General features: G+C 38.6%; 24 protein-coding genes and 1 non-coding gene across 69 annotated transcripts in view; 11 read left to right on the top strand and 14 right to left on the bottom strand.

Annotated features, from left to right (window-relative positions):
• Positions 1-5,665, bottom strand: part of LOC139934549 (uncharacterized) — an 8,029-nt gene extending 2,364 nt beyond the window's left edge. Inside the window, exons 1-3 of the mRNA XM_071928811.1 lie at positions 4,657-5,665; positions 3,959-4,311; positions 1-1,446 (exon numbers count right to left, since the gene is read on the bottom strand). The exon at positions 1-1,446 is cut by the window's left edge and continues 2,364 nt beyond it. Coding sequence (XP_071784912.1) covers positions 1-1,446; positions 3,959-4,187 — 1,675 coding nt within the window. The 5' untranslated portion in view covers positions 4,188-4,311; positions 4,657-5,665. The remainder of the gene's footprint in view (positions 1,447-3,958; positions 4,312-4,656) is intronic.
• A 95-nt stretch (positions 5,666-5,760) lies between these two features.
• On the bottom strand, positions 5,761-28,884 carry LOC139934548 (ranBP-type and C3HC4-type zinc finger-containing protein 1-like). Of its 5 annotated transcripts, none has more exons than XM_071928806.1 (14): positions 28,834-28,884; positions 26,532-26,854; positions 24,959-25,130; positions 20,143-20,214; positions 19,169-19,319; positions 18,552-18,648; positions 17,646-17,850; positions 16,636-16,799; positions 15,765-15,944; positions 9,894-10,075; positions 9,011-9,122; positions 8,384-8,662; positions 8,018-8,161; positions 5,761-7,037 (listed from the first exon to the last, which is right to left on the bottom strand). In XM_071928806.1, exons 2-14 carry the CDS (start codon positions 26,706-26,708, stop codon positions 6,957-6,959), a joined length of 2,016 nt encoding a protein of 671 aa, XP_071784907.1. In that variant the 5' UTR covers positions 26,709-26,854; positions 28,834-28,884; the 3' UTR covers positions 5,761-6,956. The 5 variants fall into 5 exon arrangements, with proteins under 5 accessions (XP_071784907.1, XP_071784909.1, XP_071784910.1 ...); XM_071928808.1 differs by lacking the exon at positions 28,834-28,884 and adding an exon at positions 28,508-28,663; XM_071928809.1 differs by lacking the exon at positions 28,834-28,884 and adding an exon at positions 27,581-27,596.
• On the top strand, positions 7,817-7,889 carry Trnas-uga (transfer RNA serine (anticodon UGA)). Its single transcript has one exon. It is a non-coding gene; the product is annotated as a tRNA-Ser (tRNA).
• Positions 28,885-29,361: 477 nt separating the features above from the next.
• LOC139935018 (repressor of RNA polymerase III transcription MAF1 homolog) lies at positions 29,362-36,816 on the top strand. Its single transcript, XM_071929464.1, has 6 exons — positions 29,362-30,163; positions 30,645-30,926; positions 31,174-31,344; positions 31,639-31,758; positions 32,056-32,199; positions 33,072-36,816. The coding sequence occupies exons 1-6, from the start codon at positions 30,081-30,083 to the stop codon at positions 33,091-33,093; spliced, it is 822 nt and encodes a 273-aa protein (XP_071785565.1). The 5' UTR covers positions 29,362-30,080; the 3' UTR covers positions 33,094-36,816.
• A 982-nt stretch (positions 36,817-37,798) lies between these two features.
• On the bottom strand, positions 37,799-75,271 carry LOC139934758 (uncharacterized). 3 transcript variants are annotated; one of them, XM_071929160.1, is made up of 20 exons: positions 75,225-75,271; positions 64,255-64,878; positions 63,331-63,648; positions 62,302-62,422; positions 61,202-61,387; positions 60,403-60,594; positions 59,679-59,933; positions 58,607-58,864; positions 57,772-58,020; positions 57,178-57,507; positions 56,054-56,323; positions 46,811-47,040; positions 46,360-46,528; positions 45,602-45,860; positions 45,152-45,310; positions 44,138-44,273; positions 43,758-43,866; positions 43,129-43,250; positions 42,574-42,838; positions 37,799-42,155 (listed from the first exon to the last, which is right to left on the bottom strand). In XM_071929160.1, the coding sequence occupies exons 2-20, from the start codon at positions 64,816-64,818 to the stop codon at positions 41,971-41,973; spliced, it is 4,377 nt and encodes a 1,458-aa protein (XP_071785261.1). In that variant the 5' UTR covers positions 64,819-64,878; positions 75,225-75,271; the 3' UTR covers positions 37,799-41,970. The 3 variants fall into 3 exon arrangements, with proteins under 3 accessions (XP_071785261.1, XP_071785260.1, XP_071785262.1); XM_071929159.1 differs by lacking the exon at positions 75,225-75,271 and adding an exon at positions 65,642-65,727; XM_071929161.1 differs by lacking the exon at positions 75,225-75,271 and adding an exon at positions 65,642-65,727 and having other exon boundaries at positions 46,811-47,037.
• LOC139935331 (suppressor of tumorigenicity 14 protein homolog) lies at positions 68,173-72,979 on the top strand. 2 transcript variants are annotated; one of them, XM_071929864.1, is made up of 5 exons: positions 68,173-68,289; positions 69,205-69,315; positions 69,685-70,050; positions 70,349-70,462; positions 70,961-72,979. In XM_071929864.1, the coding sequence occupies exons 2-5, from the start codon at positions 69,237-69,239 to the stop codon at positions 71,185-71,187; spliced, it is 786 nt and encodes a 261-aa protein (XP_071785965.1). In that variant the 5' UTR covers positions 68,173-68,289; positions 69,205-69,236; the 3' UTR covers positions 71,188-72,979. The 2 variants fall into 2 exon arrangements, with proteins under 2 accessions (XP_071785965.1, XP_071785964.1); XM_071929863.1 differs by having other exon boundaries at positions 69,170-69,315; positions 70,961-72,977.
• LOC139934759 (kinesin-like protein KIF28) lies at positions 75,266-135,890 on the bottom strand. Of its 5 annotated transcripts, XM_071929162.1 has the most exons (27): positions 135,824-135,839; positions 111,941-112,036; positions 106,340-106,612; positions 105,737-105,775; positions 104,939-105,012; positions 103,434-103,450; positions 102,926-102,948; positions 97,005-97,129; positions 96,405-96,483; positions 96,006-96,069; positions 95,428-95,614; positions 94,835-94,987; positions 93,832-93,929; positions 93,285-93,382; positions 92,270-92,508; positions 91,633-91,727; positions 90,951-91,156; positions 90,402-90,685; positions 89,787-89,934; positions 89,247-89,334; positions 88,664-88,837; positions 87,905-88,027; positions 87,176-87,445; positions 86,735-86,899; positions 86,270-86,398; positions 83,897-84,130; positions 75,266-77,930 (listed from the first exon to the last, which is right to left on the bottom strand). In XM_071929162.1, exons 3-27 carry the CDS (start codon positions 106,357-106,359, stop codon positions 77,826-77,828), a joined length of 3,237 nt encoding a protein of 1,078 aa, XP_071785263.1. In that variant the 5' UTR covers positions 106,360-106,612; positions 111,941-112,036; positions 135,824-135,839; the 3' UTR covers positions 75,266-77,825. The 5 variants fall into 5 exon arrangements, with proteins under 5 accessions (XP_071785263.1, XP_071785264.1, XP_071785265.1 ...); XM_071929163.1 differs by lacking the exon at positions 111,941-112,036 and having other exon boundaries at positions 135,824-135,890; XM_071929164.1 differs by lacking the exons at positions 83,897-84,130; positions 111,941-112,036; positions 135,824-135,839 and adding an exon at positions 84,609-84,659 and having other exon boundaries at positions 106,340-106,724.
• LOC139934761 (cytochrome P450 10-like) lies at positions 134,314-156,187 on the top strand. The gene is made up of 10 exons (XM_071929168.1): positions 134,314-134,546; positions 148,078-148,407; positions 148,843-149,068; positions 149,447-149,637; positions 150,028-150,235; positions 150,842-151,034; positions 151,531-151,697; positions 152,176-152,254; positions 153,020-153,223; positions 153,422-156,187. The coding sequence occupies exons 2-10, from the start codon at positions 148,089-148,091 to the stop codon at positions 153,530-153,532; spliced, it is 1,698 nt and encodes a 565-aa protein (XP_071785269.1). The 5' UTR covers positions 134,314-134,546; positions 148,078-148,088; the 3' UTR covers positions 153,533-156,187.
• A 748-nt stretch (positions 156,188-156,935) lies between these two features.
• LOC139935436 (dipeptidase 1-like) lies at positions 156,936-174,171 on the top strand. Of its 2 annotated transcripts, none has more exons than XM_071930043.1 (10): positions 156,936-157,201; positions 163,183-163,321; positions 163,864-163,996; positions 164,490-164,640; positions 165,037-165,106; positions 165,500-165,676; positions 165,837-165,945; positions 166,063-166,147; positions 167,038-167,176; positions 170,123-174,171. In XM_071930043.1, exons 1-10 carry the CDS (start codon positions 157,026-157,028, stop codon positions 170,234-170,236), a joined length of 1,293 nt encoding a protein of 430 aa, XP_071786144.1. In that variant the 5' UTR covers positions 156,936-157,025; the 3' UTR covers positions 170,237-174,171. The 2 variants fall into 2 exon arrangements, with proteins under 2 accessions (XP_071786144.1, XP_071786145.1); XM_071930044.1 differs by lacking the exon at positions 170,123-174,171 and adding an exon at positions 167,670-169,792 and having other exon boundaries at positions 156,937-157,201.
• LOC139935437 (cilia- and flagella-associated protein 20) lies at positions 173,002-177,619 on the bottom strand. Its single transcript, XM_071930045.1, has 4 exons — positions 177,428-177,619; positions 176,260-176,574; positions 175,175-175,240; positions 173,002-174,662 (listed from the first exon to the last, which is right to left on the bottom strand). Exons 1-4 carry the CDS (start codon positions 177,509-177,511, stop codon positions 174,549-174,551), a joined length of 579 nt encoding a protein of 192 aa, XP_071786146.1. The 5' UTR covers positions 177,512-177,619; the 3' UTR covers positions 173,002-174,548.
• A 2,466-nt stretch (positions 177,620-180,085) lies between these two features.
• On the bottom strand, positions 180,086-195,423 carry LOC139935435 (casein kinase II subunit alpha). The gene is made up of 11 exons (XM_071930042.1): positions 194,804-195,423; positions 192,460-192,571; positions 191,192-191,293; positions 188,659-188,709; positions 188,224-188,283; positions 187,640-187,723; positions 186,242-186,352; positions 185,867-186,069; positions 185,536-185,684; positions 185,010-185,108; positions 180,086-184,510 (listed from the first exon to the last, which is right to left on the bottom strand). Exons 1-11 carry the CDS (start codon positions 194,887-194,889, stop codon positions 184,386-184,388), a joined length of 1,182 nt encoding a protein of 393 aa, XP_071786143.1. The 5' UTR covers positions 194,890-195,423; the 3' UTR covers positions 180,086-184,385.
• Positions 195,424-197,177: 1,754 nt separating this feature from the next.
• Positions 197,178-201,954, top strand: LOC139935432 (cilia- and flagella-associated protein 263-like). Its single transcript, XM_071930038.1, has 7 exons — positions 197,178-197,399; positions 198,126-198,423; positions 198,621-198,857; positions 199,425-199,580; positions 199,830-199,937; positions 200,154-200,309; positions 200,618-201,954. Exons 1-7 carry the CDS (start codon positions 197,296-197,298, stop codon positions 200,693-200,695), a joined length of 1,137 nt encoding a protein of 378 aa, XP_071786139.1. The 5' UTR covers positions 197,178-197,295; the 3' UTR covers positions 200,696-201,954.
• Positions 201,955-202,477: 523 nt separating this feature from the next.
• LOC139935420 (uncharacterized) lies at positions 202,478-214,602 on the top strand. The gene is made up of 2 exons (XM_071930011.1): positions 202,478-203,824; positions 206,679-214,602. Exons 1-2 carry the CDS (start codon positions 202,594-202,596, stop codon positions 212,891-212,893), a joined length of 7,446 nt encoding a protein of 2,481 aa, XP_071786112.1. The 5' UTR covers positions 202,478-202,593; the 3' UTR covers positions 212,894-214,602.
• Positions 214,603-215,418: 816 nt separating this feature from the next.
• LOC139935417 (uncharacterized) lies at positions 215,419-268,174 on the bottom strand. The gene is made up of 68 exons (XM_071929993.1): positions 267,900-268,174; positions 264,962-265,026; positions 264,043-264,301; positions 263,465-263,636; positions 262,921-263,060; positions 262,341-262,667; positions 261,773-261,846; positions 261,190-261,436; positions 260,768-260,959; positions 260,473-260,637; positions 259,674-259,991; positions 258,910-259,242; positions 258,166-258,501; positions 256,832-257,161; positions 256,288-256,623; positions 255,746-256,066; positions 254,914-255,273; positions 254,175-254,507; positions 253,781-253,981; positions 253,276-253,416; positions 252,140-252,457; positions 250,666-250,860; positions 250,088-250,225; positions 249,511-249,828; positions 248,410-248,763; positions 247,367-247,690; positions 246,917-246,955; positions 245,585-245,812; positions 245,136-245,273; positions 244,333-244,650; positions 243,853-244,233; positions 242,986-243,309; positions 242,527-242,565; positions 241,197-241,424; positions 240,568-240,705; positions 239,841-240,158; positions 239,362-239,739; positions 237,952-238,275; positions 237,493-237,531; positions 236,163-236,390; positions 235,713-235,850; positions 234,907-235,227; positions 234,265-234,495; positions 233,819-233,956; positions 232,932-233,249; positions 232,416-232,832; positions 231,549-231,872; positions 230,940-231,320; positions 229,876-230,079; positions 229,271-229,408; positions 228,532-228,849; positions 228,181-228,381; positions 227,776-227,922; positions 226,867-227,184; positions 226,375-226,743; positions 225,560-225,760; positions 224,570-224,707; positions 224,063-224,251; positions 223,790-223,927; positions 222,935-223,135; positions 222,654-222,791; positions 222,257-222,283; positions 221,528-221,842; positions 220,617-220,949; positions 219,471-219,833; positions 218,266-218,586; positions 217,152-217,475; positions 215,419-216,299 (listed from the first exon to the last, which is right to left on the bottom strand). The coding sequence occupies exons 1-68, from the start codon at positions 267,976-267,978 to the stop codon at positions 215,965-215,967; spliced, it is 16,482 nt and encodes a 5,493-aa protein (XP_071786094.1). The 5' UTR covers positions 267,979-268,174; the 3' UTR covers positions 215,419-215,964.
• A 3,982-nt stretch (positions 268,175-272,156) lies between these two features.
• On the bottom strand, positions 272,157-306,487 carry LOC139935425 (vesicular inhibitory amino acid transporter-like). 2 transcript variants are annotated; one of them, XM_071930021.1, is made up of 4 exons: positions 306,115-306,487; positions 275,047-275,363; positions 274,672-274,823; positions 272,157-274,459 (listed from the first exon to the last, which is right to left on the bottom strand). In XM_071930021.1, the coding sequence occupies exons 2-4, from the start codon at positions 275,258-275,260 to the stop codon at positions 273,383-273,385; spliced, it is 1,443 nt and encodes a 480-aa protein (XP_071786122.1). In that variant the 5' UTR covers positions 275,261-275,363; positions 306,115-306,487; the 3' UTR covers positions 272,157-273,382. The 2 variants fall into 2 exon arrangements, with proteins under 2 accessions (XP_071786122.1, XP_071786121.1); XM_071930020.1 differs by lacking the exon at positions 306,115-306,487 and adding an exon at positions 296,373-296,452.
• A 1,863-nt stretch (positions 306,488-308,350) lies between these two features.
• Positions 308,351-401,007, bottom strand: LOC139935418 (FH1/FH2 domain-containing protein 3-like). 16 transcript variants are annotated; one of them, XM_071929994.1, is made up of 45 exons: positions 400,835-401,007; positions 399,215-399,315; positions 397,510-397,568; positions 375,721-375,788; positions 372,292-372,397; positions 371,275-371,369; positions 370,220-370,331; positions 369,356-369,447; positions 368,851-368,994; positions 365,581-365,819; positions 365,158-365,330; positions 364,631-364,735; positions 360,008-360,205; positions 359,303-359,440; positions 356,738-358,735; positions 355,569-355,607; positions 354,990-355,034; positions 354,157-354,204; positions 353,448-353,513; positions 352,297-352,374; positions 349,251-349,391; positions 348,447-348,584; positions 346,744-347,145; positions 345,475-345,534; positions 341,881-342,192; positions 340,910-340,996; positions 338,828-338,896; positions 338,046-338,096; positions 336,125-336,181; positions 335,579-335,644; positions 334,149-334,199; positions 333,050-333,097; positions 331,305-331,586; positions 329,787-330,910; positions 327,655-327,813; positions 327,213-327,395; positions 326,714-326,833; positions 325,601-325,762; positions 324,945-325,060; positions 323,491-323,565; positions 322,874-323,066; positions 322,245-322,368; positions 317,927-318,022; positions 314,749-314,895; positions 308,351-314,087 (listed from the first exon to the last, which is right to left on the bottom strand). In XM_071929994.1, the coding sequence occupies exons 1-45, from the start codon at positions 400,994-400,996 to the stop codon at positions 313,993-313,995; spliced, it is 8,424 nt and encodes a 2,807-aa protein (XP_071786095.1). In that variant the 5' UTR covers positions 400,997-401,007; the 3' UTR covers positions 308,351-313,992. The 16 variants fall into 16 exon arrangements, with proteins under 16 accessions (XP_071786095.1, XP_071786096.1, XP_071786101.1 ...); XM_071929995.1 differs by lacking the exon at positions 352,297-352,374 and adding an exon at positions 351,098-351,160; XM_071930000.1 differs by lacking the exon at positions 317,927-318,022.
• Positions 401,008-404,695: 3,688 nt separating this feature from the next.
• LOC139935427 (diacylglycerol O-acyltransferase 1-like) lies at positions 404,696-418,648 on the bottom strand. The gene is made up of 18 exons (XM_071930022.1): positions 418,431-418,648; positions 417,424-417,585; positions 416,870-416,957; positions 415,954-415,994; positions 415,633-415,718; positions 415,282-415,334; positions 414,801-414,903; positions 414,056-414,238; positions 413,353-413,436; positions 413,019-413,122; positions 412,501-412,539; positions 412,024-412,065; positions 411,314-411,358; positions 410,416-410,528; positions 410,175-410,240; positions 409,567-409,654; positions 409,127-409,189; positions 404,696-407,926 (listed from the first exon to the last, which is right to left on the bottom strand). Exons 1-18 carry the CDS (start codon positions 418,436-418,438, stop codon positions 407,768-407,770), a joined length of 1,527 nt encoding a protein of 508 aa, XP_071786123.1. The 5' UTR covers positions 418,439-418,648; the 3' UTR covers positions 404,696-407,767.
• Positions 418,649-418,682: 34 nt separating this feature from the next.
• Positions 418,683-425,519, top strand: LOC139935431 (transmembrane protein with metallophosphoesterase domain-like). 2 transcript variants are annotated; one of them, XM_071930036.1, is made up of 6 exons: positions 418,683-418,821; positions 419,706-420,451; positions 420,795-420,905; positions 421,267-421,441; positions 422,043-422,176; positions 422,813-425,519. In XM_071930036.1, the coding sequence occupies exons 2-6, from the start codon at positions 419,728-419,730 to the stop codon at positions 423,001-423,003; spliced, it is 1,335 nt and encodes a 444-aa protein (XP_071786137.1). In that variant the 5' UTR covers positions 418,683-418,821; positions 419,706-419,727; the 3' UTR covers positions 423,004-425,519. The 2 variants fall into 2 exon arrangements, with proteins under 2 accessions (XP_071786137.1, XP_071786138.1); XM_071930037.1 differs by having other exon boundaries at positions 418,689-418,821; positions 419,717-420,451.
• LOC139935429 (CMP-N-acetylneuraminate-beta-1,4-galactoside alpha-2,3-sialyltransferase-like) lies at positions 423,037-474,640 on the bottom strand. 10 transcript variants are annotated; one of them, XM_071930027.1, is made up of 16 exons: positions 474,463-474,640; positions 472,861-473,018; positions 464,637-465,169; positions 461,588-461,727; positions 457,747-457,975; positions 453,970-454,068; positions 451,230-451,283; positions 444,696-444,762; positions 436,506-436,625; positions 434,929-435,006; positions 433,475-433,569; positions 432,854-432,917; positions 432,411-432,506; positions 430,185-430,371; positions 429,702-429,845; positions 425,669-428,832 (listed from the first exon to the last, which is right to left on the bottom strand). In XM_071930027.1, the coding sequence occupies exons 5-16, from the start codon at positions 457,880-457,882 to the stop codon at positions 428,587-428,589; spliced, it is 1,386 nt and encodes a 461-aa protein (XP_071786128.1). In that variant the 5' UTR covers positions 457,883-457,975; positions 461,588-461,727; positions 464,637-465,169; positions 472,861-473,018; positions 474,463-474,640; the 3' UTR covers positions 425,669-428,586. The 10 variants fall into 10 exon arrangements, with proteins under 10 accessions (XP_071786133.1, XP_071786131.1, XP_071786132.1 ...); XM_071930026.1 differs by lacking the exon at positions 472,861-473,018; XM_071930029.1 differs by lacking the exon at positions 472,861-473,018 and having other exon boundaries at positions 436,506-436,622.
• A 1,850-nt stretch (positions 474,641-476,490) lies between these two features.
• On the top strand, positions 476,491-491,413 carry LOC139935423 (scavenger receptor cysteine-rich domain-containing protein DMBT1-like). Its single transcript, XM_071930018.1, has 12 exons — positions 476,491-476,606; positions 483,159-483,309; positions 483,799-484,134; positions 484,654-484,989; positions 485,671-485,994; positions 486,248-486,586; positions 487,308-487,652; positions 487,998-488,324; positions 488,784-489,119; positions 489,323-489,691; positions 489,986-490,161; positions 490,820-491,413. The coding sequence occupies exons 2-12, from the start codon at positions 483,246-483,248 to the stop codon at positions 490,868-490,870; spliced, it is 3,003 nt and encodes a 1,000-aa protein (XP_071786119.1). The 5' UTR covers positions 476,491-476,606; positions 483,159-483,245; the 3' UTR covers positions 490,871-491,413.
• A 3,627-nt stretch (positions 491,414-495,040) lies between these two features.
• LOC139935422 (scavenger receptor cysteine-rich domain-containing protein DMBT1-like) lies at positions 495,041-517,893 on the top strand. Of its 6 annotated transcripts, none has more exons than XR_011785804.1 (13): positions 495,043-495,278; positions 496,334-496,471; positions 497,397-497,735; positions 499,154-499,501; positions 499,825-500,151; positions 500,493-500,843; positions 501,215-501,538; positions 502,164-502,493; positions 503,495-503,833; positions 504,648-505,022; positions 505,343-505,530; positions 506,532-506,689; positions 517,762-517,893. XR_011785804.1 is itself a non-coding variant. In XM_071930015.1 (12 exons), the coding sequence occupies exons 2-12, from the start codon at positions 496,393-496,395 to the stop codon at positions 506,592-506,594; spliced, it is 3,063 nt and encodes a 1,020-aa protein (XP_071786116.1). In that variant the 5' UTR covers positions 495,043-495,278; positions 496,338-496,392; the 3' UTR covers positions 506,595-509,607. The 6 variants fall into 6 exon arrangements, 4 of the variants coding, with proteins under 4 accessions (XP_071786118.1, XP_071786116.1, XP_071786117.1 ...); XR_011785805.1 differs by lacking the exon at positions 517,762-517,893 and adding an exon at positions 513,722-513,737; XM_071930015.1 differs by lacking the exon at positions 517,762-517,893 and having other exon boundaries at positions 496,338-496,471; positions 506,532-509,607.
• LOC139935428 (CD5 antigen-like) lies at positions 509,693-513,580 on the bottom strand. Of its 2 annotated transcripts, none has more exons than XM_071930025.1 (6): positions 513,475-513,580; positions 512,993-513,127; positions 512,083-512,403; positions 511,152-511,523; positions 510,402-510,752; positions 509,693-510,207 (listed from the first exon to the last, which is right to left on the bottom strand). In XM_071930025.1, exons 2-6 carry the CDS (start codon positions 513,096-513,098, stop codon positions 509,870-509,872), a joined length of 1,488 nt encoding a protein of 495 aa, XP_071786126.1. In that variant the 5' UTR covers positions 513,099-513,127; positions 513,475-513,580; the 3' UTR covers positions 509,693-509,869. The 2 variants fall into 2 exon arrangements, with proteins under 2 accessions (XP_071786126.1, XP_071786124.1); XM_071930023.1 differs by having other exon boundaries at positions 512,993-513,147; positions 513,475-513,531.
• LOC139935434 (mitochondrial calcium uniporter regulator 1-like) lies at positions 513,835-520,960 on the bottom strand. Its single transcript, XM_071930041.1, has 8 exons — positions 520,743-520,960; positions 520,108-520,224; positions 519,583-519,686; positions 518,733-518,834; positions 518,390-518,431; positions 517,735-517,806; positions 516,765-516,879; positions 513,835-516,213 (listed from the first exon to the last, which is right to left on the bottom strand). The coding sequence occupies exons 1-8, from the start codon at positions 520,846-520,848 to the stop codon at positions 516,155-516,157; spliced, it is 717 nt and encodes a 238-aa protein (XP_071786142.1). The 5' UTR covers positions 520,849-520,960; the 3' UTR covers positions 513,835-516,154.
• Positions 520,961-530,115: 9,155 nt separating this feature from the next.
• LOC139935424 (rhophilin-1-like) lies at positions 530,116-552,568 on the top strand. The gene is made up of 12 exons (XM_071930019.1): positions 530,116-530,620; positions 533,633-533,748; positions 542,049-542,253; positions 543,572-543,649; positions 545,753-545,877; positions 546,680-546,938; positions 547,357-547,452; positions 547,693-547,846; positions 548,015-548,314; positions 548,545-548,621; positions 549,107-549,253; positions 549,419-552,568. Exons 1-12 carry the CDS (start codon positions 530,573-530,575, stop codon positions 549,905-549,907), a joined length of 2,094 nt encoding a protein of 697 aa, XP_071786120.1. The 5' UTR covers positions 530,116-530,572; the 3' UTR covers positions 549,908-552,568.
• A 510-nt stretch (positions 552,569-553,078) lies between these two features.
• LOC139935433 (2,4-dienoyl-CoA reductase [(3E)-enoyl-CoA-producing], mitochondrial-like) lies at positions 553,079-558,023 on the bottom strand. The gene is made up of 7 exons (XM_071930040.1): positions 557,886-558,023; positions 556,382-556,605; positions 555,833-556,128; positions 555,261-555,360; positions 554,747-554,819; positions 554,057-554,266; positions 553,079-553,474 (listed from the first exon to the last, which is right to left on the bottom strand). The coding sequence occupies exons 1-7, from the start codon at positions 557,955-557,957 to the stop codon at positions 553,415-553,417; spliced, it is 1,035 nt and encodes a 344-aa protein (XP_071786141.1). The 5' UTR covers positions 557,958-558,023; the 3' UTR covers positions 553,079-553,414.
• Positions 558,024-576,716: the final 18,693 nt, after the last annotated feature.

The following is a 576,716-nucleotide window of genomic DNA, read 5'->3' as shown; positions in this document are numbered from 1 at the left end:
TCGTTGTTTGCACGTGGTCCGTTTTTGAAATATCAGCAACAACTGTCTGCTTCGTTGGACTCGCAGGCGTTGACTCGCGCTCTTGATAGGTCTCTTTGTAACCAGTTTTCTTGGTAGCTTTGGATTTTGTGGTAGCTTGAGTTTCTGCGGTAGCTTTGTTTTCTGGTAACATTTCATGTGCGCGATTCTTTGAAGAACCTTGATGGTTTTTGTTAAGTGGTTCGTTGCTCTTTGCCGGAGATGATTTGTTAATGTGCTTGGTGTTCTCATCTTTCTGTTTTGGTATTGTTTCATCTGTGACTGGCAATGATGCAGTTTGTTTAGCTTTGTCTTTTAAGACAACTTCTTTTGGTTCACTTTTCTCCATCGGTGGTTTGTTTGTTGGTGTGCTATCATTGCGTTCACTATGGATTTGTATTAATGTCACGGTCGATGAAGAAACTGTTGAGGAATTTCTTGTTGGTTTTTTAACTTCTGCTATTTCCACTGGGCAACCCGAAGAATTTGTGGTGTTTCTTGAGGCCGACGTTTCAACAGGTTCCTCAGTCGAGTTTGACACAGAACTAGGTTCTGTTGATACTTTTGAAATAGAGTCTGGGGGGTTAGCTACTGCGCAACTTGGGCCACCATTTTCAAATGGTTCAGTCTTTGAGGCTGGACCACTGCCATCAACTGTCTGTTTTGGGGTGGGAACATTTTCAATCGGTGTATTACATGCGGGTTTATTTTCCTTGACGCTCACACCGCCATTTGGGTTATTCGCAATTGGGTCCGTGTGCATTTGTGTAGTTTCTTCGCGTTCTTCTTGGTTAGGGGTAGTGTGAGTGGATTCGTTATTTTCAACCGGGTTGGAGTCAGTGTGCATGCAATCTTCCTCAGTAACATTTATGCTCTCTGATGAACCATCTTGGGCTGTAGGCTGTTCTTTTCCGGAAGGGGTGAACGCCGCGATTACTTGATCTTCAACACCAGCACCGATACGGAAGCGCTGTTGTCTCATCATATTCCGCATCTTTCTTAATCTCCTCTCCTTCAATCTCTTCATCGCCTGCTCAATCTCTTTAAGTTCCTCTTCCTCTTCCTTCTCTTCATTCACATCGATCGTAAAGAGAAGCAAGAGGGCGTTCTTCACTAGCTTCTCATCTCTACCAGCTTTCTCTACATCAGCATTCTGGGTAGCCTCTTCTCCTGAGTCACCAATCTGATACTTGGGGCAGCAGAAGCTACCAGGGGTCTTCTCGACAGGGCAGATGATTTTGATCAGAGTGGCTGTTAGGTACGCGGTTATTGGGACGAGAACGAATAACAGCATGCTATAGAAGACTTTGTTCAGGCTACTCTCCATGGGTCTGTTTGCAGGTTGGTCCTGGCCGGATTCTGGGCCGACTGTTGGGGAGGCAGAAGTTGAGTTTGCCATTGATGCCCAACTCGCATTAGTTACAGATTCTGCCAATTAAAAGAAACATTCAATTCAATGCAATTTATTATAGACATCACGTTAAACAAAATATAAACATTGTTTTCCAATGTTCGTCTTACAAAAAAAACCAAGATAAACTTGTAAAATAGAAAGGGAGAACTTTAATAAGATAGACGGGAACAATATACAGTGCAGAGACAGGTAATAATTTAATTAATAAAAGAAAAACTGACAAACATATACAAACTAGAAACAAAAAAGCACAAAAAAAAAAAAAAAAAAACATAATAATGATGGGTCAGTCTTTGCAAAGCCGTCTTTTTTACCGCCCCCCCCCCCGAACACCCAAAAGGGGGTAGGAAAATCGTCGTTTTGGTAAGACTGTAGGCAAAAGTCGGGAACAACATTTGTTTGTTGCAATGACCCGGCAATGGTGCTCCTGAAGGCGACCTTCTGGTTGCTCATTTAGAACAAATGCCCAGTCCTCAGCCTTAGCCTATATACAGCCGGCAATACCCCCAGTACCTCGTTTGGCCAAAGAGATGTTTTTTCAACATTTTCAAACAAAAGATCTTTACTCTGTTAAGTGCTGATCTAAAACTAGTGACCGTTTGGGCGCCCTGCTGGTTTTGGGACATCCTTTTTTGGACCAGTGGATTTATAAGGCTTCGAGACCGTGTAGGCTTTGGATTAAATCAGAGGTAAACCCATCGTAAACCACTGGGAAGGACATTAGTTAGCGAGAAGACTTTATCATTTAAATCTCAACATTTTTGTTTTCTTTTCTAAAAGAGTAGGGCATGAAGTCGAGCATTTCACAGAAGTCTCCCAAATTGATGTCTACAGAATGTTTAATCATAACTATGCTACTTTAGTTTCAATAACACCGGTAAGGGGAAAGTTGTCGGTTTTGTGAGCAGTGGAAACGTTTGTGTGGAAGGGATTATCCGTTGCTAAGCTTAAGATCTAGATACACCCAGGAACAAGCCATGGCAGCATGCTGCGAAAAACAAACTTAGAGATCTGGAGTTCTAGACAAGATTATGGAAATCTTTTCAAAATATTCAAAAGTGTAAGAACCAGCTGTATACAGGGCATAATAAGTGAAAGAGATTAATTTCGAAAGTATGTTGCAGGCAGCAGGTCTACATTCAAACAAACTGTCTAACTGTGAAAGTAAAAACTGTTATGGAACAAAACCGTAAAAAACGCATTTTTATTCAATCGGGAAACAATTCCTACTGACAACTTAGTTTTGTTTCTCGATATTTGTTATTCTTCTAGGTAGAATGCTTGTTATGTTATGGGGAAAAAAGAAACGGATGAAGATTGCTGAATTCCTTTCTTTTAATACAAAAAAACGCCCTCCCACAAATAGTTAACTTTTTAAATAATTCGTAATTAATTATTTTATACAAACTTTGAATTATTGTCTTATTCCCTGTGGGACTTTACTGGATTCCCTTGACGGGAAGATCGTCTAAACAAACAACAATCAAACACCACAACAAACAAGCAAATTGTTTGAACAAGATTGAAGGTTAGCCCTATAAGCAATGATGCAATTATGTTAGAGGTATGTGGCATGGAGGTATCGAAAACAATCTTATCATGAAAAGGAGACGGATGAAGAAAGTTGAATATTTTATATACCAAAAAGCGCCCTCCAACAAATTGTAAAATTTCAAACAATTCGTTATTAATTCTCTTATGCCGTGTTGAATTATTGTCATTTGAGTCTTAATTTTTTTTACTTTCCTTAATGCTCTTATATGCTTTATTTTGTTGTTTTTAGGGATTAACTAATTCTTGGGCACATGGTCAATTCAGTTTTTAACTTCCAGTCATGTTTTCGGTAAACCATTAATCAATCAAATGAATTTGATATCTGAGTACGCTTTGAGTGTGCCTAACTGCAAAGTATACATTTGGTTTTTTTTGGAGCCGTTGGTTGATTTAATCCAATAAATATAGAAATCCATACAATAAAACTGAGCCAATGTGGACATTTCATTTCATAAGGTGGTAACATCTTTTAGATATTGCCGGAAATCTGGAAGAATAATCCGCTAATTGGAATACACAATCTGAGAAACGTTAATAAAGAAACGTTTCTCAGGTTGGAATATTTTTGAATTCCTCTCTCTCTATAAAACCACATTCATTTGAAGGGAAGAGTTTTCTCAAAACATGATGAATAATAATGCTTCTTATCAGCAACGATACATTGTTGAGTAATTACCAAAAGAATAGTACCCTTTCTTGTAACAAGTTAAACAAAGTCACAAGTTAAAATGGGTCCATAATAATTGTTAACAGAATTGGTAGGCCTAGAAATTTTACTGTCATAAATGGTATTCTCAGACGAAATGGGTTATAACTTTTGGAAAAGGTTCCATATCCTGCAGCCACCACTTCATTTCACTGTGAAATTGTAATGAAATAATGTTTTATCAAATGAAAAATTCACTAATGTAAAAATGAGTGAAAAATTGGTGGCAGACTACAGAAAGATTTCCTAAAATTGATCCAACTTACCAGCTTGAGTGAGACCAGCAACAAAAGTCCAGAGACATAAAACTGCAACTACGAAGTCCGAAAGTCGGAGTGCATGAAGTCGTACCCTTCCATGGGTCTCGACCACGATTTCACCCGTGCTAAGAGTGCCGTCCAAACCCCGTCTTCGCCAAGAGGACCTCCGCCGAAGGAGCCTTGGTCGGCTCGGTGGTAAATCCAATGGTTTGCTGACTTCAGTGCCCCATGGCATCGTGCTTGCCGACGGTGAGGGAAGCGTGCATTTTGACTAGAAAGTGTGCGCCAAAAACTCTTCAAATGTTGTGTACCATTCCTTCAGAATACAAGTCCAGATACCTTGGCTATAGTTCCTGAACCTAAAGTGAAATAATATTAAACATCTATTTATAACGAGCAAATAGAAACAGCTGTTGCAAACAACTTACCAACCAAAAGGACCCATGGTAAAAATGCAGAAAATAGTTGGGATGGCCTGATTTATTAACAACACCACGGAATGAAAATGGAGATTCGTGAAAAGTTGCTACAACTCCAAACAGAGGAATGTAATCGATGACACTTTGCAAAAGAAACATGAATTACTAATAATGCTCATAAAACGAACTCTCAATGAAATAATTGATACTATTGACAGGTAACCAGGATTATCTTTGATTGCAAACCATTACTTGTTAAAATGAACTATTTCATTTAAGGCTTACCAATTTGCTTCTTTAGGTCTCAACTGAATATCGTCGAAAAAGCTCTTCCTACTCAAACAACACGATGAGGATAAGATCTACTTCCATGGTAACCAAAAAAAGGTCAAGATAAAATTCCTAAATTTCAATCATCCATGGCTTCACAGCATAAGAACATTATCGTATTATGTGATATACAGAAGTCGAACTGTTTCTGCATATTCCAATAATATTATAGCCAAGTTTCTTCCAAGTGGAAACGTCTACAAGATTCTCAAGTCCTTCAAGTAACAAGATTTGTACACAAGATCCGTCTGAAGTATTCTTAGCATGTTGTCTACTGCTGGTGTGGACACCTAACACCATAGAGTACACTTATCGCTACAACCGGTTTAACAATAGCAACCGCCTGTCTACACGCATCTTTACGACAGTTTTACGGATTGTCCAAGGAGATCGAAGCGCATCGGCAAACAATTGAATAGTTCTGGCCGTGCTTCAAAAGATATTCGGCACACAAAGGGAACGTCTTGCAAGGAGAGTGGGCACAATCGGTCGATAGTCGAGTACAATGATCTGATCAATAATATATACAGGTCATCGCTAGGATACAAATTGACTTACCACTGTAACAAGTAGTAGAAAAAGACGACCCTAACAGTTACAAAAATCAAATGCGATATTAACTACGTCTGGTGGTTGTTCTTTAACCCCCATTTTTGTTATGAAATGCAGAAAATGTTGTCTCACAGTAAAAAAAAAACCATTGTTTTTCCGTATATATTATCACTGAGAAGCTTCACTGAGAAGTCTCCCGATTTCCCAAAATCTACTCGGCGGTATAAAGTAGGACAGTTCTCTAAGAAACACGGTGTTACCGCAAAACCAAATACATATTGGTACCCTCACCATGCAATGTCTCAAATCCCATTTAATTATTATGTTCGAGTGTTCTTGCTGTATACTCTACTACCGCAGAGTAATTCTTTTTTGGAAATCGGCAGACTTCTCTAATACCGCCGCAGAGTAGATTTTCGGAAACATTGGTTTTACATCTAAACATAAAATAAACTATACAAATATAAACGTTGCCATTTTTTTTTTATTACTTCGCTGTTTTGTTCATCTTCTTCTTCTTCTTAAAGATCATCTTAAACACACCCAACATGGAGATGCCTTGAGGAACAAGGTATGACATGAAATACAATGTGATTTTCACACAATACTCAAAGACTAGATATATAAATTTGCATATTGACAGAAATAAACGACAGGTAAATATTGTCACCAAACACTATTGATTGAAGGAATAAAGGCGAGGCAACCAAACAGATATACTTTGGGTATAACTCATATAATTATTGGCAATAAAAATTTTCGATTACAAGCATACAGCAGCTTTCGATAGTATAAAGCAATTTGAGAATTTTTTTTATTCCAATTAAATGTGGTTATATGTATACAAAATAAAAAAAAAGTTTAGTTGTTCTGCCCCAAAATTTTAATTTGATTCCACAAGCGTTACTGTTAGTATAATGTTTCTCAGATTGTGAATTCCCATTTCTCCTGTGAGGTTCGCTTCTTTTGAAATGAAACTCGTATTTGTTAGTTTTATTGTATTCATCTACGCTGGTATATAAAGGATCAAAGGATTTGGGTACTTTTTGTAACACAAAACACAATGTCCACAGATTTACATTAAACTTACACCGTTTTGAAGATAACGATGGTAGAAAGCGTACCTTAAAATATTAGTTGCTTAGGTGCTGTAGTTTTTTAGAAATGAGTAAAAAAATGAAATGAAAATATGTTTTTACATGCTAAAATAATTTTTGTCTCATAATCGCTGAGACGAAAATTATTTTCATGACATTGTTTTACTCATTTCTCAAAAACTACAGCACCTCAGCCAGTAATATTTTCAGGGAAGCTTTCTACTAACTATCATTATCATCTGTGGACATTGTGGGTTTTTTTTGTCCTACAAAAAGCACCAAGACCCCTTAAAATAATCAAACGGTTCCAAAAACTAAAGGTATACTATGCCTTTAGGGACTTTCGGAAAGAAAAGCCTTTCACAAAGACATCCTCCAAGACCCAAAGATACCTTCATCTTCTTTCGCCAACTTTGAATCAAACAAAACTAAGGTAAAATGTAAAAGGTAATCAATGGGTCGATGTGGCTGGCGTTCTTGCATGCCAGCTGCTTGAACACAGTGTAGCCGTGTCCATCGCAATTCAGCTTCTAAGCTTTGAGTAAGGATGAATAGCCTCCCAAAATTCTTATTATTATCACAATAAATGGTTCCTAGTTCATTCATTCAGTGACAATTCTGACAATTTACATGACACTTCCTCCCCTGAACTCGGCATTTACATCCACCTGTTATATCACCACTTCCCTACAGAGGAAGAAATCAAAATAAATTATGATTAGAATTATATTTCTGGCAATGAAACAAAGATGCCTCATAAGTAAACTTAATCACTGTAGCTTGCAAGCCTAAGAAAGCCTGTCAGGTAGCCACTAAGTTGTTATCAAACTGGGCTAGCCACCCAACTTTACAGCAAGGTGTGTTAACCAGCCAGCCAGACAGCTAGGCACCAAGCTTTTTAACAAACTGGTCTAACCAGCCAGCTAGCTAGCCACCCAGCTTTACAGCGAGCTGTGTTAACCAGCCAGCCAGCCAGCCAGCCAGCCAGCCAAGCAGCAAGCCAGCCAGTCAGCTAGCCACCCAGCTTTTTAAAAAACTGGTCTAACCAGCCAGCTAGCCAGCCAGCTTTACAGCGAGCTGTGTTAACCAGTCAGCCAGCAAGCCAGCCAGCTAAGCACCAAGCCAGCCAGTCAGCTAGCCACCCATCTTTTCATCAAACTGTGCTAACCACCCAGCTTTACAGAATCCCTTATTAACCAGCCAGCCAGCCAGCCAGCCAGGCAGCAAGCCAACCAGTCAGCTAGCCACCAAGCTTTACAAAAAGCTCTGCCAACAAGCCAGCCAGCCAGCTGCATATAAAAGCTGGGCACCAGCTAGCTTTTCACAACATGGAGAAACCAGCCATTTAGCTAGCCATCTAGCTATTCAACAATCCAGTTAGGCCAGCCACTCTCGTAATCAGGCCTCTATGTTAGCTTGGCTATCCAGCCACTAAATAATCCATAGGATTCAAACTGCTGCTAGCCACCTCTGTGGTCTAGTTGGTAAGACACTGCTCTTGAATTGCAAAGGTCGTGGGTTCGAGTCCCACCAGAGTTATGTGCCTGTGATATTTTGTTCACAGAGCTTGGGAAAGTACTGCTAACACTTATCGGTGTATACGGGTAAAACCAAAATGAATATTCTTCATCCACGATGCAAATTTAACATCTATTAAATATACTCACCGCTGGTCCCCACCGGAGTCCCTTGGTAACCCAACACACTTCCGTTTTACACATTGAGCATCTAACCCAATCACAGCCTTCTTTCTTCAGCATGATGATTCCACACTGAGGGCAGTTGATCGCTTCACCAGTTTTGATCATTTTCTAGCAAACAAAATTAATTTCAAAAGTAAATTATTGGTGGTTACAAAGATGTATTTGTCTGTTGGTGTATTTACACCAAGTGAGAAGACTGGTATTTGACAGTTACCAATAGTGTCCAGTGTCTTAAAAGTAAACAGTAACATTCTTTGGGGGTTAATAAAATGAGGTTGAAAGGAAGCAGGAATGATATATCTAATGATTCAAAATAAAATAAAACTTTACCTCCAGCATCAATTTAGTCTTCTTTGCTGCCTGATCATTAGCGGACCTCCTCAGTAAATCTTCCTGATACTCTTTACAGTTCATTCCTTCATGGATGGCTTTACACGTCAAACAGTTTTGCTTATTACAGACCGGACAGGGGAAGAAGTTAATGTTGTCATCGTAGAAACAGAAGCTTGTACAATCTGGTGTTTTGCAATGGAAGGCATTCGATGCCTGATTCTCCGCTACTGCTAGCCCTCGGTTCAAATACTGCTGAAACTCTTGGGGTCCGACCAGCTGTTGGCCAAATATAAAAAGCATTTCCTTTTTAAATTAGTAGGAAGTTTCAGCTTAATTTGTCATCAAGTTTTTGGAAAAAAAAATTTGAAAATAACATAGAGCAATGTTTTCAGAAGAGTCGCATTAGGATATTGTACCTTGTCCTAGAATAGTTTTCGGCTTCGGAGACAACACTTTTTTTTGTGACATTGTTTTACTCAATTCTGAAAAACTACAGCACCCCAGCAATTAATATTGTAAGGGAAGCCTTCTACCATTATCTTCAAACCATCTTTGAACATCGTCTTTTGTGTTTTACAAAAAGTATCCAAACCCATTAATCAGAAGAAAACAAAAATTACCTACCGCTTTGATTTCTCTTTCTATAATAACTTCCGGGCAGCTGTAGTCTCCGTCTTGGTATGGACACATTATGACAGGCTCTGTGTTGTGTCTTATGTTTTCCTGTAGACATTCTCTGTTGAGATTTATTAAAGACATTGAATTATAGACCTTGATGCTTAGTATTTGAAAGGGCAAAGGGCACCAAGACATTTTCTCCTTGGTAAAGGGCGCTCTAGTGGAACATTTCAAGAGCACCAAGGCAATGACCATGGGCAATAGCGTGTACTTAAAATCTGGTGAAGCATCTCAAACCCTAAACTACAAGGTGTGGTTGTCAGGCCTGTACGTTTTGTTTTTTAAAGAGCAAGGGCACCAAGACATTTTCTCCTTGGTTAATATCGGGCACCCTTTGAGGAATTTGTAAATTTCTACAAGAGCATTTCAAGGGCACCAAGGTAATGACTAGGGGGCACGGAGGAATTATACTCAAATATTACATGCCAAGTAAATAAACCACAAGGGAAACTGACTGATGGGTAAGTTAGGGAAAGTTCTGGGTTTGAACAAAATTTACTGCAGCGCGACTCGAACGAACGAACCCTGGATTATCGTGCCGGTGTAGCAGGGGATTATGTCCCCCAAATACAGCGAGCTGTGTACAAAATTCTTTCTGATAGCGCCCTTTTTTAAATCCTTCTCCCTGGGCCCGTGAAAACTTCCAAAAGGGGGACAGACTCTCCAGCGACAAATATCCCTGGGACACCAAAATGAGCTAGGAGCCCTCTGCGACACCCTCCCTCCCAACAAACAAACAAACACCCCAACAAACAAATTGTTACCACCGTTTAATATCAGGTCTAATATAAAGAGAACCCTTGCCTAAAACTGTCAACACCTTTCTCACCTGCAAAATGTATGTAGACATTCCCTCAGCATGACTCCCTCCCCCTGTGGAATATCCCCGAAGCAGATTAAACATTGAAACATCTCTGTGTTGGGTACTAAAGACATTACATCTGTTTCTACCAGCATCTGGTAATTTGCACCTCGGTCTTTCTGCTCATTTATCTTCTCTTGCCGTTCCATCTGAATTAAAACCAAAAAACAAAAGATGTATTTACTAAATACAATTTGTGAAACCTTTTAATTTGTTTAATCCATTTATAAATGTGGATGTACAGAATAAAAGAATTTTTGGGTTGAACAAAGAATTGATCAGAATGGGATTTGAACCAACGACCTCCGGATTAACGTGCCGGCGCTGTACCAAATGAGCCATCTATTTCTTTATTGGCAGTGTCCCTATTTTTTTTTTTGAACATTTTATATTGGTATACAATAAACGCAACGTCTAAAAATTTCATTTCAAAAAGGTGGTTGCATTTTTCAGAAAATGCAACGAAAATCGAAAATCTGGAACAAAAAGTTGACACAGGAAGAATAATCCTTAATAGTATACACAATCTGAGAAGCTTTAATCTCAGATTCAAATTTTGGGGCGTATAACTGTTATCCTTTTACATATATGTAACTTCAAAGTAAAAAGTTTCTCAAAAATGCTTTGTACTATCAAACGCTGCAGTAGGCTAAAGCCCGGTTCGTACTTCATGCGAATGCGAAGCGAATCTTGACGTCACAAATTCGCAACGAACAATTCGCAGCAGTTGAACTCTGCTCTACTCCCTTGCGAATAATCGTTGCGAAAGGAGGATGTGACGTCAAATTCACATCAAATTTGCTGCGCATTCGCGTTTGCATGAAGTATGAACCGGGCTTAACTAACTAAATGTTGTTATTGCCATTAATTTGAAGAGTGCTTCAAACAAATAATTTTAATTTCTTTATAACTCTTTCATTGCCAAAGTCGTATATGTGTGATATATTTTATGTATTCCAAAAGCTTCACTAATGTACATGTACAATCTTTAATTTTATGTACTAAAAAGTGTCCTCAATTGCACATGTACGACCAATAAAAGATGGGCCATGCCAAGCCACATGGGGTAATAAATACTAACAACAAATAAAAATTCATTCACATAGACTCAAATAAATGAAACAATGATTGATGTTCATATTTAATATAGTATTTCAGTTCTGAGTAACATAATTTGAAGACCGTTTAGCAATATTAAGTAAACATAAGCAATAGTTATTTACAATAATACATTCATGTTCTTCTAATTGAACAAAGAACATTGACTAGAGCAGGACTTGAACCAGCAATGTCCTGCGTCGATTTCACAAAACTCTTCCTAACTTAGGATTAATCTTAGGACTTGGGACGAGTCCCAGCCCTGCACTGTAGCATGCAGACCTTAAGATTAATCCTAAGTTAGGAAGAGTTACTCGTCTTAACTCGAGATAAGACGAGTCCCAACTCTTTGTGAAATCGACGGCTGGTGCTCTACCAACTTAGCTATCTACGATCCCGACAAAAATGTTTGGGCCACCCTTTCTCTCCCCCGCTCAATGTTGATGGGAGCGCAGACCGCGAAAGAGGGCTTAGTGTCAGGGGTTCCAACGAGATATGGTTAGGATTGTAGCCCTATGTTATTTTGTGAATAACTTTGTTTTGGGATAGTCAGGGATTACACCAGAGTTTTACAGACGATACAACTTTGGAAGGGCAGCAGAGGGATCACCTTATCGGGTGACAACTTTATTATTTCAAATATCAAGGAATAAACCACAAAGGATCTTTTCTACTTTTCTAAGGTATTTTCTATTAAAAATACTTGTAATTGAGGTTGAATATTTCACATTTTCTGTGACACATCAAAAGATTTTTCTAGATGGATAATACACAATGCCCTTTTTGACTTTTGGTCAAAACATAAACTTCCTGCCAAGCAGAGTGCGTTAGTTCTGATGCATATAGGCCGTAAAGTAGTGATGACCCAGTTCCCCATTTCATAAAGCCTGTAAGCAGATATTTTCTGCTTACAGAGCGGGCATTATCAGAGTTTCTATTTCATAAACACAGCTAAGCAGAGTTAGTGGCGCAAAATATGTAGAAAATGCTTAATTAGATCCAGTACACAGCTGTGCAAGGCACCCCCCCCCCCTTGGAATGTGGTTAAAACTCTGAAAACTTCTGATACTGCAGTTGTTGCTTAAAATAAGCCACACTAGTAGTATGCAAAAATTCACGATTGGTAACAATTTGGCTGAACGTATACAAAATGATTTTGAAATCCTTATAGTGATGGTAGTCAGGGCTGCAATCCCACCATCCGAGGTTAGAACAAAACAATATTTAAATTGCCAAGACTGACTCCCACTCCAATCCCCCTCCTCCTTCATCCATAACAGTAATTAGAAAATAAATCTAGAAATGTCCATACATACATACTATATACACTGGTTTTTAACAAACCAAAAAATAAAATTAAGTAAAATTTGCCAATGGGCCCAATTTCATGGCTCTTCTTAAACCAACAGAACTCCCAGCTCATGGCCCGCTGTAAAACGTGTGGTGCTATTGGGCATCTAGGAGTCGTAAACGCAGAGTTCTGGTTTAAGCAGTCCCATGAAAGTGGGACCTGATTCGTGTTTTTAAAACACAATTGCACCATTTCTTTCACTTGATCTAATGCAGTTTAAACCCCTTGCATTGGCCATCAACCACTGATGAAGCGTGCATCGGCTGATTATTTTGTGTGGTTTTTTTTCCCTAACAATTTTGAAAGGAATGAGAAAATAGAATTAGCTGATTGCAAACTGCTTACCAACCAAAAGAGCCTATGGTATAAATGCAAAATTCACAGTAGTTGGTAGCCTTGTGTTTGGACCCTAGCAAAGTCGTTCTCAAAGGCTTTTCTCATTAAGCCTTTGGGAAAGACTCTGCTAGTTGAGGTCGAAATGTCAGGACACTTAGTAAACTTTGGAATGATGAAAGAAACACACTTTTTCTAGTGATTAAAAGAACCACATTTTTTTTCCCCAAGACACAAGGCACCCCCAATTTCATTATGAAAATAAAAAAAGGAAATTCCATTAGAGACTTTCAAGTCCATAAGAACCTCTTGAAAGGGCATCAAGGCCAAGAACGGGGCAACAGCAGCCTTAGCCTACACGTAATCCCAGGACTACCAACAGAACTTGTAAAAGTTTAAAAGTTTCAACTTTTTTAAATTGTCTGCATGTATTGCCAAGTGCTGCATGTTGACAGGCTTCCAGATTGGCTTACAAATGACTGAGTTCATGTACGTAATGGCAAGAAATTTACAGAACATAAAGTTGGTCCTCAATTCACACACAATTAACTTGATGAAATAGACAATGAGCACAATTTGGGTCAGCAAACTGTTTCACTACTTAAACAGTCAGGTTTATCTGCCTGACTGAAACAAAGACATTTTTTAACTAAAGAGAACAATAATGTCCTCCTGGCACTTGTTAGTTTTGCAGCTGTGTACTAATAGTTAACCCTTTTGCTCAATAAAGTTAAACAAAAGTCCATCAAATAGAGAACTTGGTTCATGTGGACGGCAACTGTAATAATCAGCTAAGGCTTTGGACGCCAGCTGCAATGACGCTGACGAGGAATGTACCTCTGAAGAGATCCGGCCATAGTCGCTGTTCAAACCATCAATTCAAACACAGCCTCAGACTTTCATAAAACACGAGATGTACACGGGGCCGATTTCACAAAGAACTGAGATTGATTTTACCTGCAAATCAACTGTAGTTGCTAAGCAAAGTGTGATGTCACAATACAAATCACTATGGTGATACTGGCAATTTGTCTCACAATGAATTTTCTTGCTTTGTGAAATCAAGCCCTGGAAGGTTACGACAGAGCTGCAATCATTTGAACTTGCAATCAGGGAGATTTCAGGCAACAATCTGGGATAAATTTAGAAAAATATTCTACACAAGGAGGGCAAAATTCCAAAATCTTGTTTATATCTGCTCATCAGAACATGGAAAGGTTGATTTATTTTGAGGGAACTTTCTGTAGAATCAGGGCGAGATGGCAGCACTGGTATCGGTCCATGCACCTCAAGTCATACTATCCTCAAACTCATTAATGATCTCATCGATGTCATCATCAAACATTTCACGGTTCTGGTCTGGTCCCTGAAGACCCTATAATATAGGGACAAAGCAAGAAATGAACAATGGATCAGTCCAGATATATACTGTTCAGAATGGCTTTCTGAAGTTGCTTTGGACTTCAGCATAGCGAGAAACCAGCCTGATGAATTAACCACAGTGATTGGTTTCACAATGGCTGGTGACTCAACTGAAGTATTGCATCAAGGCTTATTTATGGACCATGTGAACAATAGTATCCCTTCCTTTCGATTATGGTTCTGATGTAAGCCAACAAAAGGCAGACTTGATTTCAGATTTGACTTGATTTCAGATATAAAAACCATTAGTTGATGGGGCAGGGAACCAGACCAGATCGTGTGTTGTTTGGTAGATCAGCATTAGTGAGAGTACTTACAGTGTTCCAAACAGTGTCAGTAGGCCTACTGTCATTGTCATTATCAGCACTGTCATCGTCACTGTCATTATCAGCACTTCAGAGTCACTGTCTTCAACAGCACAGTCATTGCCATTATCAGTGCTGTCATTGTTATTATCATCATAAGCCTCTCATCGTCACGGTCATTATCAGCATTGTCATCAACACTGCCATAAATAGCACTGTCATTGTCACTGTCATCAACACTGCCACAAATAGCACTGTCATCGTCACGGTCATTATCAGCACTGTCATCAACACTACCATAAACAGCACTGTCATTGTCACTGTCATCATCAGCACTTTCATCGTCACTTTAACGAAGACCATCAAATTAAATTATTATCATATTTTAAGCAGACATCACTTGGTGCCAGTTTTAATCTAATCTACACTTCTTAAGTTCAGTTCCGTAACAAGTTGTATTCCCTTTTGTTCAAATAAACTGTGGTCAGCATTGGTGTGTGGCTGATATTTAATACCTATTCCCCGAGGATTCTGTTTGTTTGTTTACCAAAGTTTCGTCTTTAAAGCCGTCAGCAACTTTTTTAAGAAAAGTCTTTTCTGCTACCTAGTTTCACTATTTTTGACTGTTGTTATAATTCATATAGTCCTCTTGAATTTTTTTATTTTTGTTAAATATAAACATGTCAATAATATTAATTTTGGCTTTACCCACCACATACAACAACGTGTTTTACATGTGAGTTTGTAGTACTGCCTCAGTACTTGCCCGAGCTCTTTGAAAAAAAAATCACAGGCATGTTACCCAGGTTGGATTCGAACCCAAGACCTGGGGTCTATCTATCAGCAATACACTCCATGTTCCTCGAACTCGCCTGGCCAGTTACGGGGACAGGGCTTACTCCAACACAGCATCAAGACTCTGGAATTCACTTCCTGAAGACCTCAGCCAAATGCACATCACTCTCTGCCAGTAGAAACTTAAAACACTCTTGTTTCTGCTTGCTTTCCCCACAGTTTGACAATACTTTTACTTAATCTTAAACTTCTTCCTGACGATGACCGTGGCTTTGATTGTTTTAGTAAAGTGTGTTTTTTAAATGCTGTGTTATTTTATTAGAGCACCGAGATCGCCCAGTAGTTAGAGGCAGTTTGAATTTTTTCTCCCCGTTATTGTTATGTATTTATTAATTTATTTATTAATTATTTATTATCTTTTATTCTTTTTTTTTTTTTTTTTGGGGGGGGGGGGGGGTTAAAAACTACCCTGGATTTCCGGTTCAATACAGAGAAATAAAATCTTAGGGTGCGTATTCAGAACAGACAACTCACCTCCATCATCAAGGCATCATTGCGATCTTGGTCATCCTGTATTCTCTTCTCAGCATCATCCATAATGTAGGAGCCCACAGCTGGTGGGTCGTAGTCATCTGGTCTTTCAGTCATACAGGCGTTACACCCCGGCACCCTAGGGGGGTTAATTAAGGTACACACAGGGCAGTGCCAGCCTACCTAGAATAATAAACACAATTACAAAAGGTATAATACATGATAAGCAATGATCAAACATATCAAGTTATGATTTCTATTTGGAGTAGAGAGCTCACTTTTTCATATTTTGTCAAAGTAAAAGAAAGAAACACAAAACAAATGTAAAATCAAAAGTATACCAAACAGAAATGTTCTTCATAAGGTGTATTGCGAATAGCAAAATATCAAGAGAGAGCTGTTGAACCCACACGAAGATATAGGCGATGCGTGCGCGAGTCGTACATGACAACATACACCGCATAGCAAACTGCCCCACATGCCTACCCACAACGCATTGCAGTTCTGAATCGTGATAAACCTTATTGTAGCGTGTTACGGCAACACGGTTAAGAACATCAAACTCTATCTCTGGTGTTTCTGCTCAGCACAGCAGAGTGTGGATTCGAGTCCCGTCCTTAAGCAAGACACTTGATCATTATTGCTTCATCCTCTGGATCGGACATGAAACCATAGGCCCCGTGTGTTGTGTAACGCTCGGTTCGTACTTCCTGCGAATGAACTAGACAAGCCCACTCATGACACTTGGTGTTGGCAAAAATTCTAACTGTTTGTTGCACAGCATCTTCTTTTTAATTGTACAGAACTTTAAGTCTGCTGGAACGTAAGGAGGGCAAGAAGAAAGTAAGTCCCTTGGAGAGAATGACACACTTACTTCCGCTGCAGTGCGTTTCCTTGGAGGTGGAGCAGCTGTAGGAGCCGGAGATGGGACAACATTCGGCAGGTCATTCTTGGGTACTCTGCCGAGAAGATTTGTCCTGATGACGGATGGTGGTGGCGCAAACATACTGGCATTGCCAACTTGATGAAAGAGCGCTTCTGTTGAGGTGGAAAGACAATCAAATTATAAGGGTTGATGGATTGGATGTAACAGTGGTGGGTTTGTTTTAATCAAGGTTGAAATGAAGAAGCAATGGATGTTTAACTAATTAATTTTAAGTATCTGTTCTCCTCCCTATTAGAGTGAACAGTACTTCTCCCTCTCCGTTTTTCTGTGTAAGATTTAGGCCATTTTAAATAGTAATGTCATGTTTTACTCCAAACTTTTAACTATGTAACTGTTCATGTAATTCTGCTGCTGGCAGCGAATTGAATAGATTTTTAAAATAAACCATTGAATGAAATGAATGAATGAATTACTTCAGCGAGTCACAAAATCCTCAAAAATCTTATTCACAAATTAGTCATGTTGGGGAAATATGATTCGACAGAGTTAACCACCAAGATTGAATTTGATGCTTTAAAGGCACCGGACACTATTGATAACTACTCAAAATAATAATTAACATACAAACTTACTTGGTAACAAGCCATGGAGAGCTGTTGATAGTAAAAAACATTGTGAGGAACAGCTCCCTCGGAAGTAATGTGATTTCTCACTCAAATATTAAAGACTTCAGGCCTGAAAGAAGCCTTGTAGGCATCCGAAAGCAAACAAATTTGTGCAACTAGGGTGTTTTTTCTTGCATTATTCTCTTGCAACTTCGATGACCAATTGAAACAAAATTTTCAGAGATTTGTTATTTTATGCTTATGTTGGGATAAATTTAGTGAGAATACTGGTCTTTGACAATTACCAAAGATTGTCCAGTTCCTTTAAACTGTTCCCCATGACATCAGTATCATTCACAATTATACCCCATCAAACTTGAAATAGAAGCTTACGTTGTTGCCGTTCTTCCAATAAAGCCTGTCTGCCGACCTCAACCCCTTGTCTGGTTATACCAGCCTTCTCAGCCGAGATGAGGTAGATGAAGACTGGGGTGCTGGAATTGACTCGTAGATCTATCAGCGACTCGGTGTCTTTGATGATCTTCTGTCCGATTATCCAGCGTTGCACTTCAACTGGGAAATCATACATCTGGAAAACCTTAGCCGGAAGACAAAACAGTTATCACTGTAAACACGATCAGTGAAAGTAGAAATTCCCCTCATTATTTTCCTCAATCTACTCCGCGCCATTGTTCTCCCTTAACTGTTGTCCGACGTCCAAATGCCAATTAAAAACATCTGAGGACCAGAGAAAATTCACTCTAAGTGGTCCAGCTGGCTGTTTTAGTGTTGAACCAGTGTCCACTATTGTTCTGTGGAACTCTAAGCATGGGAGGAGGAAACCTAGTAGACCGTCAATAACCTACACCGACATTCTCAAAAAGGACACGGGACTTGAATCAACAGATTTCATGGGGGACAGGAAGGCTTGGGGAACCACTGTGATTCGAGGACACCACTCGACTTAAGCAAGCAAGCACCTCTGGCTCATTACTGTAAAAGTTAAGGGCAGACCCTTGCTATTCCTTAATCTGTCATGCCTGTAAAGCCCAGTTCATATGTAAAGTGAATTTTGACGCCACAGCGCTGCGAATGTTTTGCAGGAGGTGTGCACATCTCAACTCTTTCCAATTGTTCGTTGAAAATTTGTGATGTCGAAATTTGTACTTCATTTGCATCGCATTCGCATTCGCACGACCACTTAACTATTCTGAAATTGGCACAGGGACGTCTCTACTGTCATGCACACCGATTATTTTTTGCTATAGAGTAATGCAAAGTTCATGGAAAAGTTTTTACCAATTTCTTTAAGTATGCGATGGTCATGTTGGGAATGACATCTGGTAGTCTGATCTTAGTTCCTGATGAAAGCCGATCTTCTAGAACTACATCGAGGCTGTAAGAACAATACAAGAGGAAAAGTAATAGATCAATTCGAAATACATAATTGAACCATTTCGACCTGTATGAAAGCCCTTTTTGTTTTGAAAGATTCATCATCCCTGAGTCATCAGAAAGTAGGTTTACATCTTGGTCATGACAACTGTGCCTTTACAAACACTGGACAACATTAGTAATTACTCAAAATAATTATTAGCATAAAAACTTACTTGGTAACAAGCAATGGAGAGCTGTTGATTGTGGGAAAAGGCTTTCTCTGAAGTAACATAGTTTTTGACAAAGAGAGAATTTCTCACTCAAATATTAAAAGGCTTTGGGCCTGAAGTCTTGCTATATTTTTTTAGGCATCTGAAAGCACAAAAATTTGTAGTTTTCAATAAGCCTTTTTGAGGTATGGCGGACGCTATACGAGTGCACTGTTTGGTTTTGGTGTATACACACAAATTAACCCAAACCTTCTAGTGTTGTAGCATTGTGTCTGTTATATCATGAAGGCTTATGGGGGTAAGACTTACTTAAATTTGCTGCGATTACCAGGCACGTCTCCAATCTCATCAGCTTGGGTGCTCAACTTGACTTTATGCTGAGCTAGTGATACTGCTGCATGACTCGCTGATTCACAATCTCCACTTGCAATAGCCCTCGTCATGCTCTCAATTAACGCTTCTGCAGAATGACAAAACAGTATTTCAAATATCTAATAAAAAATAACAATTGGTTAACCATTATTATATAGCACATAACTCATAGTGATTAAACATGTCCCTTATGCGCTGTAAATAAATATTATAAAAAAAACTGCTACTTCCTAGAATTCAGAGAGTTAGAAAACGTAAAGTGCATATAATTCTGAGTGCTAGATGTTTCAAATAGAGTTTGCTGGCTTCCGGCTTTGATTTTGAGTTACATGTACATGTACATTAATCGTTGAATTTTGTCTATTCAGCCGAGTGTTTCATTGACCAATCATGCATGGAATTTCATAAAACTCCTGCGTGCTGTACTAGTGAAAATTTCACCTTTGAGAGTGAAAGGCCACTTCATTTTGCAAAGAGGACTTCCGATGGAGGTTTCCAATGGAAGGGACAACATGGCCAAGACCAGGGACAAGACCAGGGCACAATTTCATAAAGCTGCTAAGCACACAAATTTGCTAAGCATAAATATTTGCCTTGATAAAAACAGGAGTACCAACCAAATTTTCACATGATTTACAGGATAAGCAAACAACAGCTGAATACTAGTAACAAGCAATATGCAACAAATGGAAATTTGGTTAATCCTGTTTTTATCAAGGAAGAAATTTCATGCTAAGCAAATTTGTGAGCTTAGCAGCTCTATGAAATTGGGCCCAGGGCAAACAGAGGCTGTTGCCTTCAAGTAAATCATTCCACAGGCTGGCTTATGTAAAGGGTGTGGCTCCATAAAATACCAAGCGTTCCATAAACTAGTTTATTTAGTGAAACCTTTGTTGCAATTATTTCCTTACCTATGTCTGCTCCTTTGGTAGATTTGGTATTTGGCATCGCCATTGCAGGAGAATATTGCCTCAATAGTCCAGCTGTAACAATGAACAAAGAAAATACAAACAAATTGTAACTAGTTGTATGAATACATTGACTCACATCGGCATCGTACATCGTGGAATTTCAACGTGTATGACAGACGTTCCCAAGTACTTATTTCATTTGTAATGTTGTTATTTAGCCTTCAAGAAAGACTCTGCTTAGGTCAAAATGTCATGCCTTTAACTACTCGTGGAAGGCTCCATACCACTTTGGAATACCAACCCATGTTCTTGAGTAGGGAAAACTGTAAAAACCCTCTTTGAAATGTGCAACTGGATCCCTGTGGAATAGAGGTCTACATGAAGGCGGGGACAGTGTGACAGTGCGGCACGGTAACCAATGGGTAAAAATAACTCCTGGGGCTTTTCCGTGTTCATGAGGATAAGAGATACGGTGTGAAAAGGGCAAGGGCGTTTTGTTCAGGGGCTTTCCCAAATACCATTATGTTTGTTTGTTTACTTTTGCCAGACGAACTACTCAACTTAAATTTAGACTAGTCTGAAATTTGTATCGCTAGTCCGTGTGTACATTGCAAGAATTTTGCAAGCTTCCCTAACCAAAATACACTACTTGTACAATAGAGCTACTATGCATGCATGTATTCATGATTGTAGCGCCGTGTATTTAAAACTTCAAAATCCAAATGTGAAAGTGAAACAAGATAAAGACATCACAGTATGGCCAACAATCCACATGATTATATGCAAAGAACATTTTTAGTAAATTTGTGTATCCTTTTAATAATATGTTAATAACAGTCACTAGTAAAGTAAACATGCCCTAATTAATGTCTGATTAATTTGTTTTGCCAACATAAAGCACCTGTACCTGTACATATTTATAGTTATTTTGTTAAAGGAAGTATGACGTACAATACCAAACTACCTACTATACTAGCATTATGGACCTAAAGATAACTCTTTATAATAGAGGAAGCAGTCGTTTCTTTGGAATAGTCTTCCTGTGCATATTCGCCAAGCTAGTTCTTTGAAAACTCATTTGTTTAAAGCTGCTTTTTTGTAATTTGCTTATTTGTATCTTGTATCTATCTCGTATTGTTTATTTTGTTGTTCTCTTTGAGCGCTTAGAGGCTTTTTGCATTAGACGATTTACAAATGTCTTAGTGTTATTATTTTCTTGACATTCCATGATTGTCCATAGTCAAAAAAACAATAGGAAAAACTGTGACTTTTTGAAATGGAAAAGTTATTTGGAGAATTGATACACATTTTAGATAGACATGGCTCATTAGAAAGTGAAGAAAACATTTAAAAAATATAAAATATTGTGTGCATTCATTTTCTAACCACATAACAGATTGCAAGCAGCAAAACTAAGATACATTGCCTACAACTTTACCGGCTCTGAGAATTGCAGTCTGCAGTTTCTAAAACCAATTGACTTTATTAAATTTGAAAGCAAACTATGTAGGCCTACTGTACTTCTGTTCTGCTGCAGATAAACATAATATTGCAGCTTTTTTAAATCAACAGTCAATGGTTGCTATTGCTTAGAACTGGATGGGAGAGATGTAGACATGGGGTGCGATCTGGCAGTCATTACCAAAAACCGTTTCGGTCAATGGCAACTGATTTACCAATGGTAAACTCAACCAAAACAGTTATTGGTTACGACCGCCAAAATGCACTCATGATATGAGAATAAGCTTGGGCGATATCACGATATTATCGAATATCGCGATACTAATTTTAGCCTTGCTCAAGGCAGTCGCATTATTCGCTCCGAAAAGACGCAGCTGTAAACCCACCCGCCGTATACCCTGTGCATGGTGTGTGCGATCACACCGAATGACCCACCCGTATACACACTGTCACATTGCACGAATACTGTTCACACAAGTCATCGCACTCGTACACCACTAACCGCATGCGGAGGCCGTCAGGCCGACAGCCTTGTCGGGTCTGTATCTTCCCGTTTTAATGTGTTGTTTTGAAAAAATTCCAATAGTGGACGAAATTGGGGGGGCTCTAGGATATGCTAGTATGCAGCTCATGAATATGTATATCAGTCGTCAGACCTATCAGACAACACAGGATGTGAGTCAAATGAATTATTCATTTTAACGTCCAATCACACACGCCTATCATGCTCGCTGAGCGTCCGTGGTGGTGGTGTGTGATGATGTAGACATGTCTCATCTTTCGCGGGCATTATGGTAATGAGCTGACCGTGGGAACTCTTCGCTTATTATAGTAATGAGGTCAGTGGCTTCAACACAGACCCTACAAGGCTGTCGGCCTTACGGCCTCCGCATGCGGATAGTGTACAGGGGCATCGTGTCGTGCGATGTTATGCACAGTGAATACGGGTGGGTTTTACGCACAGTGAATACGGGTGGGTTTTTATACAGCGGCGGTCTTTTTTCGGAGTGAATAATTCGACTGCCTTAAGCAAGGCTATACTAATTTGGAAACGATTTCGATATCGGATTGTTTTGGTTTTAATTGTAATATCGATATATCGCGATATCGATTAAATATCGCGATGTATTTGCTAGCTGAGACATCTTGCACCCCATAGGTTTGAAGAAAAACCAGAAGAGTAGGTCATAAGAACACCTCTCTTATGCTATGACTGTGTCTTCTACAACTTTCAATGGGAGTTAGAAGACTGATGATGTCAAATTCAATATATATCGCGATTATATCGAATATCGCGATATATTGTCGGCGATATATCGTGAATAAAATAAATCGATATCGCCCAAGCTTATATGAGAACACAGAGAAAACCCTAATGCCATGGATGGGACTCTGGGAGAGAACCAACAGACCCCTAAGGCGCTAGTCTCACGCCAATGTGTAAGACTTTGTAGGTCTGCAATCACCTACATTAAAAGTACATGGACACTGATTTTCTTTGTCAAGTTTATGTTTTTAGTTATAAAAACAATATACATTTGTAGCTCAAAGACCATCTAAAATCTAACCTACGAAAAATGCACATTTTACATCTTGCATACCCTTACTAATTTTAACACAAACGGGCTACAATAAACAATGTTGACACCAACAACATGAAATGATGTTTGCACTTAAAAGTAGTTCTGATTGACAATGATATGAATGAATTTGTAGATTGTTAATTTCCCTGACTACTTGATACATAAATTTGACAAGTCAAAATGGCAAATATTTAATATCCTTACCTTCTGGCTTAAAACTGTATCAGATAATACTCTAATCTCAAAGTATGTGAACTACATTACATGTTCCAGCATGTACTCAGTTGAGTTGTGTCACTCTTCGTGTTTCCGATGATAGTAAAAGGTTCATGTGATAAACCCACATTTTGTACAGTGGCGAGCACGCACACTCATGACACTTTTCTGGTGCCATAGTGTTTGGGCAATTCCATTATATCAGTGCAGGTAAATCAATGTCAAGTTGTCATGTAAATATCATCACAGCAGATACATTGTATGTAAATGAATTCCATGAATGTACTTGGTACACAGAACTGTTTCAGGTATGTATGGTAAACGTACACTAGTGATGTATGCACAGGGTGGGTATGTGTAGGTATCCTGGGCAGATGATGTGTACATCATAGCGGCTAAAACGGAAAACGGTAAACCCTTCTTTAAAATGAAACCATCCACAGTAACTAAAAAGGCCCTACCATCATTGGTTGGCTGATGATTGCTAATTTTAGATTATCACCAACCAACTGTGCAAACGAGTTGTTTGAGGGGTTTTACAGGAAAGGGAAATTCCCAGATTGCTGACGGTAATGCACGATAACATGGGGTACTTTTAGATGGTTGCTTTGTGAGAAACTGTTTTGACTTGGTAGTTGGTATTTTGTGGTAGGTTAAATCCTCCTGATTTTTCTGCGGGGGAAGTTGAAAAGGAGGTCAGTTCACTTTGATGTCATGATAAAAACCAATTGTTTGACAATGAAGTTAGAGGCTCCATTCCAGATGAAAACACTGTATTCAATCTAAAACTTTCACAAGTTAATATTAATGTATCTTTATTGATAATTTGACCCAGATATCACTTTATGTACTTATGTACATGTACGTTACATTAACAAAAACCAATCTTTGATCCTACCTTTAAAGGAACACGTTGCCTTGGATCGGTCGAGTTGGTCTTTGAAAAGCGTTTGTAACCGTTTTTTATAAAATGCATATGGATATAAAGATGTTGTAAAAGTAGAATACAATGATCCACACAAACATGCCTCGAAATTGCGTGGTTTTCCTTTTACCTCGTCGACTAACACATCGGCCATTTATGGGGGTCAAAATTTTGACTCCCATAAATGGCCGACCATGTTAGTTCGCACAGTAGAAGGAAAACCACGCAATTTTGAGGCAAACTTGTGTGGATCATTTGATTCTACTTTTAAAACATCTTTCCAACCATATGCATTTTATAAAAAACGGTTACAAACGCTTTTGTTTTGACCAACTCGTCTGATTCAAGGCAACGTGTTCCTTTAAATTTATGCTGTATGAATGTAAACAAACCAAACAAACAAAGACAGACAAACAAACAAACAAACAAACAAACAAACAAACAAACAAACAAACAAACAAACAAACAAACAAACAAACAAACAAACAAACAAAACAAACAAACAAACAAACAAACAAACAAACAAACAAACAAACAAACAAACAAACAAACAAACAAACAAACAAACAAACAAACAAACAAACAAACAAACAAAAAAACAAATAAAACAGAAACAAACAATCCGACTCACCTCTGGACTGTACCTCATCGAGTACATTCTTAATAATCAAAGAGAATTGTGTCCTGTCTTGATTGGTTTTAAATTGGAGACAAAACCTCACAGTTCCCAAATCCACTTGCAGGCTTTTTTCTAGAATGGGTTTGACTCCCACAATGTCTGATGTGCAGGCCTCCACAACAAGCTGTGTAGGATTGAAACAATTCAAGAAACATTTTTAAAACGACCTCATTATCTAAAGCATCGTAGTGCTACACATCACAGCAGGGCCCAATGAGCTGCTTCAAAGCACACAAAGTAGCTAAGCGCAACAAAAATATGCTAACCAGAATAAAGTTGCTTGTCAAGAAAATCGCATGTCATATCACAATTGACTGGTATCCTGGTTAGTTTTGCTAAGCAGCAATTCTTGATTCGCTTTTAAGAAGCTCATGAAATTGGGACCTGGAATTCACAAGACTGCAGGGTTGGTCAGTAAATCTTCTCTAAAATCGTGGCATGTTGGGCTGAGTGTATGAGAACATTGAACTTACGTTAATGTAGCTCTGATGTCTCTGATCAGCAGGTATGTCTCATACTTAATAATGTAACTACGGTTGCCTTGCAGGACAATACTGAGTGCTTTATGCCCATCGGGTGTGAAAATAACCATAGTATTGTTACATAAAACATCCTTTACTTTATAACTGAATCAATGTCTTCACTAGATTCATTCACCGACAGTTGGACTTTTTCTTCCTATAATTGTACATTTTTTTCAGGTTTTTCAATTGCTGAATACAATACATTAGCGTCCTTACAAGGAAGTTTACAGTTTAAAAATCGTTATTGTATCATCCATACACTATAAAATTGTAAACAAAATCAGACACCCCCTCTTTTTGTGATCAAGAAAGATCCTTGAAAAACTCCATTGGGTCATTTTGCTGTTTGCTGCATTTTTTAAAGCACAAGGGCACGAAGGCATTTTCTCCGTGGTAAAGGACACCCTATAAGCAAATTATAAATTTCTACTGGAGCATTTCAAGGGAACCATGGCAGTGACCATTGAGCGTGGAAGCAATCACCCTCGTTACCTTTGTGGAGTGTCAGCCCTGATAAGTATTCTGGGTTCTTTTACTGCACCAATCCTAGACACAGGACTAACAACTTAATGTCCCAACCGAAGGACAAAGCAACATGAATCTTTATGATACTTGGTATCTTGCTCAAGTACACAATTGCAGCGATTGGAACTTGAACCCATACTCTGCTAATAAGAAACACCAGAGTTCAGTGCACTTAAACGGTCGGCCATGACACGCCATCTACAACTATGATAATACTTGTCAACAAAGCCTTTTCAGCATCTTTACAAGGTGAGAAGACAATGAAGAAATTTCAGTTTAAGAAGTGGGAGGAAAACCTCAGTGAATTGTTCCAGGGAAAACCCAAAAACTCAAGTAAGGACTGAAAAACCCAATCCACATAGTGCCCCCCCCCCCCCCCCCCCCGGTAAGATTTGAATCCCTCCTCAGAAGCAGAAGGCGAGGCAAGACACCACTGCGCCAACCTGACTTCCCTTGAAGAAGAAAATTATACTTACTACAGATTCAGGACAATCGGTTGAAATTCGAAGAATGAAATCATCCCCTAGTCGCAGGAGATGAAACTTGACTGCGGAGTGTAGTTCTTCCCATTTGTGTTGGCTTTCAACAAACTGTAAGAGTTTTCCCTTTGACACCAGAATTATTTCTTCTCTTAAGATACTAGATTTCATCATCGTACTTCAGTCTTCTCGGAGCTTGGTTCTTATTTTTCTTCAACATCTGTTAACTTCACAGATGTAATAAAAACATAGACCTGAATGTATCCATCGAAAAAGTTCTAAAATGTTTCCGAGAGATGTGCAAACCACCAACACTGGATCTGAAAGTGACAAACAAGGAAAGAAAATTAATACTAAATTAAAAAATCTTCCTCAATCAACTTTTTTTACATTTTTTACACACTTTGTAGTTGTACAGTATTTCCTGTTCAGCCATTTTACTGTAGAATCTCTTGGGTTTTCATGTTTATTTTGTAGGCTCTGACTTAAACAAAATCCATACATTATTTAAATCCATAAACAATCCAATGAAATATTTTACATTTCCAAAAAGCACTGAACATTCTAGAAATCAAAAGACTCTTTCAACTTACAGTTCAAATTCCTTTGTGTCTTGGTCGACCATTGTGCAATGATTTAAATCAGTCGATTTGAGCAACAACTACATGTATGGCCAACACAGTAACAAAACAGTTTGCTCAAAGTCCCACAGTAACAAACAGTTTGCTCAAAGTCCCACACACTGTAATGCCAGTTTGATTGTAATAAAAACTTTTGGAATTCAACCCTCTGGAGCTAGTGGAACATTCGTTTGGTTTTCTTTTGTATAATTTCCTTCCTCCATGGTAGGACAAACCGTAGTTTTCAAACCACACAAAGATAGTTCGTTGTTATCAGTGCTCTCTCTGACCTTGTCATAAATGCACACCGTAGGAGACTTTAGTTTGATTGTCAACAGGAACTCTACCGCTCACCCATGTCACCTATGCTAAACAGTCTGGCAGACTACTGAAATGAAAACTTCATAATAGATTTGCTATTTCTACCTCATGTTCACACCAACATGAAATTCAAGCTCCACCTATAAAACTTTTTTCAGAATAAGGAAGCACAACTCTGGAAGCCAGAATAAGCGTAGTCCGGGTATCGTGTCGAATGTCAAGCTCGATGTACCTGCATAAAACTGCATGATAGACCTGCCAAGCCCCTAGCCCAAGTTGGACTCCTCTGAGCTTTGGCACCGACAGACATCTAACCAGGGCTACCAAGCCCCACCTCACTAGTGTGGCTAGTGGATTTTTATATCCCGAGGTTCAGCCCTTATTCCTCCATTGTCAGCCACACAAGTGGGGACGTGCCTAAGCTAAAGTAATTAGTAAGGATCCAAGTCAAGTGGTATTCTGCAAATTAAGTGCAATTTAGTCAAAAGTATTTATTTTTTACTTTTTTTTAAGAAATGGACATTTTACATACAACAAGCAAACGCATCGATAAACTAGTTAAATGTTACAGGAAAACAAAATACAGAAAAAAAAATAGAAAGAAAATAAGAATAAAACAAAAACAAAACCCATGAAAATAGTCAACTTAATATTAACATTGACTTAGCTAGGGCTGAAAAACTAGTTTAGACAAATAAACTTGTCCGGTTGACTTGCTGAGGATTACAAAATCATTTATTCTTTGAAAACATTTCCAGAAGGTTTATCGCAACTACCGCCTGACTGATTTTGCTGAATTGCCAAACGAAAGGCATCATGGGATGGAAAAAGGGGCTTTGAAAACCCCTTTTCTTTTACCATGGTTTACAAAAATTAACCCATAATCTCTTTTCGGCAAAATCATTTAGCTGGTCAGGCGGTAATTTGCGACAAACCTTATGCAAAAAAAAAAAAAATTAACCAGCAGACATGAGTACATGGGGTAAACAATATGGTAAACAATAGGGTAGTTTCTTTACTAGTAAAACTTGCCAAAGGAAAATGCTGTTGATAACCCGAGGTCACATCAATCATTCAAGGTCACGACTTCAGCAAAGTTTCGGGAGCGGGCGGGTGCGCACGGCCGGTTTTCGTAACAAACTTCATTAAAAAAAAACACACACACACCGACGCCCTGCACAACAATACCCCATGAAAACACACTCTACACCTTGCAAATGACGACTTAACTTACACAATGCAGATTTTTAAAATATGGACTGGTAAAACCCAACCCCCGCACCCGTTATAATAATTTCACAATTTTGTTGCTCGTCAGGGGAGATTCCCGTCGAGAACATCAAAAATTGGGAAATTACCTCATACACTCCAACCAATTCCACTCCAACGACCAGCCAGCATCATTGCGCACATAAAAATCGTGAACTTTAAAAAAGCTCGGTTTACATCACTAAAAAAAATCGTTACCGTTCCTGCCATTGACCAAAAACGTGCAAACAAAACAAAGGTTTATTTTTCTAAGCACTTTTCTAGAGGATGTAAACTACTGACGCGTTTTTTCTTCAAATAACTGTGTTAATGCTTTATTAAAATGGAAGATTTAACTTAGTTCAACGTGAAATGTATAACAATGTTTGATTGTCCTTTTCTTCAGAGAAATACGCAAATTGGAAAGATCGAGCCCTGCTAACTATTTTTTTTTTTACCGATGCAGCTTATTTTGTATCCTCGTAGCAAACGGGATTTGGATTTAAGAAATAGTATTCCCTTTGTCTAAATTGTTTGTTGTGGAAACATCGTGAAAATAATTTATACATAACAAAGTTACGTAATAACGAGACGAATACAGAGCAAAATGTAAGGAATAAGTGTAAATATTCGAGCTAAACAGGTAAAAACTCTCGTCTGGCTGTCATTGATTCGCTGGTGTCCCGTAAATGAATGACTTTTTTCTCTGTTGTATTCATGCACTGTGGTGTAGTTTCCGTGCGGTAAACACAGTGGTTACCAGTGCCACTGTAGGAAACAACAATCAGACAATAGTTGGATTTTTACAGCTGAGGAGATATTTGACAACGGTTTCGTCGGTAAACAATTCGTCAAAATTGTTGATTTCCAGTCATCTTTAATTGTTGAAACATGATACAGTCAACTTATTAAGTATATAGCAAGTTTTAGGCAGATATAAGAGGGTGAAAGAGTATCTCAAGTGTGGAATTAGTGAGCGGTTTCTTGGGTTGATTTTCAAATTTTGTTTGGTATTTTGAAATCAATTATCCATCAATTCTCCTGTGCTATTTCAATGGAGCAGTTTTCGCTTGTTGACATCAGAAACTCGACAGTGGGTGTTGATTTGTGCACCATTTTTCACCCGTTAGCCACGAACTGCACAAGTCCTAGTTTTAGTAGCAGGCCTATAAACATGCACTGTTGTTTTATCAGTGGAAAATCAACATTTGCGTGAAGAGGAAATTTTGACTTTTTGAGGGACTTTTTCCAAAGTAAAGTTAAGGAAGTTCCGTTGTCGCAGACTCATCAGAGCAGCAGGCTAGAAGTCACACCAGTCTACACTCAGTCAGAAACAAATATTTCGCAAACACCCAACATGAAGCTTTTGGAGAATCCAAATTTGGATGCAATTGGAAATGCACTGACCATTGAAACAGGAGATTGCAAATTATCAGGAAGGTAAACATGGAATTAATTTAATTGTTGTAATCATTCCATGTCATTTGGCATACATTTTCTATCAGTATCATTTGTCTGTGTCACTGATTTTTCTGTCAAAGGAAAGTGTGATCAGTTAATAGACATTTTGTTAAATTTTTGTTATCAATATAACATTTCCCTTTGTTTCTTCCTGTAAAATAAATTGAAATGATTGTTTACTTTATTATTTTATTTACTACTTGTACAAATGGTAAAGGTATAATTAATAAAGTAAACAATCATTTCAAAAAGATGTTCATGGAATGTTGTTATTGCTAATGGTACGTTATAACATAAACAATCAATAGCAACTTTCAATTAAATGTGATTGTTGTTTGCGTCTCCCCCCCCCCATACATACATTCCTGCATATAAGAAAGGCTCAACACTTTAAATAGGGAACATGACCATGAATTTAATTTAACATTTTTATTTGGCGTTTTCTCCCAACAATAAATAGGCTGGAGAGTTACTCTTGCAAGATGGCAGGTAACGACAAGCGCCTCTTTAAGATGTTGAGCCAGGAAAACGGCCACACCCCAGATGACCTCCAGGCGTTGTCCCCTCCGCAGAGCCAGCTATCGCTCAGTCCTCGTGCTGGAATAAGCCCCCAGACGGGGATGTACAGTACCAGCGCTGGGGATGAGTCCAGTGGACCGCTGTGCCACACATGCAGTCGCAAAATGATCTTCTACCTGATTTCAACACTCAACGCTTCTTTTCAGCCAGATTATGATTTCAGGTACAAAAAGGAATCATGACAAGTTTCTTATCTAAGAAATTAAGTACTACTCGATTTCTCAGGCATGCAACTTTTCAGTAGCCAATCAGTCAAAGTTTTTAAAGAGGGGCTCCTTAGTTGTTGTCCTCAGCTTATAAAATTGCAAAAAGAAACCAAAAAATCATAATTCTCCAGAAAAATCTTCTTAGTCTCAGTAGTGGCACTGATACACTGTCCTGACATGATTCTTGTTATTATTTGTTACTAGTGATGCCAAAAGCCATGAGTTTAGCCGTGAGCCCAGTTTGGATTGGACTGTCAACGCTGTGGACAGTAACATGTTCTCCACTTCAGGTGACATCTATGCAGCACAGATCCGTCCCAAATTATGGGCTGCTATCAATGATGAGATTAACCCAAATGAGTGTGAAATCTACAGGTGAGACAGATTCCGCAAATTATTTTATTTTTATTTGATTCAGCAGCCAAACACCGCCTTTAAACAAAGGTTGTTGGTGCTGGTTGATATACTGTTTGAAATTGTGAAAATTTCAAAGATATGTCAAAACTCTGTTGCTTTATATCCCCTTTTTGTTGTGAGAGTAACAACAAATTTTGGTGAGAATAAGGGCTCCATACTTGGCCCTCCTGTTCCCATTAATGACTAATGACTAAGTGACTAAGTAATAGAAAACTGAGCATCAATGTTGTAATTTTGTTTTTCCCCCAACAGCTACAACCCAGACCTGGAGTCAGATCCTTTTGGTGAAGAGGGGGTCTTGTGGTCCTTCAACTACTTCTTCTTCAATAAGAAACTGAAGCGCATCTTGTTCTTTGCCTGCAGGGCCAGCAGGTAAGAGACCTGAAAACCCTGATTCAAAAAATACTTTAGGAGGGGCTAATCCTGTTAATAATAATAATAATTCTTATTTGGCATATAGAGCATTTTACAATAACATATTAATGCACTTTACATTGAGGTCCTGGTCATTGGGCCAAAATCATTCCTGTAATCTTTCTCAGCTCCCTGGGGAGTCCCGACCAGTCAACTGCAGAAACTAAAACTTGTGTTAATAAAAATCCATTGAATGATTGTCACTGGAAACATTGTAATGAATCCGGGTTTGTTTTATCCTGTTTGTTTGGACAGTAAAACCTCCACAGTAGGTGCTGATTCTGGTATCGGACATGACTTTGATATGTTACTTGATGAGGAGATATCTGAAGACGATGATGGTTATGAAGAGGATGAAGCAAGTGGTGTGTACATGGACGACAGCTTCAGACAGGAGAGGTGCGTCTCTCTACAAACTTTTAGTATCATTTAGTTATCAGGCCTGTATGCGTTGTTTTTGAAAGGGCAAGGGCACCAAGGCATTTTCTTCTTAGTAAAAAGGCACCCTATGAGGAAATTGTAAATTTCTACTGGGGAGCATTTCAAGGGCACCAAGGACCAGGGATGTGGAGACAATCGCCTTTGTTGCCTCTGTTTAGTATCAGGCCTGAGTAATAATAATATGTAGTCTTGAATAGAGTACATGTACTCAAGGCGCTTGAGCAGACATAAACGTTCTAAGACAAGTTTTCAAATTTTTTGAAATATAACACCTGCTAATATCGCAGCTTATACTGGTTTACAAGGTGCTGTTGCACACTCAGCAGCCACTGCTAAACACAACGGGGTGAACCCCTTCTCTAAGCGTAACTAGGTTCTTTTAAGTGCATTGCAAAAGCATCTTGCTCTTTGGCACAAGTTAAGTGCCATGACCAAAGTTTGAACCCTCACTCTGATGACTTAGCCACTAGGGCCCAATTTCATAGAGCTGCTTAAGCACAAAATTTTGCTTTTAAAGCAATCGCACAACATCGGTAAACAGTATTGTCCAAAGGCCCACACTTCGTGTATCACAACTTATATAACAAACCTGTGAAAATTTAGGCTCAATCGGTCATCGGACTCGGGAGAAAATAACGGGAAAACCCACCCTTGTTTCCGCACGTTTCGTCGTGTCACGACATGTGTTTAAAACAAATCTGTTATTCTCAATATCGAGAATTGATAATTGTTTTAAAGTTTTCTCAAAAAGTAAAGCATTTCATGGATTAATATTTCAAGGGAAGTCTTTCACCATAGAGTTGATTTCACAGTGTTGTTTCTACTCACAGGGTTACACCGTTGATGTATTGAGTGAACAGTGAGGCTGGTAGCTCTGTCGGATGACAACAATGCGTCTAGGTACAGGTTTGTGGTTCAACGAGGACCCTCCGAAATCTGCGGACAGTTTGTGTGAAGAGAGGCGAAGACAAGGATCAGATGCAAGTTCTTATCAAAATCAATTTTAATTCCTGGTGTTTAGTTCTAACCAATCCTGTTAGGACTGTAAGATGACTTGGGATTACTTCATCCATGAATTTTGTAATGTTTGTTGCTGTATTTCTTTGTAATATTATCCGTCTTTCATTTAGTTTATGTGTGGCATGTCGTTAGTCCATTTTGTTTTCTGTATTAGACAGGGTTTTTGTTTTTGTTTCCTCTGACAATTTCCAAAAGGGGCCTCCAAGCTTTCTTATGGTTTGTAGCTGTCTGCAAAGAGGATAGTGATTTTCCTACTTGTAGATCTAGCATTAATGTACATATCTGAGAAAGATTCTGGCATTATATGTAGAGTGAAAGTGTTCCTTCTGAAGAAATGGCCAGTGTTAATCTTTAATTTGAACCCGAAACACACACAAGTAGAAGTTCTGAAAATCAACCTGATACCAGAATTTGAAAGCCAACTTATCTGTCAGGCCTTTGAATATTATCCCCTATGGTTTTGAAAGATAAATTAAAAAATGTGTATGCCAGCAAATGTTGTCAGGTCTTGCATGAACACATGATTCTTCTAAAAAGAATTCCTGTTGGAAGAAAGTTCAAGACATCAGAAGAAAAAAATGGTCTGAAAAGTTTCCTCGGTTCTTGGTTTCCCTTTTGATGTGTCAAAAGTTTCTACCATTGTTTTTATGATTTTGTTGGTAGACAGTAGTTGGTTGTCTTGAGGTTGCAATAACTAGAACAAACCAAAATTAAATCAAAATTCCAATGTGTATAGTGTAAATATATAGAGATATATAATTTAATAAAAACTCATCTAGTTTCCTAGTTTGTAAAAAGTCTGTGTTTCGATATGGTTTGTGTTTGGAGGATGTAGATGTGTCATCCATGGTAACTTACATTGTGTGTTTAATGTAAATAACAACAATTTACTTGATGAGTTTAAGGCTTATTACATTTTTATGATACCGACAGGGTTCAATTTCACCAAGTAGTCAAATACTTAGATTCTTCTTAAGATGCGTTGGCAGTATTGCTATATTGATTTGTATTGTCACATTACACTATCACATGCTAAGCAACTTAAGATTAGTACAAAGTTAAGATCAATCTTCAACTCTTTGTGGAATGGATCCCTGTGCACACATGCTTTTAGCTTTATGCTTTACATGCTTTAGCTCATTGATGCAAAATATTTCTGGTTTGCATTTGTTATATTCTATTTGTAGAATGTGAAATTTATAAAGGACTACAAGTGAGAAGCTTGTTAAAATTAAATGATCATAATGGAGAATACAAACACCATAAAGCTATCCGATCGGTTACTGGGGCACTGCTTGATTCTACTTGTACTTGCACAATTTTGTTAAGCCTTCCTGATGCTGACGTGTTTTGAAGCTTGTGTGTGACCGAGGAACGGATTTTTCAGAGAACTTACGTTGTGTTGAAACTCACACTTGTATGAAAGGATTGGGGGTAATGCCCAGTGTTAAAGCTTCATGATATGCACAGATGTGTAAGTAAGTTTGCTGGATAGAATGCCTGCTGTATTGTATTTTGAACTGAGATTTTAGTCACTTTAGTGGGAATTGTAAGTTGAGGATGCGGTTAAATCATGCACTATCTTACACAGTGACTTGTAAAAAAATTAACTTAATGTATTTATTTTACTCGGATTCACCTTTTGAAGTAGATTGCTTCAAAAACAAAAATTGTTTGTTTGAAGAACATTATTCAGTTGAGAGACCACCAAAAACACTTGATCGTGTATTTTACCATATATTCTATATTCTATAATGCACTGTATTGTTTGGATTGATTGAAGTTGCGTTGGCTTAATTTACACATTGTTACTTAGTATGGAAATATTTTGCCGTTATTTTGAGGAGTGTTCTGAAGGGTTTCTGCTCTAATTTAAACTTTGCATAATTATTCATCTGAAATACTTCCTTGTGACACATTTGCCGTTTTTATTCTTGTTTTTTAAATGGAAAGTTAATGAAGATTAAAAATTAAAGCCATACACTGTTATCCTGTTGATATAACCCCTGCACCCCTGTAAGGTACAGCACAGCAATCAAATGAAAGTTACGTATAATAGTTCTTACGTGTTTAAATATTCCTTAGGTTTGAAAAATAACAATGTACAGTTTAGTAGTTCTTGGGAAGAAGACGAGCTTTAAAATGATGAAATAGTGTGTACTTGAAAGAACATCTGTAACAGCGATATTTTGACCAGCTCTTAAACATGTGGAACAAAAGTTTGGCTTCATGTGCGCAAACATCTATTTGAAGGTGATAATATAATCATGGTGCAAGCTGTGGCTTCACTACTTTGAGCAAAGGTTGAAATCTTTAGGCAGCAATTGAGGGAAAGTGCAGAATTTAGGGAAAGCACAGTGAATATCTTGTGGGGGTGCAATGGGTTTTTTTGCTCAAAATGTCAAAGCACCTATTATACACACACCTGTAAGCATTTGTCTGTTTTTTGCATAGTTCCCAAAGAGCAATTGCAATGAAACTTTCAGGGATTGAAGGTTATGGTGCAATAATGATTCTTAAGCAAGGATGTCATGATGACGTCATCACTGGTCACGTGATGTCATCTTAAAGGTGTTTTATGTTAAATGTTTGAAAATCTATATCAAATCAGCCAAACGAGATCGTAGGTTTCTGTTTGCGGGATGTGGTAGGGATAAATTAGGTCTTCATTTTGTTTCGTGTGCGTGACCTCACATGACCTCTACTTTCGGTTGAAACGGGCAAAAAACGGAAGTGCCCTGTAACTCAAAAGTGGTAAAAGTTATGAAGTTGCTTTCCAGGACGTACATGTAAGTGTCTAGCAAGGGTGGGCAGTTCCAAAAAATATTGATGACGTCACAAAATGCAACAGCGCCCTCTAGCGGCAGGTTGAAAACTTGTCAAAATGGACTTTATGAAGATGTGTGTGGAGAAGTTTTTTGTAATCACTTCAAATTTTACACACACGTTAACTGTCAGGCAGCCATCGTATGTGTGAAGTTTTAGATCAATGATGTCATCGGGGGTCACGTGACGCGGCCTTAAAGGTGCACTTTTTGAACTAATATAATTCCCTAAGTAATTACGCGATCATGTTGAAACTTGGTAGGTTGTTGGATATTGACAAGTTCTTGTGAAATGTGAAATGACGTCATGATGACGTCATCACAATATTTTTTATGATTTTTTTTGTTTTTGCAACTTTAAGTCAAAAAGCTATCTGAACATGGTATAATCCAAAATATTTTTTTAAATAGGCTGGATTGGTCATAACTACTGTGATGCAAAGATAACTTCAAATTAAGTGGAAAAAAAATTTTTCTTAACGAAACAGCTCTGCATTTGTGCACAAATGCAGTTATGTCTAGTTATTTTTTATATTTGTATAAAATAGTTCAATTCATGTAAATATTAACAGTTTGTTCCACTGTTGAGGAAAGTAGATTCAATTAAAATGTTGAATTTTTTCAAGGTTCAAAGATTACAAAGTCTGGTTAAGATGCTTTACTTGAAGTCACTTTGTCAAATTTTGATAAAAGGCGGTATGTATGATAAGAGCGGACATGTAAAGGAAAAGTTTGTGTATGGCGCCACCCCTTTTTCATTCCATATGAAATAATATAGTATCTAATTTACCTCAATGAGATATCCCTTTTTGTAAAAACTAGTGAAGTGGTGGCGCCATACGGAAAGTTATCCCATGTAAAACCAAGAAACTGAACAAGAAATAGATGGAGACTAAACAAGATGGAGATAAAACCCAAAACAAAATAAGGGTACATGTGTATTAGATTCTACCTCCATGACTAGACAACTCAAAATAGAGTGAAATAAAGCTGCTTGGTTCCTTCTTTACGGTGGAGTGTAGACTAGAATGAAAAGACATGATATCTTGCATTCAAGCAATACATGTCTATACCATAGTTCATTATTTGAAGGAATAATCTGGACTAATATAAGAGGAAGGGAGTATTTATTACTGACATCCTACCTTCACTTTTCCCAAGGAAGGGAAACTGTTACATAAGACATGAACACCATGAGGTCACATCCTTTTCTCAAGTTGTCTGCAGTGTCAAATGGTTGTTCCAAACACCAACTAAAGAGGGTGCTATCATCTGCAGCAAATTTTAAGTGATGGCTGCTAAGCGAGTTGATAGAACAGTTCAACCTCCAGACCATGTACATGTAGGTGGATCTGGTGTGTACAACTGACTGAAGATGGTGTCCCTGTCACAAGTCTATTTCACAGGCATACTTGTACATGTAGCATGACTGTAACACTTGATAGATAGATGCATAATATACATAGCTTGCACAATCTTGTCCCCTCATTGCACACACATGAAATATAATACATCAGAAATGTCAAAGGAATGTACTACATTTCATTCTCCACCATAACAAAGAAAGTCTCAGAATGTTCTGGACTGCAGAAGATTGCTTGCAGTTCCTCAGCCTCCTTTGCATGCAGACCTTGGTTCTGTCTTTAAGAACACCATACTGATGTATCAAACTCAAAGTTGAAGTCTTCAAACCTCTATCAGGGCACCAGGCTATTGGAAGCAATCTGGGCCCAATTTTGCTTACAAGTTTTGTGCTTGGTAAAAATTAGCAGGATACCAGTCACAAAATTGATCATGTGGCATATTGTATCTTGGCTGGTAACCTTATTCTGGTAAACATAACTTTGTTGTGCTTGTACAATGGTGCACAAGCTTGATATAAGCTTGTGCCTTAAAAGAGTAGATGATAATGTGGCACAAACGATAGAAAAACGGCAAGTGTTCTAATTAGTAATTATTTGACATCCCATTGTTTTATTTTAAAGCTTATTTCAACAGTCCATGGACAATACAATTCAACAATTGAAAATGCATATACATAAATCGGGGTATGTTTATTGGCAATTATATAATAATTGTACAATTTCCCATCTCTGCTGTTAGTTACCTAGACTAATGGTCAAACCTTAAAATTCAAAAATTATCAAAATAAAATCTCTTGTTTGACTTTGTAAAATATTTATAATTATAACTGTTTTGAAGACTTATATTAATTCAAATCTTCTGGTACTGAGAAAACATGTTTCCGTAAACTCAAATCACTGAAAATTTTGAAAGAATGGTGACTAGAATTTTAAAAAAGGGGATAAGTCTTTTACATAACAATGTTGTAATGTTTTAATCTGCTTTTTAAAAAAACACCATGCGAGGCAATATTTTTACTTGGGTATTGTGTTCATTCACAGTTTTCGCCAAAACTTAGCGCAGAAATAAGTAGCTTCTATGATTGATGCAAAGTCTAAACTGACAAATTATGCCTGCAGTTTGTACATGTTTCAAAAATGTGATTCGGAAAATGTTTCAAATCTTAACCCAAAACAATTTAATGCTGGTAATAAAAAAGAGGAAACTTCTTTAAAAAATACAGTGGTTTTAAAGTCTAGTGACATCTCTGACCATTTGACATTACAGCTCTGTGTAAATTCTGAATAAAAACTAAAGTATGTGTATTTAAATCAACCAATAACGTTCACAGTCATCAACCATATTGACTTACTCCATTATTTGTTATTAAAAAGTACATGTACTTTGTGCCTGAATGACTTTTGAATTCAACATCAAGCACAAGTAAGGGAAGGGCGGAACTTAATCAAACTCCACCAATAACATTCCAAAGAATTTTAGCTATCATTCACGTATTTTTTATTATTGTACAATGTAGAGTGTATTTACTATTTCACGTCGTGTAGGCCTACACTTTGTTTGCAGCGTGCATTGATATTTAGTTCCGTCATGCGCTAATATACATGTATAACACTATTAACAATAAATTAACATTCCATTCCTTTGCTTTCATATAAAAAGTGAAGTTATTTCATAAATACTTTGCGCTAATCATGAAAAGAATCTACATTATATGTATGCTCGATTAGAAATCAATTTGTGTACAGTTCACTGGTAGTGAGGTTACATTGACATGGTGAGGTCATTACTTAAGATAATACCAGAAGAACACGAAGAATGTCAAGCTCTAACGAACCTTCATGGGAAAGGCTACTTGTCGTCAGTGTCTGGTGTGCACGCCCTCTATGTCAGCCGTAGACATAGAGTAGCCATGTGACAGGGCAAAATTATCCAAATCAACCATTGGACAAATGTTTGAGAAACTGAAATTTGCCATACAGCTTTAACGCCTCGGTACAAATAGGCACAGATACCAGAAGCTCTATTTCAATGCATCATATCCAACACCATGCCTAGGCTATGCATCCATGTTTTAAGGTCAACCCACAAGAAGGCCATATTATCTCAGGTCATAATACATCAAGTAATGCACAAAACATCCATATACATCATAGGTAATATCCAGTACAATTTCGATACAATTGAATACAGTTCCTTCTCTTGTGATAATCAATTTGTTTTCTTTTGTTAATGTTTATGCAAAGAGATAATCCTGTCATATCATAGCATAGAATATATACATGTCATCAATTTGTTGTTGAACAGAGCAAGAATACGTCATCCCAAACCTAAGCAATTTTGTCCTCCAAGTTTGTAGGTTTAGTTTTTCTATTGTAGTATAAACACCTTGAAGTCCAAGAGGGCAAGGGCATCAGGACATTTTCTCCTTTGTAAAGGGCACACTATGAGTGAACTTCTACTTGAGCACTTCAAGGGCACCAAGGCAATGACCAGGGGGCATGGAGGCAATTGCCATCCTTGCCTCTGTGAAGTATCAGGCCTGCCACCTCTTCTAAAACCAAGACCCAGGCCACAAAAAAAGATCTTGAGAAAGTGGACCAGGTCACAAGACCTACATCATTGGTTCTATAACACTATGTACAGCAATGCTGTCTGGAAGTTAATGTACATATAATGTATGTATTGTAAAGTTTTTAGCATGATTCCAAAATCGTTTCCATGCACCGCTGCTTACTCGCTGACAGTTAGTTTTGCGCATGTGCGAAGTTGTTGACGAGCGCTCTCTTGAGTCAAAATCGTAAACAAAACATAGCCTTTCAACCGTTGAAAACGATCTGGGGGCATCGCGATTTTTGACCAATTAAAAGCCAAGATGGAAAACTAAACATGAATATGCAATGAAGTAAGTTGCGATGGTCGGATTTTGAGTCGAATTGATCCTTCAAAATCTACGTAATGTGAATTTTCTTGTTGAGAAATAGACCTCACACGTAAGAAATATATAACAACTAATGTTTTCCACTCAAAATTGAGAGAGCAAACCCTTTGAAAACAATTCCCTGTTTATTTTTGTAACACATGACGACGTTCTGGTGAAGCATTTTTATCAAGAGTAATGTACACAAGCATTGGGCAATTGTCGCTTTTTGTGACGTGTGCAAACTGTAATAAACATTGTGCATTGTATGCGTTTGTTTAGTTTGTATGTGAAACATGTGGGCCGCGTCAGAAAAACGTTGGTGGAATCCCACTGATTTTAATTAATCCAGAGGGTTTGCTGCTATATAAATGGAATAATTTGATAGAATAATAATTTTCCTCTACAACAAACATTGTTTTAATATCAGGGAAATTCAATTTTACTCACAAACGCCAACAAAACTCATCGTTAAAGTCATAGAAACATGCACAAAACAGCGATGGGGTCACTGCTGTGAATAATTTATCTAATGTTGGACTTTCTGATAATCTCGCGCATGCGCAAAACTATTTGGCACTCGATGTAGAGCTCTGAACAGCGGTGCATGATATCTAAATTCTTAAAGGTCCTATGAAGTGGTGTTTTCTCACATTACATTTTTTATGGGCTTTATGTATTAATTGAGATTAATAAATGATAACACTTTCTATCAATTTTTATGACTTGTTTTAAGAGTTGTAATTTTGAATTTATTCCTCAAAATTTGTTGAATCCATTTTGATATCGCCTGGTGGCGTGCTTTCATGATGTAGAATGAGGCACATAATGACAATGTACATGCAGTGACTGACAATTTAGCCCGTAGTATCTTTCACTGGAGCCGCCCAAATTCATTGGTATTTTGGATCCGATAGGAATCTGTGTAGACTGCCTCCGTCTTTAGATGGAATTTTCCAGAACAAAAGCCAAAATGATCGTTGTAGGTTTCTTGCAATACTTGGCCCTGTTTTACATATAGATTATTGTAATATTCCCTTCAAGACAGACTCTGCCCTTCGCTGTTACCTTACGCATGGTGACCAAGATTGTTTCCAAGACTCCATCCAACCCACATTGATCATTATAGGTTTCCTGCAAAACTCCGCTCTACACATAGACCATGGTAGGTTTTCATCCTTGCCCTTCAATTGTTGACCATGGTCGGTTTCCTGCAAAAAATCTCCGCCCTTCACTTGTTTACCAAGGCAGTTTTCCTTCAAAACTCTGCCCTGAACATAGACCATGGTCAATTCCATCCACCTGACTCCACCCTTCACATGTGGACCATGGTTGGGTTTCCTTGAAAACTCCGCCCTTCACGTAGACCAAGGCAGGTTTCCTTTAAAATCCACATAAGATGGTAATGGGAGGTTTCCGTCACCCAGGCCATGTCCAGTTCAGCCCGGCCTCAAGCAACCAAGTGGGAGTTTGTTAAACCTCCGACTCTCAACAGCATAACTGTGAATTTTCTTCGAGATTTTAGCCTTCCGCTCCTGGACTCGAATCTGCAAAGCTAGACGACACATAGCAATCCACACTTAACTCATTACAGTCCAAATACTATACATACGTGAGTTTTCTTTCCTCTGTGTTGGAGTACATACAAATATATGCATCTCCAAGAAGTCGGGTCATAAGTTCAGGCAGTTGTTTCTTCTCAGAAGATTCAACGTTCTTTGGGTCAACCCAGCTCCGTAAATCTTTCAGGTGTGTTATTTGTGGGATGTTGTAGCCCTGTTGATCACCTATGTACGAAGAATGGAACCATAAAAGATTGTCAATTGAAAACTTCATACATGAAATTAAAAAAAAATAGTAAGTCATTAAAGAATTCAAACAATAAATGTATTGCAGTTGTACAACTTTTAAAATTATGTTTCACAATTATTGTTGTTTTCCATTGAGTACATGTAGAACATTATTGAATTGGTATATTCAAAGTTAGTCATTACTTTAAAAAGTCAGTACATACTTTTCACTTTTTTTAAGAAATGTTGACCTCTTAAAAGCAATGCCGATTCCGAAGGAAAATAGCTTATGAGTTACAAATGTCCAAAGCCCAGTAATTGATTATGGCCAGGGTTTCAATTCTATTCAGGCCAGAATAATATTTCATAAAGTAATAAAGATGTTTATGAAGTAGACCATGAGAAATAACTTCACCTTGTCTATCTGCCATACTGTCGAAGAACACCCATTCAGATTCACTCTCCCTCCCTGCTTTGACAAATGAGACGTAGTGACTTGTCCTGATACAAATGACGGCAAATAAATCCATGAGTTTAGGTTGGAGCATCAGCTGGCGATGCTCGTCCACTGATGCCTCATCGTAACCTTTTCCCATTGTGACAGCGTAAAAATCTTTCAAGAAAGCATCTGGTGTGAAGAGATCTGTGGGCTTGTGGTCGGATCGTTTTGTGCTGTGCGTCTACATTGGAAAAGAATAGGTTGAATTTCATGTAAGTTACAAACCGATAAGTGTGGGACGAGACTAACTAAAATTAATTTAAAATTTACCAAGTCAGTTTCCGCTGAAGTTTTTACTTGATATTAAATAAACAAATTTTTACAATAAAAAGCAAGACCTGATGCCAAAGAAAAAATCTACACAGTTACTGCAAACTGAATATACATTAATACCTCACCATGCAAAGCCTAAAAAAGTATATTGACAGTTGTTGCTTTTTATATGACTTAACATTTCACAATATGACTCACCGTGGCGAAGCACTCCGCACAGTAATTATTGATGTGTACACTTTCAGATAAACGATCGCTGGATTTACATGGTTTACATTCGTACACAGCAAGATTTCCACACACCATACACTGCCTAGGTTCTGCACAAACAAGAAATAAAAACAATAAGAACAATGACACTTTCAATAGACGGAGCAAATTATGCGCGCATTCGAACGAGGCGCCTACATAAAAAGAAAACAATATACAATGTGAAATTGAAGAATTAAAAATACGTGTAGTTAAATAAAACCAAATGTAAGTCTATGGAAACAAGTGTAACTTTAGTTCAGGAATTTGTCGAGTGATGGTATTTTATGAAGTGTGACAGGGAGCTTATTCCACAGGGCAGGAGCAGCTTTGGCAAAAGCACGGTCTCCGTATTAAATTGATCAATTAGGAAATTAGCAAGATGACCTAGGCCTAAATTCCTGGCAGTTCTTACTTGCTCTGCCATCGTACAGTCAACACAAACACAGTCGCAGTAACAGACTGTATGATTGCATAAATGGAAGTCAAGGTACAAGTAGCGAAAGGTTTACACTTATTAAACAAACATAAATTTAAATGTTGCCAATTCAAACAAAGGAAAGGAACACTTTACTTACGTTCTTCAAGAATGTTTGTGATGTCCAGTTGAAGAGAGGGCACAATGCGTTTGTACATTTTGTATTCTTTGCCGAATCGAGGCATCTGTACGATGAGACAAGATGGAACCTATGCAAAGAAGATTTTTTTTAAATTGTGTAAAAAGAAATAGCCAAGAATTTATTTGTGGGGGACCTAAATTGCTTTAATGCTCATCAAATGTATGCATTATACACATTGAACATTACAATGTATATATACAGGAATCATGAAGATGAAAGTAAAATAATACATTTATTCGCTGCTTAATACTACATTTCTAGTCGCTATATTTATAACCAGATCATCAGTACATGTGAAAATAGCAGTAACCAATGGTGACACTTATTATTTCACTTACTTCGGTGAGCTTGAGGTCGTTGTCCTGAAATGACTGCAGAAGAAGTTGCTCCACTGTAGGCACTCCAAAAGATTCATCTTTATCCATGAAGATTTGGTAAATGTTGGAGTGATCCACTTCTTTGCTCACCCCATGTCTAACAAATTGTTTAACCAAAATGAAAGCAGAGTTATAATGAGGGTATTTGAGTAAGAAACCAACAGCCGATTTCACAAAATGCTTGGATTAATCCTATCTTCCGTAAGGACAAGTAACTAGTCCTAACTTAAGATTAATCTTAAGGTCTGCATGCTACAGTGTAGGGTTGGGACTCATCCAAGTCCTAAGATTAATCCTAAGTTAGGAAAAGTTTGGTGAAATCAATGGCTGGCTTTCTGCCAGGGCCCAATTTCATAGAGCTGTTTAAGCAGAAAATGGTGCTTAACAATTTTCTGCTAAGCAGAAATGAGCAAAATACCAGCCACAAATTGAACATGTGCATTGGTAGTTTGGCTGGTAACCTTATTCTGGTAAGCATAATTTTGTTGTGCTTAGCTACATTTTATGCCTAAGCAGCTCTATGAAATTGGGCCATAGTGAGTTAGCTTTATCCCCAATACTGCATCTTTCCCTTGCCTGGTGTAAGTTTCCAATTCCTGCCTGGAGTTTTTTAGTCTTAATTTTCTTGTTTATAGTCACTCGCTAAGATTTTGTTATCGAGCATTTACACAAAACACAGAACCATCCAAAGGATAAAAGCAATATTAAGTTGTCTTGGTTACAGACACAAGTGTCAAGACTAGGACCTACCCCGACACTCTGCTGATCAGAACCATCAGAGCTTGAGTCCGGTGCGCTTGACTGCTCGACCACAACACACCAAGGGTGCGTTTTCACGATCGTAAGCAAAAAAAGTTTCAATTCAACTGGCCATTGGTTGATCACCGGCCATTGACCGAAACAGTAGTTGGTTACGACTGCAAAAACGCAGCCCAAAAGTAGTATAACAATGTATGCTTTAATCTCAAGTGTTACCTGATGTTTAGCAGCGGTTTGGACTTGAATACTTCGGAGAGCAGTGTATGCAGGAATTCTTCAGGGTCTTTCTCTTGATCCATCAAACCTTTAGTGGTGCCAAGATTGTCTAAATGTTCTCTTAGCTGAAGCACTCGATCCGCTCTCACAAAACCATTCCTATGTAAAAAAAAAAAAAAAAAAAATTAAAACAAATCTGAAACTGAAACATTGAAACGATGGCACGTTCATCTTTTAATAACCCTCGAAGTTATTAATTCCACGGAGCTCGTAAGTTTCCCAACTCAATTAAATAAAAGTATTAATTTTGTCCACGTGATTTGTATATACTACTTGTTGACATACATAAATTACTTGTTATTATTTGATCTCATTGGAAGAGAAGGGGCCCAGGGTTCTGCCCCCCCCCCCCCCCCAAAGCCCCAAGTTGATTCACTGACTTGAACTTACTGTCTTAACGGGTTAACAATGCTCTCTCTAAGTATCTTCTGTACATCAGCATACAATGGAAGATCACTCTGTCCTGCCGTACGCTTCAAGAGTGGATCAAACACAGTGTTGTAGGCAAACATACTGAAGAGCGTGGTGTCCAGGTAGCAGGAGTTCTGATCTCCCTGTATTCCCTTCTGCATTCCCACAAACTCCCTCCTTAAACTAGGAGGCGGGTCAATGTAACCCGGCACTTCCGGTGAGGAGAACCCGCCAAAATCTGTCCAAGGAAGTTAACAAAACAAAACAAAATATCACAATTAACTACCACAACTCTCTCTGCTGTAGAAGTAGTTGGCAGACGTCTGTCGCAGAGGACAATGTCATGTTTAGAAAAATCTGTCAAGGACATCTTCCTTTCCAACAGTTAGTACTGATATTTAGTACCAACAGTTAGTACAAACACTTGGTATCCATATTTAGTACCAACATTTAGTACCAACAGGTAGTAACAACAGTTAGTTCCAACAGTTGGTTCTGATATTTAGTACCAACAGTTAAAACCAAAAGTTGGTACCAACAGTTGGTTCCAACAGTTAGTAGAAATAATTAGTACCAACAGTTAGTTCCAACAGTTAGTACCACAATTAGTACCAATAGTTAGTGCGAACAGTTAGTAGCAATGGTTAGTGCCAACAGCTAGTACCAACCGCTAGTACCAACAGTTGGTACCAACGTTTAAAACAAACAGTAAGTACCAACAGTCGTGGGCCTTTTACCTTGGCTTGTTTGACGCTTGGCCACTTTGAAGGTCTGGGACTGAGATGGGAATCGTGAATCCGGCCTACATTGTGAGAGATGAACAAAGAGGGCTTTGTGAGGCTCACACTGAAAGTAACGCTGCTTGTTAAAGGTTCCATCCGTACCGCCATTCGTCAACGGAGTCTCCTACATTTAAAAATAAAATAACAATTGATTATATGCATATTAATTAAGCACTGTATACTCTGTACTTTCCTGAGTCCTGAGAAGTGTCTTACTAACTAAACCACCGAGATTGCCCGGTGGCTAGGGGCAGTTCGAATCCTATGATTACATGCATGTATTATTCCCCTTTAGGTTTGCTGTTATTTCAAACATTTGATTTCAGAAAACAAATATATTCTTCGTTTGACGTGCTTTCTCGTTCCAGTGCATGCGAGACTCGCACAGTCTATACACAATACTTACAAGTTCAATTCCAGCAACTGGCTTGATACTCTTAGATCCATCAGGGATCCCAATCCATCGGATAACTCCATAGGAATTGGTACTATGCGTGACCTCTACCATGGAATTGACCTCTAGGTCGGGGTATGGTTTGACCTCGGTTGCAGAGACATCGTCAATCGAGTGGTAGCCTGCTTCAAGGGAGAGTTCTTTGGTGACAGGTTTGATGTCTTCTGCATTGTTGGAAACTGCTATATTAAAGAGAAATCAGTGATTGACTGTTAATTTCAGATTCTTAGATATTTATATCGTGGCCCAGGGGTCTCACACATTGAACTCTCGAAATGTGGGTTCCAATCCCGTTCCTTGAGCCAGACACTTTCTATAATTGCTTCTCATCACCAAGGAGAACAGATTGTTGGTAAGAATGATTAGTAACAGTTGTAGCAATTTGACTGATGCTGGTGCTGCATACTCCACAGGAGTTGAGATGGTGTAATAATTGCGTAACTCCCAAATGAGAAATTAAAAAAAAAACAGGTTCCTTTACATACAAAGTTCATGTAAATTCCTCTAGCTTCAATCATGTTTCAATATACGACATATTCATTTACATTGTAGTGTACATCATAGACAATATGAAACACAAACACCCTAAGCTTATTCCTTCTGAACCTGAAAGTAAATACACTGCACATTTTCGCAAGGCCATCAACCGTTATATTTTATGAGCTGTCTTCTTATTATGAAACCAGGAAAGTTGCTTGAAGTTGTTTCTGCAATTTGCTTAAAGATACAATCAAAGTAACCTGAGAAAGTTTCAGCTGAAAACATTGTCTACTTGTTTAGAAAACAGCAAAAAACTGCCAGAGTATTATCATCTAGAATGTCACAGCCATCCAGTTTGAGGGGTGACAGCGGGTACCAACCACATCTACAAGCCACAGCATTCTCAAACAGACACCAGTGAAATATGAATCTCCAAAAGTCATCTCAAGCCGCTCTTCAGCGATTCAAATTTGTTGGGTAAATTAATTCTTTCCATTAAACCAAACACGGGCACTTCAGACCTAAACATTTTGCAAGATGCTTCAATGTACTACCATCACCATCTTTATAACAAAATGTGCTTGGAGATGAATATTACACAATTTTTACACATTTATTACATAGTATTATCTTTCTTTTTTACCTTGTATTTTTCAAGACAGCGTGGCTTTAATAATGTGGATACATTACATATTCACAGAGTGATGTGGATACATTACATATTCACAGAGTGATGGGGAGTACTTTACGAAATACCCAAACTACTATGTCATCACGCATCAAGATGTTTCCCTATTTTGTAATTGACAGAAACTAACAGCACACAGTCACAGTCTGGTTTTTTTCCTAGAGCTTTTCCACATGCCAATTCGACTGACATTCAAAGAAAATGTCATCATTACTATAAACATGTTTTATTGTCTGTTGTTGTTTTTGTGTTTGTATCTATGTGTGAAAGCTTGTGTAAAGTTCATACTAAATTAACTAGTATCAAACTGCAAAAGAGTTGTTCCAAATCTGGAATATATATATCCCCGACAAAATAGTTGCATGGTGTGTTTATTGGAATCGAGAGGAAGTTGTAGAGTTTGTCTAACATTTCATAATGAAATTTTAATGCTTTGTGTTCTATTAGGCCCTATTAATGTCAAAAATTCCATCCTCTGGTTAAGCAAGCTTTGGTAAAACCATAGAGCTGAGGACCCTAGCTCTATGGTACAACCCTTCACCTGCACTGCCTGCACGCCAGGCATTTGCTGGAATAAATAATCCTGCATAAATAAATAATCTTGAAAATAACTGTCTCCACAAATTGGTTTGAACCCCCCTTTTCAATCCAAATATCTACCCCACCTCCTAATAAGGACAACTCTATGGCTAATTTACTTAAATTCAAAGGCTTTATGTACACGTTTCACAACTTATTGGTATTATGTGGATGTATATTGTTGGTAGAAGGACACCTTTTTTGTCCTGGATGTTTTCAATCAGAAAAAGGATGAATTTCCTATTTTTGTATTTATTACTTTAGAAGGAGAAAGCAAAACTAATAAATTACCAGGTTTGTAGAATTGAGAAGCCTAAAATATGGGGATATTAAATCAATCGTCAAAATGGTGCCAAGACAAAGCCAACAGCACTTGAAACTTCTAGAATTTGGGGGAACAAAAATAAAATTTAAATTTTAAAGAGGATGTGGTTAAAAAAAAGGATATAGCCAGAGATGATCAACTTGCTTAACTGCATTTTTTCTCTCACTTAATCTAAAGACTGTCAAGTCTTGACATGTCACGTCATAATAGAGAACAAACTTCTGCTTCATGTGGCTAACGACAACATGTCACGTCATAATAGAGAACAAACTTCTGCTTCATGTGGCTAATGAACACAAGTAACCATGGTACCAGTCCTTGACATGCCACGTCATAATAGAGAACAAACTTCTGCTTCATGTGGCTAACGATGACATGTCACGTCATAATAGAGAACAAACTTCTGCTTCATGTGGCTAACGATGACATGTCACGTCATAATAGAGAACAAACTTCTGCTTCATGTGGCTAATGAACACAAGTAATCATGGAAACACCCAATCAAACTTTTATCACTTACCTTTTAACCTTTCTTCGCAGTTGGGTATAACACACCACTGTAAGTGTAAGAAATTGCTCAACATTCTAACAGTCTACACCTATCTGTGTCTATTTACACCTTGTAGGATGCAATGTCATTTGCTTAATGTACGTATCTTCCAAAACCAGTTACAATTAAAGCTTTCGAACTCTGCAAAGTAACCAAACAAAGCGCTGATTCACAAATAACGTCTGAAACCAAAAGCAAGTTCCAGAGGCTTTTGTTTTATGTTGAAACTAAGCTTCCATTAAGTTATGTTTCCATGTATGTACAAGGGACATGGTTGACTACTGCACGTATGTTTCCCTTTCCTGAGTTGATTGAAATCCAAACAAAACGCCCATAGAGACTGGTAGATACAACAGGATACTGACTAATTTCCTTTTTATCGGTTGTATCATCAGAAACAATGAGGATGCTATGACAACTCTAGCAGAATGGCAAATAATCATAAGACAGCTTACTACATGTACATACTACGTATTACATGTACATACTACGTATTACATGCAGTATCTTATGGGAATGCCTCATATCATTGAAATGGTACACACACTCATTAAGTCAGCAAGAGTTGCAGTTAATGGGGGATTACCCTCTTACAGAAACGGGTGATTTATCAATATCACACACATTACACCATGTAAGGTATCAACTGTTACAGGGAGGCCTGGATAACAAACACAACGCTAGAGAACCCTTCTGAAATCCATAGTTCATTTCTTTAGAGCCATTTCACACAATGCAATTTACAGGCTTGCAATCAACTTTTTTTAGTTACACATATTACACAAATTATTAGTCAAGCTTTAGAGAAACAAAAATTTGATATTGATGGAAATTTAACAAAACAAAAAATATCCTTGCCAATAGCAAACAAAAATTGAGTTTTGTTTGAAGCAATTTCAAGGAAGCAAGACCATTTTTCTCTCCAGAAGCTAGCAATTGCACACTGGTCGAATTGTGGAGTAGCAGAAAGTGCATCAGCCAATAATACAAACAACTTTTGAAATTACCTGCTTATCTCATTAAATTTTGTTGTGGGTAAAAATGTGTTATTTTGCCCCAAAACCAACTTCCATCCAACTATAAGAGTGATTAATTGTCACAACTAAATGAGTAAGCACAGAACAATTCTGATTTCAGAAATAGTCTGCCAAAAGGGCAAAATCATACATGTGACTGCTGTACTAAAATGGCCTCCCACAGGAAATTACTCAACATTATTTTCTGCTTCAAACAGAGGAGCCCAATTTCCCTGGAAGCACAAAAAACCTTTTAAGCACAGAATATCATTGCTCAACAGAATCAGGTTACCAGTCCAAAATACTTTGAATTGTTGTGGTCGGTGCCCAACTAAAAATTTTGTTTAGCAAAGACAGTGTTGAGCAGTATTTTCTGCTTACAGCTTTATTTTGGACTTGGTTTCTATCACTAATTTAGTCCAGAGCCCAGTTTCCGAGAGATTCTTTTGCCAACGTTCCCACAAAAAGTAACAACTTTACTCATGATGTAAAGTGATGTAAATGCAAGACAGACTAAGTATCATGGCGCATCATCTGTGACTGTCTTCTGTTAAATTTTGGTTCTCAGGAAACTTTGAAGCAAATCTTTTTTCTTCCAGAAGCAGCTTTAAAAGCTGTTAAGTTTTTGTGCTTACAGGCTTTTATGTTATTGGGCCCCATTTGTTACCAGTGATAAGTGTCATCTATTTTAAAAACCAAACAAAGTTAAAATTTACCGCCTATATCAGGTCTCCTCATGATTACCGATCCGATTTCTTGAAGTAGCTGCCCATTGAGCAGACGACTGACTAACTGAGGACTGCTGCAACCCATTAGAAAGGCGTCAGGTACTTGTATTCCAGAAGTTTGAATAATGTGTTCTCTCATCGCTTCTACTTTTATTCTAAACCTCAAACCCTGAGATCTCTAACTGTAACCACTAGATATTGGGGCTTCCCCATTTTCATCATTCCTCTTTTGCAAGATACGGGGGCTACAAGTTTTATACCACAGTTTTTTTTAAAAGAATGAATGTCCACTGAGTGAGTGTGAAGAATGGCATCTCTCTGGTGAGTTTTTAGACTATCCACTCACTAGAATTCCTTGAATACCAACTCGCTATTCAGCCAGTCATTATCAGTCACTCATAAAGCCATCAGCTGACAAGTACAGACTTGACATGTAACCCACACACAAGCAAAATGTACATACACCATCTGATCTATTATGATAGCTCTATGACTCTATGACATACACCCACATGATGTATTGTTATAATGAACAGATGACTGTGACCAACCATGGAGTACCAATCTAAAATACACAGGCTATATTTACATGTATGAATATGCATTTGCTGTGATCATCCAATAAAACCCCACAGAGTTTGCATAATGTACATTGTAATTGATTCACGGAACTTGTGGTTGGTCGGAATATGATGATGAAAACATTATGTGTGACAGGAGGGGAAGGGTTTTGTTATCCCAAACTTAGTACATTACAACATACATAGAATGTAACATGCGCATTACTGAAATTGCTGTGTACATGTAATAGTGCCCCCAAGTTGATAAAATCATGAATCTATGGCCAATGTGTTCCTGCTCTCCCTTGCTCATTCTCCAAATTGGGACAAGCAGTTTGTGGTTTTGCCCTTTATGGAGTGAGGTGACTCCATTGTGTTCTCAACCCTGTGATGAACCCATAGAGGAAGGAAATAGTTCAACCATGGATAGATATGCCATGTAGGCAGCAGAGTTGTTTACAGCACGTACACATGTGTATGGCCTACACTGCTGAGTGCGCTTTATGGCAGAGTCGTTGCACCACATAAAGTGTGTCAGCATGAAGGGTGAAATATAACTATGGACGTACAATGTAGTTCAAATACACATAAACAGCTAGATCACTGTGTGGGCAATTGCTCCATGGCAATATGCACAGGGGATTTTTCAGTTTGACTTGGCCTGTGAAACTCATGTGGGTGTGCAGTTTTGTTTTCAATATGTCGACTGTGAAAGAGCACACGCCCACAAAATGCTTTACGCCTAGAGTTGGGTAACTACATGTAAGAGGGGGATTTCCTATTTTGTCGCCAATATTTTGACGAAAATAAATTGCTTCAATACAGATATTAAGGCCAAATAAAAAAAAATACCAGTTGATTGTCCAGATTTTTCAAAAAAGAGGAGGATGAGGGCCTTTTTATTTATTATTTATTATTTTTTTCCAAGATGGCCGCTTAGTATTTCAAATTGAACAGGCCACAAATTCTTCAGTTTGAAACACCGCAAACTTATTTTATATCTAATTGCATGAGGACCCGTGTTAACAGGGTCGGATCATTACACTAACAAGATGTGCTAGTATCTGGTAGGCAGTCACTAATATTGTTTTATGAAACAGACGGTTACGCGTGTTCGAAAGCATAACGTGAAATGAAAGTATGGATTTTATTTTTACAAAGATCGAAAAATAAAAATTAGTAAAACAAAAGGATGCGGCCCCAAAAAAGGATGCGGGAGGGAACGATCAACTGGCATTTTTTTTTATTTGGCCTAAGGTCCAGGTGAATGATTTCGGCCAGTACTTTTGCATACTGAACTGTTTCTGTGTGCACTGAATGCTATTATTAATTAGCAAATGATGATTTTCTTTAGTAAGAGTGTATTATATTAAGCCTACTGTTAAATTTACATTTAGTGTAGCCATTTGTTCTGCTATCTTAGACAATATATTCTAAATGTTTGTATGAAATCCGTATGTCATTTTAAGATTTGGTGGTACAATAGTTGGGTAGATTTGGCTGTAGGTATTGAAACAACACAGTGCAATATAAGAGTTTCACCACTCACAAATGGCTAATTTACTTGAGGGTCATGATAATAAAGCCTGTACCTTGGATGGGAGGATAAAGGGCTAATATTAAAGGGAGGATCAAGGGTTCTGATTATCGCAAATTGTACCCTCAATCGACAGGATTGAGGGTTGTGATAATCTTAACCTGTACCCTCCAATCGGAGGATCAAGGGCCAAGATCAAAGGGAGGATCAAGGGTTCTGATTATCGCAAACTGTACCCTCAATCGACAGGATTGAGGGTTGTGATAATCTTAACCTGTACCCTCCAATCGGAGGATCAAGGGCCAAGATCAAAGGGAGGATCAAGGGTTCTGATTGTTGCAAACTGTACCCTCGATCAACAGGATTGAGGGTTGTGATAATCTTAACCTGTACCCTCCAATCGGAGGATCAAGGGCCAAGATCAAAGGGAGGATCAAGGGTTCTGATTATCGCAAACTGTACCCTCAATCGACAGGATTGAGGGTTGTGATAATCTTAACCTGTACCCTCCAATCGGAGGATCAAGGGCCAAGATTATGTGCTGCGACATTCTACCAACTGAGCTATCTAGCCTTAATGTAAGCAGCCTCCCGATTCTGTCAAGATACCTTTGTCTGTGGATGCCATTCAAAAGCCATTTTTAAAGACAATGGACACTATTGGTAATTGTCAAAGACTAGTCTTCTCAGTTGGTGTATCTCAACATATATGCATAAAATAACAAACCTGTGAAAATTTGAGCTCAATCGGTCATCGAAGTTGCGAGATATTAATGAAAAAACACCCTTGACACACGAAGTTGTGTGCTTTCAGATGCTTGATTTCGAGACCTCAAATTCTAAATCTGAGGTCTCAAAATCAACTTTGTGGAAAATGACTTCTTTCTTGAAAACTATGGCACTTCAGAGGGAGTCGTTTCTCACAATGTTTTATACCATCAACCTCTCCCCATTACTCGTAATCAAGTAGGTTTTATGATAACAATTATTTTGAGTAATTCCAATAGTGTCCACTGCCTTTTAATCCAACTGAGTTTTTTGTTTCGGACATGACCCAAGACGGTTTAACAAGACAATACCTATGATACTACAGAAGAGATTTTGTCAAATCAGTGCAAAAAATTCCAGACTCTGATTCCAGTTGTTTTGCGTAAATCACTTTATAAAGTTTGGAACTATGAAGATATCTACAATAAAAAATATTAAATTGATATCTACACTTAAAGCCATTGGACCCTTTCGGTACAGGAAAAAAAACAAAAGTTCACAGATTTACAAATAACTTACAGGGTTTACAGAAGGTAGTGGTGAAATACTTCTCTTGAAATATTATTCCATGAAATGCTTTACTTTTTGAGAAAACGGTAAGACAATATCAATTCTCGTTAACGAGAACTACGGACTTATTTTAAACACATGTAATGACACGGCGAAACGCGCGGATACAAGGGTGGGTTTTCCCGTTATTTTCTCCTGACTCCGATGACCGATTAAGCCCAAATTTTCACAGGTTTGTTATTTGATATAGAAGTTATGATACACGAAGTGTGGGCCTTGGACAATAAAGTTTACCAAAAGGGTCCAATGGCTTTAAAGGCACTGGACACCTTATGGAACTGTCAAAGACCAGTCTTCTCACTTATAGTGTATCCCAACATACTCATAAAATAACAAACCTGTAACAATTTTGGCTCAATTGGTCATTAAATTTGCAAGAGAATAATGAAATAAAGTCACCCTTGATGCATTACTTTGTGTCCTTCAGATGCATGCATAATAAAAGGCTTCAGCTGAATTTTTAAACAATTTGAGTGAGAAATTACTTGTTTCTCAAAACTCAGAGAGAGCCGTTTCTCACAATGTTTCATACTATAAACAACTCTCTATTGCTCATTACCAAGTAAATTGTTATGTTTACAATTATTTTAAGTAATTACCAATAGTGTCCAGTGCATTTAATTACCTCTATAATAAGTTTTATGCAATGGTTACCATCAACATTTTTTACACGACTATATTAGGTTTCTCCCCAGGACTTTTCAGGGGCATTCTGGATCCAACTTTGTATAAGTTTGGCTGAAGCATGCTGAATTGAAACAAGGTCTTCAGAATGTTCTCTACTTGATATTGATAGATATTAAATTTGCATCGGGGATAAAGAATATTAATTTTTTGGTTTTTACCCATATACACCGATGTGTGTAGCACTGTATACTCAGTACTTTCCCAAGTCCTGTGAAATACTTGATATTGGTTTTAAAAACCCTACTGAACATTCCATTTCGTTTTCTCCTGATAATTTTTGTAACATTAAAAAAAGTGGGTTTTTTTTGTCTGCCAAAGCATGATTTCAAAAGCCAAACTGCATTCTATGGTTTCTCTAAACAAAAATTGCGAAATTTTAAAAAGTTAAAATTTCTTTGTTTTTTCTGTCTTGTATCGGCCAACGTTTTGGCATTATATTGGCACGTAAATCGTGCATGAGGAGCATCCTGTATATAGTTCAGGAGGTAGTCCTTTCTGCTCTACCAGCCAGGCATCTGATAGATGATACCCAAGCATGTATATGGACTGTAAAGTGGGTAACCCTGTTTCAGCCCCAGGAGTAGGTGGCAACATGCCCCTGGAAAAATAGTTGGTTGAAGCCCATCCCTTGAAGTGGCCTTCAGGCCTTGTGTGTCTGGCGACTTGCATAAAAACAAATTACAAAAAATAGTTTGAGATGTGACTTACCCTCTTCCATCTTCATGATATCATCCATTAGATGCGTCTTGCCTCCTATGAGAGCTATTACTTGATATAATTCACTCAAACCTCGCTGGCCTTTGGATCCACGACGCCTCCAGCGATCAAGCACCTCAAAAACCCTCTGCTGATTTGTTGATTTCAGATTTTCTATCTCGATAGTGTCAATAGTAGATACATCTAAAGCCCTCACAATGTCTTCAAAGTCTACCGTTCTCGATACTTTCAGGAGAATTTCGTTGGACACCAGGGTATAGGCTGTTATTGGAATAAGGACACAATAATAATTATGATAACACAGCATTTATAAAGCGCTGCATGAAGAACAGAGCACTTTTAAGGAGCCGAGAATAAAAACAAAACAAAAGAACTAGGATTGGATGCGGAGCAGGAATGTCTTCAGGAGAGGTTTAAATACAATCAGCGAAATTGCCTCTCTCAAACAGGCAGGAAGCTCATTCCACAGACACGAAAGAGCTATCCTGAGCCTCTCTTCCTGGGAACAATTTGCTATAGTGGGACTTGAACCAAAGACTTCCAAATTAGCGTGCTAGAGCTCCACCAACTGAGCTGTCTAGCCCTTTGTCCAAAGAGGAAATTTTGCATCTGTCGAAATGTCAAATCAATGCCTTCTGGATTGAATCATTAAAATTCAGGAATAAACAAAACAAAACTTCCTCTATAAAAATCCATTATTGTAAATGTGTCGTCACTGGATGTTTTTGGATGTTGTGTGCCTTTTACACCACTTTTTATGAGTACGTTCCTTAAAATTGAACTCAATCTTGGAGCCCCTTTTAATTATAAAGAGCTCTTAAAGTTTTTTTTAGAAAATAGAATTAGCTGTTGCAAACTGCTTTCCAACCAAAAATACCTATGGTATAATTGCAAAACATAGTTATAGATGGCCTGACATTTCGACCCTGGCAGAGTCTTTCTCGAATTGCGACTGCTCCAGCATGATAGCGCCCTCTTGTGTTGAAGATGAGACAGCAGGGAAACATTTGCGAAAGACTCTGCTAGGGTCGAAACGACAGGCCATCAACTATTTTTTGTAAGTGTTTATAGAATCAGCAACAGCAATAAAACAACTGAACTTGATCAGCACTTACCTTTAGGTCTGAGCTCTTTGTATATATGTTGGTCATCACTCACGTCAATCAAGCTCCGCTTTTGCTCCAGAGAGTGAGACTCCTCCGGTTTCCGATACCTATTTGCAATCTTGCCTAAGCCACATTCATCGAGTGCTTTTTGCAGCTTTGTCATCCTATCAGAACTATAATCATGAAGCTCCCTCCATAGTTTCAGCATTCTGAGACCATTGTTACTTCCTAAGGAAATTTCTTTGAGCTCCGCACCGCTGAAACCCAAACATTCTCCTAGGAATTTCCATCTCTCCCCGACTGAGATTGCAATTCTGTCCAGCATTTCATCAGTCACTCCTAAACATCAAAATGACAAATAAGTTTGTGATTGAAACTCTAAATAGTAGGTTCTGAAAGAGCCAGTTCTAAATAAAATGTTTTGAAATAACAAATTTTGAAAAAGCCAGTTCCGTGTCTACCATTTCTGCCTTTTTGGGGGAGTCTATTCCTTTTGTGCTTGGTTTTATACAAAAAAAAAAAAAGCGGACAGGAGACACGCGTGTAGGTGCGCTGCGCATTGTGCTTAGGGTCTTAAGGTGAGTGATATACTGATGTGCGTACCTTGGACCAGATCACTGGCAAGATCTGGCAGTCCAGTCTTCTTCAATCCTTCACACAAAGCTCCAAGAACATCAACGTTCCTGTGCTGTCTCTTCCTCCATAACAGAAGCATCTGGTACGGTTGTTTCTCCCTCGGGAACTTCTCTAATTGATGAATATCACCTAGAGACAGTCCAAGATTCTGGCCAAGTACCTTCCAAGCGGTGTCAATTCTTACAGCAAAGGAGGACACGATTTCATCATCAAGTCCTGTAGACAAAGAACCAGATGATAAACACTTAATGAATAAAAGTAATAATAAAAAATACTAGGTTCTTATATAGCGCTTTATCACTTAGGGGCATATTAAAGTGTCAGTATTATGTCTTGCAAGGTACATGTTTGTGGAGCTACGTATTGAAGTATGAGACCTATTCCTTTAAATAGCACCATGTAAAGGTTTACTAAAGTGCTGTGGCGCAATATGCCGCCGACCAGACCATGAACACTGGGTCAATCCCATTTTCTTTTAGATAAGTTCTTTTAATGCGTGCGTTACACAACAAATGGGAGCTACAGCGATGAAGCAAACATGGTTAAGCGTCTCTGTTAAGTGTCTCTCTTTTCTGGGACTCGAAGCAACACTCTGCTGATCACACAAACCAGACTTGGAGTCCAGTGCTATTATCCGCTTGGCCACAACACGCCACAAAAAACACTGGTTAGTTAGGATGCCTTTTGCTTTACCTGCGGTGAGCCGCATTTATGAAACAGAAACTGTGCTACGGCTCACTCTGTGAGAAAGCGTATACTCATAGAACAACATTTTATTATAATTCTGGATCCAATTTCTCACCTCTGGTTACTTTGAGTTCCAGTCGTCTTAATCCACAATTATGAAGTGCTCGGCTCAGCAATGTGATTTTGTCAGAGTTGTATGACTGTGCCATTCTCCAGGTTCCCAACATCATGCGTACCCGAGGTAAGAGGTTGGGTTCATTAGTCTCCATCCAATCCAATTCCGGATCAGAGAAGTTTAAATTGAAGCCTAAAGGCCTGCATTTCCCCTCAGTGATCTCCCCGGATATCGTCATCAAAAGCTCCTCGTTCAATCCTGCAATAAGATGTTAATATCGTCACTGTAAATTCTGAGTCAATATTGTTCCACTCGACCACTCAATTAAAAGCACTGGACACTATTGGTAATTACTCAAAATAATTATAAGCATAAAACCTTACTTGGTAACAAGTAATGGAAATATGATGATAGTATAAAACATTGTGAAGTAACTTAGTTTTTCGAGATTGATTTAGAGACCTCAGAATTAGAAACGGCCCACTCTGAAGTAACGTAGTTTTCGAGAAAGAAGTAATTTTCCACGAATTTGATTACGAGACATCAGAATTAGATTTTGAGGTCTCAAAATCAAGCATCTGAAAGCACACAACTTCGTGTGACAAGGGTTTTTTTCTTCGATTATTATCTCGCAACTTCGATGACCAATGAGTTCAAATTTTCACAGGTTTGTTACTTTATGCATATTCTGAGATACACCAAGTGAGAAGACTGGTCTTTGACAACTACCAATAGTGTCCAGTGTCTTTAAACACTAGCGTCCGAGTCAAGGAAATATCAATCAGGACTAGTGATTTTCATTAAGCACCGGACTATTTTCCTTCCAGCTTCCATTTGGTAACATTGGTTTATTGTGGGAAAAATAAAGACGGCTGCACTGTATGATTTGACGGCTCCAAACTCAGCATTTGCATTTCCTACATGCAGTTGTCCTGTCACGATTTCACAAAGAGTCCTAGGAGATATTAAAAACTTAGGCCAAGTAACTCGTCCTAACTCGATATAAGATTAGTCTGAACTCTTTGTGAATTCTACTGCATGGACAGACATTATTACATGCAAACTGACATACCTTGCTCAAGTTCATTTGCCAAGTCGTGTAAACTGCATGTCCTGCAGGCATTAGCAAGCTTTGAAATCTTGTCAAATCCGGTCTTTTGTTTCAGCCACATTCTCAGCATTTGCTCCGTCCTGTCTTTCTCAGAGTGAAACTTCCTCTCAATGTGTTCCAGATCTTCTTTGCTCAGGTACAGGTTGAATGCAATTGTTCTCCAATCTCGGTAGATTGCATTGGTCACTTCTTTCATCATGTCATCATCCATATTTCCTAATAATAAGAAAGATATTATAACAATAATAATAGTAATAAAGACTTGTAATGCGCACATATCAACCCTGCTGGGTGTTTAAGGCGTAGTAAAACCAGAAAAGAAAAATGAAAGAAAATAGACAACCACAAAAATAGTCCTTGAAAATCTGAGACATAAAACAAGTTTTGAGAAGAGAGTTGAATTTTGTGGTACAAAGTTTAGATCTAAGGTTAAGTGATAGAGAGTTCATTGAATATATATGAAATTGCCCTTAATGACTTTATAGGTCTGAGCAGCCGTCGATTTCACCAAAATCTTCCTAACTTAGGATTAATCTTAGGACTTAGGACGAGTCCCAGCCTTGCACTGTAACATGTAAACCTTAAGACTTATCCTAAGTTAGGACTAGATACTTGTCATAACTTGAGATATGATTAATCCTAGTGAAATCGGCCACTGATGATAAGATAGTGATTTTCAACATACCTTTGTCCGACAGACTTTCTTTGGCTTGTTCGGGATCACCATACCACTGTGCTGACTTGCTGGCTGAGGGTTCTGAATCTGATTTGCTGCTGAATTTCCCCTTGATCTTGCCGACCAGGCTGGATTTACTTTTGCTTTGCTCACTATAGTTGGAGTATATCGGTGGATCGTCCAGTACTTCATATCGATTTGCTAAGAGTTTCATTCATTAAAAAAAAAATAGAAACCTCAATAATGTTTTACTTTTGAATACAGGTTCAGGATTCTGTCCACAGCGGTCTGTGCCAGAACCCCCCCCCCCCCCCAAGGCACTCAGGATTCCCCAACCACCACTGGAGGAATTTGCTCTGTTTCCGACCACCACACATTTTCAAACTTTTTAAATTACACTTGCAATTTCCTGTCAAAGGTTTTCATTGAAGTGTAAAATTGGGTATTTACCAGTAAAAATGGTATCACAAGCCATTAATTTTGAGCACTTACTTTGATTTTAGTCTATTTATATGATCTACAATGTAAGTGATCCATCTTGGAATGGTTTCCAGGGAAAAATTTTTCCATCACTTAAGAAATCCTAAGCAGAACCCTGCAAGTTATTGGATACAAGTTAGCACTGGGACTACAGTACAATTCTGCTATAAACTAACATTTTGGCTGTACTGAACACTATTTTTGGCTCCTGTTTTTGTGCATAAAACACACTGAGCACTTGGCCACAACGACGTGCACTTACCTGTGTAAAGAATGTCCCCTAAAGGCAAAGTATACTTCTTTTATTTTTTTATTAATGAAAACTTACTTGGATTTAAATCATCGCTCATATCTCTCTTTCCTCCAGGCGGCTTGTTGGTCTTGTTCAACCTCTCAGCACTTGATTGAGGAGACACCTTCTTCTGCCTGTTGTTGACAATAAAGAATGGCTCTGAAGGTTTCTTTCCCTTGTGCTTACTTTTCACTAGATGATGCTCCGCTGATGCCTCCTCTTCTATTAAGACCCAACAACAAAAAACAAGCAAAGTTTTATTAAATATTACGTGATTTTCATGCAGATATTCCAGAAACGCCATAGATCTTTTTGCAAATACGCATTGCTCAAGCGCAAACTGTTAGATAAGGTGCATGCTGGTCTAGCTAGCGATCAAACATGATTGCTAGCTAGACCAGCAATGCACCTAATTCCTTGCCTAATGCATGTGATCCAAGTGTTTGCGATATGACAAATCTCTTTCCATTCATGGTATAGGCGTCGAGGGTATTTTACCAAACTTTCCCTCCTTCTTCCCCAGACCAGAAACTTTGGAACTCACTACCAGTTGAGGTGTTGGCCGCCCCAGCCCTAGAGGCCTTCAGTTCAGGAGTTGCATCAAGCCTTTAGATCGTATTGAATAACCCCTTTTAGCTATGAAAGTCGTCATCTTGTAGGGCAAACCGTATGCGCGTTAATCGGGTACATCAATGAAGCACGCAGCACGCCACATTCCTACGGTACATGCATGCACACACGCCATGTTGTAGGGCAGACATTTGAATGGTGGCGTCATATAAGCAGTCAGCCTAGGAGATGAAAGTACTCAATACAATGCAGTATACTCTCTTTATACAAAATATTGGCTGATGGTAATGTGTATGGAACAGATCTTTGACAAAGCCATTGGACACAAAGCAAAGTGAAAGTATTTTGCAGTTCATTGTTTGCAGTGCCTTTTGACCAGGGACCCACAAAAACAGGATCTTCGTGAAACAGTTGTCTGTGTACGCACATAGTGTCTGCTCAAATGACTATCACTACAATACAACCCCCCCCCCCCACGAGTTGCGAAAGAGTTTTAGGAGTTACTACGTCTTCCGAAGCCAACTGGATCAAGCACAACAAAAGAACTAAATTTTATTTCTGCTTACCCCACTGGTTCTCCACAAGCCCTTGTGGGATGATGTCCTGAGCTCGGACAAATTTGATGTTGGGTTTGGGTTTGATGCCATACTGTTGGGGGTAGCCTGGTTCATTCCCATCAGTGCCAGACTACAATTAAACATGCATGAAATAACAGATTACATACATACATATATACACTGGGTTTTTTTATAGCGCCATTTCATTTAGACCACATTTCATTTTAACAACTAGACAATAGCACTGGAAATAATGCAACAAATGAAAAAAAAGCAATTAACAGAAACTAGACAAAAGATGTTTAAAGTGCTTTCTTGAAATAAATAGGCAGATTCATTCTCTGCAACTAGTTGTAACTGGTTTTCTTTCAGACAAATTATCACCCCCAGAACAAATACATTGACAAAATAAAGAAACAGCCATGGCTAAATAGCTCAGTTGTTAGAGCGCTGGCCTGTTAATCCAGAGGTCGTTGGTTCAAATCCTGCTCTAGCAAATTGTCCTTCGTACAATAATTTGTTCTCATGATGAATAGAGTATTGACGCAAATGTCGGGACCACACAGGCTCTTCTCAGAACCAACCCTCCTCCAAAAAGAGTTTTATACATCGCTTTACCAACAAATCTACCAACTACATATACTTTTTCTTACAATGCAAACCATGCAAAACTTTAAACGTCACTTATTAATATTTAGGCATTTCTAAATGTAATTGCTATTAAAACTTTTTAGACATTCTTCATGAATGCAGAGGAGTTCTATTCTCACAACTTCATCTACTTCATTCTGGTAACCAACAATTTTTACTAAGCCTCAGTCCAGTAATATTCATTCTGAACTTTCTGAATAAATTGCATTATTGTTATTTATGAATTTGTTTTTAAGAATGCTGTTTGGCGCAATGAAATCATGACTTAACCCAGTAAAGACAAACAAAATTCTCATTTTCCCATGACCTGACAATGTGTGCGATGAGCTACGACACTCATTTAAAGAAGATAAAAAAATGGGAATTTTTATTTTATTTTGTACCTACCATTTCGACAGCAAAGACAGGTTCTTTCTCGTGGGGTTGCATCGTTATAGAGACAATTGTACCCTCTATGTAACGACTACCCACGCAACAAAAAACAGTCATTCCTTGACGGAACTCGCCAAATTGTCTCAGTTCATCGGGCTGATATGTAGATTTCAGTTTATAAGTTTGTTCTTCTCCACATGGCACAGAGTCAAGTCTTTCAGGGGGGATCAGCTTTTGCACACTTACAAAGAGTGCCGAGTCTTGGGAGGTATTGAATAAACGCTTTTTATGAAATTCCCCATCCGAGGTTCCTTTACCTCTGTGTTCATGATCCTGTAAGAAGGAAACAGACACAATTGATAGGCACATTGCAATGTTTCAACTAAATATTGTTTGTCAAACTGCACTTCAAGCGCACTAAGGAAAAAAATACCTTGTGGTTTGCAGGCCTGTCGTTTTTGAAAGGGGCAAGGGCACCAAGGCATTTTCTCAGTTGGTAAAGGGCACTCTATGAGCTAATTGTTAATTCAAGGGCACCATGGTAATGACCAGGGGACATGGTTGTGAAGTATCAGGCTTGGGTTTATTACTTTATATTCTAAATAAAAATGCACATCTCCTTAAGGTGATCCCTCCACTACACTTGGGTGTGAATCTTGGCTTTACAGCAGTTACAGGTTGAATGATTTATAACTTTGGTGGACACTAACATCTCAAGCCAAGATTATTGACAAACTTTTGACAAACAGTATTGGAGCTAGATTGTTCTTGTAATTTGTTCAACGGAAAATTTAAATAATTTGTTTAGTAAACCCATGCTGTGTCTTGATTATGTCCTAGCTAATATTTGAAAACAATTGGTTTTGTTTTGTTTTGTTTTTTTGGTGGGGAGCATTCTTGCCCCTTGATGCAAGCTGTATTGAAGAAACGATTACTTACTAACTCAATACCGAAAATAGTTCCTGTGTCACCTCCAGGTATACTTCCAATATAACGTACGACACCTTTAAGTTGTTCTTGGTTTAACTTTACTCGAACTGAGTTTCCTTCCTTTAAACTCAGTGCATAGGTGAGTAACCTTTTGTCTGAATGGACAGTGTAACGCTGATAGTCTGTCGACAGGGCTCTGAGCAAGTTCATCTCGAAAAACGACACTCTAGCTACTTCAGAGATTTTACAAACAAACTGCACATCATCACTTAGTTGCGAGACATTGTAATGGCGGAGGCCTCTACTTTGACTTTGAGGAAATTCAAAACCAGTCAAGAGTGATCCTCGTAACACCTTCTTGGTTTGGGGGGCATTACGTTGATTGAGTATTGAGCTTGTGCTTTTGGCCGGGGTCTCCTTGTCAACAAGAAGTACAAACCAAATGGTTGGCGGTGAGGAGGGTTCATTGTTGATAACATGATCCCCGCGATGAGGTCTTTCTGCCTTAGCTGACCTAATCCCACTTTGTGACTTCATGGCACCAGCTGCTGCGCCACTGTAAGCATTCGCCATGATGCTACTTTGCGTTAACAGCCATTCACATGTAAGAAGACCGCGACTCCATACTTAAATCTGTAAATACAATTTTGTTTAAAGTTATCAACATAAAAAGGAATAGTTTTTCACAGAATTTACAGAAAAATCAATTATATTTCTATTTCTTAATTACAGTTTTTTAAACTACTTCATACTTGAATGAATTACAATATAGCCTACCTTGAGTGACTTGACTTTCAGGTGCACCAAAAGGCTATCATTTATTGAAAGTAATATTTGAGGGATAGCATAGGGTGACAGATCAATGTATATTTGGTAACATTATCTCCATGCTGTGTAGATTATGTTATTTTGAGAACTTGACTTGCTATATTATGTAGACATGGTGGGGGTGGGTGCTCTAACTCTCTGTGTAACATGGTGTAACTTTTGCATTATTATTTAATATTACTCATTCTATTAATTACTAGTGATTGAATCATGCCGAGTTTAAGTTAGGTAATGCATTTAGAGACATATAAATGCTTTTCTATGGTGGCTGAGAATATTATCATGTGATGGACTGAGGGAGGAGCACACATCCAGCAAACACTATTTTTAATATCTGGCACTATATTCATTAACATTTTAAAAGATGTTATTTTTTATGTTTAAATTAAACACGGTGACGGTGCTAAGAAATAAAAAAAACATGCTATTTCTGTATTTAGACAGTTACCAACTATTCTAAAACAATGTGTGTTTATTAGAATCTCCAAACATTATCATTAGCAAAATTAAGAAACTTGCACAACGTTTGACTCCGTTTTAATCATGTTTTTAGCCCTATGAAACATACCATGTAAATATTTGAAATCCTCCATCTTGGAACTTCCCCGCAAGACCAGCGAGAGCAGTTGAGCAACACGACGACGTAAGGCAAAAATGAGGGGAAGCCCCTCGTACGACAAAAGAGGGCGCCACGTAAAATGTTTTCTGATTTTGCAACACGTTTCGGACTCTCTGGGAGGGAGGGCGCTCTCGCGCATAAACTCTTGAGCGGGAAAACCATTATGAACATCCACCAAAAATAGGCTTATAAAACATCTCAGAAAATGGTTCTGTTTAAATAAAAAAATACCCGTCATGTACAAGGGTTAAATTTACGAGTCATTCAAAACTCATGTGACTCAGACCTACCAAGTCTCACGCATTAGGCGTGAGACTCACGCATTTTGGGCTCTGTCTCACACGCTCAAAAAATTTCGGCGATTTCGAAAGGCCTTCTAAAACTGGCAATTTTTTTCGGGGGGGGGGGCCTTGCTTGAGCTTTGAAAAATCTCACGCATAGCTGGCCTCTGGACTTGGCATCTCTGGGTTGTGTCTGTTCCCATAAACTTGTGTATGGTTGTGTAGTTTCCCATTGAGTTGTGTACGGTTGTGTAGTTTCCCATTGAGTTGTGTACGGTTGTGAAGTGTCCCATTGACTTGTGTATGGTTGTGTAAATTCCCGTTGACTTGTGTATGGTTGTGTAGTGTCCCATTGACTTGTGTATGGTTGTGTCAATTCCCATTGACTTGTGTATGGTTGTACAGTTTCCCATTGACTTGTGTATGGTTGTGTCAATTTCCATTGACTTGTGTATGGTTGTGTAGTTTACCATTGACTTGTGTATGGTTGTAAAGTGTCCCATTGACTTGTGTATGGTTGTGTCAATTCCCATTGACTGGTGTATGGTTGTGTCAATTCCCATTGACTTGTGTATGGTTGTGTAGTTTCCCATTGACTTGTGTATGGTTGTGAAGTGTCCCATTGACTTGTGTATGGTTGTGTCAATTCCCATTGACTTGTGTATGGTTGTGTAGTTTCCCATTGACTTGTGTATGGTTGTGAAGTGTCCCATTGACTTGTGTATGGTTGTGTCAATTCCCATTGACTTGTGTATGGTTGTATAGTTTCCCATTGACTGGTGTATGGTTGTGTCAATTCCCATTGACTTGTGTATGGTTGTGTAGTTTCCCATTGACTTGTGTATGGTTGTGAAGTGTCCCATTGACTTGTGTATGGTTGTGTCAATTCCTATTGACTTGTGTATGGTTGTATAGTTTCCCATTGACTGGTGTATGGTTGTGTCAATTCCCATTGACTTGTGTATGGTTATGTCAATTCCCATTGACTTGTGTATGGTTGTGTAGTTTCCCATTGACTGGTGTATGGTTGTGTAGTTTCCCATTGACTTGTGTATGGTTGTGTCAATTCCCGTTGACTTGTGTATGGTTGTATAGTTTCCCATTGACTGGCGTATGGTTGTGTAATTTCCCATTGACTTGTATATGGTTGTATAGTTTCCCATTGACTTGTGTATGGTTGTGAAGTGTCCCATTGAGTTTGTGTATGGTTGTATAGTTTCCCATTGACTGGTGTATGGTTGTATAGTTTCCCATTGACTTGTGTATGGTTGTGTCAATTCCCATTGACTTGTGTATGGTTGTGTAGTTTCCAATTGACTTGTGTATGGTTGTGTCAATTCCCATTGACTTGTGTATGGTTGTGTAGTTTCCCATTGACTTGTGTATGGTTGTGTAGTTTCCCATTGACTTGTGTATGGTTGTAATAATGTAAATAAAACGCCCTTGGTCAACGGAACAAGTTCACAATTTGTTTATGGGAAATGTGGGCCGTTGGGTATTCGCTCTAATCATACGTGATTATTATTTATATTAGGCTTCCAGAGGCAAACATAATTTATATCAGCGTAATAAGTTTTTCGTGACCTTTGACCCAGTTTTTGAAACAATCTATTTCTATGATCATTCCAAAAAATCAACGAAATAAAAATCACTTGATAGAGCATGTCTTCTTTTATCAGAATCAACTAAGAAACAACTGGGCTGGCGGGGCTCTCCCAAATTTACAACTTTAGCTCAAATTTTGGAGGCTTTTTAAAGTTGTTCGGTTTTTCTTCTTCAATGGCCTAAGATTATAATACACCACAGAGCATGCACGGGCCCCGAAAAGGCCTAACCAGGACTCTGGCAATTTTTTCAAACATTATGAACTAACAGGTATGTTTTGAAGGTCCAATACGGTCAATCTCAAGTCACTTTAAGCTGTCCACTTGGAAACCATGGTAAACAATGTTGCTAAAGTAGGGTACAGTCCACTAATTTGGAAGGGTTAAGTATTGTTACGAGTGCTTGTTTTGGGAGTAATGTTTTCAAATTAAGATTAAATATCAATGGTTGAGGTTTACAAATATTTAAAATTGTAGAATCAGGTATTCATGATTAATTTTAACCTTGAAATTTGAGGAATTGTTATTTGGTTGATAAATTTGCTGTTTTGGACGTAAAGATACACCCCTGCTTTAAAAATGAATTAGTCCTCTGTGCGCACAGTCAGCGATTCAACATGGCGACCATCAAAACTTGACGCTCGTTTAATTAGGGGATATTGTTTTGGTTTCTTGCGGTTTTTTTTACGAACTAACAATTTTATACAGCAAGGTGAGTCATGATGTAGAACTCTATCTTCTTCTTCGTCTATGAACTTACGCAAATGGAGGGGGAGAGAGTGTGAGAAGGCTTTAGTTTAGTTTATTGCGGAGAAAGTGTTGTCCAAATTCCGGACATTACGGGACCGTAACAAAGAGTGGTTCGAGTGTCACTCGATCACTCTTTTGGACTATCTCAATTGTGCCTTTATGAGAGTATTGAAACATGGGCTGGTGAAACTTAGGTTTAAATGCAACAATATATCCTTAAATTAAATTAAACTGAATGTCTATCTTATCTAATTCTAACTAATTCTAATATTAATAATAAAGATATTGACAAAATAGGGACACTGCCAATATAGGGCTAGATAGCTCAGTTGGTAGAGCGCCTGCACGTTAATCCGGAGGTCGTTGGTTCGAATCCCACTCTAGTCAATTCTTTGTTCAACCCCTAAAATCATTAATAATAATGATAACAAAACAGAATTTATAATTTAAAATTATGATTTGGCTATTTCTACCTCCATATGGTTTTCACCAAGACGTGGAATTACATCTGTTTTTATAAGGGCAATTGGAAAAATCTTGCAGTCAAATGAAAACTTTTTAAGGGACGCCTAGGCCAAGACCTCTGTCTGTCTGAGGCTGCGTGTTTACTCACTTTCTTTTGTATGGTTTTCCTTGAACTTGAATTAATTACAAAATTAAAAAAGTTGAATTGTACAATATGAATTGTGACCAGTTAAAAAGTAGAGGTTGATATAAAAAAAATTCTGTGTCCTAAACCAAAATTTAATGTGTATTTATTTATTTCTACATTCTTATATTTAAAGCAGATACAGTCTGACAGTACACAGAAACATTGCTTGTGAATTGTTTAATTATTTCAGGATTCTTTTGACCCCCGCCCCTGCATCCACTCAAGAAAGTAAACCTAAGTAGAGGAATCTGGCCAGGATGAAGTTGCTTGGGATCCTCCTCGTAGCAAGTCTTGGATGTTTATTGATGGTGTGTCATGCTGGTGCTGTTTCAATAGGTAAGACAACTTGATGAGGGATGTTCAGGTTACAGGTGGAGACAGAGCTAGTCAACATTGGTTTTTTTTCAAACAAGAAAGACCCTTTTTCAGAACTGATTCTTAGGAGAGGTTTCTGACTACCCCCCCCCCCCCCAAGGATGACTCTTTCATTGTCACCCCAACAAAATAAACACCGTATGAACAATCGCACCCTTTCAAAATGTATACCAATTGTTTTGAAATTTGATTATTTTTAAATGATATATTTGTAAATGTATTACTTGTGAGTTTTTGTTGTTCCGTTTTCTGTGGAGGGCACGGTTGATCTATAAAAAAGAAACCTTTAACAGTGTTTCTAATTTCTTTTTTGGGTGGTGACTGCATCAGTTTACCTCACAACTAACTGCAATGCCACTGTGCAAGCAAGTAGTGGTGGCTTCATCGAGCCAGACAGTCGTTTGCTCTACAACAACAACATCGACTGCACCACAGTGCTCACCACCACCGAAGGCAGTCGATTCCTACTGCGTTTCTTCCGCTTCAACCTAGAGGAGCCAATCGGTGGAGCGTGTGTAGATCACCTGACGGTTTACGACGGGTTGAATCGTTCCATCCCGCTAACGGAAACGCTCTGTGGTAGGAAGCAGATTGCTGATATTGCCTCTCAGAGCAACAGCTTGACTTTTGACTTTGTGTCTGACGACAGCGGCAGCACAAATGGCTTTGAGATATTCTACTCAGTGTTTACTTATGGTAAGTATACTCAGTAAGCAGAGTTAGCTTTTAAAATATTTTAAAAATTGCATAGAGCTGGTGAAGCACACAAAATGTCTTAAGCACAACAAAAGTATGCCTGTGAAAGAGTGAGGTTACAATTACTTGCTAATAATACACCATTCGACCCACAAAATGATATCCTGCTAATCCTTCTAGGTGATAAGCACCAATTGCTGCTTAAGTGTTGCTGCGATTGGTTAATATTTTCATCGTTTTTACATATGAAACATATTTAAAATTAAAATTTAATGTGTTTTCTCTTGCGTTCATGAAGCGCCATGCACATCAGAGCAGTTTGGCTGTAACAACAGCAGATGCATCGACATGGCCTTAAAGTGTGACTCATACAACATGTGTGGAGACAACAGTGATGAGACAGACTGTGATGGTAAGCTGTGAGCGTAGAATTTATTTGCCAGCTACAAAGAACATAACAGAATTGTTATTTTTTTGCTAACAAATCAGTTGCTGGCAGTGTAAGCACTTTATGTAATCCACCATCTACGGTTGTACATAAACTGACAAACCTGTAGACATTTGAAAGTGATACACCGATTGGAAACACACTTTGCATGAAGTTGATTATGTAATATATTACATGGTTTATCAAAACTTTTACAAATATGCAACTTGTAATTTTTAAAGGGATTTCAGCTTGATTTACAATAATATCGGGGGCCAATTTGATAGAGCCTTTAAGCACAAAAAGAATGGCATTGCTTAGCAGAATCAGAATATTAGCCCAAACTACATTAACTTTACATTGTTGTGGCTGGTGCCCGACTAATTCTTTTGCTTAGCAAGAAAATTTGTCCAGCAGTATTTTCTGCTTTAACATCTTAATGAAAATGGACCCAAATGATATCGTTGTGTTAATTCCTTTTAGTGACGGTCATCGATGAGACTGGTCTGAGTGCAGCTGCAATCGCTGGTATCATAGCTGGTTCCCTGTGCCTCCTACTGCTAGTCTTTGGTGTTATCAAGGCCATCATTCACAAGTACCAGTCTAAACAGCTACTGAATCAACTCATGGAAGAGATGAAGAAACAACCGACGACCAACGAGTACTCAGAGAAAGACTTCTGGGGAGAGAATAAACCGGTCGAGGAATAGGGAAGGGTAGGATTCATTCAAGCTTGGATTCATTCTGTATTTAAAAACACTGGACACCTTTGGTAATTGTCAAACATCAGTATTCTCACTTGGTGTATCCATCATAACAATTATGCAAAAATCAACAAATCTGTTGAATGTTTGACTCAATTGATCATCAAAGTTTCAAGGAAATAATGAAAGAAAAAACACCCTTGTTGCGCAAACAAATTTGTGTGCTTTGAGATGCCGAAGAAAGGCTTCAGGCCTGAAGTGATTTTGTATTTGATTGAGAAATTACCCCTTTCTCAAAAATTACATCACTTCAGAGTGAGTCATTTCTTCCAATGTTTTATAGTATTAACAACTCTCCATTGCTCATTACCAAGTAAGTTTTTATGCTAACAATTTTTTGGGAGTAATGACCAATAGTGTCCAGTACCCTTATAGCAATTGACACTTCTTTAAAGGGTTTTGATACCTTTTGTAGTGTTTGGCCATGACATGAATCCCTACTCACTGTGAGTGAAGATGTATATATAACTTATCTGTAGAAGTTAAGTTTTTGAGAAAAAAAGTTAAACTTACAAAGCAATGTTTTCAGGAGAGTTCATTCCAATGTACATGCTATAATAATTTTTGTGATATTGTTTCACTCATTTCTCAAATTTTGCTGCACCTCGGCAAGTAATTTTTAAGGGAAGATTTCTACCAACATTATCCATCAACTATGTATTAAGTTTAATGTAAATGTAAGCTTGTGTTTTGTGTAGTACAAGAAGTACCCAAACCGATTGAATGACGACTTCAGGGCAATGTACGTGTCTGTTTGAACTTCCATTCACTTTAGCTGTTTAGTGACACAACATGTTTGTGCATACAATGCAAGAAATGGCAACACTCCCATAACCCTTGCAGATGCAGAACATGATAGGTTCCTTTGTGTAGGTTTTGACACTCGAAATGCGGGACAGAAAAGCGTCTCAAATTCAACACTTTTGGGATAAAAAGTTAACAAGATATCTTTTTTCATAACCGCAGTACTCTGAAGCGAAAAGTTTCTTACAATTCATTATAATATACAAAGCTGCTTTTAGTTGCCATTAGTTTTCAAAGTCATTACCAAACAAATACAGACCCTTAAATATGTGAAATATGATTAATGGATTCTGCAAAGTAGGAATTGTTTTATACAATGACATGTGTACATAATCGTTTGCATACAGAGTTAGTTTCTATTTTAGAGAGATATGTACATAACTAATGAAAACATAGAAATTGAAATATTTTATATGGTATCTTTTGATATAATTTAATTCTTAAAATAATTATCTGTAATTCCGTCCGATAGAAGAAATAGATCATACTTTTGTAGTCGTTTTTTATATAGTGGGGAAAATTTTAAACCATTTTCAGAATAAAAAGTTTTTTAATAATGTAGTGCATTTTGTTAACGAGTCTGTTTTAAAATGAGTTTGTTTTTGAGTCTTGATAATTTGACAGACATTATTTTTAGGAGTGTGAAATCGTCTTAAAGTGTACAATTAGAAGAAGTCTAGATTCCTTATTAAAATGTTCTGTCCGTGTCTGGATTTAAGTAACGGGGAACTTGGATCCCAAGTTTTGGATTTGGTTTTATTTAAACTCTCATCCCATGAAGCACCTGGGGTCGATTTCACAAAGAGTTAGGACTCGTCTTATCTCGAGTTAAGACGAGTAACTCGTCCTAACTTAGGATTAATCTTAAGGTCTGCATGCTACAGTGCAGGGTTGGGACTCGTCCTTAGTCCTAAGATTAGTCTTAAAGGAACACGTTGCCTTGGATCGGACGAGTTGGTCTATAAAAAGCGTTTTGTAACCGTTTTCTATAAAATGCATATGATTGGAACGATGTTTTAAAAGTAGAATACAATGATCCACACAAAGTTGGCTCGAAATTGCGTGGTTTTCCTTTTACTGTGCGAACTAACACGGTCGGCCATTTATGGGAGTCAAATATTTGACTCCCATAAATGGCCGACCGTGTTAGTCGGCGAGGTTAAAGGAAAGCCGTGCAATTTCGAGGCATGTTTGTGTGGATCATTGTATTCTACTTTTACAACATCTTTCTACCCATGTGCATTTTATATCAAACGCTTTTCAAAGACCAACTCGACCGATCCAAGGCAACGTGTTCCTTTAAGTTGGGAAGAGTTTTGTGAAATCGACGGCTTTGTCTTCAGGGGTATCAAACAAGGCTACCAGAAAGGGGGCCGTGTACAAAAATAAAACATTTAAAAAAAAGCTGATATTAACATTTAAAAAATACATCTTAAACATACTAATCTTGACCAAGTTGCAAGAAGGGCATGCAGTAATGATAAACTAAATTAATCAGTTCTAAGACGTGATTAATAAAAAGTTCATGACATGATCTGCGACATGGATAAATCACCTCTGAATAAAGTATTATGTGAAATAAAGAGAATTTGAGATCTCGTTATGATGCCCAATAATTATCATCGACTGTAGTGGGAAAAATTCACATAAGAGTCTGTATATAATTCAATAACTTGAACTTCGTCATACCTGAGAAATGACAGAGTTCCAGGGAAATATATAAGGCCAGCCAGAGATAACAACCACAGATGCAACAATGACAGGCCAAAGTTTGGACAACTGGAATAAATTATTAGAGATGCCAATAAATAGACATGAACGAAAATACTAATTTCTGCTCGACCACGGCGAACCTCTAATTAGAAACTCTACCGTGTTTCACAACTGAGTAATAAGAACATCAACTTTCACCTACGAAATATTGCCAAAATACGTCCATATACATTGATGAGGATACATGTCATTCCGTTATTAGATCACTTGTGCTGTCATGACTAGATTACTGCAACTCGCTTTTGAAAGGAATCACAAAGGCAAAAATAAATCGGCTCCAGAAAGTTTAGAATAAAGCAGCCAGACTCATCTGTAAGACCGGTTGTCATGACAACATTTCACCATTACTCAGATGACAACATTTCACCATTACTCAGAAATTGCACTGGCAGCCCATCACAAACAGAATTGATTTCAAACTTTCTTGCCAACATGTCTTCAAATCTCTTGCTCACCAGTCACCATCAGACATATTATTTATAGGACCTTCTGGCCGAATCTCGCACCATCTCTTGAGCTGGTTCATGTGCATTTTGCTGCTGTTCCAAATCTATTGAACTCATTACCATCACATCTTCGTGCAACTACACTTTGACTATTCAATAAACTACTTTTAAGGCTCATTTATACAGAAAAACTTGACTGTTTTGTTTCACTCTACATTGGAACATCTTGAGTTTGGACTTCTTTGTTATATCTGCGCTTTGTAACCTTGGGGGAAATTAAAGGGCGCCATATTTTAAAACATGGTTGCTGATGCATGTGTACGTGGAAAATTTTATGTCGTATATGCTCCCTGGTGCAATCTAAGGCCTTTTCAGAGACATTTCTTGGACCCTTAACTTCATCATTCTGAAATTACTTAAAAGTAATACAAATAATGCAGTAAAAGTTTGTCCACACAATATTGTTGGGGGCCTTGTGATACTCCCGATACAGAAAATTTAAATGAAAAGGAATTTTTCCTCTCGCCTCCCCCCCCCGGGATCCGCGGCTGCCTAGAGTCGTTGTTGTAATAAATTATAGAAAGGAATCCTAACCTTGGGGGAAAGGGTAGGGCGCCTCATTTTAAACATGGTTGCTGAGGCATGTGTATGTGCAGTATGTAGGCATATACCCTATATAGAGTTGTCATTGTAATAAATTACAAAAAGGTTTCCTAAACTTTATGCCTATAATTTTAAGTGTTCAGTGATACCAGGGAATACCCAGAATCCAAGTATACCTAATATCAAACTTCTATTTATTAGCTATATCTGTATCACGATAATGAGGCCCAAACCTTTGACCTACCTTCATAGTCCAACCAACTTATCTCGAAAACTGGGTTCAATACATCGGCATTTCTAGATGTGAATATCACCAGTTACAATGTACAGCAAAAAGTTACATTCTACTGAACTCACCGAGATATTCTTCTGTCATCGGGTGGGTGGTGTGTGTCATCATCAACAATGTTGTAATATAACGGGAGGAAAATGAATGTGGCTGAACTTCAGAAACGAAGGAAAACCAAGAAATAACAGCACCGTCTCTACAGTAAGAACCTTCTTCCCGGTGACAAGTGCAGGAATAACTTCTAACTCGTGTAACGCTTGCATGAGCATGGAATTTTACAAACAAAGAAATGACCGAGGCGGGGCACTGGACATTCCATTCCAATAGGTTTTGTCTCTATTAAACTCCTCTTTCATTCACGAATAAAGCAAGTAGTTAACATGAATTTGCAAATTCATTTGCAAAGTCGACTGGTTACATTAATTTACAATGTCTTTCTTTTCTATATTGTTTTTTTTTTATGCTCCTCCATCTACCTGGCCTCCTTGAAGCTCTTGTTTGCAGATTTAGTTGCACAGAAAGTTTTTACAATTTATGTTTAAATAAAAATACTTGATAGGCTTTATAAGTTTATATCTTCATCCAAAATAGCGATTTATTTTATTATTCTAATCATAAAGGTTTTAAACAGATAGGTCAATTTCATTTATGGTTTTATGGACGGTAGCAATTAAGAATCTCAATTAAATAATGATTGAGGGCTAATTAAAATCCAAGATATAAATAGCAATCGTATAATTATTGAAAGCACATTTTCTTGATAAACATTGTATCTCTGCCCATAATATCTCATTGCATACTTCCACCTCCAATCGCAGAAGTTTTTTATATATATTAGAAAATACAAATTGAAATTTGACTTAAATAAATCGGTAAACACTATTTATTTAGCCATTTTTAAAGGGGGTGGGTTCACCTTTTCAACCAGTTGCTTAATGCTTATTGGTGGCTTTGTTAAAACCAAAAACAATTTTTATCTTAAAGGACAGAGTTGACATAATCACAAGCAATCCTCAATATGAAATAATATGCACACAGTGCCAAAACCTACGTACACAGTGTTTCAGAAATTAAAGTCAACGGCTGCAGCTATATCTCTACATCATCTTGCAATGAAGTATAGGACATCCTTAGCAACACTCCTTCTGACTGCCAGAGCCGCCAATGTGGATATGGCTTCACATTTAGTTTAAATTTCTTCAACAGAATGATTTCCTAAGAAAATAACAAAGTGCTTTCGTACAAATTCAAAGTAATTTATACCTGAAGTCTACGAGTACAAAATAGAAATGAATACTAAGTAAAAAGCTCACCTTCCTTGAAACAACTTATGAACATTAATTATATGAAAAAGTAATAAGGCACCAGTATCCTTACATTTAATTTCCCTTGGACCAGTTTCATGGCATTGCGTTCTCTTGCTATGGCGTTCTCTTTGGAACTGCCTTTTGAGGCTTAAAAGCTTCAAGCAGTGTCAAAAAAAACTGAGTCTAGCTGTTTAAATTGAAAGCACTATTCCGTTGTTTTGTGTTTGAATAATTCTTTTCACATTCCTCTCATAAAAAAATGTCAATAACTAAATACCGGTAAACTATAAGAAAAATATTTATGTACAACTGTTCTGAAGTGAACCCATCTTTTAGTAAATATATACGTTAGAGAGTGCACCTAAATAAAAAAAAAAGCTTCTATAATAATGTGTTTTCAAAAAATATAACTCCACTGAATAAATTTGATTCAATATTTTCTGTGATCATTAAAAGCTACAAAAATATATACAACATCTGGTTTTACTTGGTAACATAATTAGTCTTGCGTTTCCGCAAACAAAATACTGAGACAAATTGCAATTTAATTGTAGTACCAACTAAAATCACTGCGCAATTATGCTGATGAATAGTGTTTATAAATAACACATATTCCTTATGGGCAGTTACTGGATTTAAGAATACTCAAGATTTAAATGAATAGCAAAACTTTTGTTTTGGATTCAACATAAAAATATATATCGGACGTGAAGTTTTTATCTACTTTTCAGGATGACATACTTTCTGATGTGGAACATCCAATCAGGAACTATAATCAGAATATATATATACTTGTGTCTAATTTGTTACGCTCCATAAAAGGAATTCTCAAAAAATATACATAGGAAAACCATATCACAATGCTGCTCATACAGCAAAACTTGTATCATGCAAAAATGGACATATTTGGAAGGAAGAGTGATGACTGTAAGTTATAACCAAGATAAAAAAAGTTAATGCTTTTGCCTTCAAACAACTTTAAATCCTTGATTCAGATTGGTTGACCCGTAGCAACAAGAGTTGTGATATAAGCGTGTATCACACCCTCTGTATTGTGCTGTTCTCATTCTGCGTATACGCAAATTGTACAGCTTTTCCAGCACCACACTTTGTCTTAAAAGTTGTGAGTCAAGTTTGCTTGAAGCTAAATTCACTATCACACACAATGAATACAAAAATTATAGAGCGTCTGCGTCCCATAACCAACTTGGCCTCTGGTGTCATTGATTGTGGGATGCAGAAGCGCTTTATTTTTCCATATTCCACGCTTGAGTGAGGAATAATAATGTTTGCTTTACAACAAACTGTGTTCAGTGTTTCAATGATTAATTCGTCTTAAGTCCATGTCTTGGTTGCTAGGGCTCACATGACGGAGCAAGCTCGACTTCCTCCTTCTGTCTTATCTCCACCTCCTCCTCCTCCTCCATTTGCCTGGACCACCTTTCCATTTCCTTCCTTCACCATCTTCTGCAGTCGTACAATCAGTGGGTTAAAAGAAGACAAAACAAAAGCATAAGAACCAAGAAAATTGATTTTACAAACTGAAAGAGGTTTGTCCAAACTTGTCAACATTTTAGCTTAGTATGACGAGAGAGAGTATTTCTGTCAAGATTCATCACCTTTTCAATGTCTTCAACCTCTCACATATAGTTTCCCCCACTCCCGCCACTTTTACCACACAGACAAAATCAATGTCCTCACAACCTCTCCCCCGGCCCAATTTCACAGAGCTGCTTAACGAGAATAAAAAGCTGCTAAGCACAATACAGTTTTGCTAACCAGATTAAGGTTACCAGCCAGCCAAAGTGCCTTGTCTGATGCGCCTTCTAGGATGGGTATCCCTGCTCACTTTTGCTGAGCATAAAATTTGTCACTAAGCAATATTTCCCGCTTAATTAGCTTTTATGAAATTGGGCCCTTAAAAATTGTTCACTGTACTTCTGCCAAATGTTGTCAATTCAGATCAACCTCCATTTAAGATTTGCCTTTCATGGTCTAGATTCCTCATGAGTACTTTTGGTTTGTTTTTAGTGAGGCATTTGAAATTTTGACTTCAAATTTTTACATCCTTCCATCCAGTCGCAGGCTTTTGCCCTTTCCTGAACTTTGTTCCAAAATGCCCCAAAAGCAACCAAGGAACTTGGTTCATCAAAATATGTTTCATAAAAATTCACCTCATCAAAAACAACCACAAGCACTCCACAATTAAGTGTTCCGTTTGTGTTTTACCCTTACACCGATGTGTATTATGCACCGTATACTCTGCACTGATCCCCAGGTCCTAAGACTAAAATCCACTAGCAACTTCCTTGGAAGGGAATCAAACCCATGAGATGTCTAGAGATGTCTTACCACTACTCCACTGAACTTGCACGTAGGTTGTGTCAGGGTTTGAATCCCACCCAAGTAATAATTTTAATGCCTGTAGATTTTTGTTCAAAGGACTCCGGGGAAAGTACTGAGTGTATGGTGCTTAACACACATCGGTTGATTTGTAAAAACACAAATGTTATCCCGATGCATATTTAACATCAATTAAAAACAATTCCAGATCAACACAAATTGACAATAACATGACAACACATCAAAATAATGAAATGTACAAACAAATACATGTACAGACATGAAAGGACGAGACATAAACAGGACTCAAGAAGACCATTAAGCAAGGACAGTAGACTTGTAATTTCACATAAAGTTTCCTCCTAATTAGACTTTCAAACAAAAAACGGAAGCAATCTTCAAGAGAAATACTTCTGTCCGAGTTACTATCAAAGCTGAGTAAAAAGCATTTGAAGAAAATATCACAAACAACCAACGCTTACTTTAATTGCCACAATAGAAATAAGCTTGATAATGAACGATCAGCAAATCCTTGATAAAATGTAAACCAATTTTGATGTGTTCCGACAACAAAATAAAGCAAACAAAACGATGAAACCTTGCGCATGATCAGCGAAAACAAACCCCAATAAATAAATAAAACAAATGACAAAATACACATTTCAAGATGCACACTAGTCAATGAAATGTTTCTGCTCCAAACTATGATCCCTCCCCCCTGCCCCCCCACCCAACGAAAAAAACACACATACATGGAACTCCCAAAATGATAATACTTTTCAAACAAGATGATAATACTTTTCAAACAAGATTTATAAGTTTAATCGGTATGATTTGGTACTTTTGGACCTTTCGCTTAGAAACGAAGGTCCGAAGGTTGTGCAAGTGTTTGAAGTTGGAACGTGCAACACAGCAAATCGCAAACAGTGCAAATGATTGTGAGTGAGTGCAAGAAACTACCGGGGCTAGTCAAAGAATAGTAGTGCTCAGTCAAATCAAATCAAATCAATTAAAATATTAATAACATAACTAATAACTTTAGTGTATACAACAAGAGTGAGAAGAATTTGTCTCAAAATAATCTGGTACGGCTGCCAAGTTTAAGTACCTATTTCGCGGGTTGGATTTGTTTTTAAATGAACGATCTAATTCGATGACCACAATCTCATGTGGAGTTACTCCTAGACTAATAAATCCTTCAAACTGAAAAGATTGAACTGTCTTAAAGAAGTGGCTCACATTGGGACAAAGCTCTCAGAGTCAGGTTGTGTCCCAATTGGCGGCTACGGCTATGAGTGCTGCATCCTCATACATTGAAGTATAGGATATCCTTAGCAACACTCTAAGCAACAGCCGTAGCCGTTAATTCGGATACAGTCTAACAGTCTCACAAAAACAACAATCGTTTTTACATTAGTTTAGGATTTAGTGTTAGTAAGGTTAGAGGTGTGCAGTGGCAGAAAGTAAACATCCTTGAAAATGTAATGCAAATTTCTGTGGAGGAGTCGCCTGAATGGATTCAGCTTCGAGTGGCACATTGCGCAATCTTATTTTAATGACATCTTTATAGATGCAAATAAAGCAAAGCAACCCTAGAAACCACAATTTTTTTTTTAAATATAACAGACGACCGCGAATATTAGACTGTGGAAGCCATGTGCGAGTCCTGAATCGAAAAATACAAAATGTCATCATTGAAACTGACAAACACTTCGCTGGGCTTGCAAAGAAGACAAAGCGTGTGTGCATCCTGAACCCCCATAATAATAATACACAATAAGACAAAGCTTGCATTTTTCAGCGGCAGCTTGTTAGTTAAAGTGGACTTATTTATTTGTTTATATTTCCCAGCAGAAGTGAGGCTTTAAAGGAAAGGCAGGTTTTAGTTTGTGATTGGGTTAGCGAGGCAAGATAGAGAGAGGCTTCAGGATTTGTAGCAAGAGAATACATCAGAGTCAGTTCGGAAAAAAAACATTTAAAATCAAAATAAGACAGAGAGAAATGTTTGTATTTATTTTTTTAAACAGGCTGTGTACGTGATTGTATTCAGTTTTTATAATGTTCATGCTATTTATATATTTACTTGTTATTTATTTACAATAATTTTGTATTTTTTAGGGGTGCTAATTTATGTAGCAACCCCTTCATTTGTGCACTTATTTTATCTTGTTTTACGGGAAAAAGGAGGGGGTTCTGAGTGATACCTGTCCCCATACCCCCTTCTATCGTTTCTCCACTGATTGTCTACGAGTTGAAACAGATGTTATGCAAAACAAAAGCTCCGATGCAGTTAGTTCTTTGTCCATTCACAGCCAACTTCAACACCAGTTCAAATTGAAATGTTTCCAGAACATTAGAGAAAGTATGCAATTGGATTTTGAAACAGTTCAATTGTTTTAATCCTTTACAAATGTAGATGTACACAATAGAACTGATGATATAACAATAACAATAATATTTGTTATCCCGTGATGCCAATTTCACATAAAAAAAAGAAATATCACATGCAACAGTCAGAGGTGCAAACAGCTGATAAGAGCAGGACCCAATTTCATGGCCCTTCTTACCTCCGAACTCTTTGCTTACTGCGTGTGAAGTGCTGTAAGAGCAGAGTTCCACCGTAATCAGAGTCATAAAATTGAGCCTAGAATTGGTTTGACAATATCCCTCCCACTATTTGGAATGCTGATTAGTACATGCTTCAAAACAAAACAAAACACATCCAGGGAAGATCGGGAACAAGACATTCAACGATTTCACAAAAGAAAATATTTGACAACATCTTAAGAAATGTGAAAAGGAAATTGAAGTGTGTTAGCTGAGTGTTCAGCATTAGAGACACTGTCTTGTCGTCACCTTTTGCAGATCTGATATTTCTCAAATTTAAGACCCCTTAAGTTCACAAGAATTCAGCACCCTAGCATCCGATGATTGAATGCAGTGAGTCAAAGATGATTACAACAGTTGGAGCATGTGATTAGGCAGTATATTTGTTGAGAAGCTGAGTGGTCATTTTGGAATATGAGAGCAATGCAAAATTTTGAAGCGAGACACCGTCTTTAAGATGTTGAGGTTTGTGTTCAAGAAAAGAATATGAGGTGAAGAAAAAGTAATCCTGGACAACCCGAATGCCAATAGTTTCCTGCGCATTGCAAATTTTGTAGCTGGATGAAATTAAGCCAATGAAGTTGTAGGTTTGTTTTAGTGAAGAGCATAGCAACAGATAAAGGAGTCAAGAACACCAATTGTGTAGAGAGAAAAAGAACAAAGAACATGCAGTAGGATGGTTAAGATTATTGCTTCAAAGGACTTAGGGAAGTTTATGCTGCACCTGGTTCTATGGTAACGGCTACTAGCCCTACTACATGAGGGAGCAAACTTGTGACTTTTTCCCTGTTGTTTTTTCTTGAATTTGCCTCATCTGGATAAGAAAACAAAAGGGGAGATTAAGAAGAATGACTTTTAGGGAGGCTGCAAAACTAAAAACATGAGCATAGATGTTTGATTTAGGACCCAATTAGACCCCCATCCCTCAAGAAAATAAAAATAATTACAATAATATCTTAAACTTCCCCACATTCATCAACACAATTATGCAGCTTTTCAACTCCAAAAAATTTCCTTAAATTTCAGCAAACTCACAAGATGAGTTGACAAGATGAGTTTTTTTCCTAGTGTTCCTTTGAAAAAAAACCCCAAAAAATTAAGCTTGACTGATGAGTGTAAGACCTCCTCTGAGAAGCTCCAACAAGTTTGAAGAAAATAATTAAATAATTGAAGATGAAACTGCTGATAAATTGATAGCGGAGTCGCCTGAAAGAGAAGCAGATGATTAATACAAGTGGAGGCTTGGAGGTCTTTATTCCTGCACTTCTTTTGCCTTCGTTTTCGGCTGAACCGACAATGAGCAACATTACAACTCCAGCCTTGAACCAACAACACTTACTTAAAACACCCACCAAACTACTCTATCAATCAATCAGAACATTTATATGGCGCCATATTCCAACACTCATAATCACTGCTCATGGTGCCATACAGTAAGCTCTTGTAAACAGGTGAGATTTGAGTGATGTCTTAAAAATCTGTAGATGATTGTCTGATGTTGTTGGGAAGACTGTTCCATACCCTGCTGGGGGAATGTGACAGGAAAGGCGCAGTCACCCACACTGTGTTTGCTTCTAGGAATGATTTCTTCAACATCTTCTCTCCTTAGCTCTTTGTAAAATCGACCCTCAGGCCAATGGTCAAAGGACCAGCTGCCGATTTCACTAAAGTCTTCCTAACTTAAGATTAATCCTAGGACTTGGGCAAAATAAGTTCCATATCCAAAGACGTTAGGACGCATTGAACCCATCCTAAGTTAGGATGGGTTACTCGTCCCCACTCGAGATAGGATTAATCTTAGCGTATCGCAAAATCGGCTGCAGACACTTTTGAAGAATCTTTGGTTTCATTACCAGAAAGATAAAGAAGTAAGAATGATGCAAGATGGTTAAGAACAGGATAATTTTATCATCGGAATAAAAGTTTTAAACATACCATCGTTTTCTTACAAAAGTTAACATTGTTAGTTTGCTTAAGAAGAGTGTAAGCAGAAATTATCATGCAGTTAATTTTGAATTGGTTATAAACTGAGATTGTGCAAATGTGAGAACCATAAAACCGAATATGATTTAAAATATATTTTGAATTTTTATTGACTGATTTATTAGTATTATTATTGTTTTGTTTTGTTTTGTTTTTTTTGTTTTTTTTTTGGGGGGAGACAGTTTGGTGTGGCTGATTTGAGCATACAGAAGACCACTTTGACTAGCACCAGTTTCATGAATGTATTTGTGGGATTGTGTTTCATTCAAATGCCGCCTGTGTACCAATGGTGTTACATAAAGCAGTCTTAAAAAGTGACTGAAAGCTGATCATGCTCAGGCAGTAAAATGGCATACAGAAATACACAGACATTTCCAAAGAGACAACAATACGGGAAGCTATGAGAGAAGGCTGGGGGAAGGAGAGAAGGATTTGTAGAACGCCTAGCACACACACATTGCTGGGAAACAACAAAACAGTCACCGTTATATAAAGCTTACGTTCTCGGCTGAACCGTTTGCGCTTTCCTTGTGCCCCTCGCTAGGCACCTCACCCCCTTCCGACATGCCGTTTGTCTGGATTAGGGTTGCGGGTGGGGCCTGTTTGGGGCTGGGTTTGGGTTCCTCAAGGGGCAGGGCTTGTTTTGAGCTTGGTTCAGCCTCCTCTTTGATTGGCTGCTGTTTTTCCGATGCCGGATCTTCAAGTTCAAAACTGAACACACTGACAGAGTCCTCCTGGTTTTGTAATAAAATTGGTTTTTAAATCAAGGATTGTGTCCAAGCAGTAAAAACATTTTTTATGCAAAGTCCTAATTCTTTATAGATTGGATACTTCAAATTAGGCCCCTCACTCCCACCTAACATGCCTAAAGAACAATTTGTTACTCCATGTATTTTGCTTCAAGTTTTTAAAATTTTTGACCATTTTCTATTCTCACTTACTTTTGAGTTAACATTAGTTTGATACCTTACCATTTTTAAAATTATGTTGAATTCAGAAATAAGTGAAAGGAATAAAGATTTTAGAGCCAAAATTAGGCTTTTTAACAATTTTGTTGTTGAAGGGTTTACTTTTCTGCTGAGAATGTGGCTGTTCTCATGAGTGAGTGGTGGATGAATATATGATGAGTGAACAGAGAAAGAACTATATTTTCCTCTCATGTCACAACTAAATGTTGTTCTAAGATGGGAAGTTAGTGCAGATGGTCCTTACGTCTTGGTCGCCATTTTGAATTTCCTTTAGAGCTTTGTGTCCCTGTATAATCTGCTCACGGGATTTAAGAGATAAATACTTGCCTTTTAAGGTCAGAGGTGAAAGTTCAAAGGTACAGAGTTCAAAAGGTGAGAACATCTTTTAAGGCTCAAGGTCCTTTGGAGCACTGGATGCAAGTAGTTTTGCCTGAGTTTAGGATTTTGAGCTGAATGTACATAATTCAGTCATGAATTGCAATTACGACAAAATGTTTGTCATCAAATCGTAGTCCTATTTGCGACTTGAACTGGAGTGATTTTTGGATGGTTCTTAAGGCCACTTCATGGATTAGTTATTAATTTCAAACAAGCAATTCAAAACTTGGTTAGAATGGGAATACCTCTACCCTACTAAGATAAAACCACCATTTTAAAGCAAGATTTATGTGAATGAGGAAGGGAAAAACAAAGTGTTTTCTTGTAGAATAAACTTCAACTGCAATGTGTCACACAACACTCTTATAGTAAAACTAGGGCTTTCACTTCAAATTAGAGACAAACTTATAAAAATAAGTGGGAGATTTACAAATTCTCTTTTCTATCAATTCAGAAATGTTCTACGAAATTGACTCGCAAGTGAACTTAAAAACTAAAACCCAAACTCTGGAACTCTAAGAATGAAGGGAGAAGCACATTACCTCTGGAGGTTGCAACCACTTTGAGAATAAAGGAAAGGAAGGCAGGTAATTGCTTAAAATCTTACTCTTTGGTTCGATGTGAAAATGGCGAGAAAAGGTTCTTGAAGGTCTAATATTTCGGAGGGGGGGGGGAATAAAAGGGTGCTGGAAGTATGATTTGTTAGAGGCATTTTGGGAGTAAGGCAGATGCAGAGCGAATCTCATAGGGGGTGAGTTCTGGTTGGAATGTGTCAGCTTGTTTCAAAGAAAGATGTCACTGTAAAAAACTTTACAACCAAACTGAAAAAAGGTTTGTGACTGCTGCCTCTTGATGTGAGGGTTGCCTCGACTAAATACTATCTTTGATGGGTCGAGAGACTCTCTCCTCATTACCATAAATACTAGTCCAGAGGTTTGATCATGAGTCTGAGACTTTTTTGCCTCAAATGAAACTACATCTCTGACAAGAAAATCTGCAGGTTGATCAACGGAAAATACCGTATTCAGGTAAAATAATTTGACAGGTCTGCTTAAAAGAAGCAGATGTTGTTAAAAAGCAATGTGTTGAAAAGTTTTAGAATGGACTGAAACATATGGATACATGTCATGCAAACACCCTATGGCATCAAATGCTGAGTGGGTTATAAAAAAGTCCCACTCATTGTGCTCAGCAGGAATTTGTTAAGCACAGCTTGCTTGGCTATCAATTGGAGCCCGGCCGGCTGCATGTCGTTTTATGAAAAATTGACATCTTATGCTGTGTTTTTCTTGTTCCGTGCACAAACAAACAAAAATCTTGGTGGATAAATTGCCACCAAGTACAAGAATAACCAAATTGTACATGATTAACACATAAGATCAGAACTCTTAAATGCATCTGATTTACTCCACAAAATGCTTGTCTAATAAGGTTTTGACTAAAGATAGAAATTAAAGACAGAATACTAAGAACTACAATTGAGAGGGGAGAAAGAAAAGAAGTTTTCTCGGCCCATTGAGGTCTTACTTTATTCAGCATGTGTACTCGAGTCTTCAGTTTAGACCCCGTGCTGTACGCTACGGCCGAGACTGATCGGTAGAACGGATCAAACAACTGCTCTTCTCTTGGTTTGTCCTCCCACTGTTTGCAAATCTCCTGCAGAAAAAAAAGAAATGCAAAACAAAAATGTTAGTGAGGATCTAAATTAACAATTTCAATATCTTTGTTTGGGATGCCAATTTAAAGCGTGGTTCATACTTTATGCGAAGCTAATTTGACATGAATTTGACGTCACAACTCTCCTTTCTGCCGATATTCGCAAGTGAGTTGAGCAGAGATTAATTTGTGGGGTCAACATTGGCTTTGCATTCTCATTCCCAGGAAGTATGAACCAGGCTTAAGTCACACTGACTCAAAATGGAATGCCCTAACATTAACCCACACTGACCCATCTCTGGTTCAACTCTAACCCTGATATTAGTCAGGACTGACCTGTAATCGTCTCTCTTTCTTCTCCAATCTCTCATATTTCCTTTTAAGGAGCAATAGTTCTCCTTTGATCTGCCCAGCTTCATCTTGTCCATCGCCCTCTGGAGCCATGGAGCCGATTCGAGTCTTCCTCCCTGAATCTTGCATGTTCTCCATCTGACGCAGCTCCTACAAAGTAAATACATTTTAAATTTATTGTTTAATGGACGAGAGAAAATTGCATTTCAGAATTTTAAGAATAAGAAACTTTATTCATCTCCAAAAAGAAGGGATTACATTGCTTGCACAAGTAAAAAAAAACACCAACATTTAGGGATACAAAAATAAATTGATTATAAATTTATAAATGCTGTAAGCACTGATAGACCGATACAATGATGATTTCATTTATTGACTTTTGTTTTGAGGAGGTTAACAAATTGGATCTCCAGTTAAAATACCAACCTTTGTTGTGAGTTTCGAGAGCTTAGAATCTGGTGCAGAGTCGATCTGTTTGCCGTATAAACTAAACTTGATGCTGGAGTTCTCAAAGTACGCCAAGACGTCTTCGGTGACACTCGGGATGGAGACGATCCTACTATGGTTCCACTCTGGCGACAGAGTGTCTTTGATCTCGTTGGTTAGGGTAAACTCTTGCTCGTTGTAACACTTGTACTTCACTTTCAGCCCCTTGGAGAAGCGGGACTTGTGGACCTCACCGTTACGGATGGACACCTTCAAGAAAATTCAGATAGTTTTAAGGATAATTTAATGAATTCCAAGTCAAATTTGTTTTAACTATAAAACAACAATTCCATCTGTTTAAATAAGTAAATTAAAGAAACAGAAAAATTCAAAAATGCACAAAAGTGCAAACAAAAGTTCTTCACAACAAGCCGGTATTTCCTTCCTTTTTCAGTGCTTTGGTGTTTCCTGGCAGTGGCTGCTGAGTGTGCCATAGCACCTTGTAAACCCTAATATAAGGTGCTAGCTACATAATTGGGTCTCAGAATTCATAACTTCAATAACTTATCTTTCTGAAATTGTTTATATACTAAGTGCCTTGAGTACCTTATTGGTAAGTACATGCGCTATATCAGACTTTGGTGTTGTTATTTTAGGCGCTATGTAGGTTCTATTTATTATTATTAATATTATTTAGATTTTCATATAATCCTTGGTTATCCAACTTACCTTAAAGTGGTAGGGTTTACCTAGCAGCTCACTAGGTTCATCTACAAAGTCATCTTCTTCAATGGATTTACCTTTCTGGTCACATGGTTCAATGCACACAATCAGCGAACCCTCCTCTTTACCCTGTGACGAAAAAACAATTCATTTTATGAGGACAAATTTTATCCAGTTTTGGAGGGATGTAATTAAAGGAGGAAAAAATTACAAAATCCTAGAAAGTGGTTATCTGTCTGTTTGTCTTGGTTGAGAGATAAAAGCTCTTAAACTTCTAGGATAATACAGCGTGATGACGTGGTGGTATCTTTCCTTGCCTTCCACGGATCCAGGTTCGAATCCCGCTGGGGCACTTTGTAGATCAGGTCTTCAGTCCCTACCCAACTTCGTGGGTTCTACCTGCAATTACTTTCTTGGTTTGCCTCCCACATCGAAAACTGAAATTTCCTTTCCTTTTCTCCAATGGATTCTTGGCTAGTACATAGTTATAAATATCGTTTTTCTGCGAGTCCTTAGCTTCACAACCAGAATCAATGAAATGAAATGAAATGACTACAAATGAAGAACTAGATGTTTGAGAAATCTTCAGGGGAACTTAAATAGGGGATCAAAGGTCTAATTCTGTTTTGTGATGTATTCGTTTTCTTACAGCAGCCTTTCAATTTCACTTCGAAGTAATGTTGTTATGTGAAACGCTGTCAGTTGTTTCCCCCCAAGTTTGAACCTGAGAAGCGCTACTGTCAAACATGTTGTTTGTACCCTCACCTTGAAGTCAGTAACTGTGATCTTGCCATCAAAGTCTAGGTTGAAACCCAGACTCTGTAGGAAGGCGTTTGCCGTGCCGATTAAGACGTCTTCTGCTGGCTCCCAGAATGGATCCTCCTCCTTAGGGATGTTCATAATGCCCTCATCACCATCGATGTATCTTTGGTACAGATCCTAAAGATAATAAATAATATTAAGAATATGGATTTATATCAGGATGCCTACATCAGTGAAAACGTTATTTGCTGAATGTTGTAAAAATTGCTTCTTTGCCGAGAGCTCCATTAGATGGGATCTTAGTACTTAAATTTGTATGTGAAAAGTAGTTTTATGGCATGACGTTTCGACACTGGTCTTTCTTGAATTTGTAGTCCACAAAATGGCCGACAGTGTTATTTCGCAAAGTAAAAGGAAAACCAGGCAATTTCGAGGCATATTGTGTGGATCATTGCATTCTACTTTTAAAACATTTCTCTAACATATACATTTTATAACAAACAGTTACAAATGCTTTTCAAAGACCAACACATCTGATCTAAGGCAACGTGTCCCTTCGACATTACTTACAAACTAAACAACGTACCTGGATGACGTAGCGACGGTTGATAAATTTTCCTCTTTCCCAAAGCCAACTGTTACGATTCAGAAGATCCTTCATCTTCACCATGACTCTGAAAAAAAAAAAAAAAACCATCAAATCAAGAAACATAATAAATACAAACAAACTACACAAATATCTTCTAATTATGCTTAGTCTTTTCAGAGACTTCAGAGGTGCTGGCGGCAGCAGACATAATGGTCCTGTTTTGCTCAGTATTGCACTCGTAGGTCTGAGCAAGCACTCTACTGGCGAGAACTGTGTAAAAGGACCCTCCAAAAGACTCCCATTACCAAGAAATACAAATCAAATAAAGAACAAAATAAATAGACACAAACTACATCAAATATGTTCTAATATGCTTTGTTAAAATGTATCTATGTACCCCTGTACTGTGGTGGTGCTATTTTATGTTTTTTATCTGTGTAATTTTAATTATTTTTACCTTTTAATGCCACATAATTCAGCTTTGTGCTGCCAGTTGGTTTGTTAATATAAAATGAATGAAACAATAGAAAGTCTTACTTTGTCTCTCTGTTATTTCCTTCCTGTGCCTCTTCACTAAGCAGTACAATCTCAAAGCCTTTGTGTTTGTCCAGCTCTTCACTGACTGCATTCACTTCATTCACCATCGGCAGCAATTCTAAGATTTGATCCTGCGCCCTCTGTTGATCTGTAGCAATTAGGCAATACAAATATTTATAATAATACTAATAATAATACTCTATAATAACCAATATATAAATGACTTTTTTTTCATTCCTGTTTTTTTTCTGTTTATGCATTTCAATTACTTCTACTAAGTGGTAAGGTGTGAGATTTTTTCTTCCAAGGTAACAAATTAAACTGTATCCCCAAAGAGAACAATCTCTTACTTGTTTATCTTCATCTGACGGCTCTATGTGACACTCTCATTGTTTAAGTGTTGCATTAAGAAGTGAATACTTTGATATTTCAATTTATTGTTGTTCTCTTTAGGATTAGCTAGAGAGGAGAGCCTCTAGAAACGGTTTCTTTTAGATAATTCTACGGGCTACAGCCGTTTCTTTTTCCTTCCTCTGTATTTTAATTGTTTTTTGCTATAAATGTCTACCCGAGAAATGAAATAAATAAAAAATTTGAATAAATAGTAACTCCCACCTTTTGTCAGGTTCCCACCCGCCGTCAATCCCCTAGCCTCGGCCAACTCCTTCTGGGCGAAATCCCACTCAATATTGTTGGGTGTCCCCTCAGGCGCTTTGGGATTGATAGGGTTGTGGAAGACAAACATGTGGTTAGAGCCGAACATGACACGGTCAAGATGTTCCAGATTACGAGCTCCTGTCAGGGGAAGACCGTTGACTTTGATCTTACAGCTTGAGCTGTAAGGCTTGAGGGTGATTTCCCCGTTAACGTTGGTGATGATGGCGTGCTTCTTGGAGATGCTAAACAAACAAGAAAATGATTTGGTCAGCACAGATAATTAAAATAAATTATTAACCTCTCAACTCTCTACTCCTTGACCCTCGCATGAAATTTGTTTGCTCTACAGTATCATCATCGCCTTCTTTTCTTGCAATGTTATTTTTCTTCCCAAACTTTACTGGTTGAATTTGTGATTTTGTTTCTTCTGTGGCTGCAACTGAAACTTTTGGAAATAGTTGAAACAGGTTAGCCACACGAGTAACCACTTTACATTTACTTCAATACCTGAGGCCACTCAGCATAACGGTTGGTTGAGGGTCGGCATCTTTGCGTCCAATCGTCGTCTCGCTGGCAGCCAAGAAGTGAAAGACCACGCCGCTCAGCATATTATCCTCGTTCAAGTTGGCAAAGTAAGGTTCTTTGTTCTTGCGGGATTGCATGACGGCTTTATCAGTCAAACCACTTGGGTCGTCCTCTTTTTGTTGGGCATGCTGAAGTCAAAAAGAAATACAAAAAGTCAGAATATGTAAGAAGGATTCGAGTAGCCATGATCGAAAGACTATAAATAGCACAACAATAATGGATGCCACGGACACACTCAAGATGTTATTTACTATTACTTTTTCAAGATTTTTTATTTTAATTCTTATTTAGGTGCAGATCTCATTAGTATAATCTTTAACAATTTACTTCTGGTCAATTATTTCCTTTGAATTAATAATTCCAATGACTACTCCTTGTGGTTCGGCTTTGTCAAAATTACTAAGTACCAAAATATTCAGGCACTAGTACTTTTGTTAAAAACAATATATCGCAACCAGAGCGTTAATCAATGTACAACACTTGTAGTGCTAAAGGTAAATAAAGGGTACTTCTCTTCCTGGCACCAAGCATTAAACGACACATGTTGCTCCAAATCTGAAGGGTCTGACATTAGGGTATTCACTGCCCTCTTTGAATGTCTTACCTTTTTGTCCCAGTCAAAGTCTTCCATGGCTTCTTGGTTGGCCAGTAACTGAGCTTTTATCTCTTCCATCATTTCTTGCCTCATTCTCTCTTTCTCTAAGGAAGTTCATCAATGCAATATTTAAGTGGAAATGGAAATTTATAATTTAAGAGTGATTACCAAACGTTTACTTTCCCCTTTTTCAGATTTTCGTCAATATCTGAAGAAAAAGCTACCACCTTTTGAATTTTCACAGGTTTGTTTTACTGCATATCTACATTTATAAATGACTAAATAATCAAATAATTCAAAAAAACAAAGGTATATGTTCCCCCGAAAGTGGAAACAAGCAGCCAAGTTTCTGTGAATGAAAACAATCAAAAGTGAACAAACCCGGGCTACTGAAAAATAACTGAACTATGAGCGCAAAGTAAGAAAGCTTGGGAGCGGGAAATGTTCCAAATGCGAATCCTGCTTACACTCTGCAATCTGGGGTGTTCCATGTGGTTTTATCTTATTAGTTTGATCTTAGTTATAAACAAATAATAATAAATTATTGTTTATTATTTCTTTAATTAATGTTTTTATTTGGGGGCTGGGGGTTTAAAAAACAAAATAATTTCAGGTTAGATATGGAAAAATCACATTCCTGACCTACCTTCTGGGGACATGTTGACACTGCTTTGGTCGGCTGCTGATGGTAGTGTTCCACCAGACATGGCAGTCTTAAGTCTCTCATTCTCCGCTCGAAGCTCTCTAATCAACTTCTCCACCGGGTTCTCGTTAACCACGGCTTTGTTCTTGATCTTCTTGGCACGGTCAGCGTAGCGTAAGGTGCCCAAAGTCTCGTCATGGTTAATATCGGCCGGAGAAAGGGCAGCGATCATGATAGTTTTGCTGAAGTAAGAAGTTACAATGAAATAACATCTGAAAAATACTTTCCCACTTTCACATTAAAGGGTTTAATCCCTACTCACTGTAAATGAAGATATATATTATATTATTTACCTGTAGAAATACCTTGTAAATGTACATGCTAAAATAATACTAATTTCTCAAAAACTACAGTGCCCCAGCAAGTAATATTTTCAGGGAAGCTTTCTACCATCATTATCTTCAAACAGTGCAAGTTTATTGTGAGTCTGTGCACATTGTGTTTTGTGTGTCCTACAAAGAGTACCCAAACCCTTCAAGTTCACCTTCTTAAAAAAAACCCAATCTTTTTAGTTGAGTGTCTGGCTTAAAGATATCAAGACAGTGACTCGAACCAACACTCTACTGATCAGAAACACCAGACCTTGACCGCTCAGTCACAACAAGCCACGATAAACTGATATAAAGCAAGTATAGATATTGCTTAGGCATTAAAGTCTTCTAACTAACCATCTTCTACAAGGTGGTGTGTTGGGTGTAAGTTCTGCATTATAAGATCGATTAAGGAAACACTAGGACAAAAAGGGGAACAAATACAGAAGCAGAACGGGAAAGCTTTGTATGTAATTTGAGGCATTGCATGGTGAGGTACATCAATATATATTTGGTTTACGGTAACACCGTGTATCTACTTTATGTTCTTATGAGAACTGATACCTTGCCATGTAATGCCTTACATCCATAAGCCAGCACGCTTCTGTGCAATAACTCATAAACTTCAAACTAGAACTATTGATTACCTGTTACCACCCAGGGCATTTTGCAGTAGTTTGGTGAGCACTGAGTCACGGTATGGAACAAGCACCTTCTTCTTACCCATGGAGAGATCTGCCAAAGCCTGTAAATTTAAAGGAAATAAATGAGCAAATAAAATTAGCTGTCGCAAACCACCTTAACAAAAGGACCTATAGTATAAATACATGAGCTATCTATCCCTATGATGGTGGTCTCCCTATTTCGTCAATACCTTTGTTCAGAGGTGCCAGTCAGAAGCCATACAACCATTAACTGCCGTGTAGCCAGGGATCACACCCAAATTTATGATACAACCTATGAAGCAGCAGCCAGGAGATCCCCTTCTTTCAGTTTTATAAGTACAGGCTTGTATGCTTCGTTTTAGAAAGGGGCAAAGGCACTAAGGCATTTTTACCTTGGTACAGGGCACCCAATGAGGACATTGTAAATTTCTACAAGAGCATTTCAAGGGCACCAAGGCAATGACCAGGGGGCATGGAGGCAATCGCCTTTTAGTTGCCTCTGTGATGTATCAGGCCTGTGTGTACTTACAGAGATGACGTTTCCGAGTGAAGACAATGATTTGTTGATATTAGCTCCTTCTTTTAGTCTGTCACCAGTGGCTCCAGTACTGTCTGCACGCTCACTACCTACAAGAAAACATGGCCACAAGAAAAACTTGATCAGCAAAATTAAAAAAGTTCAAACTTGACTCCTTATACCCCTATCACACCGAACTCATTCTCACTACGTTCTGAAAAACATAGTCTTTGTGCAAGATGTTGTTATTCACACCGTCACTCAACTATTTATCGCTATCCCCCGCTCCGCTTCTCCTTCTTCGCTGCACACATTACTATCGCCTCCAAATAAGACTACATTTTTTAAGAACGTAGTGATAACGAGTTTGGTGTGATTACCGATCTTCAAAAACCTGCTTAAGGCTCTTCTCTTAGAATCTGCTTACAGCTAGTCCATTGCATAATAAACCAATAATAAACCAGATGCACTCTTCATCTTCACATGAAATTCTGTAAACTCTTTTGTATTAAACAATAATATGCATTGTAAATAAATATCCCTTCACTTTGCTAAGCTCCTCGAAACTCAGGCGCTCTTCAAGTGCCTGACGACTGATCGATGATGATTATTAATAGCTACAACTATATAGGATTGAAACAAACAGTGGGTTCCAATTTATAATAATAATTATAAATTAAGCTTATAAAGCACCTTACATCCATGACTGGACCCCAAGGCACTGTACACATTAAAATAGCTCCAAACAAGAGGCAGAAATAACCAAAGAGCATAAAAGATTTCTAAAAATATAAATCACAAAAATGGACCAGCCAATAATTAAAACCACACACCGCAAAATTAAAAAAGTTATGAAAAATGCTCCACTATAAAAAGATTAGTTACAAATTACGCAATCTATACAGTTCCTTATAGTAAGGTAGAGTTTCTAAAAACAAAATATGTGTTTTGGACAAGAACATAAAATCAAACCCTGCGATCAGTGAGTACTTTCATCCCTATGTTTAGTTTTTACCTGCGAGATCTACCAGGTTGATAACACTAGTCTTCTTGGTCTCCTGCCCTGATTCGTTCTTGCTGATTTGGTCAAACTGAATAGTGACGACCGTGTGAGCTCGGCTGCTAGTTGCGTTCATCTGGGTGGCTGCGACAGTTCTATTGGATGTACCTATAAATCAAATGCCAACAACTCAATCAAATTATGACGAACTTTAAAATATCAAGTAAGAAACCACAAGGGAATTTTAAAATCTTTCAAATGATTTGGGGTTGACGATTATTTTTGACTTGAGTGAACCTGCGACCTGGATGACTCTTGAGTACTCAGGAGTACTTATCTTTATCAAATCTCTTTACAATCTCCAGCTGTCGATTTCACCAAAATCTTCCTAACTTACGATTCTGTGGACTTCGGACAATTAAGTTCCGTAACCATAGGCGATAGGATGCATTAAACCCATCCTAGGTTAGCACGAATTATTCGTCCTTACTCGAGATAAGATTAATCCTAGCGTTTCATGAAATTGGCTGCAGGTTCCCACAGATACCCTCTTGAGCCCCCACACCCCACCCCTCACAAGATCCCCATGATTTCTCAGCAGTACTCACCCTCTTCAATTCTGCTCTCAATTTCTCTGTAGCTACCCACAGCAACCTTCTTCAGAGCTTGGACATAGAAGAGACCTTCCTTGGGATTCTGTCTGACTGCTAAGCCTCCCTTTGGGTTGACCTTCTGCAGAAGGTCACGGACCTGCTCATTGTAAATCTCAAGCATGGAGAAAGTGACCTCATATTTCTAAGAAGAAGAAATACGGAGAGTTTGTTAGGTTGAGAAGTTGCCCATACACCTCATCGCAAATACACATTAGGTGTTGAATGAGGTCTAGCTAGGGATCAAGCACTTTTTGAGTACATAAAATAGATGGTACATCTGTACGACCTTGGAACTGAAAGAGTTAAATAGAGCTTCACCGAATGTTGAAATCCAGTTACTCTTCATTGCTTGTTTTTACTTATTGTATTATACTTCCAATTGGAGAAATAAATCCAGTTTGTTTTGACAATAAAAGGAAATAAATATCACTCATTACATTTAAAACAGCAAAAATGATGCAATAAGGCAAAAAGTATTTCATTCCTACTAATGAAATTTGTCTGAATGTAAAAAGAGCTTGGTTTTCACTTACCACAGCACCCTCACTCTTTTCTATTGTCTGGAACAGGACATCACAGGTAATGGGAACAATACCCCTGTAGAAGAAAAGAAATCATAAAAAAATGATAAATAAATGATAATTGACTTTGAATGTAAATGTGCACAGCCACATTTATCTGCAATAATTTCTAGCAGGTGCTGCACGAAGCTGAGAAAAACAAATGCAGAGATAAATTTCCAGCCCAATTTATACAGGCACATGGGAGTTTTTTTTAACACAAACAGACATGTTACATGTACTTGCATTAGTAAATACATTACTAGCACGCGCGTCAGCTTGCGCGCTAACACACGAACACTCCAGTATTGAATTTTCTACCTCAACCAAACTAATAACTGAAACAACTTCTTGGTTTTCCTAACGACTTACTTGTTTGGTCCATAGCCGACCATGGAGTAGGATTTTCCGGATCCTGTTTGGCCGTACGCAAACAGTGAACAGTTGAACCCTGCGGGAGAGAAATATCAGATTTGTTACTTTAAATTGTGGTTAAAAAAAAAATAGTGGGGATTTGAACTTGCAACCTATGGATTGACGTGCCATCACTCTACCATCCTGCCCTTATGTTAGGGGTCTCCGTAAATGTTGTTTAACCAAGGATTATACCCCAAGTTTACAACATGGGAAGTGCAAGTAAGTAGAGCCTTGAAATTAGGCCCTGAGGAATATGGGCCAAGACCACCTTATTGATATTTCCAATGATAGCTGCAATTGATGTCGTAGCGTTACATGTATGCCAGATAGAACAAATCAAATGACCAATTAGTTTACAATGATTTAGCACTTAAAGGCAGTGGACACTATGGATAATTACTCAAAATAATTATTAGCATAAAACTCTTTCATTACTATCTCGCCAACTTCGACGACCGGTTGAGCTCAATTTTCCACAGGTTTGTTATTTAATGCATTTAATATGTTGAGATACACCAACTGAGAAGTTTATCAAAATGGCCCAAAGAAGCACACCTTGAAAGGCATTGTCCAAGACACCTTGGCCGAGATCATTGAAGACATTTTGTTGAGATGCGTAGTTACTGCCTGGGTTCGCTGCCAAAACAGCATCATCCTGCTCTGTGAAGCCGTCATGTGACCTGATACAAGAATAAAAAACAAACAGAGATTTTCTCAGATGATAAATTTGCATCGGGAAAAAAGAACATTCATTTTGGATTTACCAACTTACACCGATATTCCCCGAGTTCTGTGAAAAGAAAGAGACAAAAAAGTAGATTTTCCCAGAATTAGTTTTTTCACTTTATCAGCGATTGCAAAGAATCCTGTCCCTGCATACTAGGTGCTAAGTTCAAGTTCTTCTGGTTTAGGAACGGGAGTGGGTCCGATCACAATGCTTTACTACAATCGCTTCTCTTCACCCAAGGGTATAAACGGGGAACTCCAAGGGTAGAGGTTGATATTGTGTTTGATAACAGCCTTTGAAACGCCATTTAATTTAAAGACCAATTTAATTTAGAGTACAAAAAGTGAATAAAGCAGTGGAGAAACAGCTACACTCACTCAAACTTTATATATTTTTAACACGCAGGACGATTTGGTTTTTTACTTGTCAACAGGAAAATTAAAACTTCATCCATTTATTATTAATAATAATAATACTGAAAATTTCTAATGTGCCATGTCTGTCAATGATGACACTCCTGGCACAAAAAACAAGAACTCTGCCGATACACAATAACACAAGACAACCAAAAGTAGGACCTCAAATAACAGAATGTAATGTTTTTCAAAACCAGAAATTCATGTTCAAGAGAACAATGCCGTTGTCATTTTGCAAAAGGACACTTCAACTGGAGAATCTTAACAGTCAATTGAAAACCTTTGAAGGGGCACCAGTGAAACCTGGCCTGCATGTAAATCCAAGCCTGGAATTCCTTTCTATGTAATATTGAGCTATTTACCTCACTGTCTAATGACAACAATCCCTCTATTCTTGGTAACCATGGTTTACAGACCACTCAACCATAACTGATCCATTAAAACATGGGAGTCATGTCAAAGCTTTTCATACTCTGCACAAGTACACAGATACATACATGTATGCAACTTTCTAATTCATTGCAGAAAAAAGAGGAAATGTCCGATCCCACCTAACATTTGTACAGTGTTTTCAGTTTTCTATGGCACTGTTTTGAAAATAAAAAGAGGAAATCAGGATGCCTGTATACATCAAGTTATGAACAAGAATTCCCTAGTATGAAAACAAAATGAACAGATGCACTGGATATAAAAGCCACAGGAATTTGTCATGGAAATGTTTGTAATTATTTCGCAACGACTGTACTTCGACCTCTCCCAGTATGGTAACTTTGCATGTGACAACAAAACTTGCATGAACATTTTGTTTGCAAATAGATTAAACTCATTGTTTGGAACTTTGAACTAGTGCCCCACAATGACCCTTAGCTTCAGACTACATCAATTTGACATTTGTCAGCTTGCTCTATTCAGAATTCGTGTACAATCATCGTTGCTATAATCAGATTTCCCAGGTTTATTTATTCTGTATTGCCTCATTAAACGCCAAACCAAACACTACGTGCACAATTTAATACATAATCACAAAGGATCTTTAGATGAACTTTTTAGGGACTTTCCCTTCAGCTTTAACAATATGTTGCCAAGGATACACAAACACAAACACATCGAGTAACAATAAACTCTTAGTGTAAATTCGTTCATGAGTAACCTTATGATTACAGTGTTTGTTGAACTCACTAGAATCTCAGACATTTTGATGTTTGGCTTGTGAAAAATGGTAGCTAATATTTAGTTCAGATGCAAAGAAATCACACTTTTTGATCTGTAGGGACAAGGATACTGTTCCCTGAAGATTCCCCTTGCAGTCTCAAAACATTTTGGGGTAACCACTCTTAAAATGGGTGGCAAGTACAAACTAAAAAATGGGTGGCAATTACAAACTAACTTGATTAGAAGTACAGCAGCTTTTAAAAGTATAAAGCATCTTGAGAAACATTTCATTTTGAACTAATGAGGTCTTGAAAAAAATAGCATTTCTCACCCTCTACAATTTTTTTAAATTTTCACTACAATTTAAGATTTCTGCGTTTTACAAAATGTTTACCTTTTAAGGGCACATCTTTTTTTTACTTTTTTTTTACTTTTGCCTTTCCCTGGACAGCCTCTACTGGTTTTTATAATGTTTGTATTGTCCGAAGAATTAAAATAAACAAATGAAATCAAATAATCTGAGAAACGTTCTATCAGGTTTAAGTATCTCAGATTGTGTAATCCAATGATGGAGTCTTCTTCCTGGTGAACATTAACCGCTCTGAATATCTGGCGATATATCTCAACAACACTGCATTAAATGCAACTTTCAAAGGTTAGTTATTATTTACATGGAATTTTTAAAGACAATTTAACAGTTAATAAAAACCAGAGGGATATAATCGCTTTAAGCATGTTACTTAATAACCTTATCTTTCTGTATAACTACATACTAGGTGCCTCCAGTACTTTGTTGGTTGAGACATGCGCTATAAACAATATTATTATTATTTTACAGCGTTATTGGTAGGTTTCAGCGTGGAGCTGTTCCCAATTGGACTTAGCGCCCCTGATATGTCACGGTGGCTGATTCCTTATTTTTGTATATACTTTATTTCATTCCTTGTGAGGTTAAGTGGCATGTTTCAAGATGACAACCTTTTAGTTTTTTGAAAAGCCACTATTTAAGATTAATGGGCCATTGTTAGCTTATGCTTTACATGTAACAGGCTATCTAGTCTGGAATTTGTCAACCTCAAGCCCTTGCTACTATTTTATAATTACATCAGAGCACATTTTATTTCAGTGTCAACACACCGCCACCTCTAGGCAACAAGTATGTGTGTGTGTGACACAGATCCCTGTTGCTATGTACACAACCGTGATAGTGTACGCACAGCAGGTAAGCTGTTTTGACTCTTCAATAGAGGTAAGGAGTGGAAGCGCCAGCCACACTGGCAAACTAGAGAAGTGTTTTGTTGTAAATCCTGACGGGCAGTCAGGAGACTATTGGGACCAAAGTGTTATGTAATGGACCAATAATAGCAGGATGGGGTTCCAAATGTTGTGTATGGCTAATGAAGAAGGGATGGGTTGAGTGGATGAATGGAACTGATCAGCATTTTTAGAATTCATGCCTGTTAACATCTATTCTGGTGTATAATTTCTGAGAATAACAAGCACTCTTGATGTTTAAGACAATGTTAAGACTGCAGGGAAGGGGTACAGTTGGCATTGTGAGTTTTAAAAATATAAAGAAAGCCGACTCTTAATTTCTTGCTTGAAAACAGTTTGATTGGATTGGAGTCCTAAGAACCAGACAATAACAACAACAACAACAACAACAAGAACAACAATTTTTTAATAAACAATGTGAATGTCTTATACATATGAGATAGGCCTAAGGGTTTAAAAAACTCACTTGCCTGCATTTCGTTTTTTATATAAGCACTGTGTTACCCAACAACCAAACGAGTCCTGCAGTTGTTGCGTTTCCAAACTGTATATTTTTTAGAAGTGTGTATAAATTTGAGCTTTTGAATTAAAGAAATCCTCCACATTGTAACAACAGTAGACTAAATAGAAAAATATTTTAGTTCTAAAAAAAGTTCATGTTTTAAAAAAAAACTGACGGAGTCCAAGTGCAGCCTAATCTCAAGTCGTATTGAAAAGGACCTTACTTTTTATTAATAGCCAGGACAGTTTTTGTACTTGTTTTTTTTTAAAGAAAATAGAATGAGTTGGTTTATACTGCTTTCAAACAAAATTATCTAGACAGTTTGCATATTAATATGCAAAAAACAGAGTAAATTTGCTCACGGAAACCCATTTGGATGAGAGAGGCTGTTGCCGGTTTCACGTTTATCCCTTGTAGGAGCTTAGCAGAATTCCCTTGTAAGGAAAGACTTTCTATGGCTTGTAATTTATCCTGAACATTCACTAAACATGTACACAACAACCAAACAACCTATTCACCAATCAAACTAAACAACAGCCTTCAATATCTCAAGGTACACGTATCATATGTCATGCTTTATCAATGAATGCTAACAGTATTGGCCTAATTTCATAGAGCTAATTTGCATATTTTGTGCTTTAAGCAGAACAAAACAAGCTTTACAGGTACTATAGCCTGCCCTTAGACATCAGCCAATCAAACTGCACGGATAAACAAATTTCAGATAACCTTAACCCTTTTTCCCTTTCTTTTATAAACCATTAATGTCAATCAATCCAGAATTAAGTTTGCTCGACTGCCCCACTTGTTCAAAATAAGGCTTGGAGTTGTCTGTTAATGTGTAACCCAATTTGTTCTAAAACACTTGAAAACAATATGCAAGCTGTGAACAGTAGGTGTTTTTTTGTGTTAAAAATCTGAAAGTTATGACTCTTTCTTATAAAATTGCCTCTTTGGGCAACTCAATGTTTTCATTGTGCAAGTCATAAAAAGAGCTGAATATTGGGAGAAGCCTTGGGGTGGCTTTGGTGGTCACAGGCTGGGATTGACCCGTTTTAAAATGTTGATTATTATTTTATTAACTTACAAATCTAGAAAGCAATGTTGATTATGCTGTGGTATGTGTGGGGTGTTTTAGAAACAAACAATCTGTTTCCATCCTTACCTATTTGCAAGTTAAATTCAGAGTTTGACAAATTGCGTTCCTTTGAATTTTCATTTATTCACAGTATGCAAATGTAGGTCATACAGTATGTACACTTATGTTAATAACTTACACAAATCCATGTAAAGAATACCATGTCTGTGTGCACTTCGTGTACAGTTTGTGGTGACATAACATTTTGACGAATAATCAACAGACCTGAAAATCAGGGTTCGCCCAGAACCTTTTTAGTTACTGGCCTGCAGTACCAGTTAACTTAGTCATTATTTAAAACTTAGTCATTAAAACCTAAGTTTTTTTCACTAGTCCGTAATTCAAAATGAAACAGGGATCACTCTCTAACACTGAACTAGCCAGCAGCAGGCCCAATGGAGAGAATTTTGACTGGTCCTCCGGTGTTTTCACTGGTATTTGGCAAGCAAACCACTGTTAAGGGAGAACACTGCAAATGTAAACAAGCATTCAGCAGACGTCGCAGAAGTTTGATGACTCTATAAGCACGCAAGAACACAAATCTAGAACTATTAAATCTACTCTAGCATCACAATTGTTGTTTGAGTCTGTGTTGACTTTGTATTTCGTCCGCTATATGCCCCATCAATGTGCCCTACTTAACAATTCTCCGCTATAGCAAACTGCACCACTACATTGATTGGTAAGCAAATAAACTGGGCAGGGTTTTTTCCATTTCGCCAGGCAACCAAGGTTCAGGACCTGGGTGTGATTTGTTAAAGGGTTGGGTCTCATTATCAGAGATGGTTATCAGCAACAGGTTACGCTGTATATATGTAACTATGGAACACAAAACACTTTGAAGTTGCATCGAGGCAAGAGTTCTAACAAGGAAACTCCATGGTTACTGTAGTCAAACTAATACTTAAATGACAAATTGGGCTTCTACAGAACATGACTTGTTAGGGACACCATGCATGATATGAGCAGCTTTGTTTCAAAGTCTTAAGAGTCGTTCATGTTCTGATCGCTTTAAATACCATTAAGCATCTCCAGTTACAAAAGTCCAACTGAAATAGGGCCACAGAGTTTCAAATTTCCGGTAGTCAGATTAATGTTTGTTACTTGATTAGTGCAATTATGAACTATTTGAACAATGTCAATGCTGACCAATTTCTCAAAGCAGTGGTTTGTGTAAAATAGGCAAAATTTGAAAATGACCTGCGGTCACCATTTTGTCATTGAGGGCATTTACTTAGACTTAGAAAGAATGGAATTTTCACTTACCAGTAGGAGTAATCAAATGTGAACTGAAGAGATAAACAATAAAACAAAGTCAATTTAATTGGTATTCCATACTAAAAAAAGAATTAATGAAGAAAATATATAAAAACACATTTTTAATATTGTAAGTTCAAGACATATTCTGTGCCATATTTTCAACACAAAATACTTTCTTCTTGTAGCACAAACACAATTCCCACAGATTTTCATAAAACGTACCCGATTTGAAGATATTGATGGAAGCAAGTTGTTATAGAACACATTGTATTTATGCAACTCTCCTGAAAACATTGCTCTGTGGTTTTCACTTTGCTTTCTTAAAAACTTGATGAATAATGAAGCTGAAACTTCTCAGGTAAATTACATAACATCCATGGTGAGTAGGGATTCACTCATGATGTCATGGCCCAAAACGTGATCTACCGAAGGTTCCAAAACCTTTACAAAAGTTCCATTCAAATAGTGCGTTATTGCTTAAATTAACCAAGTTCAGAATCAAGTGATTACTTACTGTTTTGGGTTCTTCACCTGGAGTTCAAAGGTCAGGAAAAGGAGGAAGATGTCACATGGGGGGGGGGGGGGGGGGTGGGTCGGGGGAGAGAAAATGATAACAAACTTAAATTACATGACAAATCATAATTGTTTTCCCTGCAAAACCCACACAATGAAATTAAGTTTAAACTTGTACAATAAAAAAACCCACTAAGATTGTAGTAAAACAATTAAGCAGAGCATTTTTTAATAGGTATTCTGGACACTTGAGAACAAATGGCAAAAAATATAGCTTGACCCTATTTTCAATTGGGAAGAGAACAATCACAGCATGCACTCTAGGGGAAAGAAATGGATCTATCCCAACACTCCTCTCTTATTCATACATGAGCACAATACATTGTACCATGCTACATTGAATGATTTGCTAAAGGCATGACCAACCCTCCTCATTTAACGAAACAAAACACATTTACATGTATTCTGTCTTCTGAGAGCACTTTGAATGACAGAATCTAGCGGCAGAATATGGGAGGGGACAGTCCCTTTAAGTTTGTATTCAATGAAGATTCATGAATAATTCATTCTCAAGGACACTGTTCAGGAATTTGTATGGACAGTCCTCTTAAGGTTTGGTCTTTATCCAATGGTTAGAGTCAACTCAAGATTGACAAAACAAACTGTTGAGCAAATAAAGAATCCAGAACCAATCAATAAATGTAAATAATCCAAGGGGGTGGTGGGGGGGGGGGGGTAAAGCTTGGTGCATGTAGTTTTGTACTTTTACAGTAAAACATAAAAGTATAAAAGAATAAAACATTGAGTGAATATTGTAGCTGAGTGATGCTGTGCTTCATCTTCCTATCAAAATAGAATTCAGCAAATTCCCACAATGGGAAACATGTAATCGCCAAACTGGCAACAGCCAATCTATGGTAAACATTGGTTTTTAACATCTATGATTATGAATTGCACAAATAAAGAAATTGAAATTCATAATCAGACGGCAATGCTTTCTTAGTCATAGAGAAATCAGTAGTTAACTTGAGGGATTCGAACCCACAATCTTGTAATGAAAGTTGTGCAGTCTAACCACTGGACCGCAGTAACCTGGCTTTGTGGCTTTCACTAGGGAACAGTAGGCCGACATGTACTACCAAACCAATTCCAACTTGCAAAGTTTGTGACCTTTGACACACTCTTGCCTTTTATGGGATAAGATGATTTGTACAAAGTGCAAATGAATTCATTCACATGCTTGTTTTAAATAAACACACAACTATCCAACCAACCTGTGAAAGTTTCACCAAGTTTGGCACTTACATTTTAGTTTCTATTTTTTTTTGTATTTTTTTTTGTTTTTTTTGGGGGGGGGGGAGGGAGACAACCACAGAGGGTTGTCAGGAGTTATCAGGTTTTGTGTGCAATGCAATTCAAATGAATCCAACAAAAACAAGCAAAATGGATTTTGGCAGATTTTTGAGGATTTGGGATACTCTGGATCTAGCAAATAATAAATCTCACCTCCATCAACACTGAGAAGTCTAGTTGTTGCTCCTTCCATTTCAACAACCAGCTTCGCTCCTCGTTCCTTCTCCCTGCGATGAGAAACAGAAAAGCCAAAGAACTAGTTAACTTTCAATCATTTTCTTCAATTGATTTTCTTCAAACTGTCCTATAACCAGGGATAACACCCAATTTGTGAAACACAACCTGGGAAGCCTCAGTACTTTTTATTTCAAATATCAAGGAACTAATAAACCACACAAAAACCCTTTTTTCAAAGCATTTATTACAATTATGCAGAAAAAAGATTATATCCAAGTAATGAGAATCTATTTTAAAATACACCCCCCCCTCCCTCAAGTTTGGTTCCATAAAAGTACGCAACAGAAATACTTCTACAAGAATTTCCTCTTTGACCAGGGGTAAATATGTGAAGCGCTTTGGGACGCTCTCCCGATGTGAAAAGCGCTTTGATATAAAAACGGGTTATAATTATTATTTAAAAGAGGGCTAGCCATTTTCATTTTGTAAAGGGCACTTCCATTGCAAAATCTTACAAATGGTTACCGAAGCCCAGAGAACAGGGCAACAAAGATCATGGCCATTGTAAAATTCAGGTCTGTTCAATGTAACAATTTTTTAGGGGATAAACAGTACACTGCTGAGTGTGTTTTGTTGAGTCAAGTTATAATAAAATAAGCATTTCAAACCCTATTACCAACAATGATTCTTGAGCCATTTTGTTTATTTGTATCAATCAAACAATACTATGTGTTATAAATAATACAAAACATTACAACAATACATCATACATACCTTGTATTAAATGGTCGGACCCTCACGGCCACCTTCACCCTAAAAATGAGAACAAAATAAAAGACATTTAATCAATAAATCAAACAAATGTATTGTTCTCCTTCTTAATAAAATAATATCTTTTTAATCGTTTTAATGTCTTTATAAGTTCAAGAAGTTTCAAGTTTTACATTTCACATCCTGACCCCATCCCTCCTGAATAATCCATACTACACACACCAGCACCAACTAACTTAAATGTATACTGTAATGAAGCTAATAAAACAAAGAATTAGTTGTGCAAAACACTTTTTGCCTGAAACTTTAGACTAGTTTTTTAATCCATGTTAGTTGTTACTTGAATTTCAAAGAATGGCTTTCATTTAATCACAGTTTACTTGCGTTTGCATTTATTGACTTAGTTGGCAAAACAAGTTTTTGATGTGGTAATTTTTTTCCCTTTTTAGAATTTCAGTCATATCAATATCATAGACCACTGCTGGCTCTGCACAGCCACAGTCTTTCTAGTGGACTATGTTACAGCAGCCGGCATGGTCAGTAAATAGTCGAGACAGATTAACTGTAAAAAAAAAAGTTTCAAGGTTTTCGTCAACTACTACTTACGATTCTCCCCCACCCGACATGTTGCTTTTTTAGGCCACAACACCAGACCGAGAGGCCACTATAGAGGTCCTACACCAAGGAGATTTTGAACGGGTCCACAGCACAAAAACTCAGGTAAGCTTCACTCCAACTGCAACCCTCTTCTGCGGTAAATTTCACAATTTACCGACTCTAGTCCAGATTCCAAGCGACTGTTTACTCAAAGAAAACTGCAGTTGTAGGCAGTCAAAATTGTTCTTTTCCACTGATCATGATGTTAAGAAGTTCCAAGCTCTGTTGAATTTAATTGATTTTGTAACAAATGACATTTATTCCAATGATTTTGACGGCAATTTTCTGGTCAGCTTGGGCGATATGGGACAGTGTGTGTGTGCAATGCTTCCCAGGCAACTGGTTGAATGACGTCATTAAGTGATTGGAACCATCCACTAGCACACAAAGGGGTGTCAATCCAAAGTCCAACGTCTTACGCAAAGCCAAATGGCGCCCTCTTTCGGTACTTAAAGGATTTTATTTTATTTTTTTAAAGGCAGTGGACACTATTGGTATTTACTCAAAATAATTATTAGCGTAAAACCTAGCTTGGTGACGAGTAATAGGGAGAGGTTGATGGTCTAAAACATTGTGAGAAATGGCTCCCTCTGATCGTGCCATAGTTTTCGCGAAAGAAGTAATTTTCCTCGAATTTGATTTTAAGACCTCAAGTTTAGAACTTGAGGTCTCGAAATCAACTATCTACACGCACACAACTTCGTGTGACAAGGGTATTTTTTCTTTCATTATCATCTCGCAAGTTCGATGACCGATTGAGCTCAAATTTTCACAGGTTTGTTATTTTATGCATTTGTGGAGATACATGTGAAGGCTAGTCTTTGACAATTACAAATAGTGTCCACTGTCTTTAAGATACACTTTCATGGTTACAGCGCCCCCATTCGCCATAAATAGAGAAAGACTTTACCTTCGGGTATTAAATTCATGTGACAGTTGTCTAAGACAAACAGTGCCCTATTTTTGTTTCATCTAAATTTGGGATATTATTATCCGTTTCAGGAATTAACTTTATACAAAAAAACATGCAATGTGGAAGGACAAACGTTTATGCATCTATCATGAGTAGGGACAATATTGAATTGTATTGTAAATCAAAGCTATTACACCTTCAAGGAGTTTGGGAAATCGGAACAAAAATTATTATGCGCCACTGGCCGGGCTGTATTTAAACCCGTGGAGTATTAATTGGGTACACTATAGCCCTCTAAAACTTGCCCTATTTGGTTGAAGAGTAAAATGTCAGTATTTTGCAAAAATGGAGCCTAGCCATCAATCCTCCTTCAGCCTTGCTTTTATTGCTGTGCTGAGCCTGTGGCAAACCTCCTACTAAAGGTTGAAAAGAAAAATTAAATTGTCAGAAAACAGTTTTATTTGTTTTCAGGAGACTAAACATGTTTTCTTCTTTAAGAATGTTATCATTAGTTGCAATGGGAAACGAATGTTATCAATGGTTGCTATGTGAAACGAATGCTATCATTGGGTGCTATGTGAAACTCAGATTTGTTAAAAAGATCAATGTGGTGTTCCCATATTGATCTCTTTAACAAATCTGTATACCGCCCTCTTTTGACAAAAGTGTTGAAAAAATTCCACGCAACAAAATCAGAACTTTCAGTAAAAACAATACTTCTACCAACTCGGCGATGGGTTCTTTAATATTTAGTGCCGATGAAGCGATATGCAAATTCAAACTGATGGTTCGACAATGATCCTGCCTTTTTTTTAACGTCAACCCAACAAGGTTAGACCGGTATTATTCCTCCATGGTTAGACTATAAACAAACTAAGACCTTTGGACCAGAAGCAAGAAACGAACGTCACTCCAAGCAGAAAATAGGTTAAAGTTGACAGGTTCCAACAATAGGTGCCAAACATAACAAAGGACCATTTATAAATGATTGTTTAATATTGGATGAATGGGACTGGAGAGGGTGGGCAACGCGTGTATCTATTGTTCTTCTATAGGAATTGTTAATGGACAGGGCCTGAGGGTCCCTGATGACGTTTTTTTTTTTTTTTTTTTTTTTTTTTTACGACGGGGAGTAAAATGCAAGTTGACAGTTGTCCTCCCCCGCGGAACAATCCCCGATTGCTTGATTTGAGTTCGAAGATGGCAATCACCTCCAGCAGATTGTTCTCTTTTGCTCCAGTCGTTTACCCGTTTCTACAGAGTGGAGGACGGTCATTAAAACGGATGATTGAAAGCCTGTTAGTTGCTGCGAAGTGCTGCAAAAGCGTCCAGCCGTTGTGATCGGGCAACGACCTACTTGAGGCCATCCAGCGAACCATCTATGGTATACCAACAGAGCGTGCATGGGGTGCGCCCAAACAGTACGCACCACATGGGCATCAAACTTCTGAAGTCAGTGTGGGAAATAAGCAGTGTTGAATTAGCGGCTTCATCTACTACAGTTACGGCTACGGCTACGGCTACATTTCTGCATTGAAGTACAGGACATCCTTAGCCATATCCTTTGGACCTTGAGAAATAACACAAGGCAACTTTTACAGGCAACTTTGAGGCAACCAACCAAATAGATTTTATGTACATACAGGATTAGAAAACAAAATGATCATGAGAATTGAGTAAATCAAGTGAGAATGTGAGGCAGAAAGTTCCCGCTGGTCGGAACATCGAGCCACATTCTTTCACAACAGCGGGTCCTACATTCTTAACACACCCAGTGTACCCAGTCTCGGTAATACAGTACCCAAATACATTGGTACCCAGCTGTTCACAAGTAACTGGGTGAAAATTGGGTGGACGTATACATTGCAAGTCGAGTACACTCAACACCCAATAGTGCGGCCTACTTAAAAAGGTATAACCCTCAAAATTAGCACCCAACTGACATCCATCCAAAAGTGGCACTCACGTAACGTCCCACCATGCCAAAATATCTTCGAAGTGGCAAGTAAACAATTTAACACCCAGCTGCTGATCAATAATCCACAAAAGGACAAGATCCTGAAATGATCTTCAAAGGATTAGAGTCACATTTTGGAAAATTAGTGTAGAAATTGAGTCAAAAAGTATCATTACTTTCCTAATTTTGTTAACGGCTGAACTTGAAAAGGTAGAGAAGTTCCAGCTGCGGAGCAATAATTGCAAACAAATCAACCTCAGTGACGTCAGGAAGAATTATTGGACGCGGGCCCAACAAACTCACACACTAAAATATTATAATAGGCTCTAGAAAGAACCATGAAACTTAAATACATCAGTAAAAGATGCAAAGCCAAGTTTTTGCCAAAACAGTTTTCTCCGAACGAATTTTAACAGTTGTATTAATACGACAATAACTAATTACTAGTTTATACCACTAAAATAAAAAGCGCTCTTTAAACTTGAAACAAAAATATTCGTGTTTCAGCCAAAAAACAAACCTAGCCTGCAGCTTTATTTAAAAACTTCTTTATTTTGTTTATCTGCTATCCAAAACACAGAAACAACAGCTCGTTGTAGTCAATATTGTAACATTAACAAAATACAGATCATTAGAAAAAGTTAAGATATAAAAAAAAACATACAAAAACAAACGAACAACTCCTAATAAAAAAACAAGACCGTAAATCACTGAAAAATCAACTTCAAGAATGTTTAGACTAATCCAAAAAAACAGACCGTGACCTATTTTAGTTTTCACCCCGCCCCTCCAAATTACCGCCCTAACAAAAATAGGTCTGTCCAAAATATGATGAGTCACAACAACGGTCAAGCAAAACTATGATACAGATGGGGTTTACTTAAAGTAGAACAGCCACAACTATTTCCATTTACTCTGCCAGTGTGATTGGTTACCCTCTTAAAATAATAGCTCCAATATAAAGGCACCAGCTGCACTGAAATAACATAGATATAAATCTCGAAGAAATTCATACTTAGCATTTGTTTTAATTAACAGGGAAGGCAGACACAATCTGACAAACAATTTAATTATGTTGTACGGCAATTTAGCGTGGGTGTCTAATTTTGTGCTAAGTATTTTTTTCCTGAGGCAGGCCCTACATTAGAAAATTCCACACGAGAGGTTAATCAAAACTGCTAAGCATCTTAGCGGGGTAACGGTTGCAAACAATGACACGGATATGTGTGTTGTGTTTAACTCTTGCTAAGCGGGAATTGATGTTTGGCAGGTCTAAAGTTAATAGGCCAAGGACGTGGAATAATCAGAGCAAGATCTAGTACAGCATCGGTTTGGAAAACATGACCTGATTATAACGCACACGGTGTCCGTCATAATATAGAATCACTTTGGGGAAGTTATTGATGAGTCGCCGCAAGAGAGAACCAGAATAGAAAGGCACCTGAAGCCCGCCCCCTTTGGGTCTGAGATTGGCGTGAGATTTGACCAAGGAGTGACCCACATAATGGTCATCGAATCGAAGTCAATCAATCAAGTACTTATCGCCACTGGGGTTTGACCGACTAACGCAAAGCAGATAGTTTACAGAGGGGTGGCAACGGTACAATGGCACAGCGCACTGGCCAGCACCCGACCTGGGCCAAATTTCATCAAGCTGTTCAGCAGCAAATGTTTCTGCTAAGCAAAAAATAAGCAGGATACCAGTCAAAATGTGTACGTGTAACTTAGCGGTTTGGCTGGTAGCCTTATTCTGGTAAGCGTAATTTTGTTATGCTTATAGCTACTTTTTAATTCACGGTAATTCATGGAATGTTAAGCTGGTCCTTCCTCGCCGGCAGAAATCCCAACTTTCCAATTCCGATTGGTGGTCTACACCCTTTCCATGACATCTCCCTCTTATCCGGCTGGTATTTACATTACATAAAATCCCTATTCACCCAAAGGTCACAACTGTGATTTCTGGATGCTTTTCATATACAAACGCTTCGTCAACTGGGTTCCTTAAAAAAATTGAGCGGGGCTGTGGGGGGGGGGGGGGAGGGGGGGGGGGGCTTGAAATTGTTTCCAGTTGTTCGATTACCAACTTAGATACTGAGATGAGCCATGCCGGGGAATCGATTATCGACATCATAGTATTCGGATTATAATAACTGATAAGTGGTGAACATTGTGTGACCTCATTCTAGCATTGGTCAACCTAGATCTGTCTAGAGAGTCGATTCCGGATACCGATGGGTCTCAACACTAATATTGACCCCAAAATGCGATTGATATCAGCAGGAATCGAAACTTTGTAAAAAGATACTTATGTCAAAACTATGGGCGATTGTTTTTTCAGATAACAATTGTTCATAATATTATAATTCTTTCAAAAGGGATTGTATATGTTTGTTAGTTGGAACCCACTGTTTCAATCCTGCATAGTTGTAGATTACCATAAAACTAACCTGTGAAAATGTGATTGCGTTTTAGAGATATTGCCGAAAATCTGTAGCGTTTATGTCCACATGAAGAACAATCTGCACTTGGAATACACCACTCGAGGAACGTTACCGCAGTAATGCTTTTCAGATTCAAACTTTGGGGATAAAAAGTGATACTTGTTTCCATAACCGCAGTACTTTGAAGTTGGAGGTTTCTCAAAATGCGTTATACTATCCAAAGTTGCTGTTCTTCTTACCCATTAGGTTTATATTGCAGGCAACAGAGTTCCTTGACACCTATTTCTTTGCTCCCCGGTCACGATTACACACAAGCGTCTGGATTAGCCTTATTTCTAAAAATAAAAACAGAAATGAACAGATATCATGAAACGCCCATGCTCTTCCCACCCACAGTTCCAATTTAAGAACACCCTACCCACCCATGCATTACACACATTCTGCAGGATAAGCAGATTTAATTATAGACATGGGGAGAAGGGGGAACTTTTATTGTATTGACAATTCACATCAGTTACCCGCCTTCGAGATTGGTTTACCCGGGTGCTCTTTGTACGTCACCGGGTGAAGACAGTCGGTGTTGGTGGGTTGACACTGCGCGATGGCCCCGTCGATCACCGCTGGTGTAATTCCAACAACCAGCTGCGTTTCAATTAATATCATACAGTACAAAATAATGGTGTCAAAATTATCTGATTGTGTCGCCCAGTGGGTTCTATTTTCGTGAGCAGGTCGTTACCGCATGTCCTGGTTTCAGAGTGGAACATCCTTTAAAGTTTAAGGGTAAACCAGGGCAACCCAAACCAATACCTCGCAGCTAATACATTCTTCGATTATACCAAACAAGACAAGCGGTCACCTAACATTACAATTTATGAAAGAATAAAGCCACAATCGAACAACATTGAACTAGTGTGTTGTCAAATGTATTTAATCAACAGAGTAACCACGTATCATTGTGTGCAAATCATAATGTAAAAATGAGACAAAGAGAATTAAAGAGCTTATAAATGATGAATGGACTATTTTGCCGGCCAGAAACTGCCTTGGAATGCACAAGTTAACTAATTTTGTAAACACGGTGGAATTGTCTAACCCCATCCAAAATAAATAAACCCGGTCCTCATTTACTTTACTTCACACCACTGCACCGGGTAACGTATCCCAACTTTATTACCAGCGCGACCGCAAATTATATTTTGATGTAACCGCTCGCCGCACATGACCTGAGGGGCTTTGGGCCTTCATAATAGACTTTCCCAGAAGTCCTTCGAGTTGAACAAAAAGGTGTCCTTGGGTGTACCAGCGCTCTGGGTCAATCGAGGTTGCACCCCATCCCTCGGGGTGGTGGTATACGTTCACTTTATTCTCTACAGCTGACCAAAACAAAACCCAAAACGGCCGGTTTGAAAGTTCTCACCGAGAGAGTCCACGCTGTGACTGCGAATCGCGGGTGGCAGGTTATTTTTGTGAATAATATTTTGAATAATTTGTTAACTCATTTTACAATTTTCACATTTTGTTTTCACAAACATGTGTACTTGGGTGGATCAAATACATTGTAAATATTAACAATCGATAAATGTTTAGTGAGGTAGCCCTGGGGTTAGCGTACTTACACCCCCGAACAAGTGCACACACCCCCACCTCCCCAAGCGTGGCAATGTGGTTAAACTTGTCTGAGAATTTCCAGGAGAAAAGGACAACTTGCATTTGGACCAGAAACAAATGGGACATGCGACTTTGCAACTGTCAAAACTTAACCTTTGACAATTTCAGGTTCAAGTTCGACAAAAAACAACAAGGAGACATTCCCGCCTTAAACCGTCAACTAGAGAGCCACAATCTACACCTGTTTCAGATAATAATTAATAGACATCTAACTTGATGACCCAAGTATGTGCATGGTTGGTATCCCTGGATACTGGATACATGTGACTCTTTTTTTTTTTTTTTTTTTTTTTTTGGGGGGGGGGTGAGGTCAAAGGTTAATCAGCAACCTGCGCAGGTGTAACAACATGACAGGCCCCGGATGTACGATACAGGTGAAGGAGGGAGGCCACGACCCCAGGAGGTCAACGCCCGGCTCTCTCATCAATATTCTATGGTTTTTTTCTTTCATTATTTTTTTGCAGTTTCGTGAGAAATAACTGAGCAAATTTTCACAGATTTGGTATTAATGCATAAATAGGTTGGGATACACACAGTGAGGGAACTGGTATTTTGCAAGTACTGAAAGTATACCTTGTCTATACACTGCCTGCCAAGCAGATTCATCGCCAAATCTTCTGCAAACGAATGGTTGTTTCCCAGTAAGTTATTGGTTATTATAAAGTACAACACATTGTAGACAGAATGGAACCCAAACTACAAAACTAGCATTGCAGGGTTGGGGGGGAGGGCGTTATATTACGGTCAATGATCGAGAAGTAAAGTGTCACAAAGGTGGAATATAATATTCGAACCCCATTTCCCTGGAGTTGTGAGCCAAGATACTCGATACAGTAAGCCGGTTCACGTTTCATCCAATCGTTTCCACCAGGTCCAACGTGTTCTGATTCCCCTTGCACCAAACCTAGTTTACCCAATATATTAGGTCATTTTATTCTGGCAATGTTTATTTAATTTCCGCCAGTAAAAGGACTCTCTCCCCCAACGCCTTGAGTTTTAACCGTCTCATATCCCCCTATTCACCCCGTCTGGAGCGGTTATCTCACGGCACAGCATCGTGGATGGTTCCGAGCCATGACCAATCCAGTTTGACTACAATAGATCCGTCGTCATGGGCTTCTCTCGATACCACGTCCCAACTGCGAATGATTTGGACGAATTATCGCTTTTCAAAACACTGCACGCGCCTGGCTCCCCCGAGGAACGGCTCGGGCTCCCGGGAGGGTAACGCCTTTCAACGGCCTAAATTCCTCGGTGCGCGGTGCTCCAAATTCGGGGGAAATAACAGGGCGATCCTAAATGAACTAGATACTTTCTGTTAAAGGTTATTTTACGCGGCGATCGATTCCATTTAGATCCCTGTTCACGATATAGAGACGATGAGGCACATAACTCGTTTTCATTCTACTTATCGGCTTTGCTCAGCAGTGAACGGTCGTGATTCGCTATAGATTGGTCCCATTATGAGACAGGCACCGGGTTCATAGACAAAATGATTTCATTACAATGATTTCATTGGATGCAATGATTTCATTGGATAAACGTGTAGTGACGTATAGCTTTGCATAGGCCTATCTGTGTTTTGATTGGTCCGTGGTGATGTTTGTCAGCTGTATTTTCGGTCGTCTGCATCAGCAGCACCCCAATGTTTAAACAATGTTTTGTACTTATACATGCATGTAATGATCATTTATACGTTCACATGTTCGTAGGATTCGACTGCGAATCTCCATGCGAAATTAATGGGAGGTCAAAGGTGCATTCGTATGGATCCGGACGTACGCTCAAGGCTGGCGAAATTCACGAGCCTCGAAGTGTGACGTCAGATTGTTTTCTTCTGTGATATAGAATTTCCATGCTCAACAATTTTTAGATCGATTTAGAAGAAACAAAATTCCACATTGAAAAGCACCAAGACAGTGACAATGTTGGTGTAGCCTACAAAAAAAATATCGTCCAGGCTAGTGATTCGCTGGCTGTCCGACTAACCGATTGTCCGACTAACCGATTCTCCGACTATTCGACTGACGAACCGAATTGAGATAAAGCCATATGGAAGTAATTTGTCTTAACTTAAGGTCGCTGCATTCATCCGCTTTGAAAAATGATAACATAATTAGATTAAATTCCAAAAGTAATATGTACTGCTGTCACACTTAAAGGGAAAGATTGGTAACCATTCTTGCAATACAAACTTACTCGATTACAACTTTCGAGACCTTGAAGGCACGATATTAGTGGGAGGGTGGAGGTTGCTTTTGGGGCGGGAATGAGGTTGTATCGGAACCGTTAATTGGAACAATTACTCACAGTTTGAATTAGGAAATGGGATCAAACAGTTTGAATAAGGAAATGGGATCAGATATAGTTGGAATAAGGAAATGGGATCAGACATTCTAGAAGATTATTTTTTCCCCCGAAACGATTTGTCAGTAAATTTGTGAATAAGGAGACCACTCTCATCAAAACGAATCAAAGTTATGACAAATGATGAGTTGAACATTTGCATGAACTTTGAGCAAACTGTTGCTGACACTATTATTTTTGGTTTTACCAGAACGTACACCGATGTGTGTACTCAGTACTTTCCTGAGCTATGTGAACAAAAATCACAGGCATGTTACTCGGGTGGATTCGAACCCACGACCTTTGTTACTGACACTCTCAGGTCCATGGTTTGTGCATAGAGGTGGTCTTGTCATCTCCATTGAGCTCATAGCGTAGGCCCCTCTTCCCCACGCCCCATCGCCATCAATAACCCCATCCCCATCAACAACCACACCGTTGCGTTGTGACCATACGAACACAGGCTTCAATTCGAGGGGACAGACTGATGTCTGAAGCCCCACTACTTGTTTGGTGTCCGAGTGGCGAGACTTGCTCCCAGAGAGTTAAGGGGAGTTGAACCTTCACGGCCGACACAAATAACTTTTAAACACTCACACAGTGACGATTTACACATGGTGCTTGCGGTATTTTACAATTCAATTATACTATAAACCAATAATTGCCGGAATTGCGGGCCTTGCCCTTCCATCCACCGCAGTTGAAGGATTCGAGTTGCCGCATCTTTGGTGGTCCACCAGGCCTGATTGCAGAGGTATTTACAGCTCCGCCCATCTGGGATAACCTCTTCACCTCTCATTATCAACCAAATAAAAGAAAAACCCTCTTCGATTGAAACAGTTGTCTCTTTTCAATTGACGTTTGATCCAGCGATGTCCGAGCGGTCGTTGCCTCAATCACCATTAAGCACAGGGTGAAATCGAGCTCCTGTGCCCCACCATTTTGACGTTTTTAAGTGTGCCCTTGAACATGACAACCGCTGGAGTATAAACAAAAAAACAAAACACGTCGTAATGTCAAAGGCACTGGACACTATATTGGTTCTTACTCAAACATGTTAGCATAATAACTTACTTGGTAACAGGCAATGGAGAGCTGTTAATAATACAGAATCATTGTGAGAAGCCTCACTCTGAAGTAACGCAGTTTGTGAGAAAGATTTTATTTCTCACTAAAAACCAAAATACCTCAGCTGAAGCCTTTTTATAATGCATTTGAAAGCACACAAAGTAATGCAAGAAGGGTGTTTTTTCTTTCATTATTCTCTTGAAATTCGATGACCAATTGAGCCCAATTTTTCACAGCTTTGTTATTTGTATGCATATGTTGAGATTCACCAAGTGAGAATACTGGTCTTTGACAATTACCAATAGTGTCCAGTGCCTTTAAATCCCGCAAGACCAACCACCCCGAGGTCGTGACCCCGCCCCTCAAGGGTCATTTGTTTATACTGAACTAATTATAATTGTTAACATTTTCTTCTTAATTAGTCGGTATCGCCCCAAGCAACACACCACACGACACATCGCCAAAGTGAAACTGTCCATTTTGAGACCATATTGGGAGAATCAGGTTCGGACAGAGGGGGGAAAATGTACAAGTTTTGTTGAGGTATGTTTTGCTTTGACAAATTTGTAAATAAAATGCTGTTTTTCAAAGTGAGCATAATCTTCTGAAACTTTCAACCATAAACCAAAACCGCAACCAACATGTCATTTCATATCCCTTATTCTGGTTGCGAAGACAAGGACTCTCATAAAAGCGAACTTCATCACTGTAATAGCCAATAACCCAATGGAGAAAAGACAAGGAAGGGAGTTTCAGTGTTAAAAGCGCGAGGCAAACCTCAGAGAAATGTGCCAGGGAAAACCCACGCAGTCAAAGGGGACAGAAAACCCAATCCACGTATAGTGCCCTGACGTGATTCGAACCGTGGTCCTTAGAGGTGATAGGCGAAGGAGTTCACCAACCTGGCCACCTAAAATGTGATTTTAGATGGTCGTAAAATGGTCACACATTTATGACCAGTTTACGACCATCTTTTTATTTCTTTAGATGTGTTATGGACGGGGCTTCAAACAGGCGGACAGAGCCTTAGCCTTCCCTTTAAAATCATGACAGTAGGTATAGGTTTTGGAGGCTAAAGTTCTACAATATAGACTTTTATCACGGTGCAGCCATCTTGAATATCTCACATTGATATCAATGTTACCAAACCGAGGCTGGAAGAACAAAATAGTCGGGTTCCTGTTTGCAAAATGATTATTAGCATTCATTATTGAGACCAAGATGGAGGCAGCATGATAAATAGGTCTATAGCACTTGGTAAGCAGCAAAACAACACCAGGTGCATTCAAGTCATGTATGTTGCCAAGGAACGCAGACCGAAGAAACGAAGTCCAAAACGCTGCAGATGCCTCACAAGAATAAACACTGTGTGGGTTCACTGCAAGGGAAGCAAAGTGTGAAAATCAAAAGGAAAATCTGGCTGATTGATTCCTTTTGAGCATCACATAAAAGCAGAGGAAGTAAAAAATTGCTTTGGAAAATAATACTACAATGGGCTGATGTTGTAGGAAATTGCGGGTGCACAATGCCAATTAGCGAATGACCGAGAGTGAACTCTTACCAACCGCCTTGATAAAAGACTAGTGTCAGTGATAGGGCTATAGCACTATGTCTAACCATCCAACCACCACCCTCATGAGTGGCCTGCTCGATCGCAAACTGCTAACGAGTTGGAAGCAAGAATTGTTAATGATCAATGCCCTTGCTTTGCTTGAATGTAACTGCGTTTTCAAAACATGTTAAAACGGTGAGGGGAATCGGCTCCTATGCCGTCTGCCTTACCCAAGCCGGGTCATCGACTCCTATGTCAGTGACACTGAACGTTGTTTGCGTTCTGAGTTGTTTCAGCTCTCTAGTAATCCCACCGAGGTCTGGAGTTTGTCATGCATTAGGAAGAGATACGTTTTAATTGGGAGAGCAACTCCACATCGCTTTATCACACCTTCGCAGGGGGGTTGATAAGATAGGTGGGGTTCTGTATGCGTGGGGGATTTAGGATGAGACCGCAAGTTCCGTGAGTCGCCCCCCCCCCCCCCGTCTTGAGAGAGGGAAGGGGTGGTGGTTGTGTACAAGAGAAGCGGCATGGGTGTGGCTCATAACAGATGCACGAGTCTCTTCTGTGCTAATAAAACAATTCAGAGCGTTTTTAAAATGGTTGTGCTTGATGCGCGATAGATTGTTGAGTTCGTTGACCATCGTCCAACCTACATATTGAGCCCAACTAAAAATAATTCCATTTAACTAATATCTCCATAGATAAACACAAGACAAATTGAAATGAATTTAGACTCACTATGTATAGGCCTCCAACATTAACATCAATATGCAAGACGTAGATATATTAAGGGCGAAGTCTGTAGGTGGGCGTGGCTAGTGACGATCTATAGTTATGCAAATGAGAAAAGCTCTTCCCCAGTCGCTGATTGGAGGCCACAAAAGCAGACGGCAATTCCATGTACAAATCCAACGAGACATGAAACAACGATTGCTTAAAAACTTGAGACTAATGCATAGAGACAAGAACAATTGAAAGTTACAATAATTGCCCGGGAGAGTAATATCCGTAGGGCTGTCTTTTTGGCGCCAAAAAGTGTTCCCAATAGTTCTTCACACTATCCCTTCTCGTCTGCCCTGATGGCTGTAAATGTTTGGAGAAATGATATTCACAAGTGCTATACCGAAAACCTCTCTTAGTTATACTTCCACCATGCAAAGTTTCAACTCTATACTTGAAAACCTACGAGTTGTAAAACAGGGAGTCGGTAGAGCACTGGAATTTAAATCCGGAGGTCGTTGGTTCAAATCCCGCTCTAGTAAATTGGTCTTTGTTCAAATCCAAACCAGTTGTTAATGAATTTAGACCTAAAAGTGGGGTAGTAGATTGTGTTTTTTCAACGTCATGTTAACTTACAGGTAAAATTATAAAGAAGGATACACCAAAAGTCACATGTAAACGTTTCACTTGTTGAGTAAAGAGAAGAAAGAAAAAAACCGTCCAATTATACTAATAATACTAACCGAGCTCCAAAATATTTAAAAGACTTTTATCAACTGCAGGAAACCCTCAAGTTTCCGAGACTTTGACTTGACCTGCTGAAGATGACCGCAGAGTTCTCACTGCTTAAAGACAGAGCATTGAACCGTGACATGACCATATCGACCAGAGGAAATCACAATTTAAGGGGGTGTTTAAGCGTGGATCCTCCCCCACTTTAAGCTGTCCATCGAGGTTAATGATTAGTAGTTATATCTCGCCCCTCAGGCAAGTCAAATGACTATAAATCAGGCTCAGTTATTGAAGTCCAAATCATCTTGGCTTATGGAGTTGTCAATATGTGGTATTGGATCCTGCCATCAGGAAACGGGTCTACGAGTGCTGATACAAGGCAATGAATATTTGTCATTCGGCCTGGATTTGTGTTGTACTAGCTGACTAGAGAAAAACCCAAGCCAAACAACGATCTAGCCAGCCAAGGCCAACAATATTGAGCTGATCCAGTCAGAATTTCAAACAATTAACATTCCCCTTACACAACTAGCCAACTTGAATGCAAAGTAAAGCTGCAGGCCAACAAGCTCAGTTGAGAGGCAACAAGCAATCCAAGCCAACTTGAACGCTAATTTATCTTACAAGCCACTGTGTTTTCTAGCCAGCCACACACCACAAAAAGGCAACCATTCTACTCATCAGCAAGCTAGCTTTCAGGTTAGTGGCGAGTCAGACAGACAGACAGACAGACAGCACAGCTAGAACAATCGGCCAGAATGAGTTAAGCTTGAGGCACAAAGCTATAGTCGATAGACAAACCAACCTATCATAGGCCTACACACAAGCCAGATTATGTGATGGGCCAATCAATTTCATAAAGCCCGCACAAAAACGTGCTAAATGACACAAAAGTATTGTTTAACATAAACGGGTTGTGCCAAAATTATCTTGTGACTGGTGGCCCAATCAATTTTTGCTAAGCAAAGAAAATTTTCAAACAGGATTTTCGGCCTATCAGTTTTATTAAATTTGGCTCGGACCATCCGCAAGAAAGCCAGTTCTCCTTATCAGTAGCTAAAGTTTAAGTTTGTGGCCAGTCAAGGAGCAGAAATATAAGCCAACAAGCCAACTCATCGTATATAAATCCACCTAACGAAAGCTCACTATCTATACCCGGATTACATTGATTTCCCCTGGGCGCCATTTTGATTTCAAGATGGCGCCAACTTGAAGAACATGGCAGAAATAAATACATTACGAGTGACAGCGGGTTTTACATACAAACTACATGGGATCAAACACGGGACACCACGGGTCATAAGGGGGGTTGGGTACCAAGGGAATATTAAGTAAAGACCATTCCCATATCTGTCTATTTGCCAAACACATTTCGCACGCAAGTGTGTGTGTGACAAAGTTACACAACCCTTCCTGTCACACCCCCCCCCCCCTTTCGAAAGTCCCGGATGTAACACACAGGATCAATCAAATATTGCGTTTAATATTTTGTTATTTTCAACTTGTTCAACTCAAGAGTCCCTCTCATAGACCCACTCGCAGAGGAAATCCTGATAATAATCACTCCGAGCCGAGCTCTGATGATCACAACCGGAACCCCAAGACGACACTCATAAAAACATCCCTAAATCTCTGACTTCCAAAAGTATGGGGGTTCACGAATCTGGGTTAGGGTGCGCCGATTTAAGCACTTCGCCCAAAGTCTCTCACGGAATCTAGTTCACACGGCGAATACAAACACTGGCTGCTTTGCAAAACTCAGTTCTGTTCCCGATTTCGGCTTAATTGAACTCCAAACCGTAGTCTCGAAAGGGCTACCTTTAAAACCGAAAACTGAAATCGTAGCCACAATTATTTTGATACAGGGTTTTATACCACTACAATTGAGTTAACCAGATATTTTTTCAATAAATGGCGCCAAAATGTGAGTCGTTTCCCGCCAAGAACAAACGAGATATCGCGACCTTCAAAGTCCCCATCAATGAAGAACTTGCATAACATAATTGTTTCAATACATCATTAGTCCCCAAAACATAACATACCATTGTGACCTGTGACATCACACACATTTCATGTAGGCGTGATTTGTACGCAACTCGAAGAAAATATTGAAATTGTATGGATTACGAATCGTCTGATTGTTAATGCTATAATGCAAGGGGGCTTATTCTAACAACTTGATCAGCTGTATACATTTTCAATACTCTTGAATTTACGTGGAAAGTATGCCACAACATGTAATCATTCACAAGACCAGTGCAGTGTCTTGCCTGCCATAAAGGGAATGGAATGTACAATGTAACTCTCTTTGTGAACAAGAAACCGTTATGGTCTGTGATCAACGGTATACAATGAATGCTGGGTCCATTCATAACAAAAATAAAATAAGACACATGGACGATCTCCCCTCCAGCCTCACTTTCGTATTGGATCGATTTGAATGGAACGATAACAAGATGGTTCTAACTTGAAAGAAAGACGGTGGAATCTGAGCTCCATAGTTAGCTTGAGTCTCACTCTGATGAGTCATGGACTAACTTTAAGAATAGCCAGAATTCGATTAATCGCCTTCAAGTTATTCACCCCTTCAAGTTCCCTTCAAGTTCCCTTCAAGTTCTAAGACGCAGAATTGGTTCCGGATACAACTGCTCGAACCCAAAACAAATGTTATCTCTTTACCAATTAAGGACTTGTCACGCTCCACCGTCGCAGTTATATCGAAAATAGATCCCATCCGAGCACTATCAGGTGCTTGTTTATTGTTTAAGTCGAATAGTAAAATCGCTGCATTTAAAACAACCACAGCGACAGAGACAGCGACAGCGACAGCGACAGCGACAGCGTCAGCGTCAGCGTCAGCGTCAGCGTCAGCGTCAGCGTCAGCGACAGCGACAGCGACAGCGACAGCGACAGCGACAGCGACAGCGACAGCGACAGCGACAGCGACAGCGACAGCGACAGCGACAGCGACAGCGACAGCGACAGCGACAGCGACAGCGACAGCGACAGCGACAGCGACAGCGACAGCAACAGCAACAGCAAGTTATTAACACACCAACTAATAAAAAAAATCACTTATTGACATAAATATACTCGTGCTGTATGGGGCAAAATTATCACTACAAATCTAGAATACAGTTATTTGGTAGAGTGCAAGATGGAAGAGCAGCCGGGTCCTAGATTCATAAAGCTTGTCATCTGGGGCTTTGCCCTCAAAATGTTCTTTTGAATAAAGGATAGGCAGGCGAAGGACGGACGGACAAAATGTTGAGCGTGACAGAGCTAAAGAACACACGGGACAAAGATAGCGATCTTCCCCACAAGATTGATCCCCTATTAGACCATGAAATCAACTTGTTACATCGGCTGGGCGGGACCCTCGCAGGATGCACATGTCAGGATTCATTTCTACAATACGAGAGTAGTTGAGGAACCATGATCAGGGGGGATCAGCCTGTCCCGGTCGGGCCAGTAGCACGTGCCTGGTGCATGCTCAGCTGCGAAGGGTCATTAACCTTTCAAATTGGAAGAGAGCCTGTCTAAAAAACAAGACTTTTCTCTCATGAATAATCAAAAACAAAATGTTGACGTTTCAATCTCTTATTGTGTGCACTCATTAGGGACATATCGTCTACGTTTGTTAGCCAGGGGCAGTTTCTCATAACCCGCGGTCCAGATTTCGTGTTTACCATTATAGCCCTCTCCCCGTACGATCTGACCACCGTTGGACCTCGGAAATCCGGTGTTATACGTCTATGACCCGGAAGTAAATCTTATGGCCTATATAGGTTATACCTCCATATATATCCACGCCTAAAACGGGTATACTCTTCGAACCATGGAGCAGTAAGCGAAGTTGATTCTTGGACTATAGAAAGAAAGGTTTTATGCTAATAAATATTTTGAGTAATTACCAATAGTGTCCAGTGTCTTTAACTCTTGGTTTATAGCTCTACGGTTAACTGCACCGGAATTCCTGTGGCATTTAAATGGCATTGCTTGCGAACGACCCACATCTTCCTTGCACTTTAATCCACGGTCGAATTCACCAGGGCTTACCCCGTACCAGAGGTAAAATTCCGAGGGGAAAGGAAAATTGTCTTAAAAAGGTGTACCGAGTTCTCTGGGTCTGTAGCAAATTTTGTCTTTGTACAACAAAATAGCCACACCGTACTGTTTATACCCTAAGTGCTTTCCATTGGGGAACTGTTTTCTGAATCGACTAAAAAAAATCCTTACAAAAAGAGAGGTTTTTTTAGAGGATGGCAATTCTATACTACAGAAAAAAATTGCGGTCCGGGGAGAGAGGTTTCTCAGAATCTCTGGGTGGTTTTCCGCATATAATACATACCTCAATCAACACAGAGCGTTCATGGGCGGTGACATGTCGCGGTAAAGCTCACTTAACGATGTGCACTTGAACCGGACCTCGCTCGGGGACCGTTTACTGGTGGGTTAAAAACTCCCTCGAGACCGGTACCAACTCGACCCGTTACTGTTGAGTTAAAACTCCCCGGGCCCGGTACAAACTCGAACTGATTAAGGGAAAGTTACATAATTGGATTGTAATGAGTAAACTCAAAGGGAACAACAAAAGAAACAAAGAATAAAACATTCGAACCACGGGATTTTATAGGCAAGTGAATAGTTGTGGTATAGGTGCAAAGAAAATAACCACCAACCTAGTTTCCGTGTTTTTGTTGAAAAGTTACGTTATACGAAAATTCACACGAGTACTTCGCTGAAACTTTTTGACCCCGTGTGAACTTATGTTATAGATAACTTCGCTGCTTACTTTGCTGCTAAGTCCAAATGTGTAGCAGTGAAAATTCCCACAGTTAAAATTTGATATATACTATAGCCACAGAAAAAGGATTTAACAGGCAAGTTTGCCTATGAACGCAACTGACCTCGGCCAGCTGTAAAACATAATTTCAGCTCAATGTTACGACGCCGTTTATTTGTCTCTTCACTTGCCGCCGAAGTTTAAGGCAATTGACATAATCTGTATTTCATATGTTAACTTATTACATATAGAAAGAGAATAAATTCGAAAGAAACGGTCACGTTTTTATGGAAAACATGGCACTGCCTGTTCCCAACTGGAAAGTAATACCCCTGTGCCAGAAGTGAACAATAACTCCGGTATTCCGCTGATGTAAGGGTCTCTTTAAAAATCTGTGTGTTTTTTCGCAGTCATGAGGCGCTGACAGAATGAGGACTCTTCAGTCATCGATAATAAAGACAACGCTGACGGAGATCACAAGGCTGAGATTGACATCCAGCGTCGCCAATTCTATTATAGGATTTCCCAAATGTACAACTGTTTCTCCCTGTATCGTATAACCACATGCAGGACTGTGTAAAAGTGGCTTCACTGCCCCCAAAGTACAAGCTAGAATTTCCTTTATAATCTGCAAACTGGTGCTGCCATCGTTGTTTCACCCTTCTTTTTGTAACTTATTGGCTTTGAGAATTTGCTAAAATTTGCTGTTTTCATTTCACGCTTTTCACGTGGATTGTACTCGCTTGTGGCAAGTGTTGCGGACAGTATAACCGTGTGTGGTATATTCGTGCAAGGAGTTAACTCGAAAATCGCGCCATTTTAACATTCAAAATAAGTTGAAAAGCTCAGATGTTGTACTCTCTCCAAAGAATACTGACAGTTGCAATCCATCTGGTTCAACGACCGCAATAAGAGTATACCCTGTTAACAAGAATCAAACACAGACGATGAAATACTTCATCTGCCATCACAAGATCCTTCGCATCACGCGAAGGCACAATTCGCGTATTCAAAATAACAGAGGAAATAAAATTCACAGTGACTTGTCAGAAATACTTTCGATCTCTGAGGAAGCTGACTAGCTTGGATTGATTATATAAGGTTAGATGTGATCTTCTTTTGTTCCTTTTGATTGTTTTGGGTTGTCAGTCATTGATGTGAAGTTCGGATACCAGCATTTCCCCCAAAAAACGTTTTTGTTTTCAAACCATTAATATTATTGCCTAACCATACCGAGGTTAGAGGAATCAATAGTCTGGTGCCCGTTATGTACGATTATCAGGATAGTGTATACACAGGTGACACGACTGAGATGCTCTCATCAGCACGATCATTAGGAACGTGACTTCACGGCGTGGTGACACTGTTAAAGATTCCCTTATAAAAGCTAACCCAGGAAACAGCCGAGACTGGAATATACCCCCTTTGGCATAAGAACAGCCCAACCACGTCTCCAAGCTGACGACAGATTTTCCCCGCCCACTATATTAAGCAGGTGAGATCCATCCAGCTGTAAATCAAACTAGAAGTGATTTATGGGAAACTCAGCTGACAAGAGTTTGTGATCTTAATATAAAAATAAGACAACAATTGAGGCAATAAAGTTAACATTTTAGGCCTTGTATTTTGGAATGAGACTGTGGGGGATTAGCTATGTAAAGGTCAGCCAATTATAGGTCAATAGTTTTCTCACAGGATTGCCTGGGCTGGGGGACTTTTATTGAGAGCATGTTGTGGTGTTCTTTCTCCAAAACTTACTGGTCATCACATTTAATATGAGCCGTCAGACATTAGTTATTTGTGGGTGTTAGGCTAAATTAAAGATGGTCCGACTTAGCAAATTTGACCCGATTGTATTCTTAAATTTTTAAATGAATTGGCAGTTCTTAGATTCGAGAAAGTTATTAGCTTTCATTAATAAGGATGCACGAAGAAATCGGACAAGATTTAGTGGTTGTTAACTAGAAATGAAACAATAGGGATCACAGGACATTGTCTCAAGTTCATCAACCATGGTGTACAAACAAATTTGCTTGGAATGTGAAATGTGTTGAGTGCATTGTGCGATGGCGTTCGCGCAAGTTGAATGGACGTTCTGGAACAGTCACCTGTCAAAATTCATTTTAGAGAGAAAAAAACAAACAAACAAACACCTCAAATAAATACTCAAACAAAACCAAAAATTCACCCAAATATTTCCAATAACCTGCTCCATGTATTATTGGTTTGCGGTATAACACAATATACTTGCTGGATAGATTATGTTCTTTTGAGAACTTCCTTGCTATTTATACCACAGTGTAGATTTTCGGGAAACTTCTTAGTTCTAAAAAGAACTGCCTGCTTTATAACTACTACCTGGTCCACTTACGAATCACATAGGCATCGTGTGGATAGCCCTTGGCTTTCTGGGGGTGGGGGTCAAAATGATTGTACATTACAAGAAAATAACCATCTTCAATAAGCCGTGGTTCTTAATAGCTCATGTGGGTGGTGGGTTAATGGGGGAGGTCCACTGCCTCCACTATATACACCTATATGCCATTAACGGCTCTTTCTGGATATGAAATGTTGAATCATCCTTTACAAAGTGGGAAATCTTAATCAGTAGAGGAAGATATTAATTCTGATTTAATTGACTCTTAGTATTGCGACTAAGGAGCGATAGGTCACACATTGTGTTATTCACGCAGCCGAACTTAGATGAAAGGGAAGAGTAGTGTATTTGTTTGGATACTTTATTGACAGCAAGTCTATAATATTTTAATCTTTTTGATTTATTTCGAGACGTTATCTTACATTTTCTGAACATCAATCTCTTCTGTTTCCAAATATTTCTCACTCCAGTGCTCTGTTAACTCATGTAAAGCCACATAAAACTTTATTGTAAATCCAAACGGAATTTGTATGTTCCTCTATTCAGGACTATAAAGGTTTTTCCCCCTAAGCTGTTTCTCGATTCAACCCTTCACTTGTCAAGTTCAAAAGTCCACCAGAACTGGAATAGAATAAATAAATATAAAATCCCGGTTTTTGATAGTAAGCTAACAATCTCCAGGCATTCTTGTGTTGTATTGATAGACCTAGTTTGTGGAGGATTTACCGGTGGGAACCCTACCACAAACACGGACAAAAGAACAACACAAAACCCCATAAGAAGAGAAAGGTGAAAACGAAACCAGCAGGCAAGCATGAAATGGGGCGAATTCTGGCCCGGTTTATATTTGCCTTCTTTTCAGGTCGGTTGTTGTCGAGGTGCACGAACGAACAACTCCATGAAGTGTTAAGGTGTATTTACCTTTTGGTGTTCAGTACCGGTTTAATGGTTTCAACAAAACAGCTGTGGTTTTGAATGACACGAGGACAACCCATGTCAGATTTATGACACATTTTGAAAGAGGAGATTTTGTTTGACTTCCGTCTTTTTTTTTGGGGGGGGGGGTGGTAGTTCCCATAATTTTCCCTACGCATTGCGATGATTCTTTGGGTATATGCTTTGGTTTTGATTTTCATTCTTCAAACGAGCTGAAACGTTGTCTGAACTCCTGGCTTCTTGTATGCCACTTGAAAGTAATCGACGCAAGTTCTTGTGGTTCCCCAATCAAAATCAACGAAACCAAACCGAGGCTTGGCAGATATCTAGTCTGGCCCCTAAGCTGTATTAGTATATAACAATGCCTTGTTGCACATGGGACACACGACAGGGATTGTTGCAGCATGGCATAAAAGGTCAGTGTAAAGTTCATCATCCTCCGTTGGACCCCAATGGACTTCAGTCGCACTCTTGTCACACACTTCAGAATAGACGAGATCATCTGTCAGTCAAATGTGCACTATCTGTAAGACTGAGCTCTCAACACTTTACAACAGAAAAGAGTAATATTACGGTTTGGTTACGATAACCAAATATGTGTGCCTACGTAAATGATACTTCATGTTATTCCAGTAGGTAGTGGAATCCGGTTGATAGTAGAGGGACATGCAGAAAGGCTGGCCTTCCTCTTTTACAAAATAATGCACAAGATTGGAAAGCTAAGAGAAACCGAAGAAGTATCAAAAACACCCCCCCCCCCCCTCCCTTCGCGAAAATGGATGTCGCGCACGGTTTGCACGTTCCGATGGTCCACAGAGCATTCGGGAACGTTCTAAGCACTGGACTGGAACAATCCTCGCTTCTTGGACAAACAGACCAGTGCATTGGCCGACATCGTTGTCGAGGTCAAACAGTGACACACCATGCACAGCTCTCAACCAATGGTGGGTCTTCTTTTGACCTCAATATTGAGAGCTTGTGACGTCATATCATCGATCTCCAAAAATATTGGCAATATTAATGACGATCAATGGGGTATGTGCATTAAATCATCCCATCGCTGAAAGGTAAATCGTTGATAAAAAGAAAACGTATACATGTACAGTGTTTTGAACACGCACAGCGCAAGAATCGACCAATGAGCAACCTTAATCTTGACCTCTAAGTGAGGGCGCCCTGCAGAACTGACGTCATCTTGAGTAACATAACCAGTAACAATCAGTAACTTTAGGTTTGATTTCTTCTCTTTATATGGCACCAGCATTTTGTGAACAGTCTGTGATATCGATCCTGATGTTGGAGGCTAATGGATTAATATCATGGGTGGTTCTTTACTCATGTGACATGCATGCGAAGTGACGGCACCTTTACATCTCTAGTTGACTTTACAGAAAATGGCTTAATACGCGTGGATAGGTTAACTAGCTCCTGGCTCCACATCGAGACAGCTAGATGTGAGCTATTGGTCAACAAACTCTACATCGGCGTTTGGCCCATATTAAGGTATGGGAATATATCTGCCAAGAGTTTTATTCAGTGGGTAACCAACATAAACTAAAATCCAAATTGAACTTTTTACAAGCTGGATAACTTTGATGTTTGGAGCAGTTCCAACATAACACATCAGTATGTAATTGATCTATTGAAGTTCAGAGACCTCTAGAGTGTTGTACTGCACTTTGGTAATGTCACTAAAACGGTGTGTATAATCATCACCTACAGCAACTTAATATTTGAAACAATGACGTCATAATCTAAATGACGTCATGTCTGTGCTGTTCAGGAGGTTCAACTCCCGGTGGGGGGAAACAGAGCCTTCTTATTGCAAAGTCTAGCAGTTGAACATCAGACAACAGAAATATAGACAATACAACCAGTACCCTCTTGATCAGCCCGTGCCCACTTTATTGCTGTTTGTTTATAGCAAAAAGATGATTAATTTGTGTGTTTAGATTCTCTTCTCGTTAATTATTATTCCATAGCAACGCAGCAGCCAGAATCTGGGCGAGCAGAAGTTGATTGAACGTCACTCGAACCGCTCCGACTCCTCCAACATTCCGATGAGAGCAGGGGTTTTCAGAATATTCCGAAATAGGGTACAGGTTTATGAAAAATAGGTTAATGGGATGCCAGCTCATGGTCGTGAACCTCTCTCCATAATGTAAGAAAGTTAATTTGACAGCAGCAAATAATGTTACCACTCAGCTTTTAGAGATACCGATCATACACACGTTAGGGTGGATGGATGTATCATAGAAGCTATACTGCTACTTTTAAGCGATACCGCTGGTGATGATAGCAACTGTTGATGCACATGTTCCTATGGGACCTAGAAAAGGCGGCAAAACATTATGCTTTCACTGCACATTCAAAGCAAACATGGGTGAAGCACTCTTCAAGGTCGTCTGCGTGTCTGTGTAGTGCACATGGGCCAATGCTTTTCACTGGTTTGTATTTTTCTAACATAATTATCCAGCAGGTCCAAATCAGTTCTGTTACCCACGGGGTTCTGCTTCAAATCTATCCATCCATCCGTCCCTTAATCCCCCAGGTTAGACGACTTCCTACCCCTACGGTCATTCACACCCATGACTCGTTCTGGCTTGGTTCCCCCCGTCAAGTAAGCAATCTTGGCGGCAACCCCCTCCCTACAAGAGCTTCGTCACTCGCTGCTCGCTGCAAGTTAGGGGGAGGGGATAGTTAAAGAAGTCACACATTGTTTTAACCCCCGAGTTCCAATACGAGCATAACTGTGAACACACTTTACCAACTACACAGGCTTATAAACACAGGGCAATCAGGTGGGACAGAAAACTTTTGAACAGGCAAGTCTAGCCGTCTTCCACTGTTTTCTTGCAACTTTGATGAACAATTAGATCAAAATTTTCACAGGTTTGTTATTTTATGCATATATGTTGGGATACACCAAGTGAGAATAATGGTCTTTGACAATTACCAAAGGTGTTCAATGCCTTTAAGGGGGTACACGCTCTGGGAGCTTGTCACGTGAATCCAGGATCATCAGTGACGTTACTCTGGGCCAGGGTGTCTGTGGTTTTTTCCTCTTTAGAGTTGGTTGAAAATGGGTGTGAGTCCATGATACATCTCCACACGTCGTGTGTAGGGCAGGTGTTAATTAGCCACATCGGGGATATCCCAAGCGCGGGGTTTTATTGGGGAAGGCAAACTCTCACTATCGGATTAAATTGAAGAAACATTTCTACAGTGACAAATCGACAAGACTCTGGGGACAGTTATTAAACCGCTGACTACTCACCCTCACCCCCCCCCCTGTAGTAAACATAAACTCACGTAGTACAGTGTTGAAGACTGGATCCGCTGTTTATATACGCTACATTACAAAGTGTGGACCTGTAGGGACTTGAAACACTTTGGACTTCATACACGCGTCCACACAGTGTTATCACAGTGTTTAAGATTGGATCCGCTGTCTTTGCGTGTTTAAACGCTACATACGAAGTGTGGACCTGATAACAAAAGAGGTCCGCATAATGTAGGGACTTGTTGGACACTATGTGGACTTACACACGTTCACACAGTGTTATTACAGTGTTGACGAATATGATGTTCCTTAAGTGTATACAAAACAAGTCAATGTCTACAAAGTTTGGTTGACCTTTGTACGTTTGGATTCTGTTAATAAAAATTATATACAAGTAAACAAGTAAACAAGTGACAAAAAACACATTTTATATAGTAATATAAAAATATGAGAAATCATCAGGGTAACAGTTGCAACATTTGCCATTGAATGCAACTGGTTTCAGTGGGTCTATGTGTGTTAAAGAAACATCATACCTAATAAAGTAAGATGATTTATGAGTACACGCATCAATCAGTATCAGTATTGAGCATAGCTTCTTGGTGGTAGTCTACTGGCGGTGGAGAGTAGCGACTGAACTGTGGTAACAATGCTGACTACTGACAACCGTGCCCACAGGCCTACGAGGTCGTCCTTTATACTGGTAATAGCTCCACATCCATAAATCACTCACATAGCTCAATATGGAAGCTGCTAGCAAATTGTTGAATGTCAATTCAAGTGGGTTGGATTAGCCCTGAACTGATATATGTCTATCTTTAGGAGGATAAATCAGAAGTGTGTCGAGAGGACAGTATGCACGGACAGCCGGTTTTCATTCAACTGTCACTGAGCTCAAACGACAACAAGAAAAAAACCACGACACCAACAGGCAAGAAGAACCACAACAAGACCATCACCAACAATAACAACATCAAACAACAAAAACAGCAGAAATATCAACAGCAACAAATTGCAGCACCACCAACAACACAGACAAATATAACCATTAAGCAGCAACAACTGCACAGCAGAAACAACATAACACTACCACTACCACGACCACATAACAAAAAAAAAGAAAACAACTGTACTACAAACAAATTAACAGAAACAACAAAAACATCAGCAAAAACAGCAGCAGTAGCACCAAACGACCACCAAAACCACAACCACAACCACAACAACAACAAACATTACAACAGCAGCAAGTGTCCATCAAGACTGTGTGGTGTTCCCATCTGAAAACTCCATGGATAATAATAAGGTGGCTGCTACCCCAACCCTTTACATCCACAACCAGGAGCAAGCCAGTCTAACTGAAAACTCCATAGATAATAATAAGGTGGCTTCTACCCCAACCCTTTACATCCACAACCAGGAGCAAGCCAGTCTAACTGAAAACTCCATGGATAATAATAAGTTGGCTGCTACCCCAACCCTTTACATCCACAACCAGGAGCAAGCCAGTCTAACTGAAAACTCCATAGATAATAATAAGGTGGCTGCTACCCCAACCCTTTACATCCATAACCAGGAGCAAGCCAGTCTAACTGAAAACTCCATAGATAATGATAAGGTGGCTGCTTTCCCAACCCTTTACATCCACAACCAGGAGCAAGCCAGTCTAACTGAAAACTCCATAGATAATAATAAGGTGGCTTCTACCCCAACCCTTTACATCCACAACCAGGAGCAAGCCAGTCTAACTGAAAACTCCATAGATAATAATAAGGTGGCTTCTACCCCAACCCTTTACATCCACAACCAGGAGCAAGCCAGTCTAACTGAAAACTCCATAGATAATAATAAGGTGGCTTCTACCCCAACCCTTTACATCCACAACCAGGAGCAAGCCAGTCTAAGTGTGGAATGATAGCTGCCAACAGGAGAGGCAACGGAGTAGACGGGTGTCGACGACGTCTGTTGGTCAACTCAATTCACGATGATGATGTAGGGAATGATTCTGCGGTGTTTATTGATGATGGAAAAGCAAGGGATTTTGACGAGGTCAAGATAAAAATGACTCAGTTTAAACTGATGATCCCCGTTCACAAACACTCATCTAGAAAGACAGTCCTACGTGAAGTTGTTCGTTTAAACAAAAATAAATGACAAATTCCCTTATAAATGGAACTTTAATTTCATTCGAATTGTTTGAAGTGTTGAGGTTCTTTCGAAAAAGGCAGCCAATATTGTTCAGATTTCGTCATAGTTTGTTTTTACCTTCCGTTGAAAACGTAAATTAAACTTCTCCACAATATTTGTCAACGTCACACACAGTTAGTTTTATGGGAAACACGATGCACACCAGTTGCACCCTTTTTCGGTCAAATTCCCGAAATAGAATAAGTAAAGCATGGCCTAGAATTTGGCGATAAGATTTGAGTCACGTCGGCTAATATGAATGTAAACAATAAGCACGTAAGAAGTGATTATGTTATCAATGAATACTGTTGGAAGGGAAACATTACAAGTGGTGGAGCTGATCGATCTAAGCTGACCCTCGTAGCAGCATTCTGAAGGTTACTGCATTTCTAGAGATTCTCTCTTGGTAAAGTTCACGGTGCACCACTTCGATCCAGCCCCAAAACCAAAGCCACATGTACCAGATTAACGTGATTGAATGGCCACAAACACGGGACTATAGCTTTGTAACAAAGATGGATTATGATCATGTACTCTATAGCTTTCAGTTTCCTGTAATAATTAATCAATAACCAAAGCTAAGGACAAGGGCATTGATCATCCACAAAAGGCGCGGAAACCTCATCCATCGTTTTTCATGTTGTTGTGTGAACGGTCAACGACCTCACGACTTTGCGCGGTGTGTGCTTTTCGGTTGCGTATAGTACGCACTACGGTAGTACACGTATACTGGGGCTAGGCAAAGCACGTGCCTGCCTGTACAACCAAAGCTCACGTCAAGCTTTGAATACAGTAAGCATATAGGCAGTTGAGGTCACTGTGAGTGTGACCTGCGCTTGCCACTCATCCATCCACTTCGTTGTTTGCCACTCAACCCGTGGGTCAGGGGAACAGTGGTCGGAACAGTGATTGATACCTAGAGCTTGAGTATAAATACCGCGGTACCTACGCCGCGTACGGCCACTCTACACACAGAAGCCAGAGTGAGCTGCTACCGTGTATGTGTGTGCACGCATGCTGTGTTTAATATTCAACCCTACTTTTAGAGCTTGTGGGTTTTCGCCTGAAGGGGATTCTGGGTTTAGCGACGGGTACGTCTTCCTGTACATGCAGCTACACTAGGAGAACATATTGTACAAAAACTGAGGTTGTAGTTTTTCGGAACGTCGTCAGAGAGGAAAAAGGTAAGCCATGTCTTTTTGTAGAAATTGTGAGCTTGATGGCTTTAAGTTTACAACTGACTGTGTAAAATTCTGGGAATTTTTTTGATACAATTTTATGGATGCAACGAACAATTCCGGAGGGAGTTTATTGCACTCTGCCATCATTAAGATCATTTAAAAAGATACGTGTGTAGATAGTTAACTATTTTGAGACTCCTTACATAAAATACTGTATAAACCCAACAAAGAATCAACCGTTTACGCAAAACAATTCCGGAACTGACGATAACGGGAATACATAGTACGTTTGGTAAGCACTCTTAATTTTAATGGCAATACACACTTAGAAGCATATAGCTGCTTTCGATAGTAATTAAGCATTTTGAGAACGCTTCGAATTTATATGCTTATAGAAAGATATCAATTTGTATGACCTAAAGTTTGAATCGGAGAAGCGTTCCAAAAACCAAAGGTGTAGGCCTACTCTGTCTTTAAGAGGACATATTGCTCTTCGAACAAACATCTAGCCATTTAAAATCAGTATTGATGTGTGTGTACTGCAAAAGTGTTCTCACTGGATTGTGCTTTTCTAGCTAGGCTATGCTATAGAGTGCACTAAACCTGAATGTAACCTGTTTTTATTTGCTCTTTGTAGTATTAGTAAACATCGATTTGAAAACACACTTATAGATAATAATGTTATACTAATCGCTTTTTAAAAAGATTAAAACCGTAAAACGTTTACCACAGCAGTGGATTAAAATAAATCATCCGTTACCAACTAGCGCCTACACGTTGTATTCCGTGTTGAAAGAAAGCAGCATGGCTTAACGTTCCGTTAATGTTGTGGGGTCTAATTGGCGTAACTCTTTCTCTGTGGCGTAACTGCATTGTTTCAACGTCAGGCATTTACCGTTTGGGACAATCAAATCGGGTATCTTTCGTTAGGCCATTGTACTACCCATACGGATTGGCCGTGCGGTGGGTTTATGGACAACAATAGACAATACGAATTAATTTTCTCTGGAAAACAAACAGTTATTGAAGTATTTTGCCATTGGAGGGAAAGTCATTGTGGCTTTTATATTGTGTTATAACGACGCAGTGAGTGCATGCCCCTTGTTTGCTTCGTGTTTGCTCCGTGCAAATGAGTTTCTATTATGCCAGAGAGCAGATTTCTGGTGACAGTACTCACTGTTGCTAATGGGTAACGGTTTTTGGAAGTTGTTATGCGCACCGTCTAATTGGGGACTACATTATGGATGGACTACCTATGTATAACAATGAAATACACTTACCGAAGTCGCTGTATTCCCCTGCACCCAAAGTGCACTGACAATGTCAACATCATGGATCGAGATCTCTTTCGTTGATGCTTCGGATTGGTTTTTTATTGACTGCAACAAAGGAAAACAAGCAATGAGATAATGATATCGGAAACTTAAAAATTAACTAAAACAAGTGACCATGTTTTATAGAGGACAAGTTCTCAACAGTTTACTTTTGAAAATCCGGTGACTGTAATCAATGATCATATGCACTATGCGCATTGGATAACAAATTGCGATATACGTTACTCCAATAGCCGTTCTGTCGCTTAAGATTTAACTAGACACTCAAGTGACGTTTACTCAAGTGACGTTTACTAAAGTGACGTTTACATAAAGTTCGATTCGCTGACGTTTACGACAAGCTGGGTTTCGCGGTTGTGTCAGTGTATGGTGGCCGCAACGGTCAGTCAGAAGGTCATGGGGTAGCGGTCACTGCTCGCTAACGTGGCCCGCGTGAACATGCAAGTTTTCAAAACCAATTATTGTGGTCGCAATGAACAAGTGGATATAATAGACAAGTTGGCAAAGTGGAGGAATTTATAAAGCATGTTTTTTGACTTGAACTTAGTAGGATTCTAGACTTTGACAGGTGGAAGTTTATAACTGAGAGGGGTTTGCGATATAAGCATCAGATGCTCTGGTCGTTTTCAGGACTCGACTCTAACTGTTGGCCATGGAGGGTATAACCATGATATAACAGAGTAGATATCCGCATTGATCGGGTATTCTTAATTTACTTTAATAGCAATATCCGTGTTTACATAACGGTAACTTATTGTGGAAATATGCAATAAGATTGCGTGCGTACATTCGGTGTACGCAGCAGGGAAAGTTTGACGAGGCAATTCAAAAACTTTAAGCTTAGATCTGAAAGCTCATTAATTATTAAAAGAAAGATTTCAAGCCAGTTCTCAGATATTTGTGTTCGGGGAACTGTTTCAGTTGGGCTTTTCTCATCGCTGGATCACACCAGTCACTTTCCTTTGGCACACGCCCTTCTCTTCAGTCAAAAAAGGCGATTCGACCATCAAAAGCTCTTTCACTTCATCCTCCCAGAGCCAATCCAACGCCCCAGATTGAACGGTAACGGATGCTGGGGCGAATTGGTCCCGCCTGGATCGATGAAGGCTCGCGTTGTTTGACCTACATACAAAAGGCTCAAGTGTAATCCCCCGAAGCTTGGAGTTCGCGACCCGTTGTGAATGCCGTTGGGCGTTGGTTTAGTACCCATCGTTACTCTGCAGTGTGCGCTGCTGAAAAACAGCAAAATGACACGGACAGGCAATTTGTTACAGTTTTACTCAATTCGCATCATGAACACAGAATGTATTACCCCGATTAGCTAACTGTGCTCAGGTTACTTATTCTTCTTATTAACTTATTCCCCTTTGCATTTGTTCGATGGCAAACTTAATAAATGCACTGCAAGGAAACTTTGGTGGCAATTATGCGAAAATGTGTTTTATAAAATAAATTCTACCAAAGACACGTGGTACAGAGAAAATGCCACATTCAACATACTGCTACTTTCCTTAACCAAAATAAACGCAGTCATTTAAGTTGTGCTTTGAACTTTCGGCTTCAAGCGTGTCACTGCGATGAGAAAACTATAACATATACACTGCGGAAATTGAACGAGCAGCACTTGATCTCTTCACGTTCCTCAATGAGATCTACCCTGACGAAGGACCACTTGACATTGTTTCCAGAATCTATCGGCTACAAGGAGTTCTTGCAGTGTTTCCTTCAGTGTTTAAGGGGAAACCTACGGCTGTTGGTTTCTGTTGTCATGTGTTCTATCTTTGCAGTTCTCTGCTGACATAGTTCCATCATCACTGCAACCAGAATTCGGTCACGGGTAATCTAAAAGGACAACGTCACGCACTTTGCAGATGGTACCTGGACGGATGGGAATTTACGTGTGCTACCGGAGGGAGCTATCCGATGATGCGTAGTGGTTCCTTTAAGCGCCTGACTATTATGGCTATGTTCATGAGGGCACAAAACCTATGACGAAAGGACCTTCTTGTGAACTTTGGACGTATCTCGCTGACACGTTTTGGACGGGAAAACAGATCCTTTTAAAACCTTCTTTACGGAGCTTTTGTGTTCTATTGGCAACCTCAGTCTCCTCAATTCAATTTAGGATCTCACCATGAGATTGTTAACAGTATAAGGAAGGGCCGCCATGCTTCGCTGACCGGCAGAGAACAGGTCTAAGGGAAATACATGCATCCACGAACGGCGCATTAACAGGGCCAGCGGGTGAACTCCACAGTGAGCTCTGCGTGACATAGCACTCGCCTTGCCAACATCGCTGCGTGATGGCCGATTTTTAGTCCCTTTCTTTATTCTCCTGTCTTCTCGAACAGACCCGTGGCATATTTTCCATAGCTCACAAAAAGTGCAAAGACCCTATGAGATGGACCTGTTCGCCTCGATAAACGGGTACCCGGCTTTGACTTGATCACCCCTCCGTCTAAAAATAGTCTCGAGGAGAGCGCATGGGAGTGTGTGTGTATAGGAAGATGGGAACCCACAGATGCGCATACTTAACACGATTCTCAACCTGGATGCGATTCAGTATTAGGGCCGCTAGCTATCTGTTATTCGCACAGTGTAGATGCGCTAGATATAACTCCATTACTAGGGAGACTGGCATAAATCAATTTTCTTTAAATATATTACACAGTTCCACTGACAATACAGTTGGCATAAAAACTTACTTGGTAAAAACAGCAACTGGCCGAATGTCCGAGGAAATATTTTCATCAGATCTTGTTGGGGTTTCGTAAACACAAACTGATTTTATTTCATGCAGTGCAAAGCAAGAAAGATATAACTATCAAAATACAAAACAAATAATTCACAGTTTTTACTTTAAAGATACGTACAATGGCTAAGTGGAATTCTACTTTGATAAGTGAAAACTTAATTGAGAAAAAACATTTATACTGTTTCATTCTCCCAAACCAAAGCAGCCTCTTTAACTTTAAGCGAACTTCATGTCGTCCCCTGAGATGTTTAGCTTTCAGCCGGTAGCCATCAGGTACCAGTTCAACCCTAAGCCCTGTCCGTAAACCCATTCAGAATGCCACTCCCTCGCAAAATCAAACCTGTCACCCAATACAGTGGAATGTTATCGCTTGATGATATGTTTATCCCAGTTCCAATCTCTACTGACCCCCTTTATAAAATTTCATACAAACTTTCTAAAATATACACCACGAATCAAAATTTTCTTGTCAGATATCAACTGACATTGTGAACGATACTGCTCAGTGGACGTCATCACCGGCTAAAATTATAAACAAATTATAAATCTATATAACAATCAAAAGGTTGACAAAGGGGAAAGGAACTGTGCAGTAAATGCATGTCATACACACCAACAAAAACTAAATTGGTCCCACGGCATGGGGAGGCGTGCCCTGACCTCCACAGTACCGGGGCCCTTTGTTACAAATCCCCCGGTCGTGTTTTCAAATCGACCTGACAGGCCTTTTGACAAATCATTCCAATCCAGTTTAGGAAAAATAACGCTGTATATAGCGAACTGGTTCCGCATTGAACATTTTGGTGTACCTTTGTACAGGTTCACTACCAAGTACGGGAATCGACTTGGGCCAACGTTGTCGCCAGACTGGGGGGTATCTTAAAACAACAGTTCTCATTTGGGCGGTTCATTAGTTTACCATGTGGGTTCGGGAACTGAAATAATACTTTGAAGGAAACAGGGTTTAGGATTTGCTTTTGTCGAAGGTTCCCACTTGAACATGTACTTGTACAACGCCTGTTCAACTGTACTGAACGGGGCCCGCCCCACTCACCACTGATGTTATTATATAAGTACCTAATTGCATACATGTCATTCACCGCTTGGTGACGGAGTGGATTCAACCCCGGGCACGTAGTGGGACTAAACCGCGACCTGGGCCGGGTCGCGGCCAGGTCCAGTGGGAGGCTTTAGTATCTTCCTGAAATCTGGGCCAAGCTGCTGGAACTATGGGCATAATGTATTGGTTTTCCGGTTTCTTTAAGTCATTCTTGCGCACGGGGACTATGCTGTATAATTGGGTTTATGATCGAGTACTAACAAAACACATGGCCAAATAAAAAGTTGAAATGAAACCGTTTAATATACTGCAATGAGATTGCAAACAGAAAGGTTGGCCCATTGGGTCTGTATGAAGTGCATCAAATCAGCTTTTAAGTTTGGGCGGAGGGGTGGGGGAGCGGGGGGACAACAGTTCATGAGCCACTTTGTGAAGTCATAACATGGAACGTACTGGGTCAATACATCAACAATGGGTAAGATGAACTTTTCTAGTGTGAGGACTTCCCCTCGAATTCCAATTCAAAGTAGTAATTTTTAAAACTAATTGTGACGTTGCGTCCCTACCCCCCCCCCCCCAAGTAATGATGTGAACAGAGCGTGACTTCAGATTAATGGTTTGTCAGTAAAATCAGGGATATCATCGCTCAAACGCGCTGCATAGGGTCTCGTGGTCTTCATCGTTGGGTTTGTCTTCTTTGGGTAAGGGACAGTTCGGTTGATGGATGGGGGCGAATCGCTCCCCGGGCCCCGGTAAGTCAGATCCGTTCAAAGCGATCATTAATAATCAAACAGGAAATTATCAACCGGGTAAGTTTTAATTTAGAATAGAAATAGGGAAGGAATAGTTTCAAGATCACCCCTTCTTCATTTGTATTAGTGTTGTTGTTTTTTTTTTGGTTTTTTTGTTAGTATATGGGTTACTATTGATGAAGCTGAGTTCTCTCCAAATATTACACCATTGTCGACAATGGACGTTTGTAAATTGCTATATCATATTAAATGTTAATGTTTGTTTTACTACAACATAAACACAGCATAATATACCGTCAGTTTGACATTTACCAGGGAGGGCAAAAACACCATTAGGCGATTTCATGCAACTTCTCAAAGCAAAGCACACGAATCTGCTCACCCATGAACAGTTTATCCTCAGCATAAACCAACCGTATGGTTTGGTTGGCTACATCACTGCATTAATAAGAAATATTGCGAGACGATGTTTTCTGCTTGACGGTTATCAAACCCTTGCCCCGGGTCCTCACTCCTCTTCTTATTTTCAGTGTCTCTAAGATTGTTCACGAAGCGTGCTCCCGTGCCGTCATAGTGACGGGGTGCTAGATATTCACTTAACAAGCAATCGAACATCCTCCTATACACCAGAAGTACACGAACTCTATCGATTGTTCCTTCCCAAAACAGCGAGGTTGACTCAACCTTTCAAGGAGAGCCTCGGCCAAGGGGGGGGGGGGAAGCTCTCTGGAAAGTATGATGAACGCAATAGTGCAACGAGACGTTGTTGTTCACAATCACACATGATGGTCAGAGCATGGAGTTTCTACCTCCATGGAGTTTCTACCTCAATGGTCAGAGTTAGTTTTTATCTAAAGATTGGCTGGAGCTGATGTTGATGGGTTTGAAAACCTGCTCCATTAATGCTTCCCTCCGAACAGGAGTGCGATTTTAAAACAAAGAAAGCAATGAGCTCAGTCACAATCTGCTTATTATAGCTGGGACACGGTTTATCAGCCAAAGTGCCATTTCATGAGCAGTGAGTGCAACTGGTTCCCGGCAAGTTTTTGCTAAGCTAAATGCAATGATCTTTATAGAAATATTGTGATGGACTTAAACGTAAGTTTGTACAATTATTGTTTGAGGTTCTCCTGACTTCGTCACTTTTGGGTGGTCCAATTACAGAATATAGTCCCAACCTAACACCCACTTCACACCCACTCTCTATTCCAGTCACAAAATGGTTAATTCGTTGTTAAGTAGAACCATGGTAGAATTAAACCCTACTCCAAAATGCATTGTCAGCGTAAGACTTCTAGGTGTGCATCATCAGTGTTTGATATGGTCGGGTTTAAAGAGTCGATGAACTCTTGGTTCACCGTGTTCTCCACACGACATCAAAGGGGTGGCCGGGATCTCTAAACCCCCCGGGCAACATTGGGCTCGTTGGCAACCTACCCACGCGAACCCAGGCCTCGCATAAGCGGCAACCAGAGTTCTTTCATGGCTATATTATAATATTGAGAGCTTTGGATATATCTTTGGTTCCCTCCCTATCTCCTCCATGCTGTTGAATAATGAATGTGTGTCAAGCATTACTGTCAAGTAGCGAATCAATACTGCGTGTGTTTGCAGCTTGTATTTAGGTCACGCGGGTTTCGCAGCCAAGCTTTAAAGGCCATTCCGTAGTAAACGTACATTCTTCACTGTCAGGAATTTCCCATGACTAGTTTACAATCAAACACCAACTCTTCCGATTCCTCAAACGTGGTCGGCCATGAATTCCTCGGAAAGTTCATTATTTTAACCCTTTCTCCTTCTTGGTCATCCTCCTAACTACACACTGGGAACTAAGCTACTTAATGCATCTTAATGGTAGTTCACAAACGTACAGCGATGTGTATATTTGCAAAAGGCACGCCAACTCTTGAAAAGGAGGAGGGATTCGAAATTGTAAACAACTCGAATGGACGTTTTGAACCCCAAAACATATTGCGCCTCTTCACATCCAGCATGTATCCATTGATCACAGAGTGGTGTGTCGACTTTAATATGAAACTTTCTTGTTTTGCTTAGAGCCAAACAAGTTCAGCAAAAGGATAACAAATTTACGAGAGGTGTGGGGGGGGGGGGTGTTGAGGTTGGAATACTTGATTTGTGTTGATTTTGCTCTTAATACCCGATGTAATTAGAGCTCGGGAGGGGCGAGTGGGTTGGCATTGTACGGGAATTTATTTTGTGCATGAATGAACGGATTATGGATTGGGCCGCAAGCTCTCTGCTCTTGTCGTTGAAAATAGGTCAGTCGGATGATAAATGTCACCATTCACATATGGGGAACAGCTCTCCAAAATCTCGCTAAGTTCCCTGTCAGGGGAAAGTATGCCAGAGTGGGGACATTTTGATTAAGTTTTAACTTTTGTTGATATTTGGGCACGGGTCGCTACTTGGATAATATATCTCGTAGAAGCTGAAGCTAACGTATCTCCATTCAATGATAAACTATTTGGAAGAGTCAAAGTCAATTATTGGGAACTTTGTTTCATATTTCGATAATTTTTCAGGCTTGCTTTATCACAGGGATTAAGTGAGTGACGGAACCTCTGAGATTTACATAATGATTCTTCTGCTATCACCAAGTTCAGTTCTCAGTGGGCAATACAACATACATTCAAAATACAAGGCTAAAATCACCCATCACAAACAACAAAGGAATATAGCACAAATCACCCTCTACTGGACCAACAGTGTTTATAGTAACACTCATGCCACTTAAATCCGCTTACTTTGGACTTTCTCTATGTGTTGACTAAGGTATTTATTACCTGATATCAATTTGAGTCCTGCTACATTTTTCATCGTGTATCAAAAAGTGCCGGCCAGCAGGGTATGAGTGCTGGTCTCACGCAATGCCTTTATAATTCTTCCATGTATGCGATTCCCTCAACATTACAAAAAGTGCCTCTCAACCTAACACTGTGACATCTCTGTTAAATGTAACATTGACACAACAAACACCTGATACAAAAAAAATACATCCAAAGAAACAAAAACTTCCGGTTACAGTTCGCCCGTCAAACGGCCCGGGATGGGGCTGACCGGTGCCTTGTGCACGACACAAAAAGTACTTCCCACCTGAGAACAAGGTTCACCTCAACATCAACGGTTGGCCTTAAGTTGAACCCTACCGCATGCAGAGGTTCAAAGCTCGGCCCTGGAGTAGTGGGTCACTCACTGCTACCGCTGGATTAACACTGAAGTCCGTAGCGATTCCCACAAAGAAATCACACCTACACCCTGGACCTCCTCTATAGTTTGCATTCAGAGTGGCCAATGTTTCTTCCGCACGGCTAAAACTTTTTGTTGTGTTGAAATCGTAAATTGGTGCTTCGTCCACTTGCCTCATTAAGTCGGTTTAATTGGCGATTTTCCCGCTTGGATTGAGTCCAATAGGGATGGGCGGATGGTGCACTTTACTTCTCAGTTGGATGCAAGGTGCGTATCCTGAACGTGAAAGGTTTGTCAATTGTAGCGACAGTTGAATTGAAAAGGCAAATCCAAAGTTGTGCGAAACAGGGACAGAATTCGACGTTATGAGGTCATAGACTCCTACTGAAGTACAACTAGACAAAGAACTGTACTGGGAAAATAACTTTCAAATGATTGGCAGAAATATCACTTCAAACTCATACATTAAAAGGGATGAACACACACAGAAAATACACACGGAAGTAATCTATAAATCATAAATTCAAACTTAGGATGTGGATGCTTCCTTGATTTAGAAACCCCATTTGCCATTCACAGAAATCCTTCGACCTTTACACGTAATGATAACATCATAACATCTCGAAATTCTTATTTTGTTCTTATTTGTAACCCGGCGTGGTCAGGTCTTATTCTTTGGGTTTTCTTGGTTGATTTTATAATTTTATTTTCCCTTCATTATATTTCCAAATGAGTAACGTATACACTGCCATTACTAGGATACAATTCACGCTGTTTCATGCAAGGGTGTACTGGATTGTGATAGATGGCCATCTAAACTATAGGACGTCTATAATGACGTCTACTCCTATAGCTACTTAAAAAACTTATTTCATTTTCCATGAAACGCAGCATCGTTGACATCCACTGAAGCGATCTCGACGACAACGCGCCGCGATGTGTAACACGCCAACTTTGTTTTGTAGCGAAGCCTCACGTGCCGTGTATCGAAATTTGAAATTAGTGACGGTTAAATGTAGCGGGCGTGATGGGGCGCCAATAAACGATCGCCAGGCTGAAGTAGAGATCTCTCTGACCTACTTCTCCGTTTGTGGATGCCGCAAATTGTCGATGGTGTTATGTTGCTTCTCGCCGATGAGCAAAAGACAAAATTAATTGAGCACGATTTCGGAATCTTGTGGCAATCTTGAGATCGAGGTTAGAGATATTGGAGTGCTCTAGTTTTAAACTTGAGTTAATTAGTTCAATTATCACGTGGGAGTTATTCAGAACCAGGCACGGAACTGAACGGCACCTGGAACACTATGCCTTGCTGAGCAAGATGGAAAGGCTGGGCGAAGCTGTCTGATGGACCATCCAGCAGGATGCCTCGAGAAAGCAGAATCAATTCATCATGATCATAATTATGTAATCCAGAAATAAATGACATTTACAGAAAAACACGACGAAATTGTATATCATTTCTGATGAAAAAATGGTTCACTCGTCGTCGTTGGTCATGAATATGAATTTATTTTTTAAAAAGAAGAAAGAAGAAGAAATTTAAAACGGATTATAGTAAATGATAGCCATGAAACTCATGCTGATTGTGAAAGCAATGACTACGACAACAACAAGCAATTTAATTGCTTTTGTTCTCTTAATATTCCACCCTGCACAATTTGACATTCCGACGGGGTCGTTGGCCAAGTGGACAACATCGCCGTGTCGTGAACCGTAAGAATCAACGAATTGACGGCATATCGGATGCTTCAATCACACCCAGCCGCGGTGTCAATCCTTAAGCCGATCGTTGCCAAAAAGCAGCTGATTAGAGGGCCCGTTTGGCGGCAAATCTCTGAAAAGAACACAAATATAGCTCGTATTTTATAAATAGCGGTTTATATCCGGTTTGGTCCCTCAAAAGAAGGGGAGAGGGGTTAGTGAGCCAGAAGTAATGTGGAAAAATAACCATGCATGCTTTTTTGGCGTGGCCAAATATTACTAGCTCGGGGGAGTAGTAATGAATAACGGACATTGGAGTTATTTTATGATTTGCTGGAATTTCAGGCGGTTGACCTTTGGGAGAGTTTGCTTGTTTGTCTTGTTTGGGATTCTGAGGGTTGATAATTGACATCGAGCCTAACCTTAACAGAAGTTGTTTTCCTTTTTTGTACTCGGCGTTTATTTTTTGCAATGCAGCATCCGCCCTTGTATTGCGCTAGGCTGTGTCTTACGCTCGAATTATAGTTGTTTAAGGTCAAGCTATAAGTTGTCCATCTGAAATTATTCGCAATAAGTATTCTGCCTTCACAAACCAGTTGTTAGTCTGTTCCTATTAGAAATTGAAAGAGACTTGAGTTGAGAATATGGCTAAGTGTGTCTAAGTCTCTCTGGACGGTCACGGTGGTGGTCACTGAAAATGAACCGGGAGTTTAGAGCTTCGTAACTCAGAACCTCCACAACTCTGTTGAACCACAACTCAAAACCAACAAATTCAAAACCACCACAACTCAAACCAACACAACTCAGCAAAACCAAAACTCAAACCACACCTCAGAACCACCATAGCTCATAATATAGAGGGATCTATCTAATAGTACATGTACATGACGTATCATATATTATGGTGTATCCGCAAACCTTGCTAGATTGTATTCCCATCATGTATATTTTCACATTTTAATAACAAGGACACCCCAAAACACAGTCCCATATCACGAACTAGATCAATCTTTACCCGCTGCATTCTGACCGTCCAATCTCCCTATTGGCACCCCAGCTGTGACCGAACCATGGCAACTACCTTCGGCAGAGTTACACATTTTTTGACAAATTTTAAATGGGTTCACGAGCCTTTAGGGCGTGACTTTGTATCAACTTGCACCCAAGCTTTCAGTATATCGCAGGGCGGCACAATCGGGCAGGCTCACTTCGGACATGACCTCTTGACCAAGGTAAGAGGTCATAAGGCAATGGTCAGCATCTTGGAGGTGGATGTGATACCACTAATCATAGAATCACCACAATCAGGGACGTCTGAAACTTTGCAACGTGGAACAGGTTACAAATTCCATTATTTAATTAATACGAACCAGAGCTTCTTACTCTGGTGACGTCTGGCGGGGAAATAATCCTCCCCCACCAAGCCGATCTTGAAATAGTTTAAATTCACCCGTAAAAAGTCAACAGATAGATCTATATTACTTCTTATACTTCTTAATTTCAGCTCAATGTCACTTCTCGAGCGCTGGAATTCTTGGGTTTGTGTTTTAACGAGTAGCGTATGGTTTGCTGGACGGAACTTTGTTGTCGGCGTGTGGACGTGAAGGAATGTTTTAGGGTCCTATCCCCTTTTACTGAATTTTAATTTGGAGTTTTATACCGCGCAAGTGGTGATCAGTCGACGGGTGTAACGACATTCTGATATCGGGCAGGGTCCTTACTCCCAGCAGCGCATCGACGGCTGAAGGACATCTTCCTGGGATCAGATGGCGAATCGTTGAAACCACCTCATCAACCATCTGTATATAGAAGAATGTACATAACCACTTGCGGATTTTCGTACCATAATGATTCAAGATTTAAATCTTTAAAGGAACACGTTGTCTTGGATCGGGCGAGTTGGTCAATGAAAAGCGTTTGGAACCGGTTCTTATAAAATCCATATGGTTAGAAATAATGATTCACACAAAAATATGTCTCGAATTTTCACGGTTTTCTTTTTACTTTGCGCGAACTATCAGCGTCGGCCATCACGTGGACATGAAGCCTTTTGCGAGCATCTGAAAGCACACCATTCTATGCAACAGGGATGTTTTCCGGGCATTCTTTTCTTGCAATTTCTGCAATTTCGATGATCTGAGCCCAAATTTTACACAGTTTTTTTTAAAGCATAAAAATGATTGGATACACCAAGTGAGAATACTTATCTTTTGACTATTACCAAACTAGTTTCCTGCCTTTAGAGTTATTTAAAACATGCAAAACCAACTAGCAGTTCATTTCATCACCCCCAAATACAATCTGCATAAAGACCTGTCGGTCCTTGCTCCCTGGCTGCATCATGTCCCCTTGCCGGAGGGCATAATGTCCATGAGGGGGTACATTCCGAAAAGTAACAGCTGTAGTACCATGAAGGAAGAACCATGGGTGTGTGTTTTATACCTGTGGGGTTATATAAAACACGCTGCACAGTTTGGGAGCGGATTGGATACAGAGGAAAGCCAAACTGTTACCATATTTCGATTTCGGTCAGTTCTGTGTGTGATTTTTCTTTGGGGGAGGGACTTCCAGATGTGGAATGTGTTGTTGTAAGGGGCAGGTTTTTATAGCTATATATCATTTCGATTTTTCTAGAACTAACACAATTCATCACAAATCATCATCTTTACCATCACATCAGTTTCAGTAAACGTTATTTTGTTTGTCCAATCTTTTGAAACAGCTCTTTGAAAGATGTTCTCGGCACTCCAGAGCAACGTGATGGTACAGCTCGCCAAGGCTGCAGCCGAGTCACGCCCGATACAGGTACATCTTGTCCGAATGGCCACGACGTCCTGCCCGGTGAACGCAGCGCAAGCCGGCGTCTGTCCTCTAGCCAACCACGACATACGGACATCTGCTGACGTTCTAACGGCACCGGCTTCACGCGTGGACGCTACCAGCTTTAGGACTACGGGGGCAAACGCGCTGTCCACGGCCAAACCATACGACGAGATGCCTGGCCCAAGAGGGTTACCCGTACTCGGGTCACTCCTAGACTACACCAAACTTGGTATGCTATTTATACAAAAATCATACTCATAATTGCGACTAATCATTTTGCTTTTGATTCCAACTTATTCAACTTTTAACACACCATGAATGAACTTCAAGTAATATTTTGTGATTTCAAGATCACAACCGAACTGTTAACCGAAAGTGGAACGTTTGCATTTAAAACAATTGACGAACCACGTAGATGACTATTTAAAAATGACCCAAATACCCTTCGGCTTATGAAACAAACGTCGGATGCGATCTTTAAGTAGCACAATGGCATATGGAGTGTATGTGTAACTTTTCACTTCTTTAACATTTCTTTAATCCTTCGAGACTGCTGAGTCGAAACCTCAGGCCATTAACTGTTTGTTTGCATTTATACCATTTGATCAAATTGATTGGTAAGCAGTTTGCAATGGCTAATTTTCTTCTTAAAAATTGCTGACAGGAAACTACTCCTTAGAGAAGATGCACGAAGCCATAGTAGACCGGTTCAAACAGTATGGTCCGATATATAAAGAGAACATTGCCGGAGCAGAAGCAGTCCACATTCTCGATCCGAAGGACGTGGCTGATTTGTTCCGGATGGAGGGCAAGACACCGCGCCGGATTATCATGGAACCCATGGCACACTATAGGAAGATCCGAAAGAAGAATGCCGGAATAGCAAACCTGTAAGTGGAGCTGTAGCTAGGTAGTTCAATACTCCGCGCAAACACATCAAGTGTAACCTATATAGACGCCAATCATAATATCACTATGACATTTGCGGCTTGAATATGCTTTTACCGAATTGGGACATATTCGCGACTTGGCCATACCCATCCCAGCCACACTACATGTAGATTCCTAGAAGGATGCAGTGACGACATTGGAAGTTTCAGACTTGAAGGTTGTTTCAGCCCTCACTCGGCCGAGAACATCTGGATTATATGATGACGTCACATACATACATACATTGGGTTGTAATCAAAGGGTTTTCCCCCTCTTGTGTCAGGAATTATGAAAAATTGGCGTCTCCTTGATTTGTTTGAATTTTCTTTGTTAAACAGGCAAGGAGAGCAGTGGAAGACGTGGAGATCCTCCCTTCAACATGTGATGCTGAAACCAAATAGTGTAGCCACTTGGATCCCTAGCATGGAGGAATGTGCCACAGACTTTATTGACCTCATGGCAGCACATCGCGACCAGAACGGGGAGGTACCAAACTACCTCGGCCAAATCTACAAATGGGCCTTGGAGTGTAAGTTAATGAATCATTTCATAATGTTACGCAGTGCTAAATCCACAAACGGGTATAATCCACAAACTGGCACTACAGTAAGAGTTTGTGCTCAATTCAATATTCAAACGAATTGACATGAACTTGAAGGCAATTGTGAGCCAAAGTCGACCAAATTGGAAAACGGTCCGTAAAACAGGAGCTCATCCAAGGCATGTCATACGTTATTGAAGTACCGTTGAACAAGTAACTGTCAGGCTTAGTCAGGCTTGGTACCTAGACTAGATACAGAAATGTCCCTGCAAAAAAAAAATTCTTTGAATGTTTTTAAAATATGTATACGGCGCCATACAAATGCTGTGAATCATCATCATAATCATCATTAAATATGAACATTTGCTTTATCAACAGCCTCCTTTTCAGTCATCTTGGGTAAGAGAATAGGTTGTCTAAACCCCACAGCTGAAGATACCAATTCCGAGGCAGCGAACCTCATCTCATCCACCATGGACTTCTTTACCGGTCTCTGCAACCTCACCTTCGGCTTCCCTCTCTACAAGTACGGTATCAGGACCAAGGCATGGGCAAACTTTGCCGCGGTGCAAGACTATATCTATAAGTACGTGAGTTTCTGATGATGATAGTCAGTTTGTTCTGTTGATGTAAAAACCCAACATTTGCAGTTTATATCATTAGGACACCGTGACACATTATAAGTACACTGCAAAATACTTTGGTGTTAAAACTGACACCATGTAGGTTGTCACAAAAAGGTACCGAAAAAGAAGCAACATTTTCCTCATAAAATAGGGTGTTAAAATGTGGCAACACCCATGTTGGAAAAGTGTTAACACCCTATGAGTTTATTTTCCCATATGAATACCCCAAATCAAGATCGCTTCTGTCATTGTCTTGCCGCAATCAAACCTTAAATGCACATATTAAAACAAATGACAAAACATAATCATGTTCTTCTTGTTTTCACCCCAAAACGTGACCACCGATTCTGGAAAAAAAAAATTTGTTTTACATTCATATAGAGGAAGACAATGTTTTACTGAAGTACAGGACAGGGATAAGTACTCTTCGGTAACCTCTAAAACAAAAATTTTAAGTCGAGAATAGACTCAGCCTTGCAGGATAATCCTACCTAAGGTCAAGTGCAATTCTCTAAGGTCATACATTGTGTTTGGCTTATTATGACGTCAACGCTTTCATTTCACAGCAAAACAGCGGAACACGTCACACAATACATAAACGACATGAGAGAACGTGACGTCACATCACCTACAGCCAATCAGACACAAGGGAGCGATCAGAAGGCCACAGTTATAAACTATCTACTTACAAAGGACAATTTTGAATTCGAAGACATCTGCACTCTAACGAACGACTTGCTATTTGCGGCTATAGATACGGTAAGCATCAGTTTTAAACAGTTATGATAAATCAAAATTGTTCTACTCAAAACTAGCTTCAAAAACTCGTCATATTGCGGTATCACAGACTGGTCCCCTGTCTTTATCCGCAGGTTGTATCAAAGACATGAACTGGTTTTACGGAACCAGTGATTTCATTGGATAAACGTGCAGTGACGTATAAGCTTTCATTCTGTGTTTTGATTGGTCCGAGATGATGTTTGTCAGCAGCTGCAATTTCGGTCGTCTGCATGCAGTGTTCATAATGTTTGTAACACTTGCACATGTTCATGCATGTAATTTATATATTATGTATACATGTACGTAGAATTTGACCACGATCCTCCTTGTGAAATGGATATGTCAAAGTACGCTCGCACGAGATTGGTATCTTGTTTATTTCACGAGCTTCGAAGAGTGACGTCAGATGTTCAGGCTAGTGGAATTACTGCATTGAAGTTTATCAAATAATTTGTTTTTCTTCGTTTTTCTCTAGACGTCAAATCTTCTGGCGTTCTGTCTTTACTGTCTGGCAAAGAACCCGGAAGTACAAGAGCGTCTGTACGAAGAGGTCTCTAGAGAGCTTCCGGTAGGGACGCCCGCTACGGCAGAAGCTCTACAGAACATACCGTACCTAAAGGCATTCGTCAAAGAGACAGTGAGGTGAGCATTGACCATGTGATCTACTTAAGTCACAACGTAAGACAAGAATCGCGTTTCAAATGTTTGTTATTTTTTACGTTCAGTGAATTTAAGTAGAAAAGAAAACACCAAAAACTGTAACAACACTCTATTTTGTGATGTTTTTTTTGTAAACGTATTTTCTATTCTGCTATAGCGGAGTGTGAATTACCTTTGTATATGGGGGAACCGGGACTATAACACTTTTTGAGATGTTTTCTGATACAGTTTTCTAAACTATGACTTCAATTCAGAGGGAAAATATTTCACAGCAAAAATAGTTCCAGTATGAACTTCATGTCATATGACAAAAATGAAGCAATATTGTTTTTGACCCTTGTAATACTTTTAGAAGCAATTAAAGTATTTTGTTATAAAGCACGGTCAGGTCAGTTACGTCCCGCATTGTTATTTTGTCTCTGCTAAGTACAAATCCAACCCACTCTTTTTCCACCTACAGAGTTTATCCACCCGTTGACGGAACCAGCAGAATATCAAATCATGACATCTCGATTCGAGGTTACAGAATACCAGCGAATGTAAGTGTTAAAGCCACACGTATACGCACGCTCACGGATCGGGGGTTGTGGGGTCCTGCTGCTGTTGTTCTATTAAAATTATTCCCTTTACTCCTCTGTGGGATTCAAGTTGAACTATGTTGGGTCTATTTTTCAAATGTAAAAGATCCTACAGCAAGGTTCGTGCATTTGCCCACACACCCACACCCTCCCCAAACACAAAAGTTTCCGGTCAAATGTCAGACAGTTAAATTACCTCATTTTTGTGAAACGGTTGAAGAGTTCAGCATAACGACAACTTGTCCTGGTTCTCAAAATCACACGTCAGCCTGTGTAGGATAAAACACTAATTATTGTTACTACTTATAGTCTTGGAGCTACCTCCATGGAATAGTGTACGATCACCATTGATTAGAGTTGAATTATTCACATTACGACGGTTGTCAAAAGAGGGCGGTATTACCTGCTTTTATGCAGACAACTCTGCTTTTATAGTGTAAAATAGTCTGGTCACACAACGACAACCATTACAGGCAACTTGCAAGCAACTAACTGCAGTGCATGCTTCAGGACCACTTGGTAGCACATGAGTAATTTTCAAACAATATCTTACAATTTTTAAACGACTCCTCTAGAGGGTCTAAATGTCAGGCCATTAAATATTTTGTTTGCATTTTTACCAGAGGTCCTTTTGATTGGCAAGCAGTTTGCAGCAGCTAAATCTATTTCTGCTTTTGGTTGTTCTAAGCATCTTATTGAACTTCTTGTGTGATTTTGCTTTTGCAGACGTTAGTCCGGGTACACTGTCTATCCGGAAGGATGCCCCAGTATTTCAAGGACCCGGAACAATTCAAGCCGGAACGTTGGATTCGGGGACACAAAGACTGCGAGAACATCGATCCGTTCCTTGTGCTACCGTTCGGAACCGGGTCAAGAATGTGTGTGGGACGGAGGCTAGCCGAGCAAGAAATTTACCTGTTAATGGCGAGGGTAAGCTATTAAGAGCATACGTTGATTCATAATAAACCCAATAAGAAAGCGATACAAATTTTTGACGTCACAAATTCGCAATAAATAATTCGCGACGGTGGCCTTGTGCTCAACTCCTGCGAAACATTCTTTTTAGTCTTTCAAGTTTCCTTGGAAAAGGAAAGATGAATAATAATTTAATCGTTTTGCTTTCTCCAGCTCGTCCAGAGGTTCCGTGTTGAGTGGCATCACGAAGACATGGACTATCTGTTCCGACTCACCAACGTCCCCAGTCGACCGCTGGAACTCAGCTTTGTCGACCGCGCATGAGTAGTGAACTTTTGACATCGATGAGACATGCGCAAACACCTATGAATCGCTCGCATATACTTGGGGGCGAGAGCATGACATCTATTCAGGGATCATCACAACATTGCCAAACTGGAGTTTATTACCCGATAAAGGGACGGTACATCAATAGTAACAACAACAATACCCCCCCCCCCCCGCAAAAAAATGTACAAAATAAAAAGTCAGAATTATCAAAAAATCACTCCGTATTATTTACAGAAAGTGACTTTGGCACGCTATGTGGCAGCAGACTTACCAGGTAAATTTACATTGTTTACGTTGTTCTGAAAATGTGCACTTCGCCGAGAACAATGGTTTTTACTTGGTTAGTATGCTGTCACCTAGCGACCCAAAAGTCCCCCTTACATCAATTGACGCCTTCAAAATACTATGTCGCGACTTTGACGACACCAATGATGTGCCCTTCTTTTATCATAGTCAGTTAAATTGTTTATTATTTATTTACTCTGTATTATAGGATTTCGATAGAACGAAACAAATTCTTTATTCAAAGTCTGTATAAATTGACGCTGTGTGCCAAAACCATGCCAAAACTCAGAACTATATTTTATTTGCTCACCAAGAGACGAAAAGAAGAGTTTTCCTATTGATCCAATTCACCATCACCAAAATAATCTTGGTTGCGCCATTTTGGGAGCAAATGTCCCTGTATGTAATATACAGCACAGTGCGCATGTGTAGGCGTGGTGGTGTACATTTACACGCATCACCATACATTGTACGTGTAATTTGGATCACCACATGGTAAGTGTGGCAGACATTAGCCATTATTTGTGACGGTGGTGAAAGGAATCATTAAGTTACATATATTTCTAACTGATTTCTAAAATGAGATACTTTAAGACATCATACCACCTTGATATCGTGGCTTTTGCATTTTCACCATTGATAGCATGGTGATGTTTGAGTGGTCTTCTCATCATTGGTGCAATGGGAAACTTTTTAGGACACTTAGTGGCAGCAGGCTTACAAATCCATTGTTCTCAGAAATTTGCACATGCGTAGAATAATGTAAACAATATAAGTGAACCTGGTAGGTCTGCTGCCACCTAGCGTTCCTTAGTCTCCCATAATACAACATTTTACTCATTTCTGAGAAGTGGCTGGTTTTGGCCTGGTTGGACGCGTCATAAATTAATAACTATATTCACCGACAAGAATCTTTTAGTTTTTATAATACATCAAAATCTAAAAGATCAATTATGGTAGAGTTGCATATTGTATTCTTGTACAAAACGTATAGCATTGTATTCCCGGTGTGGTAGGAGATTCTGTCCCTCTACGGCGAAGTGTGTAGAAATGTGGCATGATAGCGCCCTCTATTGAATCCACTTCCTTCAGCCCATGTTAATATTTAGCGTTAGGGGAAACACAAACCGGGGGCACAATCTCCTAAACACAGGACGAAGCATAAAAGATAATTTTTATTACCGTGTAAATACTATTATTATTTTAATTATCATAAAAATTACAGCCGACTCATTATTTTGTAAGTATTGTGTATTATACTATTAACCTTTAAAAAAAAAACAGTGTGCATGATAAGTGTTGACACATATAATTAACAAAAATAGTAACAACTCATCATATGACCTCCTGATACACTTTGTGCATAATGGTTAAGTTGGGTCTAAAAGTGAAAACATCACTGGGGAACTCGCCAAAACAAAATGGCGTCTACCCACAAAATAATACTTCACTTCTCCGCAACGATTTCAGTTTCAATTTTACTCGTTCCCTTATTACGAATGGTCAAGGAGCAGAGTTCGCCTTGGTGTATAAAGGGGGATGAGGGATCCTTGAGAGCCCACACCTTCAGAACAGCAATCCCCTTCGCTGAAACAATTTACCGTCGCCCCACATGAATGAGTAGAACATGTTAGCTCGTTTCAAACGTGTCAACGGAACTATGGATGATGTGGTTAAAAGATTGAGACTGGAACTAAAAACTAAAACCTGTTGTACTTTGATTTTCATTGTTTTGCCTTTACACATGTCTTGGTCACGTTATACTTCATTCTCCCTTATAACCCCCTTATAGTGGAGACATCGACAAAATAATAGGAGACATGGAACGCTAGGTGGCAGCAGACTAACAAGGGATTGTGTACATCACGTTCATGTCGATCTTAGTCGACTTTTGGGCAATGGAAATAAGCAATATTGGTACATGTATACAGGGTTTTTTAGAAGCTGTCAAACATCTTCTCGACTCAGAGTCAACAATGATTTCTATTGAACTTGTACTGGTATCGAGTTTATAATCAATACAATTAGCAGTTTGGAACAGCAAATTTAAATTTCTTGACTTTCAATTTATTTAGAGTTCAATTTACATTGGCCCTTTGTTCACTGTTCCACGATTCAGTGTGATGGTACACATCTTGTCAGTCCGCACACTTTCAAACATTGCCAAACATAAGTCATGTGAAAAAAATCCCTGTAGATTGCCGCTATAGGTCAAAATACATTTAACTCAACATTACCTGTATAGGACATTTTCATGATATGTGTGTGTTTGAGTTGAAAAGGGGTGGCCAACCCTATATATGTATACGCAGCCTGATTTTATAGAGCAGTCTGCTTATATAATGCATATGTATTATATTTTAATTAAACCACATCTCAAATAATCCAAACTGTTGGTTTAATTCATTTCAACGTTGCCCCATCCCCACCCGCCCCCACTCGCACGACCCTCCCCTACGCATCTGAATAGTCATTTTGACCAATCAAACGTTTACAAATCAAATAACGGGTTGTTCGTTTGGAAGCCGAGTGCAGTGCACCAGCGCGAGAGGGCGCTCTTGCCCTTTCACTTTGTTTTCTTGATAGAAAAATGCTCCCTCGACACGGGTACGCCACACTATCAACCGTCACTAATCGACTAACGCTGATGGTTTTTTTTTTAAATAAAACAAACACACAAAAATTTAGGCAGATTAACTCCTCAAATTCCCAAGCCTAATACTAGGACGACCAACTTTAACGCGCGCGTATCACCACCAAAGTTAAAGCACATAGCCCAGCTCCGGATAGAATGTTATATTTCCACAATCGAATTGCACAACACCAAAAACATTTATTCCAATGTAACTGTTTGAGCTCACAATAAATGATAACTATAGTTTGGCGCATAAATTTGTGCCTATTCAGTGCGGTAAAACACCACAAATAAAACTGTATGATGGCAGACGAAACAGAAAACTCCCTCTTGTGGCTAAACCAAACTTTTACGGCAGTTGCATACCATCACGATGATACCAGTGAACGAACGTGACTGCTTCTGTGGTTACCAGCACCTCCTGCTTGGACCAATAGAAATTGCTGGTAGCTACAACAGCATTATCAGTATTGGGTTATTAAAAGTACCCGCCGCTCACACCACTTGCAGAAACGCTTTGGTATAGACAAGACTCCTGGAGAGGCTTGTATTGAAGTATAAGAAGGGATGGGTCTTAACAGAAAGCATTACATTGCCATTGGTTTGGCCACCACACTTGTGGCGGTAGTGGTAGTTGTGGCCATAGCTGTACCGGTTTCTAATTCCCGTAGCAGGAAGGATGGTTCTTCGGCAAGCCGCGACCTCGCAGTGCAGTACATGTCTGAAACGCCTCTTATTGACGGGTAAGTCTGGAGGTTTATTCTCCCAAGTTATTGTTGTTTACTGTGTGCACCTTGTGACGGTGTGTCTCATTTTCCCAGTTGATAAAAGAAGACTTGAAACAAGTAGTCTGCTGCGCTGTTATCAACAAATAACATTTTACATTAATAAGGCGCAATGGATCACAGCGCACTTGAAAGATGAAATGACGGAAAGAGGTGAGTCTTTAGAACTTCCACGAAATGCCGTTAGAGTAAATGACAGTTGGGAGATTGTTCCAAATCATTAGCCCAGCCACACACTGAAAGCTGTTTTACCTAGAACGTTGTGTGCACGGGGAACATTCAAACGAGTGATGTCAAATTAGTACGGACCGAAAAAATCGTGGAGGACTTTAAAGTATAAAACACTAAAATGAAAATAGGCCTATTATCGTATAAACATGTTGTTTAAACAACACACCAACTGCTTTACAAGAGAAGTAGGTAGTACTAGTACTAGTAGCGTAAACGCACAATAATGGCTGAATACCTTTACGTAGCACATCAAACAATCTAGGATACATCTATTTCAAGTGAGAGACAATCCCACTCCCATCCCAGGCGGGGGAAACTCCTCAATTTGAACCCACGTGCCAAATGACTTACATTGGAGTCAAATTGATGTCAGGGCTTTGTCAAACGAGGCAACTTTTACAGGCATCTTGGAGGCAACCAACTGCAGTGCATGCTACGGGACGACTTTGGTACCACATGAGTATTTTTCAAACAATGTCTTACGATCCACAATATGTGAACATTCAATTATGAATGTATTGTCTTCTGGGAGATTGCCTGTAACTGGTTGTCTGTACTCGTGCGCCACTGACAGATCTTGAGTGTGACAAAAATGCAGTCAGTGAAATCTTCGGTGGGGGACTCGTTTCAGGTCTGAACGGAGGGAAGGTCGCTAGCTGAATACCATTAGTTATACGTGAAACCTGTTGAATTGAAAGTGCATGCGGTTCAATGGCATACGCGGTGCTCGAAACTATAGTTGACTTGATTCTGGGTTCAAGGATAACTTTTTTTGATGCATTCATTCGATGTAGAAAACAGGGTCACTTTAAAAGCAGTGTATACTTGAGGTAAATTGAGGTAAATTAATGTCAAAATGTCCTTTACTCGTTTAGATTATAGTTGTATACAATGAAACCAACCTGTGAAACATGTCATTTCAAAGGTTATACCTTTTTTTAGATAACAGCAAAAAAACATGGAGTGGTTATCCACGCAGGAAGAATATCCATCTTAGAGGCATGCTTCTCACTAAGTTTGTTGGTCATACACTTTGGAGTAATTACCCAAAGGGCTCCCTTGCCTTTAAAAGTCATTCAAAAGTCTTCTTGTCATTCAAAGTTAACGTTGTATAATATGAAATAATGTATTTATATTCACAAATATCTAGTATAAATTGGGATAGGGAAACACACCCAGACGGTATATTGTTAAGTGATGAACGGAGACCCTCAGAGGTGAGACCCAAACTATACCATTGAGCTCTATGCCTCCAGCACGGGTAACAAAAACAATGATACCACGTTCGATATCACTGTTCGAAACACCACCCCCCACACCTCTGATAATAATAAGGGACCACTCATGCGCAACGTTGAATTGAATAGGCAGCGACTTGCAATCTGTAAACAAAATTTGAAGTTTGAAGTTTCTGATCCGCGTGGTTCTTGTTCTCGATTTGATTTTGAATACATCCCAGACGCCAACTGCCAATAATTATTCCTATTCAACTCATTTCCAACCAATGATGACACAAAACTAGAGGCCGACCCCTTTTTGGACTGCCGGTCACGGTTCGGTAACGCTGAGTTGTACTTTTTAGAGACATTTTTGGAAAGAAAAAAACGAACAAAAAGTATTTCTTCTACAAAAACATTTAGAATCTGTTTAGGTGAGCTTCGTGCTCTATAAATCAATTATTTGTCAATTCAAAGGTTGTTTTTCGTACAAACATGACCTACATTTCATGCTAATAATAAATTGCGTTCACCTCCCCCCCCCCCCCGAAGATTTCCGAACGAAACTCAGAAATACAGACATCCTTTTGATAAACTCAGTTTGAATACATTGTGTAGATTCCCGCTTAAAGGCAGTGGACACTATTGGTAATTACTCAAAATAATTGTTAGCATTCAACCTGACTTGGTGACGACTAATGGGGAGAGGTTGATGGTATAAAACATTGTGAGAAACAGCTCCCTCTGAAGTGCCATAGTTTTCGAGAAAGAAGTAATTTTCCACGTATTTGATTTCGAGACCTCAGATTTTAGAACTTGAGGTCTCGAAATCAAGCATCTAAACGCACACAATTTGTATGACAAGGGTGTTTTTTATTCATTATTATCTCGCAACACCGATGACCAATTGAGCTAAACTTTTTCACAGGTTTGTTATTTTATGCTTAATGTTGAGATACACCAACTGTGAAGGCTAGTCTTTGACAATTACCAATAGTGTCCACTGCCTTTAATGTCCAGTCCTAAGACAAGGCAGCTTCACCATGTCATCCCCCTAATCGTCCCGGCAACAGGGCTGGGGGTGACTGTTGGACAGCAGAAACTGTTAGCTCGCCATGTCACTTATCCCTCAACTTGTTGACTATTTTACATTTAAATAAGGATGTTTTTGAACACTATACGAGCCAGCGGGACAGCTAGGAGTGAATTCTGACCAGTACTCGTGTGTTGGCAATTAATACACATCGGTGTAAGGGTAAAACAAACAATGTCACGGTATAGTAATGCCTTATTGTTTGTGTCAGTGGCCCTTTTTATCGCTTACAATCTTCCTGTGATTCGGACAAACGTGCCATCCTCAAAAACATTCAATTTTTTTTAAAGGATTCCCCTTTTTGAATCAATTTAGAAAAAGCCAATTGAAAAGCACTACGAAAGCAAATCGCTGAAGGACGGGTCCATGCCGTCGTGAGTTGCCAACGGTGAAGAATTGTGTGTATACACGATAGGGTGGGCTAATGTTGAAAGGGTTGTCCGATTATGTACTTTTAAGAGTTTGACAAACAAATCTAATCTCGTTGAATGGTTATGAGCTAAAAGTGATGTTTACTCGACAGGTTAATACCCGGCAGTTGTGTCAATACTAAACCAATGAGAAAGATTACTGGGTTGATTTAAGTACTTCCCGGTATCCTATCATAGAAGTTTGGAGCCATTGCTGTCTTTAAAGGAAAGACATTTTGGGTTTTTGGAACCGCTTGACTGTTTTAATCCTATATAGATGTATAGTGTAGAAATAAAATAAAACATAAGCTGTGAAAATTTCTGTAAAAAGTTGCTAGTATTTTCAGATAGTGCTGAAAATCCGGAGCGGTTATGCCATGCAGGAAGAATTGGAATACATAATCTGAGTAACGTTTCTGATAACGTTTCTCTGTAGCTGTGACATTTTAGTATTTCTAGAGTCTGGAGACTCCATGTTAGTAAGCATTTATATACATCTATTCTGTCACATTTGTGTTCAACAATTGCTAATATGTGTTGGAGACATCCAGTGGATTTGCAGCCTATGGAAAAGGCGCTCTATAAATGCCAGCTAATTATTGACAACGATTTATCCGTAAAATAGATGTCTAGTTTAGTATGACACTGCTCTAGAATTCCTAAGGTCGTGGGTTCGTATTCAACCCGAGTTATATGCCTGTGATATTTGTTTACAGAACTCGTGAACGTTTACCGAGTATACAGTGCTAACACACATCGGGGTATCTGGGTGAGAAACCAAAATGAATATTATTAATCCTGTACTTCGCCTTTAAATATTAAGTCCACATTGTTGGGTCGAGTGGTACCATCATACGATAACTACTGTTTACATCCAGTATCAATAACGTCGTAACAGCCGAGTTATTTACTACCCTATTCATATTATCTCTGCACTGCAGCTTCTTTACAGGTTTACAATTCACTGACATATATTGTGCTATCATATTTATTGCAGTCGGGGAAATTGCTTCCAAATCTAAGCCTTGTTCACAGCCTTCATGCAGCAATGTTCGGGTCGTATAAGTTTAATGACAGTGCCATATAACATTTCACAGTTATTCCAACCCCATAGTTTAACATGGTTCAACACGCTTACACCACGGCAACCATGGCAACCAAATCTTCCCACCTTGACCTCAGTGTTTACGTCCCAATTAAAGTACTTCTGCTGGTAATACACAAATAAAATCACAGATTTACCATTAACTTACACGGTTTTAAGAAAATGGTGACAAAAAGCTTCCCTTAAAACTACTTGCTGAAACGCTGTACTTTGCCTGTTAAACAGGGCAAAACAAAGTTTGTGTTTTGCACGGGATTTTGCACACGGTCTTACAAAGCTTCTAACTTTGATTGCACAGCGGTTAGAGCAATACGTTCGTCAAACAAATGGCGTTTTCTCGACTTTGACAAAGGTCTGAATGGAAGTGTTTCTTATAAGGATCGGTATCATTCACTTTATTACCAATGAGATTAGAATTTGACAACATGATGTTTAGTTTATGTATTATCAAAAAGCAAGTAGAGGAAGGCATGCATACTGTACACAATTGATATTTCAGTGAAACCAATGGCATTCCAGAAGCTTAATGATTTAACCATAAGGGAAAATATCCACTGTTGATCCTTTCTCTCTGGTGGTTTAACTATCGGCCCCTGTGGTTTACACCATAAATCATGGTTTGTCGTTAAACTGCTTAACCTCGTGCATGGTATCAAATGGAAAAACCATTCGCAGTTCGACACCAAAGGATCTGGAATCAGAAACACATGGGGAGTGACCATTACAGGCGCGCCGGGGTTCCAAATGCCCGGGTCATAAGACTCATTGTACAATTGACAATCCGAGATATCACACCCTCTCTCACAGGGAATCCAGGCCCGTGCACAACGCGATGTACCGGCCTCTACAACTCGCTGATTTATGCCAGATGTACATTTGACCTTGTATGCTATGCTACACGCACACAATTTGATCTGTACTTTCATGTGAGGACTTTCTTTTATGCCTCTAACTGAATACTCTCCATAGACTAAAATGTAAAGGATAAAAATGTGAGGACATAAATATTCAATGGATTGTAACGACTGGGATGGGGGACGGGGTCTCTTTTGAGTTCCTTTGTTCTACTAGCCCCTCTCTTTTAACAATCAGTCTGGTAGTTATGAGTCAATGCACTAACACATTATTTATATCAAATAAAGACTGGTGTCTGTCTCTATCATTGCGGATACAGGTCACTGCGGTTACATGGGACCAGTCTAACATGGAGCTCCTTCAAAATTAACCACTCGCCTCAACTGTTATGGAAATTAGATATTCAACAAGCGCAACATGTTGTGGCTGAAAGTGCAATGTCACAATGAGACGTCAAAATATAAAATGTGCCCCGGTGTACATTCCTACGGTGGGATACCAGTGGAACTTATAATACTAATCCAACTCTCAAACAGCAACAGATAAAACACAAACATGTTGAAAACCTCAATGTTGTTTTCAAACACACACGCGTTATCTTTACGGATCATAGCAACGGAAGGCCGGTGTGGCAGGGAATTCTCTCCCCAAAGATGCTGTCTCTCCATCATACGGCGAACTGTTTCAAACTACTTATGATAGCGCCCTCTTTTGAACTCTCCTCCTCCATCCCTTGTTTCCATAATTTGGAAGAGAATCTCCGGCGGACTATAGGCGGACAGAATTCCCTACGTCATCTGCATTGTACTGTGACATAACGTCTATAGTGAAGGATGGTGCCCCTTCAAAGGTGTCTCTTTGTGAAATAGAAACGGCCCTGCCCTCTCATCAAATAGGAACTTCCATCACTTCTGGGATTCTTTAAAAAATAAACGGTATTTTAATACTCGTTCTCTTGTTTCCAATTTTCAATCATTTTTTTTGTCGGTTGATTATAATCAGTGGGTTTTCCTTTTCTTCTCTTACAGCCACAATGATTTGCCATGGCAACTGAAAAAGTTGTACAACAACAGGCTGAAAGACGTTGATTTGAGTGCCGATCTGAGCGGGTCGACTACACTTCACACCGATATACCCCGGCTTGAAACGGGCAAAGTCGGGGCCCAGGTGAGTAAGAGCACCCCTCCTCCCACCCCCTCCCCAAACTTAGCCCCACCCTCTCAACATTACCCCCCTTCTCTAAACCTAATATATTAGCTATAAACCGAACCTAGATTTAAGGTTAAAGTTTCTGGAAAAAACAAATGCTGACGTCAACACTCGCAGTAAGTCTTGGCTGTGCCATTTTTGAAGTTTGGGTCCCACGTGTACAGCCTCGCTATCATGGTGCATGACATTAGTAGCGTGTCATATATTTGCATTGCGTAACTACGAGGGAGCAATGCATGATGGGGGAAATGTCGCGGTGTGATTAACCGCTCTTTGGAACAAGGTTGCCCGAACTGACAACTGAGCATGTTAAGGTACGCGCGCCGTACGTCAAACAAGAAGTTTGGCTCCAAAATGGCACACCGTGCAAAGTGGACGCACAGTGGTTGCTAGTGTGACGTCAGTGCAAAATGTGCAGTGATCTCTAAAATACCAATATAATAGAAATCAATGGAAATGTGTTTTTGAATAATCACATTGTTCCCCTGTTTACTTTTTAGTTTTGGGCCGCATACACACCTTGTGATTCCCAGTACAAAGATGCCATTAATCATATACTGGACCAGATTGACGTCATCAAAAGAATGTGTGACTGGTATCCCGAGTCGTTCCAGTTTGCTACATCTGCTGATGGTAGGTTAAGGGAACCAGTTCAGGATATATTACTAATATTAATAAGCTTATGTACTTTCTCTTCTGAAGACAGTAGATAGTTCTGTTCGAAACGTCAGGGCCACACCGGATATTTTCTCAGCGAGCCAACACTCCTACAGTTTTACATGCAAACTAAAGTTTTAGTTTACTTCTTCAATGGCTGCTCGGGCTTGTAATAACAATTATTCCAAACCCCGGCTCTAGGCTCTGTTTGAACATGGTTTGGTGTTTCCATCACTGTGGATACAGCACACTGCTCCAAGAATTACCGACGGAGCACAAGCTGGTACCTGTCTTTATCGGATGAAGACAGGGGCCCAGTCTTGTGAAATGACAGGCTAACTATTACCACTGGTTAACTGAAAACGGCTAAGAGCAAATTGTAATATACTTTGACAGGAATTGCGTGAGAGATTGATTTAATGTTTCGTGGCTTTTGAAAGACAAGATTTTGCGTTCTTGTCAATTTCAGATATTGTGGACGCCCACAGTAAGGGCAAAGTTGCCTCCCTCATCGGCGTTGAGGGCGGTCACAACATTGACAGTCATCTGGGCGTATTGCGCATGCTCTATGAACTAGGTGTCCGCTACATGACGGTTACGCACAGCTGCAACACCCCATGGTAAATCATTCAAACATTAATTATTGACTTTATTAACAGAGAGTTCATGGCGACAACGCGCAGGGACTTGACAAGGCATTGTCACAGCAATTGTGAGCTTACATTTCGTGAGCAGACCTGTTTTTCAACATTCTTCCCAACTTTTTAAACACAAGTATCCCTCACAAAAAGAAATATGAAAAAGTAAAAAATAAAATGACAGCTTTGTCTCTATAAGGTTAGGACTTGGCCATCTTGGTTATACTTTATGGGATTGGGTGATACTTTGCTTCTTCACTCAAACAAGGGAAACCTGATACCAACATTTATCAATATAACAATACATATTGGAATGTAGGCCCCTACTTGCTAAAGTTCAGTTGATATATTTTGCTTTATTTTATTTGTTGACATCAGGGCCGACAATTGGCTGGAGGACAGTGACCCAACCCCCTTCCAGCTCGGTGGAATAAATGACTTTGGGGAGGTAAGGTCCAAACTGGTTGATAGATGAATAGACTTTCGTGGATACAAAAGGTTACATGGTATATGTTATAAGTGTAGCTTTCCTCAATGCGGAGTCAAGTTCGTCAGCTAAATAATGACCTAGTATCAATGACCTTAATGTACATCAGATACAATGACTTTATATAAATGACCTTAACCCAGCTAAACAATGACCTTCCAGTATTCTAGAATGACCTTACAGTACATCAGCTATACAATGACCTTTCATTAGCTATACAATGACCTTATACCGGCAGTATTGAAAGTTTTCTACAATGACCTTATAGTACATCAGCTAAACAATGACCTTATGCACCAGCTTTAAAATCACCTTGATATACAATGACCTTGATTTCTCTTTCTACCCCATCAGGCAGTCATCCGCGAGATGAATCGACTGGGAATGCTCGTGGATTTATCCCACGTCTCAGTAGAGACTATGAATGCTGTCCTTGACATTGTCGAAGCTCCCGTCATTTACAGTCATTCTTCAGCATTTTCTGTCTGCGGCTCGTATCGGAACGTTCCGGATTCAGTGCTGGAGCGCATCGTAAGTGCACACTCATTTCAGAATCACATTCCAATCATGTTGTACAAAAGATACTGGACATAAATACTCCGATGAACCAAAGCCCAAAGTCAGAACCACACTGACCTGCCAACTACTCTTCCAACAATGACTGTGGTTTATTTGCTATTTTATAACTCAGGTTGAAAACCAAGGGGTCGTTATGGTGAATTTCTACACGGTGTACATCAACTGTCCACCAATGAACGTCAGTGCTGACCCAAGTGAAGCTACGATGGAGCAAGTTATACGTGAGACTCGTTAATATTTCTTAGAGTGTAGACCTATGTGGACCGTGGTGAATCTATGGTTCAGCCCGGGAGATTCGTAGAAAAGCAAACAATTTGTTCTCGATCTTGTTTTTGCAGAACATATTGAGCACATCCGTGGCATCAGCAATGGTAAAGGGATCGACATAGTGGGCATTGGAGGTGATTACGATGGCGTAGGAACGTAAGTTAAATTATCGGATATTCAAATTATGTACTCAAAATACCAATTCGTACCAAGTCTGCGTTTCGAAAACACCCAAAAGATATATGGCAATGCGAAGTACGGCCTCCTTTTGTAATGAATCTGTTTTGGTTTCTGATCTGGCTTAGGCTTGCACCCCTTCTAGAAGCTCCGTACCGAATGCACGCATTTTCAAATTAACTGACAAAGCCTGAGCCCAAACCCAAACCTAAGCCGTAGTTTCGAAAGCGCCTAGTCTGGTACCCAAAATGCAGGATCGATAGGAGGCGATCTATTGAAGTCTTTGATCGTCTTACCACATCTCAAATCACGTCATTTCTATTTATGAATTGATCAAGCCAGAAACGTGTTAAACTATAAATCAGTAGTTGAGTTGAAGACAGTCGAAAAGAAAACGAAGGAAGCAAGTCGAGGAAAGAAAGCTACAAGAGGCACACCAGTCAGAAACAAGAAGACTTTAAGTTGTACAGAAATGCCACCTAAACTAAAACCGCACGTTAGCAGTGACGAGCACACTCCACAATATACCAGTGTTGCATTTCCTTATTGCAAAATATTCAACCTTCAAGTCAGGTCATTGTTTTATGACAAGAATAACCCAACAAAAAAAAACCCGCGGTTTACCAATTACAAAATAATATAATACTAATCAGAAAATAACGGGTTACCAATCGAAAAATATTGATTAAATCACCAACGGATGATATTGAGTTATCAAATCCAAAATGGCTCGCATGGGGAAATAAATAACGGATTACGAAAGGGGAAATAAGGGATTATCAATGAAAACAACACGCTACAAATGTGAAGATTAATATTATTGATTACCATCTAACAAAACCTGACAATATTATTTTGGGACTTACCAGGTTACCAACTGGTCTTGAAGATGTGTCCAAGTATCCTGATCTGATTGCTGCCCTCATCGAGAAGGGAACTTGGACCGAGGAAGATATTAAGAAACTTCTTGGTGAGAATCTACTCAGAGTCTTCAGGGCTACTGAAAAGGTAAGACAATTAACTGACTTTAAAGTATATCTTGGGGTTTTTGGAATCGTTTGATTGATTATAATCTTACCAACAATACAACAAACTGTGAAAATTCCACTTCAAAGGGCATTGGGGATGTTGCCCAAAATCCGGAGCGAATTAATTCCACGACAGGAAGAATCATCCCTAGCACCAGGAATACACAATCTGAGAAGTGAAAGGCTTAAGAGATAACATTTTAAATTTGCGGAGATAAAAACTGGTTGGGCTGCATTGACAGAGAAAGAAACTTTTATTGGCTAAACATTGTCCACTTTGCTGCGAGTGCAAGGCGTTTCTATACAAAGTTAAATATTGACTTTGATTTTGCAATTCGCTTGACAATCGCCGTTCATGCTGTAACACCTTTTCCGTGCTTTTGTGCACACGTGGTATGACTAACACTCTTATTGTTCATTGTTGGCGTCCATTTTGTTTTGGTCTAATTGAGTGTGCTATTGTTTATCACCAGGTGAGGGATGCGAAGATGGCGGCAGATGTGAAACCTTATGACCAAACTATCCCTAAAGATAACGAATGGGAGACTAACAACACCTGCAGGACCTACGTCTAATCTGCTTAGCTTAAACGTCAACACTACTTAGCTAACTGGGAACAACACTTATCTGTTTAGCTAAACTGGGAACAACACTGCCGACTAATCAAATGCTCTACTTCTTGCTTTCACAATAGGCCCATGCCACACGTGGCAATTTACAGACAATCAGTTTCAGGCAATCTCCAAGAAGAGAATCCATTCACAATTAAATTTTCATACAAATGTCTATGAATTTGTTTGAGAAGGTGAGCTTGTACATTCCAGAGCCTATCTGGCAGGCAAGATACGACCATGGGAAAGCCTGACAAATCACGTGCCTGAGGGATAAATTTTGTCAATTCTTTAGATTGATGAACTATTAATAATAATATCAATCTGTATGCTTAAAACAAATCTTGTAACTTTACAAGACTATAAGGCAGTTCCTGAAACTCTGTGAAAGCTTTTGTTTCTCCTTCGGTGCAAATACACCCTTTGGTTTTTGTTTTGTTTTTAGCCACTTTCGGCGCTGTGTAACTGCCAGTTTTCTTTTCTTTTCGTAACGGGGAATTGTTAATGTCCTTTTTTAATTAAAGACTAAACATCGCTGTGAAGCTAACACGCAACTTCTCTGATCAGCTAATGGACCTAATTTCATTGAGATGCTTAAAGCAGCAGCTCTTGGCTATTTTCCGGTCCCAGATGAAAGATCTTGAATGGTATTTTAGACCTTATGTGGTATGTAAGCATCTGCTAATGTGCTTAGCTCTTTTTGTGCTCTAGCAGAGCTATGTCATGCTCTAACAAAAACACAACAAAATAAGCACATCGAAATTATGCTTTCCAAAATAATGTACCAGCCAAATATTCCAGTGGCCGGTTTAATGAGACTCGTAACATACTTTGTTTTGCTTAGCAGCATTTGGTTGAGAAATGCTTCTTGAGAAGCTCTTCTGCACTTTGCTTCAGTTATATTTCGAGTTAACTTATGACGGCTTCAATTCATCAAACGTCTTCGGATACGGAACGTAACTTGTCCTATAAGTCCTAAGATTAATCCTAAGTTGAAGAGTTTTGTTAAATCGACGACTAGTATATATTATGCTTCCATTTCAGGAAGCCGCTGTCAAAGTGGATTTTTTCCCCAGGGGTATACAATATGGTACAATGTACCCCCTCCCCCGTCGTTCTCAGGCTCACCGGGTCAGCCCAAGTAACCTACTTGTGGAGCGGGTCACTTGGGGCTGACTGAAACGCATGACGTGATGTCACCACGTCATTACTCAGTGGCCACGATTTGGTTTGTAATTCAATAGAACACGTTCCACCTTTAAAACAGTGACATATTTGTCAACATTAGATTGGTCTTTCTTCGAAGACGGGTACTTTTGTATACGCATGGGCGTGCAAAATAATTTAACGTTGCAGTTTTACTTTGCGAATAATTATTTTACGATCTTTTCGTGAAGCCACATACTGCGTGATGCGCACAATGAAAGTAGTTCCGGTCACCTGTCCCAAGATGCATTTTTTATGAACGCTGTGTGAAGTTTAGCAATCTTCACCCGCATGAGCACACTGTGGAGTCGACCGAGGGGGGGGGGGGGGGGGTAGTTATTTAGACAGATTTATTTACTGGTGGGACAAGATCCCTTGTGACAGTCGCTTTCAACTGCAGTTTTTAAATATATCTTTTTTGTGACTGAATAGCAATGGAGAGAACTCCATGATTTGGGTCGATGTCGTTCAAACTCTTGTAGTTATCCTGTTGCTACTAATGATTTTAGAAAAAGTAAAAAAAAATTGTTTTAACCAATGATGTTTAGAAAATATTATTATAGTTGTATTAACAGATTGATATTTTCATAATGTGTATTAAACGTGAATTTGATATTAAATGTTTAAATAATATAACGGTTCGGATAGAATAGTTTAAAATGATCCTGCTATCTTGAGTAATTGACTCATAGTTATTTTACTTGACGTCATGTGATTTATAAGGTCTGTACAACATTGCAATAAATGAATTGAACATACATGTACACGGTATATCTTCAGATCGGATTTCACTTGAAATGTTTGTTTGTCCGAAATGCTTGTTTGTTTTTTTAAATGACCAAGCACAATGTTTGTGGAAAGAATTATTTGTGGGTTTTTCTCTCTCGCCGTCTCGTGTGTCCTGACCGATTGGGCCAAAACTGTCGCATGTTGGTTATGTTTTTACTGGGGTCACAAGGTGAGTAGCCTAGGCCAACAAAGTCTTGACAAAACTACGAATGCTGTCTGCGTGCTTGAAGTGGGCTATTTGATTACACAACAAGATTACAATACAATTTTTATATAGTTTGTGCTATGAAATAAAATGGTTTATTTTAATTTTATTGCAGTTGAGGGATGAGAAGGCGGCGGCAGAAACAAAACCAGACGACCAAACGTTGCCCAAAGATAACCCATCGGAGACGAATAATGTCTGCAGGTCCTACATGTACACGGAGCCATAGTTAGCGAAAAGTCTTTCCCTCTCCGGAACACACTCTCCATTCTTTTCTAACAAATCTTAGAATGTGTTAGGACTTCTTTTTATTTTGATTTGAGAAACATATATCTAAGCATAGAGTTGTTCATGATCTCTTACTCTACCCACCCCCGGCCCCTCTGTCCTTACTCTATGTTCAAAGTATCAATACATTAGGCAATCGCTAAGAAGACATTTAAGTTAAATGTTGCGGTAAAAACAACTTAATGGTAGAATAGAAAAATAATTAAAACAAGTAAGAGGTGTCCAATGGAGGAGGGAAGGGACCCAATCCAACTTAAAATTCTACCCATCAACTTATCAAATTGTTTTATTAAAAACTCATTGCTATTCCCTTTAAGTTTTTAGTTTAAGGTGGCAGGCAGGGTGTGAGGGTGTTTACTGCAATTATTATTTTTATAGTTTTATAGATAGTTATAATCATAGATGTTTGTCAGGATAATACAAATTATCTAGACCGAGGTCATCCTTAAAATGATCTCTTGTCCTCATAGGTAGCCGACGTCTAGGTACCAAGAAGCTATAACGTTAATACACATTTAACACGGGTTGCTATGGGTACATTGTTGTAGGGGTTTCAATCTGAAAATAGGACGCTCCAGGGATCACCTTAAAAAACGATTTTTGTATTAGTGCTTTAAAAACCTTTCATCTGGTGAGCTTTCAATAAATATATTGTTTTAAATGATTTTAAAAAGTTACTGCAATACCAAATACCACCTGGGTTTGGCTTTTCAATTTGGACAATTATCTAAGCCAACAAATTTGTTCACCACCTAAATATAATGCTGACTCTCTAAAACAACGACTTTGAAATGAGATTAACTATCGTATTTTGCTAGGGAAATTGTCAATCAATTATTAGCATCAATCGAATGCACCGACTCTCAAGTTTAATAATAGTGGTAAACAGCGTTCCACAGTCACAACGAACTTCATGAACTTGAATGTAATTTTTGAACAGCAGTTTGTTTTGCAATTTTCAAACGTCATCAAATTTTGACAGAGTCATTATTTGATAAGCCCTGCCATGCATCATAGTCTGTATTCAAACAAATGTTAGTAATAAAATGAAGTAGATTGAACTAGTATGGGATTTTTATAAGTGGGATAAATCTGAAATCAAAGTGGTATGACTTGTCAGTACTTTAAAAACTTGGCGTTTACGTTTGATTGTTCTTCATTTCTAGTGCAGTCTTCATAATTGAAGATAACTTGTAGTGGCATTGCCAGGAACACCGGGGGATGTGCCCCGTCTTTTTGTGATAAGTGTGTACTGGGGTCTTTTACGTGCGTTGATAGTTGATATACCAACACACGGGACCTACAGCTATACATCCCAGCCAAAGGACGAAGCAGTGGTTAAGTGTCTTGCTTTTAAGACACAAGTGTCATGACTCCCAAACCCACACTCCCCTGATTAGAACAGGCCAGAGCTTGAGTTCAGTGACTGTGCTTTTTAACTGCTCGGCCACGATCACAAGGTTGTGGGTTCGAATCTCACCAAGCAAACCGCTGATTTCAGAATGACTAGAATAAATATTGTCGTCTAGTTACTGAATCACAATTTCTTGATTTGTGTAATTCATAATCAAAGACGTTAAACCAATGTGTGTGAGAGAGGTTGGCTGTTGCCAGCTTGGTGTTTATATCCCCGCGTGGGAGTTTGCAGAGTTCCCTTGATTGGAAGATAATCTAAACAGACACCTCAACTCTCTATGATGTATAAATCATGGTCAGCTGTTTATGACACAATCAGGACTATTACAGGACCGATGTTAAAAGTGAGCCATATTTAGCCAGAAACAAGGCCCAACCAGTGTTAATTAATTCTTGCCAACATTCGTAGCGGTGTGGTAAAACTACATGCATTTATGATGTACTTACAACTGTTAACACAATAACAGCTGTTGGTTTCAAATCGATGTTTCAATCCACAGTATCGTGCCATGGTAAAATACTGACTGGAGAAAAGCGTCGAGTTGATGAAACCAATGGTTTTTTTCAGTAATCAGTTCCACCCTCAACTCATAAAGAGATACATGAAGTCATTACATGGTGTAACCGCAAACCTTTCCACCATGCAAAGTTTTAAATCCTACTTAACCATTCTTACCTTGTCTTTTTGGTTGGGGGCAGCACACATTGCATGTTCACACGTCTTTTGACTCGGCAACATGGAGCTCAATATGCATGGTCTCAAGAAAAGGCAAAATGTTTAGATAGAAAACAGTTACAGAACTAAGAGAAGTCACCTGCATCATCCAAAGCCATTTTGGTAATCTACCCTTGAGTTGCTACAATGGTAGGTTCTTATCATCAACCGAGTTGTCTTCTCCATGAACTCGATACGAACAAAAACACGAATTGTAAACACCGCCATGTCCATTTTCTGGCAAATGATATAGTGCCCTCCATTGATAATAATAAAAAAAAAATTCTGGAAGGCAAATAACATAGCGCCCTCTACTGACAATAATGTTTTTCTGAACGATTTATGAAATAGCGCCATCTACTGCAAAACGTTATTAATATTATCTGGCGGTTCAAACGATATAACGCCCCCTATTGTCAAGTATTGTTTTCTTTGTAAATTTCTTTTTTTTATATTTTACCGTACACAAACCTAATACAGTTTTGCCCGATATATGCAGATATATTTTTCTATTCCATAATAACAACATGGATGAGATATTGATTGAACTAGTGTTCATGATATCTACATAAATGTACATGTGTTTTGTTTTATTACAAAATATTACCCCAAAATAGATATTTCCGATGCAGTAAACATTCTGTAATCAACAAAAAATAAGGCCGTGTCAGAAACGGCTACAGCTACGGCTAGATCGCATGCGTCTGCCTATTCTTCAACACTGGTAGACGCGCTGATCTAGACGTAGCTGTAGCCGAAGTCGTCGTTTCGGACACAGCCTAAGCATCTCAAACTTTCATACTTGCTCATGCAGTTTCTAGGGTAACTTGTGTTTTTACATTATATTTTGCGTTGTTCACCCTTAAACTAAATATCCTGTAGTATAAAGCAAAATATTGACAGACACTTTTTTTGTATAAGGTAATCTAGTCTTTATTACAGTCACTTGCTGAATAAAATACAGTTTGTAATTAATATTTACAGTCATAATAATAGCCCAGTGCATGAACAGCGACTGCTTTTACAAAACGTCAACTCATTTCAAAACACTAAACAGTTTCCCGTTGATCAACTTGGAACGGAACACAACAAGGTATGAAATTTTATGCAAATTGAACAGTATCTGAATGAACAACTTTACTGAAGCCGATGTCTCCAAGTTTACACACATCCATGTCTATGAAAAATTGAAATGCATTCAGGAAATGAACATGAACAACAATTTCTTGGAATATTAAATAAAATTAAATACAAAAATTACAATAGCTACATAAATTTTGATTGGTTTTACAGCAGAGTAATAAAAAGTGGCATGGCTGTAATTATAAAAAGGGAGGGAGAAACAATTGCTTAAAAAATTTTCCACTTTTCAATTTTCCAAAAGGATAGTCCTACACACATCCATGTTTATGTGAGCTGTAATACAAAACTCTTTTCTTAGATTTTTTTGGACTTCGTAGTTAGTAAACACAATACCTGGTTTTGTTCTGTTTAAGTTTCAGATGAGTAAAAACAAACATTAAGGAAAATTTCATGGCTCTTCTTGACTATCAGCAAAGAATCAGCACTAACATCACACCTACTTGTGCCTACTTCCCGTTAGGCAGTCCCCATGCTTGCACAGCTTGCGCAGATTCTTCAGCGCTTGCCCAGATTGAAATGCTTGGTTAGTGCAAGCGCAGAATTCTGCAGTAAGCAGAGCAATAAAATTATGTCCGGTTGGTATAATAAGCCTTGTAAAACAACCAATGAACAGCACAGTAAGGTTTCAACACTTGCAAAGATGACCCTTGTAGTCTCAGGGACACTTTTGATGGGGCACCAAGGCTTAACACCAGGGCAACAGAGGTTGTGGCTGCTGTGTAGTTTAGGCACTAATCAAAGAAGCATATATCCCGACAGTCATCAACCACAAGACATCATTTCAAAGCTCTGTTTCCAGCTGTCGAGTGAAGTTTCTCATGTAATTCGGATAACATTAGTTTAAAAAAATTGCCTTGAGTTTTACAAATTCCAGTTGACAAAGTAGGATCATCTGAAGAGCACCGGTGTTCAAACTGGAGACTGAGGCTCGTCAGACAATATGGAGGGTAGATTGAGACAATGGTTAGTTCATTTGCAGCTATTTACCCTTGTTGTTTACAGGCAAGTACAGCTTAAATTCTGCTGGCAGTTCATCTTCTGAGTACAGTCTGTCCGAGAAGTAAACACGGCGGATCCTACAGTTGGCGTGGATCTGGGGGGAAAGTGCAATAAAAACAAAATAAGTTATACTCGTGTTAAAAGGTAAATCAGATGTAGGGCTAGCATTTATCGATAGCCCAGTCTACATTCAAATAGCCTTGTTCAACAATGTGCAACATACATAAATCTGTTTATAATGGGCATCTTTGTTTCGATACAACTAATAAATTTCGAAAAAAGGTGTAATTCAACTTGAAAATGTTTTGACAATGACATTTGCCATCCTTAACCAATCAAAATCCAGTATTTGTTTACTTGATTCTGCTGACCATTTTGCTATTGCAAGTTTTGCAACCTTAAGCATCTAAAAACCATCCAAATTCAACAGTTTGCTTGCTCGATTATGTTGGGATTTAGGACTGCACTTACTGTCTACGTTTTGCCACTAGGCAGACAACCACAGTCAGGTATAAACCATTTGGGTGTTTTAGGTTGAGTAGGATCCTTGCCAATAACTGAAGGGAGCTTGGATTTAATTACAATTAACTGGAAATATTTGCTTACCTGTACTCTTAGTGTCTCGATGTAGTTTGTACCATAAGCGCGTCTTGTGAAGTCTGACAAGTTAAACTGCAAGGGGAAGAGAATAACAAAGATTATAATTCCAAGTCTGTGTTATTGTGACATCATATAAATTCCCTCTGATTAGTTGATCAAAATAGTAATAAAAGAAACAACTGGAAGAATGACAAATGCTTGAGGAATAAAACAAAATAAATGTAGACAAATATGCCAATTGTGCATTATCATTGTTGCTCAGGGTTGGTACTCATTACAAGATAAACAGTTTTTTAATTGTGCATAATGAATTGAAAAAAAGTAAGATAATATTGAACACAAGGGCTGGCCTATATTTCCATATGCTATAGAATATCAAAGGTTTTTGGGAGGATAGAAATTTGTTCCTTATTTTTCTGAGGAAAAACAATCGCAAAGCAAAGTTAAGTCGAAGGAACATGTTCTTGTATGGATGACATCCACACTATTTAGAAAAAGAAAACAATTAAAACAGGGGAACTGCTTAGTTTTCCAGTTTTGAAGTTGTTCTATAAAAGAAAAATGAAGTTGCATGTCTTTTCAGGATGTAAGAATCTCTAACTAAGAGACAATGGCATCAAGAACACCTTCACAAAATTTTTAAGGAACATTACAGAATTGGTTTTGCTAGCAAACAAGTTGCTGACAGTGTAAGCACTTTATGTGATCCACCATATAAATAAACTGGTCAAACCTGTAGAAGATTGAGATCGATCGGCCATCTGGGTCACGAGAGGATAGTGAAAAACCATAAACAGATTTTGCATTGCATCGATGCCAAAACAAAAATGAATAAAACACACCCTGAGCGATTAACTCAAAACGCAAAAATTATATTATTTATTTCTCATCAAATATGAAATTTTAGACAGAAATATTTCATGGGATGTTTTCTACTATCATCATCATTAGACCGTGTAAGTTTTATGTAAATCTGTGATCTTCACGATTTTTAGTTTCTTACCAATTCTGTAACGTTCCTTTAAGTAGTGGCCATGTTGTGTTTTATTTAGAAGCAATCTTAATGTTTGACAACAACTTGCTGTATTTACCTGAATTTGATTCCATCCATCATCTAGCCTCATCGGCATTGTGCAAATAAAAGGTTTTACTCTCGTCGTACTTTGGTAGTTGCTGGCTCGGAACCGCCTCTTTACATTCTTGTCGTCCAGAACTTGGACCTCAAATGTGAAGTATTTCTTGAGATTTTTGATGATCATTACCAAGAAGGGGAGCTTTATGCCCAGAACCTTTTTGGGTTCTTCTGGACATGTGATGAACGTTGTGCTGACATTTGTTCCTACAATTTCAATAACTAGTGACTGAATGTCGTTATCTGTGATGCGTTTAATGTGACCGTTTTGGACCTGAAACAAAAGAAGAAAAACAACTAATCAACAATGATATCAAAGACAAACATGATTGCTATACAGCTCACCTGACAATGTTTAAAATGTTCAAGCAATGTGTTGACACACCATGTCCGTGGCATTGAATTATGCCGAGTGCTGACGATTCCATCAAAAACTTAACAACTACACTATGTTTGGTCCGTGGGCATTTGGAATAACAGACTGATAAATATTGATAATAATGTCAATAGAACATACATGGAGGTAGCTCCATGGTACAAACACAATACCACTAGTCTGTCTATCTGGCAACGACATAAAACAATGCGACCCCTAGCCCGACCTCCCAATCCGAACCCAATCAATTTAGATTAGATTAGTTGTCATGGTTCATATTTATAAATTATATTTAAATTTGCCTTAAAAATACCCAAACAGAAACAATAAAAAACTGTTGGTAAAGACTACCCAACTTTACAGTTAAATGATGGGGAAAAGTACAACAAATGATTCATTAATTGCATAACAAATTGATTATCAGTGATTTTTTTTGTTATGTTGGCATGTGTTGCTAGGGATTTCAATTTTAATGGAACTGTTGACAAATAATATTCATTGATTCTCACAATTTACAGATGATTTATGTAACAATGATGTTTACGAAATAAAAACTGAGGTTATAACCTTAACAGTTATATATTAACAGCTTAACAATCAGTTGCTATGGTCGGCCATGTCAAAAGATCATTACATGAAACACAAAATGGCTACCTAGCATACGAAAGTGCATGAAAATTTAACATCACAATTATTTGCATCATGACCACATAAAAACATACAAAATTAGGACTAATTGTCCGCCACATACCTTCTTCGTCCATAACTGCAGGGGCTTGCTGCCAATGCTGTATAATATCGATAAAAAACCGCTCTGAAATGTGTTTTTAAACATGTTGATATGGTTGATTTACTATTGCAGGCGTGAATATTTAGTGGGAACCCCAAACGTGGGCTGTGCTCGCTTGTATCTCTCGTTGTTAAGTGAGCTTTGCAATGTGTACGTTGTTCCTTGAGTTGGTTTCCTGGTGACCGAAGCACACAACGGCATCAATAAATTACTCCGCTCGCTTGAGGACAGTTGGTAACCAAAACAGTGCATAGTTTTACGTGGGGTTGTACAACCGGGCGGGTGCCAGTGACACAAAGACAGCCGTTGTGGTGTAAACAAAGACAGCCTTTTCGAAATCACGATATAGTTGCCTCCGGCTTGAAATGGGTTTAACCAGACAGACTAGACAGAGACTAAACCAAAACCACAAGAAAAGCTGCAGCTTTGTTTTCGAAAAGGCACTCGATCTTCTCTAGTACCGCACTACCTGTTGCATGCAGCAAATAATGAAACAAAAACAAAAGCAGTGATGGACGAAAGAAGGGGCTACGCTGCTGTGGGATGGATCAAATAATGAGGCAAACAATTACCATAAGTATTTCAGTCTATCATCGTCATTAATACTTTAACACAAATTGATTCTCAATTAAATAAAAGACTTGAAATGCACATCCACTTATCATGCCTACTAGTACTATTATAAAATTGAATCAAATTTATTCTGACTATTATTGTTTTCTTTGCTGTTACAAAAAGGTACAGGCATAGTCTTGAGTCCTTGGTTGAAAGCAATTCGTAAGTTTTCCTAAATAGATATGAAAACATTTGTATCAGGAAAAATACTGCAAAGAAATGTTCACGTCTTTGTTGTTTTAACTATTATTATTCAGTGAGGGAATATTATACTTGGTCAAACTACTCACAGTTTTTCTGTTGGGAACTATGAGGTTTCAGAGATAAACTAATCATGAACTGCAAGATCTGTTAGTGACAAAAATGCAGAAGTTAAATGGTCAATAGAATAATGAGTGACTTTGACAAACATCATCAATGAAGAATTGAAAAATGAGTTGCTTTTTATCAAATTTGCATCACTTTGGAAATGATAGAAAATCATAAAAAGTGTGATTAACAGTTTTTAATGGCTTCACACTTTTTGGTTTCTCTTCTCGAACAATTCACTATTCACTGAGATGGTAATCATGTGAGAAAAAAAAATTGAAAAGGAAAAAAAATTATCAACAAAACACAAAATATGCAAAAATTATCACAATTCAAAAGGCCGCGCCACTTTTCGACCTATTCGGGAACTATTTTGCGTAGCGCGCACATGTTCCTTTCAAGTCTGTGCAGCGCCACAGTTACGGTCGAGTGCCTAGATCGTGGGCATGCGTAGTAGTATGTTTGAGGATTGCTCTGTGGGTGTCATGGACGGGGTTACCTGGGAGATGACGATAGGGGTGTCGGTGTGTGACAAAATGAACAAAGAGAGGTTATGCCGCCACTACACACAAGAGCTAAAAATAATGAATGAACGAAAAATATGTTGAAGCATCTAAAATGATATGCCCTTGCTCCATCAAATTAATACAGTTCTAGGTTTTAATTAACTAGTATTTATCTTTAGTTAGAAGAAGTCACGTTGCAAATTAATTTATTAATAATTATTATTATGTTGTTGAGATAATAAAGATTGGGCTGCAAGTCAATCGAAGTGACTCATTGCTCACATTATGCATACAGAATTGTGAGCATCCCCGATTTGACAAGCACAGCTTGTGGTTGTCATCGGTTGACATGCATAATGAATAAGCCAACTTTAGTAAAAGAACTCGCAATAATTGTATATCAACCTCTACCAGCTAGGAAACAAATTACCAAGAAAACCAAATAAACTTTTTTAATGAACTTCATTTTTAAATTTTCCAAGATGGTTTATTTTAGGATTACATCATTCCCATCGTTTGTTGCTGTTGGCAACAAAGACTTTGTACCAAACATACCGCCAGAGGGCGCTACGTGGGAAACGACCTCCCAATGAACGGCTCTGAACTATCTCATATTTAAATGTGCAGTCTAGTTCCCGGTGTGAGGCAATATTTATCTGCATATATCAGTTTACAAGGAAAAAACAACAGACTAAGTGTTTATTAATTTATATAGGAAATGTTCAATCAGCCATGGTTCAAAATAGACTCAGTCCGACCAGCATGAAGGTAAAGAGCAGTTCGGTGTGATCAAAGGGGTGAAAAGCTTCTTTAATTTGTCTCTTAGCTTTGGGAAAGCATAGGTACATCGTTGGTACATGTAGTGGTCCCCGTAGTGGGTGTGTGTTGATAGGGCGAAGTCCGAAGTTTCAATTGAACAAAAAATTGAAACATTTCCAGATCATGCCAACTTTACTCGAATGAGACATTCATTTTTTGGGGGGTAAAAATTAGTGGACAAGTGGTGGCAGGATAGGGACGTCTTTCCCCAAATAACTGTGTCTTATTTACTTCAAGTTGTTTGGGTCATGAAGGGTGACAAGGGCCAGTTGGAATTCGCATTTCCCATTGAAGTTATTAAAAGGATCGCTATGTGTTGCTTTGCCAAGAAAGAAGCAAAGAATGAAACGAAAAACAATTACACAAAATGTAAAGCTCAACATCATTCGAGATGCACTTTATTATTTTTTTTCTTCCTCTCGGAATTAGCAAAATAGGCCCCAAACATTAAATAAAGCCCTCGTTGAACACAACCGGTTATTTACTGTTCATCAATGCTTTTTGTTTATAGTTGTAATATCAATACACACATTTGTATTAATCTTATATAAATTATCACACTAATTAAGGTTGACCTCCCGTGGTACTATTGGTGGTTTTTTAAAATGTCATAATTACAGTATTTTTTCGGTTAATTGTTCTGCTGGGTCTTTGTGTCCCATAAGGGAGGTTCTAAACACTCAGGTTAGAAGTTTTTATCCAAAGGCCACTAATTTACTGGCCAGTGATCCACAAGCCAGTATGATCTGATGGCTTGTGATCTAGTTGATTAGGCACTAATATGATTAATAGCAAGCCAGAACTCTACTCTTCTGTAACCCGCCTGTCAGCAATTTGTGTGAACTGGCCGGGTATACAAACTGATCCACCAGCCAATAAAAAGTGGCAATTTAGTTACCAGCCAGAGTTCTAAACCTGCTTTTTCAGACTCTCCCTTTGTATGACCGTAAAACCTTGAGCAGACAACTCCTGACTCGTTCAACCACAGTACTGAGTGGTGTGAAGTCACTCATTGTTAACAGTTGTTTTGGAAGTAACTGTCATCACCCCTTAAACAAAGCACATTACTAACAGACAAAATCATCTGTTGTAAAAGGGAACACACTTCCACTTCTAAAACTGTATACTGACTCCACCTAATTATACCCCAAATCTCTGGTACTGATACAACGCTAAATCTCTACACTATCTAGTAGAATATAAAGGAGTTTACGTGTAAACCGTTACTTTGAAATACAAAGGGTTGTTCTGTCGTCATTCTTTTGCGATTTGCATTTTTGATTTCTGATCTACAGTAAAAATGCCAGTCTGTGTATGTTGTCATTTTTTAAATCTCTTTTTACATGAAAACAAAATCACATCAGCCCTATCTCATACCAGAATCCAATCATTTAGGGCAGAATCAAATGATAATAAAAACAACATAAAAAAAAAACAATCAAAGACAACACCAAACTGAAAACATGTCAAAGGCTTTGTTTCAAAGTATGAACAGAATGGTAGAGACTAAAAAATAAAATGAGAAAAGGTGTACATCTTTGGTAAAAACCCTGTACAACTCCACTTCAACCTTATCAAGTGGTAACGCAAAACAAAATATTTTCAGCTTTCTTAAATCAGATCATTAATTTCCTCTTTCTTTTCTTGCGAAATAAATTGGGTTGAACCATCCAGATGTGGAAGGAAACCCAAGTACTTTATGTGATAAACCACCGGGAAAACGGACTAGGTAAATTTTGAATTAATTTGGGGTTGAACAAAGAAAAATTAACAGAGAGTGACTTCAACCTTAACCTTAAGCCCTATCAAAAACGGCCTCTGACTGGCACCCCAAACAAAGATATTAACTTTTAATAGGGAAACCACCAACATAGGGCTAGATAGCTCACTTGGGAGAGCACACTCCAGGCACATTAACACAGACTTTGCAGATTCAAGTCCTTTGTCAATTTTCTTTGTTCAACCACAAGATAATCCAATATAATTCAGCTTACATTGTATCTGTTCTGTAAGTTATCACATAATTATTTTTTCAATATTTGATGGATGCTCCATCCAAAAATTTATTTGCTCATCAAATATATGTGACAAAGATCATTTCAAGCAGGGTTGCTTATAATGTAAGTTTTATCCACGTTTAGTAAATAATGTTTAAGACATCACATTTATGTCAAGATTGTTGTTTCATTCATGTCTTCATGTTTAACACCATTTCATTATTTCTGAGAAGTACTTGATGTTGGTGTGGGGTCATAACACAGTATGAGTCTTCAGCCAATTCTGTAATTCCTCTGTAATTGTATGGAGCTGCTGGCAAGAGCCAAATTTCATGGCTCTGCTTACCACAGAATTCTGCACTTAAGGAGTCCTGTAAAAGCATTGACTCTATTGGCTGTTAGCATAGAATTTTGCGGCAAATTTAACCTTACTTAGCTCAACTTGCTAAGCAAATTTTAGCAGTGTACCAGTTGACTTATAATAATTTGAGATTTAAGCTGGTAACCTGTGTTTGCTTCGCAGGAGTTTTCTATGTCAAGTGAGTTTAGCAGCTCAATAAAAGTTGGCCCGGGCTCCATCTCCCAAGCCTCGACATGGACACTGTTTTTTGTTTGTTAAAGATAATAATGTATACACCCTATAAAATCAACCTGTTACAATATCACTAATAAATATTGCAATTTTAACACTTCCTGGTATAATAACAAAATGTATTGTGATTAGTTCCCTCCATGTTAGCATTGTTTAAAATACGATAAACAAGAAACGAATACAAAAACCAATACAGCACATTTACAAGACGAAATCTATAAATGTGTCTGTCTTCAACAAAACAGTTGTAGTAGCACATGGCAAAACTTTGCCGACTCATGTACTTTCCTCCATGATCATTCATCTGAGTTAACTGGTTATTTTGGTTAATTTACTTTAAACAGCATATTAAAGGTGTAGATAACAAAACTTATTTTACATCAGTTGTGATATTTCTGTACAAAGAACTTCCTCTTGGCAGATAAATTCAAAATCAAATTATAAAAAGAAGAAAAAATATATAGAGAAATTATATTTGAGGTTGCAAACAGGGTGCGAGATTTAAAAAACCAAGAAAAAACCTGAGGCAATTTAGCCATGGAGTTTTTACAAACAACCTCTGAATCATGTACGGTGAGTGAGGTTTCTAACCACAGCAAAGGGACGGACAGTTGAAGGAATTGCCCCAACTTTAAATCGGTGATCTCTGATAAACACAGTACAAGTTTGACAGGATCCATTTATTGGAGACATATTTTGTACCAAGGTATGTTTCTGAAAAAAAAACTGATTTGAAACACTTTGAACAACTTTGGGTGACCCCTGACATTTATATGAGGTTCAGACATAATGTTGGTGATTTATACATGTCAGGAAGAGCACATGTCAAAAGAAGCAGCAGTTGAGCACCCCAGGTCCATCATGATCTTCTTCATGACGTCTTTACTAATTGACATAAATATGTCAGATGTTCAACTTTTTTTTTTTACAAAAGAACAGGAAACCGCAAACCACACCAACATTTGTAAAGTGTTTTTCAGTTTCTATGGCACTAAAAAGAAAGGACAAAAATACAAGAAAAACAAACAGCCAGAAACTTGCATGCCCAATATCTCTACATGAAACCATAATTGGTTTTATTCTGCACAAATTTAGGCTTCAAAACCGAGGGCTAAAAATGAAAACAGATTGTCCCCTTTTCCAAATCTTTGCTCTTACTTTGTGTGAACACAGTGTGTTAAACACAGACCCTCAAGTACTCTGGGCATGTAAATGCATGACGGAGAATATCTTCTCAAAAAGAAAAATTCTTGGGGGGGGGGATCTCTGCATAGTCAGAATAAACCAAAATAAATTTAGAAATGGAATTGTGTTTTGCCGTTTCCCACTTTGGTTATCATCAAAGCAAAATACAAAGTAAAAGAGCAAAAGAAACACTTTACTTTTTACAATTTTTACCAAAATTTGATGAGAACACCAAAAAAATGTAAAAAAAGTTGTAAGTTTTAAATACACTCTCTAACTTTGTTTTGGTGACAAATGTGGACGCATACCATCCGTGGGAACAGTGAACTACAAAAACGTGTCGATCCATTAAGGAAAACTGGGGATCATGGTAAAACATGACAGATTATCACCGTGGTGCAAATTGGGCAACAAAACTGGGACCAAATTGAAAACAAGTCCCGCTACTGTCCTTGACGTTGACAAAACGAGGGCTGTAGAACAATCTCTAGAAAAATGGAATTACAAGTAAACTTGGTGGAAAGGGAACTCTCATTCATATGCTGTGACCAGATCTGAAAGTCAGTTACCTGCGAAACTCCAATATTCAACCAAATAGCAATATATGCTTCACAAAAACCTCAGCTGGAAAACATGGGTTCAAAAAAGGAAAAGAAAAAAAAAACAAGAAACCATCGCAACTCTCGTCTGCTTTGCACAGGTCTCCTCCATGAGGGGTATAAAACTAGCCAAACACTAAACACAACTTTTCCAACTCTCGACAGAAATCAACAAGCGCTCATTTTTTTGGGAGTATTTTTTGAATATTTGTATTTCTTGAAAACAACGTGCCCACAATAACTATGGTGATAAATAGTACCGTAGAGGTGTTCTTGATCTAACAGGTGGTGACTGACTTATGGTACGACGGCAGCTGCAGGACTAGGGTTTTGGATGGGCTGCATTGGCTGTGCTGACGGTGCTGATATAACTGGGGAGCCGGCCGGAATTGCTGCCATCGTCCTTGAAGATGTGTTGGTAGCTGGAGAAAGACAAGAAAAAACCCCAGAAATAAATAATCATAATAATGTCACTATCCCTTCTTCCATGCAAGTGCGAGATAGACACAAAAAATAGAGGAGGGCAGAGACAAGGCTTGTTTACAAGTAATAACAAGACATTCACAAGACAATAGAGGTTGCTGGCCCATAATAGAGTAGTAATACAACGGTAGTGAGTTGTAGCATATAGGCTACTATGGGAATTGCTCTGACCATGGCTGTGGTTATACACTAAGAATAATATACAGTACTCTAGCTCTAGTTCTTGTTGCAGGATCGCAACAATAATGATAGTGTCCTCTACAGACTTGCTTGAGGGATCCTTGGGGGAGGAGGCATGACGTCCTCAGATGGTCGCCTGTTGGTATAACGTCATCATTGGCTGTCAGAATGACAACGATCCAATAAGTGCAAGGGGGTTTTGGGGTAGTCCTTACCCAAAAAAAGGCAAAACTTAAAACTTCACAAATTGAAACTTACCATATGTACTTGTTGGAGCAGTTGTTGAAATGACCGACGTGGACACTGGTACGTTCATCATAGCTGGTAAGGATCTATTCTGCTCCTTCACCACAGGATCTGTAGGAAAAAGAAAAGGATACAACATTTAAATTTGGACTTGAGAGATTTTTCAGACAGATTTTTATCCAGGAACAGTTTTAGTTTTGAACAGGGCTTGAAAATCATCCTGATTTACTTAACTCGTCTCCATGAATGATGTTAATCTGCTCCTTTGTTCAACCGATATAAGCAAATGTCTGTGCAGAAACACGTGCGTTTCGGCAAAAGTGTTTATGCACAATTGATCAAGAAGATTTGTGTGGCTACCACACCAGATTTGAGTTGTTACACCACTCATCTGGTATCAAATAAGCATGTTGTTTGCATTTCTAAGGGTAGGTCATGAAACAGAAATTCTGCAAATGTGTGCAGAAAGTCTCTGCTTATTTGCTTAGCGAACTCATCCATGCTAACCAGACTTGAGTGCTGAGGAAGGTGTACTTACAGAAGTAAGGGTGATCCATAGCTTCCCTTGCAGTAAGCCTCTCTTGGTGGTCGTACCGTAGCAGCTTATCTAAGAAGTCCAGTGCTTCTTGACTCACAAGGTGCTGGTTTTCACTGTGTACAAATCGCTCCCATCTCTTCCTTGAATGCCTGTAAATAATAGTTCAACACACTAGGGTTTTGTTCGCTCTAAAAACCGCCGCTCTAAAAACCATTGTACTTAGGGAAATATTTTTAGGGGCACCAAGGCCAATACTAGGGGCAACAGAGACCATGACCTTAGTGTAATTTAAAGCCTGTGGGGTAAACCAAAGCAGAACATTCAAACGTACCTTCCAAGAATATCGTTGAACCTTGGATCAAGTTCAATTTGATACTTGTCCAGGTACTCGTATAGTTCATCGGTGCCCAGCACCTTGGCGATGCGCACCAGTTGATCGTAGTTGTCATGGCCATGGAAGAAGGGTTCCTTGCGGAATATCATGCTAGCCAACATACACCCAAGACTCCACATGTCTAATGAGTAGTCATACAGCTGTAGGGGTCAAAGGTCATATCAGTTAAATTCATAATGAAAGCAAAATTGTATAATAATGAGAATTAACCAATTGGGTCTCTTCCTAACCACTTCCTCTTCCAAAATGTTACACATTACACTATGAAATGTGTAAGACATGCTCCTTGATAAAGATAAATGACCGACTCACCTGGTAATCAACTAATAACTCTGGCCCCTTGAAGTACCTGGACGCCACTCTTACATTGTACTCCTGTCCTGGATGATAGAACTCAGCTAACCCCCAGTCGATCAGACGAAGCTGTGAGGATTCAAAAACACTCAAGTATTAGAAATCTTCACATGGTATTGAAACAATTTAATAATAAAGCCTGTTTCGAGGGTGCATAACAGTAATAATTACATAAGATTAAGAAAATTACACACATGTAGTAAACAGTTTATGAAAAGTACACCAGTAAAAAATCTAAGCAAAATTACGTTAATTTGTAACCCAGTAATTATAACTAGCATGACTGGAAGGGTAGCATAGTAGAGGTACAATAAGATACAGACTTGCAGTGATACCATGTATTGAATCTCTATCAAAAGTGTGTGGTTCGGAGAAAAACAGAGGCCAATTTCATGTCTCTGCTTACCCTAAGCAAGAACTAGCACTTACGGAAGCAGGGAATGGAGCGCTTATTTCACAGGTTAGCAGGGAATTTGTGCTTGTGCGTACTGTGTGTTACCAGGCATTCTTAGCTTATACAACATTTTTGCAGTTACAGTACAAATGATAAAAACTACAGACACTTTCTTAGCAACAGAAACCATGCATTAAAGAAAACGATTTTTGACAAAATTTCAAAATTAAAACCGAGAGAATATGATGCGATAATTTTAGAAAGTGGAACTGGTGATATCGAGTATAGAGTCAAACATTCCACAAGGAACTTCCTCAACTGCAAAGTAATTATCCTAGGAAGGGAATTTATAAGGAAAATACTGAACATCTATGATATGTTTGCCAATAAAGGAAGTGTAAAAATTTGTAAATGTTTTTTTGTATCTGTATCCGACATTCATTGCGCTCTTATCATGTCATGTTTCCTGTTTGTTTTGGCGTAACTAAATACTGGTTCAATTTTCACCAAAAAGGGCCCAGACTATTTTGCATCCAAGCCTCTTTTTGGGAGTTACAGGAGAACAAAATCAAGATGGCTGCACTCATGTATGAAGTTTAAGGTCAATTAATAACCATGCCAAAATATGGACCATTTATTTTTTCACGGTTAACTGAGACATGGGTATGACTTCACTTCCCTCTTGTTAGAAAAATATTATTTTACTGACAAACGAAAGTGGGCTGGCAACTTATAAAACATTGCAGGTCGGATCCTTCATTCTTGAAAGGGAAAGGGCACCAAGACTTTTTCTCTTATTGCAAAGGGCACTTTTGAGGAAATTGTAAATTTCTAATGGGAGGTTTCAAGGGGCACCACGGCAATGACCAGGAGCACTGAGGCCATTGTGGCTGTGAAGCATAAGGTCCCACATGGGTGTGCCCCTTTAAAACAAACATTTAAAAAAAAAAATGGTTACATACCTTCCTATTTTCATGATCGATCATTACATTGTGTGGTTTGACATCTCGGTGTATTATGCCCATACTGTGACTGTAATCTAGTGCCTGAGGGTAGTATATAGAAAGTAATTAGATTAGTCCTGGTGGTAAAATCATCTCGTTCCCACTACACGTCCCGTAACATGGCAGCTAAATGCAAGGACCTCTTGTTGAGGTTTCATGTAGCTATCCAGTTTGCTATTTCGGAGGCAACATCACAATAAAGAAGCTGGTATGTAGGCATTTAATGAGGGACTCCAAGGTCCAATTAAATTTTGTTGTGTACAAATTTCCCAACAGATAGAGTCCTTATGCAAGTGGAAAGAAAACTATGAGTGAATGAAAATACGTATTCAACTAATTTTGTCTGGTTAACCACTGTTAAGGGCCAGCGGTGACATTGAACTAGTCCATAAACAACCAATTTAATTTTGCGTTACTATGAGTGAATGAAAATACGTATTCAACTAATTTTGTCTGGTTAACCACTGTTAAGGGCCAGCGGTGACATTGAACTAGTCCATAAACAACCAATTTAATTTTGCGTTTACTTTTCATTTCCTTACCTTCAGAAGTTCAAATAGGTAGTACCTGATCTCGTAATCTGTTAAAGTTTGGTAAAGTTGCTGGAGAGAGAATGGAAACTCTTGAGTTAGTTGTGTAAATATCAAAATAAAAGGCATGTTCTTGTTGTATTTTCCTTGAAGATTCCTGACATTGTGACCCCTATCCCATGCAAGAACTACATGTTCCTGTATTGCCTTATTGTTCTTCAACATTGCACTCATTTGTATCCAATATTTGTATAATATTAATGCAGAGATTATATTCCAGTTCGGTGTATAGCACATGGCTACACAAACAAATCTGGAACTTTAGTTTCCTTGAACTGTTTGGTGAACAAAAGGACATACTTAAATAAAGCCAATATCAAAATTAAAACTTCTTACCACAGGTAACGACAAAATTAACAAAGTTAAATGGTAAACAATTTATATTACCTTGAAATCTGTGTTGTTGACATACTCAAATATAAGTGCTGGTGTACGTGACTAAAAACGGACAAAAGAAAAACGGAAAACTGGTGTTCAGTTAAAAGTTTACAAATATGATTGAGTATTCCAATGATTGAGGAGGATGGGAAACCATCACTAAATTGGACTTAGTGGTTAGATAAAACAAAGCTGTATTTTTGTGTCAATCTTTCGTTTGTCCCCGTACATGTAGCTGACTTCAGCTTCTGAAGAATAAAGATCCTATTCAATACACAGGACACTGATTATTTCCGCTTATGCCATCTCTTTGGCTAATTCTTGATAACAGCACTATGGCAATCAGATTCATCAACCACCCCCCCCCCACCACTATGTACTTTGCTATGTATTTTTAGATGGTGTGTATATCAGGTGCGCACACCATGTCTTTAGATTCATGTCAACTCCCAAACCAGCGAACTATTGGCAGACAGTAGTAGCCAAAAGAGGAGTCAGCGAAAGGTGTCTACTCTAAAACCACAGTGACCGATTGGAGACCAGAAAGGGAAAATAGTCTGATTCCCTTTATTCCCAGACTATTTTCCCTTCGCGACTGTGAATACAAGTGTTTATCATTGCTATTGAAGACAAGGAACATGACAGAAATGGTTGCCACATGATGTCTTTAAGATTCACTGTTCCCAATGCCTCAATCAAACTGGTATTGTAATACATCCAGGCTTTCTGCACAGCAGTGTAACCAAACCCCGAGTAGCCTGGCTCAAAGTAAATGTCATGATACCTTATCAACCGTATCAAATTTGAACTTTTCCCCTGGCCCTTTTTTGTTGCTCTTTCCCCCGAGGACTGATCCCTTTGTTGAGAATTGACATCATTATTTTGAGCACATAAAAATAGAACATTGCTGTTTGTGTAGTATGTCGGCATGATTTATGTTTTTACACTTTCAATTTAAGATGATGTGACAATCAAGACAGGATTGTAGCTGGAAAGTTTTGACTGCCGGCAAGTTTATATTAAAAATAGAGCATCGGTGTACATGTAGTAAGCGAAAGCGCGCAAAGCATTTTCACCAACTGGGGTCCCGCTTTAAAATGGATTGGCAATGGGTTTCCTGAGACATAAATTATGCAAAGCATTTTCAGGTTTGTACATCCATTTTTCCAACTTCATGACAGTACCTTATGTTTGTCACTTACTTTTACCAAAAGGAATATCTCATTTATTTTTTTTTTTAAACAAAATACCAGGCCTGTAATTATGAGACATCTTTCGTGGCAATACCACTTTGTGGGAGCAAGCCACATTTTGGAGGGCACCAGCAGTACTGGGCACTAGATAGGACACCTAGCCAAACATGGAAAAAATAGAAAAGGCATAAAACTAGATATAGTGTTTGTAGAAACAAACACTAGGTGTTCGGCTATTGTTGGGTCAGTGTTTGAGTCAATTAAAAAAGTGTTGTTAATAGCTCGTCAAATTGCAAAGAAATTAAAACCAAACAGTTTTCTCGATGTGTAATAATTTTATGGTAAAGCATCAAAAAGTGTACATTTCAACCTAAAAGCCTTTAAATAATGCCCTTTCAAAGCATTTTACAGGCACTTCCCGTTTAAAAAGGTCAAAAGGTCAAGAGAAAGTCACCAACATACCCATTTTTGTGAAGTACGTGAGGCCCTTTCATATGATGTATAGATTGTCAAAATAGCTTTTGTGGTTAAGGAAATGTGAACTGATGAATAATGACGACTGGAGAAGACACTAACTAACCGGTAGGGAATTTTTTGTTGAAACGCCTTGAAAACAGACTACGTACGTAAAGCCCTTTCATAAAATGTATAGATTGTCAAAATAGCTTTTGTGGTTGAGGACATAGGAGCTTATGCATAATGACGACTGGAGAAGAGACTAACTAACCGGAAGAGAAATGTTTGTTGAAAACACCTTGAAAACAGACTAAAAACGAAGCAATTTATAGGAGAAGAAAAAAAAAATAAAATGAAATTATAATAATAAAAAATTTAGTCACCAAATGGTCTCCCATCCAAGTACTGACCGGAACCTGTGTTATCAACGCAGTACGGTCGTAGATAAACCAACAATTTACTTTTGAAGAAAATATACAATAAATTCGATTTGAACCAGAAGACGAGGTCAATAAGGGGTCATGTCTGCGAGGCGTTTACGGAGTTTTTATTGACCTTTCCGATGTTGTATTGATTGTAAGAATCCCTCATGTAGATCAAAAGTTATGATTTTTTGAAATAATAAACTTTGAATTAGTGTATCTCGTCAACTGATGACGTCATCGTGACGTAACAACTTTTGCATCATCTACTGGTTATTGTCTACCAGTGTGCAAAGTTTCAACTTAATGCAAGCTTCGCATCTATGCTTTTTCTTGCGGACAATCGACTCTGAGAGGAAGAAGAAAAACTAAAAAAAAAAAAAAAAAAACGAACAATAACAAAGAGTTGTTCGGGCTGTTGCCCGAACACCTAAACTATAAGCCAGCAGAGGTTTCAAGTACTGTACTCACCACAGGGTCTTTGACGATTGCCTGTAGGTTGATGATGTTGGGTCCTCCACGGAGGTTCTCCAAGATCTTGATTTCTCTCTTGATCTTCTTCTTCTTGACGGGCTGAAATAAAAACATGTGAGTATAAGAACGGTGAGTTTGATTTAAGTACCTGCCATACAGGTTTTGATTTAACTTTGAAAAACAACAGGAATTGCTAAAGTGCGTACCTGTGTAAACTTCACAGTTCAAACTTTAAAGGCAGTGGACACTATTGGTAATTACTAAAAATAATTATTAGCATAAAACCTGACTTGGTGACAAGTAATGGGGAGAGGTTGATGATATAAAACATTGTGAGAAACAGCTCCCTCTGAAGTGACGTATTTTTTGAGAAAGAAATAATTTTCCACAAATTTGATTGCGAGACCTCAGATTTAGAATTTGAGGTCTCGAAATCAAGCATCTGAAAGCACACAACTTCATGTGACAAGGGTGTTTTTTTCTTTCATTGATATCTCGCAGCTTTGATGACCGATTGAGCTCAAATTTTCACAGGTTTGCCATTTTATGCATATGTTGAGATACACCAACTGTGAAGACTAGTCTTTGACAATTACCAATAGTGTCCAGTCAAGGTTTTAGCCAGAATTTGGTAAAAGGGTGTCCAAATTTGCTGGAAATTTTAAAACTGGGTGTCCAAATTGTTCACTTACAATAAGTTTACATGTAAATGACAGATGAAACAGGGTGTCCAAATTAAAAACAGGGTGTCCAAAAGACACCCAGACACCCCTCTGGCTAACACTATGTGTCAGGTGTCTTTAAGGTGTGTCCGTTAGCCCTATCTCCGGTGACTGTGTTACTAGGATCCTTTCCTCACCCTAACAAAATCCAACACCACATGATTAATTCTCAACAGCCAAACTGTTGGACCCTGATTATGGTGGTATGCATGATCCCATGTAACAGTATAATAAGTCTACTAGTGCAGTCCTCAGTCCAACAGAATCAAGCAAAATATGCAGTGGGGTAGTTTGGGTTAATAATGTCTCATGTAGTTGCCATCCAGCTATCCATTTTAGGAAGAATCATTTGACATTTACTTTTTGCCTTTTGTGAATGGTCAATATAATATTAAGGCTGTGAACTCCATTGGATCAAGAACACAAAGGAACTATTGTTCTATGCAATGTTAGATCTCAGAGCATTTCTGGTAAGGGATTGTGGCTGAAGCCTTGGACACAGTTCGTCAGGGTTTACGAGAAATAAAAATGTCCGCAACTCACCTTCAGGATCTTGATCACACACTTCTCGTTGTTGGTGACATTCACTGCCTCAAATACTTCACTGTATTTGCCACGGCCGAGCTTGCGAACTATCTGATAGTCATCTTGTTGCCTGATATTGAACAAATATATTGGAATGTTGATTAGCAATAAGAAAAAACAACATTCACTGGAATAAAGAGCTCTAATTTATTAGGCAACACTGTTTTACCTGTTACTCAGGTCACATTTAACCATTGATATCAAAATATGCTTTTAATGAACAGATTGTTTATGCTGAAAAAAGTTCAGGGTAAACCATGGTGATGATTACATGTTCTACTCCCTTTTTGTAGGTATTGGCTGTTTGAGGGTTATACATGAAAGCTTACAAATGAAGTATAAAGAAAGATGTCAACTTCAATATTTATGATCAAAGGTTTGGTCAATATGTCTAAGTAATCCACACACAAGCCGCATCTGTTTACTAAATTAACATTCCTACCAGTTTTGTGGAATGATAAGTCAATAAACTTGCAAAATGGTACAACAGACATGGAAGAAGAAAATTACCTTCATCCATTGTCAAAGTAAGAAGGAATTTGCCTCCTAACTTTAAAGTAACTGCATATTATTCATTTTTAAATCAATTACATTGGAGGAACACTTGATCAGTTTTTCCAATTATTGAAAAAGAAAAAAGGATTAACCCTGTCAAAAACAAATGCAATTTGTTATCTGCTTTTCCAAGAAAAATAATTTAGAAACTTTTGAAAGCGCCATACCTTACACAGCCTAATTTTAAGTAACCTAGTTTTCAAAAAGTTTTCCCTGTTCACAAATTGTCAAAAACGTTAAGTTTTTAACTTTCCGTACAAAATGTAGCTGGTTTTAATGATATGGGTACACTTTGATATCAATGCAAGTTGGGTTGGCTGTTATTTAAAGAGTAATGATTTGACATTCAATTATTTTCAACAGAAAATGAAAAAAAAAGAGTGGTATACAAAACAAGGCTGAAATCAAAGTATTAATAGAATACCGCAACATAAATGTAAACTCCCTTCAGAATTATGATTTGTTTTTCTTAGGAACACAAATACACATTCAATGTTTTTTATTGTGATTTGGTCAACAAAACATTAAAGTCACCTGGAAGTGGTATTTTTTCAAAATAAAGCTTTTGTCACTCTTATAGGCCTATGTGTTTTGATGAGTGGAATGTGAATAAACAGTTAGCTAAGGTTTTAAAAAATCAGTTCTTATGTTATTTACAAATTTAAGAGTAGACCCCGACCCGAGAGGGCACTGTTCGTGACGTCAATCGAGCCAGACTTTGCCTGTAATGCGTAGAGTAAACACAAATGCAAAGTACATGTACGGACCAAATCGTGAGTTTGTACGTTTCAAAAAAATTTGTTTTTGTTTTTTTCTGGCAATGCCGACCAGGTGTATTGCTGGTGAATGCAGAAAAACACTTTTTGAAATGTACCAACTCACGACTTGGACATATATGTACTTTGCACGTGTGTTTACTATACGCATTGCAGGCAAAGTCTGCCCGATTGACGTCACAAAAGGGGTAGGCGGAGTCAGCCCCCCAAACAACTGTATATATTTTTTAAACATATAAATCGTGACAAACAATTACTAAAAAAATTGTTTTATTGTTCGTAAGCATATGCTCTTATGTTTGAAAGAAAAAAAATTCTATTTCCAGGTGACTTTAAACAAATCTGCACAATTTTTCTTGACCACCCAATGTTTTCCTCTTAATTTATTTATAACTAAAAGTTAGTTTAAAAAAACATGATTAATTGTTATTAAATAATATTACAAGTAAGGAAGTTGTCAAAACTAACCACCATTTTTTCACACATTTAAAAATTAAACAAAATATACTATAGAAAATTGATCAACAAATAACATAAATTGTAAGATCGTGTTTTTCGTCATAATTATTGACTAAGGGATGGTAGTAGAGAAATAGGCATGTAAAGTAGGTACATGTAGTACAGTAGAAACGTTATGCGACAGAAATGAAATACAGGGTAAAAATTGATGCGACCAGAAATGAGAATCCAGAACAATCTGCAATTTTACTGATTATAATATAATTGGGAAAAGTTTCCGTATGGCGCCACCACTTTTTCATTCGAAATAAAATAATATAGTATCTAATTTACCTGATAGATATATCCCTTTTTGTAAAAATGAGTGAAAAAGTGGTGGCGCCATACGGAAAGTTATCCTATAATTGTAATATTTAGGTACTATGAAACTTGTTAAACCAATTTATACAAAGAAATTCAATAAATTAAGTTGTTCTTGTTTCCTTTGTGTTCCTTTTTGGGGCTAAACTTACCCCCATTCGACGACATGAGATTCATAATCCCAGTAGTCCCTCGGTCTGTGTGTATTCACATCTGCATACACACGTGCACGGCTCATAGCCAATTTATCACTGTTCACGTTGCGGTTCGCAATCTTGACTCGAAAATTCGGCCCAAAACTCCGCCCAAGAAGCACTTGGCTTCTCAGCGAAGAGTTGGTGACAACCCTGAAGAAAAGGGGAAAAATCCCAGACGCCCACAAAGTGGCGTATTCGGGCCCTTTTCGAGCCGAACGGGGACGAAGTTTTACACTTCTGTCGCCTTACTCGCGACTCTGTGAAGGCTACTTGATGTCAGTACATAATGAGTGCGCCTCGTGCATACAACAATCGATGAAGCAATGACGTTCAGCTTGGAAAGAAAGAAACGACCAACACCCTGAAAAACACAGGGCCGGTTTACCCCTTTCCCGTCTTTTTCCACACAGAAAAGTGAAACCAGATCGCAAAGCCGACTTCCAGTTGCTCTAATAGATGAAAACTGGCTGGTAAACTAAGTGAAATGCCGATCTTTTGTGCGAATAAAAGTAGACAGTCGGCCGAGTACTCTCTCATAAAATGGCGAAAATGACCTCAAAGACATTATTTGATTCTACTAGGCCTGCTAATCTCGCCACTTCTCGCAGAGAGAAACCCACTAACCCGAGATTTCAGAATCTGATCAAGTGCGCCCTCTATTTGTTTTAAGCATGCAGCGATTGCATTTTTAGCTGAATAAAAAAAAATAAAGAGCGGCCTAAAAACACAGCTCGGATTTGAAAACAAGATAGCTGATGAAGAATTAGTTAAAAAAAAAATTAATGACACTTGGTCCAAACAACTGATAATAGTTAGTCTCTACCATTAAAAAATTTAAAGTCACCTGGAAGTGGTATTTTTTCAAAATAAAGCTTTTGTCACTAATATATGTGTTTTGATGAGTGGAATGTGAATAAACAGTTAACTAAGGTTTTAAAAAATCAGTTCTTATGTTATTTACAAATTTAAGAGTAGACCCCGACCCGAGAGGGCGCTGTTCGTGACGTCAATCGAGCCAGACTTTGCCTGTAATGCGTAGAGTAAACGCAATTGCAAAGTACATGTACGGACCAAGTCGTGAGTTTGTACGTTTCAAAAACAATTTTTTTTTTTTTTTTTTTTCCGGCAATGCCGACCAGGTGTATTGCTGCTGAATGCAGAAAAACACTTTTTGAAATGTACCAACTCACGACTTGGACGTACATGTACTTTGCACGTGTGTTTATTATACGCATTGCAGGCAAAGTCTGCCTCGATTGACGTCACAAAAGGGGTAGGCGGAGTCAGCCCCCAAACAACTTTATATATTTTTTAAACATGTAAATCGTGACAAACAATTACTAAAAAAATTGTTTTATTGTTCGTAAGCATATACTCTTATGTTTGAAAGAAAAAAATCTATTTCCAGGTGACTTTAACATCAATAATTACTACGGGTTTGCGGTAATAGGTGTAGGGGCAAATCTACTGGCCAGGTAGATTTTTTTCTTCTGAGATTTTGTCTTGCTTGCTTCATATTTTACTACCGCCTATAAGATTTTCGGAATACGAGAGAAGTCCCCCGAATACCGAAAATCTAATAGGCGGTAGTAGAATTTATGGCGAGGCTATATCAAAAGAACACCCAGAAACCGCAGCTAAATAATTTGACACCTCATCACATGCAACGCCTCGACAAATCAATTAGTATAGGTCCTCCTGCTTATTATTTTGGTATGATTTGAAAGAGAAGGGTTATGGTTTTAAAATAAATTTGTTTGAAATTGCGGTCTGGGTTACCAATAATACGTAGTCTCCCGTGTATATTTAGTTGACTGACTGGTTGTGTTCGTATGCCGATTGATGGTGACTAGTCGATGCAACTGCAGGTACTTTATTTGGAAATTTGTATTACCCGAGTCCCCCTAGCCCGAATGAAACATTTTGTATTAAAAAAAGCTGTTACATCCTTGACAGTGTAGTCATAACAAAACTCGAAGTTTTACGTGAAAGTATGATCAGTTGGAGTGTGATCCAATGGCCATTCTCTTTCTTCTCTCTCAACTTGCGTTTGTTTCGTTGCAGAGTAAAATAGTTGCGTTGTCTTTTTTGAAGAGTAAAAACAAAATAATTGTTTCCTTCCTCGTTCGTTCGGCTTTGTTTTTGTTTCCCCTCAAATACACAATCAGCTAGCGGGCGCCGCCGTAGGCTAAGCGGGTAAAAACCCATTACACATCATCGCCAGCAGTTAGCTTCGCTCGCTCTGTGTGCAGCCGGTTGTCAACACGGGAGGCCTACCGTTACTAAGGAAGAAGCCCTCAACGTTGAGAGTGCGCCAACGTGTCTAAAATTTAGTGCACGATTATTCAGATCATGTTCTGTGTACATTGGATACAGCCAACTTACGAAGGACACCGATAATTTCTGGTCCTTTTCTTCAGAATTTACAAAGTAATTAATAATCCACCATGGCAGACTCAGAAAGTGTTGCCACATCGTCACAGGATCCTCAGGACGATCCTCTTCATGAACACACAGACGATGAATTACAGCAATTGATCGAGGAGTTGAAGTGAGTGAGCCGTCATGCATGAGATAATTAGTAATTTTATATTTTGGGTGATGCTGGTGGGGGCTAAACTTTCCTTTAGTTAGTTCAGATATTGATTTAGTTACTTAAAAACCCATTCCATTTGTTTTCTGTTATTCAAATATTAATGTATACCATGTCGTATGTTTATTGAAGTGAACTAAAAACGGTAAGATGTTTTTGGTTTGAAGTTTGGCTCCTTTTCTCTTGACCTTGCTTGACAATGTTAATTATTATCTTGATAATTACTAGAAATAGTTTGAATTGAAGGTTTCGAGTTTCGTTTAATGTTTGTTTTGAAGTACACATTTTAGTCTTTAATACTTTTCAGACTTTTTAGGGTTGAACAATAATTATGATTAAAATGATCGCAATTAGAACTAAGTCACTGTTAAAGTAGAATCAATGCATGATGAGCATGATCAATACGTAACCGTAACCCTACTAGTATGATAATGAATGATTCATTGAATTTTTTGAAGGCTGAGTTTGCAACAACGTTCACATTGCAACTAACTTAGAATTAGAGAACATGATCACGTGATGAAATTGTGAATTTCCTACATCGACTGTTATACCGACCCCACAGAGCTTTTCTGTGAATCTGCTATTTAATTTAAACTTGATAAATAATTGTTGATTTCTATTATTAACAGATTTAAATTTATTATAGTTTAACAGAAACCTCTTTTCGTGACTAACTTACAGCATAGGGAACAAAGTTGTCCAGAATGAGACCATCATGTTTGAGAAATACCTCAAGCGAGTTGAGCCCAATCTCACTGCAGCTGCAACGACAACGGCTGCCGCTCCTGCTCCGAGTCAGTCCACACACGATGCCCGAGTGATGCGCAAGAGGTCAAAGTCCAAAGGCAGTGGAGTAGACAAACATTTGAAGCTTACCGCAGAGCAGAAATGCGACATAGCACAGCGCGAAATTGAAGAGCTTCGAGAGGAGATTGATAAACTCAAAGAGGACACAGAGAAAATCTTAGACACATACAAGGTGAGTAAGGTTTATGGTTGTGATAATCGTAACCCCCAATCCCCCTACGGACGTAGACAGGATGGAAACCATAGGTGTAAGGGACATAACCAAGATTGTCAAAGCTAGATCTATGCTGGAGTCTTAAAGTGAAAATTTTTATCTGAAATTTTTCCAGGGAAGTTGACCTGATTTTGATTTGTTTTCCTCCTTTACAGGCTGTGATGGAAGAAGCAGACATCCGACTCACAGAGCTAAAGAAGTCGTCCTACGAGTTTGAGCGAGACATCCTGAAGGGGTCACTGAACTCCCGCACAGGGAGGGTTGTCGCTGAGAAAGTTGTGCGCTACTTTGAGGACAAACAACGATCCAGAGATGCCCTGATCGAGAAACTGAGACTCAAGAATTCAACGCTGAAGGTCCAGAAGAAGAAACTGCACTTGCAGCTCAAACAGGTATTAGGTCATGCTGGATTGTTTCTTTGTAAACATGTGAATCTACACAGCCTTGGCAGGGCTGGTGGTGCTAGTGTTACTGTAGTTGCAGCTTTGGCTTTTGGGTGTGAATAAAACAAAATGAGGCTGTATCCCTATCGGTGGCTACAGCTATTGCTAAGGACATACATGTACTTAATACTTCAACAATGACGACGCAGAAATCTAGCCATAGCCGTAGATGTAGTCGCTCATTCAAACATGGCCTGAGTTAGTCTGGTGTATGGGGGATACAGCCACTTCCTAATGATCTGTATTAGAGTGCAGACAGGGAACATGACAATCATGGGTTTTTATCTTGAAACAACAATTCACTTCAATTCACTTTAATGTTAAACCATGACAAAAGCAAAAAGCTTTAAACAAAGATTTGTACAACAAATCTACAAAAACATGCAGCACCTTTTCAGCCAGTAGCAGTTCCAATTTATTTTGATTGTATTCTTGCGAAGCTAGACTGTTTGAAGCTTTTGGACTGTTGGTAGCTAATACAATGATTTGAGCTTTAAATCTGGTTGTTGTTGACAGAAAGAAGAGATGGGAGAGGTCCTTCATGAGGTGGACTTTCAACAATTGAAGATTGAGAATAGTCAGTACCTGGAGAAGATCGATGAACGTAATCAGGATCTTCTTAGACTGAAACTGATGGCTGGGAACACACTCCAGGTTCTTAATTCTTATAAGGTATGTACGATGGATGTGTTCTCACTCCAACAAACACTTTGGTGTAATGATCTAGCGGTCTTAAGAATTGTGGGACGTTCTTTTTTATCTAGGCTTTTGAGACGCTTCCTTTCTTAAATTATTTCTATTCACTCACCTTGAACATTCTCATTTCATAGAACAATTCGGTTTTTTTTTATTAATAAATTCAGGAAGATTTTATCTACTGACTTAGTTTTAAATGTTTTTATTCCTGTTTTTTTTCTACAGAAAAAACTCCACACCCTTACACTAGAGTCAGACCGACTTAAGAGTGAAATTGGCTCAAGGAATGAGTTGCTGACAAGGATTGACGTAGAAACAGAGACTGTGGAAGCGGTGAGTTACATCCTCAACTCTTTAGAAGAACTGAGAACTGGATTTAATTATCATATAAATGTTGATATATAATTGTTGCAACGTTTATGGCCTGACGTTTCGACCTGAGCATAGTGTTACTCAAAAGCCAAATGACAACACAACAAACATGAACAGGTAACTTAGTGTATTAATGTTATCATTATTTATTTATACCTTTTTCCTGACTATTTTTAGGAGCGTGCTAAGGCAGAGGAATTGAATCGGAGGTTGCGTCAGCAGCTTGGTGACTACAGGGTACCAGACGTTGTGGAGTATGTCAAGGAGAAAGCTGACCTGTATGAGCTGGCTAAGACGGTTAAGAGCTGGGAGAGAAAAGTGGACATTGCAGAGGTTTGTAAGAAAGTTGTTCAGAATTTGGCAGCATTTTCAAAGGTAGTCAAGGCGCTGAGTATATACAAACTTTCAAAAAGATGTTGCAGTTTTTGCAGGTTGATGAATTCTGAGACCCAATAATTTAGCACCTTATAAGGGTTTCCAAGTAGATCAAAGAGCAGAAAAATGTAGATCTAGGTGTCAGATTTTGTCGTTATTGAATCTCACATCTTACTAAGTTGACCCTTGCTTTTCACTTCCTCACAATCTAAAGATATTCTGCAGTATTTAAGTAAGTTCCTTTTTTCCCCTTTTCTCATTTGTAGATGGCGCTTAAGACTCACCGTAAGACTTGGAACACAATGAAGATAAACAGTCAGCAGAATTGGGCGTTAGAAACATAGACGCAAATTAAAACACAAATAAGTCCCTCCAAAATTAATTGGTTGCAATGAGGCGATCTTTAAATCCAGAATATGGTTATTTTTCCAGAGATGGAAAAGGATGCTATACTTACTAACCTTAATTTCTTGGTTTTCTTCCACTGAAGTCACTGTTACGAAATAGTCTGGAAGTAAAATATTCAGGTGCTGTTTTGACTTTATGTAAATTTGTATCATAAAGTTATAACAATTTGCTTGAGCAATCGATAACTGTAAATTTAATTATATATACTACAGTCATTGGTCTTAAAATAAGTTTCTATTCAGTCCCGCCTTTTTTCTTCTTCAAACAATGAAAACAGGCTTCACATGGTGGATATATTTATCAGTTTAATAATCTCTTTCTTAAAGGTAAGGTTGTAAAATAGTAATTCTTGGTGAGAGGCACCACAGCTGTTGATAGTAGATTTAAACTATTTTGAGAAACGAATTCCTTTAAAGTACTACGGTTTGGATAAATTTGCACTCAAAGAAAAAAAAAAATCATTCATGAACTGTTATCTCAGATATCTGTGGGTTTGTCCAGCCAGTAATTGGTTTATAATATTAAGCAATCTGCTTTAAGGTTATTTGACAGTTTTGAAAAATGTAAACACTGTTCTTGCAGCTGGCATATTTATTATTTGGGGAATTCATCTTTACTTTAGAGTGACTATTAAGGTGTATTAATAAAGGATTGGTAGCGCCGACAAAACAGTTGCAGACAGTGTTCATGTTTTTTGTCATCAGCCATATACATGACACACCAAACCAGCGGAAACATTGAGCCTAATCCAAAAAGTGGAAAACAATGCAGAACTATCAGAATGTAAACACATTGACCTTAAATTTGATTTGAAACAGCCCAAATCAGCTGTTAACAGCTTTCAGAAAGTTTTCTTGGAATTCAGAGGGAAATTTCATGTGATGAACTACATAATCAGTACTGGATAAGCTTTCAGAGTGTGTCGTTGACCCCAAGCAACCCTGTAAAATACCTTTACGATGAAAACTAAAATGAGACCTGCAGGTTTGAGTAACTCCCTTGTGAATTGAATTGCCAAATTCAGTCCAGGCTTGCAAGGGATCTGTTATTGGTAGACGGTTAGTTTTGTCATTTGTAGTTATTTGCATGATAACTTTGAGCAATAATAATACATTTTTGTATTTAAAAAAAATAATAATTATATAATGGCCTTTCATTGTTGATATGTACATAGACGGATTACAAAATAAACTTGAACTGAAAAGCTACACTATTTGGTATTTCAAGAAAGTATTCATTTTTGTTTTAGTTTTGCCCACCACCCCCCCCCCCAAAAAAAAAGTAAAACCAGTAACAATCGCACCCCACACCAAACAGGAAGAAATCTCATCAAACGACGACTTCGTTAAATCACTACCTATGTTATTACTACCAAAACAGGCCGAGTATAATACGTTTTTTTTCCAGTGGGTAAAATTTTCATAAACAAAAAAAATGGTGAATTGTTGAGGCAACTCCCTGCCACTTCTAGTTTAAAAGACGGTAGTGTTTGATCAAAGGAACGCGCGCGCGAAAGTGTTTGGTTCATCCATAGATATAGAATAGAATATTTTAATTCTATATCTATGGGTTCATCGCGCATATTGCGCCTTTTGTTGAAATTCGATTTGATTATTGCGTCACAATGAATACTGCACGCGATTATCCGCGCGGTTGTACTGAAGTCACATTACTAGGTGCGTTTGCAGAGCAACTAGGACTTCCCCCTGAAGTTTTGTCAACAAATACACCAGAAAACTTTTTGATCTCATCGAGTGAACTTGACTTCTTGATTAGATTGCGATTTATGCGACTTTTGTTTTGAGCGTTTTGATCATCCGACAATTACTGAAAAATGTTTTTGTTGAAGCAACTTTCTGTCTTGAAAGTTGTCGTCATGGCCCTTGGTTTCTTGACGGGGCTGCTAAAGGAGAGCGGCCAGTTGGAGTCTCCAATGACACCAACCCTCCTCCAAGCTACGGGCATGCAACTACAGCCGGAGTTTGCCGACCTGATGCTCCTTACATCGGCATCTTCTGGCCCGCCTCCAACATCGAGGCAACCGATCCAACAGGATCACCTCTCTGCCGGTTACGACCATTCACTGCAAGATTTCGGGCGAAACATGTCACTTGCTGGCATGTTCTTCGGGGAAGATACACCAATCGAAACCAATCTTGTGACGAGAGTAGTACCGGCAGAACCTGCATTAGGGTACCACCCTGATGTCATACCATCGCTGACCACCAACCTGTCTACTGACCACTCTATGACGGCTGCGGCCAGCCAAAGACCTCCATTGATATGGGTATCTCCATCAACTCAAATCTTGAGGCACCGTGTTGAGCACAGAAGAGTTTCCCCGAGGTTTCAGACGTCTCCAGACGACCGAAATGAAACTGCTCCCGCTGAACTTCTGTTCTCCACCAATCTGCACCCTTCAACTGGCGTGCATCCTCTGGACTTCACCTCCAGAGTGACCAACCTAGCTCCTCCTGAACTCATTCCATCATCGGAAGGAGCATCTGCATCTGACCACCACCTCGCTTCCTGGCACCCTGCTCTGTCTCCTGACGGCAGAGGGATAACTTCATCTATCCAGCCCGAAGCAATGTCAGCAGAGCCGATTATGGGTTCATCTCTACCGACCATCGATCTATGGCCTGATGTAATGAAGGCGCTGTTTGAGAAATGTGGATGGATCTTCGAACAGTGGGCAGTGGGCGGCAACGCCCTTATCAACCTGTCCATCTTCTCCAGTTTTCTTGGAGTCATCATGCTTCTGATCCAGCTGCTTTGTAAAGACCATCGACACTACCGTAAGACAACCCTTCGACCACTCCGCATTCATGCTTCTAACCAAAGACCCCATTTTGCTGAAGTTCAGTTGGAGTTTCTTCGGGGAGCGGCTGCAAAGCGGCTGATACTACCACTCCGCACGGCGTTCTGCCTCCCAATGCTCCCCGTCATCTTCCTGCCGAGTATTGGACTATCCTTATTGGTTTGGCTGTTGATACGATTGTGGCAAGCGGTTTACCGTCGATTCTTCACCGTCCGGTCGAACACAGTCAACTCACTGGACGCGGGTAAGTTTATAAATTTGAACTGATTTGTCCTCAACAATTTTTTTATACTGAAGAAAATAAAAAGTGTGAAAAAGAAGCTTTAACTTTTCAAATGTACATACAAAACTTTTTTTCCTAAAAGTGTATAGGTCCGGTATGCGTCCAATTGGAAATGGACATATTTTTGGGGTTATCTGAAGATATGTTTACTTTATACGCAACTGTATTGTGTATTCTCATAACCAACTATTTGGTCAGACATTGGCAGTATCCGGCAGATTTATTTCTCTTTCTCAATATGTCGCTTCCTTTTTATTTTATTTTAGTTACACATTTAATTTGAAAGCCCGGCTGTACGGTTGAATTAAGGTTGTTAAACTTAAACTTTGATGGACCTTTTTTTTGTTCTAAAAAGATGTTAAATTTTAATAGGCCTATTAGGGGGAAAATAATATTTTACTTTTCATTTTTACTCAAGCGCTGATATGTTATAAACACTTCTTTCCAGTCTTGTGAAAAAAGACTAACAAAACATTTACGTTGACCGAATGCGATGATTTATCTGCGGCACATTTTCACTCCCCAAAACAATTTGGTATGGGATGGGGGGGGGGGGGGGGAGGCTTCATTGTTCGATAGTAAAGTTGGGAGTCCAAGCATCCGTTGGTCCGTCCACTCAGAACTGCTTTTTGGGTTTTTTAAACAGTAGCGAACACAAGTGATAACTTGTAACAATCTCAACTTACCTGAAAAAGCTCTTCAAATTCTCAGCGTTTTTAAAGTGTTTCTATCTTGACTGATAATAGTTCTGGGAAATAAAAAAATATGAATGTGCATTTACTTTGAATCTGCTGGGAAACGAATTTTTACGCAGCGCAGACATTTTATATCATATAAAGCCCATGAGGTACATTGCCTTCGGATGGGCGCTTTGGGCAATACAAACATTTGTTATGAAATGAACAATTGGGAAATACAATTAAAACGTAGAACATAATAATTCACACACACACATTATCCCTTGAAATGTCATTCCCCATAACACGGTGTCGCTTTTTCGTTGAAACAAATTTCGAGTTCACAAAATGGCAGACAGTTTGTCTTGCTATATTTCTAGAGGCAAATTTGTATTTTGTTTTATAAATCGCTTCTCACTAATAACAGTACACTGTTAGTGTTAAAAACAAAAAATTGCAGAGGGTAATTTCAAACAAACAGCATCATTTTGAGAGATTTGCAGTTCGAGTTTTCCATGTGATTATTGAACAAGATTAGATAGATATGAATAGTCGACATTGAAACCAATTAAGTAGGCCTAATTCACTCATAGGCACAATAAAAGAATTCCACACGATCCTAAGCGAATGTACAGTAGCCCGGCCGATTTACTATCCTCCGCCCAGGTAGTAGTTAATAAGCAAAAAAGTTCTTTTCAAAACTGAGCAGTCTCCCGAACCGAAAAAATCACTCCACCGTAGTAAAATATAAAGCATCCCAAAAGATCATAATCTCCCCAGCAAGTAGATACACCCGTGGTGGTACCGCCAACCAACTTCACCGTCCAATGTCTGAAACCCCGTACAAGATTATATTGTTTTAATTTGAAGACGTCCTGAGCATTATGGTCGAAACGTTGAATGCAAAGCGGCACTTTTCTGAGCAACCACTACTCAGAAGAGATCGTAGTAACAAAATGGTTTTATCGTAAAAAATCACTCTCGAATTTGGACTCGTTTAAAGATGTGAACTATATTTCGCTGTATTTCATCTTCACTCATTTTATCTTTGTAAAAACTTTAATTGTTTTGAGATAATAATACATAACTGTTGGATTATATATAAGTCACAATCCTCACACTTATATTTAAAGATGGATATCATAAAAAATGTAAACACAAAAACGCACACTTAAGACATTTATGAATACGTCCCTTGAAACAAAATCCGTCTGTGGTTCTTGCGTGAATGCCCCCACCTCCAAGCAAGGCCACTGAGCTCACTAAAACAATGCTGCTCTTATATTATTCTTATTGCTTTACAATCCCCCTGAAATCCATCACACCTCGTGGTTTTGTCAGTCACTTCTGAAGCATTGTTCTCCCTATTGTTCCATGTTTAGCCTAAGCTTGAAATAAGACTAATAGAGTAGTATAGTGAGCCAAAGTTTAGGTAGTAATAAGCCCTATTCTCAAGTTTACTTTGATTTTGAACGATTTGATGATTTAAATCATCACATCTTTGTAACATTTTTTCGGCAAGCTCACTTTATGAACGCGAAAAGTTTGCAATTTTCTTCGTTTTTAATAGAATATGTTGTGCATTATATGCAAGTGAATTTTCAGACAATTACTGTCAACACGTTGCAGCATTATTAAACGGATCCCTACTATGCTACAGTGCAAGTTCCATGGTCCAAATTTATCTAGAATGATGGTGTAATAGATAACTTAATTCCAATCTCACCAAAGTTCCACCATACCTCAAGTAGTCAGAAACAGTGACTCAAAACCTGAATACAAACCTTGTAAAACAGTCCAATAGGAATGAATGCACCCCTTAACCCAGCAGCTCAATGAATGTAGGTTAAAACAGGTTGGAACAATATTAAAGGTATTCACAGTCAAAGTTCCTTTGACTAGATAATTTGAGTATAAGCTCCTGAAGACAAGCAGGGTATACTGTTCGAAACGTCAAGACCGGCTCTTTTCAGAGCCATCACTCCCCACAAAGAGAACTGTTACATGGTTGTACCCGCAAGTTTACTTCTATTTATAGTTTTTTCTTATCCTTCACACATGCAATGCAAAAAGCTTCAAACACCACTTAGATAATTTTAACTGATTTCGAAAATTCATTTTGTTCTTTCTTATCCCAGAAACCGGAGCTGCACAAGCCAGTCACCAATCTCCAAACCTGAACAATTCTAACAATGGGTGGGGCCAGAAGAGAAGTCATCTCTTCAACTCATTCTGTGATTTTTTCCTTGGTAAGTCGGTTGACATGGAAACTGATGAAAAAGAAGTGGAGGAAACCATGGAGATCGAAGCAGATGGAGATGAAAACATGGAAGTTGATGAAGAAGTTGTGTCCATGGAAACAGATGAGGTTGATGGTTTGAAGAAAGCCGATGAGGAAATGGATGTTGATTTGCGGCCAGCTGAGACCATGGAATGGGAGGGGATCTTGAAGATACGAGGAGGATGGGATAGTACAGGATTCCACATTGAGCAGGACCATGTCTTTATTCGCCAACCTCTTCACAAAACTTCACCCTGTGACAAGCTGAAGGTTTCTGACATGGAGTGGCAGGGAAAAGCAGATCCTCATGCTGCATCATCATCTGCATCCACAGTGACAGTAAAAACATCAACCTCTTTGGCAACACCAGCATCTACCATGGCACCAATACCATCTGCAATACCACATCCACCACCACTCCGTTCACCTAACAGAGGACCTGTGGAAGTCAGTCAGGGTGGGGATGCTCTAACGGTACCAATGGCTGATTTGTTAAACTCCAAAGCACATTCTCGTACTACAATCCGTAGACATCCTCGCAGATATTCACGATTGCTGAGAGCAAAAAGAGATCTGCTGCGAAGGATTGCGGATTGCAGACTCAAACATCGTCCATACTACAGCAAGTTGAGTCAAGCACTCTGGCTATTGTGTCCACCCATTTACGTTACTACTGCCTCAGCTCCATCAACTGGATCCAAGCTGGTTGAGGATATCCTTAGGCAATGGCGGGAGAAGGCAATGGATAATTGCACTAAATATGATAGTATTCCAACAACATCATCAGGCAGTGAAGTGAAGCAGACCTACGAACAGGCTAAGCAGGAGAGAGTAAATGAGCCTGACTTGGTCACCACCAGAGACTCACTAAGCAAACATCACGACTCTGGCAACATCGCTCCCAGTGACCCAATTAATGAGATAGCATCTGAAAAATGTGCCAAGGAAGGGAAGACTACATTGATGAAAACAGAAGAGAAGAGAGGAATGGCCGAACAAGATGACCTTGTTGAGAAACTGAAACAAGTACATATCACCGACAAGTTTGACTCAAAAACCACACAGAATATAAAAGCAATTGAGTCTGTCAAAATCACCAGCGAAACATTCACCCAACACTGCAACTCTGGTAACATTGACAAGAGTGACTGTGCTGAAGTATTTTCCATTGAAAGGATTCGAAAATCAGCAACAGAAGAAGAAGAAAACGGAAGGACGGACGATGAAGAACTTGCTAGAAAGATTAAAGGTTTACATATCACTGAGAATGAAAATGACCACAACAAAGCAACTGAGCTTGAATCAAATGTGGCCAGAAGCAATGGAGAATCACCAATCCAACATCACATCTCTGGTAACACTGCCTCTGGTAACGTCAACAAAAGTACATGTGATGGAGCTCACATCAAGGAAGGGAAGACCACGTCCATAACAACTGTGGATGGACAAAGAACATCAGTAAAAGACAAGGAGGATACTAAAACATCGGAAGATGAGGACTTGGTAAGAAAATTTAAAACTTGGAGGATACCTGAGGATGGGTGCGACTTAGAAACTGAGCAGGGAAGAGTGAATGAGACTGACTCAATCACCACACGAGAAACACCCATCCAACATCAATGTTCTAACAAGGAGAAAATAACATCACAAAGTATAGACGATTTGGACGACCTGATAAAAAAACTAAACAGTTTTAAGATCAGTGAGGAGAATGAGTGTTACTTACAGACTAAGCTGGGAAGAGTGAACGAGCCTGACTCTAACACCGGCCAAGATACACCTACCCAACATCACTGTTCTAATAAAGAGAAAACAACATCACAAAGTATAGAAGATCTAGATGACCTGATAGACAAACTGACAAGTTGGAAGATCAGTGATGAGAATAAGTGTGAGTTAAAGACAGAGCAGGGAAAAGCGAATAAGCCTTACTCTAACCAAGAAACACCCATCAAGCTTCAATGTTCTAACAAGGAGAAAATAACATCACAAAGTATGGAAGATCTAGATGATCTGATCGAAAAACTGAAAAATTGGAAGCTCACTGATAAGGAGACTGGGTGCGACTTAAAGACTGAGCAGGGAAAAGCGAATAAGCCTGGCTCAAAGACCACCCCAGAAACACCCATCAAGCATTACTGTTCTAATAAAGAGAAAATAACATCACAAAGTATAGATGACTTGGATGACCTGATAAGAAAACTGAAAAGTTTCAATATCAGTGAGGAGAATGAGTGTGAGTTACAGACTAAGCAGGGAAAAGTGAATAAGCCTGGCTCAGACACCACCCAAGAAACACCCATCCAACTTCAATGTTCTGCCAAAAAGAAAATAACATCGGACGAGGACTTTGCTATAAGATTTAAAGCTTGGAGGATTCCTGAGGATGGGTGCGACTTACAGACTGAGCAGGGAAAAGCGAATGAGACTGACTCAATCACCAACCAAGAAACACCCATCCAACGTCAATGCTCTGGTGAAGAGAAAATAACATCACAAATCATGGAAGACTTGGATGACTTGATAGAAAAACTGAAAAGTTTCAAGATTAGTGATGAGAATGAGAAAATCTCGCAGAATGAGCAGAACAAGGCAGAGGACTCTGGCTTAAACACCACAAAACTCCTTAATGATGTGTCTTATCACCATGGCAACATCACAACCTCTGAGATTATTAATGAAGGGAGTCTCGAGGTGACAGTATGTGATGAGACTAAATCGAACACCATCGTCTCTGATGAAGAAATACTTCCTCACCAGGGTGGATGCATCGCCTCACAGATTGCAGAAGACAAAGCAAGTATAAACAAGGACAGCATAGTAGCACTATGTAAGGTGTCTGACATCATTACAACCACCATCTTTAATAAGAAAACAGGCTATCAACATCCTTACACAAAAACACTTCCAACCATACAAGTTGAAACTAGTGTTGGAGTTGACAAAGAGCAAATAAGTGAAAATCATGACTCGAACACACCTACCATGATTGGAAAACCATCTCAATGCTATGGTGAGACTGCGATGAAACTAAAAGGGGCTTGTGTTGAAGTTGACAATGAAAAAGTGACACCCAACCATTCTGACCTGAGCACGACCCTCTGCGGAGAAACCTCTAATCAACAGAGTGAAAACAAAAAATCATCTGTGATTCTAGATGAATTGAGTGTCGAGGCAGACGATGAGAAGATGATAAATGAAAAGCCTGACTTCAACACTACTGTCATAAATGATATACCATCTTATTGCCATGGTGATTTAATCAAACCACCGATGAAAGAAGAGGATGCACCGTTTGAAAGTGACAATGAAAAAAACACATGTGAAGAGTTGGACACCACCCGTACACGTACCTGTGAGAAAACAACTTACTGTAACAGTGACATGACCCTTTCAAACACGACACAAGAGAGGGCAAAATTTGAGGGCAACATCAACCAAGAAAATGAAAAAGGTCAGTTTCTTGGAACTGCTCCTGAACAAAACGTCTATGAGACAAAAGTTCAAGATTCATCAATTCTTATCTCATCTCCTACCAAAGCTCTTGAAACATGTACAAGTAAAGATGAACTAATGAAACTTATGGAGTCTTCTGACATGAGTGAGGCATCCCAATTAGGTGCAAGTAACAACCACCCACTTCCATCACTGTCAACATTGATGCTTAACACACATGGGAAAGGTTCAAGAGCATCTAGAAAAGAACTGAATTTCAGATATCTCAGACCAACTAAGCGACTTCCCTATGATATGGCTCAGCATAGAAATGTAGAGAGTAATGTCTTAGAGCAGTCTGGTTGTCTGTTGTTAAGGAAGAGTATGCGATCGAACAAGGCTCGAGTGAAACAAAGAGCACAGGCAGTAGAACGAGCCAAGACGACTAGATCTCGCATCAGGAACATTCAACTTCAACATGAGGAAGAGTTTGAACAAAGATTACTCTGTGAAGTTTTCATGAGGACAAGCCACACAGAAACAGAAGCAAGGACAACCAATCCTACTAAACAACCAGTAACTCCTGATGTAGCACTCAATTCTTGTCTTGACAATTTGATGGTCAGTGAAGCTAGCAGTGTCATATTCAAACCTGAACAGAATCCAAGCCAACCAAGTTCAGAGGCTTTGAAAAGTGAACCAGTAGTTGCTGCTGTGAGGCCAGCGAAGAAAGTAACTTTCATTGTTACCCCACTCTGCAGTGAAGAAGATAGAAAACCACCCAGCAGTGAAATGAAGTATGGACTAACTTCAATGAGTAGATCACTGCAGAATTTAAAAGCTCGCATGGATAAATCACGACAGGAAAGGAGAGAGCAAGCAATGGAACATACCAAACAAGCAAGGTTTCAACAACGCGGCATTGAAGTTCAGGTAGAGGAAGATAATGAGGCGACTCGAGACAATACAAAGGAGGTTTCTTTAAAGACACAGACACCATTAAACAACACTGTAGAAACGCTCTCACCCAACACGGACATACCTAAAAAAAGTAAATATGCTGATCTCAACCAAAAGATTTCATCCTTGGCAGAATTGAATTCCAACAAAAAAGACGCAGAATATCAATCTGATCATGGGTCTAGCACTGGAACAGAAAATAAACTCCCGAATTCAAGTGATGACGCAGACCTTCTAAGCCAATTACAACATCTTGAAGTCAGTAAGAGCAGCAAAATAACACAAGAGACTCTTCAGAGAGAAATAATGCTTCAACTGAACTCTAATGGCAGAGGGTCAGAGGCGAAAAAGCCGGAGATGAAGTTCAGGTTTGCTAGACCTAAGAAGAGCGTGACATTCAGTGTTCCTGATGAGCATACAGAGTCTGGTGAGCAGAGCAACCATACGTCTTCAACTCAGACCAAGAATGAGGAGAGACGCAAACGCAGGGAGCAGTTCTTCACACGGGCTAAAGAAGCCAGATTCCAAAACAGACATATTGAACCTCATGATGATGATGATGACAGTGGTATCGATGATGACGATGATGATGATAATAAACCTCTTCCTGCTCATCCAACATCTTCAACCACAGCTGATAAATCAAATAATGGAAAACTAGGGAATTCATCATCTCAATTTAACTCGAATGATAAAGACACCACAAATACTTCATCATTTTCCTCAGGACTATCCACCTCCGGTGCCTCTACCTTGAACAATGTTCCTCGAAGAGACAGCGGTGAGGCAAGAAATTTGGATGGCCCACGAGCTCCCATGGTTCTTCCCAGGGAAATGACCTTCAGATATGTCCGACCAAATGGGAGAGTAACTTTCCAAGTAGCTCCACTCGTCGAGGAAGGAGGTGATGCAGTAAATTGTGGGAGAAGTAGCCATGTAAGACCAAGCAGCCCACATCTCACCGTAAACAGACATGATTTGGCGAAGTCAAGACAAAAAAGGAGAAATGAGGCAAAGGATCGTGCCAGACTGGCAAGGTTTCAATTCCGAGGCATTGAGCTTGAGGATGACGATGATGGTGAGATGCTCCAGAAGGACATGAATAACATCTCATTGACGATGAAAATGATCGAAGAACAAGCCAAGAAGCAGGAGACCAAAGCAATTGACTTGGCAAAGGAAGAAGTTAGTAAGAATATCCTGTCAAAACAGCAAACCGATAAGCAACAAACACTCCAAAGGCAACTCATTTTGCAACTGAATTCAAACAACAAAGGAATTGAAGAGGAACCAGGGAAGGTATTCCACTTTCAAGCATTGTCCAGCTCTAAAGAGGTCATGCAACAGCTGAACTCAAACAACAAAGGTTCTGTGTCAATGACAAAAACAGAATTGAAGTTCAGATTTGAAAGACCTAGGAAGAGTGTGACATTCATCTTGCCCGATAAACCAAATGGTTTCTCAAGCTCACAAGGCAGGAACCATCCAGGTTTAACCTCATCAACCTCCCTACGCTTGGATTGGGACAGGAAGACCAGAAGGCAGCAGTTCTTAGAGAGAGCCAAACATGCCAGATTTATGAATAGACAATCGCCTGATGATGATAGTAATAATGACGATAAAATACCACCTCCATCTTCTGTGGCTGATCCATCAAAAACTTCTTTTAACCAGTAAAACCCCTCAAAAATATGGGGGTAGTTCATAGGAAAATGGGGGTACAATATCATCTTTTCACTCGAAGAGTGACTCTCATTAATAATGCATCACCCGTGTCTTCTCAATACAGAGTTGGTAACATAGAAATAGATCAAGCAAGATGCTGTACATCATATTCATTCATGTCTCCTTAGTGTATTGTCATACTAGCAAAATAATAGAAATATCAACATCAGGGCCCAGTTTCATAAAGACTGTAAGCACAACAAACTTGCTTAACAGAAACAGGTTACCAGCCAAACTTATTTTAAGTTTACATTGTTGTCACTGGTGCCCCACTCAATTTTGCTTAGCAAAGAAATTTGTAGTATTTTCTGCTTAACAGCTTTATGATATTTGGCCAAGGTGACATAAGCTTATGGCAGACCTTACCAGGGGCCTTTCTCAATACCTCGGCTTGGCTCCGGCTCAAGCTGCTGTTTAATCCATCGCGTGCAAAGTACACGCTGCTCCAAAAATGTATAGGTTGGTTTATACAGCGAGCAGAGCCTGAACTGGAGCAGAGCACAAGCCAAAGAAGGGCCCTGTAATGACACATGGGACTGCTTCATTTTGCCATACAAACAGAAATGGCTGCCAACACAAAAATATCCTCTGATGCAGTCAGCAAATTCCTTGTTCAATTTCTATGGTTTTAACAAAAATCAAAATTAATCAAAAACAAAAAACAAAATCTTTTTGGGGTTAACTTGCGTTAGTTTTTTGTGTGAAATACCTTTGTGGTTTCATGGTAGTTGAATCATGACTTCAATGTCGAAGCAAATTGCTTTAATGTCTCTTTGGACTTTTTCTGTCCTTTGCTACAAAGGAAAAACACATTTTCAGAAGATAAGTTAAATAAGACATTTAACACGGGTGATGCATAATAAGTTTGCTTAAATTGCACTGGACATTTCAATAATGACACTTTTGCGCCTGTCAGTCAAAGAAAAAAAATCAATTCCTTTTGCATTTTGTATGAAAAACTAAATATTGTTTTTTAATTTAAAGTAATTAATTTAAAATAATTTTTTTTAATAATAATGATAACAAATCATAAAAGGAAAAATTAATCAAAACTGGAAAAAAAGTGTAAAACAGGGGTAAAGAAAACCACAAAATAAAATTCGGACAAACTTTTGGGTAGTATTAGTGGGTTCAAGTTTTTCAATGATCTCTTAGTAGGCCAAAATGATTTTTTTCCAATAACAAAATTAAGGTGTTTTTTTTTGGGGGGGGGGGTGGGCGACACATTTCACAGCCAATATCTGGGGTTGATGGGGGAAATGGAGTTAAACAAATAAATAAAAATTAAAAAGTTAAAAAGGTGTGTCTGTTGATATGATTTGTTTGTCTCTCTCCAATTATATTAAGCCCAGGGGACAATGTCATAAAGCTGCTTCAGCCCAAAAATGAGCTAAGCACAATACAATTGTGCTTACCAGCCAAACTGTCACATATACAATTTGTGACTGGTATCCTGCTCATTGCTGCCAGGCAAACATTTGTTAAGTATCATTTCCTGCTGCAGCTCTATGGAATTGAACCCTGGTGTGGTCAAACAGCATAGCTTGATTTCACAAAGATGACTTTTCATTAGATGGGAATCATTTTGAGCTTCTAAGCATTACAAAGTCTTTCTTGATTTGCCATGTTCAATGTTTACTGTCTGTACCCTCACATGGAGTTATGGTTGAAGACATGAAGCCCTTTCTGACTGGTATCTTTCCCGGAACACTTGACATTTTGAAGACTCAACCACAGGAGCTTGCCACTATGCCCAAGACTGCTTCACTCAACTTCTTCAACTAAAGCAAAATAGGTTTGACACAGGTTTACATACACAGATTTCTAAACATTTTATTCTCCTAAAAATACTGCCACCTCTTAAAAAAGGGGGTAAACTTTTGAGGTAAAGTAGGTATGTCTCGTACACACAAATTAAGGTATACACTAAGATCAGGAAATACTTGCCATAACCTAAAAATATAGATGAAGCAACATTACCAAAGAAGGTGTAAAACTGGAAATTATTATTCACTATTTTGGAGGTTCTTTAAGTATACATTATAAAGTTACTTATTGGTGCTCAAACAAAATATTATTATCTGAGCCTGAATGATTCTGAAATATGTAAACATCGTCTTAATTCACAATCTCAAGAGAATGTGTACATGTCATTTATTTTTTTGTGGACAAACTGTCCTTCAAAATAAAATTTTGCTTTTTTAAACATTTGTAAACATCTTTAAAGAAATCTCATCTTTAAATCTAACGTACATTTCACTGTTTAAACAAAACGTGTCATAAAGTATTCAAAAAATATTTGTTGTGGATTCGTAAACACTTGGATTTGCATAAACTGCATTAAAACAGAAAGTATGTCAAGTACAATACGTCTTACAATATGTCTTACAGGCATGCAAGAAGGTACATCTGTGAGAAAACTGGAACAGTTTCAATTTTTAGTACAAAGACTGACCTACACATGGCTTTTTATAAAAAACAGATTTTTCAAGGCAAAGAAAAATCATAAATCAGAAGAAGATGAGAAGAACTTGATACTTGATTGTATGAAAAACCAAAAGAAAACAAAACAGACATTTCTTCCGTTAGCTAGAAATCCTGCAAGGTTAGAAACAAAACAAAAATGATACTATGACCAAACAAAACACTCATAACATAAGGCTACTCACTTAGCCCCGCCCAAAAATAGCACTTACCTGATTGGTCAAAGCACAGTTGTCTGATGGCCTGATAAACGAATCCAGGCCAGAACAGATTTGGGAGTCAGCCTTTTCACTAAAAGCAAATTTTAGTTTTTAATAGAATGGTAAAGCATTGATTTCAGACCGAGCCATTGCATTTGAACAGGGGCTGAAGATGTTACAAATATTAGCTGCGAGTAGTCATGATATAATGAAGTATTTGAGGCACTTTTAGCCATAAAATCAGATATTCTATTTTTTGTAACAAATTTACTCAGTAAGCCTTTTCAATGTCAAATATTTAGAGTTATTGCGGCACCGTGTTTTTAGAGAACCAGTTTACTAGGGTTCCGTGGTGCACTGGGCTCCTGCACTCTGCTCCGGGGAACAATTCAGACTTGTTGTGCTATGAACGCATTCAACAAGACGCTCCTCGCCTCCAAAACACCGAACCACGTCAAGGTGTATTGGCAGCGTCTCACCGACGTTGTAGGAAGAGCCAACGGTTGCCTTCGCAGCAGAGATATATCCCAGCTGCAAGCAGGTGACCAGTGCATCGGCTTCATCCCATTCGTTGTTGCAGATCGTTCCCCATTGTCCGTTCAGAAACATCTCAACTCTACCCTCGCTCGTCAATGATCCTCCACTCAGTCGAATGTCACCCTCGTTGTTTGACTCTGGACAACAAACAAGACAGAGAAATTTACACCAATGCTTGTTCGTAAAGTACAGATGATCAGAAAATCAACGCTACACCAAATTTCATAGAGCTGCTCAAGCACAAAAATATTGCTTACAAAGAATTCTCAGCTGTGCAAAAACAAGCAGGATAACAGTCATCGATTGTACAATGGTATTTTGTCTGGTGACCGTTTTCTAGTATTAAAGCATCATTTTGTTCAACTACTTTTTGTACTTGAGCAGCTCTTTTGAATTGGACCTCTGTTTTTGTATGGAGGTCACATAAGTCATGGCCTCTGCTGCCCCTGGTGCTAGCCTTGGTGCCCCCTTCACTGTTTGCCCCAAAATGCCCTTCGCAACATCACCTTGCCCTTTCTAAGAGGATCATCTAGGTCAGCTATAAATAGTAATTTTTGAGCTGATTATTCAACTCATCACCCCAAGAGTAGAGACAAACTAATGCAGTTGCACCACACAGCAACCAATTCTACCCTTGTGGTATGTCTCTCAGTTGCGTAGTCCGAGTTAACCCTCCATGGCTAAATAGAAAGTCATGTAATCAATTTGAGAGCTCAATATGGTGTTAAATGATCAAAGGGGTTTCATAGTGTAAGTAGAAGGGGCTACTCAACAAATCCTCTACGCTTCAGTTACAATTCTTTTAAATTTACCGCCGTCTTTGAAAAATGACTTTGGCTTCAGTTTCATAGAGCTGCTTATCTAGCAGACAACAGTGCTTAACAATCAATCTTCTGCTGAGCAAAATATGAAAAGGGAATTATTTGAATATGGTACAAATAATCACCCTTATTTGGCGTCCAACCTGCACTAACGCTAAAAACACTCACCAATATTACACACAACTCCAGCATCTTCGGCATGTGAGCAATCGTTGATTCCCCAACCGTCAAAAAGACATTCAGCCAATAAAGTTTCATCTCCGGCACAGTTGACTTGATCCATCCATGTCGGATCGATACCTTGTTGGAAGAACGCCAACCCCTTCACTTCCTTAGCACCAGCGTAACCCAAATTACGGCAGACGACATTTCCATCGTTAATGTCCCAGCTATCATCACAGACTGTTCCCCATTGGTCATCATGATAAATCTCCACACGTCCTTCATGTGGCCCATTGGTCCCTGCAACCAGGCGCACCGTTCCATCTGCAACTATAACAAAATTATCGCCAGAATTATTACAAGAGTAAGTGTTATGTTTCTTTAATATCGATACAGGGTATTATTTGAAATTTCTTAAAGTGTCGGATGATTCTCTACAGCCAAAGTTCTAGATTAATTTTCAACTGTTTTTCTTGCAACTGCTTATTATTTTTGTTTAAAATTTACAGTAGAAATAAAGCTGAACTCATAAATACCCCAGACAGTTTCTCTACTCCTATTGGTAGAGAGAGCGTCATGTGGGGGTGTTCAAACGGTTGATAATGACCAGTGTTTATAACCGGCTGTTTATCACACGGAATGCATCTCATACCTATAAGTAATAGCGCGTAATCTACTTCTAAGCAGGTGCGCATAATCTATTTCTAAGCGTGCGTGCTTACACACAACCCACGTGCACATACTATCAATATTAAAACCTCCAATTTTCAACTGTCAAGTGTCTGTAATTGTAAAAACCTTGCAGGGTCCTTGCCTTTGGCTCCGGCCTTTAACACACAGCAATTCGACCCTGCCGGCTTTAAACAGCCGTGTAAGAACTCGTCGCTACCCTTTTATTCCCTTATTTTTATACAAGTACTATCAATATGTTTTAACCTTGCAATTTTTGTTGATGAGTTATTAATTCCTAAATACATACATTACTTTGTTACACACAAGCCAGGAGTTAAAAAGTGGAGCAGTGAAGCAAGGCTTCAACTAACATAGAAGGAGAGTTAATGGCCTGACATTTTGGCTCTAGGAGAGTCTTTCTCGAAGGCTAACTAAAAAGATTTCTTACTTGAGTTACAGACCACTCCGACATCTTGTTCATGTCCACAGCTCTCTTCAATCCAATCAGCAGTACTACAGTCAATCAATCTTAACTCCGTTCCTAAACAATCCACCTCAGGCATGTGGGAGGGGCCAGTGCCTGCCCCAAAGTACGCCATATTCTTCACTTCAGCAGCACCAGGATAACCCAGTTGCCTACAGACCACATTGGCGCTTTCCAAATCGAAATTGCCATTGCATATGGTCCCCCAGTGATTGTCATGGAAGACTTCTATTCTCCCCTTGTTGGATGCCTCACCGTTGCGTAGTCGAAGCTCACCCTCCGTGGCTGGATAGAAAGTAGTTGGATCAAAATAAAAGCTCAAGAAATAAAACCTTGTGGTGGCATTTAATGCTTGGACATCATATATTTTCAAAAAGGTTTCATTGTTTAAGTAAAAGAGGTTACTGTAGAAATCCTCCATGCTTCAATACATTTTAAGGTAGGTAGTATTTGAAAGTATGACTTTGACAAAGGTCCAATTTCATGAAGCTGCTTAAGCACATGAAGTAGCTAAGCAAATTATGTATAGTAGCTAATAATAATTACTATAACTATTTTATAAGCTATCACAAGCAGTGCACTTGGAGCTCAGATGACAAGAGTGCAGATAGCAATCACTATGAGCACCAGGGCCCAATTTCATGGCTCTGCTTACCGCCGAATTCTGCGCTTACAAACACGATTCCCCCCTTACGTGCAAGCGCCGAATTTCTGCGCTAGCCTTGTAAGCATAGAATACCTAGTAATGTGAAGTATGCAGGCGCAGAAGCCAAAATTCGCCGCTAACCCTTGAATTATGCGTACCGTAAGCACAGAATTCCCTGCTTCCGTAAGCGCCGATTCTGTGCTTACGGTAAGCAGAGCCATGAAATTGGGCCCTGTATTGGTGGATACCAACTCTATATAAGACTTTGATTATTATTATATTAAGGTTACCAGCCAAACTACCATGTCACATGTACAATTTATAACAGGTATTGAGAAGAAAATGTCAAACTTCTGCTAAAGCGATTCTATGAATTGGGCTTTAAGTTGTTAAAACAACTTTTTTTTCAGAAAGCTCAGAAAGCACAGAAGAAAAAACGAAAACCAACAACATTTAATAAAATGTCATCACTCAACAACTTTTTTTTTTAAATTGACAAGTCTAAAGTTGGTGAGTAACCTACCTGCTGCACAGATGACCCCAGCATCCTCAGCATGTCCACAATTAGTGATTTCCCAACCAGCAGAATCACACTCTGCTAACCCTTGCTCTAATCCGGTACATTTAACATCGTCTAAGAAGATCGGGTCAACCCCCTGCCCCATCGTAGCTGATCCTACTGCCTGGATAGCCTTGATGAAGCCAAGCTGTTTGCAGACAACGTTTGCATCGGTCAGGTCCCAGTAATCATCACAGACTGTCCCCCAGCGACCATTGTGGAAGATCTCAACTCGTCCTTCAGAGTCTGTCGAGCCGCCAACGAGGCGCACCTCACCTTCGTCAGAGTCCAACTTGGGAACAACCTCTGAGGGCACGAGTTGGTCCTCTGAAAAATTTAACAATAATACTCACATAATGCCTTTACGTTTCACAACAGCATGGTGCTACCCATCAGATGAAAACAAGGCGTGAAAATTTGACTTAAAATTTGAAAACGGTGTTGAAGTTCATATTAAGACAACGCAGAGTGTGAAAGTTCAATCCGGAGGGGGTGGGGGCTGGGTAGGTCCCCCAATGCATACAGACACCAGTTTGTTTGATACAAAAAAAGGAAAAGCCTTCTCCCACTCTAAAAGCAACACTTTGATTTTATGGAAAATATGCAATGAGTTTTAGTTGAATTACTAGATGTCTGATGATACACATTAAACCCTTTAGATGTACTACAAACAAACTCCATATTGGCTACAGGTTCCAAACACATTGTGACTAGCTATTTCATTTGCCACAATAATTGGTAACAAAAAATGTTTTTCAAAAAGTTATGCAAGAAAACTCTCTGAAATATTTGTTTTTACTTTAAGTATTAAGCGAACTGTATTCACACTAGAGGGATATGTATCTATCATCCTTTGATACCAAATTAACACCTCTTTAGTTTTGAAGACTAAATGAGTAAAGCCCAGTTCATACTTCAAGCGCATGCTATTGGGAAGCGAATTTCAACGTGACATGCAGGAGTTGCAAATTATTTGTTGCAAATTTGTGACGTAAAAAAACTGTTTTGCATTTGCATTCGCAGGAAGTATAAACCGGGCTAAATACGTGTAATTTTTTTATATGAAACACAATCTTGAGAAATCATCATCTGCCAGCAGTCTCCACTTACCTGAAAGGCAGGTCACCGCTACATCTTCAGAGTGTTCACAGTTAGTGATCTCCAGTCCAGGGAACTGACAATAGATCAAACTCTCTTCAGTTCCATCACAAGCCAAATCATCAAAGTAGATCGGGGAGCTTTCTCCGCCAGGTCCAAACGAGTTGCCTTCACCTAAGATGTCCACGGCCCTGTCAAACCCAAGTTGTCGACAGATGACATCAGCATCCTGCAAACCAAAGTCATCATCACAGATGGTGCCCCAGACACCATCAAACAAGATCTCCACACGACCCGAAGAGGCAGTTGCCCCGTCCCCGCCAAGCTGAAGCTGAATGCTTGCATCTGCAAACAGGAAAGTAATTGTGATGATTTTCACGTTTAGGAACATAATCAATGAAAAGACAAGGAGGGTTTGACATCAAAGGTGAAAATCTTCAAGCCAAGTTTGATAATAACTCTCCTTACTTATTTATGAGGCGGGGGGGGGGTAGTTTTGGCCAAGCAGTCTAGGGTGGTTGACTAGGGTTGTTATCATACCGGTACCCGTCACTAAAATATAGGAATCAAACTGCCTCTAGCTACCAGGCAATCTCTGTGGTCTAGTTGGTAAGACACCACTGTAGATTTGCAAAGGTCGTGGGTTCAAATTCCCTCCTAGTCATATTGATGTAGTTTTTACACAGGACTCACAAGAGTACTGAAAAGACAAGAACATTTGGAGAGTCCTTGGCATGACAACCAGAAAAAACTTAAACTTTCTGAGATTCTTGGCTTCACAATAAATGAAGTACGCTTACCAGTGAAGCAAGATAGAAATCCATAAATGAAGTAAGCTTACCAGTGAAGCAGGATAGAAATCCATAAATGAAGAAAGCTTACCAGTGAAGCAAGATAGAAATCCATAAATGAAGTAAGCTTACCAGTGAAGCAGGATAGTTTGACGTCTTCAGCATGAGAGCAATCATGAACACCCCAACCATCAGATTGACATTCCTCTAGAGTTTCTTCATCCCCGCTACACATCAACTGATCTAACCAGATAGGATCACTACCTAGACCCTCTGCTGCATAGCCGGCCGCCCCGGGGTAGCCTAGCTGACGGCATGCCACCCTAGCGTTGATAACACTCCAAGAGTCATCACAAATAGTGCCCCATTGGTCTTCATGCAATATCTCCAGCCTACCCGTTACTATATCAACACCTTCCATATTGGCCAATCGTAAAGTCACTGAATCTATAAAAAAATCAATGTAAACAGTTTGCTGTGACATCATACAGTGGCTGCATTCGATGAGCTTCCCTAGGGTTGGGTTGCTTGGGGCTGCCCCGAGGTGCATCATGTCACCACGAGAGGGCGAGTGATCATTTGATTAGCTCTTGGCAGGAGCTCCGCCGAATGAGCACCGCGGGTCAACCTGGGCCCATCAGACATATATTTACTAACTTTATGGAAGAAGCTTGCGACTTTGAATAGTTTTGCAATAGATATATGGCACCATACAACTGCTGCGAATCATCATCATCTTATAATAATAATTGTGGCTTCTATTATAGAGGGCATATCCGTCACTTAGTGACACTCAAGGCGCTTTCCCTATGCAATCACAAAACACAGAAATTAAAAACAAAACAAAATGACTTAACTTACCGGGTGTATCTCCACCTTCTGGCTGATCTGAATATTTGGTAAAGAAGAAAAAGAACAATTTTTTAAATAGTAACAGTAATTTCATGGAAAAGTTACTTTATTTTCATTCTTTAGTTTTTAATAAACTCACAAACCACTTAATCTAAAGGTTGTTGGTTTGAATCTTTATATCAGTCAATTTTTCTCTGTTCAAAACTTCATCTTTTAAAATATACCCAGACAGGTTCAAGGTAAATTATTAAATAGAAAAAAATAAAAAATTGTAACATTAATATTACAAAAATAGTCAATAGACGTTTCGTCCCCAGCAGAGTCTTTCTCAAAGGCTAAAAAAACAAAAGAAAAAAAAAAATGTTATTATTCTTATAATATTACTTGAATAAAATAGGTTGCGTACCTTGGCTTGAATCGCAGACTACTCCAGCATCCTCAGAGTGCCCACAGTTGTTAACTCCCCATCCAGAGCTAATACAGTCCATAATGGTAGTCTCCGTACCAGCACATTCCACATCATCAAGAAGAATCAGACCATCCCCTGGACAAAGAAAAACAAATAACATCATTTCAAAACAAACTTTTTTATTATATCTTAATAACATTTCTTAATTGACTCTTTAGCATATTTTTATGTATTTGTATTGCATAATTAGTAATAAACCAAATCTAATTGAATATTACCTTCACCAAACTCAGCAGACATAGAATGTCGCACAGCTCCATTAGCAAAACCAAGCTGTCTGCAAACCACATCGGCATCAGCTTTATCCCACAAATCATCACAGATGGTTCCCCATTCACCACCATTGCTGATTTCTACTCGTCCCTCGTACGTGTTTGAGCTTCCAACGAGGCGTAACATCAAATCAGACTCTGTTGATTCTAAATGATGAAATATTGATGACCCACCATAAGTAGATTCTGCATTATTAATGAGTCAGTGTAATTGTAAATACAGACCAAGTAAGAACTGACTCTGCGGTTATAGGAAGAAACCCAGTAGATTTATTTGAGGGGAAACCCACGTAATCAGGTAGGGATTGAAAACCCAGTTTAGGATTCAAGCCTGGGTCCTACAGGTGGAAGGCGAGGAAGATACCACGATGCCAACCCTACCGCCCAACCCATCTACCCTTAACCAAGCTAAATCAATCACAAGAACCATCTTTGCCCTCACTGCTACCCATTTTACCCACGGGTGAAGAGGAGGGCATTGTATAATGGCACAAGTGTCATGACCAGGATTTGAACTGACACCTAACTGGCCACAAGAACTCGAGTAACTCGACTGCTGGTTCATGACACTTCGCTATAATTACCCTTAATCAACAATCCCGGCCAAAATGCTTGGGCCAACCATTCACAGCGTAAACATTCCCTGTCCACTTCCCTAATGACCAGAAACATCTCACCCATCCCCCATCTCAATGTTGATCGGAGCACCAAAGTTCACGCAATGAGAGCAAACATTTAAAGGGGGCTTGGGGACATGGTGCGAGGGCCCACTGAGCTATGTCAAGGAGTGTAGTCAGTTACCTTCATTGGGCAGGCAGACAACCCCAGCATCTTCACTGTGGTCACAATTGATTCCTGATGTGTCTACTCTCAAACACTCTGCTAATGTCATCTCGGATCCTGAGCATGAAACGTCATCCATTACCACACTCCCAGTGCCTTCAAAAAGAGAAAGTTTTTTTTTAAAAAATATCTTTTTTTATTACTTTTTATTATCAGTTTCCTAACAGGTCATGAAGATTCTTCCTCTGACCTTAATAAAAATAAATAAATGCAACCTTGTAAAATGTTTACCTTGTCCAAACTCCGCTGCAACTGTAGCTCGTTCTGCTCCGTTAGTGAAGCCAAGCTGTCTACACACCACATCAGCGTCAGTCTGGTCCCACCTATCATCACAGACTGTACCCCACTCAGCTCCATTGAAAGCCTCAACACGTCCCTGTAGCTCACTGCCACCAACAAGTCGTACTGCCACCTCAGGCTCTGTGTAAAAATTTACATTTTATCAGTTAGTATGTTAATAAATTCCATCCTTCCCATTGTGGCGTGTCATGACCAAAGAACGAGCGGAAGAACACCTGACTAAAAGCTCTGGTGATTCTGATGGGTTAAAGTGGGAGTTTTAGTCCTAGTGGACACTTGTATGTAAATTCTAAGGGAGGTTCTTAACTACAGGGACAAAGAAAAGAACAGATGTCTACACAAAAGTAGAGTTTGTGTACTCCAGCATGGTAAGCGATAAAATAATGACATCGTCTGCTACAGGTCTGTACCCAAATGTTTTTTAGAGTTTATGATCACCTTCATTGAGTCTACAAGCCACACCAGCGTCCTCCGCATGATTGCAGTTAATCGCAGAATGTTCAGCACTCGGGCATTCTTCAATCCTTGACTCAAAGCCCTGGCAGTCCACATCATCAAGTAATATCTCACCGGTACCTTCACACCAAAAAGACAAGAAAATATATATATCAAATGAAATTGTCTTCCATCACAAATCACAGTGCTCGATACATTTCTGTATAGCTTTCTGACAAGAAGCTTCTTTCTTCTGGACAGACTGTTTCACACCAAAAGGCACTCATCAAAAGAATGACGGAAATAGAAAACAAGTAGCATCTCAACTTATTTCAAAACAAGCGCACGGTCGCATTACGCGTCAAGTTAGTACGTGCTCAAGTCACTGATGCATGCATATATACATATTATAAAACATTCTGATTGGTCCAGAGGAAAAAATTTGGCCATGTTTATTACAGTTCGATGAGATTAAACATGACCTAATCTTATTAAGTGAAAAGAGGGCGCTATCAGATGACTGCCCAAAGCACGTACAGGTTTTAGTCTCTTTTCTGTTGGCAGGTCACATTTTTGGCTCGTGGAGCTACTTAGCACTCAACACATGCATAGATATTCAACGCAGAGTCAAGGTGAACCTAAACTGTCAGATTTCTTCAAAAATTGTACAGATAGTAGGAGTGTTTAAACAAGCTCAATATCTTCCAAGAACAATGAGCAAGTGCCTTATGTAGTAAGCAGAGAGTTTGGTAGCTGCAACTGTCGCTTTAACGAATGTAATAGCTTGTTGAACAAAAACCTGTGAGCGCAAAGGATGAAAGCTTTCAAGCAGGAAGCCTGCTTACATATATTCGTGTTTGGTTTTAAGAACCCTACTTTACAAGCTGGGGTGTTCTCTATACTATGGTTTTATCTTCATATTTTATAAAACTGTCTGAAATATAATTAAATATTAGATTTCCAGTTTGATACACAGAAATGCCATCCCTATACCTTGTCCAAACTCTGCTAACACACTTGTGCGTACGGCTCCCTTGGTGTATCCAAGCTGTTTACAAACCACGTCAGCATCTGTTTGACCCCACAGATCATCACAGACGGTTCCCCATGTATCATTCTTAAATATTTCCAAACGTCCAATGTTGGGTACAGGGCCATCAGCAAGTCGTACTGTAAGCTCTGCCTGCGGATGTTCTATTGGGGAAACAAATAAATGATTGCTTTCCTAATGTAAAATGGGGCCGATATTAATTTGTTATATATTTGTATCTATTGTACAGAAGTATTATTATTACATGTATTGTTTATGTTTTGTATTAAAGTTTGACCTACATGTATCAAAATTTGTTAAAAAGTTTGCTTTCTTTGTACAAGAATGCAGAGATGTGGCTTTACTGGTTGACCATAAAAAATCTTTTAAACAAGACTCAAACCACTGAGAACTTGTCTTGTTCCTGAAAACTATTGTCCATCTCCAAATTTAACATTTACATTACATTGAAGTTTGAAAGTGTAAAATAATTGCAACTCGCTCAGTACTATTGCTGATGTTGTAATGATATAGATACATGTAGATAGATAAAATGGTTTATTGAAAATCTATCCTCCCATCACAAAGATTGAATTGTAACAATTTTACAGTCACAAATATAACAAATATGTGGAAAAAATACAATGATTTTGCACAGAGACTTTTTTTATCTTTAACTATCGCTTTTCTCAACAACATGTTCGTCCGACGCCACTAACTGAAGCAAGTTGATCATCTTGAAAACTCAATTATTACAATCATGTTTTTGTTCTCTTACCATTCTCGCACAATATTCCTACATCTTCAGAATGGGAGCAGGCAAAGGTATGCCATTCACCACTCACACAGTCCTCCAGGCTACTCTCTGTACCGTCACAATCCACAGTGAATAGAATGGGAGTATCCAAATTACTTATTATGTCAATCTGTTCTATCCCACCATACTTTGTGTATCCAAGCTCTCTGCAGGCAACTATTCCTTCGTCCTCGTACCACTCGTCATCACAGATCGTTCCCCACTTTCCGCTTCGGTAGACTTCAATACGGCCTCTATTTTCTGACGCTCCGTCGACCAATCGAATGGAGCCTGTTACTTCACCACCTTCTCCGCCGAGCGACCCACCGAAGGGTTCACCAACAACATCCTCTGAATAATGTAATGTAAGAGGGAAAACACAACATAAAAGGCTGACCTCAAAGACACAGCAACACTTATCATTTGGCATGCTTTTTGCATATGTGCATAATTCTGTTTGATCTTGCCACTTACCAATGCAGATGACTCCAGCATCCTCCAGATGACTACAGTTTTCTTCTCTCCAACCGTTACTGGGACAGTCTTCAAGACGCTCTTCATCTCCTGTACATTGTAAATTATCAAGAAGAATTGCTCCCACTCCTTCCCCGAAGCCAGCATCTATAGAAACATCAGAAGCCCCAGAGAAGCCCAGTTGGCGACAGACGACAACAGCCTCGGCGATGTCCCAATAGTCATCACAAACTGTTCCCCATTCACCTTCATAGAAGACTTCAACACGACCCTCGTAACTGTTCACGCTTCCAACAAGACGCAATGTCACACCCGGCTCTTAAACACAACCAAAACCACCCAAAGTGAGGATTTTAAAAACTAAAACGCGAGGCTGCCATGGCGAGCTGCAAATTGCCCATCAGAAAATCAATGACCAATAAAAAAAACAATCATTCGATAAATTGATGTTAGGGGTTGGAACATTTACAAACTTGTATACACTGACTGCATAGTTGAGGGTCGACTCTGAAGAAAATCAAATAGTCATGGGTGTATGGGAACCCGTTCAATAAGAGGGGCAGAAGGGCAACAGTTGGCATAACAAAGTTGGCATAGCAAAAAAAACAAGGCTGAGTCACACTGCAGCAACAATGAAAACAATAACGATCACGACGCAAAGAGAACACATGCTATTGGTTGAATTGTTCCACGCAGAAAACGCACACGCTCATTCAACAAATAGAATGTGTTCTCTTTGCGTCGTTATCGTTATCATTCTCGTTATCGCTGTAGTGGGACCGGGCCTTCACTCTGCTCCGCAGCTCACCAAAAGTGAACAGCAGGAATCTTTATAGTAGACTTTAAATTGTATTGAATTTAAAAGCTTAAATACTATATGAAAATGCATTACTATTCTAGTTCTTGTACCTTGTACCATGTCATCAGTTGCACAGACAACACCAACATCTTCAGAGTGTCCGCAGTTATTAGTTCCCCATCCTGCGTTCGGGCAGTCTTCAATTGATGTTTCTGTTCCTTCACAATCAACATCATCCAAATAAATGTTTCCTTCACCTATTGAAAGGATTTAAGAGCAATATTGATAATCATCAGTATGAGAGACCAAGTATAGATACTTGAGGAACACCTGGGAAATCCAGATTGAGTCATGGTTATCTTGAAAGGAAACGTACACAGGATTAAGATCCTCCCTGAAATTGGTACCACTTATACCCGTCAACTATCAACATAAAGGACCAAGTACAACCCTTGAGGAACAACTGAAAACAAGATTAACATTCACGAACATCACTAGCAAATTAAAAACAATACCTTCCCCAAACTCAGCATGAGCTGCCACCCTGACTGCTCCGTTGCTAAAACCAAGCTGTCTGCAAACTATGTTAGCTTCAGTTTGATCCCATAGATCATCACAGACAGTTCCCCATTCACCATCTCCCCTGCGGACTTCAACTCGACCAAGGTTAGGCTCCGATTGTCCAGCAAGTCTCACTTCAAAAGCAACGGACTGGGCTGTAACAAATAAAAGACCAATGAAAATATATCAAACCCAAATGAGGAGAAAAATTTCCCTTAAAAAACTGTTTGCAGTATCAGTGATAATTCTCATTTATACAAAACAAGGGTCATAGTTTTATTTGTTCGCATATATCTGTCACTTACTGTTACAGATGACTCCAGCATCCTCCGAGTGCTCGCAGTTTTCCTCACCCCAACCGTTACTGGGACAGTCTTCAAGTCTTTTTTCATCTCCTATACATTCTACATCATCGAGGAGAATTTGTCCAGTCCCTGCCCCGAAGCCAGCTCCTAAAGAAACATCGGAAATCCCAGAGAAGCCAAGTTGCCTACACACCACATTAGCATCGGTGATGTCCCAATAGTCATCACAAACTGTTCCCCATTCACCTTGATTGAAGACTTCAACACGACCCTCGTTACTGTTCTCGCTACCCACCAGTCGCACTGTCACTTCAGGCGCTACAAAAACAGTTAAAACAAAACCAAATGCCAGTGTTGTTTGTGTGTGTGTATTTGCAACGCAACCTGCTCAACAGTTCTGTGTAGTTGTAGACTTGTGGACAAGTTGTTTATGGCCTGTCGCGGTGAGATAGTTGAGTCATGGTGGTGGCGTAATGAGTCAGTGAGACTCAATCTAAGTTTGTATGGAGGGTGGATGTGGACAAAACTTCAACTTTTTAACAAATGGCATCTGAGCTAAGGGTGTTTTTTGTTGTGGGGCATTGGGGCTTAAGCAGGGAGTAGTGCACACCCAGATAAAATGGGATCCCATTGAAAATTTGAATGGAATTAATGGGATTCAATGGGATTGGTGTGGAATTTGAGACATATTCAATAGGATCCAATGAGATCGACAGCACAAGGGATCCTATTGTCGTACCTTCATCCAACATACAGATAACACCAACGTCTTCAGAGTGAGCACAGTTGCTAACTCCCCATCCTGCATGGGGGCAGTCTGCGATTGCTGACTCCGTACCCACACACTCAACATCATCCAATAGAATATCTCCAAAACCTACAAGTATTACAACAGTATAGAGAAGATACTCAACAAAATACAAGAAGTGGACCAAGTATGGACACCTGAGGCACATTTCGAATCAGTTAATGAGTATAAAAACAAATACTTTATATAATTATTATTATTATTATTTTTGTTGTTGAAGATGACTTAAAGGTGTAGGCTACAATTAACCATTTTTTACATGGGCCAATGCCACCTACTCCTGGGGCTGGAACAGGGTTACCCTCTTTACAGTCTGTTGTGATGTAGATTTGGACTGTCATCCATCAGAAGCCTGGCAGGTAGAGCAGAAAGCACTACCCCCATTTTTTACGAAGCAAACATGGTTTAGTGCTTAAAAACACAGGTGTCATCTAAGCAGTAATAATACCTTGGCCAAATTCAGAGAACCCTGCAGTCCTCACTGCTCCATTGGCTAGGAATACAGTCATAAGAAAAAAGAAAAAAAAGAGCGATACCTTCACCAAACTCAGCACTAGATGCAGCCCTTAATGCTCCACTTGTAAAACCAAGCTGTCTGCAAACCACATCAGCGTCGTCTTGATCCCAGTAGTCATCGCAGACTGTTCCCCACTCACTGCCATTAGCTCGGACTTCAACACGTCCAGCAGAGTCTGATCCACCGGCGAGCCTCACAACAGCACTGTCTGGGCCTGTTGACTCTAATACATAAACCAAGAATTCTGTACAATTCATCAACCGATTATTGCTCATCAAATATCTCCATGATTAGGTAATGCTATATGTTTTATTGATATTTTCAAAGCTTTGTGTTTTGGTTGCTTTGTTTATTTTTTCTGACATCAATCATTCACACCTACATAATAATATACTTGTAAATAACCTGTACCTGTCTTTATGACTGCCATCATGAAATCAATGTTTATTGAATATTCATTCTATACTAGAGAGATTGACCTTGTCTTGCACAAACAAGTGCTACAAACAAACATGGATCGTTTGTTGAATGTTGGACTCAAAGTGTCACACGAAGAGGCTACTCAAAGGTTAGTTAGCCAATTAGCCGGACGAGCTCGTTCCCTGCTATGAGAACTAATAGGTTGAAACAACCTCCAAGTTCTCAATCAGTGCTCTCAGACATAAAATTGGCTGCACATTCGAAGTCGTGAAACCTATGGACTAGCAGTGGCTGTAAACCTTGTCAACCCTTAAATGGGTGATCATACATCTTTCTTCAAATCTTTGTTGCTTCAAGTGCCTTGAGTATTTTACTTTATATGTGCGCTATTAAGAGTATATAGTATTATTATCACACTTCTGAAACAATCCAGTTTATGTGAATATGTTAGCATTTTGAACGCTCTGATTGGACTCCCTGGCAGTCCGACAAACCAGTCCAAGTACACACATTGGAAAAGTTATCCGATCCGATAAAAATGTATCAATCTCTAAATATATCCATTGTCACCTAAACTAGGAAGAATTCCAACTAAAATGAAACAAAAGCAATGACTAGAACCCTTTCTTAAGGAGTCATAGCCGAGGTGAAACTAAGTTGTACCTGTTTGGCAGACCACACTAACATCTTCTCCATGGGTACACCTTCCCGTATCCCACTCTCCAAACTCACATTCCTCTAAACTGCTTTGTGAGCCAGAACAATCCACAGCATACAGAATGGGGCTGTCTGTGCTTGCTTCCCCAAACTCATTTACTGCTGCAAGTCGACCCAGTCCAAAGAATCCAAGTTGTCTGCAAGCAACGATTGCTTCATCTTCTTCCCATTGATCATCGCAAATGGTCCCCCATTCACCTTCTCGGTAGATTTCAACACGACCGCTATTCTCTGTTGGTCCATCAACCAGGCGGATTCTGGATGTCAATTCATCACCATCACCACCACCAACAACGGTTTCACCACCACCACCACCACCGGCTTCACCTTTACAGCATGAAAAGAAAAAACACAGTATGTCAGTTCTTCAAGTAATATGTGACTGGAAGCAAAGGGTTGTTTGCAATGCTATGCCAAACAATAAGTTCTCAATCTAACCATAGACAAGAATCTGTGTCAGTAGGTGACAAGTAAAATGTAATGCTACGTCATATAATAAACTCTCAATCTGACAATGGAATAGAAGCTGTATCTGAAAAGCAAAACTTAATGTACCTGTTTGACAAGTTATTCCTACATCTTCAGAGTGAGTACAAACAAGGGTATCCCACAGTCCCCAACCACAGTCCTTTAGCTTTGCTTCGTTTCCAGTACATATTACACCAGCAAGAATAGGACCTTCTCCTTGTCCATACTCCGCTATGCCATCATTACTGTAGAGTTCACTGTAGCCAAGTTCTCTGCACACCACAGCTCCATCTGCTGGGTCCCAGATATTGTCACAGATGGTTCCCCATTCACCGGCATTATAAACCTCAACTCGGCCAGACTCTGGACTTGAACCACCGACAAGACGCACCCCTACCTCGGGTGGTGGTTCTACAAGGGTAAGTTAAGCAATACACAAATTAGTGTAGATCTAGAACTTGCCTTGGCACATTCACCGAGGCTAGCTGCAACTTCACAGAGGCAATCACCTCTATGCCCATTGTCTGGTGCCACAGCCTTGGTGCCCCTTGAAATGTCACAGTTGAAATTTACAATTACGTTTAAAAAAGCAGCTTTATAACAAAATTGTCTTAGTTCTTAGACTGGAGTCCCCTACAGCATACAACAAAGAGGCGGTATGAGTAAAGAGATACACAAGATGGAGGACTGTATTCTGATGAAAGACGAAGAGTGAGAAAGAATAATTCCTCAGTGGTAAGTAATTAGCTAAACAAGAATCATACTCTAAAAATGATTACAACCAAGGTAAGAGAAAAGGGTCTTTAAATCAACTTCTCTAAATTTCAGGTTTTGATATTTGACTGTTTCAATGTGGACATGGTATCTTTTAATGGTCGGATGTTAAAATGTAGTTAGCTTTGATTAATGCTTCTAGTATGTTTGTAGATAATGAATCATTTTACTGTTTCTTACCTGTTCGACAGACAACCCCAGCATCCTCAGCATGAGAACACCCTGATGTTCCCCAATCAGAACTTTCACAATAGTCTAGTGAGCCTTCAATTCCAACACAATCCACACTATACAGGATTGGGACACCTACAAGGCTAGTGTCTGCAAACTCTCCCATGTCTCCAGTTCGCACTATCCCGGTGAATCCAAGCTGTTCACAAGCGACCCTTGCCTCACTATAACCCCATTCATCATCACAGATAGTCCCCCATTCACCTTCTCGGTAGATTTCAACACGGCCGCTGTTTTCATTTGGGCCACCAGCCAGGCGGATTGTGGTTGACATCTCACCACCATCAACACCCTCACCACCATCAACACCCTCACCACCACCAACACCCTCACCACCATCAACACCTCCACCACCACCATCAGCTTCTATTTAATAAAAAAATTGAATGAAATGTGTCAAGCTCCTACAAGTATCCATCAGCAGGGTTTGTATATTATCATTTTGATGGTTCTCTTGCGTCTTACCAATGCAGATGACTCCAGCATCCTCCGAATGTACACAGTTTTCTTCTCTCCAACCTCCACTGGGACAGTCTTCAATTCTTTCTTCATCTCCTGTACATTGTACATCATCAAGGAGAGTTGCTCCCACTCCTTCCCCAAAGCCAGCTTCTATAGAAAAATCGGAAGCCCCAGAGAAGCCCAGTTGCCTACAGACGACATTAGCATCGGTGATGTCCCAATAGTCATCACAAACTGTTCCCCATTCACCTTCATAGAAGACTTCAACACGACCCTCGTAACTGTTCTCGCTTCCAACAAGGCGTACAGATACATCTGGCACTGAAAATTGAGGGATGATATTCTGTAAGTAAAAGCTATCTAGCAATCAAACTATATGACCAGTTTGTATAATTAATCTTTCACAACTAAGAGACAACAAACAGTTCTCTGGAGTCACAGAAAGGTGGAATTTCTTACAGCTTTAAACATTGATCTTTTTTAGAATAGTCAGTGCATGTTCACATTGTATTACTTAAATTTACATCCACGTTGTGGGACTGAAATGTTTTATTAATAATAATAATAATAATTTATAATGCGCCGGTATCCATCTAAAGATGCTGATGGTGAGTGACACAATAAACGGGAAAAATTTTGAACTAGTTTTCACCAGTTTGAACCAGTATTATAATGGTGTACTGCTTTCGGACAGGTACAAAGGCAAACTAAAGAGGCTTCATTGGTAAACCAGGTGATGAACCAGTTAGAACCAGTATAGACTGGTAGGAACCAGTAAGTACGCACACTTAAGAGGTTTCATTGGTAAACGAGGTGATGAACCAGTTAGAACCGGTAAAAGACTGTTTTCTTAACAAGCTGTAGATTGTATTCAAATAACCCAGTTTTACCTTCATCTGATCGGCAGACAACCCCAGCATCTTCAGAGTGACCACAATTCCCTTCTCCAGGTCCTAAGCTTGAGCAGTCTGCAATTGTCGTCTCAGAACCAGTACATTCAACATCATCCAAGAGAATCAAACCTTCGCCTGTTTCAAAAGTGAACACACAACACACAAAGGTTTGTGAAAAGCGTCTTTGATACAAAGATTGTTGATTGAGTCACTTTCGGCTGGCTCGAAGTGCACTGACGTCACCACAAGAAGGGTGAGTGATCGTTCTATTAGCTCATGGCAGGGTTCACCCAGGTGCATTTTTTTTTGCAGGAAGATTAATTATTGAGTATCTGCACACGTTTGTCCCGAAAAAAAAAAAAAAAAGGCCACCCAGATAAGCACAACAGGGTCAACCCAGGGCAACTAATTAAATACCCATAGAAAAAACACAGGAGTAATACCTTCACCAAACTCAGCACTAGATGCAGCCCTTAATGCTCCACTTGTAAAACCAAGTTGTCTGCACACCACATTAGCATCATTAAGGTCCCACAAGTCATCACAGACGGTTCCCCATTCACCCCCATCAATGCGGACCTCAACACGCCCAGCGTTTGGAACTGATCCAACGAGTCTGACATCACCAGTTGAGGTTGCTTCTGTAGAGGAGGTTTCTTCTGAGGGGGTTTCTTCTGCGAGGGGCGAAAAACAAATAAGTTTGTAACCCTCTCTCTAGCCCGTCAGTAAGGTACAAAAAGGGTAAACTGGAGGGATAGAAAAATCTGGCAACATCCCAGTTTCTTACAAGATCAACTAGGATTCAAGTTTGATCATCCAGCAATCCATCAATATCCTATTGGAATTTCAAAAAAAATTTGCCCAAATCTAAGCAGAAATCCACCATGAATCCCACTGAAATCCTGCAGGTTCATTAATTTTTGGAAAGGGTTAACAACTAAACCTCCCTTCTACTGATTTGTCAACAGCTAATATATGTACATACATAGAGCAATGCATATTTACAGTTAGTTTTCTTGTTGCCATGTTGTTGCTGTTTTTCATTGTTATTATATTCAATTAGGTACGAAGTGATTGTTCTTAACCTGCTTGGCAGATGACTCCAGCATCCTCCGAATGAGCACAGTTTTCTTCTCTCCAACCTCCACTGGGACAGTCTTCAAGTCTCTCTTCATCTCCTGTACATTGTACATCATCAAGGAGAGTTGCTCCCACTCCTTCCCCAAAGCCAGCTTCTATAGAAACATCGGAAGCCCCAGAGAAGCCCAGTTGCCTACAGACGACATTAGCGTCGGTGATGTCCCAATAGTCATCACAAACTGTTCCCCATTCACCTTCATAGAAGACTTCAACACGACCCTCGTAACTGTTCTCACTTCCAACAAGGCGTACAGATACATCTGGCACTGAAAGTTGAAGGATGATATTCTGTAAGTAAAAGCTCCCTGGCAATCAAACTATTTGATCAGTTCTTAATCTTTCAACAAACAGCTCACTACAGCCAAAGAAAGGAGGAATTTCTAACAGCTTTAAACATTTATCTTTTCAGAATAGTCAGTGCATGTTCAAATTGTATTACTTAAATTTACATCTACGACGTGGGACTGACATGTTTTCACCAGTTTGAACTAGTTTTCACCAGTTTGAACCAGTATTGAAATGGTATACTGCTATAGGACAGGTACAAAGGCAAACTAAAGAGGCTTCATTGGTAAATCAAGTGATGAACCAGTTAGAACCAGTGTAGACTGGTAGGAACCAGTAAGTATGCACACTTAAGAGGCTTCATTGGTAAATCAAGTGATAAACCAGTTAAAACCAGTATAGACTGGTAGGAACCAGTATGTTTTCTAAACAAGCAGTAGATTGTATTCAAATAACCCAGTTTTACCTTCATCTGATCGGCAGACAACCCCAGCATCTTCAGAGTGACCACAATTCCCTTCTCCAGGTCCTAAGCTTGAGCAGTCTGCAATTGTCGTCTCAGAACCAGTACATTCAACATCATCCAAGAGAATCAAACCTTCGCCTATTTCAAAAGTGAAAACACAACACACAAAGGTTTGTGAAAAGCGTCTTTGATACAAAGATTGTTGATTGGGTCACTTGGGGCTGGCTCGAAGTGCACTGACGTCACCACAAGAAGGGTGAGTGATCGTTCTATTAGCTCATGGCAGGGTTCACCCAGATGCATTTTTTTTTTTATGCAGGAAGATTAATTATTGAGTATCTGCACACGTTCGTCCCCCCCCCCCAAAAAAAAAGGCCTCCCAGATAAGCACAACAGGGTCAACCCAGGGAAACTAAATAAATACCCACAGAAAAAACACAGGAGTAATACCTTCACCAAATTCAGCACTAGATGCAGCCCTTAATGCTCCACTTGTAAAACCAAGTTGTCTACACACCACATTAGCATCATTAAGGTCCCACAAGTCATCACAGACGGTTCCCCATTCACCCCCATCAATGCGGACCTCAACACGCCCAGCGTTTGGAACTGATCCAACGAGTCTGACATCACCAGTTGAGGTTGCTTCTGTAGGGGAAGTTTCTTCTGTAGGTGTATCTACACAACAAGGGGAACAAAATTGTATTTATTTACCCTCTCCTAAGATTGTCAGCAAGATACACACACGGTAACCTGGAGGTGTACTGTAGAATGACTCATCAAGCTAATCGGTTAATCATTTATTTTATTTAACTTGCTAAGTGATATTTTGTCTATACGGGCTGGTGTAAAAAGCTTTGCTTTTGAAATTGCATGGGATGAAATTGCAAATTAGGAACATCCATGCAATCAGGTAGGAACTGACAAACCCAATCCACATAAAAGGCTCCATTCTAAGTCCAGACTTTAACTTAAGTCAACAGAGGTGAAAAGCACAGATTGACACCACAAACCGATATTAAACATCTGTTAAACTTTCTACGTTTTAAGCATTCATTTACGGGACGATAAAATAGTTCAAAAATTAATACAAAAAGTGATCTTTTTCCTACTCTTGATGTTAAATAATCTTTCCAAACTTTATGCAATTCATAAAAGTAAAAGCAAGCCCCTGTATTTTTTTTCTCTCAACAAATCAGACAAATCCTCTGCATATAGACTTGTGTCTTTGTGCAAGACACTTAGCCATTTGTGCTTCATATATCAGATGTGACAAATAGCTGTAGCTCCCTCTGCAGCCAACAAACCTCTTTACGAGGGCCCATTTTCATGGAGCTGCTTAGGCACACAAAGCAGCTAAGCAGAGCCAAATCACGCTTACTAGAATAAGGTTACCAGCCAAAATACAATGTCACATGTATGATTTGGGACTGGTATCCTTCTCATTTCTGCTTAGCAGAACATTTCAAATTAATATTTTCAGCTTGAGTAGCTCTATGGATATTGGGCCCTGCCCATAAAGCTATTAGTTGTTCGCTTTTCATTTGTTCAATACATGCAATGATACAAAAGTAATTTACAATAAACATTAATAATGTCCAAAGTTGAGAAGTGTTTAGAGTAGTCTATGTTAAGTCAAATACATCAATGAACAAAATATGCATTTCATGTAGAATCAAATACATCAATATACAAATCATGGATTTCATTGATGATCTGATTATAGCTCAGATAAATTCTATGCAACTTGTGGGAAGTTGTGTTATTTGATAAGTTGTACCTGTTTCATCGCCATCACCACCACCCCCACCGGCTGCACCTGTACAGAATTATTTGGAAAAAGGAAGAACAAATAAAAACCATGGCAGTCAGTTTTGAAACAGTAAGCCATTGTCACCACTTACTGCCATGACTTAACTGAGTATCATAAACAAACAATCACAAAACAGTCTTTTGAGAATAGAGCATAACACCGAAAGCCACAGAAAAAGGTTGAACTTGAAGTATGAATTCCAGTTAAATTCATGCTCTATGTTCATGTTCACTTTGGGATGTCTGTGAGTGTTTGTCATCCAAAAACATCCCTGGATACTGAAAATATTCTGTTTATCCATAAACTTTGTGCATGTATTGCCTCACCTAGGTAACAAGTAAAGGGTTTGCAATGCTACGCCAAACAATAAGTTCTCAATCTAACAATGAACAAGAGTCTGTAATTGAAAAGCAAAACTTGATGTACCTGTTTGACAAGTTATTCCTACATCTTCAAAGTGAGTACAAGCAAGGGTATCCCACAGTCCCCAACCACAGTCCTTTAGCTTTGCTTCATTTCCAGTACATATTACACCAGCAAGAATAGGACCTTCTCCTTGTCCATACTCCGCTATGCCATCATTACTGTAGAGTTCACTGTAGCCAAGTTCTCTGCACACCACAGCTCCATCTGCTGGGTCCCAGATATTGTCACAGATGGTTCCCCATTCACCGTCATTATAAACCTCAACTCGACCAGACTCTGGACTTGAACCACCGACAAGACGCACCCCTACCTCAGGTGGTGGTTCTACAAGGGTAAGTTAAGCAATACACAAATCAGTGTACATGTAAATCTAGAACTTGCCTTGGCACATTCACCGAGGCTAGCTGCAATTTCACGTCACAGTTGAAATTTACAGCTACGTTTAAAAAAGCAGCTTTATAACAAAATTGTCTTAGTTCTTAGACTAGAGTCCCCTACAGCATACAACAAAGAGGCGGTATGAGTAAAGAGATACACAAGATGGAGGACTGTATTCTAATGAAAGACGAAGAGTGAGGAAGAATAAGTCCTCAGTGGTAGGTAATTAGCTAAACAAGAATCATACTCTAAAAATGATTACAACCAAGGTAAGATAAAAGGGTCTTTAAATCAACTTCTCTAAATTCCAGGTTTTGATATTTGACTGTTTCAATGTGGACATGGTATCTTTTAATGGTCGGATGTTAAAATGTAACTAACTTTGATTAATGCTGCTAGTACAATGTACAGTATGTAGGTACATATAATGAAGTGTTTTACTGTTTCTTACCTGTTCGACAGACAACCCCAGCATCCATAGTGAAGTGTTTTACTGTTTCTTACCTGTTCGACAGACAACCCCAGCATCCATAATGAAGTGTTTTACTGTTTCTTACCTGTTCGACAGACAACCCCAGCATCCATAATGAAGTGTTTTACTGTTTCTTACCTGTTCGACAGACAACCCCAGCATCCATAGTGAAGTGTTTTACTGTTTCTTACCTGTTCGACAGACAACCCCAGCATCCATAATGAAGTGTTTTACTGTTTCTTACCTGTTCGACAGACAACCCCAGCATCCATAATGAAGTGTTTTACGTTTCTTACCTGTTCGACAGACAACCCCAGCATCCATAATGAAGTGTTTTACTGTTTCTTACCTGTTCGACAGACAACCCCAGCATCCATAATGAAGTGTTTTACGTTTCTTACCTGTTCGACAGACAACCCCAGCATCCATAATGAAGTGTTTTACTGTTTCTTACCTGTTCGACAGACAACCCCAGCATCCATAATGAAGTGTTTTACTGTTTCTTACCTGTTCGACAGACAACCCCAGCATCCATAATGAAGTGTTTTACTGTTTCTTACCTGTTCGACAGACAACCCCAGCATCCTCAGCATGAGTACACCTCGTTGTTCTCCAATCAGAACTTTCACAATAGTCTAGTGAGCCTTCAATTCCAACACAATCCACACTATACAGAATGGGGCTACCAAAGCTACTAACATCTGCAAACTCTCCCAAGTCTCCAATTCGCTCTACTCCGCTGAATCCAAGCTGTTCACAAGCCACCCTCGCCTCACTACGACCCCATTCATCATCACAGATAGTCCCCCATTCACCTTCTCGGTAGATTTCAACACGGCCCCTATTATTTGGACCACCAACCAAGCGGATTGTGGTTGACATCTCACCACCATCAACAACCTCACCAACATCAACACCTTCACCACCACCAGCAGTTTCTATTTAATAAAAAAAAAAGAAATATAAAGTGTCAAGCCCTTACAAGATTCCATCAGCAGGGTATGTAGATTATGGTTTTGACGGTTCTCTTGCGTCTTACCAATGCAGATGACTCCAGCATCCTCCGAATGAGCACAGTTTTCTACCCTCCAACCGTTACTGGGACAGTCTTCAAGTCTTTCTTCACTGCCTGTACATTGTACATCGTCAAGGAGAGTTGCTCCCACTCCTTCCCCAAAGCCAGCTTCTATAGAAAAATCGGAAGCCCCAGAGAAGCCCAGTTGCTTACAGACGACATTAGCATCGGCGATGTCCCAATAGTCATCACAAACTGTTCCCCATTCACCTTCATAGAAGACTTCAACACGACCCTCGTAACTGTTCTCGCTTCCAACAAGGCGTACAGATACATCTGGCACTGAAAATTGAGGGATGATATTCTGTAAGTAAAAGCTCCCTAGCAATCAGACTATTTGACCAGTTTGTATTCTTAATCCTTCACAACTAAATGACAACAAACAGTTCACTACAGTCAAAGAAGGGTGGAATTTTTAACAGCTTTGCATGTTCAAATTTTATTACTGAAACTTACATCCACGACGTGGGACTGACATGTTTTCACCAGTTTGAACTAGTTTGAACCAGTATTAAAAAGATTTAATGCTATAGGACAGGTAAAAATGCACCCTAAAGAGGCTTCATTGATAGCAGGTGATGAACCAGTTTGGTAAACCAAGTGATGCACCAGTTAGAACCAGTAAAGACTGGTAGGAACCAGTATGTTTTCTTAACAAGCTGTAGATTTTATTCAAATAACCCAGTTTTACCTTCATCTGATCGGCAGACAACCCCAGCATCTTCAGAGTGACCACAATTCCCTTCTCCAGGTCCTAAGCTTGAGCAGTCTGCAATTGTCGTCTCAGAACCAGTACATTCAACATCATCCAAGAGAATCAAACCTTCGCCTATTTCAAAAGAGAAAACACAACACATAAAGGTTCATGAAAAGTATTTTAATACCAAGATTTACTGATCAGGCATCATGCCAGTGTTCACATTAAATCATGCCTCAAATACATTGAACCAATGACCTCAGGAGTTACCCAAAATGTGATCATGCTCCCCATATGATTAATATAAAATATTTAAAAAAAACAAGAGCTTAAAGACCTGGGCCCAATTACATGGCTCTGCTCCACCCCGAATTCATGTTAAAAAACACCCATTATCGGACTTGCACCCCCCCCCCTAATTTTTTTTAAAAATAGTTCAGATGTGTTTAAACGTCTGCCAACTGCATCAGAAGAACATTTGCAACCCGGGTCTCTGAGGCATCCTTTTTTTCTTTGCATAGGAAATGTTTGGATGAATACAAGGACCCAGACCTGCTTGCTGTTACAATGTGCCATGGCTAGGAATACAGTCATAAGAAAAAAAGAAGAAAAAAGAGCGATACCTTCACCAAATTCAGCACTAGATGCAGCCCTTAATGCTCCACTTGTAAAACCAAGTTGTCTGCACACCACATTAGCATCATTAAGGTCCCACAAGTCATCACAGACGGTTCCCCATTCACCCCCATCAATGCGGACCTCAACACGCCCAGCGTTTGGAACTGATCCAACGAGTCTGACATCACCAGTTGAGGTTGCTTCTGTAGGGGAAGTTTCTTCTGTAGGTGTATCTACACAACAAGGGGAACAAAATTGTATTTATTTACCCTCTCCTAAGATTGTCAGCAAGATACACACACGGTAACCTGGAGGGTGTACTGTAGAATGACTCATCAAGCTAATCGGTTAATCATTTATTTTATTTAACTTGCTAAGTGATATTTTGTCTATACGGGCTGGTGTAAAAAGCTTTGCTTTTGAAATTGCATGGGATGAAATTGCAAATTAGGAACATCCATGCAATCAGGTAGGAACTGACAAACCCAATCCACATAAAAGGCTCCATTCCCAGTCCAGACTTTAACTTAAGTCAACAGAGTTGAAAAGCACAGAATGACACCACTAACCGATATTAAACATCTGTTAAACTTTCTACGTTTTAAGCGTTCATTTTAGGGACGATAAAATAGTTCAAAAATTAATACGAAAAGTGATCTTTTTCCTACTCTTGATGTTAAATAATCTTTCCAAACTTTATGCAATTCATAAAATCAAAAGCAAGCCCCTGTATTTTTTTTTCTCAACAAATCAGACAAATCCTGTGCATATAGACTTGTGTCTTTGAGCAAGACACTTAGCCATTCGTGCTTCATATATCAGATGTGACAAATAGCTGTAGCTCCCTCTGCAGCCAACAAACCTCTTTACGAGGGCCCATTTTCATGGAGCTGCTTAGGCACACAAAGCAGCTAAGCAGAGCCAAATCACGCTTACTAGAATAAGGTTACCAGCCAAAATACAATGTCACATGTATGATTTGGGACTGGTATCCTTCTCATTTCTGCTTAGCAGAACATTTCAAATTAATATTTTCAGCTTGAGTAGCTCTATGGATATTGGGCCCTGCCCATAAAGCTATTAGTTGTTCGCTTTTCATTTGTTCAATACATGCAATGATACAAAAGTAATTTACAATAAACATTAATAATGTCCAAAGTTAAGAAGTGTTTAGAGTAGTCTATGTTAAGTCAAATACATCAATGTACAAATCATGCATTTCATGTAGAATCAAATACATCAATATACAAATCATGGATTTCATTGATGATCTGATTATAGCTCAGATAAATTCTATGCAACTTGTGGGAAGTTATGTTATTTGATAAGTTGTACCTGTTTCATCGCCATCACCACCACCCCCACCGGCTGCACCTGTACAGAATTATTTGGAAAAAGGAAGAACAAATAAAAACCACGGCAGTCAGTTTTGAAACAGTTAGCCATTGTCACCACTTACTGCCATGACTTAACTGAGTATCATAAACAAACAATCACAAAACAGTCTTTTGAGAATAGAGCATAACACCGAAAGCCACAGAAAAAGGTTGAACTTGAAGTATGAATTTCAGTTAAATTCATGCACTATGTTCATGTTCACTTTGGGATGTCTGTGAGTGTTTGTCATCCAAAAACATCCCTGGATACTGAAAATATTCTGTTTATCCATAAACTTTGTGCATGTATTGCCTCACCTAGGTAACAAGTAAAGGGTTTGCAATGCTACGCCAAACAATAAGTTCTCAATCTAACAATGGACAAGAGTCTGTGATTGAAAAGCAAAACTTGATGTACCTGTTTGACAAGTTATTCCTACATCTTCAGAGTGAGTACAAACAAGGGTATCCCACAGTCCCCAACCACAGTCCTTTAGCTTTGCTTCATTTCCAGTACATATTACACCAGCAAGAATAGGACCTTCTCCTTGTCCATATTCCGCTATGCCATCATTACTGTAAAGTTCACTGTAGCCAAGTTCTCTGCACACCACAGCTCCATCTGCTGGGTCCCAGATATTGTCACAGATGGTTCCCCATTCACCGGCATTATAAACCTCAACTCGGCCAGACTCTGGACTTGAACCACCGACAAGACGCACCCCTACCTCGGGTGGTGGTTCTACAAGGGTAAGTTAAGCAATACACAAATTAGTGTAGATCTAGAACTTGCCTTGGCACATTCACCGAGGCTAGCTGCAACTTCACAGAGGCAATCACCTCTATGCCCATTGTCTGGTGCCACAGCCTTGGTGCCCCTTGAAATGTCACAGTTGAAATTTACAATTACGTGCAAAAAAGCAGCTTTATAACGAAATGGTCTTAATTCTTAGACTGGAGTCCCCTTCAGCATACAACAAAGAGGCGGTATGAGTAAAGAGATACACAAGATGGAGGACTGTATTCTGATGAAAGACGAAGAGTGAGAAAGAATAATTCCTCAGTGGTAAGTAATTAGCTAAACAAGAATCATACTCTAAAAATGATTACAACCAAGGTAAGAGAAAAGGGTCTTTAAATCAACTTCTCTAAATTCCAGGTTTTGATATTTGACTGTTTCAATGTGGACATGGTATCTTTTAATGGTCAGATGTTAAAATGTAGTTAGCTTTGATTAATGCTTCTAGTATGTTTGTAGATAATGAATCATTTTACTGTTTCTTACCTGTTCGACAGACAACCCCAGCATCCTCAGCATGAGAACACCCTGATGTTCCCCAATCAGAACTTTCACAATAGTCTAGTGAGCCTTCAATTCCAACACAATCCACACTATACAGGATTGGGACACCTACAAGGCTAGTGTCTGCAAACTCTCCCATGTCTCCAGTTCGCACTATCCCGGTGAATCCAAGCTGTTCACAAGCGACCCTTGCCTCACTATAACCCCATTCATCATCACAGATAGTCCCCCATTCACCTTCTCGGTAGATTTCAACACGGCCGCTGTTTTCATTTGGGCCACCAGCCAGGCGGATTGTGGTTGACATCTCACCACCATCAACACCCTCACCACCATCAACACCTCCACCACCACCATCAGCTTCTATTTAATAAAAAAATGGAATGAAATGTGTCAAGCTCCTACAAGTATCCATCAGCAGGGTTTGTATATTATCATTTTGATGGTTCTCTTGCGTCTTACCAATGCAGATGACTCCAGCATCCTCCGAATGAGCACAGTTTTCATCTCTCCAACCTCCACTGGGACAGTCTTCAAGTCTCTCTTCATCTCCTGTACATTGTACATCATCAAGGAGAGTTGCTCCCACTCCTTCCCCAAAGCCAGCTTCTATAGAAACATCGGAAGCCCCAGAGAAGCCCAGTTGCCTACAGACGACATTAGCGTCGGTGATGTCCCAATAGTCATCACAAACTGTTCCCCATTCACCTTCATAGAAGACTTCAACACGACCCTCGTAACTGTTCTCACTTCCAACAAGGCGTACAGATACATCTGGCACTGAAAGTTGAAGGATGATATTCTGTAAGTAAAAGCTCCCTGGCAATCAAACTATTTGATCAGTTCTTAATCTTTCAACAAACAGCTCACTACAGCCAAAGAAAGGAGGAATTTCTAACAGCTTTAAACATTTATCTTTTCAGAATAGTCAGTGCATGTTCAAATTGTATTACTTAAATTTACATCTACGACGTGGGACTGACATGTTTTCACCAGTTTGAACTAGTTTTCACCAGTTTGAACCAGTATTGAAATGGTATACTGCTATAGGACAGGTACAAAGGCAAACTAAAGAGGCTTCATTGGTAAATCAAGTGATGAACCAGTTAGAACCAGTGTAGACTGGTAGGAACCAGTAAGTATGCACACTTAAGAGGCTTCATTGGTAAATCAAGTGATAAACCAGTTAAAACCAGTATAGACTGGTAGGAACCAGTATGTTTTCTAAACAAGCAGTAGATTGTATTCAAAGAACCCAGTTTTACCTTCATCTGATCGGCAGACAACCCCAGCATCTTCAGAGTGACCACAATTCCCTTCTCCAGGTCCTAAGCTTGAGCAGTCTGCAATTGTCGTCTCAGAACCAGTACATTCAACATCATCCAAGAGAATCAAACCTTCGCCTATTTCAAAAGTGAAAACACAACACACAAAGGTTTGTGAAAAGCATCTTTGATACAAAGATTGTTGATTGGGTCACTTGGGGCTGGCTCGAAGTGCAATGACGTCACCACAAGAAGGGTGAGTGATCATTCTATTAGATCATGGCAGGGACTCACCCAGCATTTTTTTTTTTATGCAGGAAGATTAATTATTGAGTATCTGCACACGTTCGTCCCCCCCCCCCAAAAAAAAAAGGCCACCCAGATAAGCACAACAGGGTCAACCCAGGGAAACTAAATAAATACCCACAGAAAAAACACAGTAGTAATACCTTCACCAAATTCAGCACTAGATGCAGCCCTTAATGCTCCACTTGTAAAACCAAGTTGTCTACACACCACATTAGCATCATTAAGGTCCCACAAGTCATCACAGACGGTTCCCCATTCACCCCCATCAATGCGGACCTCAACACGCCCAGCGTTTGGAACTGATCCAACGAGTCTGACATCACCAGTCGAGGTTGCTTCTGTAGGGGAAGTTTCTTCTGTAGGTGTATCTACACAACAAGGGGAACAAAATTGTATTTATTTACCCTCTCCTAAGATTGTCAGCAAGATACACACACGGTAACCTGGAGGGTGTACTGTAGAATGACTCATCAAGCTAATCGGTTAATCATTTATTTTATTTAACTTGCTAAGTGATATTTTGTCTATACGGGCTGGTGTAAAAAGCTTTGCTTTTGAAATTGCATGGGATGAAATTGCAAATTAGGAACATCCATGCAATCAGGTAGGTGACTGACAAACCCAATCCACATAAAAGGCTCCATTCCCAGTCCAGACTTTAACTTAAGTCAACAGAGGTGAAAAGCACAGAATGACACCACAAACCGATATTAAACTTCTGTTAAACTTTCTACGTTTTAAGCATTCATTTACGGGACGATAAAATAGTTCAAAAATTAATACAAAAAGTGATCTTTTTCCTACTCTTGATGTTAAATAATCTTTCCAAACTTTATGCAATTCATAAAATCAAAAGCAAGCCCCTGTATTTTTTTTCTCTCAACAAATCAGACAAATCCTCTGCATATAGACTTGTGTCTTTGTGCAAGACACTTAGCCATTTGTGCTTCATATATCAGATGTGACAAATAGCTGTAGCTCCCTCTGCAGCCAACAAACCTCTTTACGAGGGCCCATTTTCATGGAGCTGCTTAGGCACACAAAGCAGCTAAGCAGAGCCAAATCACGCTTACTAGAATAAGGTTACCAGCCAAAATACAATGTCACATGTATGATTTGGGACTGGTATCCTTCTCATTTCTGCTTAGCAGAACATTTCAAATTAATATTTTCAGCTTGAGTAGCTCTATGGATATTGGGCCCTGCCCATAAAGCTATTAGTTGTTCGCTTTTCATTTGTTCAATACATGCAATGATACAAAAGTAATTTACAATAAACATTAATAATGTCCAAAGTTAAGAAATGTTTAGAGTAGTCTATGTTAAGTCAAATACATCAATGTACAAATCATGCATTTCATGTAGAATCAAATACATCAATATACAAATCATGGATTTCATTGATGATCTGATTATAGCGCAGATAAATTCTATGCAACTTGTGGGAAGTTATGTTATTTGATAAGTTGTACCTGTTTCATCGCCATCACCACCACCCCCACCGGCTGCACCTGTACAGAATTATTTGGAAAAAGGAAGAACAAATAAAAACCATGGCAGTCAGTTTTGAAACAGTAAGCCATTGTCACCACTTACTGACATGAGTATCATAAACAAACAATCACAAAACAGTCTTTTGAGAATAGAGCATAACACCGAAAGCCACAGAAAAAGGGTGAACTTGAAGTATGAATTCCAGTTAAATTCATGCACTATGTTCATGTTCACTTTGGGATGTCTGTGAGTGTTTGTCATCCAAAAACATCCCTGGATACTTAAAATATTCTGTTTGTCCATAAACTTTGTGCGTGAATTGCCTCACCTAGGTAACAAGTAAAGGGTTTGCAATGCTACGCCAAACAATAAGTTCTCAATCTAACAATGGACAAGAGTCTGTGATTGAAAAGCAAAACTTAATGTACCTGTTTGACAAGTTATTCCTACATCTTCAAAGTGAGTACAAGCAAGGGTATCCCACAGTCCCCAACCACAGTCCTTTAGCTTTGCTTCGTTTCCAGTACATATTACACCAGTAAGAATAGGACCTTCTCCTTGTCCATACTCCGCTATGCCATCATTACTGTAGAGTTCACTGTAGCCAAGTTCTCTGCACACCACAGCTCCATCTGCTGGGTCCCAGATATTGTCACAGATGGTTCCCCATTCACCGGCATTATAAACCTCAACTCGACCAGACTCTGGACTTGAACCACCGACAAGACGCACCCCTACCTCGGGTGGTGGTTCTACAAGGGTAAGTTAAGCAATACACAAATGAGATATAAACTTTACAGGGACATCTGCCTTTATCAATGGTGTCGGTGACTTTATAAAAAATGCCTTAACAAGATTTCCCAACAGTGTCAAATGAAGAGGTGCATACAGTCTCATCAGCTGATCAGACCTGGCTTTCCTGCATCTATGGAATGAGCTTCCTGTGGGTCTGAGAGAAGCAATCTGGTTGCCTGAATTTGAACATGTCTTAAAGACAGTCGGTACCACAATCAATCCTTAATCGTTTTTTTGTTTGGTTTTGTTTGAAACTTTGCATGGTGAAAATACGACATGGAAAGGTTCGCGGTAACACATGACTATCCCTATCTCTTTCAGAACCAACCCAACTCATTTAGAGATAGTCATTACATGGTGGTTTTGTTTTGTTTTTTTGTCTCCTGTAAAAAGCTCTGTTCTTTGTATAGTGCTATATATAAATGCTCTGAGATAATAAAGTGTTTTACATCAGATGGAGGACCGTACTCTAATGGACGAAGAAAAACAAGAATGAGGCAGAAGAAAGGCCTGACCTTGCAAGGTTTTAAACAGCAGTTTAAGAACGAGTCACTCCTCTTTTACTCCCATTCATAAATGCCTTTTTGTTGACATGTTGACATGTAACTAACTTTGATTAATGCTGCTAGTACATGTATGTAGGTACATATAATGAAGCATGACGACTGTTTCTTACCTGTCTGGCAGACCACACCAGCATCTTCAAAATGAGAACATCTCGTTGTTCCCCAATCAGTACTTTCACAAAACTCTAGTGAGCCTTCAATTCCAACACAATCCACACTATACAGAATGGGAACACCTACAAGGCTAGTGTCTGCAAACTCTCCCAAGTCTCCAATTCGCTCTACTCCGGTGAATCCAAGCTGTTCACAAGCGACCCTCGCCTCACTACGACCCCATTGATCGTCACAGATAGTCCCCCATTCACCTTCTCGGTAGATTTCAACACGGCCGCTATTTTCATTTGGGCCACCAGCCAGGCGGATTGTGGATATCACTTGATCACCATCACCACCAAGGACTTCAGCTATACAGAATAAAAAAAACAAAACAGTCTTCTAAATTGAAACAATATGCCTTTAACAAGCAGAAAGGCCACTGATTCAAAATAGTAAAGGAAACATCTATATGTACACCTAACGATGTGTGGGTGTGTGTGTGTGTGTGTGTGTGTGTGTGCAGGGCTTGAGGTGGCAACCCGCTCAGGACACTTTGAGTAAGGTGAGTTCCACAGCGAATAGTATGTTGACTTCCTGGGAAGGTTCACTGTGTAGCATTCACTCTGCATGGTCTCATGCTTTATTGGCTTGGTACAGACAGGTATAAAGGGCACTGGAACCAACAATAAAATTCACTCTTTACCTTTTAGGGATATTTGTGCAATTCCCAATTGCAGGCTTTTGTTTCCTGGTATGTCATACCAAGGTTAAGATAGAATTCTTTATAATGTATGACCATGACATTTTGGGCAGGATCTATTTATGATTAATGATAATGGATGAAATCACAGCATCAGTAATGGCTTACTACAGGATTCAAACTGTTTGAGGGTCTATCATTAAGACTTCTGTTCTAGAATGCAGGGGTCGGGGATTCAAATTCCATCCGAGATGCAAGTGAAAAAAAAATTCCGCAGTACTTTGAAAACACCGAGTACACAGTGCTTGGGGGTAAAGGTAGAAAACTCAAATGAACAGGGTTCACTCAGGTTACATTTATTGTTTCAGAAAGTAACGTCTCCCCTTACGTTTTTTCCTGATTTTCTGCGACTTACCAGCACAGATGACTCCAGCATCCTCATAATGGTTACAGTTTTCTACTCCCCAACCTCCACTGGGACAGTCTTCAAGTCTTTCTTCATCTCCTGTACAACCTACTTCATCAAGAAGAATTGCTCCCACTCCTTCCCCAAAGCCAGCTTCTACAGAAATATCAGTAGCCCCAGAGAAGCCTAGCTGCCTACAGACGACATCAGCATCGGTACTGTCCCAACGGTCATCACAAACTGTTCCCCATTGAGCTTCATAGAAGACTTCAACACGACCCTCGTTACTGTTCTCGCTTCCAACAAGACGTACTTTTACATCTGGCACTGAAAAGTTAGGGAAAATAGTTGCTTAAAATAGGGCTCTGAGAGAATAGCATGTATTTAGTTTTTAGTTTAACATCCTAGAGACAAGACCAAATCTAATAGGCGTTTGCCTTTTTCAACTCTTGGTGTCAGTTTGTAACCAATAAGGAACCAGTGTAAACCAGTTCAAACAAGAATGAACTGGTTTAAGCAGGTTCCAATGTCTCCCTATGTTAATACTGAAGCAGATTATATAAACTGAGTATTCGTTAAGTTGCACCTTCATACATCCAGCAGATAACACCAACTTCTTCACTGCGGCCGCAGTTCCTTTTGCCTTCAGCAGCACGAGGGCAGTCTATTATTGCTGTCTCGGAACCCGTGCATTGAACACTAGACATCAGTATATCGCCGGTAGCTGTTACAAATCAGAACAACAAGCACACAGGGTTTGGTGATGAACTCTAGGCAGATTCTGAAATTATTCTTGTAGTAAAGGGTTAGTATAATTTTGGCTCATTGTTTTTAAACTCAGCAGCAGGTGTAATTAATTATGTTTACCAGTCAACTTATATAATTTATTTATCTTAATTTTTATTTCATACAACATCCAACAACACAAGCGGCAATTTAAAGATGGATAAAAGATGGATTAAACACACAAAAAACCCACGCACATAATGGTACTAGGCAAATAGACAAATTAAAACAACAAAATTAGAACTACACTAGAACCAGACTGGAAAGACTGCTTCGTCACAGTCTTGTCTTTTACAGATACATGTGTGTACACATTAAAGTAGGAGATTACCGATTTCTCACACTTGCGTAACAACCCTTATTTACTGTTATAATTACCTTGGCCGAATCTATCTCCCCTTATGGCATGCGCAGCTCCGCTGGTAAAACCAAGCTGTTTGCAAACCACGTTAGCGTCCTCGTACTCCCAATCAAAATCACAGATGCTTCCCCAGTCACTCCCATCAATACGAACCTCAATGCGTCCAATGTGGGCTTCCGGTCCAATGAGTCTTACAACTTGTGGAGGTTTCGCTGAATTATTAAGAAAAGAAAATTTAATATAATTCTAAAACATTCTAATTCCTAATTCTAAGGATACCAGCTTTTATAGCCTGGTGGATACCTGCCAGATTAAAGGGATGCTGCAGTGAATTCAAATAAAACAGTTAATTTTGCTGTCATTTATTTCTGATATATGTATTGAACATCAATAAAATGTGTTTTGTATATTCCCAACATATCTGACTTGCGTAATTAGCGAATAAGTCATGCCCCCCCCCTTTTGTTACCGCCCCCTACCATCGACGTCACTTCGGGAATTCAAACATATCGTCGGCAAAAAGAGTCTTGTCCCTAACTACACGCGCCTAGGTACCAGGCCACACAGTGCACATGTCTCTATATGCATACAGCCAGTGTGCCCGGCGGCTCGGGTTACCGACATGACGTCACGTTTATGCAAATGAAGGCTCCCTTTTAGGGGCGGGGTGGGTTCCCCTAATCTCTTGAAAACCATTTTTAAAACACTTGCGCATTTAATACAAAATAAAAATAACAATTTCAGGTTTAAAAAGTCATGTTTAATCGTTTAAATGAGTAAAAAAAACACTGCAGCCACCCTTTAACCTTTGACCTTGGATGCCATGATACTGTGTGTGTAAGGTTACTTAATGTGTACCATGCAAAACCCCAACCTTGTGTTTGGAGTATTTTTGTCAGACAAGTGGTTGTACATCATTGCATGTATTTGTCCATTTAATAAAACCATGGGTTTGTAAGCCTAGTGCATGCAACCTCATTCCCAGGGGTGATCGAACTCGCCACGCCATTTTTTCCCAGCATGCCTTGTTCGTTCATAACCCTACAATTGGTTAAATAAAAATGTGCTAGAATCTAGCACATTTTAATAAATGCCTGTATTCCATACTTTCTAGGCGCGCATGCATGTCTTTCGTATTAAAGAATGTTTTTGTTTTTGTTTTTCAAAAGCGTGTTTGTCCATAAAAAACGTGAGCGTGATCAATATGTAAATGTCACTTTACACCTAATGCATAACCATTTTCATGAGCCAATCAGCGTTGTTTCTCAATACATCTCTTCCAGGGGTTAGTGAGGAGAGGCATTGATCTGGTGCGCTGCCCATGGTAGCGAGGCTGCAGTGCATGTATTTATCCTTGTGGAAATAGACAGGAGACCAGCCTAGCTGATGATCAGCTTACTGTAAGCTGCATGTATTTTCATTAAAGATGGCTACAAAACATTAAGAAGTCAACATTTCTTCTTAATAACCTCGAATATGTTGGATACCTACCAATGCAGATGACTCCAGCATCTTCCGAATGTTCGCAGTTTTCATCTCTCCAACCTCCACTAGGACAGTCTTCAAGTCTTTCTTCATCTCCTGTACATTGTACATCATCAAGGAGAATTGCACCAACTCCTTCCCCAAAGCCAGATCCTAAAGAAGCATTAGAAGCCCCAGAGAAGCCTAGTTGCTTACAGACGACATTAGCATCGGTGATGTCCCAATAGTCATCACAAACTGTTCCCCATTCACCTTCATAGAAGACTTCAACACGACCCTCGTTACTGTTCTCACTTCCAACAAGGCGTACAGATACATCTGGCACTGAAAATTACAAGACAAGAGATCTTGTCAACTCTAGTTTAAATCCACATCGAGTCAAAGTTAGAAAGTGAACCGGTTTGAACCAGTATAGACAAGAATAAACTGGTACGGACTGATATAAGTGACACTAGCTTGAAAAGAACATCCAAATAGTTTGTGTTCAACCAGGCGAGGCAGATGCAATAATGTGTAATTGCCCTGTGATGCACTCCTTACGCTTTCAAGTCGAGGGCAATCATAATTCACCTGAAACAATGAAGTTTTTTTCAAAATTGTTATCAAGCCATGATACCAAAAGTAATATTCAGTAAAGTATACACTAGAGTCAGGGTACACAATCACCCACATCTATAACCGAACCGAAGCTAGTCATTCCAATTTGAAGGTTAGGGGTCATTATGTATCTTGAGCCATTTCACACTATTTCTTATCCCCATGGCAATAGCCCTGGGGAGGCCCCAAGACCTTTTTTTACCAAACATTTACCCCAACTCACTTTCATACTGCGTCCCTATTCCACAGAGTTCCAGTTGCACGTTTCAAGAAACACCCCAGGGTTTTAATAGTTACCCCTATTCCAAAGCAGGGGTGGCTATTCCTTGGGGTTTATCATGTGCGAGGGAAGACCGGAGGCTGAGGTAGAGTGATCATCAGTGTGAAAAGGCCAGCCATTATCCCTTAAGGGAAATCAGGGGGAATAGAGTAGTGTGAAAAAGGCCATACATTATTACATTAAGGAATAAAGTTATTGAAGAATTTTAAGAACACAGTGTTTGAGATTTTTTTCTTTTCAGAAGGGTCACCCGGTACAATTATACCTTCTTCTATCCGGCAGACAACACCAGCATCTTCAGAGTGCCCACAGTTCTGACTCTCCTCCCCAGAAAAGACGCAATTAAGAATTGACATCTCTGAACCGGTACACTCAACATCATCCATAAGAATCCTTAAACCTGTACCTGTTTGAAACAAGGATAAACAACCAACAGTTAGATGCAGTTAAGAATTGACATTTCTAAACCAATACACTCAACATCGTCCATAAGAATCCTTAAACCACAAACTGTGGTGTGGGTGCAGTTTTTTACAAATCTGATGGTGAAGTAAGATTGGCTTTGTTTCTGCTTTTGTGTTGGTCCCTAAGCTTATTAAAGTTATACCTTGAAAAAGGGACATGTTATTCCATAAAAGTACACTTTTTTAATCATCATTTGAGTGTGGAATGTTTTCATAAAACGCGGTAAAGCAATACATATCTGTGTTAGGGTAGTATACTCAAATTGCAACTTCACAAAATACAAGTTAAACAGTTGTCAACCCTACCTTGGCCAAACTCAGCTTCAACTGCAGCACGTACAGCTCCATTGGTAAAACCAAGCTCTCGACACACCACCTCAGCATCATCAAGGTTCCATGAGTCATCACAGACGGTTCCCCATTCACCCCCATCAATGCGGACCTCAACACGCCCCAGGTTAGGTTCATCTCCAACCAGTCTAACATTATCAGATACAGTTCTTTCCTCTGTAAGATGGAGAGGGAACAAAAATACCTTATATTTCTTTCCTTTAAGGGTTTCACTTAATGTTTTACTTCTTCAAACTCCATCACTAATTTCTTTCCTGTACAAGCACGGTAACAACCCTATTGGTGATTGCAAGTGTACAAGATTCAGATACCTTTTGTGGTTCTTGCTAAGTAATAAAATCAAACCTACCTGTTTGGCATTTGATACCAGTATCCTTGGTATGGTCACAGCCAGTAACTCCTAAATTGTCACCCCATGTGCATTCCTCTACAGAGAGCTCAGTTCCAGTGCAGCGCATCTCTGCCCAAATAGGCATCCCAAAGTCCCCTTGGCCATAAGCCTCAATTCCTTCAATACTTAGGAGTCCAGGGAAACCAAGCTGTTTGCAAACCAATGTGGCATCAGTCTCGTCGATGAAGTCACGGCACACTGTCCCCCAAATGGCATCTCTGAAGACTTCCAGTCGGCCAGACTCTGGACTCAAACCACCAACGAGTCGTACAGGAACCTCTGGTGGGGGCTCTAAAGTTTTCAATCGACAAATCCAGATCAATTGCATTTGAAACAAGTCAAATTAATTGAGGTTTATTTTAAGAGGTGAAGATAACATTGAAAAGCTAATGTTGGTAAATTTTCAAATCTGACCCAAATGGCATGAATTGTCCTTAATCTCTAAATAATGGAAAAGATTGTGCAGGATGAGTTCAATAAGTTTAATAACAGATGTTAAATTTGCATCGGGGCTAAAGAATATTCATTTTGGTTGTTTACCCATACACACATCGGTACACACATCGGTGTATGGGTAAACAACCAAAATATTAAACTTCAATAACAATCTACAAAACTTGAAGCTGTTTTTGATTGCTGACTTTCTTTAAGAAAAATTTTTCTGAAGTATCTGAATGATTTGAGTGGTTTCATATACCTGTCAGACACTCAACACCAGCATCCTGACGATGATGACAGGTTGTCGTTCCCCAGCCTATGATCTGGCAGTCTTCAAGTCTAGTCTGTGTGCCATCACAATCCACAGCTTCAATGATTGGGCTGTTTTCATCACCAGGACTAAACTCCCCTTCCCCGATCACCCTGGTCACTCCATAGAATCCAAGCTGGATGCAGACAGCATATCCCTCATCCAGGTTCCACTCATCATCACAAATGGTCCCCCATTGTCCTTGATGATAGATCTCAACACGTCCACTTGCACTAGAGGAACCACCAACAAGACGGACCTTACCACTATCACTGCCCCCACTGCCGCTAGCTCCAGAATCCTCACCATCTGCAGCGGAAATTGGATTTACTTTTATTACTGGCATTCCGCTCCTTTTATGATCACACTGTAATTCTCTTCAAATTACAACTTACATTTTCTACCAAGTTTTAACAAAATAATAATACAAGGTTCATAAATAAAGCTTTATAACTTCCCTAGGGGTGTATCAAAGAGATCAGTATTTGTTCTTGCAAGGTATGTGGATGTTATTGTTTACAAGGTGCTGTGGGACAATATGCTGCCGATCAGACCAGGAACACCAGGGCAAACCCCTTCTCTTTTTGATAAGTGCACTGGGTTCTTTTACCAGATTAAATCCATGAAAACCTTGGCTACTGTTTGGGTGGATCAACGAGTAACAAAAGCTCAACTAAACACTGGTCATGCACGCCAGTCGGCATGTTTGGGCATAAGCCATTTCTGAGGCTCACACTAACGCCATTTTCTACAATGACCACAGTTTAACATTCTAACGTACTTTCTTGTCTACAGAGGACCCCAGCATCCTCAGAGTGAACGCAGTTTGTAACTCTCCACTTGTCGTGACCGCAGTTCTCCAATGAGGTTTCAGTCCCATCACAAGCCACCTCATCCAGTAAAATGGCTCCAGTACCGGGCCCGAACTCTCCATCTGAGATCCTCTCAGCACCGGGGTAACCGAGTTGTTGGCAGACAACATTGGCATCGTCGATGTCCCAACCATCATTGCAGATGGTTCCCCACTCTCCCTCGTAATACAGCTCAACTCGACCATCATTGGGCACGGCACCCCCAACTAGACGCACAGGAATCTCTGGTTCTAAAAATGGAATGCAGGTTTAAAATAATCAAATAAAAGATCACACAAAAAAGAGGCGATTTTTCTTCAACTCTGACTGTTTCTTCTACTGTTTTGAACACTGATTAACTTTCTCCTCAAAAGGTTTCAAACATCTCAGTAGTGCAAAAAAACTCAGCATATTTTGGGGGTGGGAACCACGGATGATCTATTGACAGTTATTCTTGTAAATGAATTTCTACCTGGATCTGTGCGGCAAATCACGCCCGCATCTTCAATATGGCTGCAGGAGTGAATCCTCCATCCACTGTTTGGACAATCTTCCAACATCATCTCCTCAGTCCCACAGTTGATGCTGCTTAGCATGATTGGACCCATTCCTTGACCGAGTCCCGCTCTGTCGATAACTGAGTGAGCACCATGCTCAAACCCAAGCTGCTTGCAAACCACATCCCCATCCATTAAGTCCCAGTCATCATCACAGATGGTACCCCACTCTCCATCATGGTAAATCTCTACGTAACCAGCATTGGTTCGTTCCCCCTTACTCACCAAGCGCACACTTGGTTCATCAGGTCCTGTCAGATAAAAAATAAAAAGCAAACAATTTTTTACACTTTTTTTCAAAAAACAGAACGATATGTTTCAACATCTTATTTGCATATCTAAATAACCAAAAGTGAGCATTAAAACTTACTGAATTCATTTCTTTAAGAAAAATGAGTAAATTTGTGTCTTGTTTCAATGCTGTTTCTGAGCTTTTACGAATATGAATTCCATTCTTACCCAGCTGATTGATGCATACAACTCCAGCATCCTGGCTGTGCTCACAACTATTCTCTCCCCACTCTGACTTCTTGCAATCTACCAGAGTCTGCTCAGACCCATAACAATTCACATCGGTCAGCAGGACTGTGTTGATGCCCGCTCCGAACTCGGCTTGCACAGCAGCCCTGACAGCCCCTTGGCTAAATCCCAACTGTCTGCATACAACGTCTGCGTCTACTTGGTCCCAAGAATCATCACAGATGGTTCCCCACAGGCCTTCGTGGTAGATTTCAACACGGCCAGTATTTTCCGACTGGGCACCAGCTAAGCGGATGGGCATCTCGGGTTCTGGTAAATGTACACATAGCCAATCAAATATCAATCAATCAATCAATCAATCAATCAATCAATCAATCAATCAATCAATCAATCAATCAATCAATCAATCAATCAATCAATCAATCAATCAATCAGTCAGTCAATCAATCAATCAATCAATCAATCAATCAATCAATCAATCAATCAATCAATCAATCAATCAATCAATCAATCAATCAATCAATCAATCAAATATGAATCCAAAATGCTCAGTAAAACCAACTTCAAACCTAGCCCTATAAATACTACAGTGACGACCTGCATGTGAAGGTCCGTTTCAAGGGCGAAATAATTTAAATCTTAGCTGTAAGAATCTTACCAAATTTATATTCCAAGGCTGCATTCATTTTTGGCGGTTGTTTTTGGACGCCAGATATTCCTCACCAATCTGTCTTTTTTGTAAAAAATTAAGCTCTCAATTATTTTTCTTAGTTTTCAAAAACATGCCTGTCGAGGGCGTGTGTGCATGCACAATAGCTCGTCAGAACAGTCTGGTGACGCATATTTGGAATAAGTGCATACTGCAGTACTGGCTTCCGCGCAAACACTCATACTGCAGTATGCATTACTGGCTCCAGCGCAAACACTCAGATAGATTTGCATGATGAGTTGAGAGCTGAATTATTTATGAGGAATATCTCACTTCCAAACCCACTACTAAAAAATGTGTGTAAGCATGAGATGTTAATCTGATGAGATCAGTTGCATCTTACAGGTAAGATTGTAATTAAAGAGTTTTAAAAATTTCCCCTACCAGAAACAGTTCCTTATATCTAGGACTATGTGTCTGTGTACAGCTGGAGGAAACCCATCAAGCTACTTCAAGCTCCAGATCAACAGCCGTGCTCTCTCACACTAACTTTATAACACAATCTTGCTTTTTGGTTTAAGGTTTTTAAGGTTTAAGGTTTTATCCTAAAGCCATTATGCAAACTTTGAGAGTGTCAAGAATGAAACTTGACTGGATAACATACCTGTGTTTGGTCTACACACCACGCCGGCTGCGAAACCACCCCCACAATTGTCCGACGTATACCGAAAATGTTCACAATTAGTCAATCTTCTTTCACCTCCTCTGCAATAAACCCGCTCCATGAGTAGGGGTCCTATACCCTCACCGAATTCGCCTTCTTCTGATACTCTGTACGCCCCTTGGGTGAACCCAAGCTCCATGCACCCTTTGTCTGCATCGATCTTATCCCATTTTAAGCTACACACCCATCCCCAGGTGTCATCAGCGTAAACTTCAACACGGCCAAGGTTATCTGCCCCTCCATCAGCAAGACGTATGAAGGTCTCTGGTCCAGTCTCTAAGGAAGGTATTTGGTATAAATAAATTAATAATAATAAATAACTAGTTTTTATAAAGTGTATTATCTATGGCTGGCTCAAAGCGTCTATTATTATTTTTTTGAAGGCAGGGTTTTGAGACCCATTTATGAAGCACCTTGTAAGGTGCTGCTGTGCATTCACCACTCAACACCAGATACATCAGGGCAAACCCTTTCTATTAGTGACCTACAGCTTACATTCCATTCAAAGGTCAACATAACTATGGTTAAGTATCTTGCTTAAAAGGAGACAAGTGGCAAGACCAAGACTCAAAATCATACAGATCAGACACACCAGAGAGGATATGATTCCTGTACACGAGGCCACTGCTACTACTTCTATCATTTTTAAAACAATTTCCTTAAAACCAAAATGTGTTCCAGTACCTTCTTCCGTTCGGCAGACCACTCCAATATCCTCCTCATGTACGCAGTTGATATCATTCGCAACGGCCGATTCACAATCCAGTAGACGTTCCTCGGTTCCCTCACACTGTACCTCGTCCAGCAGTATTGGGCCATTACCCTTACCAAACTCCAACTGACTAGAGATACGTAGGGCACCGGGGAAACCAAGCTGCCTACAGACAACCTCCGCGTCACTTATGTCAAAGCCGTCGTCGCAAACTGTTCCCCACTTCCCTTCACTGTAGACTTCCACACGTCCTTCAGTGGTGTCATCACCGCCGGATAAACGAATATGTACTTCAGGTTCTGTATCTATATATGAAAGAACAAATCTAACTCTTGAAACTAGACGTACTCAAAAGATCAGGTCAGATACTTGATAACAACACAAAGGTGTCCTAGGTGAAAACCGAAAAAAAAAAAAAAAAAGGGATAAAATAATCTGCAGTTTAATAAATGGAAATTTTATGGGGAATAGAGAAAATTAATATTGCAAAGGTCGTTGGTTTCAAATCTCTCTCGAGATAAATATGCCTGTGATTTTTTTCCCAGAGCTCAGGAAAATACAGAGTACACAATGCTAACACAAATTGTTGTATATGGGTATAATCTGCAGTTGTTAAGTCAGTGATTAAGGCTCATAAAAAAAAACATTCAAACAAAATTGAGGCCACAGACCAAGTACGAAGGGTTGATTTAGAACATTTAAATAAAATTTAAATGGCAAGAGAAAGCAAATTTACCATGTCCACTGCACACGACTCCTGCGTCCTCTAAGTGGTTGCAGATCTGAAAGGCATCCATGAGGCACTCGGATAAAGTAGACTCCTCTCCTTGACACTCAACATCATCAAAATGGATCGGTTCAAGCTCGCTTCTCCCGAAGTACGCCCGAGTCTTAGCAGACACAGCTTCACCAAGGTGAAGCTGTCGACAGACGACTTTAGCATCTTCTATGCCCCACAGATCATCACAAATAGATCCCCACTCACCCCTGAAGTAGACCTCCACAGTGCCTTCGTACTTTGTCAAACCACCAACCAGACGAATGTCCAGTGGTTCTGCAATTATTATCATCAATGAATTTAACTTCAGTAGTATGACAATATTGTAATTAACAAGTAATTTATTTGCTCTTCCCTTGATTTGAAATCTGCTGCTGATGTTGCAAACTTCAACTGCAGTCAACTGATGGTGCATGATAGTACAACTGTGCACAAACAAGATGCATTCACCACATTATAATTGTAATGTATGCCGGCAAGGTTTATCTTTCTTTTTTCTTTCATTATTTTCTTACAACTTTGATGAACATTTGTGAAAGTTTGTTAATAAATGCATAAGCTGGGATACCCCAAGCGAGGATAAAGGACTTTGACATATATAAGCCTGGCTTTCATAAAACAAAAAAAAACGAACAATTTTTCCTTGTTAAACTTGTTGTTAATTGTTGACCCCATCCTTTAGTATATCAAATCGTGACAGAAAGGAGGGGGTAGGGAGGGGATTTATCATAGAACTTAGAAAACTATCCATCTTTACCTGTAATGCAGATAGCTGTAGCAGGAATGTTGTTTTCAAGTGGGCAACTACTGGCCCACGATTCCTGGCGACAGTCATTTATCTTGTCCTCTGTGCCGTCACAACTGATTGCAGACATCCAAAAAGGCCCTGTAGTCGGGTCACCGTATTCTTCCGACCTTGCTCCTGCATTATTTACAATTAAAAGCATTTTTTTTAGTGTCTAGTAACTAGACTTCATAAGTAATAAGAATATCATGCCTACTAATTGCCGGCACAGTCATTTCAACAGTGCGGTAAATGACTGCCTTCTTACCCCTGACGGCTGCAATAAATCCAAGCTGCTTGCAGAGAACGGTTGCCTCCCTTAGTGTCCAATCATCACCATCACAGATACTGCCCCATTCACCATCCTGGTAGATCTCAACCCGGCCCTCTCCAGTCCTGGGTTCAGGGCCGTCATTCACCAGACGAACAGGAACATCTGGAGTGTCGTCAACAATTTCCCCTATTAAGGTAGTAAAAGGTGATAGGGTTGGCTGAATAATAATCTTACCCTGCCTTCCACCTCACTTTGGACCAGCAGAAATGAGCATGATACCAGTCACAAATTGTCCATGTGACACGGTAGTTTGGCTGGTAACCCTGTTCTGGTAAGCATAATTTGTTTGTGCTTAAGCAGCTCTATAAAATTTGGCCCAGATAAAACCTGTAACCCATAAAATCATTGTACTTTACCTGAGCAAATAACAGCGCCAGTAAGCTCTGGTGCACAGGAGAATCTATTCTTAAAGTAAGTATTGCATTCTTGTATCTTGGACTCGCTACCAGCACAGATCAGAGTCAGGATATCGGTGTTCGTTGGCGTTATTATACCCATGTCTTCAGCATTGAGGGCAGACACAGCCCCGGAGTATTTCAGCTGCCGGCAGATCACCTCAGCGTCTGCAAAGCCGGAATATGCAAAACAGACCGTTCTCCATTCCTACAAGTGCCAAATCAAATTGGGATTACTCGTTAAAAGACTTCTGTTGATAAAAACTAAGATGTCCCAAAGTAGATAATGGCAAATGTACAAAGCACAAAAGGCACTGCTTGACAGAAACAGGATACCAGGCAAAGCATTGTGTTATGCACAGTGTTTGTAGCTGGTTCTCTTTCAGTGTGTCAAGTTAACCCAGGGTAGGGATTGGAATTTAATTACATCCAAAGATCTTCAAAAGACATCCGATAGGTTTGGGTAAAAGAAGATTTCGGTTGAGACAACCACAATTCAAGAATGGTCATATCTTCCTTCATATAAGGAACAATAATTTCTTACGTTGTCCATGAGTACTTCAACAAGGCCTTGGTTAGGGCTTGCTCCATTGGTTAAACGAACAGCCAGATCTCCCTCTACAAAGAGCAAACACAAGCGTTAATTCTTCAAATGTCTTGTTCAAGAAACAAGCTGGTCTTCATGAAAATAAAGGATGCGTTTTAATTTGCAGTGACACCTTGTGTACATGTATCTACTTGAGGATTTGTTCCTGAAAACTTCTCTTACTAATGCTCTGTGGAGTAGATTTATGTCTCCCACTGATGACTAGTGCAGGTTAGTCAAAATGTTGAGAATAATTAAACAATTCACTTCACTTTGTTAATATTAAGGTAATGGGAAATCCCCTTCATCCACTGTTTAAGCAAAACGGATATATTGATACCGTAGTGGTATGTATTTATTTATTTGTCTATTTAGTGCTGTTTTCCTGTTTTGTTCTGTAATCTTGTAACGGGCACATCCGCCACAAGCCTCGGCTTTTAGGATGATGCCTCCATGTGATGTGAATGTGGAAATTAATGTTTTATTGATTGAAAGAGTGCTTGAGATTGGATGGACAGACCGTTACCTTGCAGGCAGACCACACCAGCATCTTCACTATGGTCACAATTACTCTGCTCCCAACCATTATGGCCGCAATACTCAAGGCCCCTCTCCGTTCCTTGACAAGCGATTTCATCCAACAAGATTGGCCCCTTCCCCTCACCGAATGCTCCCCCTAAGACTGCCTCGCCAGCACCGATGAACCCGAGCTGGCGACAGATCACATGGGCATCTTCCAAGTCCCAGCCATCATCGCAAACTGTGCCCCAGACATCGTTGTGAAGAAGCTCCACCCTGCCTTGGAACGAGCCACGCCCTTCAGCTAATCTGACCTGTACTTCATCTCTGGCAGCTGTGATAAGTGAGAACAATCAAACTTTCTTTAAATAACTGGGGAGTCAATAAGAGCAGTCAAGATTCTCCTTGTGGGTTCCAGGTTTAACAATAAATTCCCTTGAGGGGTCAATTGTACAATTGTTTAAAAGACACCAAAATGGCACTCACAGAAGATCACATGGAAAGTCGCATCAGAAACAGTACGCTCCTTCGGTGGCTTCGCCAACCGCTGGAAACAATGAACAAAAACTACTATAAGAATGACTTACGTGACTGGCAGACCACACCAGCATGTCCTCCACATTCTGTTGGTTTGTACTTAAAGCTACAGTCAAAGAATGATTTCTCCTCTCCCAAACAGGTCACAGAGTCAAGTAGATTGGGTCCAGTTTCTCCAGTTGGTTGAAATCTGTGTTTAACAGGAATAGTCTTTTATTTGAATGTCATGGATTCTGAATTAAAAAAAAAAAAAACTATTGAAGTACAATAATGCGAGGTGCTGACTTTGAAAAACATGAAAGAGTAAGTTTGGGCGGAGGTTTTGATTTGTCATAGGACTTGGTGGTAGTGATCTACTGGCTATACCAAAGAAGAGAGTCCATTGACTTGTACCACTGTCTCTGTCATGGTCCATGTCCCAATAGTGATTGCAGTTTCTCAGTTTAACAAAAACAGATCCCTTTTCCATGCCTACATTTTTACACAGGACTCGGACAAAAGAACCAAGTATCCAATTCGACTAATATTATTTGAAATATCTCAATCAAAACCAACAAAGAAAAAAAGGAAATCTCTGTGATCCAAAAAACTCACCTGTCTTTGGATGCCTCCAAGGCATAGGGGAAATCTAAGTAAGCGCAGAGGATGTTGGCATCCTCAATGTCCCACAGGAAGTTACAGACTTCTCCCCATTCACCGTTGATTCGTACCTCTACTCTACCCTCTAGTGGAGTTCCACCATCAACTAGACGAACCATTGGCTGCTCTGTGGTCAGATATAACAATAATAATAACAACAATAACAACAATGATAATATAGCGCCTTTACAAAAAAATCAAAGCGCTGAACAGAGTAAGACGGGTGGTTACATGGACACAACTGTAGCTACCAGTATGCTTGCTCTCTTTAATCAATGTAAGGTATAGCAATGGCAGTAACGTTGTAATGCTGCCAAGGGATATCTTGAATCAAGATAAGCATGGGCTCAAAATCAACGGTCCCCAAGTCGGCAAATGCAAGTGAAAACAAGTGGGCTAGTGAACAAACTCTTGCGGGCGGGTGACCCAAAAATGTTGTTGTCTCATCTGGCTGGTGAGTGAAATACAAAGTTAAGGGAAGCCCCTGTTCAGGTACAGCTATATTCCGCCAGATGACCACATTCAAAGCTTACCCATAGTGCAGACAACAGCAGCCACTTCTCGGCTGTCGCACGTAACAGGTGTTCCAAAGTCTTCATAGATACATTCATCCAACTCAGTCTCGGACCCAGAACAGGTGATTCCATTTAACCAGATCAGATCCCCTTCAGAGGGTGACAGGGTGATGGCAGTCAAGGCATCGAAGAAGCCCAACTGTTTACATAGAATGCTAGCAGACTCTCTAGACCAGCCGTCTGCACAGACAGAACCCCATGTTTCATTATGACGTACCTGGAAAGAAAAGGAAAACAGGTACACCAATGACATCAAGTGCACCTCAGTGATCAAGTATGTGGCATGAATTTGGTAGGAAAGTCCAAAAGACAAGTTTGTTATTCAAAATGTTTACTGGACCAGAACTGCTTTTACTAGAAAAGAATCAACATGTTTAAAACCCTGCCAACCCCCCGAAAAGTATTAATAGTTTTAAGTTTCCTGACCAACTGCTCGTTTCACTTCAAACCACAATTCAAGACCCAACTAAAATATTCTATCAAATCTGATTGCACAATGTACGTAGAAATCACTTTATATCATTTGCACCCATCACTTCCTGTCTTCTCAATGTGCACATTTCAACAATAACCTATAACTCTTTTTCCTCCGTACCAACCCAATTAATCCCCCGAGCATGTTTACTGGAAACAGAAATGAATGCTTTGTTATTAGGTCGTGTCTGAAACAGCGATTTCGGCTACAGCTACGGCTAGATCAGTGCGTCTCGTCTGTATTGAAAAACAGGCAGAGAAGTGCGTGATTTAGCCGTAGCCGTAGCCTAAGTCACCATGTCGGACATAGCCTTAGGCACAAGAGATGATCTTTGGCAGATGAGGTAAACTGCTATTGTATCTGAGGTGGCAAGGTGCAAGGTCAGGAAATGTTTCAGTTAACCTGTAGAGTACCCTCGCTCGGGGTTTCACCGCCAATCAGTTGTACCTCAAAGCCAGCGGTGGGCTCTGAAAAATAAGAAACCAACAACAAAATTAAGTTTGGGAGGTGAAAGAGGAGCTGAATAAAGAGTAATCATAAATGTATGAGGTCCATTACTCATATTAGACAGTCTAACTTTAGTGCACTATCTGAACATGGTCCTTCAATGTATTTGTCTACCTTTGGTTAAGCTTTGGTTTGTTTCAACAATGTAGATTTCTAATCTGTGGATGATTGTGTTGTCAACAAGAGAGCCTTGATGAGCTCAAATACAAACAATCCTTGTAGGCCCATGAGCCAAGTATGATATCAGTTTATAGCCCAGGTTGAACTCCTCTAATGCACTGATATCCTACCAGGGCTAGATATCGGTCAACCTTATCAATAACATGTTTGGACAAATTCTGCAATGTTAACTCAACAGAAATCAAGGCCAGTCAAGTTGGCTCGTGGTTTCTGCCGTGCCTTCTGATCTGTGGACCCGGTTCGTTTCCTGGATCGGAGCCTTGCAAGTGGATTGGGTTTTCTAGTCACTACCTGCGTGGGTTTTCACTAAAAGCAAGATTTTCTGTGCTTAGCAGAGGGGGGGGGGGGGGGAGGTGAGAGATAGGATTCTGTAAACAACAGGTACACACAATGACATGATTGAATACCGAAGCCAAAAGTTTTTGTGGTGCTGGTGCAGTAACAGCATGATTTAATTTAATTTCTTATTTATGGGTAATAGTAATAATGAGTAAATATGCTGATTACATACAACCAAACTGCTTTAAGTTTTGGTAACAAATCAATAATAAATGTGCCATTTTACTCAAGGGGCAGATTTGTCTATTATTATATGGAAAAGTTTGCAGTAGCACCATTTAATGACTATCTCTAAGTTTTTTTTTTTTCTTCTTTTTTTTCTTCTCCAGAAGATGATCAGAGCATACTGTTCGAAACGTCGAGTTAAACCAACGGTTCTTTTCAGAACCATCCAACTCATTAGTGATGGTGTTATCACAAACCTTTCCATATCGTATTTCCACCATGCAAAGTTTCAAATCCTACTTAGTCTATTATTGTTACACAAGTTTCTGCCTGTGACTCGGTATGGCATATTAGAACTTCCTTTTCAGCGGTAGCAGACGGCAAAGAAAGTGTGTTCACAGTAAACAAATCTGCCCCTTGAACAACACAACTTATTATTATTTTATAGAAGTTACTATTTTGGGGATAAATGTAGCTTTTGTGTAACTGAACTGGGACAGGTTCGGCGTTCAGCATTTCTTCCATGTTGTGTAACTTCCCCTCCAGGCTCCAAATCTAATAAGTCAGACAAGTTTTGGTATCCTGGCACCACATTTTCATTTGTAAAGAAATACAATGGTATCAATTTTACACATTTTTGAGTAGGCCTTGCCTTTTTATGAAAGTGGGTGAGAAAAAAAAGTAGTAGTACCTAATCATCTCATTACTAATACTATTAGGAAGTAGTACTTTGTAGACCCAGTGACTGGGGCGCTAGATTCCTTTTTTCAAAATTTTGACATTTTTTGAAAAAACGAATCTAGCACCCCAGTCACTGGGTCTATAGTAGTAGTAGAGTTGATGAGGTTCGTTCCGCTATCATGTCCACAAAGCCCCAAAAGTTAGGGCAACGGGAAAAGTTTCCGTATGGCGCCACCACTTTTTCATTCAAAATGAAATAAAAACAGTATCTAATTGACCTCAATGAGATATCCCTTTTTGTAAAAATTAGTGAAAAAGTGGTGGCGCTGTATGGAAAGTTATACAAAATGCAACACTATTTTATTCATTGGTAAAACTGGTTATAAACTACCTCCATTGTTATTATAGACACATTAATCATTATGCAATCCCTTAATCATGGATGCCTCTCACCTACTCCTAGAACTATTTCGGTTTCGTCCGGCTATCGTCTCCCGGATAGCCGGACGAAACCGAAATAGTTCTAGGAGTACCCCTCACCCATCACATTATTATCTGCGGAGACAATGTGTGCGGCGAAAGGCGCAGTTTGGGAGGACTTACTCCTAGAACTATGAGGTTCGTGTTTGTGGGGACAATATAACGAACCTCATGTTATAGTTCTAGGACTAAAGAAAGAGGGACTCAAGGGGAGGCCTCACGTTGTACGTAAGTTTATCTTGTGTTTACGAACCGAGTCTGGGTCATACTCTCGTCTTCCCCTATCATGCCGGTGAACACTTTTATACCCACCTTTCCCAAAAAATAGAAACACGTAGTCTACCATCCATTTCTATACCTACTTAAAAAGTTGGATATAATTACCTCAAAGATTCTTCGTCAAAAGTTTGCCAAACTTGCTTCTTGAAGACATTGAATGTTACGCGACGTTTTTCTCGCTCACAAGCTTCTTTACACAGCGCCCTCTTTAGTTTTGTTTTGCTGCGCGCGCGTGTAAGTTTTTTGTTTTGTATCCCCGGGTGTCCCATTGGCGTCGGCGCTGAATACAAGATTTGATTGTCTTCTTTTTCCTTTCAAGTTAAATTCCATCCTATACTAACCATTTAATGATTCACCCCTCAGGTGACTATTTCTCTCCCATGAAAAAAAAAAACGCAAAAAGGAAAACGGGCAGTTTGATGAATATCTATCATAAATCTTTATAACAGCCATGTGCCCTCATGCATTCAAACCTCTAACACAGAGGTGATAGTCTTGGTGCAAGACGTTGTTGTTAATCATTCAACTATCGCGATAGGTACTATGGTTGTATGGTTTTACTAACTCAACAATAACGAATTACACCAAGACTACACAAAGCCGCTCTCCAACATCCTGTCGCAGATGCAATCGGAGGCCTTTGTCGCGCTTTACAGAAAGAAAATAAAGAACTTAAGCCGACTTGACTTTTATAAGTCCTCAAACTTACCTGGTTCCGGTATGACTCCTCCATAAACCACTGGAATGACAAGAAGCAGAAACGGGAGGAGGAGGCTCCGCCCCTTCATGACTTCCTCTTCACTTCCTTATTACCGAAGAAACAATCAAAACAACGGGTCGGTAACCCTACCCAAAGTCACTTAAAATTCCCTCAGTCAAACTGAGACTAACACGCTTAGAAGCTCGATGGAGCAACTGGATTTTGGGATTCTTCAGTCACACCCAGAGCCTGGACACCCGGGAAAAGTTGCGTGTGTACCCTTCATCCACACGACAGCAACTACCTCCCATTATCGGAAGGTCCCTTGTTTTTTAAATCAGTGATTACGCCAGAACTCAAAGTTTACTTTTTATTGTGGTAAACATTAGCTCTTGTTCAAATAGTATGTTGCCACACGTTATTGGCAACAAACAGATTGATCTAGAATCGTTGACAGGTACAGTCGCTAAAGTTTCACGACGCACTTTGCCCTTTTTTTACGTCAACAGATTCAACTCTTTTACAGATAAAACTCGAGTGTGGAACAATATTGAGCTACGCGGACCATACTGTATACTCTGTCAACATTTCAGCTTAAACTTGTTAGTGTACCATTAGCGAGAAAGCGACAAGTATAATGGGTCGCCGATTATGAACAAAATAAAATATACACAACTTGTAAAATTCCAAGAAGTGTTTTGACCATAGATTATTGTTTTTTCTTCGTTTGAACCCATTCAGCTGCTGACGTCACCACAGTAATCTTGGTTTCGCCATTTTGGTGGTCAATGTCCAGTGTGTTTTCTGCAGTGCGAATTTTAGGTGACGTGGTCTTTGCATGTTTACCGTTCTTGCTGGCCACACATCGTGCGGGCAAGGGGTCATCAGTAGACTTTTTTGAGGGGGTACCCTGGGCTCTAGAGGCAAAAAGAAGGTTGCTGATTGGCCTACTTGAACGCAAATGCAAGTTAACTTTAACTCCGATGACTTGAACAATCAATCAAATTATCCCCAAAACTAGATTCATATTGACAGTTCATTAGACCATTTTTACCACCGATACTGAGCAGAGACTCTAACAAAAGGAGCATAATAATTAGACGATTGAATTATCGGCTATAGAACCGTGTTTTGTTTTTCTTCTCTTGCGTTAAATAGTGTCATCTTCAACCAGAATGCGGCAGAATAGGGAAAGGGGGCTGTTTTATAGGTCAGTTTACTATAACTTATGAAAAAGGTTTGAGGACAAGAAGGTTTCAACATTAGGAACACATCAGCGCCTAGTCCGTGGTTAAAGCAAACTTGAAAACCTTCTGAATGCTTTGACAGGCCAGGGGTGGATTTCACAAAGAGTTAGGACTAGTCTTATCTCGAGTTAGGACCAGTTACTCGTCCTAACTTAGGACTACCCATGCAATTTGTATATCTCCTAGGACTAGTCCTAAGTTAGGACTAGTCCTAACTCTTTGTGAAATCGACCCCAGCAACAAACACATTTAGAAACTGGGGCGTCTGAAAGTGTATAAAAGGGGCCCGATCTGAGAGGAAATGAACACCAATGAACACAATAATGGACAATATGCTGACCTTTGTACTGTTTAGCTTGATTAGGATCAAGCCGACTTTGACATTCACATAGTAAACAAATTTGTTTGTTTAACGTAATTATTCCAATTTCTTGTTTTCAGATATATTATCCGAAAGGTTGCGCAACGTGTAGTAAGAGATTTAGCATTAGGTGCAGATATACACGTGATGAATGCTGAGCTTAGTCTGTTGTCACAGTACCTCTTGATCAAAAGATGCCTTAACCATTTGGTAATCATCTCGTTATTCTCAAATTAAATTCCAATAACAGTTAGTGGCTGTCGGCCCGACGTTTCAACCCTATAGCAGCGTCTTTCTTGAGGGCTACCAATGACAACACAACATACACACACACCCATACCCCAGTCGCCCCATTTTGGCAGAAAGAAAATAATGTGAATGGCATAAAGGATGAATAATTAATCCATCATGCTGGTGTATGGGGTGGGTGGGTGGGTAGGGGGGGTACACGTCACGCACTTGTGGCTTAATAAGAGGGAGGTTAAGCTGCACGTTATGCGCAAAAATGGGAACATGAACGTCAGAAAGTTTGTTGGTGATGTCACCACTTTGGGCTTATTTCATGCTCACGTTGACGTCTGCACGTCCCGACTTGAGAAATTATAACTTCTTGTAAGATGTTTACAACAAACTTTCTGACGTTAACGTTCACGTTTTTGCTCGCGTAACGTGCAGCTAAACATCCCTATTGTTAAACAGACAGTAGTAAAAACATTGGTTTTCTTTCCTGGTTGGGGGGGGGGGGCTGGGTTGTCAGTATTTTATCCACATGGATCCACGCCTGACAAGGATGCAAACAATAGTCATTTATATCAGCTGATTTGTAATATAGGGGTTCGAGGGGGTCAACCTTGGTTGTCTGACCAAACAATCTGTCATTGATACCAGGATCACGTTTTCCACGTATAGGTCCAATTGCCAAATTAAAAGATGATAAACATAGCCTTGCATCAACAGCGTTATCAAATATCTCCTCCACACAATGCAAATGTTGCCACATACCTAACTTTTGGCGACAGAATTAAAAGATCGAGAAGTTAACAACTGTTTAAACCGCTGTTCACAAAATAGTGACCTTCTATATTTCAGTGCATTTCTTGGCAGGCAAGATGCTGCACTGGTCAAGTGGACATTGTGACATCTTGTATCATGATTTACACATGAATTCACCATTTCGAGATAAAAGCTGAACATGTTTCGAGATGTTCTTCATACCAAGAGTTGACAAAAATAATATCAGGCAGTCCATCACAACAATAAGATGTGATGTTTGCTTCCATTGAGCTTTGTTTGTATCGTATATCTCCCAATCTGTGGCTATTTTGTGATGTGATGTCATAGGTCACATAGTCCAAAATATGACGAAGAGTTCACTGACAATTCGGAGGGAAACCCACAGATGAGGGTTGCTGTGGTTACTACCCCATCCAGGTTTGCAACAACATTCTTTCCAGCAGACGATGCTGCTGCGTACATGCCTCTTCGGTAATCTACCAAACCAAGGCTAGGCACACCGGCATTGCTTTATCTGATGAACCTTCCTCCCCAGTCTGATGGGATGGCTGGAGGCTGGGTAACCTCTGACCTTAACCTTTACCCTAGTAATCTTCAGTAGCACTTTGATCAATCTGGTTGAAATATATAACGGGGAAAAAAACCAGAGCAAATCCTGACATTTCCTTGGTGTCTCCAGCCTAGCTTATTGGCAACATCGTAGGCTCTGTCTGCCTCGAGTCATTGAATCGAAAATGCACATCTTCAAATCTAAAGAGGCAAACTTAAGACAGAGCCCATTGATCCATTCTGTGCGATGTGCGTACAGCTTTACTGCTACTGTTTCATACGTGTTTTCATCTAATATTTTGGTGAGGCATTTCATCAAACCAAACTCTGGAAATGTGTTTAGGTTGTTTACATTCAACATTTTACTAATTGGTTTACATTACATTAATTGTTTTTTGCCTTTTTTGTTTGTTACGCTTTACAATGGATTGTGACAAGGAACTCTAATTTTAAGTTTCAGGGAACACCTCTCTTTAAAATCTTGACATCCAATAAAGACTTAATTTGACTGGGGAGGCAAATCGAAGGAGACATCCCTTGGACGCCACAATCGGCCACAATGGCAGCTTAATTACCAGTAATGCCTGCAAAGTATTGCAATATTTGACCCAGCCTCGTTCCCATGGGTGATCGATCTCGCCATGCCATTTCTCTGAGGGACGATGGATATCGATACTGCGCGCTGCCCCCTGCTACCGAGGTTGGATTCGATCCGCTCAAACGTAAAGGCCAGAATTGAAGTTTCCGAATGTTTCACATATGTGGACACTCTATCTGCATTTTAAAAACGAATCGAAACAAACCACAAATTATATTTCATGCAATTACTTCCAGACGGACATACTGAAACAACGACACATTTAACAATGTTGGCGAGGATGTGATTGGTCACTAACGGGTAATTTCAATAATAAAGAAATATTTAGAGCTTTGGTGGTATACAGCGATAAAATTACCTTATTTAATATCACATACGTATCATAAAAAGCCTCTATTTCTTTATATTTTCATTTAAATATAAGATATATCTAAGGAAATAAACTATACTTTAAATATAAGTTATAATAAAGCTATTACATTGCTATAAAACACGGATTTAACACATTCAATATAAGCCTCTTTTGACTAAAAACAGGTTGAACACACGAATTTAAAAAAACACTAAACAAATTCTCCCATAATACGGCAAGTAAAATAACACCTCCATTAGTTGACATGGGATCTGTGAAAACATCGCTGACTAGAACTACAATATAGAAATAATTTTGTGGGAGTATCCTTCAATCGGCATGTGACATCATTGAACGCTATTGGTGCACTACGTAGTGACGTCACACCAATTGGGAAAGCCCATTTTAAACACGTGGCTTAATAGGAAACTTCTTAATGCGAGACTTGTGGGAATCATGGCAGCAGATTAGCAGGTGGGTTATCCACGGTCCTTGGGAAGTCTGCAAAGGGCCAGAAAATTACTTAATTGTACTAGAACTATATGTTATGTCTGTTGCCACCTCGCGTTAAAAAAAAACAGCTTATGTTTGCGAACCGCGCATGCGCATGGTTCACACCACTGGTGAGCTAAATTATAGGGAACATGCCCGTTTTTATACGCGTTTGAGCGTCTGCCCAGTGCATCACACAACCGAAGGCATATCTTGTATACACTTGTTGGCACTTTATCATTTGAGTTTCCAATTTGTCTGGCGGGTTTCTCCTTAGCTGACTGATAAGTCATCTGCCACCAACCTCATAGTATAAGCCTTACCTTAAAAGAAGACTACAATAAGGGGAAAATGACTCTAAGATTATGGTGTTTGCCCACCAATAGTGTCTGTGCGCATACGTGAATGTAATTAGCATATTTCGTGGAAAGGGTTGTAATTACATTTGTTTTTCTGTTTGAACGAACCTTGTATACGATGGGATATGTTGTTTTTCTCCCACCTGAATAAATTTAACCAAATAAGGTGGAAATTAAATATAGTTTGTCTCTTTTTTGGTTAAAAAAGGACCTAGAGGTATATTTCTGTGGTAAGTATCAAGGGGAAATTGTCTGTATGCTTGTAAACTGTGACTCAAATTGGGCGTTCCATTTGAGAATGAAAACCTGACAGCAAAACTGTAGACATTGAGTTGTATTTAAATGTGTTGCTTCCCTCTATCGACAGAAACCATTGCAACTACCTGTCCATGGGTGAACCGTAAATTATATACAGACTCAAATTAAGTGTTGAAGCTTAGGATGACGAAATGAAACAAGTTAATAACATTGCCACATGTCCCGACGAGTTGTATCTTGTATATACATAGGCCTACTGTGCTTAGCTGAAGTCTTCAGAATAAGCATTGATCAATGCTATTGATGAATATATCAATCCCACAATCCCACCAACAAAACCTACACCTATTATGAACCAGTTTAAACACACCTCCCAGCATGCCAACGAATTCCGTTTCAATTTCAAGTAAAAGATACATGGGAATATAAAGTCTAGCCACGGACTCGTAAGACTGCCAGTCACACCCATGAGTAGAGTGAAGTGCGGTATCACTACGGCAAGAAGGAGGGTGAATAGAACGAGCAGCGCTCGAAAGATCATTGCCCAGGCGGGCGGCATGCGGTCTGGGGTCGGCCCACTGCATGGCGGTAAGAAGGACAGCTTCATGGAGTCTACGGAGTTCACGACCAGGAATAACATCAAGGGGTAGGACAGGAGGGATTTGATGACAAACAACATGCTCACGGCGCCCTGAAGCGGCCCGAGTGGCATGTTGTACGTGATAAACTCCTTGGTATCTAAACCAAAGGATAGGTAAGCAAAGAGGGCGTACGCGATGTTTAAAACACCCGTTATGACGTAAGTAAAGTTGACCATCACATTAAACTTGGATCGGTCGCTCATGCTGTCTTCAACACCAGGCATGATAAACTGGGTCCCGAAGTTGAAGAGTATAATAGACGCACTGACTGAATACCTTTGAAGATTGAAGGCAGGAACACTTGTTATGTCCCAGGATATACTCTTGCCTAGACTGTACCACACCACACTGAAGAACATTATGATAAGTGACACCACAGCAACGCAGCTCAACCAGGAAATCTTAGTCAGATGCCGGAAGAAAATGGTCGGCAGTAAGAACATCCCACATATAATGGTCCAGGAGAGCTTCGAGAGTCCAGCCATGTAAAAAGTGTCCACTAGGAGAGAACCTGCTAATTCCAAGTAGAGCGCCGCCACGGCTATGACGTCAATAATTTGCATAATATTCAGGGTTGTGCCGCCATATTTGTAGCAGGCATCCGCTACGTCTGCATACGTCTTTCGCACACGTACCTTTTCTAGTTTGCCTTTTGAGTGAACGGTTATTTGATCCTCGTAGAGACTGTACACTAGAATCTGCGTACGAAGAAAATTGAGAGGGAAACAAAAAAGAATCATTAATTTGATGATCACAGTCCCGAGAAGTGACGGGCCTATCTGTCTCAGCCGGGATTTGAACCCACAATTAGACGAAAATTGTAGTTACAAAAACACTCTCTGCTTTTGAACCAGTTTTGTTCTTTTAAAAAGAGGGGTATCATCTTTGAGTGTCATCAGACACGGTTTACCTTGCTTGTGTAGTTTCCAATGATGAGCACCACAGCCATCGTTATAAGTGCAGCAAGCCCGCCCTCTTTCACCATATAGGGTAAGCTCAGCATACCTATACCCTGCATACAGTTGCCTACATTCCAGCCCGCTTGCCATACCGAACTGGTGCCTAGATTAAAAGGATGAACAGAAAGTTGGTAACAAATCAATCCTCTAGAAATTACTCCATTTTCATTTAGAAATTGAGCCATCCGTAACTGGGTCCTGCATTTCAGACTGTTGTGCAAAGACACACTCTTTTGGTTTCACACTCTTCAGCAAATTGGTTGTCAAACTGTTTCGTCATCAGTACGAATTACATAAACTTAAAGGGACCACGGTGTGACCCTTACCTCTGTGTGCGGGGTCATCTGGGTCAAGAGGTTCGCCCTCGGTCTTAGTTTCAGCCAGAGAGATGTGTCCATTAGGCTGTAGGCTGCCCAGAGTCGTCTCGCTGGCAACCGAGGTACATAGCTCGATATCCTCACCCTTAGCGTCATAAACTGGTACCCCGTAGCGGAGGATGGATGAGCGAAGATGGGTCCCGATGGAGCGTAGTTGGTCCATGATGTTGGTGGGGGTTGGTGGAGGGATGGCAGGGGAATTGGTCTGGCTCAGTGGGCGTGCCTTCTCGGACACTCGTTGCTCCTGGCCCAGGGGTAGGTCGTTCCTGAAAAAAGGGTGGAAGACTTATTAAGACTTATTACGTGATACACTAAAAACAATGCAAACTTAGCACATTCAGTCCAGCATTTTGTTTGATTTTTTCAATGAGTGAGGCTGGATCAACAACTACTCAAAGACGTATAGCGCCCTATTCCGCTCTTGACCTTCTGCGGTGAAATTGGCTCTTTCAATGAAAACTTCGAGAAAACTTACTATCCGTGATCTGGTTGACGGGTCTAATCTGGAATCCCTTGTGGCCGTGGCCGAGTTTTATCTGTGTAGAATGTGGGGATAAACTGAAGGTGACGGAAGACCTCAAATTAATAAGTCGGGCTACTAAAATTTTAGCCGCAATATAACTTGTATATTAAGGAAATCATTCACTTTGCCTGGCAAGAAGAACAGCGAGACTTGCAAGCTTGCTACCCATAAAACTACTGATTTTTTTTAAAATTCAATTGACAATCCAAACGAACAAAAAAGGGTCCAACTCACCGGCAAGAATAAGTGAACTATTCTCAACCAACCAGATTTGAACCAATACAACTTGAGAACCGGTTACTCATGAAGCAATCGTGCATGGTTGCTTAAAGGGAAACATCGAAACGTTGATATCACTACATGTTATTACCAGCCATTTCCATCCAAACTGACGACGCGTGACACCACACAGTAAGGTAACCCGACAAAAGAAGACACGTGGAACTACAATCGAACAGAAGAAACCACGGGAACCAATCAGGGGCAACATCAACCACACGTGAGTCATACTTAGAAAACGTGTCAACCAATCAAAACGGACTATTATTACGGGATGTCGAAAGCATTAATCGAATTATTGTATATAATCAATAAACATGACTTTTCAAATAAATAAATATTACTTTGCAAACAGCTTTTTACGGAAAGTACGTAAATTTCATCTTTTGCACGAAACGGCAAAATAATTGATTGAAAACAACCTCAAGGTGTTTCTCGAAAATTCCAGTAGAATTAATTCTCTGACTTTTCCCGCAATCTAATTAAATTTCCAATAATGTGTACGTGTTGATGAAAGAATATAGCGACGTTATGGTGGCTTGTGACATCTTACTGTGCGAGCAGAAGATTGAAATAACAAACATCATAAGGGTGTGAAAAAGTACCAAACTGCGTGTTTAGTTTATAACAACCGTATTTACTTGAAAGCAAAATGTTCTTTCAGAACCCGATCTGAGTGTGGATATTTTTAATAATATTAAACTGTCCAAGGTTGATCAATACAAATTCAGCCTAAAAAATAATGAATAATTTATTGATGCGCTTCTTGGCATCAACAGTAATTTAATTCATTTACCGGAAGGTTATTGTATGATATAGGGGTCTGGTGTTGAATAGCTTATTATTGATTTACAGCTGACCTGTGTAGAAAAAAAAAATTGTTGTGGTGGTTTTGAGGAAGGCTTATATCGAAGATATTGCCCTTATAATTTCGTAAGAGATCGCTAGATTACATCATTGAATTTTGATATTAAAGCTGCACCAAGAAAACAAACCAAAGACAGGTTTTAAATCTCAAAGCCGTGACACGTTTTTTTTTTTAAACTGGGTATTTTTATTTAATTTCGTAACGTCTGTGCATTATACGTTATTACTTTTTATACACAGTTTGAGAAAAGAAATCATTAGGTTTTTTAGTGACTATAAATATTACCTTGATTATGAGTTTTTTAAATTATATTTCAACATGCTCACGTAACGATTACATTTTCATTATTGAATATATAATAAATTGAATTAAATTGCATTGACACACAGTTCGTTTCAAAATTTAAGAATTCTTTTTTAAATGTTTTAAAATAAACTGAACAAATTCTGCAAGGAAAAAATGTACAAAGCCACCCCTAACAAAAAAACAACAAAAGTGAATAACACACCATTTTACTGTTACCTCATGTTTTTATAAAATCTCCAATTGTCAGTAAAATTCAGATTATATTAAAAATACATAATTTTAGCATACACAATTATTCCAGAGTGGAATCCATTAATAGTTGCCAACACCCAATCAACCTGTTTCGTAAGATACCCAGATATTCCCGTTGAAGGTTATAAATGATTGAGGTCCTTTTTGTACCACTGCGGTAGGCATATACCTGTTGATATAGACAACCAACCCGTGAGGGAACCATACCCCCAGGGACTCACTCCAAAAAGGCGGGAAAAGAAGCAAACACAACACGCTCATAGTTGACAGAAACTGACAGCGAAATTAGGATTCTGCTTTTAAGGTATGACGCCAGAGCAATGCCTTTATAATGAGATTAAAGTAGGCTTTGTAAACAGTTTCTCAAGTGCGGATTTTCATCCTGTTGCATTCAGGTAGTACGGTCTAATTGCCTGAGACAATTTCAACGCTGTCTACGTAGAGGGGCCATGTACCTGAGGGGAAGTCAGTATTAGGAATACGTTCCTCAAAAACTAGAGACTAAAGGGAAATTTGAAAACGAAAAACGGATCATAGTTTACAAAGAGAATGAGAGATCCATTTTGGGTCAGCATGGCCCTTCTTGGTTCAACACTATGTCTCTACAAAGTAAAAGAAAACTCTTGATATCTTAATTCAATTCCTGGTCACCTTGGCCGAGTTAGACTGTTTGACTGACCTAATGTGTGTCAGACTAACACATGGCTAGTATCCAGGCAGATTCTTGTGTCATTGTTTACAATCTTTTTAAAAACAGTACGATAAATTAATTAACCTCTTCTTTGTCTCCAGTTCAAAACAAGGAGAGTAAAAAAAGAGAGTAAAAAAAACTGCGAAGCAGTTTCGAGAAAGTCTTTTGATCTCACATGGCTCTTTAGAATTATTTCAATCAATATTCTGGTCTTGCAATTTAAAGAATAAAAGGAAATTTGAAGCATAGTTCGATTTTGTGACCTAGTTGCTGAATGTTAAAGAAATCAATCAAGGTTTGCAAGGGACCATCAGCCACCAAACAAAAAGGATGGAAACTTTACTGATGTTGTAGATTATTTACATCGAAGGTTCATGCAGACATTGGTTATTAATATTAGTGATTTTGTTTGGAAACAAGGGTTTAGAAGATTAGTCTGACTTTGTCTAAAGGAATAAAGGAACTCGGTATCTTTGGGTACGAGAGTCGAAGAAACAAGAGAATGATTTTTGAAAAAAATATGATATTATTTGTCACAGTATCGGGTGTTTTTTGCACAGGGCAGTATCTTTTGAAACGTGTGATATTTTCAGCCAAACTGCGTGTTATTGACAGTAATTTCAGAATCAATCAATGAACTGATTTTCAGGGAAGGTCGAAACCGCGCATTGAATTCAAGGGTGAAGTATTTGGCTGAAATCAAACGATATCGATGGATATAAACCGGAAGTACATTAGATACAGAGGTCGTCATGATATAAACTATCGACTTTCAAGCCTACGTTATAGAATTTTGTTTTTATAAAACTGCATTAGCCATTGTGAGAAATGGAATTGAGCGAACAAATTTGAATACAAATCTGAGTTCAGAACGTTTTAAAAGTTCGTTGGACACTTTTTGGTTACTTTTCCCAATAGCATATTTATTTTATACTTAATAAGGCCAGCATATAATAATTATGCTAGAGAGGTCCGCAGAATATAGCCGGACAATATTAAATGTGGTCTATCGAAAAAGCTGTCCCTATGTTTTGGCTGTATGACAGACGACGTTTGAGGGCGTTTCAACTATTTGATTAACTCATCATTCGCTTCATTTGCTACTAAAGGCCCGAAAGGACCTGGAAGACAATAACAACAAGATGGTGATTCATCGAAGTTCTGTAAACAAAAGGTTACCTTGGCAACATAATGGTTGATTAATGGAAGGTAATTGTTCTGTCGCTACCTCCCGATTAATGTAATGCTGTTGGGCGCAGGCAGATTGGATGGAAGAGCAACGAACAACCGTCCTCTGTGTCAACTCAACATGGTTTAGGTTTTACTACCTCGAAAATTGAGGTCACACGAAACTTGGTTGTTGTTTTTGGTGTGGAGTGGAACGTGACACTGTTCTACTGCGATAGACATTGAGGCTTTTTGCTGCATGATGGTTGAGAAGAGCTTTACAGCGATTGATGTAATGTTTTATCATTAGACTCCTATAAAGCCAGAAAATAAACCCTCGATCTGAAGGCTTGGGAGTTCCATTTACTGGGATTAGTGTAAATGGAGCAAGAGATTTCCTCGTGATTCAGCATTTTTCGCTTAAAACAAGATATTACCCGTGTATACAAGCATGTCTACAAAACGGGAGGGAACGGTTTTGTGTTGGTGTCCTCCAAAAGTAGTGCATTAAAACTGTCAATACAGAAAATTATTGTCAACCGAGAAGCTGCCCGAAAGGGACATTCTATCCGGACAAAGCGGCAGTTTCAATAAAACTTGGTTGGAAATGATCGTTAAGGAACAGTACTTTGTAGGTCATATATACTTGCTTCTCAAACGACGTTGTGCCAAACAAAATAAAGGTCTGGGTATAGAAAAGATCGGCGTAAAGTAAAACATACGTTCTGAGTATTATCCATATCTCTTTTATAACGGCACTGCACATGTGCGAAGTGTCCCATAGATCAACGCCACTAAAACCCTGTATGTGTAGCCAGCACATCGACCTTTTCCTGGCACAGCTCGCCACCACGAACACTGCCTAGCATATTAATCAGTTGAGAAGGATAACCAATATCAATAATAATTGATAAACCCCCCCCCAAAAAAAAAAAAAAACTTGAGGTAAATTGATCGGGGGACCTCAAGTGCGGACCCTCCACCGAGTAGTGGCAGTGAGGGTTTCGCAGAGTTGGAAACATAATCCCACAAATGGCTCACAAGAGCTGCCAAAATACGCTCGATTTTATGCACACGAGCGGCGGTGTTTTTGTAAGCGGCTTCGCCAAGTTCGATCGTCCTGTTCGTGAATTTACAAATCTTACCCCTCCTCCTTCTGCATAAATCGGACTTTTCTTCACCCGTTCTTTGACACCATATTTGCACTCTTAATATCAGACATATTACAGACACTGAAAACTACTGATTGTTCGGGTTAAATAATTTCAAGAATTCAATGAACCATAATCAAGGGGCTCTCTTTTAGACCTTTATCGCGCTGTGGCCATCTTTGAAGCCCATAATAACGATACGATACCAACTCGACATGACCAATCTGTCTTTAAGGAACTCTTCTTGATCAATGCTTTAGGCCTAAGGCTCACCGTCCACCCACCATTCCCTCATATCACCAAACTCTGCATATTGATGAGAGACGCAAATGAATTCAGATTGCCTGCGACAGTCAAACCGGTTCCAAGTGCAAAACACATGAACCTTATCAGCCCCAAAAGACCCGAAATCTAATTTTGAATCTGACTTTAGTCGGCAAGGCATCCTAGTGGAAACATCACACACAATTTCTCAAATTATACGTTCATAACAAACGATATGAAGTCTTCTATTAAACAATTATGAAAAAATGTGACGTCAACAATAATAACACATCGTACTCATGATATCTATAAAAGAAAAAGAAGAAGATAAATCATAGTTATAATATGCGTTTAAGTATGTACAACATAATGTAATTTTGTGTGGCAATGTAAAGACTATGTCATGTTGATGGGTCGCTACTGGAAGAGAAATTCTTCAATTAACGTCTGAAATAAACACAACATTGAATAAAACTCATTGTTTGCAATTCAAGAAGAAACTAAACATTTCAAAAAGAGATTTATTCAAACACGAAAAACAGACATAGGGTCGAGGAGTTATCCTTTGCAATTGTTTTTATAGAAATTCCTAAAGCAGCACAGATTCCTGTTAAACTCTTCGGTTTTATAATGACCGTTTCTGCCGAATGTCAGATGACGTATATTTTACAATGCGAGTACATGATCAAGGAGGGCGCTTTGGCAGTGGGAAATGACTTTGGGATGAAGAAACCACGAGATGGGCACGAGGACGGAAATAAACAGGTGTTCCAGATGGGACAGGTGGAGTTAACCAATCAGAGGTCTGGATTCTATCCGATGGATAATCCATATTATGGATATTGAACCAGAACCTTGCTTAGTTTCTGATTCACAAACTGTATCTGATTTATATGCAGTTTTTTTGTATAAAGAATATATTACACGATGTGTTGATGCAATTTTAATCTTCGACTTCAAAGTAATGGAGTCATTCTGTAGGTACATTTTGAAACATCAAAGGCTGTTTCTACGTGAATTACCGTGATCATTATCTTAAGAAAAACAAATGTAAAATAGAATTCTCTTCCTTAGAGCAATTTTTCTGTGCATGGGAAAACCTGTATTGGGGGATTTTTCTTCTTCTAAATTCTAACAAAGCTGAGAGATGTCTCCCGAACATCCGATAAATCTACTCCGCGGTAGTAGAATAAAGAAAGAGAGTTTTCTAAGAACAAACTCTACCTGATACACACATGGTGTTACACAAACCAATATTGTAACAAATAAACTCCATGAGAAGACCATTTGAAAACCAATGCACTTTTCCGAAAACAAGTATCATCTTATACCCTAAAGAGTTAACTCTTTGGTGTAAACCTGTGAACACTCACATTTTCAATCTAACTCACGCCCTAAAATGGCAGTTAAATTTTTAAGACATCTTTAAGATGCCGCTACGTTCATGTCTTATCCTTTGCCAGATTTGGCTCGCCAGTCAAGCTATTTTAAAGAGTCATGTTTCTGGCGGCCCTTTGGAATAGTAATATAGTAATATCTCAGTTGACAGTGTTTTGCTTCCTTTCCACAAGTGGCCATTCCATTGGAATAGCCACAGAGCATAACATTTTGAAACAACTCCAGACATCATTACAAGGCGAATGTTATCATCCAACCAATTGATGAGTACTAGAGAAAGAGTTGCATGGCAACATAGGTTGTTTTAAGCGAGTAATATTCACGTTTTGAACATTGTGTTGGGACGAATCAAGCAACCTCTCATGGTGCAGTCATCTTGTACTTATAATATTCAAATCAACCCAAACCGAGGCTGGAAGGACCCCTTTTGAGTGAGGTGGAAATCAGAAGGCATTATTGATGTTATATAAAGGGAACTAGCATGGATGCTGGATAACACGTTGAAAACAAAGTATCAATGCGTCTAACTTCACTGTTCGTAGGATCATGAACGCAGGAAATCCTGAACATGTTAATCCGTAGGTCGTTGGTTCAAATCCCACCTCAGTCAATTGTTCTCTGCTCAGCATCAAATCAACATCATTTTACAATTACTCCCGCCTTTAAGTTTGAGGTATCTCGTCTCGTTTCTCATATAAATTATCCTCATTCCTGTTCCTTGTAACATCTCTAAATAAGGCTGCCATCCATTGTGTATCAATACAGGTGAATAAGCTATACATGCATCAAGTGGTTTAAGCCGATGACGATATTGCAACTACAGGCATTAATTCCCTGCAGCTCATTCCATTGCTCATGATACAGTGGCATTTTAATTACATCGGATGACGGTCGTCTTGTCGAAATTGTCCTCTTAAAACACTCCTCGATTGAAGTAGGCGGCCACCGACCCTGTTCCCCGCCCACAGGGGATGATAAACCATCTCCTTAAACACCTTCTTAAAAGGGTGTATTGTCGCAAAGAGTTGCTAATTGGGTGTACAGGTTTAAGGGCAGTATTACAGGGGAAATGCTTATGACGACAAATCGTATGACGGGACCGGTTTGTTTGAATTGTCAGTGTTCTGAGGGAATGCCATCGGTGGTACACATCAGTTCACCGGAAACAATCAACTTGATCGAGCCCCGTATTCTCATTACAATCAGTGTGATATTAGTAGACATGCTGTTATCAATATCATAATATATTTATTTTAAACAAAAGTATGTTTTCTCTGTCCATATTGTTTTTCTTCTTGCCGTTCCCCAATCTTTCCCGCTGTCTTACCCGAATTATGGAAGGCCGGTTGCCTCAACCCAACCCCGTAGTTTGAAATGTTGCTATTTGTAAATCTTTAAACTGCAACTTTTCACGTTTGATATTATTATAATGCCGCATAATTCAGCTTTGGGCTGCCAGTTGGTTTTTTCAATAATAAAATAAATAAATGAACGAATGAAGATGGTCGTTATAACGGGAATGTAATAATAGCATGAGCTGTTATTTCGGAGTTACTTTAAATATGATGTTATGGAGATGTTGTATAGAACACCTGATGACGTTATAAGAAAGAGCTCTTCGAGCGGGGAATATTAACCAGTATAATACGGGTTAAAAGAGTCGGTTGTAAATATTGCTACACGCTAACACATATTACAGGTGCAGCAATAAAGGTTGACCTATAATAACAAAAGTAAATCGAGTCGGGAAACACCACACCAGCTATTAACAAAAACTGATATGGAAATCTCAACGTTATGCTTCTATCAAAAAGCTATAATATAGCCTTAGGTGTTTTAACAACGCCTGTATGTGTGTGTACAGAACGGAGAGCGGGCAATATCCTACGATTCTGTCAGTCAAATTAGAAAGGCAAATACACCTGAGGTTTGATGTACTTTTCACGTCATGAGACGAGCTGTGGTTGATGATGTATAAAGCCATTCATTGCTGCCCCCACCCCCTCTGTGGTATTAAATGAACCTGGCTTCATCATGTTAAGGCATTCACTGGAAAAGTCAGGTAACAATAAAGCCGTATGTTGTGATGACATGACAACTCACAATGATCATCTAACAAGTGTGATTAAAATGCAACTTGTATTCATCATAGTCCATATCAACATATCTTCTCTTCAGTCTATGCAACAAGTTACAAGTCATGCTAAAATCCAGCGAAGATGCCTTGCTCAATTTTTGCGGGGAAAAATGTTTTCAGATTTTTTTTCAGAATAAATTTTGGTCATGACAGATGACATAGAAAAACAAACATACTTCGACATATAGAAATGTTTGCGGTAACACATGTAATGACTATCTCTATTGAGTTGGGGTGGTTCTGAAAAGAACCGTTGGTTTCAACTCAACGTTTCGATCAGCATGCTCTGATCGTCTTCAGTAGAAAGCTGGCTTTCTCCAGAAGACGATCAGAGCATGCTGATCGAAACGTCGAGTTAAAACACACGGTTCTTTTCAGAACCACCCCACCTCATTAGAGATTTATACATGGTGTTATCGCAAAACTTTCCATATCGTATTTCCACCATGTCAAGTTTCAAACCCTACAAACTTCGACATCCCAAGGATCATTCAAAAATAATGAATGAATTTGTTTAAGTCTAGTTTGTAAAGTGGTATCCCTGCAATGTTGGTTGTTGTTTAGTTTGCTTGCGTAAGTTCTTATACGACCCAACCCTCATGATTCTTAAAGTAGTGTTTCATTACACGTTGTGCAGTTTGATTCAGATGAACCATGCTGTAAATCCTAATGCTGTGAAATCAGGCGATAATTTGCGTTAACAAAAGACTCAAGATTTTGTCATACGGCGTGCGTCGTCACTTAACGCGTTTCGCGGTTGTCGAAAATGATGTCAAAGTTTATTGATCCCGTTACAATGACTATAGGGTTGTCTGAGAACCCGAACTGCGTGCACTTTACGTGAGTTTCGTCTACAGTAGTCGACAAGAATCAGTGTGAATTTTCAACAGACGGTCCTTCTAGATACAAAACATTTCTATTTTTGTGTAGTTCCACTCACTTTCTCGTTTGGTTTCGTTGATTAGTTACTCGTTTGATTCAACTTGTGTGGAAGTTTTCAGAGTCCAATCAGGTTACGGTTAAAGTATCATATATGTTTCTTGTTAATAAATGCTACCCTGTTTATTTCTGCTAAGCACCATTTACGCTTAACGTTTTTTATGAAATTGGGACATAAGGGTATCATTAAGTGAGATTCTATTCTGCACTTTGCTTAGTAGTCATTTCTAAAGTTCGATTGTGACTAAATTCCATGACTTAAACTGTAAACTGACGTCTCCTGCCGAAATACACTTAAGATAAATAACCACTGAAGCGGAACCACGTGTTGTAATATTCAGGAATAAAGAAGAGACTTAACTTAAAAACGTCCTTGAAATTGTCAATTAAAATGACACTTTAATGAACGTTTAATTAGTGAATAAGTCACACTAATCCCTCACTTGACGTTGTCAGCCTTAACGGTGTAACACCGTGCAGAGTGCGAATCGTCAGTTTTCCCGCCAAAATTGCAAAAAAAACACTTTCAAATTATACAGACATGTCTTCTCAATGTATTGAATAATATTCGTCTTCGATTTACTCTTAGAAAAAGGGAAAACTAAAACAATACTTTAAGGAGATTTTTAAGAACTCTTTCAATGAAGAACAATTTAAGAACTCAATCAATTATTATCAATTATTATGATTCGTACAAGAATGTCTTGATTATCAATCTTACATTGGAGGCGATCTACATTCTCTTATCACCGTATAAAAAGGAAGTTACTGGCTTCTTAGCTCAAGCTGTGCCTTGCTCTATGGCTCAAGCATGCGTATCTAACTTATAAGTTTAAAAGTGAACTATTCACAAACTACTTCCTTTGCTAAAGTTATCTTACCGTATCTGCTCTAGTTTTTTCCCCTTTTTTAGTTGGTTTGAGTTTTTTTGCTGAATTCTTGTGTTTTGTATACGGGCAGTTCCTTGATTTTTCGGAATGTGCCTCGAGCCACAATATCTACCTCACCATTTGATGCTAATGTGGAAATGCATGTTATTTGAGTTTGAATTTGAATGTGAATATTGCTCGAAGACTTCTGAAAAAATCCAAGGTGAGATGGCAATTCTTGATCTTCACACGCGCACAAGGACTTCTTGCCCACTCGATTCACTTTCGAGAAATACTGAGATAAGTCGTTTGTCCTTTTAAAACGATTACAAGACTTATGCGCTCAAGTGGGACTTGATGACGTCACACCAGTCCGTCTTAAAACTCTGTCACGTACTCGCGAGACCTCGCGATACAATCAAAAGTGGTCTATGCTCGTCTTAGTGTGTGAGGATTAATATAAAAAAACAGGGTGAAATATTGAAGAAAATCTCAGCCGTTTTGTGTTCAACAACAATTTATCTGCGAAACTCATGTTATTCAGTTTATGGTTTGAAGTCGGTCTGAAGGGAATTGATGATTAGTCATTGCGTGTAAGTGAAAAGAAAATCTCCATTTTGTTTTGTAATTACGCCGGATCAAACTTGATAACCAGTGTTCGTTCCCCAGCTCCATCCATTCATATATGGATTCCTGTGAGGTTATTGTTCGTTCAGTACATTGTGATTGTTTGTTACAGCATCTTAAATTGTTCAATTACAATGCACAATTGAGTTTCCCCTGTCTATACGCGGATCCTCTTAGCGATTGAAGAAGTACAGAGTACTGATGACGGATCGTCTTCCAAGATGAAGGGGAAAAATGCATTGAGCTATGAAACGTGTTGATAATTATCTCACACAATGCCATGGTAACCATATACAGACAGACACTACGCGTCTTAGATAACCAATCAAAGTTCGGTCTCTAACAGAAGATGTGCCGACACTTTGCATAAAATATTCGTAAAATACAAACTGTACAAGTTGTACTCATGCCTCTTAAAGACACTGGACACTATTGGTAATTGTCAAAGACCAGTCTTCTCATTTGCTGTATCTCAACATATATGCATAAAATAACAAACCTGGGAAAATTTGACCTCAATTGGTCATCGAAGTTGCGAGATAATAATGAAAGAAAAAATACCCTTGTCACACGAAGTTGTGTGCTTTCAGATGCTTGATTTCGAGACCTCAAATTCTAAATCTGAGGTTTCGAAATTAAATTCGTGGAAAATTACTTTATTCTCGAAAATTACTCCACTTCAGAGGGAGTCGTTTATCACAATGTTTTATACTATCAACCTCTCCCCATTACTCGTTGCCAAGTAAGGTTTTATGCGAATAATTATTTTTAATAATTACCAATAGTGTCCCCTGGCTTTAAAGTATGGTTTTATGCTAATAATTATTTTGAGTAATTACCAATAGTGTCCAATGTCTTTAAGAGGCATGATTACAACTTTTTTTCATGTTCCCTTGTCCGAATTAATGTTCCTGTTCCATATTCCAATTCCTGCGTTCCTATACATTTTCCTATACTCCTGTTCTTATACATATTTATGTTGCTTTCCCTTTTGTTATCCTTTCCAATTTCTGCTTTCCTATACATTATCATGCAATCCCGTTTCGGTTTATATGTATGTTCCCGTTCCTGTTTATATTTATGTTCCCGTTTCTGTTAAAGGCAGTGGACAGTATTGGTAATCACTCAAAATAATTATTAGCATAAAACCTTTCTTGGTGACCAGTAATGGGGAGAGGTTGATGGTATAAAACATTGTGAGAAATGGCTCCCTCTGAAGTGACGTAGTTTTCGAGAAAGAAGTAATTTTCCACGAATTTGATTTCGAGACCTCAAGTTTTAGAACTTGAGGTCTCGAAATCTAAACGCACACAACTTCGTATTTTTTCTTTCATTATTATCTCGGAAGTTCGAGAACCGATTGAGCTCACATTTTCACAGGTTTGTTATTTAATGCATATGTTGAGATACAACAAGTGAGAAGACTGGTCTTTGACAATTACCAATAGTGTCCACTGCCTCTAATATTCATATATTTGCTTTCTTCTTTTCTATCTACATTTTAATCTTACACATTACTATTCCAAATCAGTCACACACATGTTAATTTTCCCACTCCTCTCTTTCCATTCCTACTTCTATTTCATGATCTAATTTCTATTCCTATTCCCAATACTTTTTATATATCCTATCCCAATTCCATTTCCTATTTCAATCCATATCAAATTTCCTATTCCTGTACCTATTACTATCCATGTGCCTATTACATTCCTATTCATAAATTATTTCTCATTCATATTCCCTTTACTAATCATTTTCCTATTTATAATCCTAAGCCCATTCCTATTTCAATTCCTATTTATTATTGTGATATTCTGTTACTGATTTCATTTCATTAAAATATCGACTTGGTATACCAGATGACTTCAACCGAACACAAAATTATTTCAATCTGTTTTCAGTCAAAACGTTAAAAGGCTTTGGAAAAATGCTTTATGTTTTAAAGTACACGGACAAAGCTGAATCATCAGCCACAGAAAAAACGCATTACAAGATGATGTGACTGAAATGGTGTTGTGATTGAAATATTCAAGAAAATTGGCTTTCCAAGAAATAAACTTTAATTATATCTAGTATTGATTCGAGAAGGAGAGGGGAATAACACCGAAATCAACATTCTAAATTAAGGTTCAATGACCAATAATGTAAGTTGCTCCAATGTCTTTTGTATTTCATTGTTCAAATACCCCTTTATTTATTTAAGGTGATGGGATTCGAAAGCCTTTCATTTCGGCGATTACAATCACAGAAATCTAAATTATGAATAATTTATAAGGAACATGTTTCATTTGAACGTGCTGCAGTTATAATTATACTATAGTGGCAATGTGTGACAAATCTCATATGACTCACAAAGTATAGAAACACGTACCTATGTTGGGGGCGGGACCCCACACGGGCACCCCGGGGCGTCTTGCATCAATCAGAATGATACCCCTCAAAATAAAAGCTAAACCTTTAAACAGTTATTGCTGCCCACTCCCTGTGCCCAATACTTTATTAAAGAACGAACTACGAACGATCGGATGCATGCCAGAGGGGCAGTGACAATTAAATGCAATTTTACACCGCATAGTTCACACAGCTTCTGGTTTACAGATCCAGAAATCTCAAATAACCAGACTAATCCTTAAATGGGTATACATTTTTAAGTTGGGAATACGCAATATACGTAAGGTATCACTTTACGTTATGAAAGGTTCGTGTTTCTCTAACGGTGGTTTCAAGCTTTAAAAGCCCGCCATTCTCAAATAACGACCGTTTGGTACAACTGGATCAGCATCAGCGATTTATTGTGAAACCGAATAGGTTTACAGAAATAACACACTCGGGCAGATTCAGAAATACCAATTGATTGAACAAGGTAACTAAAATATGATTAGGTTGTTTTCTTTCTAGTGAAGTGCGAGTCCAATATAATAGTTTACCGACTGCTATATAATGACGACTGTTGCATCTGAAAGTGACCGCAAAGCTGGCCGGACTCAGGTAAAACAAAAAAAGGACTATGACCTGGGCGTGATTTCACAAAAATTAAGATTGCTATCAATCTGTATTGCCAAAAGCAAAGTGTGATGTGATAATACAAATCACTATTGAAATATACAAGTCATTCTAAGATGAATCTTGTGCTTTGTGAAATCGAGCCCAGGATCTAGTTACTTTGGAAGTTGGATTTAAATAAATGTCGTTAAAATAATTTAGCCCAAACCAATGTATTAAATTAAATTATTATTTGGTGACATGCTCCTGAATGTGGCCAACCCGCCCGGTGGATCAAGCTTCCTGTATGCATAAACGGATGTTTAAAGGCTAAACATTGTTCATTTTCAAATAAGTTTGTTTACGAGCACCTGAAGAACCCTCAAAAACTCTCAATGATGTCTTATTCAAGCTCGTTCCTAAGATCGTGATGTCTTATTCAAGCTCGTTCCTAAGATCGTGATGTCTTATTCCAGCTCGTTCCTAAGATCGTGATGTCTTATTAAAGCTCGTTCCCAAGATCGTAATGTCTTATTCAAGCTCGTTCCCAAGATCGTCTGATAGCTTATGCAGAGATACCTTTCTAAAAAGACAAACATCAAATTATGATTTGGGCTAACTTGAACAAAGACAACATTGGAGCGGGATTTGAACCAACGACCTCCGGATTAACGTATCCCAGCAAAATAGAAATAATGCCTATAATAGGATGGAAACAATAAATGGGGGTTACACTTTTCACAAATGTACGAGACAGGTGTTTTCATGGGCTTTTATTAAATCGATGCTGAAGTAAAGGACACTGCTACCTTAAGGGTAAGGTTTTTACTGTTTTCCCACAAATCGTTTATCTTTAAAAGGGTTTCCTTTAAGGAAAGAAACGCAAATAGGCAGGTGCTGTGGTAAATGACCCTAAATGTAGTCCCACTTTGGTTACCTTAAAGGCAAGCTTTAACTGAGACCATGCATTAGGTTTTATTTCTCCAAATAAATTGTCCTAAAGTGCAGGCCGGATTTGCTCATAGAACACTAGTCGTTAGTAAGCAGGTGTGCTTCCCCTGGCTATTAAAATAGTCATGTATAAGACAACAAGTATGGTTTCATTGGGGCAAGCTTACCTTAAAGACACAGCCTAGACTATGGTTGCCAACTGCTGTCATTCTTAAGTAAAATCCTAAGAATTTAACTCGACATAGTGTTTGGCCAAGTACGAACAGGTGACGGATTACTAATTGGTCTCCTCTTCCTGTTGCCTTTCTATTTCCTAAATCAGCACCTTTATAAAACAGGATTGGTGTTGTCGAACTTAAATCAACGTTTAGTTAGGACCACTCATTTTCAACCTGACTTCAAATCCAGCCCCTCCTTTTAACACTTTCATGTTATTTTTGCAAATATTCTTAGAGAATCCTTGAAGCTTCCACAAATAAATATATATATATCAAAAGTCACAATCTTATTCTGCCTTAGACTGAAGAAGAAAAAAAAAAACAGTAAAATAAATACGCCGTAGGCCTATTCTGAACTAAGCTGTAATCCCACTGTACGTTCACATAATATTTTAGTGTACGGTTCAATTTTTTGTTTTCAAGTGTGCTGTCTCAAACTTTAAAAACCAGGGCGCTGTTTTGTACGATCGCTAAAAGATTGTATGTCATTGCAGATTCTAAGCCCTTCAACCTTGGCCGGGATAGCAGCAATTGGTTTACACAAATGTGGCCGTCCTCTCTCACCGTTAAAGTACAACAAGGAAACTAGAGCGACACGACAAAGATCGGAAATGTTCATGTTTTATGCGTAAACCTTGTAATTTAAATTAACTGCAAGAAGTTTTGGTTAATCTCTGCACCAATTCTCTAACAGTATAGACAACTCAGATGCAAAGCTTCAAAACGTACACTTGAATAACTGCACCTACTTTTAATGCGTGCATAGATACAATTTTGTATAACTACGTTTCTGTTTGCAGCTGCTACTCCATTCTACGATGCAATGTCATCTCATTAGTGTTCGTATTCCCTCTACGTTAATAACAAACTTTGTCATATAATTGTGAGTGCGTAAAATCTGCAAAAAGTGTCGGATGCTCTCTGCACATTTTCTCCCGAATCTTACAAAATGCACTAATTGGACTGCAACCACTTTGCGTGCATACCGCAACCACTACTCTGCGATGCAATTTCATTTCAAACTCATTAGTGTTAATATTTCCTCTACATTAATTAACTATACCCTATGAGTAAACCATGTTGTTTAGATTGTCTGCAAAAAGTGTTTGCTGTTTTCTGCACATTTTCTCCCGCAGAAGTAAAGCCTACTAAGATCTTACAACATGCAGCAAAACTTCAAAACGTCCACTTTTACTGCAACCACCTTTAATAAGTGCATATATCTACTTTTCTGCGTTCCTGCAACTTAATTTGAGCGAGCATACCGCAACCACTTCTCTGCCGCTGCTGCGTCTCTGCGATGCAACTTCATTTCAAGCTCATTAGTGTTCATATTATTTCCTCTACATTAACGCAACTATACACTGTAATTACATGACCAAATCCTTGGAGACACATCATTTCAGATGGATGCTCGAAATTGCATTCAAAATGAGCTTGGTTTGTCAAGGCTTGTTCCCTTTTTGCTTTGTTTGGTGTTTTGCTTGTTTGTCGAAATTAGCAAGTTTGGTACCAATAGCGCATAATCAAAGGCACTTTAAAGACTTTCGTCAACCTTGCTTGCATGGGAGGAACAATTGCTCTGAACTCAACACACTATAAATTGCCGCATATTTTTAGACGATTACGTCTGCCGTACGTAAAGGCGCTGTGAGCCCATGGTTGACGATTAACAAACGAAAGTATTATCCAAGCTTAATTAATAAAATATTCACAATATTATTATTGACAAAACTGAAATCAGCAGAAACAAAAAAAGAACAGCAGATTTGTACACAGAAAAAAACTGGAATGTTAAAGTTGAAACCATTGGTGAGTGTCACATAGAGATCGCCTTACTTTAAAATATGGACGACCATCTCAAGGTAATTATAACGCTTCTCGGTTAACATTTTGGGTCATAAAAACTACTTCAAATTACTTCGAAGTGAAATATTTCCCCAAATGCTATCAGCTATCGAAGCTGGAGTAGGCTTCTATAAACCAAAAGTTTGTATTGCCAGTGATTTTAAGAGTGGTTATCAAACGACTCTCCCTTTAAAGATGATGCATTAAGGTTAGACTGGACGGTCCATAGATTGATGTTGCAGCTGATTACATCGTGTGGATTAACGCCAAACACCATGGATGTCAAGGTTGATGTAGAACGGAATCTATTCTAGTAGAGGGGGCGGGGCGTCTTTGTATTGCATCGCAAAGAGTATCTAGATGAAGGTGGGGGAGGGGGTTTAAGAAGGAGACCTCGGATTGGGATAGGATCATGTCTATTAGGATGAAGGATGGACGATGGAGGGAAAGTACAGAGATGAATTCACTTAGAACAAAATAGTCTTACACTGAGTTTTAAAGACTCATTATACCTTTCTTTTCTAACAACTGCAGCTATTCAGTATATGTGTTCATTATTTATGTTTATGTGCGCCGTAACGCTTGGGCATGACTATATCGAGAGAATTTACGCATTTACAGCAAATATGCACAAAACAAACCACAAAAAAAAAAAAAAAAAAAAAAACCTAGAAACACAAACAGCAAAAAAATACGATTTATTTACAGGTGCAATGACATTCATTTAGATTGCTGTTTTATGACAAAACCAGCACACAAAACCAAAACAGTGAAAGCTATAAAATGAATTACTTTCAGAATGCAATCTGTTTAATTCCAGATAAGTTAGAATTCGTATGAGATAAACCCAAGCTCAACCCACTGCACCCAGCCTTCGTGCATCTTGCTTGTCATCACAGAATACCGAGTTATACAAGCGTGACTTTCCATCAAATCGGAGCGAGCTACCTGCCATGACTAAACTGCCCTCCTTGGGATCGAAGAGACTCCTACAATCACCAAATAATCACCAAATAATCACCGAAACACCGTGAATATAGTTTCCGGAACAAGGAGAGAGACAGGGGGGAATATGTTCACGCGAGAATTGGAATCGATGGAGGGATGTTCACGCGAGAATTGGAATCGATGCGGTACGGGTCCGTTTTCCTGTGACCGAAGAAGGCACGTGACTTGGCATGTCCTCTTTGTGCATGTGTTTTACATCTGGCTTTTACGTATTGATAACGGATAGGTGGGGGTTAATGGTTCGTCGATTCGGGAGATACCATGACTGTGCATGGGTGCTGTAAAGGGGGTTCAATGTAGGGCCTGGTTGCACTGCAAAACCAACAAACTATTGGCCTTGTTTATGACACGGGAGGCTTTTTCATTAAGCGGCCATTTTGGTTTGACTCACGGTTTGTTGTTCAAATCATACCTCCATGTTCAAATCGGGGATTGATTGCATTGCAAAACCAGCGAAACTAATGGCCTTGTTATACCACGGGGCTTTATCATTCGGCGGCCATTTTGGTTTTTACTGATTCGTTGTTCAATATGTTGCCTGGATGATTGCATTGTGTTGCAAAACCAGCACATTCCTGCTATAAAACAGGGCTTTAGGCCTATCATTCGGCCGCCGTTTTGGTTTTCCTCGGGGTTTAAAACCATTATATCCAACACGATGCGGTCGGGGGTAACATAGTCAGGCGCCTACTTGGCAGCTCGAGAGTCCACTGTGGTGATTGAAATAACGCACAAGGAACACGACAAAGAGGGTACCATGCAGGTTGATAATAGTCAAGTGGTGTCCTTGTGTGATTATTCCACATTGGCCGCCATGATCGGCCACCATTATTGGCCACCACCATTGTTGGTATTCTTAAAGTGGCACCCCAATTAAGAAGAAGAAAGATTCACAAATTGGTTTTGATATACATGAATATCCACGCGCAATTAACGATAAGTTAATCACACTTCGTTAAACAAAAATTCCAATTCAAACGGAGATCGATAAATACTTAATTATTTGAGTGACCCTTCAGATAATTGGCCACTCATAAAAAAACACTCTGGTGATAAATGGAAACTTTACAACCTCTCAAATTTTTAATGACTGTCAACAATTTTGAGGGGTAATTTTGATATTGGATAATTTCCTACTATAGTCTCAAAGTGGCAGAATAGTGGAGCGAAAACTGAAAACCAAAATTGATACATTTTTATAACGTGAGGTCGCAAAGTTTGTAATAGAGTCTGTTTTATGCAGGCCTACACCTCAACGTGCTCCCTGAATATCGACTGCATTTTGTGAGTTCCCTTTATATCTTGCAAAGCAAATTCTATCGCATGAACTTGTGAAAAATCGTTCAAATTGAACCACTAAAATACCACAATATTATGGACATGACGTTCGGAAAGAGGACGATCCTTATAATATAAACAGAACAAGCTCTAACACCGAGAGAGCAGTCACACCTCTCACTAGAGCACACGGGCGTCCCGAGCAGGTGAACGGCAGAGAGGTGCATGGCCACCCGGTGGTTGTTCATCCCCTCGGGAAACCACCACCTGCCCGGAAGGGTAAAGAAAATGGCCGGCTTAGCTTATTATTTATATCTCAGCAAACTCTTGCATAAATTCAAATGATATAGCTTTTAATATCATGTAGTTATTACACTAGTGTCAAAAATCAATGTTTAACAGCGAGTTGATGGCTAGTGAACACTGCACACGAGGTTAGGATTTTCCGTTGGCCTATCCCATTTTAATGACAGTTGGTTTGCTGAAAAGGGAGAAAATAGCGATTTCTGTTTAGAACTGCGACTGTCACGGGAGACATCAAACAGTCGTAGGGCGAAGAACGATGACGCGAAACCCATACAAAAAAAGTAGACGACTCTTTATTGAAACGCATGTCACGCCTAATGGCTCGTGTGGCCCATCTTTCTCACATTATTACGATAAATGCATGCTGCCCAAAATGATGTATTGTTGCTTCACCGTCTATTAAAAGGACCATATAAAATCTTAAAAGAAGTGTCCATTATGCTTTGAGGTCTTACTTGACATAACCTTACATGAGTGCTTGCCTAAAAGTTCAGTGTAACAAAAAAGGTCGAACAAGTAAAGACATTGTGGAACTCAAGCTGGTTACCTGTTTTCATTACTTAGAAACTGGAAACCAATAATAAGCCACGAATATGCATCACTTGACCCAAAGTAAATGCAGTCTTTAAAGTGAAAACAAAACTTCATCGAACCACGACCCTTAAACTCATCTTATTCTATACCAAGAAGTTGAACATCACCAGTACACATTTCCCATTATTTCTAAATAAAAATCAAAGCAATAGCTAGCTGCCCCTTGTTTATTATGGTCACGCCCTCGCAAAATACCCCTGTCGCAAAAATTGATAAAGTTGCCTGGTTTGTCCTGTACATGCATATAACGTTGAGTGAAGGCTGGTAGTTAAAAGCGTCCGCTCTCTCTGGCAATTAAAGGTATTGTATCATAAATTGTTGTTCCTCCCCACCAATATAATCTTTATAAGTGACCACCAAAAGAAGTTGGAGATCTTAACTTATGCCTGAAGAAGGCCTACAGCTCCGTGCACGGTAATCCGTTTACATCTTGAGTGAAATAGAACCAAATTTAATTTCCCTAAACAATAAAATTCCAATTTCCAAGGGAAAAAAGAATAACCATCCATTGGGAAATCCGTCTTCATTTGATTCTGGAAACAGAGTTGGCAATTCATAAACAGAAATGTGATCTCTTGCGTAATTGAAAAAAAAGGCGGGAGAGTAGGAGCGAGCTCGCCTGAAATCTTTCCGTTTTGGTTGGCGTGATTCTGGCCTGATGTTTTCCCAGCGATCCCTACACTGTAAACAAACCCGCATAGCTGCCAATCAGTCCACACAAAGTCAATATTTTTCATTTATGGCGGGAACCGATCTTGTCCAAACTTAGGTGCTTGTACATCATTGTGTCCGTTCGATAGTCAAGATATAGAAAGAATAAAACAGAAAAAGAAAAAGGAAAAAGTCCCCACTCCCCTTTTCTTCTAGCTCCTTCAGTCCTGAAACCCTCTTCAACCCCTACCGGGGATGCCTTCGGAAGACGTCCTTCTTAATTTATTAACTCCATGATGGATAAATAGAGAAAGCTGAAATTCTATCGGTTGTCTGCAGGCGTTTTCTTTTACCGAAGAGAACTTCTTGGCCAGTCGGCTCTTATATCCGATCTTATTCATCAAGAAAGGGTCGGGAGAATTGCTTGTATTCATGCGAGAATGGAAACTGCATAAATGCCAGTCTTCTTTTCTAAAAGTTTAGACCCCCCCCCCTTATCTCCCTTGACTTGAGATGGACTATATACAACAAAATGCCTGGCGATGTTAGTGTCAGTTTTGGCGGGAAATTGAGCCTTAAAAACCGGCTCGGCAAACGGAAATCTTTGACCCATCAAACCTCAAGTGATAAAGTTCAAACACTTCTGTCCTCTTCACGACGTTCACATAAATGGGGGCTTTTAAAAAAAAAATGGGGGGGGGGGAACGCTATGTCACATTACCTGTTTTACATTAATTTCGCTTTTTTTACGCAAACATGTTTTCAAAATATTCTAAGCAAACAGTATGCCTTCTCTCATGGGTGGAGAATTTATGTACCATTGTGTAGTCGTAACCTTTATAATGGGGGTAAAACATCTTCCGCTATAATACCTGACGGCGGGGGAACAACCCCACCACTTTATTTTTACGGAAGTTCTGAAAAAACAACCGAACGAAAATGAAATATAAACATTTTAGTGATAGGAATTTCGTGTTAAGCTTGCCTTGTAGAAACGTCACATGGTCAAACCGAGGCTGGTCGATAATAGTCTGGTTCCGCTATTTATGACAGTCGCATAGAGTTATATATAACTCTATGGAAAGTCTGTACTTTTACATTACTAAGTACACAGGGTTCCATACCAAGAGATAACATGTCCGTTTATTATTAGTTTCTTTGCAATTTATGTTGATTATTATACCAGGCAATCACAACAGTCCACTTTTCAATTGAGTACTTTCCCGCCTAAATGACATCAGATTGACGTTTCTCGTCTGATCACTATTGACTGACGTTTCCAATTACTAGCTATTTAGAAGTGCGTAGTTTGCTTGAGCTCTCAGCTTGTACCTGTGAGTGAAGGAGATTTCTTCTGAAAGCTATTAATATTACTGGCAGTAATTAATGGCAAGTTTACGCGAAGCAGCACTTTAGATCAGAGGTTCTAGGAAAGGATTGACGAGAATTGACGAGTTGACATGATGTGTATAACTACAACCGACACATAAAGATAGCTTTTGCTTTTTTCAGAGAGCTCATTGATTATAAAGTTTACCAGAGCAACATGTAATGTTTCGTCTGAAATATTGTCAAAGTCTAAATAACCCAGTTGAACCACAGCCAGGATTTCAAATTCGTCAGAGAAATACCATTGTGAAATATTCTTGATTGTTGTATCGGACGTGTTAGCAATGTTAGCATTATTCCATACTTAGGCTGACTAAACGGTTAAGGTAGTGAATAATAATAATAATAATTCATATCAAGACTCTGTTGATTAGCATTATTGTGACTCCCGTCATTCAATGTTTCTTATAAAATGAAAATAATATTAGCCATATGAAACATGCATTGCTTATCTCCAGATAGCACAGGATGTTGGGTTCAAATGTTAATTTGTAGCAATTAGTTAGCTTATAGCAGAACAATTTGCTATTTTTGTTTAAAGAATATTTAATGAAATGGCCGCAGGGTAAACGACACCAATCGATCATAATGAACGATGACTAGTGCAGAGCGTAATGTTAGACGGCTGTTTCCCTTCACTATTCCCTGCGGATGTTGCAAAGGAGATCTATTTTCATTATTCCACTTTACCGCATGTGCCTATGGGGCATCAAGCGATGATTAGCAGAACGTAGAAAATGCTCACTGCGTCTTCTACACAGCTATTACAGAGTCTAGTCTCTATCTAAGACGTAAACTACAACTATTTATTTTCCTCAATTAGGCTACAATACTTAACACAAATAATTAATTTACTAAAAGTCAATGTATAATTACTTATCTCATACCAAATGTTTGGGACGAATACCATAGGCCTATTCATACAGAGAGAAATTCTTTAAGTCACGAAATGTTTTCTTCTCGACTATTTTGCCTTTCCTTCTTTCAAAGATTACAATTAGATAACAAAGCTTGCTTAGTACTTCAGCAGGAAACCAGTTGCAAATTGTAGTCGTTGTATGGTGTTTTGGCTGGTGACCTTATTCTGGTAAGCAAAACTGTCCTGTGCTGTGCTATTGTTGTGCCCATGATCTGGGCCCAGTTTCATGGCTCTGCTTACCGTAAGCACAGAATCGGCGCTTACGGAAGCAGGGAATTCTGTGCTTACGGAAGCGTATTTCACGGGTTAGCGGCGAATTTGGGCTTCTGCGCGTGCGTACTTCACGTTACTAGGCTAGCGCAGAAGTTCGGCGCTTACACTAAGCGGGGAATCGTGATCGTAAGCGCAGAATTCGACGGTAAGCAGAGCCATGAAATTGGGCCCAGGCCTTTCCTACCCTGAATACGTAAAGCCTTGAAGCGAACGGTCTTGTTTCTCACAATGAACCAAAACTGCCCTACATTTTTTTTTGAAACGTTGCGATATTAATAATGCATTGTATTTTATTATTTTGTGTGTGGCCTAGTTTTAGGGAAACTTTAGAATGCAAACCAGCAGCTGAATGCAAGAAAACGCGGGTATGTTTTGCCTCATCTGAAGTCTGTTCAACAACCCGTCCTATGGCGATGCTATTGGTAGGGTACTATAATAACCAGGCGCCAGCCACGCTACTCTCAGACACAGGATTCGGAAATTGAAATGCAATTTTCAAGCGTTACTTTATCTGGCACTTTCTTGCATTTCTGGACTTGTGTTTCGTACTCGCAACACGATGCGTGGCTTTGGGGCAGCCCTTGACGGTCTTGTAAGTGGCAACAGGTAGCTAGGAAGATAGGGTCGGGACCGACTCGGTCCCTCTTAGACCCTGAGACGGAAAAACGTGCTCCGTTTTCGTCTTCACTGAAACGACATCATTTTAAAGAGAAATGTCATGGTTGTTTTCTGAACTGAGTTCCAATAAAGAGTTTTCAATAAACACACAACATAATAACCCCTTAAAATTAAACCACATTTGGTGAGCACGTTTTGAGAAAAAGAACAAAGAAAAAAAAGAAAAAAAACCTCTGATTTTTTCAGTATAAGTTTCGAAACAAGCACTTTGGTTTCAAACGCAATTTTTTCGACATTGAAAGTATTCGGCAAGTTTTTTAAACAGATACCAACTTTGTAAAGAGTTTTTCAATTTACACTCATGTACCGTGGTCTTTTACAGAGTACTTACATAGCAATCAGTTTCATACTTATTGCAATAATATATTATACTTTTAATAAAGTGCCTTAAATGTATCGTGATATCTTATTACTTAAACAGAAAGGTACAATTGCCATACGCATCAACAAAGAGGCCGCGGTGTGTGACGTAGAAGCCAGCCATTTTTTTTGTAAGACGCAGTTCTGGAAGCCTAGACTCATTACAATCCTAGAGTATGTAAGTAACATTTTCAAAAGCAAACCTCAACCTGATGGCCGCAAAATGGCCGCGTTACGCAGAACCATGAAACCGGGATATACAATAAATTTTATCAAAACTTTAACATAGTAAACATACTCTTAAACAAATACATTTTGTAAGTAATGTAACTGTACAATAATTACCTTTGCCTAAATGGAAATTTAAATTAATTTATTTTAAGGTTAGTACAAATCGCTTAAAAAGTCAACAGGGCTTTTCCCGCGCAAAACCGTCGTCTATATATATAGCCCTAAACAGTCGCACCAATTCGATTGTACAATATACGACTCTAGACTATGTTAATTATGTAAATTCCAGTACAGTCATGGGATGAATGTCTAGCAAAAAGTACAACTTTCCAGTCTTTTGCTTGTTTAGACTTCCCACGCAAGCATGACAAAGACAAGGGAAATAAAGTACTTTCAGTGACGTGAACTGCTTTATTTTTCTCTCCACTAATGCAGCCAGCCAATTTGGCTCACGATCCATTGAATGACACGCACATTATTCTATTAGAATCGCCAGCACTGATCCATTATATTCTGTTCGTTGACGCGGATTGAACCACTATTGTCCCCCGGCATATTGAGCTGATCAACGGTATCTGAATCGCTGGGCTACGGAAGAGCGCTTTTCCGCGGCGAGCCGAGCTCCAAACTAAAAGAAAAGGTTTCCTGTTTAATGGAAGGATAGAGAGAATAAAAGGAGGGGATTATAACAAAATGATGGCGAGAGACGAGAAGAAATGAGGCATTTTAAGCTTATGGAGTATTGGTTCTCGTTGTCTCTTACAGGAAATTGAGGTTTGAGCCAATCAAAATATTGTCGCTGGATAAATAAATGGTTTTCAGGGGAGCGGCCGGCCGTTTCCTATTGAATAGTGGATATCGTATTGGGTTAATAATGAGCGTAACGAATTCATAATGACTGGTTTAAATTATGTTTAGTTTGTACAAAATCTGCTGGTTATTAACCCAGATTTGCTCCGAGTGCAATATATTTTAATTTAATCTCCATTGACTGGAATGAATACCCATTAAAAAAAACACCACATAATTATTTTAAAAAACAACGGTGGTTTCAAGGAAGGTGCTCAGCAATATACAAAAGTGGAGAGCAGAAAAGTATACATTGTTTTACTATTGGATTAGAGTGTGAACCAGGAGTTTGAAAGAAACGTAGCAAGTGACGATTTTGGGCATGCGCATATCAATGCGCACGCTTGTGACGCAAAGACTTAACCAACATGATTCCAGCAATGATACAGAGAATTGTAATTCTTATGAAGTTCAATCGTTGCTTCTTCGGACCCTGTACTTTTTTTTAAGCCAAGCTTTTCATTCGTTCTTCACTGAATCGAGTAACAGAGTCAAGCTATGGTGGTTCGAGCACTCTTCACCCTGCCCCTTGTTTTTGTCAACATTCAGTTCGTTTCTTCTCCTGCGTCTCTCTGAAATGCTTCCCGCTACTAAAGGGTAGAGAGACACGACCTGTACCCTTGGGTCCTTCAAAAAAGAAGCGGAATACACAAAGTTGGGTTTGTTCTGCGCTGAAAAGCACTATAAACCTCTTGCAGAAAGCATCCGCTCCCACGGGAGGGTGGTAGAGAGCGAGCGGGTCTACAAGAGAAACGTAGGCCGTGTAAAGGTGAATCTTGTCCCCCTGTGACATCCCGTCTATTCCGCTAGACGATCTGCCAACTTGATGGAGTCGTGTTTTGATTTTGATCAGGCCCAGAGGAAAACCCACACTGTAAAAACCGGAAAATAATGTTTTAATCTGACGATTCTGTTTACTCGCAGTTAGAATCAATGCATAGACCTACAACGGAAACCACTTTTTCTCCTGTTAGAGTAGGGAGTGCCTGCTTAGTAAGCAAACAATTCTACAATTAATATTTATTCTGAGCAGTGCTTATCTTGATTCTTACTCAGACAATCGATAATCCCGGGGCCAATAGGACCATTTGGATTCCAGAAACAACAGAACATGAATATGAACACTGAACACACACAAACACCATGACAAATAATTATTCTATACTTTAATATAAGAAACACGACGCTTCCCTAAAATAAAAATAACTATACGGGGGTTTGCATTCATAGAGGTGCTACAAAGCCAAATATCATGATAATAAACTGCACAAATCAATAAATTGTGATCCAGTAACCGAACAACAGTATTTATTCTAGTTATTGCGAACTCAGCGGTTTGCTGGGGGATTCGAACCCACAACCTTGTAATTGCAAGTCCTGCAGTCTAATCACTAGACTACTAACCACTAGACTACTCTGAAGTGTATTTGTTACAGTGGAATGGACCCAAGACTCGATCTCCGGCCTTGCAATGTCCCGCCCACCACCATCTCCTTCTAAACCACGCCCCTACTGCGCTGAGAGCAGTGCTTGCTCAGTATGGTCGAACCCACCTTGAACCCTGTGGGTAAATATTGGTACATACATCACAGTGTATCATTATTTGAAAAACCAACCATCAATTACAAATGAATGAAAAATTAACTTTTCCTTGTAAGCAATCAATTAATTAACTAGTCGATTAATTAAACAATACACTTTTTACATTACATCTGCTTCAATGCATGGCCGACTCAAAGAAGTCATTCGATATATGAACGGAAGTATTGGTCGAGTCATGTGTTGAATTATGCAACACAGCTTGATGTGCGAAGATGCAACAAACAACTATGTCACGTAAAACTGACAAATTATTCATTCTGGGAGCTGCTGAATTAACGGTCAACTGTCGTCAATGACCCGACAACTTCAAGCAGCTCACTCTCAGCTACTGTATATACCGTCTTCCCATCACATACAGTGGTGCTGGTTTGTTAACAAGTCGAAAGCTCACCTCGGTGAGGGGGCGGAATTTCAGAAAAATACAGGGGGGGGGGGCACTTTCGAAGCTACGAGGGCACTTCGAAATCACGAGGCACTTTCGAAACTAAGGGGCACTTTTGGAAACTTAGGGTGGGCTAGCAATACTTTCGAAACCACGGGGCACTTCTGAAGCTACATGGGCATCTTTCTAAACTAAGGGGCACTTTTGACACCCCGGGGAAATTAATGTGAAGTTTTACTTACTGAGCTTTTTAAACTAACACAAAGACACATGGAAAGTCGGGGATCATGCCATGAACATATTTATTTTGACCAATAAATTAACCAAGGCTTAAGTACAATTTCTGTTTAAATGTCAGCATTCGCATGCCCGGGGGGTCTATTTAATTATTACAAGTGTCAAGTTTCTATCAAGAAATGTAAAGCAACGTGTAGATTTTTACAACCCGTCAATTTCGAGAAATTTTCATGGATACAGATATTTTAACAAATTTACATATAATTTGACCAAGTATCAAGTTTCATTACACATTACCACTCAGCGCTATCAATTTCAGAAAATAAAACCTGAGGTCGACGACTTTTTTTATTTTTATCATTGAGCGAAATCCCGTAATTTGTAACACGATTATTCCACGTTGCTCATAACAGGTCAGCGACCACAGCATCACAAACGATTTGCCGAAGATGGCATTTTGTTTTATAAAAACAAATTGTTTTATGTTCGTGTGTGTGTAGAGACAATAACTCCTAAGTGAATTACACCTAAACGTTTGTAAATGAAGGAATAGTGATCTCATGTCGAGCTTCTTTTTGTTTTGTTTGAGGAGTTTAGAATCCGTTACCATGGTTACTAATAGTCGATAATGCACAGTGGATTTTGAGATGGTTGAATCTACTATGTTTAGTGATGAGTGAATTCACACGAGAACCCGTAGGTGAGTTTCATCCAAAACATGTGTTTCTCATGCAGTAAAGGAAATAGCCTAGTGTCATTTTGGGAAGGTTCCAGTGTAAAAAGGTGAAATGTTGACCTGACAACTAAGAAGAACATTTCCTATAATACATGGAACACAAAATTAGTTTTTTGGTCATGTTTAAAATGTCTATTTGTTTCATAGAATTCTATTTTATATAAACTTCTATGTTGATGTAAATACTATTAAATTTCCGATTAAATTAAAACAGAGAATCATAAATTTGAAAGGAATTATGGGAATGAAATGTCAACATGAGCGGTGCTTTGAAAAATAAGCAAACTGTGTTGCACTGTGATGTAATTTGCTGGGCTTCGGGCAATAACAATAAAGAGAAATGTTTTATATGTGAATCAACTGTTGACCATCAAATGCTTCCAAACAAATGTCGCCTATCGTACGTTTCTTTGTTTAATATTAAGCTGCATCACTTCTGAGACAACCTTGCCCAGTTAATGATTTGTACCAAATAAAAATTGATGGCAAACCAACCAGTGTAAAAGACAACGAGTGCGGTAGTTAAAAGAAGAAAATAAAAACAAAATGTTTTGAGAATATGACGTACCTAACTTGGCCGTTAATGCTCAGTATCGTTTGGTTATGCATTTTGGCGGGAAACTGTCTCACTTTGCGATATTATTTCTATCGACAGAGTTCGGCAGAGATGAGTTGTTGACTCTGACAACAAAACAATTGCAAGCCACTGCACTTTTTGCTGGCGTCAATAAAATGCTAAAATGTTGTTACCGGGTCGTATATATTTTTATCACCTTTTTGACGAGATTCTACTGCATAATGAATATTGTTATATCATTTTTAAAGTGGACAAAGGAATACACAATACGATACAGTGCAGTAATAAACACATGGTTGGAAAGTTCACAAGCAATTTGATAAAGGAGTAATAATTAAAAACCAATTAATAATTACTAGATCATCCATAAAACAAAAACTAATGTCAAATGGAAATAGTTTTAATGATGCAAAAACTCGACTGTTGATGGGAATACTGCAGTCCACATTTTTACTAGACCAGTGTGGGGTTGAAATAGTTGACGTATTGTTCGAATAAAAAATCGTATTCTAATGGTTAAGACGCGGCAGAAATTTTTAAGCAAAACAAATCTGGCAAGTCTTTATTGCAATTTCTCAGAACGTCCATACATTTCAGCCATTGATCGCATTATATAGAGTCTCAAGTTACCATGGCATTAACTTCACGTTTGGAATCTTATTTCACAGCCTTTGTTTTTAGAATAGTTATGACAAAATTAGCATCGGCTAAAGGGAGGGTACACCTAATGTAAATTATAATTACCTACTCCAATAATTAATGACCATGGCATTTTACTTGGTAAAGAGCACGAGAACAGTTGATAAAAACGACGCCCTTTGAAGTACTTTTGTTGTTCAGATAAAGGGGTAATTTTGGAAAAGTTTCCGTATGATGCCACCACTTTTTCATTCGCTTTGAAATAATATAGTATCTAATTTACCTCAATGAGATATCCCTTTTTCTTAAAATGCGTGAAAAAAGTGGTGGCACCATACGGAAAGTCATCCGACGTTATAATTACAGATAGTAACTTTTGTGTTAAATTTCTATATTTATTTTGTAATGGTAGGCCTACGGCCAAGCGTACGCAAAAATAGCGATGATAAGTACGTACAACGGTATACACAAAAATGTGCATAAATATTTGTTACGTTAATCCACGAATGTTACGCCGACAACTTAACTAGAAATAATTTTTTAAAAACAGTGTAGAGTTTCAGGCAAACATAGTTTTTACAGCTATGTTGACCAGTTAACCTGCTACCAACAAATATACAGGAAGTACTTCCATCTTATTGAATGCGTTGACCGAACTGAGAGGGAAGCGTGTTAAAACCATTAGCCCAAATGGGTTGTTCTTCTTAATGCTTGAAAAGTTCGAAGGAATGTCTTTGACGAGCTAGAATGTTGCATCCATCCCCTTAAGAACAAATTGATGGCACAATATTATACAACAAAGGTTCACGGATCAAGAATTTCTCTAAAAATGTCTTACCTTTAATCTTCCAATGAAGTTTCAAGCATCGCTGTTGAGGTAAGCAAATCTAAGGGACAGTGCCAATAAGTTCACCCTGCACCACTCACACACTCATGGGAGGGTGGCTAGTCGCTCCACTGACCGGTCGCTCGAGGCGCTATAGTCGCTCGCAACACAACTCTACGGCTCAGTTGTTGGACACGGCTAATCCTGATGCAATCGATTCGCAAATACTGTCTTTGCCCGGCGGTCAGGCCCTAGTTCAATTCCATGATCATCATTACTGCCACCATCAATTTCTACCTGACTGAAAGGCGAGCTGTGATCACTGCCAAAACCACCAGGAATACCGGTGAAACCTAGGGACGCGTGTAGTACGATGGGGTGCCTACCACGCGGTGTGTGTGTGTAATGTGAAGTAACACACTGAGATCATTTTGTCACATGGGGATGTCATGTGGTGGGTGATCGACCGTCGTGACGTAGTAGTGACATCACTCATTTATACGCGGCTTCGCAGAGTGAGCTTGATCGAAGCACGCGGGTTAAGTTGGTTGAACACAAACCATCTGATTTCTATAATACTCCGTTTACTAAATAAGTCACAACATTGTTTCCACGTGTAAGAATTCTCTTAATAAAAAAACTATTTTTTTCGGTTGACGTTTGCTGCGAATCTGTTGAGATATCGATTGGCCTATTTTAATAGACTTCACGGTCCGGATATAATTGCCTTGGTGACCGGTGAGTTGTGATTGATCGAAGGTTAAAGGGCGGGAACGAAAGAAGCAGTTAACTCTTGGGTTTCCAGACAACAAGGGAAACACATCCAGTTCATGAATGTGTGACAACATCATCTCTTTAAAACCGTCTATTGGTGATTTTTGTTTTAAATTGCACTGTATAATATTTGATACACGACTTCATTCATTCCCCCAGCCAATGCACAGCCTGATTGCATTTATAAGAGGATGCAATGTGCAAAAAGCGCCATTTCAAAGCAAGTTCCCAATGTCTAACTCTCATAGCTAGATAGATCGATCAAACAGTACCATGTTTTCTTTACAGGTAAACAAAGCCTTCACATGGTGTTTTTCAACCAATAGCTACAAATTCTACTCTACACCCCATAACAGTTGTTAACCAAGGAACGAGAACAGCACTGCGATCGATTCTCTGCCAATTTCCTTTAAATTTACGGACGGCAGAATGTTTGGAGCACTGGCGATTTTAGAGAAAGGAGACATTGTAACTTGTTTTTCATCAAAAGTTGTAAGTAGACTTCAAGATGCGTATGACGTCATTAAAGAAGGGCGCCCTCGGTCAGATATCAAAGTGAGGCAGCTCATTTGCCAATCATGTGCGCCGCGCGGTTTACACATTTCTATGGTTTTACACTATTTTATCTGGCATTTTACCCATTATGATTGCGGCATAATGACCATCGGTGTCGACCATCGCGCAGCATCAATAACTCTTGTATCTAAGATCGAGGAGGGCTTCCTGCGAGGAAATTTAACGCCAACATAATTAATTGGGAACGAGGTTGGGTTCATTGAGTAGGGACAAAACAAATACCATTTAACAGTAAAGTGTGTTTCTTCTCAGACAGACAACGGAGTCAATACACCATCATCGAAGGCCGTTCATATCAAATATTTACAGACAAATTTCCATCAACGCTTGCATGTTTTTTCGGTTACATGAAAGTCTCCATTTTGTTTGTTTTTGACACAGCGTAGCAATCGATTATTACTGGCATGTTCAAAGTCACGTAAAAACACGAAGAAGGTCTGTTATCATTGAATTGTGAATAGAAGCTGAACGGTTGAAATAACAAATCGATTTGGGGATAGAGTTGGAAAGGAACGCGATGCTGGATTCAATTTGAATGTTGTAAACAAAATATTCACGGCTTTGGCTCAACGATATCACAAAGTCATCTGATATAACACGGAAAGCTAGTCACTTCAAGTCGCAAATCATCGCATAACATCAAACACACAGGCAAAAAGGAACAATCTACTCGGGAATTCATTAACATTTTATATGTTTTGTTTTATTTTCAATAATAAAACAGTTTGTAAACAAAAAATGCCATCAACCAACCGTGAAAGAAAAAAAATAAATTACCTCAAAACACCTTTTTTAAAACCAATTTCTTTACAACGATCTATTGCGAAACATGCTTTTGTTAATAGCACTACTTTGCTCAACATAAAATACAGTATAGGAAGCTCGAACAGGAAGTTCGTTTTTCCCGCCATATTATTTGCAATTTCCCGCCACTTTGCTCAATATTAATTAAGTTCACCATGTACTAGTAATACACCTCGGTGCAATATTTAGCCACATTTGTGTCTTCAAGCCACACTTCCGTCTGAGATATTTATGTAAATTTCTATTGTCCGCAAAATTTCGCAATTGTTCAATGACACCGGTATGTACATTTTAACATAGTGACATCTTTTGGTGATTTACAAAGTGTGTTGACCTTTAAGATCTGCGCCACTTCTAGCTAATCGGAGATACCAATGTTTAACAATTTGTTTACCCCAAAAATGGTTGAAAGGTGAATAAGCACAATTTTGTTACAATGTAGTGAAATTTCAAATTTCAAAGAAATTCGAAACTAGAATCAACGTTGTAGCTTGAAGACTAAGTTCTAGTAGAACAGTACAAATTAATTTGTGTTCAAATGTCTTGGGGTGTGCGAGGCAAGACACATACCTCATCATTGTTTGCTTGCGGGAAGTCCAAACACATGAGAATCATACAGCAATTAAGAGCATTACAGCAAATTAAAAATGACTTCTGATAAGTGGTGGAAACATTTTCCCTCAACCTTCCCCACCATAACATATTAACATTAATAATAATATTCTTCCTTCACTAAAACCTGCAGTGAATCACCGACTAATTTATTCAACTATTCCAGTCTTACGGATAAAAAATAGTTTTGGCAAGTGCGTTGTTTTAGCTCACACACTAATTTAATAACTACATCAAATTTCCTGCAATTACCACAAAGTACATGCTGCGCGAATATTAGAGCAATTCACCTCCATCTTAATGAATATCTTACAATTAAATATCATCATCCAGAGATCACCATCAAAGAAAGAGAGACACCTTATTTACATAATGCTTACAAATTCCTGCATGGTACCCATACTTCCCATATGATACAAACCAACAGTTACACCATAAAACAGACGCAGTTGGTGACCTTGCTCAGAATTTAAAACTAAAGAATTATTAATAAGAAAAAGAAGAACAAAACACAAGTCTGAATTGCACACTACCTTACATCATCAATCACAAAATATAAAATTGTCTTTCTACAATTGAATTCAAAATAATGACCACTTAAAAACTCCACCAACAGAATCGTAAACCCTATTTCTTTTCTACAGATCCGGATAATGCATCCGTCCAGTATCTGAATCTTAAGTAAGGGTTGTACAAATTATCTGTAAGCTTGTATTAAAATAATCTAAAATATAAGGCAATCTTAAAGATATAAGGCGTTTTAAAATATTAATTCCTATTTTGTTGTTAGAAGTGGCAAATTGTGACAGGCATGGGATTAAGAAACACATCCAATGTGGGCAATAAAAGAACCAAACCGAAAAAAGAAGAAACAAAAAGTTAATAAATTGATCGATATTTGATTTATATTATAAATTACATGTTTTTGTTCCTTTCTCTGTTTAAATTCCTTCAAAGGATCCTTGCTGTGTGCGCTTAAAACACAAACGTGGACTTTTAAATGTAAAGAAAAAACATCAAAGCAAAGACCAACACACCTAAACAAACATAAAAACTGGGTAAAAAACAGCTATTCTTCAAAACAATTCCGCAAAACATCTCTTCCCGATTACCCAAAGAAAGAGAAAAACCCAATAAAAATATCAGCGCCCAATTACTTCTGTACGGCGTGGTTTGAGGTCATAAGCATTTTGTTCACACTTCAAGCAACCATTTACTCATGGTTAAGAAGCCTTTTACAAAACCGCGGGCAATAACGCTAACAATTTTGGCCTGGTAACCTACATCTAAGCTAGGAAGAGCCAGTGGAGTGGGTTGATGATTACTTTGAGTAAATAAATGAACTTGCTGCGCAGTCAATTTCTATAGCAACACAAAACATTACGAAGGTGTTTTCGAAACCACGTCGCTAGACAATCAGGGTTTTGTAAAGTTCGCACATTTTGTTCGCCTCCATAGAAAACCCAGTTTCACAAACACAATCACAGTAAATGTGACAAAACAACTAAACGGTAAAACTCTCCGCCAACAAATTGATATTAAAGTTAACTGGAAAATACCCCGGCCATTCCGAAGGTACTTTCCTTTTAAAATTTCTATCAAGACCTGCTCAAGAGTAAAATAAATATTATGGCAGTAAATATTTCTCGCTTTGTTAACCCTTTATCGCGTATTTTCTAGCGAGTACTGCATGCTGCCCACACAGCAGTAGCTTTAAAAAACACAAGAAAAATAGCCCCGGCTCTAAATCTAAAATAAATTTATCTAATTTCTATGGTTGGAGTTAACACCCACACAAATGTTTACCTAGGTTTTACGGAAATACCAAATGAATCAGATTAAGATGGCACGACAAGAAGGATTTGGGTTTTTGGATTGTCCAAATTTATGATATCTCCGAGAAGATTTCCCAAGTGAATGTTCAATAAATTTGATTTTCTCACGGGTAGCTGATTCTGGGTCAATTTACAGCCTTAACATGTTCCATATTTGCAACAAAAATAGCCCTAATACTAAATACACCAATTTAGGGGAATCTTTGGTTAAAGGGCAAGTATGGAAAATGTATGGACTTGTTCTTGGGGAGGGAAAACAGATGGGATGTTTTTATTCTTCTTTTAAGAGATTTAAATAAGATCACAATTGCAACTGAGGGTACTCAAGTTTACTCTGTGCCACGTGTCTTGTTCCCTTATTAGAGGATACACTATAAAAGGGAATGTCAACAGGGGACCAGTCTGCTTTTAGCAATAAACCTTGATGTATGTACAACCAAATCAAAATGGCTTCCCGAGGGATGGGTTGGAATCCATTAGGTGCATTACGTATTTCACACCGCGTTTTTTTTTAGTGCAACCCGTAATTAACTTGTAAATAAATCCCGAAATGGTGGTTAAAAATGATACTTTGTTCCAGCAATCTCAATTCGCCACACTTAATTAAAGTGAACAATTTCAGATTGTGTACCAACCCTTTAACAACCATCCAATCTGAACTGTGTACATTCGATCTATCCAATATTGCCGACAGTGAAAAAACATACATTTTGCAAACACATACATCAGTTGTCTGCTTGTATATAAGATGTCTGAATACGTTTAGGCGGGAAAACGATAGCCGTTGGGAAGGGGGGTGGGTGAGCAAAGCTATTGATTAGCCATCTCATCCCTCATCCCATACAGGTAGAATATAATACATCTGATACCTAACCCCACAGTATGAAACCTACAACCCATTGCTTAATAGAAGACCACACTCCATTGACGTCATCAAAACCAATGGGGTACAAAGAGATGTGGCATGCACCATTCAGTGGCGATGTAACTTCATCAGGGCGGTTTTGTTGGGTGTGTTTTTTTGTCTGTCTATACTTTCTCTTTTCGTTCTTTTGAGGGTATGGTTAAAAGAAAAACCCCGGCGTGTAAACAGCTCCTTCAGAATTGGAAACATTGTTGTAGTTTATCTGCTTCTTTGTCAAGTTTAGATGGAAAGGGGTAAGCCTTAGAAACAGTACAGTCAATGAAACTGTGATATCATCGATTGAGGGGTAATTTGATAAAGCTGGGTCCCTCTTTGATTCAGATTGCGTTTCAATACGAAAGCTTTGGCCGATTTATGGATAGTCGTCGGGTTTCTTTAACTTAAAAGGTTTTTAATAAAATAACCTCAGTGGATTCATGAAATATAGCGTTAGTAGATATTTGTGTGTTTACAAAGTATAGAACCCGGCTTTGCATTTCGATAAAATTTGGTTGAACGTGTGGCTTTGAAGAGTTTCTCTAAATATGAAAAAGAAGCAAATACTAGATTTTAGTAAATCACATCAATAACCCTCTATACAAACGAGTGCAAAGTACATGTGGGCCAAACAAAACTTTCCAACAATATTTAGTAATGATAACAAAACTAACATCAAAATAGCATTCTGAAACAACCCATCATGACCTATAAATTGTAAATTACTTTTAAGTTTGTTTCCTTGAGGCCATTACATTTCTATGGCTATATTATACAGGCCTAATCTATTGAAAAGATGAAGATTTATTAAGTACAAGGGCTGACCTACATGATTAGGCTCGTATACCTTTTTTCCAGAATTTGTAACAACATTAAAGGTTAACACTGAACCCTAAATCAGATTAAAGAAAGTTGAATATCATGCCTGCATTTGTGACCTTATTTTCATTGGAATAATTTAATGTAATACCAAGGAACAATGAAAGTAAAATTGGAGCTCTGGTCGAAATGGTTTAAAATTATAACTATATTTAGCGGAGTTTAGCATAGTGTTGCCGAGTTTCAATGCAGACTTTTAGAAAATGTGTTAAGTCTTCAAGAAATGAATTACTCGTTCATGCTCTTGACAGAACTGTTCAAGGAAAAAAAACTTGTTTAATACTCAAAGTAGTAATACATTTCCGATTACAGTGCATGTTGCCATGGCAACACATTAAGGAGCTGCACTCTTCTTAAGCTTGCCACTGGTGTATGTATTGTTTGTTATCTGTTTTTGAAAAGTCACTTGTGCATAATACTTTAAATAGTCAGAAAATTTTAACAAAATTAATTGTGAACTGCCCCTAGAATAAAATTTTAAAAACCAGAATTTTCGCCTTTTTTTTCTGTGGATATTTCTAGATATATTTACAAGTATAAAAGTCTAAATTGTGAAAGATATGAACTGTTTGGTTTTCTGCAAATATCTTGGGATCCAAAACAGTACAGGGATTGGGTTTGTTGAATTGTTTATAGATAAATTAATGCTAATCTACATTAATCAAAATGGGCAAAATTACATTAAAACATCTTTAAAATTGATCGCAATTAGCCAGTAATCACACACTTAAAAAAAATATTTGTAAAATCCTAAGCCTTTAAAATAACATTTGTAGAGGATGCCCCTAAACAGCAACATTTCAATACAGAACCATATTCCACAAGACATAAATACTATCAGCGTTAAAATCTATTTAAAAAATAGTTTGCACTTTTTGTTTGCGTTTTGGTGCTTTTATTCCTTTTTGCATATATCATTTAAAGGCACAAGCCTCAATCTAAAAATAATGATTTCATTCTGTATTTTCACTTTCAGTTTGATAGTCAGGCAACTTGTTAACAATTCTCTTCTCTCTGTGCATATATTGTCAGGATACTAGACTTATATATGGAGCAAACACAAACAACCTTGAGGGCAGGCTTTACGAACCAGAAGACCGGATGGTTAAATAAGTTACAACTTTTAGAGTGGCATTTCAAATTGAGCAGTCCCTGCACCATGTATCACAACCACTCATAGGTTTTCCTGATCAGGAAACACTCATACCTTCATTGGGGAAAGTGGGTTCAATCGGAATAAAAGTAAACCCCAATCGAGAGAACAGTATACCCCAATCAAGAAAAGCAATACACCCCAATCAAGATGGTTTCTTGATGGCAATGAACCTGTTTTGCCCAAGTCAATCTGTCAATGTGTGTCTGAAGGGCAAGTTTTGTCCTCTTAGATGCAACTGCCTAAAGTGCCCATAGTACCACCCCTAACCGGACCTCCCTTCAATGAAAACACCACTGCATGAGTCACCGTCAACAGCACCCTAAGAGTCTCTCCTGGAATTCGTTTTCTCTATATCAAACCTGAACGCCGGTCTTGCATGCTGGATGGAGACCCAAAGCTCGACTCTCTGCTTCTGTAAGACCAGTGCCTCCCTTAAGGGTTCGTCGAACTGTAAACCAAATTAAAAGCAAGTTAAAACTGATATAAGGAGATAGAACCTCCAACAAAAATAAAAACTGTCTTTAAAACTTCAATGGGCTTGGAATGTTCATCTACAAAACAATTTGATTTGTGATAATTTCTGGCATTCCACTTTTCCATCAGCACACAATTAAAAAAAAAATCTTTGTTGTTTGTATAGCCAATAATGCTCTTTATTCAAAAATAACAATCTTCAAACACAAACTCTTTACATAAGGAATTTGCAATCAATCTTTGTCAACTAGTTCATGACATCGAAAGCAAAACCTTTCATTAATAAACTTTTCATTAATAGAAATTATCAAACACAAAGTCAACTAAGCAGAGACAAGATAATAATATTAATAATAATAATAATAATAATATTAACAGGTATTTGTAATGGCCAAATCAATTTACTAAACAGATGTTCAAGATCTCACTAAGCAGAATTCTTATGTTGCAGTCTGAATGACGAGTTATCCCCCCCAAAAAATTTTTAATGAGCACTGGGGTTGAACTAAAGATTTTGTGTAATTTTGTATAACTGAATATTTCCTGTAATTCGACCCTTAGTCACCGTGCAATTTTATTTAAAAAGAATAAACCACTAATGAATGAATGCAGCATGATACAAGGGATTGGCTCACGTGATTTTCGGTTTGTTCGTCCTCGTTTCCTTTCTCTAGGTGTGTTTCTTGTCTTTGTATTCTTAGCCGTATTGACAAGAATCTGAAGCATCTCATCTGTCTGTTCATCTCCAACGTCCTCCATGTTGGCTGTAGTTGCACTGTGACCTGCAGATAGGAAAAGCATCCAAGATTATTAGAGAAATTCAAGATAGAAAAAGCACTTTGGTCTGACCTAGCGCAGGCATTATCAGGAGTTGACCTTAACACTTGCGTGGAGAAAAAGCTACACTTGAAAATGGTTGAAGACTTTCACTTGACCTTAGACTGAGGTAGTGTTACAATCAAAGTGAAAGCATCCCACACAGGGGGCGATGCTTGTTTGGTTTGTTTACTTGGACACTGAAAAAATGTACAAAAGCCCTTTTCAGGTATCAGAAAGCACATAATTTGATGCATTAAAGTGTTTTATTCTTGTGTTAATTTCACGCAACTTCAATAAGCCTTTTTGATACGTGGTGGACCCTATAGGAGTTCACTGTTTGCTTTGGGTGTATAAAGAAGAATTGACCATAGCCTAATAGTGTCATAGTATTGTGTTCACCATATCTCAAAAAGGATTATGACAGTTGAGCTACACACAATATTGTATGCACATGTTGGGATACACAAAGTGAGGATACTTTGACAATTATAAGAAGTATACCCTTCCTTTAAACTATCAAGAATGTTTGAATGGGCCAGCAAGGGACACATGGAAGGGATAATTGTGAGGATACTTTGACAACTATAAGAAGTATACCCTTCCTTTAAACTATCAACAATGTTTGAATGGGCCAGCAAGGGACACATGGAAGGGATAATTGTGAGGATACTTTGACAACTATAAGAAGTATACCCTTCCTTTAAACTATCAACAATGTTTGAATGGGCCAGCAAGGGACACATGGAAGGGATAATTGTGAGGATACTTTGACAATTATAAGAAGTATACCCTTCCTTTAAACTATCAACAATGTTTGAATGGGCCATCAAGGGACCCATGGAAGGGATAATTGTAAAACTGACTTAATTCCTGAAGGTGTAATTCTGAACATGTTAGGTGACGGAGGTTGAACACATAGTAATTATCCCATCATCACACCAGCATTCTGATCACAACCAGGCTCCGGGGCTAACGTTTAATGACAAACATCGTACCATTAACGCTACATCTATCAAACTCAGAAATTATGCAGGGTTTTTTACATACGAGGACTGTGTTAGTAAGTAAACCTCAAACTTGAAGTCAAATCATTCTGGTGAATGTTCGTGCAGTTTCTTAACAATATATCCATATATTTTATGAAGTTTACTTTATTAATTGGTTAATACAAGATTCACGCTAACTGCTGTTTTGGGTGTCCTTTTTCCAACGGATACAAAAACAATCACTTAAGGCTGTATTCAAATTGGCAGCTACAGCTATGGCTACGACTGTTACCAAGGGCGTTGCTAAGGATGTCCTATATGTCAATGCATGGTGACGCCAGACTCTAGCTGTAGCCATAGCCAGAGCTGCAGCCGCCAATTCAGCCACAGCCAATCATTCTCAAAGGTTGATTTTTAAAGGCAGCACCGGGCAGCAAAACCAATTTGCCTACATGACTTGCACAAGAAAATCACTGGTTTCTCTTAATGTGCAATGCATTACTACTACAGCTTCATCCTATACATCAGCACAACATGAACCAGTCACTTTACTTTCCTTTGCAGACATGAAATAATAATTGGATAAAATAAGACACAAATTGGAGTTAAAATGGGTCATGATAAATAGGACTTGGACAGTTCAAAAGCACAAAGCCTGACTGAAATGGACTTGCACAGGACATTATTGAATGCAAAGCGTAATTTCTTTTAAAATTGAAAAGACGAGGAAACTATGTCATTTTAGTTTGGTCAGCAGGATTAGTGTGAATTAAATCTGCACATCTCAACATCACCTTCATCTTAAACACAACACAATGCCATTTCTTCATGAACTAGTTCAATGCACTGCAAATAAACCAATGTCTTTTTTATCACTGAAACTGTGATTTCATGGGGATGTACTATACAACCAACCTTAGGGACCAACATGTAAACAAATGTATATTAACCCAATTTTTGTTTACATACAAATCAAGAGAACTTGAGAATTTGATATTGATCAGATTATTGTGATAACATTCTTCCCACATGTACACCAACTAGTTCAGTTTATTACATAACAGAAAAAGATCAGTTTAAACCACGCAGCATTGAGTATTAAAAATAAAAATAATAATAGTAATAAATAGTTATTTTATAGTGCATTTTACAATAACCATATCAATGGATTACATTAGTGCCCTGGTCATTGGGCCAATAACATTCCTTTAATCAATGCATTACATTAGTGCCCTGATCATTGGGCCAATAACATTCCTTTAATCAATAGATTACATTAGTGCCGTGGTCATTGGGCCAATAACATTCCTTTAATCAATAGATTACATTAGTGCCCTGGTCATTGGGCCAATAACATTCCTTTAATCTTTCTCAGCTCCATGGGGAGCAGCCTGGGCTGGTCTGTAACAAAGATATAATAAAAAGTCTTGAAACAAACTTAAAGGAGGCTGGGTTTCATTCAGGGAAGAAAACAGCAAGCAGTATTAATAGAAAAACAGGAGGGTTAGAATTTGACCCAAAGGAGAATTCAATGCAACAAATCTGGCTCCTTAGACTAATACCAGTAATTTACTTCATTAAAACTGATTATGTTATGTCAAAAATAATAAAACCATTTAGCTGCAGGTTTTCAGTACAACATAATTACATAAATCTTTGTGCAAAATAAAACACCACAATTTATTTTACTAAAACAAACAAGCTGGAATCCATATGAAATCAAAAGGTTATTTCTAAACAGTTGGCATACACCCTCAGTAGCTTCCTAGAAAACAAACACAAAATGCAAAATATGGGTTTTCTACCATTTTAAAATTGCTTATCAACACAACCCCCGCCCTGCCCTCCCCCAAAAAAATAAACAAATAAATAAATAAAAAATGAATCAACCTGATGCTAAGTGGTTGATTTCAGGCACTTCAATCCGTTCTTAATTCATGCAGTGCTCCTCTAATAAAGAACACTCTGGCCACAGCAAACGCCATGCTAGACTTTATCTTTCTAATACCTGCGTCCGTGTCGTCATTATCGGTTTGGGATTCCACTCCTAGGTTATCGCTACTAGTTGCAACCTCAGAGTCTACTTCTAATCCACCCTGGCGAGCTAACGAAGAAGGAATAATTGACACTTCATTCCTGAATTACAAATTACTTTGTGAATGGTTAGAATTGTATACAAGTTTGTTTTTAGATAATTAGTATATGCCAAGTAGTAAACCACAAGGGAAACTGACTGGGCAGATTTCAAACAAATTGGGGTTGAACAAAAACAAATTGAGTAGAGCTGGATTTGAACCAAAGACCTCCAGATTGATGTGCCAACGCTCAACCATCGGAGCTATCTAGCTCGTTACTATTTTGGTGGTCTCCCTATTTTGTCAATATCTTTGTTTTTGGGGGTGCTAGTCAGAAGCCATACAACCATATCAGTGATCACACCCAAGTTACGATACAACCTGGGCACTTCTGGAAAGCGGCCATTACTTTATTCATGGCTAATACAATGATTAAGTTTCTGAAAGTCTTTGGCTTTTACAACCAGAATTATTGAAATGAAAATGACACTACAAAACAGCTAATTACATTTATCTTGCTCAGCACCTTGTGAAATATGTACAACTGGGTCGGATACTTATAATCTGGGTCGTCCTCCAAGTATATCAAAAATGATCCGTCTGAATCACCCAGGGGAACATCGTCATTTCTACCGACAAGGCATTTTACGGAAACACATTTCTTACTTGAACTATCCGTTTCATTCCCATAGGAACCGGTCTGTCACAAACATTTCATACCTTACATTCCTATTAAGTCAGTGGAACATTTCACAACATTTTGTCTTCTATTTGACAAAAGTGCCCTTGTTGAGCAGTGTTTGAGCAGTGAGGGACACAAATAAGAGCTTTTGAGAGTTGAATTTCAGTTATATCCGATAAAATGACTTGGTTGGCCACAAGTGGATGCCTGATTTCGAATGAGCTATTTGCGAGACAAATTTGATTAATATCTGGTACATTGACTTGCTTGGTCACTACTCTTTACTCAGACTAAATTGTATGGTTTAGGGCAAGCTTTTATAGCTCTGCTTTTGCACCAAAAGTAGCTAAGCATCGTCTGTGCATGGTTTCCAGCTTATTTCTGCTGAGAAGAAAGTTGTTGAATGATATTTTTCTGCTGAACCAGCTCTTAGAAATTGGACCCAGATCAGACAACACACTCATCAAGGGCACATGATGTCTTTTTTTTACCTGTTAACATTTGACCCTGACTGCCGAGAAAAATAACAGCAATTGGTACAAATCTTTGGCTGTCAGACAAGCCTTTGTATTAATTAAAACACACACATTCAAGCAATGGTCAGCCGACCATCGCTTCTGAATGTTACAAAAATAGATTCTTCTTTAAAATAAAACAAAATAAACCCCTGGCGAAACGATTTCACTGCATATTTAGGAATAAATCAAGTTATTTTTGTAAGTACTTTGAAGAATACGTTTTTATCATGTGTGCAAATGATGTAATCTAACATTACTTTAACTTTAATTTAACATTATCAAATAAACACAATTCATCCTATTAGGTTTCCACAATAAATACAATTTGTACAAAGTTATGCAATAATTGCAAGTTTCCACACTCAGTTGAATTATGATGTCAAACTATCAAACTTATGAAGACCTTTCAAACTTTCAAACTTATGAAGACCTTTCAAACTTTGATACTTTCCCAGCCTAGATCCATATCCAGGCCAACTCATGTCAAGAAAAAAAAGATGACAAAATTACAGCTATCCTCTTCCTACTAGCCTTGACCTCAATTAGCAAAATATTTGTCCCAGTCTTATTGTAATTTACCTCAAAATGAAATCTAATCTATCTTTTCACTAAACAGGCGAGGTAAATTGTGAGTTTAGATGCTGTGGCGTTGTCTTGCCAATTTTAGTTTTGATTTTTAAGTGTCATTCTCCACCTTCTCCCGAATTGAGAGCACATTTCCAAGATGAAAAACCTCCTTGACTTTTTTTCTGTATATATCATCTTCTTCTTCTTCTCTAGCATTACCGTCAGCCTTGGATGCCTAGAACCCATCCGCATTATCCAATTAATCCTCATCTTATCCATTCCTATACAATTCACATCTAGTGTACTATTCACTCAGGGCCTTATTTCATTATCGAGGACAAAATGAGAGAATGGGACAAGAGAAATCAAACAAAACAATTCTAACAAATGTAATTGTGTCTGTGAGCGTCCGGGTTTCATTCTAGCGTCTGAAACACTGCGCTGCTCTGTAATGCTGGTCATTCAGCTAAGTCTAACTTCAATTCTGATGGCAGATAGATGTTTTGATTTGAGTAAAAAAAAACACAAATTGCGTTCTTTCTCAAAGAGTGAAATGCAATATTTGATTGTGACTTGCTCTAATTGGACAAAATTTGCTCTGATGATGAGATTTCTCCATATTTTGTTGGCGAATAAACAAGATTTGTCCTTTGAGGAATATATTAAATCAAAATATAATCAAGCGAAAAAATTCTAATAATAATAAAGAAGAAGATAAAAGTCGAGGGTAACTTAACATAATTGCTGTACATCTTCAAATCAATTTCTGCATACAATTTTGTAAAAAATTTTTTTTTTTTATAGAAAAAAACACACAAACAGAGAACCATAAGCAAACCTTTCATATTTAACTGATGCAAAAAAAACTCTACCTTTATGTTAGTTTTGAATGAAGTTGGAAATTATGCATAGCTCAATCTAATTCATATAATCTATTTTTATATATAATTGTCAACAAATTAATGTATTATTGCTTGAGGGGAAATTCACAACTGCTATTAGAACAGCAGGTAGAGATGGGATTGTGCCTTTGATATGCAATCTGGCACACAGTCACAGTCATGAGAAAGATACTTGGCTGTAGGCCCATCACAGACTTGTCATCTGAAAGTCTCACAGCTTTTTAAAGTAAAGAAGAAATTATTCATTGACTCTTGAACTTTTATCCTCTGCTAAAGATGATTAGGGGAGTCCCAGAGCCCGTCCCAGGGCCCGTCATGTTATTCTCCCTCTAAACAAAAACAACCCTACACCGATGGTTTTTTTTCAAATGTCCGAGCATCGAAAAAATGCATTTACACCTTCCCGCAAAGTAAAACAAGTTGGAAGTTAAGAACCCACAGTTTGGAAAAAATATCTATACTGTAACCCTTTTATGATGCTCTTCAATTTGTCTTTAATAGAATATTCAAATATTAATGAGGCTGACCTCTGTTTTCTTCTATTTAGAGACATATTCTTGACTGTGTGCTATACTACATACTTGTGTTATCAAGGCATAAGTCCTCAAAATAATTATTTGTCATATCTGCCCCACTGTATCTCTGGTTGTTTATTCATATTTTGTTTTCCCGTGACTGAAAAATCAATGTTGAATCCAAAATACAAGCTGCACTTTGGCTCATCGACAACAAACCTTTCAACTCAAGCATCAGTGTCCCTATCCATTATTACCCGTCTTTTATTCTGAATGTAAGCCCACCCACTCCCCCAGGGATACGTTTTTACAAATACTTAGTCTGTAAATTTACTTTCACATTCAAGCCACAATGCCCAATACAAGAGTTTAAGAGCTCTTTTATGAATACATGTGTGTAAACTGATCTCCCGTTCAAAACAAATTCTACTTATATTTATTTCTTTTCACAGGAGAAAAGATACAGTCAGTAATAAGAATTGTAAAAACTAGTCGATGAAAACACAACAAGGTGAAACATGAACCGACCTGAATGAGTTGTGCTAAAAATGGAAGACGGGAAAAACTACTTTCATTTGAAGGCTCTCCAAAACTAGTCAACAGTAGTTTGCTTGGCTTGAAAATAATCTGGGTAGGACAATCTAGGTCTGATGCTTTGTTGATCTAAGGGCAGGGCACTTTTCTTGATTAAAGGGTATCTCTATGAGGGAATTTTAATTTCTAATTAAAGATTTCAAAGGGCAACAAGGCAATGAATGATCAGGGGCATGGAGGCCCTAGCCTTTATTGCCTCTGTGATGTATCTGCCTAGCAATGTGTTACACACGCTTTATTTTACTCATAGAAAAGTTTTGTTTGTGTAACCCACAACACTTGAACTAGGTCATGTTGGTTCTGGTATAGAAAACTGCTTAACAAGTTTACTAAGTGGACAAAAACCAGGGAACCTGTGAAAACAAGCTATGTGCATGACAGAGCAGTTTGGCTGGTAACAAGACGAATCACAGAATACACTGCTTGTTGGTGATTACCCGCTAAACTTAGAGAAAGGTTTTTTGTAAACTTACCCAGAGTTGGTTTCTGTCTGGTGCGAGTTTTCAGAGTTTCACTACCGGGTGCGGTGCCAACGTGATTCTTCAAAAGAGCTTTTAGTTTAGCATCTTCTTCTTTATCTTGACTCAAGGTTAGATTCTAGAAAGAAAAGCAACGAGTCATGAAGACACAAGGATGGCAACCATCTAAATTTGTTTCTCAAAATATTTCAAAGGAAGTGCAACTTATGCAACTTATGTCTAAATCTTTGAAAATTGAATACCAGACTGATGTTACGCACAACCTTTAAACTAAACAATTACTTTTCTCTGTAACCCTCAGCGTGTATGTTTCCTTCAAGATTCTTAAGGAGTTTACGGAGAGGGACGTAGGGAATTCCCAGTTTACGTACCTCTGTAATCATCTTCCCTCTTGTCATAGCCCTCTTGCGATGGTTAGCTTTCTTCTTTTATCTTTAGCCCCAACCCTTCCTAAGGAGTTTACGGAGAGGGACGTAGGGAATTCCCAGTTTACGTACCTCAGTAATCATCTTCCCTCTTGTCATAGCCCTCTTGCGATGGTTAGCTTTCTTCTTTTATCTTTAGCCCCAACCCTTCCTAAGGAGTTTACGGAGAGGGACGTAGGGAATTCCCAGTTTACGTACCTCAGTAATCATCTTCCCTCTTGTCATAGCCCTCTTGCGATGGTTGGCTTTCTTCTTCTCTTGTTCCAGCACGCGCTCCCGTGTTGTACGATACTCCAAGGCAAACTCACTGATTATCTTGCAGAACTCCGTTTTCTTGGTCTCGCGGGCAGACGATGCGGTCATGCCCAGGTAGAGTAGTAGTTGATTGAACCTGTGAAGCAGACAGGGTAAATATATAAAGGGTTTGAAGCGTCAACATTTGCAGTGCTGTTTTTGTTGTTGTAGGAACCATTTCAGTTTTGCTGAACATTCAAATAAACTAGTGCAGTGACTTATTTGATTGAAAACCAAGTTGATAATAACAGAGTAATAATAGAGTATTTACAATCTTCCTTTATACATTTCGTTGTGCAAGTACAAAAAAACCTATATCTCTTGACAATTTTAAGAACCCAAGAACAAAAACATATTGTTATCTTGTCAAGTAAAAATCAAGTGTTGTGGTTACGTCAACATTTTTCAAAAATTGAGTATTATTGGAATTAATGGAAAGAGGTGTATTAAAGAAATTATTAGAATAACATTTTAAATTAATAAGTTAGTAAAAAAGAGAAGAAAACAAAAACCATTCATACCTATTCATTACTCTTCTATGAACTATTTTAAGTACTATGATTCGCTGGGCACAGTCCGATAGAAAGTCTTGCAGTCTGAAAGACAAACACAAAAACCAATAGTTGAACAACAATTAACAGAGAAATCTAAATAGATTGATTTGGTTTTACCCTTAAACCGATAAAGCACTGTACACTAAATTCTTTTCAGAGTTCTGTGAACAAAATCACAGGAATTTAACTTGGGTGGGATTCAAACCCACGCCCCTCGCAATTTTAGAGCAGTGTCATACCAACTAGACCACCGAGATTGTCCGGTAGCTAGATATAAAATGATTATCACACATTTATGTAAGAGTAAATGCTTTAAAAATTATGTCTGAACCTTTTGCTGAAAACAAGTGTTTTCATATTTAGAATCCTACCTCATTTGTTGATGCTATGGTTCAAACGTTTCTTTGCCAAGGGGGCATTGGCACAGTCACCTGTTATGTCAATGTAGATGGACTCTTAACTTGTTTATTCTGCTATGGAGGATAGCATCACATAATGTTGTTATAGATCTCAAGTATTATCACTTCAATAAAGTTGATGAATTTTGATATGGCGTCCTGTCGACGATGTTTGTTTACTCTGAGCCAAACATTATCACAGCGCTGTGATCATGTTTCAGAGGCTACCGTGGTATGTATTGTGGGTGTCCATTATCAAAGTGATATTACTAATCATAACATTGGGAGGAGGGGGAGTGTTCTGCATCTTAAATGCAGTCATCGTGGGGGGTTCAACTCTTTAAGTATGACATGTTTTAGTATAATCAATAACCTACGACTAGGCATAATTGACCTACAACCAGGTATCAATGTCCTATGACCAAGCATTAATGCCCATCTCACGAGGCATTAATGCCCTCCAACTTGGCATCAATGACCTACAGTGTACACATAATGACTGGCATTGAGGTAAATAGTGTTCTTCTATTCCCTCGAGTGACTTTGAGTGACCAGAAGAGAGACCTATTTCCCGAGGCCGAAGGCACTACGACCACATTGTATCTTTTTAAAAACTCTTTGACTTCATGATCTTCAACCTAAATTTACCACTTGTTTAATTTTGAATTCTCTCCTTATACTTTTCAGCCCAATTCCATTGTGCTTACGCAAACATTATGTAGTACATCGTCCTGTAAAAAGTGTAACTCTTGAAAATGGCAAATATAGTCGCGATGAAGAAAGAATTGTGACAACTTACAATTGCCATTTTTTGTTTTACAAAATGCATTTTTAATACAGGGTGCTTAACTAGTGACAGTCTGCCCATTTAATTGGGTTGTGCTGCATTTGGACCAGTAATGATGTCCAGCAACCAGGTGACAGAAGAAAACTGTGTTCTCTATGTAACAGTTCTCTCAATACACGCTCTGTATGTTTACCGTTACTTAAATAAAACAACCAATGTTTTTTATTTGTCTGTACCTGTTTTTTAGAGGTGAATGGCTGTCATGCTTGCTAATGACTCGTAGGTGTTCCCATGACGACGTACACTGCTCTTCCATCTTCTGTAGGTTCGTCTCCAGAACTTCAAAATCAACCTGTTACAACATCCGATAAAAGCAATAAGGGAAGGAAGGAAGGGGTGGGCTCTTAACGTAGAGGTCGCAATCCTACAATTGAAGATGCCCCTAAGTTTACTAAATCCAAATTAAAAACTACCTTCATCGCCTTCTTCAGCCACATACTTTTTCTCAGAACAACTAATTTAAAGTTGTTTATGAAGAAAAAAACAAGTTTTTGTCCCCCAAAGTTGGAGTTTGAAAAATGTTACTGTCAGATATTTTTCTCAGATTATGCATTCCAATTGCAGACACTTAGTCCTGCATGGACATAACCGCTCCGATTTTTTGGCAGTATCTAAAAAATACTACCACCTTTTGAAACGAAATGCTAGTTTACTGTATTCATCTACATTTGTATATGATTCAAATAATCGATCGGTTCCAAAAATCAAAGGTTTACGTTTCCTCTTAAGGATATACTGACAAAGAAAACTGTTCTAGTCTGGTTTTGGTTATCTATATCTGTTCTTACTGAAGACCTCTAAGGCCCTCTCGTTCTCTTCTGCTGTCACGTACCTTTGCACATCTAGAAATTGAAGCAAGTTCTGAGAACAGATCGCTGCTCTCTGGGAACTGTTCAATCACCATTGTGCACAGATGGTAAAGCAGAGACTGTTTGTGGACTGTGTCTTTAATGTCAGGCACTTTGGCCAGATAGTCGATGTGGAACCCTTGGATCTGTTTTGGGAAGGAAGGAGGGTGGGGAGGGAGTGGAGAGAAAGCAGTAGAGAAAGAATTAACATTATAAATAAGACTAGCACTTACAGAGGAATAATATTAATGCAACTTTGCCAAGGGGTAAAATTTGCATAAAGGACAAAATTTAATATAATAAAAGTAATAATTTGGGAGGCTAAAAATGATCCTTACTCACAGCTGAGGAGCTGAATTGGGAAGGATGCAGCAGAAGGATGAGGTCGAGCCACAGGCATGCTACATCGCTTTGGCAGCCAGCCACCTCAATCCATGAAAGATCACGGACAGAGATTGCAAAGGGAATAATTTGTCTGCTCAGAGAATGACCCTCATAGCAAAGGAGAGAACCAACGTACAGACTCTGCTAACATATGACCCAAGCCATGAATCGAACCAGGGCCAGTGGTGATAGGCTAGAGCTTTACACACTAGCCACCCATGGGTAATGAGGTTCAACTGAACCCAAAAATGGAGAGGGGAGTCCCCAAGATGTTGTGGATGATCATTCTGGAGCCTTGGAGAGTGGAGAAAAAAAGGCCTTCATGCCCGTTGGTTATGAACGGATAACTGACAGTGGCTAAATTAACAGATGGTTGGATTCTTCCATTGTGTTTGCATAGCCGCTGCTAGCCATTGACCAAAGACTTAGCCATAGTCACTTACTTGAAGCTTTCCATAGGTATTATGACATTTAGTAAAACATTTGGTATTACAATTAGTAAAACTTACCTTTTCAACGCAGTTTGTGTACGAACTGCAACTAATACTTTAGAATTACCTATAATCTTTACAAATGTGTATGTTTCCAAATCAAGCACTCAGATGATATCCATTTCTTACCATAATCATATATCATTAATCTCTTGTAAAAGAAAATAATTTCTTAAACCCAAACAGCCTTAATTTGAATAAGATTAAGATAATGCGACTCACCTGAGCACCATTCAAGAAGTTTCCAACGGCCAGAAGCATTGATAAGATGTGGCGGAATGTTTCATTCGTCTTCAAATCCTCTATACCTTTCTTCAGTTCAGCCAGGGGCTCTGCTACTTCCTGTAGTAAAAATCATGCAAGGGAGTCAAAGTATCTGATCATCAGAGAGTCAGGGCACAATAACTGAGAGAGAGAGTATGGTCAACTATAATTAAACGCCCTGTAATCACATTGAATATTTAAAGTGAAATATGTGATCCCCTTACATTGCCATTTCTCATAACCGAGTGTGACCCCTGGCTACACAGCATTATATGGTTGCATGACTTTTGACTGGTGCCCCCCTCCCCCCGTAGCAGACCACCAACAGAAGGCTAAAGTTCATTTCATTTAATTTATTCTGATTGTGAAAAGAAGGACTCTCAGAAAGAAAAACTTAATCACTGTACTAGCCAAGAACCCAATGGAGAAATCCCTTCTGCAAGATCAAAGTGGTTACCTCTTCCATAGACTCGTAGTCCATCTTGAAGAGCCAAAGACTGAGTCTAGCTTTCAAGACGGTGATGTTAGAGAGCATGTACAGGAACTGTTCTGCGGAGCCTAGTGGGATGTCTGGATTCAGAATCATGGCCTCCTTGATAAGATTCGATTCCTCTTCACTTGGGACCATCGTCAGGAGTTTCTGTAAACAAGAAATAGATCGGTCAGGACTGCAATTTGGGTTTAAAGTTCCAATTTACATTTTACTCAAATCAGGACTGCAATTTGGGTTTAAAGTTCCAATTTACATTTACATTTTACTCAAAAAGGTGGTCTGTACCAGAGACACCTAGGTCCCAAGAGTTCAAGTCATAGAGTTTTTTCAATGTGTTCCTCGATAACAAATATGCACGAAAACTTCACATAATATTTCTTCCTTTTTTTTATTTCACATTGTTTACCTCGATGCCTTCTTTGTTGACTGCTGTTCCATCCATCTTCATAATGGCTTGCTTGATAGTACTTGGATGGGGTAAGGCAGTCAGAGCGATGTTTATGTGGTTGGAGCGTTTAGGGTCAAGCACAGAGATCACATGCTTCTTGCCAGCTTCAAGAATTTTCTGCGGGAAGATTTGTCATTTGCAATCCGAGACAGAGAGAATTAACAGTAAATATTAAAAGAATATCATTGGAAGATCATTTTTAATTCTTATTTTAGTTTTAAAAAATAAAGGCACAGGGAGCAAATATACATAAAATAGTCATTCAATAGCCATGGAATTTACTCACACTCAATAAACTGTTATCAACAAGCACATAATTTATAAATCTACTTGATGTGTGCCACATTTCCTCGTTAATGTTCTTGTACCATTTCTGTCATTATTCTCCAATGCACCTATAAACATTTGTCTTGAAGTTTTCAAATTCGCTTTCACCAGAATTTTGTTCAGATGTTTTGTTTTCAATATACTGTTAAACTTAACTTCATTTATTTCCTAAACAGACCTTCTAGATTCTATGAAGCTTGCACTAGAGTTTCATTTTGTTGTACTGATGGGCTTCTAGAATGCAGGTACACTTAGGCCCTTTTTGAAACAATGGCTTCTACATATACTCCGGCTTAGGACCCGGCTTACACTCCATCATTTATTTTTTTAAATGTGCACTTTTGGTATTGGCTTCAAATATACAAATATGCTGGGGCTAAGCCAAAACTGTGGTTTTCGAAAAAGGCCCTAATCCATTTTTCTTAATCAGACATTTTGGAAGTTGTTCTAAATTTCATAACATTTTCTTAAGTGTCACCACATCTCATCGTTTTTTTTTTTTTTGCTCATGTTTGACTGAGTGGTGCTGTACTAACCTGGTCCTGTGTTGTTTGTCATCAAGATGCAAGGATGAGGAGGTAGAGGCGTGGGGGAGGAAAATGCAGGAACAAGGAGGAGGAGGAGGAGGAGGAAAGAGGAGCAATAAGGAGGAGGAGTAGGGATATAAAAAGCAGATAATTCATTGGTTAGATCACATAGCAATCAAGCATCATGCTTTTCATCATTCCCTGCTGGACAAAGCAAAATAAAGTCAATCAACATTCAATTAAATACGCATCGTTGGTTTTTAAAGTTCAATCCTTCGATTAAAATGACAAAGATCTACTTGGATGCTATGTTTAACAAATAATAAATGTTTTTCATTCATTTCAATGGGGAGAATTTTTTGTATTTGTTAAAAGATGGTATGTTCCATTCAACTCGTCACGGCCTCCTTGAAAAGAAATTTCATCTTTCAACTCATGAAAGTATTTGCACAATTGCATTCATCATGTTCATAAACATTCATTATCTGTTTACCAGTTCCACACAATTTGAAATATTGCATTTTGGGGCGATTCTCCACAAAATAAAAATAAAACATGCGTTTTGGTTTGAAATACCATTTCAGTTCCATACATGGGAGGTAGTGCCAACACAAACACAAACACAAAAAACAAACAAAGACATAGCAGGAATGCTGTGTTATTTTAGCCTTTCTTTCACACATAAACCATTAAACATAAATTAAGTAGAAGTCAACAGTAGGTTAGCTACTTTACAACCAAATCACAAAAGTTTAAAATTATTCAGATCAAGATGCCTTCAGGTCAAAACATTAAAGAGATGCAAGGCTGCAAGACACTCTTCACTTCTGAAAAAAAGAATCTTTGGATTTCTAAACCACAAGAATTCAAACCCTTGGAGGGCATTACAACACCCCCCCCCCAAAAAAAAAAAAAAGATTTAGTAGAGATGGTTCAGTTTGTGTTTGAGGTTTTTTTTTAACAATCTAAACCATTTTCAAAAAATGAACACAAAATTTGGAATTGCAAAAATTTTCAAATTGGTGGACCTTCTGCAACGTTCAAACTGACCATTGTTCTTCATCTACTACGTACAGAAAACGGAACTGTCATTATAGTAGCTTTAAACAAAACGCTCAACTCCACAGCAGCACAGCAGTAATATTCTTAATATTCCTATTCTCAACTTCCCCTTGTGACCTCATACAAGGCTCAAAGGTCTCTTGTGCCAATATGATCAAGTTTCCCTTCGCTTACCTTCTGCAGGATTTCTTTGGCCTTGGATTCAAAGAGGTGTTCTAGTTTCCTCTTGTCGATTGTCACATCCCCAAGCACTCCCCATATCGTCTCCTTTGGGTCCTTCTTGCCGTACATGGCTAACCTGTCTAACCGTGTCTCCTTCCAGAACAGCCGAACCGTCTTCTTCTTCTTAGGTGGGTACGTGTTGTACCCATCATTGATTGAGGTACCCGATAGAGGAGGAGGGGGTGGAGGAAGGGTGCCATAATGCCCAGGAGGCATCATGGGTGGGGCAGGTGGAGGCGGGGGCATTCCTCCACCCATTGGCAGAGGAGGTGGAGCAGGTACAACACCTTCTATCTCAGTCAAGGATTTGATCAAGAAGACATTCTGATCATCTTGATTGGTTAAGTCTGTAAAGTCCCAGTTATGGACACGAAGCTCTCGGTTGTTCTGACGGAGAATCTCTTCCCACTGTGCATCTTCCCGTTCCTCTGCAGTCTCAGGTTTATTCACCGGTACCGCTGGCTGCTTCATTGGGATGTTGACAGACTTCAATCCGTGTTTGGCAAGGCCGATAGCACCAGATTTATCACCCATTGGCCCTGCAAACTTCTCCTTCTCTCCAGACAATGGACCTGGAGATTGCAACTTCTCCTGAACTGCTTGAACCTTCCCAGGTGTGACTTCAATTTCCTTGGGTGTCTTCGGTGACTCTTTATCTCCATCTTCATCCTTAACCGGGCCGTTTCTCAACTGATCAATCCTGTCTGAGATAGTCTCATTGCTCTGGAGACTCGTAGACACCTTCCGCGTCGGACTGCTCACTGTTGCCTCATCCTGGCTGGTGCGATTAGAGTACATCATGGCAAGCTGGTAGCGTTTGTTATTGGAGAGTCCAGCACTCATCGGAGGCTCGTTACCTTTGACCTTATCCTCTTCAGGCTTGGTCGTTGTATCAACAGTCAGCTTCACTGCTTCCTCCTTTTCCTTGGAGAGTTTATCGGAAATGTCTTTGGCTGGCTCGGTCTTTTTGGACGATGGTTCCACATGGTTGGTTTCACTTGAGGGCTTAGGGGTTTTCGCAAATACTTCGTCCCTCTCTGGACTTGCAGTTCTTGAAATCTGAGGTGATATTGCTTCTGCAATAAATCAAAACAACATTGAGAAATCAAAATTTCCATCCAACAACTTCTCAAACAAAGCCACAACTGAAATCATTTAAAATTTGAGCCCTGTCACAACAGACACATTGTACAGGTCGACATTGCTGAGGTCAAATAATGTACGCTTGCATGCAAGTGCAGTGTACAACTCTAAGTCATTTATAGGTCTTCCTTTGACCTCAATGAGGGCGCTGTTTGAGCTTGTTGCGTGATTTCATCAAACAATCTCAAAGAACTCGTAACTGTACTTTAGCAATCGAGACATTTAAAATCCAAATAATTTTTATTATAGCAAGAAAGAAGACTTGCAGTTATGTGTGCAGGTAACTATGCCTGATGTTATGAAAAGCTACTAAAACAGTCAATTTACCTGAGGAGTCTCCATTACTCATCCCTACAACCTTTGACCTTGAGGCTGGTGATGATAACCTTTGACCCTGTTTGTCCTTCTCATCTTGCTCTTCACTGGTAGATGGAGTTGGTTCCCGGATGATAGGTACCGGTCTCTTGATGATGTCTTTCCTCTCATCTTTAGCCTTCTCTGCCAGCTCTTTTTCCCTCTGCTCTTTCTCTAGCCGCTCTTTCTCCAGCTGCTCTCGCTCCCTCTGCTCCTGTCTTAGCTTCCTCCTAGCTGCAATGCCACCTGATAGATCTGCAAAGGGAGTATGCTCAGAGTTTGAATGTATGGAAAACAAGTGTAACTGTGAACACTCTATGATGTGGCCATGTTTGGCTCCGATGAAAAATATATGTTGTCCTAATATGCAGCCTAGTTGACATACGACTGAAATTGTGGCAGTATTTTTTTTTTCAAAGAGAGATTTGGTGAAAATACAATAAATCTCTCAGCTCTTTCAATCAACTCAACAACTCACAGCTCTTTTCAAAATAGCTCTTCAAACTACAAAAATTTAGCCTACATTACCAGAGCATAATGTCTCCTGCTTGTCAGAACGTACATACATATATATACATGTATGATATTGTTTTTCTTTTTCTTTTGTAGAACCACGAGGGCCTTTTATAGAAGGTGGATTGTTCTTTGTGACAGGTCAAATATTTGTCATATGCAAAACAGAAAGCGAAATCAAAGAACATGCTTGTTTAAATTCTTCAAAGTTTCACACACATTACCATACATGTAACTCAAGAGAAGACAAATCAAAGCGATTGTTAATGTTGATCAATATCATTACAAGGATAATAATTCAAGGATAAAAGTGGTTAAGGGGAAAGAAAGGAATGAATTGAGAAAAGTGTTAGGAGAAGACAAAAACTTTAATCAGGTTTCATCAATCAAGTATTCCTGAGAGAAAAGGGGTTAATCAATTAGATTAATGCAAGATGATTAATTTTCATTTATTTGAACAATTGACATTGATGTTTAACCAGCACTGTATACTCAGTGCTTGTCAAGTCCTGCTGGATTTAAATCAACAGGGTCCTTGGGAGGGATTTGAACCCACCCCCAATGATTCCTAGAGAACTTGCCTTAACTGCTTGATCACCAAGTTGGCCCAGTGAGGACAGACCTAATTGAATGCTGTATTCTGCCACCATGCAGAATCGAGGGGTAAGCAGTTAAGATATTTGCTCTAGAAGGCTGGGGTTCGAACCCCTCCAGAGTAAGTCTTTTCTGCAGGACCCGGAAAGCTCTATGCTAAGCACACTTCAGTATCAGAATAAAACTAAACATAATATTCTAAGTCATTTTCTTGTGCTGTGTTCATTCAGGTTTTGTGTCGTTCTTGAATTATGTTAAATTTTGTATAATCTGAATACAAGAAAAATGTTTGATTAATATTCATGCTTTTCCTTTATCAACCAGTCAAAATAGAGACTTTCCTGGAGTCTAAACATCGGCATCAATGATAACAAGCAGACGATGCTATGACCCTCTTTTGGAATTTTTAAGCAAACTTTTGACCTTTTCCAGATTCTACCTTGTAAAATTGTGTGAGCTATGCATCAAACTTCTAAGCACATCGCTATTAGAACAGCAAAATAGGAACAAATCAAATCATAACTAAATCCAATGTGTTGATCAATCCATGCTGGCGTACACCCCCACTCCATCCATGCTGGCCAACACCCCACTCCATGCAGGTTACTCACAATCTGGTGCCATGAGTTCCTGAATATCCTCTGGTTCCGCTTCTTTGCCTGATCAGGATAAAAAGTTATCATGAATGGTTTCATTCCCCTAACCCTAACCTTATAGACCCCCTGCATGAGATTAGGACAAAGAACAGCTATTGTCCAATCATATGCCTCCTGGACCACAGTGAGGGTGCTTTTTGAGCGTGTGACGTCACATGCAAAGGGTCTATGCTTAAGGAGCACTTGTAGCTGCCCTTTAACAAGAACCGTTTTAATTGTAGTTACACTTTCTAGTTCAAACTCTTTTGTTGCAGAGCATTTTCAACCAGACAGATAAAACATGCACAGCCTAAAGTCTAGCATAACAAACAAACAACAACAAAACACAACAAAAACACACACAAAAAACACATCAACAGACCTGCTACAGAGCAAGGAAATAGGGAGCAAAACGTTTAAGCTTACAGGAACAATTATAAGGCTTTGCTATATGCCAATTACCAAAAGTATATCCTAGCTTTAAGTCAAACAGCCTTTTTTCTTTGAACCTACGGTATTATTTGGAGGTGAGTGGCTTTCGTGCTTGCTGATATCAAAAGTATAACCCTGTTTACAGGCAGCTTTGCTTGAGTGTACATGTATGCATATTTATTGACGTCATTCAGCATTTTAGGCTTTGAAGGCAGTGCAGAAATTTTGTGCTAAACTTGTAGTTTAAGGAAGCCACGAAATTAGCCCCAGATTATTCATACACCATTAAACTTGCATAACAAATTGGTTCATGCTTAGCAGCTACATTGATGTAATGTCTTAAAAATATTGTGCTCTTCTGGGATTCTAACCCCTTTTCTCGGCAATGGTAAAAGTAGCCTTCATCACAGAAGCATAACACACTCATCAAACCTAGCCTAGTTCAACTTTTTAATAAGGTACAGCTCTTTAAATTTATCCACAAACTTCCTAGTCAATGACAGATACAAACTGCAACCATAACACTGAACTAACAATCTAAAGCTTGCTTTGTAGAATTTCAACAGCCGCCAATTTTTCAGCAACAAACTATTTTTTCTTTTGGAAACAGCACAGAGTTGATCTTAATGAATGTACAATTTACCTTCATAATGTTTTCTGTTTGTTCTCTGTCTGGGTAGTACCACTGTAAATGCTATATCAGATTGCATGCAGGATGGTAATGGGGAGTGAGTACCAAGTACAAAAGTACTAAATATTTATAAAAGTACTATTTATAAAAGTACTAAATATATTTTAAAAACTAAAATAATCTTTGTTTTGAATCGTGTTAAGTTTGATGTACTTTACTTTTTGCTTCCTTATGTTTTTTAAAATGATTTACTAAAGGAAGTCTGATTTACAATAATAACAAGGAAAGGTTAATAACCTCACATTTCAACCCTAGCAAAGTCATTCTTAAAGACTAAGGATGAAGACTTTGAGAAAGGTCGAAACATGAGGTCACCAAACTTGGTTTGCATTTAAAACCGTAATTACTTTTCGTTGGTAAGCCCATAAGACCTTATGAATAATTAGTGAGTAACTTAATGTTTTGGGGGTGGAAATACTAGCCTAAGTTTATACCAAAATACAACAATTAGATGGAAAATTGAGTGTAAATAGTTGAGTATTGAGAAAATTAAAGGGAATTGTATCTAAACTCATACAAATTAATTAGATTGTTACAGAAATATTAATCAGTAAAATGAACAGTGTTCATTTATAAAAGCTTCAATTTGTTGTTATTGAAGGTTTAAAATGGTCTTAAAGATCACAATAGAATATCTCAACACCTTCACCAATGGGTCCCAGAATAGTTTGGGGGAAAACTGATCAGGAAAAAGACTTATTAAAAAGATCAAACACACTCCAGCAAAAGGTGACCAGAAACATTGTTTTCCTGTTCTTGAAAATAATAGAAGAGAAAGAAGAAATAAAGACGAAAATGTTTTACACTTCACTCTGTACATTCCACACAGGAATTGTTCAAAATTTGATTTCAACGTTTCTATTGAATATCGTTGAAATTAAGGAACCAAATAAAAATACGACATACAAAAATGTACTATTTGAAGTAAGACATCATTGGATGTTTTTTTTTTAAATGAACCAATTTTGCACTGGAAGGGTATCAAGTAACATGTTATTTTACACCATTTTAATCAGAGGTTTAGAGATTAACAATATTTTATTCTCTGTTCATAAGGACTCCATCATTTTGAAAATAAAAAAATGAATTTGACCGTAGAGCACACCGATTAACACAAAAACAATGAATTTGTGTTCACATAAATTTCAGAAGGATAAGAATGTGACAATTTCAGACTAGACTACCTTTTGTTTGAGTGCGTTATCTTCCTTTTTGGTGGTATCAATAAAGTGGTTTTCTTATAAAGTAAAGAGGACAAGATTTGATTACAAGGGTTTGGGATTAACTGGATTAATGAATCTTAATCCCAAGAGGGGAGAGGGAGGGGGGGCGTTTAAACATGCTTATTAATCCCCACTCATATCATGCCGACAGTCACTTACTCTCCGTGGGGGTTTTATCACCCTTGGACTGACGACGGCGTCTCCGAGAAGAGCTAGAACTGACATCTGGATAAAGAGTCATCATTATTAACACAAGATAAATTATGAATAAACATTTTAAAATTGGATACTGTACATCAAAGCCTACAAAGTCACTCCATGTTATATCAATAAAAAAAAAGATTTGTTAATTGATTGATTGATTGATTTAAAATCATATTGAATGAAGGCAACCCATCAAGCACAGCTGGTGGTTTGGGGTCTTAATTTTTTGTTTATATACATCAATAATAAATACTACAACAAACAGAATCCACTATATAAGCAATTTTAAAAACGTACCATCAGTTCTCAAAAGAGAAATAAATCCTTATGCAGAGAACATAAATTTTGCACATACTGACATCTTTAATTATACATAAATTAGTGTGACTTACCAGGTAAATCCTTTGTTTTCAGTAATGCTCAGAACTCCGAACACAATAAAAATTACATGTTCTGATAAATGACACTCTATTAAAAGTTCAAAACTTTGTGTTGACATACCTCCATTTTCAACTGGTGATGACACCTCAGCAGGTTTACTCGTTATGTTTGTTGAAACTGTAAGAAAAATCATAAAAATAGTGTGAACATCAACAACTCTTTCTCTTGTCTTAAAATGTATCCATCATTGATGCTGTGTCAGATTTGATGCCCTCAGTAGCGACTGAATCACGTTAGGGGCCTATTGCAGATTTGATGCTTTCAGTAGCGACTGATTCACGTTAGGGGCCTATTGCAGATTTGATGCTTTCAGTAGCGACTGATTCACGTTAGGAGCCTATTGCAGATTTGATGCCTTCAGTAGCGACTGAATCACGTTAGGGGCCTATTGCAGATTTGATGCTTTCAGTAGCGACTGAATCACGTTAGGGGCCTATTGCAGATTTGATGCTTTCAGTAGCGACTGATTCACGTTAGGGGCCTATTGCAGATTTGATGCCCTCAGTAGCGACTGATTCACGTTAGGAGCCTATTGCAGTTTTGATGCTTTCAGTAGCGACTGATTCACGTTAGGGGCCTATTGCAGTTTTGATGCTTTCAGTAGCGACTGATTCACGTTAGGGGCCTATTGCAGATTTGATGCCTTCAGTAGCGACTGAATCACGTTAGGGGCCTATTGCAGATTTGATGCTTTCAGTAGCGACTGATTCACGTTAGGGGCCTATTGCAGATTTGATGCCCTCAGTAGCGACTGATTCACGTTAGGGGCCTATTGCAGATTTGATGCCCTCAGTAGCGACTGATTCACGTTAGGAGCCTATTGCAGTTTTGATGCTTTCAGTAGCGACTGATTCACGTTAGGGGCCTATTGCAGATTTGATGCCCTCAGTAGCGACTGATTCACGTTAGGAGCCTATTGCAGTTTTGATGCTTTCAGTAGCGACTGATTCACGTTAGGGGCCTATTGCAGTTTTGATGCTTTCAGTAGCGACTGATTCACGTTAGGGGCCTATTGCAGATTTGATGCCTTCAGTAGCGACTGAATCACGTTAGGGGCCTATTGCAGATTTGATGCTTTCAGTAGCGACTGAATCACGTTAGGAGCCTATTGCAGATTTGATGCTTTCAGTAGCGACTGATTCACGTTAGGGGCCTATTGCAGATTTGATGCTTTCAGTAGCGACTGATTCACGTTAGGGGCCTATTGCAGATTTGATGCTTTCAGTAGCGACTGATTCACGTTAGGAGCCTATTGCAGTTTTGATGCCCTCAGTAGCGACCGATTCACGTTAGGAGCCTATTGCAGTTTTGATGCTTTCAGTAGCGACTGATTCACGTTAGGGGCCTATTGCAGATTTGATGCCCTCAGTAGCGACTGATTCACGTTAGGAGCCTATTGCAGATTTGATGCTTTCAGTAGCGACTGAATCTCGTTAGGGGCCTATTGCAGATTTGATGCCCTCAGTAGCGACTGATTCACGTTAGGGGCCTATTGCAGACAACTGATACAACCAAAGCACCAACAAGGTATTGAACATTTTAAGGCCATGTGCCTCTTGCTTACATCCCGAGTAGCCTCAGAAGCAAAAGTGTACTTTGAAATGATTGAGATGATTTGACATGTTTGACAGCTAATGTGGCCGTTCACAATGGATATTATGCATTGTTGTATCGCTCCTCTGCTTACAAAAATGGAGAGCAATCTTTTGCTTAGCTCACAGTTAACAGTTTTTCTGAAATAAAAACTGTGCAACGGGTTAATCCATAAGCATAAAACATCTGGGTAAAGGCTTGATGAAATCGGTGCCCATTTTGATACAACTATACTGAATAGTAACTTCAAAGAACAAGTATCATATGCTACCCTACAACAAAAAACAAGAATATTTAATGAAGTACAAGGGCTGGTGTAGACTTTTGTTGATAATTTGACTGATGTTTCAGGGCGAACAAACTGTAAATCTAAGACTGTAAACTTTACCTGTTTCCTCAGGAACATCTTCTCTTGTCCTCCTTCGTCGATGAGAAACATCTGTTATCAACCATGACAAATATGAAATATTGAATAAGCAGTTTCAGAGTTAATGCTATCAAAGCATGATACGCAAACATGCTTACTGTCAACCAAGAATCAAGATGTGTACATATCATAGGATTTGAACAAGGAGAGTGCTGAGCTCAATTGTAATCCCTGGAATGCATGACTTCTGTCAGCTATGGATAACAGAGCCAAGGATAGCAAACAATTTTAGGAAATGCTAAGCTTGAAAAAGAGTCTTCACCTGGAGACATTAGTAAAACATCTAATAATTGCAAAGTACAAAGCTTTTGAAACCTCAGAAAACACTTTTTCAGTGTTAAAACAGTGCGAAGTCAAACTACAACAGCGCACTTTATGTTAAAATTTGAACTATTTAACAATAGACTAATCCATCAAGTAAACTGCCCAGTTTCAGAGCAATGCCCTGAAGAAAATGTCCTAGCTACGCCCATGCTTACTAACCCTCTTGCAATTCCACTATTTCGATTGTTTTTAGGCGCAGAGTTCTGCCAAAAGTAGCACTATAATAGTGGGCAAAGTTAAGCGATAATACATGAGCAAATCAAGTGCTGCCCGTATCAAATGACTGCACGCACTCACTTCTTTGAGTGCATAATCAAGCCTACGATTGGTTGATATGTGGCGAGGGCAGGGCTTGATGGATTAGCCACATGAATCTTACAATACAACAGCTTTTTGAGCGTCTACGCTTCTTGACTTACACTCTGTAGTGGTTAAAGGCGGGGTAATATCAGCTGGTTTGAAGTTCCGTGGTAGCGTGGCAGTTTGCTCTGCAGGCAAATTCAATAATACCATACATTGTGTTAAGCATAAACAGCCGTGCAGAAATAAAGAGGAAGGCTAATGGGGACTTTTTGGATGCTTGGTGGCAGCAGACTTACCAGTTAAATCCATTGTGCTTGGCAATGTGCGCATGCTCAGAATGACGTCAACAATGTCAATTTATCAAGTCTGCTGCCACCTAGAGATCCAAAATCTCCCATTGAAAGCCCCTCCCTATCACTATGCAAGCAAGTTTCTCATACAAGGTTTTCTCACATCTAAATTTCAATTACAAAAGCAGCATTTCTTTTAGTAAAAAGTGGAAAATCAGATTAGTAATGAGATTAGTATTAGTAAAGACAGCATTTGAAAACATCATTGAACAAAGCACTGAACTAGTGTGGATATATCGTACTGAAATCAGTGCGAAGAATGCTGTATTTTGAAAAAATTGAAAAAACATTCGTGTAAATTTGAAAGTAGACAAGTGTTTTCTTTGTACAACCCTGTCCGGGCTGTTTGCCTGAAAGCATATGGAGCTGCATGAAGCCTCTCATGTGCAAAACAATCATTTATGATGAAATTGAGATACAAACTGTTTTCACTGACATAACAATGTTATACCTTGAATATGTTGTGTCGTAGCTGAGCAGATAGGATCCTTTGTGTTGTGTAATGCACGTAAACAAAAACAGTGCACTTATCATGAAGAAAATATGTTTGCTCCGGTGTTCCTAGTTTGAATGACTGCATGTTGTGCCACAGCACTTAGTAAACCATCACATGGTGCTATATATTAAGGGAAAGTTTCTCATACTTCAAAAAAGTAGCTCCACATTCCTTGCAAATAAATACCAAATGTTGCGTCACTGAGTGACAGATTTGAGCGCCATATCAAAAGCCACTATTGTTATTATTTTTAGTAAGAGATCAATAATTCCTCTTTCATCCTGATTTTGTTTCCAGGAATACCATCAGCAATGGTGTTAAACCTTTATTTATAAAGAAGGTTAGCTCAATTATTAGTACACCCAAAACCCAAAGTTATTAAGTACATCAGAAGAAATACTGTTGAAAAAGATCAAGATATACATTTAAATCGTGCTGCTATAAAAACTTAATGTTCACACATGTATTTGTAGGTTAGTTCCTTAAGTCAGAGCCAAAATGCTGCCTGCCTTTACACCCTGTGCATTCTTGAAACTACATATTATACACATCAGAATTTGTAAAAACATTTCCAGATATACAATCAAACCCATGATTATTACCTCTCTGTCAGAGACATGTTAATATTACAAAATCAAGGTACAGCAGTTTTGCACTGATGCGATGAATAATTCTATAGACATCAGGAAGACACAAAGGCATCATCCAAGAGCAGCAAAGTTAATTATGAGTTTTATGTTAGCTATGATGGGGGAAAACGTGGTTTAGTAAATAAGGAGGATGTTGTCGACAAGTCAGGAGAGAGAATGGGAGTGGTTGGCTGGGAAAGAGTTTGTTGTGGTTCAAGAGGTACATTATGATGGATGAGACGAGGCTGGCTTGGGTAGACAGGTGCAGGATGGGTCAGGTAGGTGGGGTTTGAAAGGGTTTGTAGGGCAGGGGGAGGGGGTGGTTGGAGGTGGACGGGTTGAGGCCTGAGGAGGATGATGGGACAGATGCAGGTTGGGTAGGAGGTTTACAGAGTGGCTGTGAAGAGAGAGATAGGGCTTTGAAAGTTAGGAGAGACTGTAGGGTGGGCTTGACACTCAAGATGGGTGGCTTTTAGGTGGCTAGGGCAAACTTTGTGGATTTAGATGAAAGTTGTTAGTCAGTGGCAGCGGGATCACAAACTGATGAAAAACTGCCACTCTCTCGTCAGGATGTTAGTCCGATAGAGATGATCAACAATCAATGAAAAGTGGCACACGGCACAGCAAGAAGATGAAGGAGGCAGAGACTTGGCAGACTCTGGCTGAGGGGGAGTGCAGGGTGGTGGGAGGGGGAGGGAGACAACATGGTGCATCTGGTCTTACTTTCAGCAGCTTCGGCAGCGGCTGCCTCTGCAGCTCTCTGAGCTTCTCTCTCTTTCCGCCGTCTTCTCCTCTCTGTTATGTAATCCGCTTTATGGGGGAAAAAGTGGGGCAATTTTTGAAACAGCGCTACCAAAGTGCCAGAAATATACAAACCCTCCGGCTTCTCTCAAGAAGTGATTAATTTTACCATGTGAGAACCTGAAGCAAGTACCCTTACCCGTGATTCATGATAAAAGCAAGACAAACAAACCAACAATACCAACTGACAAACAGACAAATATACCCTCAAAACCAACCAACCAACATTTGAAAAAGCGGCTACCAAAGCGACATGATTCCAAATAGCAGTTACATACATGTACACAACTGTCTTAGGATGACAGGCTATTGTTACAAAAGTTGTACGCTTGTCTTGAAAGTTACATTGATGGATTCTCAAACAGTTTTAGTTTACACAAGGTTTTAATGTGATTGGAGAAGCCTCAGCTGGCATTAAAGATAAGGTTAAGCAAGAGGTACTTATATGAGAGCAGTTTAAGCTACACATTTTTTTGTAAAGCGCACACATATCACAAGAGTAACACTAAGCGGACACCATCATCCTAAAAGAGAACGATTTTTGCGTATTTGGCCTTTTTCGATAGTAAATACTTTTACAGGCTGTTCCTTCTTCACCTTAGAAAAGGCATATTTTTTTATGTTTGTACCTATCTTCCTGGCATGGGTGAACATGCAAAGTACACCTTAATGATTTGAGCTTCGACCGGAAGGGCAACATAAATTAGCAGGATTACATGCCAGTGCTGCCGCATATAATAACATGTAGCTTAACATCTCAAGTACCAACAGAACAAACTTTGAAGTTAAATAAGAGATGAGTAAGGGGGTTAATGTTACTCCACATTTACTCTCACAAGTCTTTGAAGTTAAATAGAAAATGGATAAGAGGATTAACGTTACTCCACACTTACTCTCACTAGGAGATGTCGGTGTGGTGGTATTAGTAGGAGTAGCAGCGGAGGTAGAGACTGAGGGTGACTCGGGGATAGACTCCGGTCTGTGACGGCGCCTCAATGGAGTTGTATCTTCCTCTGTGGGTTTGACTCTGGACGGACTGTCATCGGTGGACGGCCTGCTTCTACTCCTTGAGGTATAAGTGGTATCGTCTTCCATGGTCGGTTTCCTTCTCGTTGGGGTGGTGGCGATGTCATCTTCCGGTTTCCTTCTTGTTGAGGTGCTGGTGGTGTCGCTACCAGGTCTGGTTCTTGAGAGGGCATCGTAAGCTTCATGGTGGAGTGGTTAGAGGATAGTGGTTTAGGGGTTTGTAAAGAGGATAGGAAAGGTTGGGGATAGTGAGTATGAAAGAGAAATCAATGAGTCTGTTAAAAAACACTGAGAATATTAATATAAGAAATAATGTTGAATTTTGATCATTAGAGGATTAATTATAGGATCATGTTTACTGAGCTGTTTCCAGCATCTGAACAAGCTTGAAGAAACATAAAATGGGTATGTACATGTATACCCATAAATCATCCCTAAATTGGGATATGCATCCAAGCAAGCAACTGCAACAGTTCAAAGGCACTGGCATTGCCTTATCCCCACCATGCAGTAAATCAGGTAATGAATCAGGTGATCAATTAGGTGATCAATAGGGTGATCAATCAGGTGATCAATCATGTGATCAATAGGGTAATGAATCAGGTGATCATTTGGCTGATCAATCACAGAACATGTGATCAACTGCTTTGAGATCAGAAACTGATTCAACCCTTCCATCCTCCACAAAGCCCTTATTATCCAATCACAAAAATTGCTGAGCTGCTATTTAAAAAGGCAAAAAAAACCTAAAAATCAAACTTAAAAATGGCGGAAAAGTCAACGGGAATGTTGAAACTGCTAATGATTCAAGTATGGTTGATACTCATGCACTGAATGACCAATAAATGTTGTGCAGAATCTCACACTGAGTTGGATGATTACAGTGAGATGAAGTACATGATGCCTCAAAGGCAACATCAAATCAATGACTCCTGAAAAACTGATACATGCAAGTCCACTTTTACTTCTGAAATTTATGACTTTGTTGTTGTTGAAACGCTTTGACTTACTCTGCATTTGCTTTGCATTTGCTTGGCTGAAAACCTGCTTAAGAGATGGTACAGCATTGGTTTTAGACTAGTTGATCATTCTTGCACACTGAATGCACATTCAATTTCAGTAATAATCATGAAAATCATACCCAGAAACTACAAACCAGTCTACAAATGAATCTTTGTGTGATTGATTTCTATTTCAGAACCAGGTATTTCTTGTCAAAACTCAAAGCTGGGTTTATTTGTTCATCAAATAGATGGAGAGCTTCCAAATAAAACCTACAAGTAGTAAGCCCAACAAGGCCTGTATATTGGGTTTGCGGTAACACCATTAATACATCTACTTGCTGGGTAGATTATGTTCTTTTTAGAACTTGTCTTGCTTTAATATATTCTACTGCCCCGGAGTGTATTTTTCAGAATTTGGAAGACTTCTCAGTTCAAAAAAACAAAAAACTATTACATAAGTTCATCAGTTTTTGAAAGGTGAGTGCATTTTGAGAGGAAGCTACATTTAATAATTCTCAGAGTGTTTGGTCCTAGACCAAACTTTAAATGACAGTTGAACTTTTCTGTTACAATTAGACTGTAGCCAATGATGTGCCATCTCCTCGATGGATATATTTACATGCAGCGTATAACGGGACAACTGGGCCAGTCATTTTTTGAGGCAACCTCAATGAGAGAAACTTCAATTTGAACTTGAATAATTCAAGGGGCACCAAGGCAATGACCAGAGGCCTTGGGCAATTGCCTCCATGAAGTATCAGGCCTGTACAGCTATATAATATATACTGAATTATATTATATATATATACTGCTGATTTATATTTTCATTACTGGTTTGTGCTAAGAACTACAAGATTTTTGACAGAAATATTTTCTGGGGATCAAATTTGCTGAATTCATAAGTTTTTTTTAAAACATGACTTAGATTATTACAAAATTTTTTTAAACCAATTTTATTAAAAGATGTGCGAAATCCCATAGAGTTATATATAAGAACTAGAGGGCGCACTGGTGATGCTTCTTGCACAAACACGACGGGACCGCAAGGAGACGCGCGCGTTGAATATGAAGTACACGTTTGAGTTTGTTTATTGTTTTGTCAACTTACAAAATGGCCGCACAAACACACGCTGTGCGATGCCTGTTTTGTAAACTTAGAAAATGGCCGCCTGCACGCATGTTGGGTCGCGATATAGGCCAGTGCGCCCTCTAGTTCTTATATATAACTCTATGGTAAATCCACAGGTGAATGAAATGAAATTCAAATTGATATTGCTAGTATTCTGAAAGGTTAGAAATGGTACAAAAACCTTATGCACATGACGTCATTTGAGTTAGGGCGCCCTAGAAGGATGCTAATTGGCCCCATCCTGTGCACCGCACATACAAAGAGGTGCAATTCTAATGTTGCATCATTGCATTACCTCCAAGATGGCAGACTGACGACGTCAATGCATAGGTCTCTTACAAACATATACTGACAAACTAAGACATATTTTCATTGACTTCTTTAAAAAATACGGCACCTTCTTTCTTTGGATCCTTGTAATTTTTAGAGTATTTCTGTTGATCTTAAAATTTCAAAGTGCACTCTTTATTCAAAGCTTGCTCCTTTGCTTTTTCAAACACAACATTTTGCTGCTGCTCGGTTTTTTCCCTCTTCTTTTTTAAACCGCTTTGATTAAAACTTTTGCAATAACACATTCCACACAGTTCCACTAGCCACTGGACATAGATCAACTATGCTCAAATGTTGACCTCATACCTAAATGACCTATGACTTGACCTTATATTGTGACCTCTGGCTTCAATTATACACACTTGGAACATGACTTGTATCCCAGGCCAGACCTGTATCATTGGCTGCCGTCAGACAGCTGCTTCGGCAAAACATTTGCTTAACAAGTTTCTGCTAAGAACAAAGAACCAGGAAACCAGTCACAAATAGTACAAATAACATTGTTATTTTGTGCAAAGGTGTTCTTTGTGCTTAAACAGCTCCAAGAAATTGACCCCAGGGCACAAAAAGGTAGCTAAGCACAACAAAACTATGCTTACAAGAATAAGGTTACCAGCCAAAATACCATGTCACATGTACAATCTATGACTGGTATCCTGCTTATTTTTGCCAAGTAGAAACATGTTAAGCGTCATTGTCTGCTTAAGCAGCTCTATGAAGTTTGGCCCAGGTGTAACCTTGTTCACAGATTTCATCACACAAGAAGTACATTCATAAAGCCAGATGTCATAACATTGAGGTCTTGCTCCAGTGGCTAGCCATTTTATAAACAACAACAATAAACAACAACAACTCTGCTTTCCACAACGAGAAAGCAACAGCTTAAATGAGCAATGAAATGAAGTGCTCGGCTAAAATGGCAACTACAAAAACAAAACAGTGCACTTGAAAAACTCTGAAGTTGTGTCAGCCACACCAGATGGCCAACACTACCTTACCACTGGCCCCATATCTTGAGGAATACCGGTCAATCCAGCGTGGGGTATATGATGAATCACCTTAATGGTAAATTATCAAGCAGGGTATTTTGTTAGACCTTTGCCACAAAACTCTTGGACAATTTGCAAAGCATAACTCCATTTTGAAACTGGATGAACTTGGAGGATGCTGTTAACAAACCAAATGGCTCTTAAATGAGCCAGTCAACCTCCAGTGAATACGTTTCAAAATGGCGTACCCAACACACAACTAAATAAACATTCATATTATGTCCACCCTGACAATCCCCCAACCCAAATCCATAATGACAACTAATTGCACAATTCCCAAAGTTGAAGAAGTTCAGAGGTTAGCACACTTTTAAATGCAACTAGACAAGTGGGACAAAAATAGTCGCCCATAAAATTGAAAAGTAAATTTGTTAACAACACACAGAGTCAAAAGGTGTTTTACATTATTGGTTTCTCAAAATAAAAACATGTTCCAACATAAAGCATGCTACACAGCAGACATTTTCTTATCAATCAATACACAGGCCAGGAGTTGAACATCTCAGAAAAGAAACAATGTTCCAAGGAATTCTCTTCTCCATACGCCATGTTGCTGTGCAGTTCTGAATCCATCAAAATCATACAAAACTAGGGGGCATTGAGAAGGGTTAATCCTGCTGGATTGTTGTTATCTCCAAGGGATTAAATATGAAATATTCTCAAAACAGTCAGGGATACTTGAAAGTGTTAGAAACAAATAATGGATGCTGTGTTAGATTCTTGTTATTTCATAAACGAAGGGCATATCGGAGTCACTTCGGTAGTGGCTATGGCTGAAAAGGCCCTTTTCTTCAATGTTGTCGTTGAAGCCATTGGCAGTAGCCATAGTCAAAGTCTTTGAATCAGACACATACCAAGCCGGAGTCCCTCACAGACTACTTCATTCTCTTGTGATGTGTTGTGAGTAGTAGTCTGGGGATCAGACTAAGCTAATACATGTAGGGCATACTCCAACATGGTAATTAAAAACAACATCACCCAAAACAGTACAGTCTTACATAAATGCTATTCTAAGTTGTCTGCCACACCTCTAATAATGTGTGTTAGGAAGATTACACAATCATACCATAGAATTCTAATAGAACAAACAAGTTAATGAATGTGAAATGATGACAGTCAACATCTCCACAAAACATTAATGTAGTCAAGTTTGTAACAATTTTCTCCAAACCACATGCCAAGATGCAAAAGCAGAAGCAACCAACTCTTGCCACTTACTTGGAGTGTAAGGAGACGAGATTGAAGGTGTTGAAGACGGCAGATAGGAGGAAGGTTTATAAGAAGAGGAGGATGTTGGGGAAGGGTAAGAGGAATCTCTACCAGGGTAGGATTTGTAAGATGTTCGAGTTGGGGATTCTGTCAACGATTTAGAGGTGTCGACAGATGAACGGCGAGTCCTTTCAGATGATGAAGAAGTTGAGGGTTTAGACTCCGGTTTTGAGGTCTTAGACTCTGGAGGTTTGGAGGGTTCTTTGACGGGTTCTTTGGGAATGATCTCATTGATGATGGAGGGTGTGTAGTAGGAGAGGGCAGAGGGTTTGCAAGATTGGGTTGGAGCGGTGGCATCGCCACTGGTGGAGTCACCACCAGCGAGAAGACGAAGAAGATCGTCATCCGCAGCTAGAGAAAGATACCAAAGGAATGATTGTCAAGAAAAACTCGGAAGAAAACCTGTAATCATTAAGTTTAACTCTGCAACAAGCAAACCAGCCAAGTTCTCAAAGAGCACAGTTAGGTTAATAGTTGCCGAGGGGTTTTTTTGGTCTCAAAAGTAACTCTGTTTCAGTTTGTCTGACAATGTTTTTAAAAAAATGAGGGAGGGAATTTAAGCAGCAATAAAGTCTTTAAAACGTTACTTCCTGACAGTTGGTTTCTTTTTTTGCCCTGGTTTTAGGTAATTTTGGAGCAGGTTAACAGCTTCTATTACTCATTGGTTGATTCAAACATCTCCAGAAATACAAACGTTTAATAAATTAGTAGTGTTAAGTGGAATTCACAGTTGAAGTAAGATCTAAGGGTTCTTGGGAATTGCAGCAGGACTCCAACTGGCCAGGAACAACAGGTATGCCTCACTCAAACTGCCAATCATTAAATCACTCCTAAACTGGTTATAAATATTCAGGGTGCCTTTTGCGTGGTTTAACAGCTGGAACAGGATTCAAGGGTTTGTTTGTTTGTTTGCTTGTTTGTTTTGGGGTTGCGGAGGGAAAGTTATTTGCAAAAAAGGCACAAAACAGTTCAGCAAAGGGTCGAGGAAAAGCTGGCAACCAATCCAAAAAGTTGGCACCAATGAAAAGTAGTTGTTACTGTCATAAAATATCAGAGGTTCTTACACCCAATAAACAAGTTGAAGGCAAGGTTGCTAGGAATAATTATGAGTAGAGATGCAAGTTTCTAGGCCAAGATTCATTTAAAAGTTTGGAAATGAACAACATTTTTCAGATGAGTGTGTTTGGGAATGTTACATGCTCTTAACAAAAAGTGTTATGAGAATTTTGACTTTATGTGAACTTTTAGGAAATGTTTGAAAGACTTTGAGGAATGGGCTGATGGGAGCATTGGTGGCATAACAAAACTATCATTTATTAAGGTATGTTCAAAAAGAGGTTAAGTGAGTTCACATGCTATCAAGCTATTTCAGATGTTGAGTTTCATTGGGAATAACTGTTTTATTTTTATTTATTAGATGACAAAATGACCATTCTCTATGCAACGGCTAAATGGTAAATCTACTTTTAGATTGTCTGCATAAAAAAAAAACTACAATGTTTTTCCATCGAGATGGAATCACAGAAAGACAAGAATGCAAAGAGGGAAGTTATAATCAGGAAGCCGCAGTCAAACATGGCTGGTAGTCTGCAGGTAGAGGGGAACCAGCTGGCCATTCTCTCATGCCAAGCAAACCTTGTCACAATCCTCACATTTAAGAATCTCCTCCCTGGACTGTTCTCGTTTGAGAGGACGGAACATCGCTATTTTGGCGAGGGAAGTCGGAGACCCGCTCTCTTCACTACTCATTCCCCTTTTAAGAAGTCCGGGACCCTTCTTCTTCAGCAGGTCTTAAAAAAGGTCATTGTTGAACAAAAGGGATTGAGGGAAAAATCAAAACGACGCAATGTGTTTGAGATGAGACTAACAAAAAGAAACCTTGAAGAAAACATTAAATGAAATTAAATTGATTATTCAAAGGTTATTTCAGAACTTGTCACACCTGTCTCATAATTTTTGAAATCATAACAGAAACACAAAGCCTTGATAAACAGACAAAAGATAGTAGTTACTTTATGTTTACCCAAATTTACATTAAGGTAGACACACCCATAAACACATATAATGAAATGCTTCCTGTTACCATGGTTACTTGACAAAAGTGTGATGAGGTGTTTTATCTTAAGTTTACCTCGGATGAGATTGACTAGTGTGAAATTCACTGACTAGTGGTCATAGTTTGTCAAAGACTCATGTCTGGAGAAATATATAGAATGACAAAACAAATACTCAAAAACAAGTTAAATAACTTTGCTAAATATGAAGGCTGCTTCTGGTACGTTGTGTACATTTGTCTCTGAAACAAATAAACATTAAGTGGTGGTAAAAGATTTTACTCATTTGCAGTCAGTGGCACAGAATTGAACTCTAATTTCATAATAGTCTAGGCCACCCAAAAACATTTTGGCGGGGCAAACAGAAACGGAATGAGGTTAGTTCATGTTAGTTTGACTTACTGGGTTGGCGTGCAGGGCTAGTATCCTGACGTATAGGGCTGGTATCCTGACGTATAGGGCTGGTATCCTGACGTATAGGGCTGGTATCCTGGCGTGTAGGGACATTGTTTGGCTCCGACGAGCGTACACTTTCTTCAGTACCTAGGAAGTAATATGCAAGGTGACGCATACAGTAGGGATAGCAGTGACACGGAATACAGTGGGGAACACAGAGTAACGCAGGGACACATTGTAGAAGATACAGTGAGAGGCAGAAGAACAGAGGATTGTGTACGAAAAGAAAACGCACAAACATGTAGAACAGATTCCAGACAGTTTGCACAGGGGGAGAAACAACAAAAGTAGCACAAAACCAAACAAAAACAGACAATAGAGATGAAATTAAAATAAGTTGAAAAGGAAAAATAGAAGAAAAATAGAAATAGAAATGCGTTAGTTTGATTGTAACAATTACGTTCAAGTCACTCCAACATTCCTGTCTGATATGAAACAAAGGTTTAGAAAGACGCTATTACTGCAATCATGTTAGTAAGCACGCCAAACCAATGTTGGGGGTTCTGGGAGGGTTTATGTATTTTAACCCTAGCTCTGAAAGTTACAGACAGGAAAGAAGGGGGATGTGATGACAGAAAAACCACAGCACAAAATACTTTTTTTTATTAAGAAAAAGGTAAAATAACCTGCAAATTATTGCACTGTCAATGCATGATTGGGAGCAGAGCACACATTTTTGTTTTTTAAAACTGAAGTGAAGAATAGAAGAGCAGGGCTGGAATAGCCACTGAGAAATGGACCACAGGCTTAAGTCCAGTAATTTGGGCATCAGACTAAACACTGCATTCTGAACAAGTCCTGGGGCCGATTCCATAGCGCTGCGAAACAGTTCAAATCTTGTTGTAAACTATAGCAGAAAAATTTGCTTCTGAAAGCGTAAGCCTATTTCACAGGTTAGAATATTTTCACCATGGATTTGCATTGTTGGAAATCACAAAATCGGCCGTGAAGCAGCTCTATCAAATTGGCCCCTGCAATCCAACGCTTTTTCCAAACAAACACTTTTGAAAATAAAATAATGTATTCTGAAGGTTTCAACGCAAAACCTTCTGAAAGTTCAGTAAATAACATTATGTAACACCATCATGCAGCTGCCACTTTTGACATGTTCCCAGCATACAATGGTGTTAATGAATACCAACTCTCAATACACCAGACTATTTTTTCCCTCAAGTCTCAATTTGGTTTAGAATTATTGAAATTGAGAAAACCAAGATGGCTACCAATTAAAAAGCATGCAACTAAAGAAGTTTCCAAGTAAGTGGCTATGACTGGATCAACACTTTCAGCAACAGCCAGATCCGCAGCCGCCATTTTGGACTTGGTGTAAACATGAGAGAAATGTCCTACATGCACGTTGAGTTCCATTTAAAGTGTTGGGGAAAATGTAAATTAGTAATTAATCAAAGCATTTGTACCACAAATGTGCCTCTGAATTGAGTTTCAGACTTCATTAAAGCATTCAGGAGACAGTGCCATGAGACAGCACCTTTGATTTTGTGGGGGAAAATCATGGTATTTTTTATGAAAGATCAACCAAGTTTTGACAGTACAGGTAGTAAATTCAAGGTAGAATTTCCTGAAAGTAAACGTATGAATAGAATGAAGTTTGATAGAACAACTCTTTCATGAATGTCAAGTTCTACATGTATAACAACTTGTTTAGGATTCACTCCATGCAGCTGATAGTCTTTAGAGGATGGAGTATAAACTATGCATAATAAAGTGCATTGTGCATTGTTAGCGAGGTGCAGCCAATCAGCGGAAGGAAACTTTGTCACGTGACTACTCACTGCCTTCTGGTTGGTCAGATTTGGGCTTGCCAAACACATCATCATCCATTGACGTGTCAAAGACTTTTGAAGGATGGGAAAGAGGGAATGTTTGTTTTAAATAGAATGAATAAACAAAACACTGCAAAAAGGTCATTCAAAGCTGTCAATATAAATCATCTACTCAAAAATAGTGAAATAAGATGCAGCTTTTTAAATCTGAGAACAAAGCATTTTTGAAGATCGGTAGAAAATGCTTCTCAACAAAATCCAAAACTTGAGGATACAAATCGCTTTAAAAAACTTCAAACACAAAGCAAAGACAATGACTTTCTTTTAAAAATAGCGCAATAAACATTTCACTCTACTCTGCAAACTGCAAACACTTTCTTAAATACAAGTCAAAAAAATTAACAATTCACGTCAAACCCTGTGCTGCACAGGACTGACTGCTAAAATAGAACATAGTGGACACAATTCCATGGACCTGCTTACTACATAAATATTCCCTCAGGAAATCTGTGCCTTACATATTGGCACAATAACATAAGAAGGGGGAAGAGGGCTGAAGGGGTGAAGCAGAGAAGGGGAAGGGAGAAGGGAGTCGAGGCTAAAAAAAGGACAGTGGCAGGGGTGATGGGGTGGGAATGGATTTCCAAATAAAACTGATCAACTGATATTTTATGATTAAAATATTAGAAGAAGATGCCACTTTCTCCCAGCCTGAATGGAAAGTGGCGACTTACAGTAACTGTAAAATAAAAATATATTTCTAGAATCTAGGGAAATGTCTTCAGTACAGTGGCTAATCCAGAAAAGCACACCATGCAAGAGAACTGCACATCACTCCAACGCATGCCACAGTGAATCCAGGATACCATCATAATGTTCAGCTCAACTTACATGTACGTGTGATCTCAAGCTTTTTATGATCACTCTTATAATTATAATGCTTTATCCTAATTTGTTGCAATCTGATTGGCTGACACAAGTTGTTACAGTTATACTGATTGGCTGAATGTTTTTGAATTTCTTTTTCAATGAATACGACAGAATTGACTTCCTTAATCCAAATACTCCAATCAGATCTTCTGTTATATACCATACATTTGCTGCCATCACAGTTACTCGATATGATTGGTGGAAAGTAAATGATTTGAATATTAATGAGTAAGGAATGATTATCCTCGATCCAGCTGCTCTTTGCTGATGTGACTTACTCCCGCTGGGTTTAACGTCGTTTTCTCCAGGTGTCACTGAACTGGCTTCGGACTGGGTGGATTTCTTAGGCCTGTCAACTGAGTATTTATCATCAAATTATGACACATTGGAAGGTTGCTCTTAATAACCACACAACTAAAACTACTCAGGTGTCTATTAAGACATGGTATTTTCTGGTTAGTAATCAAACATGGCGCTGTATTGAATATACAGCCCTCCTATAATAATCAGATAGGCAACTTGCTAACTGCTAAATGAGAGAACTCTATGGTACACAATATTGCGCAGCCATTTTCATTTGTCTACAACTCAAAAAGGGAATACATAAAGATAAATTCATCTTAGAAGTTGCATGAGTGATATCTCCATGATTATCACACAGTAAACATTGTATCACCACGAGACTATGCTAGCATGCATTGGGAAACCTTGGTAATACAATAACTGCACCCTTACATGTAGAGCCAAGTAGAAAATTTACTGTGCAGAAACAAACTCTGCAGCTAAATAAATAAAGTGGGAGTCCCTGTTGAGGATGGCTAGAAAGACAAATTACTACTACTCTAAAAGTGAAATGTCTAATCCATCCCTCCCAATCCCAAACAAGCTCATTAAGTTGTAAAAAACAACAACAAAAATGGTAAAATTGGTCTGTCAAACAACGCTTACACTGAATATTTATTTTGTTTCACTTCAAAAGCATTTTAAGGAACTATGTCAAATCATCTTCAAAGGGTCTGGTCTTGCTAAAGATGGGGGCATCAGATCTGAGAGGAACTTATTTATCATGCAGAACACTGCAAACAGCGAGGGGGGAAATAACCTCTTCTGGAAGTTCACTTGAAATATTCAATTAAAGAAAAAAGATTGAGTGCGAAAAAAAAAAGGATTGATTACTTGCTCAAGTGTGTGGTTGAATAATTAAAAAATATTCAACAAGAGATAACTATTTGTCTTTTATAAGTGAAACTATTCAACATATGAACATAGATTTTTTTTTTTTTTTTTTTTAAAGGAGTTTTTCCAAAAGTAATAGCTTTATTTGCCAACTTTTTCATAAAACAAAACAAGATATGAAATTGGTTCTTCCATTGAGTTATTTTACCCCCTCTGGGTATGATATTATAGTCTTCATGGATGCAGTACTTACAGTGTCGTAAGGATTGATTCCCCAGTGGGATCTGAATAGGCTTTGGATTGGCCCGGCTGAGCCATTCTGATATTAAAAATAATTGTACGATAAAAACAAGACGTTAACACCTGATCCAAACGTATTACATAGAGCTGCCCTAGCACTTTGCAATAAAATAATGAATTTATTTACCAGACTAAGGTTACCAGTCAGATGTCATGACACAACATGTCACTGGTTTCCTGCTAATTTTTGTTGAGCAGAAAATAGTTACAAAACATTTTCTGGCTAAGCAGCTCTATAACGACTTGTAAACAAATATCAAACAACTTACAATAAGGGACTAGGGTGCTTTACTTGATAGCAATGAAAATTATTTACAAAAGACCTTTGTTTACTTTAATTCAAGGCCTTTGCAATTTATGTGTGTTTGAAAACTTAAAGAAAATCAGAAGTTAAGTTCTTTACCTTTGCAATGTACGTGTGTTTCAAAGTTGATAACAAGTTTGAAGCTGGTTTGCATTATCGACAAAGTTCTAATATTAATTAAGCTTTTTCCAAACTTTATATTTCCCCTACTAATAGAAACATAACCTTTTTTTTTTTTAACAAACTGAAAACCGTTTTTCATCCATTAGTCATACATAGTGTATCTGCGTATATAAAGGCTCCAGTATTAATAGCGGGGGTGGTGTCTGACTTATTTCTATGACTTATTTTAACTTACTGCTAGCTGCATCGTCACCATAAAGCAGTGCAGATGGCGTGAAAGTCTCTGGAATATCAAAGAAATTAAAGTATGTTCTGAATGTGCCCAAGTTTTACAGCATGCTCAAACGCACACTGAATAGCACAGTATGATACCCCATCCAACCCTCCCCCATCCCCCATGCATCACAGCAATTAAACATTGAGGCCTTTCCACACTACAGAAAATCTCTGTTGAACTTCAGTTCCATCAGTGTAATCTGGACTGACCTTTTCACGCAACAACATCTCAACGCAGTTTTAAGAGTCTTTATATTTCAAACATCAAGCATCAAATACCAAGAAAGACCGTAAGGGGAACTAACTGTGTGATTTTGAATTAATTTTGGGTTGGAAAAAAAAATCATCACATTGCTCATGAAACAGTCTGATCAAAATGTCAATCAGTTTATAAAATTCTTGATTCTTAAAAAATCAAGAGTTGATCAAAACAAAATTATTTTCCCCATTTGTGAAAACAAAAAATGTGAATTGTTGATTCACTCAAACCAGGAGAAAGAGTAATTGCAGACAAGAACTTCTGAAACTGGGATCCACATCTTAGAAGGTATATTGAAACGATGGCATTTGCAAAACTCCAATGCCTTGATCAAGGCTTCATAGAATCCAAGGAACTTTTGGAAAACAGTGTCCTCAGTGTTAGAGAAGTAGACCAAAGAGTATGAGTTCTTATATTTTGAGAAAATTACAGGATATTTATATTTATGAGGCAGACTTTAAAAAAAGTCCTTACTTTGTGATCTGTACAAACCATGCATCTTAAAGCTATCACACCATGCATCATGTACTCACTGTATGGAGAAAACCCTTTATCATTGCTCAATGCTGACCAAGAACCTAGTAAAGTCAAATATACAGGACAATCAAACTAATGCAAAAGGGATTCCTACACGCTTTACACTAAAAATTGACAGAGTTATATATATTTTGCAACAGAGATTAAACAAAGCCAGGGTGTGTTTCTTTCAGACATTATACAATGGGAATAAACTTGAATTACTATCACTTGATCTACGATTGCTATGATTTGAGCTTGAATATTATGGATTTGGTTACAGTGCCCCAAAACCATTCACTCTCAGCGACATTAATCTTATCAGAGTCCCATAAATCCCTGCCCACACAGGTGCCCTTTGCCTCAGAAAACTACGCTGCCCTTCCAGCCTCATTAATAGATTCAGTACAGTATCCCTAAACAACCCACCCATCACAAATTATCAGAGTTCAAACATTTGGGCATTGATTTACACAACATAGTGTAATATTTCTGCTGGATTTGGAGCTGTGCCTAGTCGGGACTTCTTCCTCAAAGGGATATCTACATCTAGGGAGTCAGGGTGCACACCATTCCTGGAATCATGTTGTACTTACTGCCAGATGGCTTTTCACTATCTCCTTTCTTGCTTGAAACTTTAAAAGGAAGATCAAAAAGTAGGAGGGAAAATTTAAATTTCTCAAAAGTCATCAAATGTCTTATTTTGTGTGAAGATAAATGTTGTTTGTTTACATTGAGATTTATTTTTCTTTGTATTTTTTGTTTCATAATTTATTGGTCTTTGTTCTCCTGACAATCAGCGCACAATGTTTCAAAATGTCGAAACTCTACTTAATGTATACCTTGACCTCAGTTTTTCTCTGGACCTAGTTTTCCCTACAAAGAGATGTTGTCCACATAGTTATGTAATACCTACTACTAAGCTACTCAATGTTACTGCCTACACTTTCTTTTCTTCAAGATATTTATCAGAACAAATAGAACAAAGACAGTTCTCTCAAAAAAAAACGTTCACATTTTTTCCTGATCACAGCAAATACTCCACATTGCCAATTGTATTTCAAAATACCAATCTAAACAGGATAAATTCAGCTGGTAGAAATGTAAACAACGTATAAAAGAAACTACTGAAACACTAAAAACAGCTTAAGGTTAATAATTAAAAAACAATATGGAATCAATCTTAAAACTTTATGCAAACCTCTTGTTCGAGCATGTTTACACTGTGAATAAAACAACGAACAGTCTACAGTTTTTTTAGTTTAACAACTTCAAATAATGAGAATTGTTCAATACCACTCAGCCAAAACTGTCTGTACACTTAGGTTAAGCATAATAAAACGACACATTTCTAAACTTGTCAATCTTTTGTCAGCATTAATAACAATGGTGTCAGCTAACAATGACATCAAAGATGACCTCAAGCTCATGCCGCGTTTTTTATATTCAACAGAATCTCATAATTAACTTGTATCTCTTTGTTTCATGACATAACAAAACAACTGAAGAAACAAACAAAAAAGAGCATACAACACTCCGAAAAATGTAAATAAACTGAACATGTCCAACAATGGTGCTCATGCACTATTTAAACTGTCAACTTTGACCTGAAAAACAAAGAGTTGCAACATTATCAGACAGAACATTACTGAGTCATGCTGAATGGTAAACCATGCAGGGTACCACTAAAACATCCAATCATATACAAAATAAAAATCAAAGATGAAATGTTGCCATGCCAATAAAGAAGTTGAGTTCTACTCACAAGGTCTAACCGGAGGATCATGGTACGTATTCCTTATCACAAATTTAGGTTTGTCGTTGTCCTTTCTCCAATTGGGCGACTGGACATCCTGGTTGGTATCATCCATCGAGGCGACTCTAAATCTTGGTTGGAATGTCTGATAGGTGTTTTGATTTCTGTTGCCCTCCTCCTCCTCATCAGGGGTTGCAGGGATGCCTTGAGACAACATGGCAAGGACATCGTCTTCCTTATTGACCTCAGGCCGTTTCCTCCCTCCCCGCCCAAGATCTGTCTTCCCTTCCTTGGACTCATTTTGAGGGATGTGACGTTGACTTGACGGTTTCTCTGGCTCAGGGATGACAGGAGCAAAACCCTGACTCAGCAACGACAACACATCTTCATCATCTTCTTCCTGTTTCCTCTTTGATGAAGCATCTTTCTTGGACTTCTCAATTATCTTCTTGTCCTCTTGCTTCTTTGCCACAAGGGGTGGCTTCAAACCCTTACCAACCTTAGCTACATCCCCATCATCTTGTTTGAAACTTTTCACTTGTCTCATGTCTTTATCTAATTTTGTTGACAGATTGTCACCTTTGACTTCATTTAGTTTGATCTTGGGTACTCTGCTCTCTTCACCATTCTGGACCTCTTTAGGAGCCCTGTCCATCACTGAATTCTTAGACGTACTGCTCTCCTCACTTGGAAGCCCACCACTAAGGAGAGCCATCAACTCATTCTCATCATCTTTCTTGTGATTCATTTTTGTTTTCTGTCCCGTATCTAATTTCTGCTTTGTTTTCTGGACAGGTTCTGGCTCTTGCAGGTTCTTAAGGCCATCAGTCTTAACGAAGGTGGTCTTGGCAAGTCTGTTGGTGTTTGATATATCATTGTCATACCCAGGCTTAGCTGGAGAATCGTAGAATGTTTGCACGAAGCTTGCGTCCGTTATCCCGTCCAGAGAGCCAATCTCAGAAACCCCTTCCTCTGTGTCTGAACCAAGAGAGGATTCATCATCATCACGACCTTCTGGGCCTGGAAGACCCTGACTGAGCAGCGCCATAAGGTCATCATCATTCTCATCAGATGGTTTTACCTTCTTAGTAGGGCCTGGGGTCATTGTGTTCGGAAGCTGAGCAAACTTAAAATTAAAGTTTCCTTTGACGGAGGATGGAGTCTTTGTGACCGAGGTGACCTTACTGGCGTTTTCATCATCTGCCAAGACTTTTGGTTGTTGTTCATCTGCACCTGTATAAGTGCCATCGAGTGAAGATGAGCATCTAGTGTCATCCTCCTCACTAAGCCAAGAAACCTCATCTTGATCTCGACCCTGATGTTTTTGGAAATCATCTGGAGGGGCGAGGCCGACACTGAGGAGCATCATAATATCATCCTCATCTTCTTCTTCTTGCCTCTTATTCCGACTCCCATTGTCTCTTCTCTTGATGGAATTTTCACCGTCATTTGACTTCAAAGATGTCATAGACACCTCTGAGGATGAGACAATGTTGGAATGAGCAGGCTTGACACTTGAGACTTCATCCTCCGTGATGCCCTGTGGAGTGTGGTTATCGGCGTCTTCCTCCGGTAGAGTCAGGTATCCTTCTGAATCAGACACGATCATGGACTCACGGTCCGCATCTCCGCCATCAGTCGTCACGGAGACCGTGTCATACCCAGCCAATGAGGACATGGAGGAGGATGGATGGATGGGCGTGGCAGTTGTACCAGTTTCCGAGGAGGCATAAGTGTAAGGATCGTACCTTAAACCCCCTCTCCTAAGTCGCTCAATGGCCTCCTCACTTACTGCATCCTCAAACTCTTCTTTAATGTCTTCCAAGTTTCCTTCCGTTAACAGGTTTCTCACCTCTTCCTGTGCATTGTCCACTTTCTGTTCCTTGGCCGCTGCAACTTTGTCTGCGGCTGGAAGCTTCATGGTAATAGTCTGCTCTTCATCCTCTGTTTTCACCTCTGAACCTTTCCTTTTATCATGTGAACTTTGACCCTTGACTTGAGCCAAACCTTTAAGGAAGTAAATAGGGAGAAGGTTGGGAAGGTAAGCATGGCAAAATGAGAGCATGCCTTGGAAGATAAATAATAAAGGAAAGTAGTTTTGAAAAAGATTAGTCAAGCCTGGGACCTTACTACATGTATGCAGACAGGGAAGAACCTTGTTTCTATTAATAGTCATCTCGTTAAAAAATTTGAAGGAAATTAGAAAACAAAGTATAGGTAAATCTTGAAGAAATTTGTAATGACATTATGAAGCCCATGCCTTAAGAGAAAATAATAAAGAAAAGTAGTTTTCAAAAAGATTAGTCGAGCCTGGGACCTACTTATACAGATGGGGAAGAGCCTTGTTTCTATTAAAAGTCATCTCAAATCTTGATTTGAAAATTGAAAGAAATTTATCAGACAACCTACAAGAAATCTTGTAATGGCATTACGATGCCCATTCAGAGATGGGTGTTCGTATTGGTTGTATGTATTTGAAGTAGTCGGGGGGAGCATACTGATGTCTGATTCTGATTTAGTGATGTCAGCATGCGGTGTCTGTTATTTCCCATCATGCAATACACATCCTCCTACCTCCCGCTTGATCTAAACCCTTTGAGGGCACTTTCTGTTTGTCGTTTCCGCTGCTGAACTTTGACATGAGGGACGCGAAGCCGCTTCCTTTTTTGGGAGGATTCTTTGGTTGTGCTGGTTCTTTATCCGGCGTGTTTCCTTTGACGTAAATAGATTTTGTGTTTTTATTTTTTACAGTGATGTGCAAGAAGAAATGTGGATAAAATCATTTAAACTCATCATCAATAAGAACACAAATAAAATGGAACAATATGCACAGATTTTTGAAGAGAAAAGTCAACACAGTAGCTATGTCAGGAAAAAAGGTCAATTCAGAACAATAGGTCATATTTAGGATACGACCCTGTGACAAGGTCAATTGGCAATAACATCAAGTCATTGTGAAGAATTTCATGCTGAAAATAGTATATAAAATGCATCAAAATGTATTATTTTTATGTGCAACAATTTCAAATGTGAAAACCCAGTACTTCTGCTTGTCAAGATGTATAACTTAAAATGAAATACATTATGCATATTAAAGTCTGTGTACATGTCACAACTCCCTTGAAAATCTCCAACCTGTTTATTGATATTTATTCTTCACAAGAAATAAGCAAGGCTGCAAAACAAGAAATTAGGAATCCATTAGTGCTTTATCTGATTGAAAAAAACAAAAGTAGAAACTGTACACACTGTATACAAATTGTAAGACGGCTTGCTTACTTAGCTTCGCCGAGACAGGCCGCAGTTTTGCCTTTAATGATATTTCTTCTTGATTTGCCTTCCCCGCCTGGGACACCCTTCCCTCAACAGTAGGAGCATCTTCAACCTCTTTCTCCTGCCTCATCTCTCGGCGTCTTCTCCGCCTCTCAGCTAAGACCTGCTGTAGTTCCCCGGCACCCTGGCTGCTCTCTGGCTTGTCTTGAAGTTACAGGGGGAAAGGAGTTCGGAAGAAGCGTCAGAGCACAGTAAAGGATGCTCAAAATGCTGCCATGGTAACATGCGGTTAGGACGCCTTGAATTACTATCACACACTTAAATGTACGCTGTCTCTGCTAAATCCATCCAGAGCTTACTTCACAAGTCATGCAGGGTATCATTCTCCGCACAAACATTTGAATCCAGGTTTTTTTGTTTTTTCAATCTTTTTAATAGGATTGGAAGGGTCAGGGTTCAAGGGTCATGCTTGCATCATCGAGGGTAGGTATGTGTCATCATTCTGTAATCCACCTGAGTTATGACTGGCTGGACCTAACGGATAAGTTATAAGCCACACCATGATCTCTACATGCTTATGCTAAAACCACATTGAGCTGCAACTGGATGATATGCCAGGCCAAGCTGACACAAGGTTCTCCTCATTTTTAGGAATATTTTAATCCAATGCTGTGTGATCGAACTGGTTACAAATCACAAGATTCTAACCCATTTCATTCTGTGAAGACAAACATTTCCGTAAATTTTCATAGAGCACTATTCATTTCCAAGTCACCAAATCCAGAGCATTTGTTAGCATCTGTCACACCGACATCCAATCAAAGATTCAAAATCTTGTTCACCCTGTCAGAATTTTTCATTCTTTTAAAATTGTTCAAAACAAAATTGTCTCCTTTCCGTAAGTTTTCATAGAAATCAATCCACTTTCACAATGGCAAATCTAAAGCAACTGTTTGCCTGGCAGTAATATCCATCGATCACACCAGCATCCTGTCAAAGATTCATCATCTTATTCGCACAGTTTATATCCTTCAAGACCTTCCATGTCATTGTTCACCAAATCTGGCAAGGGGAGATGTCAGGCCACCCTGGTCGACCAGTCAGAATCTTAAAGATGAATGAGTTATTCTTAAGCCTTTGCATCCTCAGCTCTACACCTCACGAGATTAACAAGCGCTGGGACTAAACCTTTTCTAAAAATGGCAGTGATTAAAAATGTCTAATCCCAATACATTGGCGCATTGCAAACGCCCCGACCAACATCCACTTAAGAAAGCCTGGAGAATGTCATCCGATGAAATACACCGTAGTGATGACTTAACTCCGTGCCAGTCAAAGTATATCCAGTGCAGTTATCAACACACTGTGACTTCAAACCACCATCACAACATTGCAAGACACCCCCTGTCCTTTCTTTTCTTCTCTCCAATAACAAGTTGAACCTCATGAATTGAAATCAACACATTTTTTTAATGGAAGGGAGTGAGATTCTGGATCAGCACCATCTGCTCTGATGTTTACTTAGTCTGTGACATTTCAGAGGTGTTAAATGTGACGGAGCGGTAGTGTGAGGCAATATGACTTGCCGATTGTTCTGAAGACCCGTCCAGTGTTAAGACAGACGCAGCAAGGAAAATGATATTTAACGCATGGCGGGAGTAATACAGAATCCTGCATTCGCTTTTGTCACATCGAACATGTTGGAAACACCAAGTGGAATTAACACTCTATAATGGGAAATTGAGAAACACTGGCACAAAGTGAATTAATCTGGGATCAACAATCTTGTATTCGCTTTGAACATCAAAGAAACTGACAGCTTGGTTGGGTTTATTTATAAAGCTCTACTTCTATACAATGATGGTTAGAAGTGCAATTTCATGAAGCAATAATTAATCTGAAATGCTATCATCGCTAAGAAACCTCAATCATATCAACAGCATCTTTAAAAGTAAACATCAACACAATGCATCATCCAAACGAAAATAACTCTCTTTCGAATAAGGTTTTCAGGCGTTTTGGAAAGAAAAAAACCTAGACGATTGAGAGTGTTGACTCTTCCAAATTAATTGTCAACGACCCCCTTTAAAAATGACAGCGGCTTCTTTGAACTGTCCCCATTTCAATCTTCAATCCTTCAGAATGGAAGTGTGACTATATTAGGCGAGATTATTCAACTCTGTCTAAAAGAGAGCACAGAAAGAAATCACAAGAAAGATAGGAAGTATATTATAAAGCAGACGGCCGAAGTGTTGAGATCATCACTTGGTTGCTAGACAACCATCGTCTGTCTTTGTGAGATGTTACCGGGTGGTCTAGATATGTTATCGATCCAGACGATTTTCCTCCTCTGATGCAGAATTATTAATATCATACTTTGAGACACTCAATTTTAAAGGCAGGGTATACTTTTAGTTAGTTGTCTAAGAGCGGTGTCCTCACTCGGTGTATTCCATCATATGCATAAAATAAAACACCTGTGAAAAGTTGGACTCTATTGGTCATCAAAGTTGCAAAAGATTATTGAAAGAAAAGATATTTGTAGAACTGTGTGCTTGCAGATGCCTTAAACTTTGGTAGTGAAAATTACCTCTTCCTCTTAAACTCTACTACTTTAAAGGGAGACCTCTACTACTTCAAAGGGAGCCGATTCTCACAATGTGTGATACTATCAACAGCTCAATCGCTCCTCACAAAATAAAGATTTTACTGTCATTAAAAGTGTATTCTCTGCCTTTAAAGGATGCTCTTCACAACGATGACAGTGGGGTTGAAATACGACTGTATTAATTTTTCAAAGCTAAAGTAACTGGGATGAAGTGCCAAACGTCAGAAGGTGATAGCAGTAAGCGCTGACTACACCAGTATATTCACAATGGAACAATGAGATCTTCATGTGGAAAATGTGAATGGAATAAAGTGAGCAGTTTTGCAGCACTAGAACCAATATTTAAGCATACAAAAGGGTTAAGTCTGTATTAGAAAATCCTAAACACATCCATAGGAAGAAAAAAAAATCACACACATCCACAAAAATCCCTCAGCTCTTAAAAAGATCTCCACACCTCTCCATCATAAAGCCAACTTAACCTTCCTGAGAAATATGGTATAAAAGTTTACATCTTTAACAGAAACGAGCACCCAGCATCTCATCACCAACATTTTAAAGAGATGAACATCAAGCTTCCATCAAGTTTATACTGTTGCAACCTATGCCTCGCTCATTTCTTGCTCAGCAAACAAATTTGCCTCGCTCATTTTCATCTAAACAGCTTTATAAAACTGGACCCTGCTCACTTCCAACTTGGCAAATAAAATGTGTATTTAAAAACAATATTTCCAGCCGCTGTGATATACATCTACACTCAATAGGTCAATTAAAATATAAAGTGTTGCTTTCAATAAACTTTAGAGGGAGATTGGAATGCTCAGAAGCCATGAACCCTGGTTGGCCTGGTCTGGATTCGGGATGTCATCTTGAACAGCTCACATGATATCAATATCTCTAATTGAAATGCCCTTTTCCCCCCAAGGGTAAATATACCTTGATCCTTCATCATGTGCCTCAATTCCAGGCAAGTACATGTCATGGTTACAGCAATACAATCTTCTTTCCGGCCAGAGCGATATTCCATAAAGCTGCCTTGCCAATATTAACACTTTAAGCTCATGACCAATATACATGTATACATGAAATGAAAGTTTAATAAGTATATCAAAGTCACAAAAAAAAAACATGCAGCCATAAGACCACCCAAGCGAAAGGCTTTTAAAATAAATAAAAAATATATCCAATAAACACATCCTAATGCTTGCATTATTGGCACATCACTGCATCACTGCATCTCTTATCTAGCTTGCACTCTACAGAGCTGTAGCTCTATGGAACATGGTCAAAATGTAAAGAATTAATTGTTAAAATGCAATGTGGATCGCCTGTAAATGAAGAAGAAATGATTTATAACATTCAAGCAAGCCGCACACGCAGGGGGAATGTTAAATCAGGCAGAGAAGTAGGGAAGGCATCGGTTGTTTCTTTGAGGGTGCTGTGCAAGCTTTAGATTCTTCCAGGATAAGTTGAGGAAAACTGATGGAAATGGTGCTTCCAAAATTTCTTATGGAAATGACTGGAAACTTGCGAAAATATGTGGGAAACTTTTAAAACCTTGAGTGTGGGACAATATTGATCAATCAATCTACCTTCCAATATTGTTTTTATTGGCATTTGTCATTTAAAGAGGGGAAAATGTATAGAAACTCTCTTAAAGGTTCTAATAATTTTTGTTTAAGGAACCAGTGTTCCAACTGAAACTTTTCAATGATTTTCAATTAGCTTTGACACACTTTTTGTTATCAGGGTAGGTTCTGCACGCAAAATAATCTAGAATGTTAGCACACCATTTCGCGTACTTATGGTTAGCCGCACTATGATATTGGGCCCAGGTGTTCCAATTGGAGGCAGAAGTTTCTGATCAGTTTAGGATCGAATTGTATTTTCCACCATTAAAAATCCCTGTAGAGGAGACCTGTTACTATGGGTACCATGAGAAGCAGGAAAGAAAGAGGGGAGATTTAGCGGTCATTGGGTAAAGCAGCCATTGGGGGGGGGGTAGCCATGCCTCAACTCACTGGCTGGTACTGGCCTTAACTCGTTGGGTTGGGGTAACGCGTTTGCGATTATATCCCCCGGTGCTGATGCCTGACGTATTCTTCCTCGCCTCCATGGGATTTTGGCTACGTAGGAAAAAGGTCATTATTGGTTTTTATTTTGTAAACGATTATTTGCAGCTAAAGTCAACCAATATGGGTAAAAAAAGGGAAACCATTTTTTGATTTTACAACTTTTCTGATTGTCAACACTGCAAAACAGGAAACAAATAAACTTTACACAAAGTTATGTGACAGGCCCTTCCCCAAAAAGAAAAAAACAAAACAATACCCCTTACCTCAATTCAAGAAGTATTTCTGAAATAAAACTTACAAGATTTAACGTAAAATGAATTCCATTAAGTCACAGTACATTTTCAGAACTTAAACACAGAGAATTTAAGAAGTGCATTGCTGGTACGGTCCTTGACTCCTCACACAAAATCGAGAAGAAAAAAAACAAAACAAAGAATTACAAAACCGGGTGAAATAAAGTGAAAGGAACTTACTACTGCTGTTTTCTGAGGCGCTAAAATCAGTGGTTCCAGCCGACGTATCCTCCCTGCTAGATCCGTCTCTATCTGGAACCCTTAACCTTGCCTTCCTCTCTTCCAACTGCTCCTTAACGGTCATTTCAGAGGAGAGAGACGAGTTGTCGATGGAAACTCTTGGGCGACTCCTCCTGGACCGGTAAAGATAAATAATTGTAATATTGGCTCTTATATAGGGCAATTCCAAAGATTGATCATTGCGCTTCACTTACCCCATGCCATTTATTTCAATCCTGGAACCATCTCAGCTCCTTGGGGAGTATACAGCCTGTGCTGCCAAAGCCCACAAAGCTAAATCAATCACAAGAACCATTTCTACCCTCAAAGGTACCCATTCACCCAACCACCCACCCATATTTTGAAAAACGTTTGATGACATACCTATTATCCCGTCTCCTGTTGGAATCATGGACCCTATCTGCATCCTGAGGAGTCAGTTCCTTCCCAAGATCCAACGATCTCCTTAACTCCCTCCGATCTCCTCCATACTCCGCCGTCGGCTTCAAGGATCTCCGTAGACTCTTCCGATCGGCCGTCTCGGCACTACGACGGTGTTTCCTGAGATTATGTTTGCGTTCTACGGGAATATCGATGTCACCATCCTCTTTCTTCAGGGAGTACTGGATGCACAGGAGGAAGAAAGAGATTTTTTTATAGCAGGGTCCATTTAAGGGTTCTGTTATCCAGACTTTCAACAATCCAGTGACTGAGTGTTAGGGGTTGATCTTACAAAGCACTAAGATTCATCTTAAGATGAGTTGCCAGTATTGCCATGGTGATGTGTATTGTGATATTACACTTTGCTTAGTAATAAATAGTGGTTTGCAGTTAACATCAATTTTATTTTTTTGAGAAATCGGGCCCTGGTTCACCAAACTCAAATTTTTGTGTTACCAGAACTGAAGAGTGTGGGTTCAGTTCCGAGCCATTGACCATAATCACTTTATTAAGAGAAGAGATTTTCCTCCATGTTTCTGGCTTGGTTTGCAGCATCACCTTGCCAACCAATACAAGGATAATTAACCCTTATCCTTCCAAGTCTTTCTATATCCTCTTTGCTAAAATGAAGGATTCAAAAGGACTGAAGACAAAAATAAATATTCTTATCAATGGTTCAGTCATTCCAATCTTCGTCCAAACAATTGTGGTCTAGTGTCTTGCTTAAGGACACAAGTGTATTGACCTGGACTCGAACCAACACTCTACTGATCAGAAACACCACAGCTTGAGTTCGGTGCTTTTATCCACTCGGAGGCCACGACACGAAATAGTCCTAAGGTCTAATGGAGACATTCTTGAACTTATTAGAGCCCAAGGATCAATCTATAAATCATCATTAGCCATTTCAGTGCAAACTGTTTCTCCATACTAACACGCTAATAAGAATCACTAAGAGAAATATCTGGACTTGTACACCCCTAACCAAATGTCACAAGACCTTTCAAAGTAATTGCATCTTAAGTCTTCACCAACGTCTCATGGATCCTGCTGGTTAAGGACATTGCCACTAATGGGTTTACCTCAAGTTACAACTCTATTTGCTATCCTAGAAGCTCCTCTTATAAACACAGCAGGGTTGGATGTACTGAAAGCTTGACAAATTGATTTGAAGCAGTGGCGCAATATGCTTTCACCAGTCCTTCATTTAAAGAAATATGATGAGAACTATGAACGACCCTCCTTAAAGGGACTGTATACTTTAGATAAGAGTGTTGTCTATCCATTTTTTAAATCACGATTTCAAACTTCTCTTATAAACACAACACGGCAGCACGGTTGGATGTACTGAAAGCTTGACAAATTGATTTGAAGCAATTGTACGTTGTGCTTTCACCAGTCCATCATTTAAAGAAATCCAACTAGAACTAAAAACTGCCCTTCTTTAAAGGAAGTGTATGTCTACCCATTTTTAATATCATGTTTTCTCTTATAAACACAGCATGACAGCACAGTTGTATGTACTGAAAGCTTGACAAATTGACTTGAAGCAGTGGCGCATCGTTATAAAATGATGGTCCCTGGATAATTGCTGCTTGCGTGTACTTTTCTATCAATTCCAGACTGGAACTTGTAATACTTGTCCATTAATATACTTACCCTGTGCTCCATCTTTAATGTGGGCATAATCTGTATTTAACTACATACACATTTATAGAAAGGATTAGATGGAAAACAGGCTAGACAAAATTCAGGGCTTCATTTTTCAGCAGGCAAAACAAATTTTTTACAAGGCTGAAATAAGACAGCTGAAATTGCTCATCCCTGAAAATGTGACATGATTTAATGCGCAGTTATAAACACCACTAGACATCACTGACTCATAGTGTTATCCAGAGGGGTGTCTGAGTATCTTTTGGACACATTGTTGTTAAGTTTACACTCCCTGTTTTTTCCTGTCATTTAATGTGTTGTAAGTCAACAATTTAAACACCCATTTTTTTGAATTGGCAGCAAATTTTGACACTTTCTACTAAATCCAGGCTAAAACCCTTTCTGACTAATCATTCAATCCAACAGAGAAATGGATGAACCCGCTCGTGTTGCCCGTTTCTTTTTTGGGGTTTATCAGACAAGAATGACTCATTCTGTCTACTTAAAAACTAGCACAAGGCCATCGCAAATCCCCCAGAGAGATTGGGTTCTAAATATAAACTATATGGTTCATTTATCTTATGGAAAATCAGCATGCTGTCGTTAATTTTTGTATTATTGTTTAAAGTGGTAATTAATTTTTAAATCTTTTTATTTTGAATGTTCATATTGCTTTTGACCTGTGTGATGCAGGTTTGATATTTGTTCAAATACTTGTTCGTGTGGTTGTGTTGTCATGTAGCATTGAGAAGACTCTGCTTTCGTCAGATCGTTTTTTTTTATATAAAATTTGTGTATTTACCCTTATTTTCTTTCTTTTTGTAAGAGGAGTTTGAAACTTTAGGAAATTGCAGGAGAGGGAAAAGTTGCATTTTTTATTTTATTTTTTATTTATTTTATTTATTTATTTATTTATTTATTTATTTATTTATTTATTTATTTATTTATTTATTTTTTTTTTTTGGGGGGGGGGGGGTTATTTAAGGAGAGTAGCTTTGTGCTGGACTAGAGCTAGGATAAAAAGATGGGATACAATCAAAATAATTCCCCTGTATGTCATTTCTTTTGTTGCTCTATATTTTTCCTAAAATAAAGACACTGGACACTATTGGTAATTGTCAAAGACCAGTCTTCTCACTTGGTGTACCTCAACATATGCATAAAATTATAAACCTGTGAAAAATTGAGCTCAATTGGTCGTCAAAATTGCGAGATAATAATGGAAGAAAAAACACCCTTGTCACACGAAGTTTTGTGCTTTCAGATGCTTGATTTCGGGACCTCAAAATCTAATTCTGAGGTCTTGAAATCAAATTCGTGGAAAATTACTTCTTTCTCGAAAACTACATTATTTCAGAGGGAGCCGTTTCTCACAATGTTTTATACTATCAACCTCTCCCCATTACTTGTTACAAAGTAAGTTTTTAATGCTAACAATTATTTTGAGTAATTACCAATATTGTCCACTGCCTTTAAATACTTTAAATACAATGAATTTGGCTGTGTAAGCATGGTATGTAGTTGGATGTTTAACTTAATGTCTGGTGGCTAGACTCCTACCTCATACAGCTTGAACTGTTCCACCAGATCTAAATCAGTCCCCTTGCCACTCATCAACTGCTTGGTAGTCTCCTCGATTCCTTCTTGTTCCAGGGAGTCTGTGATGTCATAGAAGGTATCCTGATCAGGTATTGCATTCAGGGTCTGACAAACAAATAGGAAATCAATAATTATTCATCGAGGATTTGAAAAACCCTATTATCTTGGAACTTCTCAAAAAAGTGCGAACTCAATCATTATACTAGCCAAGAAAACAGAAGAAGTCTCAGTTTCAGATGTGGCAGGTAAACCCCTGAGAATTATTGCAGGGAAAACCCATGCAGTAAGGACGAGACTGAAAACCCAATCCACATAGTGACTCCACCATGAATCGAACTAGGGTCCTAGAGGTGGAAGGCGAGGAAAGATACCACTACGCCAACCCAACCACCCAATGTGGCTTTAAAATGTAGGACCATGGATGGAACGTACTCCAATGTACTGCAATCTACTGAAAATGTCTTACCTTATTAATAAGGGACATGGTGTAGACCAAGATTTCAGAATCTTGTCCCTCATCCTTCAAGAGATTCATCACATTGCTCCATGTTTGCTTCCCTGAAATCATCAAAATAATAATATTACAAATAATATATGTACCAATTTGCCTGTCGATGCTATAGTCCAAAGGAACTGGTTTCAGGAATGCTGAAAGGCCCACTGAACAGTGTAACCGTGTAAGGTGCTTTGCTACAATGACTAAAAGTGACTAATAACAATGCCTGTTGTTCATTATCCTCTGGCAAGGAGATATATAACTTTCTTATCATAGTCCTGCAGCCGATTTCAAGTAACGCTAGGATTAATCCTAACTCGAGTAACTCGTCCTACTCTAACTTAGGACGGGTTCAATGCGTCCTACGTATTTGGATACGGAACTGAACCCGTCCTAAGTCCTAAGATTAATCCTAAGTTAAGAAGAGTTTGGTGAAATCGACAGAGAGTAGGGGTTAAAACTAGATTATCCTCATATGGGATTTGAGGCATTACATAGTGAGGTATTAATGTATATTTGGTTTGCCATAACACCATGTGTATATCTACTTGCTCGGTAAATTATGTTCTTATAAGAACTTGTCTTGCTTTATATATATATATTACTACAGCGGAGTAGATTTTTTGGAATTTGGGAGACTTTTCAATTCCAAAAAGAACCATCCTACTTATTAACTACTACCCAGCCGGAACGTAAGGAAGCAGTCGGGACTACTACTTTAGCTAAGGTGGATCGAGGGGATTTCTCTGCCGAGGAGTGAGTTCTAAATTGGGCGCAACTAGCTTGCTCTAGTCATCGTCAGGTGACTGTATTAAGACTGTGTTGATAAGTTACCTTGTTCTTTATCGACTACACACGTTGCCTGATACAGAACTGTAGCATTTGATTCTGAGTATTCAACAAAGACTAGAAGCAGTTTCAACGAGGTTTTTACCACCAGCCGATACTGCAACAAACCAAAGTAAAACAGAGTTATGAAATTAGAAAACATATCAGTACAGAGTATTGACACATTGAAGACTAAAAATGCATTCAGCTATGATCTGCAAAACTGTACTGAATTTGATAGATGTTAAATTGTGCATTAAGGATAAAGAGTATATTCTGTTTAACCCTGACGGCAATCTGGATTAAGCACTGTAAACATGGTATACTCAGTACTTTCCTGAGTTCAGTGGGGGGAAAAACCCACAGGCAAATCACTCGGATGGGATTCAAACCCCCTGACACATTGCTAAAGCAGATAGATGTCTTACCACTGGACCTACGAGCTTTCCCGGTGGATAGAGGTATATCGGTGTAAATTAGGTAACAAATTTGTTACTAACTAAGAGGTTGTTTTAAAGGTATCATACAGGATTGGTAAAAACATCATTGTTTGACAAGTCTAAAAGCTTGTACTGATGATGAAGTTCATACTAGAACCTACTTTTGGATTGCTGCTTCATGTCTTGTGTGTGTGGCACGGGGCAGAGCAAGAGCAGGGTTTACCCTTAACTGTTTCAGTGACTAGCCAGCATGACCAGTTCATGCTAGTTCATACTAGAACCTACTTTTGGATTGCTGCTTCATGTCTTGTGTGTGTGGCACGGGGCAAAGCAAGAGCAGGGTTTGTCTTTAACTGTTTCAGTGACTAGCCAGCATCACCAGATACTACTTGTTACATGTCATTAGTTCCCAGCTTTTTACTTGCCAATACTACATGTACTTCTCAATAATTAGGGATGCTTTTCAAAATTTAACTAGCCAGCTGGATTTGACTGGTCCTCAGGCATCTTAATTGGCATTGGCAAGTGGATCACTACCCACATTGGAGTATTGATGGACATTTTGATATAGCGGGTCCGTGCTTATTGGATCGGTCTGGGACCAAGACTCAAGTTATGTACCTTTGATGATAACAATGAATAGAGCCATTGCACGGTGTCAGTGTGTTCAATAACTCCATTCATTCCATCCACATACAGCATGATCTGACCAAGAGCTGGCAAACAAAACAAAAACAGAATTCAAGACTTTAGTAAAGAATTGGTAAGTGCAACAACAAAGTAGGATTTGAAGAAACTTTCAATGGTGGGAGTATAATTAGGTGAGGTTTGTGGTAGCACCATGAAGACGATCAGAGCATACTGATCGAAACGCGAGTTGTCAACCACCAGTTCTTTTCAGAACCAACACTACTCCAAAGAGATTAATACGTTGCTACGGCAAACATCACCTAATTATAAGAACAAAAATGAAAACTCACTGATTTTAAAGGTGCCAAACTGCCACAGAAATATTTCCTTCTAAATGATGGTAAAAGTATTTAAGCACATGTTGGCCCCCGCCCTCCCCCCCATTCCCTATTGTTTCTTCATTGTGAATTCTTTGGAGGTTTTTCTTTTTAGTTGAGTAGGAGGGGTGCACGAGAAGGAAATAGTGTGTCATTTGGAGGGTGGGGGGCTCCCTCTGCCACGTATTGGGCATAGCATAATTTGAAATCTGCGAAATCATTATTACTTGTTTCTACTGACACAATCCAAAGAAACATAAAATGCTTCACAAATTATGTATTTTTATGAAAACGTGAACTTCAAATTTTGTGACATTTCCACAGGTTGGTTGTAAGAAATGTTTGTCGAAAACGAGAGGATGGGAGCTAATTGCTCCTCGCAACAACAAAAACAATGAAGTACTTTTTAAGAGTTTAAGATGCAACGGCGTCAAAACAAAAAAAGGAAGGGTGTGGTGACAAATGTTTACCTCTCTATCCAGGAGGTCAGTAAAAAATACTCTAAAAGTTTCAAGAATAAGTAAGAAACTGTTCATAACCTATTAAATACCCTGTGGTTATTATTTTGTTCTTCATGAATTTTGTTCAATTTTATTTAGAGAAACATGGCCAAGAGTGGGATGGTCCTCACCTCTGAGGATGTAATTCTGGTAGTTCTGGTCAGCATCTGTTCCCACCTTAATAAGACACGCCAGTCCATCAGCACTGACAAACTCATGCACCAAGTCTTTGTCATCCTATAGTAAAGACAGAAAGGAAATAAATGCAGATAATGAAAATATATGGAGAAATTAGAACTTAAACTGCAAAGAGTCTTTCTCGAAGGCTAAAAAAAGTTACTAAAAAAACTTATCATAGTAGCTTTTAAAGCATAAATACCTCTTAATAGCAGTCAGAATTGCATCCTCACTTTAAAGAAGCAAAGCTTTTTTCATTTTCAAGGACACTGTTGTTGCAAAAAGGGATATGCCCCATTTTGTTCTGCCAGTGGCTTTTAAATGCACAGTGGTACCTTGTAATCCCTTATAAAGTGCTATATAAATGGGTCTAAGAAATCATAAAACTTCAAAACCTGTCTTAAACAATTTGTCTTTGCTCAAGCTCATTGATTACCTTACTGGTGGATACATGCGCTATGTAAGACTCATTATTATTTTGCAGACATTTACAGACTCCTGACTCTCTAAATCATTTAAGTTATATATTTGAAGGTTTGATTAAGTCTTTCATCTTTGTGATGTTAAATCACCTCTTTCCAGAAAACCTGTACGCTCTGTTTTGTTCTCGTACGCTGAGAAAAGCCACCATTCTTTGTTTAGTTTGTGACTTGAATTTTTGACTTCAGTTTTTGACTTGTGTTTCTGACTTGAGTTTTTGACTTGAGTTTTTGACTTGAGTTTCTGACTTGAGTGTTTGACTGGTCCGAACTGTCAATGCAGCCTACTCTTCCTCTGCTGTCACTCAACGCAATCCTACACAAACACAGCATTTCCTTTTGCTCTATTTGTCACATTATGCCCCGGTCCATGTAAGAGCCACAGTAAGCCACAAGGCTATCGCTAATATCCTCTTCAAATTTACAGCGTCTCACGAGGCAAACATAAGACATGTTGTTGCCGTTGTTTTTCTTCTTAGCAGAAAATAGCTGCCTTAACTTTTCAACATCATCTCCCAATAAAACGACGTAACAACTCCAGATCACCTAGACAATTCAGTTAAAGCAATGCTACCTTTGTCATTGCAAACCCTTCTTTTTAAAAAACACCTCTTTTTTTAAAATACTTTTTTTCAAAACTAATTGAACATGTCCTGATCCAGTTCATTTCATAGGGCTCAAAATTTACACTAGACCATAGGACCAGAGGCTAGAGATTTTAGTATTAGGCCAGTAAGCTCATGACTGTACAATTCACCAGTTCTGAATTTCGTTTAAATGTTGACTTACCGACTGGTAAAAATCTTCTAATTCTGTTCAGTATTGAAGAACACTTACTCATAAAACAAATGAGATAAATATTCTCTTAGTGCTTCTTCAAATTAAAACAATTTAAATGTAAAATGGTGTAGGTATTTTTTCCCTTCTTCACCCATTTCAATTCTGGTCTTGTCAAAGTGCAATCTCACTCCCCCCTCATATTTCAATTCTGGTCTTGTCAAAGTGCAATCTCACTCCCCCCTCATATTTCTTACAGGGGTGAAAGGCACTGTTGATAAAGTAAAAACCCAAATTCAAAGGTAAGTTAGGATCCCTTGGAGAGCTAAGTTTCAAGGAGCATTTGGGAACAGTAATAGAGAGGTGTAGATAAAGAGAATGCCCTCTCTATATCATGCCCTCTCTATATTAAAAAAAACCCAGATAATTCTTTGAACACCATTCAGACACAAAGAGGTCTGAAATCAGGTGAAAGTCTTTTAAGACTTAAAAGTCTCTCATCCCTATGTCTTGACCATCCTCCTCCATCTTGACCCGCCTCATTAGCCATGATGACGTTAACAACACAGAGCCCCGCTGTCTCCATTCATCTCTGTCTATACCACCATGGTCCTCATGTTGATGGAGGAGAAATACAAACACCACGCAAGGATGAAGTTCAGTTTAATGGGAGAAACCTACAGCAATAACCAACCTAAACATTTCCTATTGATTGAAAGGTCACGGAAACCAAAAAGGTCAGGAGGTATTTTTGTCCACTAATTCAATATTGACTGACTTTGAGGAGAATTTAAATTGGTAATGCAGTAAACTTGACCTTTCAAATCAAATGTTTGACTCGAATGGTGTTAAAGACAGTCATCGCAACATTTAGGGGTACATAAAGAGGAAATTGCCTTCAGTGGCAAATTTAACAGTGTTGTGAGTTCCCTGTGGCACTAACCAACAAAATGGAGGAAAGAAGAAATCAGTATCAGCTGAGAATTTGAGAAAGTGATCGTCTCAAGGTGTCAACATATTCACAGACATTCAAGGAAACAACAAGTGAGGTGGGGGGGGGGGTCAGAGAAAGTGTACAACTGTAAAAATGTATTTAAACATGTTTATGCTTCTACAGTAGAATCAACAGTAGCACACAAACTAGGGGAAATTACTGGAACTCCAGCATGCAGTCAGGTCAATAATGTTGGTTTTGTAGTTGCTGATTTTTATTTGGAGACTATCAGGCCAGGAATCCCATCTTTGAGAGGGCAAGTTAATTTCCTTCTTTATAAAAGGCACTTCCATTGGACAATTGCAAAGTCTAGGGGAAACTTCTGAGGGGCACCAAGGGCAAAGAGCAACAGAGGTCCCCCATGCCATGGCATTGATGTGATCCAGGCCTACATTTTAAACTGCACATTGAAAAAGACAGACATAAGTTATTTGGAGGAGGGACGACGAGTAAAACAAATGATAGTACTCTCAGGGCATCCTTAAACATGTTTAAACTTTGGGTGATCCCTCTTAGGTTAAAAGAGAATCCAGTAAAAGATACACCCACAATAAATGTCTGTGGCTCGTTTGATTTCCTTGAATCGACATGTCTCCCCAATGGCTCCAGAATTTTCCATTGACAACAACGACGACATACTGCTGTGTTAGATTCATTGTGGACTCCTGTCTCAGCTGTGATTAGACTCATATCATGCTGATGAAATCAAACTCACCCCACAGGTAATGGAATTTCAATATTTAGCGGAGTGGCGGCAAGACTTTCTGAAGATAATAACGTCCTGATTATCTACAGTAAATCAATATAATTTGCACTTTATCAAAGTAAGATTTTATTTTTGTAAAGCTAATTTCTTGTAGTTAAAAAGCGGCTCCTCCATTATGCGCCAGATAAATGTCTCGGTTTGGTATCAATATTATTAATAAGCAGGACACTCCTTTTCAGAACTAAGTACTCTCCCGATGTCACTTTCTTGCAAGGCTTTGGAAAAGTCTCTCAAGTTGAGATGAGAAGAGAATGAAGATATAAAGAGAATCACAAAGTATGAAAACTAATCAAATTTACATATTAAGGACAGATTAAAGTGAAAGGGAAAATAAATATTTCTTTCACAAAAACTAAATTGTACGTACCTGAAATATTTGCTTCAAGGAAAACAGGGCCCTCCTAAGCTCCCTTCCAGTTGAGTTGAGCAACTTTTCTGCAAGAGGGAAAAAAGAGAAAAACAATTGTAAACCGGTTTCAAAATTACTTTGTTTTAAATTCAGAACATTTTATGAAACTTCAACACTGGAAATATCTGTTTACTGCATTCTTGACAGTTGACATACATACATACAACAAATGTTTGTAAAGTGCCTTTACATCAAGATCAAAGTGCTGAACACACTGTCGTCCTTCAGATGGGAAATAAACTAGTTGGTCCGGTGTTGTATAATGCACATAAAAGAACTTAGTGCACTTATTGTAAAGAGAATGGGTTTGCTTGGGTGTTCCTGGTCTGATCGGCTGCATAATGTGCCACCGCATCTTATAACGCATTACATGGTGAAATAAAGGGAGAGGTCTCATACTTCAAAAACATAGCTCTGCATACATGTAACTTGCAGGGAAAAAATACTAAGTCATTTAATAGGCCTATCAGGTAAATAAAGCGTTAAGAACTCAGATTATCAGTGTGCAATATGATAACTTCTTGATCATTTCCTAAGTCAGACAGAAGTGGTCAGAAAGCTGTCACGATATAAAACCTTAAAGTTTTGTCTCTTTTCTCTTTGCACATTGTAACAAGTTGGGTCCACAAACATTGCTGCTTTTTGTTTTTACCCTTGTTGGCTTTGTGGCTTGCTGTTCTGTTCATTTTCATTTTCAAATGTAAAATGTAGTATGGGATCCACAGATATTCCCTCAACACACAGGGTATGTTTTTTCAGCAATTTTGCTTTGATGGGATTTGTGTCTGTCAATCTTTTTTTCTTTTTTTCCCCCAGTTTCTGGCTGTTTTGACTTTGCACACTACTGAATGCTAAATTATAAGTACATGTGTAGCAACTGATTACTTTTGGGTAACAACTGATAAATTGGCCCCCAAAATAAAAAGGAAATTGTTAGCTCCCACCAAATGTTCAACATGTTTTGGTTAAATAACCTATAGGTGTATATTTGGTTTGTGGTTAAAAAAAAAAAGTTTACTTGTGGGTAAGAGAACTTTTGAGGAATTGTCATGCTATAATCTACAAGTACGACAAGTTCTCAAAAGAACATACTCTACCTAGCAAGTACACAATTGCTGTTACCACAAATCAACTATCAGTAATACCTCACCATGCAATACCTCAATTCCCACTTACATAACCTACAGTATAAAGAATGAATACAAAGCGTAGACTTGATCTATCGCAACTACTTGTACAAACAAATAGCGATGGTAAAGTTGAGTCTTTTTTTTTAAAATAAATACACTAGTGAGCTGTTTTCACTCTTGAACAGACTCAAAGACACACCCCCTCCCCCCAATATCCAATCAATCAATGGATAAAAACATGACCAGCCCATATTTCGGTACCTGTTAGCTCCTTGATTTTGTCTTTCCTGACATCCGTGCAAGCGTACACTTTACTCCGTCGATTTACATTCTTCCGACTCCAAAACCGAGTCAGCTCCGAATCAGAGCTCATGATTAAAATCACTACTTTATTCCTCCTTACACCATCCAACAAGAAACATCACAGTATTCCAACAGTCCATCTCCAGACAGATTCTTCTTGTTAAGAGTCCAGTTGACATGAATTCTAGATGGCTATTCCAACTAGGCACTAATAGTAACACATCCAAGAAAGCTGCGTATTCACGTATACAGAATACATGTCCAAATATATACAGATCCGCAAGAAATCCAGCGGGTAATTCTCACGCAAGTCTCCAATATGTACATTCATTAATCAACGACGATGACAACAACAAATATCCGTACACATTCTAGCTCCATAGGTAGACTGACTAGCCCACCTCAGCTACTTCTTACCAGACATTTTGCCTTGGCTGTTTTGACTTGATGACTAAGTTTTAACTAATGTAAGATGCTGTTTAAGCCTAACTGCATCTGCGGTAATGAACACCACGGAGGTACTGACAATGACAGGCTTCCTTATTACTACATATCCTCCATCATAGGTTTCCGATGGCATCCGTTGTACAGTCATACTCTCAAAGTTTTATCAAGTAATACCTGCCCTCCAAAACAAAAGAAACAGACGCAACAAAAAAATCTTGCGAGAACATACCAATCCAGCAGCTGAGTACAAAGCCTAGGTATTTAAAACTGTTGCACTTTCAGCTGTCCCAGACATGGGTGAGTTCCAATTACGACCCCCGTAAAAATGTTACATCCTTTACTAAGCCAGGGCAGTGGGCCATACCATGAGTGCTAAAAGGGGTGTTCATCAAAAAAAGTTTCTGAAATTTCATTTATTGGCTATTAATAGCCAAGGTCAACAAGCTCATATACGTTCAATTCAATTTGTGAATGTCTTAAGCTTGTTTTAGCAAGATTTATAACTTGCTCTTCCTAAAGTAGAGGGAGGCATTATAGGGTGTCAAAGGCACCCTGTGGATTGACTTATGATGTAAATTCTGAAGTATTTATTTCATAATACCATTCTCCCTCTGGTATAGAAATAGCTGTAAAAAAAACTGCGTCATATCTTTGAGACTTGTATGTTACTCTTTACAGTTGGTGAAAACATGTATGTATTTTGGTACATGTGCGTAATGAATTAAGATCGGTAAAAAAAACCGTCATGTTTGCCAACGTCACTTATGTCATTCTGGAAAATACATATTTGCTCCATGAAACAGAAATTCATTTTGTTTTTGTTTTTATATAGATATATATAAAGCTCGCAAACATTCCTTCAGATGATAGATGACGTAATAATTCCTGTAAAGACAAATACTCAACTCACTCTGACAAAATTTTAAACTTCTTGGCATTTTCCATATTGCGTAACAGCAAGGAGAGGTTGAACATATTTGGGATATTTTTATGCCACCATTTTAGAGCAATTCCTCTAAAAGAATGAACATTCTGAATTGATGTTTGAAAGATTATTTTCACAATAAATACACAGACACAGTGTTTGGATTCCACATGCTTTCTAAGATAATAAAAGTTTGTGTTTCTTGCCAATCCCTTCTCACAAGGTTTTATGATATAATGTTCAACATTCTATTAGGTCTTCAAACTATTCTTCAATCAAGGGACAGCCATCTTGTTTTTCCCATTTAACCCATATAATCAAACTGAGGCTGGAAGTGCAAATAGTATGGTGCCTTCTTGGTATGACAAGGGTTTGTACGCGAACACACACAGGGGACAAGACAAAGATGGTGGAAGCATCCCCTGTACAGTGTAAGCCCAAACAACTGAGGAACAAATTAATTTAGTCACAATGTAGGAGCCTGCACTTTAGAATAAAGTTACCAGCCAAACTACCATGTCATGTGTACAATTTGGACTGGTATCCTGCTCATTTTCAGCTAAGCAGAACATTGCTTAGCAATTTTTCCTGTTTAAGCAACTCTCTGAAATTGTGTGCGGTTAGGAGCCAGTGTGTCAAAATGCCAGATGAGTTTGATGACGAAGCAGAATTCCTAGGATGTCAAACACAGACAGTCACTAGCATCTGGTCTACAACTCATCCCACATGCAGATTCTTCGTAAGGCCATGCACAAATAAATAGTTGGGTCTGCATTTGACTTATTTCCCCAACCATTAGGTTTTTCACTTTTTTTTATTATATCCTAAATAGGTTTAAATCTCTGAAAATAATTAAATTCAAACCAAACTGAGCCAACACTTTTGATTTCACCTAAGATAGCTGCAGTCAAAAGTGTCAGCTCAAAAGTATTAAAAATAAAAAAAACTCAAAGGTGACTTTGCTATGATGTCAATTTTTCAAAGTTGGGAGTTCATTAGATACACCATGGATTAACACCTTGATTATCATGGGTTAAAAACAAAACATGGCTAAAAACACCTAGAGTAGGAAACTGTTTAGTCTCGCCAGTGAGCTAAACTTAACATAAATCCTACAGTTTTGTTTCTATCGATGCATAGCTTTTCAGTACCAAACCTCATCCTGACAGTCTGCAAAATATTTAAAAGAGGAAGAGATGATATGGTCTTGTAAAAATACATATTTTTATAACACATGATCTGTAATGTAGTGATTTTCTAGAATCCTGCAAAAGCAAATACAACAAAACACAAACAAGTTTTTGTTATTATCTGGCCTAATGTAACTACCAGATTAAGACTTTCTGTAGGAGTACATGATGAGAGATGAGGATAGGGGGGATGTAAAGATGTAGAAGACTATGAGATGGTTTTATCATTAGGTCATCTTTAAGACATGGGATGATGTGACGATTAATAACAGCTGGGTGTTGAGTTGTTACAATCTATACTAGGGGTTCTGTTCAGTCCAGAAGAGCGAGTAACCTTTGTTATCCAAGATGGCTGACATCCTTCTAGAACATCAATTTGCAGAAATGCATTTTTGCTAAAGTCATAAACTTCAGTATATTTTATGGAGTAAATGTTCTGGTACTAATGTACATGTATGGCTCTACAGCATACAGTAAGTATTACAGAAGCAGAACAAAAATCAGTGCTTAGTGTACGCTTATTTCACAGGTCAGCAATGAATTTCGGCCTGTGTTTCTGCTTGTGTTCAGGTTACATGTATACAGATTTTGGTCAGTCAATATTTAAACATTGAAATTTGGGATGGATAACCCTAATTTCGAAGAAAAAATATATATCAAATTCAAACATTGATAAAACTGAACAACCTCTAAATGATCAAAGCCCAATTTCATTGAGCTGCTTAAGCACAACAAATATGCTTACAAGATTAGGTTTACCAGCCCAAAAAAAACACTCAGCATACAGCTTGTGACTGTCATACTACATGTACTTATAATAATGTGCTGGTTAAGCAGCTCTATGACATTGGGGTTTAGGATCTGAAGTTGTAATGCTCTTTATCAGCTATACAACCCTCCTCCAATAATGCCCACAAAGCATTACACCCCTTCACAGTTCTAGACTGGTACCCTACCCCTCACAGTTCTAGACTGGTACCCTATCTTTATACACAAGGATAGGTCCCTGCTATTCAGATCCAGTGATTCCATTGGATACAATGATATCATTGGATACATGCAGTGACATGAGCTTTCCATAGATGCCCAAACAGTACACTGCTGTCACGTCCGCAATAGAATTTGATTGCGTGTCTCCGTGTGAAATGAATGTAGGTCAAAGGTACATGTACACGCCGGCTGGAGGCTGGTCTCTTGCGTTATTCACATCCTCGAAGTGTGACTTCAGATGTTCAGGCTAACACAGTTCATGCTGTATAAAAACTATCAACAGAGGGCTCACTTCCATTTGATGGTTCAGGAAACAAAAATATTTGACACAATTACAGGTGAAAGGCCTGAGGGTAATATGTACTAAAGCTACTGAACATGTGTGAGGCATGTAGTTGCATTCCTATGGGACTGCTGCCTATTATAACCTTACAGTGTTATGAAATGAAGGCATTTAGAATGTACAGGTGTTATGTATTATATGTAATCAGTTCATTTATAATACTGTAAGCTTCAGTTCTTTCCTGGGTTCCGTGAAAAAAATTCACAGGCATATTATTTAGGTGGGATTGGAACCCTGACTATTGCCATAGAGCAGATGTCTTATCATGGAGGGTCTATTCTACCTCCATGGTCTTACCAACTAGACCTCTAGTTTGCCAAGGAGCTCACTCAGTCATAAGAGTCCAAAGAAAATAGTGAAAAATCCCATTTTGTGATGTCTCTGTTTTCAAACCGTGCTTTGGATCAAAACTGGTTTTTTCCCCACTCATTTCTCAAAACTATTTTAGGCAAAATACTTCAAGGAAAGTTTTCCTGCCATGGCATAGTGCAAATCTTTGAACATTAATATTTTCAATGGGCAATGTTGTGCAGACCCTTTAAAAGTTCATGGGTAGGATGCGCATGAACAGTTTACATGAACTTCTTTTTAAAGTGCCACTTCATGTTTCTTAAAGAATGACTCATCATTCAATCCGGGAAGCTTTCTATCTATAGATTTTTAAATATTTCCCCATAGACAGGATGTCAATGTAAAAACACTGGGCCTAATTTCATCACGTCTGATTAGATCAAAACATTACTAAACAAATTTCCATACTTAATAAAATTAGAGGAGTTCAACAATAATTTGTATCTGCTGAGCGATGTCGCAAAATATGCTTTTGTGCCCCTGATTTGTACTGTTCACAAACAGAATATTTATGTATTTATTTGTTTTTTTCTTTCTTTAATTAACCCCGCGGAAACTTTTCAGTGAGAACACTGATTTCCAAAGGTGCCAAGCAATTAAACATCCATTAAATAATTTGTTATTAAAATATTTGTTGATTCATTATTTATTGGCATTAAAAATTGGCTGAAGATGGAGGCAGAGGACATTTGAGTGTGATGGGGAGTTTGTTGCATTAACTAACACCTCCAACCATTTCGATAAAAAAGAGGCACGGTCAATGAACAAAAAGCAGAAACAAAAAACAGCACCCACGGTCTATGACAAAGTGGAAATCTACTTATATGTGGAGATTTTATAGACTGATGTATGTGGTTAGGATCCACAAAATGACCAGGAGTCATCTTTTAGAGGGCAAGGCCATTTTCATTTTGCAAAAGGAAGTTCAATTGGAAAGTCTTAATGCCATGAGTAACTTTTGAAGGCACACCATGGCCCAGACCAGGGAAACAGAAGCCATTGACTTCTAGGCCCCTGTGTAATTCTAGGCAGGCACAAATTTGTATCTTACAGTACCTACTGTACGTACATGCCCACTCTGTTTTTTGGGTTTTTTTTAGCCAGAAATCCTTCCAGGAAACAGTCAAGCAGTTTATAAGAATTCCAAACCATCACAAGTTAACATGATAAAGGTTGTTTTCTAAGCTCCTTAGGAGGATTTCTCACAACCTTCAAATACAGATGATGTAGACTCCATGACAAAACTAAGTAAATAGGTTTAAGCTGTTGGATTAGTGAACCCTTAAAGGACAAAGAGAAGGATATTGTTCGACCAAAGAGTTTGAGGAAGAGTTGTTGAGATTTACGATTCATGTGATCAGATGTGTCACAGTTGCTACAGTTATGTTTGCTTTGTATGTAGAGCTTGGCCGCACAGTGTACACAGTCACTGTTGATGACTTGTATTTAAGATTGTCCTAACACCTGACACCACAGCTGGAACATGGAGCACAATAATCTCGCTAGAGGAAAAGCGGGATTAAGCTTTCATGTATTGCAAGACGGAAGAACACGTTTGATATAAGTAGGTTCAAGCACTGCCTACAGACCTTGCTTTGTTGATACCTCCATGGTTGAAAGGAAAGTGTTACATGAAAGGCTACCTCCATGGTTCAGGAGACCTCTATGAAATAAAACCAGGCCAGAAATAAACTGATTCTAAAGTTGTTTTTGTTAGGGCAAGGTCATTTCTAAGAGAGAGTTGACCATTTCTATTGAAACAGTCAAAGGGATACCATGACAAAATTGCCAGGGGCATGGACGTATAAATGGCCCATTTGCCCCCTTGAAGTACCAAGCCTGAATGTGAAGACTATTTTTAAAGACTGTCAACAAATGAGATCTGTGGTGCTCCCATACACACACACAACCCCCCCCCCCCCCCAACATTGATATAATAGTATCAACAATCAGCCAATATAATTAATTGAGTTTATAGAGTAAATAAACAAAATAGATTTGTAAACACCATCTTCTTGGTATAATCTTGCCCTAAGGCTTGTAAGCACTCTGATGTAAACATAGGATAATAATCTATATGAGATACAACAATAATAATAAGTTTACTGGATGTCTTTACTAACATGTCAACCAATTTATTAAGAATGTTCTCAAGGTGCTTGAACAGAAACACAAACAGAAACACATGTACAGGTGAAATTTGTGAATTATGAGACCCATTTATGAAGCACATTATACAAGCAAGGTGCTGCGGAGCATTCATCAGCCACTGTGGAACACCGCGGCAAACCCTTTCTTTAGCCACTGTGGAACACCGCGGCAAACCCTTTCTTTAGCCACTGTGGAACACCGCGGCAAACCCCTTCTCTTACAAAGTCTCAGAGATATGAGAGTGTAACTGGGTTCATCTGCCTGCATTACACAACAACCCAAACGACCTACAGCTTAACGTCTCATCCCCAGAACGAACTACTGTGAGTTGCAGTAGTTCTGAAAAGAACGAACTACTGTGAGTTGCAGTAGTTCTGAAAAGAACAAGTATGGCCTGACGGTTGTCAACCACCAGTTCAGAAAAGAACCACCACAACTCCTAGAAAGATTTGCAGTATGTACATTACATTGTATGTCTCTGCAAAACTCACTATCTATATTTAAATACAATCTAGATTGCATTGTAAGTCCTACATGTACATGTACTTATGTGCTAATTACCTGTACAAATGCCAAGTGTTAAGCCCTATCAGTTAGTGATGATATCTAGCATACATAATACGATATTTATCATGATCGTTAAAGCGTTAATGAATTGAGCAATGAATTCTTGGAATGTACACATACCTACAGAGTAAACAACTACATGTAAACAATAGAGTAAATAAACAACACTATTGATGATTCATATCATGGAAATGCAAATGATAAATGAAGGAATTTCCCATCATGTCAAAGGAGTAAATAAAGAAGAAAAAAGTGTTGTTTGTTAATTTATTTTAAAGGTATACAGTCTAGTCAATGTAGTAATGATTTAAAGTGTTGTTTGCTAATTTATTTTAAAGGTATACGGTCTAGTCAATGTAGTAATGATTTATGAGCAAAGTTTTCAAGAAAGATACAATGAAACTAAAAGTCCTGTGTGAACGTTTCAGCTGTATAAAGTGTTTACTTGTTGAAAAAACAAACTTTTGCAGTTATTTCATAAGAATAGAATTCATCCACTTTTAGCGAGTTGGCAGCGGGTAGGCCAACTAACTGCATCTCTAGCCGCAGCATTCAGAATTTAACAGACAACAAACCTCAGAAATCTGAGAAACAGTACACTGAGGAAAATCATTTCTCAAAATATTTTGTACTATAACAGCTACAGTGGTTCTCACCGAATAAGTCTTTAAGGTAAATAATTTTTCATAATTGCACTGGAAATATCTATAGACATATTACATAAAACTATCTATTTATCTGTAACGTTTGTGATGAATATAAATAGTTATAATAGCAATGAAACTTAAAAAGTACAGGTTGGAATATTTTGGAAAAGCATCTATTGTATTCTTAAGAATGCAAATCCAATTCCTTCATTTCATGAATGTTTGTGTGGTTCATCCAGGTACAGGGTCACACTTTTATTTAATTTTCAAGGATGTGGTTTTTCTTTTGTCAAGAGCAACAAATAGCTGCCATATGATGTTTGCCTTGAATACCCCGTTTATACCTGGACGTGTAAACATGCAGTAAGATCTTGTATTATGTGTACTTCAAAATGTAGCATACAATGTACACACATTAAAGTTCTTTTCACACACTTTGCAGGGAAACTGAAAGAGTTTGTTTGCGAACATAAATTTGATGTTTTTGTCCAACTTGCTTTGTAACTTTATTATAAGACTGACTCTATTATTTGGGTTTTTACCCTTCATGTGTTTGAAGCATTAGGCCTACCAAGTTTGGCATATAAAAAACACAGGCTTCTGGGGTGAGATTCGAACCCCAGCACAGAATTATTTGGCAAGCATGATTATGAAATTCTACCCTGATGTTCCAACCGCTTAACAGCAAAGCACTCCCAAAGCTGAAAGGTTAGACTTTCCAATCCAGTTTTATGAAGTAGGTAGAGCTAAAGCAAAAAAAAACCTCCCAGGCAACTTAGCTGGGATTCGCTTGTTTGCATTAGCCACTTCCAGTTACAGGATTCAAACTGCCCTATCATCGCTTTCAGTGCTTGGTGGTCTGAAAAATTAAACATCTGCTCTTGAAAGTGAGGATTGTGGGTTCAAAACCCTACAGAGTATCCTACGATAAAATTTTTCCAGCAGAACTCAGAAAACACCGAGTATATACAGTGCATATATCAAAGATTGGGGCAAAGGGTAAACAAACAAAATAATATTCTTAAGCCCTGACTTGTACAAAGCCACAATCATTGGTACACAGATAAATATTGAGTAACTTTGCAGATCTTGTACTTGACAAACTCAAACACTTTTTATTCATCATTGACACAACAATTGTTAATTGATTGAGATAACTGCCACATCATTAGCTTTCAAACTGTTGTTTATAAAATAGACATGGACAAATGTGTAACAATGATTGTAAACATGTTAACTTTTCTCCTCTCTTATTTCCATTTTGTAAACATCGTTTCCTGGTTTGGGTACACGAACAATCACATCATACACATGATGTGATTGTTCATGTTATTTTGAAATCCTAATTGCCTATGCATGCACATTGGTCTCACACCAAAAATACCCAACAGTTCAGAAAGACCATGTCGGCAGTGAAACAGAACTAAAGCAACAATTCACAACGAAACCTTGTATTCTACATTTAGCTAGAAAACCCCCATCGCTTCATTACCAAAACCAAACAGCATCTCCTTCACGGGAACAAGGTCCCACCAACCCTCCCAACAATGACAAGTATGAGCAAGGCAGGAATCACTCTCCCAGAACCTAAAAGAAAGAACAAAAGTCCACCCGCGAACAAATTCCAAAGGAAATCGAATCTGTTCCTGCATTGACCAGGAATAGATTTACCTAACCAATCATGATGAGGGAGAAATAAAATACTACCTCCTCAAGAGCTGATGCCTTGAAGATGAAGTAATTGGATACAATCTTGTGAATTTGGAGGGGGGGTGTCCGTGAGTTTGTTGTCAAACCTCTTTGAGGGTGTTGTTCTGTTGGGTACAGTACAAGCAAATTCACCCAGGGTATATTTATAGGGATGGGTTGCGTAGCTTGCTAACTGGTCACCTTGCAGTGGATTGTGTGTAGGTGGGGAGAAGAATCTCAGGGCAATGACCTTTAAACAAGACATCAAGAAGAGAAAATATGTAGATGTGGAGTTGTTATGATGGTGGTCTTCTAATGTACATCTTAGTATATGAGAAACGTCTCTCAGATTGAAATGCTTTTGAAAGCCCTCGAAAAAAGTTTCCCAAAATGTTATACATTATCAAGAACTGTCGTGCTGCAAGTAAGTTTTTATGGTCATTCATTTTTGGAGTAATTGGCAAAGGGTATATTTATAGGGATGGGTTGCGTAGCTTGCTAACTGGTCACCTTGCAGTGGATTGTGTGTAGGTGGGGAGAAGAATCTCAGGGCAATGACCTTTAAACAAGACATCAAGAAGAGAAAATATGTAGATGTGGAGTTGTTATGATGGTGGTCTTCTAATGTACATCTTAGTATATGAGCACCATCTCTCAGATTGAAATGCTTTTGAAAGCCCTCGAAAAAAGTTTCCCAAAATGTTATACATTATCAAGAACTGTCGTGCTGCAAGTAAGTTTTTATGGTCATTCATTTTTGGAGAAATTGGCAAAGGCAGCAGAACCAGCCTTTAAACTTTTGAATATAAAAGAAGATGGACAAAGAAGATGGAAAAAGAAGATGGAAAAAGAAGCTGTGCCCTCTTCACATTTTCACGAATTGATCCATAAAAAAAGCAATGTTGCACAGCATACTCCCTTAACAGTGCTCTGCAGACAAAATGCAAGTTAAAATACATGAGGACCAGTAAAAAATCTCTGCAAATGGTCCGACTGGCTATTTCATTGTTGAAAAGCATCCGTAGTTCATTTGGAACACTCAAAAGCTAACAGTCTTAGCTCCATGAACATGTCACTGGTCATGCTTACCACTCACTTAAAAAGGGAAAGGCAAACCATGCTGCACTGTCCCTTTAAACATTCCTACATGGTTCACATACAGTCCTACAAATCTACAATAAATCCCCTATGAACGAATAATTACAACAGTAAACTTGAAAATCTGTTTAGTCAGAGCGGAATTAACTTCACACATCCGTTACAACTTGACCTATCTCATTCAACATGTTTGCTGTTAGCAACAAGTATTCTAAACATTAGAAATGTACACTTGTTATGTCGTTGTTTGTACATTTTCAAAGTTCTTGTTTCAAAGGTGTTTGGGAAATTGTAGATTTCCTACTGATTGAAAGTACTTCGAGACGGATGAATACAGAATGCTCTCAGAGTAACGAGGCATCGTTGTCTTTACACATTTAAAACATGTGGCAAATCATTCAAATGCTCTCTTAAAAAACCAAGAAAACAAGTCCAGTTCCAAAGTTGACTCAAAATTCGTCAAAACATCTTACAAGATATTGTAAACAAACAAGAAGAGAACATTTAACACTAAACTAATATGATTCTTTCTATTCATACTATTCAGTGGCCTTTAACTAGGGAAGTGTTCACATGGTATGCTTTGTCATAAGCTCTGCACTTCTTGAAAAGATCAAGTAGAATGTTTAGATTGAAATCTGAGCCTGACGGTGGCACGCCAGGCACTCTGCGTAGGCTGTACACAGAGATTCCTGACAAAATAATTGCCAATGTTATTAACCTGGGCAACGTACGTATGAATCATAACAGATCCCTCCTTTAGGTTTCTGTTGTTATGGTACCAATGGTGAGAGGCAAATGAATCATTAATTGATCGAAAGAGTAAACTAGGACTACAGTGGTAGAAACCCTAACCCTCCAAAATCCTCCAATTATCCTGAAATGCTAAAATGCTATGCTGAAATGAAGGATTTAGAAAGACTGGGGACTGTAGGACCAAATAAAAATTGATTTAAATGTATCACTAGGTCAGGCATTTCAATGGTATCAAAATCCCAAAAAATTTTGTGTGGAGTGACATAATTACTTGCGGAGGTTATTAGAGAATCATGGTCACCTGTTTCACAAAAAGGCCTTGGGAGTCAGGGCTTTTGTGTACTGTTATAGGATAAATGTGTATTTAAATTTCGTACATTTACTGGTAAAATCTGTATGTGTACATTTATACTTAACAATGTTTTCACTCCTACCCAAGGACGACTTTTGAGATGCTCCTTAATAATAAATAATAAAATCAAAATCAAATGTTTATCTTTTTAATGCAGACGGACATCTTCAAGGGATACTCAATCCTGAAATGAGGACAAATCAAGACAAGTCAAACCTGCACTTCAAGATACCTGGAAGTGGAATTTCATCTTGAGAGGGCAAGGCCATTTGTATTTTGAAAGTCATTGGGAAACTTTTGAAAGGACACAAGGACAAGACCAGGGGGCCAAAGAGGTCATGACCTCTATTCCCTCAATGTAATTCTGGACCTGAGATGACATATGTACCAACCTTCTGATCTCACTGGTCGTCCCAGCATCTACTTAACCCTTGATATTTCCTCATAGAATCTCGCCTTTAACTTGAAGGAGTTATAGGAGGAATCCCAGCGAGCCTACTGTCCTTGGTTTGTGTATCTATACCATAGTGTATAAGACTCCTATAGTATGAGCCATGGTTCAATGAGATGATATGTATGGAATCTTTACCCTCGAGGGCTGGCAATCGTTGATGAACTAAAAACGTACTAATCATGCGGTCATGTTATATCAAATTGCAATTCATGAGTTGTACTAAAATAAACTTGTAACTACTAACCAACGTTGTGTAGAGACTACAGACCTTCCAAAAGACAAATTAATTTGGTAATTCTAAGAAGTTATTATTTTCAGTCTGAAACTTCAGCATTAATTTACCAAAGTGTGTACCAATTCACCAGAGGACTATCTGAGGACGAGGTACTGTCAAAGATGGGAAAATAGCATTGAAGATCCCACAAACCAGAGTTGTTTTTTTGTAATTGCCAGACTCTAAATATTAGGGTCCAATATGAGAATGTACAAGCTTTAAAATGTGAGATAAAGCCCTTTCTGTTACTGGCACTTTCAGTGCATAGAAGCTCCTTCTGACACAGTTTGATTTGATTGATCCAACACACTACCAACAACAAGAATCATCACAACTTTATCTGACCCGTAGATGAATTTAATCTTATCAGAATACTAAATCATGTCATCATTGTAATGTTTTATGAGCCCCTTTATAAATAAATACAAAATTACTGGTGATAAAAAGTACCAGCAGATATCCTTCAAGATACTTGTACTGAAGTCAGTGAACCACTACGCCCCAAAGGCAACTACTTTTTACCTTACCACAGCAGTGGGTCATTGCTGTAAGATGTTTGTGTGTATGGGCACTCCATGGTATGGATAAAGGAAAGAAATAGATAGACCAAAGCAAAATATGACAGGGCTGAGCTGTCCTGAGCAATACAAGTATGAACAATTTATGACTGGCACTTGGTAGAGGTGGAATGGTTCATCAATACACCAATATGTCTATGTGAAAGCTTCTCACTAGTCAGGTAGATGAGTGCAGCGATGCATGATGCAGACAGATGATGATTATGATGATTTATAATGGCATTGATAAATTGAAATACATTTCCCATTAAACTGTCAATGCAGATTGCCTGGTGTTAAATGTCTTGTATTAGTTATTGATTAATGATCCATGCGACTCATGTACAAATATTGAGAGTTGGTCGTTTAGTTTTTATTTGCATAGAGCACTTTAAAAGAGTACATTGACTTATAAGCGACCTAAATGTTGGATGGCCTTCTACATGTACATGATGCAAAAAGACTGCAGAAAAGATAAACATCAATTTTAAAACATCCAACAAAAAAACAGCCTTATGACATATAACAAATTGGGTTCTTTGAAGGGTTCAACTGTGACGACAATATGCACGACTTGTAAGCCGAGTAAGAGGTGGTGACATCACATCCCACATTTCTCTCAATTCATTCATCTCTAACCTATAACTTCACAATCTCCATGGATAATTGTCTCTGGAAAACTCTGGATCACTTTTGCTCAGGCCACCATTCAACTTTGACTCTATTGGCCCAATTTCAAAAAAGCTGTTAAACACAAAATACTACTTAGGAATTTTTGTTGATATTAATGGTGTGGGTTCACTGGGGTTGTAACATTGTAAGCTTTATGGCATTTCGGCCGGTTCCCTGTTTCTGCTTAGCAAGATATTCCCTGCTTAGCAAGTTGTTGTGCTAACAAGCTTTATGAAATCAGGCCAAAAAAGTATCTTTAATTAACACACAGGTGAAGGGTCTATCTGGAAAGTGTAATCCTATAGCGCTTTAAAAAGCATAAGACTCATGTAATGTACAGTGTGATTACGACCACTCCATTTAGGTCATCCTGTTGGTCAGTACTGCCTGTAATATCCTGTTTTTCAACTTTGGCTTAATTAATATCATGGAGTTATGATAATATCTACCCAAGGCAACAAATCGGTCAAAGGTCACAAAGTGAAAGTGTAACAAGATATCACCTCTAAGTTATTTCTATTTCCATAATAATAATGTGATTACGCCCACCCCAGTTTGGTCATCCTGTTGGGGGTTTGAGGAACCAGTAATATCCTGACTAGGTAATGTAATTGTTACCTTACAATACTTCCCCTTCAGTCTGGTAACAATAGTCTGTAGGTACACGGGGACACCTGGAGGCGCGCTACCTGGGCGCTACCTGGAGGGTGTACAAGGACACTACAAGACCAGTGGACCAGACCAGGAAATGGATAACATAGAGAGTGGGTTCAACTTCAGATATTCAATAACTCAAGTACACATACATCATGTATGTAACTAGAGATGAGATTTGATAAATGTCAACATTCCCTTCTAAAGTAGCAAGCCCAGACCTGAGTTCCTCCTTAATTTAACACCCAGGACCTCCCAGTTACTTTACAATCTGTGCATCACCAAAAAGACAATACTAAAGTTGCACACAATGTGGAGTCATTCTTTCTCTCTTTGGTGACTGATTTATTTCTTGCAAGAAGGTTTAAAGTTTTTGAGAAAATCTTGTAAATCAGGAAAAATCCTGAGAAATTCTAATTGTAATTTCTAGTATTTATTAGAATTTTTTACTACGACTTTTGTACAGTTTGCGCGTCCTTAAATACATGTTTTATATATTTTTCTCTATGCACCTTAACAATTAGATGGAGTGACAAAAAATTGATGGAAAAAAAATCTTTTGAAACATTATCACTAGCCACACTTTTTGCACCTTTTGTTTCTCAATATGTACCTCAACATGCTTTGAGTTTGTTGTAATTTTCTGTTTAGTACAGTTTAGTCCAGACGAATGAATCACACTGGAAATTATTTAATTGAATTGATTGTTCCACAGATGTTAGAAAATCATTAACACGCTCTCTCTGGATACTAAACAGTTAAATACAATGCCAATCGCATATGTTGGTAATAACTCACTTTCTTAACCCAATAACTACAAGAAACTGAATCTCTAGCACTCAATGATGTCTCCAGATGTTAAATAACTTTAAAAGAAAATAAATACAGCTCTACAGAAAACTGGAATTCAACAACGATGTCTCCAGATGTTTAATCACATTGAAATTTTCTTAGAAAATAAATATAGTTCTTTTAAAGATTGATGCTATGGGGGAGAAAGCAAAACACTTACATGTACGTGGGGTTTTGGGCCATTTACAAATATTTAGAAGATTAAAAAAAAGGAGCAGAAGATGCTGTTTGTTGTTTTGTGTTTGCCGATCTGCACGCTGGTGTTTAACGATGAGTCATTCATATTAAATGCAATCTGCACACCACACTATATCAGAAACACGAGATTCACAACGCCTGACACATAAGATAATAAACCCATCGTTTCACTGAAGGGTTACAGGGCAAGAATTTCATCTTTGACGGGGGAAATATGTTTTACATTTTTCAAGAAGCATTCCATTAGAAACCTAGAAGGCTACCAAGAATACGTTAAAGGGACACGACTGCATAAGAGCAGAGACCTGCAAGGCCCCATTTCAGATTAGCTGCTTCTTAGCAGAAAACAAAGTAGCTAAGGACTGGGCCCAATTTCATAAAGCAGACAATTCTGCTTTGCAAATTTCTTTGCTTAGGAAGAAATGAGTTGGATACCAGTTACAGGACTCACAGCAATGGTAAATGTACTGTGTACTTTGGCTGGCAGTAGCAGTCCATTGAAATTTGGCACAGTAGACTTGTAGTACCATGGATCTAACATTGAGGGCAAAACAATTTTGCTTTAATACCCAAAAAACTTTTCCCAGCCAACTGTGATTTATCTGTAGCTTGCAACCAGTGGTACTGCCTAGCTTTGCCAAACTTTTATCCTACAAAACTGGCCTAAAGTTTCAACTATTAAACAAAAAATGGAATATATACATGCAACTACATGTATTAACACACATAAGTTTTAATAGTTCCACGTCTACACCATGGATCAGAACTGACAGACGAAAGAGGCGACTACTATTGTAGCAACATCGGAATGACAATAAACCATTTTGTGTCCAGTTAAACAAACACTCCAGAGAAGTGAGCCACATTGTATGCATTGGGCACAAGGGCAACAAGTATCCAGATAAAACAAATTGAATTAAAGGTGTACCTGTATGTAATAATAGTGGCTTCATATAATGTAGGCCTACAAAATATGAACTTTGGCTGATAAGGTTCCTATAAAACCTACATAATCTGACAGCTTACTTGTTGACGTCCATTATGAACCATGAAATGCAGTAACAGGTATGTTGGGATTTATGAGTCCCATTTATATGACACCTTGTTAAGGCTGCAAGGAGATACAGTGCAATCTGCAACCAACCATGACAGAAAAGTTGAGATATCAGCGCTTATTGGGGGGGGGGGGTTGAAAAAAAAATATTGAATGCATTTTGGAAAAGTGTAAAAGCTGACAGACCATGCCAGTGAAATGGCAAAGCATATTCTTCCAAAAACCAAGGATAGTAGGCCTACTATAAAAACACTTTCTACCCCATTCCACACAATTCTAATTCCATAAACACATAGGCCATATTGAATACATTAAATGGTCAAATGTGGCGACGAAGATGACCAATGGTTATGGTATTTATGGTTTTAACAAAACAAACAAGGACAATAATGGGTTTGTCATCTGTCAAAGTTCCTAATAGCATAGGATCTATTTGACAGAGCTGTATAATGATTGTAACATTCCCTCCATCTTCAATGAATGCTGATTTTCAGTGTATTAAAAAGGGGACTAGGCTATATTATCCTTCAAGCATCCACTTGATCGTGTTAATTGAAAAAGAAAACTAGAAAAGAAAAATAAACAGAACACCATAAAGAATTATCTCCTAATGTGCTTCTGCCCATAATTTGGTCTGTTTTGAATTGGAACAACGTTGGCCTTGTTTGGTGCCCCTTCAAAGGTATCCTACAGACTTTACAGATGGTCTGTTTTGAATTGGAACAACGATGGCCTTGTTTGGTGCCCCTTCAAAGGTATCCTACAGACTTTACAGATTTTTCCAAAGGAAAAGTGCCCTTTGTTTGCAAAATGAAAATTCTTCAGGACAGAAAATATTGTGTAACAATTTCACACTCATCTCATAATGTGACATATGAGTCTGGATGGTAAACTTATTCAGGTAAGCATAATTTTATAGTACTTGGCTACTTTTTTGACTCAGCAGCTCTATGAAATTGGACTCTGGTCAGTTGTTGGTTATGTGTCCCAAGTATTCATACTTGCTGGGCTGCAGAACCAATACCAATGGTATTTGTGCCACTTGGTGCTACAAAATTCCAATGTACAGTATGTATGCTGTATCAAGTTACACAAGCCATACGCTGTGTGAAAACAGAACATAAAAGCCAGGGTAAAGTGTGTGTTGATTTCCATACAAATGAAAACATTTAATTCATCAGAAAATAGACAGGGTGCTTGCCTTTGTAACAATAAGTCAATTCCATAGAATACTTGATAAACTTACGACTGTGTGATTACACAATGCGGGGGAGACATTCTATATAAATTTACTCAGTGACTCAATTTTTATTGTTATTTATTTATTTAGGAAAAGTAAACAGGCAAAACGTTGAATAAACCCTGCATGATTTTCAACTGTTATTGCATATTACAGAACCTTTTTTGACCTGTCATGCCTGAGCTAGTCCTTGGTCCTTGGGGTTGTTGTTTTAACTGGTATTTGGCCAGTGGAACACAACCATTAAGACACAACAATGCCACTTTTCAGCAAGATCGATACTCAAACAATTTTCCATTATTATTAATATATAACTAGTTTGTTGCTAAAATCACTGAAGTCACCAAAAACAAAGAAAGAATAGTGGGTGTTTACTGAAAGAACTTAAGTCTGCCTTGTGAAGCCCTCCGTCAAAGTCGCAAAAGTGCTTCCCTGTCACACCCAGCAAAAGTGACTTGATGTCTCGCTTCCAGATTTGGGGACAGAGCACAGCTGGATGTTATTTTGGGATGTTTTGTTGGTGTGTTAGGTTAAATCGCAGAACCGGCACAGCATGTTCAGAGTCTCACTTAAAATTCCATAGCAGTTGAAGAGTAAGTGGGCTGTATCACTGTCTGGAATCAACGTTATGACTCAGTCCTGTTATATCATCAACTTCTGTACCACCATTCTGTCTTGAAGTTAAGAAAGCAACAATTTTCTACAAACTAAACTTGTCACAAATATATTATTTGTGTTAGATTGTTTATAATTTCAATTTTGTTTAAGCAAATTATGCAAGTTCGCCCCAAACAGTCTTGGTAAGAGGTTATGAAGAATATGAGATGAAATAACTCATGGGAGCTGGAGGCAGGAATTGATTTTCCTCTTAAACAAGTCTAGATTGTAGGGTGGAGGGAAACATGCACTAGGCAAGGAGTTCCAAAGAGATGCAGCATGGTAAAAAAGCTGGGAAATGGTTCTGTCTTCATCCATACTATAATGTACATCCACGACATCTTAACAGTTTGAGTGTGAGTAAATTCATTCAATAACAATGTTTGATGGTTGCAACAATGTATTTCCAGAAAAGTCCTCTATAAATCTGATGAAACTCTAGGTCTAGGCAATACATTGAATCAGTATTTGCGTGTGGCCGTGACCAGCCTTCTGCCGGCCTGATTGCATCGCTGCATTGGCTCCCTGTTAAAGAACGTATCAACTTCAAAATTTTCACTCATGTATACAAAATCCTCCACACCCAATCTCCATCATATCTGGTTGAACTTGTTCATTCCCAAAACTCCAATACTGCTGATGAATACAGGCAACGACTCCGCTCATCAGCTGATCAGACCCGGCTTTCCGTTCCTAGAACTAGACGGAAAGCTGGGGATAGCTCATTCTCCATAGCTGCCCCTCGCCTATGGAATGAGCTCCCCGCGGGTCTGAGAGAGGCGATCTCGTTGCCTGTATTCAAAAGCCTCCTCAAGACATTTCTTTTTCCCCACCCATCCTAGTTTGTTTGTTTTTCTTTTGTTTTGTTGTCATAGTCTCATGTAAAGCGCTCTGTTCTCCGTAGAGCGCTATATAAATGTTTCATATTATTATTATTATCAGAATCAATTTGTTGCCTGTAGTGGTTGTTCCTAACATTATTCACATCTCCATGAAAACCTCCAAGGAAAATGAGTTGTAACATAACCTGGGAAATTTAAAATGTATTTCAAAGGGCACCATGGCAATGACTAAGGGGCATGGAGGCAATGCCCAAAGGGCGTGGAGTCAATTTGCTATGAAGCTTACATTGCGAGTAACTGATGTTGTTTGTTAGTTTATCTCTTGTAAAAAGCAGTTAATGTTAAACCTTTCTAATCCGTTCTTTAAATCGAGCTAAAAGACCTTTATCGCTGGCTGTCAACATCTTTGTCAAATCCATCAATTTCTTTTCTATATATGCAAAGATTAGAAACCTTTTTGATTTTGTTTGTTTGGGGGAATCTTGTCTGGACTGTGAGTTTAACACAATTGGAACCTGCATGCTTGGCTGGTTACTCAGTGTACTTTGCAGACACAATGGAATGGGGAAAAAAGATGGGCTGTTCAGGTAAAGGCCATGTACAAAGTAAATTATGTGGTTGGTGTGCATACCTCAGCGACAAACACAACTATTCCCCTTCTTTCTTCTCATACTTTTTATTTGTTTATTTTAATTTATTTTGTCTAGTTTCACTTGGGTAGCCTCATCAATTACCAAAGAACTGTTCTCACACAGATTGACACCTAAGTATCAAATATTACAATGGGCTTTGGAAACATCAAGCAAGAATTATTCAGGTGAAAGGAAGACAACCATTTTATTTTTATTCTTGGCCTCAAGAGGGGGAAACCTCTGGAAACTTTCACTCACTGAAAAGCATTGACCCATGAAATGACATTGAGTTTAAGCTCCATTGAATTATTGCTTAAATCCTTTGATTGATCACAGATAGGTTTGCAAAACTTACTTCTGGGGTAAAGTTCACGACGGCTAAAAAGAAATTGTTTTAAAGCATGCCAAGAAACTTCAGTCTCTGATATTAAAACCATAGATGGCTAAGATTGCGATGTAGGGCTTTTGAAACCAAATACGATACATTCCATGAAGGCTGCAAACTTTGGCCAAACTTCCCAAATTTAGGTTCAGAATTCCCCCACAGTTTTGAAAAAGACTGATGGAGGACCCTGGTCCATTATGACATCTCACTTGCTTCCCACTTCAGGTATTCGTCTTCCTTCAAACCAGAAACCCATAGATGGATCAATCTGGAAACCGATATCCACAAGAGCTTGATTTGGTGAAAAGGGAAAAATTAAAAATGTTTCTTTGCTTACCGATACAAGCGTGTACCCTGACTGACAGCTGAGACCGAAGGATGACTGAATGTTTGCGTCTGGTGGAAAGTTAAAATACATTAAACAAAATTACTTGGAATCAAAGTTGACGAACAAACATTGGCACCTCAGGTACCAACAGGGAAACTGACTGGGTAAAAAGCTTACTGGGTCAATTTCTTTAAATAACTTTTAAAAAGAAAACGAAATAACTAGTGCCCTCTTAAAGATAAAATTCTAGGCCTAGGACCATCACTTTCAGACTGATGTGTGAAGTTTGGTTCCGATAAGTGCAAAAAGTCCTTCTCAATAGTTTTAGGATCAGTTAATAGCTTCTGTTGTATTTCTTAATATAAATGGATGGGAGTAGGAGTACGGAAGGCTAGATGCTTAACAGGCAGTACTAGTGGGCCATCCCATCCTGGGCCATCTGCATACTGACTGGCTAGACTTTCATTATCTTTTTTATCAATCAACTTCATTTCCTGTCTGTGGCTATAAACCCAATGTTGTCAAATTGGTGTGAAGTTATATATAAGTTGGCTGGTTTATTTTTCCAAAACATTTTAACCAACTTAGGAAAGTCCACACAGGCAGGCTGGTGTCATTTGAAAAGTTGAAGAGTACAATGTATTATTTACTGGAAAGTTAGTTGCATCTTACCCAGCAAAATAGAACTTTTTTCATCCTTTTGTATTTTGTACTTTTCGTTTAAAAATGTTAAAGTTTCAGGTAGACATTGCTTTAAATCCTTCTTCTTTTGACAAACAATCATCAAAAAAAGTTAACCTTAGGGTTTTGCCTAAATCAGGGCTGGAATTTAAGCTCTTTACATCATGAAGAAAGTTGGTAAAGCTGTTTATTTCTATAAAAACATAATGGAAAAGTAAATCTTGGGGCTTACATTAGAAACCTATCCAAAAACTGAAGATTTGCTTATTTATGTACGCCCACAATTTACAGCCAGCTGTCCAGGAATTCCTCTGAGATCAAACTGGCAGTAAAGTTTCACTCACTGTGTATCAACTTCTATCCCAGGCGTTATGTGACAACTTGGATTTGATGTAATAAATACTTTTATGACATTCCTTAGAGAAAGATCGTGGGCATGGTTTATTTCTACTGAAAATGTTTGGGGGGGGGGGGCTGTAAGTTTAAATTAGCTGACAATACAGTTAATGCAATGGTAGGGATGGCCATGGACTGTGGGGTATTGGACTGGATTTTGAAATAAATATCACTGTGACACAATTCGACATGTTGTTTTAAAAACAACCGAACCATGTAGCCTGATTCAAGAGTGTGCAATGTACATGGGAAGAGGAGGTCTACAGTACATTGTACAATGCCCCCATTTGTCTTATTTTAAATGAAGAATATTGCGAGTTAATAGTCTTTTAAAGTCTCAATACAACCTCCCCAGGGAAGTGCATTGAACTTGCTCCAGACCTAGTTACACCAAATTGGCTTCATCATAAGCCAACAAACTGTGCATTTTCAGGGATTTTTTTCTTTTATTTCTGATACTCTTGGATATAACTTTCATCGAACACCATTCAATTATAAGTGTATGGTAGCACTTAGTTCGAAGTATTGGGCCTGCTATGCACAAACAAATAAAAGAATAAAAGTTATTTTAAAAGAATCAGACAGTTTACACTTCTGAAGCTAATTCAATCATAAAACAAATAAAAACACAACATACTCTTTGATGAATCCTTCAAAATCATCTTTCTGTTCATCTATGGAAGACTCTATATCCAAGTAATATCCATTATGAGAAAGCTGGAGGGTACAGTCTTCAAGCTGCAAGTAGAAAACAATAATTTATTAACATTGTTAACCTGACACGTCTGAGTGACTTTTCAAGTTTAAAGGCAGTGGACACTCTTGGTAATTACTCAAAATAATTATTAGCATAAAACCTTACTTGGTAACAAGTAATGGAGAGAGGTTGATAGTATAAAACATTGTGAGAAATGGCTCCCTCTCAAGTGTTCATAGTTTTTCAAGAAACAAGTAATTTTCCACCAATTTGATTTTGAGACCTCAGATTTAGAATTTGGGTGGGTGTGTTTCTTTCATTATTATCTCGCAACTTCAACAATCGATTGAGCTCAAAGTTGCACAGGTTGGCTTCTTTGTGCACAATGTTGAGTTACACCAAGTGAGAAGACTGGTCTTTGACAACTACCAAATAGTGTCCAGAGTCTTTAGATCTGCGATTTACCCAAAAGCTTATAAAATTAAAATTATTTAGATGGTGTATGGCCTCGGGTATATAAGACTAAGAGGAAACCTACAGTACTGAATTGGGCTAGATTAGATTGGTGCCTTACAACAAGTCAACAACAACAAAAAGACAAAATCATGACAACTGTAAACTGGGACACTTTACACGTTTAAAAAAACTTAACTGGTGTCTTTGACCACCGAGAAGTGATTAGCGATTCATAACAAGTTGTTTTGTTTTGCCATTTTAGGGGATATTTTTGTGGCCAGCTGTTGTGAAATATAATAATAATAATAATAATAATAATAAAAACCTAAGCATATTCCTGTATACAATGCAGAGATGTTCGCAAGGGACTAATATATTACCACAGAATTAATTTTGTTTAAGGAATAGACCACCCCATTTACTGGGCCTACCTGACCATACCTTCACATTCCTCCATCCCACAATACCATGGTCAACTCAAAACAACACATAAATTTCCCCCCAAAAATGCATATTCCCAGTGATTTCTATGTGAAAACCATTATTAGAAAAGGAAAAGTTTCCGTGTCACGCCTCAACTTTTTTCATTCGATTAAATAATAATTTACCTCAATGAGATATCAATTTTTGTAAAAATTAGTGAAAAAGTGGTGGCAGAATACGGAAAGTTATCTTCATGACAATGACAATGTGTCGTTGTGCTTGTGACTGTTGGTATCACTCGGTGCAATAATCAGTTGTGTCAAACCATGGTCAAACTGTCATCTCGTGAACACAATTTACACAATACAGAAACATCAGTTCACCCTCACCACACAACTGTGACAACATCGTATTGTTATGACAAAATAATCAAAATAAATCACCTAAATTTACTACCGAGTGACAAATAAGTAGCATTAATGACAACACATAACAATGGTTAAGGGGGGACTTATATACTAATATCTGACGTCACCCATGACATCAGGCGTCCTAATCATTAAAATACAGCAAATTCACCTAGTCAACTCGAAGGCAATGCAATGTTTTTGGACAGTACACGTACGTCACCATGTATAGTGAACAGAATCAAAAAGCAAATCAGGGGGGGGGTCAACCTACTTTGTGTGGTGCTCTCAGGAATTTGCAGACAGCAGGCAACTGGTCGATCAGCGGAAGATACTCATTAAATGTGAAAGAAGGAGGCCTGGTTGGCTCAGGGAACACCGTGCTGGCAAAGGGGTCTGTATCGTCCAAATATTGGACCCTACACGTAAACGCCATCTTACTTCCATCCAAGATCTAAACTCTACTGACGATCGATCCGTTTATTGCCCCATACATTGCGTGCATAACAAAGTTTCCCCATGTGTATTGTGTACATTCGGTCGCGGGGTCACCGACTAGACTGAAACTGGTACCCGACTAGACAGCCATTGTTTGTGGGACAGCCCCACTTGTTCGATGACCAACTTTTCATAATAGGCATACGAAATTCAGTTTATTGGAGACAAACAACAGTTTCTGTTAATTTAGAAGAAATTTCTATCGATTTATATCGTGTTTTTTTGCTCGTTTTTTCTGTTTTGCAGCCCCCCCCCCATAATTTGTTTTGTTTTTGTTTAAACAAGTTCATAAAAATGCCATATTTAAATTGTCAGTTAATAGTACTGGGGGAATGGAGAGTAAGCCATTCACAACAAGAAGGCCATATGTTACATTATGTGAGAATATTTCTAATTTTCCACTTTTCATTGTTGTTTTTTACTATAAAACTAGCATGCAAGACCCCGACACCTGCCGGGTGAAATGGTCCCTCCACTATCGAAATTGGTCACCTCAAACAGCGCCCTCTGTTGTGTAATATAACTGTAAATAGTTGTTTAAACAGCGCCCTCTTTACAGGCATTTTCTTTGGGAAAGTAGATAAAAATTCTTGGGCACAGCGATGGCACATCAGTTATATTATTCACGTGTCCGCATCCCACATTTTTGACCGTGACATTAACATAGTGCTCAAGAAATGAGATGACAGTTTCACAAAAGGCCCGTAAATGTGCACAACAAGCACATACTTTTTGTAAGTGACATCATTTCCAAATCACATGCTAAACATACTCGGGCACTTTATTTTCAAACTGGTTGTTTTTATATTAGCTTGTAATACATTCTTAAGGAGAACACAATCTCTTTCAAATGGCCCAAACCTATTACAGACCCTTCTGACAATACCTTAAGTAAATTCAAGCAAACAAAAATGTTTTGATGGTCCCACATTTCGCCTAGGGAAGGTACACGTTAATTGGTAATTACTCAAAACAAATATAAACTTAAAAAGTTACTTGGTAACGAGCATTGGAGAGCTGTTGATAGTATAAAACATTGTTGGAAATGACTCCCTCTGAAGAAATAAGAGGTAGTTTCTCACTAAGATAATAAAAGACTTCTGTAGCTACAAATCTTTTATTCCTATCTGAAAGCACACAAATTCGTCCAACAAGGGTATTTTTTCTTTCATCATTTTCTCGCAACTTCGATTACCGATTGAGCCCAAATTTTCACAGGCTTGTTATTTTATGCATATGATGGGATACACCAAGTGAGAAGACTGGTCTTTGACAATTATTACCAAACGTGTACTCACACTCCTGGTGGCGCAGCAGGCCTCACTACAGACCGTTTAATAATTAGTTGTTTATCTGGGGGTTTTATGAGTAAAAAATAAGTCACAAGTGAAACTTACTTGGTCAATTTTAAGAATTTCGAGTTGAGAGCAAACAAAAATGACTATCCATTTAATTTGGTAGCAGCGCTGTACCAACCAACTGAGCCGTCCAGCCTTTTTTGTTGGCCACCATATTATGTTTCATGATTGTTATCTTAGGGTCAGCAGTCGTAATTAGCTTTATCACAGAGTGGCACCGAAACGAAACGTCGCGTTAATATTGTCTGATGATCTTTAACTTCCATCTTCCTATTGATATTTAAAGCTTCGTATATAATATTTAATAATTGCAACATTCCCGGGCAATGCGTCATTCAAAACAAACTCAATCCATCAGTTATTCCTTGAAATAAATAAATCAAGAGTCTGGATTGAAATGCCATCGTGAAGTTCAAACTGGATCTTGGCGCTGAAGATTATTTTAAATGGAATCTTCGGTCATACTTTCAAACCAATTTAAACACTTTCATTTGTCCTTGCTCCATCTTTTTATTTTAACAAACAACCATACTTTTGACATTATGTTTGTTTTTTCTTAGGAAAATGTTGAATAGTTTATTTTTGTGTTGTAATTTTATTTCGACCGCAGGAATGTCTCTCAACGATAAACTTTTTTTAAAGGTTTCAAATAAAAAATGTAAGTAAAAATCTGTTCGTAACACAGCAAAGAGAACAAAGTATCACAATGCACTCAAGATGAAAGGGATGTAAAACACAGCAGATTCTTTTAACATACTTCAAGATTAAAAAAAATAATTAAAAAAAATAAGAGGGAAAGAGGAAGAGGAGTAAAATGGAAGAGTGAAATCATGTAGCCGTGTGCAAGCAAGTCATTAGATAAGACAATGCGGCCACTAAAAACATCTTTTTCAGGTTTTTGACATAATGCATCTTAAAACATTATAAAAGAATGGTCTATAAGACTTCATTTATTGTCGGTTTTTATTTCACATTAATTGTTTGCTTGCTTTCGGGCAGTAATTTGACACCATCCATATTTAGATACCTCCGTCGAGACAAGAGTCTTTTTAAGTGTGGTAAACTGCTCACTTACTGCGAAATTTGTCTTCGGAAGATACTGTCAAGCATTGAAAAAAAGAGTCAACAAAATTAATTGAGACAACAGCTGAGAGGAAATGTCCAAATAAGGTCATGGATTGTCCCAGAGGTCACTTACCGCTCGTTGTCTGCTCCTCTCCTCTCTTAACCTCCTTCTCTCTGCTATGTTATACATCGTTCTCCCTGTGGATCCCGTCTTGGGAGATGCGAATGGGACAAGATGGTGTCTGGACCGCTTAAGATATCATCTTAGCTCCTCTGGGAGGACTTGCTTCATCCCGCAAGACGAATTTAGATTGATTAAGGAGCAGACGACCACATCATACATCCCCGTTTGAGATCCGTCAATACATGCTGCTACACACACGGCTACCAAGGACATTACAAGACCAATTAAAATATCCTCTCTTTTAACACCATGTTGATGGCGTGATTGCCAAACTAGCTTTAACCCCGAGTTTTACTTCATCAGTTAAAAGGAATGATATATACACCAAAAGAGTTCTCCTATAAATAGTAAGACGTTAGAGCAGTTCTTGAGAAGTTCTGTATTGATGTTGGCACCAGATGTGCTTGTCATCATCACACAGCATAGCATGCTGTGTTAAGCGTGTATCTACCCGTAGGGCATCGTCGGGGTTGCTTAAAGATAAAAGTTGTCACCTTCGCCCGCCTCCTACTTTACTTAATGATCCAACATAAAATAATTATGGCGGGAGAGGATCTGCCTGCTACCAGAGTGACGTAGCCCAAAGGGAGGTCAGTGGAGATTTATGTAATCAAGGCAATATTTAGATTTGACCGCTCTCAAAGATAAATGCCTTGCTAATAATGTATTGGAGGTATGAACTAAGTACTACGTGCATTGCTTGGCAACAGACAGCGCGGGATATAGAGCGGGTCACTTTTCATCTTGTTCGTGTTTTCATCAGCAGCCGATTTCACGAAACTTTAAGCAACTGCGTAAGTCCTCTTGCGCAATGTTTATGGCGCAACTTGCGCTGGTGGCGCTGGCAACATCAATACCGAACTTCTCAAGAACTGCTCTTTGGTCGTTGAACCAAAGTTTAAGAATAATTGATTTGTTTTAAGTTGTAAAAATCAATTTTTGTTTGAAATTACTGATTGCAAATCCACATCGGCAATCATTTCATACTGTTTTCTTTATTATTTAATACTTTACATTAAAAATGGCAGAATTAAAACAAAACTATTCTTTATTGCATTGAGAGCGATTTCCACCGTTTATGACATAAAAACACAGATATTCTTAAAGTCAGAGTTATACTTTTGGTAATTACTCCACAAGTGTATGACCATAAAAACTTACTTGGTGAATAGCACAGGACAAATATTGATTTAGAACTTGATAATACAAAAAAGTGCTTTTTATCAAGTATTTTTTGTTGTTAGAAGCGACCCCTTTGAAGTATTGTAGTTTTAGAGAAAGAGGTTATTATTGACCCCAACATTCGAAGCTGAGAAAGGTTTCAGGCTTTCTCTCTTCACAATTCAATGCAAAAACGGTGTTTTTTGCTGTCATTGTTTTCCTGCATCTTCGATGATCAATTGACCCACGTTTTTACAGGTTTATGTTTTATGCATACAGTATGGTTGGATATACCAAGTGAGGATTCTGGTCTGTAATAATTACCAAAAGTATACCCTACCTTTTTAGGTAATCAGTAATAACAACAATTGTAATAAACAAATCATAAACTAAAAAGTTTAATATTTTTATATTATTATTGATGGGGTTAGTCTATTTAAATATTTGAAAGTATTTTGTTTTGTTTCATTAATCTTTAAAAAATATCACTATGATTGACCGTTGAAAAATGATCACAAGGTATTTTGTTTGCTATGAGTTAAAGTATTATACTTTCAGATAACATTATAGGCTTTGGATATAGCTTTCTACTTTTTGTTCTTATTTTAAAATACACACATATAGTTCCTATAAGTTCTTAAAGTATAACTATGGGGTTACAGAACATTAATTTCAGACAATGATTTGAAAGTATGGATACAAGGGCCAGACATTATCAAGAACTCCCATTGGGCATGAGGGCTAAAAGAAAATGTTGAAACTTCTTTTACAACAGTTCTTACACAAATAACTGCACATATCCTTTTAGCTAGACACCATTATTATCCCTGTTCATCGGGTACAGTTTAAGAACAAACTCAAAATCATGCTGTAGTCCTATATAATGAAACGAGATTCAAGCAATAACAATGAATTTTGTAAGAACATTTCGTGCGTAGTACTATTGCCATTCATATTGATGAATAAAAGAATCACGATGAGTGAATCAAAAATATTTATGCAAGCTTCAAAAATTTGACAACAATTTCTCAAGATCAAATGCAATATTGAAAAAGGTTTTTACTTGAACGTAAAACACCAAAAGCAAAAAAGGAAATAACTAAACTAAACTTTTGATTGACTAATTACTCTAAAAATATTGAACAAGGGGCAAGACAAATTAATTTTAGGTTTGTTTTCGCTTAATATTCTTCATTGAAACTATTTAAGGTTACAGGTACATACCCACGCACAGTACAAAGTTTTTTCCACGCAAACGGTTGTGAAAATTTCATCTTTTCACAAAAATAGGGCACAATTGCTAGGTTTTTATAACATTTTGGTTTTGTCATTACTCCAATGAACACTGTATGTTCAATATTTTCAAAGTTCCACAGATGACTTGAGTCGGATTCGAACCAACAACCCAACATTTCAGAGTACATTAGAACAACCCTTGCAAAGATTCTACCTTTTGATTGGTTTAGAGTGCATCATACGATACGCACACTGCGCACTAAACCCGTAGCAACGGATGTACCGTCTCATTGAAACCAACAGTAGCTTTGTGGTGACTTGATGTCTAGGCACAATATATGTATGGCAAATATATTGACTACTTTTATTCGGCTATGGTTAAAACTACAACTCCCTCCGTGACCCCAGAGCGTTCTACTTTTTCCCTCAACTCGTCTGAAACCCACATATTCATCTTTTCTAAAAAACTGTACCTAATTGTTCTTGCAATAAAATATTTATTTACCTGCCATTAAAAAATATATTATTAGTGTTTTTAAGTTAATATTATTTTTTAGGTCTCAACAAGGCAAAACAAAACAATGTACCTAAATTATATCCAAACCAAGAGTAAAATAATAAGGGAGAGAAAAAAAGATCAATACTTAAACACAAAAAAAGTGAAATTTCAGATCCTTGTTCTATTCAGAGCTGTGTATTGAGAGAGTTGTGACACAGAGAGACCAGTTTTCTTGGGTTGCATTGTTGCTGTACACCATGGTGCAGTTTGCACAGGCACCCTATGAGCACACATTTAGGTTTTTGAACGAATCGCAAATTGTCGAAACTCTCTCAACAAACTGCTTTGGTACTGTCCATCAGATAGGCTGACAGAAATCATGAAAATAAAAACCTCACATGGAAAATAACGTCATATTTCAATCGTTTGGAAAATTCCTTTGATTTTAAATTTCCTAAAGATTTTACAAAGCCGCTGCTTCGATTTCGTCAGTGTGCTCTCCCAACAGGTCTTCAAATGCGCAAACAGCGCTCAAGCCAGAAACAAAAACAGAATTTTTAAATGGGCCTAAGTCTCCCTTTCTTTTAAAATCACATCTATTTGTTTTCATACACTCACACTTTCATTTATTCACCATAATTTATATACAATTTGTCCAGTATAAAAAGAAATAATTTTAAGACACGATTCCATCAAACTTTTCTGTTTTTCACCAGTTGAAGTTCAAGCTTTTTGACTGACAGTAATCCCTCACAAATAACAGGAAAAACATTTATATCCTGAAGGAAACTGGTAAAGTGGAGATAATGCACCGGAATTCTCTTGCAGAAGCCAGTCATCTCACCTCTGAGCAAAGTCAACAAAAACAAAGTCACCCAAAACAAAGTTTCCTAGTACTAATTGTAAGCTTAGGAAATCAATGTCAGTGAATTTTGATAAATATTAGGAATCATCAGAATTCTGTCAATTCGTTTTTGAAGATTTCAGAAAGTTTGTAAGTTCCCTCCATATGGAACCACAATAAGGCTGACCAATCACTTTTTCTGATGATTTGCTATATCTATCACACCTTTACACACAAATTATTTTTAGGATGACTTTGTAAATGGGCAAGAATGTTTAAAGGTGGGCATGATTGTTTGGGAGTACCTTTATTGTGGGCAGGCTTGCATAGGGGCGAGATGACCCACCATTCACTGATTCTACTTAACTGGCTGTAGTGTTTGCAGCGATGTAGTTCTCTATGTAGTAATCATGGACGTACATAAGGACTGCAATAGGCTGGCCAATGATGATGGAAACCCAGACGGCCATATTGGCTGTAAAACCACTCAAGAAGGCACTGACAAACATCGCCAGGGGTATCTTCAGAATAAACAAAAGACAAAAGTTTGAATTATTTATATATATCAAACTTTAAACAACTGTGCTATCCTTGTCTGTACTTTTATTGGTTCTGCTTTACAAGAAATTAAATCGTCAATCCATCACCTACAGACCAAGCATAAACATATCACCACTCTAGCGATCACCATTCTTAGTTTATAGGGCAAGGGCCACATTGTGTTGTAAAGAATGCCTTGTTATGTGGAGTATATGCACAAATTCTCTGCTCAGATGTGAAACCGTAAGCACAAATTCCCTGCTCAGATGTGAAACCGTAAGCACAAATTCCCTGCTCAGATGTGAAACCGTAAGCACAAATTCCCTGCTCAGATGTGAAACCGTAAGCACAAATTCCCTGCTCAGATGTGAAACCGTAAGCACAAATTCCCTGCTCAGATGTGAAACCGTAAGCACAAATTCTCTGCTCAGATGTGAAACCGTAAGCACAAATTCTCTGCTCAGATGTGAAACCGTAAGCACAAATTCTCTGCTCAGATGTGAAACCGTAAGCACAAATTCCCTGCTCAGATGTGAAACCGTAAGCACAAATTCCCTGCTCAGATGTGAAACCGTAAGCACAAATTCCCTGCTCAGATGTGAAACCGTAAGCACAAATTCCCTGCTCAGATGTGAAACCGTAAGCACAAATTCTCTGCTCAGATGTGAAACCGTAAGCACAAATTCTCTGCTCAGATGTGAAACCGTAAGCACAAATTCCCTGCTCAGATGTGAAACCGTAAGCACAAATTCCCTGCTCAGATGTGAAACCGTAAGCACAAATTCTCTGCTCAGATGTGAAACCGTAAGCACAAATTCTCTGCTCAGATGTGAAACCGTAAGCACAAATTCTCTGCTCAGATGTGAAACCGTAAGCACAAATTCTCTGCTCAGATGTGAAACCATAAGCACAAATTCTCTGCTCAGATGTGAAACCGTAAGCACAAATTCTTTGCTGATAGTAAGCAGAGCCAAGATATTGGGCTACGATGTCTTAACTTCTAGACTAGCAACATGACCCACAATGACCATCTTCACACCATGTTGGGTGCAAATCCAAGAACATATGTATTTAAATCTTACAAATATTGTGCATACCCAAATTCATTCTTTTTTGTTATTAAACTAAGGTCTTGAAGGTTTTTAAATCAAGAAATTGATCAATTAATTGATAAAGCTCACCTGCATGATCATTCCCATGAAGCCCCATAAGCGGAACATATGAAGAGGTACACTCAGAAGATACTGTTAGTAAGAGAGGAGGAAATACAACATATTTAAATGTTTAAAACACTACAGTGGGTGATACTGTGTAGGAGGGTTGACTGTGTATTCACTACAGTGGGTGATAACGAGATGACACACAGTAGGAGGGTTGACTGTGTATTCACTACAGTGGGTGATAACGAGATGACACACAGTAGGAGGGTTGACTGTGTATCCACTACATTGGGTGATACTGAGTAAGAGGGTTGACTGTGCATTCTAGTCACCTCATGATATCATACATATTGCAGGTGTTTATCATTCATTCAAAGCTTTTGCTGCCCTAAGACGGCTGTGTACACTCAAAAAGAAAACGACCTTTGACATTTGCCTAGTGAAATGACCTTTAACCTTACCTCATGGAAGATAGCTGAGATGAAGAAAACAACAGTTTGTCCAGTGAACTTACTGTAGCCGTGTCTCAACATTGGTTTGTACACATGCCTAAAAACAAATCATCAACATCTCATCAACCCTGGGACTCCTGTGCTTCGCATTATTGACCAAGCCTTTAAAACCTGTCAACTGCAAGGGTTGTGTAGGGTGGCATAACTGTGCAAAGAACTAAACTGTTTCATTGTGCATACTTTATAATAATAAAATAATTAAACAAGCTTTATTTAATGGTGGTAACCATGTCACATATAAAGATGATTTTCACTGGGCCATCCTTAAAAAGTACAATCAATATGTACAAAATAAGTACAAAAAAGATATAACATTACATTAAGACAATACAAAGTTGGATAAAATGGCAAAGAAGAAACATTAAAAAGGCAACAGTAGTGTGTAATCACAGCATTGTACTGCAGTCTGACACAACCACAAAACAGTTAGACAATTGAAAAAAAAACTCTACACAAAAATAGCAGATATAGTTTAGAGCACAATGTCATGACTGTACTTAGGTAATAATATCAGTCATTTGGTGTCAAGAAGTTAGCAATAATTGTATGAAAATTACCTGCGACACCATCTGTATGTTGGGATGTTCCAATTCCTCCAGAAATACCCAACAGATTCTGAATTCCTGTCAAAATGGAAAACAAAACATGATTTCAAAAACCATAATTTCTGTAAATGGATTCCTTAGTTTTTAAATCTGCAGCCAAATGTCAAAGCTATGGTTTAAAAACTCACATCACAAGAATGTCAACGAGAAAAGTTCCTAAGAAATCTTGCTTAAGCCAATGTTATTTACTCACCACCAGTCCTGGTAGAATTCTCGATCGGCAAATCGCAGTAACTCAGCGGAGATGTTCAGGAAGGAATGAAAGAAGAAGTAGAAGAACATCAGCCAGATGAAATGATTGGGGACCTGCGGTAGAGAGAATTATAAAGATAAAATTATTAAGGACCAATGGATGAATTCTTCTTTAACCCCGCCCACTGTAAGTAACCAATGAGTAATAAGTGAGTGATAAGTAAGAAACAAGAAACAAGCGAATAACAAGTCAGTTGTAACCCCGCCCACTGTAAGTAACCAATGAGTAATAAGTGAGTGATAAGTAAGAAACAAGAAACAAGCGAATAACAAGTCAGTTGTAACCCCGCCCACTGTAAGTAACCAATGAGTAATAAGTGAGTGATAAGTAAGAAACAAGAAACAAGCGAATAACAAGTCAGTTGTAACCCCGCCCACTGTAAGTAACCAATGAGTAATAAGTGAGTGATAAGTAAGAAACAAGAAACAAGCGAATAACAAGTCAGTTGTAGCAAAAGTAGGGGTACAAATATGTTATGATGCCCCCTCCCCCCCATGGTCTTCCTAGACCTCAGGGAAATTCCAGGTCTAGTAAAGGTTTAAGATGTATCCAAATTGGTGGCTACAGCTACGGCTACGAGTCTTTCTAAGGGTGTTGCTAAGGATGTCCTATTCATGACAAGCCGGGATCAAGCCGTAGCCGTAGATATAGCCACCAATGGGAGACTTTTGGGACGCTAGGTGGCAGCAGACTTACCAGGAAAATCCATTGTTATCAATAATGTGCGCATGCTCAGAACTACGTTAACAATGGAAACATACAAGGTAAGTCTGCTGCCATTTAGAATTAAGGCTTAAGTCTTGGTGAAAGACGTTTAAGAACACAAAAAAATACTCACGGCAAGTTTCAAAATCCGTTCGACCATCCGCTTGAAATCCATCTCCTGCAACAGGAAGGGACGGAATATGAAAACTCAATTTAAGCCAGGGTATAAAGACCAGTATGCTTACTTGAGGTATCCCAACACAAGTGTAAAATAAAAACTCTCTGAAAATTAGAGCTCAATTGGCAAGACAAGTAATGAAAGAAATAATACCATTGTTGCATAGAATTGTGTGTTTTTAGATGTCCGAGCACTTGAAGCCTTTCTGATATTCAAATTTGGGGGTTACCTCTTTCTCAAGAAGAAAATATAATTAGCTGTTGCAAAAAAAAACTTACCAACCAGATGGATCGATTGTATTAATGCAAAAAATAGTTAACGGCCTGACGTTTCGACCCTAGCAGTCTTACTCCAAGGCTCAATGCAACACAACAAACATGAACTGGTTGGTAACGAAGTGTTACATAAGCAGTGAAGTGGAATAGATGAATGAAGTTAAAAAGCACCCATGTTTATAATATCAACAGCTCTCCAGTGCTCTTTACTTAGTAAATTGTTATGGTCATTAATTCAGTAATTATCAGAGAACACTCTTCCTTTAAAATCTCATTATTTTAGGATGTAAGTTCTAATATAAGTTTTTAACTGTTTACCTAAAACTGGCAGCTTGATTATAAATAACATCTACTCCTTCTTTTCTACCCCCTTTTAAATAATGGACTTACCGAGAATGGTTTCATGGCATTCATGACAGTTGGAACAATCCACTTTGAAAAAAAAGGGTGGGGGGGAACAAAATATATATTATGAGTATTTGCACAGCAACCAAGGTAACAATTATAAATGCATGGAGAACATTCCAAATAATCATTAAATATAACAATGTCTTAACCGCTTGACCACCCAGCATGCCCACTGATAGAATTGATTCAAGTCCCGTTCTTGTGTGAGAGGTCCCTAAGCATATCACGCCAACTACACTGCTAGCAAACAGTCCGTACAGCAGTGGATTGGGACTTGAGTCAAGTCTAGCCCACTAACAGAGGGCAGTTTGAGTCCTGTAGTAAGCCTGTGGATATCTTTCTACCAACAGGATAAGGAAAGCACCTTATACAGAGTGCATAGCATCAATTGGTGTAAGGGTTTTAAAATAATATTTGTAATTCTTTCTGCAATTGATGCATCAATTGCAGAAAACTTACTTGTTGGACGAGACCCAAGCTCAGGTGAACCAAGAAGAGCTGCAAAAGAAAACCAAATAATGAGATTGGCTTAGATTGTTGTTTGAATTGAAGACTGCCCTGTGGCTACCTCAGTCCTTCACTTTAAGAAGTCCGAGAAGAACTAATAAGTTGCTTAATTAAATACCGAGGACAGATTTTCCAATGAAAGTGCACCTAGAAAAATAAAAATGGCCCTTCATAATTCTAGGCTTTTGTTGATGATCTAAATAATTCTATTGCAATGTCACCATGGTCCAGTGGTTAGATTGCAGAACTTGCAATCACAAGGTTGTGTGTTTGAATCCCCCAAGCTAACCGCTGATTTCAAAATGACTAGAATGAGTATTGTCATCTAATTACTGAATCACAGCCTTTCAGTTACTGAATCACAATTTCTTGGTTCGTGCCATTCATAATTATGGATTGGCTTTTGGGGGAGTCTGCCAAGTTCCCTTGACAGGAAGATGATCTAAACAACAAACAAACAGACAACATACCAGTTCAATGACACGACGGAGCAAGAATCGTTTCCTGATTCGAGGACTCCTGGGGAAGTTGAGCTCATAACAAAGGGTTGGAGCAACCATGAAGTAGTAAAGATCTGTGGAAGGTAGAAACAAATCAAACTTGTCAAGCTGTGGTTTCTTTCCCTGTAGTTCACCATCGAGGAACATGGTTCAAATCCTGCTTGGGACAAGAGCTGTAGATGTGGTTGGGTTTTCAGTCATACCTGATTGCGTGGGTAATCCTCCCTGCTAATTTGGGTTTTCCTCATACACCTACAATTGAAATTTCTTTAACAAATCATTCCTAACTAAGACGCTAACTTACCTTTGAGATTGAGATTATCTGGATACTTGACTTGATCGCTCTGCTCCTGGACTGAAGAGCCGTTATGATCAGCTTCAGATGCATCTGAACAAAGTGAACAGTAAATCAACATGAAAAAAAAGGTGTTCATGATGGAAGGAAAAAAAGATAAATAATAACAAGACACGTTTGCATTTATGCACAATTTCCAAACCTTTTGACCGATGATGTTTTCAAATTACTCATTTTACTATGAAAGTCTTATAGTTTGTACATAATCAAATTAAAAATACAATAAATAATGCCTTGTGAAATCGAACTCTATATCTCTTTTAAAACCGACCTTTAAAGGCAATATACCCTGACAAATGATGACGTCATGATGCGTAAAGCCTTCTCATTCATAAACAAGCTACACAAGTTTTCAAAGCTCTTTCACACACAACCAAACACTTGTTCACAACCGGACGCAGTGTGTGTAAAACTGCGACACCCTTGTGTACATGTCATATATATGTCTCCGTCAAAATACAAACCATACCTCCAGACACTAGCAAGACCAGAACATTACCAATCAATCACGACACTCTTTTAGAAAAGACAGAAGTTAAACCAGTTACCACTGTATTGCAATCCTAGTGCTCTACCCCCAAAAAGATTACCCCTTAAATTTTAACCTGTGATTTAAGTTTTGCAATAACAATGATTTAAGAAAACACCTCACCGCTCTTCTTGCTCTTTTCAGACTGCGTTGCACCTTTCTGACTTCCTTTATCTTTTCGGAAGCTTCTCTTCCGTGCGGATTTCTCTTCCCGAAGCGCCCTCCTGCACCAAGTGTTGACTGCCGTGTAGGAAATCAACTTCAGAAATGTCATGGTGTACATCCCGCTTACACAAATAGCTCCAACTAAAAGACAATTTTGATTTCATTCCATTTACAGTAAAAGCAAACTTGATTCAATTAATTTCTTTAACATAGTTTTGATATTCAGATCTATGAAAGTTTTCAGTTTTCAGAGCCTTGTCAAAATTAGTCCAGGTCAACTAGAGGACAAGTACTGCCAGGACAAGGTTTTTCACAGGCAGTTAATCCACCTTGTTTGAAATTGGGTGTCTGAGAAGACATGGGAGAAGTTCACAGTGCCTGGGTCAATTTTGTTTACAAACCACATATTCTTTTTAATATTTACTGGAAAACAAACTGGGGGGTCACCACATTTCTCACTAAAATGACCTCCAAACCTTCCAGAGCACTCCAAACCGTAAGTTTGTTTATGTTACATTTTAATCAACCCATCAAACCTTAGAAAACTCAGCAGGGTGCATCAGAGAGCTGTGTGCCTTTAAACCATGTCTCTCATACGAATACAGTCCAATGGAAATCTAACGAAGATTTATGACACTAGAGAATTACTATCCGACTACCTAGCCTAGATTATTTTTGACAAGACTCCTTAGTTGGTTCTTACAAGGCATTGGTTTGACGATAGTGATGACGACTACTGGGAATATGATTAAGGTGGCGATGTTTATAAATGACATCCATCGAGATACTTTATCACTGATCGCACTCTGTCAGAAAGAGAAATGTTTTAAAATAAGAAATGATTACTCAAATGAAAAGGACTTCATGATATTGTAGAAGAGTCATTCAATCTGATAGTTTTCAATAAACAAACTCAAAGGGAACAAACACTTTTGGTTTTTCCAGTCCTTTGGTTGTCTTAATGCTTTGTAAATTAATTTTAAGAGTGATTACCGAGAATATACTTTCCCATTAAACAAACCAATACAGTTTCTGTTCTGTCACAGATTTTGTGGGTATTTACGGAGAGCCTTTTTGAGTGCCTTTTTTGGAATATGACGTTTGATCATTTAACAATAGAATAAGTTAATGAGAACAACTGAAGGGTAGGCACTATGGGGGTGGGGGGAATGAAGTCAACTTACCTCTGCAACTAACTTCTCTATCACAAACTGGATCAGAATAAACACATTTATCACTGGAAGAAAAGCAGAGTAATTCATTTCAATATGTTAAATCTTTAATGATATTTACTAACGCACTAAATATTAATAATTAGAATTAGTAATAAATGAGTTGCTTACTTCAATGCAAACTTCACAATTCACCTTGACTTTTATCAAGCTTTTACTACCTTAAATATTTAGCGCATTACATCTTGGGTAAATTAATTTAAGTCACAGCTAGTGTCAAAGTCAAGACTATTTGAAGGGCTGCTATTCGGGTAGCAACTTCTACTGGTCTCCTAGCATTTCTAACAAACCCAGGGAACTTACAGGCAGCGAGTGTACCATTAGGCAAACTGTATGGATCCTGCAGGAAGATCTGAAGCATCTGAATTGGATCTACCAAAATACCATATCTGCAAAAATATGAATCAGATCATTATTTAATCAGACGAGCTACATAGCAAAGTATATATACACAAATATACACCGATACACTGGTCACAGCGTCTTGCACAGCACATCATCCCAGTTTAGCTTTTACCAGCTGTAAAGGGATTACGCCATCAAGTATCAAGTAATAATAACCTTGCCATGCCATGCCTCTAAACATATTTGCAACTTCAAAATAAAGAAACTTCTTTGACTTACTTTATCAGGTTCTCCAGAACAAGACGTCCACTTGACATTGCCTGTTAATAATGAAAGAAAAAAAACAGCGCTTAATGTTTCAGTTACAAATTAACTTCTTCTTACAAAAAAACTTCCATTACCATAAGTGACTTAAGTCGACTGCACTCATAATCCTTCTTCCTTTAATACCATTAGTGATTTAAGTGAACTACATGTAGGCTTTAACACAAACAAAACTCAAGCCTGAGCGAAAACATCATTTCTAATGAAGCTGTATGTTGGTTTTGAACTATATTATACCAACCTGTATATCATGTGGTGAAAGAATCTACAAAGTACACACTAAACCCTCTTACTATCTGACCAATTAATATCAATCCTCCCATCATTCATTATCATCCGCTGCAGTTTTGAACATCCTACAATAATTTGTATGTTATCAAGTGGTAAATGCATATGTGCGCATTAAAGCACAGATTAGTTCAGCGCACATTTGTGCCACCATACAAAACCCATCCAGTTGAATGGTTTTGAAAGGTTGCTCAACTCACTGAGAATGCTACCAAGAGTAGGCCTATATTATATTATATTCATGGTTTATTAAAATACTACAATATAGCGCCTTTTAAAGCCACAAAAAAACAGTCATTAAAAACATTACATTTATTACATAAAAAGAATGAAATATCAAAATAGTTAATCAAAACATATTAACACACAGGCAACAAATTTGTGACAATAAAATATTAAAAAGAGCACAAAAACATTTTGATTAGATTAAAATTCATCCATTGCTCATGATCCAAAGAGCCTCGCCACAGGGTAACAGTTTTAAAGTGATGGGAACAAATAGCATAATTTAGCAACCCAGTATTGCTATGGACATCAATTATTATTTATAGAAGGGTAAAGGTGAGTAGACAGAAGGTCTTACCAGAAGGACGATGCAGAGATTCAGAAATCCACGATAATTATTGAAGCCACTGGTGTTACTCAGTAGAGAACTCTGATCGGAGTGAATCCTGAATGAGACATAGAGGGAAACAAACTGTACAGAGTCAGTGAATTGCTTATAATTATTGCCAGTTGATGAGAGAAGAGACGCATATGGTGAAGGGGCAATATTGGGCTGGTTAAAGGGAATGTATACATTTGGTAATCACTCTTAAAATAAATGGCAATCAAAACATTGGGTTAGAAGCCTACAGAAGCTTTTGATAGTATAAAGCATTTTGAGAAACATTTCGCAAGCTGTCAGTATTGCTTCTGAGATTGTGTATTCCTATTATGGACTATTCTTGTTGACCAGATACACCAGAGCTTGAATACAGTGTGCTTGACCTCTCAGCCATGATACATGTGATTTGGGTAGTGGATCTAGGGTTTGTTTAAAATCAGAACTTCCATCAAAACATTTGAAAGGAGATCTTGCCCCAAAGGGCAGTACAAGAAGAATGGTTACCCTGCCCTCTCTGGGCAATGACTTACGGATCATCAGGCTTTCTCTCTACTGGTGGGGTTTCTTCTCCAGAATCTTTTGCTGTCTTTACTACTTCCGTGTTGCCAGACGCTTCTTCCTTCTTTTCACTTCCTTTCCTGCGTCTGCTTTGTCCATTTGGACTGGTATTGTTTACATCTTTTGCCATTGTTCTAAGAAGAATTAAAAAAAAGATCTTCAAGGTGAAACATTTCCTCTATTGAGAATAGTGCAATAAAAAACATTGTGAAAACTCATTATACAAAAACCAGGGGCAAGCATACAACATAGTCGCGATGATCGAAACCCTTGATCCTCATGCTGTCTGGAAGATCGAGGGTTACGATCATCACAACTACTAACTAGGGCAAGCATCAGGACTGCTATGTGTGAAAAAAGTTTAATACGGCCTGGGTGTTTTGTTAGATTCTTGTAAAATTTTCTTTTAATAGTTTCTAAATTCTAATTAACATGATTAATATGGAGTTTAACTTTAAAGCCATTATACACTTTCGGTAAACAGTATTGTCCAAGTCCCACACTTCATGTATCACAACTTATATATAAAATAACAATCCTGTGGAAATTTAGGCTCAATCGGACATCGGAGTCGGGAGAAAATAACGGGAAAACCCACTCCTGTTTTTCGCGCGTTTCGCCGTGTCATGACATGTGTTTATAACAAATCCGTAATTCTCGTTAACGAGAATTTATATTGTTTTACCGTTTTCTCAAAAAAGTAAAGCATTTCATGGACTAATATTTCAAGAGAAGTCTTTCACCATTACCTTCTGTAAACCCTGTAAATTATTTGTAAATCTGTGAACTTTTTTTTTTTTCTGTACCGAAAGGGTCCAATGGCTTTAACTTACTATACTAAGCTCTTTAGTAAATAATAAACCATTGACTCTGAGCTGAGTAAATAAACAATAGCGCCCGCCCCTTTGAATGATAAAATTAATTAGTTGTTTTAAAACTAAAAGTTTAAGAACGATTAAGAAGTGATAAATACTCCAACCTTTGCATCAACTTTCATCGATGGAAGTTTGAGACTTTTGAGTAGTGTCTAGACGGCTTACTATGCAAAATCAATAAATCGAAATATGACCTCAAATGACTATTTTATGGTGACAGAAGACGCGTCAAACAGCAAGTGCCAAGGACAACTTGTTGTCCGATTCGGTACGCAAACACAAGAACAAGAACAAACGCCTTTAATTTTGTATAGCGCCCTCAAGAGTTGGCTGCTATCTTCACATTGTGTTGTCATCGAAGCGCGTGATCATCAGTTTTTGATCAGCCGGTCCGGAACTATGTTCAATCATTGATTTTGAAAGGACTGACCGTTTGCAGATTGACTCAACTGTTTCTCCAGGCTTTTGTGTTACCTTCCTTCCGCCGTGATACAGGTAAGACAATTTTGATTATCTTTCAGGATAATACTTTGCAAATATCGAAGGCGGAAATTGCATCATTTGATCATTCCTCCTTGTTGTTGTTGTGTACATGGAATGGATGGAGGTAGACCGGTGTGGTGTCAAGGGGGCGGGGTGTGGGGTGGAGATGATGGGGGGGGGCATGGAGGCTAGCTTGTACACCATGGAGGTAGAATTGTTTTTGAACCCACTATCATGTTCATTTTTGCGCCGTATGTTTGTAATAGAGATTTCTAAAATAAGAAAGATTTCCATATCCTGCAACCACTTCCTTGTTGTTCAATAAGCCCATTCGCTATTGGTATTGCAGCTGCGCATGTCCGTTACTGCTGACAACGCAATTTGTTTATCTCCCGTGACCTTTTGACAATACCCGGGTTTATTGTCAAAAGGTCACGGGAGATAAACAAATTGCGTTGTCAGCAGTAGCGGACATGCGCAGCTGCAATAGCGAATAGGCTTATTGTTAGTTCACCATGCATTTTTTCACTAGTTTTTTACCATCCTAATCACATGTGGGGTTCTTGTAGAATGTGATGTGAGTAAAACTATTTAGATACTAATTTTATTATTTCATATGAAAATAGAATGAAAAAGTGGTGACAGGATTACAAATATATGTTCGAGTAACATGCCTGTGATATGTTTTCACAGGACTCGGGGAAGTACTGAGTATACAGTGCTAACACACATCGGTGTGTGGGTAAAAACCAAAATTAATATATATGTTCCTATAATACATTTTCGGATGATGAGATAAAAACGACCTCTCTGTTTGTTTGAATCGTTTGTACTTGTCGTAGCTAGGCAACTGTAGTTATGTGATGCTTTTTTTCTCCTTTTATATTTTTATGTAGATTGAACAAAGGAGACGTCAAGATGACTTCACCGTTGGTCTCCGTTAAGTTATATTTCATTGTGATAGTGGCTTGTAGCTTCTTCACCCTGAGCCATCTCCAGTCCGGTGGTGCCGTTGGATTAAACACAAAATCCCCAATGAGGGCGCTGAAACTTCTTATGGTCATCTTACCCATGTCGTTTTTCCTGTCTTACTTTCTGGCATGGAAAATGCTCATCATCACCCCTAGGGAGAAGCTCCAGCAAGAAAGCCCCAAATGGGAACAGGGTTATTTTCTCTTTAAAGTTTGGACGTTGCTTTTGTTTGTTCTACTTTTATTTGCACACCTGAGCTTTCCTTACATGTTAAGCATGGGAACAGTGGTTGAGGTAAGCCCAGTGCCTTACATCTTATTCGCGTCACTAGGGACATCTATGATATTAGGTGGTGTTTTGATCAAGATGAAAGTCTTAGAAGTTTTTATGTCTTGTCTACTCTCCGGGTTTCGATGGAGATGGTTGGAGTGTAACTGGTATCTCATCCGTGGTGCTCTGGTCGCTGTCATTGTCTCTTGTCTAGCGACTGTGTCGATGATGAACGCTGCTGCTGGTCCAGTGGTCAAGGAAGTCCAGGTACCAGTCAGGAAACTACCGTTGTCCATGAATGGCATGAAAGTCGTTCAACTATCGGACATTCACATCGGACCAACTGTCGGACGGAAACAACTTCAGCAGGCTGTGGCTACAACAAACTCTTTAAAACCAGGTAAATACAATGATACAACCTAAGATTCTTCCCTTTAAGCACGAAAAAAGCAGGTGAACAGTTACAACAATGGTAACTACATGTAGTGTTTTGGCTGGTAACCTCTTTGTAAAAGTAACCTTTTGCTAAAGCAAAGATTTTCAGTGCTTGGCAAACTTTTGTGGTTAGCAACTTGATGAAACTGGGCTTATAAATCTATGCAGTGTGTCTAGTTATGTCATGTGTCATGTTTCCAACAATCAGGAATACTAATTTCTCATAAACCTACAAGACATCAGACTAAACTTACACCCTAAGTTGCAGTTGGTGGAAAATCAATTTTATGTTCCATTTTTGTTTGTAGATATCGTTGTGATCACTGGTGACCTTGTGGACTCGACTGTAGAGCATTTAACGGATGCAGTGGCACCACTGTCACAGCTAATAGCTAGATATGGAGTCTTCTACGTTACTGGTAGGTTTGCTTATCAATAGTGACCATTATTCCAAAGGAATCTTAGTGCCATGTCACAAGAGGCAATTTTCAGGCAACCAGTTCCATCTCCAAGAAGAAATGCATTTAACATTTCATATCAATATTTTTTGTGGATTTATATTTACCAAAAGTGTTCAAGTGCCGGGTAAAAATTGTTTCTATGAAAGTGCTTAGCTACAAGATATGTTGTATAGCAGATATTCAAGCCCTGCATGAAAATTTGTCTTTAAAAAGTCCCGTAGAAAGTTTCCAAAGTCTCGAAACAATTCTATCTTTTTCAAACTCAAACTTAAACAGCCCCCTCTATTGTTGATTCCCTTATTCTCTGTACTCCTTGCAGGAAACCATGAATACTACACCCATGACGTCAAGAACTGGATTGAGCATTTACAGTCACTAGGCATCACCTGTCTGTCTAACAAGAATGTAAAGATCGTAGACCCAGCGAGGGCGCAAGACTGGTTTTATATTGCAGGGACGCATGACATTGAAGCAAAGCGGGTCATGATGGATGAGTAAGAACACTGTAGACTTTATTTTTCTTTAAAGCAAATGACGCTAAGGGTAGATTAATCCAAACTGCACCTTAAAAATTAAAGAAGTTCTAGAGCAGATGACTTACACACACCATTACAAACAAATGGTCAAAAGCACATAACACATAGAATGCACAGAATGGTAGAATAAGATAAAGAGAAAAAAAGATATGTCTGCCCTGCCAACAGAGAACTAAAAGATACAATTACAAATACTTGTAGGCTTAATCAACCCTGCTGGCATATGAATGTTTGGATCTTTTCAGTAGACATATGCCCAAAACCCTACCTATGTAAAGAGTGTTCTAACTGGCAAGGCAACAATAGATGAAAGACAAACAAAAGACGCACCGAGCAGGATTGGTAACCTGCAGTCTAGCTCATATCTGGGTATTAGTAGCGAGTACCACTGACAAGGGGGCAATCTGATTGGTGTACTATAGTGGTTTCATCTCAAATGGGTTCTCATAGTACATGTACAATGATTAAGACCACTTTTCTGAGAGTCCTTTGCGATCAATTAGTAAAGTCAATAAATTAAAACTAATTATTACACAAATTATCTTGTTTTGGCCTACAGGGAAGATCATTTTAATCTGGATGTCGCCCTTGAAGACACCGATAGTGAGCATGCTGTGATCTTATTGGCTCATCAGCCAAAGGCAGCGAGACTAGCCATCCAATCACAATATGACATCAGCCTGATCCTATCAGGTGAGTAGAAATCGCGTCTGCATCGCGAAGGCCTCTTGGTCTTTGGGGCAAGCAGATTGGAAGGATGACACATGAGTGTGGACTGGTTAATAGCAAAGTATACCTTTGGTTGTTGAAACCCTTCTATCATTTTACATGTGGATAAACACATTCAATTTGACCTGAGAACATTTCATATCAAAAGTTGGTGACATTTTTGAGATCTTGCCAAAAATCCAGAGCGGTTATGTCTACCCAGGAAGAATATTCTATAATTGGAATACACAATCTGAGAAATGTTTCATGCATCCTTACAAGGGTTAATGAGGTGCTGCAGCACAATCAGCAGCCACTGTCAGAAACACAGGAGCACATTCCTTATCTTAGCAATAAGTGTACCTGGGTTCTTTCCCTTGCATTACACAACACAAGGGACCTCAGGCTTTATGTCTCATAACAACGCCCAGCAAGTGTCTTGCTGAATGTCAAAACCAGGACTCTAACCCACACTCGGGGGATCACAAACAACAGAGCTCGAGTCCAATGCACTTGACTGCTCAGCCATGACACGCCACTTCACTTTGGATTTAAACAAAGAAAACACAAGATACTGTGAGGAAGACAGTAACCCTATAATTGTTTGTTTTCTTGTTGTAGGTCACACACATGGTGGGCAGTTCTACCCAGCTAACATATTAAGCTACTTGGCAAGCCCATACTTTGCTGGTATTTACCAACCAAAGGATGGATCTTACGTCTATGTATCATCAGGATCATGGTATAACGGACCACCCTTAAGATTGTTCTCTCGGTCTGAAATCACTTTGCTAACTTTGCTGTCTACATGAGAATGTTATAAGGTTGGGGGCAGGGTGAGGTTGAAGACGGGGCAGGTTGAAGTGCAAGGGTGAATAAGGGGCAAGGGAGATTAGGGGGCAATTGAAGGTCAGTTTAGTTGATTCTCTGGAATCGGCATGCTGCATTTTAAGCTAACCAAAGCCCCCTCAGGATCTCTACCAACATGTCCCAACTCCTGCAGGCCCAGTATTTGGTTCTTGTAACTTGTACAAGCTTCACCTCAGGGAAATGTAAACTTCTAACTAGGAACATTTCAAGGGAGCACCAAGGCAATGACTAGTGGTTTGGAGACCATTATCTCTATTGACCCATTATAAGAGTAGGTCTTACAATTAACTTCTGCAACAACAAAAATTCTTAAATCCAGCTGAAACAAAGTAATATTTTATGTTTTCTTTGTGTTTATTGTAACTGGTTAGATTGAGTAGGGTTAGAGATACATTTGCAATTTCTTGCTTTTTTAGCACTTTTTAAAATGTTCCCTAGTTTTAAGTTTTTAAAATATTCCTTTGTGATTTGAGTGGGGGAAAACAACAAAAGGGGGAAATTGTTTTTTAGTGGTTAGCTTTCAAAGGTATAATACAGGATTGGTAAAGCTGGCAATTGTTTTTAGTAGTTAGCTTTCAAAGGTATAATACATGATTGGTAGAGCTGACAATTGTTTTTTAGTGGTTAGCTTTCAAAGGTATAATACATGATTGGTAAAGCTGACAATTGTTTTTAGTGGTTAGCTTTCAAAGGTATAATACATGATTGGTAGAGCTGACAATTGTTTTTTAGTGGTTAGCTTTCAAAGGTATAATACATGATTGGTAAAGCTGACAATTGTTTCCCACAGTGTTCATGTGATCAGCCAAATACACGAAATAACAAACCAGTACCAAATTGGCTTTCACCGTTGTGGGAGTCAAGTGAAAAATGTTAAAAGCATATTTTTTTGTAAACACATTGCCATAAATGTGCTTGTATTTACCAAATCAGCTTTTGCATTTTGTTTTTTAGGTTTTCTGATGCACTTTTCTAATTCAATTTCATTGTGGAGGGAAATATTTAACTGAAACAAAGACAAATTATTTTGACTTAATAATCAGTAAGCTTTCAGTTTTTTATTTTAAACCTCACCAATCCTATAAAACACCTTTAATGTTTATTCGGGGGCTCTTTTTTCATAATACATTACTATTAAATTATTCATCACTATTGTAAAGAATTATTCATGGAGTTGAAAAAAAGACCTGGGTTGAAGACTATTGATGGAGAAGGCGTAGGAAGTTGACAAACAGAATCCACCAGAGGATAGTAACTTTAAAGAAACAATTGTGTGTGCGCTTAAATAATTAATGATGATTTTGGAATTGTTATGCAGTGTAGTTTTTAGTTGCTGGACATAAATGACGGATCTACCCAGGGTTATTTATTTATTTATTGTGTAGAAAATAAATGTGTGCGTTTGGACGCTTGGTGAAAAAGAGGACTCACCCAAAGATGTAAACTTTACAGAAGTTTTAGTGTGTGATTGAATATGCAATGATGCTTTTTATAATTGTTTTTCAAATGTTATTTATAGTAAATGTGATTGTAAATGCTTGCAATGTTTTTTTTTAATGTGTGTCTGTTTATGAAATGATCAAAATTTAAATTGCACTTTTGTAAATTTTTGGCCCATGAGAATAGGATAGCATTTTGAAAACACAAAATGGGTGAGAGTAAATGGTCAGACAGTAGGAGGGTTGACTGTGCACAGTGTAGATGCATCCAACGCATGATATCATATTGCTGGCTGGCATAGTTTAAAGGAAGGTTTAAACAAATATTACAGAACTGGTTTTTGCTAACAAAACAGTTGCTGTCAATGTAAGCACTTTATGTAATCCTCCATATACATGATCTGACAAACCTGTAGATGTTTGAGACTGATCGACCATCTGGGTCACGAGAAAATGGGGAAAAACCGATTACACATTTTGCATCATTAGACCGTGTAAGTTTGATGTAAATCTGTGATCTTCACAGTTTTATTTTCTTATCAATTCTGTAACGTTTCTTTAAGCCATATTTATATATATAACAAAAATTCCAAGATGATTATTGATTTTATAATACCTTGCAGCGAATTGCAGTGAGTTTATCTTGTTTGAATACCAACGTAAACCACTGTTTGTAATGTTCTTAACAAAGACAAGTAAACTTTGTTGTTTTGTATATAAAAGATTTATTATTTAACATCAAAGATGCCTGTAACAAACAATCTTAACAAAACATGGGAATTTCACAATTAAAACTTGAAATTTTGAACAAAAACGCAGATTCTTAACCGTAATAATGGTTTACCTTGACATCTAAATTATGTATATAATCTATTTTCTTTTGCCGATACTTTTGCTTATATTTGGTTATATGTAGATGAACCAATTACTGTTGTTAAAATGTGAGAGTAAATCAGGAAATTGTTTTGTTTTGAATGAATTGAATAAAAAGTGACTACAGCAATCCCATAGAACAGGAAGATCGCTAAGCACAGTTTGGTGTTTCTGTCCGAGCTGTGTATTCAGAGAGTTGTGACATAGAGGGACCAGTTTCTTTGGTCTAGTGGTTGCTGGACGCCATTTGGGGTCCAATCCTAGCACAACTCCAAATGTGCAGTCGAGTCTGGCACCCTCTGTGAGCAAATTTTTTTTTTTTTTCACTTTCTGAAAAAATGTTTTTTTACCACAAGTTGTCACAACTTGGGAAAACATCTCAACTTCAGAACGTCTTGGTTTTGATTCCCACGCGAATTCCCCCCCCCCCCCAATCAGAGCGCACTGAGTAACAACATTGTTTATACATGTCCCTGTAAAACTTAATAGGCAAAAAAATAAATAAAATTCAGCGCCCATCTACTTCAGGTCTTAAAACAAGGAAAACCGAATAGTAACTACTGTTGAACAACTAAATGTACCAAAGCATGCAAAAACAAACTAATAATTCCTGCCTTATAACTCTATAATGTACTAAAACTGGATAAAACCAAACTATTAATTACTGTCCTAACAATGTATAAACTCAAGTTGAACAAAATTATATATATATATGTTCATGGCTGCTCTTTGTTTGGACACATCTATATGGCTCAGTAATGACGTCTACTGTTTTTGTTTAGTATTGGCACTTCATAAAACTCTGCTCAAGTACAACCCTTAAAGTGTTGAACATAAATTCCTACATCATGTCAACTTAACAAGACTGTATTCAAACAAAGCTGATAAAGAAAATGGAATCCACCACAACCCATAATTGGGTAGTTTCTTATTCATGGAAATGTAGACAATAGAATGAGTAGGATTTGAACCTCTGTATGGTGGAGATACTTACACATCGGGTAAAAGAACTACCAAGTAATGTACTCTTTCGGTGGTAGTGGGCTTCACTCTAGCACTCACAGAAAAGTTACTGAACCACATTGGCGATAAAAGTCTGTAACAATATGAGGGCACCAACAAACATAACTTTACAAAAATCACTTCATTATAAAAAATGTTTTATACAATTTTGTACGGACTGTTTCATTGCACATTGATTTTTTTATTTCAAAAAAACAAAAACGGATTTGACATTTTTCTTTGTAATTCTTCTTCCCCTAAATGGGTAAAGCATTTCCGACAAGTTTCCAAGCCCTAACTTAGAGCAATATACATACACACAAAAAGTGAAAGAAACTTTGTAAAGTATTCATAATAAAACAATTTTATAGAACAACAAATCCAAAATTAAGAGCATAAATTTGAAAAACTAATCATGGCAAGTCTGAAAATATTTACTCTGTCTGTATATTTACACTTTCTACTCTACACTTTCAACGTGTTTTAATTTTTGATTAGATTATTTGTTTATACATTACTGTGATTTACAAGACCTCAGTTAATTGAATACAAAAATCTTTGGGGAAATTTTCAAAGGATCTTTGCACATTTTCCTTGAAGAATGACTCTAAAATGATAAACAAGCAAACCACAACATAAAAAAAGTCAAAAATCTTATACACTTAGGAAAAGTCCTACAACCCTTCCACCCTTTTTGATAGTCAATGAGCAAACTTGACTACTATCGATTTAAAAATACAACGTCCTTTTAAAATTCTTTCTTCAAAAGACACAAATTAATTTTAACATCTGTCTCACACCAAGAAAGATGGCTAGCTATATGCTTGGAAAACCCCAAAGTTTGTTTACTTAGCTGAAAAGAGGTAACAGCTAAAATACCATTTCAGTGCAACTGGTACCTTGTTACTCCTTTGCTTAGCGGATTGAATTTAGTAAGTAATATTAGGCCAAGCAATGTCATACACCCTCATTTTCAAGGGTAAGATCCCCCTGATTATCACATAGTTTTTAAATAGCAACTTGTGTATAGAGCTGTTATAAAATAAAATTTACCATATATTTCCAAAAGGCAGCAACTTTTGTTAAAACAATATTTCAAAAAAAGAAAGGAAAAAACACACTTCAACTCAGTGTAAAAGAACACTGGTGTGGTGGGTTCGAATCCCATCCAAATTTGTTTAGATGATCTTTTGGTCAAGAGAATTTGGCAAACTCCAACAAGTGGATATAAACACAAGGTGGCAAAAGCAAATCTCTCTCATACAAACATTGGTTTAACGTCTAAAGAATTGTACAAAATCAAGAATAGATGTAGTCATTGTGAAATCAGCAGTTAGCTTGGTGGATTCAAACCCACAACCTTGTAATTGCAAGTCCAGCCGTCGATTTCACCAAACTCTTTCTAACTTAGGATTTATCTTAGGATGAGTTGACGAAGGCGTTAGGACTTATTGAACCATCCTAATTTATGACCGGTTACTCATCCTAACTCGAGACAGGATTTAATCCTAGCGTTTTGTGAAATCTGCTGCTGCAGTCTAAGAGCTGGACCACAGTAACCTATTTGTTCACCTTGTACACAGTGCTTATTACACCCCGCTGTAATGGTAAAAAATACAATATTATTTATCCTCAATGCAAACATCATATTCATTAAAAGTATTCTTGGTCCTTAATCCTGATGGATGGTCCACCCATCCACAGTCGTTCTACGTCCAGATGCAACTTGGTTTCCCAAGGCGCAATGTTTCCCAACCTCCTTTCTTCTTTATAAGATTCATCGTTGGCACATTAACCAGAGAAACAACATTCCATAGACCATTTACAAAAAGTTGGTAGTCCTTTTTATATATTTTATTTCTTTGCCCCAACCGTACCGTAAGAGAAGCAGAAATGTTATTAACACATATTGAGTAAGCGGCAAGTTAGGAATCTTTGGCTTTGTGTCATCTTCATCGGTGACAGAAAAACCTGTATGCAGCCAGGCTAACATTGATAACGTCAAATAGGTGGTCCACTGACAACATATTAAGCGAAGCTTGTATGCTTGCTCCAGTTACTGCATTGCTGAACTAATGCCATCAAGGTGGAATGTTCAAATGGTGGGAGGGCAAGTCTTAAACGATTGTTGAGTCTTGTACAGAAGAGAGGGTTATTGCATAACACATCCGACTATAGTGGGTTATAACGAGTCAACGATCCCCATTATCGCTATGACCTCAATAACCCCCCTGTAAGGTCCTGAATCACTCCTTGGTCCACTAATTGGTACAGCATTCTCTGCTCTTTGTCTACACTGTGAGTCCATGAGCGTTTAATCTCACTCATCTTCAGTTTATCATAGTAGTGTAACGGGGAGTTGGGTCGACTGGTATCATACCCGAAGCCTGCTACCGCCACCTCATCACAGAAACGTAACGCTAACATGATGGCCACACAACCAGATGTTGGTACATTCTGTGTACAGAGAAAGGAGAGTTCTGTTATATGGCAGAAAAATCACAACAAGAATCATGACACTTTCTCATAAGACACAGTACGTGGCTGGTACATGTAGTTATCATACAAAAGAACCCACTATTTACCAAAGAAATTCTCTAAATACTAATAAACGTTGAGAAAACAGAGCCCACAATGCACTGCTGTGGAAAAGCAAGAATAAGAAATTGAATTGAGCCACATAGGAATATACACACAATCACACAACAAGTAAGCATACAATCACACAACAAGTAAGCATACAATCACACAACAAGTAAGCATACAATCACACAACAAGTAAGCATACAATCACACAACAAGTAAGCATACAATCACACAACAAGTAAGCATACAATCACACAACAAGTAAGCATACAATCACACAACAAGTAAGCATACAATCACACAACAAGTAAGCATACAATCACACAACAAGTAAGCATACAATCACACAACAAGTAAGCATACAATCACACAACAAGTAAGCATACAATCACACAACAAGTAAGCATACAATCACACAACAAGTAAGCATACCTTGAAGAAATTGAATTGAGCTACATAGGAATATACACACAATCACACAACAAGTAAGCATACAATCACACAACAAGTAAGCATACCTTGAAATTTAAAACTACAACAAAAATGTTTTCTTTATTTTTTTATATAAATTTGGGCTGAACAAAGAAGATTGGAAAAGAGCAAGATGTAAACCGATGACCTACAGATTAACGTGTCGGCACTCTAACAACTGAGCCATTTAGCCCTAAAGTTGGCAATCTCCCTTTTTTTGTTTTTTGTCTTCTATACAAAAAGCACTCACAGAGTCTGTCTATCCTTACCTTGCCAAGTTTGCCTTCACTAACTGGCAATCCGATAATGTCAAATCCAGCCTCTCGTAAAATGGACGGATTGAGGATACGGAAATCCTCAGGCTTCTTTGGTACAGACGTAGCAATCTTTTTCCAGAAACCTTTATTACTTGCCTTTATGAGACAAAGAAGAAAAATAATACAATTAAAGAATAAAGCTTTCTACTCTTGGTAACATTTTGCATGGAGTTGACCAACCACTTGAACTTATTCAACAGCATGAGTTGGGTATTGTGGCGGAACTGTGTACGGAATTTACGGATTACATTTGTGTACTGAGTAGATGCATTATTGTTAGCAACATCTTCAGCATCGGTTGTACTGTGTAGATGCATTATTGTTAGCAACATCTTCAGCATCGGTTGTACATGAAGTTATAGCTGCCATTTTAGATAAAACCATAGACTTGCACAGGTCTCTTCCTAATTGCCCTAACCTCCTGAGCATCCTTACCATTTTCTTGCCCTGGGAAACGGTCTGAAGCCATGTGAGATCCAGTGGCTTAAACACCATTAGTAGGAGAAGCCAGTCTCCTGTGAATTGCTCCGATTTGGTAAACGCACTCTCCGGGTAACACATCCGCATTGTTGTTTTTGTACCGACATCTTTTTCAAAACCTTTCGTCGGTGCATCATTTATTCTACATACATAAGCAAAGAGAATTAATCGTTAAATGAATCAATCAATGAATCAATAGATAAATTTTATGAGATGACAAATGTATCAGACAAATAGATCATTACACGGTCGACCATTGCTGAATAGGAAGGAGTGGCCACAAACCTCAGTACTTGATTGGCTACAGTTGAAGTCAATAACCTACAATTATCACACACTGTACATTCATTCTTTGAAACTAGTAAACCATCCTTGTGTCAAACACAATTCGTGCAACTTTGGGCTACAACATTTTTTTTGGAAATATCTATTTCATAGATCATCAAATGCAGAGATGGGACTCTACATCATGACTGAAGTAATTTGTTTTTATTTCTTTGTTAACAGAACTTAGGAAAGTACAGAGCATGTTAATGTAAGGTAAAGTAAGGTTAATTTTATTAGCAAACACATACGGTTGGATTCGTTATAAAAAAATACATTAAAACTTAAGTGCTTAATACACATCGTTGTAAACAAATATCCTTGATGCAAAACTAAAATCTAGTAAGTTGAATTCAGTAAATTTAGCTTGAAATCTGTCTTCTGCCAGTTTTAAAAAGAAAGAAAAAAGAGACCACTTTTTTTCTACCAGTGCAGGTAACTGTTTGCAACACAAGCATGTTTACTGAGCGATGTGTGAATTGGAATGCTTTTGAAGATCTGTAAGGAGTGAAGTGACCGGTGTGTTGATGCAAAGAGATAAAAGCTTTTTAAACCAATTGATGAACGCTCACTGTCACATTAAGTACAGTAGAGAGGCCCTGGATGTATTGAAGGATAAAAACATTGATAAACTTAAAACCATGGAATATCATTCAAAATTCATGGTCAGCAGACAGATGTTCCCTGCCATTGAACCTCAGCTTGAGTGTCAGCTTGCAGGAAAAACAAAAGACATCCAGGAATAAATTTTCTTTCAAATTGACACGATGTGAAGATCAATGAGTCATAGATTCTACTTAATAAAACAACTTTCAGGATGATTACACAGGCTCACTTAGCTACATCCGTTGCTATGACAACATATGGTACTGTCAAAGAGTGGATTACGTTGGGCCATGTCTTGGGAGTTGGGTGAGCATCCTTAATATCTGACAATATAGTCCCACTGCGGTAAAGTATCCTAGCTCAGCTGTGTGTTAAGACGTCTTGATTGCTGGTTGAGTATTAGTTTTTGTTGCAAGGTAGATGAAAGAGACTCTTGCACAACAAATTGCACAACGAATTAGCACACCGCAAAACACCTACATCCTACGCCCCAACACAATCTGAGCCATTTTGAGAACACTCATTCCAGTACAATCATCACCAAGACATGGCTAATGTTGTCCATTCTGTTTTACAATTTTTGTTTTCAGTAAAAGTACCTTTAAAAATTAGTTCAAAATAAAATTCACTTTTGTTTTAGAGATGCAGATTATGTTGGAATCATCAAAAATTACTGGATTCAGGACATGAGTCAAGCGACCTTTACGTTGACCTTATTAGTCCAGTGGAAGTAGGTCACATCTTGCAGCCGTTTTGTTAACAATTGTAGGTCTAAGCCACTTGCAACCCGCTATGATCTCTAAAGGGTTATAAGAATGAACAATCGGTTCTTGTAACCTGAAATAATATTGAAAGATGATCTGAAGGAGGGAAAAGTAACTACAGAGCCAACACTCACTGCCGCTCAATTCAAGGAAAGGTAGTAATATTATTCATTCCAATAACACAGCATTGGTAAGGCGCACTTTTCTTTACACCATTCAAAGGCTCTGGTCTAGAAGAAGTTAAGTAAAAGTATTGTCAAATTGTTTGGAAAGCAGGTATGAACGAGTGTGTTTTAAGTTTCTGCTGGAAGAGAGTGATGTTGTGCATTTGTTTTAGGTCTTTAGGAAGTGACTTCCAGAGTCTTGGTGCTATGTTGGAAAATGCCCCGCCCCTGTAACTGGCGAGTTCCAGGAACATAAAAGGGAAGGAAAGAGGGTGATTTGGGGCAGACAGATTGAAAAGGGCTGGGTTTAGAGTTGAACTCACCTTATAACGACATCAAAGTTGTCAATAACTTGGCCTACAGCTGTATCCTTTATGACACCACCGTTGCCTACTATGACACACCGTGTACAGGGTTTGCTGAAATACAACAATTACACAAAAATAAATAGTTGAAATAATTATTTGAAAATGGCATGCCAAGCAAATGAGGTGAGTAATAGCACCAACATTAGAGCTGCATCTACTGAAAATCAATAGTACTTTTCATCTTTATGTTACTAATTATTGATGGCCTTATCGTTATGCACCTCAAACGAAAGTTTATAATTCTTGGACAACAGAAAACAAAGTTATTTGAACAATACTTTTTCAAATGACAAATGATCATCGTTTTTAGGTACATTATATATTTTGAGCTCTTTGTGCTTGGGTCACAGGAATCTCAACCTGTTAAACTTTCAACATCTGTTTCGAATTCCACCTACCTTTTTGAAACTAAAGGTAAACTTGTATTGCCAACAACGTCCAGCGTCTCTTTAACTAGAGTTGCTGTGAACAAAAGAAAATTCAAAAATTGGATGTAAAATCAACTTATGAAACAATTGATTAATCTGTCTTGTGGCCACTTTATTAGCCACGTTTTCCAATTACAGGATTCAGAAACCAACAATTATAGCGTGGCTGCTTGGGTGTAAAATGGATGTCTAAAAATGTTGGGGACATTTGCAGCAAATAGTGATGCTTTGACAGTTTGAGACTTTTTCTCTAAACGTCTGAGACTAGGATCCAAATTAAAAAAGGAATGATGATTTGATGTCATTTTACACCTTTTGGTAACCCCTGGAGTTGACGAGTTTAATGAGCTCAAGGGAACTGCACACTTGGTGCTAGCAAAGTATATATAAAAAAAACAGGATTTATTTAAATCAGGAAATAAAAGCTTATCATCTTCACCATGCATAAAATAAAACTTCTGAATTCAGATAAAAGTCGGAAATGTCTCATACTCCCCAAAACATCCAACACTTCTCTGAAATACTGGCATCTTCAATCCAAACATTTGACTAAACTGCATAAAGTGCATAGCATTTCCAAATTCACCTTACCTGATTTTTGAACACCAAATGGAAAAGGCAAATCTAAGATGTGGGGCTCACTCTCGAAACCTTCCGTTAAAAATGGAGGTATACTGATATTAAATCTGGAAAATTAAAAAGGAAAAGAAACAGGACATTTGTAAATAACTTCTTGCAAATAAGACCGAGAAAATAGAACCTAAAACTGTGAAGTCCTAGATATCATACAGGCTGTCTTCATTGCCAATAGCCTTACTCTGCCATGGCCGATTGGTTAAGAGCAATGGGCTAAAGCTCTAGTGTTTCTGATCAGCAGAGTATGGGCTCAAAGTCCAGTAATTGGAACACACAAAGCTGGTATCTTTTTCCCATAACCACATTATTCAAAGTGGAATTATTCTCAAACGAATACCTTTTATTAATTTGCTTTCTTTTTTTTTTTTACTGCGTAGCGCCTTCTGAATTTAATTCAGGCTTATATACAATGTGTTATAAATCACTGCTAGAGGTCAGCAATTGGACTCCTGCCATTAAGTGCAAACAGTTTATATGTTCAATCAGTGTTCTCTAAACAATTCTCAACTGTTTACGTTCAGACCAGAATGACTCCTTCTTGGGCCTTCCATTTCAGAATTAGTGGTTTCTTTCTACCCTGGGTTTTGCTGTCAATGAAAATCCACTGAGTCAAGCTTATAAACGAGTGGCGAAACAAATTTTAAAAAACCACAATAGTTTTAATTCAAAAACTTGACTCAATGGTAAACACTTTCATTAGTACATGTAGATGTTATAATGCATTTCCAGTAGTTTTGCAATGCAAAGACACAGGTTATCCTACACAACACCAACTCAGGCTTTGACATAGTTTTTGAGAAATAGGTAATTTCTCACAAAAAATTTGAGTCTGAGAAAGACTTCTGGATTTTGTGTAACAAGGGTGTTTTTTTCCTTCATTATTTTCTTGCAACTTCGATGACCAATTGAGCGTAAATTTGTACAGATTTGTTAATTTACGCATATAGGTTGGGATACACCAAGTACTGGTCTTTAACAATTACAAAACATATGTCCAGTGCCTTTAAAAGCTGATCTATCTCAAGCTACATGGTAAGACCCTGATGAGAGAAAAACACCTAGACCCAATAAAAAACACCTGTTACATGTACGTAGAGGCTAAACATCACTTATGCACAGACAGAAAAAATAAACAGTTGGCTAAGCAAGCACCTGAGTTCATAACAATTCTGAAGTGGAAAATGGAACTAAGGCTACATCTGATGAAAGGTGAAGTCCAAAATTAGCATACTGCACACCACTTGAGGAAAAAGGGAATTGGGGACGCCAGTGAAAGAGATGGAGTTCGGGCAAGTTGCAAAAGCACTGATGCAATATAACTTGATAGCCTCTATCTAGAAATTAAAGCATTTTAGAGCACAAACAGTCACAACACAAAAGACTTCATCCCAAAAACATTTACCACTTACTTTTGACCGTAAAGGTTGATCATCCTATTGCGCGATCTATTTGCTGTGCATGTTACATTGGGCGATGCGAGTGCAGAACTGCAAAACAAAAAATTATATTCAAAATTGGTATACAAAATTTAAAAAACATGACAAATATTTAATAAACATCTGTTGCATTGGTGTACCAATGCCACTAGGGATGCAAATAATATTTATTTCTTTATTTAATCACACATCGGTGTTAAGGATTTACAAACAATTCCATATATCGTTCCTTTTTACTTTTTTTTAAATGAGGTCATGTGCGAATTAACAGTTATGGCTAGATTTGCGCATCATCTTCCATTGAACCACATCTTTAAAGGCAGTGGACACTATTGGTATTTACTCACAATAATTAGTAGCCAAAAATCTTACTTGGTTAAGAGTAATAGGAAGAGGTTGATAGTATAAAACATTGTGAGAATCGGCTCCCTCTAAAGTGACGTAGTTTTCGAGAAAGAAGTTATTTTCCACAAATTTGATTTCGAGACCTCATCATTAGATTTTGAGGTCTCGAAATCAAGCATCTGAAAGCACACAACTTCGTGTGACAAGGGTGTTTTTCTTTCATAGTTATCTTGCAACTTCAATGACCAATTGAGCTTCACAGGTTTGTTATTGTATGCATATGTTGAGATACACCAAGTCAGAAGGCTGGTTCTTGACAATTATCAATAGTGTCCAGTTCCTTTAACAACACCCTTAGCTATAGGCGTTTGCTGTAGCTGTAGCCATCAATTTGAATATCGTCTAAAAAAACAAGGTAGGGATTCCCATGTGAAATGAGTGAATTTGAGTGAATTTATGTTATGGATGATTGTTTTGTGGAATCAAGCGAGGGAGCCCTGGGAGGGTATTTGTTCTTTTTATCCATCTTGCACATCTTTATTAAACAACAGTTAATGATTACAAATAAACAAACACACAAGAATTAGAACTGTAAAGAAAAATATTATAAGCATTGGTTATAAAATGTGAATCAAATTAAATTTAGTATTGCTGTTAGTAAAATTACTTAGTAGTTAGTTTCTTGCAGGTATCATGCCAAAACAAAACCCAAATAGCCTTCTTACAGGTCTTGTTAGTGTTAAAACTCGACAGACATTTAAGGTAAATCTTGTTAGTTCGAAGAACAAACGAAAAAGGGTTTATTGTTTTAACATTCACATGCAACCACATATCAGGGACTTGTCAACTCTCCACTACTGTTTGCAAGTTTTGCCTAGTTAGCAAAAAAAATGCATCCATTTGTGATTTCATCTGACATTTAGTAACTTGACGATGACTCTCTGTCTGTTCCTTAGGATCCATACATAAATTATTAATAATAATTTCTAAAGCATTTTATACCAAAAAAATTTTTTAGGAGAGGAGCGGATGAAATATTGGTTTTTCTTATGTACAAATTGTTTTTGTTCAAAACATGTTGCTTGTACTTTTGTTCAACAAGTTAGCATCTTTTTCAAGAAAACACAGATTTGATTTGGCTTTAAAATAAAGACAAATAAATAACAACAATATGTTTTTCCTCTTTGGTGCATTTAAGAACTTACCTCCTATCCAGAACATTCTGAACCTTTTGCGATAATTTAGTCTTACGAGCAAACAGAGGAGCAGTCTTGTCTACGTTGCTAGCGTTAGTTTCCTGACTACCCTTATTGCCAGTGTAGCTGCTTGTCAGTGCAAGGGGGGTCGGAGAGAAACAGTTGGGGGTAGGGGAAACAGTGCACATCAAACCAAGAGAAGGGTTAAACCAAAATATCAAATTAATCACACGTGCTAGGGGTAAGGGTGGGGTAGGAGGGCAATTGGGGCGAGGGAAACTAGTTAAAAAGGGATGTTAGGGTTGGGAGAGGGGTCAGGGTGGAGAGGGCAGTTTGGATGGGTAGGGCAATAGGGAAGGAATTGGGGGTGGAGAGGACATTAAGGGAGAGACTAAGGGTGGGAATGGGAGCCAGGGTGGGTTAAGGGATGGGGAAGGCAGAGGTTCATCTCACAATAACACAATCTTATTGATTATTAAGCCAACCTCAGAAAGGGGATGTTTTTGTCATATTCACAGAGGTGATGATACCTTTGTATAATTTACATTGAAGTACAGCTTCTTTTTTGTTTCTCTGAAAATTAAGTCTTCTAATTTTTAAGAAAATTACAAGTATCATAATGACTAATATTTGAATAATGTACAAAATTAACAAAGGTAATGACAATTAGAGAAATCAGTGTTTGTTTTGTTATAAAATTTTGTATCTTGGCTCCACAATGTTACAGACATGAGAGCGGAGATTTATTTAAAACTTGCACTTCATGTGCAAATATCTCTCAGGAAAACAATCCCCCCCCCCAAAAAAAAAAGTTTTCCAGATTCTAAGTGGAAGTATCATTTTCACTAATGTTGTTATCATCTCAAACTGTACTAAATCTTTAAAGTAGCTGCTTTCAATAGACACTAATTGGAAACTTTCCTGTCCAAAGAAAATCTGTTATTTTTCATGACAAATGTTAGAAAAAGCTTTAGAGTATGAAATGAAAATGAACATCAGGATGGTTCATCGCCCGGGAAAAAAGTATGGTCTGGATAAAAGATGAAGTAGTGTGTTTGGATGTGAGGAAAATGAGCGGGGATTGATGTTAAAGAATGGTAGACAGTGGGATGATCATGGAAGACAGATGGGGACAATTGGGAAGAGGTTGGAAGTGTGGTTGGAAAACGAGACAAGCTGATTTACACCACAAAATGCTCCAGCGCGGAAGAGTGACAAACAAACTGACAGCAGACCAACAAACAGACTGTGGACCGACAAACATACTGTGGACAAAAAAAATGACTGTGGATCAACAGACAGACAGTGAGGTATTTAGTGAAATTGGAGAAGGGTGTCAACCTGACAAACAAACACCCAAACAAACGCCCCAACAAACAAACAGAGTGAGCAAGACAAGACTGTGCGTTATTTCTACTACGCTTATGTTTTTTAATGAAGCAGAATTAACCAAGGTACCAGCTACCTGTTTTGTCTAGGTAGCTGGTAAACTCCTGGAAAATCATTTACTTTTTACAGAAACTCCACTTAAAAGTTCACAGGTCCCAAAAGTTGATTGATATCAGCAAGAAGCCTACGTGTATGTACATGTACTTGACAGAAGTGTGTGTGGTAGGAATATACAGTAATAAGTATTCTAAACTTAAGATTGTATAAAATGTCCTGCAAATAATATCTAGACAATACTGAGAGGAAAAGCACTGCAAGACAAAACAAATTCTTATTTTAATTTCATCGATGGCAATTTTTCAGAAGAAGATTCTGAAGTTATTTTTAAAGAAAATTTTACAGGGAATGATTGAAAAAAATAATTATAAAACAAAATGTTTAGAAGTGTCTTTTCAGTCAGGAGGTTGGTTAAGATTCCGACCCTACCCCCTTCCCTCGCGTTACTGACAGTAAAGTCTCTCTGAATATGTATTCCAATTGCAGATTTTTCTTCCTTAATGGACACAATACATGTATGTAGCTCAGGATATTTGGTGGTATCTCAAAAAATGCGAACACCTTTTGAAACTAAATTTTCACAGGTTGGTTTTATTGTATCTATCATATAGGACAGTAACAACAAAGCGGTTCTAAATGTACTATTCCTTTAAGACTGAAGTCTCAGACTCACGTAGTACATTCCAAGAGGTGTAGAAGATGACCCTAAGCTGACCCATTGCTAAGCAACCATTGTATCTGACAACATCCCACCCCCTTCATGGATGAACTGATACCACTACCCTCAGTTAGCCTAACATCACAGCAGCTGCCATGCACTATGTACACAGACATGAACTTGGGGCAAGTACATGTAATAATGGATCACTTGATGTCAACTTTCTGTTTCCATAAGTTCAACATTAAGCATAACTACGTACATGTATTGTGCACCATCGGGACTACTGCCTACATGTACATTTCATGCATGGGTATAAACCTGGCGCCAGAAGCTACAATTTGTTTCTCTTTTTTCCCCGCATTGGATATTGGTGCACATGACTCTTGCTTGCCTCAGTGAGAATAACATCTATTAATAATTGAAGCATCTTTAAAACAAAGTTATTTCAGGGATGTGATAGGTAGGCTGTTGAAAAAAACGCTGACCACAATGAGCGGAAGCTTGCTTATATTTATCTTTGGTTTAAAAGTCTGTGAAGTTCTATTATGGTTTTATCTGCACACTTTTTAAAATTCTGTTATATAAATAAATTATACCAATAAAATAAAAATGGATTTCCAGGGAAAAACCAGAAAACTCACATGCCTGTAAATTGCAACAACAGCATTTTGATTGTCTACTCTTTCCGTGTCGATAAAACAATTCTATAATTGATCTACCAGTCTGTTGTGCAGACCTACTTAATAGTTGTTTTACAAAGGAGCAGCTGTTAATAGTACAAGCAGCTGTTGAGCCCAATTTCAAAGAACTGCTACGCTGTAAAAAGTAAAGGGCATGTTAACCTCTCGGTACCACAAAAGTGAATGACGTAACAATGTAAAGAAATGGTGTATGTTCATTTTTCTTGCAATGTTTCTACTATTAGTTAGACAAAAATTTGCTAACCAGTAAGAAGTGCTATGAAATTTGGCCCTTGTTTATATTTTGTTTTATTACTTATTTTACGTATTTAATAAATTTTTGTATGCAATTTAAAATTTTTACAAATTTAACTGTTTAATCTATTTGTTTATATCCAGCGCCTTGATGCGAAGCTTACCTTTATGTGTTTTATAAATGTCTCTTTATGATTTGTTATGGGCAGTACACGATGCTTGAAGCTGTCCTACATGTGACTATCATGCCAAGATCAATGTTAGTCTTCCGAAAAATTAATTGAAAAGTAAACAACATACAAACCACAACACGGTCGGTTGGCAGCAATCAATTTTCATCGATAAGGAAAAGCGAACACGAAGGCCATATATAAGAAATATTTACTAAAATGTTGCAATTGACTGTTTAGAATATGCAACAAAAGTGATCAGAAATAAAAACATGGGGAAAGGGGTGCTTTTATATTTTGGCTTTAATCATACTAGGGCAGAAAACATATATTTTATAACATCCCTTTCAGAAATGTGTGGTTTTATGTTTTATCAAAGGTAGTGTAAACCTTTGTTAATTTCCAATTATGTCCACGCAGCAAGTGTATTCCCAAATAGGAATACACAATCTGAGGAGTGTATTCCCAAATAGGAATACACAATCTGAGGAGTGTATTCCCAAATAGGAATACACAATCTGAGGAGCATTACCTCAAACTCAAATTTGGGGGCATAATCAAAACTATTTTTTACATGTAACCACATTATATTCAAAGTAAAATGTTTCTCAAAATGTTTTATACTATCGGTTGCTGCAAAGGCTTCTAACCAATAGTTTTTATAAACATTAAATTTAAGAGCAATTACCAAAAGCATACGTTCTCTTTAAAAATACATTTTGTGTATAATACATCTTAAGATGCTCCACAGCGCTGGTACCTGAGGATCTACGCTCAGATGAAGATGACAGACTAGAGACGCAGGGGACAATTAAAGACAGCAAATCCAAAAGAAAACAACCTAGGCCAGAACTCATATTACACAAAATTTGAAATCAAATAAGAGGCTCGCCAACCCAACATTAAAATGTCATCACTTTAAACTAGGGCAATTTATTCAAGTAATTTCTTCAGAGTATTAATTTCAGAGGGGGCGAGGAATGCGTCTCATGGGGGAAGGGATTGAGGGTTATAATACCATCCTCTCTGGCCGTGAATTTTATATTTGTTTTCATTTTGATAAAACTTGCCTTGCAGTAGAGACTTGGAAGGACTGATTAGGTGTATTCCATAAGACTAGACAATTCTAAACATACAGATAATGACACATGACCGTTAATGCATTAGTAAGCCTCAACAACAATAGCCCATGGCCACCTCCGCTTTACATCAGCACTAGCAGAAGACATCCATAGACCTATGCATAGACTGATACGGACGCAATCTCCCCAGTATGCTGACTACATCAGATGGGCTGTTTCTTTTGCCAAAGCATTCAGACAACAACCACTTCGAATAGATGTGAATTTGCATTTGAAGTAAATTGGTTGTTTTTGAACTCTTACAATCCTCCTTCACCTCTATAAGTTTCTGAGTATGATTTACGGTGTATGGTACCTTCTTGTTCCGTTCTACATTGTAGCTCTCATTAAGTAGCGTTTGCTTTGTGTGTTTGTCCTGTTTCGTCCTTGTCTTAATGTTCTGTTGTCTTTTGAAAATACATGTGTGCCTTCATATTGCCCGTTTCCTTGTGTCTTATATATTTTTTATTCTAATAGTTTTTAATACATCTTTGTTCAATAAACCTTCTTGAAAATTATTTGTATACTAATAAAACTGTACATTTTCCTTTATGGAAATAAATGCATGAAAAGAACCCCAAATCAGCACCTTTAAAGAACTCTGACTCCCCCTGTTGCACCTTGTCCTCCGGGTGCAAACAGGCATCTATCAGCTCTCCATTGAATAAACTCCATCAAACCCAATCACTAACATGGCTTCAGTTAATAACACTCGGCGAACCTTTTGTATATCAAGCAACCCGGACCCGCCACCCCCCTTTCACTTTTAATTAATTCTGGTTAATGCAAGCATGGAGGTACTATATTTACATCCATGATGCAAGCTACATGTCCTGGGGTCGATTTCACGAAGAGTTAGGACCAGTCCTAACTTAGGACTAGTCCTAGGAGATATACAAATTGCATGGATAGTCCTAAGTTAGGACGAGTAACTGGTCCTAACTCGAGATAAGACTAGTCCTAACTCTTTGTGAAATCCACCCCAGACCCACTAACAAAATGGATGGGCTTTCATTCAGTCAACATTTCCTTACAGTCATAGACAGGAAGGTGCCTCAAATGTCTTCTACTCTCTGCATCTTTTTCATTTGAAGAAATTAGACCCTCAGAAAAGAAAAAAATAATTTATTTTTAAATAATTCATTCTACAAAATTGCAGTGCTTGATTTTCGCACAAACAATCTTTTTTCTACTACTTCTTTTCTTTCTGAATAAATATTTACAGATGATGGCACTGTTTCAAAACGGAAAAAAACTCATATGAAAGAAAAGAACTTAAAGAAAAACTTGTGTCAGGGGATGATCAAGAGGACCACAACCAAAGCTGTCTTGTCAAAACACAAGAAATCTACTCATGCTGTCAGTGAACAAATAAAGAGTGAAAAGCATCGAAGATTGAGCTTTAAATTGAAATGTTCCATTCCTCTGCAAATACCTGATGGATTCAGAATATTAGCGGACCCTCTCTGTGCCATTATATTGATTAGAAGTGGTTGAGCTAATATGCCTTGCTTTCTAAAGGCGTGTGATGAATTTTATAATCTATACGAGTTGAGCTTGACTCTCAATTTTAAAGGTACATCATCGTTGTTAGTTTGGAAATGTAAAATCATCTTTGCAGTCTAGTTTTAAGAGTCACTTTCATAAGGATTCTATTTATGGACCGTGCAAGTCTTGCGCAGATTGAAACAAACTTGAGAACTTTTTGGTCCAGCGTACATTGCTTTAGCAGAACGTGGTGATCAGAAAACAAAGTAGCACAAACAGTAATGGGTCTATATGCTCAAATACATGCTAGACTCGCACATTGGAAAATGATTGCACACAGCTTTTATTTGACCTTGTAGGCCTTCATAAACGCAACAACAAACTGAACTGTGGAAAACATCAGGATTTATTTCTATGGGGTGGGGTCTATAAGTGTTGATGTTTTAACTTTGACAGCGACTTTGCAGGAAATTTACAAGCTATGAGGTTTAAACTTATCCCAGGCTTTCTTTGACCTACAAACCTGACTAAAACTACAAAGGTTTAACATTAACAATTTATTGAAGCTCTCATTCCAGACAAAGTATGACAACTCTATTTAAGGATAGCACCAATGAATAGTGCACATTTCTAGAAAACAAATTTTATTTCAAACCAATACTACGAGCAAGGACCCCTTTTTTTGCAAACAGATAAATCAAGGATTTCTTTTTCAAAGAATCAGAGCAGAAACTTGACCTTTACCCTTGAGTTAAGAGGGGTGGAAGTGGGAGTCTGAGGATCACAGAAGTACAGAAATGCCATGAAACTGGGTCAGCACGTTTAGGACTTACATTTTAAAAACAGGCTTTGATATAATAATGGCTTTTGAGGACTGGGAAAAACTTGTCAGAATGTCAGATTATTTTTTTGTTTAAAAGCCGTATCGTTCAATACAGGATACATGCAGCTAGAGTAGTGTGTGCAAATTTATTGATTACAGTCAATTTTCCCTCACATGTCAAATATTCATCACAATTTGCATACATAATGATATCTGGCTATTCTGTCATTTGGCAATCAAAACTATAAGTTGCACATACATGGATTGCACCATATGGAAAGAATCAAATCATATGATTAAACAAAGTCCATTCTGTGGCACAAACGTTAAAATTTGATATATCATTAACAATATGTAGAAGAAAACAAAAAGGCACATCTAACTATAATAACTACAATTTCTATCAACTATTGGCGTCTAAGTGTATGCTGTACATCATCATGCACTACAGACCTGCTTATAAGAAATGGTTTCTATTTAGCGCTTCAATGAATGTTTATTCATATTGCGCTATACAGTATAAATACTGTTTTATTATTATTACATCAAAGTAAAACTACATATATTATCATCCATGCTTTTATTTGTTGGAGTGTTGTTTTTATTCTGCCAAATTATAAGAACTATGACAGGCCTGTAATTTCATCTTTGAGAGGGCAAGGCCATTTTCATTTTGCAAATGGCACTTTCCGTCAGCAAATCTCAAAGTCTATGGGGAACTTTTGAAGGGGCACCGAGGGCATCAATTTCATATGTAAGCAGCTCTATGAAATTGGCCCTAGTACACTGTACACTGACGCGCAAATTCTATGACTTTCCCAAACACTAAATGAAGTAAATTGTACAGGTGTTGTGAATGATTTGACAGTAAATGTTTATATAAAGGAAAATGTGTATGAATAATGGATTATGTACACAAAGAAAAAGAAAGAGGTTGATCAAATAATGAAAAAGTTAACCCGTAGATTCCATCATGCACATTAAGCATCTCACATCATTCCAAGTTAGTGAATGCAAGTTCATGCCAATCAAACTTGAATTAAGTTCTTAAAATTGTTAAATATTATTAAGTTATTTTTTAAGAGTTCAGAATAACCATGCATGTGTAGGGATCATTGTGAACACTCACTGTTGCTTTTTTAATGTTTAGGATAAAACAGTTCTTTAAAAACGTAGTTTGGGAGGGTTGACATATTTCTACTTGTCACATATTTTTCCTTGTTGTTTTATAATCAAAAACAACAACAAATTTATAAAAATGTCTCTTTTGTTTTGGATGCAAGATGGTTGCTAATTCACTGTAAGGGTTTCCCTTGATCAAGAATACGCAAACAGATGAGTTTTGAAAGGAAAGGTGGCAGCAGATTTTCACTCCATTTCAGACGCAGCAAACCCAAGCACAGAATGACAAACCCCACAAAGAGAAGTAAACAACTTGGGAGCCTTCCTGCTATCCAGTATTAAGGAGTAATATCCTCACACACAGAAGTTGTTTTAATGAATCTATGTGAACTGCAATTCACAAACACTCAAAGGAGATTAATGTCAAACTTACCGATCTATTGGAACGGCTACAGTACCTCCTACTTTGATACCACCGCCAAAATTCCCTCGGTTTGGGCCTTCAAAAAGAAGCAGACCATAAATATTACCATACACATGAAAACAGTCAAATAATAAGACGGAGAAAAACAGTTATTAAAGTCAGGATACCTAAAGTTACTAAATCAAACATGAAGAAATAAAAATAAATAAATGAAAATAAAACAATGATTGTCAGTTTAAAGTGGTTTGTAATAAAAGAATGAAGGCATTATGCAGGAGCAGTAAGGATGCAAAAACGCATAAAAGTTTAAAAGTCTGAAAGCTTAATATTTCTGTAATTTATACTAGAACAGATTGGCAACCAATGTCCAATGCTCAACTGCCTTTATACCCTTTCTTTGTCATCAAAGCAGGGTGTTGTAGGCGTGGTTAGGACATTATGACCAACTAGTACAATGCCTGCACCATCTTTGACGACCAAGAAATGGCACCAAAGGTAGTTGAGCATAAGACATGGTTGCTAATCTGAGGAAACTCCTTACTTTGTTGGAAATGAACACAACTAAACAAAATGTAAGTAACATACTTTATTTGGAACCAAAAACAATAAACCTCATATAATACATGAGTTATCAACAATCAAGATGAACTTTTGTAATGATCCGTTAGATGTTTTCTATAACAAGTTAATGGCCAAAAATATAATGCAAACAAAGAGAGAGCACCTACGCTTTGATAATTTAATACAGACAGCTACAAGGCTAGACCCCTCATTAATAGTGATGGAAAAAGCATAATCTGATCATTATGAGATACAAGAAACCAATTATTTCTCATTCCAGGAACAGTTGGTTGAGATTTATAATAAAGGATACGTTGGTTATTTAAACATATAAAAAAACTAATGACCATAAAAATGTACTTCGTAAGAAGCACTGGAGAGCTGCCGATATTATAAAACATTTTAAGAAAAGACCCCTTAAGAGGTAATGTAGTTTTAGAGAAATATGTATTAATGTTCTCTTTTTTTGCATCGGGATGAATTTTGAATCGAGATGAACAGGGAAGAAATTTGATTTTGTTTTTATAAATGTAGCTGTGGACTACACTTTGTTGTATTTTGTTGCCACATAAACAATGATAGTCTCTACAATGCTATTTTTCTAAGTAAACAAACTCAGTGGGTTAAGGTCAAGGTTTTAAGTGCAGCTTATGCATGTCTAGTAAGCACAGTAAGGGCTTTGTTAGCTTAGCATGAACTAGGTACAAAGCAATGCAGGTTTTGACAAAGCTGCTTAAGCAGTTATTGGTTAAACACAGCTAGAGAAGTATGTGGATTACAGAGCATGATACAATTGATATCTCAAGAAAATAACATCTGTGTCTCTGAAAAATGTAAATAGAGGGCTGACAAATTAATCCTGAGTTTGCAGGTTTAATACCCACTCTAGTCAATGTTTGCTCCATAAAACAAAACCAACAAAATTATGTAAAAATTGTATCTAATAAATGCAAGACTGTTTCACTTTAGAGAAAGTACCAAAGACTTTCTCCATTGGCATCACAGCCACCCTCCATTTCCCCACCCCTTCAAGCAAGTAATTAAAGAATTGCAACTCTCTGAACAGCACCCCACCCCAAACCTCCCTTTTCCCCACCCCCTTCCACAAAGTAATTAATGAATATCAACTCTCTGAACAGCACCCCACCCAAAACCTCCCTTTCCCCCACCCCCTTCCACAAAGTAATTAATGAATATCAACTCTCTAAACAGCACCCCCACCCGAAACCTCCCTTTCCCCCACCCCTTCCACAAAGTAATCAATGAATTGCAACTCTGTGAACATCCTGTCTTATTTGAACCAGAATGGAACGTACTCTGCTGAGAAATGTGTCCCATTAAGAACCCATGGCAGGTGTAAATAATGAACGCATAATAATTCAATCTAAGGATAATCCGCACCGTAGGTGTGGGATTCCAAACGATTTTATTCCAGTAAAGCCAGACGAACCGTTCGTTGAAGCTGTCAAAACAAAGTTAATATTCATGAACTGAGATTCTTGCAAAATAGTTCCTTCTAAGAGTGTAACAAGGATACAAAGGTTGTTGGATCAGATCGTTGTTAGCTTACGGTGAACAACTGAGCAATGTTTATAGGAATCAATGTGAGGGTTGCTGGAGTTAGCTTTCACTTTGTACTTTTTTGAGTATTTGCCAAGTTAGACATTCAACTTGATGAAACACTTGCATTTGTTGGTTTCACCCTTCATTTCAAATTTATTTTGGTTGTGAAGCCAAGGACTCCCAGAAAAGCGAACTTATTCACCGTACTAGCAAATAACCCAATGGAGAAAAGAAAAGGGAAGAAGTTTTAGTTTTAGATTTTGAAAAGGCAAGGAAAGATACCACTACGCATACCCAACCATGTTGGTGTATGACAATTGCACTCTATACATGAACACTATGCTTGTCAGAATACTCAGTGTGAGAACAAATTCAAAGGTTACTAAACAAAATTACTCGGATGTTATTTGGATCCATGACCAACTGCATTAAAGGGCAGACGGTTAACCACTAGACCCCCCCCCCCCCTCCCCCAATCTTGCACGCTCACGGAAAGGCCAGTTGTGCATTTCCCGGGTCGTAACCATAACTGGTCTGGTTAGGTTGACCGGTAGTTAATTACTAACTTGAAACAGGTATTGGTTCAAGTTGCAACAAGTTGATGAAATAAATGTCCTCTCACATAAACTCAACAAGCAATTGTGTAAGAGACAAAATGCAACTATTTCTTTTGGGATTCTGTGCCAAATACAAACATTACCAGTACGGTTTTTAAATTTTATTGCTGCTTGTTAATCAACTTTTTCAGAATATGGTTTCATCGAGTAATTCCATGAAAACAACACCTACTGGCTGTCTTGTGCAATCACTATCAATTTTAACAAGACTTGATCATTTCACATAAATCATTTCAGGAAATAGCGTTTCTGCTTTTCAGAAAGCGACATTGACATTAAAATATTTAACAGCATGTGAACACTTCCTGGTGTAATTTCCGTTAACGCCGCCCCCCCTCCCAAAACCCATTCTTTTAATCTACAACATTGCAGCCCAAACATTTGTGTGTTGAGTTATTGTGAACTGCGTTTAGTGTTTAAAAACACCTACGGTTAGTCCAGGGCTTGGAATTAACAATGGAATACGTGTACCAGTGATATTGGCATCATGCCAGTAAACTCACAACTAGACTTGCTTGAATAATAACAATACCTTGCTGTGGATTATCTTTACATTTATTATAACATTTTTTATGCTGATGAAAACCTTTCAATTATTAGTTGAGTGTACCAGCACAAAGTACATGAGAAAAGAAAACTTCTCTTGATGCTCATTAATGTTGTTTTCAATGTATGTCAGACTGTGTGGTGTTTGTTTTTTCTTTTCATTTTAATTCTAGTCCTGTAAAATGAATTCTGGTAAACTTTTTGAGCCACAAGCCTTGTGGCCTCGTAGTAGTTTGATTGACTACAAGGGCTATCCAACATGTTTAAATTGTGCAGATATTTTAGGTTATTTAATCATAAATTTTCAGCTTTTTTGCAAAGGCCAAAACATTGGAAATCAGACTTAAAGTACAGAATATCATGGCTAAAAATCAACCCTGTTAAAAATCAAATCACAATTACCACCGAATGCAGTTATTATTTGGAAAGCTTACACCCAGTCCCACATTTAATCATACTTCCCAAATCACTATTTGTATGCATTAATATAAATAATAAAATATAAATCAGAATGCACAGACTTTTCCATGACTTCAAGCGACTCGTAATCCGAAGGGAAATTAAGCGACGGAATTAAAAACATGTAATATCCCCGATGCAAATTGCACAACTATCCCCTCCAGAGTTAACGTGGTAAGCCTGCATACTGGAGGGTGAGTATCCTTAGTGGACCTTTGCCCATAAAGCTCAGATGACGAAGAAAGTAGAGGTCTGTATTACATCTAGAGAAATCAGTGGCAACCTCTCCTAAGACGACCAAGCTAAACACCTACATGAAAGTCAACATTCTAGTGGAATCCAGGCCACTCATGACAGCAATCTGGCAATCTGTTTAAGTACACAGATTTAGATCCCATATGTTTAGAACCACCCCCCCCCCCCCCCTACAAAACACCTTCCCTCAGGTAGAATACCCGGAAAGGAATTATCTTTACTGAGAGAAGAGATAAATGAAAGTGGTATGTTCAACCATGGGTAAACCACTTTGCAAATCAACGTTGGGTATTGAGGTAGGGCTGTGGAGAGATTTTTGCTTTTTGTTTTCCCACATTGAGCTTTGATCTTCAAAAATAAGCACGCCCATATTTCTTTATTTTGGCTTACCGACCTGTATGGTATAAATATTTGTTTTAAATAGTAATGGCCTCACATCTGTGATGAACGCAGGCTCAATCTGTATTTTACTAAATGAAAAATGATGGATTGAAGAAGCAAACCAGAAAATCACAGCACTTGACAAGTCCAAATTCTTCAGACATCTACACCGCTGTAATTAAATGATATGCTCCAATTGCTGTAGGTACCTGACCATTACAAATAAGCATAAAATCATTCAATGGATTAATTAATTATTAATGCAACTGCTACCCATGCATATATGACACATGCAAAATAAATAAATTCATGAAATAAAACAAGGGTGAAGAAAATGAAGCCTAGACCTTATGGTATGAGTGAATTTCAATGAGTAGTCAGTAAATGAACCAAAAGTCATTTCTTCTTACTTTCCTATCAGCTAAATCTGGTGTCTTAATCCTCTACTATTATTATTGGGACACAAGAAACAGCAAATTAGTGAGATGTCTTTTTTCTGGTTTTACGTCTATCTACATGTGTATGTAGCCCAGAAGCATGTTGTTAACGCACACTTTAAACTTGCAATGTTGTTAACGCACACTTTAAACTTCCAATGTTGTTAACGCACACTTTAAACTTCCAATGTTGTTAACGCACGCTTTAAACTTCCAAGCTTCTGAACGGACATTTATTGTATTTTTTATAAATGCATCCAACAGCACAATAAGCACCAATAATAGGATGCAAAGGAAACCAGATCTGTTTTAGATGTGCGAGAAAAACCCCAAATGGAGAAAACGCGAGCAATAAGGTAGGGACTGTTAATCCCAATCCATATTGCAAGGCTCTGATCTGAGGTGGGATTCAAACCAGGGTCCAGAGAGGTGAAAGGCAGGGAATGAAACCACTGAGCCGACCTGACCGTCATCTGAGAACAATACATATGGTGTTCTATTCAGATAACAATGTTCTTGTTTTCTTTAAAAGCATAACAATTGTATTTCAGAAATGTCCAGATCAAGGTAATGATAGAATTATTAATGTATCCATAGATAGATGAATGGATGATCATTTCATATAAGACCTTTTGAAACAACAATAAAGGCATTACAAAATATTATCAGACTACAACTTAAAACGTATCAAGAGAAGCATGCATAATCAAGAGAAAGAAAGAGATGGAGGCCCCTCCCCCTCACCCGCCTTTTGAAAAATGTTAACTTTTGCACGAGTACCTGCAGGCATTGTTGAAACCTTCCTAAATCCACCAGAATCGACCAGCATCATCACCAAGAGGTTTTGATAAACTGACCCAAGTTTGCTTTGTGTGTGCATGTATATTACTTTCTGTTTCCTAGACCAACATCCAAACCAATGGACTTTGATGAACTCTTCTCAGATGACGTCACCATTTTATCTCTCACCATTCCTGAGAGTGGTTCTTAAGTACTTACACATGCTTGCTAGACACACACATTGCAAGAACTGTGCAAACATGTACAATGAAACGCAATGCTGGATGGCACTCTGCGTACGTATCCTACGTACGAATAGTCAACCTGCAATGCTACAATGTGACGTCAGAAAGAAGGGTCTAACAAGATTGGTGTGTCTGTTGTTGTTGGGTGGGTAAGTAAAATCCACCAAACTCAGGCAAATAAACTAGCAAGTGGATTACGGTGGATTTAGAAGATAGTGTAATGGTTAATAAGAAGCAGTTTGTATCTATGCTTAGCAGTTGTCTAATAAGCCACATGCCTGGTGCCGCCGTCATGCTAATGTCATGCTGATACAGTGTACAACATGCTCACAAGTCCAGGTGGGTTCTAGTGACTAGACCTTAAACAGTTAAACCTCCCCAGCCCAGAATCAATCAGCCCACCCTCCCTTTGCCTATCCTCATTCCCCCTCCCACAAAAGATACAACCGGATTTGCTTGTACATTACCGAATTGCAAAAAGTTCAGCAATCATTTGCATCAGAAACATTTGTTTCATTTGAGGAGTATTGTGGTTTTGAATTTGCTACCACTATGTTTCCCACAGAAGATTTCTTCATTGGTTCAACACCTCTCAGGAAGTTCATCTTTCATTTTGGAAGAAGATGTACTTTGATAAGGAACACTGCCTTAGGGACTAGCACCAGAACAACACCTCGTACACTGACCACAAAGATTCACCTGAATCCGGCTCGCTCTCTGGCTCAGTTGCAACACATATATGATCACGGTTCCCTACAGCGAAAACAAAGTCCCAAACACAATGGGGGTGAATGAAACATTAAAAGCTATAAAATGACTTGAATGGAGTCAACAAGACAAGGAATGTCATCATGCCCAATGCCAACATTTCAATGAGAAGAAACAAAAATGAAAAACTAATTGTATGCAACAAATCACTTCTCTATTTATGCTGTGGCCATCTTGGTCATGTCTCCTTTGCGCACATGCAATCATGAGCACCAAATCTCAAAGGGGACCAGTCTATTTTGCCCCTCCAGCCTCAGTTTGGCTTTACATACTTGATTGAGAGATAACACAAGCAAGATGGCCGCAACATGACAAAGTGAAGTTGCAAGTTTAATGTCAAATAATTAATCTAAAAATATATGTTAAAGTTCACGATTGGGCACACCCTTACTGACTTAGTGACAGTGTATCTAAACTCCTAAATACAAACAAAGTTTGGCGTACCTCCATGCTTTCTGTGGCTACCCGCCCAATTAAGAGTATGTAGATGCCAATGTTTAAAGTCCATCTCCCTTGTCTCTTTCCAATACTTTTGTTCAAGTTCATGCATTTCAGAGTTCAAATCATCTTAGAAACTCTTGCTTAAGTGTTTAAAAGATACTGCCCCATCTTGTTCTCTTTTATCACACATTACTTTGCAGCACATGACATCCTTATGTATAACATCTGGTCATGGACAAATGCCACACAAACTGTGTCAGTTACCACTCAAAAATAATTATTTTATAAACTCAATATGTGAGCATTTAGTATGCAAACAGCGTATTCTGTCTGAGTATTTAGCAATAAAAACATTCCCTGGTATGATGAAACTACATTAAGTCAGGAAAATTATTATTCAATCCCACCCCCAACCCCTTTCAACTCCTTCCCCAAGTACACTGCTGCACATAATGTAAAAACACCAAACATATGTTGAAATAAAAGCTGTTGTTTTAGCCAAACATCTGCAACTTATAAGCTTAACCTCTTTTAATCAATTATAACAAAACACCATTGGTTATCTTTCTAAATCAACACATGCAGCAAAGAAGGGGAAATAAAATGTTCAGCAAAAACAAATATTATCTTTAATTATAGAATGAGACTTTTCTTTTTAAATAGAAAGAACATTGCCTTAGATGGTAATCTCAGAACTTTTAATTCAAATGTGAGCAGCACTTAAGCTTGGAAACCCTGTTGAAGTTGTTCAGCTATTGAGAAATCCGATAGGAACATCAAACGGATCAAAACCCAATAATGCCACTGAAAATAAGCAATGCAATTGAAACCCTATAGAAACAAGATAATAGCGAGCCAGGGAAATTTTGTTTTGTAATGATTTGTTTTATCTAAAATCCCGTATAATGCCAACATGGGGGGGGGGTTACAAAGACTCATTTGTCAGTGAATGTTGATGAAAATATACTATAAGTATAGGCCTCTGTTCAATATTTACAAACAAATTATTTCTACATCCTTATCGGATTTGTGTGCCCACCACGTTGGTACTGTGGTGCAGGTTTGATTGCAATGTTGTAGGATTGGAATTACCGTAGCTAATTTTTTGTCAGCAGAAATCTGCTATTAAGCATAGCTTAGCAGAAAAAGTAATCAAGCACAAACAATTTTGCTTACCAGTCGATAAAAAACTATATCATGTGTACCATACATGACTGGTGTCCTGTTTATGTTTTGCTGAGCAAAAATTGACACAAATAACTTTCTGTTCTTTAAAAGCATTTGAACATATGTATGAAATTGTGCAATTATTTCCTGGTAAAGGGTCACTTCAGTGAAGGAAACAAACATTTCTATGTAACATTTCAAAGGACAGCTACAATAGAGGAAATGACCACACAGCATTCTATTTCTCTGTATATTTCTGCATTATTATAGACAGAGCTCAATATTGAGGGGATAATATTCACAAGACTGCTAGCCGGCAGTTCAAAAATGGTTCTGGACCAAAATTGATTTTATAAGACAAGAATCAAAATGAGTTGAACAAGCACTAATAGAAGATCTATATCAAGTATACTTGATGCCAGCAGGGATAGGTCTATAGGCCTATGTAATAAGTAACTTTTAGTTCTTTGTTGGCGGAACAAATTGGCGTAGCACCTTTAAGGTCTGACGGTGCTCTAGTACCGTAAGGTGCAACATAAAATAATGGTTCAGTTGGTAAAGCGCTGGCATGTCAATCTGGAGGTCAAAAGTTCAAATCCCGCTCCAGTCAATTTGTCTTTGTTCATTCCCCCAATTTGTTACATTTTGTTACTAAGACAATGTAAGCAAAGTTTTATAATCTCATTCAGCATGAAGAGCAGTAACATGCATTTATCAAGTACACATTCACACTAAAATATTGAACCAAAACAGCTTGGGTCATTCAAGTGCAGTGCAGATCTGAGTCTGCTCCTTTTCACTTATTTTGCATGCAAATTTGAAAGACCATACAGTTTGAAGAAATAGAAAAATAACCATCAAGAATTTATCATGTCACATGTTGAGAACTAAAGTATAACGGACTGATTTGGAATTACATTTTTGGTTTGCTATAACAGGAAGAAAAAAAATCCCAGTATGGTCTTTCAAGGCTTACTTCTAGATACTTACAAAAAAAAATTAAAAATGAAAGCTAACTTGTTGATCAATTTTGTTCTTGAGCAGACAAGTTCAGCAGATTCACCTGTTAAAAGAATGCGTTGACATTTGGCTGGTCCCCTCCCAGTCTGAATGGGGCGAAGGTTCTGTTGGTCAAACTGGTACCACACCTCGTCCATGTCAACTGCATATAACATCATCCATATCCAAAATCGTTTGTTTTTCAGTTTGAGGTTGAGAGTAAATAGATCACAAGTCCAAATAAATGCTTAGAATATTTTTTCCCCAAGTCATTAAAACAAGGAAAGTCAGGAACGTCAAAACTGCCTGTTACATGAATTTAGTACTGTTTGTTTATTTTGCTATGCATTAAAAGAAGAACATATTGGTGGGTCAGCAACATTGCTTCTGGGTCATGTATTTTTCTAAAACTACTGGACGCCTGACCTTTTCCATTCATCTACAAAAGTACTGTGAGGATGTTATGATGGGAAGGTACATGTACATACAGTGCACTCTGCTCCTAGTGGATGATACCAATGCCTATATCCTTAGTCTAGCCTTGTGATACTAGGTGATTTAAAAAAAGAAATTAAACAAATAAATTCCAATATTAAGATATTAGTTTGAAGATGCCCTGTTTCACTGCCAGGAAGAAGGATATAATGAAAGTATGCCCAACAGAAGGTAATTGTGCTTCAAGATTGGGATTGGGATTACTAACTTAAGGTGTTTAGAGGAACACAGTTTACATGTACTCCTCGCAAGAAGAAAGCGGAAGGGGGGGGGGACAAGCCTGGTGGCAAACCTATTGAGGGTTACCACTAAACATTGATAGAGACATGTTGCAATTGATCTTGACATCCGCTCCTTCAATGGATATAGAGGGTTTGTCTGTCTCGTCTAAGAATCAATCCAGAATTCATTGCGAGGAAATCCAAACCTCATTAGATTCAGCCAGTTTCAAGGGCATATTCCTTGGGCAAGAAGTTTGGACTACACTTAACACTCAAACATGTATTCAACACTACCATAACCGGTTGCCTGTAAGTTATCTGGACAGGCGGCTCAGAAATCAAGAATTAGCAATTCATTGGTAAGTGTGTTTCCGTGACACACAATAAACAATTCAGGTTACAAAACATAGGTAAAACAAACCATGTACTTTCTAATATTATTCATTATGGCAACTTGCCCACATGTACATGTATGTGTACTGCACTTTCACTGCAGGCCTCCACATGTTTACAGCTTCACATAACATGTTCTTTTAAATAAAAAACAAAAAACCTCATGGCATGGTTGACCCAGAAACTAGGCTAGGAATGGATTCAAACTTCAAACACTCATCAACACATTTTGACATCATCATCAGTATAGTTATTATTATTATTATTTTTTACATTTTATCCTAATATAAAAGTGTTGCAAAATTACTAGTCAGGCAGAATTATAATTCTGAGTGTTTGTACAGAGGCAGGAAGTCCAAATTAGTCATGGCCCATTTTCAAATGGAATGATGATTGGAACTACCTTGTAAGAATACATGGAACCCAACAAAGATGGCCACATTAAGATAAAGGTCAACTACTACATGGTAAAGGTCAACTACCACATGGTACATGTAGCAGACACGTCAGGCTAATGCCACAGACCTTTATAATGATGTCTGCCAATGTGGAGACTTTATCATGAAAACTGGCCAAGCAACTTCAAAATTAAAACTTCAGGCACTTTGTTTGGACTAAATCGTCCTAAAAGATCCCTCTCTTTTGAAAGGGCAAGTCAGTTTTCTTTTGTAAAATAAGGTAAATGTGATTCTCTAAAAGAAAATGCAATGGGCATCAAGGCAATAACCAGCAAAGGGGCATTAAGGCTCAACTTAAGACAGACCTTCAGATTGTGTTAGTAATTTTCTACTCTAGCTGAGTCACCCCTTTCTCTTAAATTAACCATGACCTAAACACCCCCCCCCCTCTCCATGATGTCGGACAGTTTATGGTCCAAATAAAATATTCATCCAGGATTTTTTCTCCATGACTAATCGACCAAATGAAAAGGATGGACAGACCAAGAAGCGCCTGAAGCCTGATAAGTTAGTACTGGAAGTATGGTGAACATTTGTCATGAGCTTTGCATGTCTGTGGCCGACGCACTCTGTGCACGCAAAGTTTTGTTTTCTCTCTTAAAAACCTTAGTACTGGGGTGAAGCAAACACATGTTTTTTGTATCTTACATGTAACTGTGCCAGGAGGTAGAAGCAAACAGCATTAGCAGAATTGACTTCTTTGACAGTACAAGAATGTCTTGAGAAAATGTAACGCAAATGCAGCGTTTGCAAATTGAAATATGAAGTGTGTACAATTTCAACATACATTTGATGCCGTATTTTTTTTTTAATAATCCAAGGCAATCATTTATTTTGCAAATGATATTTTTTGTGATTTGATTTACTACATGTAGGTAGTAAATAAAATCATAGAAAAACTTACGTCACAACATAATCTCTGACCAATATTTTAGCAAACGCTACAAAAAAATTACTTTTGCTATTCACATATAATGCAAACTTTAATGAATATGTAAAAATACATATTTTCATGATTTTGCATAAAACTGCCTATTTTCATGGTGTAAATTCAAGATAATACAAATGGAAATCATCATCAATCTATGCCTTAACGTCAATTTTCCTCAGCAGCACCCATGAATATAAATAAAAAACTTACGCTTTTCATTAATGCAGAATCAAATAATGAAAGAAGAGTTCTGGTACATGAGACTGTAAAGTGACACAGACATCTCTAGACAAAGGCCCCCTTGGGCAATCAAGGCGTCAGTCCATTTCTACAATCCGCATGTTTGCATGTCTTCAATTTGGTTACCGCTCTATTTTATTTGTATATTTTTACTTGTTCGCAGCAAGATAATCGTGCTGTAGCTATGGAGACCACTAATTAAGTCACAAATTCTGCGTACCGTGGTAGGACAGATGGTAAAAGCAGGTGTTTCTTAACATATTTATTATGTAGGGATACGCCCTCTTAAATAATACGTTTTGATTATCAACAATAAAATACAGATTTAACCATCGCAAAACTGTTCATTGAACCTTGAAAAGACCTGTGGGTTTGAAGGAGCATTAGAAACAGGTTTGGTTCTTAAGCTGGCAGGTTTGCCTTTTTACAAGTCACTACTAAGATTGAGAATTATATGTTATGCGTTGGAGAAAATGTCTACCTCAACAGTGGGGGACAGGTAATTGCTGACAAAAGGGGAGCATACTATCATTTAAACTTTAGTGATAAGTTATAAATTGAAACAGGTCTTTTAGTTTTAATCAAGATTCTGGGCACAGGATCTTTGGTGCTTTAGAACTACAGAAATATTTATTCATCTGAAGATAATAATTGCTTTTTTGGCTCATCAAGCAGACGTACAAATTTCAGAAGTTTTTTTTCCAAACTTCAACTTTCTAGAGCTTTTTGTTCCTAACTACAACTTTCTAGTTCTTATCTTACATTTCCACCAACCCCTCCCCCTCCCTGTTTGGTTTGAATACAAACTTCATATTCAACAGTGAGCTGCCGTCCTTGGGTCACCCATGGTTAACCATTGATCAGTTGATAAAATGGGAGCGGAAAACCAACATGACAGATTTCATTTGAGGCTTCGAACTATGACAACATTAATCAAATCACTCGGCGATGCATTTCCATGGTTACAGACATTCACATGGGACATACAGCCTCTGGATCCAGGCATATCTTGAGGCATCATGCAAGATGAAGATAAACAAATCTCTGTTGAAAGGTGGATGTTAAGTAATACAAAAAACACACAATCTAGTTTTAGTACCTACTTTTAGTTTCGACGAATTTGTTCTTGTTTCTTCCTCCGACTGACAACATGAAGCATAAGTCGAGTATGAGGAGCACCATTACAACTAATAAGATGTAAATCAGCGTTCGGACATTGAATCTAACAGCCAAGCCCATGGTGGTAGTGGTGGCTGCAGTATTGGTGCAGAGTACCAGGCGCAGAGTACCAGTTAGGAGTGACTGTTGGGACTACGTCGACCAGTAGTTATTCTGGAAATCAGAAAAGGATAAAAACATTCAAACCTATAATTCTTGTTCAATATCATCTTTTCAATAAAACACATGTAATAATAACACACACTTGCTTATAGAGTGCCTATAAATCTGAGCTTAGTTTGATAACCAATGGCTTACCAGGGGTCGAAATTGCCACTAGCCCGCTAGTCCGGGGCTACCAGATTTACGGCCGGGCTACTGATTTTTCCAGTTTGATAGCCCGACGGGCTAGTGGAAAAATAATGCAAAAATCATCATCACAAACAATAAATAACTGTGCTATGGTGTAATGTAAAGTTTGTGCCGTGACTCGAGACATAATGTGTTGTTTGGGCTACCAAAATCCCATCAGGGCTACTAAAAAAGCTTGGTTACTAGCCCTGCTGACCACCATGAAAATACACTTAATTTCGACCCCTGCTTACTGTAAGCAAAACAAGAAGCATGCTTACATGCAACTTACTGGCAGTTCTAATAAGCAGGGCCCAATTTCTTAAAGCAGCTTTCAAAGTAGAGAATATTGCTCAGAACACTGATTTGCAAGACCAGAAATGAGCAGGATACAGTCACAAAGTTTGACATGGTAGTTTTGCTAGTAACCTTATTCTGGTACTAGCATAATGTTATCCTCTCAGCTACTTCTTGTGCCTAAGTAGCTCAATGAAATTGGGCCAAGAGAAGTGACCACGCAACAACACAAATCATTTTGAATTATTAGAAAATGATTGCTTACCAGAGAGGAAACCTAACATCCTAAACAACATCGTTACAGAACAATTTACTGACTGGAACTCATATCACAACTCTCAGTTGGTGTGTGTGTGTGGCCTAGATTTGACAATGTACTTCCCTAAAAGTACAGTACGGGTTTTTGTTTGTGAGAGAAAATTTCCAGGAAACTATTATATATAGAAGAGTTTGCGGTAACACCATGTAATAACAATCTCTAAATGAGTTGGGGTGGTTCTGAAAAGAACCGTTGGATTAACTCGACGTTTCGATCAGTGTGCTCTGATCGTCTTCTGGAGGAAACTATTGTTAAAAGAAACCAAAAATTCTCTGAAAGCTCTGGCCATATGGGTGGTTGTGATTAGGGCCAGTTCAAAATAGACAGGGTAGATGGGCAGTGTCACTGTTCTTCTGATTATCCTACATGTACATACAGTACACACCTGAATACATCACTCACCAACATTTAGAGTGGTGATCAAAATTGTCAAGGAAGATAAACAAAGGATCTGAAATAGGGGGAACTAACACCACCTGTACAATGTATGCGTGAACCTTTGGTACATTACATGGAAGCCTGTTATTGTTTTTGCATGAGACGATACCTGACTTTGAACTGTAAAAAAAAAAAAAAAAGGACATGTACCCATGCGTTTACAGTGTACTTTGAAAGTTCCTATATGTCATTCACAGCAGCCCATTAAATAACCACTGACGACGGTTCACTATGTACACGTATGACCCAGAAATCTTTGTAATACCCAATGATTCACCCCCCAAATGATAAATAATATGACTCCTTCCCTTTATAGCTTATCAGCATATGGCAAATATTCTTCTTCTTCTTTTCTTGACGTCCCCTGTGCCCAGAGTCATCAGCTTGCCAAACTCCCCCAACCCATATCTTCTTGACCCATCAGCTTGCCAAACTCCCCCAACCCATCTTCTTGACCTACATGTACGTGGAAATGTACTCATTGATCCAACATTAGATTTGACTTTACTCAGAATTTAACATTCAGTTCAGGGGGTCTGGTCAAGCCTAACTAATGCTTTTTTCTGAGAATAGGGTCCAACTTTTCTAAATGAGATGTAACCACTCAAGAGCGCAGACAAATGTATTTTTTTTAAACCATCCATAATTCGAAACAAGGTGGCCATAAGAACCTCCCACCTCATAATAGAACCTTCATTTAAATCAATGTAACCAAACTGAGGCTGGCAGGAGAAATAGTCTGGTTTATTTTAGTACAATAAATATTATCCATTACCCCGTTATTGAATACAGGGAACATGACCAAGATGGCAGCATTATGATAAAGGTGTACACTCTACTTGAAATACAATGTATTATTAGCTGGCCACTGATCAATTACACATTGCAAGGTGAAACCAGTGCTTTACAGAAGCCCTACCCCCCCCCCCCCAACATCCTTCTACCTGTACCTCCCATGTTATCAATTATCAGATCTCAAGGGCTCAGTCAGTGTTTAGTCATAGAGAGACCAGGTTCAGGCCTTTACTTTTCAGCCCACTCTGCAAAGACAGGACATTTTATTGACCTTAAAAACACTTGAACCAGGAAGTCATACTACCGTGGTATATTATTGTTAGAGAGGCATGAGAACCAACAGGTACACTGTCATACACAATGTATGATCAGGGGTCACAATGCATTCATACTTTGTTGAGTGCTCCGCAGAAGGGCATGGAACACAAATTCTACCAGTAAAGGGGTGTCAGCAATTAATAGTATTGTGTTTCAAGAAAACTGACCGAAAAAAAAGTTTGATCAGTTTTCTGCCACTTGGAAAAAAATAGTAATATTTTATCAAGTACAGGGGCTGACCTAGATTTCCATAGGTACATGTAGGCTTTAACAGACATTTAGGCTATTTAATCACAACTTATTCAAGGGCACAATAGGAAATCAGACTTAGTAGGAAGAACACCATGCCTAGTCATCTAGGAAGGTTAAATTCTGCATGGGAATGGAAAAACATGTCTTTGGGGGTAATTCTTGCAACTAAAATGGCACTTTCCAAGATCCCTTCTGTTAACAAACCCTTGGTTTAAACATGACGTTCATAAAATCATAGAACCATGATAGAACTACAGCAATCATTCACAACATGGACCAATGGTAGCTCGATATTACAGGCTGACTTATTATTAAAAAATCACAGCGGATGATATTGAATGGTTAGACCATCAGACAGAGTGGGGTGGTAATATGGAATGTCAATTCTGGGGAAAAATGGTTATATAACCCTCAATTTGCACATGTACATGTATAGGCCTTTAAAATGACCTTTGCAAAGTTTAAGTGGTGAATAATTTTACAGAGGATGCATAATGTCTACACCATACATGCAGCATACATGACCCACTGACATGTACCGTGGATGCCAATTTCACCAAAAACTTTAGGTTGATCCTACATACATCTTTCTGTGAATCAATCTTAATTGTTGTTAGCTACACAAACAAAAATTACTGAGAACAACTGGAAGTGACCAAAGCAAGATTAATGAATACACTCTCACAATTGTTTTTATTTAAAGGAAATTCCAATTTCAAAAACAGTGGGTTGAGTCTGCAAAATGGAAATGAGTTATTGTAAAAACACTAACTTGTCTACCACCTTACCAGAGTCAAACAGGTATCGTCCCCAAACAGCGTTTCATATAAACTATTCTCACTGAACATTTTCCTCATCTAGAGCCAAGCATCAGTAACCCCTTCAGACTGCCTCTCAGCAGCAGGGCACAGCTCAAGTCTGAGGGGGTCACGATAGGACAATATTTTGACAACATGCCCAAACAAACACTTCCCCTGTGTGAAGCGTGGTGATTTGTATGATAATCTACACTGTACCTTAACTGCATCGTAGTGAAACGGGGTGATCTATGAAGCTCGTCAGGCACAGTCTATCCACAACAGCAGTGATGGCCGTGTACTTGCTTGCTAATTGGAACATGGATGTGACACCCACTGACGACACCGTGTCTAAAATGCTGTGAAGAAGCATAGTCACAAAAAGAGAAAGAGAGGAAAGAGTTAAGACCATTGTAGTGTGCATGTGTCAAACATCATCACAGCTTAACGGTTTATTAATGTAGTTTGTAAAGCTCAATGAATCTTGGACTTTATTGGCAATGATTGATATGATATGAACAGCATGTGTTATGCACATGTATCCAGTAAATGAATGAGGTTTAGTGACCAGGGAGAACAACAAACAAGCAGTTCAAAAGATTATCATCGCACCACTACTTCCAAAAGTAAAAACCTCAAATAAAGCCTCCAAGTTACTGCAATTTAAAGGAAGGTATACTTTGGTAATTACTCCAAAAACTAATGAGCATACAAACTTTCTTGGTAAAGATCACTGGGCTCGATTTAAAAGCACCAAGATTCATCTTAAGATGAGTTGTCAGTATTTCCATAGTGATTTGCTTTGTGAAATCACACTTTGCTTAGCAATAATGATTGATTTGCACTACAAAGATTAATCTTAACTCTTTTTTAAAAATGAGCACTGGAGAGCTTCATGTATTGATATAAAGATTGTTTGAAACGACTCCCTTTGAATTAATGTGCTTTTAGGGAAAAGATAATTTTCCATGCAAATTTTTTAATTTGAGCAAGGTTTCAGGCATGAAGCCGTTCTCAGTCATCTGAAAGCACACAACTCTATGCAACAAGGGTGTTATATTTTTTGTCATTAGTTTTTTGCCACTTCAATGACCAATTGAGCCCAAATCTTGACAGGTTTGTAAGTATAAGTTGGGATACATGTAGGCCTACCAAGTGAGGATACTGGTCTTCATGACATTTACCAGACACCCTGCACCCTGCCTTTAAATTAAGCAACGTGTCACTTATCAACACCTCATACATGTATGTGGTCTACAGTATACATGTACCCCCAACACAACACCTGGCCCCCCAAAAATAATTGGGATTGATTTGTTTCCACCAACAAATTAATATATGCAATTTGTATTGATTTGGTTCTTGTTGTGAATCTGGAATAACTTGTTTTTATATACTTCAAATCAACAATATTTATAAAATTAAAATACTTTTAGAACAACGGCAGCTGCTACTGGGTGTTCTCATTAGCACCACTTCTTACACGTTGTCAATTGCGAAGAATTGTTATTAATATTAGATTTGAAAAAGTCTTATCCCCTTCAGATGTAGGTATTCATACACCATGTAACGGTACGGCTTCTGACTGGCACCCCTAAAAAAAAGGTATATATGTAAGACCACAAACTTTGGGCTAGAAAGCTCAGTTTCTAGAGCGCCAGTACGATAATCTGGAGGTCCTTGGTTCAAATCCCACTCCTACACATGTATCAAATGTTCTTTGTTCAAACCCAAAACTTACCCAGTCAGTTTCCCCAAGTTGTGGTTTATAACTTGACATTTAAATGTCACTTATTCTGCACATTAAGCCATTTTAATACATGGTGGACACTATCAGGGTTCGCCCTTAACTTATTTTTGTGACTGGCCAGCAGAACCAGTTAACTTGTCATTTCACTAGTACATCAGCTTTTTAAATTGTATAAATTTCAAAAATAATAGAGATGGTTTTCAACACTGAGCTAGTCAGCCAGACCACTTGGAGTTCAAAATGTACAATGTACTTTTGACTGCTCCTCATGTGTTTTAACTAGCATTTGGTAAACAAACTGGTAAGGAAGATCTATGACAGTATTGTGACAGACCGATTACATTGCATACCCATACAACCTAACTGTGAATGCCAAGAGTGTCCAACATGGCTCAACAGGGCTATATCAAAGCATTAAGGAAGGATCAAAGTAACAAACATGTACCTTGGTGTTGTTGAAAGAGACTATTCAGCTGAGAATATTCCTATTCTTGCACAACAAGTAGATCCGGGTGTATAGAATCAAATACCAGGGCTTTCATTGCAGACTGTACAACTCTCTGAATACCAACTTTGCAATGAATACTTGTTTTTATACTGTGCACTGTTACTGTCTGTACTTTGAACATTCAGTTAGTGTGAGCTACTACGCTTGTTTGAACATGGTTTGTTTAAATGCACAATAAAAGATCAATGACAAGCCACAATTGACCTACAAACTACAATAATTTTGCAAACAGTACTGGTATCTGTACAACCATATTGATTTCAGCGCAATGCTTTGTATGTATCTCCGAGTACCTGTAATCTCACTTAAACCACATGCCCCTACACTGTTTTCTGTCAGATATTTTGCTTTGTTTTGGGTAGTTTCAGGGACTAAGGGTATAAAGCATATTTGATTTCAATGCTTCAGAGTTGGTATTTTGTTTTTAAGAGAAGTCAGCAGCCACTTTTAGTAACATGTACATTAGTTGGTAAGAGTGAACCATTTTGAAACTGAGCCTTACTGGACCATGGTTCGGTTGGAACAGCTTCACTGTACATCCCATGCACTACACCCCAGCACAACTGAACACACACAAACTGCTTTAAACACCAGCTTTGAAATTCAATTGCTTTTTTTTCTGTTTAAAAGAGGAAACTGCCTCAGATATAAATACTTGCACAGTTTTCCACGGTACACTAAAAGAACCACAAGCATGAAGGAGGAAATCAGCTTATCCGCTGAGACGTTGCATGACTGTACCAGTGAACGTGGTGAACGTGGTAAACGGGTTTCTGGTTGGGGTCACCCCAAATGCACCCTTGGCCTCAATCCCTCAGGTCTTAGCCCTAATGACTTAATAAATGTCGCCATACATAGATGTTTGGGTTCTCTTAAGGGAAGTGACATGTTTAAGTCATGTTCTCTTGATAAATTGAAATTGGTTCATCCCATGAAACAAAATGGATATTTCAGGCCTGTTGTTCCTTACCATTAAGAAGTATTAGAAGAAGTATAATAAAATGACTTACCTCTGCCTTGTAGAGTACTATTCCCGAATCCCAGGCAGATACAAGATAATGCAGAGTGACTTGTAATCAGTGCTCAGCAAAGCGTAGAGGCCGGCAGTCTCTTTAGCTCTGGATCCCAGGGAGCAATCACCGCCTGAGCCCACTGAGCGTGGTCACCAACGTATGGTAATCACCACCCTTCAGAAACACCTCTTTAATGAGCTAATGGGAAGCGAAGTACCGGGCAATCCCCAAGTGTCCAATAATGGGCAAGAATTTGAATTCAGCGTGATGCAAAATCCAGGTTGAACAGGAGCGTGACGCTGGGAACCGGGGATGATGATGCTGGGTGGAGATTATGTCACCTTCTTGAAAAGGCAGAAAGGTGACTACTTTATTCTTAGAGATTCAGCAGGTAAACTAGACATAGAGGTGTTGATTCCGTCCAGGCACACAGCACTTACAATGTTCACTATAGATGCTAATTCATGTACATTGATGATACTTGACAAGCAAAACGAGGCTTCAAACTATGCTGACTACTAGTACTGGTTCTATAACACAAAAAGAAAAAGAGGGAAACATACATTATGTATCTGAAAGTTCCACTGTCTACATTCATTGAATTCCTCAATGGAAACAACTACATGTAGATTAATAGCGAAGGTTGTGGGTTTGAATCCCACCTGAACAATATTATGACTGGGATTTTGTTCACATAACTCTGCAAAGTACTGAGTCAAACTAAATTATATTCAAAATAGTCAATGCAATTATAATATTTCAATGTATAATTGCAGGTTGGTGGGTCAAAAGAAATAACTGAAAATCAGAATTAATTTTTTCTTAAAAAAAAAAAAATAAATAAATATTATGAACAAAAAACATTGTGTTGTTATGTACTTCATTCTGTTGTAATACAATAAACAACTTGAAGACAAAATATGTATTGCAACAGAATGTGTTTACATATAAATATCAAATAATCCATTGAGTAAAATAAAACATTTTACAAACACTTCAAGGCATGTATGGGTTCCAATTCCAAGAAAATCTCCACCAGACCACATGTTTTGCTGCTCAGCACTTTCACAGGGCCAAAAATATTTATACACAAATTTTTCTTTTATTTTGACATGGCTACACTTTTCAGAGACAGTTTGGAATTGAGTAATTTTAAAGAGCACAGAACATTATAATTATCCCTAACAAGTGTCATGTTTAGAATCGACTCTGGCCTAACGTAAAGAAAGTGATTGGATAAAGGCAAGAAGGAAATAAAACACTTACCAACACACCAAACAGAAACAAAACGCTAAGTTTATAGGGAAATGAGAAAACTGCAGTACACTGTAGAAGGTACATGTACATGTACATACATGTACAGCAAAGGAGCACAACTTACTTGTGAAACAAAAATCTCGCCCACAAGTTAATACTAGACGTTGAGCTATCAGCCCCTCCCATTCCATTGTACAAAAGAACCAACATCACCGTCAGCCAGTAGAGACTATCGTAGTGTCAACAGCTAACGAGTTACAAGTTGATCAGGATTGGTCTTTGCAAGCACCATCACCAATGTCATATACAACAAACCAATGGGTAGAATTCTATTGACCTACATCCCAAATATATACATGTATGTAGGAACACGTGTCTGTGCATTCGTTAATTTAACATATCCACAGATAAATTGCCTGATCGCGGTATAAATTCATAAATGCTGAGCCAAAATTATGTGGCAGATCCTTTATGAATTACTGTTGGTTTATGTTTTTACTGTAGCTGTACACATACATATTTGTCTGCCAAAGTAAGAACAACAATTTTATCACCGGTAAAATGCTCTTTGAAGTACGCCTCAGGTGTTTCACTGCTACATACACCTTACAGACTACATTATGTAGTAGCTAATAGAAAAAATGAAAGAAAGACAAGGTCGAACACACTTAACACACTGAATATTACATGTATTGGAGTAATTGGTTTTCAAATTCAGATGAGCATGCAAATTAATTCACACCTGGTACTTCATTGCATTGGTGCCCATTTAAGTAATCCAGGTGAAATTTTGTATGTACTGTGCTTAACTTCAAGAAAGTGCTTTGCTTTGCCCTTAAATACAAATATATCAGGTCAATTTAATTAGTATTTAAGCACTGAACTTCCTGCCGGCAATGGGCTCATGCCCCTGATTAATTTATCCCCAAAGTCATATGCCCTTAAAAACTTGCCTTGCCCTAAAAAGAACAAGTTATCAGACTTGTTAGGAAGTATAGCCTGGCTGAAACTTCACAATGACAACAAAGACAATTGCCCCTATGCCCCTGGTAAAACGCCTCGGTGCCCTTTGAAATGTTCCAGTACACATTACCATTTCCCTCATTATGCCTTTAGCTGTTTAAGGAAAAACTTGCCTTGCTCTCACAGGAACAGTATCAGGTCTTGGTTCTGTACAGCTTTTCGGTGTAAATAAAGAGATCTTATCCCCACGACAAAAGCGCAAGAGTCTGAAGATTGCATCAAAGATGTTGGGTGGATATAAATTGCAATCGGATGTCCAATATGCCCTAAAGGTAGTAATGGTATCGTTCAATCAAGTATCTTCAAAGAGACCGTCAGCAGCACCCTATGTACTATCCTCATCAGCAATTGAGTGCTCTGTACAAACCGTATTTATTAAATGGACATTAAAAACTTCCCTACGTACAAACTCAATGAACATTTGTATGGGGAAGTTGTTCAAATATAATTAAAAAATCATCCAAAATTTTCCAATAGGGCGGACGCCAATACTAAAAGAAGCAAATAAAACAATATTACAAAATTCACACAAGTAGGGAACATGGTCCTGAATAAATTTATACTAAATAGCTATATCGGAGCATTACATAAATGTAATGTCTACATATCCAGTTATTTAAAAAGAGAGCTACAGTTGAATAACCAGTTGCATTAAAATGTTTGCCTTTATTTAGAAACAAAATCAGTTATTTCACAATTTGTCCAACATTTTGCAGTTGAATGTTTACTATTACTTTGCATTGTTTGCGCCAACTGCCTTTTCAATAAAGACAAGAATCTTTCAAAGGCCATTCTGGATCACCACATTTGTAGGTGACTGGACGAAGCATGCTGGAATATTGAAACAAGGTCTTCAAATTGGAGCTTATCTTGGTTCTTAAACTTAAGTCCTACTGTGCAATCTTGAGTATTCTACATGGTTTTCTCTTGATATTTTTGGTAAAATAAAAAAATAAACTAAATTCTTGTTTTTGTTTTGTTTTATTGGCTAACATTTTTGGTCTTGACACGCAATTAGCTAACTGGCCTGATGCATACACTAGCTTGCCCAAGGTGTACAGTAAAGTAGCATTCATTTTCTATTTTTAATACTCCGCATCACGCTGCTACATTTGTTTATAATACCCACCCAATCACACTTGACATTATTTGCTATTACTCTAACGACAATTAAACGACCTTGGTCCTTGGTAGTCCTTTGGCTGTAAGTATTTCCTTTGTGTTGCCAGGCAACCATCAAGCTTATCAAAGAAGGTGCGCCCTCTCTTTATTGACTCACGCAGAAACAATTGATGGCAAAAAGCAATTAACGTCGTCGTCATGGTTATCAACAGGCTGTTATTTTTACTGTGATGATAAGCCGCTGTATTGTGAACTTAGAGACTAGGTGCAAAGCTATGTGATGAAGATGACACTAGTGAATAATGACCTCAAGCTGCAGTAAGGTGAAGTCAACTCAACAGCTTGGCAATTATCTATAGAACCATTCAATTTTAAATCCTTCAACATTTTATTCAGGAAGTTGTCTTGACTTTGAAGGATCCTGCTGCGCTTAGACCACTTCAAAAACAATCGTTTATCAATGGAACAGGTTATCACATATTTGGGTGTTGCAGGCCTTTGAGAGGGCAAGGCCAGTAATTTTTTTTGAAAAGGGCACTTCAATTGAAAAATCTTACAAGTCTATTGGAAACCTTTTAAAGCAGTGGTTCTTTAGACAATAACTTATTGTTTATCAAAAAGAAGGAAATGTTTGCATCTGCTGAACAGTAAAACAAATTTTCCTGTGATTTCGGAGGCTTAAATTAATTGATACAAGCAGTTTTAAAGAAAATATCCATGAAGGAAATGCACTCACGTTTGTTTAGCTTCTTGCGGTTAGTAAAACACCGTTTGTAAAAAAACATTCTCTTGGGCTTAGCAGCAAAATAGTTTTTTTACCTGCGCTTCCAGTTCGTTGCCTCAAAACTTTGTTTAGTGGAAGGAGAAAATGTGTTTGTACTTGGCCTTTTGTCAGTAACTTGGTTACCATCACAGCCAGGATGCATGATGAGACCTTGGGTTGGGGTCATCTCTGTTGGGTTCTACATACTTAGGGGTAATTATAGATACTTATAGATACGTGAGGCCAAATGACATCCCAATTAGACATTCTGACATTTTAAATAATCAAGCTGCCGATAACCAACATGTACATGTCGTGAATTACACAAAGAACATTTCACCCATCAGGGAGGAAGTATTCATATTTTTCAGCACTCTTTACCAATATTTCCACGTAAACCAGGTTGTCTGAATTGAGTCCTTATCAATATAATAAGTATTTTTACTAGTGTACCAATCCGATCATGTAAGTAGAACGTCAGATCAGCCGATCTCTCTCTCTCTCTAGCGAAGTAGGTCTCCCCTATTACCTCTCCTCCCTTGGGAGTATAGTCAAGCACCTTTCCTCAAGAAGGCATCAGGTGGCTTTTTATCCCTGTTCTCACCTCTCAAGTGTGACAACGTGAGAGCCACTCCATAGGCCAAATTTATCGTATCCCAAGGAACCAAAAGCAAAAAAAGAGAGTGAGAAACAGGAAAAAATAACTGGTACGTGGACATTATCCATTCATATAGTACATGTATGAGGAATAGGACCATCGATCAAGGATATGATGACATTGTCTGCCACTGACTCAGTATGACTTTAGCCGAAGGCGATGTGTACAAGTCAAGCTTAGTGATTCTATTTACATGTAGGTTGTCTGGTCTATTTTGCTGCCGTATTTGCCTCAGAAGTGTGGTACACTTACACAATAAAGATTTCTTGGACAATATGATACTTGTCTGATACTTGTACAAGTACACAATACTTGTCTGTAAAAAGAAGTACACGATGCTTGTCTGTACAACGTACAAACTTATATTTCATCCTATAGATGCTTTCTGAACTCTTTTGTGTTTGTGGGCATGGAAGTTCTCATGATGGATTGTCCCTTTTCAAATGCCGTCCTGGATTGTTTACAACAGACCCAGGCCTCGAAGAAACCAACAGCACCCACAGCAATTGTTGTGGGTGCCCTGTGCTTTATGGTGCAAAGTTCCAATTTATTACTATTTTCCTCATCATAGAAGTGTGCCTTACCAGAGAGAAGATTGCTGGACCCCTTCAAGAGCAAAGTTCAAGGCCTGAGAGCATTTTTGTAATGACCTCAACAGATCCAACAGTAACCCCTACCCTCCACCCCCATTCCCCACCCACCCCCTGAGGTTAAGTGCAGATCACTTGCTGAGAGTTGTCTGTGGCGCAAATTAAATTCTTCCAATGTTTGACAATGCACAGCCATTAATGCCACTGTCATCCACGATCATCAATGCAATTACTACACAATCAAAAGCACTTTCCATCTTGAATAAAACTTCTTAATTTTCTCTTTTTATTTGTTCATTATTCACGCAAAGCACACAAGTTTTATAAGCTGATCACTATTCCCACAGTAAGTCCAGCAGACTCTGTACTTCATCAACCCGGGCCCTGAAGTACAACGCCCCTCCACAGATAATAACAATCTCTGGTCAAGCTCAGATGAAATCCTCTTACAAAACATCCTCTTTCTTGCAATGTCTGGCAGTAGCATACTCTCACATGCACATAACTGCAGACATTCCCAGGGTTAGCTAAGTACGAGGGGGGGGGGGTTAATACAAATATTGTACTTGAGGAAAATGATAACTGGTCTCTGATACCATTAACTTAAGTATAATTTGAAATGTGAGTAGACTACTGCAGGACTCAAATTTGGGCAACAAAAAAACAAGACCGGCAGGGCTTGAAAGTAAACAAATATTTACTGGACAAGAATTGTTTTAAACAAGACCAGAATCAAGATGAGAAAAAAAATTCCTGAAACTGGTTCACCCACATTAAACTGTTTTTATTTGAACAAGCACTCTAAAATGTATAAGAAGATTGATTTCATATGAATTTGTGTGTATTTAGTATACTTCATCCAATAGAAATGAGAGTTATTTTATCAGACTCATTTAAGATTACATCTGAACATGAACTTGTTTTTGCTCAAGATACTACCCATTGAGGCATTCAAATTAATTTTAAAATATTCAGTTTAAAATACAAATGAACAGCTTTCATTTGATGACTGCATGAGCTAGGATATCAGGGTACTTGAGCTGAGGGGAAATTCACCTTATATCAAGCGTGACCAAAGGCTGAGTTTGGTGTGAAGTCCCTGTGATGACCTAGGGTGATGGGTAGCCGAGAAGATGACGGTACGCAAGGATTATATTTCAGATCATGACGTCAATATGTCACATGAGGGTGTTCCTTTGGGGTTAGGAAAGGGGTTTTCAGAGTGCCTGGGAAATCATCCTACTCAAGGGTGTAAAATCGGGCTCGATTGAATGGTGTTACATTGTCTGACAGACATGAAAAATATATATTGATACCAACTGATGCAGAACTACACAGTGAGGTACAACAACCACAAGCTTCCATATCGAGCCAAGGTGAGATAGATCGTTTCGTCCTTGTACTGCCAGCATCATTGCTGAGCAAACTATTCATTATTAATCATAAAACCAACATCTTAATTACAGGTACTATAGATTTGGCAATGAAAATCTAAAGATACAATAGGTGAATGAACCCAACCTTGTTCCCAGGGGTCATGTTCTCCCAGCATGCCTTGCTCCCTGGAATTGGTTCATTAAAATGTGTCAGAATCTGACTCATTTTAATCAGACCTGTGGATGACCACTCAAAAGACGCATCAAATAAAAGAGCAAATTGGTCCTTTCTCAATATTCTTTGATCTTGTGATGATGCAATTCATGTAGGGTGACAGTTATAAAAACATGTTTCACGTGAAATGAAACCGAATCAAAATACTTTGCATTTTGCATACGTAGTGTACATGTACTAAGCATCCTACAAGCGCCATACAAGCTCATGAAAGTTAATAAAGCGCATGCATTAAAGTAGTCACTTTGGGACTTTAATCGGCGCTTTTTGTCAGCACATCCCTGCCAAGGGTAAGTGATAAGTGGTACATGTAACAACACAGTGCCCTACCCATGGAAGCAGGGCTGAATGAAACCTTGTAAGGTTTCCCCATAGGAAATCCTTAATCCATGGAATTATGGTTTGTTTAAAAATGATAATGTAATAATAAAAGACAGAATGTTTACACTAAAATAAATACACTACAAAAATAGTATTAAAAAAAGTGAAAAAATCACTTCACAAAAGAAATATAAAATAAATGTTTCATACAATAACAATATTTACCTTTATGTAACTGACATACAGATCCATGTCATTTGATTGGTGGAACTTACTTCACGTGACATTCACTGTTACTCCTATCCGCACCAGCGCTCAAAAAGACCTATTCGCCCATGGGGAATAGCATTTCCCATTCAACAGTTAGGATCATCCTTGTTCCCAATGTTTTTGAGCAGTACAGCGTCGCCGCGCCGCTGCTAAAGCAAAGGAGCACCTGTGCAAAAGGTTGTGATCCGATTTGTGCATTGTACGCGGCGCTATATGATTTTGGGTTGTCAGTAATTTGTGTAATTTTTCATAATGTTATACTTTTAAAATACATCAAATGACAAGGATCTATATACGTCAGTTATATAAAACAAATATTGAGTGGCTTTAATTCATGGAATTGAAGGAATATTATCGCTCGATAAAATTTGGATATTCCATTTCCAGTCCAAATTTTACCTTGCGATAATATTCCTCCCATTCCACTCTGAGCCACTCAATATTTTTATATTATTATTATTATTATTATTATTATTATTATTATTATTATTATTATTATTATTATTATTATTATTATTATTATTATTATTATTAAATATTATTTATACAGAGTATGTGTAACAGTTTGGCAAAAGTTTACTTTTGAAATTTTTTGATGAAACGTACCTTGAAGTAATTCAAGTACGCCGTTTTCTGGTTTGAACCTCACGCCTCAACTGTCACAAATTAGGCGTTTCAATGACGTCAAAGATGTCTGTCTATTGTTGGAAAATAAGCTCCAGCATCCAGCAGAGTTCTCTTCATAAACAAGCCAACATATTGGGCTGAATCGCACAAAATGGAATAATAAATGTTGGAGCTATCCAATCCAGTGACATTGTATCTGTTGTGCAGATTGAATGAAAGCTACAAGTTTTGGTGTTTTTTTTAGGCAAGTTAGAGAGCCAAGCTTTGTGGTTTCGTTTTAAAAGCAATGAAGCAACTAGTACTACACTGTACAGTGAAATTTATGGTTATTAAAATGATTTTTTTTAGGGGAAAATTTTTTCAAAATTTAATATACTACAATGCCTAGGTTTTTCATGCCAAAATAACATAAAAATCCTCTTAAAAATAAGTTTAAAAATCATGAGAACGTTCTTCATCTTTCAATTACAATTCAACAAACCCCATGGGAAAATATAGGCCTACACGTTTGTTTACGTTTACCCGTGAGTACCAGCACCCATACAACAAAATGAGTGACAGTGCGGCTTGGAACCAGCGCAATGTTTTCGCTGTGGCACACAACGGCCGATTTCCTTTAGAATTGAGGCCGTATCATACAAGTTTGACAAGAAAGCGCGAAAAAGCGCGATAACTTACAGTTTTAATTTAAAAAGTAATAACATAATTAAATACTCATCTAACTGTCATTTTCGGTTCATTTGGGCATTATGGGGCCATAAGTGGATAATTACTTACAGCTCTCAATCAATTTTAGTGGAGAAAGCAAGATTTGTTGTGATTTTGAGGTAAGTTTTTCACAAACACGGCAAGCAAAACGGACGCCAAATAACATATCAATCGAAAGAGAAAAACTCCATCTTGAAAGTAGTTCTGTTTATTTTTATGAATGAAACGATCTACATTGGTTAAATCTATATCCCTCCGCACCACCAATCTCCCTATACCGTTGTGCACGTTCAGGTGGTCACAGTTTCCCCATTAACAAAAAGTGACTACGCGGCAAACAGCGCCCTCACGCGGTAGTGAATAACACTAGTTGAATTCGCTAAAAAAGGTATTTATTAATGGGAATAACAGTATTCGTACCCGGTCTTCACTGCGTGGTAATGACCTTGGTTGGTGGCTGGCGCTGTTAACGGACCTCCGGCTCGGTCCGTTAACAGCGCCAGCCACCAACCAAGGTCATTACCACGCAGTGAAGACCGGGTACTTGCACTGTTATTCCCTAATTAGTCATGTTGATTGCACTAATGCATGTATCATGTGGTGCAGATGATGTAGTGGTTTTATTGTTTTATTGCTGTGGCCTTTTATGGGGGTTAATTTAGTCCGGTGCACCCTACATTATAACAGCACTGTAGCAGTGATGTACGTCTAGGTACAAGACTAAAATTTTACACAAAAAGTAAAAAAACAAACAAAACAAAAACGGAATATTGAAAACGCTTGCTCCACCGCAACAAAAACTGTACATAATCATGAAAAGGAATAGGAAATACCATAAGGTAGTCGGTTATGCTACACAAATTGACGGCTTACCTTGCTGAGAAATATCCTAAAACGGACGCATTTTGGAGGCGTTTTACTCACGACGATCAGTCAGTCTGTACATGGAGGAGGTAGAATTAGCCAGCGATTTGTGTGGTACACGGTACATCGCTCGTATGCGTAGTGTACAGTTATTTTCTTATCGATCCCCCATCCACATCACACACACACAATGCACGTCGTCGTTGATGTCGTTTCGTACACATCCACTGCCAATTTTGGTCGCCGGCAGCAGAGGGCAGGCTTCATTTAATAGACTCAGAGCCGTACAATCTTTGTTTGGGGTGACTGTCAGATCTTTTAATATTAGTTGGAAAGAGTAGTGGGCGGGTAAATAAATAATACTAATAGTAAGTTTTTATATAGCGCTTTTTTACAGAAAAGCGCTTCAAATTATTACCCCTGGTCTAAACCATCTCAGCTCCCTGGGGAGTATACAGCCTCGTGCAACAAGTGCGCTACTCGGCTAAGTCAATCACAAGAACCATCTCTGCCCTTACAGGTACACATTTGCCCCTGGGTGGAGAGAAGCAATAATAGTTAAGTGTCTTGCTCAGGATTCGAACCTCACACTCTGCTGAACAGACTTAACAGAGCTTGAATTCGGAGCTCTTAACCGCTCGGCCACGACACCCCGGGTGTGGGTAGAAAAAATACTGATTATTAATTTAAGTTGATCACAAAGACGTGGTGAGTTGCAATTACCCACCGAGCTCATACTGACACAATTCCGTTGGTCTGCTATAGTTTTAGCTTGACTATGACCAGCAAGGCAGCAGTCCAGCTGCTGCTGAGACAGCTAGTACCAACCCACAAAATTAATGTTAAGTTCTTCATCAGTGGTCGCATTATTGCACAGTAAGGCACGTGGAAACTGTTAGTTGCCTTGTCACACGAGGAAACTTTTTACAGGCAACTTGAAGGCACCGGCAACTACTGTTAAAGGATCACATTAGTTGCATCATATGAGTCTTCAAACACTATTGTCTTTACGATCCCATAGAAATTAGTAATGTGAATTTTCGCCGAGGCATGTTTGTGGATCATTACATTTCACTTTTAAAACATCTTTCCTAACCATAACTTGTAACAGTGAGTTTCAAACGCTCAGTCCTGCAGCTTGCCCGATCCATCCAATAAACGAGACACCCGTGTACCAAGAGTTGGGACCGTTAGACACTCCCATCATTAGGAAGCGATGCAAGAGGAGAATCAGAGTGTGGGAGCTCATCACCCAAGGGGAGTGGTCTCATCAATTGAAAAGGAAGCTGACTACTACTTGAGCAGGAACGACGGTGAGATGAGAATGACTTGATGGTTGGGGGAGATTGTAATCAACCATTCGGCAAGCTTTAGATAAGTCTGTGCATTGAATGACCTCAGGGTCTCCAAGAAAGTCAACAAGCCCGGCATTCTGATGCCCGTATAATAATATGCCGAGGTCCTCTATGCTTTTTAATTACTATATCAGGGGGCAGGACATGACGGTGTCTTCGAAGGTAGTTTCGTAGGGGGGGGGGGGGGGGGGAGGGTCAGCCGTTTCTGGCAAAATATTTTTTGATGAACTTGAACTTGTTGAGGGAGAAACGAATTAAACAAGAGGATTATCTGAGGGCGGAATCACGCAATACAAAAAAGTTGCCGACAGAAAGGAGGTGGGAAGTGAACCCACTCAAGACAGCATCCCTGGGTCACGTCATGGACACCATTGCGGAGCTAGAGGAGAACGAAGACGTTACGGTAACCATTGAGGGTGACGGGTTCGAATTAGAGGAGGGTCTGATAAGCACCGATGTGGAACAAAACTACGTGGGTAAGTAAATACTTACAAAGTAAGTCAAGATTGATTGAATGGTATTCTAGATGATCTTTTGTTTGATCAAAGGGTAGGGTCAACAATGAGATGTAGGCCTACTTCGGGAACGAGAACCGAATCAAAGTCAGGAGACACAAAGGGCGCCCTCTATTGTGTAGCTACAGATCGTAACCTCGTGTACTTTGTTTATATGGGTGGAGAGCAGTGATGAGCTGACGTCTGTTATGTTGTGTGTACGACGTGAAAGCAACACGAATTAATACTGAGTGTCACAAGAGCAAGGAATCCCATAATTTTGAGTGGAGTGGAGTGTTTAAAGGTGGGTAACTACATGTAAACTATCATAAGACTTGAACAAGAAAAATCGTCCCCTCTTTCGAAATGTAATTTGACAACTTTGACGTTGTGCTTTTTGTCAAAAAGACTTTAAAATTACATGGGAAAGTTGCTAATGCTAGTGGACTGTACTGTAGTGCTACAATAATGGAACCCGACAGACATGGATGGAATGTCAATAGTTCATTGTCATGTCAGTGTGAGTAGAGTGAGTTAGCTCCATGGTTAGCCTGACGTCCTACCAAGGCTACAGACTGAGTCAGTGATTCGATAAATAGTAATAACTAGCGTGATGCCGCGCTTTGCGCGGCACCCCGCTAGGTACAACTATAGAATACAGGGCCACTCCACTCATCGCATCCAAGGCTGCGTGGATGCCCGGTCACAAAACTCATCCAAGGCTGCGTGGATAATGACGTATCTATATCCGCGCCCTCTAGTGGTCTATACAGGGCCAATCCACTATTATGTCAACGCATCCAAGGCTGCGTGGATGGCCGGTCAGAGTAGTGACGTATCTATATCAGCGCCCTCTAGTGGTCTTACCACAAGGCTGCGTTGGTGCCCAGCTAGCCTATCATGACAGCTTAATATTTATTGCCGCTATGCAAATGTTCCACATTCAAGGATTATTTTAAAAAGGGAAAGAAAGCCCGAATTCCATTTACTTAATATCATTGCCGCTATGCAAATGTTCCCATCCAAGGATTATTTTTAAAAGGGAAAGAAAGCTCGAATTCCATTTACTTAATATTTAATGCCGCTATGCAAATGTTCCCCATTCAAGGATTATTTTAAAAAGGGAAAGAAAGCCCGAATTCCATTTACTTAATATTTATTGCCGCTATGCAAATGTTCCCAATTCAAGGATTATTTTAAAAAGGGCAAGAAAGCCCGAATTCCATTTACTTCAAATTCATTACCACTATGGAATTGTTCCCCATTCAAGGATTATTTAAAAAAGGGAAAGAAAGCCCGAATTCCATTTACTTAATATTTATTGCCTCTATGCAAATGTTCCCCATTCAAGAATTATTTTAAAAAGGGAAAGAAAGCCCAAATTCCATTTTCTTAATATTTATTACCACTATGCAAAGGTTCCCCATTCAAGGATTATTTTAAAAAGGGAAAGAAAGCCCGAATTCCATTTATTTAATATATATTGCCGCTATGCAAAGGTTCCCCATTCAAGGATTATTTTAAAAAGGGAAAGAAAGCCCGAATTCCATTTACTTAATATTTATTGCCACTATGCAAACGTTCCCCATTGAAGAACTATTTTAAAAAGGGAAAGAAAGCCCGAATTCTATTTACTTTTTTTTTTGCCGCTATGCAAATGTTCCCCATTCAAGGATTATTTTACAAAGGGAAAAAAAGCGTGAATTCCATTTACTTAATATCATTGCCGCTATGCAAATGTTCCCCATTCAAGGATTATGTAAAAAAGGGAAAGAAAGCCTGAATTCCATTTACTTAATATTTATTGCCGCTATGCAAATGTTCCCCATTCAAGGATTATTTTAAAAAGGGAAAGAAAGCCCGAATTCCATTTACTTAATATCATTGCCGCTATGCAAATGTTCCCCATTCAAGGATTATTTTAAAAAGGGAAAGAAAGCCCGAATTCCATTTACTTAATATATTGCCGCTATGCAAATGTTCCCCATTCAAGGATTATTTTAAAAAGGGAAAAAAAGCCCGAATTCCATTTACTTAATATCATTGCCGCTATGCAAATGTTCCCCATTCAAGGATTATTTTAAAAAGGGAAAGAAAGCCCGAATTCCATTTACTTAATATATATTGCCGCTATGCAAAGGTTCCCCATTCAAGGATTATTTTTAAAAGGGAAAGAAAGCCCGAATTCCATTTACTTTTTTTTGCCGCTATGCAAAGGTTCCCCATTCAAGGATTATTTTAAAAAGGGAAAGAAAGCCTGAATTCCATTTACTTAATATCATTGTCGCTATGCAAATGTTCCCCATGCAAGGATTATTTAAAAAAGGGAAAGAAAGCCCGAATTCCATTTACTTAATATATATTGCCGCTATGCAAAGGTTCCCCATTCAAGGATTATTTTTAAAAGGGAAAGAAAGCCCGAATTCCATTTACTTTTTTTTGCCGCTATGCAAAGGTTCCCCATTCAAGGATTATTTTAAAAAGGGAAAGAAAGCCTGAATTCCATTTACTTAATATCATTGCCGCTATGCAAATGTTCCCCATTCAAGGATTATTTTAAAAAGGGAAAGAAAGCCAGAATTCCATTTACTTAATATATATTGCCGCTATGCAAAGGTTCCCCATTCAAGGATTATTTTAAAAAGGGAAAGAAAGCCCGAATTCCATTTACTTAATATTTATTGCCACTATGCAAACGTTCCCCATTGAAGAATTATTTTAAAAAGGGAAAGAAAGCCCGAATTCTATTTACTTTTTTTTTTGCCGCTATGCAAATGTTCCCCATTCAAGGATTATTTTACAAAGGGAAAAAAAGCGTGAATTCCATTTACTTAATATCATTGCCGCTATGCAAATGTTCCCCATTCAAGGATTATGTAAAAAAGGGAAAGAAAGCCTGATTTCCATTTACTTAATATTTATTGCCGCTATGCAAATGTTCCCCATTCAAGGATTATTTTAAAAAGGGAAAGAAAGCCCGAATTCCATTTACTTAATATCATTGCCGCTATGCAAATGTTCCCCATTCAAGGATTATTTTAAAAAGGGAAAAAAAGCCCGAATTCCATTTACTTAATATCATTGCCGCTATGCAAATGTTCCCCATTCAAGGATTATTTTAAAAAGGGAAAGAAAGCCCGAATTCCATTTACTTAATATCATTTCCGCTATGCAAATGTTCCCCATTCAAGGATTATTTTAAAAAAGGGAAAGAAAGCCAGAATTCCATTTACTTAATATCATTGCTGCTCTGCAAATGTTCCCCATTCAAGGATTATTTTTAAAAAAAAAAGGGGAAGAAAGCCCGATTTCCATTTTACTTAATATCATTGCCGCTATGCAAATGTTCCCCATCCCTCTATTATTGAAATTCCCTTCTTTGCCTGCCCACTTCGCATCCACGCATCCGCGCATCCAGTCATCCAGGCTCCCATCTTTTCTCACTACACCCCACCCACCGTTACCTCTATTATTACATTATTCCCCATTGAAAATACCGCCCTCTAAGTTAATGGAAGTTCCCTTCCTTGGCTGCCCACTTCGCATCCGCGCATCCAGCCATCCAGACTCGCATCTCTTCTCACTACACCCCACCCACAGTTACAACTTATATATTGTTCCCCATTTAAAATACCGCCCTCTAAGATAATGGAAGATCCCTTCCTTGGCCTGCCCACTTCACATCCGCGCATCCAGTCATCCAGCCACCCATCTCTTCTCACTACACCTCAACCCACCGTTACCTACCCACTTCGCATCCGCGCATCTGCGCATCCAGCCATCCAGACTCACATCTCTTCTCACTACACCCCAACCACAGTTACAACTTATATATGATTCCCCATTGAAAATACCGCCCTCTACGATAATAATGATAATAATAACTTTCGATTTATATAGCGCCTAATAACTAACACTTAATTCTCTAAGCGCTTTACATTAGTGCCCTGGTCATAGGGCCAATAACATCCCTTTTTAATGTTTCTCAGCTCCCTTGGGAGTAAACAACCTGGGCAACATTTTATATCGCTCCAAAGGCTTTTTCATTCACAATATCAACCTCTACCCTCGCAGGTACCCATTTATTCCCGTGGGTAAAGAGAAGCAATTATAGTAAAGTATCTTGCTCAAGGACACAAGTGTCACGACCGGGATTCGAACCCACACTCCGGTGAAAATGCACCAGAACTTGAATTCGATGCTCTTAACCACTCGGCCATGACACTCTACATGGAAGATCCCTTCCTTGGCTGCCCACTTCGCATCCGCGCAACCAGTCATCCAGCCACCCATCTCTTCTCACTACACCCCAACCCACCATTACCTACCCACTTCGCATCTGCGCATCCGCGCATCCACCACTTTCCTCATCAATCTCCCATCTCTTCTCACTGCTCTCGACCGTTACCTCTGCAAATAAGCGCCCTCTACTATAGTACTACACTTCATTTCATCATAGAGTAAGGATTGCATTATGCCTAAGCTGGTAATATACGTAGCTCAGCTTCAGTTCTAGAGTAGTAGTAGTAGTCAGGTAAGCCCCTATTATTATTATTCCCCTTTGGAAATACCGCTCTCTAATAATGGAAGTACTTGTTTTGCTGGCTACTTTGCCATTACTTCCCACTCGTCACCTCGCATCAAACTGCATAAAAAACCTGTCGCCGAAAGTGGCCCTGCATTCTATAGTTACTCCCCCCGCTAGATGATGAAAATCCTTTACACAAATATTTCGAAATGTAATGTGGGTGAGGGTGTTATACGCCTCTCTCAATATTTATGCATGGCGTCATAATTCTAACCCAAAATGAAGCTATTTCGCACGTCCGCCACTACTTGCAGTGGCTGCGCCCACCTCGTTTCAGGTTAGACGACGTACCGTATGCATACTTCTAGAAACTATAAGGCTCCCCGTGAGCCTTATAGGGGTCTAATATTTTGGGCCTCCTTAACGCTACACGTTTTTCAAATCAGCGTTGATAGGTGAAACTGACCGTTAGCCAGCAATAACTAAAGTTTCTTTTGTACTACACTACCAAAACTTTCCCCACACACTCAATATACATTCATAATGCTTGCATTTCCTTTTTAAAAAACATCGTCAAAAAATGACATTTTCATGTCCCACGATACATAGCGTTGCTACAGCAGTATAAGTAAAGCGAGTTTTCGGAACATGCTGTGTGCCACAAATCTAATTTATCTACTGTTTTTTTTTGTTTTTGTTTCAGGGGGGGGGGGGGGGGGTTAGAGCGTAGGCCTATTTTTAGTTTATTCTCATCTGAATTGGTCTCGTAAACTTTCTGGTCAATAGGCTGCACGTTACGGGAGCACTAAACGTGAACGTCAAAAAAGTGTTTTGTTTATTGTCACTTTGGGCTTATTGCATCTCGCGAAATTTTAACGACAAACGACACAATTTCTGACCGCGTTCATGTTCACGCTGCTCTAGGAACAAACCTCTATACATCCCATATCTCTGGAACCCTATATCGTACAAACTAAATAAAAACGATAAATTCGTCCTCACTCCTTAATTTTCTGCACGTTAATCCGGAGGTCGTTGGTTCGAATCCCACTCTAGTCATTTCTTTGTTCAACCCCCAAAATCATTACAAATGTACCCAGTCAGTTTCCCTTGTGGTTTATATTGATATCTGAAACAAAAGGTCGCATCCCCTTAAGGTGATCCCCTAGCTGCTGCTTCCCAGGTTGTATCGTAATTTGGGTGTGATCCCTGGCTACATGGCAGTTAACGGTTGTATGGCTTCTGACTGGCACCCCCGAACAAAGACATTGACAAAATAGGGACACTTTCATTGGAAGTGAATGCTTTGTTAGAAATATTCTCCATTTAATCTTTTCAACAAATGAGTCACCTGTCAGAAGGATTTCTAGGAAGTCTGATAACAACATCGACCAGTGGTTGACACATGGTCGCCTGCGAAACATCAATCTGTGAGTTACTTCATTCATTCAATGCAAATTTGTGAAATTTGTTTCGATTTTGTCCTGGCACCCAGCCTCTTCGACCCTTTCGACCCTGCGCGGCAATGAATGAACCAATTCGGAGAACCATGCTTAGTACAACATGAAAGTAACCCGACCAAAAAGGGCGGATCGAATGGCGGGTGGGCAGGCAAGAGGCAATGAGTGAACCAATCCGGAGAACCATCTGCGAAACACTGTCCAATGAGTCGCCTGTCAGAAAGATTTCTAGGAAGTCTGGTAACAACATCGACCAGTGGTTGACACACGGTCACTGCCCAAACTTTCTCCAATAAGATGACTTGTAAGTGGGAGTTTGGGTCAGGGTTTTGTAGACTTGCAACCCGACGTCTGAAACCACACAAACGTATTGAATTCAACACACTTAACCGTGTTGATTTCCACAAGGATGCCATGCCACTGGACCTTCTAATTTTCAATCCAAGATGGCGCGGGTTACGCTTTTAATAGTATAGATTACTAAGTTAGCCCTGGGGGCCTTGCATTTTCGTACCAACCACTGTGTCTGTGACGTCCTGGATATCGCTGGATATCACTATAGATACTCTATCACTTACTATCAGGGTCCATTTCTGGGGTGGAAGTTTGTTTCTTTCAAAGCTTCATAACTAAAATCTTGCCTCAATACCTCTACCTGCAAGAAGCCACTAATTTCAACAGATTCATATTCCATTGCAGCAAACATTCTTCTACGGTGGGTTTTGGTCGTCAATGTTCCTCACAATCCGTCATTTTTGTGAAATAATGCAGCTCCCAACGTTTATAAGATTCTGGTCAGAGTGAGAACTGGCAATTATTGTTCTGAAGGAAATTTAAAAAAGTAATGATTTTTTTGTTTTTTCTACAGGGCCTTAATAACCAATGTGTCTACTACAGTTGGTTTGAAACAACAAAGGACTCAGTCTTCTTGTCTCTCAAGATACAAAAGTTAAAAATGGGCGGGGCTTTGTTTCCCCTTGCAGTCTTGACTATGTTGGCTTTCTCCAGTACATGTTTGGGTGAGTGTAGTTGCGATTACGTAACCCGCCTCCCGACGGACGCCAGGCCGAAGGGTTAACAAGATTCTCTCTCGTGGCAAACGTCATCCTGGTCCAACACGTTTAATTTTGACAGCTAGTCATCAGATTTGCCCCATTTTTACGACTTTCAAAAATCATGACACAAATTCAAAGAGCACAAATTTAATCCTCAATGTCTAATGAACACTCAAAACACCATTAAGAAAATATTTTTGAAGATAAAGGACAAAAACTTACCAGATCCCGGAGCGAATTCCTTTTATTCATTTTGTCTCCTGCTATTTGTCTGAACATCCTATAAGCACTATGCACAAAACAATTACTTTTGGGGAGGAGATGTACAATTCTTCTGAACTTGTCTGAATAGCCTTAAATCACTATGTGTGTAACAACAGTTACTTTGACGGAGGGGATTACACTAGCATGACTAGTGCTCAATTCATCATTTCATCTTCTTAATTGATACAGGCAGGGAACTGGACATTCGCCTGGTGAATGGCTCAATACCCTCTGAAGGCCGTCTTGAAGTGATGTTACGAGGCGAGTGGGGAACCATTTGCAGTGAGGATTTTGAAATTGAGGAAGCGAGGGTAGCCTGTCGCCAGTTAGGCTATGGGTATGTAGAAGCTATCAGAGAGTTTGGAGAGGGGTCTAAGAAAGTTGTTGAAATGATGAACTGTAACGGGAATGAAGACAAACTCTCTGAATGTTACTATGTCTTTCAAGATGTAAGATGTCGAGGATATTCTGATGTTGGTATTGTTTGCACCAACACGGCAGTTCCAGTGACTACCCCAGCTCCCGGTGAGTAAACCCTCCTTTCTGTTTAATTTGTTTTCTGTGCCAATATAATGTTAGCACTGCACTGTGTTAGGGGTTCATGCTTCCTGTTGGTTTCTTAAGTAACCATGTTATGGTCTGAACACAATCTGAGAAACGTTGCACGTATCAGATTTAACACATTTCTTTGAAGAGAAACTTTTCTCAAAATGTTTTACATTATTAATAGCTGCGCTGCTTCTTACCAAGTCAGGGTATTTTAATGCCATTCATTTTTGAATTGGTTAAACCAAAGGTGAATGTATACCCTGCCTTTAACGGCTGAAAAAAAGAACATACTGTGTAAAATATTGTTGGTTATGGCTGCGGCTGTTGTTATGGGCATACTTTGCTAATGCACCTTCACATGACTATCAATCCACAACCACAATGTGGACATGAATGAAGGAAGTCAAAAGAAGGGATGGCATTTGGTTGTCTTTTATGCTTTGCATAACATTGACTACTCTTTCTCTGCCATGACTACTCCACATTACTCCACAGATATTGACAGTAATATTTTTCGACTTGCTGGTGGAGCGACTCCATATGAAGGTCGTGTAGAAGTCTTCTCCCCTAGGAGAATCGGTTATTGGGCATCGATGTGTTCCTTGGAGGAATGGAACTTTGAAAAGGCTGAGGTAGTTTGTAAAGACCTCGGGTATCTTCCAGCAACAATGACAACTTTGATGGAGTACAATGAGACTATAGCTGGTCCTATCACTGGATGTAGTATATCCGGCTCACTGGAATACGCCTTTTGTGTGCCTGTCGATGAATTTGAATTCTTAGCAGATTGCAATCGCACCATCAATGTCGTGTGTAGCGGCACCGAGCCAGGTAAGGTGTTAAACTTATTAACCTAAAGATCATCTCTCCTATAGAACCACACTATAGAACCACACTTGAACTTCAACCTCACCAAGGTCAATCTATCCAAAATGAACCAGTTGATTTGAAATATTTATGTCAACAAAGTCTGAAGGCCAAAGATGTTTAAACGGATGTTTAAAAAAGAAATTCTTTTGAGAGTGTTTACAAAGCGTGTTCTCCTTTAAAGGCAGTGGACACTATTGGTAATTACTCCAACAAATTATATTAGCATAAAACCTTACTCGGTAACGAGTAATAGAGAGAGGTTGATACTATAAAACATTGTGAGAAAGGGCTCCCTCTGAAGTGACATAGTTTTTGAGAAAGAAGTAATTTTCCACGAATTTGATTTTTAACTTCTCAGAATTAGATTTTGAGGTCTCGAAAGCACACTTTGTTTTCTTTCATTATTATCTCGCAACTTCGGCGACCAATTTAGCGCAAATTTTCACAAGTGTGTTATTTTATGCATGTTGAGGTACACCAAGTGAGAAGACTGGTCTTTGACAATTACCAATAGTGTCAAATGTCAGATACTTTTGACGATTTTTAACTTGCGCGTAATGTATGTTAGTGCTATAATGGGATGTTTGTGGACTGCATTGGGAGATGTTTTCGGACTTACCTGACAATTTTTTTTAAATGCAGGTGTTGAGGAAGAAATTCGCATTGTCAATGGATCCACTGTGGCAGAAGGACGAGTAGAATCCTTCCATCAAAATACTTGGAAATCTCTTTGTGCAGACGACTGGGGTATAGAAGAGGTTAAGGCAACATGTCGACAGCTAGGCCTGCCAGACCCCTCGTCAGATACTGTACTACCAGGTGGGACATTTGGTGGGAATGAAGAGACCCTGCAGAATAGCGTCACATGTACTGGGCGAGAGAATTGCCTCCAAAACTGTACATGGATTCCAAATCCATCGTGTCTCGTTCAAAATGCAGCGGTTCGGTGTGGATCAGTGCAGGAAGGTAATCATTATTTGTTACAGTTTTGTTAACCTTACTTTGACGTGTAATAAACAGTCTATGTGTAATAAACACTCTTTTACTCAGTGCTTTCAAAAAGAGAAAACTATATGTATACAAAATGCCCTTAAGTTGTACAGGAGGACTGTATGACTCTACCTTTAAGTGTGGTCATCATCGGCAACAGAGATATTATAGATGAAGAAGACTCGAGGCTGATTAACTCTACTTGATTTTGTTTTGGTTGTGAACACAGCTGACATGTCTAATCTTCGACTGGTAAACGGAAGCAGCAGTGCCGAAGGTCGTGTCGAGATGATGTTTAAAGGGGAGTGGGGAGTCCTCTGCACCGATGAGTTTCATTTGGAAGAAGCTACTGTCGTTTGTCACCAGTTAGGTTTTCTCTTTGCTGAGTCGGTGGGATCATTATATGCTGAGGGGACAGTAACCAAGAAGTTCATTTTGAACTGCAATGGGAATGAAGAGAACATCAGGCAGTGTTATCGCAGTGATGCGTTTTGCCTAACTTCAGCCAATCTTGGAGTCACCTGCTCAAACGGACACCCGGATTTCCCGGTGTCCAGCTTGCATTGTAGTGAGTATAAAAATATCTTTCTTTGGCCGTCTAATTTCTGTTTCCCCTTCACTTAATACATGTATAATGCAACTGAGATTGTAGAAATAAAAAGCTGCAAGCTTCACATCCTTTATTCTGTAAAAATAGCTCCCATATTTACAGTTGGTGAATCTTTTTCCAAGGTCATTTTTGCAATTGCTGACTGTCTGTTTTCAAGGATTTGTCAAAGACAAACATGGTGTTTTACTTGTATGACTCATTTTTTGGGGGAAAAGGAGACGCTGAAAACAATTCATTCTAAATTAAGTGTGTACACACCATGGTTCAAAATTTTGGGGAAAAACCCTCATCACCACAGGCCTGGCTTTTTGCTCAAAACATATACCAGACAAGAATTGTTTTTATAAGACCAGAATCAAAATGAGAAAATCTTAATGAGTCCTGACAACATGCATTTAATTGCTTTTTTTTTAATGATAAATGCACTAAGACCTTTGCAATTGTAGAGCAGATTTCTTACCAACTAGACCACTAAGTTGCCCTGTAGCTAGAGGCAGTTCAAATTCTTAGGGAAGGTATAGACTGCTTACACACATCGCTATCAAGGTTAAACCAATAGTATTAACTGTTTTAACAGTAACTGAAAAGTTACTCCTGTAACTTAAAAGTTACTCCTGTTCTCTTTTATTTATTTTAAAAACTATGTTAAATTGTTCAAATTTTACTCACATTTGACCAGATGCATTAGTAAGAAATGGAGATCTGAGACTTGTGGACGGTCCCGACATATTCCATGGCCGTGCAGAAGTCTACATCAGTGAGGTTAAAGATTGGGCTACTTTCTGCGCTGAAGACTGGAACTACAAGTTGGCCAAAATTGTTTGCCGAAAATTGAACTATCGTCCAGCTACCTGGACTGGCAAGTCTCGCTATGGTGAAGGAAAAGGTCCAATTTCAAACTGTCGCAGATATGAAGATTGGTTGTTTTTCTCGCACGACTGTTCAGTTTTAGATATAAGTCCTCCAACCACCACTTGTGACCATAGCATGGACATCGGAGTTCACTGTGATGGGTTAGAACAAGGTAGGTATGTGTGTGAGTGTGTCTACCCGTTTAAACTGGGAACATTTTTGAACAAAAGGAATCCGGAAGTTTGACAGAGCGAGGATGTTGTCACAGGTTTGTTTTATTGTAAATGTACAGTTTTGTGTGTATTTTTAAGTGAGATTAGAGCTCACAAAAAACCGAAGGTACACTTTCCTTTAAGATAAGAGACATTCCAACTAATACAAGAGCTGCCAGTCATACTGACGGCATAGTGTCGGGGGCTAGTTCAAACATAAAGTAACTCTATGTTTTGTGTAGATGTGTCCTTACCATAGTTGCTCCATCCTCATCACTCTGAATTTTATGAATTTTTACAAACAGGTGAAGAGCAACAAGTCCGCTTGGTTAATGGGACTGAGAGAACCGAAGGACGTGTTGAAATATTTGACAAGGGCCTATGGAAGACAATGTGTGCTGATGATCTGGGGTTGGAAGTGGCTCAAGCAATGTGTCGACAGCTTGGAATGCCCCCACCTACAACCACTCTCCCAGGAGGGAGTTTTGGAGGGAATGATGCTCTAGAGAAGTTTGGGGATATCTATAACTGTATGGAGCATCAACAGAGCCTGGAAGATTGTAACAGGAGTTTGAGATCCACTCCTTGTATGGTTGAGAATGCTGCTCTCCAGTGCAGCAGTTGGATAGATGGTAAATCAAGTGACCTTTCCAATGACCCCTTATAGATAGCCATCCTCTAGGAGAGGTGTCTTTAAGGGGCCTCTAAGAGGAGTCTAAGGAAGGGGTCTGAGGGGATGTTCTCGGGAAGAGGTTTCTGGGAGGGGTATTTAGGAGGGGTGGATTGAGAGGTTTTTTTTGGAGGGGTCTTGTGGAATGGGGCCCATTGGAGCTACCTCTGGGAGGGGTTTCTATGAGGCTAGTGTGTGAGTGATCTCGAGGGAGGGGTTTCTAGAAAGGGTTTCATTATGCTTCAAGTGTTGTTTACTGAACCTAGAACTGGAAGTTGTACTTGACAGTATTTTTGTGTAGCTTTATTGATTAGCTCTACTTTGGCAACTTGTTGCAAGCTTGTCAGTGACATCAATTTAAGGACTTTCTGCAAGCTTTTAAGTAGGTATTAAAGATTGTATTGATGTATGATTCCTACAGCCAAAGAAGGTGATTCGCGTTTGACTGGGGGTCCGACCAACACATACGGCCAACTTCAGATCTTTCATGATGGTCAGTGGGGTGTGGTCTGTCGTCAAGATGGATGGGATCAATCGTCTGCCCAGGTGATGTGTCGTGAGCTAGGATATGCAGGGGTTTTACATCAGCTGGCATGGCACACTAAGAATGACCCAAAGGTACCAGTATGGGAGTCAAGTATAAACTGCTTAGGTAATGAGAGTCGACTTGAAGACTGTAGCGTTGTGCTAGGAGAGGGAGGTAGCTGTGGAAATCGGTTTGCTCTTGCAGTGTGTGACACACCACCAAAGTCAGATTGTGAGTCTTATTTAGTTTCCAAACAATCTTTTAATAAGGTGATTTTTGTATAACTCCTGAATGTCTCAGAAAACTTATTGTGGAAGAATAGAGGTCATTGGTTCATTGCAAACACCCTTGTTTACAGGTTTCATCAGGCTTCCCATTCACAGTGGTTAAAATCACTTTATAATTATAAAGAAAACTCTGTTTTTCAATCTTAGCTTATGATGTACGCCTGACTGGAGGACCTTACCCCAATCAGGGCCAGGTGGAAGTCTTGTATGGGGGAGTTTGGGGCACTATCTGCATAATCGATTGGGACCTGACTGACTCGGACATCGTCTGCAGACAGCTCGGATTCAAGTCTGCTGCCTTTGCTCTGATAAGAGGCTTATATGACAACGGCCAGCATGAAGTCCTCTTTCAAACAATGGATTGCCGCGGCTGGGAAGACAACTTGATTGACTGTGGTTATCAGCGGACAGAGGCTGAGTATTATCCATGCTATAGTAACTGGAATGCTGGTGTTGTATGCAATAGTGATCAATATCCAAGTAAGGACCCTCGGCTGACTCAAGATCCAACAACAGGTAATACTTGTTCATAAGAGTTTTCCCTTCTAGCTGTAAATCACTCACAACCAAAATGCTGCCCAAAATTTCAGATGGAATATCCCTCTCTTTAATATTCCTACATATTCATAAGATAGCCAATACTAAAACATTTGATCCAATGGTGAAGCTTTAGAAGGCATACAAAGCTGCAAACAAATGTGAGGAATATATTTTGGATTGGTTTGAAATGGTTAACAAAAGGAAGATCTTAAGTTTGAACCAAAACTATTTTAAACAAGAAATGAACCACTTCCCTTGTACTATACACAGATCCACCGGTAGATACTGTACAAACATTACGGATTGTGTGGATTGTCCTACTGGTTTTAAGCGTGCTCTGCTCTATGCTTGGTGGATGCTTTGCCTATGATAAGAGAAACCGCAATGCTGGTAACCAAAGTACAGATGCAGTCGTGAACTCATCAGAGAACCAGCAGACCGATGAGGTGAGTTTATAAGGAATTATATAGAACTATTGAGATCTTTATTAACATGTGGCTGTACATTATTAATCAAATCTTACTCACACGCTCTTTTATTGCAATGTCTATTTACCAACAATGCTGGAGGTTATATCTTGATTCAAAGGGTTTCACGCCCGGTTCAGATAAGATCTCTAGAGTCTCGCCAAACCATGAGAGTTTTACACCGGTTCAGTTAGGACCTCTTAAGAGTCCCACCAAACCAAATTATTGAGTTAAGTCCATGAAAATGAAAAGTTTGACGTCTTAAACAGCGACTGGACGTGCTAGAAGTCATGTTGCAGTTGTTTGGAACGACGCTGGAGCGCCTTGGTTTCAATCGTCGATCTTATCACAAGGCAAAACAAATGTAATTGTCTGAAACCAAATTTGTTTTTTTAGCATTCTGTTTGTGAGCTTTTATCAATGTTTAGACATGTAGATTTTCTATTTTCATATTTAATGGACAATAAATTAATTGAATGAATTTGGGTCAACCTAGCATTTCTCTTAATCTATTTGGTTCAGTGCAACCCAGATTGCCTGTTTGAACCAGATGTCAATGCATTGCAATGCACCAAAACCTGTAGATATGATTTACCATGGTTTCCTAAATCCATCTAATTTGTTTCATTTAAATCAGGAGAAAGTTGATGCCAACAATGAGGCTGGAAAGGGCCAGTCATCGCTGTAGACGCCAGGTGTTGGGGCAGGGGAGCAGAATGGGAACGCTTCACACATGCAAAACTATGTACAACTCAACATTGGATCCCTCCTGCCATAAAGCAGGTTTCCATCTATCCATAGATTATTCCTATAGCCATGGAAAAGCCAGATTTTACCAAGTATTTATATTCTGTGAACAAATGATCCTTGTCATTTTCTGACAATAAACAACTAATTGATATCCTGCACTATTAAAATGCTACAAACCTCTTTTAAGCAACATGGACTACTCAATGTTATTGAACAAATGGGATTACTGCGAAGCGTCAGTAAGTACTTGGCAACAAAATTAATGACATGTGACACGCGTTCCACCAATCAAATAACGAGGATTGTTGTGTGGGGTATATTCAATTCAATTCAACGAACAATTCAATTCAACGAACATTTATTTCCACAAAGGGTAATCACTTAATAAGAAAACAAAACAATAGATACAAGAAAACTAATACGTGGAGGCATGACCCAGGAAGCCGAAGCTTATAAACGGAATGCCTTAAACAAACAAAAATAGACTTAAGTAAATATTAAGCATTTGGTACTATTTGCTCATTTTTTAGGAGACAGTTTTGAATTGAAAAGTTGAAGCGAATGTTTGATTAAGTCTTCACAGTATGTTTTCAGGGGGAAACACAGGGCTGCAGGACTTGTTCTGTTGTGAGGTTACTGGCCCAGTACTTATAATGCTCTACTCTGGCCAGTGGTGGTCCAGTGGCTATTTTAAGCACGTAGTCTATACCATTAATGTTGTGTTTTAGCTGCCATTTTTTAGCATGTATTTTCTTGGGTAACTTTATTCTCAGTTCAAGCTCTGGTATCATATATATTTTGGTGAGATTTTCTATTAAACCATTTAATATTGGATGGCTGTAAGATAAACTACACAAGTTTGGTGTGTACACATGTGTACACACCAAACTTGTGTAGTCTATCTTACAGTAGTGGACGTTTATAAATGCCAGGAATATAACTCTGAAGCCTATTTTTGTAATTTGATTTCAGTTATTTGACCGGCTGATGTTTATATGCACTTGTTTAATCCAATGAGAAGAGTGCACCCCAATGCATTTATCGTGCCATGCTTCATTTCCCCCATTGCAAGAGGGACAAAAAGGGACTGGGATTCAAGCTCAAAATCTCCCCTTTTTCCCAATACCAGCTGCAACTTTTACAAGTGGCATTTCTGTAAATCGCCATTACCTTAAAAAATGAACAAAATAAACAAATACAAATTATGACCCTACCATTAGGTGAATTTAACATGCGACGGGAACCAGTGTTGTCAGTTTAGTTATTCTGAGTTCCAGAGCTAAAAGGTTCAAATCAGTCTGATCTCTTCATGTGAATCACTATTGACATTAGTCATTAGTATTAATTATAATAACCTATTCTAAAGTCTTTCAAATTTTCCTGAAATGAGAAAAGTGTGTAACTGGAATTGTCCAATTTGGATTTGTTTGTATTTGAATATAATTGTGATTGTGGAATTTTTACCATTCTAGATAAACATATTTTACACCATTCTTTGTACAGTCTATATTTTGAACAAAATCATTGAAATAGTAATTAATGTAGCGTTACAATTGAAAATTATAGATTACAAGGTGTACACAACATTTCATTGTTTTAGTTCATCACATTGAATAGTTGGTTTGGTTTAATGTCTATTAATCTCCTTTTCTTTTATTGTTGCCAGCATCCATTTTAAAGAAAACTTTAAAAGTTGTATTAATGCACAAAATGGTAATGCCTGTCATTCAACCTCGACAGAGTCTTTCTATAAGGCTTGTATTGCTATGTCATGGCTGTTACTTGAATTCTGAAATACTTGTATGATGTTTCTTGCCTCTGACGGAGGCTGATTTAGATCAAAATCTCAGGCCATCTCCCCTACTCATTAGACATGGTAATATATATATATGGTATATTCATTCATTACCCTATTCATTTTATATATATATATGGTATTATGTAAAATAATATTGTTTTATTCAGTTAATGTCAGGAGTTTATGTTAGAGACAATAGGATTAAAGGTATTGTTTTGGTTTTAAAATAGTTTTAGAAATTGTAATTTGAAATAACATACTATGAAGTTTCTTAAATAAGTTCATCTAATGTGTATATGAGTATTAAATAGTGATTATTTTTCAGAGCTAAATTTCATAGAGAGCTGCTTTATTAGGAAATGTTTTAAAATGTATGTTAAAGGTTTTGTGTAAAGTGTATCAGTTGAGAGTGCCTTAGAAGTATAGCACAATGACTTGAATGGTCTTAATTGGAAATGTAAAAGATTCAACTTGACAAAATAAGTCTGGAAGGTCTCATATCACCATACCATACTGTGCTCACTGGGCTCTACAGACTATTGGTCCTTGGAATAAGGTACACATGGTGTAGGCTTTAATAAGGGAATCAATGTGTGGTGAAGAGGTTTTCAACTAGTGGTTTAATCCCAATGAGGTATGGTTCTGTATAATTTTACCGAGACGAAGTCAAGGTAAATTATCAAGAACCAGGCCTCGGCGGTTTTAAACCACTAGTTGAAAACCGATTCAACACACTTTGATTCCTATTCATGAATACCTTTTCGGTCAAAAACATCAACACTTTTTGGTCAAAAAGTAAAATAAATGCAAAAATTATAATTGTTCAATGATTTGTTTCAACACAACACCCCTCCGTGATGTGGCACAACTGTTTCAGCCGTTGCTCTCGACCAATAGGAATGAAGAAACTGTCTTATAAGAACAGGTGCAAGCTCGCGTGTCACGCCCATGTTTCAACACTTTTTACTGGTCATAAAGAAAGGTTTATACACACCCACGTGACGTGCTCTCCACCAATAGGAATAGCGACACTGTCTGAGGTATTCATGAATAGACATTTCAGGCTACTTAATCAGAGTTTTTTCTAATTTTTCCAAGGGCAAACAAATCGGAACTCATACTAAAGTAGGTCCAATATCATGCCTGGTTCTGTCGGAGCAGAATGCCATGGTAAGCCGGGCCATGAAATTGGGCCAAAGTTTGCACACATCTTGCTGGGTATATTTCAGCCAACTTGAATTCTTGCTCCTGACTTGTCAAAAGCTTTAAGATATAAATAATTCATCCTGCATATAGAACGCAACATGCATACTAAGGAACTTACCTCAACGCTATGTGAAAAAGAACAATCTTATGAAGAAGTTATTCAATGAAAAGGTTGCTACTAAAGTCTCTACCAAATTAGTCTTAAAGTGCATCACTTTCTTTTGTTTTAAAACCCAAAGCGTAACTTATTTGAAGACCAACCTTTTAAAGAACATTTTTGTTGATTTTAGCTGTTTTAAAATATTGCCAATACTGCTGGAGGATATACTTAAAAAGGTATCAAAAGGTTATTCCTAAAAAAAGTGACATTGTTAAAAATACTGAAATAGGGCGCGACTGTATCCCATGTCTAACTGGTAATAGTAGTTTGTATTAGTAGATATTGGCCGCCATCTATAGGTCAAAACTTGTATTTAGTTGTTTTGAGAAAATATAATTAGCTGTATATGTATGGGAAAAGTTAATAAAACTTGTCATTATTTTATTACACTAAATTTACGTTGTTAAAAGGAGATTAGTTTATGCTATCATTTAGTATATAATTAATTTAGTTTGTTTTTTGTGGAACTCCTGAATTAAAATAAAGGAAACATTTACAACTCGCAGGCGAATATTAAGAGTGATATATAGGACGGGGGATGGGGTTTCTAGAAGTAGGGATGGGAGAAGGGAGACACAGTGATCGAGATTCCTTCAATGTGAAAGTTTCAATAAAGTTGGAATATTTTTTAAGTGGTGACAAGGAGTACAGGTACGTCGCCAGGAAGAATGTTAAACTGTTGGTTTCAACAATTATGCTCTTGTCATCAAAGCAAAGAACAAAATCTGCAGATTGCTGTAAAATTATCTTTAAAGGAGTATGTACAGCGCCCTAGATTTCCTGGGTCTAATTGGTGATGTGATGTTTATCAATGATAGTAATTATTTTAGATCTAAGAATAATTGACTGGGGAACTTGAATTGAACCAACGATGAAGGTTCCAGCACTCTACCAACTATAAAGCTATCTTAATCTGTTATCATTGTGTCAATATCTTTGTTCAATAATATCTTTGTACAATAATTAAGTGAAAACACTAACGTCAACAAGCCGTGCACCAGACAACCCTGCGCACGGCGACATCGTGATCATGTGATGTTGCAACTGACTAGTAAACGACCTTGACCTTCAAATGAAAACTGAACCAACGAACGCGTCGTCGGTTCGTTCAGTTCCGTTGACTGGCGCCCCCGGCGGCGGGCGGGGCGAGAACAAGCTGGGTGTGGATGGGAAGGTTAGGTGGTAAGTGAGAAACGTATTGTTTTTTTTTTCGGGGGAGGGGAGGCTTCTGAAATTTTCGAGGAAACTGTTCAATAATAATTATAATAAATAGAGTTACAGAGGATGCGAACGATCTTCAAGAGTCGTTTTGAATTGAAGCGAGAAGTGTGTTTTTGTTTTCATTTTTGTTTTCTTTTTTGGTGCATTCACACATCATGGAGGTAGAATTAGAATTCTACCTCCATGATTCACACCACTGTGGACTGTGGTGTGTTTGTGCTGTCCTTTGTTTCTACGTGAACATTCATTCATTGTGCACACGGAGGAATTAATTCTGTCTGTAACCTCTTCATCCCTTCATCCTTCCTACGTGTCTTTTGGGGGATTGTGTTTAGCATCTACCTCCATGGTTTTTAGCATGGTCACTAAAGTAATGGAATGCTCATGTGACCAGTTTTTCGCTGGTGATCATGGCGTTTCTTTGATAAATTAATAAAATGTCAAATGTCTCAACTTATTATATCTTCATTGCAATTTGCATTTATGATAGCCTACCATACCAAGCTTCCCCATGGTTTATTGAAACTGTTTGCAAGCAGCTATTAAAATGCAATGAATGTATTTCAACGCGTATTGAATTGAATTGAATTGAATGTTGAATGTTGCAACTTTTGGATCAATTGCAAAAATAACAGCCCACATTCCAGCGGCCCACATTAAAGCCCTAGATCTATAGCTACATGTACATGCAAATACAACGCCTCATGTTAACACAATAGACCTTATGCACATGACGTTTTTTCAGTACGGCGCCTCCTCTTTGAGGTCAAAAGGAGGTTGTTCATTGGCCAATCTATGTGCGTTTTGATTGTTTCGTCACCGTTTGTACCTTAAAGATGGCGGCTGGATGACGTCAATGCATTTAGGTCTATACCACACTACAATACAAGTTGTGACAATGGTAACCCTCCATCATCAGGACAGTCTAGAATCAGAATTGAAAGGGTTATCCTACGACTGTTAAAACTAATAGTAATACCACACCACCTAATAACCTGTCATTATTGTTTTCTCAGGCAGATTCTAAGACGTGCATCCTGATTTAATCTCAATCTGATTATTTTGCAAATTGCTGATGAGGATGGGCATGTCAATTGGACCCCTATTGTTGGTGTTGCAGTTCATCCTTCTGTCCGTTGTTTCTGCTCAGTCAGGTAAGACTAGTAGGCCTAAGAGCGATGCGATTTGAAAGTAATGTTTATTATATTACTATATTAGGTATTAAAGAATATTAATTTTGGTTTTTACCCATGCACTGATGTGTATGGGTAAAAACATTACGGGTAAAAACAAAAATTAATATACTTTAAAGGAACACGTTGCCTTGGATCAGACAAATTTGTTGCCGTTTGTTATAAAATGCATATGGTTCTAGAAAGATGTTTTAAAAGTAGAACACAATGATCCACACAAATTTGCCTCGAAATTGCGTGGTTTTCCTTTTACTTTGAGAACTAACACGGTCGGCCATTTATGAGAGCCAATGATTTGACTTCCATAAATGGCGGACCGTGTTATCCGATGATGTAAAAGGAAAACTGTGCAATTTTGAGGCATGTTTATGTGTGGATCATTGTATTCTACTTTTACAACATCTTTCTAACCATAACAAACGGTTACAAACGCTTTTTCGAAAACCAACTTGACCGATCCAAGGCAACGGGTTCCTTTAAAGTTTCAATGCATCAAGTAAAATTCTCCCTCTTTCAGGGTGTCATTATTTAAAACAATGAGCTGATCGTGATATCAAACTCTTAACTTCAAAAGATCTATAGAATTAACTTTTAAACAATTTTATATTGAAGCTTTCAGGCCTGATACTTCACATAGGCAACGTAGACAGTTTATGCAGTCCTAAATCCGGCAGTAGGGGTTGACTGTGGTATACATTTAGGCATCCACCACATTTCAAAATATTTTAGGTTAAGATCATTCAAAACAATGGTGGATAATATTAATTATCAAATAATTTGAGTTATCAATTTATGTAACTTTCATGTTAGAACTGATAAATTAAAGATAATTTTACCAAGTCCCGATTATTTGTTAGCCTATAATTTGATTTGTTTAATCCATCAGAGTATGACCTCCGTCTAGTTGATGGATCAACAAATGATGAAGGACGCATTGAAATATTCTACCAGGGGAGTTGGGGGACCATTTGCAAAACCCAATTTAAAATTGAAGAAGGCCAAGTAGCCTGTCGCCAGTTGGGGTACCTGTATGCAGAGAAGCTTGAAAACTTCAGAGGTGGATCAGGACAGATTGTAATGAAGAATGTCAACTGCAACGGGAACGAGAACAAACTCTTTGATTGTTACCGAGAACTCACTGGAAGATACTGTGACCATGACGACGATGTAGGAGTTGTCTGCTCAAATGTGCAAGCTACCGAAGCCCCGATTAGTATCGACCCTGGTGAGTTTTAGGGGACATTTGAGGGACAAGTTTTTATTTATCTTTTAAATATTGTTTGAGCATCATAATAAAGACAGTTCTTTATAAGCAAACTCTACCTGACAAGTAGATACACACATGGTGTTACCGCAAACCAAATATATAATAATGGGAGAGTTTTGAAAGCTAGATTTCAGCAGACTCATGTTCACATTTCGTTGAACAATGGATTTCCCTTGTAAGTATGCTGCTAGAGTCACAGAAGTCTTCCATTGGCGTGCCAATTTTTCCTGTGTCTGGTCAAGCCGATCAGTCACGTAACACTGGGCCCAATTTCATGGCTCTTTTATTGCCAAATTATGCGCTTACAATCACCATTCTCCACTTACTGTACAAGTGGCAAATTTGTTGCTAGGTATATAATGGAATATAGTGAAGTTTGGATAGTAGGATTGCTGACTGCTTGTACTGTGTGTAGGTGCATGGAATATAAGTGAAGTTTGAATAGTAGGATTGCTGACTGCTTGTACTGTGTGTAGGTGCATGGAATATAAGTGAAGTTTGGATAGTAGGATTGCTGACTGCTTGTACTGTGTAGGTGCATGGAATATAAGTGAAGTTTGGATAGTAGGACTGCTGACTGCTTGTACTGTGTGTAGGTGCATGGAATATAAGTGAAGTTTGGATAGTAGGATTGCTGACTGCTTGTACTGTGTAGGTGCATGGAATATAAGTGAAGTTTGGATAGTAGGATTGCTGACTGCTTGTACTGTGTGTAGGTGCATGGAATATAAGTGAAGTTTGGATAGTAGGATTGCTGATAATGTCATTAACCAATTTAAAGCTGGCAAATTGTTCCCAAGTTGTTCTCTGTTTAATCCTTAAGGAGCTGAGATGGTTTAAGGAGTAAAGTTAATTGGCAGTGACCAGGGGTAATAAGCGCTTTGAGAAGCCATTTGGGTTATTCGGGTGTGAAAAGCACTTTTATAAAACCGATTATTATTATTATTATTATTATTATTATTATTATTATTATTATTATTATTATTATTATTATTATTATTATTATTATTATTACTATTGCTATTGCTATTGCTATTGCTATTGCTATTGCTATTGCTATTGCTATTGCTATTGCTATTGCTATTGCTATTGCTATTGCTATTGCTATTGCTATTGCTATTGCTATTGCTATTGCTATTGCTATTGCTATTGCTATTGCTATTGCTATTGCTATTGCTATTGCTATTGCTATTGCTATTGCTATCGTATTGCTATTGCTATTGCTATTGCTATTGCTATTGCTATTGCTATTGCTATTGCTATTGCTATTGCTATTGCTATTGCTATTGCTATTGCTATTGCTATTGCTATTGCTATTGCTATTGCTATTGCTATTGTTATTGTTATTGTTATTATTATTATTTTTATTCCTCCAGATTTCTTGTATCTCCTGGATGTTGGAAAGCTGCGACTAGTTGGCGGTCCCAATCCCTACGAGGGTCGAGTAGAGGTTAACCTATTAGATATCAAAGGTTGGGCAACAATATGCAGTGAGTTTTGGGACTTCAATAAGGCTGAGCTAGCTTGTAAGCATCTTGGTTATCGCCCCGCTACATCAACCGGGATATCACGCTATGGAGCAGGAACGGGTCCAATGGCTAAATGCCCGGTGTCACGCTCTAAGCTGCAAACATACAGTTGTGAGATCATCAATGCAACAGATCCGTCTAGTACCTGCACTCATAATACAGATGTAGACATAGTCTGCAGCGGAACTGAAGAAGGTAACCAGTTATCTTAAATCTAACTAGGTCCTTGAATTAAAAGTGCCTGAGTTTAACAAAATACAAGATCTGCAGAGTTACTCTATACTTTTCTGTTGTTCATTTTGTGTTTTTGTAACAAAATATTTACCCATATGACTTTGGCTGCATACTCACCAAAATGACTGATGTACTTTATCTTGATTCATGGAAAGTAAACACACATGGCGGCTATCCTGGCTTAAAAACTAAAAGAGTTGATCATTTAACAGTTTTTCCGTTTTGATGTTTGTTGTTGTTTTGTGGTTGATTTTTCTTCTTTTTCCTTATGTTGATATTTTAAGGTGAGCAGAATGCCGTTCGTCTCGTCATGGGGTCAGTGGAAACTGAAGGACGTGTGGAGTATTATGATCAAAATGCTTGGAAGGGGTTGTGCTCAGACGACTGGGGGATAGAAGAAGCCCAGGCAACTTGTCGACAGCTAGGCCTGCCAGAACCCTCGTCAGATACTGTACCACTAGGAGGAATGTACGGTGGGAATGAAGTGGTCCTACAGAATAGTTACACATGCACTGGTCAAGAGCGAACTCTCATGAATTGTACCTGGACTTCAAGACTTACAGTCTGTACTATGGGTGATGCTAGTGTTCAATGTGGTACCAGACCGCCAGGTAAAATATACCTTCAAATTGCTGTACAGAGAAATTTGTGTTTGTTTTATTGAGACGACTGGACGACCACAGAAATGTGGACAGAGTAAACGCAGTTTCTTATGCGATTTTATAAAAAAAAAATTTTGTGTGACCGTTTCATATGATGGACGTGGCAATGGTAAAGTATCTTGCTCAACGATACGTGCAAGTGCAACAACCAGGATTTGAACCCACACTCTGCTATTCAGAGACACCAGAGTTGGAGTCTGGTGCTATTATCTGTTCGGCCAGGCCACCCCACTATAATGATACCTTTCTATTGTAAAGATAAAACCTTTTTTTCTTCTTCTTGTTCGCAGCTCAAGAGTTTGACCTACGTTTGGTGGATGGAAATACCCTCACAGATGGTCGTGTGCAGATTCTGTACCAAGGGGAGTGGGGTACAATTTGTTCCATGCTCTTCTATATAGGGGAGGCCACTGCAGTTTGTAACATGCTGGGATTTCAGTTTGCTAGTAGTTCACGATCGTACAGAAGAGGAAACGGTACGGTTGTTGTGGAGTATTTAAACTGCAATGGGAATGAAGAGAGCGTGCTCGATTGTTATCATGTCGTGGGTACTGGAAAGTGTAGCAGTGAAGACGATGCCGGTGTGGTCTGTTCAAATCTCCCACAAGTCAATATTCGATCATCATATGGCCCTTTTGCTAGTGAGTATTTATTAACTTAGTTATTTTGTGTAAAGACACTGGACACTTTTGGTAATTGTCGAAGACCAGTCTTCTCACTTGGTGTATCTCAACATATGCATAAAAACAATGAACCTGTAAAAACGTGGACTCAACTTGGTCATCGAAGTTGCAAGAAAATACTGAAAGAAAAAACATCCTTGTTGCACAAATTTGTGTCCTTTCAGATGCCTGAGAAAGGCTTCAGACATGAAGTCTTTCTCAGATTCAATTATTTTAGTGAGAAATTTTGATTACCTCTTTCTCAAAAACTACACTACTCTGATATAATTTTTAAAAACCTGTTAAAACTCTTCCAAAAAACAATGATGCACTTTGTCCGTAATTCTTAGATGACTTGCGACTTGTGGGCGGTCCAAACCCCTATGAAGGCCGAGTGGAAATCTATAAATCAGACGTCATCGGTTGGGCGAGCATCTGTGAGGAAAATTGGGACTTCCGGGAGGCAGAAGTAGTCTGCCGAACTCTGAATTATCGTCCTGCTACCTCCATAAGTACAATGAGGTATGGTTTAAGTAGCGGTCCAATTGTCAAATGCCCGGATGAAGACATAAGAGTGGATTTAAGCCAGTGCCAAGTGATTAGCGATGCTGATTCATCACCTCTTTGTAGTCGTGAAACGGTGGTAGACGTTGTCTGTAGTGGAACAGAACGAGGTAACGTTGCGTCTCACCCAATTCACAGATTATTGTTGAAATTACTACTTTTACAAGTATTTACTCTGTATGATGATATTTTTTTTCTAATTTCAATTCTCTATTCCCCTCTACCAACCAGGCTCCTAGTGGATGATACCCATGCCTACATCCTTATTGACTGTGGCAGGGGATAACCCTGGTTCATGCCCCAGGAGTAGGTGGCTCCTAGTGGATGATACCCATGCCTACATCCTTATTGACTGTGAAGGGGATAACCCTGGTTCATGCCCCAGGAGTAGGTGGCTCCTAGTGGATGATACCCATGCCTACATCCTTATTGACTGTGAAGGGGATAACCCTGGTTCATGCCCCAGGAGTAGGGGGCTATGTGCCCCTGGTGGCAGTTGATTTGGGTCAATAGCCCAAATCAGTTAATTGTAGCCCGCATCTTTAAGTGGCAATTGTGTCCTTGTGATGTAGGCGATTCCTCATAAATAAAAAACAAGTTGAAAAAGAAAACAAAAAAACTTGCAGCCTTATGCATTTCGAAAGTTAATGTTTTCATTCCAATTTCATTCTCTCGTGTCTAAAATTGTCTGCTTGTGTAAATTTTGAAACTAAATGCTTGTTTTATTTTGTAAAGGTTATCAAGGGAATATTCGACTGTTAAATGGTACAGAACCAACAGAAGGGCGGATAGAAGTCTTCCATGACAATATATGGTGGAGAGTTTGTGCTGACAACTGGAGTTTAGAGAAAGCTAAGACAGTTTGCTACCAGCTTGGCATGCCGACTCCAACAGAACTGTTAAAGGGAGGGGTGTTTGGGGTTAACAATGAAAGGGCATTCTTACCAAAGAAGCTTAATTGCTCAGGAGAGGAGAGAAAACTCATTGATTGTCTGTCGACAGAACCAAATGACACACCGTGTGAAACTGGCGATGCTGGATTACAATGTGGTATATGGAAAGATGGTAAATACACAGGAAAACATTCTGATTTATTAGAGTAACACGGGGCTTGAATGTCGGTGAAAACTTGTTGACTGTCTGTCAACAGAACCAAATGACACACCATGTGAAACAGGCGATGCTGGATTACAGTGTGGTATATGGAAAGATGGTAAATATACAGGACAACATTCTGATTTATTAGAGTAACACAGGGCTTGAATGTTGGTGAAAACTTGTTGACTGTCTGTCAACAGAACCAAATGACACACCATGTGAAACTGGCGATGCTGGATTACAGTGTGGTATATGGAAAGATGGTAAATATACAGGACAACATTCTGATTTATTAGAGTAACACAGGTCTTGAATGTTGGTGAAAACTTGTTGACTGTCTGTCAACAGAACCAAATGACACCATGTGAAACTGGCGATGCTGGATTACAGTGTGGTATATGGAAAGATGGTAAATACACAGGAAAACATTCTGATTTATTAGAGTAACACAGGGCTTGAATGTTGGTGAAAACTTGTTGACTGTCTGTCAACAGAACCAAATGACACACCATGTGAAACTGGCGATGCTGGATTACAGTGTGGTATATGGAAAGATGGTAAATCATAAATAGGCTTAAAGGCACTGTGGACACATTTGGTAATTATCAAAGACTAGTATTCTTACTTGGTGTATCCCAACAAATGCATATAAAGAACAAATCTGTGAAAATTCGGACTCAATTGGTCATCAAAAATGCAAAAGAATAATGAAATAAAAACACCCTTGCTGTTGCACAAATGTGTGTGCTTTCAGATGCTAAAAAAGGCATGAGGCGTAGAGTCTTTTAATATGCGAGTGAGAAATTCCCTCTTGTACTATCAACAACTCTCCATTGCTCATTACCAAGTAAGTTTTTATGCTAACAAGTACTTTGAGTCAATGCTAAGGTGGATGGGGATTCATGTATTGGCATTTCAGCTCTTGAGTATTATAAATATATATACATTTGTTTTGATTGAATCTGCAGCTAAAGAAGGGGACGTGAGGTTAATCGGTACCCGAGTAGCCAGTATTGGACACATTGAGATTTACAATGGCACACAGTGGAAAATTCTTTGCAGTGAGAGTTGGAACGACCAAAAAGAGCATGTTACATGCCGTCAGATGGGCTATCTGACGGGCAACTCTGAATATATAGTAGAACGCTTTAGCCGTACTCGAACATCTTCCTACTGGGAAGATAACCGAAGATGTTCTGGAACTGAGGACAGCCTCTTAGGGTGTGGAGTCTCTGATGTACCAGTCAGATATTGTAGCTACACCAATGTTGTACGTTCTGGATGCGACACCAGGCCACGAGTAGACTGTAAGTAACTGATATAGTTGACAGGGTGTCATGGCCCAGTGGTTTAGAGCATCAAGGTTAATTCATCAAAGTGTTTGTGTAAATCCCCCGTCATGACACTTCGTGTCCTTGAGCAATATGCTTTACTTTAATTGCTTCTCTCCATAAATGGGTACCGGTGAGGGTAGAGGTTGATATTGGTTTGAAAAAGCCTTCAGAGCGCCACGGTAGCTCAGGTCATAACAACAATGGGGTATAATCTGTGATAAAGGCTGGGATGTAGTTGGATTGACCTTGTTTGACCTTTCAGCCCTACAGGTGCGCTTAACCAACGGGCCACACCCTAACCAGGGCATTGTGGAAGTAGAGTATAACGGACAATGGGGTACAATCTGTGATGAAGGCTGGGATGTAGTTGGATTGACCTTGTTTGACCTTTCAGCCCTACAGGTGCGCTTGACCAACGGGCCACACCCTTACCAGGGCAGTGTGGAAGTAGAGTATAACGGACAATGGGGTACAATCTGTGATGAAGGCCGGATGTAGTTGGATTGACCTTGTTTGACCTTTCAGCCCTACAGGTGCGCTTAACCAACGGGCCACACCCTAACCAGGGCAGTGTGGAAGTAGAGTATAACGGACAATGGGGTACAATCTGTGATGAAGGCCGGATGTAGTTGGATTGACCTTGTTTGACCTTTCAGCCCTACAGGTGCGCTTAACCAACGGGCCACACCCTAACCAGGGCATTGTGGAAGTAGAGTATAACGGACAATGGGGTACAATCTGTGATGAAGGCCGGATGTAGTTGGATTGACCTTGTTTGACCTTTCAGCCCTACAGGTGCGCTTAACCAACGGGCCACACCCTAACCAGGGCATTGTGGAGGTAGAGTATAACGGACAATGGGGTACAATCTGCGATGAAGGCTGGGATGACATCGATGCTCAGGTAATCTGCCGACAGCTTGGATTCGGGGATGTCTTTCTCACCCTAGACCGTTATGACACTAAAGAATTATATGAATCCAGCGAGGGAGTGGTCCTATTCTACAACGTCGGTTGTCATGGATCAGAGAAGAACCTGAGTGACTGTTACTATGGAGTGCCTAGGTACAGTCGGTGTTTCAACGATGATGCTGTCAGCGTGATCTGTGAATCTGAAGAATACCCGAGCATCGATCCAAGGATAAGAATCGAACCTCCAGAGGGTAAATACAGAACCTAAAAACTAGGAAAGGAAGAGCAAAAAACTTGGTCCAAATTTCTTTAAAAGAAAGTGTGTGTAGTGAATGTTATAGCATGCAAAGGGTTAAATGCGGCATGTATTGGCATCCAATATGAAGTAGTTAATGGTGTTACAGCCAAACCCTACTTGAAGTCCCTACCTTATCAGTAGGTAGGCTTTGGAGTCTTACCTTGGAGTCTTAACATTTCCTTCACTGTCCCCTCTCCTTTACATATTTTTCTTGAGACCAACTTGATTAAAAAGATAACACCACTTTTCTATTTATTCAAATGAATCCCACAGATAAAGGATTGGAGAGCTACCAGATTCGTAACATCATAACAGGAGTTCTCCTTGGGATCTCAGTGATTTGTTCTTTATGCTGGTTATGTTTGAAATGGCTCGCTAAGTGCAAAACTAGCACCCCTGTAAGTGGAGATGCCGGTGCTTCAGGTGGGGCTAACCAATACCAATCGGTAAAGGTGAGTGAGGTAAGCATGCACACTACACTTATTAATCTCAACAGCAATTTGTGTGGGACAACATGCTTCCGAGCAACAGTAATCAAGTTTACTTTTGTTGTTCCTGACCCACATAAGTCGTTCTTTGTTGGTCTGTCCAGTTGTTTCCCTCAGTTGATTTACTCCCCATGCCTGCATGCTCCTCTTAAATTCGTTCCTTTTTTTTTGCTCATCTAGTTGCCCTCCTGTCATGTTCTGTTCTGGGTTTTTATTTTTATATATATATATTTTGTTTTATATATATATTGTGTGCTTTTTGCTGGTTTATTTATTGTATTCGTTATTTTTTTTGTGTGGTTCGTTGCTTTTCGTTTAATTTTTGATGTGCTTTCTGACGTACTTGTATTGTTGAGGTCAAATAAATAATAATAATATTTTAGCAGGGGTCCCTTGTTTAATTTTAGCATGGTTGTGAAACTTTACAAATTGTACTTTGTGTGAAACAACAATGTTTGGATTGTCTCAGTGAAATCTCAAATTTGCAGTACTCTAGAAACAGATTAAACATTGTTTTCCTTTCACACAAGGTTCGTTGTTTAAAACTTCTAAAAAATTAGCTTGGGACCCTAGCTAAATCATTGTCATCTGAAAAAAGGGATTAAGACTCCTTCATACCTGTGATTTGTCAAGATTTGTCATTGATCCACAGAAGAGATAATTGTCTCAGGCATAATTTGTTAGATTTCTGCTTAAAATAACACACCTTCGCTAAAGCAATTTTGCATCAAGTGCACTCATGAACTGATTTAGCGTTCAATAATTTTGATTCTATTACACACTGATAAAGTAAAATGCAGTGCTATTTTTCAACCATTACAACAACTGTATGCAGGCATTGAAGTGTGACATCAGATGATGTTCAGGCTAAGCCAGTCCAATATTTGGCGAATAGGCGCATAATCCGACCGTCGTGAAGTGGTTTATATATGAAAGCAGTCCTAATTAAAATTTCTCTCTCTTTCTCATTGAAGGACCTGCCACCCAAGCATGATGAGGAAAATCTGCCTGTAGAGTCCTCACAAACAGCGGTGTAGTCTCTGCCGATAGCTGGGATGTGCACTGTCTATAGAGGGCGCCGTTTGTGCTGTCGATGATAAGCAGCTGATTTTACTTTAATGCAAAATACCCGGTGAGTAAAGATTTATTTCCGAAGAAGTGGTTTGCCACTTTTCAGAGTTTAAGCAGCAACAAAAAATCTCTCAGAAATTTGTTTTGAAATTTGTTTTGATTGATGTTTATGCTGCTCAGAATCAAAGGGCACATCAGAAAGTGTTCTTCATATCACATGCACTGACGTCAGGGTTTAAAACAGCGGTGGTTGATCGAGTGAAACTGAAGTCCTCTGAGTGAGGCAAACTTTCCTCATATGTTCCCATAAACAAGGGTCTTAGTGCAAAATCTAAAAGCAATAATATTTTCAAGTTTATAAAATGGTTTGACAAGTCTGTTTATGGGAGTGATCACTACAAATAAATACACAAAAAGCCCATGCATGTACGTGTATATCATGACTGTGCAGTACACATACACAAAAAGCCCATGCATGTACGTGTATATCATGACTGTGCAGTACACATACACAAAAAGCCCATGCATGTACGTGTATATCATGACTGTGCAGTACACATACAATTACCATAAAGGGTTTAGTTCCATGCACATCACACATTGCATCATGCATGCAACTTGTATAGATTCTATGTGTATTGGCACAGAAACAAATGTGACAGTTCTCATTTGTCACCTACTTTTGAATGAGTCCAATCTGGGTTGTTTTGGGAGTTTTTCTTTTTGGAAAGTATAACTTGATATATTTTGTTTGTGGACTGCCATAGACATTGATAGAAGATATTTATAACTTGATATATTTTGTTTGTGGACTGCCATAGACATTGATAGAAGATATTTGGATTGAATCATATGAACTGAATCATGTATTGTGTAATTCCTAGTATACCTGTGACATATATACATGTACAGGGTGGCATGGTTGGCTTGTGCGTAAAGCGCTCGCCTGTCACCAAGGTGACCCTGGTTCGATACCCAGCCAGGGCCATAATGTGAGTTGAGTTGTGCGTTGGTTCTCTGCTGTGTCACAAGGGTTTTCCAGAAACACTTTCAATCTCTGGCTGTGCTCCGTGGTCATAATGGGTTGATGTGGCTGGCAGCCAAAGGCGCCCTTGCATGCCTGCTTCTAGAACACATTGCAGCTGAGCCTTTTGCAATTCAGCTCTTAGCTGCGAGGAAGGATGATTAGCCTGCCAAATTATTACATTATGTCTCTGTTCTGTTATGCACAGATTTGTCTACTGTCAAAGTGCTACATTTTTACAATATGAAAGAATTTTTCATAGTTTTTACTCAGTTATATGTAATCGCTACATACTCTTTTACCTTTCTATGACAAAGTAATAATTATTTTTTTTTTCTTTTTCAAATTGACCATTAAGTAGATTTGTGAGATCGGTCTCATCAAATTCTTCAAAATTATTGAAAACAATAACAACTTTTAAACAAACCATACCACTATTTGTTATGGTGCTTTTATCTATACCATGGACGTACATTCACAAGGTTGGTGGTTCAAATCCTCTAAAGCTTACCCTAACTTCACAATGATTAGAATCAGTATTGTCATCTAGCTACTGAATCACAATTTCTGGGTTTGTGCAATTTATAATGTTTGTATGAGAGAGATTGGCTGTTGCCAGCTTGGTGTATATATCCCCTTGTGTGAGTTTGCCTGCCCAAAGTGCTTCACTGTAAGTGGTTAACTGTAGAAGCCACTAACTGTGTCCAATTGCAATGGAATTTTGGCTATAGTTGGTAATGATAAGGGTCTCAACCTTGGTCAATTAAGTGGCATCGATTACCAATAAATACAAATGGGTTACTTCACTTGAATTCACTATTTGCACAACTTAAATTGGAGATTTTGTTGCATCTTGGAGTATACACCTTTCAGAAGGGTTATGTTTCCTAACTATCTACACCCTTACTTGTAAGCGTATCGTGTTCTATGAAATAAAAAGTATGCAAGTTATCTTGTCGATTGGTAGAGTTTTTCTAAGGTGATGTTTGTATCTGTCTGTACATATTACAGAGGTTTGTGAATTGGGAGTTATTGTTAACTACTGCATCATACTTTAATTGGATCTTGCCTTTCACATAATTTTTAAAATATAAAATGCATGCAAGAAAAGATATGTAAATTATTAACTCATTTGTAAGTGGTAAATTGTAAAACGTATTTGCCAAAATCTGTTTTAAAGACAGTGGGCATGTGTATTGAATACAATATGTTAATGGTTTTTTTTCCACTATTTGTTTGCACTTTCGATGACCAATTGAGCCTAATTTTCACAGATTTGTTATTTGATGCTTATGTTGGTATACATGTAAGTGAGACAATTGGTCTTTGCAAACATGTCCAGGGGTCAATTTTCACAAAGAGTTAAGAGGATACATTAAAGACGTAATGCTATTCTTATGTTAGGATGATGAGATCAAACTACTCATAACTCTTTGTCAAATCCACCTCAGTGCCTTTAACTCCAGCTATTGAATTGAATTGTTTCATCCAAGATGGTCAGTTGGGTCTTGCCTTTCACAAACAAATGTTATTTTTTAAATGCATGAAGAAAAACAAAGATGTGTAAAATGTTTATGTATTTTTAAGTGGTGAATTGTAAAACATTTGTCAAAATCTGTGTGTGAGTAACAGTAGCAATAGATTAACGCAAGGTTCAAGGAGTTGGGGGTTGGCACTTGGGCTCAATTTCAGAGGGAGGATTTTACAGCAAGTATTGCTTTACAATTTCTGCTCATCAGCAGCATTTTACGTATGAACAAACAGGGTACCAGTCGAAGTAACTTACATTTTATGACATTTTAACTGGAAAACCATTTTCTTTTAAACTGAACAGTCACCAATCACTGCAAATTTTGAGCCTTTAAAAATGTAGTTGTTGACTTCAGAATTAGTTGGCATTACTTAAATGTGTATATTGAGGCTTTTATTCAATAAAAGATGGCCACTCAGAACAACTTTTGTGTTGGACATTTATTTACCAGAAAACTAAATGTAAAACCAGGGGTCGATTTCACAAAGAGTTAGAACTTGTCTTATCTCGAGTTAGGACGAGTAACTCGTCCTAACTTAGGATTAATATTAAGGTCTGCATGCTACAGTGCAGGGTTGGGACTTGTCCCAAGTCCTAAGATTAGTTTAAGTTAGAAAGAGTTTTTACGAAATCGATTGCAGGTCTACCAGAGTTTGAACAGAGGCTAACATGACATGAGCCTAACATCACACTTCGGTGCCACTCGCTCGGTTGGGATCCTCATAACCCCTTTTTATAGCCTTGAAGACAGGTAGAGGAGTCAGTTTGTCTCCTAAATCACTAAGGGTCTCCTCGTAAGGAGGTGGGTTATCTGCTGGCTCTTCTTCATCTGCTGCTGATCGGGGCGTCAGGGGAACCTGATCTTGCTGTGGTGTTCCTGGGAGTGATAACAGTAGCTGCTTTTGAGTGATGTGTTTCTTGTACTTAGCCAAGATGAATAAGAAGACAATTAAGAGAAAGATGACAGCTGAAACAATGAGTGCCACTGTGAGGATCATGGAGAGGTCAACACCTTCTTTATCACCTGGATTTAAGAAAAACAATTATCAACAAATAGTTTGAGCCTTTTCACTTCAAAGAACAATATGAAACCTTTTTCCTCCGTAGTAATTTGAGAAACTGAAGGTTGACACTATTGAAAGTGTTAAACAGTAACAAAAACCACCTATGTGATATTTTATTCCCTACACCCACCCCCCCCCCCAAATTTTAACTTACGTGGATCTTCACTTGGATATTTGTCACTCATACAAACGATACCAGCTTTCTCTGTGGTCCCACACAAGGCTGTTGATGTATAACTCATAAGGCACTCTGCTAGGTTAGTCTCGTTTCCAGTACATTCAACTCTATCTAGAAATGTGTCTGACTTATTCATCGTCCACGCCGATAGTTCTTGATTGTCAACAAGAGCATAGACAGCATAGGGATATCCAAGCTGCTTACAGATGACGTCAGCATCATCCAAGTCCCACTCTCTGCTACAAATTGATTTCCAATCTCCCTCATAGAGGACTTCTGCAAAACCTTGGTTAGGATGATGACCTCCAACTAAGCGAACATCAAAACCTGTAGAAATTCATCAGGTAGAGTTTTAAAATACATATTTGAACAGATGAATGTAAAATCCTCTTTGTATTTTATTGAAGTTCCAGCTGATAAATGCAAACATTCAATTCACACCTTAATACATGTTGTCTACTGGCAATCAAATCAGACAAATATTCTTAAGGTTGTGAAGGTCAACGTTTGCTAGAGATTTTATTTTTCTCGCTACCAAAGGGTTAGAAACGATGTTTTGCTCGCAGCAGGATCCTCAAAATCCTTGTATTTGATTTGTTGATAATGCTGTGCTCGTATCTTCCAAATACACATGATGTGGTTCAGGAATGGTAAAAAACCATGTATTACAAAATGTCCAGACCTGCGTTAAATCAACCAAACCTAACATTGACTGCTCATACTTACTTTCTACTCTATGACGGGGGTCACATACAACTTGTGCTTCCTGGTAGCGTGGACAGAACAAAACTTCCCAATCCGCATTGCATTCTCTTAGATTGACTTCTATCCCTGTACAGCGTTGATTTGTAACAGCTACTGGCAACGACGTCTCTGTCATCAGTAAATCTTCTCTGTAGGATTGTTGGGCCGTCAGGTAGCCAAGCTGACGACACACCACCTGGGCATCCTTAAGGTCCCAGTATTTGTCCCACAACACATTGTTCTCAAATCCTGTGTTTGAATTACAGACAGTGCCCCACTGGTCCCTGTAGAACACTTCCACTCTGCCTTCCAGCATGCTTAGTGTACCCGTTAAGCGAACATCAAACTCTTTTGCTGCAGAAACAAAAGATTGACATTCATTCACTAATTACCTTTTCTCTCTATTCCCACCTTTGATCTTGCCCTCTTTTTGTGGTAAAACCCCTTCCCTCCAGCCCCAACCCCCCTTTCTCCCGATTCATTGTTGACCCCCATGCTTATTGCTGTTTGCTTTCTGACTCTCTCTCTATATATATATATTCCTGTTACACTCTCTCTTGTTTTATGCCTCTGAAGAAGGTCCGGATTGGATCGAAAGCTAAGGCCATCTACCCTATTCATTATATATATTCCTGTTACACTTATATACCTTTGTGTCTCCTGTATTGTTCTCATCTAGCAGAGAAAGGCTCTGCTTGAGAAGAAATGTCATGCAAATATCTCTTCTTTTTTTGAGTTTAACTATAGGTCTTGTTGGTTGCTAAGCAGTTTAGAACAGCTAATTCTATTGTTTTATTTGAAAATAGCTTTGCTTTCAAATGGCAGGATCCTTCCCGAGCGTATAATTTGACCCACTTACCATGGGACCAAACACCACAAATCACTCCAACATCATATAATTTGACCCACTTACCATGCGACCAAACACCACAAATCACCCCAGCATCAATGCTGTGATCACACCTCAGATCACTCGGCTCATAAGGGCAATCAAATATATTGGTCTCGAAGCCTGTGCAGTCCAGATTATCAGCCAGGATCATCCCAGTCCCAGGTTTGAAGCGCCCTCCGTTGGTGGCTCCTGTTGCGAGGGGCATGGAGAGCTGACGACAGATTACTTTGGCATGCTTTAATGTCCATTGGAATCCACAGATAGACATCCAGAGGGTTCCGTTGTAGACCTCGACACGCCCCTGAGTTGGTTCCTCACCATCAACTAGTCTTACTTCACCAACTATGTAAAGAGGGAACGGAGATTACAATGAGTCTGATGATACCCCTATCCCTCTAAAGACTAGCATGCAGCTTTCAATCACTGCAAACTATTGCCTATCAACTAGTCTTACTTCACCAACTGTAAAGAGAGATAGTAGATTACAATGATTATGATACCCCTTTTTCCACCCATCCCTAAAACCAGCATGTACATAGTTGCCCTACCCACTACAGCAAACCACACCCAATCCTCCTGAGCCAACATGCAGTTGCCAATCATGGCAAACTTTGTCCGCCAAACCCCTACTGGTGTAGCCATTCTGGCTCTGCCTACAACGGCAAACAATATTTCCAGGTACGTGTATAACCACATCGCTACAGACACATTATCTTTGTGTGCTATACAGCTCCCCTCTAACCTCCCCAAGATTTCCAACAAAGTTCCACTCTTTGCCTCTGTAGCATCATCCAATCCAAGCTTGCTCTACAGTGAAACTCACTTATTGCTCCACACTTTGTCCCCATCATCCAGCATACCAAATATGTTTCTTGCCCAGCATGCTGCTATTTGTTTAATGACAGATTATATCATAAATCAGTCAACTTACATTCCTGGGAGACGCTCATCTGCAAGGTCATGTAGAGGAACATCAAAGGAAGGAGAGTTGTTGCTGATGTCAGGAAGTAGACGACTTCGTTCATTTTGACTGCCATGACTCATGTGAGTTACATCTTAAAACTTACTGTAAAGTCACAAAATCATCTGTAGTTCCAAGTTACTACGTAATTAAATACTTGACTGAAAATAAACAGGAGTAATATCAATATCTACTAAATTAATATTCAGTATCTACTTGTGTACAAAAAAAGGAGATATTCATGTAAGGTGTACTCAGTGTTACTTTCAACTGAATACACATTAAACCTCACCATGCAATGCCTCAAAATCATGGCTGAAAGTATTTTTCCCAAGTATCAAGTGAAATCGTTTCCCCGGGTAAATAGCCTGTAAAACTCTTGAAGTACGTCCAATGACTCATTCAGGAAATTGTATCAATTCAAAAAAGAAAATGTTCAAAAATGTTCTCACCATATTGACATCAACGGATCAAATGTTGAATTGCTCCCTATATCATGTACATGTATATAGGACCCTTCCTCTGTGCTGTGAACTGTAGTGTAATACAAAAGTGAACGGCTGGCAGGGCAATGTGGAGTAGACTTTTTGTTGGGTCAAAAACTGGCACCTAAAAAAAAACACTTTGAAGGCTACACTAAGAGTGCGTCACATTTGTTTGTTCACTCGCAGTTTCATTTTTCTGCACTTGGTAATGCAGGTTGCCGTCTGGATGACGGGATGGGATGACTAAGGTGAGATACAAAGAGGGAAGGGGGGGTCACCTGAAGGTATGTTTGCATCCAAGGTCACTGTGAGTTGTGTCATCAGGAAGTTATGATGACCACGTGTTGCCGATGCAAGGCCCCCCTGGTTAGTCAACTTATTATCATGGTAGAGTACTTCCTGTGAGCTGGATAAGCAGAACATATTGCTGTGTGAATCATTCTCTGGTAAGCATGAAACATTGCTGGGAACCACTCACAGACAGTATATATCACATGGTATCTTGGCTGGTCACTTGTCTCTGCTAAGCAGGTTTTCTGTGCTCAGCAAATTTTTCGATTAAAAACAGAGAGTGAAGCTAATTAAGATGCCACATGCTAGGCATTGCGTGGGACGGATCCCACAAGTTAAAAGTAGTCCTTACATATAGCTTAGAAATTTATTTATCAAAAAAATATCAGTTGTGGCTCTCTGATATTTTGGGAATGTTAAAACTGACTCAAGTCAGACTTAAGTCTAAGTTCCCATTAGTAACTCCACTATCGAATGTGAAGTTCAACAAAATGGCAGCTGGTTGGGTTGTTTTTGTGTGTTAATGTCATTAATCATCTTACAGGTAAAGCAATGATGCAAAAAGGGAAAACACACACATATAGGAATAAAAACTCCTTGCAACGTTCTTGCTTTTGTGAAAAATATTGCTTTCGTTTTTAATGAAAAATCAAAGAATATATAATATACAAGCCTGCAATAAGTTGCCTTTCCAAAAAAGAATGATAAATAAAATAAATTACAAATGTATAAAATATTTCTTAACTTGAAAAAGTTTATCCACTATAATCGAGAAGATGAATCTTTGAAAGAACTTGCCGAATGTGGGCTTATCATGCTTATTTTGATCATAATTTTTACAGCCTTCCTTAACCCAAGCCTTTGAATCTAGTAGTACTTGTACTTAGAGTCTTTTAAAGTTCTCCATGAACTTTAAAACATGGCAAGAAACCCCTTCTGCAGTGTATAGTTATCGTATGTAGTGGCCTTCTTTATTAGTGACACATTTAGGCATGTTAAAAAAATAGCCATTAAGAACAGTGGACTCGTGCTCTGGTGTTTGTTTGATTCGAGGCAAGGTGCTTTACCATAATTGCTTTGTGCTCTGGATTGAAGATTAAGCCGCAGGTCCTGTATACTAGGATTGGTAGTGCAGGTAAAAGAACCTAGAACACTTATCATGGAAGAGTAGAGGTTAACCCTGGTGTTTCTGGTTCACATGGCAAGCACTCTTGTTTACAGGTTTCCTCATCCAGGCTTGCGAGCTACAAACAGTTATTAAGTTCAAATCTGAGGCTTTCTTTGGTTTCATTACCATAAATATATAATAATAATAATAATAACCTGAACCCACCCAAATCCAACTGGGTGTTTTGTTTGATTGTGTTACTTCTGTAATAATGTTGAAGCACCATGAGCATCACTGGGTGACGGAGCTGAGTGCTATATAAGAAGCCACTATTATTATTATTATGAAAGACTGTACCAATAAACTGATTATGCCTCTGAATGTATGTGTGGAGTTGTATATGACTTGAGCCTACAGGGTGGCATTGTAAACACCGATGCATTGTTACTCATCCCTTCAAAGTGGGCGGAGTTTGATTGATAATTCTAATGCTACATCATTCTAACTTAAACCATGGAAACCAGATCCCCATTCAATTCACACAGGATATGCATCAGTCTTTCTTATTCTTTAGCCCAAACTTTCCAACATTTCACTCTCCTATGTTCAGAACCCAAGGTTGTTTTTATTTGAGACTATTTAAACAGGCTTAGTTGTTTAACCCTGCCACTGTGATAACATTTGTTTTTGAGCTAATCAATCATTTAAAAGCAAAGTTTACCCTTGGTTTTGGAAATGCTATATAGCTTTAATCCTACATAACTGTAGATAAACGCAACAAAACTAACCTGTGTAAATTGTGTGTTGAAGGTTTTAGTGTTTTTTATATATTGCGTTATATCTGGAGTGGTTAAAGACCACACAGGAAGAATAATCCATAATTGCAACACACAATCTGAGAATTGTTTCTCAGATTGAAATATTTTGGAATCCTTTTATCTAACACCAAAATCCCTTTGAAGGGGATTGTTTTGTCGTACATTATCAACAGCTGCAGTGGTTATATTCAATGGTCAGACAAAAGAGGGGGTAATGATTTAAATTAAAAGTTTCAACATGCCAAACCAAAGACATGAATTTCAGATTCTTAAAAACAAATTTCAGTTTCGATTTCGGCATAATTAAAGTTTGTGATACAATCATTTATAAGAAAAACAAAATAATAATAATGAGTAAAACATCGTGAGATAATTTTACCGGGCAAAGACAGACTTTGTTTGGGAAACTTTGAAGTAGATGTGAATGTCGTCATTTTGCAATGATTCTGTAGAAACCCAATCCTATCGTCAAACAACCAAGAATTGTGGCTGCAGGAATAAAACAGATACAGAAAATTATTATTATTATTTATGATTTACAAATGTGAACTTGTTTCTAAAGGCACAGTTGCATAAAAAAAAACTTGAAATAAAAAAATTACATGATTTGGAAGTAGTAAAAAAGGCAAATGCAGGCAAAACAAAAGAATTAAATTTGTTAAATTATATAATATTCAATTCAATTAAAAATGGTTTATTTAAAACATGTATTCCAGTCGAAAAACTTAATTGATCAAGTATGTTATAATTATAATATAAAATATAACAACTGCGTACAGTCAGAATGCTTAGAGAAATACAATGTGGCAAATCAAATATTAAACCTTCTCCTATAAAAGTATAAAACCAGATTGAATTTAAAATTGGCAGTGAACCAATCATTGGTCACAAAGGCAAAACGTTCAATACTTAACAGAATTTCAATTGAAAGTCAATATATCAATGAAAGCAGAAGACCACTGGACTTTATGGTCAGGCTTGCAGTCCAGTGTAGATTGTATGCAAGGAATAATAATGGAAAAGAGTATTTTACAACATACCTGCAAAATATCTGAATATGTCGTTCTTCGTTGCCTCTAACTTGGAGAAGATGTTGGCTACTTCAGTTGTTATGAGGTTTTTGTTGGTTTCTATGAGCATCTTTTGTGCATTAGCCTAAAACAAAGATAGTGAGGTGTTTAGAACAATGCGTTTAAATTTTCTTCTGACATAATAGTGGGAGTCTTTTCAAGACCATTCAACCTACATGGTCTTAGAATCCAAGAAGGAAACGATTAAAAACTCTTTGTTTTTGCCTTCTCCTTTTTCCCACAGATATCCCCCTTTTTAGTCTGCCTTGTGCAGCAATTAATAACTTGTTCTCCTACTTCACACCATTGATTTTGTTTGTTTGTTTTTCCAATATATTGTGGTTAATCAGCCCTTCCCTTAGTTCACCCCTCCCCCCACAGTCTCCTTCTTCATTGTTCACCCCTCGATCTTTCTGTCTGCTTTCTGCCTCTTTCTCATTTCATTTCTTTCCACTAAATGCCTTCTGTTGTTCATGTTTGTTGTGTTGTGTTGTCATTTAGCCTTTGAGCAAGACTCTGCTAGTATCACAACATCAGGCCAATAACCAGTTTTTGCAAGAAAGAAGAAGAACAAAATGTTGCTTTTATCCTTTTCAGCAATAATTAGCTGGGAACTAGTGAAAGTTGTTCTTCAGATTTTTTGTAAGCGCTTTGAAAACTCGCTATTTTAGTTGCATATGCAAATGAAGGTCTGCAGCTTCAATGAAAGTTTTGGGGTGGGCTCAACCTCAATTACCTTTTTGGTAAAGTAGCTGTTGATAGCTTATAGAAACGTAGAATGACAACTCAATGTTTTGACCAGATTGCTTCAATTGTCTTCAGGGGAAACACTGAAAGGTTGGCTTGTTACACCGTTAGTTCTTTTAAAAAGTACCAACCACACTTCATACTGGAATTATGTTACATGAAAGCAGTTTACTCTCTTCTCGTTTTGACCTACCTCTTCCTTTACTCTGCTCTTTTCCAGGTTGATGTCCAATAACACTTTGTTGCTTAGATTTGTGATCTCATCCTGTAGGACAAAGATGACAGTAAACAATCATGGTTGTTTTGTGAGAGAATTAATTCATTCATTGTTTTACCCCCTTGCTCTTTCTGAGGCCATAGCTATTTTGTGCATTTATAGCAATCTTTTGGATGGAAGCAGTTTGCAACAGCTTATTCTATTTTCTCAGAATAACTAGTTTTAATCTAGCACTTTATCTATGGGCATCTCTAAGTGTTTATCAATTTTCAGACAAGATTTAATTTTGAGACATGTAACACCTTGCACATGTTAACAGGGTTCTGTAGTGCATTCCAGCAGCCACGGCCAGGAACACCGGGTGATCCCCTTTTCTTTATGATAAGTGCACTGGGTTCTTTTACATGCATTTCACAACACACAGGACCAAAGGATGAAGCAATAATGGTTAATTGTCTTGTTTAAGGACACAAGTGTCAAGATGTGAACTTGATCCCATACTCTGTTAATCAGAATTACCAGGGCTTGAGTCCGAGTTACCCTGTGAGCTTGACTGCTCGGCCACGACATGCCATTTAAGTTTAGTTTTCCCCCAAAATTTAATTGACAGTTTTCACAAACTTGATCTTACCTGAAGCTGTTTTGCCAACTGCTTGACTTTGTTTTCCAATCTCTACAGAGGGAAGACAAAACATTGAAATATTGTTGAAAGTTTTGTCCTAAAAGTTGTCATCCAGCAAACAATAAGGGAATAAAAGAGTAGGTGACAGGGTCTTTATTGGCCATTTAATCCGGCAGGGTTGTGGCCATGCCATAAAGGACTGAGAAATGAAATATGATTTCAACTCGCATGTTTCAAGATAAAAAAAAAAATATATCCTTTAAAAAAATATTATATATCATCTTTGAATTTAAAATTACAAGCTCAACATGATTGCACCTTTACAGTCAATCATTACTTGTGTCACACCAACCTCATTCTCAGCTCTAAGTGCAGAGAATTCACTTCTCTCCAGAATGACCATGTCCTTCTTGATTGCCGAGATGTGTGACATCACGTTCTGAACGCTGATTTCCTAAAAACACATCCATGGAATCAAGTTAGTAGGAGACTTTAGAACACCAGGTAAATGTCCATTGTTTTGTACCATACATGTAGTTCTAAGCATAACGAACCCACACTCTGATGCTGACAACACCAGAGCTTGAGTTTGGTGAACTTGATCGCTCAGCCATGACACGCCACTTACCTGGTGAGTCTGCTGCCACCTAGTGTCCCAAAAACCTTACATTACACACCAAGGTTTAGGGTTGCAAGAAAAGTATTGTAACTAAGCTTGTAATAATATCACCCCAAATGGTTAGCTTGTCCCAACTAGCTTCCGACCTGTAGCTAAGCTATCCAGGCTAGAGTTGGGCCTCACAATCTATAGTTGGGCCTCACAATCTATAGTTAGGCCTCACAATCTATAGTTGGGCCTCACAATCTATAATTGGGCCTCACAATCTATAATTGGGCCTCACAATCTATAATTGGGCCTCACAATCTATAATTGGGCCTCACAATCTATAATTGGGCCTCACAATCCATAGTTAGGCCTCACAATCTAAAGTTGGGCCTCACAATCTAAAGTTGGGCCTCACAATCTATAATTGGGCCTCACAATCTATAGTTGGGCCTCACAATCCATATTTAGGCCTCACAATCTATAGTTGGGCCTCACAATCTATAATTGGTCCTCACAATCTGTAGTTGGGCCTCTGCCCTCCCAACTTCAGTTGTGTTTAGACAGTTTTAATTAACATTAGAGCAAACAAAATTACCAGCTGTTCTTTTGAAATTGTCTCTTTGGACGTCAGCTCTGCATTCTTGCTGAATACACCAAGCAAAATAGATGTCAAACATTCAGCTTGCTGTCTTGGGAACCCTGAAGTTGAGCAAACAAAATTAAAAACGAAACAATTTCGAAGTGAAGAAATTTAGTATCTAAAAAACCAATAAACTCCAGCCAAAACTGGTTTGACGTTTGATACTTTGGGCAAGGACAAGAAACGACACCTTCAGAAAGTTTAACCCCCTGAAAGATTTTTAAAGTAATTTTTATTATTAAGTTGGGCATCTGTGTGAAGGATACCCACAAGCTTTTGAATGTTATTAATCCTTAAACATGATCAGGGCTCGAATTGGTCCAGTTTAAATTTCTAGCCCTGGTGATGTAATTAAAATAAGAGTGTGCGTTATTTATGGGACAAGGGGACCTGTTGTGGCTTCCCTAATTGACACGCACCTTCTTGTCATAAAGTCTTTAATGATCTACAAATAATAATAATAAAAACAATTATATATACCACTTTCTTCCAGTGTGTTTGCCAGGCCATTGGTGTCAATGAAAACCTTATCTTTAGTCACAATGTCAAGGTTTTTGCTGGCAGTTGCAGATCCACAGAATGGTCTCAATGTGCTTACTGTCGAGATTAATGAATATTAAAAACAATTATTAACTTTTGAAAGAAGAAAAACACCACAATTAATTACAATTCTGTTCCATGTTGTCATCTTTTTGTTCGTGTTTTTTTTATATATTCCAGGAAGCTTCAATGGCAGTAGGCCCTACACAGAAATAAAAAATAGTTATTTAAATTTTGAAAAAAAAGTAAATATACAAAACAAAACGCTCTACTATTCAGCCTAATGGGGTGTGACAACACAAACAAATACAAAAAAACAAAACCCACAAATAAATACAAAAGTTTACACATCCATAATTGTTTAATATTATAATCAATATTAATACTCAAATAATAGGGGCCTAACATAACACTATAGTAACACTTCACTAACACTAACACTAACACTGTTAGTACAGTAATCCATTTATGGGTGTACACACTGCATCGGAACATAACATTCATAACCCCTCCCACCTCATCCATCATTCGGCAGTCATTCTTCATTCATTTTCTTTGTCATTTGGAAAACTTACCGGGACGCTCTCGAGGAATCCTATGCACTTTTGCTAAACCAACCCGCAAGTTGGAAGAGAAAGGACTGAGACAATGCCTAAACACAACTGGATTACAGCTCGCCATTTTAACAATAAATACTCAAGTCAAAACTGGAGACAAACTGAGCTGTAATTTCCTTAGATAGAAGTGGAAACGCTGCTATGTTATGAATTTACATTACAGTGTGTAGCACGGCCTGCCCTGTTTCACCGGTAGATGTTAGTTTCCAAACGCCAGGAGTCGATCGTTACACGTGAAAAGGATCCGAAATAACCACACTGTTAAGAACGCTTTTAGACTTGACCAAGTCCGTGCAGCATTTCTCGTGTTGCGAGTGGATGTGACCCACTGCAGGGGTACATACGTATCACTCTCCACGTTGCAAAACTTCTCAACACAAACGTACGTTATCAATTAAGTTAAGGCCAATCAAAAGACTGGTCCATTCCCTTTCAGTACACAAGAGATTCATCTAGTTCTGCTGATTTTAATATTTAAGACCGAGAGTCCCCCTAAATTGCTTCATATACTGTGGCAAGTCACTTTGCCGTGCGTACAGTTTAAGAACTCATTTTATCATAGTTTGATAAAGCTCCATTGTATTGATTTGAGATTTTTAAAAATTAAAGACCACGCGAGTCCCTTTGCAGCATAGGCTACTGTGCGTGTGTAAACAACGTTCACCGCTGTGCGCACAGTTTAAGATTTCATCAACGCCACGGGTCGATTTGTAAAACGGTTTATCAATACGTTATCATTCAAATTAGACCAATCAAAGACTGTCATTACCTAAACAAAGCATTCATGTAGCCTTACTGATTTTATTATTATTTTATAAAGCTCCGTTATATTTATTTCAGATTTCTGAAAATTACACACCACGAGTCCCTTTGCAGCATACTGTGCGCGTGTATTACACCGCTGTGCGTACAGTTTAAGATTTCATCAACGCCACGGGTCGATATGTAAATCGGTTTATCAATACGGTATAATTCAAATTAGACCAATCATAGACTGTCATTACCTAAACAAAGCATTCATGTAGCATTACTGATTTTATCATAATTTTAAAATTATCCATTATATTTGTTTCAGATTTATGAAAATTAAATTCCACGAGTCCATTTGCAGCATACTGTGCGTGTGTACTACACTGCTGTGCGTACAGTTTACAATTTCATCAACGCCACGGGTCGATTTGTAAAACTGTGTATCTATATGGTATCATTCAAATTAAACCAATCAAAGACTGCCATTCCCTAAACAAAGGATTCATGTAGCATTCCTGATTTTATCATATTTTTATTAAGTTCCATTATATTTATTTAAGATTTTTGAAAATTACACACCACGCGTCCCTTTGCAGCATACTTTATGGTGTACATCACCGCTGTGCGTACAATCAACGATTTCATCAACGCCACGGGTCGATTTGTAAAACGGTTTATCAGTACGTTATCATTCAAATTAGACCAATCAAAGACTGTCAATACCTAAACAAAGCATTCATGTAGCATTACTGATTTTATCATAATTTTATAAAGCTCCGTTATATTTATTTCAGATTTTTGAAAATTACAAACCACGCGTCCCTTTGCAGCATACTTTATGGTGTACATCACTGCTGTGCGCACAGTCAACGATTTCATCAACGCCACGGGTCGATTTGTAAAACGGTTTATCAATACGTTATCATTCAAATTAGACCAATCAAAGACTGTCATTACCTAAACAAAGCATTCATGTAGCCTTACTGATTTTATTATTATTTTATAAAGCTCCGTTATATTTATTTCAGATTTCTGAAAATTACACACCACGAGTCCCTTTGCAGCATACTGTGCGCGTGTATTACACCGCTGTGCGTACAGTTTAAGATTTCATCAACGCCACGGGTCGATATGTAAATCGGTTTATCAATACGGTATAATTCAAATTAGACCAATCATAGACTGTCATTACCTAAACAAAGCATTCATGTAGCATTACTGATTTTATCATAATTTTAAAATTATCCATTATATTTGTTTCAGATTTATGAAAATTAAATTCCACGAGTCCATTTGCAGCATACTGTGCGTGTGTACTACACTGCTGTGCGTACAGTTTACAATTTCATCAACGCCACGGGTCGATTTGTAAAACTGTGTATCTATATGGTATCATTCAAATTAAACCAATCAAAGACTGCCATTCCCTAAACAAAGGATTCATGTAGCATTCCTGATTTTATCATATTTTTATTAAGTTCCATTATATTTATTTAAGATTTTTGAAAATTACACACCACGCGTCCCTTTGCAGCATACTTTATGGTGTACATCACCGCTGTGCGTACAATCAACGATTTCATCAACGCCACGGGTCGATTTGTAAAACGGTTTATCAGTACGTTATCATTCAAATTAGACCAATCAAAGACTGTCAATACCTAAACAAAGCATTCATGTAGCATTACTGATTTTATCATAATTTTATAAAGCTCCGTTATATTTATTTCAGATTTTTGAAAATTACAAACCACGCGTCCCTTTGCAGCATACTTTATGGTGTACATCACTGCTGTGCGCACAGTCAACGATTTCATCAACGCCACGGGTCGATTTGTAAAACGGTTTATCAATACGTTATCATTCAAATTAGACCAATCAAAGACTGTCATTACCTAAACAAAGCATTCATGTAGCCTTACTGATTTTATTATTATTTTATAAAGCTCCGTTATATTTATTTCAGATTTCTGAAAATTACACACCACGAGTCCCTTTGCAGCATACTGTGCGCGTGTATTACACCGCTGTGCGTACAGTTTAAGATTTCATCAACGCCACGGGTCGATATGTAAATCGGTTTATCAATACGGTATAATTCAAATTAGACCAATCATAGACTGTCATTACCTAAACAAAGCATTCATGTAGCATTACTGATTTTATCATAATTTTAAAATTATCCATTATATTTGTTTCAGATTTATGAAAATTAAATTCCACGAGTCCATTTGCAGCATACTGTGCGTGTGTACTACACTGCTGTGCGTACAGTTTACAGTTTACGACGCCACGGGTCGATTTGTAAAACTTTTTATCAAAAGGACCCGCCCTTTGATGGTTCTTCGATTATGTCGTCCTACAACTTACACGAATGCAGAAAAAGATTGCTGGTGATGGACCGGGAGCAATGGTTTTCATGTATTCAAGTTCAAGTAATGAAACAAACAACTTCACTTATATCTAAACTGAAGACACGCTTGGTTTAAAAGTTGTTTCCTTTATAATGTAAAGGCAAACACTCTTCACACCTTAGCAGTTGAACATCTGCCAAGATTTCTGTCACACAATACAAAATCAGGTCTTGGTCAGTTTCCAATACATGCCCCCCCCCATGAATAAATGTAGGTTTCCTCGGTCAAATTTGGCAAATGAGCAGTGGAATTAACTTTCATGCGCTGGAATTAAAGCTGTTTTGCCTCTCCAATTGTGACTGCGTTTCAAATTTAGAATTCGGCCCTTCAATTTCGTATTGAGTCGAGTTATTAAAATTCCTTTAGCACATCAATTTAGCGTATCTTCATTCTTTTTCGAGACACACAAGCTTGAAGAAGCGTCTACGAATTTCAATGCTGCTTTGTTGAATTGTTAAATTGAATAACGCTGTCCCCGCAGCATTACAGTTTTTGACTAATCATAAAAACGAAATTACCCTTTTCAGTAGCTTTCGATTTCGCGCGAATTAGAACAGGTTGTTGATGGTTAAATTGGCTGCTAATTTGCCTAAATTGACCAAGAAAATCTATTAATAAATAAATAAATAAATAAATAAATAAAATAAACAAATAAAATATATAATGAGTAAGGTATAAATGGCCTTAGCTTTCGATCCAAAAAGGACCTTCTTCGGAGGCATAAAGTACAAAAAGAATTAATAAATAAATTTAAAAAAGAAAAAAGAGAAAAAAAATTAACACCGTATGGGCAGGGGTGTGATAGGTTGTTGACATCGAAAATAAACTAATAAAAAAAATAAATAAAAATAATGTGCAAAGCGTGAAGCTTGCGAGCGCGAAAGCATCCGAATGAGAGGCATTCTTACACTAATTTTCTTTGGTTTTGAAAGCCCACAATCTGGGGTGTTTCATGTGGTTTTTATCTAAGTTAATTTTCTCATGAATTTTATCTTAGTTATAAAATCTATTAATTGGAATAAAAGAGAAAAAAAGAGGATTAATCACACCCTGGTAATGAAAATATAATAAAGACAATCAGATTTAAAAGAAAGTACGGAACAGTTGCCTACAATTTTTTCAGTCAATTTTAGGCCATCACGACAAACAAAAATAAATCGTCTGCTTATTTGACAAAATTGAGTGTCTTCACTAGTGACATTCATACTATCGCTCTAGATATATTATTTTTTACAGAGAAATCAGCAACTACCTGATTTTTCCCCCACATGTACTTATGGTAGTCCCGAATAACATGTGAAAGTCGTCAATGGTAAAACTTGCAAAGTACGAGTTGTTTTAATTATAGAAAATAATTATTGGAAAACAGCGCCCTCTATTGGTCGAAACTGGAGAACTGTGCACAAACTGTACAAATGGGCAAATCACCATGCACAAAAGAATTGGGAAATTATTTAACTGTTTCGTCCAATTGAGTGCCTTGCAGTCCTTGATAGCCGGTCTGTGCTGGCTTACTCACTTACATCATAGATGAAGGACAGCCTTCCTCTATGCTTTATCAAACCAAAGTGTTTGTGTGTCGTATGTGAAAACATTACTTCATTCCCCCCTTAATTTTAATTCAATTGTTTTAATACTATCACCAACAAAACTTTCTGAACCTAATTTTGGTCATTTACTAAGTTTACGGAGCTAAGACAGGCCATTTAAATTTTAACTAAATGAAGAACTTGATATAAAAAGAGGATATTGTATGGAAGAGCCACACATTTTTATTTCTCACCGATTTTTGTTTGTTCCTTCCTTCTCTAGATGCCACTTTCTTATGATACAATATTCAAAAATCAGAAATAAACAGAATGGAGCATTATACAAATGGGATAAAATCAGTAATACTAAATAAATCCTTTGTTATCGTATTGATAAACCGTTTTACAAATCGACCCGTGGCGTTGATGAAATCTTAAACTGTGCGATAGCGGTGTTGTACACACGCACAGTGTGCTGCAAAGGGACTCGTGGTCTTTAATTTAAAAAAGAACTGAAATAAATATAATGGAGCTTTATAAAATTATGATAAAATCAGTAATGCTACATGAATGCTTTGTTTAGGTAATGACCGTCTTTGATTGGTCTAATTTGAATGATAACGTGTTGATCAATTGTTTTACAAATCGACCCGTGGCGTTGATGAAATTGTAAAATGTACGCACAGCAGTGTAGTACATGTGCACAGTATGCTGCAAATGAACTCGTGGTGTGTAATTTTCAAAAATCTGAAATAAATATAACGGAGCTTTATAAAATTATGATAAAATCAGTAATGCTACATGAATGCTTTGTTTAGGTAATGACAGTCTTTGATTGGTCTAATTTGAATGATAACGTGTTGATAAACTGTTTTACAAATCGACCCGTGGCGTTGATGAAATTGTAAAATGTACGCACAGCAGTGCAGTACACAGGCACAGTATGCTGCAAATGAACCTGGGTGTGTAATTTTCAAAAATCATCAATAAATATAATGGAGCATTATAAAAATATGATAAAATCAGTAATGCTACATTAATGCTTTGTTTAGGTAATGACTGTCTTTGCTTGGTCTAATTTGAATGATATCGTATTGATAAACCGTTTTACAAATCGACCCGTGGCAATGATGAAATCTTAAACTGTGCGCACAGCGGTGTTGAATACACACGCACAGTAGCCTAAGCTGCAAAGGGACTCGCGTGGTCTTTAATTTTCAAAAATCTGAAATAAATATAATGGAGCTTCATAAAATTATGATAAAATCAGTAATGCTACATGAGTCCTTTGTTTAGGTACTGGCAGTCTTTGATTGGTTTCGTTTAAACAATAACGTGTTGATAAACCGTTTTTACAAATCGACCCGTGGCGTTGATGAAATCTTAAACTGTACGCACAGCAGTGTTGTACACACGCACAGTATGCTGCAAAGGGACTCGTGGTGTGTAATTTTCAAAAATCTGAAATAAATATAATGGAGCATTATAAAAATATGATAAAATCTGTTTTGCTACATGAATGCTTTGTATAGGAAATGGCAGTCTTTGATTGGCTCCGTTTGAATGATAACGTAATGATAAACTGTTTTACAAATCGACCCGTGGCGTTGATGAAATTGTAAACTGTACACACAGCAGTGTTGTACACACGCACAGTATGCTGCAAAGGGACTCGTGGTCTTTAATTTTCAAAAATCTGAAATAAATATAACGGAGTTTTATAAAAAATATGATAAAATCAGTAATGCTACATTAATGCTTTGTTTAGGTAATGACTGTCTTTGCTTGGTCTAATTTGAATGATACCGTATTGATAAACCGTTTTACAAATCGACCCGTGGCAATGATGAAATCTTAAACTGTGCGCACAGCGGTGTTGAATACACACGCACAGTAGCCTAAGCTGCAAAGGGACTCGCGTGGTCTTTAATTTTCAAAAATCTGAAATAAATATAATGGAGCTTTATTAAATTATGATAAAATCAGCAGTGCTACATGAATGCTTTGTTTAGGTACTGACTGTCTTTGATTGGCTTCGTTTGAATGATAACGTGTTGATAAACTGTTTTACAAATCGACCCGTGGCGTTGATGAAATCTTAAACTGTGCGCACAGCAGTGTAGTACACATACAAAGTATGCTGCAAAGGGACTCGTGGTGTGTAATTTTCAAAAATCTGAAATAAATATAAGGGAGCTTTATAAATTTATGATAAAATCAGTAATGCTACATGAATGCTTTGTATAGGTAATGGCAGTCTTGGATTGACTTCGTTTAAATGATAACATGTTGATAAACCGTTTTACAAATCGACCAGTGGCGTTGATGAAATCGTAAACTGTTCACACAGCAGACTCGTGGTCTTTAATTTTTTTAAATCTGAAATAAATGTAATGGAGTTCTATAAAAATACGATAAAATCAGTAATGCTACAGGAATCCTTTGTATAGGGAATGGCAGTCTTTGATTGGCTTAATCTGAAAGATAACGTATTGATAAACAGTTTTTAACAAATCATCTTTTAGTTGATGAAGAGTTTGTATTCTGTGGCTACACATTGCTTTGTTGTTTATTTAAAAAATCTGGAAATATACTTTAAAAATCAGCAATACATGACCCCTTTGTATATTAATGGTTGTGAATAAAAATAAATAAAACAAATGTCTGAACTTAAGAGCGAAACTCCAAAACATCGGTGTAGCTACCATACAAAAATACACGAACAAATCTTAGGGAGAAAAAGCTCAAGGAATGGTAGCGAGTCTATGTATTGCTGCCCCGTTTGACGACTACCGATTACATCGGATCCTTTCGAGTAGCGATCGACTCCTGGCGTTTGGAAACTAACATCTACCTGTTTCACCATCCACATGTCAAATTTAGTCAGGACGCCTGACTAACGTTTCAGGCGCTCAAGCTATTAAACGTCTAGGTACCATTGCAACGTTTCTGGGTCAAAGTTAAAAGGTTAGTCCTGTAAAATGAATATTCATCAGGTCAACGAACTTTAACGCTTGGCGGTGTGTGGCAGCAATCTACGAAAACTCTCGCGCCCCACAAAACAGAATCCTTTTGAAGAAAAGCAAGATGATACCCGCCACTACGACCCCACTTCTATTGTCTTTCCTGCTAAAATTACCTAGTCTAATTGCGTTGATATCTTTTCTGCTCGAATTTGTTACAGGAAGCTTCAGGGTTCCATCCTCGTTTTTATTTATTTGAGTATTGTTAAATTAATAATGCTGCAGAAATATAAATAAAATGTCGAGAAGAAGCAAAATTGGAACGGGGATTAGCCTGATCTAATTACTAAATAAAAAAAAAATTCTGCGTTTTCCATAAGGGTTCTGCTGCTCCACACAAAACTCAATCTAAACAAAATTAATTAGAAACACAATCCCCAATTTTTTCTGAAGTTAATTTATCTCCGATATCCACTCGCCAAAGAGAACGGTAGCATTTCAATCTGCTCTGCATCGGACTGATTACAGTTCATAAACTGTTGCGATTGGTGCCCCACTTGTTTCTATCATTATTTACTGAGGTAGGGGGACATTTTGCTAAGCAGTATTTTTTTACCAAACAGCCCGGCAAATCATTTCATGTTGCTGGGGATTGCAGAACTGTGTAGGAACTGCAGCTGCAGCAGCAACTTTAATAGTTGGGAAGTTAAATCATGTTTCACAATGGGATAGTTTCTTCCTGTTCTTGTGAGTTTTGATGCCCACCACTCACACCGCCTCTCTCCACACCCACGCGCGCCCCGCCCCGAACGCCTGATTTTCTGTACATCAAAATTACCAATGTATAGTAGTGCTTTTTAATGCTGGAAATGCATTGTTCTAGACTGATTCAAATAAGGAAAGCCTTAAGGAATTGTTTTTGATGTGAGGCCGTGTCCGAATTGGCGACTTCGGCTACAGCTACGGCTAGATCAGCGCGTCTGTCAGTGTTGAAGAATGGCAGACGCGCGCGCCCTAGCCGTAGCTGTAGCCGAAGTCGCCAATTCGGACACGGCCTCAGGCTCACCCGCTTCATATAAAGAGCGCCCTCTTTTGCACGAAGTTTTATGAAAGGTTCGGTCTATGATATACATCTCGGGTTCAGGTTTCATTGAGGTTTATGAAGTCATCATGTTGACTAAAACAACTGCTTGCTCTTATCAATTTGATCATTTGAACTGAAGGAGTCAAACTTGTCTTGCTTTTTTAAAAGTGAGTCAGTACTCTCTTTAATCAGCATGGATGCCTTTTCCACCTAGCCTTAGTTATGGCTTTAATAATATATAGGCGCAAGTACTTTTTTTTGTGGTTGGTACTTTTGTTCTTGAAACCCAGTTGAACCTGTGTTATGTCTGTTATACGGTACCATCAACTTATTTCAAATGAAACACAAATGAGAACACCAAAGAATTAAGGGTGGGTGGGGTGCATGAGTCAGGTAAAGCTGTTGACATCAGTAGCAACCATCACGAGGCAGCGTGCCTGGACTTTGAACCCAACATCCACGCTCCACCCCCACTAGACAAATAAAAAAAATATGCAATGTTTATAGAAGAGACATTACAACATTATGATTGAACTTAAGCATCCCATGTGCTTTATTATTTCAATAACACTGTTTGTTGGTTTCCTAGAAAGACATAAAAAGTGACAGAAAAATCCTGTCAAGAAATTTGAACCAGTTTGCACTAGAAGAAGAGTGATGAGAAGATCAGTGGTACTTGGTTTTAAACGTAAATGATGTTCTAAAAGGACACCAGCGAAAATCTCGTATAATTTCCCATAGTAAAAATTGAAACAGGTGTTTGATGCGGTTTTGCGTACGCAGTCGTATTAGTGCGTGCAATTTACAACCAGTTGTTGACGTACTTCACTTCTTCGTTGACGTGCCGTTTCGGCTCCATGTTATCATTGAATTACAAAAGTGCACCCGCTGATTTCATTCTCCTGAGATAATGTTGGAGTGACAAGTGTGGTCTTCTTTCCGTTTCTGTGTGTCTATCGTCGTCGATTCGACGAGAGTCTTCTATTTCATCGTGTCGGAAACACCGGGGAATTTTACTCTGGCGGACGGCGGGGGGACAGTGGTCGCTATGCAGGAGAAGGGTGTGTCGGAAAAAGACACCGGTCCGCGTCGAAAGGTATTCACTGTTTACATGGTTTAGTGTTACTGTTAAAGCATGGTTTTGTTTATGATAACTAATAACTATTGACAGTCGTAGCAATGTATTTTTCCAGTAATTAGCAGTCTATGAAATTGAAAGTATGGTTCATAAATAATAATGGTGCACACTCACTGCTGTGCGGGATAACTTTCCGTATGGCGCCACCACTTTTTCACTCATTTTTACAAAAAGTGATATCTCATTGAGGTAAATTAGATACTATATTATTTCATATCGATTGAAAAAGTGGTGGCGCCATACGGAAACTTTTCCGCTGTGCGATTCAGTGACTGATTCCTTAGTTTTGAATATATAGGCCTAAAAACCTGGTTAGTTTTTTTGTGTTTAAAATCTTGATTGAAAACAAAAGTTTTTCTTTTTTTACTGTTGTGTTTACCTACCCTTGACCGGGTACTACTTTATTCTTTAAATTGTTCCTATGTTGTTGTCTTTTTAAATGAGAATGAGTGAGATATTCGTTTTTATTTTGGTAAAAATCAGTAACAAAGTTGGTGGCAGGATTCGGAAATCTTTTCTGTTTTATCCCTATTAGAACATTAGAATCAATTGTCGATATGCTAGACTCCCTTCGCTTCTCTTGGACCATAGAGGCTTCCTCTATGCTTGGACCTATGCCTAAACGAAACCTGTGTTTTTATCCCAAGATTTTTCCTCAGCGTTCACTTGTGGTCACATTGAACTTGAAAATGTGCGCGATTGTTTTGGTGTTATTTCTTTGGAGCGGGAAACATCGCCGGAGCCATGATGTGTGAGCGCTACTCCTAGAACAATGAAGTTCATCCCATGATAGACCCGAGACGATAGCGGAATGAACCTCATAGTTCTAGGACTAGGAGTATGCAAGCGCGATGAGAGTCTCTGTTAAAAGCGATTTACTAAACAGCGCGCTACAGCGACGCAAAAAAGACTATTTATAAGTAATGTGGCTGTCCCAGCAAATCACATCAGGGCTCGTTATCATACGCATCGGTAAACATCATGGCGCCGACAATGTGTTTTGAGCGATTGTCAGCTCATAAATGTTCATAAAATTACACCCAGAGCACATTCTTGAGTTAAGTGCTTACTGCTCTCTGTGCTTTTTTGAAAAACAATACTTACATACTTACATTTATAAACAAAACCTACATGTACTAGGTTGAAAGTGTTTAATCTACTTTCCCTAATGTATCCCCGACCTATATAATTGTTAGTGTAACCATGGAGTCTCAAGGATTACGCCAATAAGTGTCAAATGTTTACATGGTTTAGTACAAGCCCAGAGGTTGGAGGTTGTTTCATTATCAGCTATTTTACTTTGACCTTGTTTTTATGTGTCAAGTTTACAGGTAAACAATATGCTAATAATAGATCAATTCATGTTGGCAGTTTGATACTTGTACTAAATCATAATAAAATGTGGGTTTATTTATATTTGAGTAATTAAATGACATGATAAAATTTCAAGGTCAAACTATTCCAAGTTGCCTTGAGAACTATAGACCTTAAATGTAAGTTAAAACATCATGGTTATGCCTGATTGTTTACCAAGGCAATTTTCCAAATGTCACTGGTCATCGCCCTGGTGCCCCTCAAAATGCTCTGACAATACAGACGTCAGTAGAAAGTTAAAATTCCCTGAGTTAGATGCCCTGTGGTTGCCATTACATTTACAAAAACAATACATGTAGGCAAACAGTAGGCCTACCTCTAATAGGAATAACATTAGAGATTGTTCTAACGTTGTCATTGACTAGCCAGCTGGACTTGTAGTAACCTTTAATTTCACTGGTCTGTCAGCTTTTGCTCGTGTCCCTATTTCAATACTGAACTAGCCAGCTGGACCACTGGGATAGAATTCTGACTGGTTCTCCTCTGGAGTTTTAACTTGCATTTCTGTTGGGAGAATATTGACAAAGTGTCTGATCCTAACACATGTAGGAATTAAGCAACTGAGTCTGCAATGACATTGTTATGAAGTAACATCCAAATGGGGAGCAGGTGGTTTCAAAGAGGAAATTGTTTAAGGCAGAAAGGAAATCATTTAAGTTTCAATTGTTACTTCTGATTTCCGTCTGTCACACTGGGAGTGATTTGCATGCAAATTGATGGATGACGCATTGTACATCTTCAATGGAAGTGGTTTGATCAGTTACTTCGTTTATAATAATGTGCGTATTGTTAAAGAAATCAAGTCTTCTACCTACCTTCAATACTTTAAACTGGGAGCGTTAAATTGTGTTTGGTTTGGTTTGGAATTATATCTCAAAATATACATTACAAAACATGATACCACACACACATTTGATGTCAAATTGAACCTGCTCAGTGTGTCACAGCTGTTGGTTTAAAACCATCAAGGGAATACAATGTCAAGCTGTACCTACAACAAGACAAGACAACTCGCTGCTAACTGTAGTTTCATTTCCTGTTTGATAATGCCAAGTCAAGTTAATTATGTCTTCTACAGTCCTTTGCATTATTTGAGTCACAGCTCAAGATTGTTGTCATGGCATTATGTTAAGCTGAGTTGAGGACAGAAGCAATCTAATCTGATCTTATCTAACACTTTTTTACTTTGAGTGCACAAAATGCAACAAATATTATCTGGCCACACTGTACAAGAAAACTTCCATTAAAAAAGAGGCACAACTTATAAAGCTAGTAAGAAGAGAGGACTAGTTTTTGATCAACGATTAGTTTTCAATGACATACAATTTTCTATGATTTTGCAACTTACACAAAGTATGAACCAGACTTGTTTCCATCCTTTGGTTTTCTGATGGAAGTGACCTTTGCAAAACAAAATGGGCCTTTGCTCTTACCCTCTCAAAAAAGATGAAATTCCAGACCCGACAATGGACAATGAAACAAACCACAACATTGTGAGAGATACAGTCGATTTCTATACATTATGCATGTTTAGACAGTTGAAGAAACTTCTTATAATTGAAACCCATCTTGTATTTCCTCTTGTTGCCTCCTCAGGGATGCGATCCTTTATCGCAGACGGTGAGAGGGAGACTACAAAGCAGGAGACAGAAGCTCAATGGCCAAATCAACAAAGAGATGAGAATGAGAGCTGGTGCTGAAAACCTCTTCAAGTAAGTTGATACCCGATAAGTAATAAGAAACAGTAACAAATAATTGTTACTGTTTCTATTGTAGGTACTTGTTAGTAACAACCCTTACCCAGCACCCTCTCCAAGAACCCCCTCCATGCCAGTAACATTACTGTGCATGGCATTTCCTAACGAACTGCCGTTAACAATAAACCCTACTGGAACTTGAAAGACAAATTAAAAAAGAGATTGCCAATGAGCAATCTGCAACTTAAAAGACAAATTAAGAGATTGCCAATGAGCAGAGGCACCTTTTAAAGTTACAATCTGAAGAAAGCTGACTGAAGTTCACACCAGTATCAGTTCTTCCAGAGATTATTTTGCATTCGAAATACTGTCAAAATAACCTCATTGCCTATTCTGATTGCCTCAATTAAAATAAGCAGAAATGCACATTTCATTTCATGTAGACGCAGACTGCAAAATGTGTCAAGAGTTTACGTATGTATAGTATTGGGGTTTTGAGCAGCTGTTGACATTGGTATCATTATCAATGATTTGTTTTTATATTTTAGGCTTAAAAAAGCATCCAACACGAAATCAAACTTGTACCTTGCCACATGGCAAAATGCCAATTATTGGAATTTCTAGTATTGATATTTTGTTACAACTAATTGACAATGATGGAAAGTGATTTGATGTACATGTAGTAGCAGCTACACTGTCTGCAAGAAATACAACTAATGGATATATTGCACTTAAGCCATTTGCAAAACAACAGCTTAGGTACTGTTCACTTGTTTGAAAGCTTATGTCCAACATTTTCAAAAAATTATCAATAATGCTCAAGCTGAAGAAGCCGAGGTCACAGTTTGTAAAAGGGCCCTAAATGTACATGATCTCTGTACAGGGCACATTTATACAAATTTGAATTAGTGTTTCTAACTGTGTAATACTTTTATGCTGGTATCTGGTATGGAAAGTGTACACATGCAATCAAGGGATAGCCTTTTTTTTTAGGGCCCAGTACTAAAGCAGCAACCAAGAAAACAATGTTTAACATTAAGAAACATGATCATGTTGTTGTAGTGTGGGTGATCTGCACATGACACCCATTAATCTTAGGATAGCTCTGTCTGGCACTGTGCCAAGTGCACTGGAATGTCTTAACACTTGGAAGTCAACCCGTATGTCATAAATGTTTATGATGAAGGGTCGTAACTTAGCCACCAGATAAGTGAAATGCACCCCCACGCCGTCATTTCTCAACCAATTAAAAGTTATATATAAAATGTGCTATGACTGTTGGATCGGCGGGCAGCGGAGAGACATGTATTGACCATATCTCCATGTTTGAAATTATTGTGCCACCTGCATTCAGATTGAGTACAAGGCTTGATAAAAAAAGTATAATTGGTAAAATAGTTCAAAATGCCTGCCACTGCCTATATTTTATCAAAGGACAAATTTACAATGGCCACATAACTTTGCCATGAAATAATCCAACTTTGTGTCAAATTCCATTCTATATCAAAGGCACAATCCCATTACCTACTTATAGTTAGTGCAGGCATTGTACATCTAGTGGCACAACTATGATGCTGTTCACAGAGCTAGAACCCCCCCCCCCCCCCCCCCCGCAGTTAAATTATAAAAACCACTGTAGATGCTATCAAACTTTCAAATGGTGGGTCCAGGTTATTTGTTTTCTTGAGACATTAGATATTTAGCTGTTGCAAACTGCTTACATATATATATACCAACCCAAATGACCTAGATGGTTTAAATACAAAAAATAGTGAATGGCCTGACGTTTTTACCAAAGCAGAGTAGTTCTCGAAGGCTGGACTGGCTTTCAGTACATAATAATTGGCTGCAAATGGTTTTGGAAATGGATAGTCACAAAGTCATGACAACAATTTTATTTTGTACTTGAAGAAATAAGAAAAAACCCCACCTACTGATTCCTTGTGTCCATTGCCATGGTAACCAAGGCTGCCACTTGTTTCCTGTAAACGAAGCGGTCGACGTCCATTTGATTGTTCTGTTGACTTAATTGAGTCCGCTGATCGTTACCAATGAAAGTATTTATGTCATAAATAATCACAGACTAGAATGTGACAGTCATGGTTAATATCTCCCGACTCGCTTGAGGGACTTACTAGGATCCTTCCTAACTCTGACAAAATAGTCCAACACCATAATAATAATAATAAAAATTAACATCAGTTCTTATAATGCGTAATTGACAATAACGTTTTTTTTCGGGTATGAAATCATTAGTAACCACTTCTAGTGACAGCTTGCTAACAACTAAGAATGCTAAGCAGAAATTAGAAAAGTGTGGAAAAAACCCTCAAAATAAGATCCAACTATGATTTAAAGGCCTATTCTATACTTTCAAATAACAAACGCTGTACTGGTTTTACAAGGAGCTTGGTAACTGTTTGGACTCGGGCAAAGTAATGGACTCAATTAGTTCTCTGTAATTACCTAAGCAATCATTACTATTGTCAATACTTTGATGGCCCATTCCATTTACCCATGACCATCCTAAGCTATCCTAGATCTATAGTCCGGTTTCAGATTGTGATGGAATGAAACAGAGTCCTGCCAAGGTTAGGACCTAATGCGAACAGTCATGACAGTGCTTATTGACACAGGGTCAAACCTTTAAAAGGGTTTGCCTGTCAGTGTTTTAAAATGTCTTATTCATAAATACCTCAGACAGTTTCGCTATTCCTATTGGTGAAGAGCGCACGTGGGTATAAACCTTTGTTTATGACCAGTAAAAAGTGTTGAAACATGGGCGTGATACGCGAGCTTGCACCTGTGATTATAAGAGTTTTTTTCATTCCTATTGGTCGAGAGCAACGGCTGAAACAGTTGTGCCACGTCACGCGATATGCGCGATGCGCACAGCATTCCCTTAAGGAGTTGTTTACCCGAGGGCCTTACCATTTCATAGCGCGAGGGGCGTTGTGTTAAAAGAAATCATTGAAAAATATAAGTTTTGCATTTGTTTTTACTTTTGACCAAAAGCTGTTGATGTTTTTTGACCGAAATGGTATTTATGAATGGGAATCAAAGTGTGTTGAATCGGTTTTCAACCAGTGGTTTAAACCCGCCGATGCCTAGTTCTTGATAATTTACCTCGACTTCGTCCCGGTAAAATTATAAAGAACCAGGCCTCGTTGGGATTAAACCACTAGGTGAAAACCTCTTCACCACACATTGATTCCTTTATTTAGTGACTAGCCAGCAGGACCTGTTTGTCTGCCAGCTTTTTCACCTTTCATGATTGTCCATGTTTTATATATACATATGAAATATGGACATTTTCATTGACAGCTGTTCATCTTCAGTATGCAAACTAATCCTACTTTAAACCACGTGAGAGAATGTCAAATGGTCCTCAGCTGACTGTAAGTGTAAAACTAGCATTTGAGTTCCTTTTCCCATAACTTCCCTGATACACACATGTACTTCATGGAGGTAACTGAATGTAGGCAGTTGCCTCCTTTGCCCCTACACGTACTGTACATGTAGTCATTGCCTTGGTGCTCCTTGAAATGTTCCATCGGAAGTTTGCAATTTCCTCACTAGAGGTGCCCTGCCATTACCAAGGCAAACATTTCTTGATGTCCTTGCCCTTACAAAATGAAGCATTGGGCCTTCAGAAAAAGCTAATAATTGCAAAACGTTTCCTATGAATTTGAAATTATTGACTGAAACACAAACACCAAGAAATGCAATTTACCCTGATTCATACTTTGTTGAGCTTTTCAGTTAGTTGTGTTAGGCTAGTGTACATTGTGTGTGGATCTCTATGATAATGGTACCAAGAAATGCAATTTACCCTGATATTGTAAGTTGTGGTACAAAGTGTACTGAAATTCCATGCTGTGTATCGTGAGTCACCAATTGTACATTTCAGGTCAAATCCAAATTCGCCAATTTATGTCTGGAAGGAGGGTGTGTCATCAGTCATAAGAGTCTGGCCCTTCATAAATAATCTCAACTACCACTTTGCATACAGCCAGTGTGGATGTGGTCACATTAAAATGTGAGATCGATACAATAGTGGTATTACTCACTCCATAAGGAATTTGATTCCAGTGGAATGTAGGTCACTCGTCAATCTTTGTTATTTTAATCTTGAACAATTAATCCTTTGGTTTCTTGGTCAATTTTTGAATTACATTACACAATAGAAGTACTACTCTATTAACAATAAAAATGTAATCTTCTGATAGCACTTTAAATCTAATTTTTAGACTGAGGTGGTTTGAATGTAGCATACAGTATAAACCTGCCTCATTGTACGATGTCGTACTGTTCACTGTATACTGTTATCAGGGTGTTTTCAACAGCAAATTTCCTTGCATCAAAATTACAGTTTAATCTGTTTTTGATTGCCTGTTTGTTGTTTTGTTGTCTTAAAGTCAAAATAAATTTCAATTAAAAAAACCCCAATAGTAATATTGTAAAGAACATCTTTATAATGCGAGTAAACATATTGACGCCTTGCACCAACAATGCATGGGGCATCTGTACATTTATCTGCCAAGGGCTCTTGATTTTGGGTGTAAAACTGCACGTAACCCTTATTGTACAAATGTGTGTAAATCTTATTGGATCTGTTCAAAAGGCACTCAGTTGAACAGGGAAATTGGCAAAACCATAGCAAACTGTTGTGGATAGTTCCAGCCATGCGTCATGTTTTGACAGGGTAGACGCATAAATCATTTACAGTTGGTTAGCAATCAATGAGCGCATTTGTTTTACTGGCTGATTATTTTATGCCCGCATGTATTCACCCACCTGTTGTTATTACGGCAGGTTGTGAAAATGGTGGGTTGGGGTTGTCCAACATTGAAAGGTCATTATTTCAGGTCAGTTAATTGCTGCCCTCAACCCACTTCTTGGAAACGGGATAACCTCTCCTTTTTCCCAATATGTAAACTATTTCACCTCATGTGGCTAAAAACAGTTCTCTTTTGACCCCCAGAATATTTGCTTTTGTTTCCTCTGCCTACATAGCTGACAAATATTTGTCAGCATATTCATAGATTGTAGGCCCTGCCCAGTGGTGACAGTTTGCATGGTCTGTGGTTCGCTCAGGCATGTGACATTTGTCCATCCTTCACTGTCAATTCTCAATGCATTGCAATATGCCTATGGACTGTAGTTGTCCAACACCAATGAAGGTCGTTAGTGTGAAAACATTTGTAGTCTCAGCTGATATGAATTTCATCAGCTATTATGAGAGGACCATGATGGTTTGTTGTTGTGATGTCATCAGGTATAACCATGTGGATAAATACAAACAATAACAAACAATGCTACGCTTTATTTTGTAATTAAAGTCGTTTAGGTGTATCCTTAGAATTTTGGGTTTTCCTGTGGGGTTTGCTTATCAAAATATTTTTTCAAATTGTTTTATCCTGCTTGAATACAATGTCATGACCTTGCATTCTAAATAAATGTGACATCTCAAATGGAAAGATCTGGTTGCAGATATTACTTCAAATGATTACTTTATTTTTAAACATTGGATAATTATTTTAGTTTTCATGGTTTGTCTTTCTGGATATTTAGATTTTTAAAATCATTTTTATGTGTGTTGGCTACAAAGATGTAAGTAACAACACAAACACAAATGAACCTATTTCTAACATGATGAAAGGGCTTGTTTGATTTCCTGAGATCAGGCACACCAGCATTATAATTGGTCTCTGCAATTACTCAGAGTTCAGTTAGGGTGAACAATTCAAACTTCAACATGACCAGATGAGAATATATTTCAAGTGTACTGCAAGAGGTTAGCCTCCCAATCTGTGTTGGTGCCGAGGGTGTTTTCCTTTTAGCACACCAGACATGACTATCATAACAATTCAATTGTTCCATTCTTTCCTGATTTAATAGCAGTCTTTCCAAGGATACTATTGTTGAATTTTTCCCCATCAGTGAACCAGGTGTGATGAACCATGAAGGCAACCTATTCCCTCCAATGTAAAATTGATTTATAGTTTGGGCAATTCTATTAGATATGAACTTTGTGAATTCATGCAGTGTGTATGGAAAAAATGTCGTTGGTACCAAAGTGCTTTAGATCGTGAACGATTGTGCAATGTATGCATTGTAGTTTGAAGGTTGTGGACTCACAAGTGGGCGTTTGTGAACCAGAACCATAAAATGGAGTTCTTGTAGCATAATATGTACTTCAAATAGCACATAGAATTGTAGGCCTTCATGTACAGGATATTAACATGCAAAGATTTACAATTTATTCACTTTCTGTTCAAGATCCAAAAGAAGACTCATAAATAATAAAATCTTGAATCAAAATTATAAATACTATCCCTTCTAAGAACAGAATGACCTTTTTCCTGGTTTTAGTTTTGGAAGTACATATATGCTATGACATGTATTGACCCGATTGGTTGACCCTATTGGCCTTATAGTTGTGCACCTTGGAGGCAGACGCACAAATGCACACTAATGCAAAAGGCTCTCATTTTGGATTTGGCAAAAGGGTGTCAAATTTGATTGAAACTTGCTTAAAAATCTTGGTGTTCAAATGGTTCACTTACAAGTTATACATTAACCTAGACAAACATAACAGGGTGTCCAAATTTAAAACAGGGTTTCCAAAATACACCCATAAGAGACACCCCTCTTGCTAACACTTTGTCTGCATCTACAAATTCAAGTATATACTGTACATCTGCATATATTAGAATTACTCCTTGTCATTTCTTTCCTACAATTACTCTACTGTACATGTAGATCGGATTCAAAAGCAAACATCTTTTTTGCATTTTTTAAACAAAACCTTTGCTCTGGGGAGCAATTTCTGGCAACAAATTAAACTTTCTCCATCACTGGCTTTATACCAAGCATCTCTCATGTCTCACTTAATTTTGTCATGATGTGTCGCCTCACCACAAGTGTCTCTCGAGACAAAAGCTGGCACGTTATAATTATTATTATCATAACTGGCATCAAATTAAAGCAACATTGAAAATTGGATGCATGAATTTGTGGCCCTTGGTTTTTTTCCTCCTGACTGCATCCAGCCTTGGGAGCAAAAAAAGAAAATGCTAATGAACCCTGCAGGATTCCTAAGATGTTAGTGAGAGCAGGGCTCGAATTCACAAAGCACTAAGATTCATCCTAAGATGAGGTGTCAGTATCACCATAGTGATGTGTATTGTGGCTTCACACTTTGCAATTAAGATTGATACATAAATAGTTAAGATTTTCATGTGACATTGACTTCTAGTCAAGTCAGTTCAATCATGCCTATAAGAAGGTACATTCGCGATTATGAATTACTATAATCGCATACATGTGTACCTGGCTTGGTACGTTGTGAAGGCGATAAAGACAGTTTCCTCAATGCCCTTGGTCATACTGCCTTGGTGTCCCTTGAAATGATCTCTAGATCTTTTGTATCACCAGTATCACAACTGACTATTGAGAACTGACGTCTTGAGCTAAGACTACTGAATGTTGATAAAATCTAATCACATTTCACGATCACCTCTGAGTCTAAGACTATTCAGTTCACCCATTGGGATTGGAATAATTGCAATGGATTTCATTTGAATTGCACAATGCCAGTGAGGAGGGAATCAGTATCTTGAAAGTAATCACTACTGAATAGTAGCCTTGCAAAGGTGTTGGAAATGGTTGCTTACGGCAAAACACCCATAGAGTAAAATGGTCATTTGTTTAAAAATACAGTTAGGAAAAACCCAGCTGTCAGGAGTTGCAGAGAATACATGTACTACTCGTAATTAGGTGGTCCTTGTGGTTTGTAGTGGTACCTGGGCTTGATTGCACAAAGCATAACGATTAATATTTCAAGATGACTTGTCAGTATTACCATAGTGATTTGTATTGTAACATCACACTTTGCTTAGCAACTAAGTTTGATTTGTAGTTAAGATCAATCTCAGCTTTTTGTGAAATTGTTCTCTGGTATTTATTTTAGGCAAAAGAGGCAAATTACCTTCATGCCACTGGTCAATGCCTTTGTGCCCCCTGAAATGTTTTAGTAGAACTCAACAGTTCCCCCGTTGAGGCGACTAACACCATTGAAGGAAAAACCTGGTACTGTTGGTTCTAAAATGAACCAGTGGTTGTACCGACACTACTAAAAACAGATTTTTACATGGTGCTACTGCAAATCTCACCTACATTGTACATGTTATTATACGACCCACTTTTCAAAGTTTCCAGTCCTATTTTTCAATTTTTGTTTTTGTATACAATTAGGCCTACCAGTTTGAAATGTTTACTTTTAACTAACTCATTCTGTTTACCATTTGCAGGGCTGCCAGCAATCGGAAGATTAAGGAGCAAGTTGCCATGGAGCTTAGCTTCGTCAACTCTAACCTCCAGCTTCTTAAGGAGGAGCTAGCGGAGATCAACAGTGAAGTTGAGGCTTATCAGACAGATACATTCCTGAGGAGTGTCCCTCTTATTCCACTGGGGCTGAAGGAAACTAAAGATATCGATGTCAACTTGGTGTTTCAGGTGAGGTATTTTAAGCCATGATTGCTGACCCCCCTCCCCTCCCCTTCCCCCTCCCCTCCCCCCATGGTAACAATGTCCAGTGAGTTGACCAATAATTTATACAATACAGTTACCATGATAGTGTTGGCTGGCACACATGGATAGTAAATGAAGTTTTATTCTATCATAAAAAACCGCAGCAGATAGAACTGGGTTAGCACCCAGGATTGTTCAACACTGTGCAACACTCTGGACCCAAATTTGTATTTTTGGCGGAAGCATTATCTTCATTTTAAAAGCCCTACTTCTGTGCAATCTGGAGCATTGTTGGGTTTTTCTCTTGATTATTTTGGTGCATGTTTAAATTTTAAAATGTGTACATTACATATTAGGTGCTTATTCTACAAAATTGTCTTGTTTAGGCACGTAGTTTGTGTGTATCGCCCCCGATAGGCTATAGCTTGTGCGTTGGTAAAAACCTAGACAGTAAGAGGGGTGACTGTGTGCTGAAATAGCCCCTAATATTTACAATTTTTCAATTAGTCAAAAGCCTTAGATCATTGAATACAACGCAAAGCTACTCGGGGGAAAATTAAAAGTGAACCATCTGTTTCCACTTAATTGAAAAAAACAAATCAATCGATAGCAAAGGACCTGATTTGAAGAGGTCAATTTTTGTAAATTGATTCCCGACAGTAATGCTCTTTTCACTGTAGCCATGACTCTATAAAAAAATAATGCGGAGAACACGAAACTGTCAGGAATTTTTGTTTTGGTGAGCAGACATGGCAGATGTGTCGACTACAGAGAGAGTACTTCATTGCAAGATCTTGATACTGCATTAATAATTTGCAGTGAGGTCTATTTATATTTGAACTCTATCTTATTGATTCTATCGCTTGGGTTCGTGATGGTAAGAACAAAGCGCCGCAATGCAAAATAAATCCAGGCGTATTTGTGGGGGAAGGGAATGTTCATTATGTACACTGTTTGTTTGTTGCTTAAATTTACACTTTACGTCAATGGATGTTTGCTTTATTTTATGAATTATGTTTTCGTACGTCAAATGAAATTCTAAGGCCTGCATGTTTCTCAAGAGAACTGTGCAGAATATTATTACAACATTGGGTCAAAATAAGATTTCAAGGGACAGGTTTCCATTTTAGAAGTAATGATTATATCTAGAATTAGTGCTACGTTTGTAACACACAGTGGTGTAGACTGTATGGGTAAAGCCAGAATAAATATTCATTATCCTATTGCAAATTTCCATCTATTACATCTAGAATTGTTGTATTTATACGTGTAAATTGGTCAAATTGCTGTTTTGTGTTTACAGGATTACATTCTGGAGCATTATAGTGAAGATGGTGCAAATTACGAGGCAGAAATCCAAGAATTCATGGATCTCAGACAGGTACTTAAATAAGAGAGAAAACCCCTCAAGGTGCCATTAGTCAGGTTACTTATGGACAAATAAATACAACACACCAGACACAACACCCCCAAACCATGCCCAAACTGTCTACAAATATGTTGAGTGCACTGAAATGGGGTGTCATTCATGGCCAAGAGGTTGAGCATACCAAATTCATGTTCTGGTGGTTAAGTGGGGGTAAGGTTGTGGGTTTGAGTCCCAGTCATGACATAAGTGTCATTTTACAAGAGGCTTTTACCATAACTGCTTCTTTTTATCCCATGGGGGTATAAATGGACACCTGCAAGGGTAGAGGTTGATATTGTGTTTGAAGGTGCCTATTGGATGAGTGCCACTGCAGACCAGGATGTACATGTAGTACTCCCCATAGAGCTGAGATAAGAGAAGAAAACAGGAATTATTGTGCCAAAGATCAGGGCAACTTATTTGAAACGCATTGATGCATTATAAATTGTAAATTGTGCTGTAAGTTACTAGTAATTGTTATTTTAATTTTTGTTAGTATACATGTACACGAATGCTGTTGCACAAGGAAGTAAGTTTGGGGGCTTTTTCTCCACTGTATGGGGGAGTGATGGGGTAGAGGTGCAAGGTGCTTATGATTGATGGGCGAGGATGGGGTGGTTACTAGAAGTTGTGTCCATGAATGTTTGACATTTTCTGATCTCTTTTGTACAAAATTATGAAATGAGTGTTATTGTGAAGCCATTAAATGTCTCCATTGGGCACTGCTCAGCTGCTATAGCTTTTCTAAATACTAAATGTTTATTTAGAGCTTCTTTACACAAACTATGTTTGAAGAAATCATTAAAACTGCAATGGTTGTATACACAGTCTGTAGGGGTATTAACAGAGATAACAAGTCATTCCACTCACTCAGGACAGTTAAACCCCTGGCGTTGTCCATTTATTTCCCACGAAGGTCCATGTGGACACGCAATGAAATGTACTTTGGTCTCTGATTATAAAATAATATCAGAGGTTGATAAAATCCTGAGGTGCAAACAGCCTGTGCAATTAATGACCGTTCTGGGTCCTTGTAGTTTTTGTCTATCACCACATTGTACCCACTTGGGATTCTGATGGGGCTTATCATGGATTGTGAATAGTGGTAACTTTACCGCTCTATCTACCAGGGGCCAAGTGTCGTGTACAAGAGTTTCTACTCTGGACATACATGTATAAAATACAATAATCCGAACAGAGGCTGAGCGCAGCTAGGCATTTCGTGTGGACATTGTCACTTGTGACTTGACTGACCTGCAAAATGTGACTTGACTTGACTTGAGCAAAGATGACTTGTGACTTGACTTGACTTGAGTAAACACATTTATTTTTGCAATAGCCTTTAGTATTTCTTTATGTATCAACTAAATTTTGCTTCTTCACATCTCTATTAACTTTTACTTCTCTTTTGTCTTCATCTCAAAGCGCTCAGAGACTTTTCTGTGATTGTGATTGCGCTATAAAAAATGGCTTATTATTATGATTATTATTTAACATAATTGGTTACAACGCTATAATCATGGAGCAATAGACTAGTTTATTGCTCCATGATATGACCAACTGTCTACCCTTAAACCGTGTTATATTTATGCTATGAATGGTTCCTCTGAATATAAACAGCCTTTGCCCATAACACTTAAATGTAAATATGGTAGGTGTATGTACTTGAAGGCATTGAATCATTCGTGGGGACCTGAGCAATTTGTAGACTAGAGCCAGCCCTGCAAAATAATGGACTGTGAAAATACAGTGAAAGTATATACGGTACTCCACACCATCATGGACTAACACAATCACTCCTAAACATGTGACTACAATGTAGATGCTTTTAAGGTATACAAGTCTTTGACATATAGAGCCTCTCATAGCATTATACCATTCACTGTTTCAATATGTAAATCCCTTCCTCAAACTCTGCTTAAGACTAAAGCCCAGCTCAAGCAGAAAATGCCAATATTTGTTTTGATATATTTTTTCCTGCTTACCTGCAGGCAATGTGAACCCCGAAGCAGACTACAGAGGGGGTGGATTTGTTATTTATATTTGTTTTGATATATTTTTCCTGCTTACCTACAGGCAATGCGAACCCCAAAGCGGACTACAGAGGGGGTGGATTTGTTATTTGAATACTACAACCAGCTCTACTTCATTGAGAATCGATTCTTCCCACCAGATAGACATACCAGTATATACTTGACTTGGTAAGACAATGAGGGTTTGAGGTGTCCAATGAGGACAAGGTTAAAACTGACAGGGGTGTCATCTTTTTGAAATAGGGGTTGGGCACATACTGGTTGCTACTAAACTGTTTGCATTAACAAAATGAGAAAACAATAACAATTTCTACACATGCAGGACTCAATTTGTTGGTTAAAAACTCAACAAGACTGCAGGGTTTGCAGCACATCAATATGTTTACTGGAACAAAACATTTGATATAAGACCAAGTTCAAAATGAGAAAGAAATATCTACACACAGTATTACAATTAAAGTGTTTTTATTAGAAACATAGAGGAAACTTCCTTCATCTTTGTTGAAACAAACACTTTTTTGGTCATAAATTTACTGGCAAAAACTTTTTGGCCTCGTACGTTTCAATCCCTGACATGTCCTGTATTTTGTCAACCCGCACAGGGCAAAAAGAAATTGCTCTTGAATTGGGTAAAACAAATTTCTCATAACCTTAACAGAAATCTTTTAACTTTTAAATAAGTATTATAATTTTTTTTTTTCTTCTTTCCTTTGTATTTTTGAAGTATAATGTTTGTTGTGTATTTTATGTAAAAAGGTCAAATAAATTTCCCATCGGGGGGACACCAAAGTTTAACTGAGTTTAGTTGAATTGAATTGAAGAATAGAATTGGTTTGTTTAATTCATCTTGCTATTCTATTGTTTTAATTACTAATAAAAAAAACTAATTGAAGAACGAAGTTTTTGTTCTAATAATGTAGCTATTCGGATTTTTTAAAGGAAATCATTGAACTTTTTTCCCCTCTGAAAGGTACGACGCTCTGACCGGCATCCCTTCAGTGCAAAGATCCATCGCCTTTGAGAAGGGTAGCATCTTATTCAACGTCTGCTCCCTCTACACCCAGATTGGTGCCCGACAGGACCGCAGTGAGCTCGAAGGCATCAAAGAGGCTATTGTTAATTTCCAGAAGGCTGCAGGTGGCTTCCGATACCTTGGGGAGAACTTCAGTCATGCACCCAGTATGGATATGAGTGCACCGGTGCTAGACATGCTCGAGGCTCTGATGGCGGTAAGGGACACTGTTTCAAATACATCTCTTTGGGGATCCACTGAATTTCCCTATGTGACCTACGACAGCACACATTAACAACACATTTTGTAGCGTGTTGTGGCCAATTGGTATAAGAGTATTGGGCTCACGCTCTGGTGTTTCTGAGCAGCTGAGTGTGGATTCTAGTCGCGGTGTCTCTGAGCGAGATAATTTACATAATTACTGAAATAGAAACTTTGATTGGCTGTTATTTTCCCGCTTCTTTCTGGATCCTTTCCTTAATCCCTTTCCCCCTCTCTTTTTCTATAAATGGATATGTATTTGTTTGTACTTGTTTTATGCCTCTGAAGAAGGCCCGGATTGGATCGAAAGCTAAGGCCATCTACCCTATTCATTATAATAATATTGTTTATAATAATTTGTTTTTCTCTTATAGGGTCAAGTTCAAGAATGCATTTTTGAGAAGCGAGTACTTGGAGGCATCGCTGAAGACATCCAGACCAATTTTGAAATTGCCCAAGAAGCAGCAGTTGTAAGTGTCTCTATTTATTCGAGCTTCAGATCCAAAACTACTCCCAATAAAACTGTTGTACCTTGTGTTCAATACTGATTGTCATCAAATTTTTATGAAAGATTAACAACAGTTTTCATGGCAATACAAAGTACAGCTATTGGGGTCGATCCTAACAGGTGTTCCATAGTTTTTGGCACTGTTAGACGGTCACACTCGGTGTCAGTTACTATTTTGTTATCATTCTTCTTCTTCTTGTAGGTTTCAGATGCTTATGGGAAGGTCCACCGACTGATGATGCATCCCAAAGTCAAAGATTACATTCCATATTCCTGGATATCCATGATGCTGGTCAAGTCACAACACTTTAAGGCATCATCACACTACTATGCAGCTATGGGGTACACAGATACAAGTAAGCTTTATTGCTGCCGTTTTACTAAGTGACAAAATATCTTGTTCCATGTTCACTGGCAGTACAGTATAACACGTTGATAAAGTACACCTTGAGGCCGACCCAATCTTGAATCAAGAATTCTTTTCAGTATTTGTTATTCTCATTCATTCTCATTTATCACTTTAGAATCCACCTACGACCAATCAACACTCGAGAGGGTCTTCCCTTCCATCTACCTTGAGTCCAGAGCTCTACAAGTACCGAGGACGCAAGAAGAACGCAAGAGACTAAGCAAGGCACACATCCGCCAGGCGCTGATGCTACATGAGGAGGCACTACGGGTCCATGGACTCTCTAAGATGCTGAGGAAGATTGACACTCTGGAGGAGGTTCTCCGACAGTCACATGACCGCTCTATGGTACGCTACACTGAGCTGGATGAGGAGGATGACTTCTTTGAGATGATGGACGTACCAGAAATTAGAGGTTGGTCTCTTTTGTTTGTTTGATTCAGTTACCGGCAAAGTATACCTTTGGTTTTGGGGAATGTTCAATTGTTTTAATCCTATATATATGTACATGTATACAATGAAACAATTTTTTTGAAAATTCCAGCCCCTTTTTTGAGATATATCCCCGATAACCCGGATCAAATAATATGTCTACGCTGTCAAGGCTGTATTTACTAATGGATTCATTTCTGGATTAATATTAAGGTGAGACGCAACAGGTTCCCAAACCAACACCACCAGACTTCACCATTGTCAAAGTCAAGGACATCTTCCATACATTGGTAAGTAATGGTAACCCAAACCAAGATTGACCTATTCAGGTCATAGTTCATAAGGTCACTTTAATATTAATCAGGAGTGCTCACATAGGAAGTGTGTGACTCTTTGGGTGTATAGTCCATCATTGGTGTTTTGGAAGAGTAAATTAATGCAAATTTTCCAGTTGTCAGCAAACACCACCGTGTAGAATTCACAAATGATGTGGTCTTTTTTCCTAATCAAACACAGGATTAAGACGAGCAAAAAAAGAAAAATAGAAGACTTTTGATCTCAGGCTGTGCTCCGTGGTCATACATTGTAGGTTGGTCTAGCTGGCTGCTCCAGGCACTCTTGCATTCTAGCAGCTCAAACAGGCTGTAGCTAGCAGCATCATTCACAATTCAGCTTCTCAGCTGCATGTGAGGATGATTAGACTCCCAAATTAAGATTAATCATTATATTATAAGAACTAAACACCAAACTGATTTGTTCATCTTTCTCACTGTAGGGTCCTCTTGCAATCTTCAATGCAAGAAATAATTGGTCAGCACCACGTGTGGTTGACATCCAGCGAGGCATGGAAGGGTTTGGTTTTACAGTCAGAGGGGATTCTCCTGTCATCGTTGCAAGCGTTGATCCTGGTTATGTCGCTGCGGTAAGTTTCATATTTGAATACAATAGACCTTAAGTATATGCTGACATTTGGGCTGAGTGCCCTAGCCTAGAGGTCAAAAGGAGGTGGAACGGAATAATGATCAGAATGTAGGAGGTTGATCATATGTAGCTGATTTTGTGAATGTGGTTTTATTTGATGTAACAGGCCAGTGGCGTTAAAGAAGGTGACTTCATCATCGGAGTGAATGACGACAGCGTCAAGTGGGCTAAACACGGTGACGTGGTCAAACTCATTCTGGGCTCGCAACGTCTTAGAATCGAAATTGTAACTCCTCTCAGCACAGACTTCCTCCACCCTCAGGACAAGCGTCGATTAAACTCCAGCGACTCGGCCGGGTCGAGTCAGATGGATCTTAATGAATCCATCGCCTCTGGGTCTTCCACGTCAGAGAGACGGCAACAACCTTCACCAAAAAAGGCTGCCAAGGAGAACCCCAACGGGGTCAAGAGTCCAGGGAGAGGAAAGGGGTCTGAGATCAGTAAAGGTAGTCTTCCAAAGGGGGTGTCTATGAATGGGAAAAGTAACGTAGGAACTGGGAAGAAGAAGGATAGGGCGAATAAGGGAAAAGGTTCCGATAAGGAAGGTGCAAAGAAGGCAAGAGGGGTGCTACACAGCAAGGCAGGGCTTTGGTAAAATGTTGCTGAGTTGGTTTAGTTTTATCTTTGCAGCACAAATTAACCTCGCCAAACACCTATCCAATTACCATTATTGTGTTCAAGTTACCTTAGCAATTCATCACGCTGTGAACATTTTTGTCAGTAAGGCTTGCAAAGTGAAAGTTATTTATTTCCTGCAACTCATTCCAAGTCACTGTTTTATTTTAACTTTGTATCTACAGGATTATCATTTGAGATTGTAAATCTTTTTATAGAGTAATTGATTTTTTTTTTTAACAGATCACCATCATTTTTTTAAATCTAGGTTTTGTTATCAAATTTAACAAAAATTACCATGTCTCATAAATTTAAGACTTTCAATGAACGGAATTGTGCAAACGCTATGAATCTTTTAAGGCATAGCTCTATTCATTCCCCTAAGTGGAATTCCCCCATTCTCCAGTTTTTATAATTTAACAATGTTTTAAAAGATTTTTTGAATTTCTTTTTTAATGAAAGACTTTTTTTTAAATAGCATAGTCCGAGTGTTTGGTGCTACACAATATGACTAAAACTTACAAGTTATTCTTGGGATAAAAAATAAGAACTACCGTGTAAAATCTTGTTTTTTAAACACAATAATATTTTTAAAGCTTTTTTAAACTTAGCAAATTAAATTGATTTTTTGTGTGTGAATGAATTTTGTTGTGGGGTTTCAATAACCATTGTGAGAATTCTATGGCAACAAGAGGCTGACGTCAATATATTTCTCTGGAGATTGGGTATACAATCATGAAATTTAGCTTTCAGATGGACGTATTTGTCTTGATCATTATCACCCGTACTTAGTCTTTAATGTTCATCAGGTACTTTCCATTTTTCTTAAACACAAGTAATCAGTAGCTTTGATTTTCCTTTCCTTCATTGTTAAGTTTCATATTTGTCATCCATATTTCAAGTGAAACACAAAAAGATTTTTTTTTTTTCTCAAAAACTGTTGTGAGGACCATCGGCTGAAGAAAAGAAATAAGTAAAGTTAGCTTCTGTTGTGGAAATAGAAAAACTCAGTATTATCTGTACATGTATATATACAAACGTAGTCAGCACAGATTTTATACATGTTATTTTTTTGAAGCGATATTTTGTAATATACGTACTGGTCAGAAAAAGGAGGAAGTGAAGAGAAAATGAATTTTGTGAGATTTGAAGTGGAAGCTGGAAGCTGGGAGTGTTCTTCTGGGGGAAACATTGTAAATTAACACTTAAAAAAGAGTTCAGAGATTTTATATTTAAATTATAACAGATTCATTCCAAACAATAGTATTTTGTGTATTTGGCTTCGTATCCTAGAGGTTTCTAACTGGAATGCAAAACAGCGGTAAATGTTCACTTAAATTGTTTTCAAGCTATTATTGTTAATAACGTCTGCTCTGACTATAAGGTAGTTTTTGTATGGATTTCTTAAAACTGCTTTTGCATATTTTGGAGCTCCTGTTAAATGATTTAGAGTGGTCTTCAGAGTTACTGTTTGCCAACAGAAAATTCATTGTTCAAGTAAAATGTTTCTATGTTGATGTTGATTTTTTTCTTTCCTTGTTTAAATTTCTACACATTTTTAATTACCTGTTAAACTGCAATTAATAACCTTTTAGTACTTAGTGGACACTAGCATACATTCCTAAAAACAGATTGATCCGTTTTTAAATTTGTATTCACTGGTTTTATTCAATGTGTACTTGCAATGCAAAATGTAACAAATAATCGGTGGACCAATTTACAAAGTATCTTACAGGATTTACACTCACACACAACATTGTCCAGCATTCTCAAGTCGGCTTACTCTCAAGAAATGTTTTGCAGGAACCCAATCTGGGTTTCTTCTAATTGATAATTAGAAAGGGGGTATTCAAACAAAACTTGTTGACTGGAATGAATCATTATCCTGATACTAGAGTTATGAATTTACAATTAACAAACATAGCCATTAATATTATTCTTAACGTATGAAGTCCCATTGTTATTACATTTCCTAAACTTCCACTGTATAATCAAATTAAATCAACCGATGGAATCGTATAACTGATCTTGACATAAATAATTGTTAATCATTCAAGGAACCAAATCCCAACTTCATAGAGCTGCTATAGCAGAAAATTATGTCAACAATTCTATGCTTAGCAAAAATAAGCAGAAAACCATTTTAAAGATAGTACATGTACATGTGACTTGTTATTTTGGTTGGTACCCTTAAACATGATTTGGTTGTGCTTAGCTACTTTTTGTGCTTCAGTAAGCACAGAACAATGTTGCTTACCGGATTAAGATTACCAGGCAAAATACCGTTCCACATGTACTGTCTGTGACTGCTTCTCAAGTTAAAGAAAATTTTGTTAAAGCACAATTTTCTGCTTAAACAATTCTATAAAGTTGAGACCCGATTTCCGATTCCCATTTCCCCTTTTGTAATTTGATATACTCATTTATTCAAAAAACATGCACAAAACACCTGTATGATATAATCAAGTTATTAATGACATGTATTCCCTATGAATGAATTTGAATTACTAGAACTGTTTGATATGGAAGAGAAGATGCTGATTATATATTTATAGCAAGTGTGGATTTGAATGGTAAAAAAGGCTGTAACAATTGTAAATAGTCAATAAATGTATTATTTTGATATAATAAATTCTGCATATTATATGCTCACATTAAACTGGTTGCTCTTTTTTGGGGGTTCCTGAATAAATAAGTGCAATTTGTAATTATGTTATGACACCTGAGCCCTTGCACCAATGTAGCACCAATGTAATGCCAATGTAACACCAATGTATTTGTCGTTTGTTTAGATGATCTTCCCATCAAGGGAACTCCGCAAACTCACACAAGGTGGTATAAACACCCAGCTGGCAACAGCCAATCTCTCTCATACAAACATTGGTTTAACATCTATGATTATATAAAGCACAAATCAAGAAATTGTGATTGAGTAACTAGACGACAATATTTATTCTAGTCGCTGTGAAAATCAGAGGTTAGCTCCAATGTACATGTAACACCAATGTAACACCAATGTAACATCAGATTACTGTCTGTACGCTCATGTTAGGAGTCCAATTGCAGGTATGGTTAAAGGCAAAGGTGTACATGACTGAGTGGACGTACTAACAGCTCCGGATTTCGGCGATATTTTAAAAACGCTACTGTCTTTTGAAAGGAGATATTCACAGGTTAGTTTAAAACAATTGAAAGGTTCCTAAAACCAAAGGACTACTTTGCCTTTAAGCGTGTGAACACCATGTGGCATTAAAGGCACACTACACACATGGACATTGAATCCCAAAATGGCGCAACCAAAAGTATTGTGAAAATGACATCAGGTTAGTATGACGATATTTACAGACCAATGTGTAAACTTTCAAGTTATGTAATGAAAGATTTTAAAACTTTGCGTTGAGAGTCTTGAGTGTGTTTTTAATGGAACACCTTTTTGATAAGGTACGGGCAGATGATATCTGAGACTTCAATTTCTCCTTGATGATGATTAAGATCCTTTGACTTTCTTTCCAAGTTGTGCCATTAGGTCCCACTGCTCTGGTGTAACCTGCAACAGGAGAATGGGCACAATTTACATACACGTATGAGAGATCACAAGGCCATGGAAGGCCACGTCAAGGCGAGGTCTACACTTGGATGATTTTGGTTATTGACCCAAATCAACTGCCACCAGAGGGACGGTTCCACCTTCTCCTGGGGCTGAAACAGGGTTATCCCCTTCACAGTCTGAAAGGATGTAGGCTTGGGTATACCATCCACTAGGGTGGATTAGAAAGCACGACATTCCCAACTTTTTACCAAGCAATTATGATAAAAGTGCCTTACTCAAGGGCACATGTGTCATGACCAAGGTTCAAACCCACACTGTTTGCTGACAAACACCAAAGTGTGGGTCTGGTGAACTAGACCACTCTGCCACAACACTCTACACAAAAAGAGAAGTACTTCAACACTGCTTTCTTCTTGCATGTATTTGTTTGAAAATTAATTAACCCACCGAAATATTAACAATATTTCAATTTCCGTGTGCTAGCTTGCTAAATGGTCCTCAAATCTTTTAACTGAGCCTTTTTTTTTTAGAACCCCCCCCCCCAAAAAATACAGCTTTGTATCTCTTGTTTATATTTACCTGTTTTAACTGGTTGAATTCCCCAGCAGCAAAAGGCAGCTCCCCACCGTCAAAATCAACGCAGGAGCCATTCATCCAGCTGGCATAGTCGCTGACCATGTAGGTAGCAAGATTTGCAATTTCTTCCACTTCCCCGAACCTTCCTGTAGGTATACCTTGTCTCATGCTCTCAGCAAACTGACCAGTGGGATCCAGTCGGCCAAATGCTCCCTGCAATGGCACAAAATAAAGACTGTTGGCGTTATTATTGTGTCTTATGAATGCTTATTATCCACTTTCCTTTCTCTAAAATCACTACACAGGAAAGGTGTTATTGACTGCGCCACTTTGGTGATTGGGGGTTCTTGAATGCGGATAACTAATATCCTTATGAATTTAGTATCGATTGTGATAAAGGTACAGAACAAAAAGTACAGATCAAATCTATCTGACATCATCATCTTATAATATTGAGTTAAAGTCATTGTTTGTTATACAAGTGCACATTTTAGGCAAAAAGGTGTTTACCAGTTACCATAGGTGTAATTTGACTTCCAAAATGATGAGTTTGGCCGACAGTACCTGCATGTGAGGGTGGTGCAGGGGGACAGTGTAGTAAACAAAACATGTAATGAGGATCAACTAAAAGGAATCAAGGGCTGTTAGAGCAGCAGTAACTATTCCACATATGAAAACTTGATGAATGTTTACCTTTGTGTAGATTGGTCCTGGTGCTATGCAGTTAAATCTCATACCAAGCCAACCCCATTCTGAAGCTAGTGACCTGAAACACAAACCGAGTATAGGTTTCATACGTTAGTGGATTCTGTGCTTTTGGGGGAATTACTTCAAGATTCTTTATTGGCATTCTGGTGTTGTCAAAGAGTAGCTTCATTTCTTTCTTGGTCACTTAAATTATAAAGGGCTTCATGCTGCGTATGGGACATTTGTAAGCTGTAGGTCCAGTGTGTTTTGTAATGCACATAAGATAACCTAAAACATGTGTTGGTAACAGATTGTGACGCATCACGCTGAAAACCCTTATAAGATGTTTTATAAATGGGTGTGATATAATGAATGCTTTGAGATGAACTTCAATGCATTTCATAAGAATCGTGTATCACCACTATTATTATTCGATCAGTTTCATATGCTAAATGGGTTCTCCAAAAGAACATATCACTTCTTACCAAAGTTAGACTTTACAATTTAGGAATCAACTCACTGCATGAGGGTCTGGACTCCTGCTTTGGCTGCAGCGCTGGGTGTGACAAAAGCTGAACCATAATGTGTGTACGTCGTTGTGATTGCTAAGAAATTAGCTCCTGTAGAAAGAGGGAAGGTATTGTCAGGTTTGGGTTTTTGTGGAAAGACTGACCTTAAGTTGGAGGATAAGAGTTGAGGGTAGAGGGTTTGGAGGTAATAATAACAACAACAACAACAACAACAACAACAACAACAACAACAACAACAACAACAGCAACAGCAACAGCAACAGCAACAGAAACAGCAACAGCAACAGCAACAGCAACAGCAACAGCAACAGCAACAGCAACAGCAACAGCAACAGCAACAGCAACAGCAACAGCAACAGCAACAGCAACAGCAACAGCAACAGCAACAGCAACAGCAACAGCAACAGCAACAGCAACAGCAACAGCAACAGCAACAGCAACAACAACAACAACAACAACAACAACAACAACAACAACAACAATAATAATAATAATAATAATAATAATAATAATAATAATAATAGTAAGAGGTAGGTGGATTGGGGCGTGGTACTTTCCTCACCTTGTTTAGCTGCGACCAGCCTTTTCCCAATATCTAAGGTCACATTAAAGGTGCCATTCAACACGATGTCAATCACACTCTTTACAGCATTCGAGGACAGACGTTCTGTCGGGGAGATGAAATTCCCGGCAGCATTGTTAATGACAATGTTGGGCAGGCCGCCAGTCTGCTCCTGGAATTGGTCGACGGCAGCCTTGACGGCAGCGGCATCACGGACATCAGCTGCAAGCGGTATGACCGTATTGCCAGTTTGGTTTGAGATTTCTTTGGCGGTCTTCTCGAGTACCTCCAGCTTCCTGAACAATTTAGGAACCAGATTGTGGTTATTTTTAGTGTGCACTCAGCAAGTTCTAAACTAAATGCAGATTATGAAGGTTGCCTGTTCAGAGACCTTCCGGAGTTCATTAAATGAGTTTTGGAACCACCATCTCCTCAAGATATTGAAGGAGTAAGGAGTAAGCTCCTTGCATCCTTTAGTAATTTGGTACTATATCAATCAAAATCAAAACTTTCAATATGGAAACATTAAGTTTTGGTTTCAGTACAAACCTGCTCATTATTGCTACTTTAGCCCCAAGCGAGGACAACGTTGTAGCCATTCCCTTTCCTAGTCCCGTTCCTCCTCCTGTGATAAATGCTGTCTTGCCGTTGAATGTACCCGGGGGTAACATAATGTCCTTCCTGGCCGCTAGGTTTGGGTATTTGTCTTCGGACCAGGCTGTGGCTGATCCATGAATACATCTCTGCTGGAATGTGGTTGTTCTTTGGACGACCTATAATGAAATATATATAAAAAAATTATCATGTACTCTTAGAGTATTAATTTATATTTTTGCTAGAACTGGCGAGTATACAACCCTGGGCAATCATAGATCTTGGAAAGGCTTTTTTTACACATATGAACTTCTACCCTCGCAGCTACCCATTTATACCTCTGTTATTAGTTGCGATAACACAACCCTCCTGCCGACGGCGTAGCCGCAGGCTCCGCAGTCGGCAGGAGTGTTACATTATTGCAACTAGTCCATGTTCTATACAGTGTTCTAGGTAGGAGTAGCCCACCCAGCCATGGTCTAATAATATTATTAAAACAAAAAAAAACAAAAAAAATGGGAATGGTCTACACTCTCCAAAATCCAATGACTTAATTATTAAAGGAACACGTTGCCTTGGATCGGTCGAGTTGGCCTTTGAAAAGTGTTTATAACCCTTTGTTATAAAATGCAATGAATTATGATTAGAGAGATATTTCAAAAGTAGAATACAATGATCCACACAAGTATCACTCAAAATTGCATGGGTTTCTTTTTACCGTGTCGACTAACACGGTCGGCCATTATGGGAGTCAAATTTTTGACTCCCATAAATGGCTGACCGTGTTAGTTCACAAAGTAAAAGGAAAACCACGCAATGTTTAGGCAAATTTGTGTGGATCATCGTATTACTACTTTAAAAGTATCTTTCTAATCATATGCATTTTATAACAAATGGTTACAAACGCTTTTCAAAGACCAACTTGATCTACTCCTAGAACTATTTTGGTTTCGTCCGGCTATCGTCTCCCGTTACGGGAGACGATAGCCGGACGAAACCGAAATAGTTCTAGGAGTAAACTCGACCGATCCAAGGCAACGTGTTCCTTTAATAATAAAAACCAGAAATTGAAATTTGTTGACGACATGCGGAAGATTATCCAAAAGTTCTCCAAAAAGGAATTCCACGAACCAAAGCTAGAAAATAATTAATTGCAGATGAAAGTGGGCGTGCTGTTTCAAAGACAGAAGGAGGCCAGGGGCCGATTTCACAAAGATCTCAAATTGATCGTAACTTCAAATCAATCGTAGTTGCTAAGTAAAGTGTGATGTCACAATACAAATCTCTATGGTGATACTGAAAATTTGTCTTGCGATGAATTTTATTGCTTTGTGAAATCGGCCCCAGATTTCGCCTGCGTCCGTAAACTGGACACAATAAACTTTTTCAATGTTTTCAGTTAATTACAATTTTGTAAGCACATCTGGGAAGATGCCAGATACGGTGGAACTAGTCTTACCTCGAAAAGTCTAGAATTCTTCAACATACTGCCCACTGTCACGATTTGTTTCGTACTATTTAGGGATGCCATCCTGAACGAAGTGAAGAGAGTTGGATTTCTGTTTCCAACAACTTGTTGTGCAGAGCGCCCTCAAGAGTCGGGTTGCAATAAGTGGCGCGCCAACTAAAATAAAACATGCGGAACTCTGAACTGACTGGACGCGCCCTTGCCTTGGGCCATTCCTTGGTTCTTCCACACCAACTTCTTGAGGGTATCATGGAGGTAGATGGATACATACAGGTATGCAACACTTGTTTAGCCGAGTATTATTTCTGTAGTAAATATTTAAGCGGAAATTTAAAAGGTTACATAATTTCATTTTGTGCTGCTCGTCGCTGAGTGACTAACTGGTAATAATATTAATACTATCTAATAGTATTAGTAAATCCCCAAATATTTTGTATTCAAAGGAGTATATTATTAGAATGTTAATAATTATTTTCGTGAGTTAAAACAAACCCTTGTGTTTTAATGTGTGTAACTTATTTATTAGGCGGCTCTACCGGTTGTACTACTGTAGCTGCCCAAGTCGGAAATCCTCCATTTGTGTATACATATTTTGAATTCGAACATAATTTTTATATGATCCTTGACTGTCACAATAACTTTGTAAATGTTATTACATTTCAATCATCCAGATTCCATGGGCGAGACTTTATTGAGTAGGGCCTATTGTTAATCTAAAATGAATTATAATTAATAAATGCTGGTATATGAAGCTAAACGACCTATTATATTATTATAACTGTACTTCAAATATTCCAGCTTAGCCAGAAACTGTAAGCTAATTTGGTATCGTTTGTATTTGTTTACAAGGCCGTACAAAAACAGAGTGCCCACTATTTGTACGGGCTTACAACGGGAATTTGAAAAAAGACCCGGATCGCTTTTACAGAGCTGTGTACTATTAATAGCGTTGCTTGAGCATCTTTCAGGGAAGGCACTAAATACTAAACTCCAGAGCGGTTCGGCCCATCGGAGAATACCCGAGCGAGAATGACCTTATGACGTCATTTTGAATATGCTTGCATCTTTTAGACATGAAAATATTAACAACCAGGTCCTAGTGGTTAGTACACTCTTATGTAACAATTCCCCAAACCTGCTGCTACAAATGTACTTTAATATAGAGGTCTGAAGCAGTGCTTGCATCTTTTAAACATGAAAATATAAACAACCAGGTCCCAGTGGTTAGTCCACTCTTATGTAACAACTCCCCAAACCTGCTGCTACAAATGTACTTTAATATAGAGGTCTGAAGCAGTACTGATCTTTTAGACATGAAAATATTAACAACCAGGTCCTAGTGGTTAGTCCACTCTTATGTAACAACTCCCCAAACCTGCTGCTACAAATGTACTTGAATAAAGAGGTCTGAAGCAGTGCTTGCATCTTTTAAACATGAAAATATAAACAACCAGGTCCCAGTGGTTAGTCCACTCTTATGTAACAACTCCCCAAACCTGCTGCTACAAATGTACTTGAATAAAGAGGTCTGAAGCAGTACTTGCATCTTTTAGACATGAAATCATTAACAACCAGGTCCTAGTGGTTAGTCCACTCTTATGTAACAACTCCCCAAACCTGCTGCGTGGGGGATCGTCGCGAACCATGCCGGAATGTTCCGAGAGCACACGAAAAGTTCCGAACCGCTGTAGAGGTTAGTTTTTAGTGCCTTCCATCTTGTAGGGACCAGTTTGGTCATGTGGTTTCGGGGGACATTTTCGGTCCCAATGTAGCACAACCCAGTGCTATGCGTTTTTTAACACAAAAGTCTTCTGTATCGGATGTTGACCTATCACACGGGCGCCCTTATGCTACATGAATTGGAGCTTGTGTTTTGTAGATTGTGATGATGAAGAATGTGATGGGTGTTGGTTGGAACTAGCTGAGCTGAGAGTATAGAGACCAATGGTGACCAGTTATCCATTGCTAGCTGCAAGATTGTAAAATCTGCTCCTCAGCAATAGTGACGTGAAATTACCATGGCAACGCCTTTAGTATTGAGTAATATAGCTCATCGCAATTACTGTCATAAAATTAATGTTAATCCAAAACTTGCTATCACGTGGGAATTAAGATTTGAAACGAAACGTCTTATTAGTGAGGTGACTCAGCGTAAAGACAGATGTCATTAGATAAAATGCTTTTAGAAAGATTTTGTCTCTTGTCCAGACCACTTGCTAACATAATTACACGCAACCCAAATGGATTGAAAATCCACCGTGAGAAAGAGTACATTACTCAAGAGCTTATGTTTGCAACAATGCAATGAAATAGTATTCATATACTCTGATTTACTACTATACAGCAGCAATTTCCGGTCGAGGAAATTGCACAATGTCATGTGTAATCGAGACAGGTTTGGTGGAAGCCACTCAAGGGTTTATTATTCTCTACTCAACGAGTACCGGCTTAATTTCAAATGATAAATCATCTCATAAAACGTGCTCCAATTTATATCCATAATCCGCCGACGATGGTTTCTGCATATTATTCACATAGGCATAATATAACCACATAATTTGGTTCACTACTAACTAGTACTAATACGAACAATTTTGAGACGAATATCAACAATTTTTGAAAATATACACAATATGAAATTTTACTAACTTGTTTTTGTTGCAAAGACAGTTTAACCATTAAATTCCAGGTTATTCCTTCACAACTAAATGCATTTGAGGTGGATTTACTTCTTCATATTAATACCTGTTCTGACAAATATCTAAATAAAATATTTGTCATTGTGAGGTTTGTAGGCACACTTAACAAGCTACCGTATATTCTTGCAATGGGGTTCAGAATAATCCCTAATTTGGTTTCTTTCTTGTGCCTAGAACATGGGCGGGGGGGGGGGGGGCAGAATGAGTCACCCTAACCAGGGTCTGTTACCCTCCGTTACAACCATGTGCCGCCCCAAGCATATAGTGGGGGACTCCCACGTCTTCTATGAAGCTGATGATGTTTCTTCTAGCTACCTGTCCCCTGTCAGCTCAACCAGAGGGAAATATGATCAATTCGTAGAGACAAGACATTCTGCAGTGTACAGTCGCAACTTTAGTTTCATGTTATAGGCTGGTTGTTGTCTTAGGGCGTGTGCCTCTGGTGCTTTCGTTTTTGGTCTGATCTGTATAGGTTATTCACCTATAAGGGGTAAATGTACAACATACTAGGTTTATCCCCTGTTAAAAGTGATTTAAAGGCAGTGGACACTATTGGTAATTACTTAAAATAATTATTAGCATGAAACCTTACTTGGTGACGAGTAATGGGTAGAGGTTGATGGTATAAAACATTGTAAGGAACATCTCCCTCTGAAGTAACATAGTGTTCGAGGGAGTTCGAGAAAGAAGTAATTTTCCACGAATTTGATATCGAGACCTCACATTTAGAATTTGACGTCTCGAAATCAACCATTTAAACGAACACAACTTGTCATGACAAGGGTGTTTTTTTCTTTTAGTATTATCTCGCAACTTCGACGACCAATTGAGCTCAAATGTTTACAGGTTTGTTATTTTGAGATACACCAAGTGAGAAGATTTGTTTATTAGATTATTTTATACTTTGTTTTTGAAAATTACCAATAGTGTCCAGTGTCTTTAATTCGGAGAGCGAAATGTTATTTTTTTGTATACACAGCGACAACAAATCTCGATTAAATATTGGTATAGGGAGCTGAAAAACATCTTGAACACGTGCATTAATTTTTTGTAAAAAAACAATTTCTTGTTAGAAACCCGGAATGCCACACAGTCCCTTTAAACTGGCATCTTTATAGAAAGTCCCCACTCCCTCCGTAAATCACAGAATACAAATTTCCATCATTAGATTGATCTAGAATCTAGAACATCTTGATCCCGTTTTTTAAACAAATAATATAGAAACTTTTTGCAGGGAAGCGACGTGAATCTGCCTGAGGCAGGTGGGTGCTAAAGCCAGACTCGAAGACGGCTCACGTGCCCAGATTTACTCCGAGATAACATTCAGATGTTTTTATTCCTTTACCCCTCACTTTTTATTACTATTCAAAGAAAGCACTTCTTTGACGAGAAGATGAGTTTCTACATCCATAGATGTCTTCTGCTGACCACAATTTAATTGCATGGTAATAAACAATATAGGTTGATTGACTACGGTGTTGGGGGTTGGGCTAGTCCTACGTCCTACTTTAGGACTCTTCCTCTGTGATGTACACATATACTGTAATATGAAAGTGTAAGGCCGCCAGGGCTAGGGGTTGGGCCTACTTCCGTAGAATGTGTAACACGTTCGGGAGAAAATTGATTCTGTTAGTTTAATGCTTTCGGGTGGGAATGAGAGAGAACGTGTTTGTCTTTACCCATATTATGACTTTAGATAAATTGTTTGCCGAGTTGCTGAAAAGGTGCGAGAATTTACACTCGTAAAACCTGCTCCCCAGTATTGTTTTCTAGGAAAAGAAGAAAAAAAGTTTTTTTTTTAAAATTATAAATAACTTGAGATGTCGGTGTGGACTGTTTACTTAAATTCGCAGCCTTATAAATGTATAACTGACACGCCGTGGTTTGTTGTTGTTGCTGTTGTTGTCGTTGCTGTTGTTGTCGTTGCTGTTGTTGTCGTTGCTGTTGTTGTCGTTGCTGTTGTTGTTGTTATCGATTCGAACCCACGAACTTTTGCAGTGCACGACCTTTGTAATCCTATGAGCAGTGTACACTGCTCTAGAAATACAAAGGTCGTGGGTTCTAATCCCACCCGAGTAATAATATGCCTCTGATTTGTTTACATCAGAACTCGGGATTATTTAGTACTGACACAGTAACAGAAGTAGTTGTAGTAGTAGTGATGGCAGCAGTAGTAGTAGTTGTTGGTGGTGGTCACTCACGGTGTCAGGCAAACCGCCAATGGTATAAAGTATCTATTTCTGAAGTCATTGTTTTCTATCGAGGTCAATCTCTGACATTTATACGTCATGTATGGCAGATGAATTTTGTAAGTCTGTTCTATTTTTGTAATTCCCATTGTAGTCATGACTTTCGGCTGAAAAGTCATATGATTCGGAAATTAATCTAAAATACTAAAAATACTCACAAACGCGGGCTCAATACACCGGAAGCTATTTTGATAATCCTGATGAAACTTAAATCATAGAGTGAGGTCCAGATTGCTCTATGCTTGAATTAAGGCACTGCTTATTAAATATGAAGTCTGTAGAGAAATTAATGTGGCATCTTGGAAATACCACAGAACAGCTGTTTCATAAATGTGGCTAGAGTAGGGTTAATACCTCGGTCGTGTTATATCAGTGACCAGACCAGGACTTATCCTTGGTTAGTCATGAGTTAAATTGGTCATCAGCTGATCTTGCTGTCTGATATAAGCAATATCAACCGACTACCGTGCCAAAAGGAACTCATAAGTAGCAACTAAATAGAGGACAAATCAGTTGAAACACATAGTTTTAGGGATGGGACTTATGCACCCCATGCGCCCTCCAGCGGTTTCAGCGAGCATGCCACTGCAATCGTCCATGGAGGTTTGTAAATGGTTGTATTCGTTCGAACTGGAACTAAAGGGCATTAGGCCCCTGTGGCAAAATCAATCTGTCAATGATAACAAACTAAACGGGGGTCATGATTTCGGTTAAAAATAACCTCCAATAATGGATGAAATTGAGTCTGAGGTGAGATTTTGTTTATGTCTGCCTCGATGTAGAGAAATAAATAATTGGTTGCAGTTGATGACGTGTGTAAGTATTAAAGCTCGTATTATACTACAGTGAGGTTACTAGAGTGGGAAGGGGGGGGGGTTAAGAACCCCGACCCCCTCCCCTCAATGGGATTGGAAATCTGCACCAATTAATTGTTCGATTCATTTTAACACGTATTTTCCCACATCCCATCCCTTTTGAAAACGCCGGGTTAGGCCCACTGACTCGTTCATGTCCTCACACGTCAGTGTTCCTGTAAAATCTCTCGGGTCAGAATATTGATCATAAAATCTCTCGGGTTAGAATTGATCCGGATGAGTCCGGGTCCTACGGTACCGTCGGTACTTGACCCATTTTATGGTCAGGCCTGAAGCGGGGACTGATCACTGGTAGAATTTTTAACTAGATGTATCAACGTTATTCCGACCCAGAAATGTGTCAGGTTCCAAGACCCTGATCCTGGTCAATTCGGACCTTGGAGTTTTTAGAGAGCATTGGACAAAATGTCTTGGCAATAACGTACTCATGAACGAGGTTGGAACTTAACGTAATGCATTGAAACTTGAATAAGATAATTATGTGGAACTGTGACGCAAAAATCACCTTGCATACAGGCAAAGTATGCAATACGCTTTTTGGAACGGTTCGATTGTTTTATAATACACATCGGTGCAATCCCCGGTGCAAATCTATCTATTCAAGGAAACGCTTGTATGCTTGTTCCATTGATTGTCCTCATCTTTTGTATGTGGGTGGCTTGGGAAGTTAATAAAAACGTGAAATGTCAAGAGACGTGTGTTTGAAATCGAGTATGAGACATCTTTTACTCCAGCTTGATCACACTGGGTATCGTCTAGATCTTCAACAAATATTACAAAAGCAAATTATTATAAGTAGACATTTCGTCAAGTCTCAAGATTGGTTCCCCCATCTTTCCACGGTCATAATTTCAATTCCTTGTACTTAATTACATTGTGATGTGTGGTAAGAGATCATTATTCCGTGGTTTGTGACTTATCGTGTGAATCCTGGTGGGGTCTTGGTGGCTACTTTGTTGGCGATCGACATCCTCCTGTGATGAGGTTTATTTATGATACCGTGAAGTTGATTGGGCGAACTTTATTCTCGTATAGTACAATAGTGTATCTAATTCATTTTCGAAAGGGGGGGGGGTCGTCGTATGCCAGGAAAAAAATGGCGTAAGGCTCGTTAAGGTTAAAAAGCTGTGAGACTTCTAGGTATTTTTATTTTATTTTATTTTGTGTGCTTTTGGAGTTTACACTACTTAGTCCTACTTCCCGGCATACACAACGGTTTTCAGGAACAGAATGTCGTACTGCAATAAAATCGATATTGACAAAGATTAAACTTTGTTACATTTGTGTTGCTGGAGTTTTCCCCATAGGCATATTATCCAATGATTCCCATGAAGAATACAACATTACTCCACAATGTCTTATGAATGGCAGAGAACCGATTAAACTTTCCCACTTATTGAAACCCTTTACATTAATTTCCTACGCCCTTTCTCCGATATGTAAATTTGTCTTTAAGTCTTACACCGGGTATAGCATTGGATGATCGTCTTGTATCTGTTGACAGCATAAACCGATTGTTAATAACACACACTAAATCAATAGGGACCGGACAGTTATTTGCACTTCTAGCCTCGGTTTGGTTACACTGATTTAAATGGGAGAATTACAAGATGGCTGACAGAAACAGTTTTCATCCTGACACGTAGGTAACTTACTAAGTTTCCTAAAATCAATAGCTTGACGCCAATGTGATGCGAGTGAAGACGGTCGTGGCCCTGTTGCTACTGGCAACCAAATGTGTATGATGTCTTGAGAAGGCTAGAAGTCTGAGTCGTGCGCAGATTTTCTTTCTCTCTTCTTGTTCTTCATTTTAATCATGACTATTGAAGTCAGCTTTATTGATTGTTCCTTGCTTGTTTGCTTCATTTTCAGTATTATTTTGTTTAGGTAGTCGGCTATTTGTAAATGCTATAATATGACGTCAGTGCGCACTCTGTGCAACAACTCCCGTGGCTGGTCTTTTTTTGACTGCACGTTGTGGCCGAGCTCTTCTGTTTTCAGCTGTTGTTGTGACGTTTTTATGCTGTCGATAGTGTCACTGTTGTTGTTTGTTCATAGATGATCTTCCCGTCCAGGAAAATCGGCGAACTTGTAGGATATAAACACTAAGCTGGCAACAGCCAATCTCTCCCTCAAACAAACAAACATTGGTTTAACGTCCATGATTATGAATTGTATCAACCAAGAAACTAGGTGACAGTACTGATTCTTGGTCACTGTGAAATCAACGGTTAGCTTGGTAAGATTCGAATTTTGCATTTAACCCCAGACCACGATGATTTGTTGCTGCTGTTGTTGTTGTTGTAGTTGTTGTGTGAGGTGTTGACTTTTGTTTTGAATGTTGTCTTTTGTTTCTGTTAGTGTTAGTATTGCCTGCACTAATCTGATAATTTGGTTTAAATGCTTTTGTAATAAAATTGTCACTTTCCTTTGTTTTAACGATATCCCTAATAAAAAGAGATGGTTCTGTAAAATAACCAATTGTATGCTCGACGTTTCGATTTGTATATGATTGTCTTCATGTCTCTAGTGCTGCATGCTGATGAAGCTGTTGTTGAAATGAATATTTACCTAAATAGTCTAACTTGTTAAAAGCCGCATTTTTTGTGGTCGATTTCCTTGTTTTCTTTGTTGTTTCGAGGGAGAATCAGCCCGTGGCCCATAAGGTCACGATCCGTTAACGTATAATTTTCATTTGTATGAACGCAGAGGTTACTCAAACCATATAGAGCTAGCTCGAACTAACGTGTGGGAGGCTGGAGCCATGCCACTTTACTGTAGTAGTGTCGATGTCATTGCAGGCTCTAGATTCACACGCCCATCTACCCCGATTTTACGGCCCAGACTCCCTCTCTCTCTCTTCAGCACTGCCCGGGGCCTGTCCCAACAGAGTATTATGACGCCCAACGCATGGGATTTCCAAGTTAAAGGGTTTATCACAATTAGCTGTAAATTGTCTGTTTGCGAGTTAGACGGTGTTCTGGATCAGAATACAGTGTATAGTCACAGAAAAGGATATCAGATGAAGCCATCAGAATTGTCATAGTTCATCGCAACTCGAATCCGTTATTAGAACTGCTTGTGATTTCTTTGGCGGCACCATAGAAACGGCCCATTTTAATATCACCGTATGGAGGCACTATTTCATCGTTACGGACAATCTTACCCAGTGATGGATAACTAAAGTTTCCAATACAGAAACTATATCTTCACTTGAGATGAGAAAGTTTAAAACTAAATTGCTTTGGGATAGGGTAGGCTCGTAACGCCATGTAGATTAAAGTACCACAATCAGCACATGGTCGCCTTTTTCACATTACATTGTATTGACATTATAAAAACTGAGGTACCAGACAGTTCCCCCTTTCAGTCCCATTTCAGTTACATTGCTTTAAATGGCAGCGATTTTCATGTCTAGTACGCAGTATGCTAAACGAGACCGAACTGGACAGTGAAACTAGGAAGATTGCGGACGATGGATCGATAAACGGGGATTTTGTTAATATCCAGAATCCACTACGCAAAGCTCAAACTCCCATAAATAATGCATGGATATAATAACGGCATGCTGGAGATGTCATCTTGAAACGGCTTAGGTCTTCTGCATTTTTGGGAAGCAAAGTGGAGAAAACATAATCATAGAAGACGCGTTAACGTAAAAGCCTGTGGTAAATGTCTGTTCGTATAGGTCGCCAGAATCCACTGAATTGTATGAGTGATTTATAAGCAGGAAGAAGCGATTACGGATTGGAACTGCTAGGGTCTCTGCCTGATACTGCACAGCGTTTTCTTCTGCAGCAAAAATGTTAAAACTTAAGCCCCTCTACACTGACAAGCCTTTTATAAAGTAATTTTTAATTTCCCACCCTCAGTATTTTTTTCTTCTGAATATTCCGTTTATATTTTCTTAGCCCGAGCTAATTAATGCGCTTTAGTGACACTTTCTCATAGTACAGTGTGACATTTTGCCGAAAGAAAATGGCGCGATAAAAAAAAACCTTGGTGTCCTGGAGCTAAATATTGGATATTTCTATAAATGCATCAATTGGGTACTGCTGGACGATAGTTTTCTTATGATTGAGCACTGAGCCGTTCATCATGAAGGGGACAATCACAGGCCCTGGGGACCAAATCGCCCATTTTATGATCTTGTTATTTGTTCGGAGGGGGGGGGGGGGTCGGGTTGAATGACCGTGTAATTCCTTAAGCGCATATAGTAAAGAAAGTATTGTAATTCGACACTCGAGTCTCTCTATAGAATAAGAGTGGCTGACATTTTAAACTGGGCTCGTGAACAGACTGGAAACTGTCTCAAGGGAGTTGACAAAACTGCAAAATGTCAGATTTCGTTTTTTTACTTTCTTCAGATGAAAATATCGGGTTTCGCGTCCACTTAACGTGCAGGATTTCATATGTATAGGTGTGTAGTTGGTTTGAACCATGGGAAAGAAAGAAGAAGACATTTATAAAGAGCTCTCTCTGGAATGGTTGTTTAAATAAGGCTGGAATTAATTATTTCGAATACGTGGATAATACAAAGGAGTTCAACGTTGGACGAGTATTTCTGACAATCTCTCTCCCTCTGTTTGTATAGTAAACTTTATATTGTCTTTGTATTACCATTCATTTCTATACCGATATGCCATACTGATCAATAGTCCAGGCAACGTCAACTGAGATTAAAATAAAACTCACTCTTCAATATTTCGTGGTGACAGTGAAAGCTTGTTAGAGAGTGTAACTCTTTTGCGAAACTGAAGTGTCTTCCTATTGATGCAGTGAAGATCTCTCCATTTTGCAGTCATTAAAGTTGAACATGCCTCATTAAGATTTTAAAATATATTCGACCCATAGCGCTATTTATGGCTCTATGATTCGACCCAATTCTCTGTCCAACCACTTCATCCATCAGTTTTAGTCCACAACTGGTAATTGTCGAAAAAGAGCAGTGACTAGTTCTCAGACGGGTTCTTGACAAAACTTAAAAATACCCACAGAATAAAAATTATAAATAAACAAATAAAAAACAAATTATGTCTCCATTATCTTGTTGTCAGAAAATGTGTTGCGTGCGCATAACCTTATACTCCACGATAATTCAGCTTGTTAAAATACATAAAACTTAGGTGGTGCCGCGATTCCCAGCCGAAAACACTCTACAAAAAACACTCGCGGGTAGACAAAACTAGCAGGGGAAATTAATTTGAAATTTAATTGTTTTGACATTTCACCTGATCGTCTTTCACGTTTTACGTCAAAATGTTTATGTTATCTTTTGAAGAGGTTGCTTGCCTTGCGGCCGAGTTCCAATGTTGTTCAAGTAAATCGTTCCAACCTTTTGATTTATTTTCACAATACAAGTTTGCAACCAGTTTAAGATTGTTTTAAGATCTTTGCAATATTAACGCAATGACCTTTGCAAGATTTCGCAAACAACTTAAACCCATGGTTTAAGGTCTTTATATTGTTTATAATGCGATATTGTCTTGTATATTGATTTCACTCACAATTCCTAATACTTCTGACTCAAAATTTAAAGCCAAGCCTCAGCTGTTTCTTTCAAAAGTTGTTGTTAACGTTTCCTTGGGCAAAAAACAATTGTACAGCAAATTCTACAGTGCATTATAATCATGAATAATAATAAGACTTGTATGCGCACATTTTATACACACTGCTGGGTATTCAAGGCGCAGTAAAACCAAATGACATAAGATAAGTTTTTAGAAGAGACTTGAATTTTGCGGTACAAAGACAAGATCGAAGATTAAGTGGTAGAGAGTTCCAGATGCGTGGCGCGGCTATATACATGTATTTAATTTCCCTAGGTCGCACCGTAATGTACTAATCGTTTGGTTTTAAAGATCAAAATAATGTAGAATTAATTTGTCTGTATGAGTAAGAAGGTAAAGGTTACGATGATAAAAGCTTTTGAAAAGCTTAAGTTTCCACATGTCTTTTGGCATTACGTCATGACTACCTTTCTGGATCAAGCTCTTGGTGGCGCACTATTTTAAATGTCTTTGATCTGTGCTTTTATTTCATTTTTTTTTTAAATGTTTGTAAAGTGAAACAGGCGGACTTAATTACTGCATTAGCAAATTACTTAATGTAGAGAAGGCCAGGATGGAAGCTTTAGTTTTAAATGTGGGAGGAACACCCCAGAGTAAGTATTCCACGGAAAACCCACTTATAGTCAGGTAGAGACTGAAAACCCAATCCATATAGTACCCCGGCGTGATTTAAACAGGGTCCTAGAGATTGAAGGCGAAGAAAGATACCACCATCAGGCCATAAAATTGGGGGGGGGGGGGCTCTAAAAATGGCACGTCCCTTTATAAAGCTATCTCAACTTTTTTTCCTAACAATTGTTAACTGTTGCTTCATCATCTGTCCACATTTTGCTGATCACCTCGTCCCCTGTCATTCTCCTTTCATCTCAAACTGTCACCCTGTCTCCTCTTTCGACGGCTTCCACTATCAATATAAGTCTCCTCCATTTCCCCCTCGCATCGTCTCATCTTCCTTAAAAGATGTTTTCTCCAACTCTCTCCACAAAGTTCTAGTTATTCTATCCCCGCCATCCTTAAAGGGTATGTTACACGACTTTGTCTTGATATATAATACATGAATCGATGTGACCATAACTTAAAACCTGGACTGGAAAACCAAATGTCCCTATTACGGCATCTTGGTAAGTGACATCCATTATTACTAACATATATATAATACTAGAAGTGTGATGAAATTTGAAGTTTGATAGTTGACACAAATGATGTCTTAGTTCAGGGATTTAAGCCGCGACCGGATCAAGCAACTACTTCTTTAACGGCTTTGATAGTTGACTACAGCAGCAGTGTTGAAGAATGGACCGGCCGGTTTGGCAACACTGCAATTAATTGTAGTGGGTCAGTCTGACCCGTGATAGTCAAACTGACCTCGGTTGGGTAATCGGCCAACAACACTGCCTTACAATTAATTGTAGTGGGTCAGTCTGACCTGTGATAGTCAAATTGACCCCGGTTGGGCAATCGGCCAACAACACTGCCTTACAATTAATTGTAGTGGGTTAGTCTGACTCGTGATAGTCAAACTGACCCCGGTTGGGCATCTAGCCAGAAACACTGCCTTATACAATTAATAGCAGTGGGTCAGTCTGACCCGTGATAATCAAACTGACCCCGGTTGGGCAATCGGCCAACAACACCGCCTTACAATAGTTGTAGTGGGTCAGTCGGACCCGTGATAATCAAACTGACTCCGCTTGGGCAATCCAGCCAGAAACACTGCCTTATAATAGTAGTGGGTCAGTCTGACCCGTGATAATCAAACTGACCCCGGTTGGGCAATCCAGCCAGAAACACTGCCTTACAATTAAGTAGTGGGTCACTGACCCGTGATAATCAAACTGACCCGGAAAAGGTCATGACCTTCCCCACCCTGGGGAATCGACCCTGGGGTGGATTTCACAAAGAGTTAGGACGAGTCTTATCTCGAGTTAGGACCAGTTACTCGTCCTAACTTGGGACTAACCATGCAATTTGTATACTCCTAGGACTAGTCCTAAGTTAGGACTAGTCCTAACTCTTTGTGAAATCGACCCCTGGTTCAGTTGCAGAGTTTCTAGATTATGTACAGTCAGCGCAATACATCACATTCATTGAAAACAATACATCTGTACGATGCAACCATCCGCAAATCTTCCCCTTGAACAGGCACAAACCAATAACCCATGTAGGCCATGGGCCATGTCCAATTTAGATGCACTTTTGTTCACAGGGTCAGTGGTGAAAGTTCATTTCTCTGAAATAGTTAGCATAAATATGTACTGAATCAAGATTGACTTGTTCTTTTTTGTTCTACTGGCACTAGCAGTCAGAATTTAAGAAAAACTGTATCAAAAATATTACCCACTGCTCTTAAAAGAGCTTATCTAATTGGTCCGTATTTCCAGGTCACTTCTTAATTGACCAATCACAGCTGCTGATCTGTGGTCTGGTTACACCATGGTTACACACACTGCACAAACATGGCTGCAACACTAACATGTTGTATGCATGTGTGTGCACGGACAAACACGAATATTTCATCCTTTTCTGACAGCTCTTTTGCCAAATTCAAGGATTGTGTTTTAAGGTGGAGTGTGTTACCAGGTATTTATGGTGCATTAGCTGGAGATGTCACTTCAAAATACTGTATAGAGAGCTCAAAATCTTTAGCTGATTTTCAAGATCAATAATGAGCACTGTGACTGTGAGTCGTGCATTTGGCTATCATCGTGAGTGCTACCGTACCAAAGATTCACAGATGTGAATAAACTCAACAAGACTGAAGAAAGGCTGGCTAAAAATCCGCCCAGAGATGGTAAGCAAACATTTTAATAATATTATGAGTATGAACCCAATTCCCAACTGAAATTAGAAATGTAAAACTGACATTTTTTGGAATGTGGTTGTGCTTTCATTCAACATTCGTGGTTGACGGGTTTGTTGTTGTTGTAGCTTCGTCATGTTGTCAGTTTGTTGTGCAAAATGCATCAACCTGATGTAATCGTGAAGGTATTTTGATATATAAATGTACAAACAACGGGGATACATTTACAATTAAAATCTATTTAGTGTGTGTTAAGTAACAATTTTGATTGTACAAAAAAAAGTGAACGTCATGGGGGGTGGGGGTAGTTTGATATGTTTTACTTTTAGACTTTCTTCAGTAATTGCCCCATAAAATGAGATAAGGGCCCCAGACCCATGCCCAATTTTCCATTTGTGCTTACAATATAGTTGATTTGTTGTTTTTATATGGCCGTGGGCTGGAGGTCAATATTACATTATTGCACCGTGATTTTTATAAAATAAGGCGGCCCAAACCCACGCACAATTTTTTATTTTTACAAATACTTGTCAATTTTCTTATATAGGCGGAGGGAGAAAATTTGTATTTCTCAATGCTTTGATACAATGAGACTAGGGCCCCCAAACCCACGCCCAATTTTTCATTGGTGCAAATACTTTTTTGATTTTTTTTTATGAGTGGAGGTCAATATTTCATTATTGGTCAATGATTTGATAAAATAACCCAAGCAAAAGTTTTCATTTGTAATAAGAGGTTATTAATTATATCAAGTTTAGATGAACCAGGCTAGGTTTGTAAATTCAAGTTGTAAAACGGTGTGGGTTAATGAATTCAGAGCAATTTTTTTAATGCCCATTTTTTTTTAAAGTTGGATTTAATTTGTATCTTTCTCTTGTTTGACTGTTACAGATGATTCAACTGATGATGACAACGACAATGGACTATCTTCTTCAGATGAAGAAGATGGTACATCTTCTGTGAATTTTGTTCATTCTTCTACCCAAACAAGAGTAAGACAAGGGAATGATTAGTTTTGCCTAGTGATATTCTGTGCACAAAAATACTCTTTAAATGGTTTATACACGGGAACTTCATTGATATGTGGTACTAAGAAAGAGCTACACATTTGAGTACTAGTAGAAATGTTTGAATCTACATGTATCTAGTAAAATTTGATGTTGAATATCCTGTCCCATATTTTCCGATTCAAATTGGGTACACTTTGAACAGTAACATCAATTGGACTTTGGAGTAATATTTAAAAACCTAGCGTTTTGATAATGTGAACTCAAAAATGGTGACTGTTATATGTGTAAATACATGTAGGAATGTGCGAACTAAATAAAGTGCATCATTGGTTACATATTCAAATGATGTGTAAGAAAATAGAGGGATCTGTAGGACTTGTATACATGAAGAAAACAAATTCAGTAGTGTCAATGGTCAAGGGTTGGGGTTTTGAAAAAAAAATCAAATTGTACTGTTGTAACTTTCAGTATCAGTTGGAAAAGGTGTAGGACTATAATGTGATTCGGAATGGTCCGATGAAGTAATATCTTACATTATTATTGATTCAATTTGATGCAAGTTTTCACACAAATTGTTGTTTTATTTCATGTTAGTTTAATCGTGGCTGACACCAGTCTCCAGAACACCATATTGGTATGGATTCTAATATACGATATCAATGATATATAGCCCTTATGAATATTGACTATGGGATCACTCAACACCCCCCACCCCCGCAAAAGAAAACAAAACAAAACGAGGCTTGATTTGTGTGGGTGGGTAGGTCCTTGTGTGTACAGTTGTTGAACTTGTTGTTGACGAGCAAGTGCCACCCGTTCACCATGGATATTCATAAGAGTACAACTTACTGATATTATCTACAGTGTATGTTCTTGATTATAATGCGATCAAGTTCTGAAAATCTAAATCTTTCAGACATGATGCGAAATTGTGAATGTGTGAATGACAAACATTGCATTTATTTTTGTGTCCACAATATAATGTTTAACAAAATGCCACTTTCATAATGTGATTGTCTGATTCTGTTCATCTTAATATAATGTTTGGAGCTGTTTGTTTGATCAAAACAATGCACATGTAGTTTGTAGAAGGAATGTATCTGCGAAATAGTTCATTCTTTAGTTGCAAGTCAGGACCATCAATTTAAGGCAACGTTTCTTTTCAGAACCACATGAAAAAAAAGTATTGTGTGCAATGTTATGATAAAAAACAGTGTTTATGCATAATTACAAATGAGATTTAAAGTTTTGTTTGTGTGAGGTGGTTGTTTGTGTGAAGGTGAAGCCCTGCTTGTAACAAAACATTGTACTATAGTCTGTTGTGCACTTTGGTATTCTGAAAATGTTGACAAGATTTGCAGTTAATAAATATTAAGAAGGACATAATATATCTGAGTTTGTCACTTTTATTAGGGCTGTTTAGACATACGTGTACTTTGTTTGTTAAGAAAGTCTATCGGAATCTTCAGTAAATATGAAATACTTTAGTGTGCTCATTACCGAGAATAACCCCCTCCTCAATCATGTTATGTATACATGCTGGCCTACCCCTTGCTTAGATTTGTTACTACTGGATCGTTTATTGCCTAGAAATAGTGTATTTCAACAATTTAACAATGAACAATCCCCATTACAAATAAACACCAAGTACAGTTGCAAAATACTATTCCAATAGCCATATGCCTATACAGACTTTTAGAAATGTTGTGCCATACATATCTTTACAATTATAAAGGTTTCAACATCAAAATGTGAATTTGTTTGGGGGTAAGCCGTTTCTATCTGGAGACAGACTGTTTATTTTTGGTCAAACGAGGGCGCTGTTTTTCTTATGTTTTTCTTTATGTTGGAAAATGTGACATTTTATCCGTGAATTACATGTTATAGTGCAACTTGTGAGCAAAAGAACAATGTGATTCTTTATTAAGGACATATTATCTATAACTCAGACTATATTTCATGTAGCACCACTCCGGTAGTGAACAAGAATCATTTTCTAGAAGGATTTCAGAGCCACGGCCCATGGCCTAATGGACTCGATGATTGTTTTATGCATACAGTATGCAGACAAAATCATCAGCGGATGTTTACCAAGGATAAACCTTATCTTCAAGAGCTTTTCAAAAGCCACTCTGCGTCTTCCTTGCACCCTTAACTAGTGAACATCTTAAAACAAAGACCATCCCCTTATACGAAGGAGCAAACGGTTTCCCTTCTCCATGCGACAGGTCCTTATGGGCTCATCATTCGTTTACTCAACCTCTTCCCCAGGTCAGTACTCCGGATATGTCAGTCTAATTTTACCATACTTTAAGCCGGAATACGCTGAGATCTGGGCACCTCTTCTCGGTGGGATGTCGTCGTTCAATTGCCCATTTTTTTACTGAAATAGCGGAGAGGGTTCAAAGGTTATTTAAGGTTTTTCGATTCGCACGATAATGGCAGCAGTAGATTCAACCGGTCACCGTTCGTGTAGAGTTTACCATTATGGCAAGAGCGCTTATGCACTTAAACGTAGCGGTATTTTACTGAGTATGTATTTTTGCAATTAATAACATCAGACTGTCTAAAAGGGACACTATAATCTGATAGAAAGCACTTGGAAGTTCACATAAATCAATGTAGTCTGATAAACCCCATTGAAAGTACCACTTACACGCAATATTACAACACACAGTTACGTACGTATTATGGTCGCCTAAATTGACAAAACATGAATTTAGAACGTTTAAAATAATTTTTTTTTTATGAATCCGAGAATTTGATAAGACTGACATTGAGAACGATAAGTCATTTTTACCCATTATCAGTTTGGAATATTTTGTAAAATCGATATATGTAACACTTTTTTCGGCGCCGAGGCAGCCATCGCACCACAAAGAAACAATAGTTGGATTCAGTGCTAGTTTTGCCTTCACAACATGTTTGCGCTCACAAATTATACACTAAACGCTTCTGCCGTGCATCACAGATTGAAAGCTACGCGTGAACAATTACATTGAGCAAAGCTCATCGAATACAAAACAACGATTGAAAATAGCTCAAAAGACAGCTTACTTATGCATCAAATCGTGTCCAATAGTTCTGTGCACCACAGCCAACAGCCGTCTGTATGGAATACATTCGTCGTCGAGTCTATTTTTAACCTTATTTCCCCCAATAATAACTGTAGATAAAAGCCTTATATTATTTACCGACAAAGTCCCATTTCATAAACGCACGAGGGGAGCTAGTGGAGATGTTTTGTAACAGTGGTCACAAGCGAAGAACTCATCAGGAGAATGTGCAGGTTTTGCAGTCGTGGAAATAGTAGATCCACGGTAACTATTAAATTACCAGTGCGGAGCACTTACAGAATAAAGCTCCAAATTTAACCGCACAATAAACACAGAATTGCCAAAAGCATTTTAATGATCTGATGCAAAACGTATTTTTCTCCTAATGGTTAAGTACCTATAATTAGATTAAAAATGAAGAAAGCAAAAGCATCCCACATTATCGTGAGAAACCACTCAGTTGTTTTAAAGGAATTGTTATAAAATGCATATGATTAGAAAGATATTTTAAAAGTAGAATATAATGATTCACACAAGTATCACTAGAAATTGCTTGGTTTTCC

This window comes from Asterias amurensis, chromosome 3 (assembly GCF_032118995.1).
Source record: "Asterias amurensis chromosome 3, ASM3211899v1".
Classification (NCBI taxonomy): domain Eukaryota; kingdom Metazoa; phylum Echinodermata; class Asteroidea; order Forcipulatida; family Asteriidae; genus Asterias; species Asterias amurensis.
This window is presented reverse-complemented; position numbering and strand designations above follow the sequence as displayed.

What these genes read in the sequence shown, in the direction of transcription:
- LOC139934548 (XM_071928806.1), bottom strand. Translation starts at nt 26,708, where the DNA reads ATGATGAAATCTAGTATCTTAAGAGAAGAAATAATTCTGGTGTCAAAG. An exon ending in GGTAATCGCAGCAAATTTAA is followed by an intron (nt 18,649 to 19,168) that starts GTAAGTCTTACC and finishes TTGTTCTTACAG; the next exon opens with CCTCGATGTAGTTCTAGAAG. An exon ending in TCGCATACTTAAAGAAATTG is followed by an intron (nt 17,851 to 18,551) that starts GTAAAAACTTTT and finishes CTTCCGGCTAAG; the next exon opens with GTTTTCCAGATGTATGATTT.
- LOC139935018 (XM_071929464.1), top strand. Translation starts at nt 30,081, where the DNA reads ATGAAGCTTTTGGAGAATCCAAATTTGGATGCAATTGGAAATGCACTG. An exon ending in GATTGCAAATTATCAGGAAG is followed by an intron (nt 30,164 to 30,644) that starts GTAAACATGGAA and finishes AACAATAAATAG; the next exon opens with GCTGGAGAGTTACTCTTGCA. An exon ending in GACAGCTTCAGACAGGAGAG is followed by an intron (nt 32,200 to 33,071) that starts GTGCGTCTCTCT and finishes TTCTACTCACAG; the next exon opens with GGTTACACCGTTGATGTATT.
- LOC139934758 (XM_071929160.1), bottom strand. Translation starts at nt 64,818, where the DNA reads ATGGCGAATGCTTACAGTGGCGCAGCAGCTGGTGCCATGAAGTCACAA. An exon ending in CTATTTTCGGTATTGAGTTA is followed by an intron (nt 63,649 to 64,254) that starts GTAAGTAATCGT and finishes TCCTTCTTACAG; the next exon opens with GATCATGAACACAGAGGTAA. An exon ending in GTGCGGAGTGCTTCGCCACG is followed by an intron (nt 42,839 to 43,128) that starts GTGAGTCATATT and finishes TTTCCAATGTAG; the next exon opens with ACGCACAGCACAAAACGATC.
- LOC139935331 (XM_071929864.1), top strand. Translation starts at nt 69,237, where the DNA reads ATGAAGTTGCTTGGGATCCTCCTCGTAGCAAGTCTTGGATGTTTATTG. An exon ending in TGCTGGTGCTGTTTCAATAG is followed by an intron (nt 69,316 to 69,684) that starts GTAAGACAACTT and finishes TGACTGCATCAG; the next exon opens with TTTACCTCACAACTAACTGC. An exon ending in CTACTCAGTGTTTACTTATG is followed by an intron (nt 70,051 to 70,348) that starts GTAAGTATACTC and finishes GCGTTCATGAAG; the next exon opens with CGCCATGCACATCAGAGCAG.
- LOC139934759 (XM_071929163.1), bottom strand. Translation starts at nt 106,359, where the DNA reads ATGTCGGGTGGGGGAGAATC. An exon ending in CAACCTGGTAGATCTCGCAG is followed by an intron (nt 93,930 to 94,834) that starts GTAAAAACTAAA and finishes GTTTTCTTGTAG; the next exon opens with GTAGTGAGCGTGCAGACAGT. An exon ending in CACTCGGAAACGTCATCTCT is followed by an intron (nt 93,383 to 93,831) that starts GTAAGTACACAC and finishes TTAAATTTACAG; the next exon opens with GCTTTGGCAGATCTCTCCAT.
- LOC139934761 (XM_071929168.1), top strand. Translation starts at nt 148,089, where the DNA reads ATGTTCTCGGCACTCCAGAGCAACGTGATGGTACAGCTCGCCAAGGCT. An exon ending in TTCGTCAAAGAGACAGTGAG is followed by an intron (nt 151,698 to 152,175) that starts GTGAGCATTGAC and finishes TTCCACCTACAG; the next exon opens with AGTTTATCCACCCGTTGACG. An exon ending in TTTACCTGTTAATGGCGAGG is followed by an intron (nt 153,224 to 153,421) that starts GTAAGCTATTAA and finishes TGCTTTCTCCAG; the next exon opens with CTCGTCCAGAGGTTCCGTGT.
- LOC139935436 (XM_071930043.1), top strand. Translation starts at nt 157,026, where the DNA reads ATGGGTCTTAACAGAAAGCATTACATTGCCATTGGTTTGGCCACCACA. An exon ending in CGGGCAAAGTCGGGGCCCAG is followed by an intron (nt 163,322 to 163,863) that starts GTGAGTAAGAGC and finishes TTTACTTTTTAG; the next exon opens with TTTTGGGCCGCATACACACC. An exon ending in TACGATGGAGCAAGTTATAC is followed by an intron (nt 165,946 to 166,062) that starts GTGAGACTCGTT and finishes TTGTTTTTGCAG; the next exon opens with AACATATTGAGCACATCCGT.
- LOC139935437 (XM_071930045.1), bottom strand. Translation starts at nt 177,511, where the DNA reads ATGTTTAAAAACACATTTCAGAGCGGTTTTTTATCGATATTATACAGC. An exon ending in ATGGATGGAATCAAATTCAG is followed by an intron (nt 175,241 to 176,259) that starts GTAAATACAGCA and finishes TTCCCCTTGCAG; the next exon opens with TTTAACTTGTCAGACTTCAC. An exon ending in TCGAGACACTAAGAGTACAG is followed by an intron (nt 174,663 to 175,174) that starts GTAAGCAAATAT and finishes CTTTCCCCCCAG; the next exon opens with ATCCACGCCAACTGTAGGAT.
- LOC139935435 (XM_071930042.1), bottom strand. Translation starts at nt 194,889, where the DNA reads ATGAGCCGTGCACGTGTGTATGCAGATGTGAATACACACAGACCGAGG. An exon ending in TCGATCATGAAAATAGGAAG is followed by an intron (nt 186,353 to 187,639) that starts GTATGTAACCAT and finishes GAATCCTCACAG; the next exon opens with CTTCGTCTGATCGACTGGGG. An exon ending in AGTTATTAGTTGATTACCAG is followed by an intron (nt 186,070 to 186,241) that starts GTGAGTCGGTCA and finishes TGACCCCTACAG; the next exon opens with CTGTATGACTACTCATTAGA.
- LOC139935432 (XM_071930038.1), top strand. Translation starts at nt 197,296, where the DNA reads ATGGCAGACTCAGAAAGTGTTGCCACATCGTCACAGGATCCTCAGGAC. An exon ending in CAATTGATCGAGGAGTTGAA is followed by an intron (nt 197,400 to 198,125) that starts GTGAGTGAGCCG and finishes ACTAACTTACAG; the next exon opens with CATAGGGAACAAAGTTGTCC. An exon ending in AAACAGAGACTGTGGAAGCG is followed by an intron (nt 199,938 to 200,153) that starts GTGAGTTACATC and finishes GACTATTTTTAG; the next exon opens with GAGCGTGCTAAGGCAGAGGA.
- LOC139935420 (XM_071930011.1), top strand. Translation starts at nt 202,594, where the DNA reads ATGTTTTTGTTGAAGCAACTTTCTGTCTTGAAAGTTGTCGTCATGGCC. An exon ending in AGTCAACTCACTGGACGCGG is followed by an intron (nt 203,825 to 206,678) that starts GTAAGTTTATAA and finishes TTCTTATCCCAG; the next exon opens with AAACCGGAGCTGCACAAGCC.
- LOC139935417 (XM_071929993.1), bottom strand. Translation starts at nt 267,978, where the DNA reads ATGAAGGGGCGGAGCCTCCTCCTCCCGTTTCTGCTTCTTGTCATTCCA. An exon ending in TTGAAGTACTCATGGACAAC is followed by an intron (nt 261,437 to 261,772) that starts GTAAGAAATTAT and finishes TGGCACTTGTAG; the next exon opens with GAATGGAGAACGGTCTGTTT. An exon ending in TGGGGTTGTCTGTCGAACAG is followed by an intron (nt 243,310 to 243,852) that starts GTAAGAAACAGT and finishes TTACCCTTGTAG; the next exon opens with AACCACCACCCGAGGTAGGG.
- LOC139935425 (XM_071930020.1), bottom strand. Translation starts at nt 296,452, where the DNA reads ATGCGGGTTTGTTTACAGTGTAGGGATCGCTGGGAAAACATCAGGCCA. An exon ending in CCAAAACGGAAAGATTTCAG is followed by an intron (nt 275,364 to 296,372) that starts GCGAGCTCGCTC and finishes CCCTTTTTTCAG; the next exon opens with GAACGACCTACCCCTGGGCC. An exon ending in TTGGAAACTACACAAGCAAG is followed by an intron (nt 274,460 to 274,671) that starts GTAAACCGTGTC and finishes CTTCGTACGCAG; the next exon opens with ATTCTAGTGTACAGTCTCTA.
- LOC139935418 (XM_071929994.1), bottom strand. Translation starts at nt 400,996, where the DNA reads ATGGCGTTTACGTGTAGGGTCCAATATTTGGACGATACAGACCCCTTT. An exon ending in AACAGTTCAAGCTGTATGAG is followed by an intron (nt 365,820 to 368,850) that starts GTAGGAGTCTAG and finishes CTGTGCATCCAG; the next exon opens with TACTCCCTGAAGAAAGAGGA. An exon ending in GCCTGTCTCGGCGAAGCTAA is followed by an intron (nt 359,441 to 360,007) that starts GTAAGCAAGCCG and finishes TTTACGTCAAAG; the next exon opens with GAAACACGCCGGATAAAGAA.
- LOC139935427 (XM_071930022.1), bottom strand. An exon ending in GCTTGGGTCTCGTCCAACAA is followed by an intron (nt 412,066 to 412,500) that starts GTAAGTTTTCTG and finishes TTTTTTTCAAAG; the next exon opens with TGGATTGTTCCAACTGTCAT. An exon ending in AACGGATTTTGAAACTTGCC is followed by an intron (nt 410,529 to 411,313) that starts GTGAGTATTTTT and finishes TCTCTACCGCAG; the next exon opens with GTCCCCAATCATTTCATCTG.
- LOC139935431 (XM_071930036.1), top strand. Translation starts at nt 419,728, where the DNA reads ATGACTTCACCGTTGGTCTCCGTTAAGTTATATTTCATTGTGATAGTG. An exon ending in AACAAACTCTTTAAAACCAG is followed by an intron (nt 420,452 to 420,794) that starts GTAAATACAATG and finishes TTTTGTTTGTAG; the next exon opens with ATATCGTTGTGATCACTGGT. An exon ending in AAGCGGGTCATGATGGATGA is followed by an intron (nt 421,442 to 422,042) that starts GTAAGAACACTG and finishes TTTGGCCTACAG; the next exon opens with GGAAGATCATTTTAATCTGG.
- LOC139935429 (XM_071930027.1), bottom strand. Translation starts at nt 457,882, where the DNA reads ATGGGCTTGGCTGTTAGATTCAATGTCCGAACGCTGATTTACATCTTA. An exon ending in CAGAATGTTCTGGATAGGAG is followed by an intron (nt 435,007 to 436,505) that starts GTAAGTTCTTAA and finishes TTTGTTTTGCAG; the next exon opens with TTCTGCACTCGCATCGCCCA. An exon ending in TTTCCCAGGGCAAGAAAATG is followed by an intron (nt 429,846 to 430,184) that starts GTAAGGATGCTC and finishes TGTCTCATAAAG; the next exon opens with GCAAGTAATAAAGGTTTCTG.
- LOC139935423 (XM_071930018.1), top strand. Translation starts at nt 483,246, where the DNA reads ATGGGCGGGGCTTTGTTTCCCCTTGCAGTCTTGACTATGTTGGCTTTC. An exon ending in GGTGTCCAGCTTGCATTGTA is followed by an intron (nt 486,587 to 487,307) that starts GTGAGTATAAAA and finishes ACATTTGACCAG; the next exon opens with ATGCATTAGTAAGAAATGGA. An exon ending in CTGTGATGGGTTAGAACAAG is followed by an intron (nt 487,653 to 487,997) that starts GTAGGTATGTGT and finishes TTTTACAAACAG; the next exon opens with GTGAAGAGCAACAAGTCCGC.
- LOC139935422 (XM_071930015.1), top strand. Translation starts at nt 496,393, where the DNA reads ATGAGGATGGGCATGTCAATTGGACCCCTATTGTTGGTGTTGCAGTTC. An exon ending in CGTTGTTTCTGCTCAGTCAG is followed by an intron (nt 496,472 to 497,396) that starts GTAAGACTAGTA and finishes TTAATCCATCAG; the next exon opens with AGTATGACCTCCGTCTAGTT. An exon ending in ATGTGGTATATGGAAAGATG is followed by an intron (nt 502,494 to 503,494) that starts GTAAATACACAG and finishes TTGAATCTGCAG; the next exon opens with CTAAAGAAGGGGACGTGAGG.
- LOC139935428 (XM_071930025.1), bottom strand. Translation starts at nt 513,098, where the DNA reads ATGGCAGTCAAAATGAACGAAGTCGTCTACTTCCTGACATCAGCAACA. An exon ending in CCCCCGTCATAGAGTAGAAA is followed by an intron (nt 510,753 to 511,151) that starts GTAAGTATGAGC and finishes GAATTTCTACAG; the next exon opens with GTTTTGATGTTCGCTTAGTT. An exon ending in ATATCCAAGTGAAGATCCAC is followed by an intron (nt 510,208 to 510,401) that starts GTAAGTTAAAAT and finishes TCTTAAATCCAG; the next exon opens with GTGATAAAGAAGGTGTTGAC.
- LOC139935434 (XM_071930041.1), bottom strand. Translation starts at nt 520,848, where the DNA reads ATGGCGAGCTGTAATCCAGTTGTGTTTAGGCATTGTCTCAGTCCTTTC. An exon ending in CAATTTCAAAAGAACAGCTG is followed by an intron (nt 518,835 to 519,582) that starts GTAATTTTGTTT and finishes ATGTGTTTTTAG; the next exon opens with GAAATCAGCGTTCAGAACGT. An exon ending in AGTTGGCAAAACAGCTTCAG is followed by an intron (nt 517,807 to 518,389) that starts GTAAGATCAAGT and finishes TTTGTCCTACAG; the next exon opens with GATGAGATCACAAATCTAAG.
- LOC139935424 (XM_071930019.1), top strand. Translation starts at nt 530,573, where the DNA reads ATGCAGGAGAAGGGTGTGTCGGAAAAAGACACCGGTCCGCGTCGAAAG. An exon ending in ACCAGTATATACTTGACTTG is followed by an intron (nt 545,878 to 546,679) that starts GTAAGACAATGA and finishes CCCCTCTGAAAG; the next exon opens with GTACGACGCTCTGACCGGCA. An exon ending in TATGGGGTACACAGATACAA is followed by an intron (nt 547,847 to 548,014) that starts GTAAGCTTTATT and finishes TTATCACTTTAG; the next exon opens with AATCCACCTACGACCAATCA.
- LOC139935433 (XM_071930040.1), bottom strand. Translation starts at nt 557,957, where the DNA reads ATGGCATCCCTAAATAGTACGAAACAAATCGTGACAGTGGGCAGTATG. An exon ending in AGAATTCTAGACTTTTCGAG is followed by an intron (nt 556,606 to 557,885) that starts GTAAGACTAGTT and finishes ATTTCATTATAG; the next exon opens with GTCGTCCAAAGAACAACCAC. An exon ending in CAGGACCAATCTACACAAAG is followed by an intron (nt 554,267 to 554,746) that starts GTAAACATTCAT and finishes GTGCCATTGCAG; the next exon opens with GGAGCATTTGGCCGACTGGA.